The 576,716-nt window shown below is 45.0% G+C and overlaps 8 protein-coding genes across 18 annotated transcripts; all 8 read right to left on the bottom strand.

Moving 5' to 3' along the window:
• Nucleotides 1-22,102: 22,102 nt before the first annotated feature.
• Nucleotides 22,103-34,693, bottom strand: LOC143767497 (uncharacterized). The gene is made up of 7 exons (XM_077255885.1): nucleotides 34,643-34,693; nucleotides 26,574-26,723; nucleotides 26,265-26,444; nucleotides 26,058-26,181; nucleotides 25,877-25,974; nucleotides 25,588-25,678; nucleotides 22,103-23,028 (listed from the first exon to the last, which is right to left on the bottom strand). The coding sequence occupies exons 1-7, from the start codon at nucleotides 34,667-34,669 to the stop codon at nucleotides 22,286-22,288; spliced, it is 1,413 nt and encodes a 470-aa protein (XP_077112000.1). The 5' UTR covers nucleotides 34,670-34,693; the 3' UTR covers nucleotides 22,103-22,285.
• Nucleotides 34,694-68,055: 33,362 nt separating this feature from the next.
• Nucleotides 68,056-91,243, bottom strand: LOC143767473 (uncharacterized). Of its 4 annotated transcripts, none has more exons than XM_077255845.1 (7): nucleotides 91,206-91,243; nucleotides 76,645-76,794; nucleotides 76,336-76,515; nucleotides 76,129-76,252; nucleotides 75,948-76,045; nucleotides 75,673-75,763; nucleotides 68,056-70,361 (listed from the first exon to the last, which is right to left on the bottom strand). In XM_077255845.1, exons 1-7 carry the CDS (start codon nucleotides 91,230-91,232, stop codon nucleotides 69,262-69,264), a joined length of 1,770 nt encoding a protein of 589 aa, XP_077111960.1. In that variant the 5' UTR covers nucleotides 91,233-91,243; the 3' UTR covers nucleotides 68,056-69,261. The 4 variants fall into 4 exon arrangements, with proteins under 4 accessions (XP_077111960.1, XP_077111959.1, XP_077111961.1 ...); XM_077255844.1 differs by having other exon boundaries at nucleotides 75,673-75,775; nucleotides 91,206-91,234; XM_077255846.1 differs by having other exon boundaries at nucleotides 75,673-75,775; nucleotides 90,987-91,209.
• Nucleotides 91,244-123,267: 32,024 nt separating this feature from the next.
• LOC143767467 (uncharacterized) lies at nucleotides 123,268-513,726 on the bottom strand. 8 transcript variants are annotated; one of them, XM_077255823.1, is made up of 9 exons: nucleotides 152,284-153,459; nucleotides 136,673-136,703; nucleotides 135,484-135,616; nucleotides 129,149-129,298; nucleotides 128,840-129,019; nucleotides 128,633-128,756; nucleotides 128,456-128,553; nucleotides 128,167-128,263; nucleotides 123,268-126,593 (listed from the first exon to the last, which is right to left on the bottom strand). In XM_077255823.1, exons 4-9 carry the CDS (start codon nucleotides 129,224-129,226, stop codon nucleotides 124,987-124,989), a joined length of 2,184 nt encoding a protein of 727 aa, XP_077111938.1. In that variant the 5' UTR covers nucleotides 129,227-129,298; nucleotides 135,484-135,616; nucleotides 136,673-136,703; nucleotides 152,284-153,459; the 3' UTR covers nucleotides 123,268-124,986. The 8 variants fall into 8 exon arrangements, with proteins under 8 accessions (XP_077111938.1, XP_077111942.1, XP_077111944.1 ...); XM_077255827.1 differs by having other exon boundaries at nucleotides 123,268-126,590; nucleotides 152,284-152,373; XM_077255829.1 differs by having other exon boundaries at nucleotides 128,167-128,257; nucleotides 152,284-152,373.
• On the bottom strand, nucleotides 183,127-232,021 carry LOC143767508 (uncharacterized). The gene is given in 8 exon segments (XM_077255903.1): nucleotides 183,127-184,369; nucleotides 184,519-186,353; nucleotides 202,200-202,290; nucleotides 202,489-202,586; nucleotides 202,666-202,789; nucleotides 202,862-203,041; nucleotides 203,161-203,310; nucleotides 231,982-232,021. Coding segments are annotated over 8 exon segments (2,937 nt in total). The 5' UTR covers nucleotides 232,009-232,021; the 3' UTR covers nucleotides 183,127-183,937.
• On the bottom strand, nucleotides 347,006-367,469 carry LOC143767457 (uncharacterized). Its single transcript, XM_077255808.1, has 9 exons — nucleotides 367,404-367,469; nucleotides 355,479-355,622; nucleotides 355,170-355,349; nucleotides 354,963-355,086; nucleotides 354,782-354,879; nucleotides 354,494-354,584; nucleotides 352,260-352,357; nucleotides 351,971-352,061; nucleotides 347,006-349,057 (listed from the first exon to the last, which is right to left on the bottom strand). Exons 1-9 carry the CDS (start codon nucleotides 367,428-367,430, stop codon nucleotides 347,550-347,552), a joined length of 2,361 nt encoding a protein of 786 aa, XP_077111923.1. The 5' UTR covers nucleotides 367,431-367,469; the 3' UTR covers nucleotides 347,006-347,549.
• On the bottom strand, nucleotides 399,340-566,026 carry LOC143768180 (uncharacterized). Its single transcript, XM_077256869.1, has 20 exons — nucleotides 565,988-566,026; nucleotides 557,134-557,283; nucleotides 556,873-557,004; nucleotides 556,667-556,790; nucleotides 556,471-556,583; nucleotides 541,363-541,512; nucleotides 541,057-541,233; nucleotides 456,217-456,340; nucleotides 456,036-456,133; nucleotides 455,781-455,871; nucleotides 440,154-441,580; nucleotides 426,597-426,866; nucleotides 421,403-421,465; nucleotides 416,469-416,615; nucleotides 416,160-416,339; nucleotides 415,954-416,077; nucleotides 415,778-415,872; nucleotides 415,500-415,590; nucleotides 403,725-403,832; nucleotides 399,340-403,092 (listed from the first exon to the last, which is right to left on the bottom strand). The coding sequence occupies exons 1-20, from the start codon at nucleotides 566,012-566,014 to the stop codon at nucleotides 401,921-401,923; spliced, it is 4,863 nt and encodes a 1,620-aa protein (XP_077112984.1). The 5' UTR covers nucleotides 566,015-566,026; the 3' UTR covers nucleotides 399,340-401,920.
• LOC143767507 (oocyte zinc finger protein XlCOF29-like) lies at nucleotides 456,379-456,880 on the bottom strand. Its single transcript, XM_077255902.1, has 2 exons — nucleotides 456,733-456,880; nucleotides 456,379-456,603 (listed from the first exon to the last, which is right to left on the bottom strand). Exons 1-2 carry the CDS (start codon nucleotides 456,808-456,810, stop codon nucleotides 456,379-456,381), a joined length of 303 nt encoding a protein of 100 aa, XP_077112017.1. The 5' UTR covers nucleotides 456,811-456,880.
• On the bottom strand, nucleotides 526,466-528,666 carry LOC143767505 (uncharacterized). Its single transcript, XM_077255897.1, has one exon. The coding sequence runs from the start codon at nucleotides 527,966-527,968 to the stop codon at nucleotides 526,832-526,834; it is 1,137 nt and encodes a 378-aa protein (XP_077112012.1). The 5' UTR covers nucleotides 527,969-528,666; the 3' UTR covers nucleotides 526,466-526,831.
• Nucleotides 566,027-576,716: the final 10,690 nt, after the last annotated feature.

Genomic DNA, 576,716 nt, shown 5'->3' with positions numbered 1-576,716 from the left:
TCCGATTTGGTGGGCGGGGACCCTCGGCCTCCGATTTGGTGGGCAGGGACCCTCGGCCTCCGATTTGGTGGTCGGGGACCCTCGGCCTCCGCTTTGGTGGGCGGGGCCCCTCGGCCTCCGATTTGGTGGGCGGTGTCTCTCTGCCTCCGATTTGGTGTGCGGGGACCCTCGGCCTCCGCTTTGGTGGGCGGGGCCCCTCGGCCTTCGATTTGGTGGGCGGGGCCCCTCGGCCTCCGATTTGGTTGGTGTGGACCCTCGGCCTCTGATTTGGTGGGCGGGGACCCTCGGCCTCCGATTTGGTGGTCGGGGACCCTCGGCCTCCGATTTGGTGGGCGGGGACCCTCGGCCTCCGATTTGGTGGGCGGGGCCCATCGGCCTCCGATGTGGTGGGCGGGGCCCCTCGGCCTCCGATTTGGTGGGCGGGGACCCCCGGCCTCCGATTTGGTGGGCGGGGCCCCTCGGCCTCCGATTTGGTGGGCGGGGACCCTCGGCCTCCGATTTGGTGGGCGGGGACCCTCGGCCTCCGATTTGGTAGGCGAGGCCCCTCGGCCTCCGATTTGGTGGGCGGGGACCCTCGGCCTCTGATTTGGTGGGCGGGGCCCTCGGCCTCCGATTTGGTGGGCGGGGCCCCTCGGCCACCGATTTGGTGGGCGGGGCCCCTCGGCCTCCGATGTGGTGGTCGGGGCCCCTCGGCCTCCGCTTTGGTGGGCGGGGCCGGGCCCCTCGGCCTCCGCTTTGGTGGGCGGGGCCGCTCGGCCTTCGATTTGTTGGGCGGGGCTCCTCGGCCTCCGATTTGGTTGGCGGGGCCCCTTATCCTCCGATTTGGTGGGCGGGGACTCTCGGCCTCCGATTTGGTGGGCGGGGACCCTCGGCCTCCGATTTGGTGGGCGGGGCCCCTCGGCCTCCGATTTGGTTGGTGGGGCCCCTCGGCCTCCGATTTGGTGGGCGGGGACCCTCGGCCTCCGATTTGGTGGGCGGGGACCCTCGGCCTCCGATTTGGTGGGCGGGGACCCTCGGCCTCCGCTTTGGTGGGCGGGGCCCCTCGGCCTCCGATTTGGTGGGCGGTGTCTCTCTGCCTCCGATTTGGTGTGCGGGGACCCTCGGCCTCCGCTTTGGTGGGCGGGGCCCCTCGGCCTTCGATTTGGTGGGCGGGGCCCCTCGGCCTCCGATTTGGTTGGTGTGGACCCTCGGCCTCTGATTTGGTGGGCGGGGACCCTCGGCCTCCGATTTGGTGGTCGGGGACCCTCGGCCTCCGATTTGGTGGGCGGGGACCCCCGGCCTCCGATTTGGTGGGCGGGGCCCCTCGGCCTCCGATTTGGTGGGCGGGGACCCTCGGCCTCCGATTTGGTGGGCGGGGACCCTCGGCCTCCAATTTGGTAGGCGAGGCCCCTCGGCCTCCGATTTGGTGGGCGGGGACCCTCGGCCTCCATTTTGGTGAGCGGGGACCCTCGGCCTCCGATTTGGTGGGCGGGGCCCTCGGCCTCCGATTTGGTGGGCGGGGCCCCTCGGCCACCAATTTGGTGGGCGGGGCCCCTCGGCCTCCGATGTGGTGGTCGGGGCCCCTCGGCCTCCGCTTTGGTGGGCGGGGCCGGGCCCCTCGGCCTCCGCTTTGGTGGGCGGGGCCGCTCGGCCTTCGATTTGTTGGGCGGGGCTCCTCGGCCTCCGATTTGGTTGGCGGGGCCCCTCGGCCTCCGATTTGGTTGGCGGGGCCCCTTATCCTCCGATTTGGTGGGCGGGGACTCTCGGCCTCCGATTTGGTGGGCGGGGACCCTCGGCCTCCGATTTGGTGGGCGGGGCCCCTCGGCCTCCGATTTGGTTGGCGGGGCCCCTCGGCCTCCGATCTGGTGGGCGGGGACCCTCGGCCTCCGATTTGGTTGGTGGGGCCCCTCGGCTTCCGATTTGGTGGGCGGGGACCCTCGGCCTCCGATTTCGTGGGCGGGGACCCTCGGCCTCCGATTTGGTGGGCGGGGACCCTCGGCCTCCGATTTGGTGGGCGGGGACCCTCGGCCTCCGATTTGGTGGGCAGGGACCCTCGGCCTCCGATTTGGTGGGCGGGGACCCTCGGCCTCCGATTTGGTGGGCGGGGCCCCTCGGCCTCCGATGTGGTGGGCGGGGCCCCTCGGCCTCCGCTTTGGTGGGTGGGGCCAGGCCCCTCGGCCTCCGCTTTGGTGGGCGGGGCCGCTCGGCCTTCGATTTGGTGGGCGGGGACCCTCGGCCTCCGATTTGGTTGGCGAAGCCCCTCGGCCTCCGATTTGGTTGGCGGGGCCCCTCGGCCTCCGATTTGGTGGGCGGGGACCCTCGGCCTCCGATTTGGTGGGCGGGGACCCTCGGCCTCCGATTTGGTGGGCGGGGACCCTCGGCCTCCGATTTGGTGGTCGGGGACCCTCGGCCTCCGCTTTGGTGGGCGGGGCCCCTCGGCCTCCGATTTGGTGGGCGGGGTCCCTCTGCCTCCGATTTGGTGTGCGGGGACCCTCGGCCTCCGCTTTCGTGGGCGGGGCCCCTCGACCTTCGATTTGGTGGGCGGGGCTCCTCGGCCTCCGATTTGGTTGGTGGGGCCCCTCGGCCTCCGATTTGGTGGGCGGGGACCCTCGGCCTCCGATTTGGTGGGCAGGGACCCTCGGCCTCCGATTTGGTGGTCGGGGACCCTCGGCCTCCGCTTTGGTGGGCGGGGCCCCTCGGCCTCCGATTTGGTGGGCGGGGTCCCTCTGCCTCCGATTTGGTGTGCGGGGACCCTCGGCCTCCGCTTTCGTGGGCGGGGCTCCTCGACCTTCGATTTTGTGGGCGGGGCTCCTCGGCCTCCGATTTGGTGGGCGGGGACCCTCGGCCTCCGATTTGGTGGGCGGGCCCCTCGGCCTCCGATTTGGTGGGCGGGGCCCCTCGGCCACCGATGTGGTGGTCGGGGCCCCTCGGCCTCCGCTTTGGTGGGCGGGGCCGGGCCCCTCGGCCTCCGCTTTGGTGGGCGGGGCCGCTCGGCCTTCGATTTGTTGGGCGGGGCTCCTCGGCCTCCGATTTGGTTGGCGGGGCCCCTCGGCCTCCGATTTGGTTGGCGGGGCCCCTTATCCTCCGATTTGGTGGGCGGGGACTCTCGGCCTCCGATTTGGTGGGCGGGGACCCTCGGCCTCCGATTTGGTGGGCGGGGCCCCTCGGCCTCCGATTTGGTTGGTGGGGCCCCTCGGCCTCCGATTTGGTGGGCGGGGACCCTCGGCCTCCGATTTGGTGGGCGGGGACCCTCGGCCTCCGATTTGGTGGGCGGGGACCCTCGGCCTCCGATTTGGTGGGCGGAGACCCTTAGCCTCTGATTTGGTGGGCGGGGCCCCTCGGCCTCCGATGTGGTGGGCGGGGCCCCTCGGCCTCCGATTTGGAGGGCGGGGACCCCCGGCCTCCGATTTGGTGGGCGGGGACCCTCGGCCTCCGATTTGGTAGGCGGGGCCTCTCGGCCTCCGATTTGGTGGGCGGGGACCCTCGGCCTCCGATTTGGTGGGCGGGGACCCTCGGCCTCCGATTTGGTGGGCGGGGACCCTCGGCCTGTGATTTGGTGGGCGGGGACCCTCGGCCTCCGATTTGGTGGGCGGGGACCCTCGGCCTCCGATTTGGTGGGCGGGGACCCTCGGCCTCCGATTTGGTGGGCGGGGACCCTCGGCCTCCCATTTGGTGGGCGGGGACCCTCGGCCTCCCATTTGGTGGGCGGGGACCCTCGGCCTCCAATTTGGTGGGCGGGGACCCTCGGCCTCCGATTTGGTGGGCGGGGACCCTCGGCCTCCGATTTGGTGGGCGGGGACCCTCGGCCTCCGATTTGGTGGGCGGGGCCCCTCGGCCTCCGATGTGGTGGTCGGGGCTCCTCGGCCTCCGCTTTGGTGGGCGGGGCCGGGCCCCTCGGCCTCCGCTTTGGTGGGCGGGGCCGCTCGGCCTTCGATTTGGTGGGCGGGGCTCCTCGGCCTCCGATTTGGTTGGCGGAGCCCCTCGGCCTCCGATTTGGTTGGCGGGGCCCCTCGGCCTCCGATTTGGTGTGTGCTCTGCCTGGGGCCACTGTGCTCTGCCTGGGGCCCCATATGCTGCCTGGGGCCCCTGTGCTCTGCCTGGGGCCCCATATGCTGCCTGGGGCCCCTGTGCTCTGCCTGGGGCCCCTGTGCTCTGCCTGGGGCCCCATGTTCTGCCTGGGGCCCCTGTGCTCTGCCTGGGGCCCCATGTTCTGCCTGGGGCCCCATGCTCTGCCTGGGGCCCCTGTGCTCTGCCTGGGGCCCCATATGCTGCCTGGGGCCCCTGTGCTCTGCCTGGGGCCCCATATGCTGCCTGGGGCCCCTGTGCTCTGCCTGGGGCCCCTGTGCTCTGCCTGGGGCCCCATGTTCTGCCTGGGGCCACTGTGCTCTGCCTGGGGCCCCATAAGCTGCCTGGGGCCCCTGTGCTCTGCCTGGGACCACTGTGCTCTGCCTGGGGCCCCATATGCTGCCTGGGGCCCCTGTGCTCTGCCTGGGGCCACTGTGCTCTGCCTGGGGCCCCATATGCTGCCTGGGGCCACTGTGCTCTGCCTGGGGCCCCATATGCTGCCTGGGGCCCCTGTGCTCTGCCTGGGGCCCCATATGCTGCCTGGGGCCCCTGTGCTCTGCCTAGGGCCCCTGTGCTCTGCCTGGGGCCCCATGTTCTGCCTGGGGCCCCTGTGCTCTGCCTGGGGCCACTGTGCTCTGCCTGGGGCCCCATATGCTGCCTGGGGCCCCTGTGCTCTGCCTGGGGCCCCATATGCTGCCTGGGGCCCCTGTGCTCTGCCTGGGGCCCCATATGCTGCCTGGGGCCCCTGTGCTCTGCCTGGGGCCCCTGTGCTCTGCCTGGGGCCCCATATGCTGCCTGGGGCCCCTGTGCTCTGCCTGGGGCCCCTGTGCTCTGCCTGGGGCCCCATGTTCTGCCTGGGGCCCCTGTGCTCTGCCTGGGGCCCCATATGCTGCCTGGGGCCCCTGTGCTCTGCCTGGGGCCCCTGTGCTCTGCCTGGGTGTAGGACACTGGTGACGTCACTTATCTCCGGACATTAGCTCCGGACAAAGCCACGGAAGTTGGCACAAATTGCAGGAAGTAGTATTCTAGGCAATTATATATTAGATAAACACTTGAAATAGATCACTCTGTTTGTAATGACTCTATATAATATATGAGTTTCACGTTTTGCATTGAATAACTGAAATAAATTAACGTTTTGCTGATATTCTAATTTTGCGAGAAGCATATGTATATATATATATATAGTGACAGGGTCCCTGGTACCATACATGAGGGGAGATATGTGTCACAAAGGTTGCTTTCCTGTGTGATATGAAAGCCATAAGTGTTTTCTCCAGCATGATATGTGCTGAAAGCAATCCATTCGCTATATGGGTCTGGCTTTCATGGTGGGTAGGTCAGAGATGGGTGGGATGCCTACCCACCATATCTACACCTCCAGGGTGTGGCTGGAGGGAGTTAAATGTCCAGCAGGTGTTTTTTTTCTTGGTCTGTGTTGTGCTGGGCAGGACCGTGTACAGGCTCGGACTGGCCCACTGGAGAACTGGGTGATGACGTCCTGCATGGGTGTGTATGTGGTGCGATGCTTTGTGTGTGCGTGTGTGTGGTGTGATGGTGGGGCTTTACATGCGGGCAGTGTTAGCTGCAGCCTGTGGCTAACGCTGCCCTAGGCAGCTGCTGGCCAGTATGCCAGCAGGTGTCAGTGCTTGGGCCCACCGGAGAATCCTCCAGTTCTCCGGTGGGCCAGTCCGAGCCTGGATCCAATATTAATTATTGGTCTCACCCTCAACTATTGACCATTACTGAATTTAATTTAACTATGCCTTAACGGTTTCTGTTCCCCATGCTATTTCTACGCTTCAGTAAGTGTATGAACTGGGACTAAACTAAGACGAAACCGTGTGATAATAATAAAGAATATATTACTACAACACTAATACAAAATACAGTAGCATACAATAAAACTCACAATTACCTAATAAGTTTCCAATCCACATTATTTAAAACACACACACAAGTACATACAACCATATAAATCATCCCTTCCGATCAGTCTAAACTTTCCCTGCAACAATACAAAATTATTAGGGGAAAGGATAAGAGGGTTCGTGTCACAGGGATACCGCAACAGATAGGGTCCAGAAGATCACAACGTCTGGTTTCACAAACTCCTGTACTGGTTAGAAGTATTTCACCATTTTATTAAACATAGTTACATATGATAATAGTTATTTGCGATTGCGTGGCTCCTTTCATATGAATTGTGCAAAGTAATCTTATCAGTAATATTATTATCAATAATATTACTGACAACCAGTACAGAGTTTCCTTTCCAAAAGTGCAGCTATAGCATTTTTAGTAACAAAAAAAAAAGCATAATTATAGGTTTGTGTATCTGATTAATACTGTCTGGATCTAAGATAAGCAGAGCCATTTTGTCACAAGTGTGTCAGAAGCAACAGACAGTCGTTCAGCATCTGGCTGCAGAACGTCTCTGCGTTTAGCATTGCAGACGCCTTCTTAATCCTTCTGACTTTTAGACCCAGCGGCAACCTCCCTGTGGCTCTAATTGACACTCTTGGACCTGGGTGTTTATAAACTCTAAGTCTGCTTCAGGGAGTCACCTGTGATATTCATTTTTTCCCTTGTGAAGTCTTGGAGCTTTAGCAGTCGGCTTACCTCCTCTGTGGTGCTCTTGAAGGACATTTGGTGTTATGTCTCTAGAGTCTGCTCTAGTTAAGTGTCACGCTCATGCCCTGACTGGTGGGCGTGAGCTCGGTGGGTTTGTGGCCCCACTGTGCCACAAACCAAACTACCCTGGAAGGGGCGTGACTATGACAGCTGCCTGGGTTTTCACTGGAGCCTCTGATGGTGAGGTCAGGCTTGTGCAGCAGGCAGCTGCCAGGTGCTACTCCAGGGTGATGTCTGGCTGTGGCTGCTGATCCCACTCGGGAGACAGGAACACCAGGATTGGTGCGGGCATCAGGCAGGACTGGCAGAAGAGCACGGCTGAAACTCAGACGAGTAGGCTGGCACGGCTGTGACACAGGGCTGGTAGAGACACGGCAGAGAACACAGGGCTGGCAGAGACACTGCAGAGAACACAGGGCTGGCAGAGACACGGCAGAGAACACAGGGCTGGCAGAGACACGGCAGAGAACACAGGGCTGGCAGAGACACGGCAGAGAACACAGGGCTGGCAGAGACACTGCAGAGAACACAGGGCTGGCTGAGACACAGCAGGAATGACAGGACTGGCAGGAACACTGGATTGGAAGGCATGGCAGAGAACACAGGACTGGTTGATGTGACGTAGGAAGGAACAGGTAAGGACCTGTTCACACTGGAGGTGCAGGTACGGATATGTAGTATGGGGGAACAGGTAGGGACCTGTTCACACAGGAGGTGCAGGAAAGGAAGCAAGCAGAAAGGAATGAGGTATGAAGGAACAGGTTGGGACCTGTTCACACAGGAGATGCAGGTACGGAAACAAGCCAGAAGGAAAGGAGAAAGAAGGAACAGGTTGGGACCTGTTCAGACTGGAAGAGAACCGCAAGGCTTCGGATAGGAATGGTAGAGCAGCAAGAGATAGTGTAGCAACAGAAGCTAAGCAAGGCGGAACCGCAAGGAATGCGGAGAGGAGCTGCAGCAAGAGATTACGGCAGCTGCAGAAGCTAAGCAGAGTAGAGAGAAGCAGAACCGCAGGAGTGCAGAGCAGAGGTAAAGCCACAAAGGTACAGAGCAGGCAGAGCCGCAAGAGAGCGGAGTGTAAGCAGACTGAGAACACGAGGAAAGATACAGCAGGGAAGGAAGCCACAGACAAGGAGACCGAGATAAGACTAAGTTCAGACAAGGAAATGGAACAAGACAAGAAACAAGGACAAAGACACAGGGACCAGGATATTCTGCCTCCTGGAGGGCGGACAACAAGACCAAGACAATAGCACAGAGAAAAGCCTCCAGAGAGGGAGTAACACAGAGCAAGGCCTCGCAAACTCAGAAGCAAAACACTAACTGAGCTAACACATTGCACAGGCCCAGAACACTGGGTGGAGCTGCACTAAATACTGGAGGCCTCCTGGCAATTGGTCAGGAACAGATTAGACAGATGCACATGATTCCTATAAGAACCAGAGAGTTCAGGCGCCGCCCCCCTATACACACAGCCATGAAGCATGCAGAGAGCAGAGACACAGAACATGGAGCTGGCATGAAACAGAAACCACATCATGACCTGGAGCAGTGGGTAAAGGTACCGTCACACTCAGCGACGCTGCAGCGATATAGACGAGCGTCGCTGTTTAGGTCGCTGTAGAGATGTCAAACACAGCAGCTCCAGAACGATGCAGGAGCGATCCTGTGACGTAACGTTGACTCACTTATCGTTCTCACAGGTCGTTAGCTCCATGTAAAACATTGCTGGCATCGTTGCTTTTGCTGTCAAACACAACGATACATGCCGACTTGACGACCAAATAAAGTTCTGGACTTCTAGCTCCGACCAGCGATATCACAGCGGGATCCAGATCACTGCTGCGTGTCAAACACAACGAGATCGCTAACCAGGACGCTGCAACGTCACGGATCGTTGTCGTTCTCGTTGTAAAGTTGCTGAGTGTGAAGGTACCTTAAGATAGTGTGAGAGATGCGAGGCCATGCCATGATGCCAGCAGAGTTGTTACGTTAAGTTTCTTCCTCCTAGTCTTGTTTGTCTCCCATTTTGTCTTTAGTTTGCAGTGGAGACTGACCAGTGCTCATCCCCCTTCCCTATTTAGGGCCTAGCTCTAGGGACTTGCAGGGCTTAGGTTTCCTGCTCGGTGATTGGTGTGGAAATCCTAAAAACATGACCTGTTGTGTGGTCTTGAGGACTGGAGTTGAGAAACACTGGCCTAGGGGCCACTACTTCACGATTCCCTAGTGTTTGGGCTTCCTTTCCCTCATCCCTATGTGTTGCACTTAGTCTTTCCCACACTGTGCGTGACACATTTGAGGTGTTAGATTTATATTTTGGTGGGTAACTTTATTAATCTAAATAGAAATTTCTTTCCACAAAGGCTGCAACTTAGGGCATCCCCACAAGGTATGTCAAATCACCTTTTAGGCCACATCCTCTCCAGCAATCAGAATATTTACCTGGAAATGCTCTAGCCATTTTAGCAGGAGTGAAGTACCATCTTGAAACTAACCTGAAGAAGGATTCATGTAATGCGCAAATATTGGATGAATATGTTGATTTGAGGGATGATTTCCATTGCTCTGGAGTGAAGGAAACATTAAGATCTTTTTTACCCCAATTCATCATAAAAGAGGCTGGAACTTGTGTGGCAAATAAACTGAAATGTCCTACCTCACAGATGGAAGCTGGCGTGTCCCCTGGACAAAGTGACTGGCTGTCGCACTGCTGCTCTCCGTGGTATGAAAGGGCTGCGGTGTCAGCGGTGCATGCAACAAGAGGGAGTGTCCTCCCGTATAAGAAAAATCCCCTATGCGCTCGCTTCTGGTGGTTACGGCAGGCCGCCTCGGCCGATGGCGCCGCCGATCAGTAGCGCAGCGAGTGAGGGGCGTGGCTAAGTGGTGATGTCACCTGTCCGAGAAACAGACACTAGCAGGGGCCAATCCTGCAAGTTATATAGCCACATAGCCCAATGCCGTGCATAGCGTGCGACCAACCTCCAACTGTGACCGCCGTAACAGTCAACTAACAATAATAATCAAAACCTGCATGTTAGAAAACCTCCCGGATTCTTTTCCAAAGAAATGATGTGCCCTGTGCTAAATGACAGAAGCTGAATAACTGAATAAATACAAATGCTGTATTGTCGGCAGACACAAAATATGCCGCAACCCAACTTCCAATTAAAACTAAAAAACTTTAATTATAAACCTTTAAAAACCCAAATAAACATTATTAAATACCCACCCAATATAAATGAACTATACTTAAAATCATTCAAACCTAAGAATGATGAATCTTCCCTAATAATTTTTCTAGTTATTCTTCATTAACCTCTATGCACTCTCCTGTCAACAATAACGTAACCTGATCATCACCTGCTGGCAGTGCACACCTATAAAAATATATAACATAAACATATCATCTCTGCCCTACTTTAAAATTAAGAAAAATATATATATATAAAAAACTAATATACCCGGTATAAAAAGCCAGTCTAAAATCAATGCTCCTACTTATAATAAAACTACACTTGTCAATACCCCTCATTTTGAACACTTATCCTTGTGCCAAAAAGGATCCATAGAACGTTGGTGTCCCAATGTCCCAGTGTCCCAGCAGTATGAGACCATTGGGACACCAACGTTCTATGGATAGAGGATTTGTCAACTGTGGAAGTTGTTCTTGCTGTGCACGTACGGGGAGTAAAAAGTCGGTTCAGACACTATTCTGGAATGCGGACAGAACCGAATAATTTACAATTAGGGACAATATCTCCTGCTACTTTAACACTAGGACTACTGGACTCGTGACCCCGCCTAGAACTACTGAAAGGAGTCATTTTGACTCCTTGCTTGTTTTCGTTTATTTTTAGAGTTTCATTTGTGGTTATTTATTAATAATTATATTTTTTTTGTAATGTATTATTATTGTGAGATCCAACAGTAATGCTTTTGATTTTTTTTTTCTGCTTTTCTTATTTTTCTACAGAAAATAGCAATAATTATAATAGACGTTTTTCAAACATTTTTTTTTATTCAAGTTCACACATATAAACAACAACTGAAGAACAAAAAGCAGAGAAAATGTAGGTGGAGGAGCATAAAAATGAAAATATGGCGCAGAATTCACCTTCTAAACATTTGGTGTTTCGCATTTTAGGCATTGCCTTTGATTTATGGCAGTACATTGCCCACACAAAGACTTACCACAAGTCTTACAATTGCCGACAGATCTATTTTTCTTGCACTTTTCTTTGATCTGGCAAAATTTTGTTTGAACCATCACTTCTGAACATGTAGAAACTTGGGACGTGGAACCCTTTTCCCTATCTGTGACATAAGGACCACTCAACTCTCTCACAAGCGTTTGCAAAAATGCCTTGCGTGACATTTGTTGGTGGGTAATCTCCTTGAATATTATACATGCATTTATACCCGCAAAGTCTAAGGCATTTTCAAATGCATGAACAGGCCATCTCCTTGTGGATGTTCGTGTGGTATATTTTCGTGCCATCTGATCCACTACATCTACTCCATATTTTGTTTCATTGTAAAACTTTACCGTTTCTGGAGTTTTTTTAGCGGAATCAGACGCAACAACAACATCTGGATGGACGGAACTCAAAATGACAACATTTTTGTTGGGCTTTCCTTGATATACTGTAAGTGTAAAATTGTCTTCATTTCTAAACACTTTACTGTTGTACAATTCCTCTTTCATGGATTTTATTTCTTTAGGCACTTCTCGCCTTATCTTATTCAGTGTTCCCACAATGGTTGTTCCTTTGCTTTTTAGCTCTTTAGCTAATTTTACTGAAGTAAAATAATTATCGGTTGTAACATTGCGACCTTTATTCAAAAACGGGTCCAATAACTTCATTACCACATGGTCAGCTAAACGGTCCTCAGCACGGCGTGTGTCATCTTTGCCTAGATAAGGGAAGCCATTTGCCAGATATTTGCTCTCCTTATCAACAGCTAGCCAATATTTGTGGCCATATTTATCTGGTTTGGAAGGCATGTACTGCGTGAATGGACACCTAGTTTTGCTTGGGAAAAGTTGCTCATCCACCGTTATGTATGGGCCAGGTTTGTAACACGCAATACAATTTTCAATAAACCTGTCCCACACAGTAGAAAATAGAGCAAACTTGTCCGTTTGCAGTCTCTCCGATCGAGTAGATTTCTCATCAAATCTGAGAAACCTCATAATTTCAACAAAGCGGTCCCTAGACATTGTCGCTTTGCAAAACGGTATTCCCCAGTCATTACACCAAATACTGCTAATCGAGTGACGGTTCGTGCCAGATATTCCACGAGCATAGAATATCGCAATGAATGCATCTAGCTCCTCATCAGATAGAGTAAACTGTAAATTATTGTTCCTGCATGCTTCTGCAAGCGTACAGTTCTTTATATGTGTCAATATATATGAATCAAAAAATAAACGCCATGCGCTCAAAGGACTATCGATAATGATATTTCTTCTGGCGTATCCTGTAGGGCCAGGTGCTTCTCGAAGAATATTTTGGCTGTCACGCCTACCAGGCAAGTGTTGTCCAATTTCAACAGGTTTCCATTGAATACCATCCGCTGAAACTAGTATTCCTTCAGATTCGCCTTCTCTGGTGTTTGTTGTTGCATTACCTTCGCCGCCATCGTTATCTGTTGTTCTTTCATTTCTGGGACATTTTGCTGATTTTTTCTGTCCACGACCAGGAGGATGGTCACGAGGCAACATAACTGCATGAGCCCGATCCCCAGTTGATGTGCTTGGAATATCTGGAAAAAAGTTGATGAATATTTAGAATTTTTGTTTTGTAAGGGTACGTGCACACTGGCTGGATTAGCGGCGGAATATCCGACCGGATATTCTCACCACAATCCGGCCCGTACCTGCCCGCTCAGGTACAGAGTGGAGTTTCATACCTGCAGCTCCGCTCCGAACCCCGGGCTGGAGCCGCTGTCTGGGACGGAGCCGTGCTCACGCGTAAGCAAGCGCTGCTCTGTCCCTGACAGCGGCTCCAGCCCGGGGTTCAGAGCTTCAGGCATGAGCGGGCAGGTACGGCCTGTATTGCGGCAAGAATATCCAGATGGCTATTCAGCCAGAATTCTGCTAGTGTGCACAGGCCCTAACTCAGTGTGTGGAAGAACAAATAAATACACATAACTACTTACCTTCTGGATTTGTTCCTTCTGAGTCTTCAGATTCACTTGATATGTTCTGAGGAATGAAATCTTCATCACTGTCAGAATCAAATACATGTTCCTGCAATTCGGATTCCGATTCATCCTCCGGTATGGATTGCAAAGTAGCCAGAATATCCTGAGGCTTTATCAAACGTCTTCTCTCCATATTCCTCACAAATTCCATAATTCTATATAGTTCCCTGCTGAAAAATAGAAATGAAATGAAAACTAAAAGAAATAATAACTGTTCTGCCACCTTCAAAAGTAGGTGGGCTGAATCAGTTGACAGACAGCTAAACTATTTCATAACAATTCATACCTGTATGAGTCTTCAGAGCTCGTATGTCTGCGTCTGTTCTCTTTGTCTCTTCAGCTGAACTGAAAGTAAAGTTACTATCCAGAATACTGTGTCCTGCTAGGACCTTAAGGCCCCGTCTCACTAAGCGATTTACCAACGATCACGACCAGCGATACGACCTGGCCGTGATCGTTGGTAAGTCGCTGTGTGGTCGCTGGGGAGCTGTCACACAGACCGCTCTCTCCAGCGACCAACGATCAGGGGAACGACTTCGGCATCATTGAAACTGTCTTCAACGATGCCGAAGTCCCCCTGCAGCACCCGGGTAACCAGGGTAAACATCGGGTTACTAAGCGCAGGGCCGCGCTTAGTAACCCGATGTTTACCCTGGTTACCAAAAAAAACAAACACTACATACTCGCCTTTCGGTGTCCAGGTCCCTTGCCGTCTGCTTCCTGCTCTGACTGAGCCGCCGTACAGTGAGAAGTGAGAGCAGCGGTGACGTCACTGCTGTGCTCTCACTTCTCACTGTACGGCGGCTCAGTCAGAGCAGGAAGCAGACGGCAAGGGACCTGGACACCGAAAGGCGAGTATGTACTGTTTGTTTTTTTTGGTAACCAGGGTAAACATCGGGTTACTAAGCGCGGCCCTGCGCTTAGTAACCCGATGTTTACCCTGGTTACCAGTGAAGACATCGCTGGATCGGTGTCACACACACCGATTCAGCGATGTCAGCGGGGCCTCAACGACCAAAAAAAGGTCCAGGCCATTCCGACACGACCAGCGATCTCGCAGCAGGGGCCTGATCGCTGGTACGTGTCACACATAGCGAGATCGCTATGGAGGTCGCTGTTGCGTCACAAAACTTGTGACTCAGCAGCGATCTCGCTAGGGATCTCGCTATGTGAGACGGGGCCTTTAGAAAAACACCACCCTTCATTAGCATAAGATAAGAGCCTAGAGTAAACAAGCTATTTTGTTCAGCATTACACAGTAATACAAGCAGGTATAACACAAGGAAAATGTGAAAAGTTGACATGTAAATTGAACTACATCTATATGAACATCAGGGTAAATAAGACAGAGTGAAAAAATTATGCACAAAACTTTATAGCAACATTTAGTGACAAAAGGACCTCAAAATATAGTAGGGAGTCAAAATGACTCCCTTCAGTAGTTCTTGGTAAATTTTGAAAAAAACGCGCACATTTTTTACCAAAATTATTTATTCTCACAAAAAATTTTTTCACATCATATTTGAGGAAAAGTCACCGAGTTTCAAGCCGGAATTCTGAAAAATGTAGTCACAGAAGAGAAATAAAAAACGAAAGGAGTCAAAATGACTCCATCAGTAGTTCTAGTGTTAAAGGGGTTATTTATACAGTGAGATGCCCGTGTGACAAACTTTATGTGGGCCGCACGAAAAGGCAGCTTAATGAAAGAATAAAGGAACATTTGGATAATATTGGCATGGGATTTATATTGCACCCACTGTCGTGACATTTTGCGGATAAACACAATCGGTCTTGTAACCGTACCTCTTTCTGTGGGATTCAAGTTGTTAAAAAAAAACCTAGGGGCGGTGACTATCTGAAAAGTATGTCAAAAGTAGAATCTAAGTGGATTTTTACATTGGATAGTTTGGCCCCCAAGGGACTCAATTATGAGATTGAATTATATGGCCTATAAAAGGCGCCCCCCCCCCTCCCCCTTTTTGGCAAGTGTTCAAAATGAGGGGTATTGACAAGTGTATTTTTATTGTAAGCAGGAGCATTGATTTTAGACTGGCTTTTTATGCCGGGTCGGGTACATTAGTTTATATATATATATATATATATATATAAATTATTATTATTTTTATTTTTTTTCTTAATTTTAAAGTAGGGCTGAGATGATATGTTTATGTTATATATTTTTATAGGTGTGCACTGCCAGCAGGTGATGGTCAGGTTACGTCATTGTTGACAGGAGAGTGCATAGAGGTTAAAGAAGAATAACTAGAAAAATTATTAGGGAAGATTCATCATTCTTAGGTTTGAATGATTTTAAGTATAGTTCATTTATATTGGGTGGGTATTTAATAATGTTTATTTGGGTTTTTAAGGGTTTATAATTAAAGTTTTTTAGTTTTAATCGGAAGTTGGGTTGCGGCATATTTTGTGTCTGCCGGCAATACAGCATTTGTATTTATTCATTTATTCAGCTTTTGTCATTTAGCACAGGGCACATCAGTTCTTTGGAAAAGAATCCGGGAGGTTTTCTAGCATGCGGGTTTTGATTATTATTATTAGTTGACTGTTACGGCGGTCACAGTTGGAGGTTGGTCGCACGCTATGCACGGCATTGGGCTATGTGGCTATATAACAACCAGCATAAGCAGGGCAGCCATACCTTGAGAAAGAGGGTCGGTTCCCTCGAAACGCGTCGGGTTGGCCCCTACTAGTGTCCGTTTCTCGGACAGGTGACGTCACCACTTAGCCACACCCCTCACTTGCTGCGCTACTGATCGGCGGCGCCATTGGCCGAGGCGGCCTGCCGTAACCACCAGAAGCGAGCCCATAGGGGATTTTTCTTATACGGGAGGACGCTCCCTCTTGTTGCATGCACCGACACTGCAGCCCTTTCATACCATGGAGGGCAGCAGTGCGACAGCCAGTCTCTTTGTCCAGGGGACACGCCAGCTTCCATCTGTGAGGTAGGACATTTCAGTTTATTTGCCACACAAGTTCCAGCCTCTCTTGCAGCGCGGCAGCCTTGTTTTTGGTATCATTTATTATTTGCTTTTTGGCAGGGGTTTGCACACAGCCTGCCTAGGTGCCTGCAGCTTCACTTGGAGGTTTTTAGCCCAGCGCCAGTGTGACTGTTTGTATTTTGTATCATCATAAAAGAGGTTTTTTAAAATTCTAAGCGTTGATTTAAGATGTTATAAATATTCTTTGATTTCCAATAATCATTATTATTGGGATTACACAGCAGTAGGCTGATATTTTCTGTGACTAAAGATTTATTTTTGACAATGATAGACAATGATTTTTTTATTAGTGCGAGAGGGATGAGGTCCTGACTGTAAAGATTATTTTGAGCTATTGATATTTAGTTTGGAATCAAATCCTTACCATCGTGAAGATCCTTAATTTTGGCTATATTCTTGAGTTTCCATGAGTCTGGGAGTTTCTGATCAGATAGTAGTTCAATGAACTTTAAAGGTATTTTTTTTATTTGATCATATCTGCGTCCCCTTTTACCTTGTTATCCTGCTATGTGTCTCCAGTCCTGTATAGTGGCTGATAAAGTAGGAAGAGTGGGAGAACAAGGAGTAGAAGACATTACATGATTCAAGCTTAATATCAGTAGTGGGGTGTTATTATTGTTCAATTTCTGCCCAGGCCAAAGGATTTTCAGTTTTAATCCAATTAAGGGATGTTTAAACTGATCAAGCAAGCAGCTGCCAGCTCTGTGTCCTTTCATGACTCTGCCTCCCAGACACATTGATTCAGCTATGCCTTTAAGCTAAATATTCTCTTTGCATTACAAAACAAAACTTACAATTACTTAATTGTTTAATGACTTCTCGATCTCTATTGCTAACCTGTGACAACCTCTCATTAGCCAGATTCACCACAAAATGGCTGCTGCATTTCCTGCTTCTGCTTTTATACAGGCTATGATAGTCCATCCTAAATGGCTGTCTTTTACCATGTGATGTGATAGATGCAAAGTATTACAGGGAAGCCCACAGGGCCATGCCCAAGATCATGGGAACTTTTTCTAGGTGTTGTAATGTATAAAATTGCATTGACCATTTTAGGCTATTTGTGTGAAGCGACTTGTCTATTGCTCGAATTCACTGGATTCATAGAATTCCTAAATATTTAAGTTCTGCAATCTTTCCTAGCAGTGTTTCTCACTATACTTTTGACTAAACCCCCGAACATTCTTACTGGTTTGACCATTGGACTGCATTATACCTCTTTTTCCTACTGCTTCTGATTGATCACCAGGACTATAATTCGCCTGTCTATGCAATTCAATCTGATTTTTTTCCCGACTATCTCTGTGGTACCGACATAGATGTAGAGGTTTAATTTCTTCTTGGCACATCATTAGCTAAACTGCATATGCAACCCAAGATCCCCTATTGTGAAGGCAAGATTTCTGTACATTCAAATAATTAATATGCTTCGTATTGCTGCATCCGTAAAGATCAATAAAGGACGTATAGACAAAAAAAAATTAAATTATAGGATTTTGACTGGCAAATTACAGGAACAGAGATAACTCTAGTACAAAGGATCTTTCATCCAACAACCAATATGTATGCGGGCCTACGTATTCACGAACGCTGATCTTATTGATTGGCAGCAGTTGTCACATGTACTGTAATGGTAAAGTCAATCCTGCAGTCTGTTAGCAAAGATGAGATCAGCGATGGAGGTGCGGCACTGGACCTGGGGAAGCACACTATTAGTACGTTTGTTGTTTTCTATATATGCAAGTTTATCGGCAAATAGAAATGAATCATGGACAACCTGTTTAATGGAATGGTAAGGGACATGACAAAATTAAGTAAAATTCACTGAACCTTGTATTTTTTTCATCATGTGGGGTGAACGGGTGTTATAGTATGTGAGCTGGTGGGATTTGTCTGCCAGGGATGCTTTTTTGTCCTAGTTAGGCCCTGGTACTCGCCATTACCATGTCCACAACTAAAGTCTCCCCTACCAACAGCAACTGCTGCATCACCTGTTCCTAATCTGACTGTAGAAGCAGATCTCTACCAAAAATATCTTTTATATGAACATTTGATCCTTTCTTTGTCATTGATGCCCACCACTCTCTTCCTTTGATTACATCAGCTTCTTGTCATGCCAATCTTGTTCACCACACAATTATCATCCCTGACTCAATGTGTCAGAAATGTAATTTAGCTCCATTACTCTCCCCTTCTTATTCCCATCTCTAGATTTGCCCTGACTGTGTAGAACACAAACTCAAGCTAAAGCTTTCACTATCAGAGGTAACATCATCCTTGCAGTGATGTGAGATGAGCAATGTGTTTTGTGGTCGGCTTCTCTGTCCGTCAAGCCACAGCAGACACACCTTTTCTCAGCACTCTGATGTCTCCACATCTGCAGTCCCATTTGAGGGGGGGGGGGGGGGGGGCTAACTGCTGCTGCTACTAAAAGCCAGGAGCAAGCCACACCCCTTCTTCTCATGTTGGCTGTTACTCACGGGGAGCTGCACACTGGTGTGATGGGTTTACTCCTTTCTGCTTCTGTTCTTTGCTCTGCACCTACCTTCTGTTACTTTTTTGAAGTAGGCAGCATATAATCTAACAGGACGTAGTCTATATTTTGTATTTAATTGTTTACTATACTCACTCTGGGATCTTTCCTTTTTTCAGCACTTTCACTTTTGTAGGTAATTTACACTCTGCACTGCACTCTGATTCATTGGGAGGAATGTGAAGCATTCGCCAGCCTTTCAGGCAGCATAGGTCTGAGTTGCCATTTTCTAGTCTGTGGTTAGGGCTATCTCTGCTCATGCAGGAACCATTAAGGACTGCGGGTCTCCAGTCTGTACAGGAATCGGCAGGGTCAGTTTCCAAAGTGAGTTGCTACTCTATCATAACAAACATATAGTCCACAATGTTGTTTGCTTTATCCCCACTAATATGATTGCCAAAGGAAAAGAAGTGCAATTGTGACCTATGTTTGGTAGCACTACTCTTGCCAGAGGGTTGGTGCCAATGGTGCAGCTACTTGCAGCTACCAAAATCTTATTGCAACCAAAGTTGATACCATGAGGCAACAAAACAAATTTCCAGCCCTACATAAAGTGCTTAAAATATCACAATTATTATGTCAGTACATACACATTGTAATGGCACTATAGTTATCATTGAATACCCATATCCAGACTATGTCCCAAACAATTTAAGAAAAGCCTACTACCAAGATATGTAGTCATAATGTAGCCAAGTAATGATTTTTTATTAAATCATAACAATTGGTCACATCAAAGTTTAAAAAGAGACTCAAAATTAATACAGAGGGGGCGACATTACATAGTTGGAGATTAAAAACAGTGGTGCATATATTGTCTACTTAAAATAGGTACCGTATATACTCGAGTATAAGCCGACCCGAGTATAAGCCGACCCCCCTAATTTTGCCACAAAAAACTGGGAAAACTTAGTGACTCGAATATAAGCCTAGGGTTGGAAATAAAGCAGCCACTGGTAAATTTCAGAAGTAAAAATAGACACCAATAAAAGTAAAATTAATTGAGACATCAGTAGGTTAAGTGTTTTTGAATATCCATATTGAATCAGGAGCCCCATATAATGCTCCATACTGTTCATTATGGGCCCCATAAGATGCTCCATACAAAATATGCCCCATATAATGCTCCATACAGTTCATGATGGCCCCATAAGATGCTCCATATTAAAATATGCCCCATATAATGCTGCACAAAGGTTAATAATGGCCCTATAAGATGCTCCATACAGACACTTGCCCCATATAGTGCTGCACAAACGTTAGTTATGGCTCCATAAGATGCTCCATACAGACACATTTACCCCATTATAGTGCTGCACAAAGGTTAATTATGGCCCCATAAGATGCTCCATATAGATATTTGCCCCATATAATGCTGCACAAACGTTGATAATGGCCCCATAAGATGCTCCATAAAGATATTTGCTCCATATGCTGTTGCTGCGATAAAAAAAAAAAAAAATCACATACTCACCTCTCGTCGCTCAGGCACTTTCAATATTCACCTCTCCTTGTTCCGGGCGCCGCTCTGTCTTCAGCGTCTTCTGCACTGACGTTCAGGCAGAGGGCGCACACTAACCACGTCACCGCGCCCTCTGACCTGAGTGTCACTGCAGAAGACGACGCTGAAGACGAAGCGGCGCCCGGAAAGAGGAGAGCTGAATATCACGCAGCGCTCCCCCTCCCCATTATACTCACCTGCTCCTGACGCGGTGTCCCTGGTTCTCCGGCGCCACAGCTTCTTCCTGTACTGAGCGATCACATGGTACACTCATTATCGTAATGAGCGGTACCATGTGACCGCTCAGTACAGGAAGAAGCTGCGACGCCAGAAGAACCAGGGACCTGCAGGGACCGCGCCGGGAGCAGGTGAGTATTATTAGACTTCCCTCCCCTGCCGACCCATGGGTATGACTCAAGTATAAGCCGAGAGGGGGACTTTCAGCTCAAAAAAATGGGCTGAAAATCTCAGCTTATACTCGAGTATATACGGTATATAAAAGATAAATGTAATCAGTAGTAATTAAGGTAAGTATACCAATGAAAATATTCAAGCACAGTGCACTATTTCAAAGTAAAAATGAGTATGGAAATCAAAGAGCTCAAATAATTTGCAAAAGTGCCTATCAAACCCAGGTACTAGTGATGAGTGAACGTGCTCAGATAACGTTTTATCTGAGCATGCTTGGGTGTTATCCGAGCAACTGGTAGTGCTTGTGTGTTCTAGTGTTTCTACATGTGGGGGATTCCCTAACAAACAGGCAATCCCCACGTGTTGAGGCTGTCAACAGCCGAAAATCATGTAGCCACAGTGACTCAAACATAATATACAAGCACTCCCAGTAAATACCCTCAGCAGCTGGTATCAGGACAGGTGGGTGTCAGCCCTGTCACAAAATAACAGAAAGAAATAGATAAAATCTGAACCGCGCTTAAGGGTATAACACAATGAATATGTGTATGCACCTATAGTATAGAGGATCCACCAACTAGCAAGGTAAAGGAACCCTATATATGGTAGCTGAACCCTTGAGTGCTGCCCACCAGAAATAAGAAACCCTAATATAGGCAATGAATTAGTAAAGTACCGTATATAGAAAAAAATCAGAAGTCCCACTTCCTAGGAATCCAGGAAGACATCAGACGGTTAATGCTGCCAGACTGAATTCACTGAGAGGGTCAACTCCCCAAAACAATGCAATTTGAAGTTATGCAAAATGTATATTATCTACAGTATATATATAATTGTCTAAGGGTTTTTCTGTCTGTCTGTCCCGTTTATTCATTTGCTGATTGGTCAAGGCCGCCTGGGCCTCGACCAATCAGCGACGGGCACAGTATCGACGTAGATGTCATAATGGTTGCCATGGCGACGATGATGTAAAAAAAGGTTGCCTCGACCAATCAGCGACGGGCACAGTCGGAATCATCATTGTCCATATGCTACGGGGACATGCATATTCTAGAATACCTGATGTGTTAGAATCGGGCCACAATCTAGTATATATATATATATATATATATATATATATATATATATATATATATATATATGTCTCTATATAGAGACTGGGCTCACGAGACCCACTCGCCGGTGCCTCTGGCATACTGAATACTGAGAACGAAGTGTGAAGTGTGAATCCCTACATGTGTTGAGGCCATCTAACAGCTGCATATTATGTATCCGCATGGTTATCTGAGCACGTTCGCTCATCACTACCAGGTACGTAAAGGGGAAACAAAAGTGCAAACACGTGAACTCATATCCTCTTGCTGGAATAGCAGCAGGCTCCAGCACTAGTTTCAGCGCTAGCCTTTGTCAAGGGACAGTAGGCCAAGTCAAATCATAAGGTGGTAGGCCAAGGCATGCGGCAGATGGAGGGATAAACAGATTTGTGGACTGTTGCACTAGAGAGTTACATCCTAGAAGGTCAACCAGGCTGTAGCCTTATGCTGGAGGCCACTCATTTTGTTAAGATATTTCATCTTCACGGCATTTAAGCCGCATGATTTATGCTACTCTTTACACAGAACAGGAAACCAATGAAGGAGAGAGTGGGTGTTACCTTTATATTTTGCTCTAGACTTCCTGTCCCGGTTTGAGGCATGGATTCAAAACTCATGGGAGCTCGCATGTGGGAAAGAAAAATATTAAAAACACTTGGAATATTGCTTTTTATTTGCTATTTGAATAACAGATGAATATTAGTAACAGCATGCATTTTTTATTCTAATTTTAGTTCCAAATTGCTTTTACCTTCCTCATTTACTTACTTTTCTTTACTTTGAATACATCGTTTTTACCCGTGTGAGGTTTATTTTATTCAACAACAAAACATGATTTTTTTTTTTAAGAAAAGATTTTTTCACCGTCTAGGTATGATAATGGATTTTCCCCTTTGTGAATTCTACGGTGTTTAACAAGAGTTGATTTAGTTGCAAAACATTTTCCACATTCTGAACATGAATATGGCTTCTCCCCTGTGTGAGTTCTTTGATGTTCTATAAGATTTGACTTATCTGCACAACATTTCCCACATTCTGAACATGAAAAAGGTTTCTCCCCTGTGTGAGTTCTTTGGTGTCTAGCAAGATGCACTTTCTGATTAAAACGTTTCCCACATTCTGAACATGAATATGGCTTCTCCCCTGTGTGTCTTCTGTAGTGTATAAAAAGACTTGATTTATCTACAAAACATTTCCCACATTCTGTGCATGAATGTGGCTTCACTCCTGTGTGACTTCGCTGATGTGTGATAAGATGTGATCTTTCTACAAAACATTTACCACATTCTGAACATGAAAATGGCTTCTCCCCTGTGTGAGTTCTCCGATGTTTTCCAAGATTTGATTTATTTGCAAAACATTTCCCACATTCTAAACAAGAAAATCTGTTTTCCTCTCTGTGATTTTTTTGATATGTAAAATAAGACATTATGAAGGAAAAACTTTTTTCATATTCTGAGCATTCTGATGCCTTCTTTCCTGTGAAAGAACTTTCATATTTAACATCCGTTTCATGACTTTTGTTTTCCCGAACAGTCTGTGATGAATCGTAAAACAGGACCTGTTTAAAAGGATCAGATGACAGATCTGCCGAGAATAAAACCAATGATTATTTTTTAATAAAATATCTTTAAATAACAAATTTACTTTAATAACATGTCTATATAAAATGTCCATAGAAATTGCAAGTTATGTAGCAAAATTATATACCAACATAAACATTTCACAGTCTAACATTAGACCTGAGAGAAGGAACCAGTAGAGTATGATTTTCGACCCTCTTTGTTCGTCCTACCTCCCAAATATTATAATAATAAGCCAACAAAAAATGTTGTGGAGGCCAAAATGCCAATCAATTAAAAACTTTTACTCGTCCTGCAACAAACAAGATCCCATTTACAGCCATCATCTCTCAATGGAAAAACTGAGGATGTCCACATTATTAGTGGCTCAAAGGCTGTTGAAAAGTAACAGTATCTATAACGCAATCCAGCAAAATCGGCTCTCCGAAAGCCAAATATCCACCCCTTCTCAGCCTTGCAGTGTGCCCAAACCACATTTAGCATCCATGTATTTGGCATTGCTAAAGTGAGAAAAACCCACTTAATTTACGGTGTGTGTCTCCTGAAGCACAATCTCTTCACTATGTATTGGGCACTAAAATGGCATATTTGCAATTTTCCCTCTGCAACGCTCACTGTGTGCCAATTTCCAAAACACTGCTAAAACACTGGTTAAAATTTTTACTACTCCTATAAACTAATTTCTTGAGGAAAATGGAGACACTTTATAGATTTTCTATTGTTCTGGTTTTATTTCGTACTGGCAATACAAAATTTTGGGCTACATCAACATTTTAGTGAAGAAAAAAAAATTCTATTTTGAATTTCACTTTCTACTAATTTCTGTGAAGCACCTAAACAGTTAAAGGGGTTGTCGGGCCATAGGGTACATTTCTGCAGTCTCTCTATGTGACTGCAGACTTGTGAATCCACACTGTGAGGATTCTCCAGGACCAGCACCGGGCGATATGCATACTTCCAGCCACATTCTGACAAGACGTAACCGACCTCGCTCTATTCAATTGTCTCGAGCGAGGACGCGCGCATCTAGTCATCACATGACCGCATATATGCGGTCACATGCCCGCGATGTGAGGATTCACAAGTTTGCAGTCACAGAGTGACTGCAGACTTGTACCCTAAAGCCGGACAACCCCTTAAACTTCCTAAATGTGATTTATACTTTGAGAAGAAAATTAATTTTTCTAAAATATAGGCCCCTCCAAGTCACTTTACAAGTGTTGGGTCCCCCTAAAAAAATAGATATGTTAACATCTATGAACATATAAAAACTTGTTGCTAAACTTTTAAGCCTTGTAACAACCTAAAAAAGATAAAAAGATAAATGGAAAATGCTTCCAATGTAAATAAGAAACACGGTAAATGCTAATTATTAAATATTTTATGTGGTATCACTATTGGTTACAAATTCAGGGTTTGAACATTTCTAATGCTTCTACATTTTTTGGCAAAATTTCAGATATTTTCATAAATGAATGCAAAACCTATCAACCAATTAAGAAAAAACAAAACAAAACAAAAAACAACTCTCACAAACACTAGAATCAGAAGAAGCATCCAAGGTTATCACCATATAAAGTGACACGTCAGATTTGAAAAATGGGACCTGGTTTGGAACACAATACTGGCTGTGGTGGGAGGGGTTAAATCAGAGTATCTTGGGTGCAATGGAGTAACTTGAAGCTCATGGGCAATAATACAAAAGCCTCGGTAGTGCCTCTGTTATGACTAAAAGACTAAATCTTCCAGGAGGGATAAAGTTAATTTCCTCCCAGTAGCTGTATTTGCAATGTGATAGCCAAGAAGCTTTAGAACACTATTAATTTGCAGATTAACCCTATATGGGCAGATTAATAGTGTTTGAGGACAGAACAAGTCTCAGCCGTTCAGGGTCAATGTTCTGGGGGAGAGCTCCCACAGAAAACCAGAAAACTGCCCAAATTAATTAGGACAGTTTGGGGTGGAGGGGCATACGATGGTCTACTGGAAGACATGGCCTGACTAAAGCCAGTTACTGATAAGAATCTGTGACTTCTCTGCATTTAGTGGTTATTACTCACCACCATGGAACTGCTGAAAACCCTCAACCCACTGTCTCTTTCCCCATTATGCTGGAGACTGTGAGTAGTGATGAGCGAATAGCATTGTTGCTCGGGTCTCCCCGAGCATGCTTGGGTAATCTACAAGTATTTGGATGTGCTCGGAGATTTAGTTATTATCGCCTCAGCTGCATGATTTGCGGCTTCTGGACAGCCTGAAAACATGTGGGAATTCCCTAACAGACAGGCATTCCTCACATGTATTCAGCCTGTCTAGCAGCGTAAATCATGCAGCTGAGGTGAGGAAAACTAATTCTCTGAGCACATCCAAATACTAGGAGATCTTCCGAGCAATGAGTATACTGGCTCACCACTAACTGTGAGCCCACAAGAGCCCTCTCCATCTGTTCCAGTATATGATTGCTAGTTTGATCATTGTAATCTATATTTGTATTTTGTATGCAACCCCTTTTCACATACAGTAGCATGTAATGAATGGTTCTCTAAATATTAATAATACTCACCTGGGAAGTTATCTGTAGGAATCCCCTCTTTACACCACTCATCACCCCACACATATGTCTCTGTAGTATTAATATGGGTCCGATCTTCACCCTGAAATAAATATTGTACAAGTCACAGACAGATGGAGAAGTCACATCTATGATCAGCTATAATCCTGCCATCTCCACCGTTCTCATTACACAAGTATAAAACATATAATACTGGTGGATAAAACAAGACTGAGCACAAGACCTTCACAGCCATCTACACATCATAGGGGAGATCTCATGACACCTTCTCTCCATCTACCTGATGCTCCTGAGGAACATTGGGATTTTCTTGCTTACAGTCCTGTAGGAGAAGAGGACGGGGACATCTCTCTGGTGTTATCCTCTTACTGGATGGAACTGGAGGAAACACATACAGGGACTGAATTCATTCTTTACATACAGATAATTATATGTCATGTGTATTTAGTCCTGTCTATTACCTGGTGATGTGAGGGGCTGGGGAACCTCCATCATGACATCTTTGTACAGATCTTTGTGTCCTTCTAAATACTCCCACTCCTCCATGGAGAAATAGACAGCGACATCCTGGCACCTTATAGGAACCTGACACATAGAATTATACCGTCATCCCCCAGATCCCCTCATAGGATCACTGTATAATGTCCCAGCTTTCCCAGCAGTGTCACCTCTCCAGTCAGCAGCTTAATCATCTTGTAGGTGAGTTCTAGGATCTTCTGGTCATTGATGTCGTCATGTATCAGTGGGTGAGATGGAGGTTCCATGAATGGGCTCTGGGGTCTTCCCCATCTGTCAGACACAGGGTCCTGACAGCGCTCACTAGAGGTCTTCTTCACTACTGTGTAATCCTGGTTATGGAGAGACACATTAATAAATCTCACTACAGACATTTCCAGAGTCATCACCTCTCCAGTTCTGTCCATCTGTTATTCCCATAAATAACAATGATGTAATGTGACGTCATCAGAATCTCTCACCTCTCCGGTAAGACGGAAGAGGATCTCTAGGGTGAGGTGTAATAGTCTCTCTGCCATCTTGTCTCTGTCACTATCCATCCTTGACGGGTCAATCAGGAAAATTCTCTTATATAGAAGATCTCCACTGAGAGGATCCAATATTGTAGGAACCTGAATGGGAAGAAGATGACGATGTAACATCAAAAAGGATCTAGTACTGGGTGACATAGCAAATAGATCAATGGCAGCACTCAACTGTACTAAAGCAAGGGAATGTGCGATACATGAAATGTGAATAGCATAATGGCTTGTAAAATCTATGAAAAAACACATGAGATGCTTAGCACAAAATTTGGCCAAAAAATGTGAGCCCATCCACCATCGTCAAGGTAATCTTATGGATCGGTTGGGTCCCTGATCTGTTTACCTAGTGTGAACACTTACCTCTGGCTAATAACATAGTAAAGCCTGCATTTATAGGATGGTCGGAACAACTGTGTTTGGATGTAAGTAAAATCACAGCATGGTGAAGGGCGGGGCGTTCAAGTCAGAAAAAAAAGTACATAGCAAATATAGGTAAACTGACTGAACAGCGATCTAGTCTGAACTGGTGCATAACCAAAAAAGACTTACATAGCAAATAGATCAATGGCTGAACTCAACTGTACTAAAGCAAGGGAATGTGCGATACATGAAATGTGAATAGCATAATGGCTTGTGAAATCTATGAAAAAACACATGAGATGCTTAGTACAAAATTTGGCCAAAAAATGTGAGCCCATCCACCATCGTCAAGGTAATCTCATGGATCGGATGGGTCCCTGTTGTGAATTCCGTTCTCGGGCTCCCTCCTGTGGTCATGAAGTGGTCTGTGCTCACTCAATGGAATGAGTGCGCCCTGGCGGCGATTTTCAGAAAGGGTCTTTCTGAAGCCCTTAAAGATGTTATGGTGGGGTTCCCCACGCCTGTGGGTCTGAATGAGTCTATGTCTTTGGCCATTCAGATAGATCGGCGTCTGCGGGAGCGCAAACCTGTGCACCATCTGGCGGTATTTTCTGAGCAGAAACCTGAGCCTATGCAATGCGACAGGATTCTGACCAGAGTTGAACGGCAAAACCACAGACATCAGAATGGGTTGTGCTTTTACTGTGGTGATTCTACTCATGTTATCTCAGAGTGTTCTAAGCGCACAAAAAGGTTCGCTAAGTCTGTCACCATTGGTACTGTACAGCCTAAATTCATTTTGTCTGTTACTTTGATTTGCTCTCTGTCATCCTACTCAGTTATGGCTTTTGTGGATTCAGGTGCCGCCCTGAATTTGATGGATTTGTCATTTGCCAGGCGCTGTGGTTTTATCTTGGAGCCTTTACAGTTCCCTATTCCACTAAAGGGAATTGATGCTACGCCATTGGCCAAGAATAAACCTCAGTACTGGACCCAAGTGACCATGTGCATGGCTCCTGCACATCAGGAGGTGATTCGCTTTCTTGTGCTACATAATTTGTATGATGTTGTCGTGTTGGGTCTGCCATGGCTGCAGGCTCATAATCCAGTCCTGGATTGGAAAGCAATGTCTGTGTCAAGTTGGGGTTGCCAGGGAATTCATGGCGATGCTCCTTTGGTGTCAATTGCTTCTTCTACTCCTTCTGGTCCCTGAATTTTTGTCGGACTACCAGGATGTATTTGATGAGCCCAAATCTAGTGCTCTACCTCCTCATAGGGATTGTGATTGTGCTATAAATCTGATTCCTGGTAGTAAGTTCCCTAAGGGATGACTTTTTAATTTATCTGTACCAGAACATGCCGCTATGCGGAGTTATATAAAGGAGTCCTTGGAGAAGGGGCATATTCGCCCGTCCTCGTCCCCTTTAGGTGCGGGGTTCTTTTTTGTGGCCAAGAAGGATGGTTCTCTGAGACCCTGTATAGATTATCGCCTTCTAAATAACATCACGGTCAAATTTCAGTACCCCTTGCCACTGTTGTCCGATCTGTTTGCCCGGATTAGGGGGGCCAGTTGGTTCACCAAGATAGATCTTCGAGGAGCGTATAATCTTGTGCGCATAAAGCAGGGCGATGAATGGAAAACAGCATTTAATACGCCCGAAGGCCATTTTGAGTACTTGGTGATGCCTTTTGGGCTTTCTAATGCCCCCTCTGTGTTTCAGTCCTTCATGCATGATATCTTCTGAGAGTATCTGGATAGATTTATGATTGTGTACCTGGATGATATTTTGGTCTTTTCTGATGATTGGGAGTCTCATGTGAAGCAGGTCAGGATGGTATTTCAGGTCCTGCGTGCCAATGCCTTGTTTGTGAAGGGCTCTAAATGTCTCTTCGGAGTCCAGAAGGTTTCCTTTTTGGGCTTTATTTTTTCCCCTTCTACTATTGAGATGGATCCAGTCAAGGTCCAGGCTATATATGACTGGACCCAACCTACATCTGTGAAGAGTCTCCAGAAGTTCTTGGGTTTTGCTAATTTTTACCGTCGCTTCATCACTAATTTTTCTAGTGTGGTTAAGCCTTTGACGGTTTTGACCAAGAAGGGTTCTGATGTGACGAATTGGTCTCCTGCGGCCGTGGAGGCCTTTCAGGAGCTGAAACGTCGATTTTCTTTGGCTCCTGTCTTGCGCCAGCCCGATGTCTCTCTTCCCTTTCAGGTCGAGGTTGATGCTTCTGAGATTGGAGCAGGGGCTGTCTTGTCGCAGAGAAGCTCTGATGGCTCTGTGATGAGACCATGTGCTTTCTTTTCAAGAAAGTTTTCGCCTGCCGAGCAGAATTATGATGTTGGTAATCGTGAGTTGTTGGCAATGAAGTGGGCATTTGAGGAGTGGCGACATTGGCTTGAGGGAGCCAAGCATCGTGTGGTGGTCTTGACGGATCACAAGAATTTGACTTATCTCGAGTCTGCCAAACGGTTGAATCCGAGACAGGCTCGATGGTCGCTGTTTTTCTCTCGTTTCAATTTCGTGGTTTCATATCTTCCGGGTTCGAAAAACGTGAAGGCTGATGCCCTTTCTAGGAGTTTTGTACCTGACTCCCCGGAAGTTTCTGAACCGACTGGTGTCCTCAAAGAGGGGGTGATTTTGTCTGCCATCTCTCCTGATCTGCGACGGGTGTTGCAGGAGTTTCAGGCCAATAGACCTGACCGTTGTCCACCGGAGAGACTGTTTGTCCCGGACAGATGGACCAGTAGAGTTATTTCCGAGGTTCATTCTTCGGTGTTGGCAGGTCATCCTGGGATTTTTGGTACCAGGGATTTGGTGGCGAGGTCCTTTTGGTGGCCTTCCTTGTCGCGGGATGTGCGTTCCTTTGTGCAGTCCTGTGGGATTTGTGCTCGGGCCAAGCCTTGCTGTTCTCGTGCCAGTGGATTGCTTTTGCCTTTGCCTGTCCCGAAGAGGCCTTGGACGCATATTTCCATGGATTTTATTTCGGATCTTCCTGTCTCTCAGAGGATGTCTGTCATCTGGGTGGTTTGTGATCGTTTTTCTAAAATGGTCCATTTGGTACCTTTGCCTAAGCTGCCTTCCTCCTCCGATTTGGTGCCACTGTTTTTTCTGAATGTGGTTCGTTTACATGGTATTCCGGAGAACATTGTGTCTGACAGAGGATCCCAGTTTGTGTCCAGATTTTGGCGGTCCTTTTGTGCTAAGATGGGCATTGAATTGTCTTTTTCGTCGGCCTTCCATCCTCAGACGAATGGCCAAACCGAACGAACTAATCAGACCTTGGAAACTTATTTGAGATGTTTTGTTTCTGCTGATCAGGATGATTGGGTGACTTTTTTGCCATTGGCTGAGTTCGCCCTCAATAATCGGGCTAGTTCTGCTACTTTGGTTTCACCTTTCTTTTGCAATTCTGGTTTTCATCCTTGTTTTTCCTCGGGTCAGGTTGAACCCTCTGACTGTCCTGGGGTGGATTCTGTGGTGGATAGGTTGCAGCAGATTTGGAACCATGTGGTGGACAATTTGACGTTGTCCCAAGAGAAGGCTCAGCGCTTTGCTAACCGCCGTCGCTGTGTGGGTCCCCGACTTCGCGTGGGGGATTTGGTGTGGTTGTCTTCTCGTTATGTCCCGATGAAGGTTTCCTCTCCTAAGTTCAAGCCTCGTTTCATCGGTCCTTATAAGATTTTGGAAATCCTCAACCCTGTGTCATTTCGTTTGGACCTCCCAACATCGTTTGCCATTCATAATGTGTTCCATAGGTCATTGTTGCGGAGATATGTGGTGCCTGTGGTCCCTTCTGTTGATCCTCCTGCTCCTGTCTTGGTCGAGGGGGAGTTGGAGTATGTGGTGGAGAAGATCTTGGATTCTCGTATTTCGAGACGGAAGCTTCAGTACTTAGTTAAATGGAAGGGCTATGGTCAGGAGGATAATTCCTGGGTTGTCGCCTCCGATGTCCATGCGGCCGATTTGGTTCGTGCCTTTCATTCGGCTCGTCCTGATCAGCCTGGGAGCTCTGGTGAGGGTTCGGTGACCCCTCCTCAAGGGGGGGGTACTGTTGTGAATTCCGTTCTCGGGCTCCCTCCTGTGGTCATGAGTGGTACTGTGTGAGTTTGTTCTTGGGCTCCCTCTGGTGGCCTTTAGCGATATGGCTGGGCTCAGCTGCTTCATTTCCTTCTATGCTGGGCATATTTAACTCACCTGGACCTTCATTTGTTGCCTGCTGTCGGTGTATTCAGTCCTGTTTCTGAGAGCTCCTGAATATTCCTTGTGACCAGTCTCCTGCTGGAGAAGTTAAGTTTGTTTGTTCTTTTTGCTCATTATTTCCTTGAAAACGTTTCTCTGTATATGATGAGTTCAGTCCAGCTTGCTTATATGTGATTTTTCGCTTGCTGGTTAGTTCTGGGGTACAGAGTGCGCCCCTCACATCGTGAGTCGGTGTGGGGGTTCTTGTATTCTCTGCGTGGTTTATTTTTGATAGTTTTTGTACTGACCGCACAGACTCCTATCTATTTTCAGTCTATCTAGTGTTAGCGGGCCTCATTTGCTGTACCTGTTTCATTTCTACGTTTGTCTTTTCCCCTTAACTCACCGTTATTATTTGTGGGGGGCTGACTATAACTTTGGGGTTATTTCTCTGAGGCAAGTGAGGTCTTTGCCTTCTCTCTAGGGGTAGTCAGTTTCTCAGGCTGTGAACGAGGCGTCTAGGATTTTAGGAACGCTCCACAGCTGCCTTTAGTGTTTGTGGATAGGATCAGGATTGCGGTCAGTATAGCTTCCACATCCCCAGAACTTGCCCTATATTCTGGTCATATGTGTCAGGTCAGTTTTGAGATCCTACCACCGGATCATAACAGGTCCCTGACCTGTCTACATAGTGTGAACACTTACCTCTGGCTAATAGCATGGTAAAGCCTGCATTTATAGGAAGGTCGGAACCAACTGTGTTTCGATGTAATTAAAATCACAGCATGGTGAAGGGCGGGGCGTTCAAGGCAGAAAAAAAAGTACATAGCAAATATAGGAAAACTGACTGAACAGCAATCTAGTCTGAACTGGTGCATAACCAAAAAAGACTTACATAGCAAATAGATCATAGTCAGTTTAACTATATTTGCTAGTACTGGGTGACGTCAGTTCTGCAGACACATCCTGTGTGCAATACAGGGATGAGGCCAACACTTGTACTTTTATCACTTACTGCCTCCTTCGGCCTCACTCAATGGTCTTCTGCAGCCACTCACAAAGATGGTAACACACTAATCTCGCTAACTCACTCCTCCCCGTCTGACCACAACCTACTGACATTCTCTTCCCTCTCCTCTCTTAATGCGCAACCCCTAGTCCACAAACTCACTCACCCTCGCAGAAATCTCAAACACCTCAATTTACAATCACTCTTTGAGTCCCTTCTCCCTCTTACAGACATAACTTCCCTTCATGACACAGATGCTGCTGCCACTTTTAATAACACCATAATAACAGCAACACTGGATTCGGCCACCCGTCATGCATAGCAAAACTTGTACAATCAAGAGACAGCCCCGGCTGACCAGCCTGACCAAAGAACAGACGGGCTTCCAGGGTCGCTGAACGGAGATGGAAGAGATCCCACTCTGCAGAGCAATTCATCGCATACAAGCAGTCCCTCGCCAGCTTCAAGTACACGCTCACTGCCGCAAAACCAACTTATTTCTCATCTCTCATATCCTCCCTGTCTCACAACCCTAAACAGCTTTTCAACACTTTCAATTCTCTACTTTGTCCCCCAGCACCTCCTCCCTCCCCTCTCATTTCTTCTGAAGACTTTGCTTCTTTCTTTAAATAGAAGATCAAGACGATCAGAGAAAGCTTTGGCCCGAATCGCCCAATACCCCTCTTAGCTGCTCAACCCTGTTCCTCCAAAACCGGCTTCTCCAACATGACAGACAATCAGCTCTCCACCCTCCTGTCTAAATTTCATCTCACCGCTTGATCCGCTCCCATCCCACCTCATCCCTAACCTCACCACAGTCTTCACCCCAACCCTAACACACCTCTTCAACCTCTCACTCACAACTGGTGTCTTCCCCTCATCCTTCAAACATGCCATGATCACACCCATCCTAAAAAAAGCCCTCCCTTGACCCATCCTCTATGGTCTAGCTATTGCCCGATATCTCTTCTCCCTTATGCCTCAAAACTACTGGAACAGCATGTCCATCTTGAAATGTCCTCCCACCGCTCCTCCTACTCCCTCTTTGACCGATTACAATCTGGCTTCCGACCCCATCACTCAACTGAAACTGCCCTAACTAAAATCACCAATGACCTACTAACCACCAAGAAACACTACTTTGTCCCCCTTCTCCTGGACCTGTCTTCTGCCTTTGACACTGTGGACCATTCCCTCCTGCTACAGATTTTATCATCTCTTGGCATCACAGACTTGGCCCTATCCTAGATTGCGTCATATCTAACAGACCGAACATTCAGTGGCTCCATCTACACCTTCGGCCTGGGACAGCTCATAGAATCCAACGGTTTGCAGTATCATCTCTACACCGATGACACACAGATCTACTGTACCTATCTGGACCTGACCTCACCTCCTTACTCCCCAAAATCCCACACTGTCTGCTATCTTGGCCTTCTTTTCTGCTCGCTTTCTAAAACTGAATATCGACAAAACAGAATTCATCATCTTTCCCCCATCTCACTCTACCCCTCCACCAAACCTATCCATCAAGGTCAATGGCTGCTCACTTTCCCCAGTCCCGCATGCTCGGTGCCTCGGGGTGATCCTCGACTCTGCCCTCTCTTTCAAGCCTCATATCCAAGCCCTTGCCTCCTCCTTTTGACTTAAACTCAGTAATATTTCCCGGATCCGTGCATTCCTTCACCATGAAATCACAAAAACGCTAGTGCACGACCTTATCATCTCCCGCCTTGACTACTGCAACCTCCTAGTCTCTGGACTCCCCTCTAGCACCCTGGCACCACTCCAATCAATCCTACACTCTGCTGCCTGACCAATCTACCTGTCTCCCCACTATTCCCCAGCCTCTCCCCTATGCCAAGCCCTTCACTGGCTTCCTATCGCCCAGAGACTCCCGTTCAAAATCTTCACAATGACCTACAAAGCCATTCACAACCTATCTCCTCCTCCGCAACCTCCGATCCTCTCAAGACCTTCTTCTCTACTCCCCTCTCATCTCTTCTTCCCACAACCGCATCCAAGACTTCTCCCGTGCTTCCCCCATACTCTGGAACTCTCTACCCCAACACATCAGACTCTCGCCTACCATAGAAACCTTCAAAAAGAACCTGAAGACTCACCTCTTCCGACAAGCCTGCAGCCTGCAGTGATCCTCAACCTACTGAACTGCAACCAGCTCTACCCTCTCGGGCAGGGTCCTCCCTCCTTCTGTACCTGTTAGTGCTTTGTATTGCTCATGTTTATTGTATTTGTCTTTACTTGCCCCCTTTTCACATATAAAGCGCGATGGAAGAAATGGTGCTATAAAAATGTATAATAATAATTATCATAATACAAGGTTAAATGTACAGTGCCGACACCCAGCTTCTAAAACAACAGACTGCCGGACGGTTGGGTTGTGGGGGCGGACAAGCCTTTGCCCCCCCCAGTAATGGGGACTCTCCAGCACCTACCTCCACCTGCAGAGCCGCACACCACATATATGGCTGTTCTGTGCGCACAGGACCTGTGATGAGGTCACAGGAGGGGAGGAGTCAGGGGTCACATGATCAGGGGCCTCAGTGTATGCAGGGCTCTGCTGTGCTGGTTGTCATGGTGCTGGATGAGGGGAAGTTTATGTGTGTGGTCAGGAGGGGTTTACAGGGTGGATGTAGCAGAGCCGTGTGTGTACGAGGTGTACGGAGCGGAGCCGTGTGTGTATGAGGTGTACGGAGCAGAGCCGCATGTGTACGAGGTGTACGGAGCGGAGCCGTGTGTGCAAGGTGTACAGAGCGGAGCCGTGTGTGTATGAGGTGTGCGGAGTGGAGCCATGAGTGTACAAGGTGTATGGAGGGGAGCCGTGTGTACGAGGTGTACAGAGCGAAGCTGCGTGTGTACGGGGTGTAAGGAGCGGAACCGTGTGTGCATGAGGTATACGGAGCAGAGCCGTGTGTGTACGAGGTGTTCGGAGCAGAGCCGTGTGTGTACAAGGTGTATGGAGCGAAGCCGTGTGTGTACGAGGAGTTCGGAGCAGAGCCGTGTGTGTACAAGGTGTACGGAGCGAAGCCGTGTGTGTACGAGGTGTACGGAGCGGAGCCGTGTGTGTACGAAGTGTACGGAGCGGAGCCGTGTGTGTACGAGGTGTACGGAGCAGAGCCGTGTGTGTACGAGGTGTACGGAGCGGAGCCGTGTGTGTACGAGGTGTACGGAGCGGAGCCGTGTGTGTACGAGGTGTACGGAGTGGAGCCGTGTGTACGAGGTGTACGGAGTAGAGCCATGTTTACTGAGTGGAGCCGTGTGTTTACGAGGTGTGCGGAGCCGGGCGTGTACGAGGTGTACGGAGCGGAGCCGTGTGTACGAGGTGTACAGAGCGGAGCCGTGTGTGTACGAGGAGTTCGGAGCGAAGCCGTGTGTGTACGAGGTGTACGGAGCGGAGCCGTGTGTGTACGAGGTGTACGGAGCGGAGCCGTGTGTGTACAAGGTGTACGGAGCGAAGCCGTGTGTGTACGAGGTGTACGGAGCGGAGCCGTGTGTGTACGAGGTGTACGGAGCGGAGCCGTGTGTGTACGAGGTGTACGGAGTGGAGCCGTGTGTACGAGGTGTACAGAGCGGAGCCGTGTGTGTACAAGGTGTACGGAGCGAAGCCGTGTGTGTACGAGGTGTACGGAGCGGAGCCGTGTGTGTACGAGGTGTACGGAGCGGAGCCGTGTGTGTACGAGGTGTACGGAGTGGAGCCGTGTGTACGAGGTGTATGGAGTGGATCCGTGTGTACGAGGTGTACGGAGCAGAGCTGTGTGTGTACGAGGTGTACGGAGCGAAGCCGTGTGTGTACGAGGTGTACGGAGCGGAGCTGTGTGTGTACGAGGTGTACGGAGCGGAGCTGTGTGTGTACGAGGTGTACGGAGCGGAGCTGTGTGTGTACGAGGTGTACGGAGCGGACCATGTGTGTACGAGGTGTACGGAGCGGAGGTGTGTGTACGAGGTGTACGGAGCGGAGCCGTGTGTGTACAAGGTGTACGGAGTGGAGCCGTGTGTACGAGGTGTATGGAGCAGAGCCATGTGTACTGAGCGGAGCCGTGTGTGTACGAGGTGTATGGAGCGGAGCCGTGTGTGTACGAGGTGTACGGAGCAGAGCCATGTGTACTGAGCGGAGCCGTGTGTGTACGAGGTGTACAGAGCGGACCATGTGTACGAGGTGTACGGAGCAGAGCCATGTGTACTGAGCGGAGCCGTGTGTGTACGAGGTGTACGGAGTGGAGCCGTGCGTGTACGAGGTGTACGGAGCGGAGCCGTGTGTGTACGAGGTGTACGGAGTGGAGCCGTGTGTACGAGGTGTACGGAGCAGAGCCATGTGTACTGAGTGGAGCCGTGTGTGTACGAGGTGTATGGAGCGGAGCCGTGTGTGTACGAGGTGTCCGGAGCGGAGCCGTGTGTGTACGAGGTGTATGGAGCGGAGTCGCGAGTGTACGCAGTGTACATAATAATAATAATATAATAATAATTTTATTTATATAGCGCCAACATATTCCGCAGCGCTTTACATTATAGAGGGGATTTGTACAGACATTACAGCATAACAAAAATCACAGTTCAAAATAGCAAGAGGAATGAGGGCCCTGCCTGCAAGCTTACAAACTATGAGGAAAAAGGGGAGACACGAGAAGTGAATGGTAACAATTGCTTTAGTTCGGACCAGCCATAGTGTAAGAATCAAGTGTTCATGTAAAGCTGCATGAACCAGTTAACAGCCTAAGTATGTAATAGTACAGACACAGAGGGCTATTAACTGCATAAATTGTGTGAGAACATGATGCGAGGAACCTGATTTTGGGTTAACTTATATGAATGGGCCACACAGGGATAATTAGGTTAATGTGTTGAGGCGGTAGGCCAGTCTGAACAAATGCATTTTTAGGGCACGCTTAAAACTGTGGGGATTGGGGATTAATCGTATTAACCTGGGTAGTGCATTCCAAAGAATCGGCGCAGCACGTGTAAAGTCTTGGAGACAGGAGTGGGAGGTTCTGATTATTGAGGATGCTAACCTGAGGTCATTAGCGGAGCGGAGGGCACGGGTAGGGTGGTAGACTGAGACTAGAGAGGAGATGTAGGGTGGTGCTGAGCCATGGAGTGCTTTGTGAATGAGGGTAATAGTTTTGTACTGGATTCTGGAGTGGATGGGTAACCAGTGTAATGACTGGCACAGGGTAGAGGTATCGATGTAACGGTTGGTGAGGAATATAATCCTGGCAGCCGCATTCAGGACAGATTGGAGCGGGGAGAGTTTGGAAAGAGGGAGGCCGTTTAGGAGAGAGTTACAATAGTCCTGACGAGAATGAATGAGTGAAACAGTAAGAGTTTTTGCAGAGTCGAAAGTAAGAAAAGGGCGAATTCTAGAAATGTTTTTGAGATGCAGATAAGAAGATAGCGAAACTTTGTGTGTGTATGATATATATGGAGCAGAGCTGTAAATTGACAGTCATTTTGTATTTCTTCCATTTTCTTACTATTGCATCAACAGTTGTCTCCTTATCACCCAGCATCTAACTTATGGTTTTGTAGACCATTCCAGATTTGTGCAGGTCTATGATCTTGTCCCTGACATCCTTAGAAAGCTCTTTGGTCTTGCCCATGTTGTAGCGGTTAGAGTCTGACTGATTAATTGAGTCTGTGGACAGAAGTCTTTTATAAATGTGCCTATGTAAGACAGCTGTCTTTAATTCAGGTAACGAGTTAATTAGGAGCGTCTAACTGGTCAGTAGAAGCCAGAACTCTTAATGGTTGGTAGGGGATCAAATACTCATTTCTCACTGCAAAATGCAAATAAATGTGTATAATTTATACAATGTGATTTTCTGGATTTTATTTTTGATATTCTGTCTCTCAATGTTAAAATTAACCTACCCTTAAACTTATAGACTGTTCATGTCTTTGTCAGTGGGCAAACTTACAAAATAAGCAAGGAATCAAATAATTATGTCCCCCACTGTATGTGTGTACGGAGCGGGGCCATGTGTATGACCTGTATGGAGCGGATCCGTGTGTAGAATGTGTACAGAGTGGGGCCATGTGTGTATTACATGTGGAGACAGACATGGGGGTCAGCGGATGGCCTGGTCCACTAGCCGAAACCACATGGATCATCCCACCAAACACGCGCTCTCTTTTTACTGTGGGCAGAACACTACTCAGACAACACAGTGTGAGGGTAAAACAGGGTGGCAATACTTTATTGAACCACAAAACAGGCAGATAACACATAGAACAGTCCCAGCAAAATACCTAAGATGGTGCACAATTACAGAATCTCACCCTTCCGCTGACTTGACTGGATAATAGCAGCTGTGACTTCAGAGCTTCCAGGGCCGACTACCTCACCTGTTGCACGCACAGAAAGGAGGTAACGACAAAGCTTAGGAAGATGACAGTCCATTCAGGTACAAGGCCAGTTGACCGGAGGGTCACAATCTGGCTTCTCCAAACATCTCCATGGAGCCAGGTGACCGTTGGTTCCCATTCCTGGCTTTCACAAATGTATCCATGAGGTTCAGGTGACCGGTGGGTCCAAATCCTGACTACTCCAAATGTATCCGTGGTCCACTAAGCTGACATCTTGTAGAATGACAAATTTGTGTCCCTCGTGATGGAGCCATGATTTCTTGGCTGCTGTTCTGTAGAGAGTCTCTGGTTCATTGGATTTCTGGAGGTACAGTATCTGTGTATATGGAGGTATCTATCTTTATAGTTAAAAAATGTCCTTCAAGCCAGCATTCACAGGTACAGGGGAAGAATGGTGGTGATATCAACTCTCATTATTTGATCATTAGTATTTTTATCCTCTGTTTTGCAAGTAAACAAAATGGCTGACCTGGACAATGTGTAATCAACATATCAGCAAACATCATTGTGCAATGACCTTGTATGGCTACGTTCACATTTGCGGTCGGCGCCGCAGCATCGGGCGCCACAGCGTCGCCGCATGCGTCATGCGCCCCTATATTTAACATGGGGGCGCATGGACATGCGTCGCACTTGCGTTTTGCACCGCATGCGTCCCTGCGGCGCCCGCGTCCGGGCGCAGAGGACGCAGCAAGTTGCATTTTTGCTGCGTCCAAAATCAATGAAAAAACGGACGCATGCGTTTTGCTGCGTTTTTGTTTGCGTTGTGCGTTGCGGCGCCGACGCTGCGGCGCACAACGCAAATGTGAACGTAGCCTATCACTAGTCATCCCGGATAACAGCATAATATTATACCAAATTTCAACTTACAAGTCAATATTACAGTCTTATATGAACAAATATCTGTGTTTTCTTGATCAACCAGAAATAAATCTATAAATTCAAAAGTTCACATATAGATAACAGTCTATTCCTCTTCGCTTACTGAAAAGAGAAGTCTCGTTAATTAAGATAAAATGCTGTGTCATCACAACGTGTATAGAGTGGAGTTGTGTATGTACAGAGCAGAGCACTGTGTGTACGATGAGTAAGGAGCGGATTTGTGTGTGTATGGAGTGGAATAGTGTGTGTATGATGTGTGACGAGCGAAGTTTTGTGTGTAAGACAAGTACAGAGTGGAGCCATATGTGTACGACATGTGCAGAGCGGAGCCGTGTGTCTACTACCTGATCAAGTCCTCTTGCTCTCTGAAGAGGATATTTGTACACCAAACAGGGTGTAACCATTAATGCGGAGCAGGTATATTACACACACAAGTCAGACAGTAAGTATTACAAGGTACAGCGAGGAGCAAAAATGTAACAATGTTTTGAACTTCAGGCTCCATATCTCACCATCCACCACAGCTGTGAAAGTGAGACTACCATCATGTTATAGACAATCATCTTGGCTATCTCATACATAAATTTGACTTGCAACTATTTAGCATATGATTAGTTATGAAGATTCTTGTCACCCCAAACGTGAAAAATAAATAGCAGTAGTATAAAAATATAGATGGTAGACCTCAACAGATGAGTAAAAAGTATTTGGACAAGCCTTAATGTAACATCAACGGAAAGATCACAGAATCAAACTCACCCAGGTATGTCATAGGTTGAACCCTATCCATATATAGGCTTTGAGATTATATCTGACAAACATTAGAAGTCTATTATTTATTTATATGATTTATCAGTATAGAGTATTTACGGACAATAATGCAGATATTATTGGCTTTATGGGGTGGTCAAAACCAATTAAAAACCCCAAATTTTTATTGTATTTTTTAAGACAATATTACTGAACAAGAATGATACACAAATATTTTTCAGGCTCTAGACAGCATGTGTTGTGGGTATTAAAGCTGCACAAGAAGGCTGCCTATGGAGTCACTTTGATTTAGATATTGAGACTCCATTGAACAAACGCTTTTCATTTAACTCTAAATAATTCAAGAAGAACCCCCTTTAACCACATATAGTGGATGACCCGATTTTATAAGATAGTTCTTTTGAAAAAATTGTCTATTCTGTTAGTCCAGTGTAAAAAGTGACTTTTAATTCTAAGATCCAAGAAAGATATCTCTCTTGGATCAGCAAAAAAAAAAGAAAAAAACTGAAAATAGTTTGCTTGTTTTTTAACCCCTTAACGACCGCCGATACGCCTTTTAACGGCAGATTAAGGGTACTTAAACCACAGCGCCGTTAATTAACGGCGCTCTGAAAAAAGTGAATAGCGCACCCCAGAGTCGGATTTTCTCTGGGGTCTCGGTTACTGGGGTAGCCGAGACCCCAGAGAACATGATTCGGGTATTTTTACTGACCCCCGAGTTGCGATCACCGGTAATTAGCCGTTTACCGGCGGTCGCAACAAAAAAAAAAAAAAGTGATTTCCCATTTAATTTCCCTGTCCTCCGATGTGATCGCACATCAGAGGACAGAGAAATGGGGTCCCCGATCGCCCCCGATACTCACCTGTCTCCCCCGGTGATCCTCGTGGCTCCCGATGGGCGCCGCCATCTTCTTCCGGCCAAAAAATGGCAGGCGCATGCGCAGTGCGCCCGCCGGCCGGCACCCGGAAGATCTTTGGGGTCTCAGCTGCCGGGGGTAGCCAAGACCCCAAAGAACATGATCGGGGTTGTTTTTTACCAACCCCTGTTTTGCGATCGCCGGTAATTAGCTGTTACCGGCGACCGCAATCAAAAAAGCTATGTGTAATTCTCTGTCCTCTGATGTGATCGCACATCAGAGGACAGAGAAAAAGGGGGATTTTGGGGACCCTGTTATACTTACGGTGTCCCTGGGTCCTCCTGTGTCCCCTCCTGGCTGCTGGCTTCTTCCTCCGGTAAGAAAATGGCGGGTGCCCGCCATGATCTGCCGGCCGGCAGCTAGAGGAGTTGGGGCTAAATTTAGGGTTAGGGTTGGGGCTAGAGTTAGGGTTAGGGTTGGGGCTAAAGTTAGGGTTAGGATTGGGGCTAAATTTAGGGTTAGGGCTAAATTTAGGGTTAGGGTTAGGGTTGGGGCTAAATTTAGGGTTAGGGTTAGGGTTGGGGCTAAAGTTAGGGTTAGGGTTGGAGCTAAATTTAGGGTTAGGGTTGGGGCTAAAGTTAGGGTTAGGGTTGGGGCTAAAGTTAGGGCTAGGGTTGGGGCTAAAGTTAGGACTAGGGTAGCGGCTAAAGTTAGGGTTATAGTTGGGATTAGGTTTAGGGTTTGGATTAGGGTTGGCATTAGGGTTACGTTTGGGATTAGGGTTAGGTTTGGGATTAGGGTTAAGGTTAGGGTTGGGATTAGTGTTAGAGGTGTATTGGGATTATGGTTAGGTTTCAGGTTAGGGTTGAGATTAGGATTAAGGGTGTGTTGGATTTAGGGTTCTGATTAGGATTATGGTTGTTTTGGGGTTAGGGTTGTGATTATCGTTAGGGTTGTGATTAGGATTATGGATCGGGTTGGGATTAGGGTTAGGGGTGTGTTGGGGTTAGGGTTGGAGTTATAAAACTTTTGGGGTCCAAATTCTCCTGTTACCCTTGTGAAAATAAAAACGTGGGGGCTAAAAAATCTTTTTTGTGGAAAAAAAAATATTTTTTATTTTCACGACTCTGCATTATAAACTTCTGTGAAGCACTTGGGCATTCAAAGTTCTCACCACACATCTAGATAAGTTCCTTGGGGGGTCTAGTTTCCAAAATGGGGTCACTTGTTGGGGGTTTCTACTGTTTAGGTACATCAGGGGCTTTGCAAATGCAACATAACGCCCACAGACCATTCTATCAAAGTCTGCATTCCAAAACGGCGCTCCTTCCCTTCTGAGCTCTGCCATGCGCCCAAACAGTGGTCCCCCCACACATGGGGTATCAGTGTACTCAGGACAAATTGGACAACAATTTTTGGGGTCCAATTTCTCTTGTTACCCTTGTGAAAATAAAAATTTGGGGGCTAAAAAAATTTTTTTGTGGAAATTTTTATTTTTTTATTTTCACGACTGCATTATAAACTTCTGTGAAGCACTTGGGCATTCAAAGTTCTCACAACACATCTAGATAAGTTCCTTGGGGGGGTTTAGTTTCCAAAATAGGGTCACTTGTGGGGGGTTTCTACTATTTAGGTACATCGGGGGCTCTGCAAACGCAACATAACGCCCGCAGACCATTCTATCAAAGTCTGCATTCCAAAATGGCGCTCCTTCCCTTCCGAGCTCTGCCGTGCACGCAAACAGTGGTCCCCCCCACACATGGGGTATCAGTGTACTCAGGACATATTGGACAACAACTTTTGGAGTCCAATTTCTTTTGTTACCCTTGTGAAAGTAAAAACTTGGGGGCTAAAAAATCTTTTTTGTGGAAAAAAAATATTTTTTATTTTCATGACTCTGCATTATAAACTTCTGTGAAGCACTTGGGCATTCAAAGTTCTCACCACACATCTAGATAAGTTCCTTGGGGGGTCTAATTTCCAAAATGGGGTCACTTGTTGGGGGTTTCTACTGTTTAGGTACATCAGGGGCTCTACAAACGCAACAAAACGCCCGCAGACCATTCTATCAAAGTCTGCATTCCAAAACGGCACTCCTTCCCTTCCGAGCTCTGCCATGCGCCCAAACAGTGGTTTACCCCCACATATGGGGTATCAGCCTACTCAGCATAAATTGCACAATAAATTGTGGGGTCCAATTTCTCCTGTTACCCTTGTGAAAGTAAAAATTTGGGGGTGAAAAGATCATTTTTGTGGAAAAAATATGATTTTTATTTTTTCATGGCTCAACATTATAAACTTCTGTGAAGCAGTTGGGGGTTCATAGTGCTCACCACACATCTAGATAAGCTCTTTGTGGGGTCTAGTTTCCAAAATGGGGTCACTTGTGGGGGGTTTCTACTGTTTAGGTACATCAGGAGCTCTGCAAATGTAACATGACGCCTGCAGACCATCCCATCAAAGTCTGCATTCCAAGCTGCGCTCCTTCCCTTCCGAGCCCCGATGGGTGCCCAAACAGTGCCCCTCCCCCCAAATATGGGGTATCAGCATACTTAGGACAAACTGGTCAACAGATATTGGGGTCCAATGTCTCCTGTTACCCTTGAGAAAATAAAAAATTGCAGGCTAAAAAATCATTTTTGAGGAAAAAAAAAATGATTTTTTATTTTCACGGCTCTACGTTATAAATTTCTGTGAAGCACTTGGGGGTTTAGGCCATGTTCACACTTTGCGGGTTTTACCGTGGATCCGCGGCGATTTTGATGCTGCGGGTCCGCAGCAGTTTCCATAGCGTTTACATTTACATGTAAACCCTATGGAAACAGCAATCCGCTGTGCACATGCTGCGGGAAAAACCGCGCAGAAACGCAGCGGTTTACATTCCGCAGCATGTCACTTCTTTGTGCAGAATCGCTGCGATTCTGCACCCATAGGAATGCATTGATCCGCTAACTTCCTTCATGGGGCTGTGCCCATGATGCGGGAAGTAAGCGGATAATGTGCAGATGGTACCCGGGGTGGAGGAGAGGAGACTCTCCTCCAGGCCCTGGGAACCATATTAGTATAAAAAAAAGAATTAAAATAAAAAATAATGCTATACTCACCTCTCAGCGCTGCACACGGACGTCCGGTATCACGGTTGCTGTGCGAGCAGGACCTGCTGTGACGTCGCGGTCACATGACCGTGATGACGCCGCGGTCACATGACCGTGACGTCACGAAGGTCCTTCTCGCACAGCATCTTTGGAGCCGGACCACTGCGTGCAGCGCCGAGGAGATCAGAGGGTGAGTATAACCATTTTTTATTATTTTTTACATTACTATTGATGCTGCATATTGCTGCATATGCAGCATCAATAGTATAGGAGTAAACCCGCAGCGGAAACCGCAGAACAAACCGCGATAAATCTACAGGGATAACCGCAGCGGTTTTGCCCTGCAGATTTATCAAATCCGCTGCGGGAGAACCCGCAGAGGACCCCGAAAAGTGTGTACATAGCCTTAAAGTGCTCAACACACATCTAGATAAGTTCCTTAAGGGGTCTAGTTTCAAAATGGGGTCACTTTTGGGGGGGTTCTACTGTTTAGGCACATCAGGGGCTCTCCAAACGCGACATGGCGTCCGATCTCAATTCCAGCCAATTCTACATTGAAAAAGTAAAACGGCACTCCTTCTCTTCCAAGCTCTGCGTTGCGCCCAAACAGTGGTTTACCCCCACATATGGGGTATCGACGTACTCAGGAGAAATTGCACAACAACTTTTGTGGTCTAATTTTTCCTGTTACCCTTGTGAAAATAAGAATTTGTGGGTGAAAAGATCATTTTTGTGTAAACAAATGCGATTTTTTATTTTCACAGCTCTACTTTATAAACTTCTGTGAAGCACTTGGGGACTCAAAGTGCTCACCACACATCTAGATAAGTTCCTTAAGGGGTCTAGTTTCCAAAATGGTGTCACTTGTGGGGGGTTTCCACTGTTTAGGCACATCAGGGGCTCTCTAAACGTGACATGGCATCTAATCTCAATTCCAGCCAATTCTGCTTTGAAAAAGTCAAACGGCGCTCCTTCTCTTCCAAGCTCTGCGGTGCGCCCAAACAGTGGTTTACCCCCACATATGGGGTATCGGCGTATTCAGGAGAAATTGCACAACAAAATTTATGGTTAAATTTCTGTTTTTACACTTGTGAAAATAAAAAAAATGGTTCTGAAGTAAAATGTTTGGAAAAAAAAGTTAAATGTTCATTTTTTCCTTCCACATTGTTTCAGTTCCTGTGAAGCACGTAAAGGGTTAATAAACTGATTGAATGTGGTTTTGAGCACCTTGAGGGGTGCAGTTTTTAGAATAGTCTCGCACTTGGCTATTTTCTATCATATAGACCCCTCAAAATGACTTCAAATGTGGTCCCTAAAAAAAATGAGAAATTGCTGATCAACTTTTAACCTTATAACAAAAAAAAATTTGTTTACAAAATTGTGCTGATGTAAAGTAGACATGTGGGAAATGTTATTTATTAACTATTTTTTTGTGACATATCTCTCTGATTTAAGGGCATAAAAATACAAAGTTTGAAAATTGCAAAATTTTAAACATTTTCGCCATATTTCCATTTTTTTCATAAATAATCGTAAGCAATATCGAAGAAATGTTACCACTAACATGAAGTACAATATGTCACGAAAAAACAATGTCAGAATCAGCAGGATCTGTTAAAGCGTTCCAGAGTTATAACCTCATACAGTGACGTATCTAGGGGGGCAGGCGGGTCATGTGCCCCGGGCGCAGCTGGCAGGGGGGCGCAGTCGGGCCGCCTAATGCGGCGGTTCACAGTGTCTCCCCTGGCAGCTGCTTTCTGCCACCCCCCGGACTGGGAGTCAGCTGTTCTCTGTGCCGACTGTCAAGCTGTAAAGGCACAGACGATTGGCCTCGGGGAGACCAAAACATCCAACACCGCGGAGACACCATCACGTGTTTCTCAACGCAGTGATCCAGAACACTGACCCCATCCCTTATGGGAAATATGCAAATGCCTGTAGAGTAGCTGCGGAGACACCATCACGTGTTTCTCAACGCAAGCAGTGAATAGCCAGGCCTTTCCCCGGGAAGGAACAACCACGGGAAGGGCAGCATCCAATAAAGGAAAACATCCAATACAGGAAAACCACCTATGCCAAGCATGGTATCCATCCAGGGTGACAGCTGACAGAGAAGCTGTAGTGCGCCGGCTCCCGGTATTCAATTGTACTCATATCTTACAGACACGAGTACAATTGAAGATCTGACTGCAGGGTAGCGTCTAGATTGGAGTTGATTTCTTGAGGGGGAGGAGTGATTCCTTGGAATCATGATGTAACCGGAAGGGGCGGGGCCTCCTTCATGGCAATGGAGAGCCGATAGCAGGAAGCTGCGTTTTTGACGCTGCTGGTGGAGAAGAGAAATGGGAAATGAGGAGCCGTGTGAGGAGAGGACCAAGGGGCTGCAGCATGGAGACGTGTGAGGAGAGGAGCTGCACCATGGACCATTGTACAAGGGAATGAGGATGCAGGACTCGGTGTGAGGCTCTCAGGATGTAATTTGGAAAGGGGGTGATGTTACTTGAGTGAGGCTGCATAGGGAAGATGCTGATGATGAGACGCTGAGTGGGGAATGGGGAGTTGATGAGACGCTGTGTGGGGAATGGGGAGATGATGAGACGCTGTGTGGGGAATGAGGGGAGTGATGAGACGTTGTGTGGGGAATAGGGGGATGATGAGGAGCTGTGTGGGGAATAGGGGGATGATGAGCTGTGTGGGGAATGGGGGGATGATGTGATGAGGAGCTGTGTGGGGAATGGGGGAATGATGAGCTGTGTGGGGAATGGGGGGATGATGAGACGCTGTGTGGGGAATGAGGGGAATGATGAGACGCTGTGTGGGGAATAGGGGGATGATGAGCTGTGTGGGGAATGGGGGGATTAATTGTGTGGGGAGAATTGGAGTGGAGATGGGGGATTTAATGTGTGGGGGAGATTTGAGGACACAAAATGAAGAGCAAAGGGGGAGATGGGGGGAATGTCATGATTCCCCAATGGCATGGGAACATCAGAAGCACAAAATAACAGACTAGCTCTCGGGTGATGGAAACTCAAGCTGACCGTGACCTAAATCTACCACACAACTAACAGTAGCCAGGGAGCATTCCTACGGCTGCCTAAATGCCACGCGCCAGCCGGAGAACTAACTACGCCTGGAAGAGGAAGGAACAGACCTGGCTTACCTCTAGTGAAATTCCCCAAAGATGATAGTAGCCCCCACATATATTAACGGTGAGTTCAGAGGAAAAGACATACACAGTATGAAGGTAGATTTAGCAAAGCGAGGTCCACTTACTAGATAGAGGAAGGATACAAAAGAGGACTTCACGGTCAGCTGAAAAACCCTTTCAAAAACCCATCCTGAGATTACTTTAAGACTCCTGTGTCAACTCATGACACAGGAGTGGCAATTTCAGTCCACAAGAGCTTCCAGTAACAGGGAATGACAAAACTGTAAACTGGACAAAAAATACAAAACAAAAAGGACAAGAGTCCACTTAGCTGATCAGCAGACTAGTAGCAGGAACATGCAACTGAATGACTCAGGTTACAATGATGACCGGCAAGGAAGTGACTGGAGAGCAAGGCTAAATAGGGAACTCCCAAAACTGATGGAAACAGGTGAGCTGAGGGAGAAAAGCACACACAAGCCTCCAGTACCACCAGCCACCACCAGGGGAGCCCAAAAAGCGGATCACAACAGTACCCCCCCCTTAAGGAGGGGGCACCGAACACTCACAAGAACCGCCAGGGCGACCTGGATGAGCCCTATGAAAGGCACGAACCAAATCCGAGGCATGAACATCAGAGGCAGTTACCCAAGAATTATCTTCCTGACCATAGCCCTTCCACTTAACCAGATACTGGAGTCTCCGCCTGGAAATACGGGAGTCCAAGATCTTCTCTATAACGTACTCCAATTCACCCTCAACCAGCACAGGAGCAGGAGGCTCAGCAGAAGGAACCACCGGCACCTCGTATCTCCATAACAACGACCGATGGAACACATTATGGATAGCGAAAGATGCCGGCAGGTCCAAACGAAAGGAAACAGGGTTAATAATCTCCAAAATCCTATAGGGACCGATGAACCTAGGCTTAAATTTAGGAGAAGAAACCCTCATTGGGACAAAACGGGAAGACAACCACACCGTCCCCAACACGAAGGCGAGGACCAACCCGACGCTGGCGGTTAGCAAACCGCTCAGTCCTCTCCTGGGACAAATTCAAATTGTCCACCACTTGTCCCCAAATCCGATTCAACCGATCCACCACAGCATCTACTCCAGGACAATCCGAAGATTCCACCTGACCAGAAGAAAAACGGGGATGAAACCCCGAATTGCAAAAGAAAGGGGAAACCAAAGTGGCAGAACTAGTCCGATTATTAAGAGCAAACTCCGCCAACGGCAAAAAGGCAACCCAATCATCCTGATCCGCAGACACAAAACACCTCAAATACGTCTCCAAAGTTTGATTAGTTCGCTCCGTCTGGCCATTAGTCTGAGGATGGAAGGCAGACGAAAAAGACAAATCAATGCCCAACCTGGCACAGAATGCCCGCCAAAATCTAGAAACGAACTGGGTACCCCTATCAGAAACGATATTTTCAGGAATACCATGCAAGCGAACCACATTTTGAAAAAACAAAGGAACCAACTCAGACGAGGAAGGCAACTTCGGTAATGGCACCAAATGAACCATCTTAGAAAAACGGTCACACACCACCCAGATAACAGACATCCTCTGAGAGACAGGAAGATCAGAAACAAAGTCCATAGAGATGTGCGTCCAAGGCCTCTTTGGAATAGGCAAGGGCAACAACAACCCACTAGCCCTAGAACAACAAGGCTTGGCCCGAGCACACACATCACAAGACTGCACAAAAACACGCACATCTCGAGACAGAGATGGCCACCAGAAGGATCTAGCCACCAAATCCCTGGTACCAAAAATTCCAGGATGACCCGCCAGCGTAGAAGAATGAACCTCCGAGATGACTCTACTGGTCCAATCATCAGGAACAAACAGTCTACCAGGTGGACAGCGATCAGGTCTATCCGCCTGAAACTCTTGCAAAGCACGTGGCAGATCTGGGGAAATAGCGGATAATATCACCCGATCCTTAAGGATACCTGTAGGTTCCGAATCACCAGGGGAATCAGGCTCAAAACTCCTAGAAAGGGCATCCGCCTTCACATTCTTAGAACCTGGTAGATATGAGACCACAAAATTAAACCGAGAGAAAAACAACGACCAGCGCGCCTGTCTAGGATTCAGGCGCCTGGCAGACTCAAGGTAAATCAGATTCTTGTGATCAGTCAAAACCACCACCTGATGTCTAGCACCCTCAAGCCAATGACGCCACTCCTCAAATGCCCACTTCATGGCCAAAAGCTCCCGATTACCGACATCATAATTTCTTTCGGCGGCAGAAAATTTTTGAGAAAAGAACGCACAAGGTCTCATCACTGAGCAATCGGAACTTTTCTGCGACAAAACCGCCCCCGCTCCGATCTCGGAAGCATCGACCTCAACCTGAAAGGGGAGAGAGACATCGGGCTGGCGCAACACAGGGGCAGACGAAAAGCGGCGCTTAAGTTCCCGAAAGGCCTCCACAGCGGCAGAGGACCAATTGGCAACATCAGCACCCTTCTTAGTCAAATCCGTAAGAGGCTTAGCAACACCAGAAAAACCAGTTATAAATCGACGATAAAAATTAGCAAAGCCCAAGAATTTCTGAAGACCCTTTAGAGAAGTAGGCTGCGTCCAGACACAAATAGCCCGAACCTTGACAGGGTCCATCTCAACAGAAGAAGGGGAAAAAATGTACCCCAAAAAAGAAATCTTTTGAACCCCAAAAACACACTTAGAACCCTTTACACACAGAGAATTCTCCCGCAAGACCTGAAAAACCCTCCTGACCTGCTGAACATGAGACTCCCAGTCCTCAGAAAAAATCAAAATATCGTCCAAATACACAATCATAAATTTATCCAGATATTCACGGAAAATATCATGCATAAAGGACTGAAAAACTGAAGGTGCATTAGAAAGGCCGAAAGGCATCACCAAATACTCAAAGTGGCCCTCAGGCGTATTAAATGCGGTTTTCCACTCATCCCCTTGCTTAATTCGCACCAAATTATACGCCCCCCGGAGATCAATCTTGGAGAACCACTTAGCCCCCCTTATACGAGCAAACAAATCAGTAAGCAGCGGCAACGGATACTGATATTTGACTGTAATTTTATTCAGGAGTCGATAATCAATACAAGGCCTCAGCGAGCCATCCTTTTTAGAGACAAAGAAAAACCCAGCTCCTAAAGGTGACGAAGAAGGACGAATATGTCCCTTTTCCAGGGACTCCTTAACATACTCTCGCATGGCAGCATGCTCAGGTACAGATAGGTTAAACAAACGACCCTTTGGAAATTTGCTGCCTGGAATCAGATCTATGGCGCAATCACACTCTCTGTGGAGAGGGAGAGAACCAATTTTAGGCTCCTCAAAAATATCCCCAAAATCCGACAAAAAAAGCCGGAATCTCAGAGGGAATAGATGACGAGATAGAAACCAAAGGTATGTCCCCATGAGCCCCCCGACATCCCCAGCTTAACACAGACATAGTTTTCCAGTCCAGTACTGGGTTATGAGATTGTAACCATGGTAATCCAAGCACTAAAACATCATGTAGATTATGCAACACGAGGAAGCGAATCACCTCCTGATGGTCTGGAGTCATACGCATAGTCACTTGCGTCCAGAACTGTGGTCTATTACAAGCCAGAGGTGTAGAATCTATACCCTTTAGAGGTATAGGAACTTCCAGCGGCTCCAAATCAAACCCACAGCGCCTGGCGAAGGACCAATCCATGAGACTCAGAGCGGCGCCAGAGTCCACATAGGCATCCACGGTAATAACTGATAATGAACAAATCAGAGTTACAGACAGAAGAAATTTAGACTGTAAAGTGCCAATAGAAACAGACTTGTCAACCTTCCTAGTACGTTTAGAGCATGCTGATATAACATGCGCGGAATCACCACAGTAGAAGCACAAGCCATTTTTGCGCCTATAATTCTGCCGCTCGCTTCTTGACAGAATTCTGTCACATTGCATTTTCTCTGGCATCCCTTCAGAAGATACCGCCAAATGGTGCACGGGTTTGCGCTCCCGCAAACGCCGATCAATCTGAATCGCCATTGTCATGGACTCATTCAGACCTGTGGGCGTAGGAAACCCCACCATGACATCCTTAACGGCATCAGAAAGGCCCTCTCTGAAATTTGCCGCTAGGGCACACTCATTCCACTGAGTAAGCACAGACCATTTACGAAATCTTTGGCAGTATATCTCAGCCTCATCTTGCCCTTGAGACAGGGCCATTAAAGCTCTTTCAGCTTGAATCTCCAAATTAGGTTCCTCATACAGCAACCCTAAAGCCAGAAAAAACGCATCCACATTGAGCAACGCAGGATCCCCTGGTGTCAATGAAAATGCCCAATTTTGAGGGTCACCTCGCAGCAAAGAAATCACAATCTTAACCTGCTGAACAGGATCTCCAGAGGAGTGAGGTCTGAGAGAAAGGAATAATTTACAATTACATTTGAAATTCAGAAACCGAGATCTATCTCCGGAAAATGCCTCTGGTGTAGGAATCTTAGGTTCAGAAATAGGAGTACGTATAACATAATCTTGCAAATCCTGAACCTTCATAGCAAGATTATTAAAACCTGCAGCCAAACTCTGAGGGTCCATCCTTAAACCGGAGAGATCAGAGCCATTCAAGGGTTAGAAGGAGAGAAAGGCAAGGCTGTAAATAGAGCAGAAATACAACTGAGCCAACTAAGTAGCAAACATGAGAGGGAAAAAAAAAAAAAAAAATCTACAGACTTCTTTTACTCTCCTTTCTTCTGCCAATTACTTTAACAGCGGCCGGTCATACTGTCATGATTCCCCAATGGCATGGGAACATCAGAAGCACAAAATAACAGACTAGCTCTCGGGTGATGGAAACTCAAGCTGACCGTGACCTAAATCTACCACACAACTAACAGTAGCCAGGGAGCATTCCTACGGCTGCCTAAATGCCACGCACCAGCCGGAGAACTAACTACGCCTGGAAGAGGAAAGAAACAGACCTGGCTTACCTCTAGTGAAATTCCCCAAAGATGATAGTAGCCCCCACATATATTAACGGTGAGTTCAGAGGAAAAGACATACACAGTATGAAGGTAGATTTAGCAAAGCGAGGTCCACTTACTAGATAGAGGAAGGATACAAAAGAGGACTTCACGGTCAGCTGAAAAACCCTTTCAAAAACCCATCCTGAGATTACTTTAAGACTCCTGTGTCAACTCATGACACAGGAGTGGCAATTTCAGTCCACAAGAGCTTCCAGTAACAGGGAATGACAAAACTGTAAACTGGACAAAAAATACAAAACAAAAAGGACAAGAGTCCACTTAGCTGATCAGCAGACTAGTAGCAGGAACATGCAACTGAATGACTCAGGTTACAATGATGACCGGCAAGGAAGTGACTGGAGAGCAAGGCTAAATAGGGAACTCCCAAAACTGATGGAAACAGGTGAGCTGAGGGAGAAAAGCACACACAAGCCTCCAGTACCACCAGCCACCACCAGGGGAGCCCAAAAAGCGGATCACAACAGGGGAATATATGAGGAAACAGTACAGGGGAATGAGGGCATGTATGAGGAAACATGTATGAGGGTGATGGGATGTGTGCAGACACAGTATGGGGAATCAGGTGAGCAGGCAGTATAGAAAGTGAGGGGGTAAATATATGAGGAGACAGTATGGTGAACAGGAGGGATGCGAGAGGAGACAGTATGAGGAGGGAGGGGAATAGCGTGAGGAGACAGTATGGGGGAGAAAAGTGAGTGGGAACAGAATAGAAACTGAGTAGAGGGGGCGTAGCATGGGGGGGCAGTGTAAGGGCACAGCCAGGAGGGGACAGTATACCAGGAAGAGGGAGTGTGATGAGAGAGTACAGTATAAATACTGGGCCCTATAGGGAGGACACAGTGTGAGGGGACAGTGTGAAGAGGGGGCCGGTATACAAAGGAGAGGTCAGTGTGAAGATCATGTACCATAAGAGGGACAGTGTGGGGGTCATATTTTGTGCAGACAATAATAGTGAGGGGCAATTTTTTATTCAGGAGCATTATAATGACACTTGTATGTTTAAGGGCATCATGTGGAGATTTTCTGCAAAAGAGCAGAGAAGATGGAAGTCTGCAGAGACGGCTGTGGATGAGAAAACTAATCATGGGGTCTGGACAAGATGAAGAAAAGAAGAACGACTCCAGAGACGACGTCATCTATAAGGTACCTGGATGTAAATGTTATTTGTGATACTAATTCTCGTGTTTTTATTTATGTTAGGAGCATTAACCCCTTAACGACCGCCGATACGCCTTTTAACGGCGGCCGCTAAGGGTACTTAAACCACAGCGCCGTTAATTAACGGCGCTGTGGAAAAAGTGAATAGCGCCCCCCAGAGTCGGATTTTCTCTGGGGTCTCGGTTGCCGAGGGTAGCCGAGACCCCAGAGAACATGATTCGGGGGGTTTTTACCGACCCCCGAGTTGCGATCGCCGGTAATTAACCGTTTACCGGCGGTCGCAACAAAAAAAAAAAAAACGCGATTTGCCGTTTAATTTCTCTGTCCTCCGATGTGATCGCACATCGGAGGACAGAGAAATGTGGTCCCCGATGGCCCCCAATAGCCCCCCAATACTTACCTACCTCCCCCGGTGCTCCTCGTGTCTCCCCATGGGCGCCGCCATCTTTTTTCCGGGAAAAAATGGCGGGCGCACGCGCAGTACGCCCGCCGCCCGGCACCCGGATGTTCTTTGGGGTCTCGGCTGCCGGGGGTAGCCGAGACCCCAAAGAACATGATCGGGGTCGATTTGCACCGACCCCTGCTTTGCGATCGCCGGTAATTAACAGTTTACCGGCGACCGCAAAAAAAAAAAAAAAAAAAAAAAAAAAGCGATTAGTTATTTCTCTGTCCTCTGATGTGATCGCACATCAGAGGACAGAGAAATAGGGGGATTCGGGGACCCTATCATACTCACCCGGGGTCCCTGGGTCCTCTTCTGTCTTCTCCTGCCGGCCGGCTTTTTCATCATGGCGGGCGCATGCGCAGTGCGCCCGCCATCTGCTGCCATCTGCCGGCCGGCAGGAGAAGACAAGTTGGGGCTAAAATTAGGGTTAGGGTTAGGGTTAGGGTTAGGGTTAGAGTTAGGGTTAGGGTTAGAGTTAGGGTTAGGGTTGGGGCTAAATTTAGGGTTAGGGCTAGGGTTAGGCTACTTTCACACTAGCGTTTTTTGGCTTCCGTCGCAATGCGTCGTTGGAGAAAAAACGCATCCTGCAAAAGTGCTTGCAGGATGCGTTTTTTCTCCATTGGCTTGCATTAGCGACGCATTGCGACGGATTGCCACATGTCGCATCCGTCGTGCGACGGATGCGTCGTGCTTCGGCGGACCGTCGACACAAAAAAAAACTACATGTAACTTTTTTGTGCAACGTGTCCCACATATTTCAGTGCCACGTGCCACGTATTTAAGTGACACGTGCCACGTATCAAAGTGCCACGTGCCACATATTTCAGTGCCACGTATCAAAGTGCCACGTGCCACGTATCAAAGTGCCACGTGCCACGTATCAAAGTGCCACGTGCCACGTATCAAAGTGCCACGTGCCACGTATCAAAGTGCCACGTGCCACGTATCAAAGTGCCACGTGCCACATATTTCAGTGCCACGTGCCACGTATCAAAGTGCCACGTGCCACGTATCAAAGTGCCACGTGCCACATCTTTCAGTGCCACATATTTAAGAGACACGTGCCACGTATCAAAGTGACACGTGCCACATATTTCAGTGCCACGTATCAAAGTGCCACGTGCCACGTATCAAAGTGCCACGTGCCACATATTTCAGTGCCACGTGCCACGTATCAAAGTGCCACGTGCCACGTATCAAAGTGCCACGTGCCACATCTTTCAGTGCCACGTGCCACGTATTTAAGAGACACGTGCCACGTATCAAAGTGCCACGTATCACGTATTTCAGTGCCACGTATTTAAGTGACACGTATCACGTATAAGTGCCACGTGTCACGTATTTAATTGCCACATATTTAAGTGCCACGTATCAAGATTTTCCATGGAGAACAGACACATCCAGAGATATGTCTGCTCTCCACGGCTGCAGCAACACACTGACAGGAGCCATAGTTCCTGTCGGTGTGTCACTGCGCATGCGAGTTTACCGGCGGTCATTGACCCCGGCACTCTCGCTTAACGGCAGTGCTGCGTGGGAAAGTTCAACGCAGCTGTACTGCTGTTAACCGAGACGCCGGAGTCATTGAACTCCGGAACAGTACGCGATACACTGCTAGGAGCTTCGCTCCTGGCAGTGTATCGCCGGAGAGCAGCCGATCGGCGTGGGACACTCGTTTTATGGATTCTGCGGACAGGGAGTATGGATTTGGTTTATTATTTTTGGATTTTTTCCTGGAGGATCGAGGGCTTCGCCTACAAGTGTGCTGTTGGTGAGTATATACTCTATGTTATGTGTTGTATGTACTGTACTGTGTGTCATGTATGTGTATTGTGTGTAGGTGTTTTGTGTAACTTTACAATTGTGCTAAGTCGCCGGACACAGGGACAACTCTCCCATCCTAATACCGGATGGGAGTAGTAGTCCCATACGGCGACTTAGCACAATGGTGGCACTAGCGTCGCATGGGGACACACACACACGCACACACACGCACACACACGCACACACACACACACAGAAGGACTCCATGCTGCTTCACTGGGGGGCGGGGGCTTCCCTCTTCCTGTCCGACGTCACGTCCGGTCCTGGGTGTCAACCCCTCCGTACAAAGACGCCGACACCCAGGACAAAGGCGCTGTGTGTGGAAGGTAATATGGGGCCCTAGGGGGATACGCAGACACGCCGCTGCGTAAAGAATTGACATGTCAATTCTTTTTACGCCGGTGTGTTTGCAGACAAAAGCGCCGCGTTTTTTTGCGGTGTGTCTGAACGGCAAAGTGAATTTCTCATTCACTTTGCCGGCAGACGAAAATGACATTGCGCATTTTTGAAAAGCGCCCGCAAAATAGCGCTCAAAAATGCGCTATGTCTGAAAGTAGCCTAAGGCTTCTTTCACACTTGCGTCGGTACGGGGCGGTCGCAATGCGTCGGCCCGATGTACCGACGCACGTTGTGAAAATTGTGCACAACGTGGGCAGCGGATGCAGTTTTTCAACGCATCCGCTGCCCAGTCTATGTCCTGGGGAGGAGGGGGCAGAGTTACGGCCACGCATCCGCGGAAATGGCGGACGCGACGTACAAAAAAAAGGTTACATTGAACTTTTTTTGTGACGACGGGGGCTAAAGTTATGGTTAGGGTTGGGGCTAAAGTTAGGGTTGGGGCTAAAGTTAGGGTTAGAGTTGGGATTAGGGTTAGGGTTTGGATTAGGGTTGGGATTAGTGTTACGTTTGGGATTAGGGTTGGGATTAGGGTTAGGGTTGGGATTAGGGGTGTGTTGGATTTAGGGTTTTGATTAGGGTTATGGTTAGGGTTGAGATTAGGGCTGTTTTGGGGTTAGGGTTGTGATTATCGTTAGGGTTGTGATTAGGATTATGGATCGGGTTGAGATTAGGGTTAGGGCTGTGTTGGGGTTAGGGTTGGAGTTAGAATTGGGGGGTTTCCACTGTTTAGGTACATCAGGGGGTCTCCAAACACGACAGCCAATTTTGCGCTAAAAAAGTCAAATGGTACTCCCTCCCTTCTGAGCTCTGCCGTGCGCCCAAACAGTGGTTTACCCCCACATATGGGGCATCAGCGTACTCGGGATAAATTGGACAACAACTTTTGGGGTCCAATTTCTCCTGTTACCCTTGTGAAAATAAAAACTTGGGGGCTAAAAATCTTTTTTGTTGGAAAAAAATATATTTTTTTATTTTCACTACTCTGCATTATAAATTTCTGTGAAGCACTTGAGCTTTCAAAGTTCTCACCACATATCTAGATAAGTTCCTTAGGGGGTCTAGTTTCCAAAATTTGGTCACTTGTGGGGGTTTCTACTGTTTAGGTACATTAGGGGTCTGCAAACGCAACATAACGCCCGCAGACAATTCTATCAAAGTCTGCATTGCAAAATGGCGCTCCTTCCCTTCCGAGCTCTGCCGTGCGCCCAAACAGTGGTTTACCCCCACATATGGGGTACCAGCATACTCAGGACAAATTGGACAACAACTTTTGGGGTCCAATTTCTCTTGTTACCCTTGTGAAAATAAAAATTTGGGGGCTAAAAAAATCTTTTTTGTGGGAAAAAAAATATTTTTTATTTTCACTACTCTGCATTATAAACTTCTGTGAAGCACTTGGGCATTCAAAGTTCTCACCACATATCTAGATAAGTTCCTTGGGGGGTCTATTTTCCAAAATGGGGTCACTTGTTGGGGGTTTCTACTGTTTAGGTACATTAGGGGTCTGCAAAGGCAACATAACGCCCGCAGACAATTCTATCAAAGTCTGCATTCCAAAATGGCACTCCTTCCCTTCCGAGCTCTGCCATGCGCCCAAACAGTGGTTTACCCCCACATATGGGGTACCAGCATACTCAGGACAAATTGGACAACAACTTTTGGGGTCCAATTTCTCTTGTTACCCTTGTGAAAATAAAAACTTGGGGGCTAAAAAATCTTTATTGTTAAAAAATATATATTTTTTATTTTCACGACTCTGCATTATAAACTTCTGTGATGCACTTGGGCATTCAAAGTTCTCACTACACATCTAGATAAGTTCCATGGGGGGTCTAGTTTCCAAAATGGGGTCACTTTTGGGGGGTTTCTGCTGTTTAGGCACATCAGGGGCTCTCCAAACGCGACATGGCGTCCGATCTCAATTCCAGTCAATTTTGCATTGAAAAGTCAAATGGCGCTCCTTTGCTTCCGAGCTCAGCCATGCGCCCAAACAGTGGTTTACCCCCACATATGGGGTGTCGGCGTACTCAAGACAAATTGTACAACAGCTTCTGGGGTCCATTTTCTCCTGTTACCCTTGGTAAAATAAAAATTTGGAGGCAAAAAGATCATTTTTGTAGAAAAAATGCGATTTTTTTATTTTCACGGCTCTACGTTATAAACTTCTGTGAAGCACCTGGGGGTTTAAAGTGCTCACCACACATCTAGATAAGTTCCTTAAGGGGTCTAGTTTCCAAAATGGTGTCATATGTGGGGGTCTCTACTGTTTAGGCACATCAGCGGCTCTCCTAACGTGACATGGCGTCCGATCTCAATTCCAGCCAATTCTACATTGAAAAAGTAAAACGACACTCCTTCTCTTCCAAGCTCTGCGGTGCGCCCAAACAGTGGTTTACCCCCATATATGGGGTATCGACGTACTCAGGAGAAATTGCAAAACAACTTTTGTGGTCTAATTTCTCCTGTTACCCTTGTGAAAATAAAAATTTGGGGGCAAAAAGATCATTTTTGTAGAAAAAATGAGATTTTTTATTTTCACGGCTCTACGTTATAAACTTCTGTGAAGCACTTGGGGGTTCAAAGTGCTCACCACACATCTAGATAAGTTCCTTGGGGGGTCTAGTTTCCAAAATGGTATCACTTGTGGGGGGTTTCCACTGTTTAGGCACATCAGGGACTCTCCAAACGCGACATGGCATCCGATCTCAATTCCAGCCAATTCTGCATTGAAAAAGTCAAACGGTGCTCCTTCACTTCCAAGCTCTGCGGTGCGCCCAAACAGTGGTTTACCCCCATATATGGGGTATCGACGTACTCAGGAGAAATTGCACAACAACTTTTGTGGTCTAATTTCTCCCGTTACCCTTGTGAAAATAAAAATTTGGGGGCAAAAAGATCATTTTTGTAGAAAAAATGAGATTTTTTATTTTCACGGCTCTACGTTATAAACTTCTGTGAAGCACTTGGGGGTTCAAAGTGCTCACCACACATCTAGATAAGTTCCTTGGGGGGTCTAGTTTCCAAAATGGTATCACTTGTGGGGGGTTTCCACTGTTTAGGCACATCAGGGACTCTCCAAACGCGACATGGCATCCGATCTCAATTCCAGCCAATTCTGCATTGAAAAAGTCAAACGGTGCTCCTTCACTTCCAAGCTCTGCGGTGCGCCCAAACAGTGGTTTACCCCCATATATGGGGTATCGACGTACTCAGGAGAAATTGCACAACAACTTTTGTGGTCTAATTTCTCCCGTTACCCTTGTGAAAATAAAAATTTGGGGGCAAAAAGATCATTTTTGTAGAAAAAATGAGATTTTTTATTTTCACGGCTCTACGTTATAAACTTCTGTGAAGCACTTGGGGGTTCAAAGTGCTCACCACACATCTAGATAAGTTCCTTGGGGGGTCTAGTTTCCAAAATGGTATCACTTGTGGGGGGTTTCCACTGTTTAGGCACATCAGGGACTCTCCAAACGCGACATGGCATCCGATCTCAATTCCAGCCAATTCTGCATTGAAAAAGTCAAACGGTGCTCCTTCACTTCCAAGCTCTGCGGTGCGCCCAAACAGTGGTTTACCTCCACATATGGGGTATCGACGTACTCAGGAGAAATTGCACAACAACTTTTGTGGTCTAATTTCTCCTGTTACCCTTGTGAAAATAAGAATTTGTGGGCGAAAAAATCATTTTTGTGAAAACAAATGCGATTTTTTATTTTCACGGCTCTACGTTATAAACTTCTGTGAAGCACTTGGGGGTTCAAAGTGCTCACCACACATCTAGATAAGTTCCTTGGGGGGTCTAGTTTCCAAAATGGTGTCACTTGTGGGGGGTTTCCACTGTTTAGGCACATTAGGGGCTCTCCAAACGCGACATGGCGTCCGATCTCAATTCCAGCCAATTCTGCATTGAAACAGTCAAACGGTGCTCCTTCACTTCCAAGCTCTGCGGTGCGCCCAAACAGTGGTTTACCTCCACATATGGGGTATCGGCGTACTCAGGAAAAATTGCACAACAAAATTTGTGGTTAAATTTCTGTTTTTACACTTGTGAAAATTAAAAAAAATGGTTCTGAAGTAAAATGTTTGCAAAAAAAAGTAAAATGTTAATTTTTTTCTTCCACATTGTTTTAGTTCCTGTGAAGTACGTAAAGGGTTAATAAACTTCTTGAATGTGGTTTTGAGCAGCTTGAGGGGTGCAGTTTTTAGAATGGTGTCACACTTGGTTATTTTCTATCATATAGACCCCTCAAAATCACTTCAAAGGTGATGTGGTCCCTAAAAAAAACATGGTGTTGTAAAAATGAGAAATTGCTGGTCAACTTTTAACCCTTATAACTCCCTAACAAAAAAAAAAATTGTTTCCAAAATTGTGCTGATGTAAAGTAGACATGTGAGAAATGTTATTTATTAACTATTTTTTGTGACATATCTCTCTGATTTAAGGGCATAAAAATACAAAGTTTGAAAATTGCAAAATTTTAAAAATTTTCGCCATATTTCCATTTTTTTCATAAATAATCGCAAGTAATATCGAAGAAATGTTACCACTAACTTGAAGTACAACATGTCACGAAAAAACAATCTCAGAATCAGCGGGATCCGATAAAGCGTTCCAGAGTTATAACCTCATAAAGTGACACTGGTCAGAATTGTAAAAATTGGCTCGGTCATTAAGTACCAAATTGGCTCTGTCACTAAGGGGTTAAAGGGGATGTCCAGGTTTGTGATGAGTCTGCACAAAGAAAAACAAAGGCTGACAGCACTCACTGTTCTGGGGCGCCCGTTCCACATCCAGGGAACCGTCCCGGATATTACCAGACCAATCAATGTATAATGAACAGCGCTCCATCCAGGTGTAGAAATCTTCAAAATAAGCTTTATTGAGCCATGGTACAGCAGCAACGTTTCGACCACAACTTGGTCTTTGTCAAGCATGATGATGAGTCTGCAGTCATTCTTCGTGACTGCAGACTTCTGAATTCTCACAGTGCGCACTGCATGCTGTCAGGATTCTCTCATGCTGGCGATTTTACATATGTGTGGTCACATGCTGACTAGACATGTGTGGCGTCACTCAATGAAAATGAACTGAGCGAGGCGGACACGTCTAGTCGGAATGTGGTCAGAAGTATACAAATCACATGCTTGTGCTGACATGACTGTCCACCGGCAAGGGACAAGCCTAAAAGTGTGCAGTGCATGCGTTGTGAGAATTCAGAAGCCTGCGATGTCAGGATTCAGTTCTGCAGGTTCCAGTAGTCGTCACATGGACACTTCACTCAGATGCGACTTTCATACTTATGGTCCTGTGACAACGAGCTTCTCTTCTGCTTCTCTGTTTTTCACTGAACATTGAGGGCATTAGGGAGAGGAGCTTGTGGGTACATGACTATGTGTGCAAATCGCATATGTCCTGGGGGGGCGCCAAACTGAACTCTTGCCCCGGGTGTCAGAAACCCTAGATACACCTCTGCGTAAAGTTTGGTAGAGGAGGGATAAAGCTATGTGCTTGTGTTTAAATGATCGGCCTCTTAGTCGTAGTGAAGGGATATATTAGAGCTTCAGCAAGGGACATGACCAAATGTTGTACAAAGGATAAAGAAAAAATAAATTGATTCACACACAATCTTTAATTGAAATAATACAATTTATTTAACTGAAAAAGAAAATCAGCAACTTACACAACAACCCAGATTTCATTGAAGATTACTTCGATTTTGTTCTCACGTTCAGTATTTTACATCAGTATTTGTAACCAAAATCAGGAGAGGAACAATCAGAGGAAAAATCTAATAGAAACACGTGCACCACTTCTGCATTTTTCACCCACTCCTGGTTTTGGCTTAAAAGTATTTACCGTATGTAAAATACTCACCGACTTCTGAAAGTGTGAATGTCGCCTTAAAGGTTATTTGATTCACACAGCCCAAACAACAGACATGGTTCAGAGCCTGGCTGTCTGCAGCAAGGTATATACTTCTCTGGTCGGCTTTTTCCAGTGCCATTCAAGGATATTGCTCTTGCTATGGACTAGACCTTTCAATCATCTGGGGTGGCACTGGATTTATCTTGTCACTGCCTATAGACAACATCCATTCTTCAAACCATATTATCTTTGACTAGATGGCAGCCCGATTCTAAAGAATCGGGAGTCTAGAATCCATATATACTTTATTTATTCAAATGTAAGAATAATACAATTAATAAATAATAGTAAGAAAGAACAAAAAATGGCTGCACTCACCAGCTCTTGACAATTCTTGACAGTACGGCACATTTCTGATTGGTCGCTCGCGGCAGGCGGCAACCAATCAGAAAAGTGCCGCGCACCACGAAGGCATATATCTTTGTCCACCCTGAGCGGGTGTAGGACGCTGGTGACGTCACTTATCTCCGGACATTATCTCCGGACAAAGCCACGGAAGTTGGCACAAATTGCCGGAAGTAGTATTCTAGGCAATTATATATTAGATTTTAATGTTATCAGTGTTTACCTTTGAACGTTTATATTGTATTGTCCTGTCACCAGCCATGTGTACGATTATCGGCCGAAAGCCTCTCTGGAACCAATAATCACCCCATGTAAAGGTATCTTTATAAGTTAAAGATTCAGAATACTATGACTTTTATCATATCCTGAACAGTCAAGTTTTTTATGAACCGTTAAGGTTTTCTGGTTGAAGTAAAAAAAACTCTGAGTGTTTACAGTTTGAAACCATAAAATGTTGAAAAATTATGTCATTCTTGAGTATATCACTCAATGGTGCTCATAAACGTGTCAAATTTGATCTATAATATACTTTAATATACGTTACTTTAATCTTTAATATACTTAAGAACAGGGCCCCAGACATCACACAGGGGGTCTGAAACACCGCACAGTGGTCCAAAATATCGCTGTGCTCTGCCTGGGGCCCCATATGCTGCCTGGGGCCCCTGTGCTCTGCTTGGGGCCCCATATGCTGCCTGGGGCCCCTGTGCTCTGCCTGGGGCCCCTGTGCTCTGCCTGGGGCCCCATATTCTGCCTGGGGCCCCTGTGCTCTGCCTGGGGCCACTGTGCTCTGCCTGGGGCCCCATATGCTGCCTGGGGCCCCATATGCTGCCTGGGGCCCCTGTGCTCTGCCTGTGGCCCCATAGGCTGCCTGGGGCCCCTGTGCTCTACCTGGGACCACTGTGCTCTGCCTGGGGCCCCATATGCTGCCTGGGGCCCCTGTGCTCTGCCTGGGGCCCCTGTGCTCTGCCTGGGGCCCCATGTTCTGCCTGGGGCCACTGTGCTCTGCCTGGGGCCCCATAGGCTGCCTGGGGCCCCTGTGCTCTGCCTGGGACCACTGTGCTCTGCCTGGGGCCCCATATGCTGCCTGGGGCCCCTGTGCTCTGCCTGGGGCCACTGTGCTCTGCCTGGGGCCCCATATGCTGCCTGGGGCCCCTGTGCTCTGCCTGGGGCCCCATATGCTGCCTGGGGCCCCTGTGCTCTGCTTTGGGCCCCTGTGCTCTGCCTGGGGCCCCATGTTCTGCCTGGGGCCCCTGTGCTCTGCCTGGGGCCACTGTGCTCTGCCTGGGGCCCCATGTTCTGCCTGGGGCCACTGTGCTCTGCCTGGGGCCCCATAAGCTGCCTGGGGCCCCTGTGCTCTGCCTGGGACCACTGTGCTCTGCCTGGAGCCCCATATGCTGCCTGGGGCCCCTGTGCTCTGCCTGGGGCCCCATATGCTGCCTGGGGCCACTGTGCTCTGCCTGGGGCCCCATATGCTGCCTGGGGCCCCTGTGCTCTGCCTGGGGCCCCATATGCTGCCTGGGGCCCCTGTGCTCTGCCTGGGGCCCCTGTGCTCTGCCTGGGGCCCCATGTTCTGCCTGGGGCCCCTGTGCTCTGCCTGGGGCCACTGCTCTGCCTGGGGCCCCATATGCTGCCTGGGGCCCCATATGCTGCCTGGGGCCCCTGTGCTCTGCCTGGGGCCCCTGTGCTCTGCCTGGGGCCCCATATGCTGCCTGGGGCCCCTGTGCTCTGCCTGGGGCCCCTGTGCTCTGCCTGGGGCCCCATGTTCTGCCTGGGGCCCCTGTGATCTGCCTGGGGCCACTGTGCTCTGCTTGGGGCCCCATATGCTGCCTGGGGCCCCTGTGCTCTGCCTGGGGCCCCATATGCTGCCTGGGGCCCCTGTGCTCTGCCTGGGGCCCCATAGGCTGCCTGGGGCCCCTGTGCTCTGCCTGGGACCACTGTGCTCTGCCTGGGGCCCCATATGCTGCCTGGGGCCCCTGTGCTTTGCCTGGGTGTAGGACACTGGTGACGTCACTTATCTCCGGACATTAGCTCCGGACATTAGCTCCGGACATTATCTCCGGACATTAGCTCCGGACAAAGCCACGGAAGTTGGCACAAATTGCAGGAAGTAGTATTCTAGGCAATTATATATTAGATACGCCGTAGTGCTTCACAGAATATACCAGAATGCAATTACAAAGACAATGAACATAAGGATGAATGACCTCGGGGAGATCAAAACATCCAACACCACGGAGACACCATCACGTGTTTCTCAACGCAGTGATCCAGAACACTGCCCCCATCCCTTATGGGAGATATGCAAATGCATGTAGAAAAGCCGCGGAGACACCATCACGTGTTTCTCAACGCAAGCAATGAATAGCCAGGTCTTTCACCGGGAAGGAACAACCACGGGAAGGGCAGCATCCAATAAAGGAAAACCACCTATGCCAAAACATGGTATCCATCCACAGACAGCTGTTTCGGAGCGGTGTCTCCGCGGCTTTTCTACATGCATTTGCATATCTCCCATAAGGGATGGGGGCAGTGTTCTGGATCACTGCGTTGAGAAACACGTGATGGTGTCTCCGCGGTGTTGGATGTTTTGATCTCCCCGAGGTCATTCATCCTTATGTTCATAGCCTTTTCACTAGGCACTGCTCCTAATAGCCAGGTTCCTACTCCACACTGATGAGGGGCAAATACCCCGAAACAGCTGTCTGTGGATGGATACCATGTTTTGGCATAGGTGGTTTTCCTTTATTGGATGCTGCCCTTCCCGTGGTTGTTCCTTCCCGGTGAAAGACCTGGCTATTCATTGCTTGCGTTGAGAAACACGTGATGGTGTCTCCGCGGCTTTTCTACATGCATTTGCATATCTCCCATAAGGGATGGGGGCAATGTTCTGGATCACTGCGTTGAGAAACACGTGATGGAGTCTCCGCGGTGTTGGATGTTTTGATCTTCCCGAGGTCATTCATCCTTATGTTCATAGCCTTTTCAATAGGCATTGCTCCCAATAGCCAGTTTCCTACTCCACACTGATGAGGGGCAAATACCCCGAAACAGCTGTCTGTGGATGGATACCATGTTTTGGCATAGGTGGTTTTCCTTTATTGGATGCTGCCCCTCCCGTGGTTGTTCCTTCCCGGTGAAAGACCTGGCTATTCATTGCTTGCGTAGAGAAACACGTGATGGTGTCTCCGCGGCTTTTCTACATGCATTTGCATATCTCCCATAAGGGATGGGGGCAGTGTTCTGGATCACTGCGTTGAGAAACACGTGGTGTCTTCGCGGTGTTGGATGTTTTGATCTCCCCGAGGTCATTCATCCTTATGTTCATAGCCTTTTCACTAGGCACTGCTCCTAATAGCCAGTTTCCTACTCCACACTGATGAGGGGAAAATACCCCGAAACAGCTGTCTGTGGATGGATACCATGTTTTGGCATAGGTGGTTTTCCTTTATTGGATGCTGCCCTTCCCGTGGTTGTTCCTTCCCAGTGAAAGACCTGGCTATTCATTGCTTGCGTTGAGAAACACGTGATGGTGTCTCCGCGGCTTTTCTACATGCAATTACAAAGACAATCATTGATTTATGATGTACGTGGTTTGGACAGCACAAGTTGACTGGCTCATTTTCTGTTAGCAATACCTGCTGTGTACGCAATCGTCCCCTGGTGTTCGTGCTGGGGCAGAATTATTGCGCACATGGGTGGAGCGACTATACATGGTAGTGCCTCACGTATCGTGTGGTAGTGGTGAGCGATGTGGGAACTCGAGACGCCGTGCTTCCCACTTGTTTCGCAACTGGGGAGACATGGAACGCTATGTCTCCTGGTTGCTAGACAATGCAGGATGCTGCCCTGCCTGGTGTTAGCCAGTGGTGGGAATGTGTGCACCATGCTGACCAGGGTGAGAAAGATATTGCTTCCTGGACATGACTGGGAGGAATGCATCACCTGATTGTTATTCATAGATTCAGGCTGCTTCTAATCCAGTTTAGTACTGTTTATTCAGTTCCTTTGCATAGTGGTATGGCGAGTGCTTCCTGGTTGGGTTCCAGTTGCTTCTCAGTAGTTGCTAATGGTTATTATTAGTTATCCTTTATTAGCTATTGCCCCAGGGTTTCCCTTTGGGTTTCATTTGGGTTTTATGTTGCTAGCTTTGGAATTAATTCTAGTAACTGAATATCGACATTGTCCATGTCATCAGAAGCCAGGTGTCCTGTGACAGCAGTCCAGAAAGGGCTCTGTAAAGCCCACCTCTCCTCTAAGAGTGGGCAAAGAATAGCACGGCCCTTAAGGACTTGTCTAACAGTGGTGGCTTGTGCAAAGTGTGTCTGTGACTGCGTTTTTTTCTGGTCTGTAGTGAGTCGCTAAAGAGTACGGTAGTTATTCCTGTGCACATTTTTGGCTCTTCTTTGTATTGCCCAACTCAAACTTATGACTTCATAAAATACTATGTAGAGATAAGGCTACGTTCACATTTGCGTTGTGCGCCGCAGCGTCGGCGCCGCAGCGCACAACGCAAACAAAAACGCAGCAAAACGCATGCACAACGCTGCGTTTTGCGCCGCATGCGTCGTTTTTTTCATTGAATTTGGACGCAGCAAAAATGCAACTTGCTGCGTCCTCTGCGCCCCGACGCGGGCGCCGCAGCGACGCATGCGGCGCAAAACGCAAGTGCGCCGCATGTCCATGCGCCCCCATGTTAAATATAGGGGCGCATGACGCATGCGGCGCCGCTGCGGCGCCCGACGCTGCGGCGCTGGCCGCAAATGTGAACGTAGCCTAAGAAAATTTTCTGAAATTCAATGTCACCATTTTTGCCAAATTTGTAAAAAACTTGAAATCGCCATAAATTAAAATTACTCCAAAGACTCCAATTTCCTTGAAAAGACTTGTGAGTGTGATTGTATTCAGAGGCACTATGACCACTCTGATCGTTGTGTCCCTCCTTGCCTCTAACTCCCATACAAAGTGACTCTTCTATCTCTCTCCCTATAAAAAACATCTACGTTATTCTTATTTCCTCACATACTAACCTTGTTGAGGGTTCAGGTGTGAAGGAGCACAATTTGACTTTTGGAGCACAGATTTTACAGGAATAGTTGGAGGCATCATGTCGTATTTGAAGAGCCCCTGAAATTCCAAAATGGTGATACCCATCAAAAGTGGCACCCTTTTGCAAAACATCCGCCCTCAAAGAAATCATGGAAAATTTTGCTGAGCATTTTGACTTCACACGTGTTTCACTAATTCCTTTACTATGTAGTTGTAAAAATTAAACATTACCATATATTAAAAAAAATGGTTTCAGTATTTTTTTTTTTATTTTCTCAAGAGGTAATCTGAAAAAAGTACTCTACAGTTTATTACACAATTTATTCTCAATACAGCAATATGTGATTCGGCAGAAGGGAAGGAGCGTTACTTTACTTTTGAAATAGCTCCATATACCACATACAAGAGCCCCTGAGGCATTAATTAGGTGGATACCCCTTCACCTATACTCAAAGTGAACTAATTTTGAAAAATACAGCCCATGAGGCATTTATGAGGTGAACATTATTAATCCAAAACTGTTTAAAAAAATATGTGGCAGATGACAACATTTTTCCTCAAATACATTTTTATTTATTTTTCATTAAAACAGCTGTATAATTTTTTGTAAGCAAGAGTAATGACAAAAAAGTTGTTTTTTATTTACATTTTTTTTTTTTACAACCGGGCAGAATAATATGAAAATGTTGTACTTTGGGTTGTTAAAGATGCTGTGACATGTCAATTATCTATATTTTCATAGTTTATCCCTATAGATGATGCACTTAATAGCAAACTCCACATCTAGATGGTTGAACTGTACACAGGATGTAAAGTGGCTAAACGGCAGAATCAAACTTTTTTTTTCATTTTTCATGTTGCCTGTCTGTTGTTGAGGTAAAGTATTTGGCAACTGATAACTCCAAGTGGGTGATAGATAGTTTTCACTAAATTTGTGTACTTCTTCCCCCTGTATGAAGTTGACCAATCGTAAGCAGGCAGCAAAATAAATCGTAATCAGGTTGTCTTTACATCTCTCCTGTGTGAGATGTAAAGAAAACCTGATTTCACTGCACAGCAATTACAAGTTGCAGTGAGCAAAACAGCAATAAATGTGATAACTGACACTTATGAGCTCTCATCTCAACACAAGCAGTGTGAAGGGGGTGGCAGTAGTGATGAGCCATTAGCACTATAGAAGGAGAATAGGAGGGTTTGTAATATGACACAGTTAACTCAGCAGTGCTGCCCCTATCTCCACAGGGACTGCTAAGAGATGAAAGTTAAGGCCTCAGTAATAGCCCTCAAGTCTGCTATGCTCATGGCAACTTGTAATCCACTCTGTGGAGAGCTGAGCAGGCTGTCATTACATATCTCACACAGGAGAAAGACTATTGTGTTGTGTGTTCTCCCCCTCCTCGAGTGTTACTGCCTGCTTATGATTTTTCAACGTCATACAGAAAAAATAAAACCACACCCTCAGTGAAAAGTATCTCATAAAGCCCATTTGGACTTAAGTTACTTTTCAATAAGTGACAAATAGTTTGATAATACTTCTGCAGTGGAAAGTAAAATGGCACAAAAAGGAAAGAGGTCTTATGAACGGTGTCCAGTTCAACGTGAAAAAATTGGTGAAAGCGCCTTGCTAATTTCCAAATTGCTTTCCATTCTTTTTCACATATTTGACTTTACACAGACACTCTCCGTTTCATGTTTTTTTGTACCATTTGCACCTCCCTTGAGTTTTTTTTTTGAGCAACCAAATATGTTGTTTAAATAAAACATTTATCACCTTCTAGGTATGATAATGGCTTGTTCCCTGTGTGAGTTCTTTGATGTCTAACAAGATTTGATATATTTGTATAACAATTTCCACATTCTGAACATGAATATGGTTTCTCCCCTGTGTGAATCATTTGATGTCTAACAAGATTTGATATATTTGTAAAACAATTTCCACATTTTGAACATGAATATGGTTTCTCCCCTGTGTGAATCATCTGATGTCTAACAAGATTTGATTTATTTGTAAAACATTTCCCACATTCTGAACATGAATATGGCCTCTCCCCTGTATGAACTCTCTTATGTATAACAAGATTTGATTTCTGTTTAAAAGATTTCCCACATTCTGAACATAAATATGGCTTCTCCCCTGTGTGTGTTCTTTGATGATTCACAAGAGTTTCTTTCATGAGAAAATATTTCCCACATACTGAACAAAAATATGGCTTCTCTCCTGTGTGACTTTTCATATGTCTGTCAAGATGTGATTTAATTTTAAAACATTTCCCACATTCTGAACATGAATATGGTTTATCCCCTGAGTGAATTCTCTTATGGGTAAAACAATTTGATCTGTATTTAAAACATTTCCCACATTCTGAACATGAATATGGCTTGTCTTCTATGTGAATTCTTTGACGTTTAACAAGATTTAATGCATTTCTAAAACATTTTTCAGATTCTGAACATGAGTATGTGTGCCTTATCTCATGTTTCACAAGCTCCAATTTCTGATTAAATTTTTTCCCACACTTTGAGCATGAAAATCTTTTCTCCATAGTGTGTATTTTTTCATGCATGAAAGGAATTCTTTTTCCATGTTCTGAATACGAAAGTGGATTCATTTCTGCAAAATCAATTTGTTTTTTAACACCTCTTTTGTGATGCTTGGTTTTCTTAATAGTCTGTGATGAATCAAAAGAGAGGACCTGTTTATCAAGATCAGATGATAGATCTTTGCTGTGAAGGGATGATGGTGAATCTGGAATAAAAGAATATACTCCTATTGTATCTTGCATGATATCAAGGTCATTTGAATTAAAACCTAAAGATATCAGTTGTCCATCTGATCTCCTGTCACCGTCATCTGCCAAGAACAAAATAAATTATTTTCAAATAAAATAATCTTTAAATATATACTTTCACAACATTTATATACAAAATGTTCATAAAAATTAGAAGTTATGTACCAAAATTCTAATTTTCAATCTGACAGTAGACCTCAGATCAAGAACCACTAGATCCCGATGTTAGGCCACTGACAGCTCTCTAGCAATTTTCCAATTTTGAGTTGAATCCGGCATCTTATAAGTTCAGGTATCAATGTGTCTGTCACCACTATTTTGTAGTGAAATACTCATTGGAGAATCATAAAGGGACCAGGCACTTCTACTAATGTGGTGTCTGACACACAATCAAGGACAGTTACAGTCCTTCAGTGCAGAACAGAGCAGTATGGCCATGCCCAAAGACGTCATAACCTTTGAGAAAGTGTAAAACTGGGTTAGCAATTTTTGCCTTTAACCATTTCACATAGGAGCAAGTTTTCGCCTTCCTGAGCAGGCCAACTTAATGTGATAATAACTCTGGAATACTTCAGTGATTCTGAAATGCTATTTTTGGGACACATTGTACTTTGGGTCATACATTGTATGAGAAAAATACATTGAAAAAATGTGAGTTAATTGATGAAAATATTGGAAAGATGGAATAAATGTAGAAAAATTTTCAATTTTAAAACTCTGAATAGTTATGCCCTTAAGTCATATTACATAACATAGTTAATAAATAACATTTACCATATGCTATGATTTTTTAAATGTCTTTCTTTGTTAGGATGTTAAGAGGCTGAAAAGTTAAACCGTTCTGGGTGATAGTCCAACTCCTCATTAAGCAAGTTTTTGGAGTGTTTCTCCCATTAAGTCCTCAACTCTTTCTATTAAATATTTTCCCTGAATACATATCCAAGAGATCCATTAGATTGCTTTTACATATGTTAACAGCAGCATGCTGTTTGATTGCCTACCATTGGAAGCAAACCTCTCCACCTTCCCAACTAGATCTATATTCTTGCATAAAAGATATCTGGATCTTTGAATACCTGAAAGCCCTTAATGACAATATTGTACAGAGATTTAACCTTGTTTGATCTCCTTGGGATTCCTTTGGGGCCATGTTAAATATATGACCTCTATGAGATGGCTATAACTAGGACATAACATTCCACATCATTTCCCCCCTTTCCTTTTGTCGGAGTCTGTGTGTTTGTTTGTAAAATTTAACTCTTTATCTACTTGATAACGTGTAACTATTATTATAGTATAACATTGGTTGTTAACCTATAAATGATAGTGAAAAATCAAAAATGCCTAATTATTTTTTCTTTTCCTGTAAAATTTGAAACATTTTCAATAAAAAAAAAGGAGGCTTACAAAAGTTTAGCAGCAATTTTTCATTTTTTTTTTCAAGTTAATTTACAAAACATGATTTTTTAGGGACCACTTCATGTTTGAAGGGCGTTTGAGGAATCCCTCCATCAGAAAATCCCAAACAAGGTCTCATTTTAAAAATTACAACCTTAAAATTTGTTAACTCTTCAGGGGCTTCTGAGGAATTAACAAACTGTAGTGAAAAAAATGAATTTTTTTTTTCTACTATAATGTTGCTTTAGAACAAAATGTTCTCTCCGGGGCTCTCATGTGGTTGTATGAGACGTGACCCCAGTGCCCAATTAGCGCTGGAGTCACTGTTCCCGCCTGCGGACAAATTGAACATGAAGAGGAGATCAGAGGTAAGCTGCAGCTCGGACTTCCTCTTCATGTTAAATTCTTCCAAAGGGGACAGTAACACCAGCGCTGATTGGACGCCGTGGGTCACGTGTCACAACAACCGCACAGGAGCAGGAATGGTGCCGGCACGGAATGTGAGTACAAGCTTTTTTATTTTATAGACGCCAAGTGTGGGGTATGACAAGGAGCTGTCCAAGTAGTGGACAACTTCTCTAACCCCTTCACGCCGCGGCCCTTTTTCGTTTTTGCGTTTTCGTTTTTTGCTCCCCTCCTTCCCAGAGCCATAACTTTTTATTTTTCCATCAATATGGCCATGTGAGGGCTTATTTTTTGCGGGACGAGTTGTCCTTTTGAACGACACCATTGGTTTTACCATGTCTTGTACTAGAAAACGGAAAAAAATTCCAAGTGTGGTGAAATTGCAAAAAAAGTGCAATCCCACACTTGTTTTTAGTTTGGCTTTTTTGCTAGGTTCACTAAATGCTAAAATTGACCTGATATTATAATTCTCCAGGTCATTACGAGTTCATAGACACCAAACATGTCTAGGTTATTTTTTATCTAAGTGGTGAAAAAAAATTCAAAACTTTGCTAAAAAAAAAAAATTAAAAAATAAAAATGCGCCATTTTCTAATACCCATAGCGTCTCCATTTTTCGTGATCTGGGGTCGGGTGGGGGCTTTTTTTTTGCGTGCCGAGCTGACGTTTTTAATGATACCACTTTTGTGCAGACACGTTCTTTTGATCGCCCGTTATTGCATTTTAATGCAATGTCGCAGCGACCAAAAAAAGTAATTCTGGCGTTTCGCATTTTTTTCTCGCTACGCCGTTTAGCGATCAGGTTAATGCTTTTTTTTATTGATAGATCGGGCGATTATGAACGCGGAGATACCAAATATGTGTACGTTTGATTTTTTTTTTTTTTATTGTTTTATTTTGGATGGGGCAAAAGGGGGGTGATTTAAACTTTTATATTTTTTTATTTTTTTCATAGCTGAAATGCCGGCTTGCTATGAGCGCCGACCACAGGGTGGCGCTCACAGCAGGCTGGCATCAGTAACCATAGAGGTCTCAAGGACCTCTATGGTTACCATCCTGACACATCGCTGACCCCCGATCATGTGACGGGGGTCGGCAATGCGCTCATTTCCGGCTGCGTGGCCGGAAGCGGTAGTTAAATGCCTCTGTCAGCTGTCATTTAACAGGTTAATAGCGGCGGGTGAATCGCGATTTCACCCGCCGCTATTGCGTGCACATGTCAGCTGTACAAAACAGCTGACATGTTGCGACTTTGATGTGGGCTCAGTGCCGGAGCCCACATCAAAGGGGGAGACACGACGTGCGCAGTACTAGTACGGCGCATGTCGTGAAGGGGTTAATAAATTACGGTATTATGTCTCCATGTTTTGTATTTTGTTACCACACAGTAACCTAATATAATCTAATAGGAATTAATGCTTCTAATGTTCCAAAATCAGGACAGCAGATGAGGAAGCCTCCTTCACAACGGATTATACCATGTCCATATTGTAAAAGCACAAATTGTTATCAGCTATAACAGTATCATAATTTCATCCATATTTAACCCCTCTTAAAGACATTCACCATACATGTACAGTGCAAATCGGAAGCATGGAACAGGGCTCACACAGCGATCCCACCCCATAAATGGCAGATGATGGCTGGGTATTACAACCTGGACCTGCAGCTAATAATCGCGGGTACAGCAGTGCTCTGCCCCTGATTGTTAACCTGTTAAATGCATCTGTCAATCTCGGACATCGGCATTTAACACGCGCTGGCATGCGTGAGCATCATTCTCTCCGTCCATCGGTACGCCCGTGACGTGATCTAAAAATAGTTTTACAGCACACACATATACAAAACATTGCCACATTGAGAGCATATGCACACTCAGCTCTGCTGTACAGTGCCTTGCGAAAAGTATTCGGCTCCCTGGAACTTTTCAACCTTTTCCCACATATCATGCTTCAAACCTAAAGATGCCAAATGTAAATTTTTGGTGAAGAATCAACAACAAGTGGAACACAATTGTGAAGTTGAATGAAATTTATTGCTTATTTAAAATGTTTGTGGAAATTCAAAAACTGAAAAGTGAGGCGTGCAATATTATTCGGCCCCTTTACTTTCAGTGCAGCAAACTCACTCCAGAAGTTCATTGTGGATCTCTGAATGATCCAATGTTATCTAAAATGCCTAATCATGATGAATATAATCCACCTGTGTGTAATCAAGTCTCCGTATAAATGCACCTGCTCTGTGATAGTCTCAGGGTACTGTTTGAAGCACAGAGAGCATCATGAAGACCAAGGAACACAACAGGCAGGTCCGTGATACTGTTGTGGAGAAGTTTAAAGCTGGATTTGGATACAAAATGATTTCCAAAACTTTAAACATCCCAAGGAGCACTGTGCAAGAGATCATATTGAAATGGAAGGAGTATCATACCACTGCAAATCTACCAAGACCCGGCCGTCCCTCTAAACTTTCATCTCAAACAAGGAGAAGACTTATCAGAGATGCAGCCAAGAGGCCCATGATCACTCTGGATGAACTGCAGAGATCTACAGCTGAGGTGGGATAGTCTGTCCATAGGACAACCATCAGTTGTACACTGCACAAATCTGGCCTTTATGGAAGAGTGGCAAGAAGAAAGTAATTTCTCAAAGATATCCATAAAAAGTGTTGTTTAAAAGTTTGCAACAAGACATCTGGAAGACACACCAAACATGTGGAAGAAGGTGCTCTGGTCAGACGAAACCAAAATCGGAACTTTTTGGCAACAATGCCAAACGATATGTTTGGTGTAAAGCGAACACAGCTCATCACCCTGAACACACCATCCCCACTGTCAAACATGGTGGTGGCAGCATCATGGTTTTGGCCTGCTTTTCTTCAGCAGGGCCAGGGAAGATGGTTAAAATTGATGGGAAGATGGATGGAGCCAAATACAGGACAATTCTTGAAAAAAACCCGTAGGAGTCCACAAAGGACCTGAGACTGGGACGGAGATTTGTCTTCCAACAAGACAATGATCCCAAACACAAAGCAAAATCTACAATGGAATAGTTCACAAATAAACGTATCCAGGTGTTAGAATGGCAAAGTCAAAGTCCACACCTCAATCCAATCGAGAATCTGTGGAAAGAGCTGAAAACTGCTGTTCACAAACGATCTCCATCAAACCTGACTGAGCTCGAGCTTTTTGCCAAGGAAGAATTGGCAAGAATTTCAGTCTCTCAATGTATAAAACTGATAGAGACATACCCCAAGTGACTTGCAGCTGTAATCGCAGCAAAAGGTGGCGCAACAAAGTATTAAGTTAAAGGGGCCGAATAATATTGCACGCCCCACTTTCCAGTTTTTGAAATTCCACAAAAATTTAAAAACAACCAATAAATTTCGTTTAACTTCACAATTGTGTTCCAATTGTTGTTGATTCTTCACCAAAAATTTACATTTGGTATCTTTATGTTTGAAGAATGATATGTGGGAAAAGGTTGAAAAGTTCCAGGGGGCCGAATACTTTCGCAAGGCACTGTATATATTCCGTATCTGACTTCTCTGCATTTAGTGGTTACTACTCACCTGGATAGTCATATGTAGGAATCTCCTCTTTACACCACTCATCACCCATCACATATGTCTCTATAGTATTAATATGGGTCAGATCTTCACCCTGAAACAAATACTGTAAAAGTCACAGACAGATGAGAAGTCACATCTATGATCAGTTCTAATCCTGCCATCTCCACCATTCTCATCATACAAGTATACAACCTAAAATACTGGAGGATAAAACAAGACCTTCACAGCCGCCTACATATCATAGGGAGATCTCATGACACCTTCTCTCCATCTACCTGATAATCCTGAGGAACATCGGGATCTTCTTGTTTACAGTCCTGTGGAAGAAGAGGACGGGGACATCTCTCTGGTGTTGTACTCTTACTGGATAGAACTGGAGGAAACACATACAGGGGCTGAATTCATTCTTTACATACAGATAATTATAGGCTGTGTGTATTTAGTCCTGTCTATTACCTGGTGATGTGAGGGGCTGGGGAACCTCCATCATGACGTCCTTGTACAGATCTTTGTGTCCTTCTAAATACTCCCACTCCTCCATGGAGAAATAGACAGTGACATCCTGACACCTTATAGGAACCTGACACATACAATGATACCGTCATCACCCCGAACACTTCATAGCATCACTGTATAATATCCTAGTATTCCCAGCAGTGTCACCTCTCCAGTCAGCAGCTCAATCATCTTGTAGATGAGTTCTAGGATCTTCTGGTTATTGATGTCCTCATGTATCAGGGAGTGAGGTGGAGGCCCCGTGATTGGGCTCAGGGGCCTTCCCCATTCCTCAGACACAGTGGCCTGACAGCGCTCACTAGAGGTCTTCTTCACTACTGTGTAATCCTGGTTATGGAGAGACACATTAATAAATCTCACTACAGACATTTCCAGAGTCCTCACCTCTCCAGTTCTGTCCATCTTTTATTCCCAGAGATAAGAATGATGTAATGTGACGTCATCAGAAACTCTTACCTCACCAGTAAGCCGGAAGAGAATCTCTAGGGTGAGGTGTAATATCCTCTCCGTCATGTTGTCCTGGTCTCTCTCCATCCTTGACTGGTCAATTGAGAAAATTCTCTTATATAGAAGATCTCCACTGAGAGGATCCAATATTGTAGGGACCTAAATGGGAACAAGATTAAAGAATCCCATATAATAATACAATTACTGCAAATAAAAAAGTGAAACGTGTGGATGTTGTATTCTTTCTTCGTATGGACTAGTTGCTCTAGTTTGGAGAACTGATGGAGACAGCCACGTTTAGCATTTGTCTGTTCCCATAAGCTCCATGCACATGTGTAAGGATCACAGTAAATGAAAAGGCTTCCAGGGACAGATTTTATTAAAGCCACTCTACTTAGTAGGTAGCTCTGTATAACCGCACCTCTGATTGGCAGCTTTCTGCCTATGCAAGTGTGTAAAGAAAGCAGGCAATCAGTGGTGTGGACAGGGTTATACCGATCTACATATAGACAGAGCCCCACAGTGTATCTAAACCACATTTAGCGTCCACATGTTTGGCATTTCTGTAACGATGAGAGCCTGCCTAACTTACATGTTTATGTCTCCAGAAGCATGAGCTGAGCACAATGTGCGGGCACTACAATGGCAGTTTGCAATTTTTACTCAGCAACGTCCACTGCTGCCTGTTTCTGGAAAACACCCATGGAGTCAAAATCATCACTACACCTGTAGATAAAATTCCAAAAGGCACATAATTTCCAAAATGGGGTCACTTGAGAGGGGGATTCTGCTCTTCTAGCACTTAGGGGCTCTGTAAATGGAGTCCGCAAATTATTCTAGAAAGTTCGGCGCTCCAGGATGCCTCCTGTGCAACAGTACTTCTTAGCCATACAGCAAAACTCGGGAGGGATGGATCGCTATTTGCCAATAGCATTATGTCCCTCCCGAGTCTCGTCATATGACTAAGCAGCACTGCACAGCCACATATCTCGTATTTTTACATTCAGCAGAAATTTAGGTGCCATTTTTACTCATTTTCCAGTGTGAAAATGTAAAGTCTGGGGCTAAAGCAAAATTTTGGTGGTAAAAATGTAATCATTTTTTGCCCAATGGGCCAATGGTATAAAATTCTGTGACACACCCGTGGTGTCAATATGATCACTGTACCCCTAGAAGAATTCATTGGAAGGTGTAGTTTGTAAAATGGGGTCACTTATGTGGGGTTCTGCTGTTCTGCCACCTCAGGGGCTCTGCCAATGTGACATGGCACCCTCAAATCAGTCCAGCAAAATGTGAACTCTAATATAGCGAGTCTTGCTTTCTGAGCTTTGCACTCTGCCTCCAAAGTAGTTTTCAACCACATATGGGGTGTCAGCATACTCAGGAAAAATTATGGGGTCCATGTTTTCCTGTTACCCTTGTTAAAACAAAAAAATGGGTCTAATGTAAAATTTTTGTGAAAAAAAGTTAAAATGTTAATTTTTTTCTTCCACGGTCTAAAAATTCATGTGAAGCATCTGAAGGGTTAATAAACTTCTTAAATGCGGTTTTGAGCACCCTGAGGGGTGCAGTTTTTAGAATGGTGTCACTTTTGGGTATTTTCTGTAATATAGACCCCTCAAACTGACTTCAAATGTGATGTGGTCCCTAAAAAAATATGGTTTTGTAAATTTTGTTGGAAAAATGAGAAATCGCTGGTCAACTTTTAACCCTAAGAACATCCTAAACAAAAAAAATGATGCTTCAAAAATTGTGCTGATGTAAAGCAGACATGTGGGAAATGTTATTTATTAACTATTTTGTGTGACATATCTCTCTGATTTAAGGGCATAAAAGAAGAGATTTTTGTGTACTCACCGTAAAATCTTTTTCTCTGAGCCAATCATTGGGGGACACAGGACCATGGGTGTTATGCTGCTTGCCACTAGGAGGACAATAAGTAAACACAAAGAATTAACTCCTCCTCTGCAGTATACACCCCTTGACTGGCCAGTAATGACCCAGTTCGGTAGTAAAGCAGTAGGAGTATAAAAAAACCAAGACAAGAAAACCATGTCAAAAGCTAAGGAACAAACAACAACAAAAACAACAACAAGCCAATACCCTAACAGGGTGGGAGCTGTGTCCCCCAATGATTGGCTCGGAGAAAAAGATTTTACGGTGAGTACACAAAAATCTCCTTTTCTCCTACTCCTCATTGGGGGACACAGGACCATGAGACGTCATAAAGCAGTCCCTGGGTGGGGAGCAATTGCACTGCTAATACCCCATGTACCACTGGCTTACTGAGGTACCGCTGTCTGCAGAATGCGCCTGCCAAAGGCAGCGTCTGCTGAAGCCTGGGTATGAACGTGATAATGCTTCATAAAGGTATGCAGACTGGACCAAGTCGCAGCTTTGCAAGGCTGTTGTGCTGACGCCTGGTGCCGAAAAGCCCAAGAGGTACCGACCGAGTAGAATGCGCCTTAATCCCTGCTGGGACAGGGGTGTTCCTGACGCGGTAGGATTCCTGGATAGTGGAACGAATACACCTGGCTAGAGTGGCCTTTGAGGCGGCTAGACCTTTCCTATGTCCCTCCGGAAGCACGAAAAGGACATCCGACTTATGGAAGGGAGCCGTCCGAGATATGTACCGCTGAAGAGCTCTAACTACATCAAGAGTATGAAGAGCTTTCTCGATACGATGGGTTGGTGCCGGACAGAATGACGGCAAGACAATGTCCTCATTTAGGTGAAAAAAGGAGACGACTTTAGGTAGGAAAGAGGGAGAAGTCCTCAAAACTGCCTTAACTGGGTGAAAAATCCGAAAAGGGGGGCAGCAAGAGAGAGCCGCCCACTCAGAGACTCGCCTGATTGACGTAATCGCCACTAGAAAGACCACCTTCCATAAAAGAAGGGTGAGAGAGATGTCCTGCAATGGTTCGAAAGGGGCCTCCTGACGAACTCTGAGAACCAAGTTAAAATCTCATGAAGCCAATGGCATTCTATAGGGAGGGACCACCCGGGAAACTCCTTGGATAAACGTCTTAACCGGCAGTCTGGAAGCCATCTTTCTTTGAAATAGAACTGACAATACGGACACTTGTCCCTTGAGCGAGCCTAGGGCAAGGCCTGACTCTAAAACCTGATTGGAGGAACTCCAGAATGGACAGAATGGAAAACACCTGAGGAGAACGTCCATGCGCATTGCACCATGAAAAGAAGGTGCGCCAGGTGCGATAATAAATGCGCATGAATACGGGTTTCCTAGCACGAATCAAGGTAGAAAAAACCCCTGGAGAGAAACCGGCTTGGGCTAAAATCCAGGATTCAACAGCCACGCCGTCAAAGACAGGGCCCCGGAGTTCTGGTGGAAAACGGGCCCTGTGAGAGAAGATCCATGCGATCTGGAAGCTGCCAGGGGACGTCGGCGACCATTTGGACGAGTTCCGCGTACCATGCTCGGCGCGGCCAGTCCGGTGCGACAAGGATCGCCGTTCTCCCCTCTGCCCTGATCTTCTTGATGACCCTCGGGAGCAGAGGAAGAGGAGGAAATATGTACGGCAGCTGGAATCGATGCCACGACAGAACTAGAATTCTGCTTTTGGGTTCCCTCCGGTGGTAGTAGGTGGTAATGCAGTTGTCCTTGGGTTGCAGTCCTGGTCAGGTGTGTCTGCTGATTGCAGTTCTGACTGGGGTATTTAGGTGTGCAGGATTCATTAGTCCTTGCCAGTTGTCAATTGTTGTTGGGAAGTGTTGGACCTCTGCCTAGTTCCTCCTGCCTTTCTGCCAAATCAGCAAAGATAAGTGTCTGGGTTTTTTTTCTGTGGCACACATGCTGTGTGCTTCACAAATCAGTGCTATTCTTTGTGTTTTCTTGTCCAGCTTAGATTGTGTCAGTATTTTCTCAGTCTTGTTGGATTCTCTGGAGTGGCAGATATACATTCCATGTCTTTAGTTAGATTGTGGAACTTTTTTGTATTATCTGCTGTGGATATTTTTGGAAGGGTTTTAATACTGACCGCCTAGTAATCTGTCCTATCCTCTCCTATTTAGCTAGAGTGGCCTCTTTTGCTAAATCCTGTTTTCTACCTGCGTGTGTCTATTCTTCTCCTACTCACAGTCATTATTCGTGGGGGGCTGCCTATCCTTTGGGGGTCTGCTCTGAGGCAAGGTAGCATTCCTATTATATCTATCTATAGGGGTATTTAGTCCTCCGGCTGTGTCGAGGTGTCTAGGGTTTGTTAGGCACACCCCACGGCTACTTCTAGTTGCGGTGTTAGTTCAGGGCATTTTCCCTGGAATCTGGGAATCCGGCCTTGCTTAATGTAGATTCCTTTTTTCAGGCTTTAGGATTATTATATGATGAACCGAATTCTGTGGATCAAGCGGAGAAAACCTTGTTGGCCCTGTCTCAGGGTCAAGAGGCGGCAGAATTGTATTGTCAGAAATTTAGAAAATGGTCTGTGTTGACTAAACGGAATGATGATGCTTTGGCGGCAATTTTCAGAAAGGGTCTTTCTGAATCCGTTAAAGATGTTATGGTGGGGTTTCCCACGCCTTCCGGTCTGAGTGATTCTATGTCTCTTGCCATTCAGATTGATCGGCGCTTGCGGGAGCGTCAAACTGTGCGCGCTGTGGCGTCGTCCTTAGAGCAAAGTCCTGAGCCAATGCAGTGTGATAGGATTTTGTCTAGAACGGAACGACAAGGATTCAGACGTCAGAATAGGTTGTGTTATTATTGTGGTGACGCTTCTCATGTAATTTCAGTCTGCCCTAAGCGGACAAAAAGGATCGCTAGTTCATTTATTATCAGTACTGTACAACCTAAATTTCTGTTATCGGTGTCCTTGATCTGCTCATTGTCATCATTTTCTGTCATGGCGTTTGTGGATTCAGGCGCCGCCTTGAACTTAATGGATTTTGAGTTTGCCAGGCGTTGTGGTTTTCCCTTGCAGCCTTTGCAGAACCCTATTCCTTTAAGGGGGATTGATGCTACACCTTTGGCTAAAAATAAGCCCCAGTTTTGGACACAGGTGACCATGCACATGGCGCCAGCCCATCAGGAAGACTGTCGATTTCTGGTGTTGCATAATTTGCATGATGTTATCGTGCTGGGTTTCCCGTGGTTGCAGGTACATAATCCTGTGTTGGATTGGAAATCTATGTCTGTGACTAGTTGGGGTTGTCAGGGGGTTCATAATGATGTTCCTTTGATGTCAATCTCCTCTTCTTCCTCTTCTGAAATTCCAGAGTTTTTGTCTGATTTTCAGGATGTATTCGATGAGCCCAAGTCCAGTTCCCTTCCACCGCACAGGGACTGTGATTGTGCGATTGACTTGATTCCAGGCAGTAAGTTTCCTAAGGGCCGACTTTTCAACCTGTCTATGCCTGAACATACCGCCATGCGGAGTTATGTTAAGGAGTCTTTGGAGAAAGGGCATATTCGGCCATCTTCTTCACCGTTGGGAGCAGGTTTTTTTTTTGTTGCTAAGAAGGATGGCGCCTTGAGACCTTGTATTGATTATCGCCTCTTGAATAAGATCACGGTCAAGTTTCAATACCCTTTACCTTTACTTTCCGATTTGTTTGCTAGGATTAAGGGGGCTAGTTGGTTTACGAAGATTGACCTTCGGGGGGCATATAATCTTGTTCGTATTAAGCAGGGTGATGAATGGAAAACTGCGTTTAATACGCCCGAAGGCCATTTTGAATACCTTGTGATGCCATTCGGGCTCACCAACGCTCCATCTGTTTTTCAATCCTTCATGCATGATATCTTCCGGACTTATATTGATAAATTCTTGATTGTATATTTGGACGATATTTTGATTTTTTCCGATGATTGGAAGTCTCATGTGGAACAGGTCAGGATGGTATTTCAGATCCTTCGTGACAATGCTTTGTTTGTGAAGGGGTCTAAGTGTCTCTTTGGGGTGCAGAAGGTTTCTTTTTTGGGCTTTATTTTTTCTCCCTCATCTATGGAGATGGATCCGGTTAAGGTTCAGGCCATTCATGATTGGATTCAACCCACATCCGTGAAGAGCCTTCAGAAATTTTTGGGTTTTGCAAATATTTATCGCCGTTTCATTGCTAACTTCTCCAGTGTGGTTAAACCCTTGACTGATTTGACGAAAAAAGGCGCTGATGTGGCGAATTGGTCCTCTGTGGCTGTCTCTGCCTTTCAGGAGCTTAAACGCCAATTTACTTCTGCTCCTGTGTTGCGCCAACCAGATGTTTCTCTTCCGTTTCAGGTTGAGATTGATGCTTCTAAGATTGGGGCAGGGGCCGTTTTGTCTCAGAGGGATTCTGTTGGTTCTTTGATGAAACCGTGTGCCTTCTTCTCCCGCAAGTTTTCGCCTGCTGAACGCAATTATGATGTCGGCAATCGGGAGTTGTTGGCTATGAAGTGGGCATTAGAGTAGTGGCGACATTGGCTTGAGGGAGCTAAGCACCGTATTGTGGTCCTGACCGATCATAAGAATTTGATTTACCTCAAGTCTGCCAAACGGCTGAGTCCTAGACAGGCTCGATGGTCCTTGTTTTTTTCCCGTTTTGATTTCGTGGTTTCGTATCTTCCGGGTTCTAAGAATATTAAGGCTGATGCCCTTTCTAGGAGTTTTTTGCCTGATTCTCCTGAGGTCCTTGAACCGGTCGGCATTCTGAAAGAAGGGGTGGTTCTTTCTGCCATTTCCCCTGATTTACGGTGGGTTCTTCAGGAATTTCAGGCTGATAGACCTGACTGCTGTCCTGGGGGGAAATTGTTTGTTCCTGACAGATGGACTAGTAGAGTGATTTCTGAGGTTCACTGTTCTGTGTTGGCTGGTCATCCTGGTATTTTTGGTACCAGAGATTTGATTGGTAGGTCCTTTTGGTGGCCTTCGTTGTCACGTGATGTGCGTTCTTTTGTGCAGTCCTGTGGGACTTGTGCGTGGGCCAAGCCTTGTTGTTCCCGTGCTAGTGGGTTACTTTTGCCATTGCCGGTCCCTGAGAGGCCCTGGACGCATATTTCTATGGATTTTATTTCTGATCTTCCGGTTTCCCAGAGGATGTCAGTTATCTGGGTTGTTTGTGACCGGTTTTCTAAGATGGTTCATTTGGTGCCTTTGCCTAAATTGCCTTCCTCTTCAGAGTTGGTTCCGTTGTTTTTTCAGCATGTGGTTCGTTTGCATGGTATTCCGGAGAATATTGTGTCCGACAGAGGTTCCCAGTTTGCTTCTAGGTTTTGGCGGGCCTTTTGTGCTAGGCTGGGCATTGATTTGTCTTTTTCTTCTGCATTTCATCCTCAGACAAATGGCCAGACCGAGCGAACTAATCAGACTTTGGAGACTTATTTGAGATGCTTTGTGTCTGCCGATCAGGATGATTGGGTGGCCTTTTTGCCATTGGCCGAGTTTGCCCTTAATAATCGGGCTAGTTCGGCTACTTTGGTTTCGCCTTTTTTTTGTAATTTTGGTTTTCATCCTCGTTTTTCTTCTGGGCAGGTTGAGTCTTCTGACTGTCCTGGTGTGGATTCTGTGGTTGACAGGTTGTAGCAGATTTGGGCTCATGTGGTGGAGAATTTGGTGTTGTCTCAGGAGGAGGCTCAACGTTTTGCTAACCGTCGTCGGTGTGTTGGTTCCCGGCTTCGGGTTGGGGATTTGGTTTGGTTGTCTTCCCGTCATGTTCCTATGAAGGTCTCTTCCCCTAAGTTTAAGCCTCGGTTTATTGGTCCTTATAGGATTTCTGAGATTATTAATCCGGTGTCTTTTCGATTGGCGCTTCCGGCCTCTTTTGCTATCCATAATGTCTTCCATAGATCTTTATTGCGGAAATATGTGGTGCCCGTTGTTCCCCCTGTTGATCCTCCGGCCCCTGTTTTGGTTGATGGGGAGTTGGAGTATGTGGTTGAGAAGATTTTGGATTCTCGCTTTTCGAGGCGGAGGCTTCAGTACTTTGTCAAATGGAAGGGTTATGGCCAGGAGGATAATTCTTGGGTTTTTGCTTCTGATGTCCATGCTGCTGATTTGGTCCGTGCCTTTCATCTGGCTCGTCTGATCGGCCTGGGGGCGCTGGTGAGGGTTCGGTGACCCCTCCTCAAGGGGAGGGTACTGTTGTGAATTCTGCTTTTGGGTTCCCTCCGGTGGTAGTAGGTGGTAATGCAGTTGTCCTTGGGTTGCAGTCCTGGTCAGGTGTGTCTGCTGATTGCAGTTCTGACTGGGATATTTAGGTGTGCAGGATTCATTAGTCCTTGCCAGTTGTCAATTGTTGTTGGGAAGTGTTGGACCTCTGCCTGGTTCCTCCTGCCTTTCTGCCAAATCAGCAAAGATAAGTGTCTGGTTTTTTTTTCTGTGGCACACATGCTGTGTGCTTCACAATTCAGTGCTATTCTTTGTGTTTTCTTGTCCAGCTTAGATTGTGTCAGTATTTTCTCAGTCTTGTTGGATTCTCTGGAGTGGCAGATATACATTCCATGTCTTTAGTTAGATTGTGGAACTTTTTGTATTATCTGCTGTGGATATTTTTGGAAGGGTTTTAATACTGACCGCCTAGTAATCTGTCCTATCCTCTCCTATTTAGCTAGAGTGGCCTCTTTTGCTAAATCCTGTTTTCTACCTGCGTGTGTCTATTCTTCTCCTACTCACAGTCATTATTTGTGGGGGGCTGCCTATCCTTTGGGGGTCTGCTCTGAGGCAAGGTAGCATTCCTATTTCCATCTATAGGGGTATTTAGTCCTCCGGCTGTGTCGAGGTGTCTAGGGTTTGTTAGGCACACCCCACGGCTACTTCTAGTTGCGGTGTTAGTTCAGGATTTGCGGTCAGTACAGGTTCCACCGACTCCAGAGAAAGTTTCATGCGGCTCCAAGGTCACCAGATCATAACAGGAGGCACCACTCGCCCGAGACAAGACCTTGGTGACTGAGGAAGTCCGCCTCCCAATTCTCCACACCCAGTATGTGGATCGCCGATATGAGCGAATGATTGGTCTCGGCCCAACGTAGAATGTGGGTGACTTCGCGCATGGCCGCCCTGCTGTGGGTTCCCCCTTGCCGGTTGATGTACGCCATGGCCGTGGCATTGGCGGATTGGATTTTGATGGGATGTCCTGCGAGAAGGTGGTGAAAATTGCGTAAGGCAAGTGTGATCGCTCGAATCTCCAAGACATTGATTGGGAGACGCGACTCCAGCATGGACCAACGACCTTGTGCTGTGTGGTGATTAAAAACTGCGCCCCAGCCCAAAAGGCTTGCATCGGTGGTCACCACTAACCAGCGCACCGGGAGAAAGGACTTCCCTTGGTTCAGGGAGGACCATAGAATCCACCACCTGAGGGTTTTCCTGACCGGTGGGGATAGGTGAAACTGACGGTCGAGGGAAAATGGACTCCTGTCCCAGGCTAACAGCAGCGCCTGTTGCAAGGGACGGAGATGGAACTGCGCAAACAGAACGGCTTCCATTGCGGCAACCATCTTCCCGAGGATGCACATAGTGAAGAGAATGGAGTGAGGGACTGGGCGAGAGAGCTTGCACACTCCCTGTTGTAAGGACAAGACCTTGTCTGGAGGGAGAATGACTAACCCGCGGGAAGAGTCCAAAATCATGCCCAGGAAGCAGATTTGCTGAGCCGGACCGGAGATGATTTCTCGAAGTTGATTTTCCAACCCAGGCGAGAAAGAGAATCCACAGTGACACTTATAGACTCCTCGCAGGCAGAATGGGACGGCCCTTTGATCAATAGGTCGTCCAGATACAGAAGAACTACCACTCCCCGAGCGTGAAGAATGGCCATGACTGCTGTCATGACCTTCGAGAAAACTCTGGGGGGCAGTGGCAAGTCCAAAGGGCAAGGCCACAAACTGGAAGTGTTCGTCCTGGACTACGAAACGCAGGAACTGCTGATGAGAGGGAAAAAATTGACAACGGAACGGAGCGAGTCCATCCTGAAGTGTCGAATCTGTACGAACTTGTTTAGCAGCTTGAGGTCCAGTATGGGCCGTAGAGTCCCGTCTTTCTTTGGGACCACGAATAGGTTAGAGTAAAACCCCCTGAACCTTTGGTCTAGAGGGACCGGAACGATAACACCGTCCCTTCGAAGCGCCTGTATGGCCTGAAGAAGATGTGATGCTCTTGATTTGGGGGGAGAGGACTGGAAGAAGCATGGGGGGAATGGAAGAAAACTCGATTTTGTATCCGGAGGACACGAGCTCTCTGACCCACTCGTCGTGGACGACTGAGAGCCAAGTTTGACGGAACAAGAGAAGACGTCCACCTACTTTGTCGGCGTCCGATGGACACGTCGACGAGTCATTGTGTAGAAGGTTTAATGGATGCGGATGCCTTAGGGCCAGAAGGTCTCGGTCTGGGTTTCCAGGAACGGTTAGGTCTGTATGAGACCTGGGGTTTTCTGTCTCCCCGCCATCCCGAACCAGGGGAAGAGGATGACCAACTGGAGTTGTTACGAAAGGATCGGAATCGAAACTGTTGTTAATTCCGAAAGGGCCGGGTAGGTTTCTGCTGAGGAAGAAATTTACTCTTCCCTCCAGTAGCATCAGAAATGATTTGGTCTAGCTTCTCCCCAAATAAACGGCCAGCATGGTAAGGTAAAGAAGTCAGGGACTTTTCAGAAGCAGAATCTGCTCGCCAATCGCGGAGCCACAAGGCCCTACTGATGGAGATTGCGTTTGCAGCTGCTTGCGCTGCGCAATTAGCCGCATCTATGGAAGCGTTAACTACGACGTCTCCAGCCTGAGCTATATGGTTAGCGAGTCTGGCCACCTCTGGGGGAAGATTACTGCTGTGGACGGTAGAGGTTAACACCTCTGAGCGAGCCAGGTAGTCAATTTGACAGTCAGAAGGATTTTTGACCGATGAACCGTCGGACAGAGATAGGATTGTTTTGGATGCGAGTCGCGATACGGCAGGATCCACAGAAGGAGAGAGAAGCAACTCCTTCATCAGGTCCTTGGAGAAAGGATATTTAGCTTCCGTGGCCTTTACAGAAAATAAAAATAAAAAATGGTGGGGTCTGAAAACAGACCCAAGTGCCTCCTACAGACACTAAGCAAGAACTGGGTCATTACTGGCCAGTCGAGGGGTGTATACTGTGGAGGAGGAGTTAATTCTTTATGTGTTTACTTATGTGTCCTCCTAGTGGCAAGCAGCATAACACCCATGGTCCTGTGTCCCTCAATGAGGCGTAGGAGAAATGAAAAGTTTGAAAATCGCAAAGTTTGCTGAAAATTTAAATTTTTTTCATAAATGCAAGTCATATTAAAGAAATTTTAACAGTATCGTAAAGTTCAATATGTTACGAAAAAAAACATTCTCAGATTCAGTGGGATTCATTGAAGCATTCCAGAGTTATTACCACATAAAGTGACAGTGGTCAGAATATGTAAAACTTGGCCAGATCATGAAGGTGAAAACAGGCTCGGGGTGAAGGGGCTAACTATTTTCCAGGAGGCCTTTATGGACAGGACACTACCTAACTTTATAAAAGAAGCCATTATAGTAATCATACCTAAACCAGGTATAGATCCACTCGTAGGTCCACAATTTGAAGCAACGAACTACACTTATGACCTTCAAACCTGGATTACAAAAGTGATCATCACTTCTGTATTTTTGTAGTAAGGCGTAACAAGAGGAAGTACGAGAGCCTTCTGATTCCCACTGTAGTGATGGACGGCTCCAGTGATGATTTATCATCTAACTATGGTTGTAAAATTGCTTCAATCCTTCTCTGAACCTTTTCGTTGCTGTACATCATGTTGCTGAGCGGAGTCAGTGTGCACGTCGGGAGGTTCTATCACATCAAGCTGATCGCTGGGGCTGAGTAACTCCTTAGATGGTGTGGTCAACAGCGACGATATCATCTAAGTGGTTATACAGATCGACTATAATGGCAGCAGGGTAGGCAAAAAATGAAAATATAAACCTTTAATTATACCCTAAAAATGGGCCTATGGCCACAATGCATAAATAGACAACTAGACAATAACTATAAAGGTGCAAGTGCTCAAAACCAACCGTGCTCAAGATAAAAAACTGGTATGGTCTCACCAGAGCCGAACTTCCTTTATCCCGACTTAGGCCGGTTTCACATGTCAGTGGCTCCGGTACGTGTAGTGACAGTTTTCTCAGGTACCGGAGACACTGACACACGTAGACCCATTCAAATGAATGGGTCTATGCACATGCCTGCGTGTTTTCACGGACCGTGTGTCCGTGTGCAAAACACGGAGACATGTCCGCTTTACTCCGGCAGCACGGTCCGCAAAGCGTCCCGCACACGTGCACACGGAGAACAGTGTGCACTCTCCTCCGTGTGCACGTACCGCCGCAGGAGAAACAGCGCTACAGTTAAGCGCTGTCCAGTGCATGTGGTGCTGAAGCCGGCATTCATCCCTTCTGTCCTGCTCAGCTGAAAGCAGCGCTTGCAGGAGAGAAGGGATGAAAGATCAAGGTTTTTTTTGTTTGAAAATTAAGTTTGGGGTCACCTCCCGCGTATACTCACCCAGCTCCCGCGATGCCTCCTCTCAGCGCCGGCAGCTTGTCCTGTGTGAGCGGTCACGTGTTACCGCTCATTACAGTGATGAATATGCGGCTCCACCTCCCATAGGGGTGTTATTGCATAGTGGAGGGGATTTTATGAAATCCTGTCTCCACTACGCGTGTGAACATGCATCCGGCGGCCCTGCGTTTACGAACATGCGGCGCGTCTTTTTAGAACGCAGCATGTCTGTTTACCTTGTGGAGACGCTCTGTCGCCGCAAGGTAAATAACAGGGTCCTACGTATGGGGTGCGGAGATTCCGGATGTGTTCACTGAACACATCTGGAATCATCGCGCGTACAGAAGGGGCGGCGTTTTGGTTGAAGCGGGGTTTCGGCTCCGTCCAAAGCGCCGACAATACGGCCCGTGGACACAGGGCCTTACTTGTTCAACGCATCCTGCGTTTCAGCATTGAAATGCATGTGTCACTTCCGTCTGTCGAGACCTAGCTTCGCCTCAGCAATGAAGCGCTTACATCATCTCCGGTCTTTGGAACGCATGCTGATCGCGATGGATCACATGCGTCAGTGGTCCTATTACTACCGGATATTGAGTCGCATACAGTATTAGCCACTATGGAGCGCATACATATGCAGCACTCTTCCTTGCGGCCTTGCTGCCGACAGAGATTCAGAGTAGAGATTTTTCCACTGTTCTAAATGAAAACAACCCAAAAACCCCTGGATTTCGATCAGATGGAAGATATACTTCCAATGAAGGTTGGGGATCCAAAAACAAATAGTTGTATTAAGGAACCATGAAATACATATGCATTAATGAACATAAAGCTCTCCTAACCATAATCTCCAGTTAATAATGTCTTAATAAGGAGCATTTATGCTGAGTTTTACTGACAGTCCATATCCACCAAGGTTTATTGACAAATTCATAACATAACAAAAAAAAAGGGATAAATTTACATGATGGAAAAGGGATAAGAAGAGGGCCTGGGGGGAAGTGAAGGAGTGGGGGAGGATAATAGTTTAGATTTTTTACCATGGCATGACATCAAGACATGTTGGTATTATGCTTATAAAAAGCAGCTGTAATTCAGCAATTCATTCAAACCATATGGTTGCTGAGTATCAAGTGGAAAAATCCACCAGCATCGAAGGTTGTTGATTGTTGTCATGACAACCATAAAAACTCCACCTCTTTGATAACGACTATCTAAAAGCTTTTAATTACCAGGAAATGTGCTGTTATTGTGGAAAAGTCGTGAAACAAAAAAACTCCTACGTATTTGGTATCACAGTAATTATACACTTAGAAAGGGAAAGTGATGGCGTCATTTACGGCATTTTTCTTTTTCCAAAATGATGCAAAAAAGAATCTATCAGTTACATTATGTGGAGTCGAAAATGGCGACAAAATACAACTATGGAAGTTTTAAATAGAGCTTGATCCTTCCTGCCCATATGATTGTAGGCTTTTAGTCTGGGAGATGCATCATGTAAGGTCAGGGTCCCAGCAGAGGAGGTCGCCTTGTCGAAGGCTGTTGGGCAGACATGAATTTATGCGCCAAGTACTTTCATATTGTCATTTTATTCTCTGCAGCTCCAATATCATATACTCAATGGGTCCGTATTACAGAGTAAGGCTGCCGTCAGACTAGCAGTATTTGGTCAGTATTTTCCATCAGTATTTGTAGGCCAAAACCAGGAGTGGGTGATAAATGCAGAAGTGGTGCATATGTTTCTTTTATACTTTTCCTCTAATTGTTCCACTCCTGGTTTTGGCTACAAATACTGATGTAAAATACTGACCAAATACTGATAGTGTGACGGCAGCCTTACAGAGGGCAGCCGTAATTAGTTCCATATAGAATGGCTCTCTTACCTCGCACCTGTTCACATCTGCCTGTTTGGAAGTCACGGTCAGGCTTATAATAACAGAAGCCGATCAGTTACATTATACGGAGCCGAAAATGGCGACAAAATACAGAGAAATGGGAGAAAGGTCCCAGCACTAGAGATAAGGGAGGCCGAGGGCACAGTCGTGTCAGCACTGAGGGGGTTACTGCCCTGCACCCAGTAATGGGGAATCTCCAGCACCTACCTCCACCTGCAGAGCCGCACACCACATATATGGCTGTTCTGTGCACACAGGACCTGTGATGAGGTCACAGGAGGGGAGGAGTCAGGGGGTCACATGATCAGGGGCCTCAGTGTATACAGGACTCTGCTGTGCTGGTTGTCATCTGCTGGATGAGGGGAAGTTTATGTGTGGGGTCAGGAGGGGTTTACAGGGTGGATGTAGCAGAGCCGTGTGTGTACGAGGTATACGGAGAGGAGCCGTGTGTGTACGAGGTGTACGGAGCAGAGCCGTGTGTGTACAAGGTGTACGGAGCAGAGCAGTGTGTGTATGAGGTGTATGGAGCAGAGCCGTGTGTGTACGAGGTGTATGGAGCGGAGCCGTGTGTGTATGAGGTGTACGGAGCGGAGCCGTGTGTGTACGAGATGTATGGTGCGGTGCAGCGTGTGTATGAGGTGTACGGAGCGGAGCCGTGTGTGTATGAGGTGTACGGAGCGGAGCCGTGTGTGTACGAGATGTATGGTGCGGTGCAGCGTGTGTATGAGGTGTATGGAGCGGAGCCGTGTGTGTGCGAGGTGTACGGAGCGGAGCCGTGTGTGTACGAGGTGTACGGAGCGGAGCCGTGTGTGTATGAGGTGTACGGAGCGGAGCCGTGTGTGTGCGAGGTGTACGGAGCGGAGCCGTGTGTGTATGAGGTGTACGGTGCGGAGCCGTGTGTGTGCGAGGTGTACAGATCGGAGCCGTGTGTGTACGAGGTCTACGGAACGGAGCCGTGTGTGTACGAGATGTACGGTGCAGAGCTGCGTGTGTACGGAGCGGAGCAGTGTGTGTACGGAGCGGAGCCGTGTGTGTACGAGGTGTACGGAGCAGAGCCGTGTGTGTACGAGGTGTATGGAGCGGAGCCGTGTGTGTATGAGGTGTACGGAGCGGAGCCGTGTGTGTACGAGATGTATGGTGCGGTGCAGCGTGTGTATGAGGTGTACGGAGCGGAGCCGTGTGTGTATGAGGTGTACGGAGCGGAGCCGTGTGTGTGCGAGGTGTACGGAGCGGAGCCGTGTGTGTGCGAGGTGTACGGAGCGGAGCCGTGTGTGTGCGAGGTGTACGGAGCGGAGCCGTGTGTGTATGAGGTGTACGGAGCGGAGCCGTGTGTGTATGAGGTGTACGGAGCGGAGCCGTGTGTGTATGAGGTGTACGGAGCGGAGCCGTGTGTGTATGAGGTGTACGGAGCGGAGCCGTGTGTGTATGAGGTGTACGGAGCGGAGCCGTGTGTGTATGAGGTGTACGGAGCGGAGCCGTGTGTGTATGAGGTGTACGGAGCGGAGCCGTGTGTGTATGAGGTGTACGGAGCGGAGCCGTGTGTGTACGAGATGTATGGTGCGGTGCAGTGTGTGTATGAGGTGTACGGAGCGGAGCCGTGTGTGTACGAGGTGTACGGAGTGGAGCAGTGTGTGTACGAGGTGTACGGAGTGGAGCAGTGTGTGTACGAGGTGTACGGAACGGAGCCGTGTGTGTACAAGGTGTATGGAGTGGAGCCGTGTGTGTGCGAGGTGTACAGAGCGGAGCCGTGTGTGTGCGAGGTGTACGGAGCGGAGCCGTGTGTGTACGAGGTGTACGGAGCGGAGCCGTGTGTGTATGAGGTGTACGGAGCGGAGCCGTGTGTGTGCGAGGTGTACGGAGCGGAGCCGTGTGTGTGCGAGGTGTACGGAGCGGAGCCGTGTGTGTGCGAGGTGTACGGAGCGGAGCCGTGTGTGTGCGAGGTGTACGGAGCGGAGCCGTGTGTGTGCGAGGTGTACGGAGCGGAGCCGTGTGTGTATGAGGTGTACGGTGCGGAGCCGTGTGTGTGCGAGGTGTACAGATCGGAGCCGTGTGTGTACGAGGTCTACGGAACGGAGCCGTGTGTGTACGAGATGTACGGTGCAGAGCTGCGTGTGTACGGAGCGGAGCAGTGTGTGTACGGAGCGGAGCCGTGTGTGTACGAGGTGTACGGAGCAGAGCCGTGTGTGTACGAGGTGTATGGAGCGGAGCCGTGTGTGTATGAGGTGTACGGAGCGGAGCCGTGTGTGTACGAGATGTATGGTGCGGTGCAGCGTGTGTATGAGGTGTACGGAGCGGAGCCGTGTGTGTATGAGGTGTACGGAGCGGAGCCGTGTGTGTGCGAGGTGTACGGAGCGGAGCCGTGTGTGTGCGAGGTGTACGGAGCGGAGCCGTGTGTGTGCGAGGTGTACGGAGCGGAGCCGTGTGTGTATGAGGTGTACGGAGCGGAGCCGTGTGTGTATGAGGTGTGCGGAGCCGTGTGTGTATGAGGTGTACGGAGCGGAGCCGTGTGTGTATGAGGTGTACGGAGCGGAGCCGTGTGTGTATGAGGTGTACGGAGCGGAGCCGTGTGTGTATGAGGTGTACGGAGCGGAGCCGTGTGTGTATGAGGTGTACGGAGCGGAGCCGTGTGTGTACGAGATGTATGGTGCGGTGCAGTGTGTGTATGAGGTGTACGGAGCGGAGCCGTGTGTGTACGAGGTGTACGGAGTGGAGCAGTGTGTGTACGAGGTGTACGGAGTGGAGCATTGTGTGTACGAGGTGTACGGAACGGAGCCGTGTGTGTACAAGGTGTATGGAGTGGAGCCGTGTGTGTGCGAGGTGTACAGAGCGGAGCCGTGTGTGTGCGAGGTGTACGGAGCGGAGCCGTGTGTGTACGAGGTGTACGGAGCGGAGCCGTGTGTGTATGAGGTGTACGGAGCGGAGCCGTGTGTGTGCGAGGTGTACGGAGCGGAGCCGTGTGTGTGCGAGGTGTACGGAGCGGAGCCGTGTGTGTATGAGGTGTACGGAGCGGAGCCGTGTGTGTATGAGGTGTACGGTGCGGAGCCGTGTGTGTATGAGGTGTACGGTGCGGAGCCGTGTGTGTGTGAGGTGTACAGATCGGAGCCGTGTGTGTACAAGGTCTACGGAACGGAGCCGTGTGTGTACGAGATGTACGGTGCGGAGCTGCGTGTGTACGGAGCGGAGCAGTGTGTGTACGGAGCGGAGCCGTGTGTGTACGAGGTGTACGGAGCGGAGCCGTGTGTGTACGAGGTGTACGGAGCGGAGCCGTGTGTGTACGAGGTGTACGGAGCAGAGCCGTGTGTGTACGAGGTGTACGGAGCGGAGCCGTGTGTGTACAAGATGTACGGTGCGGAGCTGCATGTGTACGGAGCGGAGCAGTGTGTGTACGAAGTGTACGGAGCGGAGCCGTGTGTGTACGAGGTGTACGGAGCGGAGCCGTGTGTGTACGAGGTGTACGGAGCGGAGCAGTGTGTGTATGAGGTGTACGGAGCGGAGCCGTGTGTGTGCGAGGTGTACGGAGCGGAGCCGTGTGTGTATGAGGTGTACGGAGCGGAGCCGTGTGTGTACGAGGTGTACGGAGCGGAGCCGTGTGTGTATGAGGTGTACGGAGCGGAGCCGTGTGTGTGCGAGGTGTACGGAGCGGAGCCGTGTGTGTATGAGGTGTACGGTGCGGAGCCGTGTGTGTGCGAGGTGTACAGATCGGAGCCGTGTGTGTACGAGGTCTACGGAACGGAGCCGTGTGTGTACGAGATGTACGGTGCAGAGCTGCGTGTGTACGGAGCGGAGCAGTGTGTGTACGGAGCGGAGCCGTGTGTGTACGAGGTGTACGGAGCAGAGCCGTGTGTGTACGAGGTGTATGGAGCGGAGCCGTGTGTGTATGAGGTGTACGGAGCGGAGCCGTGTGTGTACGAGATGTATGGTGCGGTGCAGCGTGTGTATGAGGTGTACGGAGCGGAGCCGTGTGTGTATGAGGTGTACGGAGCGGAGCCGTGTGTGTGCGAGGTGTACGGAGCGGAGCCGTGTGTGTGCGAGGTGTACGGAGCGGAGCCGTGTGTGTGCGAGGTGTACGGAGCGGAGCCGTGTGTGTATGAGGTGTACGGAGCGGAGCCGTGTGTGTATGAGGTGTACGGAGCGGAGCCGTGTGTGTATGAGGTGTACGGAGCGGAGCCGTGTGTGTATGAGGTGTACGGAGCGGAGCCGTGTGTGTATGAGGTGTACGGAGCGGAGCCGTGTGTGTATGAGGTGTACGGAGCGGAGCCGTGTGTGTATGAGGTGTACGGAGCGGAGCCGTGTGTGTATGAGGTGTACGGAGCGGAGCCGTGTGTGTACGAGATGTAAGGTGCGGTGCAGTGTGTGTATGAGGTGTACGGAGCGGAGCCGTGTGTGTACGAGGTGTACGGAGTGGAGCAGTGTGTGTACGAGGTGTACGGAGTGGAGCAGTGTGTGTACGAGGTGTACGGAACGGAGCCGTGTGTGTACAAGGTGTATGGAGTGGAGCCGTGTGTGTGCGAGGTGTACAGAGCGGAGCCGTGTGTGTGCGAGGTGTACGGAGCGGAGCCGTGTGTGTACGAGGTGTACGGAGCGGAGCCGTGTGTGTATGAGGTGTACGGAGCGGAGCCGTGTGTGTGCGAGGTGTACGGAGCGGAGCCGTGTGTGTGCGAGGTGTACGGAGCGGAGCCGTGTGTGTGCGAGGTGTACGGAGCGGAGCCGTGTGTGTGCGAGGTGTACGGAGCGGAGCCGTGTGTGTATGAGGTGTACGGTGCGGAGCCGTGTGTGTGCGAGGTGTACAGATCGGAGCCGTGTGTGTACGAGGTCTACGGAACGGAGCCGTGTGTGTACGAGATGTACGGTGCAGAGCTGCGTGTGTACGGAGCGGAGCAGTGTGTGTACGGAGCGGAGCCGTGTGTGTACGAGGTGTACGGAGCAGAGCCGTGTGTGTACGAGGTGTATGGAGCGGAGCCGTGTGTGTATGAGGTGTACGGAGCGGAGCCGTGTGTGTACGAGATGTATGGTGCGGTGCAGCGTGTGTATGAGGTGTACGGAGCGGAGCCGTGTGTGTATGAGGTGTACGGAGCGGAGCCGTGTGTGTGCGAGGTGTACGGAGCGGAGCCGTGTGTGTGCGAGGTGTACGGAGCGGAGCCGTGTGTGTGCGAGGTGTACGGAGCGGAGCCGTGTGTGTATGAGGTGTACGGAGCGGAGCCGTGTGTGTATGAGGTGTGCGGAGCCGTGTGTGTATGAGGTGTACGGAGCGGAGCCGTGTGTGTATGAGGTGTACGGAGCGGAGCCGTGTGTGTATGAGGTGTACGGAGCGGAGCCGTGTGTGTATGAGGTGTACGGAGCGGAGCCGTGTGTGTATGAGGTGTACGGAGCGGAGCCGTGTGTGTACGAGATGTATGGTGCGGTGCAGTGTGTGTATGAGGTGTACGGAGCGGAGCCGTGTGTGTACGAGGTGTACGGAGTGGAGCAGTGTGTGTACGAGGTGTACGGAGTGGAGCATTGTGTGTACGAGGTGTACGGAACGGAGCCGTGTGTGTACAAGGTGTATGGAGTGGAGCCGTGTGTGTGCGAGGTGTACAGAGCGGAGCCGTGTGTGTGCGAGGTGTACGGAGCGGAGCCGTGTGTGTACGAGGTGTACGGAGCGGAGCCGTGTGTGTATGAGGTGTACGGAGCGGAGCCGTGTGTGTGCGAGGTGTACGGAGCGGAGCCGTGTGTGTGCGAGGTGTACGGAGCGGAGCCGTGTGTGTATGAGGTGTACGGAGCGGAGCCGTGTGTGTATGAGGTGTACGGTGCGGAGCCGTGTGTGTATGAGGTGTACGGTGCGGAGCCGTGTGTGTGTGAGGTGTACAGATCGGAGCCGTGTGTGTACAAGGTCTACGGAACGGAGCCGTGTGTGTACGAGATGTACGGTGCGGAGCTGCGTGTGTACGGAGCGGAGCAGTGTGTGTACGGAGCGGAGCCGTGTGTGTACGAGGTGTACGGAGCGGAGCCGTGTGTGTACGAGGTGTACGGAGCGGAGCCGTGTGTGTACGAGGTGTACGGAGCAGAGCCGTGTGTGTACGAGGTGTACGGAGCGGAGCCGTGTGTGTACAAGATGTACGGTGCGGAGCTGCATGTGTACGGAGCGGAGCAGTGTGTGTACGAAGTGTACGGAGCGGAGCCGTGTGTGTACGAGGTGTACGGAGCGGAGCCGTGTGTGTACGAGGTGTACGGAGCGGAGCAGTGTGTGTACGAGGTGTACGGAGCGGAGCAGTGTGTGTACGAGGTGTACGGAGCGGAGCAGTGTGTGCACGAGGTGTACGGAGCGGAGCAGTGTGTGTACGAGGTGTACGGAGCGGAGCAGTGTGTGTACGAGGTGTACGGAACGGAGCCGTGTGTGTACGAGATGTACGGTGCGGAGCTGCGTGTGTACGGAGCGGAGCAGTGTGTACGAAGTGTACGGAGCGGAGCCGTGTGTGTACGAGGTGTACGGAGCGGAGCCGTTTGTGTACGAGGTGTACGGAGCGGAGCCGTGTGTGTACGAGGTGTATGGAGCGGAGCCGTGTGTGTACGAGGTGTACGGAGCGGAGCCGTGTGTGTATGAGGTGTACGGAGCGGAGGCGTGTGTGTACGAGGTGTATGGAGCAGAGCCGGGTGTGTATGAGGTGTACAGAGTGGAGCTCCAAGACTATTATTTTGTGCAGATTTTTCTACACCAAGTCCCCAACGTATCCACATCTCCAACTAAGGCTAGTTTCACATTTGCGTCACATTTGCGCATGCTAACAGAGTGTTTTTTTATCCACATCAACTTATGCATGACAGCAAAAAAAAAATGCAACGTTTGTATGCGTTCTTGCCTGCGTTTGCACTTTTTATGCTCATGCGTTCGATATTTCCAGGAAGGCGTCTCAAAACAGTTCCTGGACATGCGCATTCCGAAGTACGCAAACGTATCGAACACATGCGTTCCCATAGACAGTAATGTTTTTTTTATTAACGCACTCATCCGCATGCACATATTTGATTTTTTACATTAAAAAAATGCATTTTGCGTTTGCCGTGCCCCGCCGCACACCTCAAAAACCGCATGCACACGCAAAAGCATGCGAACGCATACAAACGCATGTCCCTACGTACACCATGTTAAGGATAGGTACCCATGATACATACGGATCTATGCGGATCAAACACCGTGCACAGACGCAAATGTGAAACCGGCCTAACACGCAGTGTCGGTATTTTACAGTATTAGTTTACACATAACTGCTGGTAAAAGTGTTACATATACAGTGGGGCAAAAAAGTATTTAGTCAGTCAGCAATAGTGCAAGTTCCACCACTTAAAAAGATGAGAGGCGTCTGTAATTTACATCATAGGTAGACCTCAACTATGGGAGACAAACTGAGAAATAAAAATCCAGAAAATCTCATTGTCTGTTTTTTTATCATTTTATTTGCATATTATGGTGGAAAATAAGTATTTGGTCAGAAACAAAATTTCATCTCAATACTTTGTAATATATCCTTTGTTGGCAATGACAGAGGTCAAACGTTTTCTGTAAGTCTTCACAAGGTTGCCACACACTGTTGTTGGTATGTTGGCCCATTCCTCCATGCAGATCTTCTCTAGAGCAGTGATGTTTTTGGCTTTTCGCTTGGCAACACGGACTTTCAACTCCCTCCAAAGGTTTTCTATAGGGTTGAGATCTGGAGACTGGCTAGGCCACTCCAGGACCTTGAAATGCTTCTTACGAAGCCACTCCTTCGTTGCCCTGGTGGTGTGCTTTGGATCATTGTCATGTTGAAAGACCCAGCCACGTTTCATCTTCAATGCCCTTGCTGATGGAAGGAGGTTTGCACTCAAAATCTCACGATACATGGCCCCATTCATTCTTTCATGTACCCGGAACAGTCGTCCTGGCCCCTATGCAGAGAAACAGCCCCAAAGCATGATGTTTCCACCACCATGCTTTACAGTAGGTATGGTGTTTGATGGATTCAACTCAGTATTCTTTTTCCTCCAAACACGACAAGTTGTGTTTCTACCAAACAGTTCCAGTTTGGTTTCATCAGACCATAGGACATTCTCCCAAAACTCCTCTGGATCATCCAAATGCTCTCTAGCAAACTTCAGACGGGCCCGGACATGTACTGGCTTAAGCAGTGGGACACGTCTGGCACTGCAGGATCTGAGTCCATGGTGGCGTAGTGTGTTACTTATGGTAGGCCTTGTTACATTGGTCCCAGCTCTCTGCAGTTCATTCACTAGGTCCCCCCGCGTGGTTCTGGGATTTTTGCTCACCGTTCTTGTGATCATTCTGACCCCACGGGGTGGAATTTTGCGTGGAGCCCCAGATTGAGGGAGATTATCAGTGGTCTTGAATGTCTTCCATTTTCTAATTTTTGCTCCCACTGTTGATTTCTTCACTCCAAGCTGGTTGGCTATTGCTGATTCAGTCTTCCCAGCCTGGTGCAGGGCTACAATTTTGTTTCTGGTGTCCTTTGACAGCTCTTTGGTCTTCACCATAGTGGAGTTTGGAGTCAGACTGTTTGAGGGTGTGCACAGGTGTCTTTTTATACTGATAACAAGTTTAAACAGGTGCCATTACTACAGGTAATGAGTGGAGGAAAGAGGAGACTCTTAAAGAAGAAGTTACAGGTCTGTGAGAGCCAGAAATCTTGATTGTTTGTTTCTGACCAAATACTTATTTTCCACCATAATATGCAAATAAAATGTTAAAAAAACAGACAATGTGATTTTCTGGATTTTTTTTTCTCAGTTTGTCTCCCATAGTTGAGGTCTACCTATGATGTAAATTACAGACGCCTCTCATCTTTTTAAGTGGTGGAACTTGCACTATTGCTGACTGACTAAATACTTTTTTGCCCCACTGTAATAGAATGTGAGATTTCCTCTGTTCCAAACCAAAAATTTTTAACCCCTTAATGACCGCCGATACACCTTTTCACGGCGGTAGTTGAGGATACTTAAACGTCAAAAGTGTATAGCACCCCCCAGAGTCGGATTTTGCCGAGACCCCAGAGATCATGATTCAGGTCTTTTTTTACCGACATCCAGGTCGCGATTTGCCATTTAATTTCTCTGTCCTCTGATGTGATCGCACATGAGAGGACAGAGAAATAGGGTCTCCGATCCCCCCCCTGGTATCTCCCGGTGTCCCCCGGTATGCCTGGGGCTGCTTTCATCCTCCTGCGTCCCCCCGCATCTTCTTCCGGGAAGAAAATGGCGGGCGCATGCGCAGTGTGCCCGCCGAGATCTGCCAGCCGGCATCTGGCAACAATAGGAGGATTTTTCCTATTGGTTCACTTTGGTCACTGTGACAGACCCCATCACAGTGATCAAAATCAAAAAATTTTTAAACAAACCACCCTTTTATCACCCCCTTAGTTATGGAAAAATAATAAAATAAAGAAAATATATTTATTTCCTTTTTCCCATTAGGGTTAGAAGTGGACTAAAGGTAGGCTTAGGCCGGCGTCACACTAGAGAGAAATACGGAAGAGTGAGAGGTACAAAAACAACGCATTGCACTCGGACCAATGTTTCTCTATGGGGCAGATACCATCAGCCATATATTTCTTGGCTGTATTTTACAGGCTGAGAAAATCGCAGCATGCTGCGTTTGTCAGCGTATCCCTCCAAAAATACGCCAATGCAAGTCTATGGGGGCGAGAAAAACTCGCACACCACAAGGACCATCAGTGTGACTTGCGAGAAATACGTACCAGTGTTCTATGGAAAAGCCGGTAATTCATTGCGGTGTACAGTAGAATCACACTGACAGGTTAGAATAGAATAGATAGAAGAATAAATGTCTACACATAGAATAGGTAGATATATATATATATATATATATATATATATGTAGATAAATATATAAAATATATTATATATATATATATATATATATATATATATATATATATATATCTGTGATGCCCCAGGGTCCTGGTCATCACAGTGACATTGTTTTCCTCACGGAATGCGCTTGAAAGTCCTTAGATGACGTCGCGGCTTGTGATTGGTCGCGTGGCGGTCACGTGACCGCTCACGCGACCAATCACAGGCCGCGACGTCATCTAAGGTCTTTCAAGCGCTCATTCTTAGAAACGGAAGCTGCCGGTTACATCGCTAAGGTCCAGGCTGCGTCGGAGAGGTGAGTATATCAATATTTTTTATTTTTAATCTTTATTTTACACATTAATATGGATCCCAGGGCCTGAAGGAGAGTTTCCTCTCCTTCAGACCCTGGGAACCATACAGGATACCTTCCGATACTTGGTGTCCCATTGACTTGTATTGGTATCGGGTATCGGTATCGGCGATATCCGATACTTTTCGGGTATCGGCCGATACTATCCGATACCGATACTTTCAAGTATCGGACGGTATCGCTCAACACTAATCAGGAGTAAAACAGTTTAACAGGTTTATTGCTATGCAGCATAAATGAGATGGATTTAAAAGAATAACATGCAATACAAGTAACTGTGCTCTGTCAAAGTCATATACACCTCACACTCTAATTCTACTTCAACCCTGCAAGTATAACGTAGCAGGGTTTTTTTGTTTCTTCCAGTTTAACTCAGTCCAAACGTTGGGGCCCAGTTGCAGCGGATGTTGGCGCGCAAATTAGAACAGTTTGTGCACTTAGACGAATATTAATGGCAATAGTCTGGGCCGTAATGTACTCACTGTAAATAGCGCTGGTAGGACCACAAGTCTCAGAAGGGCACTCACTGCACGTCTCCAATGGTCGGATGGTTCTCGGGATGCCAGCTGGGGGCGGCCGGATTCAGTCCTTTATACGGTGGGAGTGCTGGCAGAACTCTCCAAGTTCTTGATGCAACTTTCTCCAGAGGGTAAAACAAAGCCGCGCTCTCTCCAGCAGCGTGGGTATATCCGAGGGGACCGCAACCCTGCAGCGTGGTGGGATGCAAATACACTGTGCTCAGTCTCTCCGAGCAACATGCCACACTCTCTTCTTTCTCTGAATTCTTGCTTTCACTTTCTGGCCAGCTCCAGCCTCCAAGTCCCTCCTCATCCAATCCAGGCTGTCATCTGACTGAAACAAGGGTCCCTGGGAATTGTAGTCCAAGGGTCCCTGGAAATTGTAGTCCACTGCAGCTCAGAGGAAAATCTGCTAATGTCTGTAGGTCCCTGTTTAACAGCAGCTGCAAAGCTCTTCTTAGTGTCTGTAAGTCCCAGTATACCAGTAGTTCCCCTGACAGTTCCCAGTGCAGGTGTTACATTCTCCCCCTGGTGAGTCATTGAAAGTGTCCCATCACGACATGAGAACTCACCACCTGAAACATGAATGGGGGTTAAAGCATCCTGACTAACACCAAATTTACATGCACACAAACCACCTCCTGGACACATGGGAGATACTGGGAAATAAGGCCAAGCAGAATTTGAATTAAAGTGTATCAGCCTGGGGACCTCAGTGGTATGTCCCATTCTATCATAGGTCAGCATCATGGGTGGCCTAGTGTCACGTTTGGGACGAGTGTGTACTGAGGGGGCCCCCTCCTCAGCCCCCGATTCTTGTCTGTCAAGAAGGGGCTCCTCCAGGTGGATCTGTTCATTTAATAAATGTCCCTCTTCTGAACTCTCCCCCAATGGTGGGCAGAGCGCACTCGCCTCCTGACAAATGTCCCTTTTTTGTGCTTCCATTTCAGGAGTCTGTTTTTCAGGGTCCCCGCCTATGGGGCATGGGTCCTCGGTCCACCTGTAGCTCCATTGACCGTCGGGTCCCCATTCATCCCCAGACTCGCTGTCACTTCCTCCTGAAGCAACTCCAGGCTGGGGTGGTTGTTGACACCTATGACTTCTCCTATTGCATGGAAGGGTTGTATGACCTCCTTGGGTTGGCAATGGCGGTAAAGGGATGTTTTTTCCCACAGGCAACAAATGGTGTCGATTTTAGGTTTTTGACAGCTCCACCCCCTTTCTCGGGTTTCACTCTGTAGGCCGGGACACCAGGCAGCTTCTCCATCACCACATAAGGGTCAGGACACCACCGATCAGCTAGCTTGTGCTTCCCAGGAAGACCTAGAAGTTGGATAAGGACTCCAGGCAGTAAAATTTGTTCCCGAAGAGTCTTATTGTGCTTCCCTGACCGACCAGAGGTCTGCTCTGCCAATTTTTAAGCTTTTTTGAAATCTTCTTTTAGCTGGGACACATATTTTAAGAAGGTCTTCCCATTAAAACTGTCAAAGGATGTCCCAAAACTAATATCCACTGGTAGCCGGGATTTTCTTCCAAACATGAGAAAATAAGGCGAGTATCCCGTTGACTCATTTGTGGTGCAATTGTAGGCATGAACCAACTGACTCACATGCCTGCTCCATTGTCCCTTCTTCCTGGGATCCAAAGTGGCCTAACATGTTCAGAAGGGTACGGTTGAACCTCTCAGGTTGAGGGTCCCCTTGGGGGTGATACGGGGTGGTCCTGGATTTCTTGATCCCACAGATGGCACATAGCTCCTTGATTAGTCTGCTTTCGAAATCTCTTCCTTGATCCGTATGGATGCGGGCAGGCAGCCCATAATGCACGAAGAACTTCTCCCATAGTGTTTTTGCTACAGTAGTTGCCCTTTGATCTTTGGTGGGGTAGGCTTGGGCATATTGGGTGAAATGGTCAGTGACCACTAACACATTACTGACATTGCTTTCATCAGGCTCGATGGAGAGGAAATCAATGCACACTAGCTCAAGTGGGCCATCACTGGTAATGTTCACAAGGGGGGCTGTTATCAAACGCAAGGTTTTTTTCAACACACACCGGGAGCATGATTTGCAGTATTCTTCAATATCCGCTTCCATCCGAGGCCAGTAAAATCGGTCAGCCACAAGACTCGTGGTCTTTTTGATGCCAAGATGTCCATGGTCATCATTCAGGGACTTCATGACCATCCTCCGAAATCGGGTGGGTAACACCAGCTGTCGACGGACTCCTCCCTTCTGGCGCTTTGCCTCCTGGTATAGTAGTCAATTTCTTACTACCAGAGACTCTAGCTGCTGAGTCAGCAGGATGGATTCCTCTGTTCATAATGCATCTTTTCGGGCCTCCAGCCCCTCTTAACCCACCATCTGACTACCGCCACTGATCGATCCTCCTGCTGCACCTTTCGGACTTGATTACAAATCAGTTGAGGGAGAAAGTCTGGGGTTACATTTGTCACTCGGCAGTACAACAACGGGAGCGCTTCACTGGGCCTAGTCCTATATGGCAGCCCTCTTTCATTTTATTTTTATCACAATGAGTAAGGCGGCACGACCGTTGAAACGCGTTTGATTTTAATGCACTTTAAGCCTGTGACTGTCACTGGTATGAATCACCCGTTTTTGTCTATGGATATGAAGATAGATTTTGGACTTATGTGCTTTTAACAAAAATGGAATAAAAGGTATTTTTTATGGACATCACCCATGCTGGACTTCTGCTTTTTCTTCATACTACTTGCAGCACTGCATGATCCGTGCGCTGGGACTGAGAGGAGGTGAGCTGATCTTTGTTGCTCTTTCGCTTCACTGGATACTCCTAAGAATTCAGCACATCCCTGCATAGGGAGAGCACTAGTTTGATGTCTATGGCACAGAGTCTTCACCTCAGGGGCAGGGACCTCTATCCATCCTCCTTCTTCCTCATTTAAGGGTTCCCTAGGCAGGCGAGAGAGTGTGTCTGCATCAATGTTGCTGATCCCCGGTCGATACTTTAAGCTGAAATCGTACAAAGAGAGTGCGAGAAGCCACCGGTACCCTGTGGCATCCAGTTTTGCCGTGGTTCTCATGTAGGTTAATGGATTGTTGTCGGTATGAACCACAAAGGGTACCCCATAGAGGTAGTCATGCAGCGTGTCCACTACAGCCCATTTCAAAGCCAGAAACTCCAGTTTGTGAGCTGGGTAGTTGCGTTAACTGGGAGTCAATCCTCGACTAATGTAGTAGACGGGACGCAGACAGCCTTCATGGTCTTGATAGAGAATCCCTCCTAGTCCGTCAAGAGAAGCATCTACATGTAACACATATGGCTTACTGGGGTCTGCATAGGCCAACACTGGGGTTTGGGTCAAACATGACTTCAGTTTCTCGAATGCCTCGTCGCATGCCGGTGTCCATCTATCCCCAAAAAGTTCATTAACTTTGAAGTAGACCCTCTTTCCTGACCTTGAGGAGTGGGCTGTCCTCCCGGAAGGGGGATACCCCTGAGTAAGGGCAGTTAACGGCTTCGCAATCCGAGTGTACTGGGGTACAAATCTTCGGTAGTATCCGCAAAATCCTAAAAAGGACCTAAGCTCCTTCAGTTTGGTGGGTTTAGGCCAGTTTACAACAGCCTCCACTTTGGCAGGGTCAGTGGAAATTCCTTCTCTGCTGACTATGTGCCCCACATATTTCACAGTCGTCTGGCAAATCCGGCACTTGTCAAGGGACAACTTCAACCCAGCCTCCTTCAACCAATCCAGCACCTTGAACAACCTCTGGTTGTGTTTTTCCAGAATCTTCCCAAAAGCAATAAGATCATCTAGATAAACCAGGACCTCACATAAGTGCATGTCCCCCCACCACTTTGTCCATACATCTCTGAAAAGTGGCCGGAGCACCTGTCAGTCCTTGAGGCAGTCTCTGAAACTCAAAGAACCCAATGGGGCGGATAAAAGCGGTCTTCTCTTGATCTTCTTTTGTCATGGATATCTGATAGTAGCCACTCCGGAGATCTAACACAGAAAACCATTCGCTCCCTTGCAGGCAATCCAAAGCTTCATCGATTCGGGGCACAGTGTACTGGTCAGGGATCGTAAGTTTATTCAAGGTACGATAATCCAAAAACATCCGAATAGCTCCATTTTTCTTTCGAGCTATCATGATGGGGGAAGCATAGGGGCTACTAGACTCTATGATGACTCCTGTGTCTAACATACCACGTAGATGCTGCCTGACATCTTCGATATCCGCTGGGTCCAATCTTCGGGATCTCTCTCGAAAAGGCTTTTGATCCTTCAACCGAATGCGATGCTCCACTACTTGGGCGAGGCCCATGTCCCTTTCACCTAGAAAAAAAACTGCACCTCGCATCATCAGGCTATCAATGACCAACCCCCTCTCTTCTCCTTTTAGCTAGCTTCCTTCAAAACAAGAGTCAAAGCTTTCAGGCCGTAGTTCCCTCTTCTCCTCCTCCGTTCTCACATAGGCCTCCAGGCAGACTGGGTGGATGGATAAGGTCTGCGAGTAATTTTCTCCCCCAACTTCCCGACACCACTGACCTAACGTACAGAAGATGTTGGCATTTGTTCCCACTATGGCAGGTGTTGGTCTCTCATCTGCCTCTGCCTCTGGGCAGATTAGCGCTATGATGGGTATCTCTTCATCCACTCCAACAACAGTCTTTGAGAATCGTAGCGTCACGGACACGTATCCTCTGTAGGGGTAGCTGTGCTCACTCAGTCCACACACCACGAGTCCAGACAACGGTTTCAGAGACACGTTGGATAAATATCTGTTATACCATCCTTCGAAGATGATGGATACTTGAGACCCGCTATCCAGTAATACTGTGCAAGGTTGACCATTGATATATGTGGGGACATGTGGGGATGGTCCCACTAAACCTTCAGGCAGGGTTTTCGATGATGCACTATTGGATGGGGCGGTAGAGTAGGTCTTAGTTGCTGATGGGGGCTCTGTCATGATTCCCAATGGCAGGGAAACATCAGAACACAAAAATAACGGACGAGCTCTGGGTGATGGAATCTCGAGCTGACCGTGAGCTAAATCTACCACACAACTAATAGTAGCCAGGGAGCATACCTACGACTTCCTAAATGCCACGCGCCAGCCGGAGGACTAACTACGCCTGGTAGAGGAAGGAACAGACCTGGCTTACCTCTAGGGAAATACCCCAAAAGATGACAGCAGCCCCCCACATGTAATAACGGTGAGTTAAGAGGAAAAGACATACACAGTATGAAAGTAGATTTAGCAAAGAGAGGTCCACTTACTAGATAGCAGAAGGATACAAAAGAGGACTTCACGGTCAACTGAAAACCCTTTCAAAAAACCATCCTGAAATTACTTTAAGACTCCTGTGTCAACTCATGACACAGGAGTGGCAATTTCAGCCCGCAAGAGCTTCCAGCTACAGAGAATAACAAAAACTGCAAACTGGACAAAAGATACAAAACAAAAGGACAAAGTCCACTTAGCTGATCAGCAGACTAGTAGCAGGAACATGCAACCGAAGGCTCTGGTTACAATGATGACCGGCAAGGAAATGACTGGAGAGCAAGGCTAAATAGGAAACTCCCAAACACTGATGGGAGCAGGTGAACTGAGACAGCAAAGCACACACAAGTCACCAGTACCACCAGCAACCACCAGGGGAGCCCAAAAAGCGGATTCACAACAGTACCCCCCCCTTAAGGAGGGGGCACCGAACCCTCACGAGAACCGCCAGGGCGATCTGGATGAGCCCTATGAAAGGCACGAACCAAATCCGAGGCATGAACATCAGAGGCAGTTACCCAATAATTATCTTCCTGACCATAGCCCTTCCATTTAACCAGATATTGAAGTCTCCGTCTGGAAATACGGGAATCCAAGATCTTCTCTACAACGTACTCCAATTCACCCTCCACCAGCACAGGAGCAGGAGGTTCAGTAGAAGGAACCACCGGTACCTCATATCTCCGCAACGACCGATGGAATACATTATGGATAGCGAAAGATGCCGGGAGGTCCAAACGAAAGGACACAGGGTTAAGTATCTCCAAAATCCTATAAGGACCGATGAACCGAGGCTTAAACTTAGGAGAAGAAACCCTCATAGGGACAAAACGGGAAGACAACCACACCAAGTCCCCAACACGAAGGCGAGGACCAACACGACGACGGCGGTTAGCAAACTGCTGAGTCCTCTCCTGGGACAACTTCAAATTGTCCACCACTTGTCCCCAAATCTGATGCAACCGATCCACCACCGCATCCACTCCAGGACAATCCGAAGATTCCACCTGACCAGATGAAAAACGAGGATGAAACCCTGAATTGCAAAAGAAAGGAGAAACCAAAGTGGCAGAACTAGCCCAATTATTAAGAGCAAATTCTGCCAACGGCAAAAAGGCAACCCAGTCATCCTGATCCGCAGACACAAAACACCTCAAATAAGTCTCCAAAGTTTGATTAGTTCGCTCCGTCTGGCCATTAGTCTGAGGATGGAATGCAGACGAAAAAGACAAATCAATGCCCAACCTGGCACAGAATGCCCGCCAAAATCTAGACACGAACTGGGTTCCCCTGTCAGAAACGATGTTTTCTGGAACACCATGCAAGCGAACCACATTTTGAAAAAATAGAGGAACCAACTCAGATGAGGAAGGCAACTTAGGCAATGGTACCAAATGAACCATTTTAGAAAAACGGTCACACACCACCCAGATGACAGACATCTTCTGAGAAACAGGGAGATCAGAAATAAAGTCCATAGAGATGTGCGTCCAAGGCCTCTTCGGAACAGGCAAGGGCAACAACAACCCACTAGCCCTAGAACAACAAGGCTTGGCCCGAGCACACACATCACAAGACTGCACAAAAACACGCACATCCCGAGACAGGGAAGGCCACCAGAAGGATCTATCCACCAAATCTCTGGTACCAAAAATTCCAGGATGACCTGCCAGCGAAGAAGAATGAACTTCCGAGATGACTCTACTGGTCCAATCATCAGGAACAAACAGTCTACCAGGCGGACAACGATCAGGTCTATCCGCCTGAAATTCTTGCAAAGCACGTCGCAGATCTGGGGAGACAGCAGACAAAACAACCCCATCCTTAAGGACACCAGCAGGTTCAGAATTCCCAGGAGAGTCAGGCTCAAAACTCCTAGAAAGAGCATCTGCCTTAACATTTTTAGAACCCGGTAAGTATGAAACCACAAAATTAAACCGAGAAAAAAACAACGACCATCGTGCCTGTCTAGGATTCAGGCGCCTGGCAGACTCTAGATAAATCAGATTCTTGTGATCAGTCAAAACTACCACCTGATGTCTGGCACCCTCAAGCCAATGACGCCACTCCTCAAATGCCCACTTCATGGCCAAAAGCTCCCGATTACCAACATCATAGTTTCGCTCGGAGGCCGAAAATTTTCGAGAAAAGAACGCACAAGGTCTCATCACTGAGCAGTCGGAACTTTTCTGCGACAAAACCACCCCCGCTCCGATCTCGGAAGCATCGACCTCAACCTGAAAGGGAAGAGAAACATCAGGCTGGCGCAACACAGGGGCAGACAAAAAGCGGCGCTTAAGCTCCCGAAAGGCCTCCACAGCAGAAGACTCTTAAGAGAAGTAGGCTGCGTCCAGTCACAAATAGCCCGAACCTTGACAGGGTCCATCTCAATAGAAGAAGGGGAAAAATGTACCCCAAAAAGGAAATCTTTTGAACCCCAAAAACACACTTTGAACCCTTTACACACAAAGAATTCTCCCGCAAAACCTGAAAAACCCTCCTGACCTGTTGAACATGAGACTCCCAGTCATCAGAAAAAATCAAAATATCATCCAAATACACAATCATAAATTTATCCAAATATTCACGGAAAATATCATGCATTAAGGACTGAAAGACTGAAGGTGCATTAGAAAGGCCGAAAGGCATTACTAAATACTCAAAATGGCCCTCAGGCGTATTAAATGCGGTTTTCCACTCATCCCCCTGCTTAATTCGCACCAAATTATACGCCCCACGAAGATCAATCTTAGAGAACCACTTAGCCCCCCTTATGCGAGCAAACAAATCAGTCAGCAAAGGCAACGGATACTGATATTTGACTGTAATTTTATTCAGGAGTCGATAATCAATACAAGGCCTCAGAGAGCCATCCTTTTTAGATACAAAGAAAAAACCAGCTCCTAAAGGAGATGAAGAAGGACGAATATGTCCCTTTTCCAGGGACTCCTTAATATACTCTCGCATAGCAGCATGTTCAGGTACAGATAAGTTAAACAAACGACCCTTTGGAAATTTACTGCCAGGAATCAGATCTATGGCGCAATCACAATCTCTGTGGGGAGGGAGTGAACCAATTTTTGGCTCCTCAAAAATATCACGATAATCAGACAAAAATGCTGGAATCTCAGAGGGGATAGATGACGAAATGGAAACCAAAGGTATGTCCCCATGAGCCCCCCGACATCCCCAGCTTAACACAGACATTGTTTTCCAGTCAAGGACTGGGTTATGAGATTGTAACCATGGTAATCTAAGCACCAAAACATCATGCAAATTGTACAACACAAGGAAGCGAATCACCTCCTGATGGTCTGGAGTCATACGCATAGTCACTTGCGTCCAGAATTGTGGTTTATTACAAGCCAAAGGCGTAGAATCAATACCCTTCAGAGGTATAGGGACTTCCAGAGGCTCTAAATCAAACCCACAGCGCCTGGCAAAGGACCAATCCATAAGACTCAGAGCGGCGCCAGAGTCCACATAGGCATCCACAGTAATAACTGATAATGAACAAATCAAGGTTACAGACAGAATAAATTTAGACTGTAAAGTGCCAATTGAAATAGACTTGTCAACCTTCCTAGTACGTTTAGAGCATGCTGATATAACATGAGCAGAATCACCACAATAGAAGCATAACCCATTTTTACGCCTATAATTCTGCCACTCGCTTCTGGACAGAATTCTGTCACATTGCATTTTCTCTGGCGTCTCTTCAAAAGATACCGCCAAATGGTGCACGGGTTTGCGCTCCCGCAAACGCCGATCAATCTGAATAGCCATTGTCATGGACTCATTCAGACCTGTGGGCGCAGGGAACCCGACCATAACATCTTTAACGGCATCAGAAAGGCCCTCTCGGAAATTTGCCGCTAGGGCGCACTCATTCCACTGAGTAAGCACAGACCATCTACGAAATTTTTGGCAGTATATCTCAGCTTCATCTTGCCCTTGAGATAGGGCTATTAAAGCTTTTTCAGCTTGAATCTCCAAATTAGGTTCCTCATAAAGCAACCCTAAAGCCAGAAAAAACGCATCCACATTGAGCAACGCAGGATCCCCTGGTCAATGAAAATGCCCAATTTTGAGGGTCACCTCGCAGCAAAGAGATTACAATCTTAACCTGCTGGACAGGATCTCCAGAGGAGTGAGGTCTGAGAGAAAGGAACAATTTACAATTATATTTGAAATTCAGGAACCGAGATCTATCTCCGGAAAACACCTCTGGTGTAGGAATTTTAGGTTCAGACATCGGAGTATGTATAACAAAATCTTGTAAATTTTGAACCTTGGTAGCAAGATTATTTAAACCTACAGCCAAACTCTGAGGGTCCATCTTTAAACAGGTGAGATCAGAGCCATTCAAGGATTAGAAGGAGAGAAAGGCAAAGGCTGTAATTCGGGCTGAAATGCAATTGATCCAACTATGGAGCAAGCATGGGGGGGGGGAAAAAAAATTCTACAGACTTCTTTTTTCTCTCCTTTCTTCTGCCAATAACTTTAACATTGGCCGGTCATACTGTCATGATTCCCGATGGCAGGGAAACATCAGAACACAAAAATAACGGACGAGCTCTGGGTGATGGAATCTCGAGCTGACCGTGAGCTAAATCTACCACACAACTAATAGTAGCCAGGGAGCATACCTACGACTTCCTAAATGCCACGCGCCAGCCGGAGGACTAACTACGCCTGGTAGAGGAAGGAACAGACCTGGCTTACCTCTAGGGAAATACCCCAAAAGATGACAGCAGCCCCCCACATGTAATAACGGTGAGTTAAGAGGAAAAGACATACACAGTATGAAAGCAGATTTAGCAAAGAGAGGTCCACTTACTAGATAGCAGAAGGATACAAAAGAGGACTTCACGGTCAACTGAAAACCCTTTCAAAAAACCATCCTGAAATTACTTTAAGACTCCTGTGTCAACTCATGACACAGGAGTGGCAATTTCAGCCCGCAAGAGCTTCCATCTACAGAGAATAACAAAAACTGCAAACTGGACAAAAGATACAAAACAAAAGGACAAAGTCCACTTAGCTGATCAGCAGACTAGTAGCAGGAACATGCAACCGAAGGCTCTGGTTACAATGATGACCGGCAAGGAAATGACTGGAGAGCAAGGCTAAATAGGAAACTCCCAAACACTGATGGGAGCAGGTGAACTGAGACAGCAAAGCACACACAAGTCACCAGTACCACCAGCAACCACCAGGGGAGCCCAAAAAGCGGATTCACAACAGGGCTCAGTATGGGGTTCTACTGGCCCCCTTTCCCGTTTCCCGACTGCCTCTGAGGGTGATGGGGAAAATGTGAAGAGTTCTTTGGGCTCCACCTCTTTGGACACTGACGAGCTATATGGCCTGGACTCCCACAAACAAAGCACCCTTCTAGTTTCCTAATCTCTACTCTACCGAGGTCATCATTCTCTCTTCCTGAAGCCCTGGTTTGCTTCTCGGCTACCTCCGCAGCACTTTATAGCCGCTGTATTGTCTTGGCCTGAGCACTTAACAGTTGTGTAATCTGCTCCCCCTGTTTCTCGATGACTTTCAACGGTTCTATCTCTCGGCAGTCGGCTGCTGGCTTCAAGGCAACAGTAGTCACCGGAGGGGATGTCTTCTCTCTTGCGGCCAAAATAACCTCCTCCTTCCAAACTTCCTTAAGCAACTCATGAAAAGAACCAGGAATCTTCTCTCTATCACAAGACCTCATTCGCTGGGCAATTGGATCATGAGTGAGAGCTCCTCTGAGTACTTGTTCCAGACGACACTGATCAACTTCTTTAGGGCTGACGCCACCTTTAGATACTATTCTATGAACCAGCTTATTTAGTCGGTATAGATAGTCGGACATCTTCTCATCTGGCTGTTGGTAGGTGGTGCGGAGTTTATAGAGTAGATTAGTAGCATCTTCAGGGAATCCAAAAGCATCTTCTAAAGCACTCATACAATCTTGATAAGTTGCCAGAGGCTTGCTCCGCCAAGCAGCCTGCACCACCTCCATAGCAGTACGCTTCAAGCTCTCTACTATTCTCTGCTTCTTTACAGTATCAGTGCACTGCCACTCTTCTAGGCACTGTAAAGTGACATCCCTCCAAGTATCATATCCTTCTTCTCCAGCAGGGGTGGGGAGGGCACCCGAGAAAGTTCTTAGACGACGGTAGTTCCCTTCTGGCTGCATCTTGGCAAACTGACTAACTTTTCCATAGCTGTCATAAGCACATCAGCAGGGGTCGCTGTCTCTTCAGGACGGAATCTAGGTGGAGTAGAGGGTGGATATATACTAGTCTTTCTAGGCTGAGTGGTTGATTCCTGTTGCCGGGTCTCAACTTCGGACTCAGTAGGCCAAGTGATCTGCCATTGTCGACCATACTCTGAAGACACGGCTACCATGGATGGGAAGTATTCTTTCCTCAAGATCTGCCCGGTTGAAATCAGGGCTGTGGGTAACTGTCCCCCCTTTTCCTTCCGGCAGTCGACCACTTTAGGGTGGGCAAGTTCAGTGAGTTGGTTAACTATTTTCAGTATCTCTACATCAGACGCATCACAGAGCTCACCACTCACTGCAAAGCTTTGTTTGGCGGATACATCCATATCTTCACACCACAAATACACTTCTCGTTCTGTTAAAGTCTCCATAGTAAATACAACTGTGTTAGTTCTGTATCTCAGCAGTGCCTCCACTGTAACAGCCCTTAAGGGCTACCACGGTACACTGGGTGTTATGGGGGGTCTCACCTCTCCAGGGTGCAGTGCCTCCACCCAAATCTTGATTGGAGCTCTCTCTCTGGGACTGCAGAAGAACTATCATCTTCTGCCAGGGGCTGACTCGGGAAGCCCCTGCCACACTCAGTACACACTCACAGGGATCAGGAGTAAAATAGTTTAACAGGTTTATTGCTATGCAGCATAAATGAGATGGATTTAAAAGAATAACATGCAATACAAGTAACTGTGCTCTGTCAAAGTCATATCCACGTCACACTTCAACCCTGCAAGTATAACGTATCAGGTTTTTTTTTGTTTCTTCCGGTTTAAAGGGAACCTGTCACCCACGTTTTTTCAAGATGAGATAAAAATAGCGTTAAATAGGGGCAGAGCTGTGTTTTACATTAGTGTATTTTTAGTGCCTTTATTCCCTACCTATGCTGCCGAAATACCTTTGTAAAGTCGCCGTTTTGGGCTGTCACTCACGCTGGTCTGGTCATATGGGCGTGGTGACATCTCTGTTTCTCCCCATATCTTGCTCATCTTTCCGTTGGTGGCGTAGTGGTGTGTGCATGCCTAGCAGGCGAATCCAGCGCACAGCTGAAGGAAAAGAGATGGTACTGCTCGGCTTCCCGGGGCTTCAGGAAAATGGCCGCGCAGATGGAGATTGCGGCGGCCATTTTCCTGAAGTCGAGATGCCGCCGCAATCTCCATCTGTGCACGCGCGGCATCCCGCGGCCATTTTCCTGAAGCCCCGGGATGCCGAGCAGTACCATCTGTGCACCGATAAACCGCTGAATAGCGCAGATTGCGCTCTTTTCCTTCAGCTGTGCGCTGGATTCGCCTGCTGGGCATGCGCACACCACTACGCCACCAGCGGAAAGATGAGCAAGATATGGAGAGAAACAGCGATGTCACCACGCCCATATGACCAGACCAGCGTGAGTGACAGCCCAAAACGGCGACTTTACAAAGGTATTTCGGCAGCATAGGTAGGGAATAAAGGCACAAAAATACACTAATGTAAAGCAGAGCTCTGCCCCTATTTAACGCTATTTTTATCTCATCTTGAAAAAACGGGGTGACAGGTTCCCTTTAACTCAATCCAAACGTTGGGGCCCAGTTGCCGAGTAATGAACTCACTGTAAATAGCGCTGGTAGGACCACAAGTCTCAAAAGGGCACTCATTGCTCGTCTCCAACGGTCGGATGGTTCTCTGGACGCCAGCTGGGGGCGGCCGGATTCAGTCCTTTATACGGTGGGAGTGCCGGCAGAACTCACCAAGTTCTTGATGAAACTTGCTCCAGAGGGTAAAACAAAGCCGCGCTCTCTCCAGCAGCGTGGGTATATCCGAGGGGACAGCAACCCTGCAGCGTGGTGGGATGCAAATCCACCGTGCTCAGTCTCTCCCAGCAAGATGCCCCACTCTCTTCTTTCTCTGAATTCTTGCTTTCACTTTCTGCCCAGCTCCTCCCTCCAAGTCCCTCCTCATCCAATCCAGGCTGTGTACTCTGACTGAAACAAGGGTCCCTGGGAAATGTAGTCCAAGGGTCCCTGGGAATTGTAGTCCACTGCAGCTCAGAGGAAAATCTGCTAATGTCTGTAGGTCCCTGTTTAACAGCAGCTGCAAAGCTCTTCTTAGTGTCTGTAAGTCCCAGTATACCAGTAGCTGCCCTGACAGTTCCCAGTGCAGGTGTTACAGCAATAATGCACTATAACGAATTGTGGGCGGAGACTGCATCTGTGTGTGCAGGCGGGGTCTGTGAGTGACCGTGAGGGAGTCGGTGCGGCCTGTCGGGGGTCTGTGCGGGCCTGCCGGGGGTCTGTACGGGCCTCTCGGGGGTCTGTGCGGCTTGCCGGGGGTCTGTTGCCTGCCGAGGGTCTGTACGGGCCTCTGGGGTGTCTGTGTGGCCTGCCGGGAGTCTGTGCGGCCTGCCAGGGGTCTGTACGGGCCTCTCTGGGGTCTGTACGGCCTGCCGGGGGTCTATACGGGCCTCTCGGGGGTCTGTGCGGCCTGCCAGGGGTCTGTACGGGCCTCTCGGGGGTCTGTGCGGCCTGCCGGGGGTCTGTGCGGCCTGCCGGGGGTCTGTACAGGCCTCCCTGGGGTCTGTGTGGTCTGCTGCGGGTCTGTGCGGGTGTGCAGGCATTGTCTGATGGGACTACAAGTCCCATCGGGCTATGCCTGCTACAATGGCAGTGATTTACACATTAGCCAATGATGGCACAGTAGTAGTCCCATCATCCAGCTAATGTGTTGAATGTTAAAAAAAAAAATACTACATACTATATACTACATACATACTGCATACATACTGCATACATACTGCATACATACTACATACATACTACATACAATACATTCATACATTACATACAATACAGACATACAGTACATATAACATAGATTACATACCATTACTTGTCATTTTGATCCCCGAACCCAGTGTCATCTGTAAAAAATATTTAAATAACAAACAGCCAATATACTCCTTGATCCGCAGAAATCCAAGAGTGTCCCACGACGATCTCCCGTGGAGAACGGCAGCATCAGCTGATGTGACCACTCTCTAGGGGCTGCAGGAATACAATGATGGGAGGAAGGTATCCTTCCGCACTGTATTCCTCAGCCGCTGTAAAAAAAAATAGTCCCTAGTCTCACTTTTGGCATTGCTGTGTGAGAAATTTTCCCACGCAGCAATTGCCATAAAGTGAGACTCTGAGATGTTACTATAGTTCAGTGATGCACTGCAGGAGCTATTGTCTCCTGTCAGTGTGTCACTGAAGGTCCTATAGAGCAGTGCCATCACCCGATGTCACTGTTCTATAGGGGAGATCGTCATGGGACACTCGTTATTAATTGGACTACGGCGGACAGATAGTATACGGTTTATTATTTTACAATTTTTGCATGCGCTGAAGTATGGTAAGTATGGTTAAATGAAGAATATTAAAATACTTTTTTCCTAATGTGTGTGTTTTATTAACCCTTTACTAGTATTGGATTAATAATGGATAGGCGTCTTATTGACGCCTCTCCATTATTAACTCGGCTTAATGTCACCTTACAATAGCAAGGTGACATAAACCCCTTATTACCCCATATCCCACCGCTACACAGGAGTGGGAAGAGAGGGACTAAGTGCCGGAATTGGCACATCTTACAGATGCGCCATTTCCGGGGCGGCTGCGGACTGGTATTTGTAGCCAGGGGGGGGGGGCAATATCCATGGCCCCTCTCTAGGCTATGAATATCAGCCCACAGCTGTCTGCGTAGCCTTTCTAGCTATAAAATATAGGGGGACCCCACTTCATTTTTTGGGGGTTCCCCCTATTTTAGTAGCCAGTAAAGGCTATGCAGACAGCTGCGGGCTGATATTCATAGCAGGCTATAAATATTGGCCCCTGGCTTTCCCCCTCTGGTGCAGAAAATTGCATGGGAGCCCGCGCCATTTTTTTTTTAAATTAAACGCTCATTAAGGCCTCGTTCATACTTGCATCGGTACTGGTCCGACGCTATGCGTCGGGCCGACACACGTTGTGAAATTTGTGCACGACGTGGGCAGCGGATGCAGTTTTTCAACGCATCCGCTGCCCATTCTGAAGTCTGGCGAGGAGGGGGCGGAGTTTCAGCCGCGCATGCGTGGTAGAAAATGGACACGACAGACAAAAAAAACGTTCACTTGAACGTTTTTTCGTGCCGACGGTCTGCCAAAACACGATGTATCCTTTGCATGACGGACGTGACGCCATCCGTCGCTAATACAAGTCTATGGGTAAAAAACGAATCCTGCGAGCACATTTTCAGGATCCAGATAAGAAAAAATGATGGTGCACTCACCGGTCCTGTGAATCAACAATCCTTTATTACGGCATATGCAGGAAACAACAAGGGAGAACGTGGACAAGAAGGACGACGGCCGTTTCGCACGGCTGCACTTCCATGGGTCCTAAAACATTTCAAACAACCAAAGTGGTCACACCTTAAAGGTAGCCACAACGAAGAGATCCAGAAAAAAATAAATTTTAAGGCTTTTATTGGAAAAAATTATAAGAAATGAATAAATGCTCTAGCACCATAACATAAGGTGGAAAGCTGGATATTATACACCATTAAGCAATGATAAATGCAAAGTAGTAACTATATAACTTCCTGCTGCCCGATGTACCTCAGCATGCTCTTAATACAGAAAAAATCATATATACATATACATCCAGACATTGTGATATCTACCTGCAGTCAGCACAGTGTTCCACCTCACCCCAACGCGCGTTTCGCAATAAGCTTCTTCTGGGGGCGTCTTTGCAGGATCTGTTTTTTTCCGCTGGATCCGTTTTTTTCTCATAGAGTTGTATTAGCACCGGAATACACCTGATGGCCACACGTTTCATCCGTTGTTTGCAAGATCTGTCAAAAAAGCTGTTTCCGCCAGACGGAAAACACGTACAGAGGAACGGTTTTTCTGTCCGGCGAAAAAACGCACAGTGACGGATCCGGCAAAAAACGGATGAAACGGAGATGTGAAATGATGAATCCGACCTCCGAATCCGTTTTTTCATGCATGCTTCCATTCAAATCATGCACATTTTCCATTTATTTATTTCCAAAAACTGCATCAAAAGCGCGCAAAAAACGCACCAAAAGCTGCATCATAACTGCATCAAAAATTGCACAAAAAACTGCATCAAAAACCGCATCAAAAACTGCACCAAAACTGCACCAAAAATGCATCAAAATTGCACCAAAAACGGCATCAAAACTGCACCAAACTGCATCAAAACGTCACCAAAAAGTGCACCAAAACCTGCATCAAAAACTGGTGCAGTTTTGATGCAGTTTTTGGTGCAGTTTTGATGCAGTTTTTGGTGCAGTTTTTTTATGCAGGTTTTGATGCAGTTTTTAGTGCAGCTTTGATGCAGTTTTTGGTGCGGTTTTTGATGCAGTTTTTGGGGCAGTTTTGATGCTGTTTTTGGTGCAGTTATGATGCAGTTTTGGTGCAGTTTTTGCGCAGTTTTGATGCAGTTTTTGGAAATAAATGGAAAATGTGCATGATTTGAATGGAAACATGCATTAAAAAATGGATTTGGAGGCCGGATTCATCATTTCACATCTCAGTTTCATCTGTCTTTTGCTGGATCCATCGGTGTGCGTTTTTTCACCGGACAGAAAAACCGTTCCTCTGTATGTGTTTTCCGTTTGGCGGATCCTGCAAAAAACTGATGAAAAGTGTGGCCATCAGGCGCAATCCAGCGCTAATACAACTCTATGAGAAAAAAATGGATCCGGCGGAAAAAAAACGGATCCTGAAAATGTGCTCGCAGGATGCGTTTTTTACCCATAGACTTGTATTAGCGACGGATCGCGACGGGTGGCCACACGTCGCGTCCGTCGTGCAACGGATCCGTCGTGTTTTGGCGGACCGTCGCCACGAAAAAACGTTCAAGTGAACGTTTTTTGTCCATCGCGTCAATGACATGGGGTCCCCCTATATTTTATAGACAGAAAGGCTACGCAGATATCTGCGGGCTGATATTCATAGCCTAGAGAGGGGCCATGGATATTGGCCCCCCTGGCTACAAATACCAGATGCGCCAATTCCGGCACTTAGCCCCTCTCTTCCCACTCCCATGTAGCGGTGGGATATGGGGTAATAAGGGGTTAATGTCACCTTGCTATTTTGAGGTGACATTAAGCCGGGTTAGTAAAGGAGAGGTGTCAATAAGACACCTATCCATTATTAATCCAATACTAGTAAAGGGTTAATAAAACACACACATTAGGAAAAAAGTATTTTAATATTCATCTAACCATACTTACCATACTTCAGCGCCTGCAAAAAATGTAAAATAATAAACCGTCTATCTGTCCGTCATAGTCCAATTAATAACGAGTGTCCCACAACGATCTCCCCTATAGAACAGTGACATCAGGTGATGACACTGCTCTATAGGACTTCAGTGACACACTGACAGGAGACAATGGCTCCTGCAGTGCATCACTGAACTATAGTAACCTCTCAGAGTCTCACTTTATGGCAATTGCTGCGTGGGAACATTTCTCACACAGCAATGCCAAAAGTGAGACTAGGGACTATTTTTTTACAGCTGTGGAGGAATACAGTGCGGAAAGATAACTTCCTCCCGTCATTGTGTTCCTGGAGCCCCTAGACAGTGGTCACATCAGCTGATGCTGCCGTTCTCCACAGGAGATCGTCGTGGGACACTCGTAGATTTCTGCGGATCAGGGAGTATATCGGTTGTTTGTTATTTTAATCTTTTTTACAGATGACACTGGCTTCGGGGACCAAAATGACAAGTAATGGTGAGTATGTAATCTATGTTATATGTACTGTATGTATGCATGTAATGTATGAATGTATTGTATGTAGTATGTATGTAGCATGTATGTAGCATGTATGTATGTAGCATTTATGTAGTATGTATGTAGTATGCATGTAGTATGTATGTATGTATGTCTGTATGTAGTATGTCTGTATGTAGTATGTATGTAGTATGTACAGTGGGGCAAAAAAGTATTGTCAGCAATAGCGCAAGTTCCACCACTTAAAAAGATGAGAGGCGTCTGTAATTTACATCATAGGTAGACCTCAACTATGGGAGACAAACTGAGAAAAAAAAATCCAGAAAATCACATTGTCTGTTTTTTTATCATTTTATTTGCATTTTATGGTGGAAAATAAGTATTTGGTCAGAAACAAAAGTTCATCTCAATACTTTGTAATCTATCCTTTGTTGGCAATGACAGAGGTCAAACGTTTTCTGTAAGTCTTCACAAGGTTGCCACACACTGTTGTTGGTATTTTGGCCCATTCCTCCATGCAGATCTCCTCTAGAGCAGTAATCTTTTTGGCTTTTCGCTTGGCAACACGGACTTTCAACTCCCTCCAAAGGTTTTCTATAGGGTTGAGATCTGGAGACTGGCTAGGCCACTCCAGGACCTTGAAATGCTTCTTACGAAGCCACTCCTTCGTTGCCCTGGCGGTGTGCTTTGGATCATTGTCATGTTGAAAGACCCAGCCACGTTTCATCTTCAATGCCCTTGCTGATGGAAGGAGGTTTGCACTCAAAATCTCACGATACATGGCCCCATTCATTCTTTCATGTACCCGGATCAGTCGTCCTGGCCCCTTTGCAGAGAAACAGCCCCAAAGCATGATGTTTCCACCACCATGCTTTACAGTAGGTATGGTGTTTGATGGATTCAACTCAGTATTCTTTTTCCTCCAAACACGACAAGTTGTGTTTCTACCAAACAGTTCCAGTTTGGTTTCATCAGACCATAGGACATTCTCCCAAAACTCCTCTGGATCATCCAAATGCTCTCTAGCAAACTTCACACGGGCCCGGACATGTACTGGCTTAAGCAGTGGGACACGTCTGGCACTGCAGGATCTGAGTCCATGATGGCGTAGTGTGTTACTTATGGTAGGCCTTGTTACATTGGTCCCAGCTCTCTGCAGTTCATTCACTAGGTCCCCCCGCGTGGTTCTGGGATTTTTGCTCACCGTTCTTGTGATCATTCTGACCCCACGGGGTGGGATTTTGCATGGAGCCCCAGATCGAGGGAGATTATCAGTGGTCTTGTATGTCTTCCATTTTCTAATTATTGCTCCCACTGTTGATTTCTTCACTCCAAGCTGGTTGGCTATTGCAGATTCAGTCTTCCCAGCCTGGTGCAGGGCTACAATTTTGTTTCTGGTGTCCTTTGACAGCTCTTTGGTCTTTACCATAGTGGAGTTTGGAGTCAGACTGTTTGAGGGTGTGCACAGGTGTCTTTTTATACTGATAACAAGTTTAAACAGGTGCCATTAATACAGGTAATGAGTGGAGGAAAGAGGAGACTCTTAAAGAAGAAGTTACAGGTCTGTGAGAGCCAGAAATCTTGATTGTTTCTGACCAAATACTTATTTTCCACCATAAAATGCAAATAAAATGATAAAAAAACAGACAATGTGATTTTCTGGATTTTTTTGTCTCAGTTTCTCTCCCATAGTTGAGGTCTACCTATGATGTAAATTACAGACGCCTCTCATCTTTTTAAGTGGTGGAACTTGCACTATTGCTGACTGACTAAATACTTTTTTGCCCCACTGTATGTTTTTTTTTGTTTTGTATTTTTTTACATTCAACACATTAGCCGGATGATGGGACTACTACTGTCCCATCATTGGCTAATGTGTCAATCATTGCCATTGTAGCAGGCATAGCCCGATGGGACTTGTAGCCCCATCGGATGCCTGCACACCCGCACAGACCCCTGGCAGGCCGCACAAACTCCAGAGGCCCGTACAGACCCCTGGCAGGCCGCACAGACCCCCAGCAGGCCACACAGACCCTCAGCAGGCCACACAGACCCCCGAGAGGCCCATACAGAGCCCCGGCAGGCCGCACAGACCCCATAGAGGCCCGTACAGACCCCCGGCAGGCCGCTCAGACCCCCAGCAGGCCACACAGACCCCTCCGAGAGGCCTGTACATACCCCCGGCAGGCCGCACAGACCCCCGAGAGGCCCGTACAGCCCCCGGCAGGCCGCACAGACCCCCGGCCGGCCACAGACCCACGAGAGGCCCGTACAGAGCCCCCACGGTCCCGCACAGACAAGCAGTCTCCACCCACGCACCTCCCACACTCTTCCCCCCTCCGGAACAGGATGTACAAGGACAGAAAGGATTTATTTTAATTTCGATATTTGTGTCCCATTTTGGTATCAGCGATATCTGATATTTTTCGGATATCGGCCGATCCAATCCGATACCGATATTTCCAAATATCAGAAGGTATCGCTCAACACTAATCATTATTTGTAAGCCAAAACCAGGAGTGGGTGATAAATGCAGAAGTGGTGCATATGTTTCTATTATACTTTTTCTCTACTAATTGTTCTACTCATGGTTTTGGCTTACAAATACTGATGTAAAATACTGAACAAATACTGCTAGTGTGACGGCAGCCTAAGACTTACAGCAGAGACTGGCAGGACAGCTGAACTGCAAGTTACCTGTCCGCCTCAATACCCAGGATGCACAGTGACACATGGAGCCCGGATCGTGATAGAGACCCTGTAAAAAGGCTCGAGACACCTGTCATATGGGTTTGTGTCCCATCCTATACGAGGGACAGAGAGAACTGTGAGGACCTTATCAGAAGCCATAGGCAGTAAGGGACTACAACACCACTGCGCTAGAGGAAGGCTTTTAACTCCACCTGGGTAAGGGGGCTCCCAACTTGCCTCCAAGCTGGCCAGCCTATCCTGTGATCTTGTACCCTGGACTGTGGCTGCCTGAAGTCTTCAGTAAACCAGGTAAAGAAACTGCAAACCTGTGTCCTCGTTCTTTACTGCACCATTCACCATCTTCCATCTACACACCGGGAGCCCTGGGGATATATTTCACCTGTGGGACGTTGTACCATCTAGCTGCCATAACATCACACCAGAGGACCTCTTAAAGCAGTGTTGGTGACCACTGACCAAATACCAAAGATAGCAAATGTAAATTTTTGGTGAAGAATCAACAAGTGGAACACAATTGTGAAGTTGAACGAAATTTATTGGTTATTTAAATTTTTGTGGAAATTCAAAAACTGAAAAGTGGGGCGTGCAATATTATTCGACCCCTTTAACTTAATACTTTGATGCGCCACCTTTTGCTGCGATTACAGCTGCAAGTCGCTTGGGGTATGTCTCTATCAGTTTTGTACATCGAGAAACTGAAATTCTTGCCAATTCTTCCTTGGCAAACAGCTCAAGCTCAGTGAGGTTTGATGGAGATAGCTTGTGAACAGCAGTTTTCAGATCTTTCCACAGATTCTTGATTGGATTGAGGTATAGACTTTGACTTGGCCATTCTAACACCTGGATACGTTTATTTGTGAACCATTCCATTGTAGATTTTGCTTTATGTTTGGGATCATTGTCTTGTTGGAAGACAAATCTCCGTCCCAGTCTCAGGTCGATTGTGGACTCCTACGGGTTTTTTTCAAGAATGGTCCTGTATTTGGCTCCATCCATCTTCCCATAAATTTTAACCATCTTCTCTGTCCCTGTTGAAGAAAAGCAGGTCCAAACCATGATGCTGCAACCACCATGTCTGACAGTGGAGATAGTGTGTTCAGGGTGATGAGCCTTTACGTCAAACATATCATTTGGCATTGTTGCCAAAAAGTTCAATTTTGGTTTCATCTGACCAGAGCACCTTCTTTCACGTTTGGTGTGTCTCCCTGGTGGCTTGCAAACTCTAAACGACACTTTTTATGGATATCTTTGAGAAATGGCTTTCTTCTTGCCACTCATCCATAAAGGCCAGATTTGTGCAGTGTACCACTGATCGTTGTCCTATGGACAGACTGTCCCACCTCAGCTATAGATCTCTGCAGTTCATCTAGAGTGATCATGGGACTCTTGGCTGCATCTCTGATCAGTCTTCTCCTTGTTAGAGATGAAAGTTTAGAGGGACGGCAGAGTTTTGGTAGATTTGCAGTGGTATGATACTCCTCCCATTTCAATATGATCGCTTGCACAATGCTCCTTGGGATGTTTAAAGTTTTGGAAATCATTTTGTATCCAAATAGGTCAGATTACATTGAGTGACACCTATCATATGTTCTAGTTATGCTTTAAAGTGAAAATAATTGTGGGTTAAGTTATTGTGGAAATTGAGGCATTAAATGAAATATCCAAAAAAATGTGTATAGGGGTATAGAAAAAGAAAGCAGTTCCCAATGTTGAAGATATAAACTACTATTGCTTAGCATGGAAAGTGATTTAAAATAAACACACACAGATGTTCCTACAGAGAAAGAACAGATCATATCTGTAACTTGCAAAATGAACATATTTATTATTGCAATACAGACTAATTAAAGACAACTCTAGAAGACGTGGAGAAAAAAAATGTTATATTGCTTTTATTTAGGGGGGTTGCAACACTTTTGTCTATGTAGTATGCACAAATATATAACAAGGGGAAATATTCAATGCACATGGAATATTGTTCTTTATTTTAAGATAACAGATTTCTATTAATAACTGCATATCTTTTTCATTAAAATGTAAGTTCTACCTTGATTTCCTTTTCTATTTTACATATTTTTCTTTGCTTTGACTCGCTGTTTCCTGCACAATTTGTCAAGAAAATATATGGTTTCCTTGCGATTTTTTTTTGGTGGTCAAGAAAATATGATTTTCAAAACCATTTTTCACCTTCTTCTCATTTAAGATGACATCTGTGAACAACACATTTCCCACATTCTGAATATCAAGAAAGCTTCTCCCCTGTGTGAGCTCTTCTCTGGTGTCTAACAAGATTTGATTTATCTGAAAAACATATCCCACATTCTGAGCATGAAAAAGGTTTCTCCCCTGTGTGAGTCCTTTTATGACTAACAACATGTGATTTCTTTGAAAAACATTTCCCACATTCTGAACATGAAAATGGCTTCTCCCCTGCGTGAAATTTCTGGTGCATATTAAGACTTGATTTATCTACAAAACTTTTATCACATTCTGAACAGGAAAATGGCTTCTCTCCTGTGTGTCGTCTCTGATGTTTAACAAGACTTGATCTCTCTGAAAAACATTTCCCACATTCTGAACATGAATATGGCCTTTCACCTGTGTGAATTTTCTGATGTCTGACAAGATGTGGTTTATCTGCAAAACATTTCCCACATTCTAAACATGAAACACGGTTCTGAACCCCTGTGTGAGTTCTCTGATGAGCAACAAGACTTGATTTCTCTGAAAAACGTTTCCCACATTCTGAACATGAATATGGTTTCACTCCTGTATGAATTTTCAGGTGTTTAACAAGAGTTGATTTATCAATAAAACAATTTCCACAGACTGAACATAAAAATGGCTTCTCCCCTGTGTGAGTTCTGTGATGTCTAATAAGATGATATTTACCTCCAAAACATTTCCCACATTCTGAACATGAAAAAGGCTTCTCCCCTGTGTGACATTTCTGGTGTTGAGCAAGAAATGATTTATTTAGAAAAGATTTCCCACATTCTGAACATGAAAATGGTTTTTCCGCTGTGTGAATTCTCTGGTGTTTAAAAAGACTTGGGTTATCTACAAAATATTTCCCACATTCTGAACATGGAAATGGCTTCTCTTTTGCATGAGTTTTCTGATGTGTAACAAGACTTGATTTCTCTATAAAACATTTCCCACATTCAGAACATGCATATGGCTTCTCCCCTGTGTGAATTCTGTGATGTGTAATAAGATGTGATTTATTTGCAAAACATTTCCCACATTCAGAACATGAATAAGGCTTCTCTCCTGTGTGAAATCTCTGGTGTGAAACAAGATTTGATTTCTTTATAAAACTTTTCCCACATTCGGAACATGAATATGGCTTCTCCCCTGTGTGAATTCTCTTGTGTCTAACGAAAGTTGATTTATCTGTAAAACATTTCTCGCATTCGGAACATGAATATGGCTTTACCCCAGTGTGAATTCTCTCATGTCTAAGAAGACCGGATTTCTGGTTAAAATATTTTCCACACTCTGAACAACAAAATCTTTTCTCCTCTGTGTGAATTTTTTGATACGTAACAAAAGACGTTTCAAAGGAAAAACTTTTTCCATATTCGAAATATGAAAATGGATCTTTTGTTGTAAGAGCACTTTTATTTTTGATGCCCGTTTTGTGACTTTTAGTTCTATTAATAATCTGTGATGAATCAAAATGTAGAAACTGGTTAAAAGGATCAAATGATAGATCTTTGCTGTGAAGGGATGATGGAATATCTGGAGTAATGGCATTCACTTCACTTATATCTTGTGTGATATCAAAGTCATCCGATTTAAACATTGAAGATGTCAGGTTTCCCTCTGATCTGATACAGAAATCTGCTAAAAAATGAAACAAATTATTTTTAAATTTCCTTAAAAATTATATTTTTATAATATTTCTACATAAAATATCCTAAGCATCAGCAAGTTACAGAATGTAGCAAAATTCAGTTGTTTCCCAAAACAAAATCAGTTCACAATAGTAAACGGCAGAACATGAATCAGTGGACCACGATGTTAAACCCTCTTTGTTCGTTCGTTATGTAGCCCAAAATAATACCAACTAAAACTTCTAATCATCCAGCACTTACAGTACCTCATTCATCTGTCAATGGATAAATAGAGGATTTCCACAGCTAAAAGACTTAAAAAAAGCAACATGGATTCCATAAACCAATACAGCAATGTACAAGCTCCCAACGCCAAATGTCCTTCTCACTTCTTAGCCTTGCAGTGTACACAAACCATGTTAACATCCACATTTTTGGCATTGCTGTAGCAGTAACCACATAAAATGTATGGTCCGCGTGTGTCTAGTAGCACAAGCTGGCCACTATGTGATGGACACCAAAATAGAATAGCAGCAATTTTTACTCTGAAACATCCACTGCCCTAATTTCCAGAAGGTACCTGAGGGGCTAAAATAGTCCCTACTACTATAGATTAATTCCCTGTGGAGTATAATTTCCAAAATTGGGGTCACTGTCTGGGGTTTTCTACTGTTCTGGTTTTCTGACATTCTGGCAGATTAGATAATCTCCAAGTGTCTACAAACTATTCCAGCAAAAGCAGCATTCCAAAAGCCAAATGGTGCTGCTTTCCTTCTGAGCCCTGCGATATGCCCAAACAATAGCATATTGTCGAATTCAAGAGAAATTGCAAGATAATTTGTGGGGTCCATTTTTTCCTATTACCCTGTGTCAAAATGGAAAAATTGGGACTACAGCAATATTTTAGTGAAAAAAATTAATGTTTAACTGTTGCATCGCAAGGTTTGTTAAGTTCTGTGAAGCACCAACTTCTTCAATGTGCTTTTTGACACTACGAGGAATGCACTTTTCTAAAGTATAGTCCCCTCAAAGTCACTTCAAAATTAATTTCTTCCCATAAAAACAATTAGTTATTTCTTCACAGACATAGAAAAGCAAGGTAAAGGGGATATTCTGCTGTTAATGTACAGAAAATCACACGGTCTCAGTCATAAAAGTGAAGTTTGCCTGAAGGACTGGACCTGGTCTTGCAGAAACCCTCAAAGCACATTCTTCAGCACAGAAAACAGATAAGGTAGATCCATCTAAAAAGATAAAAGAATTCTAGGATGGCAATAGCATAAAAGGGGTTCACCATACGAATAATATTTTTTTCAAGTGATTTTCTAAGTTGACACCATATTCTACATATGCTGTCATTTGGCTTTTTAGTTCCAGGGGCTAGGAAAGATCCTCTGGGCTATAACCTCTGGCTGAAACAGATCTCACTCCAACAGAAGGACTTTTGATCCCCAAAGTTAAGGGAACAGTTTTGGGTAGAGGAGCATGCAGTGAGTTAGCGCCAGAATGGTGACCACTTGATTGTGATACAGCAAGTGACAGAAGAATCTGTGACTTCTTTGCATTCAGTGGTTACTACTCACCTGGATAGTCATATGTAGGAATCTCCACTTTACACCACTCCTCATCCTCCTCATATGTCCCTTTAGTATTAATATAGGTCAGATCTTCACCCTGAAACTAATATTGTAAAACTCACAGACAAAGGAAGAAGTCACATCTATGATCAGCTCTAATCCTGTTATCTCCACCGTTCTCATTACACAAGTATAAAACATATAATACTGGTGGATACAACAAGACTGAACACAAGACCTTCACAGCCATCTATACATCATAGGGGAGATCTCATGACACCTTCTCTCCATCTACCTGGTCATCCTGAGGAACAGTGAGATTTTCTTGTTTACAATCCTGTGGAAAAAGAGGACTGGGACATCTCTCTGGTGTTGTCCTTTTACTGGATAGAACTGGAGGAAACGCAAAAAGAGAATAAATTCTTTACACAGAGATAATTATAGGCCATGTATAATTAGTCCTGCCTATTACCTGGTGATGTGAGGGGCTGGGGAGTCTCCATCATGGCGTCCTTGTACAGATCTTTGTGTGCTTCTATATACTCCCACTCCTCAATGGAGAAATGGACGGCAACATCCTGACACCTTATAGGAACCTGACACATACAATGATACAGTCATCAACCGGATCCCTTCATAGCATTACTGAATAATGTCCCAGCATTCCCAGTAGTGTCACCTCTCCAGTCAGCAGCTCAATCATCTTGTAGGTGAGTTCTAGAATCTTCTTGTCATCGATGTCCTCATGTATCTGGGGGTGAGGTGGAGGCCCTGTGATTGGGCTCAGGGTTCTTTCCCGTCCCTCAGACACAGGGTCCTGACAGCGCTCAGTAGAGGTCTTCTTCACTACTGTGTAATCCTGGTTATGGAAAGACACATTAATAAATCTCACTACGGACATTTTCAGAGTCCTCACCTCTCCAGTTCTGTCCATCTGTTATTCCCATAGATAAGAATGATGTAATGTGACGTAATCAGAATCTCTTACCTCTCCAGTAAGCCGGAAGAGGATCTCTAGGGTGAGGTGTAATATCCTCTCCGCCATCTTGTCCCTGTTCCTTTCCATCCTTCATGTGTCAATCAGGAAAATTATTTTATATAGAAGATCTCCACTAAGAGGATCCAATATTGTAGGGACCTGAATAGGGAGAAGATGAGGCGATGTAACATCATAAAGAATCCTATGTAATAATAGAATTATTGGAGATAATAAGGGGAAACATAAGCAGAGATGGGTTGTGTAGATTTAAAAAAAAAAGAAAAATAAGAATAATTTTCAGTTTTAACCCCTTAGTGACAGAGCCAATTTGGTACTTAATGACCAGGCCAATTTTTACAATTCTGACCACTGTCACTTTATGAGGTTATAACTCTGGAACGCTTCAACGGATCCTGCTGATTCTGAGATTGTTTTTTCGTGACATATTGTACTTCATGTTAGTGGTAACATTTCTTTGATATTACTTGCGATTATTTATGAAAAAAATGGAAATATGGCAAAAAAATTAAAAATTTAGCAATTTTCAAAATTTGGATTTTTATGCCCTTAAATCGGAGAGATATGTCACAAAAAATAGTTAATAAATAACATTTCCCACATGTCTACTTTACATCAGCACAATTTTGGAACCAAAATTTTTTTTTGTTAGGGAGTTATAAGGGTTAAAAGTTGACCAGCAATTTCTCATTTTTACAACACCATTTTTATTTTTAGGGACCACATCACATTTGAAGTCATTTTGAGGGGTCAATATGATAGAAAATAACCAAGTGTGACACCATTCTAAAAACTGCACCCCTCAAGGTGCTCAAAACCACATTCAAGAAGTTTATTAACCCTTTACGTGCTTCACAGGAACTGAAACAATGTGGAAGGCAAAAATGAACATTTAACTTTTTTTTGCAAACATTTTGCTTCAGAACCATTTTTTTTTTATTTTCACAAGTGTAAAAACAGAAATTTAACCATAAATGTTGTTGTGCAATTTCTCCTGAATACGCCGATACCCCATATGTGTGGGTAAACCACTGTTTGGGCGCACCGCAGAGCTTGGAAGAGAAGGAGTGCCGTTTTACTTTTTCAATGTAGAATTGGCTGGAATTGAGATCGGACACCATGTCGCGTTTGGAGAGCCCCTGATGTGCCTAAACAGTAGAAACCCCCCACAAGTGACCCCATTTTGGAAACTAGACCACTTAAGGAACTTATCCAGATGTGCGGTGAGCACTTTAAACCCCCAAGTTCTTCACAGAAATTTATAAAGTAGAGCCGTGAAAATAAAAAATCCTTTTTTTTTCCTCAAAAATGATTTTTTAGCCTGCAATTTTTTATTTTCTCAAGGGTAACAGGAGAAATTGGACCCCAAAATTTATTGTGCAATTTATGCTGAGTAGGCTGATACCCCATATGTTGGGGTAAACCACTGTTTGGGCGCATGGCAGAGCTCGGAAGGGAAGGAGCGCCGTTTTGGAATGCAGACTTTGATAGAATGGTCTGCGGGCGTTATGTTGCATTTGCAGAGCCCTTGATGTACCTAAACAGTAGAAACCCCCCACAAGTGACCCCATTTTGGAAACTAGAGCCCCCAAGGAACTTATCTAGATGTGTGGTGAGAACTTTGAATGCCCAAGTGCTTCACAGACGTTTATAATGCAGAGTTGTGAAAATAAAAAATATTTTTTTTTTCCACAAAAAATGTTTTTTAGCCCCCAAGTTTTTATTTTCACAAGGGTAACAGGAGAAATTGGACCCCAAAAGTTGTTGTCCAATTTATCCCGAGTACGCTGATGCCCCATATGTGGGGGTAAACCACTGTTTGGGTGCACGGCAGAGCTCGGAAGGGAGGGAGCACCATTTGACTTTTTGAGCGCAAAATTGGCTGTGGCGTTTAGAGACCCCCTGATGTACCTAAACAGTGGAAACCCCCCAAATCTAACTCCAACCCTAACCCCAACACACCCCTAAGGCTTCTTTCACACTTCAGTTGTTTGGCATCAGTCAGCTCCGACATAGTGACGGATCCGTCACAATTGTTGAGAAAACGGTATTAACGGATCCGTTTTTTTGACGGATCCGTTACTTGGGGGTTGTCTGGGAAAAGTATCTACTTTTTGGAGCATGCGCAATTGAAAAAGCGGATTGGGGCGACGGATCCGCCGAAATGACGGTAACAACGGATCCGTCGCCCATAGGCGGCCATTCTATGGAATGACGAACGCGACGGATCCGTCGCGAACCGCCATTTCGGCGCAGACAAAAAACGTTACAATGGCCGTCAATGTCTAGATGACGTCCGCCAAATCTCGACGGATCCATCACATGGCGGATGGAACGGACGACCATCCGCCACAATCCGTCGCTAATGCATGTCTATGGGAAAATAGCGGAACCGCCAAAAAAAATGGCGGATCCGCTATTTGATGAAAATGGCCGTTTCAGACTGACGCCAAAAGACTGAAGTGTGAAAGAGGCCTAACCCTAATGCCAACCCGATCCATAATCCTAATCACAAGCCTAAGGATAATCGCAACCCTAACCTCAAAACAACCATAACCCTAATCAGAACCCTAAATCCAACACACCCCTAATCCTAATCTCAACCCTAACCTCAAACCTAACCCTAATCCCAATACACCCCTAATCCCAAACCTAACCGTAATCCCAAACGTAACCCTAATGCCAACCCTAATCCAAACCCTAATCCCAACCCTAACCCTAACTTTAGCCGCAACCCTAGTCCTAACTTTAGCCCCAACTCTAACTATAGCCCTAACTTTAGCCCCAACCCTAACCCTAAATTTAGCCCCAGCCCTAACCCTAAATTTAGCCCCAACCCTAACCCTAAATTTAGCTCCAACCCTAACCCTAGCCCTAACCATAACCCTAACCCTAACCCTAACCCTAATTTTAGCCCCAACTCTTCTCTCCTGCCGGCCGGCAGATGGCAGCAGAGAGCGGGCGCACTGCGCATGCGCCCGCCATTTTCTTTCTATAGGAAGAAGCCGGCCGGCAGGAGAAGACACAGGAGGACCCAGGGACACCGGTAAGTATGATAGGGTCCCCGAATCCCCCTATTTCTCTGTCCTCTGATGTGCGATCACATCAGAGGACAGAGAATTACACATCACTTTTTTTTTTTTTTGTGGTCGCCGGTAAACAGTTAATTACCGGCGATCGCAAAACAGGGGTCGGTAAAAACCGACCCCGATCATGTTCTTTGGGGTCTCGGCTACCCCCAGCAGCCGAGACCCCAAAGATCTCCCAGGTGCCGGCCGGCGGGCGCACTGCGTGTGCGCCCGCCATTTTTAAGATGGCGGCGCCCATGGGGAACCACAAGGAGCACCGGGGGAGACAGGTGAGTATCGGGGGGGCATCGGGGGCGACCGGGGACCCCATTTCTCTGTCCTCCGATGTGCGTTCACATCGGAGGACAGAGAAATTAAATGGGAAATCGCATTTTTTTTTTTTTTTTGCGATCGCCGGTAAACGGTTAATTACCGGCGATCGCAACTCGGGGGTCGGTAAAAAACCCCCGAATCATGTTCTCTGGGGTCTCGGCTACCCCCGGTAACCGAGACCCCAGAGAAAATCCGACTCTGGGGGGGCGCTATTCACTTTTTCCACAGCGCCGTTAATTAACGGCGCTGTGGTTTAAGTACCCTTAGCGGCCGCCGTTAAAAGGCGTATCGGCGGTCGTTAAGGGGTTAATACAATTTTCTTTTTTGTGATGGTGGAACTAAGTATGAGAGCATGGCCAACCAGCAGTCAAAGAAAATCACTATAATCTACACAAAAGCCTGGTAAATTAGATCAGAAAATTCCCCTAGCTCAGAGTTGGAAATTGAGGGTTTATGGGACAGGTCAGACTGTAATGGAGGTGATTGGCAGGGGGAGCATGGAGCAGAGGTGAGAAGTCACAGGGGATCAAATACAGAAGGAGATACACATGAAGGAGTTAAAGCACATCTCCCTTTTTCACATGGAACAACACACAAGCTTGCTGTAGGATGGTTTATCAGCCATATCCTCCTCCTCATCACATTGCCTAAAGCTCAATGTGGACAAAACTAAACTCATCGCCTTTCTTCCATCTCACCTAACCCACTTGAACGATCACAATTAATGACATCACGTTTTCACCTGTACCGGAAGTCCACTGCCTTAGTGCAACCCTTGACTCGGCCATGTTCTTCATACCGCACATCCATGCTCACGCCACATCCTGCTGCCTCCAACTCAGAATCTGTCCTTTCCTCAACCCTGAATCTACTAAAATGTTAGTGCACGCCCTCATCCTCACCCACCATGACTAGTGGAATACCCTCCTCTGTGGCCTCCCAGCTAACACTCTCGCACCGCTCCTCCGTATATCTCCTAACTAATCTCCTGATTTATATATAAACACGTAACCTCCGAACCTCCAAAGATCTTTTTCTTTCCTACACATTTATCCCCTCCTCACCCAATCGCATCCAAGACTTCTCTTGAGTATCCCCCATCGTCTGGAATTCTGTGCCCCAATAGGTCCGATTATCCACCACATTCAGAACTTTCGGACGGAACTTGAAAACCCATCTCTTCATGACAGCTTACAACCTGCACTGACCCCGCTGCCACCTCACCACCAACGGAACTGCTGTAAATTGCCTAACCTACTGTCTCCATTATTTTGTAGAATGAAAGTCCTCAAGGGCAGGACTCTCTCCTTTCTGTACCGGTCTGTCATTGTTAGTTTGTTCACTGTAATTTATATTTGTATTTAGTATGTAACCTCTTCTCACGTACAGCACCATGGAATCAATGGTGCTCTAAAAATTAATAATAATAATAATAATAACAACTCTCCTACACATAGAAAGGTGACCTGTCATGGTATCAACACTCACTGTGGCCTAGGGACCCTGTGAGTGACAGCTCAGCCACCCTGTAGGATCTGGAGTGTGTTTGACTGCCATTATTGTGAGTGACAGCCCAGTTGTCCATTCGGAGGTTGGGGCGTGCTGGGTTGTCAGCATTTTGATTGACAGCCTTGTGCCCACTCTGGCAAACCCCACAGATATAAGGACTATAGTGAGTGCTGTTTTGTTAAGATGACCGAATAGGTCTATTTCCTTTGTTTGGACTGTTTTATGAAGCCTGTTTTAATAAACCAGTTGAAAATTTATATGGGAAGCATTCCTGTGACTACATAGTTATAAGGCCTCTTTCACACATCAGTTTTTTAGAATCAGTCATAATCCATCAAAGTGTTGAAAAGACGGATCTTGTGCTGATTGTAAAAAACTGATGCACTGGATCCGGTTTTTTTTTTTGCGGATCCGTCGAAGCACCTGAATGGAAAAATGGGTTAAATTAAAGGAATAGAAATTCTTCCAGGCATGCTCAGTTTAAAAAAATGGAATCTGTCTCTGGATTCCGTCTTTTAACGGACAGGGACGGATCCTGCGCCCATAGGCTTCCATTATAGCCAACGACAGACTTCGCAGGATCCGTCGCTGGCCAACTTTTCGAGGTACCCAAAAAACGTTACTTTGTCCGTTGTCTCAGGCCAACGGACAAAGACGTTATGACGTATCCGTCAAACGACGGATGAAACGGAAGGCCATCCGTCACAATCCGTCGCTAATACAAGTCTATGAGAAAAAAAAGGATCCAGCAGCAACATTTGGTGGATCTGTTTTTTTCCAAAAAAGACGGATTGTGACTGATGGCAAAAAACTGATGTGTGAAAGAGGCCTTAAGCAGCCGCGTGAGCCGATCTACCACACCTTACGTTAGTCTAAATAGACAAAGTTGCAGGTGGATGTAGCAAAAACTTATATGACATTTTCCCTGCACTTAAACAGCTGTGGTCCAGGTGATAGTGGGTTAATGGAGGCAGTGCCTGTATGACTTAGCAGCATATCATAGCTCCGGCACATCACATTTATTACTAGTTCTCATCTGCATTCCCAGGCTTCCAAACGCACAAACAGATTCTCACAGCCGCTCTCACTGCTCAGTTCTTGCTCAGGTTTGAGCTGCTCCACCCAAACAAGAAGCTCAGCAGTTCTCCATTTCCTCTTACTGTGCCCACACCACCTATGAGAAGAAACTATTCTACCAGAAGGCAAAGAGGTGGAGTTAAATACATTTAAAAAAAATCAGAATTATGCCAACCTTCAATGGCAAATTAATTGATCAATTCAATTCATCTCCAGCACTGTGTAGCCATGCCATGTTCTCTTGCCTCATGTAGAATGGAACATACCATTTTTTTACTGTAAGAGCTCATAGAAACGTCAGTTTATCTCATACAAGTTCTATCCTTGTTTTTCACATACCTACAGTGTGATAGTCTATGGAGCTGTTACATGTCCAGGTAGTTTTATTCATCAAGTGATCCACAGAAAATCAGAGACTTATCCAGCTTTGACCCGAGTCTAATTTCAATCTCGCCAAAGCAAGTCTATGGGTCTGTGAAACAAAACAGACAGTGCTAGGATCCATTTGGGTATAAGAATTTTCAGAAACCTGCAGCAATTTTTCATCCATGAAAAACTGATGAAACTTATAAAAACACTGAGAAAAGACAAAAAAAAAATCACTGACGTCTGAATGAACCTTAACTGGGACTTTTTAGCAAGAAAAAATCTTGCTAAAACATAAGTGCATCTTAGGCCGTGTGCACACAGTGCGTTTTTTGTGCATTTTTGCGGCATTTTTTTCACACAGAAATGGGCCAAAAATGCTATGGAATCCTTTTGCCAGCTAATTCAATGAAAATCCTGAAGTGCTGTGCACATTATGCGTAATTTTTCTTGAGTATTTGCAGTGTGTTTTTCTGCAGCATGTCAATTCTTTGTGCAGATTAGTTCACCCACTGAATTCAATTGAGTCAGTCAAATCCGCAGCAAAAACGCAAGTATAAAAATATTTGCGGATTTGCTGATTTTTTGTTTGCATTTTTATGGGATTTCTATGGTGTTTCACACAGATGACAGCGTGGGAAACAGCGGTGCGACGGTAACGCTACCACTGGTAAGATCGCTACTGTCGTCAGAAAGCCGAGGGATCACGATATCAGATGTCAGTGTGACCCCGCATAGATACTGTGACCAGCGATAAAAAAAACTTACCACAGATAAGCAGGCGACGGCTGATGAGAGACTACTAGTCCCAAAAGGCTACGTCTGCTGTCACTAATAAGGCTGGGATCACACATGCGAGAAATACGTCCGAGTCTCGCATGGTAATACCTGGCATTGCCGCCGTCACTCAGGAGCGGAGAGTGCAGCTGCATAGCAATACATGCGGCCGCACGCTCCGCTCCAGAGAGAAGGCGGCAATGCCGGGTATTACCATGCGAGACTCGGACGTATTTCTCGCATGTGTGATGCCGGCCTAAAAGTGAGAGCAGGAGACGCTGATGGGAGAAGTAGTCTCTCGTCAGCCGGAGCCTGTGTGCAAACTTAAAAAAAAGTTAAATAATTAAATACACATTCAAATAAGAATAGGAAACAATATGCTCACATTAATGCCCAATCCCCGATGACCTTGTCTCCTGTAAACAATCAAAAAAAAAAAAAAACAACATACAGTTAGGTCCATATATAATTGGACAGACACAACATTTTTCTAATTTTGGTTATAGACATTACCACAATGAATTTTAACCCCTTCACCCCCAAGGGTGGTTTGCACGTTAATGACCAGGCCAATTTTTACAATTCTGACCACTGTCCCTTTATGAGGTTATAACTCTGGAACGCTTCAACGGATCCTGGTAATTCTGACATTGTTTTCTCGTAACATATTGTACTTCACGATAGTGGTAAAATTTCTTTGATATTACCTGCGTTTATTTGTGAAAAAAAGGAAATTTGGCGAAAATTTTGAAAATTTCGCAATTTTCCAACTTTGAATTTTTATGCAATTAAATCACAGTGATATGTCACACAAAATACTTAAGTAGACATGTGGGAAATGTTACATTTTTACATCAGCACAATTTTGGAACCAAAATTTTTTTTTGGCAGGGAGTTATAAGGTTTAAAAGTTGACCAGCAATTTCTCATTTTTACAACACCATTTTCTTTTAGGGACCACATCTCATTTGAAGTCATTTTGAGGGGTCTATATGATAGAAAATACCCAAGTGTGACAGCATTCTAAAAACAGCACCCCTCAAGGTGCTCAAAACCACATTCAAGAAGTATATTAACCCTTCAGGTGTTTCACAGGAATTTTTGGAATGTTTAAATAAAAATGAACATTTAACTTTTTTTTCACACAAAATTTATTTCAACTCCAATTTGTTTTATTTTACCAACGGTAACGGGAGAAAATGGACCCCAAAAGATGTTGTACAATTTGTCCTGAGTGCGCCAATACCCCATATGTGAGTGTAAACCACTGTTTGGGCGCATGACAGAGCTCGGAAGCAAAGGAGCGAAATTTGACTTTTCCATGCAAAATTGACTGGAATTGAGATGGGACGCCATGTTGCGTTTGGAGAGCCCCTGATGTGCCTAAACATTGAAACCCCCCACAAGTGACACCATTTTGGAAAGTAGACCCCCTATGGAACTTATCTAGAGGTGTGGTGAGCACTTTGACCCACCAAGTGCTTCACAGAAGTTTATAATGCAGAACCGTAAAAATAAAAAAATCATATTTTTTCACAAAAATTATCTTTTCGCCATCAATTTTTTATTTTCCCAAGGGTAAGAGAAGAAATTGGACCCCAAAAGTTGTTGTACAATTTGTTCTGAGTATGCTGATACCCCATATGTGGGGGTAAACCACTGTTTGGGCGCATGGGAGAGCTCGGAAGGGAAGGAGCGCCGTGTGACTTTTCACTGCAAAATTGACAGGAATTGAGATGGGACGCCATGTTGCGTTTGGAGAGCCACTGATGTGCCTAAACATTGAAACCCCCCACAAGTGACACCATTTTGGAAAGTAGACCCCCTAAAGAACTTATCTAGAGGTGTTTTGAGCACTTTGACCCACCAAGTGCTTCACAGAAGTTTATAATACAGAGCCGTAAAAATAAAACAAAACTTTTTTCCCACAAAAATTATTTTTTAGCCCCCAGTTTTGTATTTTCCCGAGGGTAACAAGAGAAATTGGACGCCAAAGGTTGTTGTCCAATTTGTCCTGAGTACGCTGATACCCTATATGTGGGGGGGAACCACTGTTTGGGCGCATGGGAGGGCTCGGAAGGGATGGAGCGCCATTTGGAATGCAGACTTACATGGAATGGTCTGCAGGCGTCACATTGCGTTTGCAGAGCCCCTAATGTACCTAAACAGTAGAAACCCCCCACAAGTGACACCATTTTGGAAAGTAGACCCCCTAAGGAACTCATCTAGATGTGTTGTGAGAGCTTTGAACCCCCAAGTGTTTCACTACAGTTTATAACGCAGAGACGTGCAAATAAAAAATATTTTTTTTTTCCACAAAAAATATTTTTTAGCCCCCAGTTTTGTATTTTTCCAAGGGTAACAGGAGAAATTGGACCCTAAATATTGTTGTCCAATTTGTCCTGAGTACGCTGATACCTGATATGTGGGGGGGGAACCACCGTTTGAGCGCATGGCAGAGCTCGGAAGGGAAGGAGCATCATTTGGAATGCAGACGTAGATGGATTGGTCTGCAGGCGTCACATTGCGTTTGCAGAGCCCCTAATGTACCTAAACAGTAGAAACCCCCACAAGTGACCGAATATTGGTAACTAGACCCCCCAAGGAACTTATCTAGTTGTGTTGAGAGAACTCTGAACCCCCAAGTGTTTCACTACAGTTTATAACGCAGAGCCGTGAAAATAATAATAAAAAATTTCTCCTAAAAATTATTTTTAGCCCCCAGTTTTGTATTTTCCCAAGGGTAACAGGTGAAATTGGACCTCAAAGTTGTTGTCCAATTTGTCCTGAGTACACTGATACCCCATATGTGGGGGGGAACCACCGTTTGGGCGCATGGGAGGGCTCGGAAGGGAAGGAACACAATTTGGAATGCAGACTTAGATGGAATGGTCTGCAGGCGTCACATTGCGTTTGCAGAGCCCCTAATGTACCTAAACAGTAGAAACCCCCCACAAGTGACACCATTTTGGAAAGTAGACCCCCTAAGGAACTCATCTAGATGTGTTGTGAGAGCTTTGAACCCCCAAGTGTTTCACTACAGTTTATAACGCAGAGCCATGCAAATAAAAAATATTTTTTTTTCCACAAAAATTATTTTTTAGCCCCCAGTTTTGTATTTTCCCAAAGGTAACAGGAGAAATTGGACCCCAAAAGTTGTTCTCCAATGTGTTCCGAGTACGCTGATACCCCATATGTTGGGGTAAACCCCTGTTTGGGCGCACGGGAGAGCTCGGAAGGGAAGGAGCACTGTTTTACTTTTTCAACTCAGTATTGGCTAGAATTGAGATCGGACGCCATGTCGCGTTTGGAGAGCCCCTGATGTGCCTAAACAGTGGAAACCCCGCAATTATAACTGAAACCCTAATCCAAACACACCCCTAACCCTAATCCCAACGGTAACCCTAACCACACCTCTAACCCAGAAACACCCCTAACCCTAATCCCAACCCTATTCCCAAACGTAAATGTAATCCAAACCCTAACCCTAACTTTAGCCCCAACCCTAACCCTAACTTTAGCCCCAACCCTAACTGTAGCCTTAACCCTAGCCCCAACCCTAGCCCCAACCCTAACCCTAACCCTAGCCCTAACCATAGCCCTAACCCTAGCTCTAACCCTAGCCCTAACCCTAATGGGAAAATGGAAATAAATACAATTTTTTACATTTTTTATTTTTCGCTAACTAAAGGGGTGATGAAGGGGGGTTTGATTTACTTTTATAGTGGGTTTTTTAGCGGATGTTTATGATTGGCAGCTGTCACACACTGAAAGACGCTTTTTATTGCAAAAAATATTTTTTGCGTTACCACATTTTGAGAGCTATAATTTTTCCATATTTGAGTCCACAGAGTCATGTGAGGTCTTGTTTTTTGCGGGATGAGTTGACGTTTTTATTGGTAACATGTTCGGGCACCGGAGATTTTTTGATCGCTTTTTATTCCGATTTTTGTGAGGCAGAATGACCAAAAACCAGCTATTCATGAATTTCTTTTGGGGGAGGCGTTTATACCGTTCCGCGTTTGGTAAAATTGATAAAGCAGTTTTATTCTTCAGGTCAGTACGATTACAGCAATACCTCATTTATATCTTTTTTTATGTTTTGGCGCTTTTATACGATATAAACTATTTTATAGAAAAAATAATTATTTTGGCATCGCTTTATTCTGAATACTATAACTTTTTTATTTTTTTGCTGATTATGCTGTATGGCGGCTTGTTTTTTGCGGGACAAGATGGCGTTTTCAGTGGTACCATGGTTATTTATATCCGTCTTTTTGATCGCGTGTTATTCCACTTTTTGTTTGGCGGTATGAGAATAAAGCGTTGTTGTTCACTGAAGGAGTTAACTAGTGATATAGTTTTATAGGTGGGGTCGTTACGGACGCAGCGATACTAAATATGTGTACTTTTATTGTTTGATTTTTTTTTATTTAGATAAAGAAATGTATTTATGGGAATAATATATATATATTTTTCTTTATTTAGGAATTTTTTTTTTTTTTTTTACACATGTGGAAATTATTTTTTTTACTATTTTACTTTGTCCCAGGGGGCTACATCACAGATCACCGATTTGACAGTTTGCACAGCACTCTGTCAAATTGGCGATCTTACTTCCAGCAGTGCAGGCTGCAGCTTTCATCTGCAGCCTGCTCTGCACCCGGAAGTAATCCCTGCAGGACCCGGATGCAGCCCCGCGGCCATTTTGGATCCGGGGCCTGCAGGGATACGAGGTAAGAGACCCTCGCAGCAATGCGATCACATCGCGTTGCTCCGGGGGTCTCAGGGAAGCACGCAGGGAGCCCCCTCCCTGCGCGATGCTTCCCTGTACTGCCGGCACACTGCGATCATGTTTGATCGCGGTGTGCCGGGGGTTAATGTGCCGGGGGCGGTCCGTGACCGCTCCTGGCACATTGTGCCTGATGTCAGCTGCGATAGGCAGCTGACACCCGGCCGCGATCGGCCGCGCTCCCCCCGTGAGCGCGGCCGATCGCGCTGGACGTACTATTCCGTCCTTGGGAATTAGGGCCCACCCCACATGGACGGAATAGTACGTCCATTGGCAGAAAGGGGTTAAACAAAACAATTCAGATGCAGTTGAAGTTCAGACTTTTAGCTTTCATTTGAGGGTATCCACATTAAAATTGGATGAAGGGTTTAGGAGTTTCAGCTCCTTAACATGTGCCACCCTGTTTTTAAAGGGACCAAAAGTAATTGGACAATTGACTCCAAGGCTATTTCATGGACAGGTGTGGGCAATCCCTTTGTTATGTCATTCTCAATTAAGCAGATAAAAGGCCTGGAGTTGATTTGAGGTGTGGTGCTTGCATTTGGAAGGTTTTGCTGTGAAGTAAACATGCAGTCAAAGGAGCTCTCCATGCAGGTGAAACAAGCCATCCTTAAGCTGCGAAAACAGAAAAAAACCATCCGAGAAATTGCTACAATATTAGGAGTGGCAAAATCTGCAGTTTGATACATCCCGAGAAAGAAAGAAAGCACTGGTGAACTCATCAATGCAAAAAGACCTGGGCGCCCACAGAAGACAACAGTGGTGGATGATCGCAGAATAGCAGCCAACCAAGTGACCAACACTATCCAGGAGGTAGGCGTATCAATATCCAAATCTACCATAAAGAGAAGACTGCATGAAAGTAAATACAGAGGGTTCACTGCACGGTGCAAGCCACTCATAAGCATCAAGAATAAAAAGGCTAGACTGGACTTTGCTAAAACAACATCTAAAAAGCCAGCACAGTTCTGGAAGAACATTCTTTGGACAGATGAACCAAGTTCAACCTCTACCAGAATGATTGAAAGAGAAAAGCATGGCGAAGGCGTGGTAGAGCTCATGATCCAAAGCATACCACATAATCTGTAAAACACGGCGGAGGCAGTGTGATGGCTTGGGCATGATGATGCATGGATGCCAGTGGCACTGGGTCACTAGTGTTTATTGATGATATGACACAGGGCAGAATCAGCTGAATGAATTCTGAGGTATTCAGAGACATACTGTGTGCTCAGATCCAGCCAAATGCAGCCAAACTGATTGGTCATCATTTCATACTACAGATGGACTATGACCCAAAACATAAAGCCAAAGCAACCCAGGAGTTTATTAAAGCAAAGAAGTGTAATATTCTTGAATGGCCAAGTCAGTCACCTGATCTCAACTCAATTGAGCATGCATTTCACTTGTTAAAGACTAAACTCCAGACAGAAAGGCCCGCAAACAAACAGCAACTGAAAACCACCCCAGTGAAGACCTGGCAGAGCATCAAAAAGGAGGAAACACAGCGTTTGGTGATGTCCATGAGTTCAAGACTTCAGGCAGTCATTGCCAACAAAGGGTTTTCAACCAAGTACTAAAAATGAACATTTTATTTAAAATTATTTAATCTGTCCAATTACTTTTGGTCCCTTTAAAAACAAGGTCGCACATGTTAAGGAGCTGAAACTCCTAAACCCTTCATCCAATTTTAATGTGGATACCCTCAAATGAAAGCTGAAAGTCTGAACTTCAACTGCATCTGATTTGTTTTGTTTAAAATTCATTGTGGTAATGTCTATAACCAAAATTAGAAAAATATTGTCTCTGTCCAAATATATATGGACTTAACTGTATATAGGGTTAAGCGAATTTGCTCAGGTCCCTGCTTACTCGGCAAGCTATAGCGCTCACCGAATAAGCTGCAGAGGGAAGCCAGCTTCCTGAATTGCAGTGGCTGATCAGCTGTTCGGCTTCGCAACTGCATGTGTCGCGGCTGTGCGACAGGCACGACACATGCATGGAGAGCCCAACAAACAGGACCCACAAATAACATCAGCTGAAATACTGGACTCTCTGAAAACTAGCGGTGTGGCTGTTTCAAGGTGCACAAAAAGGAGGCACTTGAAGAAAAATAGGCTACATGGTCAAGTCGCCAGAAGAAAGCCATTACTGCGCAAATGCCACAAAGTATCTCATCTACAATACACAAAACAACACAGAGACAAGCCTCAAAACTTCTGAAACAAGGTAATTTGGAGTGATGAGACCAAAATTGAACTTTTTTGGCCACAACAATAAACATTACATTTGGAGAGAGGTCAACAAGGCCTATGATGAATGGAACACCATTCCTGCTGTAAAGCACGGAGGTGGATTGCTGATGTTTTGGGGATGTGTGAGCAACAAAGGCACAGGAAACTTGGTCAAAGTTGAAGGAAAGATTAATGCAGCTCGTTATGAGCAAATACTGGAGGCAAATTTGCAATCATCAAGCTGGAAGCTGCGCATGGGACATACTTGGATGTTCCAACATGAAAACGATCCTAAACACAAGGCCAAGTCGACCTGTCATTAGCTACAGCAGCACGATGTGAAGATTCTGGAGTGGCCATCTTAGTATCCTGACTTCAATATCATTGAGCCACTCTGGGGAGATCTCAAGCGTATAGTTCATGCTAGACAGCCCAGGAACTTACAGGAACTGGAGACTTTTTGGCAAGAAGAGTGGGCAGCTTTAATATCTGAGAAAATAAAGAACCTCATCCACAACTATCACAAAAGACTTCAAGCTGTCATTGATGTTAGAGGGGGCAATACACGGTATTAAGAAATTGAGTATGTGAACTTTTGATCAGGGTCATTTGAATGTTTTGGGTTGTCATGATTTAAAAGTAGAAAACAGAGTCTGATATTAAATGGCTTCACCCAACCACTAACCATGAGTGGAGAAAAAGTTTTGGTGTTATCATTCATGTTCTCTCAAAAAAGGCCACAAAAGCAAAAATTCTGCTGGGGCATGTAAAATTTTGAGCACAACTGTATAAGAAATTTTGAGATATTCTACTAGTGATGAGCGAGTGTACTCGTTGCTTGGGTTTTCCCGAGCACGCTCGGGTGGTCTCCGAGTATTTGAAAGTGCTCGGAGATTTAGTTTTTGTTGACACAGCTGCATGATTTACAGCTGCTAGCCAGCCTGAGTACATGTGGGGGTTGCCTGGTTGCTAGGGAATTCCCACATGTATTCAAGCTGTCTAGCAGCCGCAAATCATGCAGCTGAGGCGATGAAAACGAAATCTCTGAGCACTTACAAATACTCGGAGATCACCCGAGTGTGCTCGGGACAACCCGGGCAACGAGTACACTCACTCATCACTATCTACTACCACATCTATTAACTACTTTCCAGGTGGTCTTTAGAACAGGGCACTACCTAATTCTATGCAAGAAGCCACTATAGTAATCATACCTAAGCCAGGTATAGATCAACTTATTCCTGACTCCTACAGACCCATATCCTTGTTGCCTATGAATATCAAAATTATAGCCAAAGTATGAGCCAATAGACTTAATAAAGTTTGTGACAACAGGGAATTTTATCTTAATTAACCAGACGTCTACTTTCAGTAAGCCTAGATGCATAGACTGGTATCTATATCTTGAATTGATTTTATGTGTTTTTTTCTATAGTTGGTCAAGAAGCATACACTGTTTTCACGAGACTTAAACGTTGATTTTTGATAATTTTGAATGGCTACTTTTTTCCTCTTATATCAGCTCCTACAACTTGTTGTCTGCTATCTTTGTAAAGGTACCGTCACATTAAGCGACGCTGCAGCGATATAGACAACGATCCCGATCGCTGCAGCGTCGCTGTGTGGTCGCTGGAGAGCTGTCACACAGACAGCTCTCCAGCGACCAACAATGCGAAGTCCCCTGGTAACCAGGGTAAACATCGGGTTACTAAGCGCAGGGCCGCGCTTAGTAACCCGATGTTTACCCTGGTTACCAGCGTAAACGTAAAAAAACCCAAACACTACATACTTACATTCCGGTATCTGTCCCCCGGCGCTGTGCTTCTCTGCACTGTGTAAGCGCCAGCCGGAAAGCACAGCGGTGACGTCACCGCTGTGCTCTGCTTTCCGGCCGGCCGGTGCTGACACAGTGCAGAGAAGCACAGCGCCGGGGGACAGACACCGGAATGTAAGTATGTAGTGGTTTTTGTTTTTTTTTTCACGTTTACGCTGGTAACCAGGGTAAACATCGGGTTACTAAGCGCGGCCCTGCGCTTAGTAACCCGATGTTTACCCTGGTTACCAGTGAAGACATCGCTGAATCGGCGTCACACACGCCGATTCAGCGATGTCTACGGGAGATCCAGCGACTAAATAAAGTTCTGGCCTTTCTGCTCCGACCAACGATGGCACAGCAGGATCCTGATCGCTGCTGCCTGTCAAACTCAACGATATCGCTAGCCAGGACGCTGCAACGTCACGGATCGCTAGCGATATCGTTCAGTGTGAAGGTACCTTAAGACATGCAGGGTCAATGAACAGTGGATGTTTGCTTAATATGTTGAATGCATTGTGCGTGTCGTCTAGCCTGTCGACTTGCAAAACAGAGTGGTAAAAACTATGCAAATTGATTAAATAGTCAAGCAATGCGAGTTAACCTTATCATATCTTCAGCTTGAACTCTGGATGCTGGCTTGAAGGACAGCAGCCTCTAATAATACACATCCAGACAGCCAAGGGATCCTCAGATCCAAAGAACCAGAGACTCTTTACCAAACCACAGCCAGAAAAACTCTACAGAATAGCTGCCAGATCATGGCTCCATCATGAGGGACACAGATTTGACATTCTACAGGAAGCCAGCTTAGGGGAACACGACCTGGCTGAAAGAAATACAGATCTGGCCATTGACCATCAATGAACCATGAATACTTTTGGGGTAGTCAGGATTTGGATACACCGGTCACCTGAGCCCCATGGATTTGTCTGGGAAAGTGAGGAATGGGACCCACCGGTCATCTGGCTGCATGGAGATGTTCGGAGAAGCCAGGTTGTGACCCTCTGAGTAGTATTACACACACCTTGAAAGAGCAGGTGTTCAGTGGGATGATCACTGGTCCATGCGGGTTCAGCTAGTGGACTAGAGCGCCTGCTGACCCGTGTCTCCACAAGGTGATTTCCAAGGTAATACATACTGACAAGTCGGGCTTTATGCCTACCAGATCTATAGCAATAGATATTCGTAGACTAAATTGTAATCTCAAATCCCAATAGACTACGTAGAGGAGACACGTACCAGCGGCTGGGAATCAGCATTATTGTTCATGCTGATCCCCGATACCCCTGCTGGAGGCAGCTCTCACCATTGTCACCTGCTCGTGCGGAGATCAGCGTTGTGAGTTGAATACAGCCCCTGCTGTCCACATTGAGATTTCTCACAGTTAACTGTGATGATTTCACTCATGTCAGCACAGTTCATGGAACCTGCTCTTGCTGAAGCGAGTCATTCTCCCCAGCTCTTCAGCAAGAGCGGTCGCCTCAGGCCACCGCTCATACTGATGAGCAAATGTAGCACAGATGAATTACGGCAAGGGACATTACGGATTCTTTCAGCTTGGGACAGGTGAAAGACGTTGTTTTCTATATTTATTTTTACAGGTGACAATGGCTTCAGGGGAGTAGGTGTTAGGCCGGGGTCACACTAGACCGTAATACGGACGAGTGCTATGCGAGAAAAAATCGCATAGCACTCGGCCCAATGTTAACCTATGGTGCAGCTCCCATCATCCGATATTTTCTCCACCGTATTCAGGATCCGAGGGAAATCGCAGCATGCTGCGATTGTCAGCGTATCTCGGCCGAGACTCGCAATGAAAGTCTATGGGGGCGAGAACAAATCGGATTACACACGGACCATGCGTGTGCATTGCGAGAAATACGCAGCGGTGTTCTATAGAAAAGCCGGTAATTCAATTGCCGGCTTCTCATTTCTCCTTCACAAACCCGACATGATATGAGACATGGTTTACATACAGTAAACCATCTCATATCCCTTTTTTTTGGCATATTCCACACTACTAATGTTAGTAGTGTGTATGTGCAAAATGTGGGCGCTGTAGCTGCTAAAATAAAGGGTTAAATGGCAGAAAAAATTGGCGTGGGCTCCCGCGCAATTTTCTCCGCTAGAGTGGTAAAGCCAGTGACTGAGGGCAGATATTAATAGCCAGGAGAGGGTCCATGGTTATTGGCCCCCCCGTGGCTAAAAACATCTGCCCCCAGCCACCCCAGAAAAGGCACATCTGGAAGATGCGCCTATTCTGGCACTTGGCCACTCTCTTCCCACTCCCGTGTAGCGGTGGGATATGGGGTAATGAAGGGTTAATGCCACCTTGCTATTGTAAGGTGACATTAAGCCAGATTAATAATGGAGAGGCGTCAATTCTGACACCTATCCATTATTAATCCAATTGTCTGAAAGGGTTAAAAAACGCACACACACATTATTAAAAATTATTTTAATGAAATAAACACACAGGTTGTTTTAGTGTTTTATTGTTCTCTCAATCCATCAGAACACCCTCGCTAGGCAAAATAATTAAACCACAAGATACATACCTTCCGATGATCTGTCACGTCCAACGAGGTAATCCATCTGAAGGGGTTAATTATTTTACAGCCATGAGCTGCGCTAAAGCACTCGCTCGTGGTTGTAATCCCCGGGTAATGAAAGGAAATCTGAGTGATCTGTACTTACATTGAGTTGCGGTGATGCGCCCTCTGGTGGATGAACTCATATGAACTCGAGCGTGGGAACTTTTCCAAGGCTGCAGTTCATGAGAACATCCACCAGAGGGCGCCTCACCGCAACTCAATGTAAGTACAGATCACTCAGATTTCCTTTCATTACCCGGGGATTACAACCACGAGCGAGTGCTTTAGCGCAGCTCATGGCTGTAAAATAATTAACCCCTTCAGATGGATTACCTCGTTGGACGTGACAGATCATCGGAAGGTATGTATCTTGTGGGTTAATTATTTTGCCTAGCGAGGGTGTTCTGATGGATTGAGAGAACAATAAAATACTAAAACAACCTGTGTGTTTATTTCATTAAAATAATTTTTAATAATGTGTGTGTGCGTTTTTTAACCCTTTCAGACAATTGGATTAATAATGGATAGGTGTCAGAATTGACGCCTCTCCATTATTAATCTGGCTTAATGTCACCTTACAATAGCAAGGTGGCATTAACCCTTCATTACCCCATATCCCACAGCTACACGGGAGTGGGAAGAGAGTGGCCAAGTGCCAGAATAGGCGCATCTTCCAGATGTGCCTTTTCTGGGGTGGCTGGGGGCAGATGTTTGTAGCCACGGGGGGGGGGGGCAATAACCATGGACCCTCTCCTGGCTATTAATATCTGCCCTCAGTCACTGGCTTTACCACTCTGGCGGAGAAAATTGCGCGGGAGCCCACGCCAATTTTTTTCCGCCATTTAACCCTTTATTTGAGCAGCTACAGCGGCCAAATTTTGCACATACACACTACTAACATTAGTAGTGTGGAATATGCAAAAAAAAAAGGGGGATATGAGATGGTTTACTGTATGTAAACCATGTCTCATATCCTGTCGGGTTTAGGCAGGAGAAATGAAAAGCTGGCAATTGAATTACCGGCTGTTCACAGATATCGCGCTGAATGAAATATAAATACAGAATATATATATATGTGTCTCAACGATAGATATATATATATATATATATATATACTGTATATATGTTTTCCCGAACATTTGAGCACATAAATCCATTAGATGTCGGTTTTGCAAGCCTGCGAGAAAATCTCGCAGTACGGATGCCATACGGATTACATATGGAGGATGCCATACGCAAAATACGCTGACACACCCTGCCTACGGATGACATACGGATCACTATTTTGGGGACTTTTCTGCGTATTACGGCCGTAAAATACGGACCGTTTTTTATACGTTGTGTGTGTCCCCGGCCTTAAGGTGAGTATAATGTATTTTTTATTTTATTCTTCATTTTACAGTTGATGTAGATAGTGGGGGCTGAATGCAACTCTAAACATTGTCCCCTGCACACGCTGATGGTAGGCGACAATGATGAGAGCTGTCTTCAGCACCTGGAGTCTGAGAACAGAGCGAACTATGCCGGCTTTTCTCAGGCACCAATAAGCGTGAATCAGGGGCGGATTATAATAGGGTCAATCTGAGCAGTAGCCCAGGGCCCAGTGGTGTGGGGGGGCCCTGGGCTACCACTCAGATTGCCCGCCGCCATCAGGGCATTACTGCCCTGACTGGCGTATGGGCCCGGTGGGCAGAGGTGGCCCGCATCGGGCTCCGTCTCATCTGCTCACCGGGCCCCTACCGGAGCTGCGGAAGTTAAACGCTATTGATGTGAGGGTGCGCGCCGGCGAGTGCGCGCTTCAGCTGCGAGGAGAGAGCTTCGCTGAAGGAGCGCGGACAGGTGAGGGGAACTCTTTTTTTTTTATTGCGAACGGGCGGCAATCCGGGGGGCCCGGGCTAGGATGCCGGACACACTGGGGGGGCAGAGATGCCGGACACACTGGGGGGGCAGAGATGCCGGACACACTGGGGGGGCAGAGATGCCGGACACACTGGGGGGGCAGAGATGCCGGACACACTGGGGGGGCAGAGATGCCGGACACACTGGGGGGGCAGAGATGCCGGACACACTGGGGGGGGCAGAGATGCCGGACACACTGGGGGGGGCAGAGATGCCGGACACACTGGGGGGGGCAGAGATGCCGGACACACTGGGGGGGGCAGAGATGCCGGACACACTGGGGGCAGAGATGCCGGACACACTGGGGGCAGAGATGCCGGACACTGGGGCGGAGATGTTGGACACGGGGCAGAGATGCTGGACACTGGGGGCAGGGATGCTGGACACTGGGGGCAGGGATGCTGGACACACTGGGGGCAGGACTGGAGACAGATGGGGTAGGATTGGAGACATGGGCAGAATGTAGATACGGGGCATGATTGGAGACACGGGGCAGAATGAAAGGCATGGGGCACGATTGGAGACAGATCATGCAGGATTATGGGGCAGGATAGATACGATGGAGACTGATGGGGAGATCATATGGGGCTGGATGGATACTCATGAGGGCAGGATGGGAGAGCATATGGCTGAAGCCAGGAATGAGATACACGGGGCCAGGATGGGGATATTATTATTACCATACAATTAAGGGCTATTATTACTGCAGTGATGTATTTATTTTATTTTTTGAGGACACTGTTTTAAATGTGGGGGCGGTCCTGTTACTGTGCATAGAGTGACACTATGTTGCCTCTTTTTCTTCATGTGGTGTAATATAGAAGTTGGGAAAAATTAAGTAATGTGTTCTGCAAGCGGAGTTAGAGATAACTGTGTTATTTCCTGCAGAGACAAGTCCTGGCTGGATGAAGTGATGGCGGTCTGTGCTGGATGAAATATGAAGGACTTCATCTAGAGACGTCACTGGTGAGTCAGTGTTACCTATACACTGACACTATACACTATATACAGAGCTCCTGTGTATAATGTCACCGGTGATCACTGTATTACCTGTACAAGAACATTGCATACTAAGTACAGATCTCCTGTGAATACTGGCACTTAGGGTGATAGTATTGTGGGTTTTTTTTGTTTGTTTTTTTCTTCCTAACTGAAGGGTAAATTGACTAGATCAATGGATGTTTGACAGGTTATAGTTGCACACAGCAACTATTTTTCTGGAATAATCTGGTTTAGGTATATGACGACCCCGATGCATGACCCCGTCACATGACCGGGGGGCCCACAGTGTCTGAACAGCCTGGGGCCCTGGCTACCCTTAATCCACCCCTGAGCGTGATACTGATGTGGCACACTGTTGCCACATGTATGAAACATACGAATACATGGACATCTCTGGTACAGGTTGTTCCAGTACCGGAAATAACAGGAAATGTGAAGGAGGCCCTAGAGCGGGACTGAGGAAGATGGGGGATCGTATCTTCCTATTATTTGTTTTGTATGTTAAAAATGTTAAATATTCTGAATAAAAAACATGATCAAAAAATGTTCCTAAAATATAATAAAACAGGAAGCACACGTTTTGAATGCAGTCTGGCATTCTTTTTTTTGTGGCTTTAAAAAGGAATGCCGACTGCGTTCAAAACGCGCTGCCTTTGTGCTTCCTGTTTTCTTATATCATGTTTCTGTAACAAATGTGTATGTACTCGATGCAGTTGGACTAATATTTTTTACTACAAGCTGGAACCTCATCACCTTTTTCTACATTTATCTCCATTTTGTCAGCATTCCACAAACTTTCCTATATTATTATCCTGAAACAAGCTGATGAATTTTCTCCCCTTTGTATTTGAAGCAGATCCATGACCCCAGTCAATAACCAGGTAGTTAAAATCTCCCAAAATCATTACTGTAACAGCCTGAACCATCTGAATATGCAGTCAACAATCCAACGCCTCAGTGATGTTGGGGGGCTATAGATTACACTAAAAATTACTTTCTCAGCATGTAATTCCCTATGTAATTCCACCTACAAGGTTTCACCCTCGTCCCAATCTCCTCCCATATTGAATCTCTCCCTTCCATATCACCCTGAACGTACAGACATATTCCTCCTCCTTTCCTGTATGAAGATTTACAGTCATGGGGAGAGCCCAACCATGTCTCAGCCACACCGACATCATCCATGTTCCTCCACTACCAAGGCCTCACACTCTCCCATTAGCTTACTGGACTCCTGATATTTGTGAATATACAGCTTAAAGGCATCGCCCACCGGAGAGGATTTACACGAATTTATGTATTTTGGGCTAAAATAATTTTTGCTATTGGGTCTATTGCACGTTTTCCCTTTTCCAGGCTCTTTGTTTCCTGCACATTCAACTTCAATGTCGTCTGTGGCCAGAAATCAGCGGAGAGGAGCTCAGAGAAAGAGATAATAAGACTGACAGGAGCTCAGTTACTGGTCGGCCATTTTCTCATTAGTGCAGCTTTCCTCACACACTGAGCAGCACTTCTGTCCATACAATGGGGGGAGCACATGGCGAGAGCCCACCAGTCTCAGAGTGTGAGAAAGGGGCAGCAGAAAACACCGCCGGTCTCTGTGCTCAAAGAGTTAAAATCACCCCCTGCCCCCAGTAATGGGGAATCTCCAGCACCTACCTCCACCTGCAGAGCCGCACACCACATATATGGCTGTTCTGTGCGCACAGGACCTGGGATGAGGTCACAGGAGGGGAGGAGTCAGGGGTCACATGATCAGGGGCCTCAGTGTATGCAGGACTCTGCTGTGCTGGTTGTCATCTTGCTGGATGGGGGGAAGTTTCTGTGTGGGGTCAGGAGAGGTTTACAGGGTGGATGTAGCAGAGCCGTGTGTGTACGAGGTGTACGGAGCAGAGCCGTGTGTGTACAAGGTGTACGGAGCGGAGCCGTGTGTCTACGAGGTGTACGGAGCAGAGCCGTGTGTACAAGGTGTACAGAGCGGAGCCGTGTGTAGGAGGTGTACGGAGCAGAGCCGTGTGTGTACGAGGTGTATGGAGCAGAGCCGTGTGTGTACAAGGTGTACGGAGCGGAGCCGTGTGTCTACGAGGTGTACGGAGCGGAGCCGTGTGTGTACAAGGTGTACAGAGCGGAGCCGTGTGTGTACGAGGTGTACGGAGCAGTGCCGTGTGTGTACGAGGTGTACGGAGCAGTGCCGTGTGTGTACGAGGTGTACGGAGCAGTGCCGTGTGTGTACGAGGTGTACAGAGCGGAGCCGTGTGTATGAGGTGTACGGAGCGGAGCCGTGTGTATGAGGTGTACGGAGCAGTGCCGTGTGTGTACGAGGTGTACGGAGCAGTGCCGTGTGTGTACGAGGTGTACGGAGCAGTGCCGTGTGTGTACGAGGTGTACAGAGCGGAGCCGTGTGTATGAGGTGTACGGAGCGGAGCCGTGTGTATGAGGTGTACGGAGCAGTGCCGTGTGTGTACGAGGTGTACAGAGCGGAGCCGTGTGTATGAGGTGTACGGAGCGGAGCCGTGTGTATGAGGTGTACGGAGCGGAGCCGTGTGTACAAGGTGTACGGAGCGGAGCCGTGTGTGTACAAGGTGTACAGAGCGGAGCCGTGTGTAGGAGGTGTACGGAGCAGAGTCGCGTGTGTACAGGGTGTACGGAGCGGAGCTGTGTGTGTACGAGGTGTATGGAGCAGAGCCGAGTGTGTATGAGGTGTACAGAGCGGAGCCGTGTGTGTGTAGGTAGGTGGACCAGACTAACGGTCCCTCCTGCGTGTCTGGGCTGGAACTGTTGAGACTGTCACCATTATTCCAGGGGGGAAGAGATTTCTGACCGGAGCAGACAGGACACCTGACTGGTGGGGGCGGGTCCCACTTAAATAGCGGTGTTCTGTCCAGCCATATAATTGCTGTCTAGAAAGTCTAGTCATTTTTTTATGTCTCCGTTATTACAGACATTGTATTTTTGTGTGTATTATTCCTTCCTATATTTCATATTGTAAGGTAACAGCACCACCTGCTTCCCGTTTAACCCCTTCACCCCCGGAGCTTTTTCCGTTTTTCCGTTTTCGTTTTTCGCTCCCCTCCTTCCCAGAGCCATAACTTTTTTATTTTTCCGTCAATATGGCCATATGAGGGCTTATTTTTTGCGGGACGAGTTGTACTTTTGAACGACATCATTGGTTTTAGCATGTCGTGTACTAGAAAACGGGAAAAAAATTCCAAGTGCAGTGAAATTGCAAAAAAAGTGCAATCCCACACTTGTTTTTTGCTTGCCTATTTTGCTAGGTTCACTAAATGCTAAAACTGCCATTATGATTCTCCAGGTCACTACGAGTTCATAGACACCTAAAATGACTAGGTTATTTTTCACCTAAGTGGTGAAAAAAAATTCCAAACTTTGCAAAAAACAAAACAAAATAAAATTGCGCCATTTTCCGATACTCGTAGCGTCTCCATTTTTCGTGATCTGGGGTCAGGTGAGGGCTTATTTTTTGCGTGCCGAGCTGGCGTTTTTAATGATAGCATTTTGGTGTAGATATGTTCTTTTGATCGCCCGGTATTGCATTTTAATGCAATGTCGTGGCGACCAAAAAAACGTAAATCTGGCGTTTCGAATTTTTTTCTCATTACGCCATTTAGCGATCAGGTTAATGCTTTTTTTTTATTGATAGATCGGGCGATTCTGAACGCGGCGATACCAAATATGTGTAGGTTGGGGTTTTTTTTTATTGATTTATTTTGATTGGGGCGAAAGGGGGGTGATTTAACCTTTATATTTTTTTTATTTTTTTCACATTTTTAAAAACTTTTTTTTTTTTACTTTTGCCATGCTTCTATAGCCTCCATGGGAGGCTAGAAGCAGGCACAGCCCGATCGGCTCTGCTACATAACAGCGATCATCAGATCGCTGTTATGTAGGAGAATTGCAGGTGTGCTGTGAGCGCCGACCACAGGGTGGCGCTCACAGCCACCGGCGATCAGTAACCATAGACGTCTCAAGGACCTCTATGGTTACAATGGAGGAGCATCGCCGACCCCCGATCATGTGACGGGGGTCGGCGATGCGCTCATATCCGGCCGCACGGCCGGATGCGGTAGTTAAATGCCGCTGTCTGCGTTTGACAGCGGCATTTAACTAGTTAATAGCGGCGGGTGATCGCGATTTCACCCGCCGCTATTGCGCGCACATGTCAGCTGTAAAAAACAGCTGACATGTCGCGACTTTGATGTGCGCTCACCGCCGGAGCGCACATCAAAGCGGGGGTCCCGACATGTGACGTACTATTCCGTCACATGTCGGGAAGGGGTTAATGCATAGATTCTAGTTTAATTTGCAATGTCTTGTGGGAAGTTCCTAGAGCATTGTGGGATTGTTCCTGTTGCATTATGGTCTTATTATGACACTGTGAAGGGAACAGCAGCCATTATTCCTCCATGGATCTAAGGAGAAACTACACCATTCGTGTTCTTCATGCTCCTTAAACAGCCTGCCCTAAGCATAGTTGGTAAGCACTATCTATGTGTTATAATCCTGTGTTTATCAATACGTTTGTTGTACTAAGTAGGTAATTATCAGTTTGTATATTACCTCATGTTACCTGTGTATTACAGACTATTTGTGTTTCATGCTCTGTGCAGTTATATATTCTGAAATGCTCCTGTTATTGCATCCTATAGTTTCACCCTTTCCTGTCACATCTGCAATCAATAAAAGGTTACAATTTTACAGCCTCTTTTCTTAAGGAAGACAGTGGGTTTAGCTACATGTCTCATTGCACACCCTGCGAACGTGTATGAGGACAGTATAAGCGGTGTGCGCGGGAAGATGGGGATTTGGTGGGGAACCAGAGTGTGAGCAGAGATGGTTGACTCCCTCTCAACTGACCCACGCCAGCTATCTGTGCCATCATACCTGGTTAGCAAGTCCACCCCGACTGACAACACACAGCTCAGAGAGACCTCTGTACTGTACATTGACCGGTGCAGAGCGCATAGCACCGTTCCGCTGACCACCGCGAAGGCACCGCTCAACCATATCCCTGCGGTGCCCACTGAGAATCGGCCTGCTCCTGAGGCTGTGACCACTGGACTGTGTACTTCTTCTGCGGCCTTGTCTACTGAACAGTTTGCTTCGCCCGCTGTGCCGCGGACCTACACCTCTACAGCATCTTGTGCCCGTACCAGGAGACCATGTGCCAAAGGATTCATCACCGCGACGAGACAGCGCATCGCCTTTCTGCGGGAACGGATCGGAGATATCTCGTGCTGCCTGCGGCGCCACTGAGGGATCTTCCAGCCACTTTCCACCAAGGCCCAGAGACTGATAAGTTAAACTGTTGTTACCTTTATTATTGTACCCTCTGCTTTACCTACTGTTGTTCTATATAAAAAATACCTGTTAAGTGTGTCATTGCATCCTACACACTTGCTAGCATCCTACACTTGGCGTAGTCGGCAGGATGCAGTCCAGTGGCACGTAGGCGGCAGAACAAGCAGTTGGGGGTGGCCCCAGGACCAGCATTTCACTGGGGGCCATGCTAAGTAATTTGCCAAAATTCACGGAGAGCAACACTATGTTGTGGAGCTGGAATGAACGCATTAGGAGCATGATGAGAATGCATCCCATGACCCCTGCGCTGAAGGATGAGGTGGCTATCATGGCCCTCGATGGGGAAGATAGGAATTCAGTGATGTTGCATACCCCCAGTGACCGAGATACCTTTGATAAGGTGCTGCAGATATTGGAGGAGACTCACGGAGACCCCACAGACGTAGGGGAACTGAGGACACGTCTCTTTAGCAGAATGCAGAAGGAGGGGGAGACCGTAACCCAATATATGAATGCATTACAGGAGTTACACACTGCGATTGTTAGAAAGGATGGTATGGGGGTAGGTCCCACCGACATAATGCTACGAGACCTCTTAGTGACTGGTTTACAAGACGTGCTGACAAAACAAGCCCTGTGAGAGCGTGTGCGAATAAACCCCCAAATGACTTTCCCTGAGGTAGGGAGTGAGGCACGCATGCATGAACAGGAGCACGGGGTGACAGTCCCAGTGGGGAATGTCCAGAGCATGGGGGTGCCCATAGACACCATTGCTGAATCCCAATGGGTGGAAAAACTCAGGAGAGAACTTATGAGTGTGACGGAAGAATTGGCCGACATAAAGAAGAAAGTGGAGGCTACTAATAATCCACCAGAGAGCAGGGAAGGCCCGGAACTTCACCATGACTCCAGAATGCTTCACCGGCCGGGGCTCATCACTTGTTTCAACTGTGGAGAGAGTGGACACCGCACAAGAGTGCACCCGCCGAGGAAGCGTGGCTTCTCACTGCCCATTAAACTAGAGGGCTCCGAGCCGGGAGGACGCCGCCCGGAGCCAGAACAGGTGAGGAAGAGAAGTGGAAGTCCCACAAGTTTAGTGTCAACATGCCCCCTGATATGGGCAGAGATGGACGGACGTGCAGTGCGATGCCTGGTGGACATGGGCATTCAATGATGCCAGAGCCTTACTTCCGGCGACATTAAGAGAGCACTCACAGAAGCTCCCGTCTTGGCTTATGCAGATTTCTCACAACCGTTCATACTCCACACCGATGGAAGTCAGCTGGAACTTGGGGCTGTGTTGTCGCAGATGCAGGACGGAAGAGAGAGGGTGATCGGTTACGAGAGCCGGTCCCTTCATGATTCCAAACGCAATCTGGATAACTACAGCTCCTTTAAGTTGGAGCTGCTGGCATTGATGGAGAGATTTGCAGAGTACTTGTCCAGCTCTGAATTATTGGTGAGCACTGACAACAACCCGCTAGCACACCTTGAAAATGGGAGGCTGGGGGCTCTGGAGCAGCCATGGGTGGCCAGAATGGCGATGTTTCCCTTTAAGATTGCCTATAAAAGGGGGGCAGAAAATACTCATGCCGATGCCCTGTCCAGGAGGAGGAGTGCCAAGCCAGAGCAGGACAGGAATGAAGAACTGGAGGATGATGAAATCCCTAAATTCCTGAGACTCGCCAGAATGGTGGTGGCAACGCATGAGCAAATACATACCTCCGCCCAGGGAGGCATACTGGGACAAACCCGGGATGAGTGGGTTCAGCTCCAACAAGAAGATAGTGAACTGGCCTTGTTGAGATGGTGCGTGGCTTCCCAGAGACTCCCCATCTCGACAGAAAGAGGTACTTTGTCTCTAGAGGTGTTACAGATCCTTCGACAGTGGGAACAACTTTGGATGAAGAACAGCCTACTGTATCGAAAAGCAGAATTACGGACTGGGTCGAGCGTGACCTGGCAAGTTTTAGTCCCACAGCGTAGTTATCTGAGATTGCTGATGCTGTGCATGAGCAAGGGCCCACTTTGGTCCAGAAAAAACCTTCCACTGGTTACAACGGTTCATCTATCACCCCCAGTTGAAGACAAAAATAGAAAAGGCCTGTAGAATGTGCCAAACATGTGAACTGGCTAAGCCATCGGGCAGAGGGCTCCTGTACAATCCATTGTGACCTCCGCTCCACTTCGCCTGCAAACCTTACATCGGTTGGTCCAGACTAAGCTACAAGAGTTAGAATATGCAGAGAAGACCTCATCCGCAGCAAGAGTTTCAAGTTGGAGACCGTGTCTTAGTGAGAGAGAAGCGTCCATGGTAGAAGCTGGAAAATTGTTGGGAGAAAGACCCGTATAGGGTGAAGAGAAGAGTTTGTATACAGGTCGTCCGGGACTAAGTCCAGCCTTAGGGAAAAGAAAATGCCCCCACTCGAACTCTTCACTGGAATATGCTCCGACCCTGCTTTTCTAAAATTCCTGTCCAAGTAGAAGAGGAGCCAGAGGCCCCTGAGACGACCCATACGCCAGTAGAAGAGGACAAAGAAGGGGGTGAAGGATTGAATTCCGGGGGCCCCAAGAGGTTAGAACCAGAGAATACAGGCTCACCCATGGCTCTTCCCCCACAGACGGATTCTGCCCCACAAGAGAACTCCAATACTTCTGATCTGAGACGCTCTGCGCAAACAACCACTGGCAAGCCCCCAATCGCTATGATCAGGAAAATATTGGCAACAAACCACACAGAAGAAAAAGAGACAGTCGCATACTCCTCAAAGAGTCTCACCCGTGGAATGGCGAGCAAAAAGAGTAGGGCAGTGTAGGGAGGTGGACCAGGCTAACGGTCCCTCCTGTGTGTCTGGGCTGGAACTAACACTCCTTGATGTGGCGCTGTCCTCTGCTTTTACTTTTATCGTGGGCTGGAACTGTCATGACTGTCATCATTATTCCGGGGTAAGAGATTTCTGACCAGAGCAGGCCAGGACACCTGACTGGTGGGGGCGGGTCCGACTTAAATAGTGTGCGCGGGAAGACAGGGCTTTTGGTGGGGAACCAGAGTGTGGGCACAGAGACAGTTGACTCCCTCTCAACTGACCGACGCCAGCTATCCGTGCCATCACACCGTTAGCAAGTCCATCCCGACTGATGACACAGAGCTCAGAGACCTCTGCACCGTAATGACTGGTGCAGTGCATAGCACCGTTCCGCTGACCACCGTGGAGGAACCGCTTAGCCATTTCCCTGCGTTGCCCGCCAAGAATGGGCCTGCTCCTGAGGCTGTGACCGCTGGACTGTGTACTTCTTCTGCGGACTTGTCTACTGAACTGTTTGCTTCGTCCGCTGTGCTGTGCACAGACCTACACCTCTACAAGATCATGTGTCCGTCCAGGAGACCACGTGTCAAAGGATTCATCACCACGAGGAGACAGCGCATCACGTTACTGCGGGAACGGATCAGAGACATCTTGCTCTGCCACCGCGGGATCTTCCAGCCACCTTCCACCAAGGCCCAGAGACTAATAAGTTAATCTGTTGTTACCTTAATTATTATACCCCCCTGCTTTATCTTCTATTGTTCTATATAAAAATACCTGTTAATCATTGCTCTGCCTCCTATGTGTGCTAGTATCCTACATGTATACATACGAGGTGTACGGAACGGAGCCGTGTGTATCAAGTTCACGGAGCGGAGCTGTGTGTATGACGCAGAGCCGTGTATGTACGAGGTGTACGGAGCAGAGCCGTGTGTGTACGAGGTGTAAGGCCGGTTTCACACGTCAGTGGCTCCGGTACGTGTGGTGTCAGTTTTCTCACGTACCAGAGACACTGACTCACGTAGACACATTAAAATCAATGTGTCTCTGCAGATGTCAGCGTGTTTTCACGGACCGTGTGTCCGTTTGCAAAACACGGAGACATGTCAGTGTTCGTGGGAGCGCACGGATCACACGGACCCATTAATGTCAATGGGTCCGTGTAAACACGTACGGCACACGGATGCTGTCCGTGTGCCATCCGTGTGCTGTCCGTGTGCGTTTTTCCTGTCATAGGGTTAAAATTGTAAAAATTGTTGCAATACACGGACACGGACACACGTACAGCACACGGACAGCACACGTACAGCACACGGATGACAAAAACAGACACACGGACAGAACACGGACAGCACACGGATGGCCTACGTGAGCACACGGACACACGGACACGGATAACTCCGGTACCGATTTCTCCGGTACCGGAATTATCTGGACGTGTGAGACTGACCTAAGAAGCGGAGCCGCATGTGTAAAAGGTGCACAGAGCAGAGCCGCGTGCACGGAGCCTAGCCGCTTGTGTACGAGGTGTACGGAGCGGAGCCATGTGTATATTACTGTGTCCCCCCAGTTGTCCACTTACACCCCCACTTCTCTGGCCTGAGTTCAGTCCTGGGGTTCCGGCACTTTCTGTGTTATACATATTCGTAGAAGTTACTTACATTCCCTTATTTAGGACTTGTTCACACAATGCGTTTTTGCTGCATTTTTCTTTCCTGGGAAAATACACTTTTTATTAGAAGGAAAGTGAGTGAGATTTCTGAAGTGTCTTGCAGTCGCTGCTGATTGTTTCCTTGCAGCTTTGAACTATAGAAGTGTTTTCAGTTCCGCGGCCGCTCTCAGCATTTTTCACCCATTCACATGAAGGGGAATAAAACACATCAGAAACATACGTAATAATTAGTATTGAGCGAGTGTACTCGTTGCTCGGGTTTTCCCAAGTACGCTCGGGTGGTCTCCGAGTATTTGTTAGTGTTCGGAGATTGAGTTTTCATCGCGGCAGCTGAATGATTTAGGCTATGTGCACACATTCCGGATTATTCGCGGATTTTTAACGTTTTTTCGGCGGCTTTCCACGGCAAAACGCTTAAAAAGCCCATACATTAAGCATCCTATCATTTTTAATGGTTTCCACAATTTTTGTGCACATGTTGCGTTTTTTCCGCAAAAAAAACACATGCGAAAAAATATGCAGCATGTTCATTAATTTTGCTGATTTTAAACTATATTATCCGGAAAAAAACCCCGCGAACAATCTACACAAAAAACACGCAAAATACGTGACAAAAACGCATGCAGAATTCCTGTGGAAAACCTCAGGATTTTCTCAGGAAATTTCTGCATACTTTCCGGACGTGTGCACATAGCCTTACAGCTACTAGCCAGCTTGATTACATGTGGGGATTCCCTAGCAACCAGACAACCCCCACATGTACTCAGCCTGGCTATTAGCTGTAAGGCTGCGTTCACATTTGCGTCTTGCAACGCAGCGTCGTCGACGCAACGCATGACGCATAGGAAACGCACCAGAAAACGCATTGTTTTCGACACATGCGTTTAACGCATGCGTCGTAAAATGCTGCGTTTTCTGGTGCGTTTCAGTGCGTTTTTCAAAAAAACGCAGCGTTTTTCGACGCATGCGTTGTCAAACAATGATGTCATTTTTAGTGTCTAGACACTAGATAAAGACCACCAATTGATAGAAGTGGGTGGGTATAATGGAATTTTAGTATATATACCCCGGCATACATGAATTCCTCCCATTTTGCGTGTTTTTTACAGCATCAAGATGGAGCGTCCCATGGAGAGCATTTACCTCAATATGGAGCTGGATTTAGCCATGGCTAATGCTTACGCTATCGCCTTTCATGAACAAAGGAGAAGAGATAAACAACGGAGAAGGATTCATTGGCGTTTTTGGCTACACCCTATAGTGGAAGTCCGAGAGAGCCGTGGAGCCTACCATTGTTTGTTTGGTGAGCTAAATGAGAACCTGGAAAAATATTTCGAGTATACCAGGATGTCTCAAGACAGCTTCCGCTATCTTCTGCGTCGGGTGGAAGGAGCCATTACCAGGCAGGACACGCAGCTCCGGAGATCAATTTCCGCCGAGGAACGTCTGCTGGTGACTCTACGGTACGTAATGCAGCTATTTGAAGGACTTTAAATGTTGTGCCCTTTTTTTAATTAACCTTTTTTTTTTGTTTTGGTGTGGGAGGGATGTAAATGTAATTTTATTTTATAACAATGTGCATACTTTAATTAAATTTATTTATTTTTCTTCTTGGCAGTTTCCTGGCTACCGGAGAGACCTTGAGATCCCTGCATTTCCAGTTTCGGATTGGAGTCTCTACACTTTCGGGTATTATTGCCGACACATGCCACGCATTGTGGGACAATCTCCGTGAGGAATTTTTACCAATTCCAACAACTGAGTTATGGGAGGCCAACGCCCAAAGCAAAAATTTGACCAAGTGTGTTCCTTCCCTAACTGTATTGGAGCAGTTGATGGGAAGCACATTAGGATTACAAAGCCTGCAAGAAGTGGTTCGCTGTTTTTTAACTACAAAAAATACTTTTCCACCGTCCTCATGGCCATTGAAGGTGCGGACTGCAGGTTTCTTGCCGTGGACATTGGAGCGTTTGGCCGTGCCAATGATTCCCGGACATTTAAGGAGTCTGATATGGGCCGAAGATTGTATGAGAACAATTTTAATTTCCCCCAGCCAAGACCTCTTCCCAACACCCAAGGCCCAGCAATGCCATTTGTGGTTGTTGGTGATGAGGCATTTCAAATGTCTGCCAACCTTCTGAAACCGTACTCAAGTCGGGGCTTGGACCACACAAAAAGGATTTTTAATTATAGACTGTCCAGGGCCAGAAGAACTGTGGAGTGCGCCTTTGGAATCCTTGTCTCCAAATGGCGGATTTTAGGATCCGCTATAAATCTGAAAATTGAGACAGTTGATCAGGTGGTGAAGGCTTGTGTGGTTCTACACAATTATGTTATTGCCAAAGAGAGAGTCAACGTTGAACTAGATGAACCCATACCAAACCCATTGCCCAATTTCCAAGATCATCCTCTGAGGACAACTTTGGAAATTGCTCAGATGAGGGATCAATTTGCATCATATTTTGTTTCTGATGTTGGCCGTGTGTCATGGCAAGATCAAATGGTTTAATGTAGATACTGTACTTTATCATGCTGTATCTGTAAGTATAATTATTGTGATTAATAAAAATCTAATCTAATTTAAAAATAATAACACTGTTGAGTCCATGACATTTTAACAGCCAAATGTACTGTTCTTTAAATGTTGAAATGTATCGTGTTTTTATACTTTGTTGTGTTTTGAAATAAAGTTTTTTATTGTGTCTTTACGTTTTAAAAAAAATTCTCCCCTATCAATGTTGTTGCCAATAAAAAAAAAATTCAAAAAAATCTAATGTTCTAGAACCAAATGTGTGTACCATAAAATGTAGTAATGTGAGCACCGGTTCCCAAATTGACTCTGACAAAACAAACCAATTGTTAACATATAGCCGTGTGTTCCATAGTTTTGAAAGCGAACATGATCGGCTCCCACCTTGTCAAGCAATTAATCTTGCAGACTATTTGCATATGGAACCTGGTATCATGGAGCGTGATGGCTGAAGCAGGTTTTCTGCCGCTGTGCTGCGGCTGTGTGACAGGCACTACACATGCCTTGGATGTGCATGTGTTCTGCCTGTCACACAGCCTCTGAACATTCGGCTGCAGATCATATCCGCACTCCATGAAGCCGGGGGACATATGCTACTAGTCTGCAAGTGTTTTGCTTGACAAGGAGGGAGACTCATGTTCGCTGAACTGTAGCGAGTTAACACTATTGAACTCAGGATGCTGGAATACGTCCTGAGTCAAATAGTGGCTACGCTTGGCCACGTGAACATTGCTACCACCTCACCTGACCAATAGCCTTAAGGTACCGTTACAGAAACGATTAACCAACGATCACGACCAGTGATACGACCTGGCCGTGATAGTTGGTAAGTGGTTGTGTGGTCGCTGGAGAGCTGTCACACAGACAGCTCTCCTGTGACCAACAATGCCGAAGTCCCGTGTAACCAGGGTAACCATCGGGTTACTAAGCGCATGGCCGCTTAAGCCGATGTTTACCCTGGTTAGGATTGTAAATGTAAAAAAAAAACCAGTATATACTTAGATTCCGGTGTCTGCCACGTCCATCGCTGTCAGCTTCCCGCACTGTGCCGGGCCAAAAGCACAGCACAGCGTTGACGCGGTGTGCTCTGCTTTTACTTTACGGCCGTAACTCAGTGTCACTCATTGCGGGAAGATGACGGCGAGGGATGTGGCAGACACCGGAATCTAAGTATATACTGTTTATATTTTTTACATTTACAATGGGCCCGGCGCTTAGTAACCCGATATTTACCCTGGTTACCAGTGAAGACATCGCTGTTTACCCTGGTTACCAGTGAAGACATCGCTGAATCGGTGTCACACACGCCGATCCTGCGATGACAGCGGGTGATCAGCGACCAAAAAAAGGTCCTGATCATTCGCAGCGACCAACGATCTCCCAGCAGGGGCATGATCGTAGGTCGCTGTCGCGCATTAAGATTTCGTTAACGATATCGTTGCTATGTCATAAAAATCAACGATATTGTTAACGAAATCTTTATGTGTAACGGTACCAGTACAGTAGGATTTGAAAATTGATATATTTTTTTAACCTATTTGTGTTTGTAACAACTCATAGTACAATGAGAGACAGGCCCAAAAAATTAAAACAAACTGCAAAAAAATCTGTCATACATTGCAGATATGAGGTGTTGCAAACACAAGATTTGTGTACGGCGCACGGTGTGAGTTGGTGCAAACTTTATTTTAGACCAAGAACTCCAATATGGTTAACCAAATAACAATTTATTAGGGGTGATAGGGGTGACAGAAAACGAAAAATGGGGAAAGGTTCTAAGGGGTGGGAACTTCCGCAATTAAGGGAGATTGATATCCCCCAGTTTGGGAGTGGGTGGAGGGGGGAGGGGGAGGAGGAGGAGGAGGAACCACCATACTGAAGAATGCTTGATGGTATGCCAACGTCTGACCACCCTGTGGTCGACGGTGGCGAGAATGCCAACGCAGGAGGGGAGGGAGGAGGCACGACCAGTGTCCTTGACACTCTGGGCTGGCTCTGGCTACTCCTGCTCCGGCTAGACCCCTGCCGAGAGCTCGTTGCTGGTATTGGAGCAGCCAGAGCCGGTGTAGCGGGTGATGTTCTTGCCCGTTTTCTCCTCTCTCCCTCTGGCTCTTGTTCCGCCTGCCGTCTGTGGGTCCTTGAAGGCCTGGCAGGAGCAGGACTTTGCGGCTCTGTTCTATGGTGTCGTCGGCGGTGGCGGCGGTGGCCCTCGGCACGCGGAGTTCGGTGTGGCTGCTCTGCAGCAGGAGTCGGAGTCATGCTAGCCAGCGATGGTACTACGGGCATTGTAGTCGCTGACTGCATGACCCGAGCCTGCTGCAGAGCAGTCACGTACGCATTGTTGCAGGCCTGCATCACCGAAATCTGGAGTTCCGGCGTAAGATGTTCCACCATGCCCTTCGCAATGGCACTAAAGAAATGTTTGGCCGGCCTCGAGAGCTCGGATTCCATATTTTCAAGGCGCCAGTCGATATTGGACAGAGCAGTGTCCATTCTATCGCCCAGAGCCTTGAAACAATTCTGGAATACCGTGCTCAAATGGTAAAATTCGGGCAGTAGCGGGAAAACCCGAAGGAAGTGCAGCGCCCCAGAGTCCTGGTCGTTGCAGTACTGATGCTCCGCCACTAAGGGGAGTGATGGTACGTCTGATGGCACTGAAGGAGTTCACCTGACCAGGTATCACAGACACCAATACACTTCACAGTCTGGCCTCCAGGGGGAGCTAAGGGCGCTATGTATTAGGCCACTCCTCACAATCTGGTAAAACTGGGGGTTGGATAGGAAGTTAGGGAGAGAGCTGACTGGGTTGGAGCCAGGCAACATCCTGTGGCAGAGGGTGTTGCAGGGGAAGATTCAGGGGGGTCCCTGTCGGGGGTGGGATCCTGACAGAGGCCTAGCGAACTGAGAGAACGTTACGGGACCGCGCCTGCACCTGATCGCGGCGGTACCCTAAGAAAGGACAAGAAGCGAGGTTTATTGTGCTGAGTGAGAAACGAGATCAATGCAACAAGGAGAAACACCAGTAGGAGTCGTGCTGTAAGACGAGGCAACATCCTACTGAGGTGCACAGCCGGTGGCCGGAACGCCGAGGAAGTATAGAGCTCCAGGCCTAACTTCAAACCTACGGCAGGACAGTCAGTTATAGGCGGGCTGTCTCACCCAAATCACCTAAGAAGACATAGGGGGGCAACAACAGGAGAGGGGCGACACTAGGGTCCAGGAAGAGCTCCGAGCCTACCCGTCATACGGGTGCGTCCTAGCCATAGCATCTGGGGGACGAAGAAGAACATCATAGTCGAGTTGTGAGGGAACTTCAGAAACAGACAACAGTTGTGGGGACTATCCCGTAAGCACAGCAGGGGAGGACCACAACACACAAGCGCTAGAAGGTAGGCACAGATTTCCACCTGCAAAGGGAACTCTGGAGGTGCCATCGGACCGGCCGGACTCTCACAGCCCGGTTAACCGTATTCCGAACCGAGGATCCTGAAGCCTTCAGTAAAGAGGTAAAGAGACTGCAACCTGGTGTCCTCGTTATTTACTGCGACCTGCACCGCACCACTACAGCATCACCACCCACACCTTTCATTGGGCGCCCCTCAGCAGGGTCACGGACCGGGTCTAGCCACCGTGACAACCCCAGAGCAGAGACTCAGAGGCCCGGTACCGGGTACCCCTCGGCCCTGGGGCAGTGGGGGCGCTACAGAAGGAGCGCCAGTGGCCTCGGCCAGGGGAACATCTGATGGACCGGCTGCCGGTTCTCCAGATGGTGGTGCAAGCTTACTGTCGCTGTGGGATGGCTGTGACGGTCCAGATGGCGATTCACGAAGGACCGCTCCAGAGGGACGAACAGGCTCGAGGGTGCTGCTGTGTGTTCTGTGAAAACATAAGGAAAACATTAGTATACAAAATATAACATTTCACATTCGCCGCCTCCTGTGTGTAATAAAAAGTTAACATTGCATCACACAATGTAACATTAAAATTTTACATAATTGTAAAGGGTCAGTTCCGTCTGTCAGTCCTAACGGTATTATTTGCTGATTGTTACGCCCAGCTGCCTGTCATGGCTGACGCGACCAATCAGCACCGGGCACAGTCCTCCTTACTCCCCGCAGTGAATGCCTGTCGCCCGCATACTCCCCTCTGTCATGGATAAACACCGGCGGTAACCGTTGCCGCCGTTAAGATGTAACCAGATTTTTACTATTGACACTGCCGATGACGCATCAATATTAAAAATTGAAAAATTTTTGTGTTAAAAAATTAACAAGCTATACTCAACCATGTTTGCCGTTTGTAACGGCCGCCATGGTTTACGCTTATCGTCGGAACTGTCATGACGTCACGGACATGTGACCGAGACGTCATCACAGGTCCTGCGATCAGACCAACCCTGGGTACAGAATCTGCCGTGGACTACAAGGTCTCCCGTGTCAATTATTTTAACGTTATAGGAAACTGTGATAAACCTGGATGTGCAATATACTACGCCACAATGAAATATTGCAAGTGGCTGGCCAATATACTATGTCTCTGTGTGCTGTATACTATGTCACTGGCCAATGTAATAAAAATGGATGGGCAATAAACTACGTGGCTGGGGAATATACTACGTGAATATGCATGTTGGACAGTACACGATGTGTGGGAAAAGGTAATACTTACTGTCGGCGGCCAAGGGCCGGTCTCAGGAACTGCAGAATCCTGTTGTACTTATAAGGTATTGACCTTGCCGCTGCAGCACCACTACGAGCCTCTCCCTCCTTCCGCAGGCCCCGATTGAAACGGTCCTTCATGGAGCGTCATCTGGTCTTCAATTTTTTGACTGTGGAAAAGGCAAACAATTAGTTTGAGAGAAACTTTTATTGATAACACAACCGTGTGCGATGATACAAAAGTAGAACACATCACAGACGGTTGTGTATCCTGGCCTGATGGTTCAGAGCGGCATTTTGGCAATACTTACCAAATTTAGTTTGGTCAGTGGGTGAAGCGCTGTCAAAGCCATCCCACAGCGATTTGGCCACCTCAGTCCACATACGTTTCAAAACCACCTGGTCCGCGTGCCGGGGGTCCCACAACGGGCCACGCTCCTGGATTGATGCTACCATGACATCAACATCAATGCCCTCTTCTTGGTCCCATTGTGAAACCTAGAATAATAGGAAAACATAAATGTTTGCAATATAAATACAAATTGGTCTCCCTCCCTTCTCCCCCCCCCCTCCAAAAAAACAACAACAAAAAAATGATAAAAAAAAATTTGGACTACGTTGTTTTAAAAAAATACTTACTCGCCGTCTTGCCACCACAGCTTGGCCCTGAGGTCGCTGCTCCTGCTGGCTATGTTCCTCCTCACTTGAAGAAGCCTGGAAAATAGTTTTAAAAAATTGAGTGACACGTCTCCAAATGACACCGAATAGTAAGCAACAGTAGATCATGTACTCACCTGACTCCCATGCGGTGTCGTGTGGCTCGAGTCACTTGCCATTGTGATGAAATTCTAAAATGAAAAAAAATATATATATTTACTATGCACAATACAGAGTCACATATTGGAAAATATCCAAAATCCAAAAATCCATACATTAACATTACAACCACAATGAACAGTGCACTCACAGTACAATGCCAACTGAACAAGCGCTGAGCAAACAACACCGCCATACATTGAAAGAAAAAACAATGGCAGAGACTACACAATGCCAGAGTATAGCAAAAGCATAATACCAGTCCCAGGAAAGATGACAAAACAAATAAACCACAGACCCTATGTACTACACAAAAAAGACAAAGATTTTTTTATGCCACAATTTTATAACATTGATTTCCAAAAACGCCCAAGAAAAGGCAAACCATACCGCCATACATTACAATAGAAAACAATAACAAAATAAAGAGAACGGCTACATATGAAGCCCTGAAATTCTTCAGAACCTGATTATACAAGAAAATATTTATATTAAAAAAAAAAAAACACAGTGGAACCACCGCATGCACAGAACAACCCAAAATAAACAGCACAATACATTTCATTAAAAAAAACATAAAAAAAAAAATAAAAGTCAATCCTGGATACGCCACCATACTTTACAATAAAACCAACTAGGCCGGAGACAATGAAACGCCATCATATAACGCCAGAAATATACATCACGACCAGAATAAAAAAACACCCCAAAAAATAATGGAAAAGAAAAGTCAATCCTGGAAAGACCACCATACTTTACAATAAAATCAACAAGGCCAGAGACAATGAAAGCATATACAACGCCAGAAATATACATCACAACCAGAATAAAAAAACAGCCCAAAAAAAAAAATGGAAAAGAAAAGTCAATCCTGGAAAGACCACAATAAAATCAACAAGGCCGGAGACAATGAACGCCATACATCACAACCAGAATAAAAATACACCAATGTCCATATACACTACAGTGCAGAACTACAAACACAACTTGCAATACAATTTAAAATAAAACATTAAAATGCCCAGAATCATTCTATACTTACATCTCTTGAAAACAGATGATGAGCTCTGGTAGGTCTGGTCTCTGTGGTATGCTGTAGCCAAAGTGACAAACAATGCAAACTTTATTTTTATATATGGGGGATGTTTTTTCACTGTCTAGACACAGTCTAGACACTTTTTGTGTAATTTTAATTAACGATGCATGCGTCGCACAACGCACGTACGACGCACGCACTTGCGTCTCGTGCGTTGTCAATTGTTTTCAATGGGGATTGTAACGCAATTACGACGCACGGGCGACGCACGCGTTTTTACGACGCTACAAAAAGCGTCGACCGCGCCCCGACAGGTGCGGCCAAACGACGCATGCGTCGTGCGTTGTCCAAAAACGCATGACAACGCATGTACATGCGCCCCCAATGTTAAAGATAGGGGGGCATGACGCATGCGTCGTTATGCGTCGACGACGCTGCGTCGCAAGACGCAAATGTGAACGTAGCCTTAATCATTCAGCTGAGGCGATGAAAACTAAATCGCCGAGCAGTTACAAATACTCAGAGATCACCCTAGCGTGCTTGGGAAAACCTGAGCAACGAGTACACTCGCTCATCACTAGTAAGGCCGGCGTCACGCTAGCGAGTTTTACGGACGTATGAGCGCAGAAAATACGTCCGTAAAATACGCATTACACACGGCCCAATGATTCTCTATGGCCCAGCTCCTATCTGCCGTATTTTACGGATCCGTATTATACAGTCTTCTACGGCCGTAGAAAATCGCAGCATGCTGCCTTTGTCACCGTATTGCGCAAAAAAAAATCGCCAATGAAAGTCTATGGGGGCGAGAAAAATACGGATTACACACGGACCAGCAGTGTGACTTGCGAGAAATACGCAGCGGTGTTCTATAGAAAAGCCGGTAATTCAATTGCCGGCTTTTCCTTTCTCCTTCACAAACCCGACATGATATGAGACATGATTTACATACAGTAAACCATCTCATATCCCTTTTTTTTTTTGCATATTCCACACTACTGTTAGTAGTGTGTATGTGCAAACTTTGGGCACTGTAGCTTGTAAAATAAAGGGTTAAATGGCGGAAAAAATTGGCGTGGGCTCCCGCGCAATTTTCTCCTCCAGAGCGGTAAAGCCAGTGACTGAGGGCATATATTAATAGCCTAGAGAGGGTCCATGGTTATAGGACCCCCCCTAGCTAAAAACATCTGCCCCCAGCCACCCCAGAAAAGGCACATCTGGAAGATGCGCCTATTCTGGCACTTGGCCACTCTCTTCCCACTCCCCTGTAGCGGTGGGATATGGGGTAATGAAGGATTAATGTCACCTTCTATTGTAAGGTGACATTAAGCCAGATTAATAATGGAGAGGCGTCAATTATGACACCTATCCATTATTAATACAATAGTATGAAATGGTTAAGAAAACACACACACATTATTACAAAGTATTTTAATGAATAAATAAAGACACATGTTGTTGTAATATTTTATTAGACTCTTAATCCACTTGAAGACCCTTGTCACCTGAAACAAAGTTAAAAAAAACAAACAACAATATTCCATACCTTCCGACGTTCTGTCCCACGTTGTAAATCCATCTGAAAGGGTTAACTAATTTTACAAGCAGAAGCCTGTTAATGCAGCCGTCCCTGCCTGTAAAAACCAGGGGAATGAATGGAAAGCAGGGTGACCTGTAGTTACCTTGAGTCGCGGTGATGCCCCCTGCTGGATGTCCTCATATGAACTCGAGCGTGGGAACTTTTCTCAGGTTCCAGTTCATGAGGACGCCCACGCCAATTTTTTCCGCCATTTAACCCTTTATTTTAGCAGCTACAGCGCCCAAATTTTGCACATACACACTACTAAGATTAGTAGTGTGGAATATGCTAAAAAAAAGGGATATGAGATGGTTTACTGTATGTAAACCATGTCTCATATCATGTCGGGTTTGTGAAGGAGAAATGAAAAGCCGGCAACTGAATTACCGGCTTTTCTGCTATATCGCGCTGAATTAAATGTAAATATATATATATATATATATATATATATATATATATATATATATATATAAAATGTGTGTGTCTCAATGACATATATATGTTTTAACGAACATTTCAGCCCATAAATCCATTAGATGTCGGTTTTGCAAGCCTGTGAGAAAATCTCGCAGTACGGATGCCATATGGATTACATACGGAGGATGACATGCGCAAAATAAGCTGCCACACCCTGCCTACGGACGACATACGGATCACTATTTTGGGAACATTTCTGCGTATTACGGCCATAAAAAACGGACCGTAATTTCATACGCTGAGTGTGATGCCGGCCTAATAATGTATTTTATGCAGCATTTCTCCTGTCAAGACTATTTTTTTTTTGCACATCTCCCACTAAGGCCAGGGTCAGACTTGCGAGTATGATGCCAGAAACTTGCGCATCAATACCCGGCACTGCCACTGAGGACCGGAGTGTGCGGCTGTATGTATTTCTGCCTGATATTGATGCCCGAGTTTCTTGCATTGCACTCACAAGTGTGACCCTGTCCTAACACTCAGTGTCAGGATTAGTTTGCACATAACTGCTGGTAAAAGTGTTACACAGAATGTAATGTGCGATTTCTTGTTAGGGCTCATACCCATATGTGAGGAAAAAAAAAGTCCGTAATCTGGACCAGAAAAATAGACAAGTACAATGCGATTTTCACACCTAGCATCTGATTTCCATTCGAGTGTATTGCCTTTCTATCAGCTCGAACCAGTCTGCCCATTCTCCTCTGACCTCTGGCATCAACAAGGCATTTCCGCCCACAGAACTGCCGCTCACTGGATTTTTTTTCTTTTTCGGACCATTCTCTGTAAACCCTAGAGATGGTTGTGCGTGAAAATCCCAGTAGATCAGCAGTTTCTAAAATACTCAGACCAGCCCTTCTGGCACCAACAACCATGCCACGTTCAAAGGCACTCAAATCACCTTTCTTCCCCATACTGATGCTCAGTTTGAACTGCAGGAGATTGTCTTGACCATGTCTACATGCCTAAATGCACTGAGTTGCCGCCATGTGATTGGCTGATTAGAAATTAAGTGTTAACAAGAAGTTGGACAGGTGTACCTAATAAAGTGGCCGGTGAGTGTATATATATATATACTTCCTGTGCGCGTACAGTAAAATCACTGACAGGTTAGAATTGAATAGATATATACACATAGAATACATGTGTATATACACTGTGTGCAGAATTATTAGGCAAGTTGTATTTTGATACTTTTTATACATGTTGTCCTACTCCAATATGTTCAGGCTTGAGAGCCAACTACCAATTAAGTAAATCGGGTGATGTGCATCTCTGTAATGAGGAGGGGTGTTGTCTAATGACATCAAAACCCTATATAAGGTGTGCTTAATTATTAGGCAACTTCCTTTCCTTTGGCAAAATGGGTCAGAAGAGAGATTTGACGGGCTCTGAAAAGTCCAAAATGGTGAGAGGTCTTGCAGAGAGATGCAGCAGTCTTGAAATTGCCAAACTTTTGAAGCGTGATCACCGAACAATCAAGTGTTTCATGGCAAATAGCTAACAGGATCGCAAGAAGTGTGTTGGGCAAAAAAGGCGCAAAATAACTGCCCATGATTTCAGTAAAATCAAACGTGAAGCTGCCAAGATGCCATTTGCCACCAGTTTTGCCATATTTCAGAGCTGCAACGTTACTGGAGTAACAAAAAGCACAAGGTGTGCGATACTCAGGGTACATGGCCAAGGTAAGGAAGGCTGAAAAACGACCACCTTTGAACAAGAAGCATAAGATAAAACGTCAAGACTGGGCCAATAAATATCTTAAGACTGACATTTCAAAGGTTTTATGGACTGATGAAATGAGAGGGACTTTTGATGGGCCAGATGGATGGGCCAGAGGCTGGATCAGTAAAGGGCAGAGCGCTCCACTCCGACTCAGACGCCAGCAAGGTGGAGGTGGGGTACTGGTATGGGCTGGTATCATCAAAGGTGAACTTGTGGGACCTTTTCGGGTTGAGGATGGAGTGAAGCTCAACTCCCAGACCTAATGCCAGTTTCTGGAAGACAACTTCTTTAAGCAGGGGTACAAGAAGAAGTCGTATCGTTCAAGAAAAACATGATTTTCATGCAGAACAATGCTCCATCACATGCCTCCAACTACTCCACAGCGTGGCTGGCCATTAAATGTCTCAAAGAAGAAAAATAATGACATGGCCCCCTTGTTCACCTGATCTGAACCCCATAGATAACCTATGGTCCCTCATAAAATGTAAGATCTACAGGGAGGGAAAACAGTACACCTCTCGGAACAGTGTCTGGGAGGCTGTGCACGCAATGTTGATCGTAAACAGATCAAGCAACTGACAGAATCAATGGATGGAAGGCTGTGGAGTGTCATCATAAAGAAAGGTGGCTATATTGGTCACTAATTTTTTGGGGTTTTGTATGTCAAAAATGTTTTTTTCTAAATTTTGTGCAGTTACATTGGTTTACCTGGTGAAAATAAACAAGTGAGATGGGAATATGTTTGGTTTTTATTAAGTTGCCTAATAATTCTGCACGGTAATAGTTGCCTGCACAAACAGAAATCCTCCTAAAATAGCCAAATCTAAAAAAAAAACACTCCAACTTCCAAAAATATTAAGCTTTGATATTTATGAGTCTTTTGGGTTGATTGAGAACATAGTTGTTGATCAACAATAAAAATAATCCTCTAAAATACAACTTGTCTAATAATTCTGCACACAGTGTATATATATCACTGATATATGTTATTATATTTCATATTTTCATCGTGTTCTCATACACTTTATGCAGTTAATAGCACTCTGTGTCTGTACTGCTACATACTTAGGCAGTTAACTGGTTCATGCAGCTTTACATGAACACCCGAGCCTTACACTATGGCTGGTCCAAATAACTAAAGCAATTGTTACCATCCACCTCTCGTGTCTCCCCTTTTCCTCATAGCTTGTAAGCTTGCGAGCAGGGCCCTCATTCCTCCTGGTATCTATTTTGAACTGTGATTTCTGTTATGCTGTAATGTCTATTGTCTGTACAAGTCCCCTCTATAAGTTGTAAAGCGCTGCGGAATATGCTGGCGCTATATAAATAAAAATTATTATTATTATAGAGAGATAGAAGAATAGCTGGTAATTCATTTGTCAGTGTCATGGTTTACATACAGTAAATGTATGCAGAATAGGTAGATATATAGGTGTCAGTGACCAATCCAATTAGTAGTGTGTGTTTGTGTGTGTGCAAATTAGGGGAAAAAATGTTGTGGGCTCCCGTGCAACTTTCGGAACCAGCAAAGGGAAAGCCAGCGAATGGGGCAGATGTTTATAGCCTGGGAAGGGGGCAATACCCATGGAGCGTCCCAATGTCCATCCAAGTCATATAATGTAGGGAACCACCAGACACACAATAAGTCAGGGATAGGGAATGGGTCAGGCACAAATACGGGTAGTCAGAGGCAGAAGAATCACTAGGGTATACGAGTCAGCTGCTCAAGCCAGAGACTGGAACTATCACTGACAAATGGTACTAGAAATGGCACCAATAACTAGCCACCCACAAACCAAAGAGAGGCAGGAAAGGTCAACCCCATCATAACCAGGCCGGGGAAAGAAAAGCAAGAAAAAAAAACAGACCTAGATCATGACAGGAGCTCTGTTTATAGTGTCAGTGTACAGGTAATACAGTGATAACCAGTGACATTATACACAGGACTCTGTATATAGTGTGTACACGTAATACAGTGATCACCAGTGAGATTATACACAGGAGCTCTGTATATAGTGTCAGGGTACAGGTAATACAGGGATCAACGGTGACTTTATACACAGGAGATCTGTATATAGTGTCAGTGTACAGGTAATACAGTGATCACCAGTGACATGTCAGTGTACAAGTAATACAGTGATCACCAGTGACATTATACACAGGAGTTCTGGATATAGTGTCCAGGGCCGGCTCCAGGTTTTTGAGGGCCCCGGGCGAACGAGTCTCAGTGGCCCCCCCCCCTTTAACACATACAATTGCCCGTGACGCAGTATATAACACACAGCCCGTGACGCAGTATATAACACACAGCCCGTGATGCAGTATATAACACACAGCCCGTAACGCAGTATATAACACAGCCCACGCAGTATATAACGCACAGCCCGTGACGCAGTATATAACGCAGCCCGTGACGCAGTATATAACACAGCCTGTGATGCAGTATATAACACAGCCCGTGACGCAGTATATAACACGACACAGCCCAGTGCCCACACAGTATATAACACACAGCCCACACAGTATACAGCACAGTGCACGTAGTAATAGCTGTCATGATTCCCAATGGCAAGGAAACATCAGAACACAAAAATAACGGACGAGCTCTGGGTGATGGAATCTCGAGCTGACCGTGAGCTAAATCTACCACACAACTAATAGTAGCCAGGGAGCATACCTACGACTTCCTAAATGCCACGCGCCAGCCGGAGGACTAACTACGCCTGGTAGAGGAAGGAACAGACCTGGCTTACCTCTAGGGAAATACCCCAAAAGATGATAGCAGCCCCCCACATGTAATAACGGTGAGTTAAGAGGAAAAGACATACACAGTATGAAAGTAGATTTAGCAAAGAGAGGTCCACTTACTAGATAGCAGAAGGATACAAAAGAGGACTTCACGGTCAACTGAAAACCCTTTCAAAAAACCATCCTGAAATTACTTTAAGACTCCTGTGTCAACTCATGACACAGGAGTGGCAATTTCAGCCCGCAAGAGCTTCCAGCTATAGAGAATAACAAAAACTGCAAACTGGACAAAAGATACAAAACAAAAGGACAAAGTCCACTTAGCTGATCAGCAGACTAGTAGCAGGAACATGCAACCGAAGGCTCTGGTTACAATGATGACCGGCAAGGAAATGACTGGAGAGCAAGGCTAAATAGGAAACTCCCAAACACTGATGGGAGCAGGTGAACTGAGACAGCAAAGCACACACAAGTCACCAGTACCACCAGCAACCACCAGGGGAGCCCAAAAAGCGGATTCACAAGAGTACCCCCCCCTTAAGGAGGGGGCACCGAACCCTCACGAGAACCGCCAGGGCGATCTGGATGAGCCCTATGAAAGGCACGAACCAAATCCGAGGCATGAACATCAGAGGCAGTTACCCAAGAATTATCTTCCTGACCATAGCCCTTCCATTTAACCAGATATTGAAGTCTCCGTCTGGAAATACGGGAATCCAAGATCTTCTCTACAACGTACTCCAATTCACCCTCCACCAGCACAGGAGCAGGAGGTTCAGTAGAAGGAACCACCGGTACCTCATATCTCCGCAACAACGACCGATGGAATACATTATGGATAGCGAAAGATGCCGGGAGGTCCAAACGAAAGGACACAGGGTTAAGTATCTCCAAAATCCTATAAGGACCGATAAACCGAGGCTTAAATTTAGGAGAAGAAACCCTCATAGGGACAAAACGGGAAAACAACCACACCAAGTCCCCCAACACGAAGGTGAGGACCAACACGACGACGGCGGTTAGCAAACTGCTGAGTCCTCTCCTGGGACAGTTCCAAATTATCCACCACTTGTCCCCAAATCCGATGCAACCGATCCACCACCGCATCCACTCCAGGACAATCCGAAGATTCAACCTGACCAGATGAAAAACGCGGATGAAACCCTGAATTGCAAAAGAAAGGAGAAACCAAAGTGGCAGAACTAGCCCGATTATTAAGAGCAAACTCTGCCAACGGCAGAAAGGCAACCCAATCATCCTGATCCGCAGACACAAAACACCTCAAATAAGTCTCCAAAGTTTGATTAGCTCGCTCCGTCTGGCCATTGGTCTGAGGATGGAATGCAGACGAAAAAGACAAATCAATGCCCAACCTGGCACAGACTGCCCGCCAAAATCTAGACACGAACTGGGTACCCCTGTCAGAAACTATGTTTTCCGGAATACCATGCAAGCGAACCACATTTTGAAAAAACAGAGGGACCAACTCAGATGAGGAAGGCAACTTAGGCAATGGCACCAAATGAACCATTTTAGAAAAACGGTCACACACCACCCAGATGACAGACATCTTCTGAGAAACAGGGAGATCCGAGATAAAGTCCATAGAGATGTGCGTCCAAGGCCTCTTCGGAATAGGCAAGGGCAACAACAACCCACTAGCCCTAGAACAACAAGGCTTGGCCCGAGCACACACATCGCAAGACTGCACAAAAACACGCACATCTCGAGACAGGGAAGGCCACCAGAAGGATCTAGCCACCAAATCTCTGGTGCCAAAAATTCCCGGATGACCTGCCAGAGTAGAAGAATGAACTTCCGAGATGACTCTACTGGTCCAATCGTCAGGAACAAACAGTCTACCAGACGGACAACGATCAGGTCTATCCGCCTGAAATTCTTGCAAAGCACGTCGCAGATCTGGGGAGACAGCAGACAAAACTACCCCATCCTTAAGGACACCAGCAGGTTCAGAATTCCCAGGAGAGTCAGGCTCAAAACTCCTAGAAAGAGCATCTGCCTTCACATTCCTAGAACCCGGTAAGTACGAGACCACAAAATTAAACCGAGAAAAGAACAACGACCAACGTGCCTGTCTAGGATTCAGGCGCCTGGCAGACTCTAAATAAATCAGATTCTTGTGATCAGTCAAAACCACCACCTTATGTCTGGCACCCTCAAGCCAATGACGCCACTCCTCAAATGCCCACTTCATGGCCAAAAGCTCCCGATTACCAACATCATAGTTTCGCTCGGAGGCCGAAAATTTTCGAGAAAAGAACGCGCAAGGTCTCATCACCGAGCAGTCGGAACTTTTCTGCGACAAGACCGCCCCCGCTCCGATCTCGGAAGCATCGACCTCAACCTGAAAGGGAAGAGAAACATCAGGCTGGCGCAACACAGGGGCAGACAAAAAGCGGCGCTTAAGCTCCCGAAAGGCCTCCACAGCAGCAGGGGACCAATTGGCAACATCAGCACCCTTCTTAGTCAAATCCGTCAGAGGTTTAGCAACGCCAGAAAAACCAGCTATAAATCGACGATAAAAATTAGCAAAGCCCAAGAATTTCTGAAGACTCTTCAGAGAAGCAGGCTGCGTCCAGTCATAAATAGCCCGAACCTTGACAGGGTCCATCTCAATAGAAGAAGGGGAAAAAATGTACCCCAAAAAGGAAATTTTTTGAACCCCAAAAACACACTTTGAACCCTTTACACACAAAGAATTCTCCCGCAAAACCTGAAAAACCCTCCTGACCTGCTGAACATGAGACTCCCAGTCATCAGAAAAAATCAAAATATCATCCAAATACACAATCATAAATTTATCCAAATATTCACGGAAAAGATCATGCATTAAGGACTGAAAGACCGAAGGTGCATTAGAAAGGCCGAAAGGCATTACTAAATACTCAAAATGGCCCTCAGGCGTATTAAATGCGGTTTTCCACTCATCCCCTTGCTTAATTCGCACCAAATTATACGCCCCACGAAGATCAATCTTAGAGAACCACTTAGCCCCCCTTATGCGAGCAAACAAATCAGTCAGCAAAGGCAACGGATACTGATATTTGACTGTAATTTTATTCAGGAGTCGATAATCAATACAAGGCCTCAGAGAGCCATCCTTTTTAGAGACAAAGAAAAAACCGGCTCCTAAAGGTGATGAAGAAGGACGAATATGTCCCTTTTCCAGGGACTCCTTAATATACTCGCGCATAGCAGCATGTTCAGGTACAGATAGATTAAACAAACGACCCTTTGGAAATTTACTGCCAGGAATCAGATCTATGGCGCAATCACAATCCCTGTGGGGAGGGAGTGAACCAATTTTAGGCTCTTCAAAAATATCACGATAATCAGACAAAAATGCCGGAATCTCAGAGGGAGTAGATGACGAAATGGACACCAAAGGTATGTCCCCATGAACCCCCCGACATCCCCAGCTTAACACAGACATAGCTTTCCAGTCAAGGACTGGGTTATGAGATTGTAACCATGGTAATCCAAGCACTAAAACATCATGTAAATTGTACAACACAAGGAAGCGAATCACCTCCTGATGGTCTGGAGTCATATGCATAGTCACTTGAGTCCAGAACTGTGGTTTATTACAAGCCAAAGGTGTAGAATCAATACCCTTCAGAGGTATAGGGACTTCCAGAGGTTCTAAATCAAACCCACAGCGCCTGGCAAAGGACCAGTCCATAAGACTCAGAGCGGCGCCAGAGTCCACATAGGCATCCACGGTAATAACTGATAATGAACAAATCAAGGTTACAGACAAAATAAATTTGGACTGCAAAGTGCCAATTGAAATAGACTTGTCAACCTTCCTAGTACGCTTAGAGCATGCTGATATAACATGAGCAGAATCACCACAATAGAAGCATAACCCATTTTTACGCCTATAATTCTGCCGCTCGCTTCTGGACATAATTCTGTCACATTGCATTTTCTCTGGCGTCTCTTCAGAAGATACCGCCAAATGGTGCACGGGTTTGCGCTCCCACAAACGCTGATCAATCTGAATAGCCATTGTCATGGACTCATTCAGACCTGTGGGCGCAGGGAACCCGACCATAACATCTTTAACGGCATCAGAAAGGCCCTCTCTGAAATTTGCCGCTAGGGCGCACTCATTCCACTGAGTAAGCACAGACCATTTACGAAATTTTTGGCAGTATATCTCAGCTTCATCTTGCCCTTGAGATAGGGCTATCAAAGCTTTTTCAGCTTGAATCTCCAAATTAGGTTCCTCATAAAGCAACCCTAAAGCCAGGAAAAACGCATCCACATTGAGCAACGCAGGATCCCCTGGTGCCAATGAAAATGCCCAATTTTGAGGGTCACCTCGCAGCAAAGAGATTACAATCTTAACCTGATGGCCAGGATCTCCTGAGGAGTGAGGTCTGAGAGAAAGGAATAATTTACAATTATATTTGAAATTCAGAAACCGAGATCTATCACCGGAAAACACCTCTGGTGTAGGGATTTTAGGTTCAGAAATAGGAGCATGTATAACAAAATCTTGTAAATTTTGAACCTTCGTAGCAAGATTATTTTAATTTTAGGGATAGATGTTTTGTTTGTTTATCGCTCACAAAAGATGGGGATGGTGCTGTCATTACTGAGAGTCTTTGTTGAATGATTGCATATTTTAGCAATGCACCTTGCGGTGTGTTTACAATGTGCCGCACTGAACAGAGATGTGCCACCACTCCCTCAAGCAGCTATTCCGTGTCTTTCATGTGTGACAGGGGCATCACTGGTCGAGATCAGATTTTGCAAGTAAAAGGGTCAGTGAGCACGCAGCAGAGCAGACCCAGGCTCAGCAGCAGGCTGCCTGCATCCCATATTCCCCCCTCCCCCGCAAAGTGCAGACGAGTCACTGACTCACTCACTGCTTCACCGGCCCGTCCATCGCCCTCGTTGTGGACACAGCAGGAGAGGGTGCACGGTCCTCACTGCAGCTGCTGCTCGTCTTCTCCTGCTTGGCGCTGCCGCTGCTGGACCTCCTGTCCTCATGTCCTGGACTGTGACCTGGTGGACGCTGCGCTGGACGACGTGGGGCTCTCTCTATCTTCTTGCTCTTAGGATGATGAGCCGACCGGAAGTAACAGGAGAGATGACCCAGCGTCGCCCGGAAGTGTATTGTGTGTATCCATGGTGAGGGCCGGCGGCGGAGGTGAGTATTGCTGCTATTGCAGCTGTGCAGCGCCAGCGAAACAGCTCAGACAGAGCTCTGTGGGCCCCCTGCAGCCGAGGCGCCGCCGGGCATGATGAGGAATTTAATTTGATATGACTGAGTCACTGTAGTCACACACACAGCACGGATGTAGTGACAGTGTACTACCATAAATGGGCCCCCCCGTCTCGCCAGGGCCCCGGCACTTGACCGGGTGCGCCGGGTGCTGACGCCGGCCCTGATAGTGTCAGTGTACAGGTAATACAGGGATCAACAGTGATATTATACACAGGAGCTCTATATATAGTGTTCAGGTAATACAGTGAGCACTGGTGACATTATACAAAGAAACTCTGTATATAGTGTCAGTATCCTCTGTCCTAATTTTGATATTTAAGAAAAAGATCAAATAAGATCAAATGCATACACAACAAGTTGAAAATTAAACTACACATTATTCTAAACATACAAGTAAATGAAAATTAAAATAAATAATACCATTTAGTGACAAAGACTAGCAAAATGACTGCCTTTGGTAATTAAAAGTAATTATTTATTGTTACAAAAGCTTTTTTCGCATCCTAAATGAGTAAAAGTCACCGAGTCTCAAGCCGGAGTTTGGAAAAATGTAGTCACAGAAGAGACATAAAAATTGTGAGTTAAAATGACTCTGTCACGATGTGACCAAAGTGGTGTGACACGACCTCACGATAGGTCGGTCACCAGATGGCACAACACACCAGGGGACACCAGGGACACAATTACGGTGGACCCTGCAATAGGGAATGGGGAAATGGACACCTTCTGAACTCTCCTAAGGATGTGCCCTGATCTACCTGATGTCCCTTTACAGGTTTTTCCAACCTGTCGCCGAGCAGGATACCTAAGCCCTAGCTTGCCCTGCACCTATCCCTAGGTAGGGAATTGGCAAGTGAGGACACTGGTCCCACCGCTGTACTAACACAAAGGGAAGGTATGACAGACAAGGTAAAGGAAAACACTTAGCTCACTGCTGCAAAGCACAGCACAGCAGGAATGAAACACCAGACTCCGTTGACAAACAACTGCTCCCAGCAAGCTCCTTTCCCCAGCTTGGATGCTGCAGATTGAACTCTAAGGTTATGTGCACACGTTGCAGATTGGGTTTAGGAACTTTTGGTGTGGATTCTGCATCTCTTGGCAGAAAACGCAGGTGCGGATTTGACGCGTTTTTTATGCGGATTTACTGCGTTTTGTACCCCTGCAGATTTCTATAATGGAATGGGTACAAAAACGCTGTAGATCCGCAAAAAAGAAGTGACATGCTACTTTTAATCGTTTAATCGTTAAGCGTTTCAGCACGGAATTTTCCGCACCATTAGCACAGCGTTTTTTCTCTCATTGATTTACATTGTACCGTAAATCACTTGCGGATCTGCAGCGTTTCTGCATCGCAAAAAACACGGCGGATCTGCAGGAAATCCGCAACGTGTGCACATACCCTAACACCGACAGTCAGCTGATGCAACAGGTGACCTCTTGAAGGATGGTGGGAGTGGTCATCACCCACATTAACAGCAATGCAATTACGCCAGCAGGCCACCGGGGGAAACTGCATTAACACCCCCCCCCCCCCCCCCCGATGACTTGAAAGGAAAAAAGTTTTAATCTGAGGGAAACAAGATCTGCCACAAATCCAAAAATGGATTGTGACAGACTCCATCGATAGTTCTAGTGTTAAAAGTATAAATTATTGTGGATTAAGTTATTGCAGAAATTAAAGTATTGTTTAAAATATTCAATAAGTGTATGGGGTATAGAAAAAGAAATCAGTTCCCAATGTTGGAGAAAAAAAAAACTATACTTTGCCCGGAAAGTGATTTAAAAAACATAGCTCCCACCAGATGTTCCTACAGAAAAGGAATGGATGACATATGTAATTAGTATCTTACAATATGAAAATGTTAATATTGAAAAATAGTCAAGTTAAAGACAACTGTAGAAGATGTGGAGAAAAATTTTTTTATTTTGCTTTTCTTTAGGATGGTTGCAATACTTTTGTTGGTGTAGTGTATACATACGAAATATATAACAATGGGAAATATTCAATGCACGTGGAACATTGTTTTTATTTTATTTTCAGATAACCGATGTCTATAAGTAATCATAAAAGTCAAAATTCACAGCACATTCTGTTTTAGGTGATGCAAGAAACTTATGTTTATTACACTGGGTGAGAACAAAACAATATAAGCAAGGTGCAGGAAAAAATTCTAAAGCAACTATATTCAATAGTCACGTTTCAACCTATCCCAGGTCCTATTGAATACGTAGTTGAAAATCCCTATTTATAGGGATGGATGTAGTCTGTGTAGGGATACTCCCCAAGTTGTAGTGGTGTGCGTAGAAAGCTGTATAGTCCGTAAAATGAAAAGAATGTGGCAGTATGCTTTAAATTAGATAGATGGCGGTGTTCCCGCGCTATGCCACATATTTTTCATTAAAATGTGAGTTTTAAATTGCTTTCATTTTCTAGTAAACATATTTTCTTTACATTGACTCTGTTTTCTTGTACAATTTGTCAAAATATATGGTTTCCTAGCATGTGAGTTTTTTAATGGTTAACAAAATATGATTTTCTAAACAATTTCTCACCTTCTTCTCAATTAAGATGACATTTGTGAGTAAAACATTGCCCACATTCTGAACATGAAAATGGCTTCCCTCTGTGTGAATTCTCTGATTACTAGTAAAGTGCGATATTATATTATTTCTCACAGTCTGAATATCAAGATAGCTTCTCTTCTGTGGGAGTTCTTCTCTGGTGTCTAACAAAACTTGATTTATCTGAAAAACATATTCCACATTCTGAACATGAAAATGGCTTCTGGCCTGTGTGAGTCCTTTTATGTACAACATGTGATTTATTTGAAAAACATTTCCCACATTCTGAACATGAAAATGGCTTCTCCACTGCATGAAATTTCTGTTGCTTATTAAGACCTGATTTATCTACAAAACATTTTCCACATTCTGAACAGGAAAATGGCTTCTCTCCTGTGTGTCTTCTCTGATGTTTAACAAGACTTGATCTCTCTGAAAAACATTTCCCGCATTCTGAACGTGAATATGGCCTTTCACCTGTGTGAATTTTCTGATGTCTGACAATATGTGGTTTATCTGCAAAACATCTCCCACATTCTAAACATGAAAAAGGGTTCTCCCCTGTGTGAGTTCTCTGATGAGCAACAAGACTGATTTCTCTGAAAAACATTTCCTATATTCTGAACATGAATATGGTTTCACTCCTGTATGAATTTTCAGGTGTTTAACAAGAGTGGATTAATCTACAAAACTATTCCCACATACTGAACATAAAAATGGCTTCTCCCCTGTGTGAGTTATCTGATGTCTAATAAGATGATATTTACCTCCAAAACATTTCCCACATTCTGAACATGAAAAAGGCTTCTCCCATGTGTGACATTTCTGGTGTTGAGCAAGAAATGATTTATTTGCAAAAGATTTCCCACATTCTGATCATGAAAATGGCTTTTCCGCTGTGTGAATTCTCTGGTGTTTAAAAAGACTTGGGTTATCTACAAAATATTTCCCACATTCTGAACATGGAAATGGCTTCTCTTTTGCATGAGTTTTCTGATGTGTAACAAGACTTGATTTCTCTATAAAACATTTCCCACATTCAGAACATGCATATGGCTTCTCCCCTGTGTGAATTCTGTGATGTGTAATAAGATGCGATTTATTTGCAAAACATTTCCCACATTCAGAACATGAATAAGGCTTCTCCCCTGTGTGAAATTTCTGGTGTGAAACAAGATTTGATTTCTTTATAAAACTTTTCCCACATTCGGAACATGAATATGGCTTCTCCCCTGTGTGAACTCTCTTGTGTCTAACGAAAGTTGATATATCTGTAAAACATTTCTCGCATTCGGAACATGAATAAGGCTTCTCCCCTGTGTGTAATCTCTGGTGTGAAACAAGATTTGATTTCGTTATAAAACTTTTCCCACATTCGGAACATGAATATGGCTTCTCCCCAGTGTGAACTCTCTTGTGTCTAACGAAAGTTGATTTATCTGTAAAACATTTCTCGCATTCGGAACATGAATAAGGCTTCTCCCCTGTGTGAAATCTCTTGTGTGAAACAAGATTTGATTGCGTTATAAAACTTTTCCCACATTCGGAACATGAATATGGCTTCTCCCCTGTGTGAATTCTGTGATGTGCAATAAGATGTGATTTATTTGCAAAACATTTCCCACATTCAGAACATGAATAAGGCTTCACCCCTGTGTGAAATCTCTGGTGTGAAACAAGATTTGATTTCTTTATAAAACTTTTCCCACATTCGGAACATGAATATGGCTTCTCCCCTGTGTGAACTCTCTTGTGTCTAACGAAAGTTGATTTATCTGTAAAACATTTCTCGCATTCGGAACATGAATAAGGCTTCTCCCCTGTGTGAAATCTCTTGTGTGAAACAAGATTTGATTGTGTTATAAAACTTTTCCCACATTCGGAACATGAATATGGCTTCTCCCCTGTGTGAATTCTGTGATGTGCAATAAGATGTGATTTATTTGCAAAACATTTCCCACATTCAGAACATGAATAAGGCTTCACCCCTGTGTGAAATCTCTGGTGTGAAACAAGATTTGATTTCTTTATAAAACTTTTCCCACATTCGGAACATGAATATGGCTTCTCCCCTGTGTGAACTCTCTTGTGTCTAACGAAAGTTGATTTCTCTGTAAAACATTTCTGGCATTCGGAACATGAATATGGCTTTACCCCAGTGTGAATTTTCTCATGTCTAAGAAGACCGGATTTCTGGTTAAAATATTTTCCACACTCTGAACAACAAAATCTTTTCTCCTCTGTGTGAATTTTCTGATATGTAACAAAAGACGTTTCAAAGGGAAAACTTTTTCCATGTTCGAAATATGAAAGTGGATCTTTTGCTGTAAGAGTACTTTTATTTTTAATGCCTGTTTTGTGACTTTTATATCTCTTAATTATCTCTGATGGATCAAATGATAGATCTTTGCTGTGAACGGATGATGGAATATCTGGAGTAATGGCATTCACTTCAGTTAAATCTTGTGTGATATCAAAGTCATGCGATTTAAACATTGAAGATGTCAGGTTTCCCTCTGAGCTTCTGATACAGTAATCTGCTAAAAAAATACAAATTATTTTTAAATTTCCTTAATTATATTTTTATAATATTTTTACATAAAATATCCATAGCATGAGCAAGTTACAGTACGTAGCAAAATTCAGCTGTTTCCCAAGACAAAAACAGTTTACAGTAGTAAACCACAGAACATGAGAATCAGTGGACCACGATGTTAAACCCTCTTTGTTCGTTCTTTTGTTATGTAGCCCAAAATGACACCAATTAAAACTTCTAATCATCCCGCCTTTACAGTACATCAATCATCTGTCAATGGATAAATAGAGGGTTTCCGCAGCTAAAAGACTTTTAAAAAAAAAAAGCAACATGGCTTCCATAAACCAATACAGCAATGTACACGCTCCCAACGCCAAATGTCCTCCTCACTTCTTAGCCTTGCAGTGTACACAAACACTGTTAAAGTTCACATTTTTGGCATTGCTATAGCAGCAACCACATAAAATTTATGGTTCGCGTGTGTCTAGTAGCACAAGCTGGACACTGTGATAGACACCAAAATAGCATAATAGTACCGTATTTTCCGGCGTATAAGACGACTTTTTAACCCCCGAAAATCTTCTTAAAAGTCGGGGGTCGTCTTATACGCCGGGAATCGACTTGTACGCCGGTGTATATGGTGGGTGGGGAGGGGGAGTGATCCTGATGACGAGGGGGCGTCTCACAGGAAAGTGAGTAATCCCCATTACCTTATCCTAGCGGTGCAGCGTGGGGGTGTCAGTGCTGGGAGCGGCGGCGGCTGCTGTGTTCTGGTGCGGCGGCTCCTCTTCTGTGTGGGGCCCCTGTGCTGTGAGGTGGCGGCGGCAGCGGCGTATCTTTATCCAGTTGGGGCTCCTCCGGCATCTCCTTAGCCCTGGAGGCCCCGCCGCAACTCCATCGGTGCAATGTGGTGGCCTCCGGGAAAATGGCCGCTGCTCAGATTCAGATCTCGTGTCCCGAGATTTCGGGACGAGATCTGAATCTGAGCAGCGGCCATTTTCCCGGAGGCCACCGCATCGCACCTATTGAGCTGCCTCCGGGAAAATGGCCGCTGCATTGCACTCATGGAGTTGCGGCGGGGCCTCCAGGGCTAAGGAGATGCCGGAGGAGCCCCAACTGGATAAAGATATGCCGCCGCCACCGCCACCGCACAGCACAGAGGCCCCACACAGAAGAGGAGCCGCCGCACCAGAGCACAGCAGCCGCCGCACCAGAGCACAGCAGCCACCGCACCAGAGCACAGCAGCCGCCGCCGCCACTCCCAGCACTGAGACCCCCACGCTGCACCGCTACGATAAGGTAATGGGGGATACTCACTTTCCTGTGAGACGCCCCCTCGTCATCAGGATCACTCCCCCCCCCCCCCAAAAGGCACATATTCACCGGCCCTATAAGACGACATAGGGTGTATAAGAAGACCCCCGACTTTTAAGAAGATTTTATATTTTAACTGGTAAAGTTGGGGGGTCGTCTTATACGCCCAGTCGTCTTATACGCCGGAAAATACGGTAATTTTTACTCTGGAACATCCACTGCCCTAATTTCCAGAAAGTACCTGAGGGACTAAAATAGTCCCTACTACTATAGATTAATTCCCTGTGGAGTACAATATCCAAAATTGGGGTCACTTTATGGGGTTTTCTTCTTTTCTTGTTTTCTGCCATTCTGGCAGATTAGATAATCTCCAAGTAATGTCTACAAACTATTCCAGCAAAAGCAGCATTCCAATAGCCAAATGTTGCTCCTTTCCTTCTGAGATCTGCGATATGCCCACACAATAGCATGTTGTTGAATTCAAGAGAAATTGCAAGATAATTTGCGGGGTCCATTTTTTCCTATTACCATGTGTGAAAATGAAAACTTTGGGACGACATCAACATTTTAGTGAAAAAAAGCATAGTTACTTACCGATAACGGTATTTCTCAGAGCCCATGACAGCACCACCAGAGAGAGGGGATCCGCCCTTCAGGGACAGGAAACCTACAGGATAAAAGGGCGGTACTTCTCCCCTACATCAGTTTTGTTTACAGACATCGGAGGTCCTCCAGGTAAGTCACAACAAAAAATATAAAATTTTATCATATTGCTTAACAAGTGAACACCGTGTCTAAATAGAAAAAAAACATTTCATACAAAAGAATGTGCTCACCGCACACGTGATGAGGGGGGGAAATAAGCAGGTGCTGTCATGGGCTCTGATAAATACCGTTATCGGTAAGTAACTATGCTTTTCTCAGTCCCCCATGACAGCACCACCAGAGATAATTCACCAGAATGTATAGTTCAGAAATAAAATAAACCTTTATTAATACAACATTGTTAAAACCAGGTGCTAATATAACACCATTAGAACATTAAAAAATGCCTCCAGTCATAGTGATCAGGGCTCAAACAACCACCACTTAACGCCTAATATACTGACACACAGCAAGTGACTATCATAATGGCAGTGGAATAAACAGTTGAGGAGAGAAATAATACATATAAGATACGATGTTATAATGACTCTGCCGCCATATAGCGAGACCAAAAAAAGTTCAAGCATATATATGTTACACAGGTAACTAAAAAATAAATGCTGGATGAAGGTGGCCGCAAAGAAAACTAATATGAATTGTATAGCTGCTATAAAGAAAATCTAACAAATTTACCCAGTGGAGGCTGCACGAGACCTGAAGGTTCCCCAACGCGCGTTTCAAATTGAATTCTTCTTCCGGGGGTGTGTGACAAGGAGGGAAAGGGAAGTGTATTTAAATATGTAACAGCCAATCCAAAGCCCGCATGTGCCGCAGTAATTTACGCCCATTCTGGTGTCATAAGCGCACGTGTAGCCGTAACTAAGGAACACAGCAACGCTATGAAGTGCGCAATTACGGGACAGTGCGCTTGCCTGTCACCGCCGCTGGGGGGTTGTATCCCTTGGCATGTGAGTCCGACAGCGCATGCGCCGCTTTGTCTCCTGGATCACATAAGAGCATGACTGCTCTCATATCGCTGTGATGTTTATAATAATATAGTGTTCACTGTTAATTGTATTCACGGTTCTCACTCCGGCACTTCTTTCCATGATAGGGTACTACTGCGCATGCCTGTCTTGTTTTAGCTGCGTTGCTATGTATCTTGGCAACGGCTCTGATTGGTACGTCATGGTGGGCGGTACTTATAGTGCCGTTTACCGCTCAGCGGTTTCTTCTGATTACATGGCATTAATTTCAAGCCGCTGAGGCTATGACTCTAATACGCCTGTCCCACTAATGTTTTTTATACTTTTTTATACTCTTGTCAAGATTGCACCTGATTGACGCTGGGGTATATCCGCAATTGCGCACTTCATAGCGTTGCTGTGTTCCTTAGTTACAGCTACACGTGCGCTTATGACACCAGAATGGGCGTAAATTACTGCGGCACATGCGGGCTTTGGATTGGCTGTTACATATTTAAATACACTTCCCTCCTTGTCACACCCCCCCGGAAGAATTCAATTTGAAACGCGCGTTGGGGAACCTTCAGGTCTCGTGCAGCCTCCACTGGGTAAATTTGTTAAGGAGATTTTCTTTATAGCAGCTATACAATTCATATTAGTTTTCTCTGCGGCCACCTTCATCCAGCATTTATTTTTTAGTTACCTGTGTAACATATACAGGTCCTTCTCAAAAAATTAGCATATAGTGTTAAATTTCATTATTTACCATAATGTAATGATTACAATTAAACTTTCATGTATTATAGATTCATTATCCACCAACTGAAATTTGTCAGGTCTTTTATTGTTTTAATACTGATGATTTTGGCATACAACTCCTGATAACCCAAAAAACCTGTCTCAATAAATTAGCATATCAAGAAAAGGTTCTCTTAGGCCATGTGCACACGTTCAGTATTTTTCGCGTTTTTTTCGCGTTTTTTCGCTATAAAAACGTGATAAAAACGCGAAAAAAACGCTTACATATGCCTCCCATTATTTTCAGTGTATTCCGCATTTTTTGTGCAAATGTAGCCTTTTTTTCCGTGAAAAAATCGCATCGCGGAAAAAAAAGCAACATGTTCATTAAAATGCGGAATTGCAGGGGATTCCGCACACCTAGGGGTCCATTGATCTGCTTACTTCCCGCACGGGGCTGTGCCCACGATGCGGGAAGTAAGCAGATTATGTGCGGTTGGTACCCAGGGTGGAGGAGAGGAGACTCTCCTCCACGCACTGGGCACCATATAATTGGTAAAAAAATAAGAATTAAAATAAAAAATAGTCATATACTCACCCTCTGATGGCCCCGGAGTGTTCCCGCCTCTGTGCTGCACGCTGGTTTCGGTTCCTGTAGCTGGTGTGCGGTGAAGGACCTTGCCGAATGACGTCACTGTCCTGTGATTGGTCGAGACCGCTCACGTGACCGTGACGTCATGGAAGGCCCTGCGCGCACACACCATCTATACGGAACGGACGCCGGTGAGGAGATCTGATGTCTGCGGGTGAGTATAAGCATTTTTTTTATTTTTTTTATTATTTTTAAACGTTCTATCTTTTACTATAGATGCTGCAAAAGCAGCATCTATAGTAACAAGTTGGTCACACTTGTCAAACGCTATGTTTGACAAGTGTGACCAACTTGTCAGTCAGTTTTCCAAGCGATGCTACAGATCGCTTGGAAAACTTTAGCATTCTGCAAGCTAATTACGCTTGCAGAATGCTAAAAAAACGCAAAAAAAACGGAAAAAAACCGCAAAAAAAAAATGCGGATTTCTTGCAGAGAATTTCCGGTTTTCTTCAGGAAATTTCTGCAAGAAATCCGCAACGTGTGCACATACCCTAAACGACCTATTACCCTAATCTTCTGAATCAACTAATTAACTCTAAACACATGCAAAAGATACCTGAGGCTTTTAAAAACTCCCTGCCTGGTTCATTACTCAAAACCCCCATCATGGGTAAGACTAGCGACCTGACAGATGTCAAGAAGGCCATCATTGACACCCTCAAGCAAGAGGGTAAGACCCAGAAAGAAATTTCTCAACAAATAGGCTGTTCCCAGAGTGCTGTATCAAGGCACCTCAATGGTAAGTCTGTTGGAAGGAAAAAATGTGGCAGAAAACGCTGTACAACGAGAAGAGGTGACCGGACCCTGAGGAAGATTGTGGACTGAGTCTGGTGTGGAAACATCCAGAGCCACCGTGCACAGGCGTGTGCAGGAAATGGGCTACAGGTGCCACATTCCCCAGGTAAAGCCACTTTTGAACCATAAACAGCGGCAGAAGCGCCTGACCTGGGCTACAGAGAAGCAGCACTGGACTGTTGCTAAGTGGTCCCAAGTACTTTTTTCTGATGAAAGCAAATTTTGCATGTCATTCGGAAATCAAGGTGCCAGAGTCTGGAGGAAGACTGGGGAGAAGGAAATGCCAAAATGCCTGAAGTCCAGTGTCAAGTACCCACAGTCAGTGATGGTGTGGGGTGCCATGTCAGCTGCTGGTGTTGGTCCACTGTGTTTCATCAAGGGCAGGGTCAATGCAGCTAGCTATCAGGAGATTTTGGAGCACTTCATGCTTCCATCGGCTGAAATGCTTTATGGAGATGAAGATTTCATTTTTCAGCACGACCTGGCACCTGCTCACAGTGCCAAAACCACTGGTAAATGGTTTACTGACCATGGTATTACTGTGCTCAATTGGCCTGCCAACTCTCCTGACCTGAACCCCATAGAGAATCTGTGGGATATTGTGAAGAGAAAGTTGAGAGACGCAAGACCCAACACTCTGGATGAGCTTAAGGCCGCTATTGAAGCATCCTGGGCCTCCATAACATCTCAGCAGTGTCACAGGCTGATTGCCTCCATGCCACGCCGCATTGAAGCAGTCATTTCTGCCAAAGGATTCCCGACCAAGTATTGAGTGCATAACTGAACATTATTATTTGATGGTTTTTTTGTTTGTTATTAAAAAACACTTTTATTTGATTGGACGGGTGAAATATGCTAATTTATTGAGACAGGTTTTTTGGGTTATCAGGAGTTGTATGCCAAAATCATCAGTATTAAAACAATAAAAGACCTGACAAATTTCAGTTGGTGGATAATGAATCTATAATATATGAAAGTTTAATTGTAATCATTACATTATGGTAAATAATGAAATTTAACACTATATGCTAATTTTTTGAGAAGGACCTGTATATGCTTGAACTTTTTTTGGTCTCGCTATATGGGCTATATGGCGGCAGAGTCATTATAACATCGTATCTTATATGTATTATTTCTCTCCTCAACTGTTTATTCCACTGCCATTATGATAGTCACTTGCTGTGTGTCAGTATATTAGGCGTTAAGTGGTGGTTGTTTGAGCCCTGATCACTATGACTGGAGGCATTTTTTAATGTTCTAATGGTGTTATATTAGCACCTGGTTTTAACAATGTTGTATTAATAAAGGTTTATTTTATTTCTGAACTATACATTCTGGTCGTTTGTCTATTTAATTAGCGGGCCCTTATGTATTTATGTTATCTTGAATGTGTTCATATATATTTTTTGGGACTAATATGCATACCAGAGATAATTGCCGAGATCATTGCTTAGGGAGGGACCACAGCCTGCAGAACCCTTCTTCCGAAGGTCAAGTCAGATGAAGAGGCTAGGTCTAAGCGGTAGTGTCTAAAAAAGGTTGAGATTTGATCTAATGGTACCTCCGACCTTTCAGCCCAGGAGGTCGCCATAGCCCTTGTAGAGTGGGCCTTCAGACCTTCTGGAACGGCGTTCCCGGTGGATGAGTACGCCAAGGCTATCGCGTCTGTTATCCAACGTGCTATAGTGCCTTTAGAGGCTCTGAGTCCTCTCCTGGGTCCCTGGAAGCAGATAAAAAGAGACCCTTCCTTCCTATGCTGCTGGGAGGAATTTATATACTGAACTAGACACCTTCTCACATCTAATGTGTGGGATTTTTCTTCTTTCTTATTCTAGGGTCTGGACAGAAGGAAGGAAGGATTATTTCCTGAGACCTATGGAATGTGGACGCTACTTTTGGTAGCTAGGCAGGGTCTGTTTTTAGCACAACCTTATCATCCAGGATTTGTGTAAATGGAGGGTTTGCAGACAGGGCTTGGAGATCACTTATTCTGCGGGCCGATGTTAGGGCTATCAGGAGGGCAGTTTTAAGTGATAGAATTTTCAGGGGTATTGAAGGGGTATAGGTTCAAACGGGGATTCTGTTAAAGCTGACAAGACTAGATTCAAATCCCAGGCTGGTAATCTATGTATAGTTACCGGTCTAGACCTTGCGGCTGCTCTGACAAATCATGTTACCCAAGGGTTGGCCGCTATGTTTTCACAGTACAATGCTCCTAGGGCTGCTATCTGTACTTTTAAAGTACTTACTGAAAGGCCAACCTTTTGTAGAAATTCTAATATTTCAGCAACTGGGACCCCATCTAGCACTCTTACCCTGGAGGTGGATAAAAATTTTTCCCAGGTTTTTCCATAGATTTTTGTGGTCACGGGCTTCCTACTTTTCATTAGTGTAGAAACTAACTTGTCTGAAAACTCTCTTTCCTTCAATAGTGCCCTTTCAAATTCCACGCTGTTAGGTGGAGATTCTCTGACTGAGGGTGGAACACCGGTCCCTGTGACAGGAGGTCCGGAAGAACCCAGGGATCGGTGACAGATAACATCCTCAGCCAGGAGAACCAGGTTCTTTTGGGCCAGAAGGGGGCTATTAGGATGAGCCTGGACCTGTCCTGCCTGAATTTTCGCAGAACTGCTGGGATGAGGATAGTAGGAGGAAATGCATACGCAAGACTCTGTGTCCAAGGAATCGTGAATGCATCTACAGCCTGAGGGTTCCCCCTGGGGTCTAGGGAACAAAAGGTTTTCACCTTTCTGTTGTGCATGTTGGCAAAGAGGTCTATTACAGGGATTCCCCACAGATCTGTAATTTTGTCGAAGATGTCCTGATTTAGAGACCATTCTCCTTGTTTTAATTGGGTACGGCTCAGGAAGTCCGCTTTCTTTTTCTCTACTCCTTTTATATGTAGGGCCGAAAGGGATAGGAAGTTGTTCTGTACTAGGCAGAAAATTTCTGAGGTGGTTTTCATTAGTGTTTGAGACCTGGTGGTTTAGGTAGGCTACCACTACTCTGTTGTCCGAAAATACTCGGACATGATGCCCTTGTCATTTGTCTAGGAAAAACAGTAATGCATTACTCACTGCCCACAGTTCTTTTTGGTTTGAGGAAGCCCCGAGTTCCTGACCTGTCCATACCCCCTGAGTGACCCTGTTGTCTAGATGAGCTCCCCACCCTGTGGGACTTGTGTCTGTGGTAACTTCCGAGATACCTCTATCACCCAGGGAATCCCTTTTGATAGGTTGTTGGGATCCATCCACCAAGCTAGGGAATGAATAGTAGCTAAACTTAGAGTCATGTGACCTTCTAAACGTCCCTTTAGCATAATCTGGTTTCTCAGAATGTCCCTCTGGAGATGTCTCATGTGGAGTTATGCCACTGAACTGCTGGAAGGCAAGCAGAGAGGGACCCCAGTAATGACATCGCCTTCCTCAGAGTCATGGAAGGGTTTGAGAGAGCTTCCGACACTAGATTTATTATCTTTTGTCTTTTCTGGACTGGGAGGCGACATTTTTGAGAAATAGAGTCCAAGGTGAGGCCCAAAAATTCCTGAACCCTGGTTGGTTCTAGTTTTGATTTTTGAAGGTTTACAAGCCAGCCTAAATTTTTTAGAATATCTATCACTCTGTCGCATTGTTGACGTCAGAGCTGAGCCGAGTTGCTCACAATCAGAAAATCGTCCAAATATGGAACAATCAAGATGTCTTTTTCTCTCAGATGGGCCATCATCTCCGCTATCAGTTTGGTGACAATGCGGCGTGCAATTGATATGCCAAAGGGAAGAGCTCTGTATTGGTATTCCCTTATCTCTCCTTTCATGACTACTGCTAGTCTGAGGAATTTTTGAGAGTTCTTTTGAATGGGAATGTGATAATACGCGTCGCTGAGATCCAGTACTATCATAAAACAGTTTGGAAACAGTTTTTTTATTGTTGACTTTATTGACTCCATTTTGAATCTCTGGTTCCTTACATAAGTATTTAACTTCCGTAAGTTTATTATAGTCCGGAAGGACCCGTCCGGCTTGGGAACCAGGATTAATGGGGAGTAAAATCCCTTCCCTCTTTCCAGAGGGGGGACTTCCTGGATGACAGCTCTGTCTATCAGTTTTATGATTTCCCTTATTAAGTTCAGTATCCAAGGGCTGGTTGAAATTTTCTCCCAGGCTCTCTGGGGGAGTTGTCACTTGGGGGGGTTTCTATCCCGTGAGGAATTACCGAAAAGGAACCTCGTGTCTCTTCTTTTCCCATCATCCTATCTGTTTTGCTCCCTTGGTGATCTTTTCCTAAAAAATTTCCTATTCCGAAAGGGCCGTTTAGTGAATGTTGGGGCCAGGTTGGGGAACCCTTTTTTCTTGTCACCTGCTTTCTGCAAAATATCATCCAAAGTCTCTCCAAAAAGAAACTTGCCCTCACATGGGTTTGAACAAAGCTTTTGTTTAGTTTGAAGATCACCTGGCCAACTCTTTAGCCATAATGTCTTCTGTGCCGCATTCGAAAGGGCTGCAGATTTAGATGCTAGTTTAATTGAGTCGGCCGATTAATCTGCCAAAAACGCCGCTGCTCCTCTCATCATAGGGATAGATTCTAATACTTTATTTCTAGGCACCCCATCCCTCAGCTGTTTCTCTAAGCTGTCAACCCAAATCATTAGGGATCGCGACGTGCAAGCAGCTGCTATGGCTGGTCTTAAACATCCCCCTGCCGACTCCCAGGCCCCTTTAAGGAAAGTATCTGCTCTTTTATCAAGAGTATCTTTCAGAGTTCCCATATCCTCAAAGGGTAGTGCAAATTTTTTTGAGGCCTTAGCTACCGCAACGTCGAGTTTGGGGGCTTTATCCCATGAAGTAGAAGCCTCCTCTTCAAAGGGATATTTTCTTTTTATAGAGGGGACCAATGAGTTCTTTCTCTCTGGTTTTTCCCACTCCTTTTTAATTAACGCTTGTATGTTTTCATTAAGGGGAAAAACTTTATGCTTTTTTTGGCATAGTCCTCCAAACATAATATCTTGGACCGTTTTATCAGGACGAGGGTCCAATACCCCTACAGTCGACCTTACTGCCTTTACAAGTCCAATGACGACCTTCACTCTCATTATCCGAGGAGGAGAAGGAGGAGTCCCGTGTATCTGAGTCTCTACTCTCAGAGCTGGAAGAGTCAGAGTGAGGGTAAGCAATAGGTTCTTTCCTATTAATTTTCTTTTCTCCATTAAGGGAATTAAACGCAGTTTCTACCTCTGACTTAATTACAGATCGTAACTCAGAGGCGAAGTTTGGGGTTTCCTCACAAAGGACTCGTCCTATACAGGAGTCACACAACTTCTTATCCCAGGATTGCGGTAAAGCTTTTTCGCACAAGGGGCAGGTTCTGTGTTTTGTTTTCCCCGTTCTATTCCTTGCCTTAGATAAACAGAGAAGGGGAGACCCCAATTACAACAGTGAACTTTCACGAAGATCACTCACCAATCTGACGCAGCCACAGGTACCGGTTCTGGAGGAGGGGTAGGATCCTGTAGCATGAGATCCGTAGGCAGTAGCTGGTTCGCCACGCTGGAGTTCTTGCTGTGCTGCGTGGAATGGCTACCGGACCGAGAACTCCGGGTGTCAGCAGAAGTTCGCTTCTGTACATCCGGTTTCGGTCGCTGGTGGTGGCGCTGCTGCTGCTGTGGCGGCGGCTGGAGCTGCTGGTCGCTGTCTTCCATGGTACTACCTTGGGATGGCATGCAGCAAGGAGCTCCCTTACCCACCGTTTTTTTTAAACCTGGCGCCTATTACCAGCTCCTCCCCCTGTGGCTTCATTGCTGAGGAAGCGCTTCTCTTTTTTTTTTTCTTCTTCTGCGCATGCGCGCGCTGTCAGGGACCCGGAAATGCAGCTTTGTGGTTCCGGGCAGCGGCCATCTTGGTGCACCTCATGCACTCACTGCGCCCGCCCCGAACCGGAAGTTGTTTTACCATTTCCGGCGCGGTGTCCATCTTGGAAGCCCAGGCACTCCTCGTGCGCGCCAGGTCCTGGAAGCCCCTATCTCCTATCCAGAGTGGCGGCTGCGCTTCCCCCCCGCTCACGCTTCAGACCCATCAGTCCTAGCAGTGGCAGCTTCGGACACCGCACCAGCTGTGGCAGGGGCATCCCCGCTGCCAGAACTCTGACTGGCCGGCTCCGGACTCCTCGGTTGATCTTCGGATGTACCAGGTACCGGATCCTATTAGGTTCCCCATCAGAGACAGGAAACCAAACTGATGCAGGGGAGAAGTACCGCCCTTTTATCCTGTAGGTTTCCTGTCCCTGAAGGATGGATCCCCTCTCTCTGGTGGTGCTATCATGGGGGACTGAGAAAACGGTAATTAGACCTACCGGTAATTGTATTTCCAGGAATCCATCCTGACAGCACCATGGAGGACGTCCTTCTTATCCATAGTGGGACAGGAAACCACGAGAGTTTAAAAAGACCCTCCCCCTACCACCCTTCAGTGATTTTCCAAAGTAACACATCTGGATGGATGCAAAAAGAGAATTTCATTTGAACACACACAACTGTTATACAAATGTTACATCACATAAGTATGAAGAGTTCTTGTAACAGGGAGGGAACTAACAGTGCTGTCAGGATGGATTCCTGGAAATACAATTACCGGTAGGTCTAATTACCGTTTTCCAGGTCACCACCTGACAGCACCATGGAGAAGTACCAGAGGAGATTTGGTCCTAGGGTGGGACTACTGCCTGAAGCACTTTCCTGCCAAATGCTAACTGAGATGACACTACATCTAGTTTGTAATGTTTAGAGAAGGTACTGAGACTAGACCAAGAGGCAGCCCTACAGATCTGTTCTGCTGAAGCCCCCCCTTTCTCTGCCCATGAAGCGGCTACAGCTCTGGATGAATGAGCTTTAAGACTGTCTGGGGGACTCTTTCCCTGTACCTCATAAGCTATGCTAATTATGGATCCGATCCATCTTGCAATGGTTGATTTCGATGCTTTTCTTCCATTATTTGGACCCCTATAAAAGGACAAATTATTATCCTGTCTCCAGGCCCTAGGTGCCTCCAAGTATCTGAGTACTGTCTCCCTAACATCCAAGTTATGGTAGAAACTCTCTTTCTGGTTTATAGGGAGCTGACAAAATGAGGGAAGCACCAACTTCTGATTCATATTTGAATCTGAGACAACTTTAGGGAGAAAAGCTGGATCAAGTCTCAAGACCAGTCTATCATCGAACACCTGTAAATAGGGGTTTTGAATGGATAGGGCCTGAAGCTCCCCCAGTCTCTTAGCTGACATGTTGGCTACTAGAAAGGCGGTTTTGAGTGAAAGATTACCAATCTCTGCATCGGCCGCTAGATCAAATGGTCATCTGCACAACTCGTTAAGGACCAAGTTAAGATCCCAAGGTGGGACAGTCTTTCTTATTAAGGGTCTTAACCTTTGAACTGCTGTGGAGAATCGGCCTATCCAAGGGTGGGAAGCCAGGGAAGAATCATAGAATACACTATATACGAAGGCTAAGGGGTGATCTTATTTTAATGTATAAGTATATGAGGGGACAGTACAAAGACCTTTCTGATGATCTTTTTAATCATAGACCTGAGACAGGGACAAGGGGGCATCCTCTACGTCTGGAGGAAAGAAGGTTTATGCATAATAACAGACGCGGATTCTTTACTGTAAGAGCAGTGAGACTATGGAACTCTCTGCCGCATGATGTTGTAATGAGTGAGTCATTACTTAAATTTAAGAGGGGACTGGATGCCTTTCTTGAAAAGTATAATGTTACAGGTTATATATATTAGATTCCTTGATAGGGCGTTGATCCAAGGAACTAGTCTGATTGCCGTATGTGGAGTCGGGAAGGAATTTTTTTCACCAATGTGGAGCTTGCTTTTTGCCACATGGGTTTTTTTTTGCCTTCCTCTGGATCAACATGTTAGGGCATGTTAGGTTAGGCTATGGGTTGAACTAGATGGACTTAAAGTCTTCCTTCAACCCTATGTAATAACTATGTACTATGTACACTGAGGGCTGATACTTGGACCCTCAGAGTAATGTCGGGAATTTGGGAATGTCGGGTTAGTCAGCATCAATTGTCGTGTCTCCACAGACACTGCAGAATTTTCTCCATGTTTTTAAATAAATCGCGGAGGTCACAGGCTTTCTACTTGTTTGCAGAATAGAAATAACCCCCTCTGAGAGACCCTTAGCTTTCAGGATCTGGCGCTCAGGATCCAAGCTGATAACTGGAGGTTCTCTGGGTTTTGATGTAGAACCGGACCCTGGAGAAGTCTCTTCTTCTTGGAAGGAGAAAGGGTTTTTCTACTGACAACTTCTTCAGTAAGGGGAACCAGCTCCTCTTGGGCCAGAAAGAAACCACGAGAATGACCCGAGCTCTGTCCTCGTATATCTTTCTGAGAATCCTTGGAATCAGTGCGAGAGGAGGGAATGCATACAACAGACCCCTGCCCCAAGACTGTGAAAGGGCATCTACTCCCACTGGGTTTTCTCGGGGGTTCAGAGAATAGAAGGTTCTGACCTTTGCGTTCCGTCTGACCGCGAATAGGTCTACCTCCGATGTACCCCAGCGCTGGCACTGCTCGCTGAATACTGTTCAATTCCCATTCCGTTGCTGATAATTTTTTCCAGCTTAGGAAGGCTGCAATCTGGGTCTTTGTACCTTCCAGGTGTACTGCCGAGATTGAAAGTACAGATTTTTCTGCCCATCTGAAGATCCGATATGCTAGATGTTGCAATGTTGGATATCTTGGACCACCCTGATGATGAAGGAAAGCTACCGTCGTTGTGTTGTCTGACAGTATCTTTGTGTGTTCGTTCTTCAGCCTGCGCTGAAGAAAGGACTTTCCAAGCTGCATGCAGTTCTCTGTGATTTGAAGAATTCTTGCTGTCTTCTGAACTCCACTGTCCCTGATAATATCTTCCCTGGATGTGTCCACCCCATCCCTGCTGGCTTGCGTACGTGGTTACTGTGACTTCTGGAGACTGAATCCACGAAACCCCGACTCAAGAGATTTCTGGGGATGGTCCACCAATGTAGGGATCTTCTGACCTGATGGGATACGGAACTCTGTCCAGTGAGCTCTGCCTTCTGTACCAGGAACAAAAGGAATGCAGGCTGTCATTAGTCTGAGGATCTTCATTGCATCCCTGATGGAGACCCGGCTTCTTGAGAACTGGCGAACCTTTTTTATCAAATTGGTCAGTTTTTCTTCTGGAAGAAAAGATTTTCTCACCCTTGAGTTCAGGAAGACTCCCATACGGTTTATTTTATACAGCATAAACCGCACCGTAAGCCAGGTCATCATTGACTTACACATAGTCCGTTACTTCATCATTAGCTTGCATCATTAATCTGTGGCAACTAAACACGCTGGTCCTCTCCTGACCAGTTGCCGTGGGTTACCACACAGTTCGTAGATCATCATAAGCACCAACAGTCTATTGAGGTACTTTATGCGAGCTCCTGCTCCACCTGCTGACTCCTTGTCAGTCCTCTCTCCTGGGGAAAGCTGCCTCACAGGGATCACCAACTTGCCTGACAGGCACACCTCAGTCAGTACAGACCCACCGAAGGACAATAGCTTCCCCAACACAGATCGTCCAGGTCCACGGTCTCTCAGGTGCTCCAGGAAGACTCCACTCACAGGAGCTTCCAGCACAGACTGTCCAGGACCACGATCACACTGTGCTCTTCAGGACGTCCGTCCCAACCTGAGACCGTCCAACACACAGGCGTGTGGCCTGTCCAGGAGCTATTCATGACGTTTGTCCAACACCCCAGGCCACCAGGTCCAAAGCCCCACCATGTGCTATTCAGGGAGATAGCACTCCCAACACATAGGCTCTCCAGGACCTTCAGCACAGACCATTCAGATCCATACTCAGAGTCCATACAGGAACATGTGACCCACACCCTGGTCACATTATCAAGCTGTAGCCACTCCCCTAGATGGGAGTGTGTGTGTGTGACTGGTTTGACCCGCCCATCTCTCATAACTAGCCCTGCCAGCCTCCCTTCATAATTATACAAACACAACACCGTTACTTGTGGGACTACAGGTCCCAGAACATCCTTACCTCAGGCTGACAGTGCAGAGTATCTTCCTCTGCGACACACATACCGGCCATTCACAATAATGCCAGACTTTGACTCATTACCACCATTATGCCTACGATTGCCATGCATTCCCATGGCCTCAATACGCCTCCATGCGTATTCCGAGAAGACCATGCAGCGCCCCCTACCTGTAACAGGGGTCACTGCATCACAGCTGTTATTGTACAGAAAATTACACTGTCTCAGTCATAAAAGTGAAGTTTTGCCTGAAGGACTAGACCTGGTCTTGAAGAAACCCTCAAAGCACATTCTTCAGCACAGAAAAGCGAGAAGGTAAATTCATCCAATAAGATAAAAGATTTCTAGGACGGCAACAGCATTATAGGGGTTCACCATACAAATAATATTATTTTTCAAGTGATTTTCTAAGTTGACACCATATTCTACATATGCGGTCATTTTGGCTTTTTAGTTCCAAGGGGCTAGGATAGATCCTCTGGGCTATAACTTCTGGCTGAAACAGTTCTCACTCCAACAGAAGGACTTACGATCCCCAAAGTAAAGGGAACAGTTTTGGGTAGAGGAGCATACAGTGGGTTAGCGGCAGAATGGTGACCACATGATTGTGCTACAGCAAGTCACAGAATAATCTCTAACTTCTATGCATTGAGTGATTACTACTCACCTGGGTAGTCATATGTAGGAATCTCCACGTTACACCACTCTTCATTCCCCACATATGTTTCTGTAGTATTAATATGGGTCAGATCTTCACCCTGAAACAAATATTGTAAAACTCACCGACAAATGGAGAAGTCACATTTATGATCAGCTCTAATCCTGCCATCTCCACCGTTCTCATTACACAAGTATAAAACATATAATAATGGTGGATAAAACAAGACAGAACACAAGACCTTCACAGCCATCTACACATCATAGGGGAGATCTCATGACACCTTCTCTCCATCTACCTGATGATCCTGATGAACAGTGAGATTTTCTTGTTTACAGTCCTGTGGAAAAAGAGGACTGGGACATCTCTCTGGTGTTGTCCTCTTACTGGATAGAACTGGAGGAAACACAAAAAGGGAATTAATTCTTTACACACAGATAATTATAGGCCATGTATAATAAGTCTAGCAAACTACCTGGTGATGTGAGGGGCTGGGGAATCTTCATCATGACATCCTTGAACAGATCTTTGTGTACTTCTATATACTCCCACTCCTCAATGGAGAAATGGACGGCGACATCCTGACACCTTATAGAAATCTGACACAATGATACAGTCATCAACTTTCATAGCGTTACTGAATAATGTCCCAGCATTCCCAACAGTGTCACCTCTCCAGTCAGCAGCTCAATCATCTTGTAGGTGAGTTCTAGGATCTTCTGGTCATTGATGTCCTCATGTATCTGGGTGTGAGGTGGAGGCCCTGTAATTGGGCTCAGGGTTCTTTCCCGTCCCTCAAGCACAGGGTCCTGACAGTGCTCACTAGAGGTCTTCTTCACTACTGTGTAATCCTGGTTATGGAGAGACACATTAATAAATCTCCCTTCGCACATTTCCAGAGTTCTCACCTCTCCAGTACTGTCCATCTGTTATTCCCATAGATAAGAATGATGTCATCAGAATCTCTCACCTCTCCAGTAAGCCGGAAGAGGATCTCTAGGGTGAGGTGTAATATCCTCTCCGCCATCTTGTCCCTGTTACTTTCCATCCTCCATGTGTCAGTCAGGAAAATTCTCTTATATAGAAGATCTCCACTAAGAAGATCCAATATTGTAGGGACCTGAATAGGGAGAAGATGAGACGATGTAACATCATAAAGAATCATATGTAGTAATAGAACTATTGGAGATAAGGGGAAACATAAGCGGAGATGGGATGTGTAGATTTAAAAAAAAGAAAATTAAGAATAATTTTCAGTTTTAATACAATTTTATTTTTTTGTGATGGTGGAACTAAGTATGCAAGCATGGCCAACCAGTAGTCAAAGAAAATCACTATAATCTACTCAAAAGCCTGGTAAATTAGAACAGAAAATTAATCTAGCTCAGAGTTGGAGTTTGAGAGTTGATGGAACAGGTCAGACAGGGTAAGGGTAAATGGAGCCGATTGGCAGGGAGAGCATGGAGCAGAGGTGAGAAGTCACAGGGGATCAAATACAGGAGACACACATGAGGGAGTTAACACATATCTCCCCTTTTACACATGGAACAACACACAAGCTCGGTGTAGGATGGTTTAACAGCCATATCCTACTTCTCCTCATCACATTTCCTAAAGCTCAATGTGGACAAAACTAAACTCATCGTCTTTCTTCCATTTCACCTAACCCATTTTATCTATCACAATTAATGACATTACATTTTTCCCTGTACCGGACGTCCGCTGCCTTAGTGTAAACCTTGACTCTGCCCTGTTCTTCAAACCGCACATCTATGCTCACGCCACATCCTGCTGCCTCCAACTCAGAATCTGTCCTTTCCTCAACCCTGAATCTACTAAAATGTTAGTGCACGCCCTCATCCTCACCCGCCATGACTACTGGAATACCCTCCTCTGTGGCTTCCCAGCTAACACTCTCGCACCGCTCCTCCGTATATCTCCTAACTAATCTCCTGATATATATAAACACGTAACCTCCGAACCGCTAAAGATCTTCTTTCCTCCACATTTATACCCTCCTCACCCAATCGCATCCAAGACTTCTCTTGCGTATCCCCCATCATCTGGAATTCTGTGCCCCAATTAGTTTGATTATCCACCACATTCAGAACTTTCGGACGGAACTTGAAAACCCATCTCTTCATGACAGCTTACAACCTGCACTGACCCCACTGCCACATCACCACCAACGGAACTACTGTAAATTGCCCAACCTACTGTCTCCATCATCTTGTAGAATGTAAGCCCTCAAAGGCAGGGCTCTCTCCTTTCTGTATCAGTCTGTCATTGTTAGTTTGTTCACAGTAATTTAACCTTTTCTCATGTACAGCACCATGGAATCAATAGTGCTCTAAAAATTTATTATAATAATTACCCTCCGAGACATAGAAAGGTGAACTGTCATGGTATCAACACTCACTGCGGCCTAGGGACCCTGTGAGTAACAGCTGAGCCATCCTATAGGATCTGGAGTGTGCTTGACTGCCATTATTGTGAGTGACGGCCCAGTCGTCCAGTCGGAGGCTGGGGCGTGCTGGGCTGTCAGCATTTTGATTGACAGCTTTGTGCTCACTCTGGCCGAGCCTGTGTGCTTTCCCATTCTGGTTAATCTGCTAGCTATTAGTAGACCATTGTCAGCTTTAGCTTTGCTCAGTGATGTGTGTGCTTTGGTCTGTGTCCAATTTCCTGATCCTGTTGACGACCTTGGATTTGTTTTGACTATTCATTGCGGTTAACCTTCTTAATGCTCGCTAACATCAGGTACCCGACCCTGAACTTGGCCTCTGACTATCCGTTTCTCTTATACCCTTATCTTGATATACCATCCTGGCATTTGACCCCGGACTGTTACTTGACCATGCCTTTGTGTTGCCCTTCTGAACTAAGAACTCTCTTGGTATCTGACATCAGACCTATTGACTAACCTATTTATAAACACAGTCTTCAATTATCATATAGGAATATATCCTCAAACACGTAGAATCTACACCTCCCCCAATAAAATAATTAGGGAAAAAGAGGGTCCATTCAAAAATAAAATAATAAGTATTTATTTCAAATATTAAAAAAAGTTTTAAAAATTCAAGCAGGACTAACAAACAGTGACACATATCAATCAGAAAAAATTCATATATACCGTAATTAATCCAAGTGGACATTAGCTCATAGGTTTAATGAAATATATCACTCAAGGTCTTTTTTAGTGTGTCTAGGTACCGCCCATAATTACCATGTAAAATGCATGTGCAAAGCAGTGATAGGACTTTCTTGTGCCTGACGCTACACAAAAACAGAGAGATTTGCACTCACTGAACAGAACAGAAGTGAAACATAAACGTGTGCACACAGCCTTAGCAATGAGGAAGAGGTGAGGAAGGGTGCACAATTTATTTTATCCTGGAAGGGTACAGGCAGTGGATGGGAAAGGTAATGCTATATTTTACCTCTGCGAGAGGGTCACTGGTAATGCGAAGAGGGGAGATATGTTTCTCTGAGGTTATTAGATCAGTAATATAAACCTGGAAGTTTTGCTCCAGCATGTTATATGCTGAGAGAGGTTAATCAGCCATGACAGGCCTAGCTCTATTATAACAGTTGAAGAGGTTGGCGGGACAGCTGTTCACTATATTTCCACCCTAGTGAGGAGTCCAGAAGGTAAAAGTGAAGCCTTTGGACTTAATGATTGTTCTGTGTACTACAGAGGGGAGCTGATCTCCAGAGCTGGGCTCTTGGAAAACAGAGCTGAATCCGGCTTCCTGTGCAGGCGAACCCCACAGATATAAGGACTATAGTGAGTGCTGTTTTGTTAAGAAGACTGAATATGGCTATTTCTTTTGTTTGGACTGGTTTATGAAGCCTGTTTTAATAAACCAGGTGAAAATTTAAATGGGAAGCATTCCTGTGACTACCTTGTTAAGCAGCCGCGTGAGCCTATCTACCACACCTCACGTTAGTCTAAACTGACAAAGTTGCAGGTGCATGTAGGAAAAACTTATATGACATTTTAACTGCACTTTAACAGCTGTGCTCCAGGTGATAGTGGGTTAATGAAGGCAGTGTCTGTATGACTTGGCAGCATAGCACAGCTCCAGCACCCAACATTTTCTACTAGTTCTCATCTGCATTCCCAGGCTTCCAAATGCACAGATTCTCACAGCCGCTCTCACTGCTCAGTTCTTGCTCAGGTTTGAGCTGCTCCACCCAAACAAGAAGCTCAGCAGTTCTCCATTTCCTCTTACTGTGCCCACACCACCTATGAGAAGAAACTATTCTACCAGAAGGCAAAGAGGTGGAGTTAAATACATTAAAAAAAATAAAAAATCTGAATCATGCCAACCTTCAATGGCAAATTAATTGATCAATTCATCTCCAGCACTGTGTAGCCATGCCATGTTCTCTTGTCTCACGTAGACTGGAACGTACCATTTTTTTGCTGTAAGAGCTCAATCAAACATCAGTTTGTCTCATACGAGTTCTATCCTTGTTTTTCACATACCTACAGTGTGATAGTCTATGGAGCTGTTACATGTCCAGGTAGTTTTATTCACCGAGTGATCCACATAAAATCAGAGACTTATCCAGCTTTCACACGAGTCTAATTTCAATCTCGCCAAAGCAAGTCTATGGGTCTGTGAAATAAAACAGACAGTGCTAGGATCCGATCGGATATAGGAATATTGAGAAACCTGAAGCAATTTATTTTTCATCCATGAAAAACTGATGAAACTGATAAAAAAAAAAACCACTGATAAAACAGACAAAAAAAAAATCACTGACGTCTGATTCAGCCTTAAGTGGCACTTTTTAGCAAGAAAAAAATCTTGCTAAAACATAAGTGCATCTTAGGCTGTGTGCACAAAGTGTGTTTTTCGTGCATTTTTTGCACACAGAAATGGGCCCAAAACGCTATGGAATCCTTTTGCCAGCTAATTCAATGAGAATCCTGAAGTGCTGTGCACATTATGAGTACCGTATATACTTGAGTATAAGCCGAGATTTTCAGCCCATTTTTTTAGGATGAAAGTGCCCCTCTCGACTTATACTCGAGTCATTGTCCCAGGGGGTCAGCGGGGGAGGGGAAGCGGCAGCTGTCACATCATACTCACCTGCTCCCGTGGTACCGCTCATTAAAGTAATGAATATGAACGCGACTCCACTCCCATAGGGGTGGAGCGCATATTCCTTACTTTAACCCCTTAAGCCCCGAGGGTGGTTCGCACTTAATGACCGGGCCAATTTTTACAATTCTGACCCCTGTCCCTTTATGAGGTTATAACTCTGGAACGCTTCAACGGATCTTGGCGACTAACATTGCTTTCTCATGACATATTGTACTACATGTTAGTGGTAACATTTATTCGATATAACTTGCGTTTATTTGTGAAAAAAAAAAACGGAAATTTGGCAAAAATGTTGAAACTTTCGCAATTTTCCAACTTTTAATTTTTATGCCCTTAAATCACAGAGATATGTCACTCAAAATACTTCATAAGAAACATTTCCCACATGTCTACTTTACATCAGCACAATTTTGGAACCAAATTTTTTTTTTTGTTAGGGAGTTATAAGGGTTAAAAGTTGACCAGAAATTTCGCATTTTTACAACACCATTTTTTTAGGGACCACATCTCATTTGAAGTCATTTTGAGCGGTCTATATGATAGAAAATACCCAAGTGTGACACCATTCTAAAATCTGCACCCCTCAAGGTGCTCAAAACCACATTCAAGAAGTATATTAACCCTTCAGGTGTTTCACAGGAATTTTTGGAATGTTTAAATAAAAATGAACATTTAACTTTTTTTCACACAAAATTTATTTCAGCTCCAATTTGTTTTATTTTACCAAGGGAAACAGGAGAAAATGGACCGTAAAAGTTGTTGTACAATTTGTCCTGAGTACGCTAATACCCCATATGTGGGGGTAAACCACTGTTTGGGCGCATGGTAGAGCTCGGAAGGAAAGGAGCGCCATTTTACTTTTCAATGCAAAATTTACTGGAATTGAGATGGGACGCCATGTTGCGTTTGGAGAGCTCCTGATGTGCCTAAACATTGAAACCCCCCACAAATGACACCATTTTGGAAAGTAGACCCCTTAAGGAACTTATCTAGATGTGTGGTGAGCACTTTGACCCAACAAGTGCTTCACAGAAGTTTATAATGCAGAGCCGTAAAAATAAAAAATCATATTTTTTCACAAAAATTATCTTTTCGCCCCAAATTTTTTATTTTCCCAAGGGTAAGAGAGGAAATTAGACCACAAAAGTTGTTGTGCAATTTGTCCTGAGTACGCTGATACCCCATATGTGGGGGTAAACCACTGTTTGGGCGCATGGCAGAGCTCGGAAGGATAGGAGCGCCATTTGACTTTTCAATGCAAAATTGACTGGAGCAGAGGGTGGTTTCGTCAAACTCAATTTGACAGGTGGACCCGCCCCTATCAGAGTGTATCAAAGTGTGTAACCCCTCCCCTCCCTGTCTGGCAGCTGTCCCTGGGTGTCAGCTCTCCCCTTTTGATAGTGTGTTATATTGTTAATTTGCTACAGCGAATATTATCCCAGTATTTGTTTATATATTAGATTTTTCTGAAAGACTGATAAATGCCTGTCCAACTCCTGACATTATCGCTGAACTATATGCTTTTAAACTAAATCATGCATGTGTACATACACCCCACCTGTGAATTTAAATAAATCTAGATCCACATGACTAAGCTTGGTTGGCTATTGGTTGAAAAATTAACTAATAATGAAATGTCGTAGATCGTTCAGACGTTTTACAGCATTTTTATCATCATCAAAGGCCGCCCCGCAATTTCAACGCGCATATACATACAGACCATTTTAGATTTGTAAATTTGAAACAAATAATGCTGCAAAAACACAGAATAAACATATGCCCGTAAAATGAGTGTGATGTGTTATAAAACTCATATAAAAATGAGAATGTGTTATAAATCTCATATAAAATGAGAATAACAGTATCAAATAATGATGCAAAACACAAAATATACATAATATACCCGTGAGAATGTGTTATAAATCTCATATAAAAATGAGAATGTGTTATAAACCAGGTACATTGCCATACACACCGAGGCCAGGGTGATGAGCTGAAAAGGATCAACACAGTGATACGTATGAAAGACTCACTTAGCTAGCTAGAATTTCTTTATCTTTGTGTAGTTGTGGTATTTGGCAATAAATATTTTAAACTGCTCTCTGTGCAGTTCTACAGCTGTATTTGCTTTTGCTGCTTCGGCGGGCATAGACAGATACTCTGTTTAGATGAGATAACATAACATAACCACATGCTGAGCATTATGGACTGCAGACAGAAAAATACTGTTGTGTGTGGCATTGCTACCTTATGTGTTTTTTATTTAACATTCCATGCTGTTGTGTGTGGCATTGCTACCTTATGTGTTTTTTATTTGCATTTAGTTCTGACAATAAACATTTTAAACCGATCTGTGTTTGTACATCTAGTCTTTCCTTCACTTCTGGGACCCCAGAACTCACAACATCCGTGGGACCACCCATAACTCATAACACACACATCTGCTTGTTGTATGTGTTTGTCTGTACGTATCAGATGTTTCTTTCCTTCTGTGGCCCCAGAAGTCACCACACTGGGGGGGGGGGGGATATTGACCCGTCCTGGATGCCTGCTGAGCATGTCGATGTCCCTCTCTACCACATCTGTTTTGCTGTGTTGATTGACGGGCCATTAGCTGTATGTCCTGCACGGACGCATCTGTTTGTCTTTACGTAAGAAATAGTTCTTGTAAAATGAGAATGGCTTTCACATATCAGCCTGCAGAATTGCAGACAGAAACCTCAGACCTATTCACTATATGTGCTCATTGGTAATAAAACACATCTTACAGAATAATCTCACACCAGCCACATATAATGCGAAAAATAAAACACACTGCCCTGATTACAGAATAATCGCACAGCAGTTACATACGAAAAATCTAATATAAAAACAAATACTGGGATAATATTCGCTGTAGCAAATTAACAATATCACACACTATCAAAAGGGGAGAGCTGACACCCAGGGACAGCTGCCAGACAGGGAGGGGAGGGGTTACACACTTTGATACACTCTGATAGGGGCGGGTCCACCTGTCAAATTGAGTTTGACGAAACCACCCTCTGCTACACTACTGACAGGAATTGAGATGGGACGCCATGTCGCGTTTGGAGAGCCCCTGATGTGCCTAAACATTGAACCCCCAAGTGACACCATTTTGGAAAGTAGAGCCCCTAAGGAACTTATCCAGATGTAAAGTCCAGTAGAAAGTGTCCATTTGTGTTGCAGTGTCTTCTCCACTGATCAGTGGTGCTGAGCAATGGGAGCGTCCTCCCTGCAATTGCAGTCCCCTGAAAACACCCGCCGCTGCGATTCAGCGGTGGCCTCGGCCGATGGCGCCGCCGTCAGCGTGGCGAGGTTAGTGAGGGGCTTGGTGTGTTGGTGACGTCACCTGTCCGTATGTGACGGACGTGTGTGAGGGCCAATCCCGACGCGTTTCGAGGGAAACGTCCCTCTTTCTCAAGGTATGGTGCCTGCACCACCGCTATGCTTATATACCCACGCTTCTGTCACCCTGCAATCTTACCAACAAACGGCACACTACACTAGTCAGCTCCGGCCCGGTCAAGCCCGGCACAGTCAACCCGGATGCTGCTCTCAAACATTAAGCTGTAGGAATATTTAAAACTCCTGATTACAACTGCAATAAGTATATGAAACTGTGATACCTAAATACTCCCTCCACCTAATAAAAATACAACCTTTATTTATTTCATAAGATTAAAAATATATATATGGTAAGAATATAGTAGATTTAATAAATATATAAAAGTGTATGTACATACACACATCCAGCATAATGCCTACACATCTGTGCAAAAAATGGCACCGTAAAACCATAAAACCATTTATGAAATTTAAACAGTGGACATTATAAAAATGTATAAATATGTATAAATATATGTGATGATATGCTAAAATAAATGACTATATAAAATGTTAAACCTATCCGCAGAAAACGGGGAAATACCCCAAAAATTACCATCCAAAACATCATAAAACTCTAGACATAATTATTTTGTATACAATAATCAATTTTATTTACAAGTTTGGGGAACGGCTATGGGGACAAAATTTGCCCCAAGTTACGCCAATTTGTACGTTGGAAAGTGGGAGGAGTCGTACATTTTCCAGGATGGGACGCTACGTAAAGGCTTGATCATGTGGCGTCGATATATTGACGTCCTTTTTATCTGGGAGGGGTGCCGTCAACTGTTGGAAGAATTTGTGGGCAGTCTAAACAGAAACACTTATGGCTTAGAATTTTCAGGTACCTTTAGTAGAACGGGGGTTAACTTTTTGGATTTGAACATTTTTATTGAAAATAATGCCCTACACACAAAATGCTATCATAAAGAGGTAGACTGTAATAGCTACATCCAGATGGATAGCTGTCATCTTCCCGCCTGGCTCCGCAATATTCCAAAAAGCCAGTTTATACGGATTAGGCGGAATTGCACGAGAGATGTTGATTTTGATATCGAATCCAATATTTTACAGAAACAGTTTTTAGAAAAAGGGTATGATCTCCCCTCCCTTGAACAGGCAAGCCAGGAGGCCAAATCTATCTCAAGACCCAATTTGATCCATGCAACCAGGGAACATAAAGAAACGATGTCTTTGGCACAAGAAATCGGGAGAATCCCATTGATCACTCAATATCATGCAGACCATGGGAGATTCTCAAAAATTATTAATAAATACTGGCCAGTTTTACAAAAAGACAAGGTGGTGGGAGAACTTTATCCACAAAACCAAGGTTTGTTTACCGAAAGGTGAAGAACATTGGAAATATTTTAGCACCCACCACAAAAATGGGGCTTGGTACAGGTAAAGTTTCAAAAAAGAAAGACAATCCGAACGCCATTGGGGGTTACTTTACATATTGCGAGATGTGTCCGTGTTGTTTGCGCACGAAAAGCGCAACAACGCGGCAGGAGTCATTCTGGAATATGGATAAAAGGGAGTTCAATCTTAAAGAAAAGATCTCGTGCCACACCATGGGTGTTATATATATAATAAAATGTCCTTGTGAAAAAATGTACGTGGGTCGAACAAAAAGACGACTCAGAGATAGGATTAAGGAACACCTGGACAACATCCAGAAGGCATGTGTGGGACACCCTTTATCACGACATTTTGCAGAAAAACATGAACGTTCAATTGTAGGTTTCTCATTTTGTGGCATACAAACTGTACCCAAAAATCCAAGGAGAGGGGACTATATTAAAAGCATGTCTCGCATTGAGTCCAAATGGATTTTTACACTAGACACTTTAGTCCTCAAAGGACTCAATCATGAAATAGAACTGTACGCCCTCTAGAGTTTTATGATGTTTTGGATGGTAATTTTTGGGGTATTTTCCCGTTTTCTGCGGATAGGTTTAACATTTTATATAGTCATTTATTTTAGCATATCATCACATATATTTATACATATTTATACATTTTTATAATGTCCACTGTTTAAATTTCATAAATGGTTTTATGGTTTTACGGTGCCATTTTTTGCACAGATGTGTAGGCATTATGCTGGATGTGTGTATGTACATACACTTCTTTTATATATTTATTAAATCTACTATATTCTTACCATATATATATTATTAATCTTATGAAATAAATAAAGGTTGTATTTTTATTAGGTGGAGGGAGTATTTAGGTATCACAGTTTCATATACTTATTGCAGTTGTAATCAGGAGTTTTAAATATTCCTACAGCTTAATGTTTGAGAGCAGCATCCGGGTTGACTGTGCCAGGCTTGACCGGGCCGGAGCTGACTAGTGTAGTGTGCCGTTTGTTGGTAAGATTGCAGGGTGACAGAAGCGTGGGTATATAAGCATAGCGGTGGTGCAGGCGCCATACCTTGAGAAAGAGGGACGTTTCCCTCGAAACGCGTCGGGATTGGCCCTCACACACGTCCGTCACATACGGACAGGTGACGTCACCAACACACCACGCCCCTCACTAACCTCGCCACGCTGATGGCGGCGCCATCGGCCGAGGCCACCGCTGAATCGCAGCGGCGGGTGTTTTCAGGGGACTGCAATTGCAGGGAGGACGCTCCCATTGCTCAGCACCACTGATTAGTGGAGAAGACACTGCAACACAAACGGATACTTTCTACTGGACTTTACTTCAATTTGTAAGTGCCTCCAGCGCGGCAACCATTTCTGTATATGTTGACTTTCTCTTGGCAGTTACACACACCATACTAGCCGGTTTTGCCTGCTACTGTTTCTCAGGCACACGTGTTGAGCGCCTTTGTGATTTCTTGTTTCTTGGTAGTTTATCTAGATGTGTTGTGAAAACTTTGAACCTCCAAGTGTTTCAGTACAGTTTATAATGCAGAGCCGTGAAAATAAAAATTATTTTTTTTTCCACAAAAATTATTTTTTAGCCCCCAGTTTTGTATTTTCCCAAGGGTAACAGGATAAATTGGACCCCAAAAGTTGTCCAATTTGTCCTGAGTACGCTGATACCCCATATATGGGGGGAACCTCCGTTTGGGTACATGGCAGAGCTCGGAAGGTAAGGTGTCATGGTTCCCAATGGCAGGGAATTTGTCAACATAACACGGGCAAAAACAGGACGAGCTCTAGGGTGATGGAACCTGAGCTGACCGCGATCCTGAACCTCAACACTCAACTAACAGTAGCCGGGGGACGTTCCTGGGGGGCCCCTAGACGTCTCGCGCCAGCCGGAGATCTAGCTTCCCCTATCAGAAGAATAACAGACCTCACTTGCCTCCAGAGAAATATTCCCACAGAGATAGCAGCCTCCCACATATAATGACGGTGAAATGAGAGGAAGGCACAAACGTAGTTATGAAAACAGATTCAGCAAAATGAGGCCCGCTTAAGCTAGATAGCAGAGGATACAAAAGGTGAACTGCGCGGTCAGCTGAAAAACCCTTCAAAATACCATCCTGAAATTACTTGAACTCATGTGCCAACTCATGGTACATAAGTGGTAATTTCAGCCCACTAGAGCAACCAGCCGCAAGAATTACATATCTGCAAGCTGGACTAAAAACATGAAAGCAAACATGAAACAGGGAAATACAGACTTAGCTTGTCTTGAAGGCCTAGGAGCAGGAAACAGAGACACACACTGATACATTGATAGCCGGCAAGGGAATGACAGGAAAGCCAGGTTAAATAGGAAACACCCAGCCACTGATGGACAGGTGGAAACCAGAGACCGCAACCCACCAAAGTCACCCAGTACCAGTTGTAACCACCAGAGGGAGCCCAAAAACAGAATCCACAACAGTACCCCCCCCTTGAGGAGGGGTCACCGAACCCTCACGAGAACCCCCAGGGCGATCAGGATGAGCTCTATGGAAGGCGCGGACCAAATCAGTCGCATGAACATCAGAGGCGACCACCCAGGAATTATCCTCCTGACCATAACCCTTCCACTTAACCAAATACTGGAGTTTACGTCTGGAAACACGAGAATCCAAGATCTTCTCAACAACATACTCCAATTCTCCCTCCACCAGCACCGGAGCAGGAGGCTCAACCGAAGGAACAACGGGCACCTCATACCTCCGCAATAACGACCGATGGAACACATTATGAATAGCAAACGATGCTGGGAGATCCAAACGAAAAGATACAGGGTTAAGAATCTCCAAGATCTTATAAGGACCGATGAACCGAGGCTTAAACTTGGGAGAAGAGACCTTTATAGGGACAAAACGAGAAGACAACCACACCAAGTCCCCAACACGAAGTCGGGGACCCACGCGGCGACGACGATTAGCAAACTGCTGAGCCTTCTCCTGAGACAACTTCAAATTGTCCACCACCTGATTCCAAATCTGATGTAGCCTATCCACCACCACGTCCACTCCAGGACAATCCGAAAGCTCCACCTGACCAGAGGAAAAACGAGGATGAAACCCCGAATTACAAAAGAAAGGAGAAACCAAAGTAGCAGAACTAGCCCGATTATTAAGGGCAAATTCGGCCAGTGGCAAAAAGGCAACCCAGTCATCTTGATCAGCAGAAACAAAACACCTTAAATAAGTTTCCAAGGTCTGATTAGTTCGCTCCGTCTGGCCATTCGTCTGAGGATGGAATGCAGACGAGAAAAAAACAACGACCAACGAGCCTGTCTAGGATTCAAACGCCTGGCAGACTCAAGGTAAATCAGATTTTTGTGATCAGTCAAGACCACCACACGATGTCTAGCACCCTCAAGCCAATGACGCCACTCCTCAAATGCCCACTTCATGGCCAAAAGCTCCCGATTACCCACATCATAATTGCGCTCGGCGGGCGAGAATTTTCTAGAAAAGAACGCACATGGCTTCATCACCGAGCCATCGGAACTTCTCTGTGACAAAACCGCCCCCGCTCCAATCTCGGAAGCATCAACCTCAACCTGAAAAGGAAGTGAAACATCTGGTTGACATAACACAGGAGCAGAAGAAAACCGGCGCTTAAGTTCCTGAAAGGCCTCCACAGCCGCAGGAGACCAATTAGCAACATCAGCACCCTTTTTAGTCAAATCAGTCAAAGGTTTAACAACACTGGAAAAATTAGAAATGAACCGACGATAAAAATTAGCAAAACCCAAGAACTTCTGAAGACTCTTAACAGATGTAGGTTGTGTCCAGTCACAAATCGCCTGAACCTTGACGGGATCCATCTCAATAATAGAAGGAGAAAAAATGTACCCCAAAAAAGAAATCTTCTGGACTCCGAAGAGACATTTTGAGCCCTTCACAAACAGAGAATTGGCCCGCAGGACTTGAAACACCTTCCTGACCTGTAGAACATGAGACTCCCAGTCATCAGAAAACACCAAAATATCATCCAAATACACAATCATAAACTTATCCAGATATTCACGGAAAATATTGTGCATAAAGGACTGAAAGACTGAAGGAGCATTAGAAAGTCCAAAAGGCATTACCAAATACTCAAAATGGCCCTCAGGCGTATTAAATGCGGTTTTCCACTCATCACCCTGCTTTATCCGCACAAGATTATACGCACCGCGAAGATCTATCTTAGTGAACCACCTAGCCCCCTTAATGCGAGCAAACAAATCAGTCAATAATGGCAATGGATACTGATATTTGACTGTAATCTTATTCAGAAGGCGATAATCTATACAAGGCCTCAGGGAACCATCTTTTTTAGCCACGAAAAAAAAACCTGCTCCCAGAGGGGACGAAGATGGACGAATATGTCCCTTTTCCAAGGACTCCTTAATATAATTCCGCATAGCAGTATGCTCTGGCACTGACAGATTAAATAAACGACCCTTAGGGAACTTACTGCCAGGAATTAATTCTATAGCACAGTCACAATCCCTATGAGGAGGGAGCGAATTGAGCTTAGGCTTCTCAAAAACATCCCGATAGTCAGACAAAAACGCAGGGACCTCAGAAGGAGTAGATGAAGCAATTAAAATCAGAGGTGCATCATCATGAACCCCCTGACATCCCCAGCTTAACACAGACATTGTTTTCCAATCCAGGACTGGATTATGAGTTTGTAACCATGGCAGACCAAGCACTAGTACATCATGTAAATTATACAGTACAAGGAAGCGAATCACCTCCTGATGAACGGGAGTCATGCGCATGGTCACTTGTGTCCAGTACTGCGGTTTATTCATAGCCAATGGTGTAGAGTCAATTCCCTTCAAAGGAATAGGAACTTCCAGAGGCTCCAGACTAAAACCGCAGCGTTTGGCAAAAGACCAATCCATAAGACTCAGGGCAGCGCCCGAATCCACATAGGCATCGACGGAAATGGATGACAGTGAACAAATCAGAGTACAGACAAAATGAACTTAGACTGCAGAGTACTAATGGCAAAAGACTTATCAACCTTTTTTGTGCGTTTAGAGCATGCTGATATAACATGAGCTGAATCACCACAATAAAAACACAATCCATTTTTCCGCCTATAATTTTGCCGTTCACTTCTGGACTGAATTCTATCACATTGCATAGTCTCAGGTGCCTGTTCAGAAGACACCGCCAACTGGTGCACAGGTTTGCGCTCCCGTAAACGCCGATCAATCTGAATGGCCATAGTCATAGACTCATTCAGACCTGTAGGCGCAGGGAACCCCACCATAATATCCTTAATGGCCTCAGAAAGACCATCTCTGAAGTTTGCAGCCAGGGCGCACTCATTCCACTGAGTAAGCACCGACCATTTCCGAAATTTTTGACAATATACTTCCGCTTCATCATGCCCCTGAGAGAGGGCCAATAAAGCCTTTTCAGCCTGAATCTCCAGGTTAGGTTCCTCATAGAGCAATCCCAGTGCCAGAAAAAACGCATCCACACTGAGCAATGCAGGATCCCCTGGTGCCAATGCAAATGCCCAATTCTGAGGGTCGCCCCGCAGGAAAGATATTACAATCTTGACCTGCTGAGCAGGGTCTCCAGAGGAGCGAGATTTCAAAGAAAGAAACAATTTGCAATTGTTCCTGAAATTCAGGAAGGTAGATCTATCTCCAGAAAAAAACTCTGGAATAGGAATTCTAGGTTCAGACATAGGAGTGTGAACAACAAAATCCTGTATATTTTGAACTCTTGCAGCAAGACTATTCAGGCTGGAAGCCAAACTGGACATCCATGTTAAACAGCTAAGGTCAGAGCCATTCAAGGGTTAAGAGGAGGTAAGCAGCAGCTAGACAGCAATTAAGGGCTAGGCAGCAAAACTCTGAGGGAAAAAAAAAAAAAAATTTCCCTTCAACACTTCTTTTTCTCCTGCTTCAGCCCAAACAATTAACACTTTGTGGGCCGGCTATACTGTCATGGTTCCCAATGGCAGGGAATTTGTCAACATAACACGGGCAAAAACAGGACGAGCTCTAGGGTGATGGAACCTGAGCTGACCGCGATCCTGAACCTCAACACTCAACTAACAGTAGCCGGGGGACGTTCCTGGGGGGCCCCTAGACGTCTCGCGCCAGCCGGAGATCTAGCTTCCCCTATCAGAAGAATAACAGACCTCACTTGCCTCCAGAGAAATATTCCCACAGAGATAGCAGCCTCCCACATATAATGACGGTGAAATGAGAGGAAGGCACAAACGTAGTTATGAAAACAGATTCAGCAAAATGAGGCCCGCTTAAGCTAGATAGCAGAGGATACAAAAGGTGAACTGCGCGGTCAGCTGAAAAACCCTTCAAAATACCATCCTGAAATTACTTGAACTCATGTGCCAACTCATGGTACATAAGTGGTAATTTCAGCCCACTAGAGCAACCAGCCGCAGAGAATTACATATCTGCAAGCTGGACTAAAAACATGAAAGCAAACATGAAACAGGGAAATACAGACTTAGCTTGTCTTGAAGGCCTAGGAGCAGGTAACAGAGACACACACTGATACATTGATAGCCGGCAACAGTAAGGCGTGCCATTTGGAATGCAGACTTAGATGGATTGCTCTGCAGGCGTCACGTTGCATTTGCAGAGCCCCTGATGTACCTAAACAGTAGAAACCCCCCACAAGTGACCCCATATTGGAAACTAGACCCCCCAAGGAACTTATCTAGATGTGTTGTGAGAACTTTGAACCCCCAAGTGTTTCACTACAGTTTATAACGACGAGCCGTGAAAATAAAAAATCTTTTTTTTTTTCCACAAAAATTATTTTTTAGCCCCCGGTTTTGTATTTTCCCAAGGGTAACAGGAGAAATTGGACCCCAAAAGTTGTTGTCCAATTTGTTCTGAGTACGCTAATACCCCATATGTTGGAGTAAACCCCTGTTTGGGCGCATGGGAGAGCTCGGAAGGGAAGGAGCACTGTTTTACTTTTTCAACGCAGAATTGGCTGGAATTGAGATCAGATGCCATGTCGCATTTGGAGAGCACCTGATGTGCCTAAACAGTGGAAACCCCCCAATTCTAACTGAAACCCTAACCCAAACACCCTAATCCCAACCATAACCCTAACCACACCCCTAACCCTAATCCCAACCATAAATGTAATCCAAACCCTAACTTTAGCCCCAACCCTAATCCTAACCTCAACCCTAAATTTAGCCCCAACCCTAACCCTAACTTTAGCCCCAACCCTAACCCTAACTTTAGCCCCAACCCTAACCCTAACTTTAGCCCCAACCCTAACCCTAACTTTAGCCTCAACCCTAACCCTAATGGGAAAATGGAAATAAACACATTTTTTAAATTTTATTATTTTCCCTAACTAAAGGGGTGATGACGGGGGTTTGATTTACTTTTATAGTTGGTTTTTAGTGGATTTTTATGATTGGCAACCGTCACACACTAAAAGACGCTTTTTATTGCAAAAAAATAGTTTTTTCGTCTCCACATTTTGAGAGCTATAATTTTTCCATATTTTGGTCCACAGAGTCATGTGAGGTCTTGTTTTTTGCAGGACGAGTTGAAGTTTTTATTGGTACCATTTTCGGGCATGTGACATTTTTTGATCACTTTTTCTTCTGATTTTTGTGAGGTAGACTGATCAAAAACCAGCTACTTAATTAATTAATAGTTACTTAATTTCTTTTGGGGGGACATCTGTCTCCATCCTGCCCATGATCCTGCCCCATCTGTCTCCATCCTGCCACATGATTCTGCCCCATCTGTCTCCATCTTGCCCCATGATCCTGTCCCATCTGTCTCCATCCTGCCCATGATCCTGCCCCATCTGTCTCCATCCTGTCCCATGATCCCGCCCCATCTGTCTCCATCCTGCCCCATGATCCTGCTCAGTAGCGTAGCTACTGGGGGGGCAGAGGGGGCCATCGCCCCGGGCCCTGTCACATGAAGGGGCCCACTGGGAGCCAGGTCAGAGCACCACATAGGAGCAGAGCAGTGTAATGTCTGCTCCCGTCTGACGGAGACTCTGCAAGCTGCTAGCACAGTGGCCGGCTGCAGTCTTCCTCCTGCAGTGAATGGTTTCGCCCGTCTGACCTGAAGAGGAAGCTTTTCCCCACTGCAGTTTTTCTTCACTCTGTGCACGCTGGGATTGGCTCAGGCACTCTGGGTCCTAGTGCCCACCTTGCATTTCACCTAGACCCTTCCTGGTCCTGCCTGCAAGCTTTATCAGTAAGTGGGGATGGACCTTATTAGGTTTATTAAATTCAGGTATGTCAGTGTGAGACCGTTGGGGTATTGTGGGGGCTGAAAGTGAGTGAGGGGGGACAGGGTACTGAGGGGTAAATGTGAGACCATGGGGGTATTGTGGGGGGAGGGGAGACAGGGCACTGGGGGGTGAATGTAAGACCATTTGGGTGCTGTGAGGGCAGAAGGTGGGTGAGGTGGGACAAGGCATTGAGGGGTGGATCTGACATGATGGGTGTATTGGGGCTGAAGTGGGGGAGGGGAGACAGGTCACTGGGGGCTGAATATTATAATGTTTTGTTCTGATATTATATGTACTCCATCATGTAATATTTGCTGTCTGGGGAGGCTGGAGATGGGGGTTAGGGGGCTTTTGATATGTACCACCTGGGTCTTTTATGAGTATTAGTATAAGAAGCCCCCATACAGTAACCTAGAGCTGCATCACATTTACAGCACCACTCCAGCATTATTTTTTATTTCACTGCTGGAGCGGAGCTGAAAATCCAAGTCCCCTGCCCTCTGTCTGATATTATCTTCTGGCGTTTTCATCTGTTTTTGTCTCCGCTCGGCTCCGTCTCCTGCAGTTTGTGGCCTGTCCGAGGCTCCAGTGTTTTATGGAGCAGCGCAGAGGTCACTAATCAATCTATGGGAGCCTCGTTCTGGCCTCTTTCTCACTCTCAGGCTATGTGCACACGGTGCGGATTCGCAGCAGTTTTCCATCTGGTTTACAGTGCCATGTAAACCTATGGAAAACCAAATCTGTAGTGCACATGATGTGGAAAATACCACGTGGAAACGCTGCGTTGTATATTCCACAGCATGTCAATTCTTTTTGTAGATTCCGCAGCGTTTTACACCTGCTCCTGTATAGGATTCCGCAGGTGGTAAAACGCAGGTGAAATCTGCACAAAAAACACAGGAAATCTGCGGTGAATCCGCAACAAGTGCACATAGCCTCACACTGAGCGCTTGTGACATAGCTTTTAACTTCTGGCCTGTCAGAAGCTGCGCTCAGAAGTTTGAGCAGCGGCACTGCAGCAGTGCCACAAAATAGTGAATACGCCGGAGGATGAGTAAATGACCGGGACATCCAAATCATGACAGGGAGCTGTGAGTCCATCATACTGTGTATAAGGGATCTGCGGGCCCATCATACTGTGTATAAGGGATCTGCGGGCCCATCATACTGTGTATAAGGGATCTGCGGGCCCATCATACTGTGTATAAGGGAGCTGTGAGTCCATCATACTGTGTATAAGGGAGCTGCGGGCCCATCATACTGTGTATAAGGAAGCTGCGGGCCCATCATACTGTGTATAAGGGAGCTGCGGGCCCATCATACTGTGTATACGGGAGCTGCGGGCCCATCATACTGTGTATAAGGGAGCTGCGGGCCCATCATACTGTGTATAAGGGAGCTGCGGGCCCATCATACTGTGTATAAGGGAGCTGCGGGCCCATCATACTGTGTATAAGGGAGCTGCGGGCCCATCATACTGTGTATAAGGGAGCTGTGGGCCCATCATACTGTGTATAAGGGAGCTGCGGGCCCATCATACTGTGTATAAGGGAGCTGCGGGCCCATCATACTGTGTATACGGGAGCTGCGGGCCCATCATACTGTGTATACGGGAGCTGCGGGCCCATCATACTGTGTATAAGGGAGCTGCGGGCCCATCATACTGTGTATAAGGGAGTTGCGGGCCCATCATACTGTGTATAAGGGAGCTGCGGGCCCATCATACTGTGTATAAGGGAGCTGCGGGCCCATCATCCTGTGTATACGGGAGCTGCGGGCCCATCATACTGTGTTTATGGGAGCTGCGGGTCCATCATACTGTATATAAGGGAGCTGCGGGCCAATCATACTGTATAAGGGAGCTGTGGGCCCATCATACTGTGTATAAGGGAGCTGCGGGTCCATCATACTGTGTATAAGGAAGCTGTGGGCCCATCATACTGTGTATAAGGAAGCTGTGGGCTTATCATACTGTGATAAGGGAGCTGTGGGCTCATCATACTGTGATAAGGGAGCTGTGGGCTCATCATACTGTGTATACGGGAGCTGCGGGCCCATCATACTGTGTTTATGGGAGCTGCGGGCCCATCATACTGTGTATAAGGGAGCTGCGGGTCCATCATACTGTGTATAAGGGAGCTGCGGGCCCATCATACTGTGTATACAGGAGCTGTGGGCCAATCATTCTGTGTATAAGGGAGCTGCAGGCCCATCTGTTGTGAAATTGGATTCTGGGCTCCCCCGGTGGCCACTTGTGGAATTGAACTTGTGTGCATCATCCCCTCTGTTCACCTGCTCCTATCAGGATGTGGGAGTCGCTATATAACCTTGCTCCTCTGTCAGTTTCTTGCCGGTCAACAATGTAATCAGAAGCCTTCTGTGCTTGTTCCTGCTACTAGACAACTCCCAGCTAAGTTGGACTTTTGTCCTTGTGTGTTTTTGCATTTTGTTCCTGTTCACAGCTGCTGTTTCGTTACTGTGTCTGGAAAGCTCTTGTGATCGGAAATTGCCACTCTGGTGTTATGAGTTTATGCTAGAGTCTTAAAGGAATTTCTGGATGGTGTTTTGATAGGGTTTTCTGCTGACCATGAAAGTGTCCTTTCTGTCTTCCTGCTTTCTAGAAAGCGGACCTCGATTTTGCTAAACCTATTTTCATACTACGTTTGTCATTTCATCTAAAATCACCGCCAATATATGTGGGGGCCTCTGTCTGCCTTTTGGGAAAATTTCTCTAGAGGTGAGCCAGGACTGTCTTTTCCTCTGCTAGGATTAGGTAGTTCTCCGGCTGGCGCTGGGCATCTAGGGTTAAAAAACGTAGGCATGCTACCCGGCCACTTCTAGTTGTGCGGCAGGTTTAGTTCATGGTCAGTATAGTTTCCATCTTCCAAGAGCTAGTTCTCATATATGCTGGGCTATGTTCTCTCGCCATTGAGAATCATGACAGTTTGACCGGCCCAAAAAAGGGTTAAATTACTGGCTGAGAAAGGAGAGAAAAAAGAAGTCTGCTACAATTTTTTTTTTTTTTTTCCCTCTAGTTCTGAGTGTGCTCTTAATTGAATCACTTGCTAGTCTGCCTATACTGCAGCCTTCCTCTCTTTCTCTCCTTCTAATCCTTGAATGGCTCTGTGTTCACCTGTTTCAAATGGATCTTCAGAGTGTAGCTACAGGTTTGAATAATCTCGCCACAAAGGTACAAAATTTGCAAGATTTTGTTGTTCATGCACCTATGTCTGAGCCTAGAATTCCTTTGCCTGAATTCTTCTCGGGGAATAGATCTCACTTTCAAAATTTTAAAAATAATTGCAAATTGTTTTTGTCCCTGAAGTCTCGCTCTGCCGGAGACCCTGCACAGCAGGTCAGGATTGTAATTTCCTTGCTCCGGGGCGACCCTCAAGACTGGGCTTTTGCATTGGCACCAGGGGATCCTGCGTTGCTCAATGTGGATGCGTTTTTTCTGGCCTTGGGGTTGCTTTATGAGGAACCTCATTTAGAGCTTCAGGCGGAAAAGGCCTTGATGTCCTTGTCTCAGGGGCAAGATGAAGCTGAAATATACTGCCAAAAATTCCGCAAATGGTCTGTGCTTACTCAGTGGAATGAGTGCGCCCTGGCGGCGATTTTCAGAGAAGGTCTCTCTGATGCCATTAAGGATGTTATGGTGGGGTTCCCTGTGCCTGCGAGTCTGAATGAGTCCATGACGATGGCTATTCAGATCGATAGGCGTCTGCGGGAGCGCAAACCTGTGCACCATTTGGCGGTGTCTACTGAGAAAACGCCAGAAAATATGCAATGTGATAGAATTCTGTCCAGAAGCGAGCGGCAGAATTTTAGACGAAAAAATGGGTTGTGCTTCTATTGTGGTGATTCAACTCATGTTATATCAGCATGCTTTAAGCGTACTAAGAAGCCTGACAAATCTGTTTCAATTAGCACTTTACAGTCTAAGTTTATTCTATCTGTGACCCTGATTTGTTCTTTGTCATCTATTACCGCGGACGCCTATGTCGACTCTGGCGCTGCTTTGAGTCTTATGGATTGGTCCTTTGCCAAACGCTGTGGGTATGATTTGGAGCCACTGGAGGCTCCGATACCTCTGAAAGGGATTGACTCCACCCCATTGGCTAGTAATAAACCACAATACTGGACACAAGTGACTATGCGTGTTAATCCGGATCACCAGGAGGTTATTCGCTTTCTGGTGCTGTATAATCTACATGATGTTTTGGTGCTGGGATTGCCATGGCTGCAATCTCATAACCCAGTCCTCGACTGGAGAGCTATGTCTGTGTTAAGCTGGGGCGGTGTTGTCGCAGAGAAGTTCCGACTGCTCCGTGATGAGACCTTGTGCTTTTTTTTCCCGTAAATTTTCGCCCGCCGAGCGGAATTATGATATTGGGAATCGGGAGCTTTTGGCCATGAAGTGGGCTTTTGAGGAGTGGCGTCACTGGCTTGAGGGGGCCAGACATCAGGTGGTGGTATTGACTGACCACAAAAATTTAATTTACCTTGAGTCTGCCAGGCGCCTGAATCCTAGACAGGCGCGCTGGTCGTTGTTTTTCTCTCGGTTTAATTTTGTGGTGTCGTACCTACAGGGTTCTAAGAATGTTAAGGCGGATGCCCTTTCTAGGAGTTTTGAGCCTGACTCCCCTGGTAATTCTGAGCCCACAGGTATCCTTAAAGATGGAGTGATATTGTCTGCCGTTTCTCCAGACCTGCGGCGGGCCTTGCAGGAGTTTCAGGCGGATAGACCTGATCGTTGCCCACCTGGTAGACTGTTTGTTCCTGATGATTGGACCAGTAGAGTCATCTCTGAGGTTCATTCTTCTGCGTTGGCAGGTCATCCTGGAATCTTTGGTACCAGGGATTTGGTGGCAAGGTCCTTCTGGTGGCCTTCCCTGTCACGAGATGTGCGAGGCTTTGTGCAGTCTTGTGACGTTTGTGCTCGGGCCAAGCCTTGTTGTTCTCGGGCTAGTGGATTGTTGTTGCCCTTGCCTATCCCGAAGAGGCCTTGGACGCACATCTCGATGGATTTTATTTCGGATCTGCCTGTTTCTCAGAAGATGTCTGTCATCTGGGTGGTGTGTGACCGTTTCTCTAAGATGGTCCATCTGGTTCCCTTGCCTAAGTTGCCTTCTTCTTCCGAGTTGGTTCCTCTGTTTTTTCAAAATGTTGTTCGTTTGCATGGTATTCCTGAGAATATCGTTTCTGACAGAGGGACCCAATTCGTGTCTAGATTTTGGCGGGCATTCTGTGCTAGGATGGGCATAGATTTGTCTTTTTCGTCTGCTTTCCATCCTCAGACTAATGGCCAGACCGAGCGGACTAATCAGACCTTGGAGACATATTTGAGGTGTTTTGTGTCTGCGGATCAGGATGATTGGGTTGCTTTTTTGCCTTTGGCGGAGTTCGCCCTCAATAATCGGGCCAGCTCTGCCACCTTGGTGTCCCCGTTTTTCTGTAATTTGGGGTTTCATCCTCGATTTTCCTCCGGTCAAGTGGAATCTTCGGATTGTCCTGGAGTGGATGCTGTGGTGGAGAGGTTGCATCAGATTTGGGGGCAGGTGGTGGACAATTTGAAGTTGTCCCAGGAGAAGACTCAGCTTTTTGCCAACCGCCGTCGTCGTGTTGGTCCTCGGCTTTGTGTTGGGGACTTGGTGTGGTTGTCTTCTCGTTTTGTCCCTATGAGGGTTTCTTCTCCTAAGTTTAAGCCTCGGTTCATCGGCCCGTACAAGATATTGGAGATTCTTAACCCTGTGTCCTTCCGTTTGGACCTCCCTGCATCCTTTTCGATTCATAATGTTTTTCATCGGTCATTGTTGCGCAGGTATGAGGTACCGGTTGTGCCTTCCGTTGAGCCTCCTGCTCCGGTGTTGGTTGAGGGTGAGTTGGAGTACGTTGTGGAAAAGATCTTAGACTCTCGTGTTTCCAGACGGAGACTCCAGTATCTGGTCAAATGGAAGGGATACGGTCAGGAGGATAATTCTTGGGTCACTGCCTCTGATGTTCATGCCTCCGATCTTGTCCGTGCCTTTCATAGGGCTCATCCTGATCGCCCTGGTGGTTCTGGTGAGGGTTCGGTGCCCCCTCCTTGAGGGGGGGGTACTGTTGTGAAATTGGATTCTGGGCTCCCCCGGTGGCCACTTGTGGAATTGAACTTGTGTGCATCATCCCCTCTGTTCACCTGCTCCTATCAGGATGTGGGAGTCGCTATATAACCTTGCTCCTCTGTCAGTTTCTTGCCGGTCAACAATGTAATCAGAAGCCTTCTGTGCTTGTTCCTGCTACTAGACAACTCCCAGCTAAGTTGGACTTTTGTCCTTGTGTGTTTTTGCATTTTGTTCCTGTTCACAGCTGCTGTTTCGTTACTGTGTCTGGAAAGCTCTTGTGATCGGAAATTGCCACTCTGGTGTTATGAGTTTATGCTAGAGTCTTAAAGGAATTTCTGGATGGTGTTTTGATAGGGTTTTCTGCTGACCATGAAAGTGTCCTTTCTGTCTTCCTGCTTTCTAGAAAGCGGACCTCGATTTTGCTAAACCTATTTTCATACTACGTTTGTCATTTCATCTAAAATCACCGCCAATATATGTGGGGGCCTCTGTCTGCCTTTTGGGAAAATTTCTCTAGAGGTGAGCCAGGACTGTCTTTTCCTCTGCTAGGATTAGGTAGTTCTCCGGCTGGCGCTGGGCATCTAGGGTTAAAAAACGTAGGCATGCTACCCGGCCACTTCTAGTTGTGCGGCAGGTTTAGTTCATGGTCAGTATAGTTTCCATCTTCCAAGAGCTAGTTCTCATATATGCTGGGCTATGTTCTCTCGCCATTGAGAATCATGACACCCATCATACTGTATATAAGGGAGCTGCAGGCCCATCATACTGTATATAAGGGAGCTGCGGGCCCATCATACTGTATATAAGGGAGCTGCGGGCCAATCATACTGTATAAGGGAGCTGTGGGCCCATCATACTGTGTATAAGGAAGCTGCGGGTCCATCATACTGTGTATAAGGAAGCTGTGGGCCCATCATACTGTGTATAAGGAAGCTGTGGGCTCATCATACTGTGATAAGGGAGCTGCGGGCCCATCATACTGTGTATAAGGGAGTTGCGGGCCCATCATACTGTGTATAAGGGAGCTGCGGGCCCATCATACTGTGTATAAGGGAGCTGCGGGCCCATCATCCTGTGTATACGGGAGCTGCGGGCCCATCATACTGTGTTTATGGGAGCTGCGGGTCCATCATACTGTATATAAGGGAGCTGCGGGCCAATCATACTGTATAAGGGAGCTGTGGGCCCATCATACTGTGTATAAGGGAGCTGCGGGTCCATCATACTGTGTATAAGGAAGCTGTGGGCCCATCATACTGTGTATAAGGAAGCTGTGGGCTCATCATACTGTGATAAGGGAGCTGCGGGCCCATCATACTGTGTATAAGGGAGTTGCGGGCCCATCATACTGTGTATAAGGGAGCTGCGGGCCCATCATACTGTGTATAAGGGAGCTGCGGGCCCATCATCCTGTGTATACGGGAGCTGCGGGCCCATCATACTGTGTTTATGGGAGCTGCGGGTCCATCATACTGTATATAAGGGAGCTGCGGGCCAATCATACTGTATAAGGGAGCTGTGGGCCCATCATACTGTGTATAAGGGAGCTGCGGGTCCATCATACTGTGTATAAGGAAGCTGTGGGCCCATCATACTGTGTATAAGGAAGCTGTGGGCTCATCATACTGTGATAAGGGAGCTGTGGGCTCATCATACTGTGATAAGGGAGCTGTGGGCTCATCATACTGTGTATACGGGAGCTGTGGGCCCATCATACTGTGTTTATGGGAGCTGCGGGCCCATCATACTGTGTATAAGGGAGCTGCGGGTCCATCATACTGTGTATAAGGGAGCTGCGGGCCCATCATACTGTGTATACAGGAGCTGTGGGCCAATCATTCTGTGTATAAGGGAGCTGCGGGCCCATCATACTGTATATAAGGGAGCTGCGGGCCCATCATACTGTATATAAGGGAGCTGCGGGCCAATCATACTGTATAAGGGAGCTGTGGGCCCATCATACTGTGTATAAGGAAGCTGCGGGTCCATCATACTGTGTATAAGGAAGCTGTGGGCCCATCATACTGTGTATAAGGAAGCTGTGGGCTCATCATACTGTGTTTATGGGAACTGCGGGCCCATCATACTGTGTATAAGGGAGCTGCGGGTCCATCATACTGTGTATAAGGGAGCTGCGGGCCCATCATACTGTGTATACAGGAGCTGTGGGCCAATCATTCTGTGTATAAGGTAGCTGCAGGCCCATCATACTGTATATAAGGGAGCTGCGGGCCCATCATACTGTGTATAAGGGAGCTGCGGGCCCATCATACTGTATATAAGGGAGCTGCGGGCCCATCATACTGTGTATAAGGAAGCTGTGGGCCCATCATACTGTGTACAGGGGAACTGTGAGGGTCATCATACTGTTTGACGGGAGCTGCAGGCCCATCATACTGTGTATAAGGAAGCTGTGGGCCCATCATACTGTGTACAGGGGAACTGTGGGGGACATCATACTGTTTGACGGGAGCTGCATGCCCATCATACTCTGTATAGGGAACTGTGAAGGCATATTGTGCATATGGGAGCTGTTGGCCCATTACACTGTATATAGGGGAGCTCTGGGGGGGCATTATACTTTCTATAGTGGAGTTCTGTCAGCATTATACTGTGTATAGGGGAGCATTGAGCTCATACTATCTATAGGGGAGCAGTGGGAACATCATACTGTGTAAAGGGGAGCAGTGGGAACATCATACGGTGTATAGGGGAGTTATAGAATCATCATACGGTGTATAGGGGAGTTATAGAATCATCATACTGTGTATAGGGGAGCTGTGGGGGCCTTAGACTGTGTATAGTGAAGCTTTAAGCTCACCATACTGTGTATAATGGAGCAGTACATGGGGGAACTTAGGGACATTATTAAATGTTAAGTGGGCACTTAAGCATTATCGTTATAGGGGCACTCAGAGTATTGTGACCATCAAAGTTGCATATGGTCACAATATGGTGGTAAAGTCAATATTCGTTTTTGTATATAGATTTATTTTCAATTAACAGTAGGGTCATATTCTGAGGTTCCCCTATATTTACATTTAGAGTGCGCAACCGTAGCTGTAATCAGGGTTAGCTGGTTAGGGGCCCACTCAGATGTTTCGCCCCCCCTAAGTTGAAACCCTAGCTACGCCTCTGATCCTGCTCCATCTGTCTCCATCCTGCCCCTGTGTGGGCTGTGCTGTATACTGCTAAGTGGGGTGTGCTGTATACTACTGTGTGAGCTATGCTGTATACTGCTAAGTGGGATGTGCGGTATACTACTATGTGGGCAGTGCTGTATACTACTATGTGGGCTATGCTAAATACTACTATGTGGACTCTGCTGTATACTACTGTGTGGGCTGTGCTATATACTACTATGTGGGCTCTGCTGTATTCTACTGTGTGGGCAGTGCTATATACTGCTATGTGGGTTCTGCTATATACTACTGTGTGGGCTGTGCTGTATACTACTGTGTGGGCTGTGCTATATACTACTGTGTGGGCTGTGCTATATACTACTGTGTGGCAAGTGCTATATACTACTATGTGGGCTGTGCTATATACTACTGTGTGGGCTGTGCTATATACTACTGTGTGGGCTGTGCTATATACTACTATGTGGGCTCTACTGTATACTACTATTTGAGCTGTGCTGTATACTACTGTGTGGGCAGTGCTGTATACTACTGTGTGGGCAGTGCTGTATACTACTGTGTGGGCAGTGCTGTATACTACTGTGTGGGCAGTGCTGTATACTACTGTGTGAGCGGTGCTGTATACTGCTAAGTGGGCTGTGCTGTATACTACGTGGGCTGTGCTGTATACTACGTGGGCTGTGCTGTATACTGCTACGTGGGCTGTTATCAGCTATGTGGGTTGTGCTATATACTATGGGGGGTATATTCTATTCTATGGGGGAGGCCGTGTTATATACTATGTGGCTGTGTTCTATACTATTGTGGGTGTATTATATACCATGGGGGAGGCTGTGTTATACTATGGGGGGCTGCATTATATTCTATGGGGGCTACATTATATATTATGGGGAGGTGGGCTGTATTATATTCTATGGGGTGGCTGGATTATACTCTGGGGTGGCTGCATTATATTCTGTAGGGTGGTGGCTGCATTATACCATATGTGGGCTGCATTATACTGTATCGAGGACTATGGGGAATACGTTATACTATATGAAGAACTATGGGGTGCATTATACTATGGGAAGTGAATTGTACTGCATGGATGACTATGGCGGTGCACTATACTATATGGAGCACTATGAGGAGTGTATTATGCTATATGGAGGACTGAGCAGTGTATTTTAATATATGGAGGACTATAGGGAGTGTATTATCCTATATGGAGGACTGTGGTGCACATTATAATATATGGAGGACTATGGGGTGTATTTTACTAAACAAGTATAATGCTGCATCTGTAAACTGTAGATGTGCTGCTGATAACATGATACTGTATGGTGATCTGTTAGTGATCTATTAACGATCGTTCTGTCCCATCATTATTCCTCAGCTGGTGGAAAGAGGCCGGGAAACAAGCGTTGAACAACTTCAGTATTGTCGATCAAACTCATTTAGCGGCCTGAACTCAGCGCATGTAAATACAACCGAAATGCTTTTGTATGATGTGCAATATGTTAGCATTTGGGGACCCATTTTAAACTTTGCCTAGGGCCCCACTTTGCCTAAAACCGGCCCTGCCAGCAAGTGTACAAAGATATTATACAGTCACCATGTGACAAGTGGGCCTGTGTAACTTCAAATGCCAGGGATGAATTTTAGTCCCAGTCCGGCCCTGGATTACATCAAAAATTACTTTCTCAGCATCTAATTCCCTATGTAATTCCACCTACAAGGTTTCACCCTTGTCCCAATCTCCTCCCATATTGAATCTCTCCCTTCCATATCACCCTGAACGTACAGACATATTCCTCCTCCTTTCCTGTATGAAGATTTACAGCCCGATCATGGGAAGAGCCCAACCATGTCTCAGCCACACCGACATCATCCATGTTCCTCCACTACCAAGGCCTCACACTCTCCCATTAGCTTACTGGACTCCTGATATTTGTGAATATACAGCTTAAAGGCATCGCCCACCGGAGAGGATTTACACGAATTTATGTATTTTGGGCTAAAATAATTTTTGCTATTGGGTCTATTGCACGTTTTCCCTTTTCCAGGCTCTTTGTTTCCTGCACATTCAACTTCAATGTCGTCTGTGGCCAGAAATCAGCGGAGAGGAGCTCAGAGAAAGAGATAATAAGACTGACAGGAGCTCAGTTACTGGTCGGCCATTTTCTCATTAGTGCAGCTTTCCTCACACACTGAGCAGCACTTCTGTCCATACAATGGGGGGAGCACATGGCGAGAGCCCACCAGTCTCAGAGTGTGAGAAAGGGGCAGCAGAAAACACCGCCGGTCTCTGTGCTCAAAGAGTTAAAATCACCCCCTGCCCCCAGTAATGGGGAATCTCCAGCACCTACCTCCACCTGCAGAGCCGCACACCACATATATGGCTGTTCTGTGCGCACAGGACCTGGGATGAGGTCACAGGGGGGGAGGAGTCAGGGGGTCACATGATCAGGGGCCTCAGTGTATGCAGGACTCTGCTGTGCTGGTTGTCATGGTGCTAGATGAGGGGAAGTTTCTGTGTGGGGTCAGGAGGGGTTTGCAGGGTGGATGTTGCAGAGCCGTGTGTACGAGGTGTACAGAGCGGAGCCGTGTGTGTACGAGGTGTACGGAGCGGAGCCGTGTGTGTACGAGGTGTACGGAGCGGAGCCGTGTGTGTACGAGGTGTACGGAGCGGAGCCGTGTGTGTACGAGGTGTATGGAGCAAAGCCGCGTGTGTATGAGGTGTACGAAGCAGAGCCGAGCCGTGTGTACGAGGTGTACGGAGCAGAGCCGTGTACAAGGTGTACTGAGAGGAGCCGTGTGTGTATGAGGTGTATGGAGCAAAGCCGCGTGTGTATGAGGTGTACGGAGCAGAGCCGGGTGTGTATGAGGTGTACGGAGCAGAGCTGCGTGTGTACGAGATGTACGGCGCGGAGCCGTGTGTGTACGAGGTGTACGGAGCAGAGCCGCATGTGTATGAGGTGTACGGAGAGGAGCCATATGTGTACAAGGTGTGCGGAGCGGAGCCGTGTGTGTACGGAGAGGAGCCATATGTGTACGAGGTGTACGGAGCAGAGCCGTGTGTGTACGAGGTGTACGGAGCAGAGCCGCGTGTGTACGGAGCGGAGCCGTGTGTGTACGAGGTGTACGGAGCGGAGCCGTGTGTGTACGAGGTGTACGGAGCGGAGCCATATGTGTACGAGGTGTGCGGAGCCGTGTGTGTACGAGGTGTACGGAGAGGAGCCGGATTCTTGTGCTGTATCTGCAGTCTCAGGCACAGTGAGATTTATGGCGGCTGCTTGAACTTTTAAACAGATCGGGTCACTGTCAGTGCGAGTCGCCGGAGCATCACCCGATCTGTAAAAGACTGAACAGCAGCTGATATAAATTTAATGGTTCCTCAGATAGAGACAAGACTGGTCAGTAATGTGCAGTGATAGATGTGTCCCAGCTGCAGGACCCCACAGATGAGGATATATGTCTCTTTCCTATATATAAAAAAGATATATATCCTCATCTGTGGTGTTCTGCAGCCGGGGGTCACGTCTAACGGTGCATATTACTGAACAGTCTTGTTAGTATATATACCTTGGATTTACTGATATGAGATCCATACAGACATTGTACTGGTAGGATCCTGACCCCGGCTATAGGATATATACACTGATCAAAAAAATAAAGGGAACACTAAAATCCCCAGCCTAGATATCACTAAATGAAATATTCCAGTTGTAAATCTGTATTCATTATATAGTGGAATGTGTTGAGAACAATAAAGCCAAAAAATTACGTAAATCACAACTAATATCCCACGGAGGTCTGCAGTTGGAAAGATGCTCAAAATCAAAGTGGAAAATGAAGTTGCAGGCTGATCCAACTTCAATGGAAATGCCTCAAGGCACAGAAATGATGCTCAGTAGTGTGTGTGGCCTCCACGTGTCTGTATGACCTCCCTACAACAGCTGGACATGCTCCTGATGAGGCGGCGGATGGTATCCTAAGTGATCTTCTCTCAGACCTGGACTAAAGCATCCACCAACTCCTGGACAGACTGTGGTGCAACGTGACGTTGGTGGATGGAGCGAGACATGATGTCCCAGATGTGCTAAATCGGATTCAGGTCTGGGGAACGGGCGGGCCAGTCCATAGCTTCAGTGCCTTCATCTTGCAGGAACAGCTGACACACTCCAGCCACATGAGGTCTGGCATTGTCCTGCATTAGGAGGAACCCAGGGCCAACCGTACCAGCATATGGTCTCACAAGGGGTCTGAGGATCTCATCTTGGTACCTAATGGTAGTCCGGCTACCCCTGGCCTGCATATGGAGGGCTGTGCGGCCCTCCAAAGAAATGCCACCCCACACCATTACTGACCCACTGCAAAACCGGTCATGCTGAAGGATGTTGTAGGCAGCAGATCGCTGTCCACGGCATCTCCAGACTCTGTCACATCTGTCACATGTGCTCAGTGTGAACCTGCTTTCATCTGTGAAGAGCACAGGGTGCCAGTGGCGAATTTGCCAATCCTGGTGTTCTGTGGCAAATGCCAAGCATCTTGTACTGTGTTGGGCTGTGAGCACAACCCCCATCTGTGGACATCGGGCACTCAGGCCATCCACATGGAGTCAGTTTCTAACCATTTGTGCAGACACATGCACATTTGTGGCCTGCTGGAGCTCATTTTGCAGGGCTCTGGCACTGCTCCTCCTGTTCCTCCTTGCACAAAGGCTGAGGTAGCTGTCCTGCTGCTGGGTTGTTGCCCTCCTATGGCCCCCTCCATGTCTCCTGGTGTACTGGCCTGACAGACACTGCAAACCTTCTTGCCACAGCTAGCATTGATGTGCCATCCTGGATGAGCTGCACTACCTGAGCCACTTGTGTGGGTTGTAGAGTCCGTCTCATGCTACCATGAGTGTGAAAGCACAACCAATATTCAAAAGTGACCAAAGCATCAGCCAGAAAGCATTGGTGATGAGATGTGGTCTGTGGTCCCCACCTGGAGAACCACTCCTTTATTGAGGGTGTCTTGATAATTGCCAATAATTTCCAACTGTTGCCTATTCAATTTGCACAACAGCATGTGAAATTGATTGTCAATCAGTTTTGCTTCATAAGTGGACAGTTTGATTTCACAGAAGCTTGATTTACTTGGAGTTATATTCAGCTGTTTAAGTGTTCCCTTTATTTTTTTGAGCAGTGGATATATACTGTAATGTAATGCAGTCCTATAGCCGAGGTCAGGATCCTATCAGTCCAATGTCTGTATGATCTCATATCAGTAAATCCAAGGTTGTACACACAAAACCCCCATTATAAAACCTTTTATTAAAAAAAAAAAGTTATGGATGAGTTTATTCAGTATGATAAATAGCCAGACAGAAGAAAATAGAAACACAAGTAGGTGTGTATAGAAAATCACATATGGGTGCGGACCCCTGAACATATACTCAGTCTAGACAACAAGACCCCAAAGGGGGAGAAGGGAAAAAGAGAGGAGCAGATGAACCAGGGGGTGTACTTTCTTCTTTAGATTGGTAATATTCTATCTCCCCCTCTTTCTTCTGGTTGCCTCCTTTCCTCTCTTTGGGGACTTGTCCAGACAAAAGTATTTTTTTGGGGTTAACTGGACACATTCAGGAAGCTATACCCATATGTTGGCCTCTATACGCACCTACTAGCTGTTTCCATTTTCTTCTATTTAGCTCTTTGTTAAGTATATCAGGGCTGTACAAGTATCAGCCCACAGACAGGGACAGACAGAGACCAGAATCTAAGTCATGGGAGCTATTGCGGGGGGCCATTATACAGTGTGGGAGATAATGTAAGGGCCGTTATACAGTTTGGAGACTGCTGTCGGACCATTATACAGTGTAGGGGCCATTAGTGTGGGGACTACTGTGGGGACCTGTAAAGAGTTTGGGCTACTGTGAGGGCACAAAGGAGACATTTCACTATGTAAGGGCACAGTGGTGGCATTACTATGTGAAGCAGTATGAGGATTCCTGCTTTTGTACCACACAGCAGGTGCAGTAATACGGACACATATGGCAGCGGCTCAGTATTGGGCTACAGGCAGGATAAAAAGAGTTTGTGCAGGTTGAGGATAGATGGGGACAGTGCAGGAAATGTGAGAATTCATACGTGTCTTTGTTGTAATCTCCACAGCCAAGTCCTGGCTGGAGAAGTCATCATGTTGGTCTGGGCCACATGGAAAAGACGGGAAAAGTGAACGATTCCATCAGAAAGAACGTCAGCGGTAAGTCTCCATCTCTAACTGTACAGTAATCACTTATATGTTCTGTAGGACTGGTATCTACCACTGTATGGTAACAATATGGCGGTAATATCTGTGTTGGTCTTTGTGGAGATTTTTTTTAGTTTCTGGAGGATCATCGGCTGAGGTTCTTATACCCACGATTACAGTGCGACACTGTAGTAATTAGGGGTTAGGGGCCCACTCAGATGTCTCGACCCTCCTGAGCTGAACCCCTAGCTATGACTCTGACATATTGGTAGAAGTTACTTTCATTCTCTTATTTAGGACTTGTTCACACAATACATTTTTGTTGCCTTTTTCTTTCCAGGTAAAATGCGCCTTTTACAGAAGGAAGAAAGTGAGTGAGATTTCTGAGATCTCTTGCAGTCGCTGCTGATTGTTTCTTTGCAGATTTGAACTATAGAACCGTTTTTAGTTCTGCAGCATGGCCGTCCTCTCAGAGTTTTTCACCCATTCCCATGAAGGGAAAAAAAACGCACATAAAAATCCAGGATTTTACTCAGCGCTTCTCCTGCCAAGACCAAGGCTGCCACTAGGAATTTTGGGGCCATATACTGGCAAAATGTTTGGGTCCCCCCTTAGACTCCACCCAGGCTCCAGCCCTTGAACTATCCACAGTCCCACCACTCTCTCTTGGAAAAACTTCACTTCTCACCAATCACACATTAACAGTTCCCATCACCCGATCACACATATACCTAGCAGCTTTTGACCAAAATATTTTTTAAGCCGCCACCATGACAAGGTAGACTCTTTTGGCCAGGCCCTACTCTACTCTAACTTGTTAATCATTTGTTAAAATATCCAATACAATTAAGGTATATTTGTCCTCCAAAGAAAAGCAGATAGCACTCACCAGTCTTTTGTAGAAATTCCGCTCTTAATTTGTAGTAAAAAAGCATGTTGGCTGGGGGGAGTGAGGACGGGAGTTGGCAGAAGCTTGACGACGGCCATTTCGCGCCTACTAGCGCTTCCACGGGTCAATTAATGGAAGGATGTGACGGAGGGATAAAATATCCCATCACCATATCGCTCCTCCTTCCACGGCTGCTGCCATAACAATGTGAAACATAAAATCAATTTAAATCAACATTAACCCCTTTACCCCCACGGGTGGTTTGCACATTAACGACCGGGACAATTTTTAAAATTCTGACCACTGTCCCTTTATGAGGTTATAACTCTGGAGCACTTCAATGGATCCTGATGATTCTCACATGGTTTGCTCGTGACATATTGTACTTCATGATAGTCATAACATTTCTTTGATATTACCTGCGTTTATTTGTGAAAAAAACTGAAATTTGGCGAAAATTTTGAACATTTCGCAATTTTCCAACTTTTAATTTTTATGCCCTTAAATCACAGAGATAAGTGCAGCGCCCCAGAGTTCTGGTCGTTGCAGTACTGTGGCTCCGCCACTATGGGGAGCTATGGTGCATCTGATGGCACTGAAGGAGTTCATCTGATCAGGTATCACAGACACCAATACATTTCACAGTCGGGCCTCCGGGGGGAGCTAAGGGTTCTATTCACAAGGCCACTCCCCACCAAAGTGGGTAAACTGGGGGTCAGGCAGGAAGTTAGATCAGAAAGCTGACTGGGTTGGAACCAGGCAACACCTTGTGGCAGAGGGTGTTGTGGGGGAAGATACAGTAGGGTCGCTGTCAGGGGTGGGATCCTGACAGAGGCTTGGCAACTTGAGCGAACGTAACGGGACCGTGCCTGCTCAGTATAGCGGCGGTACCCAAGGAAGGATTGAAAGCGAGATAGATTGTGCTGAGTGAGAAACGAGATCACGCAAAGGAGAAATACCAGTAGGGGTCGTGCTGTAAGACCGAGGCAACATCCTACTGAGGCGCACTACCGGTGGCCGGAACGCCGAGGGAGTATAATAACATTCAGCTTCAAGCAATACTCTAAACAGCGGCAGGACAGTCAGTCTAAGGCGGGCTGTCTAACTTAAATCACCTATGCAGTCTTGGGGGGCAACTTGTGGAGAGGGGCGACTCTAGGGTCCCGGAAGAGCTCCGAGCCTACCCGTCAAACGGGTGCCGTCGCAACCAGAACACCAGGGAGGGACGGAGGATTAGCAGAACATCATCTAATTGAGTTGTGAGGGAACTTAAGAAACAGACACAACAGTTGTGGGGACTTTCCGTAAGCACAGCAGGGAAGGACCACAACACCTAGCGCTAGAAGGAAGGCACCGATTTCCACCTGTGAAGAGAACTCTGGAGGTGCCATTGGACCGGCCGGTCTTGCGCAGCCTGGTGAACCGTATTCCGGCCTGAGGACCCAGAGATCTTCAGTAAAGAGGTAAAGAGACTGCAACCTGGTGTCCTCGTTATTTACCGCGACCTGCACCCCACAATTGCACCACTATCATAGCCTCGTCACTATCAACATCCGTCACATCATTCACTGTGCGCCCCTCGGCAGGGTCATGGATCGGGCCTAGCCACCGTGACAACCCCGGAGCAGAGACTCAGAGGCCCGGTACCGGGTACCCCTCGGCCCTGCGGCAGTGGGGGCGCTACAACTTGGCGTCACGAACAGGATCTACTTAAGCCTGAAGAATCAGGTCATGTGTGCCTTGGAACTGTGATTTACTGTACTTTATTGCAAAGACTGTGGATTGTCGCTTGCCGCCAAAAATTCGCCGCCATCATAGCGCTGAGGAGAGCGCAGGAGAAGAGGGGCGTGGAGTGGGCGTAAGCAAGCTGGAGAGCGCGAACTACCATGGCCGCCCAGTCTAAATATTTCTGTGTCCTGAGGACGTGTCCGTCAACAGCTGAGGTCCGCCTCCTGATCCTGTTTGGAGGGTGGAGACCATGGAGACGGGGCCGCCCACGAAAGAGACCGCGGGAAGAAGACACTGGAGAAGAGATAAAGATGGCGACGCCGGAAGCACCGCATGGGAATGACCGGACTCGGAGAGAGGCTGGGCAGCCCGATGTGGCCCAGGGTACGCCGTCACTGCGGGAGCTGACCCTTGCAGAGCCAACGATGGGCCGACCTCCCCGGCCGCCATCAGAGGAGTGTATGGCCGCGGCCGAGGCTCGGCGGATCGCTGCCCGCTTGGAAGCCGATGCCCGCGTGATCGCTAGGCTGGGCCAGCCCACGGAGGTCTGCTTGTCTCCAGTGTCCCCTGCTCCCTCCAACCTGGCCGCGGCTGAAAGTGCGCTGCAGACGCAGGGCCTGAAGCTCATGCCAGAGGCTGAACACCTGCGGCGCTTGGTGGCTGCATGGAGAGATCGACCACAACCGGCAACCCAGGTTGATCTGACCACCGTTGCAGAGGTCCCCTTGTCCCACTGGGGTGTAGTGGTCTCCTTCAACCCCCGACATGGACGCGGGGTTATACAAGAGATCGGGGAGCCGCTACAAGTCCACGTGGAACGGGAGGAGGTGGAGCCCTGCGGAGGAAGATTCCCTCGCGACCTGGAGCCAGGTGATGCGGTAACTTACACCAGATGGAGGAGGGCTACGGGAGAGGCTGGCTGGATGGCGCGGGGCGTCCAACGGTGCGTCGCCCTCCAAGCCACTGCCGGAGCATCAGAGGATAAATCTCCTGCTGGAAAAACCGCAGAACCTGACCCTGAAGAGCAGCGGAGAACCCGGACCCACCATGTACCTTGGGGGCGTGCCGGGGCCTCGGTAAAAAGAACATCCCGGCGAGGGATCCTGTCGTTGTTGGGGCGGGACCCGATCCTTGAACCAGCAGGACGACCCGTTGGTCTGGTGAGGCCCGGAAGGAAACCACCTTCTTCCCCGAAGAACGAGTAAGCATCACTGCTTTAAATATGTACATAGTTCTTATCTGTTGGTTTGTTGATTTCTGATGCTGCTAAAACCCGTCCAGGGTTAACTCTCAAGGGGATCCTTCTGTTGACCCGGGATCCCTATTGTTTTGTTTTTGTTTGATTTTTCCAAGTTTTTGCACAAAGTTTCCAGAACTGCTGAAATCATGAACAGTGCATGATCCGAACTTCTTGTACATAGTTTGCACCTTATTAAAGGTGCTCCCTACTGGTTTTACTTAAAGAAGGACTCTTTGTGAAGATACCACACTGGAACCTTTGTTGAGTATGGACTGGTAGCTTGAAACGGCGTGCTACCTCCTAGAGACTTGGTCCCCTCTTAAAGGGGATGTTCATTTGTCGCACTTAAACGATTATATTGCTTTAAGATAGGTAGCAATAATGTTTGACGAAAGAAAATGATGATAATGTTTACATGAGAAAGTTATATGTGTTCAACTAGTTAATTGTGAAGAAATGCTGATGATGTTCTCTAAAAAGGAAAAGTGAAAGATAGTAGAAGGATGCAGTGGGCCCGTAGGGGTAGACGTGGTGTCCAGCATGCATGTTAGTGAGAAAAATAATGAGAAGGTTTGATGTTGTGTAAAGAAAATGGTTGATTACGTTGATAGATAATTAGGATAGAAGGTAAACCCTGAGTCCTCATAGGAGCCATACAGAGATGGCTCAGTGCTCTTAAACTGAAAGTATGTTATGTTCTATACTGTGTATAGTAGTTGAAAAGACAGAAGGCTCGGGCTGAAAGGAGCGGTCCTGTAAGAAAGGAGAGGCAGTAGGTCTGGCGCCGTTAGGACAGGAGGTCCTGCAGATTTAAAGAAGGAGAATGAAAAAGTTAAATTACCTTATAATGTGATTATAGGAAGGTCTTTAGTGGATTTAGAGTGTATGTCCTTAAAGGCAATGTTAAATTATTGTTCAGCAATTTTGCACTTAGTAGAATACCCGGTTGGGTAAAAAAGGGGAGTTATTTGTAGCATGTTGCTATGGCCTTTAACCATGTTTGTAACGTTCAAGTGTCCTCACCTCCCATAAAGGGAAGCTCTGTTTAAGTACACTTATTGTTATTGCACTCAACAAAACTGTATGTCTTTTTGCTAACTTGTATTGTTGTTTTCTTCCCAGTCCCGGAGTACTGTGTTTAACCAGGGGGGAGTGCAGCGCCCCAGAGTCCTGGTCATTGCAGTACTGTGGCTCCGCCACTATGGGGAGCTATGGTGCGTCTGATGGCACTGAAGGAGTTCATCTGATCAGGTATCACAGACACCAATACATTTCACAGTCGGGCCTCCGGGGGGAGCTAAGGGTTCTATTCACTAGGCCACTCCCCACCATAGTGGGTAAACTGGGGGTCAGGCAGGAAGTTAGATCAGAAAGCTGACTGGGTTGGAACCAGGCAACACCTTGTGGCAGAGGGTGTTGTGGGGGAAGATACAGTAGGGTCGCTGTCAGGGGTGGGATCCTGACAGAGGCTTGGCAACTTGAGCGAACGTAACGGGACCGTGCCTGCTCAGTATAGCGGCGGTACCCAAGGAAGGATTGAAAGCGAGATAGATTGTGCTGAGTGAGAAACGAGATCACGCAAAGGAGAAATACCAGTAGGGGTCGTGCTGTAAGACCGAGGCAACATCCTACTGAGGCGCACTACCGGTGGCCGGAACGCCGAGAGAGTATAATAACATTCAGCTTCAAGCAATACTCTAAACAGCGGCAGGACAGTCAGTCTAAGGCGGGCTGTCTAACTTAAATCACCTATGCAGTCTTGGGGGCAACTTGTGGAGAGGGGCGACTCTAGGGTCCCGGAAGAGCTCCGAGCCTACCCGTCAAACGGGTGCCGTCCCAACCAGAACACCAGGGAGGGACGGAGGATTAGCAGAACATCATCTAATTGAGTTGTGAGGGAACTTAAGAAACAGACATAACAGTTGTGGGGACTTTCCGTAAGCACAGCAGGGAAGGACCACAACACCTAGCGCTAGAAGGAAGGCACCGATTTCCACCTGTGAAGAGAACTCTGGAGGTGCCATTGGACCGGCCGGTCTTGCGCAGCCTGGTGAACCGTATTCCGGCCTGAGGACCCAGAGATCTTCAGTAAAGAGGTAAAGAGACTGCAACCTGGTGTCCTCGTTATTTACCGCGACCTGCACCCCACAACTGCACCACTATCATAGCCTCGTCACTATCAACATCCGTCACATCATTCACTGTGCACCCCTCGGCAGGGTCACGGATCGGGCCTAGCCACCGTGACAACCCCGGAGCAGAGACTCAGAGGCCCGGTACCGGGTACCCCTCGGCCCTGCGGCAGTGGGGGCGCTACAACTGACACACAAAATACTTAATAAAGTAACATTTTCCACATGTCTACTTTGCATCAGCACAATTTTGGAACCAACATTTTTTTTTTGTTAAGGAGTTATGAGGGTTAAAATTTGACCAGCAATTTCTCATTTTTACAACACAATTTGTTTTTAGGGACCACATCACATTTGAAGTCACTTTGAGGGGTCTATATGATAGAAAATACCCAAGTGTGACACCATTCTAAAAACTGAACATCTCAAGGTACACAAAACCACATTCAAGAGGTTTATTATCCCTTCAGGTGTTTCACAGGAATTTTTGGAATGTTTAAAAAAAAATGAACACAACTTTTTTTCACAAAAAATTTATTTCAGCTCCAATTTGTTTTATTTTACCAAGGGTAACAGGAGAAATTGGACCCCAAAAGTTGTTATCCAATTTGTCCTGAGTATGCTGATACCCCATTTGTGGGGGTAAACCACTGTTTGGGCGTATGGCAGAGCTCGGAAGGGAAGGAGTGCCATTTGACTTTTCAATGCAAAATTGACTGGAATTGAGATGGGAAGCCATGTCGCGTTTGGAGAGCCCCTGATGTGCCTAAACATTGAAATCTCCCACAAGTGACACCATTTTAGAAAGTAGACCACTATGAAACTTATCTAGATGTGTGGTGAGCACTTTGACCCACCAAGTGCTTCAGAGAATTTTATAATTTAGAGCCGTAAAAATAAAAAAATCATATTTTTTGACAAAAATAATGTTTTTGCCCCCAATTTTTCATTTTCCCAAGGGTAACAGGAGAAATTGGACACCAAAAGTTGTTGGGCAATTTATCCTGAGTACGCTGATACCCCATATGTTGGGGTAAACCACTGTTTGGGCAGAGCTCGGAAGGATAGGAGCACCATTTGACATTTCAATGCAAAATTGACTGAAATTGAGATGGGACCCCATGTCGCATTTGGAGAGCCCCTGATGTGCCTAAACATTGAAACCCCCTACAAGTGACACCATTTTGGAAAGTAGACCCCCTAAGGAACTTATCTAGATGTGTTGTGAAAACTTTGAACCTCCAAGTGTTTCAGTACAGTTTATAATGCAGAGCCGTGAAAATAAAAATTCTTTTTTTTTCCATAAAAATTATTTTGCAACCCCCAGTTTTGTTTTTTCCCAAGGGTAACAGGAGAAATTGGACCCCAAAAGTTGTCCAATTTATCCTGGGTACATGGCAGTCTGCTCCGTTTGGAATGCAGACTTAGATGGATTGCTCTGCAGGCGTCACGTTGCATTTGCAGAGCCCCTGATGTACCTAAACAGTAGAAACCCCCCACAAGTGACCCCATATTGGAAACTAGACCCCCCAAGGAACTTATCTAGATGTGTTGTGAGAACTTTGAACCCCCAAGTGTTTCACTACAGTTTATAACGACGAGCCGTGAAAATAAAAAAAAAAATTTTTTCCACAAAAATTATTTTTTAGCCCCCGGTTTTGTATTTTCCCAAGGGTAACAGGAGAAATTGGACCACAAAAATTGTTGTCCAATTTGTTCTGAGTACGCTGATACCCCATATGTTGAAGTAAACCTCTGTTTGGGCGCATGGGAAAGCTCGGAAGGGAAGGAGCACTGTTTTACTTTTTCAATGCAGAATTGGCTGGAATTGAGATCAGACGCCACGTAGCATTTGGAGAGCACCTGATGTGCCTAAACAGTGGAAACCCCCCAATTCTAACTGAAACCCTAACCCAAACACCCTAATCCCAACCATAATCCTAACCACACCCCTATTCTCAACCATAAATGTAATCAAAACCCTAACTTTAGCCCCAACCCTAACTTTAGCCCCAACCCTAACCCTAGCTTTAGCCCCAAACCTAACCCTAAATTTAGCCCCAACCATAACTTTAGCCCCACCCCTAACCCTAACTTTAGCCCCAACCCTAATCCTAACTTTAGCCCCAACCCTAACCCTAACTTTAGCCCAAACCCTAACCCTAATGGGAAAATGGAAATAAATAAATTTTTTAAAATTTTATTATTTTTCCCTAACTAAGGGGGTGATGAAGGGGGGTTTGATTTACTTTTATAGTGGGTTTTTTAGTGGATTTTTATGATTGGCAGCCGACACACACTAAAAGATGTGTTTTTTCATCTCCACATTTTGAGAGCTATAATTTTTCCATATTTTGGTCCACAGAGTCATGTGAGGTCTTTTTTTTGTGGGACGAGTTGACGTTTTTATTGGTATCATTTTCGGGCACGTGACATTTTTTGATAGCTTTTTATTCTGATTTTTGCGAGGTAGAATGAACAAAAACCATCTACTCATGAATTTCTTTTGGGGGGACATCTGTCTCCATCCTGCCCCATGATCCTGCCCCATCTGTCTCCATCCTGCCACATGATTCTTCCCCATCTGTCTCCATCCTGCCCCATCTGTCTCCATCTTGCCCCATGATCCTGTCTCATCTGTCTCCATCCTGCCCCATGATCCTGCCCCATCTGTCTCCATCCTGCCTCATGATCCTGCCCCATCTGTCTCCATCCTGCCCCATGATCCTGCCCCATCTGTCTTCATCCTGCCCCATGATGCTGCCCCATCTGACTCCATCCTGCCCCATGATCCTGCCCCATCTGTCTTCATCCTGCCCCTTGATCCTGCCCCATCTGTCTCCATCCTGCCCCATGATCCTGCCCCATCTGTCTCCATCCTGCCCCATGATCCGCCCCATCTGTCTCCATCCTGCCCCATGATCCTGCTCCATCTGTCTCCATCCTGCCTCATGATCCTGCCCCATCTATTTCCATCCTGCCCCATGATCCTGCCCCATCTGTCTCCATTCTGCCCCATGATCCTGCCCCATCTGCCTCCATCCTGCCCCCTGTATCTCCATCCTTCCCCCCTGTCTCCATCTTGCCATCAAAACATATTGCGGCTTGCCGCTTTCAATTAAAAAAACAACTTTCTCCTTACCTGACCGCACCATCTGTCTCCATCCTGCCCCATCTCTCTCCATCCTGCATCATGTCTCCATCCTGTCCACTGTGTCTCCATCTTTCCCCCTGTGTCTCCCATCCTGCCCCCGTGTCTCCCATCCTGCCCAGTTTCTCCCATCCTGCCCAGTTTCTCCCATCCTGCCCCCTGTGTCTCCATCCTGCCCCATGCATCTCCATTCTTCCCCCTGTGTCTCCATTCTTCCCCATGTCTCCATACTTCCCCCTGTGTCTTCATTCTTCCCCGTGTCTTCATTCTTCTCCCTGTGTCTTCATTCTTCCCCCTGTATCTCCATTCTTCCCCGTGTCTCCATACTTCCCCCTGTGTCTCCATTCTTCCCCCTGTATCTCCATTCTTCCCCCTGTGTCTCCATTATTCCCCCTGTGTCTCCCATCCTGCCACCATGCCGCTTTCAATAAAAATTAAAAAACCTTTCTTACCTGGTCTCGCTCCTGCGGCGATGTTTCCTCAACGCAGTCCAGGCACGCACTCATCGGTGACGGGAGCGCAGACTTCAGCTGCCAGCCTCCGATTGGCTTGCAGACTTTAACTATTGTCGTGTGGGTCCCCACGGCAATAGAGTTTAACTGAACCTGCATCTCGGATGCAGGTTCAGTTACTGCACAGGCAGAAGCCTGCCGCTGGTGCCCGATGAGCAGAAGAGACGGGCCTGATTTGGGCCCCCTCTGCTCGTTCGGGCCCCATATGCATGTCAGGGCAGTAATGCCCTGATGGCAGCCATGGCCAAGACTATTACTTTACTCACCGTCCCCAACATGTGCACTTCTCCCACTAACACTCAGTGTCGGGATTTAGCATAATGTGTTCACCTGCTGGATGGCTCTCGGCCAATTGCTGGGCATTATCCTGTATAAAATACTCCCTCTCTCTTAGGGAGTCTCCAAGCAATGAGTTTAGCCATTAGGTAGCGTATTTGTGAGGTCCCCTGGTCCCGGTGAGGCCAGTGTCCTGTTCCCAAATCCCTGGTCCTGGTGAGGCCAGTGACCTCAATCCAAATCTCTGGTCCTGCTGTGGCCAGCTTCCTGAACCCACCAAAACTCTCAGCCCTGGCAAGAAGGGCATTAATCAGAGAGGAAGCACAGAGACCAAAGGTAACCCTGAAGGAGCTGTAGAGTTCCCAAACAGAGACTGGAATATCTGTCATGACCAGGGGCGGATTATAATGAGGTCAATTTTATTGAGAGCAGCAATCCGGGGGACCCGGGCCAGAATGCTTGAAACTGGGGGCAGAGATGCTGGACATTGGGGGCAGAGATGCTGGACACATTGGGGGCAGATATGCTGGATATTGGGGGCAGAGATGTTGGACAATGGGGGCAGAGATGCTGGACACATTGGGGGCAGAGATGCTGGACACATTGGGGCAGAGATGCTGGACACATTTGGGGCACAGATGCTGGACACATTTGGGGCACAGATGCTGGACACATTGGGGGCAGAGATGCTGGACACATTGGGGGAAGAGATGCTGGATACTGGGGGCAGAGATGTTGGACAATGGGGGCAGAGATGCTGGACACATTGGGGGCAGAGATGCTGGACACATGAGGGGGCAGAGATGCTGGACACATTTAGGGCACAGATGCTGGACACATTTGGGGCACAGATGCTGGACACATTGGGGGCAGAGATGCTGGACACATTGGGGACAGATATGCTGGATACTGGGGGCAGAGATGTTGGACAATGGGGGCAGAGATGCTGGACACATTGGGGGCAGAGATGCTGGACACATTGGGGCAGAGATGCTGGACACATTTAGGGCACAGATGCTGGACACATTTGGGGCACAGATGCTGGACACATTGGGGGCAGAGATGCTGGACACATTGGGGGCAGATATGCTGGATACTGGGGGCAGAGATGTTGGACAATGGGGGCAGAGATGCTGGACACATTGGGGCAGAGATGCTGGACACATGAGGGGCACAGATGCTGGACACATTTAGGGCACAGATGCTGGACACATTTGGGGCACAGATGCTGGACACATTGGGGGCAGAGATGCTGGACACATTGGGGGCAGAGATGCTGGACACTGGGGGCAGAGATGCTGGAAACGGGGCAGAGATGCTGGACACTGGGGGCAGAGATGCTGGACACACTGGGGGCAGGACTGGAGACAGATGGGGCAGGATTGGAGACATGGGCAGAATGTAGATACGGGGCATGATTGGAGACATGGGGCAGGATTGGTGACAGATCATGCAGGATCATGGGGCAGGATGGATAAGATGGAGACCGAAGGGGCAGGATGGGGAGATCATATGGGGAAGGATGGATAATCATGAGGGCAGGATTCGAGAACATATGGCTGGAGCCAGGAATGAGATACAAGGGGCCAGGATGGGGGATATTATTACCATAGGGGCTAAGTAAGGGATATTATTACTGTAGTGATGTATTTATTTTATTTTTTGATTATACTGTTTTAAATGGGGGGGCGGTCCTGTTACTGTGCAGAGTGACACTATGTCACCTTTTTTTCTTCATGTGGTGTAATGTAGAAGTTGGGAAAAATTAAGTAATGTGTTCTGCAAGCGGAGCTCGAGATAACTGTGTTATTTCCTGCAGAGATGAGTCCTGGCTGGATGAAGTGATGGCGGTATGCGCTGATGAAAGATGAAGGACTTCACCTAGAGACGTCACTGGTGAGTCAGTGTGTTACCTATACACTGACACTATATACTATATACAGAGCTCCTGTGTATAATGTCACCAGTGATCACTGTATTACCTCTACACAGACACTGCATACTATGTACAGACCTCCTGTGTATAATGGCACTTATGGTGATAGTATTGTGTGTTTTTTTTATTACTGATCAGTATTGTAGCATTCAGTCACTATGTGGTGGTAATATGTTGTCTGGTCATGGTGTTGCGGCATTTGTCCCTTGTATGTGCTATTTGGTCACTTTGTGGTGGTAATATGTGGTCTGGTCATGGTGCGGTGGTATTTGTTCTTTGTATGTGATATTATTGGTAATTTTAAAAATTTAAAAATAAATAAAAATACACCTAAATTGTATTGCATATTTTAACAAATATTTAATAGGTTACAATAGAGTAGGGTGCGGCCAAAAGTGTCTACCGTGTTATGGTGGCGGCTTGAAAAATCTTTTGGCCAAAACAAAAGCTGACGGTTATATGTGTGATCTGGTGATGGGAACTGTTAATGTGTGATAGGTGAGAAGTGGAGTTTCACTCTCAACTATTTTTCTGGAATAATCTGGTTCAGGTATATAATGACCCTGTCACATGACCGGGGGGCCCACAGAGTATGAACAGCCTGGGGCCCTGGCTACCCTTAATCCACCCCTGGTCATGACCACAATAACCAGTACACTCCATTGAAGTGGCCTTTATGGAAGAGTGGGCAAAAATGCCATTACTTACACACAAAAATTGTAAGGCTCTTTTTGAATTTGCCAAAAAGACATGTGGAAGACTCCCTCAAATGTATGGTGGAGGGTGCTGTAGTCAGATGAGACCAAGCTTTAACTTTTTGGCCACCAAGTTAAATGCTATGTCTGGTGCCAAACTAACACAGTTCATCGCCCCAAGAACACCATCCCCACAGTGAAACGTGGTGGCAGCATCATGCTGTAAGGATGTTTTTCAGCATCAGGGACAGGGAAAATTGTCAGAGTCAAGGGAAAAATTGACAATGTGAAATACAGACATATCCTTGATCAAACTTTTTCAGTCTGTCAGTGATTGTAAACTGAGATGGATATTCATCTTCCAACAAGACAATGACCCGAAGCATACATCTAAAGCAATACTCCAGTGGTTTTAGGGGAAACGTGTAAATATTTTGAAGAGGCCTAGTCAAAGCCCAGACCTTAATCCTGTAATGATCAATGATGGACAGAGCGGGGGCGTGGCCTAGCAGGAGATGTGAGAGGACGTGTGCCGGACCACTCCCGCTGCCCGAACGGTGATCCGGACATATTAGAGGCGCCGCCGAACGCCAATTACCGGTGGAGGAGTCCCTGCGTATCCGGGGAGCAGTGGGCACCAGCCGCACAGCGAGGAAGCCACAGAATGATGCGCAAGAGGCAGAAGGAGGTCGGGATGGCGGGCAGCACGCGCTCTCAAGATGGCGCCGACAGCGCTGTGGAAGAGGCGGCAAAAGCAAGCGCTGCCTATCAGAAGCGGCTGGAGGTGATCGCCAGACTGGAGCAATTTGCCAGGACAGAAGGTGCAGTACAGCTGATGCAGGGAGCCGGTGGAGAGGGGACAGGTGGAGCGGCGGACTCAGGGGAACAGGTGTGTGAGCAGGCTGGGGCGCAGGCAGAGGGGAGGATGAGCGGATCCCCCATGACACCCAGCAATGTTCCAGTTATGAGAAATGCCCCACTGACTGAGTTAGCTGAGCTGACCCCGGAATATGCTGCTCAAATGGGGAATGTGTGTGCTGATGAGACTGGGGAGCCGACCCTGAAAGATATCTTTTCTGCGGTAATGTTCTGTAAGTCTGCTTTGACAACCCTAACTGTCCAGGTGGATGACCTTAAAGGGGAAGTTGCCTCTTTTCGCTCAGCTATGCATAAGATGGAGGGGAGAGTTGAATTGTTGGAGGAACGCGTGGGAGGAGCGGAAGATCAGATTGCTGAACTGGCAAAGAGAGAGAAAAAATATGTCCAGCGCATAGCGGAGTTGGAGCTTAAAACTGATGATTTGGAGAATCGTTCGCGCAGGAACAACTTGAGAATTATTGGTGTGCCTGAAAAGACAGAAGGAAATAACCCCACTGAGTTTATATAGACATGGCTGAAAACTAAGGTTGGAGGGGACAGTCTCACTAAACTTTTTGCGGTCGAAAGAGCTCACCGGGTGCCGACCAGACCTCTGCCCCCTGGCTCCGCCCCACGGACCTTTCTAACTAAAATCCTAAATTACAGAGATCGGGATATTCTGCTAAGGAGGGCCAGGAATATGGAGGAACTGTCTATCGACGGCAACTGAGTATCTATATATCCTGATTATTCTACAATTGTACAGAAGCTCAGGATGAAGTTTGGAGAGGCTAAAAGACGCTTACGTGAACTGGGCCTGGTTTATTCTATGCTGTATCCGGCTAAGTTACGTGTGGTGGCCATGGACAAGGTCCACTTTTTTCAAAATCCTGAGGAAGTATCACATTGGCTGGACTTGAATGCAAAACGTATTGGAGCAGAAAAGACCCGCTGAGGAGGGTCAAATGTGGTCTTCTGGCTATTGTGATAGGTTGGGGGGAGAAAAATCGAGTTGATGGTTAATACTGATTTGCTACTAAAAGAATTTGATGTATGGTTCTTATGCGCTAAGGTTGTGTTCGGCGGCGCAACTGTTTATATATCCTGTTTCTAAAGGGTGGGGGGAGGAACGACTGGAAGATAGTGGGAAATCTACTGGTGGTTGGTATCGGCTTTTGAGCCACTGCTGGGATAGCGACAGTGTGTTCCCCTTTCTCATACAGAGAGGGAGTAGGAGATTGTACGTTGTCTGTTATAACGTTTTGGGGGAGGAAGTTATTGAGAGAAGGGAAGGGTAGGGTTAGGGGTTATTTTGTAATAATGAGGGCTTGGGGGGGAGGTTTGGGTAAGAGGGCCCAGTTTAGGGGGGTAAAGAAGACCAATGGAAAGAGGAAGAGATGGTTAACTATTATGCAAAATGATGGGAGATAGAGTTAAAATTTTGAGCTGGAATATTAGAGGTCTATCCAATAATACAAAACGTAAGGCTATTTTGGAATATATTGTAAAACAGAGACCCTCGCTGGTGTGCCTTCAAGAAACTCACTTAGTAAAAGAAAAAACGGGTATATTGCATAAAAGATGGGTGAGGAAGGCCTACCATGCGACATTCTCGACCTATGCCAGGGGAGTGTCAATCCTCGTGCATACAAGTGTTCCGTTCGAGGAGGTAGAGGTGGTAATAGATAGTGATGGACAGTTTGTATTTCTTGTGTGTAAGGTGTTCGCTAGACTGATATGTGTCGTGTCAGTGTATATTCCTCCACCGTTCTCGGGGAAAAAACTACAGGAAATCCTAAATTTATCTGGCAGGTGGGGAGGAGTCCCATTGCTCATAATAGGGGATGTTAACAATATCATTGACAATCACTGGGATAGGGGGCAGCATGCTATGTTGAGGAAGGAGGGGAATTTGACAGCGTTCGGTAGTTATTTGAAAGAAGTGGCATGGAAAGACTTGTGGAGAGTGCGTAACACTGATACATATTGTTTCTCATGCTATTCAGCAACATATGGCTCTCTATCTCGTATTGACATGGCCCTAGGTAACGAAGAAATGGATAGGTTGGTGCAGGAGGTGGATTATTTGCCTAGAATAGTGTCGGATCATAGCCCAGTGGTGGTAACACTGCAAATTGAAGGCCTTGGGGGGATGGTTAAATTGGGTTGGAAGATAAACCCCTTTTGGTTACAAATTATTGATATGGGGAAGATCGGGGAAGAGATAAAAGAATTCTTTAAATTTAATGATGGTAGTGCAGCGAAACATGTGGTTTGGGACACCATGAAGGCTTATTTGAGGGGTATACTATCTAAAGAGATCTCTAGGCATAAAACACAAACAAGGGAATCTGATAAAGTGATATTGGAGGAATTGAGGGCAGCGGAGGCTGCATTGAGTAGTTTACGTTCACAGGACACCATGAATCGTATGAAAACGGCTCAGGAAGAGGTAAAGAAACTACATCTACGCAAAGCAGAGAGGGCGAGAGCTTTCCAAAGAGAGGCTTTTTATGCGGAAGGTGAGAAGGTGGGTCACCTTCTCTCAGAGGTGACGTCTGCACAGAGGGATTCGACACACGTACATGCTCTAGAATTAGAGAATGGTAGTATCGTAACACAGGGGATCCAAATCTTGGAAGGCTTTAAGGGATTTTATAGCAAACTATATGCATCACATACCGGGCAAAGAGAAGGTGAAATTGATAGATTTTTAGAGGACGCAAATTTACCTAGATTAGAAGCAGAGGATAGAGATTGGTTAGATGGGCCGCTTACGGTGGAGGAGTTGGAAGGTGCCTTGAGGTCCATGGCGAGAGGGAAGGCTCCGGGGGCTGACGGTGTCCCTGTTGAAATCTATGGTGTCCTCTCTGAGGAGTTGTTGGCCAGATTGTTGGGGGTCTTTGAGGAGTCACTGGAGAGGAGAATATTGCCTGCTTCCATGAGGGAGGTTATTATTGTGGTCATCCCTAAACCTGATAAGAATCCAAGATTGCCGGAGTCATATAGGCCAATATCACTCTTGACTACAGATGTTAAGATTTTGGCTAAAGCCTTGGCGAACAGACTGACCAGGGTGATAGAAAAGGTGGTCCATTCGGACCAATCGGGCTTTATGCCTAATAAATCCACTGCCATCAACTTGAGAAGGTTATTTCTTAATATGCAGATACCGGCGGAAAATGCTGGGGGGAGGGTGGTGGTTTCCCTTGATGCGCATAAAGCCTTCGATAGTATAGAATGGCAATACCTGTGGTCGGTTCTGAGACGCTTTGGGTTTGGGCCGGTCTTTGTGTCGTGGGTGAGGCTTCTGTACTCCTCTCCAGTGGCTAAGATCAGGGTGAACAATGCAATGTCTGACGGTTTTCAGCTATTTTGGGGTACACGGCAGGGATGCCCGTTGTCCCCGTTGCTGTTTGCTCTAGCGGTAGAGCCTCTGGCAGCGGCTATCAGAAGGTCTCAGTTAGTAAAAGGGTTTGTTTATGGGAAAATGGAGGAAAAAATTGCTCTGTATGCTGACGACATTCTGCTTTTTCTTGAGGGTCCTGGGGAACCTTTGAGGAATGTAATCTCATTAATTGAAGAATTTGGGCAAATTTCAGGGTTGATTATCAATTGGGACAAATCAAGTGTTTTACAGGTGGATAGAGGAGTGGATTGTACGAGGGCGGTGGAAGAAGGTACAAAATTAAGGGTGGTTTCACAATTTAAATATCTAGGGATTCAGGTGTCTCTCCCCCTGACTAGATTTGAGGAGCTCAATCTTGAACCATTAATAACCAAACTATGTGCCAAAATCTCAGCGTGGAATAAGCTGCATTTGTCGGTGGTGGGTAGAGTAAATCTCCTTAAGATGGTTGTGATGCCACAGGTTTTGTATGTTTTACATAATTCTCCGGTTTGGATCCCGCGGACTAGATTCCGTAGACTTAAATCATTATTTGGAGAGTTAGTATGGGGTGGGAGGTGCCCGAGAATTAGGCAAGAGATACTGCAGAGACCTAAAGATGAGGGGGGACTTGCCCTGCCTAACCCCTGGTTGTACTTTTTGTCGGCGCAAAGCCAACATCTTAGGGGTTGGGGGAAAGGGCTTGAGGAAGGCCGGGGTCATAACAGTCTGATATTTATTATTGGCATGTTGCCCTTATGTCTGGGCCTAGAAGCAGGACTATTCAAGAAATTGGGAACTCGTCTTCACACCATAAATTTAGTTCATAAGGTATGGCTGACGCTTAAACGAATAAGGGGGGTTGTGGGACTCACGGAATTTTCACCTATTTGGGATAACCCTTCCTTTCAAGAATTCAATCATATGGAAGGAATGGGGGAGTGGAGGGAAAAAGGCATTGGGTTGATAAGTCAGTTGATGCAGAATGGGAGCCTTAAACCTTTTGATGTGTTGCAGCAGGAGTTCCAGTTCCCGGGGTTAAAATTATATCAATACAGACGGGTTCAGCACGCATTTCAGGCACAGAAGAGGAGGGGGCCTATAGTGCTCCAGAAAGATCTAATGCTAGACTTTATACTAAATAACAATGGAACAAAAGGGGCTATATCCGAAGTATATGGCGATCTGCTACACACCTTTCTACTAGATTACCCTATAAAGGCCAGAGGGAAGTGGGAGGCCGAATTGGGGGAAATAGATGATGATAGGTGGGAATCTATCTTAGAATACGTACCCAGGTTATCGATGAGTGAACCTGGGAGAATGTCACAATTGTATGTGACAAATAGGGCCTATAGGACACCTGATATGTTGTTTAAAGCTGGGTTGAAAGGCAATTCTGGGTGTCCTAAGTGCTCCCAGTCTCAGGCGGGCATTCTGCACATGTTATGGCTTTGTCCCAGACTATTTGCGTTCTGGGTAGTGGTGCTGAACCAAATTGGGGTGATCTATGGGTGTTCGATTCCCAGGGATCCGGTGGTTTGTGTACTTGGGTACATGGAGGAAATCCTGGCCGACGAGACTGTCAAAATGGCTATAGCTAGATTGTTGTTCATCGCAAGAAAGGTGATTGCAAGGTATTGGATTGGAGAGGAACCTCCTACTAAACGTGAGTTTATTGCACAGGCAAATCATAATGTCCAGCTCAAAAAAAGTATATATAATAAAAGGAAAAGAATGGGCTTCTTTCAAAAGCTGTGGCAGCCATGGCTGGACGGGAATAATTGAGAGATTGTGATAAAAAGTTGCAAATATTATAATATGTATGTATTGTCTTTTTTTGTTTTCTCTTCTTTCCAGGAGTAATGTTTGGTCGGAGATGGGTCTTCAGAGGGGAGGGGGGAGGGGAGGGGGAAGGGTTGTTTCTTTTAAAACCAAAACACAAATGTACCCTGTTTATTTGTATGGATACTGTTGTATTTAGTATGTACAATAAAAATATCTGATTCAAAAAAAAAAAAAGATGGACAGAGCATGTCATGAGCAGGTGGCCGTTCCCGCAACATGACGTTATATGTCCATCATGACTTTAAGCTGTTACTGTGTGTAAACATGCAGTGACACTTTCATCCCGACAGTTGTCACTAACAGCTGGACGGCACAGGAAGAGGTGCGGGGACGAATCTAAGTGACCAATCTCAGCATAATCATGCATGAGATGCTGAAATATCAGCAGCTCCCACCCGATCACAGCAGGAGCTTGATGCTTTTTTCCATTCACATTCCATTAGTTCCTGTGAAGCAATTGAAGGGTTAATAAACTTATTGAATGTGGTTTTGAGGACTTTGAGCAGTGCAGTTTTTAGAAAGCTGTTACTTTTGGGTGTTTTCTGTCATATAGTCATTTCAAATGTGAGGTGGTCCCTAAAAAATGGCTTTGTAAATTTTGTTGGAAAATTGAGAAATTACTGGTAAACTTTTAACCCTTCTAACTTCCTAACAAAAAGAAATTATGAATCCAAAATTGTGCTGATGTAAAGTAATCCTAGTTAACCCTGACCTGACCAGGACGGAGGCTGGATAATCCCATCCAGAGTCATGACAGTACCCTCCTCTCAATGGGAGGCCACTGGAACCCCAGGTTTCCCAGGAAATCGGGCATGAAAGGACCGCACCAGACTGTCGGCGTGAACCGATCGGGCAGGAACCCAGGACCGGTCCTCCGGACCATACCCCTTCCAGTGCACAAAATATTGGAGGGAACGATGGACAAATTGGGAATCCACAATGCACGCAATCTTGTACTCCTCCTGACTATCCACCAACACAGGCGGCGAGGAACCCAACAACGCATCTTCCACAGCCCCCAATGGTTTTAGCAGGGCCCTATGGAATACATTGGGGTCAATGGAAGACGCAAACGAAACGCCACTGGGTTAACCACTTCTGTGATCTCATAGGGACCAATAAACTTAGGCCCCAATTTCGTCAAAGGAACCCTAACCTTAATGTTCCTAGTAGACAGCCACACCTTATCGCCAACCTGAAGGGTGGATTGCACAGTCTGTCTCCTGTCCGCAAAGACCTTAAACTTTCTCTGAGCATCTCTAATATTCTCCTGGACCACACACCACAAATTCCACAACTGTTGTACAGCTATATCAGCCCAGAGGCAACCGGAGTCCAAGAGAAAACTGTGGATTAAACCCTTAATTACAAAAGAAAGGGGAAGTACCTGTGGAGTGGTTAACACAGTTATTGAACGCAATCTCTGCTAAAGGCAAGGCATCGGACCAGTCATCCTGACTGGAAGTGGAAAGACAGTGTCAAATTTGCTTCTAAGACTGGTTGATCCGTTCGGTCTGACCATTGGTCTCTGGATGGTACGCAAGCGAAAAGGACAACGCAATACCCAACCTTTTACAAAATGCCCTCCAAAAACTGGACACAAAATGCACTCCACGGTCAGACACCACATTCAAGGGCACACCATACAAATGAACCACATGCTGAACAAACAATATAGACATAGTCTGTGCAGAGGGCAATGCACCCAAGGGTACAAAGTGTGCCTGCTTGGTAAACCTGTCCACCACCTCCCAGATGACAGTATTCCCCTTCGAAGGATTGGTGATAAATTCCATGGAAAAATGAGTCCATACTCTATCAGGAATTGGCAAAGGTACCAATTCACCAGCACGGGGAAAAAAATTCACAGGCAGACACAAACTTCTTAACATCAGACCCAAGTGAGGACCACCAAAAAACCCTTGCGATGGCCCCACGAGTAGCCGAAATCTCCGCATGTCCACTCAGAGCCGAGTCATGGAACTCTTGAAGAACCCTGAGTGGAATCTGAACAGGAACAAACTATTTATCAGTTGGCTTGGATGGGGGAGCCAGAGACTGAGCTTCTCTCTCATTCCAAACTTGACAACACATCAGCCACCTCCACCCTCAGTTGAAGAATGGAGGATGGAGGCTCGGGGGGAGAAAATGGGTCCAGACTCTGGGACAAGGCATCGGCCTTCACATTCTTCGATCCAGGGTGAAGCCTGTCTGCCTAGGGGTTAACCTTTTAGCAGATTCAATGTACGCCAGATTCTTGTGATCAGTTATCACAGTAATGGGATGAGCCGGTCCCTCCAAAAAATGCCTCCATTCTTCAAAGGCCAACTTAACTGCCAGAAGTTTCCGTTTACCCATGTCATAATTTCTTGCTGCCAGGGAAAACTTCTTGGAGAAGAAGGTGCACGGTCTTAGATTGGTCAAGGTAGCAGGCCCCTGGGACAACACCCATTTACTTTCATCTCCGAGACATCCACCTCCACCACAAAAGGTTTAGATAGGTTTGGTTGGACCAGAACCAGGGCAGACATAAAGCAATTTTTTACAGACAGAAACGCCGCTACCACTGCGGCAGACCAGTTCTTCACATCAACCCCCTTCTGTGTCAAATTGGTAAAGGGCTTGACCACCTGTGAGAACCCTTTAATAAACCTCCGATAGTAGTTGGCGAATCCCAAGAAGCGCTGAAGATCCCGGGGCTGCACCCAATCCACAATGGCCTGAACCTTCTTGGGATCCATGCGGAACCCTTCATTAGAGACAATAAACCCCAAGAAAGACAGTTCCTGGACAAAAAACAAGCACTTCTACAACTTAGCGAAAAGCTGATTCTCCCTGAGTCTCTGGAGAACTGCTCGAAGATGACCAACATGGGGCTGCTTATCAAATGAATACACCAGAATTTCATCTAGGTAAATAATCACAAAGCGCCCATTGAAATCAGAGAACACATGATTGATAAAGTTTTGAAAGACCGCAGGAGCATTGGTCAAACAAAATGGCATAACTAAATTTTCTAACAACCCTTCAGAGGTGAGAAATGCAGACTTCCACTTCCAGGTTATATGCTCCCCATAAGTCCAATTTTTAAAACCATTTGGCCCCGGACAATTGGTTACACAAATAAGGAATGAGTGGAAGGGGATACGTGTTTCCTACAGTAATTTTGTTAAGTTCCCAAAAGTCAAGGCACGACCGGAGACCACCATCTTTTTTTTTACAAAAAAGAATCTTGCAGCAACAGGAGATACTGAAGGGCGGATGTGTCCCTTGCGGAGACTCTCAGATAGTTACTCCTGCATGGCAGCCCACACGGGACCAGAAAGGTTAAACAATTGGCATTTGGGCAATTTAGCCCCAGGAATCAGGTCGATGGCACAATCAAAAGGACGATGCGGTGGTAACCCTGCAGCCTGACTTTTGAAGAACAGGTCCTCGAAGTCCTTCAGGTACTCCGGAATACCCTCCAGACTGACAGATGATACAGATGCAGAATTCAGACATTTGTTTTTACAATTGGACCCTCATTTAACAATCTCCCGAGCCTCCCAATCAATGACTGGATTATGATATTGAAGCCAAGGAATCCCCAAAACCAACCCGGCAGGGAGGTTGTCCAGAACAAAACAGGCTATATGCTAAAGATGAACAAAGCCCACCTTAAGGACAAATTCTTTAGTAATGCAACAAATCACATACTTGGTAAAAGGAGTAGAGTCAATAGCCACGACACTCATAGGTTTCCCCAATCTAACTGTCCCTATCTCACAGTGGGCCACCAGTCTGGAGTCATTTAGGTTAACTGAAGAGCCGCAATTCACAAAAGCAGAAGAGGAAAAAAAACAATTGTTCACACCAATTGCCACTTTACAAACATTTTGAAGACTGTAGAAAAAAGTACCTGTGGGTCTGGGTAGCCTCCTCGGCAGCTACCCAGACCTATTCGTTTCCCAAAACCTTGGAACCCTGGTGACAGGAGGGACAGTCCTGTCTCCAATGGCCCTGGGCTCCACAATAGAAGCAGAGTTTATTCTCCCTACGACATCTCTCTTTTTCCTTCATGGAGACAGCCCCCACCTCCATGGGTTCCACAAATAAAGAAGGTTCCGGTTTAACAGGCAACAGAGGTGCCTCACGTTACATCACTCCTCTCTCATGCAGCCTGCGGTCCATGCAGACGGCCTTGGTCATGGCCTCCTCCAGGGAATCGGTCGCAGGATGCAGGGCCAAGGCATTCTTTAAATGTTCGGAGAGACCCCTTCGGAATAGCCCTCTAAGTGCCGAGTTGTTCCAGGATACTTCAGGTGCCCACTGTTTGAACTCGGAACAGTACCACTCCACAGAAAGCTTTCTTTTGGTGAGACCCATAATACTGTCCTCAGCCAATCTCACATCATCAAATTCATCATAAATCAAATCCAAGGCCTCAAAGAACCAATCAACAGTCAATCTTTCAGGGGAGGTAAGAGGTAGGGAGAAACCCCAGGACTGCGGCCCCTCACGTAACAGGGAAATAACTATCCCCACCCTTTGACTCATCACCCGAGGACCGAGGATGCAGGTAAAAAAGTAATTTGCAACTCTCCCTAAACACCCGGAATTTTCTTTTAACCCCAGAAAAGGTATCCGGAAGTTTGACAGAGTGTCAGGAGAGGACAAGAAGACATCAGATACAGCACCATCCCCATTGCCAGACAGAGAGGAGGCACCCCGAACACTGTTAACAGTATCCACCAACTCCCTTTGTACCTGTTGATGCAAAGCGACCAACGCTCTTTGCTCAACAGATTTTGCATCATTTTGGTCAGGTCAGCCACCTAATCAGACAACATACGCAGTGGGTCCATAACACACAATGAGAAAGAAGACGGTGATAATGTAGTGACACTGACAGTGTCACTATGGAAAGCTTAGATGGCGCAAGCAGGGGATCCGGGACTGAGGGATGGAAGTGTAGGGAGCAGGGCACGCAGTGCGCACAGGACCAGATACTAAGGCACGCAGTAAGCACAGGACCTGAGACTAGACAGTTACGTGATCACAGAGGGGCGGATCTACCGGGCGAGAGGATGGGGAGACGGCTGAGAGCGCAGAGCACAGGACAGAGAACAAGAAAAATCTACACCATTCTGATACTTATCCACAATGGTCTACATAACAAACAATTGTGTTATTTATGTTATCACACATTTCCTCGTTATAGTGCATTATTAAATTCCCACAACAATACTGGTGCTGTAAATGACTTTCTGTACTTGTACACACCCAGCAACTCAGGACAAATGCAACACAGCATACTCAGGACAAATTGGACAACAACTTTTGGGGTCCAATTTCTCCTCTTACCCTTGGGATAATAAAAAATTGGGGATTAAAGACCATGTTTCTGGAAAAATATGATTTTTTTATTTTCACGCCTGGGCGTTATAAACTTTAGTGAAACACCTGAGGGTTGAAAGTTGTCACCACACATCTAGATAAGTTCCTTGGGGGGTGTAGTTTCCAAAATGGGGTCAACTGTGGAGAGTTTCCACTGTTTAGGCACATCTGGGGTTCTCCAATCGCGACATGGCGACTGATCTCAATTCCAGCCAATGCGATGAAAAAGTCAAACGGCGCTCCTTCCCTTCCGACCTCTGCCACGCGCCCAAACATTTGTTTACCCCCACGCATGGGGTATCAACGTACTCAGGAGAAATTGCACAATAACTTTTGGGGTCCTGCTACCCTTGGGAAAATTAAAATTGGGGGTGAAAAGATCATTTTTGTGGAAAAAATATAATTTTTTAATTTTACGGCTCTACGTTATAAACTTTCTGTAAAGCCCTTGGGGGTTCAAAGTGCTCACCACACATCTAGATAAGTTCCTTGGGGGGTCTAGTTTCCAAAATAGTGTCAATTGTGGGGGGTTTCCACTGTTTAGGCACATCATGGGCTCTCCAAATGCGACAAGGCATCCGATCTCAATTCCAGCCAATTTTGCGTTCAAAAAGTAAAACGGCGCTCCTTCCATTCCGAGCTCTGCCATATGCCCAAACAGTGCTCCTCCCCACATATGGGGTATCAGTGTACTCAGGACAAATTGAATACTGACTTTTGGGGTCCAATTTCTCCTGTTACCCTTGGGAAAATAAAAAAATGGGATTTTACTTAATTTTTTGTGAAAAAAAGTTAAATGTTAATTTTTTTTAAAAACATTCCAAAAATTCCTATGAAGCACCAGAAGGGTTAATAAACTTCTTGTATGTGGTTTTGCGCACCTTGAGGGGTGCAGTTTTTAGAATGGTGTCACTTTTGCATATTTTTTTATCATATAGACCCCTCAAAGTGACTTTCAATGTGATGTGACCCCTAAAAAAATGGTGTTGTAAAAATGAGAAATCGCTGGTCAACTTTTAACCCTTATAACTCCCTAACAAAAATAAGTTTTGTTCCAATATTGTGCTGATATGAAGTACACATGTAGGAAATGTTACTTATTAAATATTTTGTGTGACATATCTGTGTGATTTAAGGGCATGAAAATTCAAAGTTGGAAAATTTGCAAAATTTTCACAATTTTTGCCAAATTTCCATTTTTTTCACAAATAAACGCAAGTCATATCAAATAAATGTTACCCCTATTATTTATTATTATAGCACCATTTATTCCATAGTGCTTTACATGTTAGAAGGGGGTATACATAATAAAAAACAAGTACAATAATCTTTATCAATACAAGTCACGACTGGTACATGAGGAGATAGGACCCTGCCCGCGAGGGCTCACAATCTACAAGGGATGGGTGAGAATACAGTAGGCGAGGGTAGAGCTGGTTGTGCAGCAGTTTGGTCTATCGTGGTTACTGCAGGTTGTAGGATTGTCGGGGGAGGTAGGTCTTCAGGTTCTTTTTGAAGGTTTCCACGGTAGGCGAGAGTCTGATATGTTGGGGTAGAGAGTTCCAGAGTATGGGGGATGCGAAAGAAATCTTGTATGCAATTGTAAGAAGAGGAGATAAGAGGGAAATATAGAGGATCTTGTGAGGATCTGAGGTTGCGTGCAGGTAAGTATCGGGAGACGAGGTCACAGATGTATGTGTCAGGACTCTGAACATTTTTTACCTTTTGTGCATCACTGCCCTTTTCCAACATGGCGTCTTTGGTCTCATGTGCACTTGTCTTCCTGCTATAAAACTCCACCCCCAGCCTTCAGTCTGTGCTAGATTATTCTGCCATGCATCCAGCTCCTGACCTCAAGTTGGTACATGACTCCAAGTTGGCTGGTCACAGGGGGGTACAGAAGACACAAGAGTTCCTGAGCCGATTCTTCTGGTGGCCAACTTGCCTGAAGGATACCAAGGACTATGTTCTCTCTTGCGAGGTATGTGCCCATTACAAGACTCCTCATGTGGCACCTACGGGTCTTCTACAACCATTACCTGTTCCGTCCCGCCCTTGGGGGTCTATATCAATGGACTTTATTGTGGAGCTGCCTACATCGGGGGGCATAAATACAATCATGGTGGTAGTTGATCGCCTGACTAAAGCTGCTCATTTTGTTCCGTGCACCGGCCTCCCCTCAGCTAAAGATACAGTGAACTTGGTTATACAGAATGTCTTTCGGTTGCATGGGGTGCCGGATGAGATCATCTCTGACCGTGGAGTACAGTTCACTTCAAGATTCTGGAAGGGGTTTTGCTCTGCACTCAATATTAATGTCTGTCTCTCTTCTGCTTACCATCCCCAGACAAATGGTCAGACTGAGCGTACCAACCAGACTCTGGAACAATATCTAAGATGCTATGTCAGCCATCTCCAGGATGATTGGTTGAAGTTGTTGCCGTTAGCCGAATTTTCATACAATAATTCTCAGAGCGCCTCCACTAAATTTACACCTTTCTTTGCCAATCTGGGTTATCATCTGTGTATTTTACCTAGGTCTCCAATTAATTCTCCGGTTCCAGCAGTGGAGGAAAGGCTGACTGCGATGAGACAAAATCTGGAGGTTCTGAAGGAATCCCTGACCACAGCTCAAGAATGTTATAAGAGATCGGCTGATAGATTCCATAAACCTGCACCCATGTTCAAGGTAGGAGATACCGTGTGGTTAGCAACTAAGAGTCTGAAGTTAAACGTTCCTTCACAAAAACTTGGACAGAAATTCATTGGCCCTTTCAAGATCAACGGTATTGTGAGCTCTCTGGCCTGCCGGCTGAAGCTACCTAGGACAATGAAGGTACACCCAGTTTTTCATGTATCTTTACTAAAGCCTGTATCTCCTAATACCTTCCAGGGACGTGTTGAGCCACCTCCGCAGCCTGTGGTGATTGATGGGCAAGAACAATTTGTGGTGGAGGAAATTATTGATTCCAGGATTCGCAGGAATCGGCTCCAATATCTGATAAGATGGCAGGGATATCCCCCTGAGGAAGACTCTTGGGAACCTGTGGAAAACATCAATACCCAAAAGAAGGTTTCTCGTTTTCATCAGAGATTCCCTGAGAAACCAGGTCCAGGATGGTCCTGAGGCCGCTTCTAAGGAGGGAGTAATGTCAGGACTCTGAACATTTTTTACCTTTTGTGCATCACTGCCTTTTTCCAACATGGCATCTTTGGTCTCATGTGCACTTGTCTTCCTGCTATAAAACTCCACCCCAGCCTTCAGTCTGTGCTAGATTATTCTGCCTTGCATCCAGCTCCTGAGCTCTGATTACTCCCTGGCTACACACCTGCTCCTGTGAACCTGTGTGGTGATCCTGCTACTCTGCTCTGAGTTCCTGCTGCATACACAAGTCTCCAGTAATCCTCCTTTATCTGCTGCTCGTGTTTACTTCATCTGCATTTGCTGGACTAAGTCAAGGATTTATTCGTGTCAAGTATCCTCAAGTATAACTGTACTTCATAGACTTTCTGCTTGATTGTTTGTTTCTCTGAAGTTTCCTATAGACTGCTAAGCTGCGTTTATTATTTGCACCAAGTGTTGTGGACTTGAGTTTCTCTCTGCACCTGTTTGAATCACCGTGTGATAATATAGACTTTACCACTTATAAAACTGTGTCCTGTAGTTATCTTGTTCCACGCAAAGAGTCTCCTGAGTTATCCCCTACAATTATTACATGATAATCTAGCCTAAAAAAAAAAAAGGAGACTGCTGGAACAATGACTGCAGAAAGCAGATTAGAGCAGGTGTTTCGCCGTTTCGCTAAAGCTTCTTCTGTTGGGGCTTTGGGATATCAGTTCAGGTGCTCCGACTCTGAGGCTCGGCCACATCTCTTTATTTCTACCCACATTTCAGGTAATCTGCCTCTAGCATACCATTCCCTTCCTTATTTTTTGGCACTTTTTTGTCATACGTAGCTTCTACTTTCCGGCACATTAGCAGCCTTGTACTGCACTATCTGGATATATGACTTTCTTGGTGTCCTTTTAGAGATTGTTATTTCCTTAGGGATTTTTTCACATGCATATGGCACTATGTTGGTGTAGTTTTGTTTAATACTGGCCTTGTCCTTCTTATTTACCAATATAATTCCTATCCTTGTTTTGCATATTTGGCTTCTGGTTAACGTATTTATATTAATTGTTGGGTTACTTACCCCATATACTATATTATATTTCCCTATATATAACCGCCATTTATTGCACTGCATACAAAGGTATTGGTTAATGTATTAACACTCTTATGTCGGATTCTGTACCTTACTAATTCCCCCATTGTTTGTCCTGGTGGTAATTTCCCCTTTTTACTTTTACTTTTAATTTCATTTATTATTTCTGTTTAAACTTGTTTTAATATTTAGTAATAAAATTTACCTTTTTATATCTATGTTCTCACCTCACTTCTTTTCTCCTATGGTATTCCATGGTAGAATATGTTGTTTACACTGCTGAAGTGACTCTAGCCATTAATGATTCAGGACTATGGGAATAACCAAAGTATTGTGTGTAATAATGCTACTGACCTCACGAGCGCTCGCCTGGGCGAATCCGATGATTGAGTCTCGTGACCCCCGGTTAAATGACTTGGATGATTTCTTGGCCGCTATGGCATTAATGTTTGATGACCCTAATCGCCATGGAACCGCTGAATCTGCTTTGTTGTCTTTACGCCAGGCTAAACGTTCTGTTATTGAGTATGCCACTGAATTCAGGAGATTGGCGGTAGATACCAATTGGGACAGTTATGCACAATTGCCTATTTTTAAAAGGGGCCTGTCTAGCATTGTAAAAGATGAACTAGCCCGCTCTGAGTCACCACAAGAGCTAGAGACATTTATACAGCATTGTGTGCGCATAGACATTCGCCTTACTGAGCGTAGGCAAGAAAAATTTGCTGCATATAACTGTGTTTCTAACTTTTCCCTTCCTTCCAAAGAGCCTGCAGGTAAAACCTCTCGGGAGGTGGAGGAGGTGCCCATGCAAATTGATTCCGTTCAGAGGCGCAAGATCAATGAGCGCCGGGAGCATCGCCTTCGTGAAAGTCTATGTTTCTACTGCGGCCAGTCTGACCACTTCTTGATCAATTGTCCTAAGTGTCCTAGACGGCCTAACAAGGTGCTAGCAGCAATAGGGGAGTATGACAACTGTGATGATGAATCTGACATCTCTGAATGTAGCCTGCCTTTAAACGCTGTATTCCATTCACTTTCTATGACTTCACCCCCCAAGGAGCTGAAGGAAAAGAACTCTCACTGTTCTCTCCCTATTAAGATCCTGTGTTCAGGACAGTGGATTTCCAGTTCAGCTATGATTGACTCTGGTGCAGGTGGCAATTTCATGGATATCGCATTTGCCAAGGAACATGGTATTAAAATTCAGCAAAGAGCCTTTCCAATTACCATGGAAACAGTGGATGGGTCACCTTTAATCTCTGGACCTGTGGATCAGGAGACCGTACCCCTTGAAATTTTGTTGGAGCCTTATCATCAGGAGCAACTTTCTTTCTTGCTAATCTCTTCTCCTCATTTTCCTGTGATTTTAGGCATTCCTTGGTTGCATTCTCAGAACCCAATAATCAACTGGGAGACCAAGGAGATTAACTTCCCAACAAGGAGCAACTCAGCATTAACAGAAGCTGTCCCTGAGTCCACGGCTACGGAACCACATGTACAGGTATTTTCTTTACCTCCAGCTTATAAAGAGTTCTCTGACATCTGTGACAAGAAGAATGCAGATCAGCTTCCTCCACACAGGCATTATGACTGTCCCATTGAGCTGCTGCCCGGGGCAGCCATTCCTTTTTGTAACGTATACCCTTTGGTGGCACCTGAGTTTCAAGCCTTAAAAGAATATATTGATGAAAATCTGGCTAAAGGCTTCATACGTCCTTCTTCCTCACCAGCAGGGGCACCAATCTTTTTTGTAAAGAAGAAGGACGGGACCCTGAGACCCTGTGCTGACTATCGAGAACTCAAAAAGGTAACCATACGAAACCATTACCCTTTGCCTCTGATTCCCGAATTACTGGAAAGAGTCCGCCATGCTAAGGTGTTCTCCAAACTGGATCTTCGTGGGGCTTATAATTTGGTGCGTATTCGTCCAGGGGATGAGTGCAAGACAGCATTCAGATAACGGTATGGACATTTTGAATCTCTTGTGATGCCCTTCGGGCTTTGTAATGCCCCTGCAACATTTCAACACCTTGCTAATGACATTTTCAGAGATTTGTTGGACCAGTTTGTAGTGATCTATTTGGACAATATACTAATCTTTTCTGACTCTCTACAGGAACATGAAGAACATGTCAAAACTGTTTTAAGACGTCTGAAAGAGAACCATCTGTATATTAAGCCGGAGAAATGCGAGTTCCATCGTTCTGAGATACAGTTCTTAGGGTATATCATCTCTCCCCAGGGGCTGAACACGGAATCTGGTAAGATTCAGGCTATCCTTGACTGGCCGGTACCCAAGAACGTTAAGGAGGTCCAACGTTTTATTGGTTTTGCAAATTTCTACAGACGCTTCATTCAAAATTTTTCTGATATTGTCCGTCCCAATACTTCCTTGACAAAGAAGGAAAAACCCTTTAAGTGGTCATCACAGGCTCAAGAAGCTTTTGATCGGCTGAAGATCTGTTTCACATCAGCACCGCTGTTGATACACCCAGATCCAACACTTCCTTTCATTGTGGAGGTGGACGCTTCTGATAATGCTTTGGGGGCTATTCTTTCCCAAAGAACTGGAGAGAAGGGTCTGCTACATCCTTGTGCTTTCTTTTCCCGTAGACTAACCTCAGCAGAGAATTACGACGTGGGAGACAGGGAATTGCTGGCTATTATTGCGGCTTTCAAAGAATGGAGGCATCATCTGCAAGGAGCTGCACAACAGATCATAGTGCTAACTGACCATCGCAATCTAGAGTTCCTTAGATCCGCTAGATGTCTTTCTCCTCGTCAGGCTCGTTGGAACTTATTTTTAAATCAATTTAACTTTGTTATCTCGTACCGTCCAGGTTCTCGTAATGGGAAGGCTGATGCTTTATCCCGAATCCATGCTGCGAATTCCGTACCTGGAGCCCTGTCCAAGACCATTCTATCTGATGCCAATTTCATCGGAGTTATCCACGATCAGGACTTGTGGAAGGAGTGCAGGGAGGCCTATGAAGGTGATGTATTTCTGGCCAACCCACCTGTGGATATTAATCTTGTCTTTAAGGGTGCCATGTGGTTCAGAGATCGACGTATCTACGTCCCGAAGGTCGTCCGTCTGCAGATCCTCAAGTTGGTACATGACTCCAAGTTGGCTGGTCACAGGGGGGTACAGAAGACACAAAAACTTGGACAGAAATTCATTGGCCCTTTCAAGATCAACGGTATTGTGAGCTCCAGGGGCTGGCTGGCAATTTTCAGCCTGGGGGGCAATCACAAGGCAGTGGCCCTCGAGTTGCGATGGCCTTCCTTTTCCCTGCTTATATCTGGCCACTGCATTAAAGTAGCAGAGATAACAGGATTTAAAAACAGGCTGTACACAGATATGGGAACTGAACGGAGCTTGCTGCATAGATATGGGAGCAGAATCGACCTTACTACAGAGATATGGGAGCAGAACAGAGCTTACTATAGAGATATGGGAGCAGAACAGAGCTTACTACAGAGATATGGGAGCAGAACCAAGCTTACTACAGAGATATGGGAGCAGAACCGAGCTTACTACAGAGATATGGGAGCAGAACAGAGCTTACTACAGAGATATGGGAGCCAAACCGAGCTTACTACAGAGATATGGGAGCAGAACCGAGCTTACTGCAATGATATGGGAGCAGAACAGGGCTTACTACAGAGATATGGGAGCAGAACCGAGCTTACTACAGAGATATGGGAGCAGAACCAAGCTTACTACAGAGATATGGGAGCAGAACCGAGCTTACTACAGAGATATGGGAGCAGAACAGAGCTTACTACAGAGATAAGAGGGCAGACCCGAGCTTAATAAGTCTACTACATGGAACCAAGTTTGCTACATAGAAACTGGAGCAGAACAGAGCTTACTATAGAGATATGGGAGCAGAACAGAGCTTACTACAGAGATATGGGAGCAGAACCAAGCTTACTACAGAGATATGGGAGCCAAACCGAGCTTACTACAGAGATATGGGAGCAGAACCGAGCTTACTGCAATGATATGGGAGCAGAACGGGGCTTACTACAGAGATATGGGAGCAGAACCGAGCTTACTACAGAGATATGGGAGCAGAACCAAGCTTACTACAGAGATATGGGAGCAGAACCGAGCTTACTACAGAGATATGGGAGCAGAACAGAGCTTACTACAGAGATAAGGGGGCAGACCCGAGCTTAATAAGTCTACTACATGGAACCAAGTCTGCTACATAGAAACTGGAGCAGAACTGAGATAACGACATACATGCAGTACCATAATCTAGATTACTACATTGATAGAGTACCAGAACCAAGCTTACTGCTTAGATATGGTGCCATAACGGAGCTTACTTACAAACATACACACAACAATACAGCTACACAGTGCCTAGTACTATCACCACTACACAGAGAATACATAATATTATAATATCACCATTACCTCTACATAAAACTACACTCTATACAAAGACCAATGATGCCACCATACACTCCCTGACACAAGTTATGTCGCGTATTCATGTTATGTAAATAAAAGCTTATAACCTGATGTTAAATTCATCCATTGGTTGTATAAGTTATTCTTTTGAAAGCTGAAACCCTCCAAAATGTGGTTTAGGTTAAGAAAATAAATTGTTATCAAAGCAGAAATATTGATCAGTTAATGGACACAGAATGGTCAGATTTTGGCAAGACAAAATTTTTATTGCCCACAGACAAATAATTAACTTAAAATACAAATATATGTTGCATAACATTGGTGAATGAAGTTGTGGTGCTCATCTAGATTCTTAGCTTTTTGTCTTCCAAGCTTCCTCTTTCATCCTTCCCCAAACATGCTCAATGATGTTCATGTCTGGTGACTGGGCTGGCCAGTCCTGGAGCACCTTGATTTTTTTTGCCTGTAGGAACTTTGTTGTAGAGATGGATGTATGAGATGGAGCACCATCCTGCTGCAGAATTTGACCTCTTTTATGATTTGGAATATAAGAGGTAGCTAATACTTCTTGATATTTTAGGCTATTGATATTGCCTTCCACCTTGCAAATGTTTCGCACACCCCCATACTGAATGTAACCCCAGACCATGATCTTTCCACCACCAAATTTACCTGTCTTCTGCGTGTATTTTGGATACATACAGGCTCCAGTAAGTCTCCTGCAGTGTTTGTGGCAGGCAGCTGTGGTGTAATTCTACTGAAGAGAAATCCACCTTCTGCCACTTTTCCAGTGTCCATCTATTAAGCAGGCTGTGGGAGTTTGCAAATGCCACATGGTTTTTTATTTGCCTTTTGTTTAGTGCTGGCTTCTGGGCACTGATTCGACCATGGAGGCCATTTTGAGACAGAATCCTACAAACTGTTCTAGTTGACACAGGGACTTGAGGTGACCAGACCTGTTGGAACTCTGTTGCTGTGGAAGAGGGGCTTGCTTTGGATTTTCTAACCAACCAACATTCCTCCTGAGCAGTTGTCTTGAGGGGTCTGCCGGACCTGGGCTAGTCAAACACATCTCCAGTCTCTTCAAATCTTTTTTTTTAATTCTTTGTACTTGACACTGAGACACATTAAAGGTGCCAGCCACCTCTGCAGTGGATCTGGTCTTCAGCCTCTTGATAATCCAGGCTTTGGTCGCAGGGTGGATTTTTGGCATGTTGTCAGAGCTTAAGTTGCAGTTTAAGTGAAGGTCTGGGGTGCTGGGTTTCTTTTTATACACACACACACTAAATAACCAATCATTTACTGAGCACAGGTGAGGATGTAAACTAGGATTGGGTGCATTATATGACCAGGCGACAAAACTTTTGTCTTGCTAAAATCTGACCATTCTGTGTTCATTAACTGATCAATATTTCTGCATTGATGTCAATTTATTTTCTTAACCTAAATCTCATTTTGGAAGGTTTCAGCTTTCAAAAGAATAATTTATACAACCAATGGATGAATTTAACATCAGGTTATAAGCTTTTATTTACATAACATGGATAAGCGACATTACTTCTGTCAGGGAGTGTACACCTTTTACTACTTGTATACTACAATACTGATCATTAATTTTAAAAAAGCACAATACTAAGTGCCATTGTATACAGGAACTCTGTATTTACGGTCAGTGTAAAGATACTACAGTGATCACTGGTGACATTATACACAAGAGATCTGTATAAGGTGTCAGTGTACAGGTAATACAGTGATCACCACTGCCAGTGACATTATACACAGGAGCTTTGTATATAGTATACAGTGTATAGTGTCAGTGTACAGGTAATACACTGACTCACTAGTGACGTCTCTAGCTGAAGTCCTTCATCTTTGCTCTTCATTTTTATCAAGCACAGACTGCCGTCACTTCTTCCAGCCAGGACTCGTCTCTGCATAAAATAACACAGTTACCTAGAGCACGGCTTCCAGACCACATTCCCCACTTTTTCCCTTTCTTCTACACCATGTTCCAAATTATTATGCAAATTATATTTTTCTCGGATTTTCCTAATTGGTTGGTGCAAATGACAGTCAGTCTAATAAAAGTCATCACCCGTTATAGTGTACATCAAATTTTATTGAAGAAACCTCCCAATGATAACAGTATAATCTCCAAAATGAATAAAAACTCAAAATGCACTGTTCCAAATTATTAGGCACAGTAGAATTTCTAAACATTTGATCTGTTTTAAAGAACTGAAAATGCTCATTTGTGGAATTTGCAGCATCAGGAGGTCACATTCACTGAACAAAAAAGCTAAGCTAAACATCCTAACAGGCCAAGTCACATGTTACCATAGGAGCCCTTCTTTGATATCACCTTCACAATTCTCGCCTCAATTGAACTTGTGAGTATTTGGAGAGTTTCTGCTTGTATTTCTTTGCATGAAGTCAGAATAGCCTCCCAGAGCTGCTGTTTTGATGTGAACTGCCTCCCACCCTCATAGATCTTTTGCTTGATGATACTCCAAAGGTTCTCTATAGGGTTGAGGTCAGGGGAAGATGGTGGCCACACCATGAGTTTAGCTCCTTTTATGCCCATAGCAGCCAATTACTCAGAGGTATTCTTTGCAGTATGAGATGGTGCATTGTCATGCATGAAGATGATTTTGATCCTGAAGGCACAATTCTGATTTTTATACCATGGAAGAAAGTTTTCAGTCAGAAACTCTATATACTTTGCCAAGGTCATTTTCACACCTTCAGGAACCTTAAAGGGCCCAACAAGCTGTTTCCCCATGATTCCGGCCCAAAACATGACTCCTCCATCTCCTTGCTGACGTTGCAGCCTTGTTGGGACATTGTGGCCATCCACCAACCATCCACTACTCCATCCATCTGGACCACCCAGGGTTGCTCGACACTCATCAGTAAACAAGACTGTTTGGAAATCTGTCTTCATGTATGTCTGGGCCCACTGCAACTGTTTCTGCTTGTGAACACTGTTTAGGGGTGGCCGAATAGTAGGTTTATGCACCACAGCAAGTTTTTGAAGGATCCTACACCTTGAGGTTCGAGGGACTCCAGAGGCACCAGTGTCATGATTCCCAATGGCAGGGACATGGGCAAAAACAGGACTAGCTCTAGGAAGATGGAATCTAAGCTGACCGCGATGCTGAACCTAACGCACAACTACCAGTGGCCGGGGAACGTACCTGCGTTTTATCCCTAGACGTCTCGCACCAGCCGGAGATCTAGCTACCCCTGATAGAGGAAACACAGACCTGGCTTGCCTCCAGAGAAAACCCCAAAGTAATAGTAGCCCCCAACATATAATGACGGTTAGTTAAGAAGAAAACACATACGCAGTATGAATACAGGTTCAGCAAAGAGAGGCCCACTAACTAGATAGCAGAAAACACAAAAGTGGACTTCGCGGTCAACTCAAAACCCTACAAAATACCATCCTGAAATGACTTTAAACTCCGGTATCAACTCATGACTCCGGAGTGGTCATTTCAGTTCACTAGAGCTTCCAGCAGCAAGATTCATATAAATGCACGCTGGACAAAAGGTACAAATGATCAAACTTATCTGACTCAGCAGACTTGGAGCAGGTAGCAAGTAACAGAGGAGCTCTGGTAACATTGATAGCCGGCAAGTAAATGAGTGAGAAGCCAGACTATATAGGAAACTCCCATTTCCTGATGGGAACAGGTGCACTGGAGATAGAAGACAGAAGTCAACCAGTACCACCAGTAGCCACCAGAGGGAGCCCACAAACAGAATTCACAACAGTACCCCCCCCTTGAGGAGGGGGCACCGAACCCTCATGAGAACCACCAGGGCGATCTGGACGAGCCCTATGAAAGGCGCAAACCAAATCAGAGGCATGAACATCAGAGGCAGTCACCCAAGAATTATCCTCCTGACCGTATCCCTTCCATTTGACCAAATATTGAAGTCTCCGTCTGGAAATGCGAGAGTCCAAAATCTTCTCCACAACATACTCCAATTCACCCTGCACCAGCACAGGAGCAGGAGGCTCAACAGAAGGAACAACCGGTATCTCGTACCTCCGCAACAAAGACCAATGGAAGACATTATGAATAGTGAAAGATGCTGGTAGGTCCAAATGAAACGATACAGGATTAAGAATCTCCAAAATCTTATAAGGACCTATGAACCGAGGTTTAAACTTAGGAGAAGAGACCTTCATAGGGACAAAACGAGAAGATAACCACACCAAGTCCCCAACGCGAAGACGATTACCAGCACGACGATGACGATTAGCAAACTGCTGAGTCTTCTCCTGGGACAACTTCAAGTTGTCCACCACATGACTCCAAATCTGGTGCAATCCATCCACCACAGTGTCCACTCCAGGACAATCCGAAGATTCCACCTGACCAGATGAAAAACGAGGGTGAAACCCTGAATTGCAGAAGAAAGGAGAAACCAGAGTGGCAGAACTAGCCCGATTATTAAGGGCAAACTCCGCCAACGGCAAAAAGGCGACCCAGTCATCCTGATCAGCAGACACAAAACACCTCAAATAAGTCTCCAAGGTCTGATTAGTTCGCTCTGTCTGGCCATTCGTCTGAGGATGGAAAGCAGACGAAAAAGACAAATCAATGCCCATCCTGGCACAGAACGCCCGCCAAAATCTAGACACAAATTGGGATCCCCTGTCAGAAACGATGTTTTCCGGGATACCATGCAGACGAACCACATTCTGAAAAAACAGAGGAACCAACTCCGATGAAGAAGGCAACCTGGGCAAGGGTACCAAATGAACCATTTTAGAAAAACGGTCACACACCACCCAGATGACGGTCATTTTCTGAGAAACCGGGAGATCCGAAATAAAGTCCATAGAGATGTGCGTCCAAGGCCTCTTCGGAATAGGCAAGGGCAACAACAATCCACTAGCCCGAGAACAACAAGGCTTGGCCCGAGCACAAACATCACAAGACTGTACAAAAGTACGCACATCCCGAGACAGGGAAGGCCACCAGAAGGACCTGGCCACCAAATCTCTGGTACCAAAGATTCCAGGGTGGCCTGCCAACACAGAAGAATGAACTTCCAAGATGACTCTACTGGTCCACTCATCTGGAACAAACAGTCTCCAAGGCGGACAACGATCAGGCCTATCCACTTGAAACTCCTGCAAAGCACGTCGCAAGTCTGGAGAGACAGCAGACAATATCACCCCATCCTTAAGGATACCCGTAGGCTCAGAATCACCAGGGGAGTCAGGCTCAAAACTCCTAGAAAGGGCATCTGCTGTTATGGTTTCCAATGGCAAGGAAACATCAGAAGCATAGAATAAACGGACAAGCTCTCGGGTGATGGAAACTAGAGCTGACCGCGATGCTAAACCTACACACCACACTAGAAGTAGCCAGGGGGCATTCCTGCGTTGTCTCTAGATGCCGCGCGCCAGCCGGAGAACTAACTACCCCTGGTAGAAGAAAACACAGTCCTGGCTTGCCTCCAGAGAATGTCCCCACAGGAGATAGCAGCCCCCCACATATAATAACGGTGAGAGCAGATGAAAAGACACACGTAGTATGAAAGCAGATTTAGCACAGAGAGGCCCGCTAACTAAATAGCAGAAAGATACAACAGAGGACTTCGCGGTCAGCTACAAAACCCTTCAAAACACCATCCTGAAATTACCTTACCTCATGTGACAACTCATGCCACTGGAGTGGTAATTTCAGCCCAACAAGAGCTTCCAGCTGCAGAGATTCACATAAGTGCAAACTGGACAAAACATACAAAAATAGACTTAAGGACTAAAGTGTCCAACTTAGCTGAGCAGAAAACTGGGAGCAGGAACATGCAACAGAATCACTCTGGATACATTGATGGCCAGCATTAGAATGACTGAGGAGCAAGGTTAAATAGGATACTCCCACATCCTGATAGGAACAGGTGAACTGAGAAGGCAAAGCTTGCAGGACACCAGTACCACAAGAGACCACCGGGGGAGCCCACGAACCGAATCACAACAGTACCCCCCCCTTAAGGAGGGGGCACCGAACCCTCACAAGAACCACCAGGGCGATCTGGATGAGCCCTATGAAAGGCACGGACCAAATCAGAAGCATGAACATCAGAAGCTGTAACCCAAGAATTATCCTCTTGACCGTAGCCCTTCCATTTCACCAGATATTGAAGTCTCCGTCTGGAAACACGGGAGTCCAAGATTTTCTCCACCACGTACTCCAATTCACCCTCAACCAGCACAGGAGCAGGAGGCTCAACAGAAGGCACAAGTGGTACCTCATACCTCCGCAATAATGACCGATGGAAGACATTATGGATAGCAAAGGATGCTGGGAGGTCCAAACGAAAAGACACAGGGTTAAGAATTTCCAAAATCTTATAAGGACCGATGAACCGAGGCTTAAACTTAGGAGAAGAGACCCTCATAGGGACAAAACGGGAGGACAACCACACCAAGTCCCCAACACGAAGACGAGGACCAACACGACGATGGCGATTAGCAAAACGTTGAGTCTTCTCCTGGGACAACTCCAAATTGTCCACCACCTGCCCCCAAATACGATGCAACCTATCCACCATGGTATCCACTCCAGGACAATCCGAAGACTCCACCTGACCAGATGAAAAACGAGGATGGAACCCTGAATTGCAAAAGAAAGGGGAGACCAAAGTGGCAGAACTGGCCCGATTATTAAGGGCAAACTCAGCCAACGGCAAAAAGGAGACCCAGTCATCCTGATCAGCAGACACGAAACACCTCAAATAAGTCTCCAAGGTCTGATTAGTACGTTCCGTCTGGCCATTTGCCTGGGGATGAAATGCAGACGAAAAAGACAAATCAATGCCCATCCTGGCACAAAACGCCCGCCAAAATCTGGACACAAACTGGGATCCCCTGTCGGAAACGATATTCTCCGGAATACCATGCAGCCGAACCACATTCTGAAAAAACAGGGGCACCAACTCAGATGAGGAAGGCAGCTTGGGCAAGGGCACCAAATGAACCATCTTAGAAAAGCGGTCACACACCACCCAAATGACGGACATCTTCTGAGAAACAGGGAGATCAGAAATAAAATCCATAGAGATGTGTGTCCAAGGCCTCTTAGGAACAGGCAAGGGCAACAACAACCCACTAGCCCGAGAACAACAAGGCTTGGCCCGAGCACAAACATCGCAAGACTGCACAAAAGTACGCACGTCCCGAGACGGGGAAGGCCACCAGAAGGACCTAGCCACCAAATCTCTGGTACCAAAAATTCCCGGATGACCTGCCAACGCAGAAGAATGAACCTCCGAGATGACTCTATTGGTCCACTCATCCGGCACAAACAATCTACCAGGCGGACAACGATCAGGCCGATCCGCCTGAAACTCTTGTAAAGCACGTCGCAGGTCTGGGAAGACAGCAGACAATATCACCCCATCCTTAAGTATACCCGTAGGTTTAGAATCACCAGGGGAATCAGGTTCAAAACTCCTAGAAAGGGCATCCGCCTTCACATTCTTAGTACCTGGCAGATACGAAACCACAAAATTAAACTGGGAGAAAAACAACGACCAGCGCGCCTGTCTAGGATTCAGACGTCTGGCCGACTCAAGATAAATCAAATTTTTGTGATCAGTCAAGACCACCACCTGATGTCTAGCACCCTCAAGCCAATGACGCCACTCCTCGAATGCCCACTTCATCGCCAAAAGCTCCCGATTACCGACGTCATAATTTCGCTCGGCGGGAGAAATTTTCGAGAAAAGAACGCACAAGGTCTCATCATTGAACAATCTGAACTTTTCTGCGACAAAACCGCCCCCGCTCCGATCTCGGAAGCATCAACTTCCACCTGAAAAGGAAGAGAAACATCAGGCTGGCACAACACCGGAGCAGAAGAAAAACGGCGCTTAAGCTCCCGAAAGGCCTCCACAGCAGCAGGAGACCAATCTGCAACATCAGCACCCTTTTTAGTCAAATCAGTCAAAGGCCTGACAACGCTAGAAAAACCAGTTATGAATCGACGATAAAAGTTAGCAAAGCCCAAAAATTTCTGAAGGCCCTTAAGAGAAGTCGGTTGCGTCCAGTCACAAATAGCCCGAACCTTCACAGGATCCATCTCAATAGAAGAGGGGGAAAAAATGTACCCCAAAAAAGAAATCTTCTGAACCCCAAAAACACACTTTGAACCTTTAACAAACAGAGAATTGGTCTGCAAAACCTGAAAAACCCTCCTAACTTGTTGAACATGAGATTCCCAGTCATCCGAAAAAATCAAGATATCGTCCAAATACACAATCATAAATTTATCCAGATATTCACGGAAAATATTGTGCATAAAAGACTGAAAGACCGAAGGGGCATTTGACAGACCAAAAGGCATCACCAAATACTCAAAATGGCCCTCGGGCGTATTAAATGCGGTTTTCCACTCATCCCCCTGCTTAATTCTCACCAAATTATACGCACCGCGAAGATCAATCTTAGAGAACCACTTCGCCCCCTCAATGCGAGCAAATAAATCTGTCAGCAATGGCAAAGGATACTGATACTTGACTGTGATCTTATTCAAGAGTCTATAATCAATACAAGGTCTCAAAGAACCATCGCTTTTAGCTACGAAAAAGAACCCCGCTCCAAGAGGAGACGAAGAAGGACGAATATGTCCCTTTTCCAAGGACTCCCTAATATACTCTCGCATGGCAGCATGTTCAGGTACAGACAGATTGAACAGACGACCCTTAGGAAATTTACTGCCAGGGATCAAATCTATGGCGCAATCGCAATCTCTGTGAGGAGGAAGAGAATTAAGAGTAGATTCCTCAAAAACCTCACGATAATCAGACAAAAACTCAGGAATTTCAGAGGGAATAGATGAAGCAATGGAGACCAAAGATGTGTCCCCATGATTTCCCTGACATCCCCAGCTTAGTACAGACATTGTTTTCCAGTCAAGGACTGGGTTATGAGTTTGCAACCATGGCAATCCCAGCACCAACACATCATGTAGATTATACAGTACAAGGAAGCGAATCACCTCTTGATGGTCTGGAGTCATACGCATAGTCACTTGTGTCCAGTATTGTGGTTTATTACTAGCCAATGGTGTAGAATCAATACCCTTTAAAGGTATAGGAACTTCCAGAGGCTCTAGATCAAACCCACAGCGCCTGGCAAAGGACCAATCCATAAGACTCAAAGCGGCGCCAGAATCCACATACGCATCCGCAACAATAGAAGATAACGAACAAAATAGAGTTACAGACAAAATAAACTTGGACTGCAAAGTGCCAATAGCAGAGGATTTATCAACTTTCTTTGTTCGTTTAGAGCATGCTGATATAACATGAGTAGAATTTCCACAATAGAAGCACAAATGATTTTTGCGCCTATAAATCTGTCGTTCGCTTCTGGACAGAAAGCTATCACATTGCATACTCTGTGGTGCCTCTTCAGAAGACACCGCCAACTGGTTCACAGGTTTGCGTTCCCGTAAACGCCGATCAATCTGAATTGCCATTGTCATGGACTCATTCAGACCCGTAGGCGCAGGAAACCCCACCATGACCTTCTCTGAAAATTGCCGCCAGAGCGCACTCATTCCACTGAGTAAGCACAGACCATTTTCGAAATTTTTGGCAATATATTTCGGCTTCATCTTGCCCCTGAGAGAGGGCTATTAGGGCTTTCTCAGCCTGAATCTCCAAATTTGGTTCCTCATAAAGCAACCCCAAAGCCAGAAAAAACGCATCCACATTGAGCAACGCAGGATCCCCTGGTGCCAATGAAAATGCCCAATTTTGAGGGTCACCCCGCAGTAAAGAAATAACAATTTTTACTTGCTGGGCAGGATCTCCAGCAGAATGAGATCTCAGCGAAAGAAACAATTTACAATTGTATTTAAAATTTAGAAAACAAGATCGATCTCCAGAAAAAAACTCCGGTATAGGAATTTTAGGTTCAGACCGAGGAGCATGTAACAAAAAATCTTGTATATTCTGAACTTTAGAGGCAAGATTATTCAAATTGGTAGCCAGACTCTGGGGATCCATATTTCAACAGATAAAGTCTGAGCCATTCAGGGGTTAAGAGGAGAGGAAAACAGGAGACTGCAATTAGAGCTGGAGTGCAACTTCAGAGGAAGGAAAAAAAAAAAAAAAAAAAAAAGGTTTCACACAGTTCCTTTTCTCTCCTGCTTCAGCCTATAGATTAAACATTTGGGCTGGCCATACTGTTATGGTTTCCAATGGCAAGGAAACATCAGAAGCATAGAATAAACGGACAAGCTCTCGGGTGATGGAAACTAGAGCTGACCGCGATGCTAAACCTACACACCACACTAGAAGTAGCCAGGGGGCATTCCTGCGTTGTCTCTAGATGCCGCGCGCCAGCCGGAGAACTAACTACCCCTGGTAGAAGAAAACACAGTCCTGGCTTGCCTCCAGAGAATGTCCCCACAGGAGATAGCAGCACCCCACATATAATAACGGTGAGAGCAGATGAAAAGACACACGTAGTATGAAAGCAGATTTAGCACAGAGAGGCCCGCTAACTAAATAGCAGAAAGATACAACAGAGGACTTCGCGGTCAGCTACAAAACCCTTCAAAACACCATCCTGAAATTACCTTAACTCATGTGACAACTCATGCCACTGGAGTGGTAATTTCAGCCCAACAAGAGCTTCCAGCTGCAGAGATTCACATAAGTGCAAACTGGACAAAACATACAAAAATAGACTTAAGGACTAAAGTGTCCAACTTAGCTGAGCAGAAAACTGGGAGCAGGAACATGCAACAGAATCACTCTGGATACATTGATGGCCAGCATTAGAATGACTGAGGAGCAAGGTTAAATAGGATACTCCCACATCCTGATAGGAACAGGTGAACTGAGAAGGCAAAGCTTGCAGGACACCAGTACCACAAGAGACCACCGGGGGAGCCCACGAACCGAATCACAACAATCTGCCCTCACATTCTTTGAACCTGGCAGATATGAGACCACAAAATCAAACCGGGAGAAAAACAACGACCAGCGCGCCTGTCTAGGATTCAGACGCCTGGCTGACTCAAGGTAAATCAGATTCTTGTGATCAGTCAAGACCACCACCTGATGCCTAGCACCCTCAAGCCAATGATGCCACTCCTCAAAGGCCCACTTCATAGCCAAGAGTTCCCGATTACTAACATCATAATTTCGCTCGGCGGGCGAAAATTTTCGAGAAAAGAACGCACATGGTCTCATCACCGAGCAATCGGAACTTCTCTGCGACAAAACCGCCCCCGCTCCGATCTCTGAAGCATCAACTTCGACCTGAAAAGGAAGTGAAACATCAGGTTGGCGCAACACAGGAGCAGAAGAAAAGCGGCGCTTAAGCTCCCGAAAGGCCTCCACAGCCGCCGAGGACCAATTGGAAACATCAGCACCCTTCTTAGTCAAATCCGTTAGAGGCTTAACGACACTTGAAAAACCAGTTATAAATCAACGATAGAAATTAGCAAAGCCCAAGAACTTCTGAAGGCTCTTAAGGGAAGTCGGTTGCGTCCAATCACAAATAGCCCGAACCTTGACAGGATCCATCTCAATAGAAGAAGGGGAAAAAATATACCCCAAAAAAGAGATCTTCTGAACCCCAAAAATACACTTTGAACCCTTTACAAACAAAGAATTGGCCCGCAAAACCTGAAAAACCTTCCTGACCTGTTGAACATGCGACTCCCAGTCATCGGAAAAAATCAAAATATCATCCAGATACACAATCATAAATTTATCCAGATATTCACGGAAAATATTGTGCATAAAGGACTGAAAGACTGAAGGGGCATTAGAAAGACCAAAAGGCATTACCAGATACTCAAAATGGCCCTCGGGCGTATTAAATGCAGTTTTCCACTCATCTCCCTGCTTAATCCGCACCAAATTATACGCACCCCGAAGGTCAATCTTAGAGAACCACCTTGCCCCCTTAATACGAGCAAACAAATCAGTCAACAGTGGCAAAGGATACTGATATTTGACTGTAATCTTATTCAACAGCCGATAATCAATACAAGGCCTCAGGGAACCATCTTTTTTACCCACGAAAAAAAACCCTGCTCCTAAAGGGGATGAGGATGGACGAATATGTCCCTTTTCCAAGGACTCCTTAACATACTCTCGCATAGCAGCATGCTCTGGCACAGACAGATTGAACAAACGACCCTTAGGAAATTTGCTGCCAGGAATCAAATCTATAGCACAATCGCAATCCCTGTGAGGAGGGAGCGAACTAAGTTTAGGCTCCTCAAAAACATCACAATAGTCAGACAAAAATGCCGGAACCTCAGAGGGAGTAGATGAAGCAATGGAAACCAAAGGTACTTCCCCATGAACCCCCTGACATCCCCAGCTTAATACGGACATTGTTTTCCAGTCAAGAACTGGGTTGTGAGTTTGTAACCATGGCAATCCAAGCACTAAGACATCATGCAAATTATGCAACACAAGGAATCAAATCACCTCCTGATGGTCTGGAGTCATACACATAGTCACTTGTGTCCAGTATTGAGGTTTATTCCTAGCCAATGGTGTGGAGTCGATACCCTTCAAAGGAATAGGGACTTCCAGAGACTCTAGACTAAACCCACAACGCCTGGCAAAGGACCAATCCATAAGACTCAGGGCGGTGCCAGAGTCCACATAGGCATTCACATTAATAGATGATAACGAACAAATCAAAGTTACAGACAAAAGAAACTTAGACTGCAAGTTGCTAACTGCAAAAGACTTATCAACCCTTTTAGTGCGTTTAGAGCATGCTGATATAACATGAGCAGAATCGCCACAATAGAAACACAACCCATTTTTACGCCTATAATTCTGCCGTTCACTTCTGGACAGAATTCTATCACATTGCATATTCTCCGGTGCCTGCTCAGAAGACACCGCCAAATGGTGCACAGGTTTGCGCTCCCGCAAACGCCGGTCAATCTGAATAGCCATTGTCATGGACTCATTCAGACCTGTGGGCGTAGGAAACCCCACCATGACATCTTTAACGGCGTCAGAGAGACCCTCTCTGAAATTCGCCGCCAGGGCGCACTCATTCCACTGAGTAAGCACAGACCATTTACGAAACTTTTGACAATATATTTCAGCTTCATCATGCCCTTGAGAGAGGGCTATCAAGGCCTTTTCAGCTTGAATCTCCAAATTCGGTTCCTCATAGAGCAACCCCAGCGCCAGAAAAAACGCATCCACATTGAACAGCGCAGGATCCCCTGGCGCCAATGCAAATGCCCAATTCTGGGGGTCACCCCGCAGCAAGGAAATAACAATCTTAACCTGCTGAGCAGGGTTTCCAGCGGGGTGAGGTCTCAGAGAAAGATACAATTTACAATTGTGCTTAAAATTCAAAAAACGAGATCTATCTCCAGAAAAAAACTCTGGTATAGGAATTTTAGGTTCAGACATAGGAGCATGTATGACGAAATCTTGTATATTTTGAACCTTAGAAGCAAGATTATTCAGATTTGAAGCTAAACTCTGGATATCCATTTCTCAGCAGCTGAGATCTGAGCCATTCAGGGATTAAGAGGAGGGGAAAGAAGCAGACTGCAATTATGGCTAAACAGACTTCAGAGTAAAAAAAAAAAAAAAAAAGGTGTCAGAGACTTCTTTTTCTCTCCTTCTTCAGCCAATACTTAACACATTTGGGCCGGCTATACTGTCATGATTCCCAATGGCAGGGACATGGGCAAAAACAGGACTAGCTCTAGGAAGATTGAATCTAAGCTGACCGCGATGCTGAACCTAACGCACAACTACCAGTGGCCGGGGAACATACCTGCGTTTTATCCCTAGACGTCTCGCACCAGCCGGAGATCTAGCTACCCCTGATAGAGGAAACACAGACCTGGCTTGCCTCCAGAGAAAACCCCAAAGTAATAGTAGCCCCCAACATATAATGACGGTTAGTTAAGAAGAAAACACATACGCAGTATGAATACAGGTTCAGCAAAGAGAGGCCCACTAACTAGATAGCAGAAAATACAAAAGTGGACTTCGCGGTCAACTCAAAACCCTACAAAATACCATCCTGAAATGACTTTAAACTCCGGTATCAACTCATGACTCCGGAGTGGTCATTTCAGTTCACTAGAGCTTCCAGCAGCAAGATTCATAAAAATGCACGCTGGACAAAAGGTACAAATGATCAAACTTATCTGACTCAGCAGACTTGGAGCAGGTAGCAAGTAACAGAGGAGCTCTGGTAACATTGATAGCCGGCAAGTAAATGAGTGAGAAGCCAGACTATATAGGAAACTCCCATTTCCTGATGGGAACAGGTGCACTGGAGATAGAAGACAGAAGTCAACCAGTACCACCAGTAGCCACCAGAGGGAGCCCACAAACAGAATTCACAACACACCAGCAGCTTCAAATAACTGTTTGCTGCTTTGTAATGGTATTTTGGCAGCAGCTCTCTTTATCCAATTAATTTGTCTGGCAGAAACCTTCCTCATTATGCCTTTATCTGCATGAACTCTGTCTTTGCTCTGTTTCAGTCACAAATCTCTTCACAGTATGATGATCACTCTTAAGTTTTCGTGAAATATCTAATGTTTTCCTACCTTGACCAAGGCATTGCACTATTTAATGCTTTTCAGCAGCAGAGAGATCCTTTTTATTTCCCATATTGCTTGAAACCTGTGGTCTGCTTAATAATGTGGAACATCATTTTTAAGTAGTTTTCCTTTAATTAGAATCACCTGGATAACTAATGATCACAATGTTTTTAAGATTGATTTTAGTGATCCATTGAGCCCTGAGACACAATACTGTTATGATCCTAGTGGCTGAGGATCACCAAACGGACTAGCTAAGATAATGAACATAGACACGAACTCTAGGGAGGTGGTAACTGGACTGACCGCAAACCTGATCCTAACCAACACACTAAAGGTAGCCTGTGAACGTGCCTAAAAATCCTGGACGTCTCGACGCAGCCAGAGAAACTATCTACTCCTGGAGGGAAAGTAAGACCTCACTTGCCTCAAGAGAAATCACCCCAAAGATATAGGAAGCCCCCAACAAATAATAATGGTGAGGTAAGGGGAAAACACAAACGTAGAAATTAAAACAGATTCAGCAAATGAGGCCCGCTAATACTAGATAGCAGAAGACAGATAGAGAACTGTGCGGTCAGTAAAAAACCCTATGCAAAATATCCATGCTGAGAATACAAGAACCCCCACACCAACTAACAGTGTGAGGGGAGAAACTCAGCCCCCTAGAGCTACCAGCAAGCAAGGAAATCACATATTAGCAAGCTGGACAAGAAACAAAAATAAACCAAGAAACATATGACCACTGATGGTCAAAAAATGAACCAAGCAAAACTTAGCTTCTCTTGAAGAGACTGATAACGAAGGACTGCAGGAGAGCTCCAAAATTGCACTGAAGACATTGACAGCAGGCAACAACTGAGAGTCCAGGTGAACTAAATAGGAACCAGCTAACAGATAACGAGACAGCTGATCCAGCCTCAGACCTGCAGAATGACACAAAGAACCACCAGAGGGAGCCCAAAGACAGCACTCACACAGTACCAGTTGTGACCACAAGAGGGAGCCAAAAAACAGAGTTCACAACAGTACCCCACCTTGAGGAGGGGTCACCGAACCCTCACCAAAACCCCCAGGGCGATCAGGATGAGCCACATGGAAGGCATGAACCAAATCGGCCGCATGAACATCAGAGGCGACAACCAAGGAATTATCCTCCTGACCATAGCCCTTCCACTTAACCAAATACTGAAGCCTCCGTCTAGAAATACGAGAGTCCAAGATCTTCTCCACCACGTACTCCAATTCACCCTCAACCAGCACCGGAGCAGGGGGTTCAACAGAAGGAACCACAGGCACCACATACCTCTGCAACAAAGACCTATGGAACACATTATGAATGGCAAACGACGCTGGGAGGTCCAAACGAAATGACACCGGGTTAAGGATTTCCAAAATCTTATAAGGATCGATGAAGCGAGGCTTGAATTTAGGAGAGGAAACCTTCATAGGAACATACCGAGAAGACAGCCATACCAAATCCCCAACAAGAAGTCGGGGACCCACACCGCGACGGCGGTTGGCAAAGCGCTGAGCCTTCTCCTGTGACAACTTCAAATTGTCCACCACATGGTTCCAAATCTGTTGCAACCTATCCACCACAGAATCCACCCCAGGACAGTCAGAAGGCTCAACCTGACCCGAGGAAAACCGAGGGTGAAAACCAGAATTGCAGAAAAAAGACAAATCAATGCCCATCTTAGCACAAAAGATCCGCCAAAATCTGGACACAAACTGGGAACCTCTGTCAGACACAATATTTTCAGGGATGCCGTGCAAGCGAACCACATTCTGAAAAAATAGAGGAACCAAATCGGAGGAGGAAGGCAACTTAGGCAAGGGCACCAAATGGACCATTTTGGAAAAACGATCACACACCACCCAGATGACAGACATTCTCTGAGAGACTGGAAGATCCGAAATAAAATCCATGGAAATGTGCGTCCAAGGCCTCTTTGGGACAGGCAAAGGCAAAAGCAAACCGCTGGCACGAGAACAGCAAGCCTTAGCCCGCGCACAAATCCCACAGGACTGCACAAAGGAACGCACATCCCGCGACAAGGAAGGCCACCAGAAGGACCTAGCCACCAAATCTCTGGTACCAAAAATCCCAGGATCGCCTGCCAACACCGAAGAATGAACCTCGGAAATAACTCTGCTGGTCCATCTATCTGGGACAAACAGTCTCTCTGGTGGGCAACGGTCAGGTTTATCCGCCTGAAATTTCTGCAGCACTCGTCGCAAATCTGGGGAAATGGCAGACAAAATCACTCCCTCTCTGAGGATACCAGCCGGCTCTGAAACTCCCGGAGAGTCAGGCACAAAACTCCTAGAAAGAGCATCAGCCTTCAAGTTCTTCGAACCAGGCAGGTACGAGACCACGAAATCGAAACGGGAGAAAAACAACGACCAACGAGCCTGTCTAGGATTCAGCCGCTTGGCAGACTCGAGATAAATCAGATATTTGTGATCAGTTAAGACCACTACACGATGCTTAGCTCCCTCGAGCCAATGTCGCCACTCCTCAAATGCCCACTTCATAGCCAACAACTCCCGATTACCAACATCATAATTCTGCTCGGCAGGCGAAAACTTTCTTGAAAAGAAAGCACAAGGCTTCATCACAGAGCAATCAGAGCTTCTCTGCGACAAAACAGCCCCTGCTCCAATCTCAGAAGCATCAACCTCGACCTGAAAAGGAAGAGAGACATCAGGTTGACACAAAACTGGAGCCGAAGAAAACCGGCGCTTCAGCTCCCGAAAGGCTTCCACGGCCGCAGGAGACCAATTAGTCACATCAGAACCCTTCTTGGTCAAATCCGTCAAGGGTTTAACCACGCCAGAAAAATTAGCAATGAAGCGACGGTAAAAATTAGCAAAACCCAAGAACTTCTGAAGACTCTTAACAGATGTAGGCCGAGTCCAGTCATGAATAGCCTGGACCTTGACTGGGTCCATCTCAATAGTAGAAGGAGAAAAAATAAAACCCAAAAAGGAAACCTTCTGTACTCCGAAGAGACATTTTGAGCCCTTCACAAATAAGGCATTAGCACGCAGGACCTGAAATACAATCCTGACCTGCTTCACATGGGACTCCCAGTCCTCAGAAAAGACCAAAATGTCATCCAGATACACAATCATAAATTTATCCAGATATTCTCGGAAGATGTCATGCATGAAGGACTGGAACACAGAAGGAGCATTAGAGAGTCCAAAAGGCATCACCAAGTACTCAAAATGGCCTTCGGGCGTATTAAATGCTGTTTTCCATTTATCCCCCTGCTTAATGCGCACAAGGTTATACGCACCACGAAGATCTATCTTGGTGAACCAACTGGACCCCTTAATCCGAGCAAACAGATCAGACAACAATGGCAAAGGATACTGAAATTTGACCGTGATTTTATTTAGAAGACGATAATTCTTACAAGGTCTCAGAGAACCATCCTTCTTGGCCACAAAAAAGAATCCTGCACCAAGAGGGGAGGAGGACGGGCGGATATGTCCCTTCTCTAAAGACTCCTTTATATAGCTCCGCATTGCGGCATGTTCTGGTACAGACAAATTAAAAAGTCGTCCCTTAGGGAACTTACTACCAGGAATCAAATTTATAGCACAATCACAATCCCTGTGAGGAGGCAGGGCACCGGATCTGGGCTCATCAAATACATCCTGGTAGTCCAACAAAAACTCAGGGACCTCAGAAGGAGTGGAAGAAGCAATTGATACCAAAGGAGCATCGCCATGAATCCCCTGGCAACCCCAACTTGACACAGACATAGCTTTCCAATCCAGAACTGGATTATGGGCCTGCAGCCATGGCAGACCCAACACGACAACATCATGCAAATTATGCAGCACAAGAAAGCGAATCACCTCCTGATGCACAGGAGTCATGCACATGGTCACTTGAGTCCAATATTGAGGCTTATTCTCAGCCAATGGTGTAGCATCAATTCCCCTCAGTGGAATAGGGAATTCCAAAGGCTCCAGGACAAAACCACAGCGCCTGGCAAACGACAAATCCATCAGATTCAGGGCAGCCCCCGAATCCACAAAAGCCATAACTGAGTAGGATGATAAAGAACAAATTAACGTAACAGACAAAATGAATTTAGGCTGTATAGTACCAATGGTGACAGGTTTAGCGATTTTTTTTAACGCGCTTAGAGCATGCTGAGATAACATGAGTTGAATCACCACAGTAAAAGCACAACCCATTTTGACGTCTATGATTTTGCCGCTCAATTCTGGTCAGAACTCGGTCACATTGCTGTCATGATCTCCATGGCCAGAGAACTAGCATAAGCCTCTATAGGAACAAGCTCTTGGAAGATGTAACTGTACTGACCATGAACTAAACCTACCGCATCATCTAGAAGTAGCCAGGTAGCATGTCCTACTTTTTATCCCTATATGCCCAGCGCCGGCCGGAGAACTAAATAATGCTAGCAGAGGGAAATATAAGACCTGACTCACCTCTAGAGAAATGCCCAAAAGGAGACAGAAGCCCCCCACATATATTGGCGGTGATATGAGATGAAACAACAAACGCAGCAGGAAAATAGTTTTAGCAAATTTGAGGTCCGCTTTCTAGATAGCAGAAGACAGAAAGCATACTTTCATGGTCAGTAGAAAACCCTAACAAAACACATCCAGAAATTACTTTAGGACTCTGGCATTAACTCATAATACCAGAGTGGCAATTCCTGATCAACAAGAGCTTTCCAGACACAGTAACGAAACTGCAGCTGTGAACTGGAACCAAAATACAAAAACAAAACATGGACGAATGTCCAACTTATCTAGTAGATGTCTGGGAGCAGGAACAAGCACAGAGAGGCTTCTGATAACATTGATGACCGGCAAGCATCTAACAGAGAAGCCAGGTTATATAGCGACACCCAGATCTAATCAGAACAGGTGAACAGGGAAGATGATGTCACAAGTTCAATTCCACCAGTAGCCACCGGGGGAGCCCAGAATCCAAATTCACAACAGTACCCCCCCCTCAAGGAGGGGGCACCGAACCCTCACCAGAACCACCAGGGCGATCAGGATGGGCCCTATGAAAGGCACGAACCAGATCAGAGGCATGAACATCAGATGCAGTGACCCAAGAATTATCCTCCTGGCCGTATCCCTTCCACTTGACCAGATACTGGAGTCTCCGTCTGGAAACACGGGAGTCTAGGATTTTTTCCACAACGTACTCCAACTCACCCTCAACCAACACCGGAGCAGGAGGCTCAACGGAAGGCACAACCGGTGCCTCATACCTGCGCAATAACGACCGATGAAAAACGTTATGAATAGAAAAGGATGCAGGGAGGTCCAAACGGAAGGAAACAGGGTTAAGAATCTCCAATATTTTATACGGACCGATGAACCGAGGCTTAAACTTAGGAGATGAGACCCTCATAGGGACAAAACGAGAAGACAACCACACCAAATCTCCAACACAAAGCCGAGGACCAACACGACGGTGACGGTTGGCAAAAAGCTGAGTCTTCTCCTGGGACAACTTTAAATTGTCCATCACCTGCCCCCAGATATGATGCAATCTCTCCACCACCGCATCCACTCCAGGACAATCCGAGGATTCCATCTGACCGGAGGAAAATCGAGGATGGAACCCCGAATTACAGAAAAACGGGGAAACCAAGGTGGCAGAGCTGGCCCGATTATTGAGGGCGAACTCCGCCAATGGCAAAAAAGCAACCCAATCATCCTGGTCAGCAGACACAAAACACCTCAGATATGTCTCCAGGGTCTGATTAGTCCGCTCGGTCTGGCCATTAGTCTGAGGGTGAAAAGCAGACGAAAAAGACAAATCTATGCCCATCCTAGCACAAAATGCCCGCCAAAATCTAGACACAAATTGGGTTCCTCTGTCAGAAACGATATTCTCAGGAATACCATGCAAACGAACAACATTTTGAAAAAACAGGGGCACCAACTCGGAAGAAGAAGGCAATTTGGGCAGGGGAACCAAATGAACCATCTTAGAAAAACGGTCACACACCACCCAGATGACAGACATCTTCTGAGAAACAGGCAGATCTGAAATAAAATCCATCGAGATGTGTGTCCAAGGCCTCTTAGGAATACCTGTGGGGTCAGAGTTGCCAGGTGAATCAGGCTCAAAACTCCTAGAAAGGGCATCCGCCTTAACATTCTTAGAACCTGGTAGGTACGATACCACAAAATTAAACCGAGAAAAAAATAATGACCAGCGCGCCTGTCTAGGATTCAGGCGCCTGGCGGTCTCAAGATAAATCAAATTTTTGTGGTCAGTCAATACCACCACCTGATGTCTGGCCCCCTCGAGCCAATGGCGCCACTCCTCAAACGCCCACTTCATGGCCAAAAGCTCCCGATTCCCAACATCATAATTCCGCTCAGCGGGCGAAAATTTACGGGAAAAGAAGGCACAAGGCCTCATCACGGCGCAGTCAGAACTTTTCTGCGACAACACTGCCCCAGCTCCGATCTCAGAAGCGTCGACCTCAACCTGAAAAGGAAGAGTCACATCAGGCTGACGCAACACAGGGGCAGAAGAAAAACGGCGCTTAAGCTCCTGAAAGGCCTCCACAGCATCAGGGGACCAATTAGCAACATCAGCACCCTGTCTAGTCAAATCGGTCAATGGCTTAACGACATCCGAAAAACCAGAAATAAATCGACGATAAAAGTTGGCAAAGCCCAAAAATTTCTGAAGACTTTTAAGAGAAGAGGGCTGCGTCCAATCACAAATAGCTTGAACCTTGACAGGATCCATCTCAATGGAAGAGGGAGAAAAAATATATCCCAAAAAGGAAATTCTCTGAACCCCAAAAACGCACTTAGAACCCTTGACACACAGAGAATTAGACCGCAAAACCTGAAAAACCCTCTTAACTTGCCGGACATGAGAGTCCCAGTCATCCGAAAAAATCAGAATATCATCCAGATACACTATCATAAATTTATCCAAAAAATCGCGGAAAATATCATGCATAAAGGACTGGAAGACTGAAGGGGCATTAGAAAGACCAAAAGGCATCACCAAATACTCAAAGTGGCCCTCGGGCGTATTAAATGCGGTTTTCCACTCATCCCCCTGCCTGATCCGCACCAAATTATACGCCCCACGGAGATCAATCTTAGAGAACCACTTGGCCCCCTTTATGCGAGCAAACAAATCAGTCAGCAACGGCAATGGGTATTGATATTTAACCGTGATTTTATTCAAAAGCCGATAATCAATACATGGTCTCAAAGAGCCGTCTTTTTTTGACACAAAGAAAAAACCGGCTCCTAAGGGAGATGACGATGGACGAATATGTCCCTTTTCCAAGGACTCCTTTATATATTCTCGCATAGCAGTATGTTCAGGCACAGACAGATTAAATAAACGACCCTTTGGGTATTTACTACCCGGAATTAAATCTATAGCACAATCGCACTCACGGTGCGGAGGTAGTGAACCCAGCTTGGGTTCTTCAAAGACGTCACGATAATCAGACAGGAACTCAGGGATTTCAGAGGGAATAGATGATGAAATGGACACCAAAGGTACGTCCCCATGAGTCCCCTTACATCCCCAGCTCAACACAGACATAGCTCTCCAGTCAAGGACTGGGTTGTGAGACTGCAGCCATGGCAATCCCAGCACCAAATCCTCATGTAGATTATACAGCACTAGAAAACGAATAGTCTCCTGGTGATCCGGATTAATACACATAGTCACTTGTGTCCAGTATTGTGGTTTATTATTAGCCAATGGGGTGGAGTCAATCCCCTTCAGAGGAATAAGAGTTTCCAAAGGCTCTAAATCATACCCACAACGATTGGCAAAGGACCAATCCATAAGACTCAAAGCGGCGCCAGAGTCGATATAGGCGTCAGTAGTAATAGATGACAAAGAGCAAATCAGGGTCACAGACAAAATAAATTTAGACTGTAAAGTGCCAATGGAAACGGATTTATCAAGTTTTTTAGTACGCTTAGAGCACGCTGATATAACATGAGTAGAATCCCCACAATAGAAACACAACCCATTTTTCCGTCTAAAATTCTGCCGCTCGCTTCTGGACAGAATTCTATCACACTGCATGCTTTCTGGCGTCTTCTCAGTGGACACCGCCAGATGGTGCACAGGTTTGCGCTCCCGCAGACGCCTATCGATCTGAATGGCCATTGTCATGGACTCATTCAGACCCGCAGGCACAGGGAACCCCACCATAACATCCTTAATGGCATCAGAGAGACCCTCTCTGAAAGTAGCCGCCAAGGCACACTCATTCCACTGAGTAAGCACAGACCATTTACGGAATCTTTGGCAGTAAATTTCAGCTTCATCTTGCCCCTGCGATAGGGACATCAAAGTTTTTTCTGCCTGAAGTTCCAAATGAGGTTCCTCATACAGCAAGCCCAAGGCCAAAAAAAACGCATCCACATTGCGCAACGCAGGATCCCCTGGTGCCAATGCAAAAGCCCAGTCTTGAGGGTCGCCGCGGAGCAAGGAAATCACAATCCCAACCTGCTGTGCAGAGTCTCCAGCAGAACGAGATTTCAGGGACAAAAATAGCTTACAATTATTTCTAAAATTCTGAAAGCTAGATCTATTCCCTGAGAAGAATTCCGGCAAAGGAATTCTCGGCTCAGATACCGGAGCATGAATAATAAAATCTTGCAAATTTTGTACTTTCGTGGTGAGATTATTCAAACCTGCAGTTACACTCTGAAGATCCATTATTAACAGGTGAACACAAAGCCATTCAAAGATTATAAGGAGAGAGAAAAAAAAGAAAGACTGCAGCATAAACAGACTGGCAAGTGATCCAATTAAGAGCACAGAGGAAAAAAAAAAAAAAAAAAAACTCTCAGCAGACTTCTTATTTCTCTCCTTTCTCAGCCAAGGATTTTAACCCTTTAGTGGGCCGGTCAAACTGTCATGATCTCCATGGCCAGAGAACTAGCATAAGCCTCTATAGGAACAAGCTCTTGGAAGATGTAACTGTACTGACCATGAACTAAACCTACCGCATCATCTAGAAGTAGCCAGGTAGCATGTCCTACTTTTTATCCCTATATGCCCAGCGCCGGCCGGAGAACTAAATAATGCTAGCAGAGGGAAATATAAGACCTGACTCACCTCTAGAGAAATGCCCAAAAGGAGACAGAAGCCCCCCACATATATTGGCGGTGATATGAGATGAAACAACAAACGCAGCAGGAAAATAGTTTTAGCAAATTTGAGGTCCGCTTTCTAGATAGCAGAAGACAGAAAGCATACTTTCATGGTCAGTAGAAAACCCTAACAAAACACATCCAGAAATTACTTTAGGACTCTGGCATTAACTCATAATACCAGAGTGGCAATTCCTGATCAACAAGAGCTTTCCAGACACAGTAACGAAACTGCAGCTGTGAACTGGAACCAAAATACAAAAACAAAACATGGACGAATGTCCAACTTATCTAGTAGATGTCTGGGAGCAGGAACAAGCACAGAGAGGCTTCTGATAACATTGATGACCGGCAAGCATCTAACAGAGAAGCCAGGTTATATAGCGACACCCAGATCTAATCAGAACAGGTGAACAGGGAAGATGATGTCACAAGTTCAATTCCACCAGTAGCCACCGGGGGAGCCCAGAATCCAAATTCACAACACATTGCATAGACTCAGGTCTCTGTTCAGAAAACACCGCCAGATGGTGCGCAGATTTGCGCTCCCGCAAACGCCGATCAATCTGAATGGCCAAAGCCATTGAGTCATTCAGACTTGCAGGCCATAACATTCTTAATGGCTTCAGAAAGACCTTCTCTGAAATTTGCAGCCAGGGCACCCTCATTCCATTGAGTAAGCACCGACCATATCCGAAATTTTTGACAATACACCTCAGCTTCATCCTGGCCCTGAGAAAGAGCCAGCAAGGCCTTTTATGCCTGGTTCTCAAGATTAGGTTCCTCATAAAGCAGTCCAAGCGCCAGAAAAAATGCATCCACATTCAGCAATGCAGGATCTCCTGGCACCAGAGAGAAAGCCCAATCTTGAGGGTCGCCTTGTAACAAGGAGATAACAATTTTAACTTGCTGAGCGGAATCACCAGAGGAACGAGGTCTCAAAGATAGAAATAATTTACAATTATTCTTAAAATTCAGGAACCTAGATCTATCTCCAGAAAACAACTCAGGAATAGGTATTTTTGGCTCTGACATAGGGCTATGAACAACAAAATCCTGAATGCTTTGCACCCTTGCAGCAAGATGATCCACACTAGAAGTCAGACTCTGAATATCCATGTCTGCAGCTGAACACAAAACCACCCAGAGATTAAGGGGATGAGAGAAGCTGGACAGACTGCAGCAAAGATAGAGAGGAAAAAAAAATTGTACTCAGGGCTTCTCTTATCCCACTTCTGCGATGCATTAAACACTTTATGGCCTGCTGTACTGTTATGATCCTAGTGGCTGAGGATCACCAAATGGACTAGCTAAGTTAATGAACATAGACACGAACTCTAGGGAGGTGGTAACTGGACTGACCGTAAACCTGATCCTAACCAACACACTAAAGGTGGCCGGTGAACGTGCCTAAAAATCCTGGACGTCTCGACGCAGCCTGAGAAACTATCTACTCCTGGAGGGAAAGTAAGACCTCACTTGCCTCAAGAGAAATCACCCCAAAGATATAGGAAGCCCCCAACAAATAATAATGGTGAGGTAAGGGGAAAACACAAACGTAGAAATGAAAACAGATTCAGCAAATGAGGCCCGCTAATACTAGATAGCAGAAGACAGATAGAGAACTGTGCGGTCAGTAAAAAACCCTATGCAAAATATCCACGCTGAGAATACAAGAACCCCCACACCAACTAACGGTGTGAGGGGAGAAACTCAGCCCCCTAGAGCTACCAGCAAGCAAGGAAATCACATATTAGCAAGCTGGACAAGAAACAAAAATAAACCAAGAAACATATGACCACTGATGGTCAAAAAATGAACCAAGCAAAACTTAGCTTCTCTTGAAGAGACTGATAACGAAGGACTGCAGGAGAGCTCCAAAATTGCACTGAAGACATTGACAGCAGGCAACAACTGAGAGTCCAGGTGAACTAAATAGGAACCAGCTAACAGATAACGAGACAGCTGATCCAGCCTCCGACCTGCAGAATGACACAAAGAACCACCAGAGGGAGCCCAAAGACAGCACTCACACAGTACCAGTTGTCACCACAAGAGGGAGCCCAAAAACAGAGTTCACAACACAATACCATCCACGAGTTTATTTGAAAAACAAAACAATTAAATCTTTATGACACTTAAATCCAATTTGCATAATAATTTGGAACATGGTGTACACTAGACATCTGAATACAGAGGTGCACCCACAAACAATATATAATTGGTTATTATGCAACCTCATAGATTGTAAGCTTGCGAGCAGGGCCCTCATTCCTTTTGGTATCTGTTGATCTATGTGTTTATTGCTATGCTTAATGTCCATTGTCTGTACAAGTCCCCTCTAAAATGTAAAGTGTTGGCACTATAGAAATAAAATTATTATAATTATTATTATTAACCGACCATTCCAAATATAAATTATAATCCACCACTGTGCACCCACTAACTATAAATAGCCACTTTCCCCATTTAATATATAAATTAATTAGCACCTGTACTCTTTCCCCAATTCATTACCAGTCACTTCATCCTCAACGCTCCCCACTATGTACCTACCACTCTAACCCTAACCCTGATTCATTATAGTTACATGCCCCTCCCACCCCAATTCATTGTCATGTCTTTCTTTCTCACCCTCTATTCATTATCAACTGCTCTACCGCACATTCAATACATCATTTACTCCCCCACCCTTAAAATTCATTATTTGTTCTTCCCTTAGATCAGAGGTCCCCAACTCCAGTCCTCAAGGCCCACCAACAGGTCATGTTTTCAGGATTTCCTTAGTCTTGCCCAGGTGATAATTGCATCACCTGTGCAACACAAAGGAAATCCTGAAAACATGATCTGTTGGTGGGCCTTGAGGACTGGAGTTGGGGACCTCTGCCCTAGATCATCATTTGCTCTCCCCACCCCCTCTTCAATTGATCATTTGCTCTCCCCACCCCCACCTTCAATTAAATTGCTGTCCCCTGTCCCTCACACTGAATGTATCATTTTGCAGCCCCCCCACTTTAATTTGAAGTCCCCTTATTTCATTCATTGCAGTCCCCTATCACCCCCTCACTTCATCTGCAGTGCCCCTTCATCATTTGCAGCCCCCTATCCCCCTTCCATTTCATCATGAGCAGTCCCACATCAGACACACTTCAGCATGTGCAGTCCTGCAGTCCCCTTCCCCCGACTTCATCATGTGCAGTCCCCTTACCTCCCACTTCATCATGTGCAGTCCCCTTACCCCCCCACTTCATCATGTGCAGTCACCCTTACCCCCCACTTCATGTGCAGTCCATCTTACACTCCACTTTATCATGTGCAGTTGCCATTACCCCCCACTTCATGTGCAGATCACCTTACCCCCCACTTCATCATGTGCAGTCCCCCTTTAACCTCCAATTCATCATGTGCAGTCCCCCTTACCCATCACTTCATCATGTGCAGTCCCCTTACCCCCCACTTCATCATGTGCAGTCACCCTTACGCCCCACTTCATGTGCAGTCCATCTTACACTCCACTTTATCATGTGCAGTCCCCATTACCCCCCACTTCATGTGCAGATCACCTTACCCCCCACTTCATCATGTGCAGTCCCCTTTAACCCCCAATTCATCATGTGCAGTCCCCCTTACCCCCCACTTCATCATGTGCAGTCCCCCTTACCCCCCACTTCATGTGCAGCCCCACTCCCCCTTCATCATGCGCAATCCCCCTTACCCCCACATCATGTGCAGCCCCATTCCATCATGTACAACCCCACTCTCCCCACTTCATCATGTGCAGTCTCCTTTATCCACTAAACTATCATGTGCAGCCCCACTCCCCCTTCATCATGTGCAGCCCCACTCCATCATGTACAGCCCCACTCAACCTTCATCATGTGCAGCCCTACTTACCCCCTAACTCCATCATGTGCGGTCTCCTATAACCCCCATATTCCATCATGTGCAGTCTCCTTACACCCCCCACTTCATCACTTGCAGTTACCCACCATAAAATTTCTTGTATAAAGAAAACAAAAAAGTTCTTCATACTTACCTCACCAGTCGCTCCCCTGCAGTGCCTCTCTGCTTCTTGCATCTGGGTCATGTCGGCGTGTGCGTGAGGACGCCATCGCTCATGCCCAACACCTAACCTTGAAGTTTTGAGAACATGAAGGGAGCAGTAGCTGCGCAGCCGTCAAGGTGACAGCCAAGCATAGCTCCTGGCCCCAGCGCAGACGTGTGCGCTGACTGAGATGCGGCTGTGTCTGCTGCTGGCCATGTCACAGTACAGCAGACATGGCTGCGTACAATTTGCTGTGTGGCTGTAGCCACCACCAGGCAGCCGGCCCTGAACAGCTGCTGGGGGAGCGGCCCGGGGGGCATTTGCCTCTTTGCCACCTGGGCCAGTCAGCCTCTGGTGAGCTCTGTGGCCTGCCGGCTGAAGCTACCTAGGACAATGAAGGTACACCCAATTTTTCATGTATCTTTACTAAGGGTATGTGCACACGTCAGGATTTCTTGCAGAAATTTCCTGAAGAAAACCGGAAATTTAATGCAAGAAATCCGCATTTTTTTTTTTGCGTTTTTTTCCCATTTTTTTCGCGTCTTTTTTCTGATTTTTTTCTGATTTTTTGATCTGTAGCATCGCTTGGAAAACTGACTGACAGGTTGGTCACACTTGTCAAACATAGTGTTTGACAAGTGTGACCAACTTTTTACTATAGATGCTGCTTATGCAGCATCTATAGTAAAAGATAGAATGTTTAAAAATAATAAAAAAAATTAAAGAATGGTTATACTCACCCTCTGCAGACAGCCGATATCCTCAGCGGCGTCCGTTCCTATTGATGGTGTGGTTCAGGACCTTCGATGACGTCGCGGTCACGTGAGCGGTCACATGACCAATCACAAGACAGCGACGTCATCGCAGGTCCTGAACCACACCATCTGTAGGAACCGAAGCGGCAGCATGCAGCGGTGAGAGGCGGGAATACTCCGGGGGCCATCGAAGGTGAGTATATGACTATTTTTTATTTTAATTCTTTTTTTTTGACCAATTATATGGTGCCCAGTCCGTGGAGGAGAGTCTCCTCTCCTCCACCCTGGGTACCAACCGCATATAATCTGCTTACTTCCCGCATGGTGTGCACAGCCCCGTTTGGGAAGTAAGCAGATCAATGCACTCCTAGGTGTGTGGAATCCCCGCAATTCCGCATTTTTAATGAACATGTTGCTTTTTTTTCCGCAATGCGATTTTTTCGCGGAAAAAAATGCAACATTTGCACCAAAAATGCAGAATACACTCTAAATAATAGGAGGCATATGTTTGTGTTTTTTTCGCGTTTTTATCACTTTTTATAGCGAAAAAAACGCGAAAAATACTGAACGTGTGCACATGGCCTTAAGCCTGTATCTTCTAATACCTTCCAGGGACGTGTTGTGCCACCTCCGCAGCCTGTGGTGATTGATGGGCTAGAACAATTTGTGGTGGAGGAAATTATTGATTCCAGGATTCGCAGGAATCGGCTCCAATATCTGATAAGATGGCGGGGACATCCCCCTGAGGAAGACTCTTGGGAACCTGTGGAAAACATCAATGCCCAACAGAAGATTTCTCGTTTTCATCAGAGATTCCCTGAGAAACCAGGTCCAGGATGGTCCTGAGGCCGCTTCTAAGGAGGGAGTAATGTCAGGACTCTGAACATTTTTTACCTTTTGTGCATCACTGCCCTTTTCCAACATGGCATCTTTGGTCTCATGTGCACTTGTCTTCCTGCTATAAAACTCCACCCCAGCCTTCAGTCTGTGCTAGATTATTCTGCCTTGCATCCAGCTCCTGAGCTCTGATTACTCCCTGGCTACACACCTGCTCCTGTGAACCTGTGTGGTGATCCTGCTACTCTGTTCTGAGTTCCTGCTGCATACACAAGTCTCCAGTAATCCTCCTTCATCTGCTGCTCGTGTTTACTTCATCTGCATTTGCTGGACATGTAAGCTGCTGCTGCTGCAATAACCTGAGACTATTAACCAGGCCTCCCTGGTTGAGCTAAGATATGATTTGAACTGCCTTATAAGCATATCTATCTGTGTCTGGACTAAGTCAAGGATTTATTCGTGTCAAGTATCCTCAAGTATAACTGTACTTCATAGACTTTCTGCTTGATTGCTTGTTTCTCTGAAGTTTCCTATAGACTGCTAAGCTGCGTTTATTATTTGCACCAAGTGTTGTGGACTTGAGTTTCTCTCTGCACCTGTTTGAATCACCGTGTGATAATATAGACTTTACCACTTATAAAACTGTGTCCTGTAGTTATCTTGTTCCACGCAAAGAGTCTCCTGAGTTATCCCCTACAATTATTACAGTATGGAGGAGACAGGTTGTGGATGGCTTTGTATGCCATGGTTTGGGTTTTGAACTGGAGTCTTTGGGTAATGGGGAGCTAGTGCAGGGATTGATAGAGGGGAGAGGCTGGGGAATTGCGGGAGGACAGGTGGATTAGTCAGGCAGCAGAGTTTAGAATAGATTGGAGGTGTGCGAGAGAGTTAGAGGGGAGGCCACAGAACAGGAGGTTGCAATAGTCAAGGCGGGAGATGATGAGGGCATGGACTAGGGTTTTTGCAGATTCTTGGTTGAGGAATGTACGGAACCTGGAAAAATTTGAGTTGAAGTCGGCAGGAAGTGGAAAGGGCTTGGATATGTGGTTTGAAGGAGAGATCAGTGTCAAGGATTACACCGAGGCAGCAAGCTTTGTGGGACTGGGGAGAGTGCGCAACCATTTCCTTTAATGGATAGGTCTGTTGGGGGAGTCAAGTGAGATGGTCAAAGATGATGAATTCTGTTTTGTCCATATTAAGTTTTAGAAATCTAGCAGAGAAGGATGAAATAGCAGACAGACATTGTGGGATTCTGGTTAGTAGGGTGGTGATATCTGGTCCAGAGATTTAGATCTGTGTGTCGTCGGCATAGAGATGATACTGAAAGCCGTTAGCTGTCCCAGGCTGAAGATGTAAATGGAGTACAGCAGGGGCCGTAGGACTGAACCTTGCGGGACTCTGACAGATAGAGGATGTGAGGTGGTGTGTGAGTGGGAGACGCTGAATGTCCGGTCTGTTAGGTATGACAAGATCCAGGATAGAGAAGTCTGTGATGCCAAGGGATGAGAGGGTCTGTAATAGGGTATGGTCCACTGTGTCAAAGGCAGAGGACAGGTCCACAAGGAGGAGGACAGGGTAGTGTTGCTTGGCCTTGGTGGTTAGTAGGTCATTGGTGACCTTAGGGCAGTTTCAGTGGAGTGGTGTGACCGGAAGCCAGATTGTAAGCGGTGGAAGAGGGAGCAAGAAGAGAGGTGGGAGGACAGTTCAAGATGGACGTGTTGTTCCAGTAGTTTTGAGGCATGGGGAGAAGTGACATAGGGCGATAGCTAGATAAAAAGGATGGGTCAAGAGGGCTTTTTGAGGATTGGTGTGATTGAGGCATGTTTACAGCTTGAGGGGAAGACACCAGTTGTTAGTGATAGGGTGAAGAGATGGGTTAGAATTGGGATGAAGTGGGATGGGATCGGGTCAAGTGAGATGCGATCTTGAGAGTAGAGTGGAGAGTCAATCTTCTGCAATGGTGGAGAAGTTGGTTTTGGTGTAGGAGGGTTGGGCAGTTAGTAGAAAGAGCTCTGGGGGTTGTTGACCAAAATTGTCTCTGATGTTATCAATCTTCTGCTTGAAAAATGAGGCAAAGTCTTCGGCTGAGATGAGTGGAGAGGGAGAGGATGCTGGGGGACGGAGGAGAGAATTGAAAGTGTTGAATAACTGTTTAGGGTTGTGAGACAGGGAGGATATGAGAGATGAGAAGTAGGTTTGTTTTGCTGCTGCTTGTGAGGTCTTGAAAGTGGTGAGGGACTGTTTGAATGCGATGAAGTGCTCATTGGAGTGGAATCTTTTCCATCTCCGCTCAGCAGCCCTGGAAGCTCGCCTCAGTTGTTTGATCAGGCTGGTGTGCCAGGGCTGTCTGTTGATTTTTGCGAGCTTTGGTATGTGTGAGAGGGGCAACCGATTCCTGAGCTACAGCTACTGTGTTAAACAAAGCGGCATCCGCATTGTGTAGAGAACTTATGCCTGTAAGAGGGAGAAGGGATTCAGACAGTGAGTGTAGATTGAGATGTTTAAGATTTATGCAAGGGTGTGCAAGTTTGTGGGGTGGGGATTGTGGACAAAGAGTGGAGAGGGAAGAGAATGTGAGTAAATTGTGGTCTGAAAGAGGGAGAGGCGTGTTAGAGAGATTAGATAGGGAGCAGAGGCAGGTGAAGATGAGGTCCAATGTGTGGCCATCTTGGTGAGTGGCTGCAGAAGACCTTTGAGCGACGCCGAAGGAGGAAGTAAGAGATAGAAGCTTAGTGGCAGCTGAGAAGGAAGTGTCAATGGGAATGTGGAAGTCACCCATGAAGATAGTTGGGATGTCCGCGGAAAGGAAAGTAAGTAGCCAGGTGGTAAAGTGGTAAAAGGTGGTGGCTGGCCCTGGGGGCGGTAAATGACAGCAAGTTGGAGGTTGGAGGGGGAATAGATGTGCACAGAGTGCACCTCAAAGGAAGGGAGGGTAACAGAGGGTGACAGTGGGATTGGGGTGAAGGAGCAGTAATCTGACAGGAGAAAACCAACTCCTCCACCAAGCTTGCTGCTGGGGGGGGGGTGAGGGGGAAAGGTTGAATCCACCATACGAGAGTGCAGTAGGAGAGGCTGTGTCAGAGGGGGTGAGCCAGGTTTCAGTGATGGTGAGGAAGGAAAGTTTGTGAGTAATGAAAAGATCATGGATGTAGGAAAGTTTGTTGCAGACAGAGCAAGCATTCCATAGTGCGCCTGTTAGTGGGACTGGGGAAGTGGGGGTTGAGCGAATGGGTATAAGGTAGGAGAGGTTACGGAAAGTTGTGATAGAGCATGGATGGGAGGTAGAAATGACTGTGGGAATGTGGTGGAGGCCCAGGATTTGGAGCAATATCACCGGCAGTGAGGAGGAGCAGGGAAAATGTTAGCAGGTGGGAGCAGGAAAAAGCATGGGGGGACTGTCTGTGTTTGGAGACAGAGGATTGTATGTTGAGGAACAGTTCAGAGGAGGAGGTGAGATGGATGGGGAGGATTGAAGAAGAGATGACCAGTTCCTTACTAGGTGTAGAGATTAAGGGGGTTAGTAGAAAGTGAAGGATTATAGGGGTGAGAGTGAAAACAAACAGAAACATTGTTTACAGTGACTTTATCCAGTTACCTTCAGTTCCCTTCTGGTTCAATTCTGGAATTAATTCCGAGCTTTACACTTCTATGATACACTTATGTGATACACTGGGCAGACTGACGTCTTGGCAGACTTATGCTATACAATATATGTGCAACAAAGTGCATTCAGGTGTGAAGCAGAGGGGAGTGGTCTGTGCTCCTCTTGGTCAGATAATTAAGAGAGCCAGATGTATATGATCAAGGCAGAGTAAACAAGGTCATAAATAACATTGGGGATATTGCAGGGTTCAGTTGAAAAGCTTATAATGAAGTACAATATGTCACGGGAAAACAATGTCAAAATCACCGGGATCCTTTGAAGCATTATAACCTCATAAAAGGACAGTGGTCAGAATTGTAAAAATTGGCCTGGTTATTAACATGCAACATGTAACATGTAAAGGGGTTAACTGATCCACATACCTCGCTTCCTTTCAAGATGTCTGAGCTGGCATGTTTTAGTACTTGGTCCAATTTTAAGATCAATCTAGAAAAATCTGAAGCCATGAATATTTCTCTACCCTTGCAAATGGTAAATGTTCTGAAATCTAATTTTCCATTTAAATGGCCCTCAAATAATCATATTAACTATTTGGGCACCATTATTGCAGTGTATTTATCAGAATTGTTTGACTTGAACTTTGGTAGATTTTTGTCCAGATTGGAAGGGGATCTTAATTCCTGGAACCGTGGAGAGTTCTCCTGGTTTGGCCGGGTTAACATCCTCAAACTTTCTGTATTGCCTATACTTCTGTATTTACTAAAACTATCACGATATATATCCCATCCTCCTTCTGGATGAGGGTCCAACATAAATCCCATCAATTTGTTTGGTCGGCGGGACCCCTAAGATTTCATACTACTGTTTTGGTGCTTACAAAGGATTTAGGCGAGTATAGGTTTACCGGACTGCCAAAAATACTATCTGCCGTCCGCCCATGCATCTTAGATATACTGCACTGCAGAGAATATTAACTGTAGGTATGTATGGCCTATGAGTCTTGTCATTTATTAGTTTCCATTCTACCAAGGCCTATTTTGGCCCGAAATAATATCCCTATTCCACTTAGTCTCATGCAAACACTCAAAACTGTCCACATTCCCAGTATAAAGAGAATTCTAGTTAACCCATTATGACCATTATCCCCAATAACAGATAAGCCAAAATTCCCATCCGATGTCTCTTCAAGCCTTTTTCAGGGTAGCTCCAAGAAAAAATCCTTGTGTCTTTATCATGTGGCCCCTGAAGGTGTATTGCTTCCTCTCTCAGCTATTCTAGGTGATCGTCCACAGAAAGCAAGATATTCTTTTGAATAGATTCAACTAGGGCATGTTTTCTCTACATTTGTTAAGCATTTAGAATGAGTGCGCCCCTTTGTTTGAATCCCTATTCCCTATGTATGGCTCACACTAATCCTAGTGATCCAGATATGCTTTCCCCTTTGTGTAAGGTGTGGGAAAGGGAGCTTCATCAAACCTTTACAAGAAAACAATGGTATGTTCCCATCTCTCTCATAAATCTGATATAGCCACTAGAGCTCAGGAAACTAGTTCTAAAATAATATCTGGGAAGGTGTTCTTAAAGCAAATAAAGAAATTGTCATGACTCCCGGGTATTAATGCTGTGGGGAGAGCTGCACGCCACAGCAAAGGAGCTGAGAGCAGAGCGGCAGGGAACTCACCGGGTAGCAAACAGGACCGGAACCACGTGACAGGGAAGGAGGTGATCGAGGGCGGCGGCAGATGCCAGGGTGCAGAGGAGACGATGTACACTGGAGAGTAGTTAAACGTGCCAAGATCAAATCAGGAGATAACGATGTAACCAAGGGTGAGGCAGAGGGATAGTCAGAAAAGGAGCCAAAGGTCAGAAAACCAGCAGAACAAACAAGCATAGGAACGCACGGAGCGCAGAGCAAACAAATGCAAATCGAGCACACACTCAAGGGGTCAGACACACAGACTAAGCGAAAGTATAGCTGACAGGGAATCATAGTCTGGAGTGTATATAAATACCCCTTCCAGATCCAAAGAGAGGCCAGCAACATTAACCCTGAGAGAGAAGGACATGAACCATGTCCTATACCATGACAGAAACACGGGTATTACATACCTGGTAATGTGTTTTTTCATGAGACATGACGGCACCACGAGAGAGGGGATCCGCCCATCAATGACAGGAAACTTTCAAGATAAAAGGGGCGGCTCCTCTCTCCACATCAGTTGTTTTACAGAGTACGAGAGGAACTCCGCTGGTTAGTGTACACATAAATAATACATCCTATACGGTTCTATTCACCGATACCCCAGGGAGTGTATAATACAAATAATGCTAATAATGCACCCAACTAATGACGTGATCAAAAGGGTGGGAATATAAGGGTGCCATCATGTCTCATGAAAAAACACATTACCAGGTATGTAATACCCGTGTTTTTCCATCATACATGACGGCACCACGAGAGAGTTACAGAGATTTGTGTTCTCTTTTAGGGAGGGATCACTGCTTGTAACACTCTTCTCCCAAATGTGAGATCAGAGGTAGCAGATAGGTCTAGCCTATAATGTTTAAAAAATGTAGACGGAGAGGACCAAGTGGCCGCCTTACAGATTCGGTCGATAGTAGCATCTGCTCTCTCCGCCCATGACGTTGCCATGGCCCTCATTGAATGGGCTTTCAGACCCTGTGGAATAACCCTGCCTGCACTACTATACGCTAGAATAATGGCCTCTCTCACCCATCTAGCTATAGTTTGTTTTGAGGCTTTAAGGCCCTTCCTTGACCCCTGGAACGAAACAAATAAAGCCCTCTGTTTCCTCCAGGATTTTGTACTCTCTAAATACTGCAGGATATATCTCCTGACATCTAGGCAATGGAGTCTCTCCTCTTTCTTGTTACTAGGATTGGGACAGAAAGAGGGTAGGGTTATATCCTGAGCCCTATGGAATCTCGATACCACTTTGGGGAGATATGCCGGATCTAATTTTAATACAACCCTATCGTCCATAATTTGTGTGTAAGGGGGGGTCAGCTGACAACGCCACTAACAAAGCTGTCTTTAATGTTAGTACTTTATCTGATGTTGTATTTAACGGCTCAAAGGGGCTTTCTGTCAAAGCTGTTAACACTAAATTTAGATCCCATGGTGGAGGAGTAGGGGATGGAACAGAGTCAGCTCTACTACAGGCTCGGATAAACCTCACCACCCATCTATTGCTTGCCAGGTCACAGTTGAACAAGGCTGCTAAGGCTGAAATGTGTACTTTGAGGGTACTAACAGCTAATCCCAGATCTAAGCCCTTTTGCAGGAACTCCAGTATTGCCACTATCGGGACCACCCCTTCCCGTATTGGCCCTGAGCTGGACAGGAATTTCTTCCATATTCTCCCATAGATCTTGGTCGTTACTGGTTTTCTGCTACTAAGCAAGGTGGATATTAACCCCTTCCCGACCTTTGACGCATACGCTGCGTCATGAAAGTCGGTGCCAATCCGACCTGTGACGCAGCGTATGCGTCATGGAGGGATCGCGCTCCTGCAGATTGGGTGAAAGGGTTAACTCCAATTTCACCCGATCTCCAGGAACAGGGGGAGTGGTGCTTCAGCCCAGGGGGGGTGGCTTCTGCAAGGGCGCCGCCATCTTCCAAAATGGCGGGCGCATGCGCACTGCGCCCGCCGAATCTGCAGGCTGGCAGATTCGTTTCAGATGTATTTTGATCACTGTGATATAGCTTATCACAGTGATCAAAATAAAAAAAATAGTAAATGACCCCCCTTTATCACCCCCATAGGGACAATAATAAAAATAAATAAAATATTTTTTATTTTTTTTTCTACTAGGGTTAGGGTTAGAACTAGGGTTAGAATTAGGGTTAGAATTAGGGGTAGGGTTAGGGGTAGGGTTAGGGCATGTGCACACAGTGCGGATTTGGCTGCGAATCCGCAGCGGATTGCCGCGGATCCGCAGCGGATTGGCCGCGGATCCGCAGTGGATTGGCCGCGGATCCGCAGTGGATTGGCCGCGGATCCGCAGCGGATCCGCAGTGGATTGGCCGCGGATCCGCAGCGGATTGGCCGCGGATCCGCAGCGGATTGGCCGCTGCGAATTCGTAGCAGTTTTCCATCAGGTTTACAGTACCATGTACACCTATGGAAAACCAAATCCGCTGTGCCCATGGTGCGGAAAAAACCGTGCGGAAACGCTGTGTTGTATTTTCTGCAGCATGTCAATTTTGTGCGGATTCCGCAGCGTTTTACACCTGTTCCTCAATAGGAATCTGCAGGTGAAATCCGCACAAAAAAACACTGGAAATCCGCTGTAAATCCGTAGGTAAAACGCAGTGCCTTTTACCTGCGGATTTTTCAAAAATGGTGCGGAAAAATCTCACACGAATCCGCAAAGTGGGCACATAGCCTTAGGGTTAGGGTTGGAATTAGAGTTAGGGTACCGTCTCACAGTGGCACTTTGATCGCTACTACGGTACGATCTGTGACGTTCCAGCGATATCCATACGATATCGCTGTGTCTGACACGCAGCAGCGATCAGGGACCCTGCTGAGAATCGTACGTCGTAGCAGATCGTTTGGAACTTTCTTTCGTCGCTGGATCTCCCGCTGTCATCGCTGGATCGTTGTGACAGCGATCCAGCGATGCGTTCGCTTGTAACCAGGGTAAACATCGGGTTACTAAGCGCAGGGCCGCGCTTAGTAACCCGATGTTTACCGTGGTTACCAGCGTAAAAGTAAAAAAAAAAACGTACATACTCACATTTCGGTGTCCTTCAGGTCCCTTGCCGTCTGCTTCCCGCTCTGACTGTCTGCCGGCCGGAAAGTGAGAGCACAGCACAGCAGTGACGTCACCGCTGCGCTCTGCTCTCACTGTACGGCGGCACAGTCAGAGTGGGAAGCAGACGGCAAGGGACCTGAAGGACACCGAAATGTGAGTATGTACAGTTTGTTTTTTTTTACTTTTACGCTGGTAACCACGGTAAACATCGGGTTACTAAGCGCGGCCCTGCGCTTAGTAACCCGATGTTTACCCTGGTTACCCGGGACCTTGGCATCGTTGGTCGCTGGAGAGCGGTCTGTGTGACAGCTCCCCAGCGACCACACAACGACTTTCCAACGATCACGGCCAGGTCGTGTCGCTGGTCGTGATCGTTGGTAAATCGTTATGTGAGACGGTACCCTTAGGGTTGGAATTAGGGCTAGGGTTGGAAATAGGGTTAAGATTAGGCCTGTGGTTAGGGTTAAGGATAGGGTTAGGGTTGTGTTGGGGTTACAGTTGTGGGTAGGGTTGGGATTAGGGTTAGGATTAGGGTTAGGGTTGGATTTAGGGTTACGGGTGTGTTGGGGTTAGGGTTGTGGTTAGGGGTGTGTTGGGGTTAGGGTTGTGATTAGGGTTATGGCTACAGTTGGGATTAGGGTTAGGGGTGTGTTGGGGTTAGTGTTGAAGTTAGAATTGAGGGGTTTCCACTGTTTAGGCACATCAGGGGTCTCCAAACGCAACATGGCGCCACCATTGATTCCAGCCAATCTTGCGTTCAAAAAGTCAAATGGTGCGCCCTCCCGTCCAAGCCCCGACGTGCGCCCAAACAGTGGTTTACCCCCACATATGGTATACCAGCGTACTCAGGACAAACTGGGCAACAACTATTGGGGTCCAATTTCTCCTGTTACCCTTGCAAAAATAAAAAATTACTTGCTAAAACATAATTTTTGAGGAAAGAACAATTATTTTTTATTTTCACGGCTCTACGTTATAAACTTATGTGAAGCACTTGGGGGTTGAAAGTGCTCACCACACATCTAGATAAGTTCTTTGGGGGGTCTAGTTTCCAAAATGGCGTCACTTATGGGGTGTTTCTACTGTTTAAGCACATCAGGGGCTCTGCAAATGCAACGTGACGCCCGCAGACCATTCCATCAAAGTCTGCATTTCAAATGTCACTACTTCCCTTCCGAGCCCTGACGTGCGCCCAAACAGTGGTTTACCCCCACATATGAGGTATCAGCGTACTCAAAACAAACTGGGCAACAAATATTGTGGTCCAATTTCTCCTGTTACCCTTGTGAAAATAAACAATTGCTTGCTAAAACATCTTTTTTGAGGAAAGAAAAATGATTTTTTATTTTCACGGCTCTGCGTTGTAAACTTTTGTGAAGCACTTGGGGGTTGAACGTGCTCACCACACATCTAGATAAGTTCCTTGGGGGGTCTAGTTTCCAAAATGGGGTCACTTGTGGGGGGTTTCTACTAGGGTTGAGCGACTTTCATTTTTTTAAGATCGAGTAGGGTTTTGGGAAACCCGATTTTGTCCAGAGTCGAGTCGAGTGCAGTCGGCCGATTATCGCTAAAAGTCGGAGATCGACCGAAACACGAAACCCAATGCAAGTCAATGGGGAAGCATAGTCGGCAGTGAGTGGAGGCCAGGAAAACACCTACAGTGCCCATTTTAATGCCAAAAACATCCATTCTTGTTTCTGAAGCTTGCCAATCTTAATTAACTGTATAATAATAGTTGGGCATAGGGAATTGGGGGAAAGTTGTGGGGGGAGTAGGGCTGGCTCAAGTTTTTCGTGGGCCCAGGAAATGCGGACTACGTCACGGCGGTGTTGCAGGGAAAGGTAAGTATTTAAACGTTGCAAGTGCTGTGATCCTGAGCAAGCAGGGGGGGGCCCACTCGTTCGCATTGGCACTGGCACAGGGCCCCTCAAAGTACGGCGGTGTGTTTGCATGGCGGGGGCGCCTCCCACCAGCAGCGACACTTTTGCATACTCTGAGGGGCCCTGTGCCAGTGACGTCGCCAACGAGTATGCCCCCCCACCTGATGAAGGAACCTGCACTTTCATCTGCACCTTCCTCTTTGTCCCTGTGTAAGGTGGTATAACATGCGGGAAGGGGAACCTTACTTTCAGCAGGGTCAGATTCTGGCTGTGTAGAGTACAAGGGGAATGTAGTGGTCTAGGTCAATGTACCAGCAGACTCATTTAGCAGTGGCTGGGCAATGGGCAGGATGAGGAGGAAACAGATATAGGGCCAAAGAATAAAGTAGGCTAAATGCAGTTCAAAATTGGTAACAGGACTAAACAGGCGGCATTGCTTTGTTCAGTGGAGTAGCAAACCCAAGAGCAGCAGACACTGTTTCAAGGGCCTAACCACACTAGTAGGCCAAATGCAGTTTAATATCTGATAGTATAGGGCGAAAGCCAGAATGTGGAAGCTCAGCTTTGTTCAGTTGAGGACAACACCAGGGAGGGGCAGACACCTTTAGTAGGCCGGAAAAGCCTATTGCATTTTTTAAAATGGTAATTTGGAGCAGAAGGTTGAAGCTCAGCTTTATTTAGTTGAGGACAACACCAGGCAGGGGCACACAGACAGACACCTTTAGTAGGCCGGAAAAGCCTATTGCATTTTTTAAAATGGTAATTTGGAGCAGAAGGTTGAAGCTCAGCTTTATTTAGTTGAGGACAACACCAGGCAGGGGCACACAGACAGACACCTTTAGTAGGCCGGAAAAGCCTATTGCATTTTTTAAAATGGTAATTTGGAGCAGAAGGTTGAAGCTCAGCTTTATTTAGTTGAGGGCAACACCAGGGAGGGGCAGAAGCCGTTAGTAGGCCCTAACCACCATTTTGTTTTTTAAAAACCACTTAATGAGAGCCGGAAGGTTGAAGCTCAGCTTTATTCAGTTGAGGACAACACCAGGCAGGGGCACACAGACAGACACCTTTAGTAGGCCGGAAAAGCCTATTGCATTTTTTTAAATGGTAATTTGGAGCAGAAGGTTGAAGCTCAGCTTTATTTAGTTGAGGGCAACACCAGGGAGGGGCAGAAGCCGTTAGTAGGCCCTAACCACCATTTTGTTTTTTAAAAACCACTTAATGAGAGCCGGAAGGTTGAAGCTCAGCTTTATTCAGTTGAGGACAACACCAGGCAGGGGCACACAGACAGACACCTTTAGTAGGCCGGAAAAGCCTATTGCATTTTTTAAAATGGTAATTTGGAGCAGAAGGTTGAAGCTCAGCTTTATTTAGTTGAGGGCAACACCAGGGAGGGGCAGAAGCCGTTAGTAGGCCCTAACCACCATTTTGTTTTTTAAAAACCACTTAATGAGAGCCGGAAGGTTGAAGCTCAGCTTTATTCAGTTGAGGACAACACCAGGCAGGGGCACACAGACAGACACCTTTAGTAGGCCGGAAAAGCCTATTGCATTTTTTAAAATGGTAATTTGGAGCAGAAGGTTGAAGCTCAGCTTTATTTAGTTGAGGGCAACACCAGGGAGGGGCAGAAGCCGTTAGTAGGCCCTAACCACCATTTTGTTTTTTAAAAACCACTTAATGAGAGCCGGAAGGTTGAAGCTCAGCTTTATTCAGTTGAGGACAACACCAGGCAGGGGCACACAGACAGACACCTTTAGTAGGCCGGAAAAGCCTATTGCATTTTTTAAAATGGTAATTTGGAGCAGAAGGTTGAAGCTCAGCTTTATTTAGTTGAGGACAACACCAGGCAGGGGCACACAGACAGACACCTTTAGTAGGCCGGAAAAGCCTATTGCATTTTTTAAAATGGTAATTTGGAGCAGAAGGTTGAAGCTCAGCTTTATTTAGTTGAGGGCAACACCAGGGAGGGGCAGAAGCCGTTAGTAGGCCCTAACCACCATTTTGTTTTTTAAAAACCACTTAATGAGAGCCGGAAGGTTGAAGCTCAGCTTTATTCAGTTGAGGACAACACCAGGCAGGGGCACACAGACAGACACCTTTAGTAGGCCGGAAAAGCCTATTGCATTTTTTAAAATGGTAATTTGGAGCAGAAGGTTGAAGCTCAGCTTTATTTAGTTGAGGGCAACACCAGGCAGGGGCACACAGACAGACACCTTTAGTAGGCCGGAAAAGCCTATTGCATTTTTTAAAATGGTAATTTGGAGCAGAAGGTTGAAGCTCAGCTTTATTTAGTTGAGGACAACACCAGGCAGGGGCACACAGACAGACACCTTTAGTAGGCCGGAAAAGCCTATTGCATTTTTTAAAATGGTAATTTGGAGCAGAAGGTTGAAGCTCAGCTTTATTTAGTTGAGGGCAACACCAGGGAGGGGCAGAAGCCGTTAGTAGGCCCTAACCACCATTTTGTTTTTTAAAAACCACTTAATGAGAGCCGGAAGGTTGAAGCTCAGCTTTATTCAGTTGAGGACAACACCAGGCAGGGGCACACAGACAGACACCTTTAGTAGGCCGGAAAAGCCTATTGCATTTTTTAAAATGGTAATTTGGAGCAGAAGGTTGAAGCTCAGCTTTATTTAGTTGAGGGCAACACCAGGCAGGGGCACACAGACAGACACCTTTAGTAGGCCGGAAAAGCCTATTGCATTTTTTAAAATGGTAATTTGGAGCAGAAGGTTGAAGCTCAGCTTTATTTAGTTGAGGACAACACCAGGCAGGGGCACACAGACAGACACCTTTAGTAGGCCGGAAAAGCCTATTGCATTTTTTAAAATGGTAATTTGGAGCAGAAGGTTGAAGCTCAGCTTTATTTAGTTGAGGGCAGCACCAGGGAGGGGCAGAAGCCGTTAGTAGGCCCTAACCACCATTTTGTTTTTTAAAAACCACTTAATGAGAGCCGGAAGGTTGAAGCTCAGCTTTATTCAGTTGAGGACAACACCAGGCAGGGGCACACAGACAGACACCTTTAGTAGGCCGGAAAAGCCTATTGCATTTTTTAAAATGGTAATTTGGAGCAGAAGGTTGAAGCTCAGCTTTATTTAGTTGAGGGCAACACCAGGGAGGGGCAGAAGCCGTTAGTAGGCCCTAACCACCATTTTGTTTTTTTAAAAACCACTTAATGAGAGCCGGAAGGTTGAAGCTCAGCTTTATTCAGTTGAGGACAACACCAGGCAGGGGCACACAGACAGACACCTTTAGTAGGCCGGAAAAGCCTATTGCATTTTTTAAAATGGTAATTTGGAGCAGAAGGTTGAAGCTCAGCTTTATTTAGTTGAGGACAACACCAGGCAGGGGCACACAGACAGACACCTTTAGTAGGCCGGAAAAGCCTATTGCATTTTTTAAAATGGTAATTTGGAGCAGAAGGTTGAAGCTCAGCTTTATTTAGTTGAGGACAACACCAGGCAGGGGCACACAGACAGACACCTTTAGTAGGCCGGAAAAGCCTATTGCATTTTTTAAAATGGTAATTTGGAGCAGAAGGTTGAAGCTCAGCTTTATTTAGTTGAGGGCAACACCAGGGAGGGGCAGAAGCCGTTAGTAGGCCCTAACCAAAGTTGAAGGCCAAATGCAGTTTAATTTCTGATACTATAGGCCGAAAGCCAGAAGGTGGAAGCTCCGATTTAGACAGTGGAGGACAATTTGAATTAGGGACTGCAGACAGACTTAGTAGGCTGTCCCCTGTGGACCATGCATCCAACACATTAACCCATTGCGCCGTAATGGACACGTAATCTTCCGTGGCCATGCCTACAGGTCCATGCGTCTGTTGTCAGGTGCACCTTTGTACTCACAGATTGCCAGAGTGCATGGACAATGCGGTCTTCTACATGCTGGTGGAGGGTTGGGATGGCTTTTCTCGCAAAAGAAGTGTCGACTGGTTAGCTTGTAGCGTGGTACAGCGTAGTCCATCATGGCCTTATTAATAGTAAATAAAATATATAACTAGGCTCTATGAACTTTTAAATAGGTTCCAGGGGTACACGGGCAGCATTGGTGTGGTCAGTGGAGGAGTATTGCAAGTAGGGGCTGCAGACAGGCTATCAAAGGCCTAAAATACCAAACAGTAGGCACTCATGGCAGTTTTACATCGGTTACATGGATACACAGGCAGGCAATCCAGGCAGCATTGTGGTCAGTGGAGGAGTATTGCAAGTAGGGGCCGCAGACAGGCTATCAAAGGCCTAAAATAACAAACAGTAGGCAGTCATGGCAGTTTTACATCGGTTACATGGATACACAGGCAGGCACTCCAGGCAGCATTGTGGTCAGTGGAGGAGTATTGCAAGTAGGGGCCGCAGACAGGCTATCAAAGGCCTAAAATAACAAACAATAGGCTCATTGCAGTTTTACAGCGGTTACATGGATAGACGGGCAGGCAGCTTGGTGGTGAGTGGAGGAGTATTTAAAGTAGGGACCGCAGACAGGCTTCAAAGGCCTAACATAAGAAAATGGGCTGGCTGTAGGCACTTTATAATTGGTTCCAGGGGTACACGGGCAGCAGTGGTCTGGCCAGTGGAGGACTAGTGGAAGGAGGGACCGCAGACAGGCTTCAAAGGCCTAACATAAAAAAATGGGCTGGCTGTAGGCACTTTATAATTGGTTCCAGGGGTACACGGGCAGCAGTGGTCTGGCCAGTGGAGGACTAGTGGAAGGAGGGACCGCAGACAGGCTTCAAAGGCCTAACATAAAAAAATGGGCTGGCTGTAGGCACTTTATAATTGGTTCCAGGGGTACACGGGCAGCAGTGGTCTGGCCAGTGGAGGACTAGTGGAAGGAGGGACCGCAGACAGGCTTCAAAGGCCTAACATAAAAAAATGGGCTGGCTGTAGGCACTTTATAATTGGTTCCAGGGGTACACGGGCAGCAGTGGTCTGGCCAGTGGAGGACTAGTGGAAGGAGGGACCGCAGACAGGCTTCAAAGGCCTAACATAAAAAAATGGGCTGGCTGTAGGCACTTTATAATTGGTTCCAGGGGTACACGGGCAGCAGTGGTCTGGCCAGTGGAGGACTAGTGGAAGGAGGGACCGCAGACAGGCTTCAAAGGCCTAACATAAAAAAATGGGCTGGCTGTAGGCACTTTATAATTGGTTCCAGGGGTACACGGGCAGCAGTGGTCTGGTCAGTGGAGGACTAGTGGAAGGAGGGACCGCAGACAGGCTTCAAAGGCCTAACATAAAAAAATGGGCTGGCTGTAGGCACTTTATAATTGGTTCCAGGGGTACACGGGCAGCAGTGGTCTGGTCAGTGGAGGACTAGTGGAAGGAGGGACCGCAGACAGGCTTCAAAGGCCTAACATAAAAAAATGGGCTGGCTGTAGGCACTTTATAATTGGTTCCAGGGGTACACGGGCAGCAGTGGTCTGGCCAGTGGAGGACTAGTGGAAGGAGGGACCGCAGACAGGCTTCAAAGGCCTAACATAAAAAAATGGGCTGGCTGTAGGCACTTTATAATTGGTTCCAGGGGTACACGGGCAGCAGTGGTCTGGCCAGTGGAGGACTAGTGGAAGGAGGGACCGCAGACAGGCTTCAAAGGCCTAACATAAAAAAATGGGCTGGCTGTAGGCACTTTATAATTGGTTCCAGGGGTACACGGGCAGCAGTGGTCTGGTCAGTGGAGGACTAGTGGAAGGAGGGACCGCAGACAGGCTTCAAAGGCCTAACATAAAAAAATGGGCTGGCTGTAGGCACTTTATAATTGGTTCCAGGGGTACACGGGCAGCAGTGGTCTGGCCAGTGGAGGACTAGTGGAAGGAGGGACCGCAGACAGGCTTCAAAGGCCTAACATAAAAAAATGGGCTGGCTGTAGGCACTTTATAATTGGTTCCAGGGGTACACGGGCAGCAGTGGTCTGGTCAGTGGAGGACTAGTGGAAGGAGGGACCGCAGACAGGCTTCAAAGGCCTAAAATAACAAACAATAGGCTCATGGCAGTTTTACAGCGGTTACATGGATACACGGGCAGCTTGGTGGTGAGTGGAGGAGTAGTGCAAGGAGTGTCTGTCCCAGTACTCCCAAAATATAAATAGATGTTAATGTCTCGCAAAACAACCAAAACAAAAAAAAAGGTGGCATACTTAGGTACAGGGGTGGGCTCATCTGCTGAGTTTCTGACATAGTAATTTGGCAGTAACTATTTAATGGTGCCAATATAGGACACAGACACAGACTACTTTAAGTTGCATCATAGATGTCTACAAATGTGTATTGTCAGTGCCAGACATTGAATGATGTCAGCGAATAGACTAAAGATTGGTGGAGCTGTGCGACATAATTTTGCATGTGGTAGAGCACATTTTGAGCTGGGGTAGGGGGGAACTCTCTAGAGGCCGGCGGGACCGCCCCAGGGCCCCTCATGTTACAACGGTGTGTCTGACGTTGGGTGCGCACCACCACCGCCAGAGACACTACATTGTACTATGAGGGACCCAGTAGCAATGCCGTCAACCAAAAGCGAGCACACCCACCTCTTCAGACAAACAGCAGTCTCACGGGTGCTTGCGCCAAGTCGCGATACCACGGCCCCGTGTGGGGAGTTTGGCCATTTAGGGAGGTGTAAACATGTCGTATGCTGTACAATCAGCTGCAGCAAATTAGACATTAGAAAAGTAATTCACAGGCAAGAGCCTTTCATAGGAAAGCTAGGTGTCGGCCGGGCAAGGTGGGGCAAAAGATTTCGAAATCCAGTTGTGGTTCATTTTAATGAATGTTAGATCGTCAACATTTTGGGTAGCCAGACGAGTCCTTTTTTCGGTTAATATTGAACCTGCAGCACTGAATACTCTTTCTGATAGGACACTTGCTGCCGGGCAAGCAAGCTCCTGCAATGCATATTCTGCCAATTCTGGCCAGGTGTCTAATTTGGAGGCCCAGTAATCAAATGGGAATGACGGTTGAGGGAGAACATCGATAAGGGATGAAAAATAGTTAGTAACCATACTGGACAAATGTTGTCTCCTGTCACTTTCAATTGATGCAACAGTACCTGTCCTGTCTGCGGTCATAGCAAAATCACTCCACAACCTGGTCAGAAAACCCCTCTGTCCAACGCCACTTCTGATGTGTGCACCCCTAACACTCCTAGTCTGCTGCCCCCTGGAGCTCGTGTGAGAACGATCACGTGCGCTGTGTGCTGGGAATGCCTGAAGCAAACGGTCAACAAGAGTTGATTGTTTGGTTGCTAATATTAGTTCCAAGTTCTCATGTGGCATAATATTTTGCAATTTGCCTTTATAGCGTGGATCAAGGAGGCAGGCCAACCAGTAATCGTCATCGTTCATCATTTTCGTAATGCGTGTGTCCCTTTTTAGGATACGTAAGGCATAATCCGCCATGTGGGCCAAAGTTCCAGTTGTCAAATCTCCGGTTGTGATTGGTTGAGGGGCAGTTGCAGGCAAATCTACGTCACTTGTGTCCCTCAAAAAAACAGAACCCGGCCGTGACACGCAACCAATTTCCTGTGCCCCCGGGAAAGGTTCGGCATTAAAAATATACTCATCCCCATCATCCTCCTCGTCCTCCACCTCCTCTTCGCCCGCTACCTCGTCCTGTACACTGCCCTGACCAGACAATGGCTGACTGTCATCAAGGCTTTCCTCTTCCTCTGGTGCAGACGCCTGCTCCTTTATGTGCGTCAAACTTTGCATCAGCAGACGCATTAGGGGGATGCTCATGCTTATTACGGCGTTGTCTGCACTAACCAGCCGTGTGCATTCCTCAAAACACTGAAGGACTTGACACATGTCATGTATCTTCGACCACTGCACACCTGACAACTCCATGTCTGCCATCCTACTGCCTGCCCGTGTATCCTCCCACAAATAAATAACAGCACGCCTCTGTTCGCACAGTCTCTGAAGCATGTGCAGTGTTGAGTTCCACCTTGTTGCAACGTCTATGATTAGGCGATGCTGGGGAAGGTTCAAAGACCGCTGATAGGTCTGCATACGGCTGGCGTGTACAGGCGAACGTCGGATATGTGAGCAAAGTGCACGCACTTTGAGGAGCAGGTCGGAGAACCCAGGATAAGTTTTCAATAAGCACTGCACCACCAGGTTTAAGGTGTGAGCCAGGCAAGGAATGTGTTTCAGTTGGGAAAGGGAGATGGCAGCCATGAAATTCCTTCCGTTATCACTCACTACTTTGCCTGCCTCAAGATCTACTGTGCCCAGCCACGACTGCGTTTCTTGTTGCAAGAACTCGGACAGAACTTCCGCGGTGTGTCTGTTGTCGCCCAAGCACTTCATAGCCAATACAGCCTGCTGACGCTTGGCAGTAGCTGGACCATAATGGGACAACTGGTGTGCAACAGTGTCATCTGCCGATGGAGTGGTTGGCAGACTGCGTTCTGTGGAAGAGCTGTAGCTTCTGCAGGAGGACGAGGAGGAGGAGGAGGAGGGGGTGCGAACGCCTACAGCCAACTGTTTCCTAGACCGTGGGCTAGGCACAACTGTCCCTAAATTGATGTCGCCTGTGGACCCTGCATCCACCACATTCACCCAGTGTGCCGTGATGGACACATAACGTCCCTGGCCATGCCTACTGGTCCATGCATCTGTAGTCAGGTGCACCTTTGTACTCACAGATTGCCTGAGTGCATGGACGATGCGCTGTTTAACATGCTGGTGCAGGGCTGGGATGGCTTTTCTGGAAAAAAAGTGTCGACTGGGTAGCTCGTATCGTGGTTCAGCGTACTCCATCAGGGCTTTGAAAGCTTCGCTTTCAACTAACCGGTAGGGCATCATCTCTAACGAGATTAGTCTAGCTATGTGGGCGTTAAAACCCTGTGTACGCGGATGCGAGGATAAGTACTTCCTTTTTCTAACCAGAGTCTCATGTAGGGTGAGCTGGACTGGAGAGCTGGAGATCGTGGAACTTTCGGGTGTGCCGGTGTACATGGCAGACTGAGAGACGGTTGGAGACGGTATTGTTTCCGCCGGTGCCCTAGATGCAATATTTCCTCCTACAAAACTGGTGGTTCCCTGACCCTGACTGCTTTTGGCTGGCAAAGAAACCTGCACAGATACTGCCGGTGGTGCAGAAAATGGTGGCCTTACAGTGACGGAAGGGATGTTGCGTTGCTGACTAGCTTCATTGGCCGAGGGTGCTACAACCTTGAGGGACGTTTGGTAGTTAGTCCAGGCTTGAAAATGCATGGTGGTTAAGTGTCTATGCATGCAACTAGTATTTAGACTTTTCAGATTCTGACCTCTGCTTAAGCTAGTTGAACATTTTTGACAAATGACTTTGCGCTGATCTGTTGGATGTTGTTTAAAAAAATGCCAGACTGCACTCTTCCTAGACTCGGATCCCTTTTCAGGGATTGCAGACTGAGCTTTAACCGGATGGCAACGCTGTGCTCCAACAGGTTTTGGCTTTGACACGCGTTTTGGGCCAGATACGGGCCCGGCAGATGGAACCTGTTGCGATGTTGATGCCTGCTGCGGCCCCTCCTCCACCTCCGCTTCTGAACTACTGCCGCCTGCACCCTGTTCCCCCAATGGCTGCCAATCGGGGTCAATAACTGGGTCATCTATTACCTCCTCTTCGAGCTCGTGTGCAACTTCGTCTGTGTCACTGTGTCGGTCGGTGGTATAGCGTTCGTGGCGGGGCAACATAGTCTCATCAGGGTCTGATTGTGGATCTGTACCCTGAGAGGGCAATGTGGTGGTCTGAGTCAAAGGAGCAGCATAGTACTCTGGCTGTGGCTGTGCATCAGTGCACTCCATGTCAGAATATACTTGTAATGGGCATGTCCTGTTAAATGTTTCACTTTCTAAGCCAGGGACGGTATGTGTAAAGAGCTCCATGGAGTGACCCGTTGTGTCGCCTGCTGCATCCTTCTCTCTTGTTGTAGTTTTTGCTGAGGAGGACAAGGAAGCGACTTGTCCCTGACCGTGAACATCCACAAGCGACACGCTGCTTTTACATTTACCAGTTTCGTAAGAGGAGGCAAAAGAGCTAGAGGCTGAGTCTGCAATGTAAGCCAAAACTTGCTGTTGCTGCTCCGCCTTTAAAAGCGGTTTTCCTACTCCCAGAAAAGAGAGCGTTCGAGGCCTTGTGTAGCCTGACGACGAAACTGGCTCCACAGCTCCAGACTTAGGTGGAATATTTTTATCCCCACGACCACCTGATGCTCCACTACCACTACCATCATTACCAGCTGACAATGAACGCCCACGACGACCTCTTGCACCAGACTTCCTCATTGTTTTAAAATCTTAACCAAAGTAACTTTATTTGTTGCTGTCAAACAACTTACACGGTGAGCTATAACTTCAGTATGATTTCAATATCCCTTAACAGGTTGGTGAGACCACAAGGAAAATCAGGCACAATGTTACACACTCTGTTTTCTGTGGCACAAAATCACAGAGATGACACACACGCAGGACTGTCACTCAAGCACTAATGTCAATATTAATCTCCCACCTAATTTATTTATTTTTTTTTCTCAGGGAGACTTTAGAAACCAAATAATATAAAAAAAAAAAAAAAAAAAAAGGCTTTCTATGGCCCACTGAATGAGAGGGAGAGAGGTGGCACACCCAGGAGTCAAGACTGGCACACAAGCTGAAAGGGCAATATTACTCTCCCACTGTTTTTTTATGTATTTTTTGTTTTTTAAGGGAGACTTTAGAAACCCAATAATATTTAAAAAAAAAAATAAATAGGCTTTCTATGGCCCACTGAATGAGAGGGAGAGAGGTGGCACACCCAGGAGTCAAGACTGGCACACAAGCTGAAAGGGCAATATTACTCTCCCACTGTTTTTTTATGTATTTTTTGTTTTTTAAGGGAGACTTTAGAAACCCAATAATATTTAAAAAAATAAATAAATAGGCTTTCTATGGCCCACTGAATGAGAGGGAGAGAGGTGGCACACCCAGGAGTCAAGACTGGCACACAAGCTGAAAGGGCAATATTACTCTCCCACTGTTTTTTTATGTATTTTTTGTTTTTTAAGGGAGACTTTAGAAACCCAATAATATTTAAAAAAAAAAATAAATAGGCTTTCTATGGCCCACTGAATGAGAGGGAGAGAGGTGGCACACCCAGGAGTCAAGACTGGCACACAAGCTGAAAGGGCAATATTACTCTCCCACTGTTTTTTTATGTATTTTTTGTTTTTTAAGGGAGACTTTAGAAACCCAATAATATTTTAAAAAATAAATAAATAGGCTTTCTATGGCCCACTGAATGAGAGGGAGAGAGGTGGCACACCCAGGAGTCAAGACTGGCACACAAGCTGAAAGGGCAATATTACTCTCCCACTGTTTTTTTATGTATTTTTTGTTTTTTAAGGGAGACTTTAGAAACCCAATAATATTTAAAAAAATAAATAAATAGGCTTTCTATGGCCCACTGAATGAGAGGGAGAGAAGTGGCACACCCAGGAGTCAAGACTGGCACACAAGCTGAAAGGGCAATATTACTCTCCCACTGTTTTTTTATGTATTTTTTGTTTTTTAAGGGAGACTTTAGAAACCCAATAATATTTAAAAAAAAAAAAAAATAGGCTTTCTATGGCCCACTGAATGAGAGGGAGAGAGGTGGCACACCCAGGAGTCAAGACTGGCACACAAGCTGAAAGGGCAATATTACTCTCCCACTGTTTTTTTAAGTTTTTTTTTTTTTTTTCAGGGAGACTTTAGAAACCAAATAATATTAAAAAAACCAAAAAAAAAAATAGCCTTTCTATGGCCCACTGAATGAGAGAGAGAGGTGGCACACCCAGGAGTCAAGACTGGCACACAAGCTGAAAGGGCAATATTACTCTCCCACTGTTTTTTTAGGTATTTTTTTTTTTTTCAGGGAGACTTTAGAAACCAAATAATATTAAAAAAAAAATAAAATAAATAGGCTTGCTATAGCCCACTGAATGAGAGATAGCACACACAGCAGTGACACACAAGCCCTGACTGAGGCCAATATTTTTCTACCACTGATTGATGTAGTGTTTTTGTGTTGAGGTAGAATTTAGAACACAAATCACGGAAAAAATAAATAGGCTTTCTATGGCCCACTCAGTGAGAGATGGCACACACAGGGATGGCACTGTAGCAGAAATGCCAATCTTAATCTCCCACAAAAAAAACAAAAAAAAAACAGGGACTGTCCTACAATTACTATCTCCCTGCAGTAATCTAAGCCAGGTATGGCAGGCAGCAATAGGAGTGGACTGATGCACAAATTAAATAAAAAGTGTGGACAAACAAAAAAGATAGCTGTGCAGAAAGGAAGGAACAAGAGGATATGTGCTTTGAAAAAAGCAGTTGGTTTGCACAGTGGCGTACACACAGCAATACAGCTATCACGGAGCCTTCTAGGGCAGCCCAATGAGCTACAGCGCTGAGGGGAAAAAAAAAAAAAAATAGCTTCCACAGTCCCTGCACACCGAAGGTGGTGTTGGACAGTGCAAATCGCTGCAGCACAAGCGGTTTGGTGGTTAGTGGACCCTGCCTAACGCTCTCCCTGCTTCTGACGAAGCGGCAGCAACCTGTCCCTAAGCTCAGATCAGCAGCAGTAAGATGGCGGTCGGCGGGAACGCCCCTTTATAGCCCCTGTGACGCCGCAGACAGCAAGCCAATCACTGCAATGCCCTTCTCTAAGATGGTGGGGACCAGGATCTATGTCATCACGCTGCCCACACTCTGCGTTCACCTTCATTGGCTGAGAAATGGCGCTTTTCGCGTCATTGAAACGCGACTTTGGCGCGAAAGTCGCGTACCGCATGGCCGACAAGCACAGGGGTCGGATCGGGTTTCATGAGACGCCGACTTAGCCAAAAGTCGGCGACTTTTGAAAATGATCGACCCGTTTCGCTCAACCCTAGTTTCTACTGTTTAGGCACATCAGGGGCTCTGCAAACGTAACATGATTCCCGCAGACCATTCCATCAAAGTCTGCATTCCAAATCGTCACTACTTCCCTTCCGAGCCCCGGCATGTGCCCAAACAGTGGTTTACCCCCACATATGGGGTATCATCGTACTCAGGAGAAACTGGACAACAACTTTTGGGGTCAAATTTTTCCTGTTACCCTTGGGAAAATTAAAAAATTCTGGGCTAAAAAAATATTTTTGAGGAAAGAAAACACATTTATTATTTTCACGGCTCTGCGTTATAAACTTCTGTGAAGCACTTGGGGGTTCAAAGTGCTCACCACACATCTAGATTAGTTCCGTGGGAGGTCTAGTTTCCAAAATGGGGTCACTTGTGCGGGAGCTCCAATGTTTAGGCACACAGGGGCTCTCCAAACGCGACATGGTGTCCGCTAATGATTGAAGCTAATTTTCCAATCAAAAAGCCAAATGGCGTGCCTTCCCTTCCGAGCCCTGCCGTGTGCCCAAACAGTGGTTTACCCCCACGTATGGGGTATCATCGTACTCAGGAGAAACTGGACAACAACATTTGGGGTCCAATTTCTCCTATTATCCTTGGGAAAGTAAAAAACTCCGGGCTAAAAATCATTTTTGAGGAAAGAAAAATAATTTTTTATTTTCATGGCTCTGCGTTATAAACTTCTGTGAAGCACCTGGGGGTTTTAAGTGCTCACTATGCATCTAGATTAGTTCCTTGGGGGGTCTAGTTTCCAAAATGGGGTCACTTGTAGGGGAGCTCCAATGTTTAGGCACACAGGGTCTCTCCAAACGCGACATGGTGTCCACTAACGATTGGAGCTAATTTTCCATTCAAAAAGTCAAATGGCGCGCCTTCCCTTCCAAGCCTTGCCGTGCACCCAAACAGTGGTTTACTCCCACATATGAGGTATCGGCGTACTCAGGAGAAATTGCCCAACAAATTTTAGGATCCATTTTATCCTGTTGCCCATGTGAAAATGAAAAAATTGAGGCTAAAAGAAATTTTGTGTGAAAAAAAGTACTTTTTCATTTTTACGGATCAATTTGTGAAGCACCTGAGGGTTTAAAGTGCTCAATATGCATCTAGATAAGTTCCTGGGGGGGTCTAGTTTCCAAAATGGGGTCACTTGTGGGGGAGCTCCAATGTTTAGGCACACAGGGGCTCTCCAAACCTGAAATGGTGTCCGCTAACGATGGAGATAATTTTTCATTCAAAAAGTCAAATGGCGCTCCTTCCCTTCCGAGCCTTACCATGTGCCCAAACAGTAGTTTACCCCCACATATGAGGTATTGGCGTACTCAGGAGAAATTGCCCAACAAATTTTAGGATCCATTTTATCCTGTTGCCCATGTGAAAATGAAAAAATTGAGGCTAAAAGAAATTTTGTGTGAAAAAAAAAGTACTTTTTCATTTTTACGGATTAATTTGTGAAGCACCTGGGGGTTTAAAGTGCTCACTATGCTTCTAGATAAGTTCCTTGGGGGGTCTAGTTTCCAAAATGGGGTCACTTGTGGGGGAGCTCCAATGTTTAGGCACACGGGGGCTCTCCAAACGCGACATGGTGTCCGCTAAAGATTGGAGCCAATTTTTCATTCAAAAAGTCAAATGGCGCTCCTTCCCTTCCGAGCCCTGCCGTGCGCCCAAACAGGGGATTACCCCCACATATGAGGTATCAGCGTACTCAGGACAAATTGGACAACAACATTCGTGAATAACAAAAGAAAAAAGGAATATAGTCAGCTTACCGGTCTTGGACGGTATCCCCAGACCTGCCAACGCCCAGCACAGTGCAGGGTGAGCGCCCACAGCAAATGAAGACAAAAAGAGAAATGATCCAGCTGGAGGTGGAGGCAGTTCAAACTTTGTGAGACTTTATTAGACAACTAAACCGATAAATAGTTCTTCAAAATGAAAAATCTTTACATAGCAAACACCTGGCACACCAGTGAGGAGGATCAACGCGTTTCAACTATGAAGTCTTACTCATGAGATCATGAGTAAGACTTCATAGTTGAAACGCGTTGATCCTCCTCACTGGTGTGCCAGGTGTTTGCTATGTAAAGATTTTTCATTTTGAAGAACTATTTATCGGTTTAGTTGTCTAATAAAGTCTCACAAAGTTTGAACTGCCTCCACCTCCAGCTGGATCATTTCTCTTTTTGTCAACAACATTCGTGGTCCAGTTTCTCCTTTTACCTTTGGGAAAATAAAAAAATTTTCGCTAAAAGATCATTTTTGTGACTAAAAAGTTAAATGTTAGGGGGCGTGGTCTGGAGCCTGAGTGGAGCAGACGTGGGTAACAAGAGCTCCCCAGTACTTTCTGCCTGGGGACCCCAAAATTGCGTCCAAGCCCCTGGGAACACCACATCTGAGAACATAGGGGGTCGCTGAACAGGCGCCGCCTGAGTCCGGAGCTGTGAGAAGTGCCGTGGAGTGAAGCCGCCGGCGGGAACGCGCGGCGCCGCAGCCGGACGGCGCCATCTTTGTCTCCCTCTGCAGCCCCTGCAGTGAAGGAGTTTCCACAACAGAGGAGCATCACGCTGCAGAGCCCCGAGGTGATCGCGACTGTGAGGCAAGGAGGGGGATAGCGGCTCTTGGCGACAGGTCTGGTGAGTCGGGGATCGTTGATTGCGCAGGAGGAGACCACCCGCTCTCCAGCAGCCAGCGCCACACAGAGGCTGCGGCGGTCCGGTCCACTCACATAGGGGAAACTACCACACCGCCCGTCCCTATCATCCCCTCTCTCTCACCTCCTCCGTCCCAGCTCTGCAAGACGTGGGTGAAGTGCAGAGGCCTGCGGGAGATTGAAACAGCGGCGGTTCTTGTCCTCCCTCCCCCACCTCCGGGACTGCCATTATAGGCAGGAGCAGGAACAGCTCCCTCACGGTGACGTCACACTGCCCTAGGTCTAGCTTCGGTCGGGAGAGACTGTACAACTCCGTCAGAGCCCCAGCTTAATCCCCTGACACCTGGAATAAAGATCCGTGCACTGTTATACTGAGGCACACTCCAGCAGGGACCGTCTCACGTGCTGGGATCGCTCCCCGCCTGCAGCCTGTACTTCTGTGCCTTGTCTCCTGCTGCCCCACACCCACCAGTTTAACACATACTGGGCTGGAGATAGCTGTGGATATCTGTGCATTGTTTCACTGAAGTACTCCTCAGCAGAAAACGTCTTCCCATGCTGGGATCACTCCCTGCCTGCAGCCTATACTTGTGCCTTATCTCCTACTGTCCCATACCCATCTGTTTTAACACTTACTGGGCTGGGGAGATACTTGTAGATGTTTATGCACTGTTACATAGAAGCACACTTCAGCAGAAAGCGACACCTTGTGCTGAGATCACCCCCCCACCTGCAGCCTACACTTGTGCCTTCTCTCTTGCAGCCCCATTGCCTACTGCCGCCCTGAGTACGAGGCACTTTAATTCAGCAGAAGGTGGCAGACGTTGTGACCGGGACTGAGCACACTAAAAGCAGTACCACTGGCTTCCAGCCCATGTGGCCTCCCTCTACATGCAGCTCATCTTGCAACTGAGTGAAATCAGCAAATAGATAAAACTCTATTAACGGGGCGCATGTGCAGAGTACGGCAATGACAGTCTTGTTGTGCTGAGCTCTGCTACCCGACGGACCCCATTCAACCCTTTTCAGCGACCGAAACATTGTAAATATTCCCCTCCCGGGGACAGTCTGCCTCTAAGAGCAGGACAATCAGTAATGCCAAAAAAGAGGGGCGCAGCACAGCCGACGAGCCGCACCATTTCAGACCTCCTTATGAACGGCACCCCCTCCAAAATGGCTGCAGCAACTAACCCTCCGTCTGCTCCGGAAACTCGGAGTAGTGGGGGCGCAGAGCGGGATGATGCTTCCCCAAACTCTGAAGCAATGATTTCAACGGCTGCCCTCACGAGGTCCTTGCAAGAAACCTTCAGAGAGGAGCTTACCACCGCCATGCAGAGTATTTCATCCCCAGACCTAGCACAGCGCACAAATAACTTGGAGGAAAAAATGGATGTTGTCTCTGACGCGCTGGAGGAAGATCAGGAGACCCTCAAGCGACATACCGACCGTATTACTGAGTTGGAATTGAGATGTGAGGACTATGAGAACAGGTCCAGAAGAAGCAACATTCGAATTAGAGGACTTCCCGAACATGTGGTTGCCCTTAAAGATACAGCAGCAGCCCTTTTTGCAGCCCTACTACCTGACCTAGACCCTGCCCTTCTCCATATTACAAGAATACACAGGGCACTGGGTAAGCCAAGATCTAATGCTATGCCCAGAGATGTAATACTAAAGATGCACTATGAGGAGACCCGCGATCAGATCTTGCTGGCGGCTAGAAACCAATCTATCTTACCTGGCTTACCAGACTCAGTGCACATTTATGCAGACATTGCGCCCATTACATTGGCCAGAAGAAGGGCCCTCAGACCAATTACTACCTCCCTACAAGAGGCTCAGGTTAAATACAAGTGGGGTTTTCCATTCGCTCTTATCTTCACCTTTAAGTCTCAGCTCTATACCTGCCGGTCACTAGAGGAAGGAACCCAGGCCTTGATAAAGGCTAGCATTCCACTATCCTCAGAGACTCCCTCGCTTCCACAAAGAAAACCCAGGCCAACAAGGGAGTGGACAATCCACCCCAAAGCAAGAAGTCAAGACACTCAGATTACCTGATTTGCATATCTCAAGATTTGACATCCCCAAAATAATTCATGTCTCTCTAGGCTATTCTATGGGGCCAGTTGTTATCTTTGCCCTGCTCTGGTTTTAGGTTAACTACCTAGCAGTTAATGTTCGGTCTATCTACAGTTGTTGTATTACCTGCTAATGCATTATCTAGTTCCTTTCTCCTTCCCCCCTCCCTTATAATTTTTTTTTTTTTTTTTTCTCCTTTCCCTCCCCCCCTTCCCTTCCCCCCTTCCCCTCCCCCCCTTCCCTTCCCCCCTTCCCCTCCCCCCCTTCCCCTTCTCCTTCCCTTCTCTCCCCCCCCTTCTCTACCCTCCCTTCTCCCCCCCCTTCTCTCCCCCCCCTTCTCTACCCTCCCTTCTCCCACCTCCCTTCTCTACCCTCCCTACTCCCACCTCCCTTCTTTACCCCTCCCCTCCCTTCTCCCCCCCCCCTTTTTTTCTTTTTCTTCTTCCCTCCCATCCCTCTCCCCCGCCCCTTCTCTTCTCCTCTCTCCCCTTATTATACAGTCAACTTTATATGATTCAAGGGATGGGGTCCTAAGGGTTGTATCATGCTGCCCAACCCTGGCGATTTTTGGCGTCCTTTTTAATATGGGACCCCAGATCGCCATACTTTGTGGGCTCAATGCCCTTTGGAAAACTTCTGCTATGTTTTGTGTCACCGTCCTCCCCTTGTTTGTCTCTTTCCCTTTGTTCCCACATAGAGATTATGGCTGTGTTGGTGAATTCATAGGCCGAGGTCAGGTGGGAGGTGATAGTTTGCATTCTTCTAGCAATACTCATTTAACTAAACATGTGTAGAGTGCTCTCCCATAATGTTAGGGGCTTTAACTCACCTGTAAAACGTAAAAAGGCCTTCCTCGATTATCAGAAGCACAATCCGGATGTAATCTGTATTCAGGAAACCCATTTTTCCAATTCATCCCAACCCAAATTCCTGGACACACATTATTCAAAATTTTTCCTTTCAACTTGGGACCGCAAAACAAGGGGTGTGGCTATCCTAATTAAAAACAGCTTTCCATTCCAACCCACTAACACGTATTCCGACTCTGAAGGCAGATTCATTATCCTGATGGGAACCCTACAGGGTCTAAATATATGCATTGTTAATAGTTACCTGCCAACCGCCACTCAAACTCGGGTCATGCGTTTAATCCTATCAAAATTAGCCTCACTCTCATATCATCACCTTATCTGGTGTGGCGATTTTAATCTCACTCTCAGCCCGTCGCTTGACAGCAGCTCCCTAAATCGAGTTGACATATCAAAAATAGACAGGAAAAAGATTCTACAAATGCTGAAAGTAAATTGTCTGGCCGATATCTGGCGAGAGCAAAATGGCCCTCAGAGGGGATATACTTACTTTTCACCTGCACAAAAGTCCTATTCCAGAATTGACCTACATCTCACGTCTTCCAGAACACTCCCTTCGGTTTTATTCTCCCGGCACATCGTATCGTCTTGGTCAGACCACGATGCGGTCCTTTCTGCATTTAACTTTGCCATTACCTCTTCTAGACTCTTCAGGTGGAGATTAAATGAATCCCTACTAGTAGACCCATCGGTTTTATCTACCATAAAGGACGAACTGAATCTATATTTCCAAACCAACAATACTGCAGAAGTGTCCCCGGGAAATGTGTGGATGGCGCACAAAAAATTTATAACAGGGACGCTAATTAAAATTGCCTCTAGCAAAAAAAAGCAAAGGTCTGAGCTACAATCACAACTAGAAAATAAACTCTCAAAATTAGAACAGGCAAACCAAAACCTCCCCTCACTTTATCTAATTAAGAAAATTCGTGAAACTAAATTACAACTCAATACCATTTTAACAAACAGATCAGAAAGAGCCCTGGCTTGGACGAAATCTACCTTTCACAAATATGCAAACAAACCAAGCAGCATGTTGGCCCGTAAACTTAAGAGTAGAGAGCTCCTGAATAATATCCCCCATATCAAAGATTCTTCAGGCCATACCACTGCCCACCCTGATGCAATATATAAAACGTTTCAGCAATTTTACCAAAGTCTCTACTCTCTCCCACGACCTCCTTCTCCAACTCGCATCCAGAACTTCCTCAAAGACCTGATATTACCTAAAGTCCCAAATTCTGATATAGCACACCTTCAAGCGCCAATCGACTCTGAAGAAATAAAGGCAACGATCAAAAATTTGAAAAAAAATAAGGCTCCGGGGCCTGATGGGCTCACCGCGCAGTATTATAAAAAATTTGACAGCATTCTTATACCTCATATACAAAGCTTCTGTAATGCTTTATTAAACGGAGCCCAAATGCCATCCGAATTTTACGTTGCCCACGTCACTGTGATTCCAAAACCGAAGAAAGATCATCTTTACCCCAAAAACTACAGGCCTATCTCACTGCTAAACATAGACTTAAAAATTTTTACATCTATAATCACGGCCAGAATAAATAAAATACTGCCTACCCTAATTCACCGGGATCAAGTGGGGTTCATTCCCAGAAGACAGGGTCCGGACAATATTAGGAGGAACCTTAATTTAATACATTTAGCTAATCACTCCAAACAGTCCTTACTTTTGTTAGCACTCGATATAGAGAAAGCCTTTGATTCGGTGTCGTGGTCGTACTTGTTTGAAGTTCTTGCGAAATTTGGCTTCCCGAGTGGCTTCATATCTTGCCTTAAACTCCTGTATGACCACCCTACGGCCTATCTAAAGTTACCTTCAAACCAACCTACCCCTATTAACATCCAACGTGGCACCAGGCAAGGGTGCCCGCTCTCCCCAGCTCTTTTCGCCCTAGCCATGGAACCATTAGCGGAAGCTATCAGAACCAACCCTAACATTAATGGTCCTACAATCAGAGGTGACCACTACAAAGCTAGCCTTTTTGCTGATGATCTGCTTTTGTCCTTGGTCAATCCCATAATTACACTCCCAAATCTTTTTGTCGCTCTCCATGAATTTGAAATGGTCTCAGGCCTCAAGATTAACGTAGATAAATCCGAAGCCCTGTTTATTAACACTCCCAGGGATACACAAAACAACATAACAGCGCAATTCAAATTTACCAGAAAAGAGCAATACTTATCCTATCTCGGCATAAATTTAACTTCCCATAGGTCGGCTTTATTTAAATGGAATTACGCTCCCTTAATTACTAACCTTAAATCGGACCTAGCCAGATGGTCGTCCATGCCCTTATCATGGTTGGGTAGACTCCATGCCATTAAGATGGTTTCCTTACCACGATTTTTGTATGTCTTTCGATCCTTGCCCATTCCTCTCCCTGCCAAAACGTTGCTAGATATTCACAATATGATTTCTAAATTCATATGGCAGGGGAAGAGGCCTAGAATAAGGCTTAAGACTATGTTCATTAACAGAAGACGGGGAGGTCTGTCCCTACCCAATTTCATCTTATATTATAGAGCGGCCCAACTAGCCCAGCTAATTAGTGCTAATGCGGACAAACACAGCACTCCCAGATGGGTAAATCTCGAATCTCACCTCCTATCCCCATTCACCCTTCCTGGCCTTATGTGGACGTTGCAGAGACTCCCGAAAGGGATTCATAAGTTAGCCCCCTTTACAGCACACTCCCTGTTGCTGTGGAGGAAGGAGAGATTTAAACACTCCCTGCAATCCAGGTCCTCCTTAATGACTCATATTTTTCACAATCCAGCTTTCTCCCCAGGGTTGGATCCTCGCCCTTTCAGTTGGTGGACATCTAGGGGTTTAATTACCCTTAAACAGCTTACCTCACCATTTAACACTCTACTTACCAAGCACGAGTTCACCCAAAAATACTCTCCACCAAGCTCTGAAATATTGCGTATCATCCAAATTTTTCATTTCGCTGAACAGATACTGAGACATGGTACCATCCACCGCCCATCGGGTTATGAACAAATATGCTTGGGTGACCCACTGGGCGGAGGAGCTATCTCTTTAATATATTCGAACCTAAATGCAATACCAGAAGATGTAAAACTCAAATATATGATACAGTGGGAAAATGACTTTAATAAGATAATGTCCCCATCTGATTGGCAAAAATGTTGTTGCTCCCTCACCAAGGGCAGTCTCCAGACTTCTATAGTTGAGACGTCTATCAAACTTCTACATAGAACATATCTAGTCCCGAGCAAGCTACATGCTATCTTCCCAAACATATCAGATCGGTGTTTCAGAGGGTGTGGTGCCCTGGGAGATCTGAGGCATACGTGGTGGGATTGCCCGGTCGTCTCCGCCTTTTGGTCAAAAATCAAATCTATTGTAGAGGAGCTGTATGGTGGGGCGATCCAGTTAGAAGAAACAGTGTTCCTACTGGGGGCCAGATACCCGGGCTTCTCCAACAAGCTCCATAATTTAGTTAATCAACTATTTCTTGCTGCTAAGCTGCACATTGCAGCGAAATGGAAAACAGCTACCCTGTCTCTCTCCCCAGTAATTGACAAGATGAACACTATCATGCTATGTGAACGAATACAAGCTACAAGAGAGGACTCCTGGGAGTCATATTATAAAGTGTGGAGACCGTGGATTGAAAGGAATTCTAACAGTAATCTTGATCAGGCCTTAACATTATCTCTATGAGGCTAATCTATTATCTGATGGTTTCTATTGGTCTTGCTCCTTATACCTGACCATTGATTGATTGATTGGTATCACTATGATGCAGTTATGGATCTCTTACTCCCCCCCCCTTCCTTCTTGTTCTTTCCATTTACCTGTCTTTGTCTATGTGTTTGTTTGTATTGTTTAAATACCATGAAAGTTATTCTGAATTTTGATAATATTTAAGTATACTCCCCTGCGTGGGATTTTGTTGTAAAGCTTTCTGGATTTATCTTGAAAATAAAAACTTGTTGAAACTAAAAAGTTAAATGTTAATTTTTCCCCTCCATGTTGCTTCTGCTGCTGTGAAACACCTGAAGGGTTAATAAACTTCTTGAATGTGGTTTTGAGCACCTTGAGGGGTGCAGTTTTTAGAATGGTGTCACTTTTGGGTATTTTCAGCCATATAGAACCCTCAAACTGACTTCAAATGTGAGGTGGTCCCTAAAAAAAATGGTTTTGTAAATTTTGTTGTAAAAATGAGAAATCACTGGTCAAATTTTAACCCTTATAACTTCCTAGCAAAAAAAAAATTTGTTTCCAAAATTGTGCTGATGTAAAGTAGACATGTGGGAAATGTTATTTATTAACTATTTTGTGTCACATAACTCTCTGGTTTAACAGAATAAAAATTCAAAATGTGAAAATCGCAAAATTTTCAAATTTTTCGCCAAATTTCCATTTTTTTCACAAATAAACTCAGAAATTATCGACCTAAATTTACCACTAACATGAAGCCCAATATGTCACGAAAAAACAATCTCAGAACCACAAGGATCCGTTGAAGCGTTCCTGAGTTATTACCTCATAAAGGGACACTGGTCAGAATTGCAAAAAATGGCAAGGTCATTAAGGCCAAAATAGGCTGGGTCATGAAGGGGTTAAACCAGCTGAGAACCCTTCTTTCTCTAACAACGACCGTTCAAATGCCAGGCTGTCAAATGTAGCCCGGAATTCTGCGGGTGGTTGAAAGGAACCCTGTGTTAGAAGGTCCTGGTCTTCCGGGAGAACCCATGGGTCCGTCAGTGACATCACTCTCAGCCAGTAAAACCATGGTCTTTTCGGCCAGAAGGGAGCTATTACAATCACTCTGGTCTTGTCCTCCCTGATCTTCCTCAGAACTACTGGGATTAGACAGATCGGTGGGAAGGCTTACAGGAGTCCTGGCGTCCATTCTATGCTGAAGGCGTCTACTGCCAACGGCCTGTCTGCTGGGTTCAGGGAGCAGAACTTTTGAACTTTTTGTTGGCTTTTGAGGCAAAGAGGTCTACCCTGGGTCTTCCCCACATGTGTACTATCCGTTGAAAAATTGACTTTTTTAGGGACCATTCCCCTTGCCTCAAGTGGTTCCTGCTTAAAAAGTCTGCCTTTATATTGTCCACACCTCGAATATGCAGGGCCGATAATGAAAGGAAATGCCTTTCGGCTAGAGACATGAGCCTTCTGGTTATGTGCATCAGTGACCGAGAACGGGTGCCCCCCTGGTGGTTCACGTATGTGACCGCTGTCCGGTTGTCCGATAGGGCTCTCACATGATGCCCTGTCAAGTGTGGAAGTAATCTCTCTAGCATCTTTTCTATTGCTAGGAGTTCCCACTCGTTTGAAGATAGATTTTTCTCCTCTTGAGCCCTGGGATCTTGGACCCATAGTGTGTCCGAGTGAGCTCCCCACCCCCATGGACTGGCGTCCGTTGTAATTACTTTGGAGGCTGTGTATGTCCAGGGAACTCCTCTCGGAGATGACTCTATCTGTAACCACCATCTGAGTGATTGGAGTACAGAGAGTGGGAGAATGAGCTTCTGCTCTAGCTGCCCCTGAAGTTCCAGGTCGTTCTGCAGCACACACCATTGCAGTTCTCTTGCATGGAACTGGGCCCATTTTACTGCCGGTATGCAGGAGGTTAGGGACCCCAATACTGACATGGCTCTTCTTAAAGTCATCTCTGGTTTTGTTAAAGGGCCACTGTCACCCCCCTCCAGCCGTTATAAACTAAAAGAGCCACCTTGTGCAGCAGTAATGCTGCATTCTAACAAGGTGGCTCTTTTAGTTTTTGGTTCAAGTATTCCCAAAATAAAGCGATTTGAAACTTAGCCAAAATACCTGTCTTTAGACAGGGAGGCGGGTCCTCGCTCCCCAGCTTGAACCGCTACTCTGCCGTCACTCCAATCTTCAGGCGATTTCGGCGCCGCCCCCTCAGCGCTGTTTACGCTTCAACACCGGCGCCTGCGCTGTGTACTACTGTGCTGTGCAGGCGCAGTAAGCTCTGGCCGTCTGACGTCCCAGCCAGGCTTGCAGACTGCGCCTGTGCGGGCACTGCGGCCACCCACCTTTGGAATCCCAGCCCCGCACTGTGCATAATGCATAACACACAGTGCGGGGCTGGGATTCCAAAGGTGGGTGGCCGCACGGCCCGCACAGGCGCAGTTTGCAAGCCTGGCTGGGACATCAGACGGCCAGAGCTTACTGCGCCTGCGCAGCACAGTAGTACACAGCGCAGGTGTCGGTTTTGAAGCGTAAACAGCGCAGAGGGGGCGGCGCCGAAATCACCTGAAGATTGGAGTGACGGCAGAGTAGCGGTTCAAGCTGGGGAGTGAGGACCCGCCTCCCTGTCTAAAGACAGGTATTTTGGCTAAGTTTCAAATCGCTTTATTTTGGGAATACTTGAACCAAAAACTAAAAGAGCCACCTTGTTAGAATGCAGCATTACTGCTGCACAAGGTCGCTCTTTTAGTTTATAACGGCTGGAGGGGATGACAGTGGCCCTTTAATGTTGTCATAATCATTTGTTTGATTTTTTCCTCTTTTTCTTCTGGGAAGCGACACTCCTGCGCCACGGAGTCTACCGTTATCCCCAGGAAATTCTGGACCATTGCTGGTTCTAGTTTGGATTTTTTGAGGTTCAGTTGCCATCCTAGTGTCTGTAGAGTGTCTATCACTATTTTGACCTGCTCCTGACAGTGAGAAAAGTCCTTCCCCACTATCAGGAAGTCGTCTAAGTAGAGTATTATCAGAGTGTCTTTTTCTCTGAGATGTGCTGTGACCTCTGCAATCAGCTTTGTAAATACCCGTAAATACCTGTTGCTATCCCAAAGGGCAGAGCCCTGTACTGAAAGTGACGCAACTGGGACCCCATCTGAACTGCCACTCTGAGAAACTGACGATCTTGTTGTCTGATTGGGACGTGATAATAAGCGTCCTTGAGGTCGAGGACGTACATGTAACACTGGGGATATAGAAGTTTCACCGCTGATTTTATGGTTTCCATCTTGAATAATGGTATTATAAGAAATTTGTTGAGACGTTTTAAATTTATTATTGTCCTCCAAGAATTGTCTGTTTTTTTTTATGAGAAAAAGAGGGGAATAAAATCCTTCCCTCCTTTCCTCTGTTGGAACTTCTTCCAAGACGTGTTTGTCTAGGAGTGATGTTACTTCCCCCTCCAGACTGTCTTGTTTCTCTTGGGAGGACTGTACCGGGGTCTGCATATATCTTCTTGGAGGCCAGTGGTGGAATTTTAATTTTAGGCCTGATCCTATGATGTCGGATCCATACGCTGGATGAGATCTTCTCCCAGGCTGGAAGGAAGTGAGAGAGCCTCCCTCCCACCTGAGAAGGACCGTCACTGGGAGGGTTTCTTGGTGTCCCTGGGGGACTTGCCAAAATAGAAGCCCTTTCCTCCCCTGGGTCGCTTGTCCAGGTTGCTCCTGTCTCGGTCTCTAAACTGCTGCCTTCGGAATTTTCGGCCTCTCTGAAAGGAGCACCGAAAGGGCTGAAATGGCTGCTTAGGAAAATTCTTCTTTTTGTCACCGGCTTTCTCTAACACTTCGTCTAATGCTGATCCGAACAGGAAGTTCCCCTCACAAGGCAAAGAGCAAAGCTTCATCTTTGCCTGTGTATCTCCTGGCCAGCATTTAAGCCATGCGGCACGGCGTCCTGTGTTGGCTAAAGCTGCTGATTTTGCTGCCAGTCTAGCTGAGTCTGCTGATGCTTCAGCTAGAAATACTGCCGCTGCTCTCATGGCTGGTATTGCCTCTAGGATAGTCTCTCTGGGAACTTTTTGTTCTACCTGATCCTCCAGGTTGTCTATCCAGATTTTTAGGGATCTGGCTACACAAGTGGCCGCCGCGATAGCTGGCCTTAGTGCTCCTGCCGAGGCTTCCCATGCTGTTTTCGGGGAACTGTCCACTTTTCTGTCCAGAGGTTCTTTTAGAGAACCTAGGTCCTCGAACGGCAGGGAGGATTTCCTGGCAACTTTTGAAACTGCCACATCAATCTTTGGGGCTCTATCCCAAGATGAGGACGCCTCCTCCTCAAATGGATACCTTCTCTTTCGGGAGGTGGTTATTTGGGACCTTTTTTCCGGTTTTTGCCATTCCCTTTTAATCAGTTCTTGTAGTTGTTCATTAATAGGGAATGACCTCCGCTTTCTCTTTTGTAGACCACTGAACATAAGCTATTGTGCTGTCTTTTTAGCCTTTTCATCTACCAGCCCCATGGTAGAGCGAACATTTTTTATAAGCTTATCCGTAGCTTCTGCTGGAAATGCGTCTTCCTCCTCTGAGCTACTATCTGAGCAGCAAGCTGTATCTGAGTCCCCCTCTGACTCTGAGGAATCCCTCTGGGATGCTACTGAGGGGCTGGATCTGTCCCTAGATCTGTTATCTGTGTCAACTGTCTGCAATGCTTTCACAGACCTACAGACCTCTGATTGGATCAGTGATCTTAGACTCTCCGTAAAGGAGGGTGTCTCCTCCGCTACCTTCTTGTTAATGCAATTCTGACACAGATTTTTATTCCAGGATGGTTTTAACGCTTTTTTGCATAAGGGACATTCCTTGTTTTTAGCCTTTGATTTATACTTTTTGGGGACCTCCTATACTCCACCCCCCCATGTATGTAAGAAAAGAGGGGAGAGACGGAGATAAGAGAAGAGAAAAGAACAAACATTAGCGTGCTGGACTTTCTCACAGTTCACTCACCACTCGGACGCTTTCAAAGTACGGGTACCGGATCCGGAGGTTGGCTGGTTTTCTCTGTGTCTCCCAATGAGACTAGGGACCCCTCCTTGGTATGGCGATCCATCCGTACGCTGTCCGAGCGGCTTCTGCTGCTGCCACGGCGGGTCTGGCTCTTTTCACTTGAGTGAGACCGCCTCTCCTGCATCTCTTGCTATGGCATCAAATGTTCTGGTGAAAAGCTCTCCATCTTACATACTACCACGTAACAAGAGTAGTCACCTTCAACCTGGCCTGGTTTTAGTGACACAGGGCAGCACTTCTGACTCGTTTAAATAGATTCACTTCCTCTTTTTTTTTTTTTTAATGGATCACCTGGTTGAGCTGAGTAGGAGCTCGCAGCATCGGGAATGTCCACGCCACAGAACTCCAGGAGGCAGCGCAGCACTCACTCGCAACGTCCTGATGCACCGGACACCGCTCCATACTCCTTGCAGCCTCAGGTACCGACCAGGGAGGAGGGAGGAAGGGGGAGACCTGCTTTTAAATGCTCAACAGGGAGAGCCCCAAAACATCCGAGGAGCTTACCCAGCCCGGGCACCGATGTGCCTTACGGGCTGCATGGCCACCTTTGGTCAACAGGGGGCACCATAAAGTGACCCCCGTGGACAGCAGGATTTTAAATCAACAGGGGGGAACACCACCTGCGGCCCCCGTGGATAATCTTCACCCGGGCGTTCGCCTCACGGGTTGTGGCCATGCCTTGCTCAGGGGGGGCATGGAATACATGACCCCCGAGGCGACTACCGGTACCTGGTGATGGGTGCAGACCAGTGCCTGCCCAAATCCACCCGACCCAGGCATCCTCTTCTGTCTTTATCAGAAGTCTTCTAGCTTGAGGGTTCCCCGTCAAGGACAGGAAACCAACTGATGTGGAGAGAGGAGCCGCCCCTTTTATCTTGAAGGTTTCCTGTCCTTGACGGGCGGATCCCCTCTCTCGTGGTGCCGTCATGTATGATGGAAAAATTGGGGGTGTCAATCCCTAAAAGCAATTCTACTATTTATGTTTCCCATGCCTAAAAATGCTTTTAAGGGGGCGTGGCATGACTGCAGTGGAGTGAGGAAGCAGGCAGAGGAGCTCCCTCCATAAAACCGACTAAATACCATATCAGAGCACGATTCCGGATCCCAACAGCACTACCATGGGTCCCAAAAAGAAGAAGGGACACGGGGGGGCCCCCTCGGTGGCAGAGGAGCCCGCAGCTCAACAGATAACAAAATTCCTGGTCGGTCCAGACAGAAGAGAAGGCCTAAGAAACATGGCGACAGTGGATGAGAAGGAGACAGCAGACGCTGTAACAGACGCTGACACAGCAGAGGCAGGGTCGGGAAGCAGCTCCTACGGGTCAGTGACACAGGAGGTGAGACACAGTGGAGATGCTGCTTCTGGCACTGGGAAATGTGAGGGAGGACATAAATCATTACCAGCAGTGCTTCAAGATGGAGCTGGGGAGGGGAGGGGGCCACAGGAGGGAGGAGAGGGAGGAGAGCAGGGGTCAGCGCTGGCAATGACAGGAGAGACACAGGACGATGGGGAAGTGCATAGGACAGAAGAAGAAGATTGTGAAATGGATTACAATGAAGGTCCGTCTCAGAGCCCTGTGTCCCCCTACCCCAGAAGCAGCTCTGAATCCTCCAGGCACGTTATAGCCCCTGATGTTGTGGTTGTAGGGGGAGGCCAACCAGTTCAGGAGGGTTGCCTCACACAAACTCAGGCCCCACAGATAATGCCCTCTCTCTACTATCCTGCATATAACTCACAGGGCTTTGGATATAACACACAATTGATCCCAGGACTCGATATGGGTTTGTTGAATGCTAGACTACGTGATATGCCCAGAAGACAGGACATGGAACAATATGTGATCCGCCTTGAGACATCGTATAAGGCAGAATTATCAACCCTGAGGGATGAGATACAACAGTGCAATGAAAGGGTTAATGTACATGACCAAGCTATTGCGGCTCTGACAGCCAGATTAGATGCTCAGGATGAGACGCTTGCAGATCAATCCTATCATATTCAAATGCTGGCAGATATGCTTGATGATGCCGAAAATAGGGGAAGGCGGAACAATATTAGGGTTCGAGGACTACCAGAAACAGTGGCACCCAAAGACATAAGAGGCGCACTGCAGCAAGTATTTAACTCTGTTCTGCAGCGTCCACAGAAGTCACCCCTTGAACTAGACCGGGCTCATAGGGCGTTGGGTCCAAGACCTCAAAACCAGACTCCTCCACGTGATGTGATATGCCGGGTGCATAGATACCAAATAAAGGATGAAGTGATGTCCAAGGCAAGAATAGAGAACACCATAAAATACAAAGATACCAGAATCCAGCTATTGCCTGATCTATCTCGGTGGACTCTGCAGAGGAGGAAAGCTCTCCGCCCGTTACTAGACGTTTTACGCCAGCATGATATATCATACACTTGGGGGTTTCCGTTCCGCCTCCGTGTCCAAAAAGAAGGCAGGGTTCACCTGCTGACTCATCCGAACGGCATCCCTGCTTTTTCGGCAGCGCTTAACATCCCAAGGGTGGAAATCACAGAATGGCCTTCTCTGCCATTACAGTACAGAGGAGCAGACCCTCCCGGGCAATTTCTCCCTCAAGGGCAGAGGAGAGCAGGCAGAAGAATGGATAGAGAAGGGCGCGATCCCAGAGGTAACGAAGAAGGGAGAGAACCATGAAGTTAGGATCATGACAGAATGGGTTCCATGACTGCCTGTTTGGGTGGGGGAAAGGGTTTGTGGGATATATATGGTTTCATTTTCATGTGGATCAGGAGCACAGATGGATGGCCACACTCCAGTTCACTAACATTTGGTGCCATGAAGTGGAATATCTTGCATAGCAACGACCGTTATTGATTCCGCAAGGACTTCAAGATAGACAGCGCATGGAAAAAGAAGGCAGACGCTTTCCACAGGAATTTAATGGGAATCAAGAGAACGATGCCCCCTTCCCTTCCCTCCCTTTTTTCCCTTCCCTTCCCTCCCTTTTTCCCCTTCTCTCCCTTTTTTCCCTTCCTCCTCCCCTTCCCCCCTCCTCTTTCCCCATTTTCCCTTCTTCCCTCCCTCTCTTTCTTTCTCCACCTTTCCCCCCTTTCCCTTCTCCCCCCCTCTCTTGGGTTTTTTTTTTTTTCTCCCCCACTAGAGGTGCTACATATTGTGCCATTGTTCTGCCCCACTGTGGTAGTCCAAGCGGATGATAAGTTCACGACTGTCATGGAAGATGGTTGATTTCTGGTTTATATTGTTATAGTATGTAGATAGTATTTTATAACAACTCATTGAATCGTCCTTGATATCCTGCACCCCTGCATTATTATTTAAGTCTGGCGTTGCTTTTATTTGGGGCATGAGGGAGAATTGGGAGATGTGAATGGCATTAGAACAAAGACTGTAAACCATACTCTGGCCCTACCTCGCTATTTAACAGGTTCCGGTTAAGTCAATTTAAAGTTAACATTTATTCCCCTCAGTTGAGGAGAGGTTACTGATGGTTATGTCGGAGGAGGGAGTCTCACTCCATATCGCACATAGCTTACGACCCTACGGAGGAGCCATAACCCGTTGAACGGCATTGGCGGTTAACACATTCCTCCACCACATATTTTAGGATATAAGAAGGCATCTTACGTAGAGCACACCACTTCAGGCTTCAAAGACGTACTACGTTTCGATAGATATTGACCCTGATTTCGCAATAATCTGAATACGTGTCTAATTATCTACCTTTTCTATTCACTATCTCTATTTCTTTTATAAATTAGAGCTACTTTAGCCTCCGTGGCCCTCTCAGTAGGGAGAGAGGAGGTACGACTCAGACAACAATGCACCCAAAGATCACTATGGGATCCCTGAATGCCAGGGGATTTAACACGCCCCAGAAAAGGTCACAAATCCTATATGGAATGCATAAGCTTAAGGTACAAATACTTATACTTCAGGAGACTCATTTTAAAAAAAACAATATCCCTACTATCAAGGACCGATACTTCACGACTTGGTTCCATAGCGCTTGCCCCGAAAGTCGTTCGAGGGGGGTGTCTATTGCGATCCACAAGTCCCTCCAGCACACAGTTGAGGACACATATGCGGATCCAGAAGGCAGGTACCTACTATTAAAAGTTAGGATTCATACAACCCTCTACACTATTGCAGGGTGGTATGCCCCAAACAAAAATCAGGCCAGGGCTGGTCGGGGTTTCCTAAGGAGAGTAGCGGAATTTGCTGAGGGGGTGATGGTGATAGGAGGGGACTTCAATCTCACCCTTGACCCACGAATGGATACCTCAACACGAAATATGAGAGGAATCACTAGGCAATTGTCCCTTTTGAAACAATCTATCCATGGGATGCAGCTGGTGGACATTTGGAGAGCACATAATCCTGGAGGTAGAGATTATACGTACTATTCTAGTTCTCATGATTGCTATAGCCGAATTGACTTTTTTCTTGTCAGCCATCATGCCCTATCCTGGCGCCCCCGACCGTCCATTGGTAGCTTCTTATGGTCGGATCACGCCCCGGTGTTCTTAGACATTTCCCCACCAGATGTAGTGGACCGTCCCTGGACTTGGAGATTGAATGACAATTTGTTGAAAGACTTGAATTGCACGACAGACATAAAAAAAACAATAGAACAGTTTTGGTCAGATCACGCAAACGATGACACCTCGACCCCGGTGAAATGGGAGACCCTAAAATGCGTGCTTCGTGGAATCCTGGTAAAACACGGATCCCGTCTTAAAAAACAGAGATTGGAAAAAACAAAAGAATTAATGGATACTATATATGTATTGGAGCAAAAACATAAAAATACTATGTCACCGGTAATACTAGGGGAATTAATTAAACATAGGGAGACCCTTAGAAATTTATTAAATGAGCAATCGCTGAAATTCAGAAATAATTTTAAAAGTCTCCTTTATCATAAGGCCAATAAATGCGACCGCCCCCTAGCTCGATTATTACATCCTAGGACTCAGACGACTTACATTCCAAAAATTCAGAAACGTACGGGAACGGAGACTCACGACCCAGGAGAGATTCTAGAAACAATACGAGAATACTATCAGAAGCTATATAACTTGGAGGGTACGCAGTCGGCTAATCACGCCGGGGACATACAGGCTAAAATAGATAAATATATAGCAGATACGCCACTTCCTAGACTTTCCACAGAGATAACAGATGAGCTAGAGGCAGACATATCGACACAAGAGGTGGATGAGGCCATAAAAAATACTCCAAACGGGAAGAGCCCTGGCCCTGATGGGTTTTCCCCCCAGTTTTATAAACTCTTCAGAGAACAGTTAACACCACACATGACAAGGACTTATAACTCCATTTCTGAGTCCTCAGGGTTTACGCATCAATCTCTGGCGGCCTATATCACAGTATTGCCAAAACCGGGAAAAGATCCAACAGTGGTCTCTAACTATAGACCAATTTCTCTGATCAATATAGACATGAAATTATTCGCGAAGATCCTGGCCAACAGACTTGCACCCCTATTACCATATATCATACATTCAGACCAAGTGGGTTTCGTTCAGGGAAGAGAGGCACGTGATGGAGTGTTGAAGACTATATCTTTGATCGCTCATGCCAGGACCTACCGGAAGCACCTGGGACTGATATCGGTGGACGCCGAAAAGGCGTTTGACCGAGTGAGGTGGAGCTTCCTTCAATCAGCTCTCCGACAGATAGGGCTGGGGGATAGATTCTTATACAAAATTGCGGCCCTATACACGAACCCGTCAGCTACAGTTAAAATTAATGGATGGCTCTCGGACCCCTTTAGGATTCATAATGGAACGAGACAGGGGTGTCCTCTTTCGCCCTTGTTGTACACGGTGGCAATGGAACATTTAGCAGTAGCAGTGAGAAATAACCGTAGTGTATGGGGTATCAAGATAGGCCAGAAGCATTATAAAACTTCATTGTATGCAGATGACCTTCTTCTATACATCTCCCAACCTCATATCACCATACCTGCATTAATGTCTGAATTCAAAAAGTACGGAGAGGTCAGTAATTTTAAGATAAACTACACCAAAACTGAGGCACTTAATATTACTTTGCCATCGGGAGATGTGGATAGGGCGAAGGAGAATTTCCCATTCAAATGGCAGGCTGGCGCCATTAAATACTTGGGCATACAGGTCCCCTCAGATCTAAATAAACTATACACACTAAACTACGAAACCCTACTGAATAAAACTATAAGGGATCTAAAAAAGTATGATCAAAAAATGATTTCGTGGTTTGGCCGCATAAACACATTCAAGATGGATGTGCTTCCCCGGTTCCTTTATGTGTTCCAGACGGTACCGATCACGCCACCTCAAAGTTTTTTTAAGACTATTAAATCAGCTCTAATACATTTTATATGGCGTCAGAACAGACCTAGGCTGAGTTACAGAACATTGACGAGACCTAAATCACAAGGGGGGGCGGGACTTCCAGACTTAAAGACATACCACCAGGCCTCACAATTGATCCATCTTTTTGATTGGCATTATAGACGGGAGACCAAACAATGGGTTGGACTGGAACAGGAGGGGTACCTAGTTCCATTGCGGAATTTACCGTGGATAGTGACCAGAAATAAAGAGAAAATAGGGGAGGGTTGTCGGGATATGATGGCTGGCGAGATCCTTAAGAGTTGGGACATGCTAAAATATAATAAAAAATTAATGAGCGCAACTGTCCCATTGTCTCCTATATTCGCTAATCCTGATTTTCCACCGGGCCTTCACTGCAGGAGGTTTTTGGGATGGAGGGTGGAATCCAATCAAAGAATATATCAAATAATCTCGCAGAGGGGTCTTTCCTCTTTCAACGAGCTGCAGGACGAATGTCCTACTCGTACACTATCTTGGTTAGAGTATGAACAATTAAAATCATTTGTCAGACGAATTTCTGGTGGAGAGAGACCACCACCTTCTCTTACACAGTTTGAGAGGATATTCGCCCAGCAGACACCCCCATCGCATCAGATTTCTCTTGTGTACAAATTACTAAACGAGGAGACTTCAACAGTTATCCCGGGATATATTAGAGCGTGGGAGGCGGAAATGGGATGCACATTTACTGAGAGGGAAATCACATCGGCATACCTCTGCGCTCATGGGATGTCTCCGGCCAGCCATGCCCAAGAGAAGAATTTCAAAATTCTTACTAGATGGTACCAATATCCTGTGAGGTTGCATGCCATATTCCCCTCGGTGGCGGATGGGTGCTGGCGCTGTGGGAACGCAAGGGGAACTTTGTTCCATATTTGGTGGCAGTGTCCAGGGATAAAGAGTTTCTGGGGAGAAGTATTCTCAACTTACAATAAAATATCAGGAGAGGATATAAATCTTACTCCGCACATGGCCATCTTGTCCATGCTACCGGGACCAATAGCCAAACAAAAAAGTAGTCTCCTGAGGTTTTGCTTGACGGCAGCCCGCATGGTTATACCTAGACATTGGCGTACAACAAAAATTCCGTCCATGATTGAATGGTTAACAGAATTCTCACATATCCACCATATGGAGGAATTGTTTGCACAGGCTTTGGGTGATAATTCGAGGTACTTGCAGACATGGCAACCCTGGATTTTATTTAGGGACTCTGGGAGTTTCGGGGCTTTCATGGAGAAATGGGAGGTACTTTCCCGGCAGTGAGGTTTCTCCTCGTCTTTCCTGGGCTGGTTTCAGAGGGCTGCGGAGGCATGATCCTTCCTTTACCCTTCTCATTTTTCCTTTCTTTTTCCTCTTTTCTTCTTATCTTTCCTTTAAGTCTGACGTTATACCATAAGCAAGCTGCTGTCAGGGATAAATAATATATTGGGCGGATTCTATGGATAAATATAGCAATTGGAAATAGACTTCCGCTTAGCGAAATAATTATCGAAATGGGGCAATAGGTGGTGGACAATACGAGATGCTAAGAAAGAACAGAAGAGTTGAGCAAGGAACATATACAGCAATAACTAATATGATTCTGTGATGATACCATATTTGCGTGAAGTAAAAAACACGTACTATTTTGAGAAGTTTTGTAACTACATTAGTCTATATGTATGCTTGTATTTGTGATATGTTGTACTATTTTAATACTTTAATAAAAAAGAGATTAAACATAAAAATGCTTTTAAGAAATTGTTGAGGCACCTTCTTTAGGCCGCTAAGGTGGTAATTCCACGACACTGGAAGTCTTTGGACCCGCCTTCGCTAGAGGAATGGTTTGGGAAGGTGGCTAGAGTTCACCAGATGGAATCCCTGATAGCCCATACACAAGAGGCAGCTAACAAAGTGGCAGCAAAATGGTTTCATTGGGAACTCTTCTTATCCTCATCGATTTACCAAAATACAGTTGTGCTCAACAGTTTACATACCCCAGCAAAATTTTCATCCACTCAAAGTTAGTTGTTGCGTGAAGCCATTTATTGTCAAACTACTGTGTTTTCTTTTTTAACTCCTTCCCGCAGCGGCCCTTTTTCGTTTTTGTGTTTTCGTTTTTCGCTCCCCTCCTTCCCAGAGCCATAACTTTTTTATTTTTCCGTCAATATGGTCATGTGAGGGCTTATTTTTTGCGGAACGAGTTGTACTTTTGAACAATACCATTGGTTTTACCATGTCTTGTACTAGAAAATGGGAAAAAAATTCCAAGTGCGGTGAAATTGCAAAAAAAGTGCAATCCCACACTTGCTTTTTGATTGGCTTTCTTGCTAGCTTCACTAAATGCTAAAACTGACCTGCCACTATAATTCTCCAGGTCATTACGAGTTCATAGACACTTAACATGTCTAGGTTATTTTTTATCTAACTGGTGAAAACAATTCAGAACTTTGCTAAAAAAACAAACAAAAAAAAAAAGCCATTTTCCGATACCCGTAGCGTCTCTATTTTTTGTGATCTGGGGTCGGGTGAGGGCTTATTTTTTTGCATGCTGAGCTGACGTTTTTAATGATACCACTTTTGTGCGGATACCTTCTTTTGATCGCCCGTTATTGCATTTTAATGCAATGTCGTGGCGACAAAAAAAAAAAGTAATTCTGGCGTTTCTAATTTTTTTCTCGCTAGGCCGTTTAGCGATCAGGTTAATGCTTTTTTTTTATTGATAGATCAGGCGATTCTGAACGTGGCGATACCAAATATGTCTAAGTTTGATTTTTTTTATTGTTTTATTTTGGATGGGGCGAAAGGGGGGGTGATTAAACTTTTATATTTTTTTTATTTTTTCATATTTTTAAAAACATTTTTTTAAAAGTTTTGCCATGCTTCAATAGCCTCCATGGGAGGCTAGAAGCTGGCATAGCCTGATCGTCTCTGCTACATAGCAGCGATCATCAGATCGCTGCTATGTAGCTGAAATGCAGGCTTGCTATGAGCACTGACCACAGGGGGCGCTCACAGCAGGCCAGCATCAGTAACCATAGAGGTCTCAAGGACCTCTATGGTTACCATCCTGATACATCGCCGACCACTGATCATGTGACGGGGGTCAGCGATGTGCTCATTTCCGGCCGCGTGGCCGGAAGCGCCAGTTAAATGCCGCTGTCAGCGTTTGACAGCGGCATTTAACAGGTTAATAGCGGTGGGTGAATCGCAATCTCACCCGCTGCTATTGCGCGCACATGTCAGCTGTGCAAAACAGCTGACATGTCGCGACTTTGATATGGGCTCACCGCCGGAGCCCACATCAAAGCAAGGGACCCGACATGCACCGTACTAGTACGGCGCATGTCGGGAAGGGGTTAAATCATGACAACCCAAAACATCCAAATGACCCTCATGAAAAGTTCACATACCCCATTTATTAATATCGTGTATTGCCCCTCTAACACCAATGACAGCTTGAAGTCTTTTGTGGTAGTTGTGGATGAGGTTCTTTATCAGATCATAAAGCTGCCCACTTTTCTTGGCAAAAAGCCTCCAGTTCCTGTAAATTCCTGGGCTGTATAGCATGAACTGTGCGCTTGAGATCTCCCAAGTGTGGCTCCATGATATTGAGGTCAGGAGACTGAGATGGCCACTCCAGAACCTTCACTTTGTTCTGCTGTAGCCAATGACAGATCAACTTGGCCTTGTGTTTTGGATCATTGTCATATTGGAATGTTCAAGTACGCGCAGCTTCCGGGCTGATGAGCACAAATTTGCCTCCAGTATTTGCTGATAATGTGCTCCATTCATCTTTCTTTCAACTTTGACCAAGTTTCCTGGGCCTTTGTAGCTCATACATCCCAAAAGCAAAAGCGATACACCTCCGTGCTTTACAGTAGGAATGGTGTTCCTTTCATCATAGGCCTTGTTGACCTCTCTCCAAATGAAACGTTTATTGTTGTGGCCAAAAAATTAAATTTTGGTCTCATCACTTCAAATTACCTTGTTCCAGAAGTTTTGAGACTTGTCTCTGTGCTGTTTTGCGCATTGTAGTCGAGATACTTTGTGGCATTTGCGCAGTAATGGCTTTCTTCTGGCGACTCAACCATGCAGCCCATTTTTCTTCAAGTGCCTCCTTATTGTGCATCTTGAAACAGCCACACTGCTAGTTTTCTGAGAATCCTGTATTTCAGCTGATGTTACTTGTGGGTTTTTCTTTGCATCCCAAACAATTTTCCTGGCAATTGTGGATGACATTTTTGTTGGTCTACCTGACCGTGGTTTTGTTTTTACAGAGCCCATGATTTTCCATTTGTTAATCACAGTTTGATCGCTCCTGACTGGCATTACCAATTCCTTGGATATCTTTTTGTATCTCTTTCCTGTTCTATACAGTTCAACTACCTTTTCCCGTAGATCTGTTCACAATTCTTTTGCTTTTCCCATGACTCAAAATCCAGAAATGTCAGTGGCTGGATGAAAAATGCAAGAGTCTGTCTGGATCCCAGAAACTCGCTCAGCTTTTTTGCACACACTCTGATTACAAGCAAAGAGGTCACAGGTGAGTATGTTACCTTTAGTAGCCATTCAAACCCATTTGTCTCAACTTCTATGCATGTTATCAGGCCAAAATCACCAGGGTATGTGAACTTTTGATCAGGGTCATTTGGATGCTTTGGGTTGTCATTATAATTTAAAAAGAGAAAACACAGTGGTTTGACACTAAATGGCTTTACCCAACCACTAACCATGAGTAGAGAAAAAGTTTTGGTGTTATCATTCATATTCCCTGAAAAAAGGCAGAGAAAGCAAAAATTTTGCTGGGGTATGTAAACTTTTGAGCACAGCTGTTTGCAAAGATAATTGCTACCTTATCCTTTTATGATATTTGATATTCCGGTATCATAGTACATACTCCGTCTGCCTTAGTGATTTGTCCTCATGGTCCTTACAAACATTTTGTCTCTTTTCTCTTCTTGTTATTTAGTTTAACAGGTTGTCAATTGTCTTTTGCAAAGTAATGTTGATACCGTATGAAGTTGTTTGTTTTTATGTAACTAAACAATTCTCTATTTCAGTAGTTACTATGCCATATGGTGTGTTTGTATGAACTTGTTGATATGTTTGTTTTTGCTGTGTATTATAAAACAATAACAATTTTGAATAAGAAAAAAGTGTATTTTGTTTTTATTTAGGGGGTTGAAACCCTTGTGTACTTGTAGTGTATACACAAATATATAACAATAGGAAATATTCAATGCTCATGGAATATTGCATTTTAATTTTATTTTTAGATAACAGATATTTATTTGTAACCACATATATTTTTCCATTAAAATCTAAGTTCTAAATTGTTTTCCTTTTCTCGTTTAGGCCAGGTTCACACTGCGTTTTAGCGGTCAGTTAGACGGACCCTGGGACGCGGGCTGCAGCGTTTCTGGGTCCGTCACTGCTAGCGCAGATAGAGCATCTGCTAGCTCTATCTGCGCTAGTGGTATGACAAGTCGGCACTTGCGTTAACAGCAGCCTGTTAATGCATGTGTTGAACGGGCTGCTGTTAACGCAATGTGAACCTGGCCTTACCTATTTTTCTTTACTATGAATCTGTTTCATTGTACAATTTGTCAACAACATATATGGTTTCTTTGCACGTGACTTTTTGTGATGGTCAACAAAATATGATTTTTAAAGCTATTTAAGATTAAATTTGTTACGTAAACAATTCCACATTATGATAGCTTCTCCTCTGTGTGAGTTCTCTGGTGCCTAACAAGATTTGATTTATCTGAAAAATATTTCCCACATTCTGAACATGAATATGGTTTCTCCCCTGTGTGAAATCTCCTGTGTCTCACAAGAACTGATTGATCTGCAAAACATTTCCCGCATTCCGAACATGAATATGGCTTTTCCCCTGTATGAATTCTCCGATGTCTAACAAGATTTGATTTAGCTGCAAAACATTTCCCACATTCTGAGCAAGAAAATGGCTTGTCCCCTGTGTGAGTTTTAAGATGCCTAACAAGATGTGTTTTCTGATTAAAACATTTTCCACACTCTAGACATGAAAAAAGCTTCTCACATGTGTGGCTTGAATGGTGTAAAATGAGATTTGCTCTATCTACAAAACATTTTCCACATTGTGAACATGAAAATGACTTCTCCCCTGTGTGAAATTTCTTGTGTATAACAAGACTTGATTTCTCTAAAAAATTTTTTCCACATTTTGAACAGGAAAATGGCGTCTCCCCTGAGTGTTGTCTCTGATGTTTAACAAGACTTGATTTCTCTGAAAAACATTTTCCACATTCTGAACATGTATATGACCTTTCACCTGTGTGAATTTTCTGATGTCTGACAAGATGTTGTTTATCTGCAAAACATCTCCCACATTCTGAACATACAACAGGGTTATCCCCTGCGTGAGTTCTCTGATGAGCAAAAAAATTTGATTTATCTGAAAAGCATTTCGCACATTTTGAACATGAATATGGTTTCACTCCTGTGTGAATTGTCAAGTGTTTAACAAGACTTGATTTCTCTATAAAACATTTCCCACATTCTGAACATGCATATGGCTTTTCCCCTGCATGCATTCTCTTGTGTCTAATGAAAGTTGATTTATCTGTAAAACGTTTCCCACAACTGGAACATGAATATGGTTTTAGTCCTGTGTGAAATCTCTGGTCTGAAACAAGATTTGATTTCTTTGCAAAATGTTTCCCACATTTGGAACATGAATATGGCTTCTCCCCTCTGTGCATTTTCTTGTGTCTAACAAAAGTTGATTTATCAGTAAAACGTTTCCCACATTCGAAACATGAATATGGCTTTTCCCCAGTGTGAATTTTTTGATGTGTAACAAGACCGGATTTCTGTTTAAAATATTTTCCACACTCCGAACAAAAATATCTGTCCTTCTCAGTGTGAATTTCTTGATAGGTAGCAACAGACGTTTTGAGGGGAAAACTTTTTCCATATTCTAAACATGAAAATGGATTCCTTTTTTTTTTAAGGTCCCCTTTATGACTTTGATTTCTTTTAATAGTCTGTGATGAATCAAAATATAGGAACTGGTTATAAGAATTAAATGACACATCTTTGTTGTGAAGATATGATGGCATATCTGGGATAATGGCATTCACTTCAGTTATATCTTTTGTGATAACAAGGTCATCTGATTTCAAAACTTCTGAAGATGTCAGGTGTCCCTCTGATCTCCTGATAGAGTGATCTCCTAAAAATAAAACCAATTATCATTTTTAAATTTCCTTAAAAAGTATATTCTTATAATATTTCTATATATAATATACATAGCATCAGGAGGTTATGTTACAAAATTCAGGTATTTACTAGGACAAAAACAGTTCACAACCTAACTGTAGACCTGAGAACAAGAACCAGTAGAGCAATGCGCCGGGCGCCGCCTCCTCTTGCTGCATTATCGTCCCCGGCGCCTGCACTGTAAGTACAAAGGGCAGCGCAACTACGCACGCCCAGAAAAAAAACTTAATGCGCAGACGCCGGAGATGATAATGCTGTAAGAGGAGGCAGCGCCCGGCGCGCACAGGCCCGGAGTGACGGCTGTGCTGCGTCTGATAAGGAAGGAAAGACCCGCCTCCCTGGCGATTTCAGGGTATGAGGGGCACATTTTATAAACGTTTATTTCAGCGTGTGCAGGCATCATAACTAAAAGAGCCACCTTGTCAGAATGCAGCATTAGTGCTGAACAAGATGGCTCTTTTAGTTACAAATGCCTGAGGGGGGTGACAGGTTCCCTTTAACCCCTTACCCGATAGAAGCCAATAGGGACCCGTACTTTTGTGCTCTAAAATGTCTGTAAAATGGTCGTAATAAAGGCTAGGGGCCTGCAAAAGCAAGTAAGGTTGGGGTAAGAGTGGAAAAATTGCCCTGAAAACAAATGTGGATTGGAAAATGACTTAAAATAACAGAATAAAAAATAATAATAATAATCTTGAACCAGGAGGTGGAGGTCCAAGTGGAAGAGAAGGTGGACGTGGCGGTGTAGGTGGAAGAGAGGCGGTGGTAACTAAAACTGTTTTTTTTTAATCTAATGCAGACTGGTGCATAGTGACCTATTAGTGAAGAATATGTAAATAGTAAAGATCTTACTAACATTGCTGTATTAAAAATTGAAGAAACAACACAAAGCAACAATGGGATGGAGAAGGCTACATTCACTATAACTAGTGAAGAGCAGAGGTTCAGATCAGTTGAGTGACTGGCACCCGAAAGAGGCGTACCTACACCCGCAGGAAGTGTGTGACGAGTCAATAGTGGGACTCCTAGACTCAAAGCCTACGCACTAAATGAAAGGCCTGCCAAAAAGTAGAAGGAAGGACTGGAAGACACATAGACCAGGGCCTCAGAATAAATTATTTGACAGGTGTTAAAAGATTGTAAGTTTTAAATTGGTAAAACATTGGGACTTTTACATTTTAAAAAGATTGTAAGGAATCTGTCAATTAATAAATGGAAAAAGCCATCATGTTGTGGACTGTGGAAGAGAAGTAAGTGACCAGAAGGAACAGTCATTTCCATTAGGGGACACTGACATTTGACAACGAAAAATACAACAAGATGGGACAGAGTAAGAACTTGACTTGGCCTCAGAATACATTTTTGGTTGATTTGAAAAAGATTGTGAATTGGATTGGAAAAAGATTGGAAGATTAGGCCCTCTCCCATGACTACTGCTTACACACGGATGGTACAGTGAAACTGTGAATGGCCACTTAATCAGTGTGTTTTGCCTTCTTTTGCTAATCTGTCTACAGATGATCATAAACAGTCTGAATTTGTCAATGAATGCATGGAAAGATGCCACCATGTTGTGGACTGTGGAAGAGATGTATGTGCCCAAAAGGAACACTTATTTCCATCAGATGATAATCATATGAGACAACGAGAAACAGAACAAGATGGCAAAAAGCATGAATTTGAATTGAAGAAACTAAAGCTGTTGACGTGGCTAGTGATTCACTGTATTACGGGAACTCTGCACCAGCCTGTATTACGGGAACTCTGCACCAGCCTGTATTACGGGAACTCTGCACCGGCCTGTATTACGGGAACTCTGCACCGGCCTGTATTACGGGAACTCTGCACCGGCCTGTATTACGGGAACTCTGCACCAGCCTGTATTACGGGAACTCTGCACCAGCCTGTATTACGGGAACTCTGCACCAGCCTGTATTACGGGAACTCTGCACCAGCCTGTATTACGGGAACTCTGCACCAGCCTGTATTACGGGAACTCTGCACCAGCCTGTATTACGGGAACTCTGCACCGGCCTGTATTACGGGAACTCTGCACCGGCCTGTATTACGGGAACTCTGCACCAGCCTGTATTACGGGAACTCTGAACCAGGCTGCATTACGTCACTGTGTACTAGGCTGTATTAGGTCAATCTGCACCAGGCTCTGTTAGAGTACCAAGCTCAGAATGGAATGGTGGTGACACCCATGATCCAGCATTTATACAGGCCGGATCACATGGTGCGCCAGCCAATCGCAGTCATGCCAATACTTGGCATGGCTGTGATGGCTCCAGAAGTGCCGTCTACCTATGCTGAAGCCTTTCAACAAACTTTATTTGGTATTCAAACCGGACAATGCAATGGATTTCTGGGAAAAAAGTCTGTGTACGGAGTGTGGCACCGGGTACTAGGTGTCCAGTACAAACCCCAAACCTTACAGTTCGTGTTCGCTCAGCTCTAGAAGAGACCCTAAAAGCAAATTTAGCAGCACAGAAGTGAGAGAGAGTAGATTCATCAAATAGGAAACCAGAATTCTAGGAAGGCAACAGCATCATTATCCTCCGCTTTCTCTTTAGAAGTTCATTATACGAATAATATTTTCTTCAAGTGGTTTTCCAAGTTGACACCATATTCTACATATGCTGTCATTTGGCTTTTTAGTTCTGAGCCCCATTCCAGGGGCTAGGCTAGATCCTCTGGGCTATAAACTCTGAAACAGATCTCACTCCAAAAGAAAGCCTTCCAATGCCCAAAATAAAGGGAACAGTTTTGGGTAGAGGAGCATGGAGTGGTTTAATTGCAGAAAGGTGGCCATTGATGAGATTGATGAGAATCTGTGAGTTCTCTGCATTTAGTGGTTGCTACTCACCTGGGTAATCATATGTAGGAATCTCCTTTTTACACCACTCATCACCCATCACATATGTCTCTGTAGTATTATTATGGGTCAGATCTTCACCCTGAAACAAATAATGTAAAAGTCACAGACAGATGGAGAAGTCACATCTATGATCAGCTCTAATCCTGCCATCTCCACCGTTCTCATTACACAAGTATAAAACATATAATACTGGTGGATAAAACAAGAATAAACACAAGACCTTCACAGCTGTCTACAGATTATAGGGGAGATCTCATGACACCTTCTCTCCATCTACCTGATGATACTGAGGAACATCAGGATTTTCTTGTTTACAGTCCTGAGGAAGAAGAGGATGGGGACATCTCTCTGGTGTTGTCCTCTTACTGGCTGGATCTGGAGGAAACACATACAGGGACTGAATTAATTCTTTACATACAGATATAGGTCGTGTGTACACTGTGTTCCAAATTATTATGCAAATAATATTTCCTCATATTTTCTCTAAATTACCTATCTGAATTGCAGTCATTGTTATTTTCCAGTCATCTACTATTCTAGTATAATTGCAATGTTTTGGAACAAACTGCCTATGAAAACAGTATCTTTTTTAAAAAAATAAACACTCAAAATGCATGTTCCAAATTATTATGCACAGCAGAGTTTTCAACCTTTTTTTTATTTTGAACAAAAAAATGGTCAATTGTGAAGTTATAAGCATTATCAGCTTATTACAAAATGAAATCAAACAGTTTTCAAGTGAAAACTTTATTCTCGGTGATGTTACATTTGCACATAGGACCCCTTGTTCGAAAGAAGCTTCTGAACTCTCTCGTCCATTGAATTTGTCAGTTTTTGGATGGTTTCTGCTTCAATTGCTTTGCATGTGGACAGAATACCCTCCCAGAGCTGTTGCTTAGATGTGAACTGCCTCCCGCCATCATAGACACTCCTTTTGATGATGCTCCAGAGGTTCTCAATGGGGTTGAGGTCAGGGGAAGATGGTGGCCACACCATAAGTTTGTCCTCTTTTATGCCCATAGCAGCCAGAGATGCAGATGTGTTTTTTGCAGCCTGAGACGGTGCATTATCATGCATCAAAATTATCTTGCTGTGGAAAGCACGGTTCTTCCTCTTGAACCATGGCAGGACGTGTTGTTTTAGAAACTCCACATAGATTATGGAGTTCATCTTTACCCCTTCAGGGATCATAAAGGGGCCGACAATCTCTCTCCCCATGATTCCAGCCCAAAACATTACTCCACCTCCTCCTTGTTGGCGCCTTAGCTGTGTTTTCATGGGGTGTCCATCCTCCACTCCATACATCTGGACCATCGAGCGTTGCACGGCACTCATCGGTGAACAAAACCGTTTGGAAATCAGTCTTCATGTATCGTTTGGCCCACTGGAGCCGTTTCTGCTTGTTGCAGTGGATAGAGGTGGTCGACAGGATGGCTTACGCACAGCTGCAAACCTCTGAAGGACCCTGCATCTTGTTGTTCTGGGGACGTTGGAGGCACCAGCAGCTTCAAAAACTTGTCTGCTGCTATGACAAGGCATTTTTGCAGCTGCTCTTTTAACCTTACGCAATTGCCTGTTGGAAAGAGTCCTCAATTTTTCTTTATCAGCACACACACGTGTGTGCTGGGAATCAGCTACATACTTCTTTATTGTGCGATGATCACGATGAAGTGTCTTGGCAATGTTGATTGTAGTCATGCCTTGACCTAAATACTCCACAATTTGTTGCTTCTCAGCAGCCGACACATCCTTTTTCTTTCCCATTTTGGCAAAAAATGTAGGCTGCTTAATAATGTGGAACAGCCTTCTTAAGTAGTCTTGCCTTTATTTGGACACACCTGCCAAACTAATTTACACAGGTATCTGCAATTGCTTTCAGTGATATAAAGAGCCCTGACACACATCACCATCAATGAGTTTAAATGACAAACAAAAAAATTCTAACCTTATCACTCCTAAACTCTATGTGCATAATAATTTGGAACACAGTGTATTTAGTCCTGTCTATTACCTGGTGATGTGAGTGACTGGGAAACCTCCATCATGATGTCCTTGTACAGATCTTTGTGTCCTTCTAAATACTCCCACTCCTCCATGGAGAAATAGACGGTGACATCCTGACACCCCTCTTAAAGACATTCGCCATACATGTACAGCACAAGTCGGAAGCATGGAACGGGGGTCCCACAGCGATTCCACCCCATAAATGGCAGATGATGGCTGGGTATTACAGCTTGGACCTGCAGCTAATAATCGCGGGTAGAGCAGTGCTCTGCCCGTGATTGTTAACCTGTTAAATGCCACTGTCAATCTTTGACATAAGCATTTAACACGCACTGGCATGTGTGCGCATCATTCTCTCCGTCCATCGGCACGCCCGTGACATGATCTAAAAATAGTTCTACAGCACACACATATACAAAATATTGCCGCAATGACAGCACATGACCACTCAGCTCTGCGGTATATAATCCATATCTGACTTCTCTGCATTTAGTGTTTACTACTCACCTGGGTAGTCATCTGTAGAAATCTCCACTTTACACCACTCCTCATCCTCCACAAGTCTCTCTGTAGTATTAATATGGGTCAGATCTTCACCCTGAAACAAATATTGTACAAGTCGCAGACAGATGAGAAGTCACATCTATGATCAGCTCTAATCCTGCCATCTCCACCGTTCTCATTACACAAGTATAAAACATATAATACTGGTGGATAAAACAAGACTGAGCACAAGACCTTCACAGCCGTCTACACATCATAGGGGAGATCTCGTGACATCTTCTCTCCATCTACCTGATGATCCAGGGGAACATCGAGATCTTCTTGTTTACAGTCCTGTGGGAGAAGAGGACGGGGACATCTCTCTGGTGTTGTCCTCTTACTGGAGAGAACTGGAGGAAACACATACAAGGACTGAATTAATTCTTTACATACAGATAATTATAGGTCATGTGTGTTTATTTCTGTCTATTACCTGGTGGTGTGAGGGGCTGGGGAACGTCCACCATGATGTCCTTATACAGATCTTTGTGTTGTTCTAAATACTCCCACTCCTCCATGGAAAAATGGACGGTAATGTCCTGACACCTTATAGGAACCTGACACATACAATGATACCGTCATCACCATGATCCCTTCATAACGTTACTCTATAATGTCCCAGCATTCCCAGCAATGTCACCTCTCCAGTCAGCAGCTCAGTCATCTTGTAGATGAGTTCTAGGATCTTCTGGTTATTGATGTCCTCATGTATCAGGGGGTGAGGTGGAGGCCCTGTGATTGCGCTCACGGGTCTTCCCCATCCCTCAGACACAGGGGCCTGACAGCGCTCACTAGAGGTCTTCTTCACTACTGTGTAATCCTGGTTATGGAGAGACACATTAATAAATCTCACTACAGACATTTCCAGAGTCCTCACCTCTCCAGTTCTGTCCATCTGTTATTTCCATAGATAAGAGTAATGTAATGTGAGGTCATCAGAATCTCTCACCTCTCCAGTAAGCCGGAAGAGGATCTCTAGGGTGAGGTGTAATATCTTCTCCGCAATCTTGTCCCTATCCATCCTTGACAAGTCACTAAGGAAGATTCTCTTATATAGAAAATCTCCACCGAGAGGATCCGATATTGTAGAGACCTGAATGGAAAGATGAGCTAATGTAACATCATAAAGAAACCCATGTAATATTACAATTACTGGAGATAATAATGAAAAACAGATGAGGTGATGGAAAGTGTAGATTTTTTTTTTTTAACTTAAGGATCATTTTTATCCAATTTTCTTTTTTTGTGAGGGTGGAGCTAATTGTAAAGGCATGGCCAAGCAGCAAACCCAAAAAATAGCTACAATCTACACCAAAGAGCAGAGTAAGTTAGCAAAGAAAAAAATCCTCTAGCTTAGTAGTTTTCTGACCATGTTAACATCTACTTTTCTTTTGAGGGTTGCTAAAACCTGTCAGACTGAGTAAGGGGGATGGAGGTGATTGGCAGAGGGATCATAGAGCAGAGGTGAGAGGTCACAGGGGATCAAATATAGAAAGGCACACACTTGAGGGGGTTAATTCTCATCTCCCCTTTTAGACAACACACATGCTGGATGCAGGATGATCTATCAGCCATATCCTCCTCTAGCTTTTGTGAACAAAATTTCCTCCATCTCGCATACCCTGATCCATCTGTAACAAATAATGACATTATGCTTTCCCCTGTACCAAAAGTTCACTGCCTTAGCGTTTTCCTTAACTCTGCCCTGTCCTTCAAACCGCATATCCAAGCTCTCGCCACCTGCTGCCTCCAAATCAGCATGACCTCATCATCTCCCACCTCGACTACTGCAGTATCATCCTCTGTGGCCTCCCAGCTAACACTCTCGCATCTCTCCAGTCCGTTATTAACTCTGCTACCTGACTAATCCATCTTTTTCCTCGTTACTCCTCTTCTTCTCCCATCTGCAAATGCCTTTATTGGCTCCCAATTCTCCAATGTAGCCAGTTCAAACTACTAGCATTGACCTACAAAGCCGTCCATACTCTCCTCCGTATATCTCAGAACTAATCTCTTGATATATTCCAACATGTAACCTCCAATTCTCTAAAGACCTCCACCTCTCCTCCACATTTATACGCTCCTCACTCAATCACCTCCAAGACTTCTCTTAAGAATTCCCCATCCTCTAGAATTCAGTGCCCCAACACATCCGATTATATCCACCACATTCAGAACTTTCAAACAGAACCTAAAAATCCATCTCTTCAAGATAGCTTACAACTTGCACTGACTCCGCTTCCCACTCAACACCACTGGAACTGCTGCAATCTCTCAACCTACTGTGCCCTTCCACATTATCCTTTATAATGTCAGCCCACATGGGCAGGGCCCTCTCCTCTCTGTACTAGTCTATCATTGTTAGCTTGTTCTCTGTAATTTATATTTGTATTTTGTATGTGACTTCTTCTCATGTATGGCACCATGAAATCAATGGAGCTCTAAAAATAAGTAATGACACTCCTAGACATAGAAAAGACCAGATTTTACATTTTATTAACCAAGGTGTAGGGGTATGACAAAATGAACAGGAGGTAGTATGAGCACACGTTTAGCAGTGACAAACAGGGGAAGTAGGGTCACCAGAGAAGATTTTATCCTGAAAGACTACATGCAATGAATGGGAACGGTAATTATATATTTTACCTCCCATAAGTCTAAACTGACAAAAGTTGCAAGAGGATGTAGCAGCTACTTATTTGACATTTTTTCTGCACTTAAATAGCTGAGTTCTAGTTGACAGTGGGTTGAAGAAGGCAGTGTCTGTATGATCTAGCTAGCAGTATAAGGCTACTTTCACACATCAGGTTTTTTGCATCAGGCACAATCCGGCAAATGTTGGAAAAACTGGATCCGGCGCAGATTGTGAAAAACCGATGCGACGGATCCATTTTTTTTTATATAAAAGATATATTTGCGCTAAAACTTTCAGTATAAAAGTATAAATAAATGTATATAACACCCTTTGAACCAAGTGTTAATAAGGTGCATTCGCATATGGCATACCTTGCTCTTTATGCGCTGTATGTAGACGTATGTCCCCTTGTAGTGAGAGGTCCTGTGAATGCTGTTCTTGAATGCCGCTCTTTGAATGGCCAAAAAATGGCTGATAGAAGAACTTAATAACAGGTACCGGTATATCGGGGGTCGCCGTCCCGGCCGGTGACAGGCGTGCCTCCCCGCAGAAGACTGAACAAAACGTGCCGTGCACAGGCACAGAAAAGCTCTATCCAAGACAGTAGAGCCGGCAAGGTGCAGAACTGCTGCAGGACCTCCCGTGACGTCACTGCCACGGAAGAAGGAATCAGCGATTCCGAGACGCGTTGGTTTTTTGGTCTGGTGTGCGTTCCGTAGCCGGTCACGTGACTTATCACGTGGCAGTGACGGGATAAGTCACGTGACCGGCTACGGAACGCACACCAGTTCAAATTAAGTTCTTCCATTTATTATTTATTTATTTCCATTTACTATTTATTATTATTTCATTCTATTTATACTTTTATACTGAAATTTTTAGCGCAAATATATCTTTCATATATCTTTTATAGTGTTTATCATTTGATGAATAGGGTAGTCTTCATCATTATATTTGCTGCCAATTTATTCAGTTTTTAGGGCAGCGCCTTCTGGACACCTGCTTATTTTATGGATCCATTTTTTTACGGATCCGGCTAGCATATCTAGATTTTTGGATAAAACAAATTTGGAGCATGTTCAGTTTAAACAAACAGAATCCGGCGCCAGAATCCGGCATTTTCCGGATCCGGCACCTTCCGGCTCCCATAGGCTTCCATTCTAGCAAACACCCGGAAGAGCCATATCCGGCACTTCCGTTTTTTTCGCCAGAGACAAAAAACGTTGCTATGGACGTTTTTTCCAGAAACAGGAAACGGCAGATTTGCCGGATCCGGCGAAAACCGGACGAAACGCAATGTCATCCGGCGCAATCCGGTACTAATACAAGTCTATGGGAAAAAACTGGATCCGGTGGCAACATTTGCCAGATCCGTTTTTTGAAATTTAGCCGGATTTAGCCTGACCGCGAAAACCTGATGTGTGAAAGTAGCCTAACAGAGCTCCGACACACCTCACCAGGTGCAGGTTCTCGCCTCCATCTCCTTGCTTCCCAGAGCATAAACAGCTTCTCAAAGCCACTCTCCCTGCAGTTTCCTCTCAAGTTTCAGCTGCTACTCCCAAAGTTAAATAAATGTTTCAATTTTGTAAAAAAAAACAATAATCATGCCAACCTTCAGGCCATGTTCACACTTTGCGGTGTGCTCTGCGGGTTTATCCCGCAGCAGAATTGATAAATCTGCAGGGCAAAACCGCTGCGGTTATCCCTGCAGATTTATCGCGGTTTGTTCCGCGGTTTCCGCTGCGGGATTACTCCTATACTATTGATGCTGCATATGCAGCAATATGCAGCATCAATAGTAATGGTAAAAATAATAAAAATTGGTTATACTCACCCTCTGATGTCCGGATCTCCTCTGCGCTGCACTCGGCGGTCCGATTCCAAAGATGCTGTGCTGAGAAGGACCTTCGTGACGTCACGGTCATGTGACCGCGGCATCATCACGGTCATGTGACCGCGACGTCACCACAGGTCCTGCTCGCACAGCAAGTGAGACCGGACAGCCGCGGGCAGCGCTGAGAGGTGAGTATAGCATTATTTTTTATTTTTATTCTTTTTTTTTACCCCAAATATGGTTCCCAGGGCCTGGAGGAGAGTCTCCTCTCCTCCACCCCGGGTACCACCCGCACATTATCCGCTTACTTCCCGCAACGTGGGCACAGCCCCATGCGGGAAGTAAGCGGTTCAATGCATTCCTATGGGTGCAGAATCGCTGCGATTCTGCACAAAGAAGTGACATGCTGCGGGTTTTAAACCGCTGCGTTTCTGCGCGGTTTTTCCCGCAGCATGTGCACAGCGGTTTGCGGTTTCCATAGGGTTTACATGTTAATGTAAACGCTATGGAAACTGCTGCGGACCCGCAGCATCAAAATCACCGCGGTAAAAACCGCAAAGTGTGAACATGGCCTCAATGGCAAATTAATTGAATAACGGTGAACATTTTGTTTTCTTTATATTGTGAAGCAAACAACAAATAGAACAAAATAACGAAAAACTTCAATGTGCATAACTATTCACCCCCCTAAAGTCAGTACTTTGTAGAGACTCCTTTTATGGCAATTACAGCTGCAAGTCACTTTGGTCTCTATGAGCTTTCCACATCTTGCCTCTGGGATTATTGCCGATTCCTCAAGGCAAAACTGCTTGAGCTCCTTCACGTTAGATGGTTTCCTATGGTGACCACAGATTCTCAATTGTATTAAGGTCTAGACTTTGACTAGGCTACTCCAAAACATTTACATGTTTCCGCTTAAACAACGCAAGTGTTGCTTTAGCAGTATGCTTTGGGTCATTGTCTTGTTGGAAGGTGAACCTCCATCCCAGTCTCAAACCACTGACAGACTGAAACAGGTTTTGATCAAGAATATCCCTGTATTTCGCACCATCCATCTTCCCCTCAACTAGGAAAATTTTCCCTTTCCCTGCTGCCGAAATACATCCCCACAGCATGATGTTGCCACCACCATGTTTCACTTTGTCAGATGAAGTTCTTGGTATGATGAGCAGTGTTGGTTTGGTGGCAGACAGTGTTTATCATGGTGGCCAAAAAGTTCAATTTTGGTCTCATCTGACAAAAGAATCTTCCTCCATACATTTGGGAAGTCTACCACATGTCTTTTGGCAAACTCAAAACGAGCCTTACAATTTCAAAAAAACAGATGTAGACACAGCTGCAAAGCTCAAAAAAAAAAAAAAAAGAAAGAAACAAACACAGTTTACTTCTGCTGGACTGTGAAGATGAAGCTGAATTCGGCAAAGTAGTCACAAAGTCCAATAAATGCTTGTAGATTAAGATGGACAGCTGTATATACGTTACTGGAGATGTGTACTTCTCGTTAAACAACCTGTAGGGGTTAAAATGAAGGCACTGAGTGTAGACTGCAGAGCTGCTGACATTTGTAAAAATCAGGTGTTCTCACATGCCTGCTGTTGCATGTCTTACATACCTCATGTGTAATCTTCAGTGAGTCATGCTGGATTTTGGAATGTGGTAGAGGGATGATCGGGAGTGGGGAGCGTCCCCCCTTGCTGTAGCCCAGAATCTGCACTGGCACCAGGAAGCAGGACAGGTGGCACGTGCTGTGGCCGACAGGGGCCACTGAACAGTAGCAGAGTAACGAGGTGGCGAGGTCTGTCACTTAGAACTGGAAGCTGAGAAAGGGGTATGGAAGCTCTGAAGGGCCAATAGCCTATGCGTTTTGAGGGTACGCAGACCCTCTTCGTCAGGGCAGATGGTCCAGATAGCTTCCTGTTCCTTAAATAGAGACCCTCCCCCTACCCCAATACTATAGCACACAGTGTGTATGTAGAGGACCAGAGTATGTAAACAGGAGCTAGATAGCCCACAGTATGTTGGTGAAATGATCTAATTGTGGATATTACATAAAAAAGGTAGGATTAAAAGATTTAAATAATTTCGTAAATTTTAAATTAAGACAGTTAATGATCTTGTGTGCGAGTTAAAAATCTTGAAGATACTTTATTTAAATAAACTGAATATTAGAACTAAGGTGGTATTAAAACCGTGTGATGCACTAAAGGAATATGACATATATACATTGATAAATTAATAAATAAATGAGCATACTAGTATTCTCTGTAGAAAATATAGAGATATAAAATATAACATATATAAAAAATGTATATGTGTGAAAAGCAAGTATATCTGATTACACTCAATTAAAAGGGACTCAGAATAGTAAAAACTGTATCATGAAAAGGCAAATAGCTCTATATCATGATTCAGGCCCCTGGGTGTAAGAGTCCAATGTGTAAATCCATTTTGTTTCTAATCGTGACTTTTTTTAGGTAGTCACCTTCCATAATGCCTTTGCAGACCAACTGTAAAATGAACCCCCTTTGGAGATTTATTGTGACAGTAATTGGAATGCCTAGATAGGGGGTGCCCGATAAAACCTTTTTCTATATTATTGAGGTGTTCCTTAATACGGTCCATTAATCTGCGCTTAGTACGGCCTACATAAATTTTGTTACAAGGACAGGTAATTAGAGAAATTAATCCTGTGGTATGGCATGACATGTAGTCCTAAAATACTGCCCTACTGGGAGTTTTATTCATACTACTGTGTGCAGCCAAATCCGCAACGTGTGCACATATCCATACTCCACATTCATGATCTGCATGTTTTTGAGTCTGTGTATTAGAATAATTTATTGAAAGAGGGTGTGTTAAAAATAATAGCAGTATGGAGATCAATTAGTGAGGTCAGTCATTCTGTGAAGAAACAGGTGTGAATAAGGTGGCATTTATTTAAGGGTGAAGCCAGGACATGTTGTACATGCATTTCTTTTTGAAAGCCTGCAAAATATGGGTTATTTGAGACACTGTTCAGAAGAACAGCGTACTTAGGGTACTGTCTCACAGTGGCACTTTGGTCGCTATGACGGCACGATCCGTGACGTTCCAGTGATATCCATACGATATCGCTGTGTCTGACACGCTACTGCGATCAGGGACCCCGCTGAGAATCGTACGTCGTAGCAGATCGTTTGAAACTTTCTTTCGTCGTCAAGTGTCCCGCTGTGGCGGCATGATTGCATCGTGTGACAAAGGTGTGCACGATATTGTATACGATGTGCGCACAGTAACCAATGGCTTCTACATCGCAAATACGTCATGAAATTATCGCTCCAGCGCCGTGCATTGCAAAGTGTGACCGCAGTCTACGACGCTGAAGCGATAATCAAGCGACGCTGCAACGTCACGGATCGTGCCGTCGTAGCGACCAAAGTGCCACTGTGAGACGGTACCCTTAGATTAAAAGCTAATTGGAGAGGGTAAAACTTATAAAGAAGTGCAGACAATGATAGGCTGTTCAGCTAAAATGATCTCCAATGCTTTAAAATGGAAAAGCAAACCAGAGAGACGTGGAAGAAGACGGAAGACTATCATTCGAATGGATGGAAGAATAGCCAGAATGGCAAAGGCTCAGTCAATGATCAGCTCCAGGATGATCAAAGACAGTCTCAAGTTACCTGTGAGTACTGTGACAGAAGACGCCATGTGAAACTAACCTCTAAGACGTCCTTTTAGGCTATGTGCCCACGTTGCAGATCCGTGTGCGGATTTTTCCGCACCGATTTTGAAAAATCTGCAGATTTACTCGGATCCTTGGATTTACCGCGGTTTTCCTGCGTTTTTTGTGTGGATTTCATATGCACACAAAAAACGCAGGAAAACCGCGGTAAATCCAAGGATCCGAGTAAATCTGCGGATTCCGCAGCGTTTTACACCTGTTCCTCAATAGGAATCCGCAGGTGTAAAACGCTGCAGAATCCGCACAAAGAATTGACATGCTGAGGACAATACAACACAGCGTATCCGCGTGGTATTTTCCGCACCTTGGGCACTGCGGATTTGGTTTTCCATAGGTTTACATGGTACTATAAGGGCTTGTGCCCACGCTGCGGATTCCGCTGTGGAATTTTCCGCAGCAGATTTGATAAATCCGCAGTGAAAAACCGCTGCGGTTTTTACTGCGGATTTATCACGGTTCCTAGTGCGGTTTCCTCTGCGGATTTTCACCTGCAGATTTCTATTGGAGCAGGTTGAAACCCGCAGCGGAATCCGCACAAGCAATTGACATGCTGCGGAATATAAACCGCAGCGTTTCCGCGCGTTTTTTTCCGCAGCATGTGCACTGCGGATTTTGTTTCCCATAGGTTTACATTGTACTGTAAACTTATGGGAAACCGCTGCGGACCCGCAGCTGCAGATCCGCTGTGGATCCGCAGCAAAATCCACAGCGTGTGCACATACCCTGAACCTGATGGAAAACTGCTGCGAATCCGCAGCTGCCAATCTTCTGCGGATCCGCAGGCAAATCCGCACCGTGTGCACATAGCCTTAAACATACCGGGTTTTTTGAGGCCCGTTATTGCGGGCCTTTTTTGCGGCCCATATCGCCGCAATTTTCACAGTCTGCCTCAATAACAGACTGCAAAAAACTTGTGGATCGCCATTTTTCGGGTTTCCAATACTATGGAAATAGTATTGAAAAAATACGGCGTTAAGCGAAACCGGAAGTCACGGTCCACCGCAGAAACAAGCTTCCGTTGTTTTTGCGGCCCCATTGATTTTCAATGGGGGCCATGTCCATAAGCCGTGAAAAAGAGTGGGCAGGCTTGATCTTTTTTCACGGGCGTAAATACGGCCATACGGTGCACTGTGAATTATTGCGGCCCGTTTTTGAGGCCCCAAAGAAATCTACTGAGGCCGCAAAAACGTCCCGCAAAACAACGGTATGTGTAAAAGAAGCTTTAACAAGAAGCTCCCTCAAAGTCCCACTGTTAAGAAAAAAAAAAAAAGATGTACTGAAGAGGATAGAATTTACCCAAGAACACATCAACTGGCCTAAACAAAAATGGAGAAACATTTTGTGGAGTGATGAAAGTAAAATTGTTCTTTTTTGGTCCAGGAGCCGCAGAGAGTTCGTCAGACGACCCCCAAACTCTGCATTCAGTCCACAGTACACTTTGAAGACAGTGAAGCATGGTGGTGCAAGCATCATGATATGGGCACGTTTCTTTTATTATGGTGCCGGACCTATTTACCGTGTACCAGGGAGCATCGTCCAGTTAAGGCTTCTTTCACACTAGCGTCGGCACGGGGCCATCGCTATGCGTCAGCCCGACGTGCCGACGCGCGTTGTGAAAGTAATGCCTGACGTGGGCAGCGGAAGCAGTCTTACGACGCTTCCGCTGCCCCATTGTAATGTCCGGGGAGGAGGGGACGGAATTTCGGCCGCGTATGCGCGGTCGAAAATGGCGGACACGACCCGCACAAAAACGTTACATGTAACGTTTTTTGTGCCAACGGTCCACCAAAACATGACGCAAACGTTGCACGACGGTTGCAACGTGTGGCCATACGTCACAATGCGTCGCTAATGTTAGTCTATGGGGAAAAAACGCATCCTGCAGACAACTTTGCAGGATGCGTTTTTTCTCCTAAGCGACGCATTCAAAATGACGCTAGTGTGAAAGTAGCCTAAGGCTACTTTCACATTTCCATCGGGCACTCCCCATCACAATGCGTCGTTTTGGTAAAAAAAACGCATCCTGCAAATTTGCCTGCAGGATGCATTTTTTTCCCATAGACTTGTATTGCCGACGGATCGTGACGTATGGCCACACGTTGCGTCCGTCGTGCACTGGTTGCGTCGGGTTTTGGCGGCCTGTCGTCTGGGAAAAAAGTTCAAGGGAACATTTTTCTGTGCGCTGTGTCCAGTTTTTCCGTCTGCGCATGCCTGGCAGGAAATGTCTCTGTCTGTCTCTTTCCTGGCCGGGACTGCAGACGGAAATGTGAAAGGATACACTTCCGTTGGTACATCGCGCCGACACTTTGTGATGGGCAACTACCGATGGAAATGTGAAAGTAGCCTTACATATATTAAAACACTTGAAGAGGTCATGTTGCCTTACGCTGAAGAGGATAAGCTCTTGAAATGGGGGTTTGAACAAGACAACGACCCTAAACACACCAGTAACCGAGCAAAATCTTGGTTCCAGTACAACAAAATTGAGGTTATGGGTGTCCAGCCCAATGTCCGGACCTTAATCCGATAGAACACTTGTGGGGTGACAATAAAAATGCCGCTTCTTAGGCAAAGCCAACAAATGCCAAAAAAGTGTGGGCTGTAGTCCAAGCATCCTGGGCTGGACTAACAGTTGACAGGAGCCAGAAGTTGGTTGACTCTATGCAACATAGATGTGAAGCGGTTCTAAAAAACTCTGGGTAACAACTGAATATTAGGTTAGTGATTCACAGGAATACACACAAAAAATATTGTACATATTGTGAGTTTGTAAAAACAAATCCAGACACTGCTATTTTTTAGAACAGCGCAATGTTCATTTTTTGTTATTTTCTGTCAAGTAGTTAAACATTCTATACATTACTTGTCATGTTTTGAATTAGAAAACAGTGTTCAATGTTCCCAGTGCATGAAAATAAAAACTAGTATGAAGATTTTGTGATTAACTCATGTTTTTTTAACACAATATTATTTTGAACATCACTGTAGATAACAAAGATTTAGATAAACAACTGGAAAAACAAAAATTCCCCCAATTGATGGTAGGATTGGATTTAAGCAACCAGGGCATATCCAACACAACTTCAGCTGGTACAGAAGGAAAAACCATAAATGAAATAGATTCTATGTGTAACACACCCACTTTCATGCATACATTCTCAACCTTAGAAGTAACAAGATTTTGGGTAAGGAGAGAATTATCAATTATGGATACTCGAATATGATGACCAAGAGTTGAAACTGTGTATATACACTCGGTATCAAAATCACTGTTAATGAGATCTAAGATGGAACCTGTGTCATCAAATGCAGAGGTAACTACACTGCTCAAAAAAATGAAAGGGAACACTTAAACAACACAATGTAACTCCAAGTTAATCACACTTCTGTGAAATCAACCTGTCCAGTTATGAAGCAACACTGTTTGTGAATCAACTTCTCCTGCTGTTGTGCAAATGGTACAGACAACAGGTAGAAATGATTGGCAATAAGGAAGACAACCCCTATAAAGCAGTGGTTCTGCAGGGGGAGATCACAGGCAATTTCCATGTTCTCATCATTTTTGCTATTTTGGTCACTTTTGCATTTTGTCATTGCTCTCCTCCCTAGAGGTACAGTACAGTAGCATGAGGCGGTGACTGCAACCCACAGAAGTTGCTCAGGTAGTGCAGCTCATCCAGGTTGGCACATCTTATACGATCTGCGGCAAGAAGGATAGCTGTGCCTCTCAGCACAGTGTCCAGAGCATGGAGCAGATACCAGGAGACACCGAGCGTCGCCTCTTGTCGGGTTTCCACAATCATACTTATGTTATAATCCTGGAACAAGCTGATGAATTTTCTCCCCTTTGTATTTGAAGCAGATCCATGACCTCAGTCAATAACCAGGTAGTTAAAATCTCCCATAATCATTACTGTATCTGCCTGTGCAGCCTGAACCATCTGAATATGCAGCCAACAATCCAACGCCTCAGTGATGTTGGGGGGCTATAGATTACACTAAAAATTACTTTCTCAGCATCTAGTTCCCTATGTAATTCCACCTACAAGGTTTCACCCTCATCCCAATCTCCTCCCATATTGAATCTCTCCCTTCCATATCACCCTGAACGTACAGACATATTCCTCCTCCTTTCCTGTATGAAGATTTACAGTCATGGGGAGAGCCCAACCATGTCTCAGCCACACCGACATCATCCATGTTCCTCCACTACCAAGGCCTCACACTCTCCCATTAGCTTACTGGACTCCTGATATTTGTGAATATACAGCTTAAAGGCATCGCCCACCGGAGAGGATTTACACGAATTTATGTATTTGGGGCTAAAAATCATTTTTGCTATTGGGTCTATTGCACGTTTTCCCTTTTCCAGGCTCTTTGTTTCCTGCACATTCAACTTCAATGTCGTCTGTGGCCAGAAATCAGCGGAGAGGAGCTCACAGAAAGAGATAATAAGACTGACAGAAGGCGCTCACTGACGGGAGCTCAGTTACCAGTCGGCCATTTTCTCTCATTAGTAATTTAGTGCAGCTTTCCTCACACACTGAGCAGCACTTATGTCCATACTATGGGGCGAGAGCCCACCAGTCTCAGAGTGTGAGAAAGGGGCAGCAGAAAACACCGACAGTCTCTGTGCTCAAAATCACCCCCCGCCCAGTAATGGGGAATCTCCAGCACCTACCTCCACCTGCAGAGCCGCACACCACATATATGTGCACAGGACCTGTGATGAGGTCACAGGAGGGGAGGAGTCAGGGGGTCACATGATCAGTCACATGGAGGGGCGGAGTCAAGAGATACAATGACACTATATAAAGGGTGCATACAGCTGAGGTGTGCGTGTGTATGTGTATATATATATATATATATTCAAAAAAGAGGCAGCACTCCATAGTAAGGTGAAAACGTGGCTGGTTTAATCGACCCACATAGACAGGCGACGTTTCAGCTCAAACTGAGCCTTTCTCAAGCCAGGAAGGCTTGAGAAAGGCTCAGTTTGAGCTGAAACGTCGCCCGGCTATGTGGGTCGATTAAACCAACCACATGTTTTCACCTTACTATGGAGTGCTGCCTCTTTTTTGAATCTCTGTGAATCTGGTGCAATCAATTGGACTGGTTGCCTGGGGCCTTGCACCCGAAGATAAGTATCAGTGTAGTGCTGTTCCTCTTTTTTTCAATATATATATATACACTCACCGGCCACTTTATTAGGTACGCCATGCTAGTAACGGGTTGGACCCCCTTTTGCCTTCAGAACTGCCTCAATTCTTCGTGGCATAGATTCAACAAGGTGCTGGAAGCATTCCTCAGAGATTTTGGTCCATATTGACATGATGGCATCACACAGTTGCCGCAGATTTGTCGGCTGCACATCCCAAAGATGCTCCATACAAGGCAGGATGGATCCATGCTTTCATGTTGTTTACGCCAAATTCTGACCCTACCATCCGAATGTCGCAGCAGAAATCGAGACTCATCAGACCAAGCAACGTTTTTCCAATCTTCTACTGTCCAATTTCGATGAGCTTGTGCAAATTGTAGCCTCAGTTTCCTGTTCTTAGCTGAAAGGAGTGGTACCCGGTGTGGTCTTCTGCTGCTGTAGCCCATCTGCCTCAAAGTTCGACGCACTCTGCGTTCAGAGATGCTCTTAGGCCTACCTTGGTTGTAACGGGTGGCGATTTGAGTCACTGTTGCCTTTCTATCAGCTCGAACCAGTCTGCCCATTCTCCTCTGACCTCTGGCATCAACAAGGCATTTCCGCCCACAGAACTGCCGCTCACTGGATTTTTTTTCTTTTTCGGACCATTCTCTGTAAACCCTAGAGATGGTTGTGCGTGAAAATCCCAGTAGATCAGCAGTTTCTGAAATACTCAGACCAGCCCTTCTGGCACCAACAACCATGCCACGTTCAAAGGCACTCAAATCACCTTTCTTCCCCATACTGATGCTCGGTTTGAACTGCAGGAGATTGTCTTGACCATGTCTACATGCCTAAATGCACTGAGTTGCCGCCATGTGATTGGCTGATTAGAAATTAAGTGTTAACAAGAAGTTGGACAGGTGTACCTAATAAAGTGGCCAGTGAGTGTATATATACATATATATATACATACACTAGATGGTGGCCCGATTCTAATGCATTATATATGTTGTATGTATACGTAGGCATGTATGTATGTGTGTGTGTGTATATATATATATATATATATATATATACACAAATATACATACAACTGCATACCTCCCAACTTTTGAAGATGGGAAAGAGGGACAAAGTTTGCGGCGCGCAGCGGCAAATTTTAGGCCACGCCTCTGACCACACCCATTCATAATTAGTCACACCCATATTCACGTCCCAACCACACCCATTTAGCACTGCTGATCACACTGTTTTATATACAATAATTATAAACAAAAAAAAATATTGCCACACAGTGCTCCATGCTGTATAATGACCCCACATGATGCTCCATACTGTAAAATGGCCACACACAGTGTTCCATACTGTATAATGGCCACACAGTGCTCCATACTGTATAATGGCCACACATGATGCTCCATACTGTATAATGGCCACACATGATGCTCCATAGTGTATAATGGCTGCACATGATGCTCAATACTGTATAATGGCCACACATGATGCTCCATAGTGTATAATGGCCACACATGATGCTCCATACTGTATAATGGCCACACATGATGCTCCATACTGTAAAATGGCCACACACAGTGCTCCATACTGTATAATGGCCACACAGTGCTCCATACTGTATAATGGCCACACATGATGCTCCATACTGTATAATGGCCACACATGATGCTCCATAGTGTATAATGGCTGCACATGATGCTCAATACTGTATAATGGCCACACATGATGCTCCATAGTGTATAATGGCCACACATGATGCTCCATACTGTATAATGGCCACACATGATGCTCAATACTGTAAAATGGCCACACACAGTGCTCCATACTGTATAATGGCCACACAGTGCTCCATACTGTATAATGGCCACACATGATGCTCCATACTGTATAATGGCCACACATGATGCTCCATAGTGTATAATGGCTGCACATGATGCTCAATACTGTATAATGGCAACACATGATGCTCCATAGTGTATAATGGCCACACATGATGCTCCATACTGTATAATGGCCACACATGATGCTCAATACTGTATAATGGCCACACATGATGCTCCATAGTGTATAATGGCCACACATGATGGTCCATAATGTATAATGGTCACACAGTGCTCCATACTGTATAATGGGCACACAGTGCTCCATACTGTATAATGGTCACACATAGTGCTCCATACCGTATAATGATCCCACATGATGCTCAATACTGTATAATTTCCACACATGATGCTCCATACTGTATAATGACCACACATGATGCTCCATACTGTATAATGGCCACACATGATGCTCAATACTGTATAATGACCCCACATGATGCTGAATACTGTATAATGACCGCACATGATGCTCCATACTGTATAATGACCACACATGATGCTCCATACTGTATAATGGCCATTGGCCACACATGATGCTCCATACTGTATAACGGCCACACATGATGCTCCATACTGTATAATGACCACACATGATGCTCAATACTGTATAATGGCCACACACAGTTCTCCATACTGTATAATGATCCCACATGATGCTCAATACTGTATAATGACCCCCCTCACGCCTGTATGCATGGCTCATATTCCCCCCCCCCGTATGCATGGCTCATATTCCCCCTCCTGTATGCATGGCTCATATTCCCCCCCCTGTATGCATGGCTCATATTCCCCCTCCTGTATGCATGGCTCATATTCCCCCTTCTGTATGCATGGCTCATATTCCCCCTCCTGTATGCATGGCTCATATTCCCCCTCCTGTATGCATGGCTCATATTCCCCCCCCCCCTGTATGCATGGCTCATATTCCCCCTCCTGTATGCATGGCTCATATTCCCCCCCCCTGAATGCATGGCTCATATTCCCCCCCCTGAATGCATGGCTCATATTCCCCCCCCCCCCGAATGCATGGCTCATATTCCCCCTCCTGTATGCATGGCTCATATTCCCCCTCCTGTATGCATGGCTCATATTCCCCCCTGAATGCATGGCTCATATTCCCCCCCGAATGCATGGCTCATATTCCCCCCTGAATGCATGGCTCATATTCCCCCCTGAATGCATGGCTTATCTCTCCACCCCCCCACTCCCGCTCCTGCTCCCATCTTGCATGGCGCGCCGGCTTATGTCCTCCTTCATCCCCCCGTCCCCCGTCCCTCATACTCACCTGTCCCTCATACTCACCTGTCTCACATCGCGCGGCCGCGCCGACATCCATCTCGCTCTGTTCCGACTCCTGGCGCAGCACCTTCTTCCTGCGTGAGCGGTCACATGATACCGCTCATTAAGGTCATGAATATGCGCATATTCATGACCTTAATGAGCGGTACCACGTGACCGCTCATTCAGGACGGGCTGTGTACGCCGAGACCAGACATCGCTGGAGCAAGGTGAGTATCGTCTTCAAGGAGGGCGGGCGGCCGGGGGGAGATAAACAGACTGCAGGGGGCGTGGCTTAACACAAGGGGGCGTGTCGGTTGCTTCTCCTGCTGTCTGCGGGATCATAGTGTCCCGTGCTGAACAGCGGGGCATAGCAACAAAACCGGGACAGTCCCGCACAATGAGGGACGGTTGGGAGCTATGCAACTGAGCCGTGTGTGTGTGTAGGGCAGAGCTGAGCTGAGATGTGTGTGTACAAAGTACGTGGAGCCATATGTGTCCAACGTATACAGAACAGGCTGGGAAGGGCCCAATAACCATGGACCTTCCCAGCCTGATAATATAAGCCCACAGCTGTCTGCTTTACCTTTGCTGGTTATCAAAAATAGAGGGGACCCCACTTGATTTTTTTCATGTATTTATCAGGTTATAAGATGTACAGTAAACAACACACGGAAAGCACTAATCATATATCTCATGAATATCTACAATCTATTTACTCCATATCTGTCTATTTGGCCATTTAGATCTTTGCACATCTTTAACACATAAAAATCTGTCATTTCAATTCTGCATATACCAGGATGAGGGACATATACCAGAATGGGAGACATATACCAGGAAGGGTCCCAGGATAAGGGACATATATCAGTATGGGGGACATATACCAGGAAAGGGCCCAGGATAAGGAACATATACCAGGATGAGGGACATATTACGGGATGTGGCTCAGGATAAGGGACATATACCAGGGTGGGAGACATATACCAGGAAGGGTCCCAGGATAAGGGACATATATCAGTATGGGGGACATATACCAGGAAAGGGCCCAGGATAAGGGACATATACCAGGATGAGGGACATATAACGGGATGTGGCTCAGGATAAGGGACATATACCAGGATGAGGGACATATACCAGGATGTGGCTCAGGATAAGGGACTTATACCAGAATGGGAGACATATACCAGGAAGGGTCCCAGGATAAGGGACATATACCAGAATGGCGGACATATGCCAGGAAGGGTCCCAGGATAATGGACATATACCAGGAGGAGGGACATATAATGGGATGTGGCTCAGGATAAGGGACTTATACCAGAATGGCAGACATATACCAGTATGGGGGACATATACCAAGAAGGGGGTGAAAGATAAGGGACACATATCAGGATGGGGGACATATACCAGGAAGGGTCCAGGATTTGGGACATATACCAGGATGAGGGACATATACTAGGAAGGGTCCCACCATAAGGGAGATATACCAGGATGAGGGACATATAACGGGATGTGGCCCAGGATAATGGACATATACCAGAATGGCAGACATATACCAGGATGGGGAACATATACCAGGAAGGGTCCCAGGATAAGGGACATATACCAGGAGGAGGGACATCATCAGTAGGAGACTATAAAGATGTAAATGCAGTTTTTATTTATCTACATCTGCTTCTTCCTCAGGACAAACCACAAGGAATCCTGCTTTGAAAGGTGTTGATAAATAAAAACTGCATTTACATCTTTACTGTCTCCTACTGCATGCGATACCTTTGGCGGCAAGGATTTACCTCCACTTTTCTCCAGTTTCTAAATGATCAATGATACTTGTTCCTTGTTACTTGCTGAATCCCAGCTTGTGTCCTCAAATGTTGTTGGTCCAATGGTAATACTTTGTTCATTACTGTGGCCACTGATTGTCTTCAGCAGTCATGTGTTGGTAATGCTGGAAAAGTAGAAGAGACAGTTGCAATTTCCACTGAAGAAGAGTAATGATACCAGATAAGAGTAATGATACCAGATAAGAGTAATGACACCAGATAAGAATAATGATACCAGATATAAAGCTGTTTGAATCCCTTTTTTTCCTATTCTGGACTCGTTGTGACAATTGGGTGGGGAGGAGTCACCATCTTTAAAAACCCATTCTGAGACTCTTAGCCATCATACCCTGATGAAGAGGGGACCGTGATTTTGGCCATTTGACACCGCAGGACTCCGTACGCTACTTAACTGACATCACAAGCCGCTAACTCCTTCAGCAGAGTGGTCACCTCACCAGGGATGCTGTGGATGGAGTGCTCTAGTTCTATCATTTTCAAGGAAACCTTTCATCATCATGCTGTGCCACCTGTACTTTAATGAGCGCAGGAGAGCTGAAGATGCCGACACACTGGTATCTTCTCTCAGATGATGAGGATTTGACCCCTGCACATAATATTATTCTTTTAACATTTTCATTATTTTGTTCATACTGAATTGAAGCAAGGTTGCTCAATTCTGTATGATTTCTGTCTGCGACTTTCCAACCATATATTTGTCTGTGGACTATTACTAACATTACCCACCTAATGCTCATTTTATTGTCCTACTTGTACAGGTGTTTATTGTTACCAGTATGTCCTAATACAAACATCTACCTCACTCTAATTGGCAGGAGTGCCCTTTTTGCTCTTATTTCAAGGTTTCAAACATACCTTTCTCATTCATTTCTGTCATGAGGTCACCATGACAGTGTGGAGCCAGAAGACCGCAGAGTCTGATTGCTCCTGCTCCAGCACTCAGAAGAAGCACTTCTCCGTCATATTAATTCCTTTACCCCCGAGGGTGGTTTGCATGTTAATGACCAGGCCAATTTTTACCATTCTGACCACTGTCCTTTTATGAGGTAATAACTCTGGAACGCTTCTATGAATCCCGGTGATTCTGACATTGTTTTTGCGTGACATATTGTACATCATGCTAGTGGTAACATTTCTTTGATATGACTTGCGACTTTTTGTAAAAAGAACTGAAATTTTCCAACTTTGAATTTTCATGCCATTAAATCACAGAGATATGTAACAAAAAAATAAGTAATAAGTAACATTTCCCACATGTCTACTTTACATCAGCACAATTTTGGAACCAAATTTTTTTTTGTTAGGGAGTTATAAGGGTTAACAGTTAAACAGCGATTTCTCATTTTCACAACACCATTTTTACGGACCACCTCACATTTGAAGTAATTTTGAGGGGTCTATATGATAGAAAATACCCAAAAGTGACACCATTCTAAAAGCTGCACTCCTCAAGGAGCTCAAAACCACATTCAAGATGTTTATTAACCCTTCTGGTGCTTCACAGGAATTTTTGGAATGTTTAAAAAAAAAAAAAAAAAATTTTAACTTTTTTCACAAAAAATTTAATTCAGACCAAAATGTTATTTATTTTACCAAGGGTAACAGGAGAAATTAGACCCTAAAAGTTGTTGTGCAATTTGTCCTGAGTATGCTGATACCCCATATATGCAGGTAAACTGCTGTTTGGGCGCATGGCAGCACGGAAGGGAAGGAGCGCCGTTTGACTTTTCAATGCAAAATTGGCTGGAATTGAGATCGGATGCCATGTCATGTTTGTAGAGCCCCTGATGTGCCTAAACAGTGGAAACCCCCACAAGTGACACAATTTTGGAAACTAGACCCCCTTAGGAACTTATCTAGATGTATCGTGAGCACTTTGAACACCCAAGAGCTTCACAGACGTTTATAAAGTAGAGCCGTAAAAATAAAAAATCATATTTTTTTCACAAAATTGCCCCCAATTTTTTATTTTTCCAAGGGTAACAGAAGAAATTGGAGCTCAAACGTTATTGTGCAATTTGTCCTGAGTATGCTGATACCCCATATGTGGAGGTAAACCACTGTTTGGGCGCATGGCAGAGCTCAGAAGGTAAGGAGCGTCGTTTTACATTTTCAGAGCAAAATTGGCTGGAACTAAGATCTGACGCAATGTCGCATTTAGATAGCCCCTGATGTGCCTAAACAGTGGAAACCCCCAACAAGTGACACCATTTTGGAAACTAGACCCCCTAAGGAACTTAGCTAGATATGTGGTGAGCACTTTGAACCCCTAAGTGCTTCACAGAAGTTTATAATGTAGAGCCAAAAAATTAAAAAATCATATTTTGTCACAAAAATGATCATTTTTAACCCAATTTTTTATTTTTCCAAGGGTAACAGGAGAAATTGGACCCCAAAAGTTGTTGCTAAATTTGTCCCGAGTATGCTGATACCCCATATGTGGGGGTAAACCACTGTTTGGGCGCATGGAAGAGCTCAAAAGGGAAGGAGCACCATTTTACTTTTTCATACCAAAATTGGCTGGAATTAAGATCGGACGCCATATCGCGTTTGGAGAGCCCCTGATGTGCCTAACAGTGGAAAAACCCCATAAGTGACACCATTTTGGAAACTAGACCCCCTAAAGAACTTATCTAGATGTGTGGTGATCACTTTGAACCCCCGAGTGCTTCACGGAAGTTTATAACGTAGAGCCGTAAAAATAAAAAATCATATTTTTTTCACAAAAATGATTTTTTTTCACCCCCAATTTTTTATTTTCACAAGGGTAACAGAAGGAATTGGACCTCAAAAGTTATTGCACAATTTGCCCTGAGTATGCTGATACCCCATATGTGGGGGTAAACCACTGTTTGGGCGCATGGCAAAGCTCGGAGAGAAAGAGCACTGTTTTACTTTTTCAACGCAAAATTGGCTGGAATTAAGATCGGACGCCATGTCGCGTTTGGAGAGCCCCTGATGTGCCTAAACAGTGGACACCCCCCAGAAATGACACTGTTTTGGAAATTAGACCCCCTAAGGAACTTAACTAGATGTGTGGTGAGCACTTTGAACCACCAAGTGCTTCACAGAAGTTTATAACGTAGAGTCATAAAAATAAAAAAATCTGATTTTTTACATAAAAATGATCTTTTCTCCCCCAATTTTTTATTTTTCCAAGGGTAACAGAAGAAATTGGACCTCAAAAGTTATTGTGCAATTTGTCCTGAATACGTTGATGCTCCACATGTGGGCATAAACCACTGTTTGGGCGCATGGCAGAGTTCAAAACAGCAGAACCCCCCATAAGTGACCCTATTTTACGAACTACACCTCTCAATGAATTCATCTAGGGGTGCAGTGATCATATTGACACCATGGGTGTGTCACAGAATTTTATACCATTAATAATAATAAATAATAATAATTTTATTCATATAGCGCCAACATATTCCGCAGCGCTTGGTATGACATCATCAAAATGATGATGTCATCATCAAAATGATTATGACATCATCAAAATGAATATGACATCATCAAAATGATTATGACATCATAAAAAATGATTATGACAACGTCAAAATGATTATGGCTAGGGTTGAGCGAAATGGATCATTCATTTTCAAAAGTCGCCGACTTTTGGCAAAGTCGGGTTTCGTGAAACCCGACCCGACTCCAGCGTGGGATCGGCCACGTGGTCGGCGATCTTGGCACCAAAGTCGCGTTTTGTATGACGCCTTCCCCGCCATTTTTTCAGCCAATTAAGAAGTGTGGGCAGCGTGATGACATAGGTTCCGGCCTGGTTTCTGCGGCGTCATAGAGCCATATTACCGTTTGGGCTGCAGTGATTTCCACAGTCAAACACAACATATGCTTTGCACGGAGGAGAGAGAGAGAGAGAGAGAGAGAGAGAGAGAGAGAGAGAGAGAGAGAGAGAGAGAGAGAGAGAGAGAGAGAGAGAGAGAGAGAGAGAGAGAGAAGAGAGAGAGAGGAAAATAATCCACATTGACTTGCATTGGGTTTCGTGTTCCGGGCCGGAACCCGACTTTACAGTAGAATCGGCCGATTTCACGCGATCCGACTTTCGAGAGGGTCGGGTTTCACAAAACCCAACTCGATCCTAAAAAAGCAAAAGTCGCTCAACCCTAATTATGGCAACGTCAGTTGATTTTGACATCATCAAAATGATTATGACATCATCAGTTGATAATGACATCATCAAAATGATTATGACATCATCAAAATGATTATGACAACATGAGTTGATTACGACATCATCAGTTGATTACATCTTCAAATGATTGTGACATCATCAGTTGATTACGTCATCATCAAAATGATTATGACATGATAAAAATGATCATGACAACGTCAAAATGGTTATGACAACGTCAGTTAATTACGACATCATCAAAATGATTATGACATCATCAAATGATTATGACATAATCAAAATAATTATGACAACATCAGTTGATTACGACAACATCAAAATGATTATGACATCATCAAATGATTGTGACATCATCAGTTGATTACGTCATCATCAAAATGATTATGACATCATAAAAATGATTATGACAACGTCAGTTGAATACAACATCATCAAAATGATTATGACATCATCAAATGATAGTGACATCATCAGTTGATTATGACATTGTCAAAATGATTATGACAACATAAAAATGATTATGACATCATCAGTTGATTATGACATCATCAAAATGATTGACATCATCAAATAATTGTGACATCATCAGTTGATTATGACATAATCATTTGATTATGACATAATCAAAATGATTATGACATCATCAAAATGATAATGACATCATCAGTTGATTATGACATCGTCAAAATGATTGACATCATCAAATAATTGTGACATCATCAGTTGATTATGACATAATCATTTGAGTATGACATAATCAAAATGATTATGACATCATCAAAATGATTATGACAACATCAGCTGATTATGACATCCTCAAAATGATTATGAATGACATCATCAAATGATTATGGCATCATCAAAATGATTGTGAAATCAACAAAAGATTATGGCATCATCAAAATGATTATGACATCATCAGTTGATTATGACATCATTAAAATGATTATGACATCATCAAATGATTGTGACATCATCAAAATGATTATGACATCATAAGTTGACTATTACATCATCAAAATGATTATGACATCATCAAAATGATTATCACATCATCAAATAAGTATGACCTGGTCAGTTGATTATGACATTATCAAATGACTAGATTGTGGCCAGATTCTAACGCATCGGGTATTCTAGAATATGCATGACCCCGTAGTATATGGACAGTGATGATTCCAGAATTCACGGCAGACTGTGCTCGTCGCTGATTGGTCGAGGCAACCTTTATGACATCATCGTCGCCATGGCAACCATTATGACATCTACGTCGATACTGTGCCCGTCGCTGATTGGTCGAGGCCCAGGCGGCCTCGACCAATCAGAGACGCGGGATTTCAGTTGATAATCAGTTGATAATCAGTTGATTATGACATCATCAAAATTATTATGACATCAAATGATTGTGACATCATCAAAATGATTATATCATCAAAATGATAATGACATCATCAAATGATTGTGACATTATAAAAATGATTGACATCATAAGATGATTATGACATCATCAAAATGATTATGACATCAACAGTTGTCTATGACATCATAAAAATGATTGTGACAACATCAGTTGATTATGACATCATCAAATGATTATGGCATCATCAAAATGATTGTGACATCAACAATAGATTATGACATCATCAAAATGATTATGACATAATCATTTGACTATGACATCACCAAAATGATTGTGATCTTATCAAATGATCATGACATCATCAAAATGAGTATGACATATTCAGTTGAATATGACATCATCACAATGATTATGACATCATCAAATGATTGTGACATCATCAAAATGATTATGACATCATCAAATAATTGTGACATCATTGAAATGATAATGGCATCATCGGTTGATTATGACATCATCAAAATTATTATGACATCAAATGATTGTGACATCATCAAAATGACTGACATCATCAAAATGATTATGACATATGATTATGACATCATCAAAATGATTATGACATCATCAAAATGATTATAACATCATCAAAATGATAATGACATCATCAAATGATTGTGACATTATCAAAATTATCATGACATTATCAAATGATTATGTCATCATCAAAATGATTGTGACATCAACAAAAGATAATGACATCATCAAAATGATTATGACATCGACAGTTGACTATGACATCATACAAATGATTGTGACAACATCAGTTGATTATGACATCATCAAAATGATTATGACATCATCAAATTATTATGGCATCATCAAAATGATTGTGACATCAACAATAGATTTTGACATCATCAAAATGATTATGACATGATCAGTTGACTATGACTTCATAAAAATGATTGTGACAACATCAGTTTATTATGACATCATCAAAATGATTATGACATCATCAAATGATTATGGCATCATTAAAATGATTATGACATCATCAGGTGATTATGACATCATCAAAATGATTATGACATCAAATTATTATGACATCATCCAAACGATTATGACACCATCAAATGATTATGACATCATCAAAAAGATTACGGCAACATAAAAACGATTGACATCATCAGTTGATTATGACATCATCAAAATGATTATGGCAACATAAAAATGATTGAAATCACCAGTTGACTATGACATCATCTAAATGATTATGACATCATCAGTTGATTATAAAATGATCAAAATAATTATTACATCATCAAAATGATATGGACCTCATAAGTTGATTATGAAATCATCAAAATGACTATGACATAATCACTTGATTATCACATCATCAAAATGATTGACATCATCAGTTGATTATGACATAATCAGTTGATTAAGACATCATCAAAATGATTATGACATCATCAGTTGATTATGACATCATCAAAATGATTATTACATCATCAGTTGACTATGACATCATCAAAATGATTGCGACAACCTCAGTTGATTATGGCATCATCAAAATGATTGTGACATCAAGAAATATTATGACATCAAAATGATTATGACATCATCAGTTGATTATGACATCGTCAAAATGAATATGACATCATCAAATCACATCATCAAATGATTATGACATTATCAAAATGAGTATGACATCATCAAAATGATTAACATCGCCAGTTGAATATGACATCATCAACATGATAATGACATCATCAAATGATTGTGACATAATCAAAATGATTATGACATCATCAGTTGATTATCATCATCAAAATGATTATGACATCAAATGATTGTGGCATCATCAAAATGATTGACATCATAAAAATGATTATGACTTCATCAAATGATTATGACATCATCAAAATGATTATGACACATCAAATGATTATGATATCATCAGTTTATGATGACATCGTTCACATCATTAGTTCATTATGAGATCATCAAAACATTATGGCATCATCAAAATGATTTTGAGATTATAACATCATCAAATGATTATGATATCAGAAAAATGATTATGACATCATCAGTTGATTATGACATCATCAAAATGATTATGACATCATCAGTTGATTATGACATCATCAAAATGTATATGACATCATCAAATGACACCATCAAATGATTATGACATCATCAAAATGAGTATGACATCATCAAAGTGATCATGACATCATCAAAATCAGTATGACATCAAAATGATTATGACATCGCCAGTTGAATTTGACATCATCAACATGATTATGACATCATCAAATGATTGTGACATCATCAAAATAATTATGACATCATCAGTTGATTATGACATCATCAAAATGATTATGACATCAAATGATTGTGGCATCAGCAACGTGATTGACATCATAAAAATGTTTATGGCATCATCAAATTATTATGACATCATCAAAATGATTATGACACATCAAATGATTATAATATCATCAGTTTATGATGACATCATTCACATCATCAGTTGATTATGAGATCATCAAATTAATATGACATCATCAAAAGATTATGGCATCATCAAAATGATTTTGAGATCATCAAATGATTATAACACCACCAAATGATTATGACATCATCAGTTGACTATGATATCAGAATAATGATTATGACATCATCAGTTGATTATGACATCATCAAAATGATTATGACATCATGAAATGATTAGGACATCATCAAAATGAGTATGACATTATCAAAGTGATTATGACATCATCAAAATGAGTATGACATCATCAGTTGATAATGACATCATCAAAATGATTATGACATCATCACTTGATTATGACATCTTCAAAATGATTATGACATCAAATGATTGTGGCATCATCAAAATGATTGACATCATAAAAATGATTATGACATCATCAAATGATGATGGCATCATCAAAATGATTTTGAGATCATCCGTTGATTACAACATCATCAAATGATTATGATGTCATCAAAATGATTATGACATCATCAAATCATTATGGCATCATCAAAATGATTGTGACATCAACAAAAGATTATAACATCATCAAAATGATTATGATATCATCATTTGACTATGACACCATCAAAATTATCATGACATCATCAGTTGATTATGACATCATCCAAATGATTATGACATCAAATTATTATGACATCATCCAAGTGATTATGACATCATCAAAAAGATTACGGCAACATAAAAATGATTTAAATCACCAGTTGACTATGACATCATCTAAATGATTATTACATCATCAGCTGAATATAACATCATCAAAATAATGATTGCATCATCAAAATGATGTGGACATCATCAGTTGATTATGAAATCATCAAAATGACTATGACATAATCAGTTGATTATGACATCATCAAAATGATTGACATCATCAAATAACTGTGACATCATCAGTTGATTATGACAATCAGTTGATTAAGACATCATGAAAATGATTATGACATCAGTTGATTATGACATCATCAAAATGATTATTACATCATCAGTTGACTATGACATCATCAAAATGATTGTGACAACCTCAGTTGATTATGACATCATCAAAATGATTGTGACATCAAGAAATATTATGACATCATCAAAATGATTATATCATCAGTTGACTGTGACATCATCAAAATGATTATGACATCATCAGTTGATTATGATATCAGAAAAATGAATATGGCATCATCAGTTGATTATGACATCATCAAAATGGTTATGACATCATTAAATCATTATGACATCAGTTGATTATGACATCATCAAAATGAATATGACATCATCAAATCACATCATGAAATGATTATGACATTTTCAAAATGAGTATGACATCATCAAAGTGATTATGACATCATCAAAATGAGTATGACATCATCAGTTGATAATGACATCATCAAAATGATTATGACATCGCCAGTTGAATATGACATCATCAACATGATTATGACATCATCAGTTGATTATCATCATCAAAATTATTATGACATCAAATTATTGTGGCATCATCAAAATGATTATGACACATCAAATGATTATGATATCATCAGTTTATGATATCATTCACATCATCAGTTGATTATGAGATCATCAAATGAATATGACATCATCAAAAGATTATGGCATCATCAAAATGATTTTGAGATCATCAAATGATTATAACATCATCAAATGATTATGACATTATCAGTTGACTATGAGATCAGAAAAATTATTATGACATCATCAGTTGATTATGACATCAAAATGATTATGACATCATTAAATGATTATGACATCAATTGATTATGACATCATCAAAATTAGTATGACATTATCAAAGTGATTATGACATCATCAAAATGAGTATGACATCATCAGTTGATAATGACATCATCAAAATGATTATGACATCAGTTGATTATGACATCTTCAAAATGATTATGACATCAAATGATTGTGGCATCATCAAAATGATTGACATCATAAAAATGATTATGACATCATCAAAATGATTGTGACATCAACAATAGATTATGACATTATCAAAATGATTATGACATCATCAGTTGACTTTGACATCATCAAAATGATTGTGACAACATAAAAATGATTGTGACATCAACAGAAGATTATGACATCATCAAAATGATTATGATATCATCATTTGACTATGACATCATCAAAATTATTATGACATCATCAGTTGATTATGACATCATCAAAATGATTATGACATCAAATTATTATGACATCATCCAAATGAATATGACATCATCAGATGATTATGACATCATCAAAAAGATTAAGACGTCATCAGTTTATTATGACATCCTCAAAATGATTATGACATCATCAGTTGATTATGACATCATCAAATGATTGTGCCATCATCAAAATGATTATGACATCATCAGTTGATTATGACATCATCAAATGATTGTGCCATTATCAAAATAATTATGACATCATCAAATGATTAAGACATCAAATGATTATGACATCATCATTTGATTATGACATCATCAAAATGAATATGACATCATATGACATCATCAAATGGTTATGACATCAGCAAAATGAGTATGACATCATCAAAGTGATTATGACATCTTCAAAATGTGTATGACATGATCAAAATAATTATGACATCATCAGTTGAATATGACATCATCAAAATGACTATGACATCATCAAAATGACTATGACATCATCAAATGATTGTGACATCATCAAAATGATTATAACATCATCAGTTGATTATGACATCATCAAAATGATTATGACATCATCAGTTTATTATGACATCATCAAAATGATTATGACATCATCAGTTGATTATGACATCATCAAATGATTGTGCCATCATCAAAATGATTATGACATCATCAGTTGATTACGACATCATCAAATGATTGTGCCATTATCAAAATAATTATGACATCATCAAATGATTAAGACATCAAATGATTATGACATCATCAAAATGATTATAACATCATCAAAATGAATCTCAGAATTTTATACCATTAATAATAATAAATAATAATAATTTTACTCATATAGCGACAACATATTCCGCAGCGTTGGGCATGACATCATCAAAATGATTATGACATCATCACTTGATTATGACATCATCACTTGATTATGACATCATCAAAATGAATAACATCATCATATGACATCATCAAATGGTTATGACATCATCAAAATGATTATGACATCATCAGTTGATTATGCCATCATCAAAATTATTATGACATCATCCGTTGATTACGACATCATCAAATGATTATGACATCATCAAAATGATTATGACATCATCAAAACGATTATGACATCAGTTGATTGTGATATCATCAAAATGATTATGACATCATCAGTTGATTATGACATCATCAAATGATTGTGCCATTATCAAAATAATTATGACATCATCAAATGATTATGACATCAAATGATTATAACATCATCAAAATGATTATAACATCATCAAAATGATCATGACATCATCAAATGATTATGGCATCACCAAATTAATTGTGACATCAACAAAATATTGTGACATCATCAAATGACTGACAACATCAGTTGATTATGACATCATCAAATAATTATGGCATCATCAAAATGATTATGACATCAACAAAGATTATGACATCATAAAAAATGATTATGACATCATCAGTTGACTATGACATCATCAAAATGATTATGGCATCATCAAAATGATTGTGACATCAACAAAAGATTATGACATCATCAGTTGACTATGACATCATCAAAATGATTGCGACAACATCCGTTGATTATGACATCATCAAAATGATTATGGCATCATCAAATGATTATGGGATCATCAAAATGATTGTGACATCAACAAAAGATTATGACATCATCAAAATTATTATATCATCAGTTGACTGTGACATCATCAAAATGATTATGACATCATCAGTTAACTATGACATCATCAGTTGATTATGACATCATCAAAATGATTATGACATCATCAGTTGATTATGACATCATCAAAATGATTATGAAATGAAATTATTATGACATCATCAAAATGATTATGACATCATCAGTTGATTATGACATCATCAAAATGATTATGACGTAATCAGTTGATTATGACATCATCAAAATGATATCGACATCATCAGTTGATTATGAAATCATCAAAATGACTATGATATAATCAGTTGATCAAAATTATTATGACATCATGAAAATGATTATGACAACATCAGTTGATTACGACATCATCAAAATGATTGTGACATCATCAAAATGGTTATGACATCATCAAAATGGTTATGACATTATCAGTTGATTGTGACATCAAAATGATTATGACATAATCAGTTGATTATAACATCATAAAAATGATTATGACATCTTCAAACTGAATATGACATAATCAAATGACATCATCAAATGATTATGACATCATCAAAATGAGTATGACATCATCAGTTGATAATGACATCATCAAAATGATTATGACATCACCAGTTGAATATGACATCATCAAAATGATTATGACATCATCAAATGATTGTGACATCATCAAATTATTATTCCACTTATAGCAGATTTGATAGAGGTGAGTGGGAACTCTAAGAGGGCATTATAAGGGTTTCTGTTACCCCCTCACGGAGTAGCATAACTTATCGACTGCATGTGGACTGTGTGTTCTCTGTAAATCGCTTTGCATCGCTGAATTACTGAGTACACTACAAACCATCTAATCCATGTGACACATAAGTGTTTTCTTGGTAGACTTGTGAGTCCATTGAATAGGGAAAATAAGTGAACGTCACTAGAATCCTTTGTATATTTGAATGCGATTTTAGATGTGTATGAACCCATGAACCAGGGGCTTTAGGTGACTGTGGATATCTATAGGATATACAGAAGATCTGGTACAACCCCATGCACGTAAATAAGACTTGATTTCTGAAAAAATCGTGTATAAGGGATGCCACAGTGTTCTAAATACCGGATTTAAAGATATATGGTGGTATACCGCTCTGTGGTCCTATATTTGCATTATTTTTGTGTTTGTACGTGTGCACTTTATGTCTTGTATGTTTGAAGTTTTAAGAGTACCGTAACTCAATAAAGGTGTATATTTTATTTAATCTCAATATGCTATTAGTGATCTGTGCGCACAGGACCTGTGATGAGGTCACAGGAGGGGAGGAGTCAGGGGTCACATGATCAGGGGCCTCAGTGTATGCAGGACTCTGCTGTGCTGGTTGTCATGGTGCTGGATGAGGGGACGTTTATGTGTGGGGTCAGGCGTAGAGATGAGCAAACCCAAACTGTAAAGTTCGGGATTTGTCTGGCGCTCAAAGCCGAACACAGACTTCTCACAGAAGTGTTCAAGATTGGATGCCGAATAAAGTTTGTTGAAAGTTTGAAGCGCAGCCAATCAACAAGCTTTTTGGCTGTAGGCACCACGTGACCCGGCCTGTATAACTGTTGAATCATGGGTGGTGCCATCATCCTGCTCTGACTAGCTTAGGGATAGGATGCAGCTTGAGTGAACGACAGTGTTGGGCTTTCTGCATACTGTGAAAACAGCACAAAAGTTCAGGTCCCAATCGACTTTTTTGGGTTCAAGTAAGGGTACAGTTCAGGTACTCAAGCCGAACTTCGGAATGCTAGTCCACTCATCCCTAATCAGGAGGGATTTACAGTGTGGATGTAGCAGAACTCTGTATTACGAGGTGTACTGAGCAGAGCTGCATGTGTGCACGAGGTATACGGAGCAGAGCCGTCTGTGTATGAGGTGTACGGAGTGGAGCCGCGTGTGTACAAAGCAGAGCCATGTGTTTACGAGGTGTACAGAGCAGAGCCGCGTGTGTATGAAGCAGAGTCATGTGTGTACGAGGTGTACAGAGCAGAGCCGCATGTGTACAAAGCGGAGCTGCGTGTGTCCGAGGTGTACGGCGCGGAGCCGTGTGTGTACGAGGTGTACAGAGCAGAGCTGCATGTGTGTACTAGGTGTACGGAGCAGAGCTGCATGTGTACAAAGCGGAACCACGTGTTTAAGAGGTGTACGGAGCGGAGCCATGTGTGTACGAGGTGTACGGAGCTGAGCCGTGTGTGTAGATGTATAAAGCGGAGCCGCGTGTGTGTGAGGTATAAGGAGTAGTGATGAGCGAATATACTCGTTGTTCGAGTTTTCCCGAGCACGCTCGGGTGATCTCCGAGTATTTTTTAGTGCTCGGAGATTTAGTTTTCATCGCAGCAGCTGAATGATTTACAGCTACTAGCCAGCCTGAGTACATGTGGGGTTTGCCTGGTTGCTAAGGAATCCCCACATGTAATCAAGCTGGCTAATAGCTGTAAATCATTCCACTGCGGCGATGAAAACTTAATCTCCGAACGCTAAGGGTATGTGCACACGCTCCGGATTTTGCTGCGGATCCACAGCAGATTGGCTGCTGCAGATTTGCAGCAGTTTTAAATGTGTTTGCAGTACCATGTAAACCTATGGAAAACAAAATCCGCAGTGCACATGCTGCGGAAAAAAAACGTGCAGAAACGCTGCGTTGTTTATTCCGCAACATGTCAATTCTTTGTGCGGATTCCGCAGCGGTTTACACCTGCTCCATAATAGGAATCAGCAGGTGAAATACGCACAAAAACCGCGGTAAATCCGCTGTAACCCCGCAGGTAATCCGCAGTGCGGGTTACCTGTGGATTTACCAAAATCAGTCTGGAAGAATCCACAAGACTTTCCGCAATGTGTGCACGTACCCTAACAAATACTCGGAGACCACCCGAGCGTGCTCGGGAAAACTCGAGCAACGAGTATACTCGCTCATCACTAGTAAGGGGCAGAGTGATGTGTAAGGAGAGGAACCGTGTGTGTGAAGCTCATATATTATATAGAGTCATTACAAACAGAGTGATCTATTTCAAGTGTTTATTTCTGTTAATATTGATGATTATGGCTTACAGCCAATGAAAACCCTTAAAATCCATTATCTCAGTAAATTAGAATACTTTATAACACCAGCTTAAAAAATAATTTTAACATCTGTAAAGTTGGCCTACTGAAATGTATGTTCAGTAAATGCACTCAATACCTTTTGCATCAATTACTGCATCAAAGTGGTGTGGCATGGAGCTGATCAGCCTGTGGCACTGCTGAGGTGTTATGGAAGCCCACGTTGCTTTGATAGCAGCCTTCAGCTCATCTGCATATTTGGATCTGGTGTCTCATCTTCTTATTGACAATAGCCCGTAGATTCTCTATGGGGTTAAGGTCAGGTCTTCATGCTGCCCTAGGCAATTTTCATGGTCGCGCCCCTTACTGACGTCACACACTGAGTCTGTGTACACGACATCTATATAAGGCAGATCTACTCTGTAAAACGCTTTAAAAAGCACTAAACACAAAGAATGAACGTCTGCACTTGCTGAGCACAGGTTCAGTCTTTTCAGCGTTTTTTTTAACACCTTCAGCTTTTCAGTCATCAATAGATTAAAATAGGTGACCTACCATTGCTTCAGTGAGGAGAGGCCTAGTGATATAGAGACATGCTGTCTGCTCATTCACCCCTCCTCTTTACTGAAGGTGTTCAAAGGGAAGCCAATAGCAGACAAGCAGCAGGTGTCAGAGCTAGCCTGCAGCCACATTGTGTGCACCCACACTGACACTTGGAGCTCGCTGCTGCACTCATCCAGTGTTGCTGGTTTCACACTTGCGTTTTATTTTCAAATCAGGCAAAATCAGTTTTTTCAGCCAAATCCTGATCCTTTCAGGATCCAGTTTTTGCCATTTCACTTTAATGTGTCAGGTAGAATCCAGTTACTTCAGGTTGCTTCCTGACACCGTTAAAGTGAATGGACAAAAAACTGGATCCTGAGAGGATTAGGATTTGGCTGAAAAACCTGATTTTGCCTGATTTGAAAAAAACACAAGCGTGAAACCAACTTCAGTGAGTAAGCACAGACTTGCAAGCTTATTTTAAACAGCACTCACTTTTACTAACGGAGCGCTGACAATAATGACAAGCTTTAGTATACAAACACGAGAGTGCTGCGAAACACCCTCATTTGCATATAAAATAAAGTAGATTTAACTTTATAGCGCCAATAAAAACTATTCTATATAAATATGACCCTTAATCCCCATTCTAAAGTGTCAGCCTCCCCCAAATCCCCAGCCTGCATAGCACCAGACTCCCCTGGTCACCAGTATATAACAGCACAAGCCTTCCCCCTTCACAAGTATATAGCAGCTTCAGCCTCCCCTGTCACAGTATATAGCAGCACCAGCCTCCTCTGTTCACCAGTATACAGCAGCAGCCTTCCCTGTCACCAGCCTCCTCTCACCAGTATACAGCAGCAACCTCCTCTGTTACAAGCCTCCCCTCACCAGTACACAGCACAGCCTCCCAAGTCACCAGTCTCCTCTCACAATATACAGCAGCCTCTCCTGTCACCAGCCTCCTCTGTTCACCAGTATACAGCAGCAGCCTCCCCTGGCTAGCAACTCTATCCCTGATGGAATAGTTCCTTTCCGCCGGTGAGAAGGTCTTAGAAAAGAAAAAGCAAGGATGCTTCCGATCTTGAGCATCCTTTTGGAAGAGGACTGTTCCAGCAGCGACAGAAGAGGCATCCACCTCCATAATAACTGGTTTATCAAATGGGAGCTCTAGCGAAGTGTGACTTGATATAGAGGATGGCCTTGTTGACCTCCTAAGACCACAATTTGGGATTAGCTTCTTCTTGGTGAGGGCAACCAGGGAAGCTACCAAAGTTGAGAAGTGGGGAATGAACTGGCAATAATAGTTAATGAACCCCATAAAGCGCTGTACCGCTTTGAGAGAATGGGGTTCCTTTCAGTCCATCACAGCCTGTAGCTTGGCAGGATCCATAGCCAATCCCTGGGCGGAGATGATATAGCCCAGGAAAGGCAGGACTCCTGCTCAAATACACATTTCTCCACTTGGCATAGAGGGAGTTTGCCCGTAGGAGGTCAAAGACTTTGCAAACATCTCTCCGGGGGGAGTCTTTATCTGGGGAGTAGATGAGAATATCATCCAGATAGACTACAACCGAGGTGGTGAGCATATCCTGGAAGATATCGTTTACAAAGTCTTGGAAAACGGCAGGGGCTTTACAGAGCCCGAAGGCATCACCAGATACTCATAGTGGCCATCCCTGGTGTTAAATGCCATCTTCCATTCGTCCCCCTCACGGATGCGAATCAGGTTGTAAGCACCCCACAGATCAAGCTTAGTAAAAACCCTCGCTCCCTGCAACCTATCAAAGAGCTCAGATATCAGGGGCAGAGGGTACTTATTCTTAACGGTTATGGCGTTAAGGCCCCTGTATTGGACGTAGTTCTCCGTTCTTCTTCTGCACGAAGAACCCCGCCCCTGCAGGTGACACCGACTTCCTAATGAATCCTTTTGCTAGATTCTCCTGGATGTACTGAGTCATTGCCTCCATCTCCGGAAGAGACAGTGGGGAGGCTCAGCATCAGGCAAGAGGTCAATAGGACAGTCATAGGGGCGGTGAGGCGGAAGGGTCTCTGCAGCCTTCTTGGAGAACACGTCCGCATAGGGCCAATAGTGCTTGGGGAGAGAGGAAAGATCTGCGGGTACCTCTGTAGAAGCAACCTGAAAGCACTCCCTCAGACATTTACCCTCACAAGATAATAATATTAATAATCTTTATTTTTATATAGCGCTAACATATTCTGCAGCGCTTTAAAGTTTGCAAACATTATCATCGCTCTGCCCGATGGGGCTCACAATCTAAATTCCCTATCAGCATGTCTTTGGAATGTGGGAGGAAACCGGAGTAACCAGAGGAAACCCACGCAAACACGGGGAGAACATGCAAACTCCTTGCAGATGTTGTCCTTGATGGGATTTGAACTCAGGACTCCATTGCTGCAATGCTATCCACTGAGCCACCGTGCTGCCCACAAGATTCAGTCCATCCCAGAATTCTCCCTGAGGACCACTCTATATGAGGTGAGTGGTAACGTAGTCAAGGTATCCCTAACAGGATCTCAATTCCCTCGGGAATGACTAGCAGGGAGATAATCTCCTGATGGGAAGGAGACATGGCAAGAGTAAATGGGATGGTTTGGTGCGTTATCTGTGAGGGCAGTGTCGACTCATTTACCACTCGTACGGTCACTGGTTTGGCAAGCATCACCAGGGGTATTGCGTGCCATTGGGCGAACGCAGAAGACATGAAGTTGCCCTCCGCCCCAGAATCCACGCAAAGCTCTACCATATGAGTGGATGGGCCTATGGTAATTGTCCCCTTGAAGGACAATTTGGAGAAAACTGCCGCTGTGTCTATTGAACCTCCTCCTATGGTCACTAGACGCGTTCGTTTTCCCAACTGCTGGGGACATTTCCTGGCATAATGTCCCAACCGCTGGCAGACAGGACAGACCATGGGTATTTGAGCAGCATGGGACTTAGATCCCGCTTGAGAAACTTCCATGGCCTCACGTGGCTCGGACGCCTGATCCGGAGATTCCAGAGGCCTTGCAAAGGTGGGAGCCAGCCGAAACCTCTGCCTACACTGGGCTCGCTCCAACCTTCGCTCGTTAAAACGAAGATCGATGCGAGTGGAGACCCCTTTTAGCTCCTCCAGTGTGGCGGGAATCTCCTTATCTGGCGACTCCAGCTCAGATGCTAAAGTCAGGAAGTAGACGGCATAATGGCTGACCATGGACCAGCCCTGTGTCAGTGCCAGAAGTTGGAGCACCGTATCATGGGTGACTCGAGGTCCCAAAAAGACCTGTTTCAGAAAGCTCAGGAACAGCAGAGCACTCTGCACCACATGATCGTCACACTCCCACAGCGGCGTAGTCCACTCCATCGCCCTGTCCGACAGGAAGGATATTATGAATCCCACCCTTGCCCACTCTGTGGGAAAATGTACTGCCAGGAGCTCAAGGTGCATTGCGCATTGGCTCACAAATCCCCTACACGACTTGCTATCGCCAGAAAACTTATCTGGCAATGGGAGGCGGGACAAGGTCAGAACAGGGGTGGCAGCGGACAAACTAGCTGCAGCCACGCTAGCAGCCTGAACAGCTACTGCGGTAACATCCACAGCTGAGGTTGTGTGCTTGAGAGCCGCCAACCTGCCCTCCAGCTGCTGGATGTACCACTACAGTCTCTGTTCGTCCGCCATTACTAGCCAGACCCTGGTGCCAGTATAATGTTAGGGCTTGTGGAACACACCAAATAATATAAAGGAAGATATAAGGTGCGTTTACCGCCCGGGGTCCACCGTCCAGAGAAAACACCTGCTGCTCAGTAATGGCGGACATTATATGGCAGAATACTGAGAAGACACACGGGTTAACGTCACCCGGTATGTATGGAGACGAACCCTCTTGTGTCAAAAGGCCGCAATACCGCAGAATGAAAGCTAGTGTTTGGTCACAGGACTCTGCCCCAAGGACATGGGGTTAGAGTCCCTCTAGACCCACTAGCGCTCGACACAACTGCAGAGCCAGGGAAAAAACTAAACACTTAGTGCCGCTCAAGCGGATGCCACTAACCGCCCTAACTAGGGATCGGAAAGCGCACGGCGCCACACTGGCAGATGCTGCTGAATTGAAGCTGTAAGATCATGCCTTGTGCTGGATGGCACAAACTGGCGTTAGTCAGCTCCAAACACCCAACCACATACAATGCTAGGGAAGGGGAAGATTAGGAGCTTTCACCAGATAACAAACACACATCCGCACACACCATATTAGGTTATACTAGCGCTAAGCCGAGCGGCCATGTAAACCTTTTATAGCTGCAGCCTTCCGGGACCTTCCCAGTGGTCCAATCAGAGCTGCTTCAGGACCTGAGCATGTGTCTGCCGTTGACCTTTCTTGTAGAAAAGTGACTTGTTAATATACTTGAGCCCTTTGATGCATTATTCAATCAAGATATGCAACACAGCTTAATTTTCAGGCAAACTTGTATTCTCTCACCTTCCTCTTCAATTCCTATGGCACAATAGAGCCTATCAGGTATAGACAAGCGGACCCTTTTAAGATGCATGTGTGCACTTCATGCTACACCATTCTCCTCACCTTCCATTTTTTTTTATTTGTACGGTCTGTTAGTATTTTCATTATTGTAATCTGTTAACATATTGAAGTGCTATATTCAACTTTTTTTGTTCTACTGTTAAAATTTAAAATTGAATATATGTGAAAGAAAAATGACTACTTAACATCAGGGCAACCTCCAAAAGTCATCACCTCAATTTGCAAGCAGATGCACTCACGCCTGCCTGCTGCTATTCCTGAGCAAGCTCTGCACTGTTGTTGACTCAATCCTGAACCTGAATCCTTTTTAGGACATGGCACTTGCTGTACTTTCTTCTGTGCCCTGAATCATTTTTCACAGCAAATGAACCTCTATTTTTGAAGTTCTTGAAGATCCAATAAATGGCTGACTTAAGGGCAATCCAATCATACAAACAGCAATGTCCTTGCCTGTAAAACCTTTTATTTTAAGCAAAGCAGTTATTACCTTGGAGGTAACTGGTTAACAGGAGAAGAAAATGGTTTCAAATACCTTCCAACTTTTAAATCTGCTAGTCTGCTCTCATAATTTAGTCAGCATGACATAGTGATATCAGCTTGAGGAGTAACCAAATCCAATTTACTGCTCCAAATATTTGCCACTCTTCTCAAATGTGTGACTTCTAATGCATCTAATGTGTCACATGAAATATGATTTTTTCCTCCAAGATTTCCCATGCCCTGAACATTTTTTTAATCTTTTTGTTTTAATTATTTGTCACTTAACAAGAGTGGGATAAACTTCTTAACATGAAAATGGCCTCTTTCCTATAAGAGCATTTTGATTTCTAATACTCCATTAGTGACTTTTATTTGCTTTATCAATCTCTGATAAATCAGAAGGTACCCTCCTCATTTTTCAGCAAGAAAAGCTTCAACTCTCCTGGGATGGCTTATTAAAAGATTTTGGAGTGTGTCTGTGGACATTTTTGCCTATTTTTCAAAAGAGCCTTTGTGATGTGAGACATTGATTTGAGATGATTGGGCCTGGCTCACAATCTCCTTTTTAGATAACTATAAACATGTTCAATGAAGTTGAGGTCAGAGCTCTGTACAGGTTAGCCAGGTATTTCCATATCAAACTCATCCAATCCTCCATTTGTTGACTTTGCTTTGTGCCCTAAAGGTACCTTCACACGAAGCGACGCTGCAGCGATAGCGACAACGATGCCGATCGCTGCAGCGTCGCTGTTTGATCGCTGGGGAGCTGTCACACAGACCGCTCTCCAGCGACCAACGATGCCGAGGTCCCCGGGTAACCAGGGTAAACATCGGGTTGCTAAGCGCAGGGCCGCACTTAGTAACCCGATGTTTACCCTGGTTACCAGCGTAAAAGTAAAAAAAACAAACAGTACATACTCACCTGCGCGTCCCCCAGCGTCTGCTTCCTGACACTGACTGAGCTCCGGCCCTAACAGCACAGCGGTGACGTCACCGCTGTGCTTTCACTTTCACTTTAGGGCCGGCGCTCAGTAAGTGTCAGGAAGCAGACGCTGGGGGACGCGCAGGTGAGTATGTACTGTTTGTTTTTTTTACTTTTACGCTGGTAACCAGGGTAAACATCGGGTTACTAAGCGCGGCCCTGCGCTTGGTAACCCGATGTTTACCCTGGTTACCAGTGCAAAACATCACTGGTATCGTTGCTTTTGCTTTCAAACACAACGATACACGGCGATCGGACGACCAAATAAAGTTCTGGACTTTATTCAGCGACCAGCGACATCACAGCAGGATCCTGATCGCTGCTGCGTGTCAAACTAAACGATATCGCTAGCGAGGACGCTGCAACGTCACGGATCGCTAGCGATATCGTTACAAAGTCGTTTCGTGTGAAGGTACCTTTAGTCACACTGATGTTGGCAGTCTCTAAACTGTTAACAATGTTTTTGTATGCTAATGCCTTAAAGAGAACCAATCTTGTAAAATAAACCGCTACTAGCCTTCAGACATGGGGTTAATTTGCAGGCTAATAGAATTCTCAGCCTGCACTGGGCCTGCATTAAGAGCCCCATTGCCCTGAAGAAGTTAATTTTATTCCTTCCGGTAGGCTCTGGCTTTCAGTCATGGGTGTGGGCCGCTGTGGCTTCAGTCCTAACATTTAGTCAGGTCATCAACATTAGATTGATGATTCAGATGTTGGACCCCCACCTATCAGCTGCGATAAGATCCGAGGGCTGTAACTTTGCATGTAAACACATTGAACAGACTAAACTGAGCAGCTAAATTAACTGTGTAGTGACAGCTCCTGGGCAATGTAGAAGTTTCCACACATTTTAATACGAGCTATTCTGCAGTAACCAGCAGCAACTACTACACATTGAATATAATTATTTGCAGCTTCATTTTGTGTGTCTACATTCGGCCACAGCTGGAACTTGGTAATTACTGAGAACGGATGATTACTGAGGGTACCAGGTGGCAGACCCCCACCGATCTGATATTGATGACATTTCCTGTAGATATTTCTTCATTATTTTCTGCCTGGACAAACCTAGTAAAGGGAATCTATCAGCAGTTTTTGGTAGGTTAAGCTTTCTCTTTTATGAGTACTTGACTTTACTTTGACTGTTTATTATATATAGAAGTAGAGAAAAATTCATCGTGCTTGATGATCATTTGGATAACCGAGAAACTTGAAACCGCTGGGAGCTAAATCCAGCTGGTGAGGCATAGCAACAATAAGAGGAAGGAAGAGGAAAACAGCACATCCATCTGGTAAATAAAAAGAAATCCTGTATTTAAATTCCATAAAAAATTAGCTAAATCCATGGAAGACCTTAAAAAAAACTTATGCTTTTCTGGCAAGGACACCCTTAGTCAAAGTGTTATGACCCAGCTGTCGAGTGACCTGGGGCTCCTTTCCTGGCCTTAACAGGGGGCGCCCTAGCTCGCCCTGTTCCCCGGGATACTTCAGATGGTTTAGATGCCGAGCCCTCCGCCCTTGCCCTATCTCCTAAGTTAGACCTTCATCTGTCCCCACACAATACACCAATCCGACAAACAGGGCAACAAAGACAAGAGGAAACTGAAAACCACACACAAAATATTCACTCATACATAACAGAGCAATCCACCAGGGTGTGCAGGGAGGGGAAGAAAGCAAAACAGGGAAGGATAGGGGATTATCAAGCGTACAAACCAAACAACAGTTGCTCCAGCACTTCTTCTCATAACAACTTCTCTCCCTCCTTTTGTCATGCAGCAAGCGCTAACTCTGACAAGGACTTGGTAGTAGAGCCCAAATTTTATAAGGAAAAGGAGTGAATAACAGAGCACAGCTGAACACAAGGATTTCCAACTTGGCCGATTATTTCTTCCAGCAGAACAGGGGTTAAACACGTTTAACACAATTGGAGAAGGGCTTCTTCTCAGTGGCAGAGGAGCAACCAGATGCTGTGGTCTTCTGGCTCTGCAGTAGTAAGCCTGTGACAGTACCCCCTCTTCTACGAGGAACCTCTGGAACCTCAGGGCCAGGCTTATCAGGGTGTGCCATATGAAAGGTCCAAACCAGTCTGGTCACATGAATGTCATAAGTTGGTACCCACATCCTCTCCTCAGGACCGTACCCCTTCCAATGTACCATATATTGAAGTGACCGACGAACAAGAAAAGAAAGTCTAACACCTTTGCTATCTGGAACTTCAGATTACCATTGATAATGACAGAAGGTAGTAGAGGCGAAGGTACAGCAGATGACACGTACTTCTTGAGAAGTGAACGATGAATGTTATGGATCCTAAAGGTAGATGGTAAAGCAAGGCAGAATGCTACTGGATTGACGATGGCTATGATCTTATAAGGATCGATAAACCAGGCACAGTTTCCAAGATGGAACTTTCAACTTAATGTTCCTCAAGGACAGCCACAGCAAATCACCAACACACAGGTCTGGACCCACCACACATCTCCGATCAGCCACACTCTTATATTTGGAACCCAAATTTCTGCCATATGGTAGAAATGGAAGATGAAAACTGTTATTCCTCCATCAACAAGAATGGCGATTACCATTTAAAGAACTGAACTGAGGATGGAACCCATTTCCCCAAAGAACGGGGACTTACCGGTTGATTCCTGTCAATGATTATTTACCGTGAATTTAGCCAACGGTAAGTAAGTAATCCAGTCCTCCCAATTCTCAGACACAAAACATCTGAGATACGTCTCTAAATTCTGGTTAACCCGTTCAGTTTGCCCGTTAGACAGCGGGTGAAAAGCAGAAAAGGGCAAATGGATCCCCAGACGGGTGCAAAATGCCCTCCAAAATTTGGAGATAAACTGCACCCCCCCACGGTCAGAAACAATATCGGTAGGAATCCCATGCAATCTAATTATTTCCTTGATGAAAATTTGCCCCACGGTTTTGGTATTAGGCAAAGCTGGTAAAGCAATAAAATGAGACATTTTATTGAATCTGTCTGCAACCACCAGGATTACAGTGTTCCCTACAGACACTGCAAGCAGCTACATACTCCCGAACATCCTTATGAGCCACCAAAAATGCTGAGTAAGTAGATCCGCTGTGGCCTTATTCCTAGGATGTCCGGCCAACACTTCAATCATGATGTTAACTGAGGACTCTAAGATGGAGATTGACTGGAATGAACAGTTTACCAAGGTAGCAGGGGTGTCCCCTTAAGTGTCAACAACCAATCTTTCCAGATTGGAACATATAGACACCATCACCACCCCTTTTTGAAGAATAGAAATCGGTTTGCACTTATCTCCTCCTCCAGAAAAGCAACGGGACATTTTTGCTCCCTGGCCTAAAAGTAACAAAAAAGTTAAACTTGGTAAAGAATAATGCCCATCTAGCCTGTCGTGGTGTAAGATGTTTCGCCGATTCTAAGTATACCAGATTTTTTTGATCTGTGATAACCATCACTGGGTGAACTGCTCCCTCCAAAAACTTACGCCACTCCTCAAAAGCCCATTTGATGGCTAAGAGTTCCATATTACCAATATCAGAATGTCTCTCAACTGGTGAGTTTCTTTGAAAAATAAGCACATGGTTGCCATTTACCAGGAGACAAACCTTGCGATAATACAGCCCCCACCTCCACCTCAGACGCATCAACCTCCACAATGAAAGGCTGAGAGAGGTCCGGCTTTATATGGATCGGCGCAGAGGCAAAACGCCTTTTCAACTTGTCAAATGCCTCCCTGGCAGAACTGGACCACTTCATAACAGTAAGAGGTTTGTCTACTACTGAAAAGTATTTACGGTAGCAGTTGGCGAAACCCAAAAATCTCTGTAATGCCTTCAAATCCTCTGGACGATCCCAATCCAATACCGCCCGGACTTTCGCTGGATCCATGCGAAAACTGGTAGCAGACAGTACATATCCAAAGAATGGGATCTCCTTGACCAAGAACATACACTTTTCGGGTTCGACATACAATTTATTGTCGCGGAGTATGTGTAAGACCTGCCTGACATGTCCTTGGTGTGACTCAAGGTAAGGTGAACAAATAAGAATATTATCCAGGTACTTTAAGCAGCTTGGTACCAGGAACCAAAATGATAGCACAATCATAAGGACGATAAGGAGGAAGTTCTTGGTTCCCCTGCTCAGAGAACACATCCCCAAATTTATATTGATTATCATAAAGCACAATGTAAGACTGTGACTCAGAGCAGAAAGGGTATTTCTATCTCAAAATAAACCACCAAGAGAAGTAAATATAGTGGAATACTCCCAGAAATATTGCAAACTAGAAAATTGAGTACATACAACAACCCACCAAATAAATAAAAGTTTTTATTAAGTTATCACATATAAATTAATTGTCTATCAAACAATACAACACATAGAGAAGAATATGGAGGAGACATGCTGGTAAGGTAGGGGGAGAGTGAGTAACATATTGACCAAGGGAGGCAGGATCACGATTATAACCAATATACGCAATATGTGCAGCATAAATAGTAAGGAATCTGATGAGGAGTTCAGAAACATCAGTGTCAAAAACACCAGACACACATACTGCAATAGATTAATCCTGCTTACTAGTGATGAGCGAGTGTACTCGTTGCTCGGGTTTTCCCGAGCACGCTCGGGTGACCTCCGAGTATTTATGACTGCTCAGAGATTTAGTTTTCATCAAGTCAGCTGAATGATTTACAGCTACTAGCCTGCTTTATTACATATGGGGATTCCCTAGCAACCAGGAAACCCCCACATGTACTCAGCCAGGCTAGTAGCTGTAAATTATTCAGCTGCCGTGAGAAAAACTAAATCTCCGAGCAGTCAAATACTCGGAGGTCACCCGAGCGTGCTTGGGAAAACCCAAGCAATGAGTACACTCACTCATCACTACTGCTTACCCATCATAAATGGCAGCACCCACACCTCTCCCTGAGGCCCCTTTAATGACAGGTATTTGGGCAAGGACTGGATATCCACCCCAGCCAACTGGGGACTCAAGCAGTGTCTTTGACAGTATGTACTTAATTTAGCCACTTCCTGTGTTTGTCACTCAATTACAGGATTGTGCAGGGTGAGCCAAGGGAGTCCCAGTACCACAGTTGATGACAGGCCCTCTAGAACTTAGCAGTTTAACACCTGTGTGTATGGCTCCCAACTGTAGCAGCAAGTCTCTGAAAAGTGTAAAGTGCCCCTGTCTTTGATGGGCGGAGTCGATAGCAATATTGGGTATAGTTCTGGACAATGTATGGGGGACGAGGCCTTGGTCCCGGACAAACTTAGCGTAGACCAAATTAAACCGCTCCCCACTGTCCAGGAAGGCGGAAACATCCATCTTATTTCCACCCACGTGTAATGTAGTTGGAAAGAAAAATTGTGTCCTACCACTGAGGTAATAAGTACACTCGGGTTGCCAACCTCCCCGCAACCCGGTTTTCCGGCGGTTGTTTAAATAGAGGTCAGGAAGGACATGTGCTCAACAAAATGGCCCATTTTCCCCCATTGACAGCCCCCCTTACGCCAGACTACAATTTGCCAGAATGAGACGCCGCACCCACCTGAATGGGTTTCTCAGATGGCTCAGTACTGACCACCCTCGACCCCGGCCTCCCGCCCCCAGAGATGATTCCCTGTCTCTGGTGAAGACAGCAATCAACTTGTATCGCCAGAGACATGGTTGTCTCAAGGGAGTCAGGAGTCTCAGAGAGCTAAAGCATCTTTTACTCTCACTGTGAGCCCCTCACAGAACTGACTTCGGAGTTCAGGGTCATTCAATCTCGTATACATGGCCCACCTCCGGGACTCAGAGCAATATTCCTCTGCTAGGCGATCTCCTTGCTGGAGTTGGCGTAGAGAGGACTCTGCCAAGTAGACACTATTGGAGTCATCATATACAAGACCCAGTGCACAAAAGAATCCCTTCACAGTCTGGAGCGACTGTGAGACGGAAGAGAAAACCCCCATGCTTGTGTGTCCCCCTGGAGGAGTGAGATAACTATCCCCACACGTTGCTCCTCTGTACCAGAGGATACCGGACGCAACCTGAAATAAAGTTTACAGGCCTCACGGAACGCAACAAACTTGTCACGCCCCCCAGGATACCTGTCTGGTAATGCGACATTCAGCTCCACAATAGCTTGCCTGGAGGGCAAGATCCCCACACCAGATGTAACAGGGTGCTGTGAAACCGTGCATAAATCTGCCACCTCCAGACTGAGCTACTGCAATTGCCCTGTCAGAGCAGAGATTGGATCCATCATGGATCAGAAAAAATGACTGCGGTCAGAGTTAATGTCACAACCCAGCTGTCGAGTGACCTGGGATCAGGGACTCCTTTCCTGGCCCTAACAGTAGGGGGTGCCCTAGCTTGACCTGTTTCTCAGGATACCTCAGATGGCGAACATGCCGGGGCCTCCGCCCTTGCCCTATCTCCTAAGTCAGCCCTTCGTCTGTCCCCTTCCCCTGCCCAGGGGAACTGTGCACCACAGTACACCAACCCTACAAACAGGGCAGCAAAGACAAGGGGAAACTGAAAACTTCACACACAAAATATTCACTCACATATAACACAGGAATCTACCAGGGTGTGCAGGGAGGGGAAGAGAGCAAAACAGGGAAGGATAAGGGATTATCAATCGTACAAACCAAACAATTGCTTATAACTCCTCCAGCACTCCTTCTCATATCAACTTCTCTCCCTCCTTTTGTCATGCAGCAAGAGCAAAATCTGACAAGGACTTGGTAATAGAGCCCAGATTTTATAGGGAAAAGGAGTGGATAACGGAGCACAGCTGAACACAGGGACTTCCAACATGGCCGATTAACCCCTGTTCTGCTGGAAGGAATAAACAAGTTTAATACACAGAAGGAGTAGGAGCAACCAGACGCTGCAGTCTTCTGGCTCCACTCCACTGCGGTAACCCCGTGACACATAATATAAGAAACTAATCATAGTAGCCACATTGTAAAGCATGAGTGAACCAATCACGAATGGTAAGGGCACCAACCAATAATAAATTGACACAAGCTGACATAATTGATACATTATAAAAAGGATTCTCTCAGAAGCAAAATTAAAAAAAACTAACATATAACATAAAGCAAACTAATAAATAGAAAACAGATCATTACTGAAATTCATACCTTCCGGTTATTTAGTTTTTAAAGTAAGATTTGAGAAAACCTCACATATGGTCAGGAGTTTTTGCAAACTCCCTTCCCTTTTAGAACATTTAATCTTTACAATACCATAGATTTTAAATGTGTGGTGTCACCATTGTGCCCATTTACGAAATGTTTGACTGCTCCAGAATATGATTAATTTTTAGTGCTAATGTTGGAAAGATGTTCCGAGATGCGTGTCTTAAGTTTTCAGCGCAGACTACATATCTCTGATATCTGTTTTCTTGTACAATTTGTAAATGCAATATGTGGCTTGTGATGTGTTTTTATTATCAAAATATGATTTTCAAGTAAAACATTTCTCATCTAATACATGAGAATATATATTCCTATGAGTTCTTTGATGTTGAAGAAGATGTGATTTGTTGGTAAAACATTTCTCACATTCTGAACATGAATATGGCTTCTCCCCTGTGTGAATTCTCCTATGTTTCACAAGATCTGATTTTTCTGTAAAATGTTTCTCACATTCTGAACAGGAAAATGGCTTCTGTCCTGTATGAGTTCTATGATGTGTAACAAGATTTGATTGATCTGCAAAGCATTTCCCACATTCTAAACATGAAAATGGTTTCTCCCCTGTGTGAGTTCTCTGATGTGTAGCAAGATTTGATTTATTTGCAAAACATTTCCCACATTCTGAACATGAAAATGGCTTCTCCCCTGTGTGAGTTCTCTGATGTGTAACAAGATTTGATTTATCTACAAAATGCTTTCCACATTCTGAACATGAATATGGCTTCTCCCCTGTGTGATTTTTCTGATGTGTAGCAAGATTTGATTTATCTGCAAAACATTTTCCACATTCTGAACATGAAAATGGCTTCTCCCCTGTGTGAATTCTCTGATGTCGAAAAAGATTTGATTTCACTGCAAAACAATAACCACATTCTGAACAAGAAAATGGCCTCTCCCCTGTGTGAGTTCTCTGGTGTCTAACAAGATGTGTTTTTTGATTAAAACATTTCCCACAATCGAGACATGAAAAACGCTTATCTGAGTTATTTCTTTGGAAAATAAAATTTGATCCCTTTGCAAACAATGTCCCACATTCTGAACATGAATATGGTTTGTCTCCTGTGTGATCTCTCTCATGTCTAACAAGGTCTGATTTCTGGTTAAAATATTTTCCACACTCTGAAGAAGAAATTCTTTTCTCCTGTGGGTGACTTTTTTGATGTGTAACAAAAGACGTTTTGAGGAAAAAACTTTTTCCATATTCTGAACCTGAAAATGAATTCTCTTCTATATGATCAATTGGATTTTTAGGGTCTCTTTTGTGACTTTTATCTTTCTTAATAGTCTGTGATAGCTCAGAAAAAAGATCTTTGCTCTGAAAGGATGATGATAAATCTGGGATTATAGGATACAATTGAGTTCTATTTTGTGCATTAAGAATTTTATCCGATTTAAAAATTGAAGATGTCAGTTGTCTTTCTGATCTCCTATCACAGCAATCTGCAAAAAGAATAAAATCAATTATTATTTTTCAATTAAATAACCCTATACATATATATTTTTACAACATTTCTGTATATAATATCAGTAGAAATTGCTAATTATGAAGCAAAATTAAATTATTTAGTAACACAAAAACAGTTCACACTCTAATACAGGGGTGGGGAACCTCAGGCCCCAGGGACCGCATTCTTGGGCAAGGAGCTGTATTTTGATTTCCACAAGCTCATTAATTTCTTCTTGCTCTGTTAGCACAAGCACATGCAGTGTCCACTACTGAACACTGAAGGGCATGCAATGAAAGATTATGTCCTGAAACCAGTGCCAGAGTCAGGATGTACTTTGTGGGCGGAGTTTGTACGGCCCCCGAAGGATGATATAAATATCCAAATAGCCCTTTGCAGAAAACAGATTTCCTATCTCTGCTCTAATAGAAGACTTCAGAGCACGAATCATTGGAATGTTATTTGACTGACTTGGTTAATTTCATCTTTCAAATATTAAAATAACCAGCAATCAAAACATGTTATGTAGCTCAAAATGATACCAATCACAACTTTTACTTTGTTCTGTCTCTACATAAGGCAAATTGGGGTGTAGCTGACTAATAAGCTGCTGTGAGATCTTCCTACCTCCGTATCCAAGATGAGAAGCAGAGAAGACTAGCGCAGGCTTAGCATCCGTAGACTCGAATGTAGAACCACAGTGAGTGTTCAATACAAGACTTGGTTTATTTAAACCTGGATGCAGAAATAATACTTGTCGGTACAGTACTGTTACTTTCTCTGAAGCTTCTGTCGTTGGTTGCTGCTGGTGAGAAATTGATAACTTCACAAGCCCAGCACAAGCGGTCCCTGTCTCACAGCAACTCTGACTATAACATGGCTGCCTAGAGCAAGCGACCCACCAACTGCCGTGTGACCACACACTGTCACAACACAACTGTCGGGTGACCCGGGACCAGGGGCTCCTCCCTGTCCTTAACACTAGGGGGCGCCCAGCTCGTCCTATTCCGAGGGAAACTTCTGAAGGTGAAGATGCTGGGGCCTCCACCCTTGCCTTATCTCCTGAGTCAGCCCTCCGTCTGTTCACTTCCCCCACCCAGGGAAGAGGGGCACTACTGTGCACCGTAGAACACCAACCCGACAAATATGGCAAACACAAACAGGGGTTAACAGAAAACTGCAGGCATCCAAAATATTCACTCACATATAACAGAGGAATGCTCCGTGGCATGGAGGTATAGGAATAAATCAAAATAGAGAAGGATAGGGAATTACCACACTTAGAAACCAAGCAACAGTCACAGATAACTCCTCCAACACTCCTCATATGAACACCTCTCCCTCTGAAAGCCATGCAGCAAATGCTAGCTCTGACATGGATTTGCATCAGAGCCCAGGTTATATAGGGTAAAGGAGTGGCTAATTGAGTTCAGCTGCAAGCTCAGTGATTTCCAACATGGCCGATTAAGCCCTGTTCTGCCAGAAGGAATAAACACCATTAAAATGAAGGAGTAGTGCTTCTTCTCAGAGCCGGAGTAGGAGCAATCAGATGCTGCGGTCTTCTGGCTCCACACTGTCACGGTAACCCCGTGACACAAGGTTAGTATGAACGAACTTACGCGGATTGGAATGAACAAGAGCTAAACAAATACTAACCAGAAGATGGCGGCGTAGCAAGAGAATACATTTAGCAGTTTACAAACAAATGCAGAAGTTATTTTATAAAATATGCAAACTAAACAGCTGAATAATAATTATCTCTGGGGGAACAGCACATACTTATCCAGTAAAAAACATGCACCCACTCATGTTCATTATTTGTCAGTGGAGAATCAGAGGGTTTCCACGTTATTAGTGCAAAAGCTTTTGAAAAGCAACATGGCTTCAATAAATCAATCTAACAAATTCTATGCTCCCATAGCCAATTTTATCTCCTCCTGCACTGGGCTCAAACCACAAATAGCAGCAATTTTTTTGTCTTTACTGTAGCAGGAACAACCCACCTAACAATTTACATTATGAGTATATTCAGAAGCACCAGGTGGGCACCAAAATGGCATATTTGCCATTTGTGCCTGCAAAATCTGTGTTCCAATAGCCATAGAGAATCTTTCATTTTTTAATTCTGTCTTATTTTTATTTACGGAAAAGCAACTCAAGATTTAACAAAGGCAGTTTTTTTATAGTATAGTATAGTCATTTGTTGACCCCCCAAAAAACAGGTTTGGCAAAATTACTTTAACACATGAAAACTTGTTGCGAAAGAATGGTATATGTAAGTATATAAGCAAAGCCACCTCTCCAGAGTTAATCCTCTGTAGGTGGTCGCATCACCCCCAGCTGTCCTTTCCATTGACACCAGCAGTGCGCATGCACTCCCTGCGAGCCTTACTGACTTCCGGCTCACAGCAATAGGTGACCATAATGCGTTCCAATTAGCTGCGGGCAGTCAGGCTACATAGGAGCACTATGTGCTGCCTAGTGCCGCATGCATCATTAATAAATGACGTGGCAACATTTCATTTGTTGGTCCTTCTTTTTATGGTCCTTTCTCTTTATGGAAGCTGGACGAAACGTGAGTCGGCGTGGAGAGACACAGTGCCAGTCACATCCATCTGCAGAAAATCACTGGTTTCATCAAGGTACTTTGTTAATTTCACTAATTCTATTGCTTTTATTGCATATCTTCACATTATATTACAAGTACCATATTTTTCGGACCATAAGATGCACTTTTTTCCCTTAAAAATTTGGGAGGAAAGTGTGGGGTGCGTCTTATGGTCCAAATGTGCGTAGAGCATGTAGAAAAGCCGCGGAGACACCATCACCTGTTTATTAACGCAAGCAATGAGTAGCCAGGTCTTTCACCGGGAAGGAACAACCACGGGAAGGGCAGCATCCAATAAAGGAAAACCACCTATGCCAAAACATGGTATCCATCCACAGACAGCTGTTTCGGGGTATTAGCCCCTCATCAGTGTGGAGTAGGAAACTGGCTATTAGGAGCAGTGCCTGGTGAAAAGACTGTAAACATAAGGGTGAATGACCTCGGGGAGATCAAAACATCCAACACCGCGGAGACACCATCACGTGTTTCTCAACGCAGTGATCCAGAACACTGCCCCCATCCCTTATGGGAAATATGCAAATGCATGTAGAAAAGCCGCAGAGACACCATCACGTGTTTCTCAACGCAAGCAATGAATAGCCAGGTCTTTCACCGGGAAGGAACAACCACGGGAAGGGCAGCATCCAATAAAGGAAAACCACCTATGCCAAAACATGGTATCCATCCTTAGACAGCTGTTTCGGGGTATTGGCCCCTCATCAGTGTGGAGTAGGAAACTGGCTATTAGGAGCAGTGCCTGGTGAAAAGACTATAAACATAATGGTGAATGACCTCGGGGAGATCAAAACATTGAAACACCGCGGAGACACCATCACGTGTTTCTCAACGCAGTGATCCAGAACACTGCCCCCATCCCTAAAGGGAAATATGCAAATGCATGTAGAAAAGCCGCGGAGACACCATTTAGGGATGGGGGCAGTGTTCTGGATCACTGCGTTGAGAAACACGTGATGGTGTCTCCGCGGTGTTGGATGCTTTGATCTCCCCGAGGTCATTCACCCTTGTTTATGGTCCAAATGTAGCATGTGGGGAGGGGGCAGCGGCGGAGTGGGATCGCACTGGGATCCCACTGGTAGGAGGCAGGAAAATGTACCCGCTGCAGTAATCCGGCGTTGGGGAAATCACATGGTCTCGATGCTTAAAGTGAACGAATATTCCCGCCCACCTGTCAGCGCCGAGCAGTGAGCAGGAGCAGCAAATGAATACTCCTTCACTTAAACAGGGACACACATGGTTTCCCCAGGGCTGGATTCCTGCAGGGGCTGGGGAGATCTGTGTATCCAGTGGAGGAGGGGACAGGAGCAGGGGGCCAGAGGAGAGATCGCTGCATATCTGCTCTGATGAGTGCCCCGATATAGGAAATGTGTGAGGTCATGAAGAGGGCGGGCTGGAGCATCACATGACTGCACAGAGCCCTCCCACTTCACGATGTCATCAGGTCCTGCAGACACTTTACTGAAAACAACGCAGCTTCCTCAGTTGTGATGCTCCAGTCCTTCATTACCTGTCACCACAGCATGGCTGGCTGGCTGCAGGACCTGCACAGCCTATACATGTTAGTATTAATTAAAAGTTTGTTAATTACAACACATAAAAATTCACTCTGCCACTCCTGTGGCACCTGAACTATAACTCCCAGCATGTCATAGGATCTGCAGGACATGCTGGGAGTTCTAGTTCTGCCAAAAAGCAGCACTCAAGCGTTATTTTTCAGTGCTGGAGTGGTGCTTTAAATATAAGCCCTGTGCTCCCATTCTTATACTCACCCTCCAGCGTCTTCATACAGCACTTTACAGACACCACACTGGTCCCCGCAGCTACATCTTCTACCCGCAGATTCCAACATAACATACTATTATATATAATAACACCACATATAATAGTATGTTATTTATGTTATTAACCCCTTTCTGCCCTAGGACAGAATAGTACGTCCGATGGCAGAACCCCCGCTTTGATGTGGGCTCCGGCGGTGAGCCCGCATCAAAGCCAGGGCATGTCAGCTGTTTTGAACAGCTGACTTGTGCATGCAATAGGAGCAGGTGGAATCACGATCCACCCGCACCTATTAACTAGTTAAATGCCACTGTCAAACTCTGACAGCGACATTTAACAAGCGCTTCCTGCCATCCAGACGGAAATGTGCGCACCGCTGACCCCCATCACGTGATCGGGGGTCATCAGTCGTCGGCATAACAACCAGAGGTCTTCTTGAGACCTCTATGGTTGTTGATGCCAGATTGCTATGAGCGCTACGCTGTGGTCGGCGCTTATAGCAATGCAGTAATTCTGCTACATAGGGGCAATCTGAGCATCGCTCCTATGTAGCAGAGCTGATCAAGTTGTGGCAGCTTCTAGCCTCCCATAGAGGCTATTGAAGCATGCCAAAATTAAAAAAAAAATGTTTTGAAAAATATGAAAAAAAAAAAAAAAAGTTTAAATCACCCCCTTTTGCCCCATCTAATATATAAAGCTGAATGTGTGTGTGTGTGTATGTATGTATGTATGTATGTATGTCCGGGATTGGCATCTGAACCGTAGCAGCTACAGCCACAAAATTTTGCACAGTCACACGTCTGGACCCCGAGAGCGTCATAGGCTATGTTGTGAGGTGAAATTTTAACCCCGCGCTTTCCAATTCACCAAACAATTTTGCCCCTATCTACATAATGGGGAAAAAGTGAAAGGAAAAGTGTTGGAGGCGTCGCAGCTACAGGCACAAAATTTTGCACAGTCACACGTCTGGACCCTGAGAGCGTCAAAGCTATATTGTGAGGTGAAATTTTAACCCCGCGCTTTCCAAGTCACCAAACAATTTTGCCCCTATCTACATAATGGGGAAAAAATGAAAGGAAAAGTGTTGGAGGCAAATTAACAGCTGCCAGATGTGAACAAGGGGGACTTAAAGAATGACAGCGATGGCACCAAAGAGTATATACTGTACAGTTGCTAAGGTGGGGCCCCAACATGGGATAATCACACCACCACGGGGATATGAACACACACACAAAATGCGCCACACACTACCACGTGCTCGAACACATATACCACCCTCAGTGCACATTTCACCACACATACACCAACCTCGCCACATAAAAGTAGAAACACAAAAGTCGCCGCTCAAAACTCGCCACGCGCAAAACTCGCCACACGCAAAACTTGCACACGCAGAAAAATTGCCACACGCAGAAAAATTGCCACATGCACAAAAGTTGCAACACATGCAAAAGTTGCCTCACACAAAACTTGCACATACTCAAAAGGCACCACACATAAAACTCGCCACGCGCAAAACTCGCCATGCGCAAAACTTGCTGCACACAACTTGCTACACTAACCTGTCACATGCAACTCGACACACAAAAAGTTGCTACACGCATGTCGCCACACAAAACTCATCTCACAAAAGTCCCTACATGCATGTCGCCACACGCAACTCAACACACACAACTTGACACACGAAACTCGCCCTAAAACACACACAAGTCTGGTATCCTTCAAAAATAAAAATCTGATTAATAAGCAGACAAACTACAAGAGCAACAAATGTACCATATAGGAATCCGGCAGCTGTCAGTCACATGACCAGTCTATTATGTGTATGTGTGAGCTAATATATACTGCCAGGGGGTGGGCTTACTGTTGGCTGGGGATTTATCAGGCTGCCATTTTAGCTTACAAATACTGAGGTAAAAATACTGACCAAATAACGTGTGAACGAGGGCTAATACAGGAGGAGATGGCATACAGCTATATACTATATACAGGAGATGACACACAGGTATATACTATTTACAGGGGAGATGACACACAGGTATATACTATATACAGGAGGAGATGACACACAGATATATACTATATACAGGAGAGATGACACACAGGTATATACTATATAGAGGAGGAGATGACATACAGGTACATACTACATACAGGAGGAGATGACATACAGGTATATACTATATACAGGAGGAGATGACACACAGGTATATACTATATACAGGAGCAGATTACCTACAGGTATATAGTATATACAGGAGGAGATGACACAGGTATATGCTATGTATAGGAGGAGATGACATACAGGTATATACTATATACAGGAGATGACACACAGATATATACTATATATAGGTGAGATGACACACAGGTATATACTATATACAGGAGATTACATACAGGTATATCTAATATATAAAGCTGAATGTGTGTATGTATGTATGTGTGTATGTCCGGGATTGGCATCTGTACCGTCGCAGCTACAGCCACAAAATTTTGCACAGTCACACGTCTGGACCCCGAGAGCGTCATAGGCTATGTTGTGAGGTGAAATTTTAACCCCGCGCGTTCCAATTCACCAAACAATTTTGCTCCTATCTACATAATGGGGAAAAAGTGAAGGGAAAAGTGTTGGAGGAAAATTGACAGCTGCCAGATGTGAACAATGAGGACTTAAAGAATGAGAGCGATGGCGACAAAGAGTATATACCGTACAGTTGCTAAGGTGGGGCCCCGACATGGGATACTCACCACACACGGGGATATGAACACAAACACAAAATGCGCCACACACTACCACGTGCTTGAACACATATACCACCCTCAGCACACATTTCACCACACACACACACCAACCTCGCCACATAAAAGTCGAAACACAAAAGTCACCACTCAAAACTCGCTACATGCAAAACTCGCCATATGCAAAACTAGGCTCACGCAAAACTCGCCACACGTGCAAAACTCACCTCATGGAAAACTCACCTCATGCAAAACTTGCACACACAGAAAAATTGCCACATGTACAAAAGTTGCACCACATGCAAAAGTTGCCTCACACAAAACTTGCACATACTCAAAATGCACCACACATAAAACTCGCCACGCGCAAAACTCGCCATGCACAAATCTTGCTGCACACAACTTGCTACACTAACCTGTCACATGCAACTCAACACACAAAATGTTGCTACACGCATGTCGCCACACAAAACTCATCTCACAAAAGTCGCTACATGCATGTCGCCACACGCAACTCAACACACACAACTTGACACATAAAACTCGCCCTAAAACACACACAAGTCTGGTATTGTCCTTCAAAAATAAAAATCTGATTAATAAGCAAACTACAAGAGCAACAAATGTACCATATAGGAAATACGGCAGCTGTCAGTCACATGACCTGTCTATTATGTGTATGTGTGAGCTAATATATACTGCCAGGGGGGAGGGCTTCCTGTTGGCTGGGGATTTATCAGGCTGCCAATAGCAACCAATCACAGCTCAGCTTCTATTTTGCTACAGTTAATTAACCTGAGCTCTGATTGGTTAATATAGGCAACAAAGACATTCTCAGTATAACAAAGCTAATATATGTTGTGAAATGCTTCTATTTGCTTAGTTTTTGCCTTTTAATAATTACATTTCTATCTATTTGTTTTGTGGTTTTTGTGTGCAGAATAAATTTTTGTTAACACATTCTATTTTGCTAACAGCAGTCATTAACCCGGGCGAAGCCGGGTAGTACAGCTAGTTCATAATAAAACACTAAAAAAAAAAATCAAACCTACACATATTTGGTATCGCCACGTTCAGAATCGCCCGATCTATCAATAAAAAAAAGATTTAACCTGATAGCTAAACTGCGTAGCGATAAAAAAAAAGTCAAAACGCCAGAATTACAGTTTTTTGGTCGCTGCGACATTGCATTAAACTGCAATAACAGGCGATAAAAAGATCGTATCGGCAGATTGTATAATCAGAAAAAATGAAGACGCTATGGGTATCGGAAAATTGCGCATTTTTTTTTTTTTTAGCAAACATTGTTGCTTTTTTTTCACCACTTAGGCTGGTTTCACATTTGCGTTTTTTGCCGCTGCGTTTTTTTTTCTATATTTAACATTAAAAACGCATGCGTTTTTTTGTATGCGTTTTGCCGCGTTTGATGACGCATGCCTCTTTTCTATGCTTGCGTTTGGTTGCAGAAATGCAACATGTAGTAATTTCTAGAGGCGTTTTTTTGCTGCAAAAAAAGCATGCTTTTTTTGCGGCAAAAAAACGTATTGCTGTCTATGTAAATGCATGCGTTTTTAAGCACATGCGTTTGGTTGCGTTTTAATAGAAAAAAACAATAATACACACTGATAAGCCACCCCCCACCATCAAGGTGATAAAGTGATCCAAACCCTAACCCTAACCCTAAGGGTACTGTCACACAGTGGCACTTTTGTCGCTACGACGGTACGATCCGTGACGTTCCAGCGATATCCATACGATATCGCTGTGTCTGACACGCAGCAGCGATCAGGGTCCCTGCTGAGAATTGTACGTCGTAGCAGATCGTTTGGAACTTTCTTTCGTCGCTGGATCTCCCGCTGTCATCGTTGGATCGGTGTGTGACACCGATCCAACGATGCGTTTGCTTGTAACCAGGGTAAACATCGGGTTACTAAGCGCAGGGCCGCGCTTAGTAACCCGATGTTTACCCTGGTTACCATCGTAAAAGTAAAAAAAACCAAAACGTACATACTCACATTCCGGTGTCCGTCAGGTCCCTTGCAGTCTGCTTCCCGCTCTGACTGACTGCCGGCCGGAATGTAAGAGCAGAGCACAGCGGTGACGTCACCGCTGTGATCTGCTTTCACTTTACGGCGGCACTCAGTCAGAGCGGGAAGCAGACTGCAAGGGACCTGACGGACACCGGAATGTGAGTATGTACGTTTTTTTTTTTTTTACTTTTACGATGGTAACCAGGGTAAACATCGGGTTACTAAGCGCGGCCCTGCGCTTAGTAACCCGATGTTTACCCTGGTTACCCGGGGCCTTCGGCATCGTTGGTCGCTGGAGAGCGGTCTGTGTGACTGCTCTCCAGCGACCACACAACGACTTTCCAACGATCACGGCCAGGTCGTATCGCTGGTCGTGATCGTTGGAAAGTTGCAGAGTGTGACAGTACCCTAACCCTGATAAGCCACCCCCCACCATCAAGGTGATAAAGGGATCCAAACCCTAACCCTAACCCTGATAAGCCACCCCCCACCATCAAGGTGATAAAGGGATCCTAACCCTAACCCTACCCCTAACCCTGATAAGCCACCCCCCACCATCAAGGTGATAAAGGGATCCTAACCCTAACCCTAACCCCAACCCTAGCTATTTCTATTTATAGTGGGTTTTCTAGATGATTTTGATGATTGGCAGCTGTCACACACTTCTCAGCATGCGTTTCAAAAACGCAAACGAGGGAAAAACGCATGTAAACGTGTCAAAACGCCGCGTTTTGTTTACCGCATGAGAAAACGCATGCGTCTAAAAAACGCAGCGTTTGCACGCGTTTACATGCGTTTTTTTCACCACCTGCGTTTGCGTTTTAAACGCTGCGTTTTTAAACGCAAATGTGAAACTAGCCTTAGATAAAAAAGAACCTAGACATATTTGGTGTCTATGAACTCGCGATGACCTGGAAAGTCATAATGGCAGGTCAGTTTTAGCATTTAGCGAACCTTGCCAAAAAGCCAAACTTAAAACAAGTGTGAGATTGCACTTTTTTTCAATTTCACCGCACTTTGAATTTTTTCCCCCATTTTCGAGTGCAAGCATGCTAAACCAATGAGGTCGTTCAAAATTACAACTCGTCCCACAAAAAATAAGCCCTCACATGGCCATATTGACGGAAAAATTTAAAAGTTATGGCTCTGGGAAGGAGGGGAGTCAAAATGAAAAACCGAAAAAAAGCTGGGGTCATGAAGGGGTTAAATATTTACCACATTTTTTGTTTGAAATATTTTTTTCCTTATTTTCCACCTCTAAAACCTGGGTGCGTCTTATAGTCCGGTGCGTCTTATAGTCCGAAAAATACGGTATGTACTGTACCTCAGACCTCATATTTAAATATGTATATCTAGATATGGACACTAGTGATTAGCGAGTATACTCGTTACTTGAGATTTCCCGAGCATTTCAGTGTGCATGGAGATTTAGTTTATGTCTCCACAGCTGCAAGATTTGCGGCTGCTAGACAGGCTGAATACCTGTGAGGAATGCCTGTTTGTTAGGGAATCCTCACATGTATTCAAGCTGTCTAGCATACGCAAATCATGCAGCTGTGTTGACATAAAGTAAATCTCTGAGCAAACTGAAATACTCGGAGACCACCCGAGCATGCTCGGGAAATCTCGAGTAACTAATGGACACCTGTCTTTGTTCCCCTTGGATCTTGGAATACTCCCTATTTATTTGGTCACCAGTATTTGTTACAGATTAACATTTTGGCTACATCTGTGTCCCTCTTATGAGGCTTCTTTTTACATATACGGTATTTAATATGTTCAATAAAACATATAAATTGAATGTTTTAACCCCTTAATGACCGCTAATATGTCTTTTTATGACCTGAGATATAAGAAAATAGCATCCAAATACAGGTGACAATCCAGCAGCTGTCGGCTGTACACTATAGCTGACAACTTGCTGCATCAGCCACGATCAGTGTTGGCACTGTCCATATATGTTTAACCCCTTAGATCCTGCTGTCAAAAGTGATTACATCAGATAGATGGTTAACAGAGTGGGGGGGCTTCCTCTTCATCCCCAGCGGCACCCTGAGATCATGATTGTGTGGGTCCTGATGGTTGCCATGGCAATCCACGGCCAAATAGCGGCCTTAGAGTCTCCCGGCTACAGTGGCCTGTTCAAAAGTCAGTGACATTTAGGTGGTAAAAATACAATTTTTCTGTTTCTGTTATGCCACTGTACACTAATTCCTGAAACCACCTGAAGGGTTAATAAACTATGTGACATCAGTTTTCAATATGTCAGGGGGTGCTGTTTTTAAACTGGTATCACTTTTGGGGGTCTTCCAATATATAGGACCCTCAAAGTCACTTCAAACCTGGATAAGTTCCTAAAATTTTAAACCTCCTAAAATGCTAACAAAATAAAAGAACATTTTACAAATGGCGCTGATGTAAAGCAAACATGTGGGAAATGTTATTTAATAATGTTTTTCTATGGCATGACAATCAGGATTAAAGGGATAATCATTCAGAGTAAGAAAATTGCACCATTTTTTGTCACATTTTTTATATTTTTTTTTATAAATAAACAAACCATATAGACCTAAATTTACCATTATCATAAATTATAATGTGCCACGAAAAAAAAATCTCAAAATCACTGGGATTTCTTGAGGAATTCCAGAGTTAGTGACACTGGTTAGATTTTAAAAATGTTGCTCCGTCACTAAGGGGTTCAAATTATTTGTGTTTCATAAATTTGGGCAAATGCCAGAGGTAAATAAAAGCAAAACAAATCAACCTAAATTAATTACCAACAAATTACAATGTGCCACAGAAAAAAACAATCGTCGAAACACTGAGATCAGAAGAAGCTCCAGAGTCATTGTCACATAAAGTGACTTGTTATATTTGAAAAATGGAGCCTGGTTGGAAAAAAACTGGCTGTGGGAAGGGGTTAAATCAGGTTAATCACACCACAATCAAACATATCGTACAAAGCAAACCTGTATAAATAGATGTAGAAAAAAATATTAACATCCACAACAAAACCATATGTTTGAAAAGAGAGCTCTAACTCTAAATTTGAGTATTGTCAAAGTAATTGGGACAGTTACGGGTAAAGGAGCATGCTGTTGTCTACAGTAGAATAGTGACCATCTGATTGTGATGTGGTTGGACTACACCACCGATAAAGTAACCAAAGCCAGTGACTGATAAGAATCTGTGACTTCTCTGCATTTAGTGGTTACTACTCACGTGGCCGGTTATCTGTAGGAATCTCCTCTTTACACCACTCATCACCCCTCACACATGTCTCTGTAGTATTAATATGGGTCAGATCTTCACCCTGAAACAAATATTGTAAAAGTCACAGACAGATGGAGAAGTCTCATCTATGATCAGCTCTAATCCTCCATCTCCACTAATCTCATTACATAAACATAAAACATATACTAGTGGATAAAACAAGACAAGACCTTCATAGCCGTCTACACATCATAGGGGAGATCTCATGACATCTTATCTCCATCTACCTGATGATCCTGAGGAACATCGGGATTTTCTTGTTTACAATCCTGAGGAAGAGGATGGGGACATCTTTCTGGTGTTGTCCTCTTACTGGATAGAGCTGGAGGAAACACATACAGGGACTGAATTAATTCTTTACATACAGATAATTATAGGTCGTGTGTATTTAGTCCTGTATTACCTGGTGATGTGAGGTGCTGGGGAACCTCCATCATGACGTCCTTGTAGAGATCTTTGTGTCCTTCTAAATACTCCCACTCCTCCATGGAGAAATTGATGGTGACATCCTGACACCTTATAGGAACCTGACACATACAATGATACCGTCATCCCCCGATCCCTTCATAGCGTTACTGCATAATGTCCCAGCATTCCCAGTGGTGTCACCTCTCCAGTCAGCAGCTCAATCATCTTGTAGGTAAGTTCTAAGATTTGCTGCTCATTGATGTCCTTGTGTATCAGGGGGTGAGGTAGAGGCCCCGTGATTGGGCTCAGGGGATTTCCCCGTCTCTCAGACACAGGGTCCTGACAGCGCTCACTAGAGGTCTTCTTCACTGCTGTGTAATCCTGGTTATGGAGAGACACATTAATAAATCTCACTACAGACATTTCCAGAGTCCTCACCTCTCCAGTTCTGTCCATCTGTTATTTCCATAGATAAAAATGATGTAATGTGATGTCATCAAAATCTCTCACCTGTCCAGTAAGCCGGAAGAGGATCTCTAGGGTGAGGTGTACTATCCTCTCCATCTTGTCTCTGTCTCTCTCCATCCCTGATGAGTCAATCAGGAAACTTCTCTTATATAGAAGATCTCCACTGAGAAGATCTGATATTGTAGGGATCTGAATGGGAAGAAGATGAACCGATGTAACATCATAAAGAATCCCGTGTAATAATACAATTACTGGAGATAAACATATGAGGAGACAGAACGTGTAGATGTTTTACTTTATCTCGTATGGACTTGAACAAAAGAAGAATTGCTTTATAAAGACATCTCCTCCAGGGTCTCAATCACTGGCTATGTTGGTCACTGCTTCAGCCACTGATTGGCTGCAGGGATCACATGTTCATCGGGATTGACCAAGAAACATAGAACCTGGGGTGGGTCCCAAGCAATTGTGGCACAGGAGTTATAGCAGATAAATGGGAGATCTCTATAAACATATCTGGCCAGAGTCCGTCACTGACTACATCACCACAAGCCCACCTGTATGAATGTTTCCAGACTTCACCCAGCTGTAATCTTATATCATGTTAGATCTCATGTCTGATTCTCACACAGAAGCTTCAGGCATTTTATAGGGAATGTGTCACAAAATTATGTTTTTCAATGTTTTGAACTGAAGGTTATTAACGCTTGACTCTGCCCTGTCCTTCAAAGCGCACATGCAAACTCTTGCCACCTCCTGTCGCCTCCTACTCAAAAATATTGCCAGAATCCATCCCTTCCTCAGCCCACAATCTACTAAAACTCTTGTGTATGCCCTCATCATCTCCCGCCTGGATTACTGCAACACCCTCCTCTGTGGCCTCCCCGCTAACTCTCTTGCACCAATCCAGTCTGTCCTCAACTCTGCTGCCCGGCTAATCCACCTCTCTCTTCACTACTCCTGTTTCCCCCCTCTGCAATTCCCTCCACTGGCTCCCAATTCCCCAACGAATCCATTTCAAACTACTAACACTGATCTACAAAACCATCCACAACCTGTCCCCTCCCTATACAGTATCTCTGAACTAATCTCCCAATATCTTCCCTCACGTGATCTTCGATCCTCCCAAGACCTCCTTCTCTCCTCCACACTTATTCGTCTCATGTACAGCACCATGGAATTAATGGTGCTATATAAATAATAGTAATAATAATATTAATAATAATGGTGTATTTGTTTAACACTTTAACTTAGCCACTGAGAGCTGCCATTTCTATTTACTGATTTATAAGTGTCAGAGAATTACACTTGCTCACTGCGAATACGGTAGCCCCTGGGCTGGGATAGGAGCCCCTATCTCCTGTGATGTGGCTACCTCACCTGTTAACTGGGCACATCCTGTGCTACAATTTCCTTCTTTCATCAGTAATTACTGTCATCTGAGCAAAGCTGTCATATGATTGTGGCACTCAGATCACTGTAATTACTGACGAGCAGTAAACCCAAATCTGAGCCCAAGGGCTGAAGTGGTGATTTCACACAATGAGGTGTACGGACAGATGGATGAAGTCACCACCTCAGCCCTGGTGCCTGGACCTATTGAGCCCACACTGAAAATTACTGTGATCTGAGCATAGCAGTCATGCAGCTGCAGTGCTTTAATCACAGTAAATACTGGGGAGCGCATATTAGACACCAGAGATGCAACAAAGACTCCACCCAGTGGTGAGTACATGACTAGATGAAGTCACCACTGAAGCTCTTCTGCACTGACCTGTGCTCAAACCGCTGATCTTGGCAGGATTGGCTAACCTTCGAATACGTAAGAGGGACTACCATCAGATCATATCAGGTCAGAGAAGAATCTTGCCTGCTAAATTTTAGACGCTGATCATTTTATTCTCCCTGCAGATAATACTTTCGCTAGAAGACACCAAAGGAAAGCTCGACTCAGCTGAATGTTCCTGTGTATGGGGAAGTCAGGAGAGATAGCCATCAGCCCAATAACTGTTTGGCCGATAGCTATCTAATGTGTGTGGGGCCATTAGTATTACACTGACAGGCAGGGATAATACACCGCACTACAGTAGTACAGGGCATCACCGGAGCAATCAGAGGTTTGTATGTGGTATGATCGCACTAATGAGAGTTGTGGAGAAAAAATAATGAAATAATAAAAATTAATTACAAACAAAAAACAAAAATCAGATTTAGCAATAAAAAATTTGCTTGAAATAAATAAAACAACGACTTTATTATACTCTTACCCTATACAATTACTGAGTGGTGATTATCTCATATGTCCAGGGTTCAACTGTCCTGACAATAAGAATGGAGCTATGCGCGTATTTATTGGCTGGTGTGGTGGGTGGTACCCTGGGTGGGCATCATGTAGTATCTTACTGTGTATGGGAGGATGGCGGTACTATGGGAACATTATACTGTGTGTGAGGGATGTCGGTACTGTGGAAACATTGTACTGTGTGGGAGATGGCGGTACTGTGGGAACATTATACTGTGTGGAGGGGATGGCAGTACTGTGGGAACATTGTATTGCGTGAGGAAGATGGTGGTACTGTGGGAACATTATACTGTTTGTGGCAGGGCTGTGGAGTCAGAGCCCATTTGGTGGAGTCGCAGTTGGTGTCATGGAAATTGAGGAGTTGGAATCGGAGGTTTGTCTTACCGACTCCACACTGTGGGAACATTATACTGTGTGGGGGATGGCGGTACTGTGGGAACATTATACTGTGTGTGGGGGGATGGTGGTACTGGGGGAACATTATACTGTGTGTGGGGGGATGGCGGTACTGTGGGAACATTATACTATGTGTGGGGGGATGGCGGTACTGTGGGAACATTATACTATGTGTGGGGGGATGGCGGTACTGGGGGAACATTATACTGTGTGGGGGGGATGGTGGTACTGTGGGAACATTATACTGTTTGTGGCAGGGCTGTGGAGTCGTAGCCCATTTGGTGGAGTCGCAGTCGGTGTCATGGAAATTGAGGAGTTGGAGTCGGAGGTGTCTCTTACCGACTCCACACTGTGGGAACATTATACTGTGTGGGGGACGATGCTGGTGTTGGTTTCTTATTCGGCAATTTTTTCTTTTCTGTATTTTATAGGTTTAACAATAAAAAGTAATCATCACAATAACAACATACACTGCAGCAAGGTATCCTGATGTGAATACAGTTAAAAACTGCTATAAATTATAAAACTGGCACAAAAATGGGCATCAAAGTTGGCACCGAAGGGCGTTAATCAAAGGGTTAAATGACTTTGGACCACTGATCTCACACCACCATTACATACATAGTGATGCCCCGCTTCAAACCCAGGTCCCTATAGTCTGGGCCAAATGGGTTCTGGGCATCAGAATTGGCATCAAAATGGGCAGATTTTCCCAAGGAAGTGTGATATCAGTGGCCCAAAGTCATTTAACCCCTTTAAAACATCAGTTACTTATTAAAATGTGTGAAAATTGCCCACTTTGATGCCAATTCAGGTGCCCAGAACCCATTTGGCCCAGACTATAGGGACCTGGGCTTGAAGCGGGGCTTGATATGACACATCACTATCTGTGTATTTGAAGTGTGAGATCAGTGGCCCAAAGTCATATAATGCCTTAAAAACACCAGTTACTTATTCAAATGGCCAAGATCGACTGTCTGCCCACTTTGATGCCAGTTCTGATGCCCAGAACCCATTTGGGCCAGGCTGGAGGGACCTGGTTTTGATGTGGGACTCACTGTGTGTTCTTACTGTGTGATCAGTGGCCCTAAGTAATATAAAGGGAATCTGTCACCTACTTTTTCATATATAAGCTATGGCCACTGCCATTAGGGGCTTATGTACAGCATTCTGTAATGCTGTAGATAAGCCCTCGATGTAACCTGAAAGATAAGAAAAACAAGTTAGATTATACTCACCCAGGGGCGGTCCAGGTCCGGGTCCAGCGCCTCCCATTTTCTTACGATGACGTCCTCTTCTTTGCTTCCTGTCGCAGCTCCTGCACAGGCGTACTTTATCTGTCCTGTTGAGGGCAGAACAAAGTACTGCAGTGCGCAGGTGCTGGGCCTCTCTGACCTTTCGCGGCGTCTGCGCACTGCAGTACTTTGCTCTGCCCTCAACAGGACAGATAAAGTACGCCTGTGCAGGAGCTGCGACAGGAAGCAAAGAAGAGGACGTGATTGTATGAAGATGGGAGGAGCTGGACCCGGACCGCCCCCCCCCCCCCCAGGTGAGTATAATCTAACTTGCTTTTCTCATCTTTCAGGTTACATCCGGAGCTTATCTGCAGCATTCCAGAATGCATTACAGAATGCTGTACATAAGCCCCTAATGGCGGTGGCCGCAGCTTATACACCAAAAATGGGGTGACAGATTCCCTTTAACCCTTTGATTAACGCCCTTCAGTGCCCACTTTGATGACCATTTTTGTGCCCGTTGCATAATTTTTGTAGCTGTTTTTAAGTGTATTCCCATCTGGGCACCTTGCTGCAGTGTATGTTATTATTGTGATGATTATTTTTTGTTGTTTAACCTATAAAAAACAGAAAATAAATAAATGCCGAATAAGAAATTGAACAAATAAGAAACCAACCTCAGCATCCTGCTGTCCAGGGTGTCTGCTGAATGTCCCTCACTGCATCCGCCCCTCTGACATCTCCTCCTGGGGAGGTTATGGGTGACAATGGGGTGTGGTCAGGGGCGTGGTCAAAATTATAGTGTGGAGCCTGATGTGCCCCTCTGTCACTTCTGGAAAACTTATGAGGTGAGAATATTATACTGTGTGGAGGCAAGAAAGGGGCAATGTACTATGGGAGCAATACGGGTCACATGTATCTATGAGAGGGAAAGGAGCAAAACGTCAGGAGTCACATAAAGGAGGAACAGAAAACACCAAATTAGTCTCAGCGCTGAAGGGGTTACTGCCCCCCCCCCGTAATGGGGAATCTCCAGCACCTACCTCCACCTGCAGAGCCGCACACCACATATATGGCTGTTCTGTGCACACAGGACCTGTGATGAGGTCACAGGAGGGGAGGAGTCAGGGGTCACATGATCAGGGGCCTCAGTGTATGCAGGACTCGGCTGTGCTGGTTGTCATGGTGCTGGATGAGGGGAAGTTTATGTGTGGGGTCAGGAGGGGTTTACAGGGTGGATGTAGCAGAGCCGTGTGTGTACGAGGTGTACGGAGCGGAGCCGTGTGTGTATGAGGTGTACGGAGAGGAGCCGTGTGTGTACGAGGTGTACGGAGCGGAGCCATGTGTGTACGAGGTGTACGGAGCAGAGCCGTGTGTACAAGGTGTACGGAGCGGAGCCGTGTGTACGAGGTGTATGGTGCGGAGCCACGTGTGTACGAGGTGTACGGAGCAGAGCCGTGTGTGTACGAGGTGTACGGAGCAGAGCCGTGTGTACGAGGTGTATGGTGCGGAGCCACGTGTGTACGAGGTGTACAGAGCGGAGCCGTGTGTGTACGAGGTGTACGGAGCGGAGCCATGTGTGTACGAGGTGTATGGAGCGGAGCCTTGTGTGTACGAGGTGTACCGAGCGGAGCCATGTGTGTACGGAGCGGAGCCGTTTGTACGGAGCCGAGCCATGTGTGTACGAGGTGTACAGATCGATGCCGCGTGTGTACGGAGCGGAGCCGTGTGTGTGGACGAGGTGTACGGAGCAGAGCCGCGTGTGTATGAGGTGTACGGACCGAAGCCGTGTGTACAAGGTGTATGGAGCGGAGCCGTGTGTGTACGAGGTGTACGGACCGGAGCCATGTGTACGAGGTGTACGGAGCGGAGCCGTGTGTGTACATAAAGCTCATTAAAAACAGTCATACAGTTATCAAATATTTCCATACCGTTATGGAATAAGTCCGCTATACCAAAGCTAATATACCAATAATAAGTCACATAAAGGGGTAAATGCCACACAGTGACCATATATCATCACCACATAGTGTCTGAGTATAACCACCATCCTGTACTGAACAAAATCCACTAATCCAGGGATGTCAAACTCAAATACACGGGCCAACCATGATGATTTAAAAAAAAAAGTCTACAATTGACGACGTTTTTCCTTATCATCAAATATGATAATGAACCTTTTCATATGGAAAGAAACTTAAAGGGGTTGTGCCATGAACAGAGTACATTTTAATTAATAAACCTTAAGATCACATGACTGTAGAATTGGGGCGCGTGCATAGATATCATCGGGCCCCATAGCAGAAGTTCTAATTGTCCCCCCACCTTCCCCCCAAAAAACCTTAGTATTTGGTGGGGTCACAGTAGAGCATATCTTACAACTAACTTTTCAGCCTTTACAAAGTAATTTCACTCATTTTGAAGCCCCTAGATTGCCCTTATAAAAGTATGATGCCACCAAAAGTGCTCCCCAAGCACAATATGATACCTCCACACGCATGATTACCCTACTGTACTCATCAGGCAGAGCTGGTGACCCCAACACTGTAATTTCTCAACTGTGATCTCCACACTTTATAATAGGGCCCCTATAGTCCTCCACACAGTATAATAGACCCCACATAGTCCTCCATACAGTATAACGGGCCCCACATAGTCCTCTATACAGTATAATACACACCACATAGTCCTCCATACAGGATAATGGCATCCACATAGTCCTCCATATAGTATTATCGGACCCACATAGTCTTCCATACAGTATAATACACTTCACATAGTCCTCTATACAGGATAATGGCATCCACATAGTCCTCCATATAGTATTATCGGACCCACATAGTCTTCCATACAGTATAATGCACCCGACATAGTCCTCCATACAGGATAATGGCATCCACATAGTCCTCCATATAGTATTATCGGACTAATTTACACTCTGCTCTTCCAGTTCTTTACAAGAACTATCACACCTTACTTAGGAACCACTACACTTCAGAATCAGAATCTCTAATCTGTACAGGAACAGGCATAGTCAGTTTGCAGTTTTTAATGCAGTTTACACTATCATAACACCTACATTGCCTTCCATACAGTATAATGAGACCCACACAAGCCTCCATAAAGTATAATGGTCCAACATAGTCCTCCATACAATATAATGGGCCCCACATTGTCTTTCATACAGAATAATGGCCCCACATAGTCCTCCATATAATATAATAGTCCCGCATAGTTCTCCATACAGAATAATGACCCCACATAGTCCTCCATGCAGTATGAGCCCCACTTAGTCCTCCATATGTAATAATGGGCCCCCAACCAGTCTTCTATACAGTATAATGGGCCCCATATTAAAAAAAATACTTCTCGCTCCCCTGCTGCTTCAGTCTTAGCAGCAAGCGCTCTGGAGCTCCTTACTCCTCGGCAAACTTTAATCACCTTGTGGGCCAAATTTATGCAATCCTAGCCCCTTGTAATAATATAGCTGATACTGGTGCACTTCTACATTTAAAAAAATAAACAATTTTCATCTGTACCTGCTCCCACAACAAACAGCACATTCTTCCCCCCCCCATAGTCAGATCAGGATGGCAGGGTGGCGCATGGCAGTGACGTCATATGTCACCTGCGACATGCCCACTGAGTATAGCTGGTTGGTTTGCTGGTTGTCTGAATAGCTATTGTGTTTCAGTGAGCGGGTGACTCTCTGTGGCACAATTTACTTCTGTTGAATGTGCGTCCGAGAACACAGATTCATCTGAAAACGTTGCTGTTGTTGGCAGGCCGCTTTCCTCCTCGGTTCCAGTCACACCCTCTCCGACAGTAATCCTTAGTGGAACCTGCTGATCTTATATACATGCCTTGGGATTAAAAATAGTTTTTCGAGTAAAGTTAATTGAATTGTATAATCATACTTGGCAGGTTTAGTTGGACATGCCAAGGTTTTGATTAGGGTATGTAGAGGAACTGACACTGAACACACATGGTAAAACTGTGGTAAGACGAGGGGAGTGGCTTGGCATGGGACAGGTTACACAGGAGAGCTCTGGGTATTCTAGCCTGCCTACACTTAGTCCAAGAGTAATTCCTATGCACCACTGAGGGACCTCTAGACCACCTGGTACCCACCAGGTTGTCAGCATTCCAGGGGTCTCCCTGGGCAACCCAGGTCTGCACCAGCCTGGGAAGGGAGTGAATAAATCTGTCCAAGACCTACCGCTCAACCATCTGTGCTAGAGAGGACTCCAGCTGCAACCATTTCTGGACCAAATGCAACAAGTCAAACATCTGTGAGCGGGGAGGTTTGTCACAATAATATGCCCAGTGATGAACCCTATGGGCGCTGACAGACATAGTGACCCCTGAGCATGCCAGTATATCTGTTTTTTACTTGGCATATTCCCAGGCATCCTGTAAGGTCAAGTCAAAATGGGCTTTCTGAGGTTGGCCAGTGAGATAACAGGCCAGAACCTCTGCTCACTGCTCCAGGGGCAGCCTCTCCTACTCTGCAACCAGTTTGAAAAGTCAAAAATGCCTCTAAAGTCATGGCCAAAAGTATTCACACCCCTGCATTTCTGTCAGATAATACTCAGTTTCTTCCTGAAAATGATTGCAAACACAAATTCGTTGGTATTATTATCTTCATTTAATTTGTCTTAAATGAAAAAACACAAAAAGAATTGTCCTAAAGCCAAATTGGATATAATTCCCCACCAAACATAAAAGGGGGTGGACAAAAGTATTAGCACCGTTCGAAAAATCAAGTGATGCTTCTCTAATTTATGTAATTAACAGCACCTGTAACTTACCTGTGGCACCTAACATGTTGGCAATAACTAAATCACACTTGCAGCCAGTTGACATGGATTAAAGTTGCATAGAAATGAATGGATTAAAGTTGACTCAACCTCTGTCCTGTGTCCTTGTGTGTACCACATTGAGCATGGAGAAAAGAAAGACCAAAGAACTGTCTGAGGACTTGAGAAACCAAATTGTGAGGAAGCATGAGCAATCTCAAGGCTACAAGTCCATCTCCAAAGACCTGAATGTTCCTGTGTCTACCGTGCGCAGTGTCATCAAGAAGTTTAAAGCCCATGGCACTGTGGCTAACCTCCCTAGATGTGGACGGAAAAGTAAAATTGACAAGAGATTTCAAGACAAGATTGAGCGAATGTTGGATAAAGAACTTCGACTAACATCCAAACAAGTTCAAGCTGCCCTGCAGTCCGAGGGTACAACAGTGTCAACCCGTACTATCCGTCGGCAACTGAATGAAAAGGGACTGTATGGTAGGAGACCCAGGAAGACCCCACTTCTTACCCTGAGATATAAAAAAGCCAGGCTGGAGTTTGCCAAAACTTACCTGAAAAAGCCTAAAACGTTTTGGAAGAATGTTCTCTGGTCAGATGAGACAAAAGTAGAGCTTTTTGGGCAAAGGCATCAACATAGAGTTTACAGGAGAAAAAAAGAGGCATTCAAAGAAAAGAACACGGTCCCTACAGTCAAACATGGCGGATGTTCCCTGATGTTTTGGGGTTGCTTTGCTGCCTCTGGCACTGGACTGCTTGACCGCGTGCATGGCTTTATGAAGTCTGAAGACTACAAACAAATTTTGCAGCATAATGTAGGGCCCAGTGTGAGAAAGCTGGGTCTCCCTCAGAGGTCATGGGTCTTCCAGCAGGACAATGAACCAAAACAAACTTCAAAAAACACTAGAAAATGGTTTGAGAGAAAGCACGGGAGACTTCTAAGGTGGCCAGCAATGAGTCCAGACCTGAATCCCATAGAACACCTGTGGAGAGATCTAAAAATGGCAGTTTGGAGAAGGCACCCTTCAAATATCAGGGACCTGGAGCAGTTTGGCAAGGAAGAATGGTCTATAATTCCAGCAGAGCATTGTAAGAAACTCATTGATGGTTACCGGAAGCGGTTGGTCGCAGTTATTTTGGCTAAAGGTTATGCAATCAAGTATTAGGCTGAGGGTGCCAATACTTTTGTCTGGCCCATTTTTGGATTTTTTTGTGAAATGATCAATGTTTTGCTTTTTGCTTCATTCTCTTTTGTGTTTTTTCATTTAAGACAAATTAAATGAAGATAATAATACCAAAGATTTGTGTTTGCAGTCATTTTCAGGAAGAAACTTAGTCTTATCTGACAGAATTGCAGGGGTGTCAATACTTTTGGCCATGACTGTATGTCATCCCCTGGTGTCATCTTTTGCATGGCTCTTCTTACTGCTTTCCGGACGTATGAGTCATCACCTTGGTGGGGGGGAGGGCCGGTTTCTCTGCTGCGGACATCTCCCACCAGGAGTTCCATCTGCCTTGTCTGCTGTTGGATCTGCTGCATCAGAAGTTTATTTGTCTCCTGCTGCTGTTCACGGAACTGCTCTTGGCGCTGCTGCTCTCGATGCAGTTGGTGTTGCTGCTGTTGACTCAGGATCAGGTGCTTGATGAGCTCGTCCATTTTGTTTGACGGTTGTTTCATCTCTGTACCCGTCTTCACCTAGGACATATGATTTGTCCACAGCTGCTATCCGTGTTCCTGGAACATTGCCCGCATCCGAACTACTCGTGCTAGGTCGGCTGTTGTGAATTCCGTTCTTGGACTCCCTCCTGTGGTCATGAATGGTACTTCAGTGAGTTCTGTCCTTGGACTCCCTCTGGTGGCTTTGAGTGGTACTGCTGATCCTTGAGGTTGGCTTTCCCAGCTGCCCTTGTTTATCGCTAGGCTGGCTTCTCTATTTAACTCCACTCAGATCGTTACCTCATGCCTGCTGTCAATGTCTCAGTACTGGTTCAGATCTCTCTTGGATTTCTCTGATGACCTGACTGTTCCAACAGAAGCTAAGTCCCTGCTAGCTTATTTATTGTTTATTGCATTCTGAATATATTTCTTAGTACATGCGAAGTTCTGTCCAGCTTGCTATCATGATATCTCCTTGTTAGCTGGAAGCTCTGGGGGTGCAGGGTTGCACCTCCACACCGTGAGTCGGTGTGGAGGGCTTTTTGCACACTCTGCGTGGTTTTTGTAGTTTTTTGTGCTGACCGCATAGATCCCTTTGCTATCCTCTGCCTATTTAGTGAAGACTGGCCTCCTTTGCTAATACCTGTTTCATTCCTGTGTTTGTGACTTTCCTCTTAACTCACCGTCAATATTTGTGGGGGGCTGCCTTTTCCTTTGGGGAATTTCTCTGAGGCAAGGTAAGGCTTTATTTCCTATCTTTAGGGGTAGTTAGCTCTTAGGCTGTGAAGAGGCGTCTAGGGAGAGTTAGGTACGCTCCACGGCTATTTCTAGTGTTTGTGTGATAGGATTAGGGTTTGTGGTCAGCAGAGCTCCCACTCCCCAGAGCTTGTCCCGATTTCCAGTTTAACCATCAGGTCATTCTGGGTGCACCTGACCACCAGGCCCATAACAGTACAGCAGGCCCACAAAGTGTTAATGCATCTCAAAAGAGGGATAAGAGAAGTTCGGAGACCATTTTTTTTTCTCTGCAGTGTGTTTTGTCTTTCTTTTCCCCTTAACCTCTGGGTGGTTCAGGACTCAGGTGTAGATATGGATATTCAAGGTCTGTCCTCTTGTGTTGATCAACTCACTGCAAGGGTACAAAGCATTCAAGATTATGTAGTTCAGAATCCGATGTTAGAGCCTAGAATTCCAATTCCTGATTTGTTTTCTGGGGATAGATCTAAGTTTCTGAATTTCAAAAATAATTGTAGACTGTTTCTTGCTTTGAAACCCCGCTCCTCTGGTGACCCCATTCAGCAAGTAAAAATCATTATTTCTTTGTTACATGGTGACCCTCAAGACTGGGCATTCTCCCTTGCGCCAGAAGATCCTGCACTGCTTAATGTAGATGCGTTTTTTCTGGCGCTTGGATTGCTTTACGACGAACCTAATTCTGTGGATCAGGCAGAGAAAATCTTGCTGGCTTTGTGTCAGGATGAAGCGGAGGTATATTGCCAGAAGTTTAGAAAGTGGTCTGTGCTTACTCAATGGAATGAGTGTGCCCTGGCAGCAATTTTCAGAAGGGGTCTTTCTGAAGCCCTTAAGGATGTTATGGTGCGGTTCCCCACGCCTGCTGGTCTGAATGAATCAATGTCCTTGGCCATTCAGATCGATCGGCGCTTGCGTAAATGCAAAGTTGTGCACCAGTTGGCGGTTTCCTCTGAGCAGAGGCCTGAGCCTATGCAATGTGACAGGACTTTGACCAGAGCTGAATGGCAAGAACACAGACGTCAGAATGGGCTGTGTTTTTACTGTGGTGACTCCACTCATGCTATCTCTGATTGTCCTAAGCGCACTAAGCGGTTCGCTAGGTCGGTCACCATTGGTACAGTACAGCCTAAATTTCTTTTGTCCGTTACTCTGATTTGCTCTTTGTCGTCCTACTCTGTTATGGCATTTGTGGATTCGGGCGCTGCCCTGAATTTGATGGACTTGGAGTTTGCCAGGCGCTGTGGTTTTCTCTTGGAGCCCTTGCAGTATCCTATTCCATTAAGGGGAATTGATGCTATGCCTTTGGCCAAGAATAAACCTCAGTACTGGACTCAGTTGACCATGTGCATGGCTCCTGCGCACCAGGAGGATATTCGCTTTTTGGTGTTGCATAATTTGCATGATGTGGTCGTGTTGGATTTGCCATGGCTGCAGGTTCATAATCCAGTATTGGATTGGAAATCAATGTCTGTGTCTAGTTGGGGTTGCCAAGGGGTACATGGTGACGTTCCGTTGTTGTCAATTTCTTCTTCCACTCCTGCTGAAGTCCCTGAGTTTCTGTCGGATTACCGGGATGTATTTGATGAGCCCAAATCCAGTGCCCTACCTCCTCATAGGGATTGTGATTGTGCTATCAATTTGATTCCTGGTAGTAAGTTTCCTAAGGGCCGACTTTTCAATTTATCTGTGCCAGAACACGCCGCTATGCGAAGTTATATAAAGGAGTCCTTGGAGAAAGGGCATATTCGCCCGTCGTCGTCACCGTTGGGAGCATAGTTCTTTTTTGTGGCCAAGAAGGATGGTTCTCTGAGACCCTGTATAGATTATCGCCTTCTCAATAAAATCACGGTCAAATTTCAGTACCCTTTGCCTCTACTGTCTGATTTGTTTGCTCGGATTAAGGGGGCTAGTTGGTTCACCAAGATAGATCTTCGAGGGGCGTATAACCTTGTGCGTATTAAACAGGGCGATGAATGGAAAACAGCATTTAATACGCCCAAGGGCCACTTTGAGTACTTGGTGATGCCATTCGGACTTTCTAATGCTCCATCTGTGTTTCAGTCCTTTATGCATGACATCTTCCGAAGGTATCTGGATAGATTCATGATTGTATATCTGGATGATATTTTGGTCTTTTCGGATGATTGGGAGTCTCATGTGAAGCAGGTCAGAATGGTATTCCAGGTCCTTCGTGCTAATTCCTTGTTTGTGAAGGGGTCTAAATGTCTATTCGGAGCTCAGGTTTCCTTTTTGGGCTTCATTTTTTCCCCTTCTACTATCGAGATGGATCCCGTTAAGGTTCAGGCCATTTATGATTGGACTCAGCCTACATCTGTGAAGAGCCTTCAGAAATTCCTGGGTTTTGCTAATTTTTACTGTCGCTTCATCGCTAATTTTTCTAGTGTTGTTAAACCGTTGACTGATTTGACCAAGAAAGGTGCTGATGTCGTGAATTGGTCCTCTACGGCCGTTGAGGCTTTTCAGGAGTTGAAACGTCGTTTCACTTCGGCCCCTGTGTTGTGTCAGCCAGATGTTTCGCTCCCTTTTCAGGTCGAGGTTGATGCTTCTGAGATTGGAGCAGGGGCTGTTTTGTCTCAAAGAAGTTCTGATGGCTCTGTGATGAAGCCATGTGCCTTCTTTTCTAGAAAGTTATCGCCTGCTGAGCGTAATTATGATGTTGGCAATCGGGAATTGTTGGCTATGAAGTGGGCATTCGAGGAGTGGCGTCATTGGCTTGAGGGAGCCAAACATCGCGTGGTGGTCTTAACGGATCACAAGAATCTGACCTATCTCGAGTCTGCCAAGCGGTTAAATCCTAGACAGGCTCGATGGTCGCTGTTTTTCTCCCGTTTCAATTTTGTGGTTTCATACCTCCCGGGTTCTAAGAATGTGAAGGCTGATGCCCTTTCAAGGAGTTTTGTGCCTGATTCTCCGGGAATCCCTGAGCCGGCTGGTATTCTCAAAGAGGGGGTGATTCTGTCTGCCATCTCCCCTGATTTGCGGCGGGTGCTGCAGGAGTTTGAGGCTGATAGACCTGACCGTTGTCCAGCGGAGAAATTGTTTGTCCCTGATAGATGGACTAGCAGAGTTATCTCTGAGGTTCATTGTTCGGTGTTGGCTGGTCATCCTGGGATTTTTGGTACCAGAGATTTGGTGGCTAGGTCCTTTTGGTGGCCTTCCTTGTCACGGGATGTGCGCTCTTTCGTTCAGTCCTGTGGGACTTGTGCTCGGGCTAAGCCCTGTTGGTCTCGTGCCAGTGGGTTGCTTTTGCCCTTGCCGGTCCCGAAAAGGCCCTGGACGCATGTTTCCATGGATTTTATTTCAGATCTTCCTGTCTCTCAAAGGATGTCTGTCATCTGGGTGGTTTGTGATCGCTTCTCTAAGATGGTCCATTTGGTACCCTTGCCTAAATTGCCTTCTTCCTCTGATTTGGTTCCATTATTTTTCCAGCATGTGGTTCGTTTGCATGGCATTCCGGAGAACATTGTGTCGGACAGAGGTTCCCAGTTTGTTTCGAGGTTTTGGCGGTCCTTTTGTGCTAAGATGGGCATTGATTTGTCTTTTTCTTCGGCTTTCCATCCTCAAATGGCCAAACCGAACGAACCAATCAGACCTTGGAAACCTATCTGAAATGCTTTGTTTCTGCTGATCAGGATGATTGGGTGACCTTCTTGCCATTGGCTGAGTTCGCCCTGAATAATCGGGCCAGTTCGGCTACTTTGGTTTCGCCTTTTTTTGCAATTCTGGTTTTCATCCTCGTTTTTCTTCGGGGCAGGTTGAGCCTTCGGACTGTCCTGGCGTGGATTCTGTGGTGGACAGGTTGCAGCAAATTTGGACTCACGTAGTGGACAATTTGACATTGTCCCAGGAGAAAGCTCAACGTTTCGCTAACCGCCGTCGCTGTGTTGGTCCCCGACTTCGTGTTGGGGATTTGGTTTGGTTGTCATCTCGTTATGTTCCTATGAAAGTTTCTTCTCCTAAGTTTAAGCCTCGTTTCATTGGTCCTTATAAGATTTCTGAAATTCTCAATCCTGTGTCGTTTTGTTTGGCCCTTCCAGCTTCTTTTGCCATCCATAATGTGTTCCATAAGTCGTTGTTGCGGAGATATGTGGCGCCTATGGTTCCCTCCGTTGACCCTCCTGCTCCGGTGTTGGTCGAGGGGGAGTTGGAGTATGTGGTAGAGAAGATTTTGGATTCTCGTGTTTCGAGACGGAAACTTCAGTACCTGGTCAAATGGAAGGGCTATGGTCAGGAGGATAATTCCTGGGTTGTTGCCTCCGATGTCCATGCTGCCGATTTAGTTCGTTCCTTTCATTTGGCTCGTCCTGATCGGCCTGGGGGCCCTGGTGAGGGTCCGGTGACCCCTCCTCAAGGGGGGGGGGGTACTGTTGTGAATTCCGTTCTTGGACTCCCTCCTGTGGTCATGAATGGTACTTCAGTGAGTTCTGTCCTTGGACTCCCTCTGGTGGCTTTGAGTGGTACTGCTGATCCTTGAGGTTGGCTTTCCCAGCTGCCCTTGTTTATCGCTAGGCTGGCTTCTCTATTTAACTCCACTCAGATCGTTACCTCATGCCTGCTGTCAATGTCTCAGTACTGGTTCAGATCTCTCTTGGATTTCTCTGATGACCTGACTGTTCCAACAGAAGCTAAGTCCCTGCTAGCTTATTTATTGTTTATTGCGTTCTGAATATATTTCTTAGTACATGCGAAGTTCTGTCCAGCTTGCTATCATGATATCTCCTTGTTAGCTGGAAGCTCTGGGGGTGCACCTCCACACCGTGAGTCGGTGTGGAGGGCTTTTTGCACACTCTGCGTGGTTTTTGTAGTTTTTTGTGCTGACCGCATAGATCCCTTTGCTATCCTCTGCCTATTTAGTGAAGACTGGCCTCCTTTGCTAATACCTGTTTCATTCCTGTGTTTGTGACTTTCCTCTTAACTCACCGTCAATATTTGTGGGGGGCTGCCTTTTCCTTTGGGGAATTTCTCTGAGGCAAGGTAAGGCTTTATTTCCTATCTTTAGGGGTAGTTAGCTCTTAGGCTGTGAAGAGGCGTCTAGGGAGAGTTAGGTATGCTCCACGGCTATTTCTAGTGTTTGTGTGATAGGATTAGGGTTTGTGGTCAGCAGAGCTCCCACTCCCCAGAGCTTGTCCCGATTTCCAGTTTAACCATCAGGTCATTCTGGGTGCACCTAACCACCAGGCCCATAACAGTCGGCTAAGTTAATGTCTCTGGGTGGTTTATTACTTCATAAACCATAAAGCTTAGAATAGTTACAAAACAGCCTTTCTGGCACAAATGAAAATAGAAAGTCCATACAGAGACCTTCCTTGTATGGCTCCCACCTTCTGGGACAAAGACAAATGGCAGCTCTCACTGGAGATTCAGTCTGGAGGCTTCCTTCCTCCAAAACAAGACAGAAATTAAAAAAAAGACTGGCTGGACATTTAACTCCCTCCAACCCCATCCTTAAGGTGCAGACATGGTGAGCAGGCATCATCTCGGTTTGCTGTGGTATGGGCAAGGGCAGCTTTACAACCCTGCTGCATTGCTAAATCTAAAAGCTCTGTCAGAATGGCTGCACCCAGTAAACTAAGTGATACATCATTGGATTCAGGGTCCCTTTGCCTACATCATGCTGCTCTCAGATGAGGTAGCAAAAACCTGCTGACAGATTCCCTTTCAGGGCTCCCTGATAGATACGCGTAATTATCTATACTTCTCTTCTTCGTGATAACCAGCAGCAGGAAGATTATTAAATTTTCTAGTGCAGATTTCTCCTTTTTTGTACCGTGACATCTATTTGGTACTTCACTAACTTTATTGTAGTGTTGGAGGGGATGGAATTTAGGATGTGTCACACTTAGTAATGTTTTTACTTTTGAAAAATTTTAATAAAAAAACATTTGAACCAAAAAAAAAAACCGCGTTAGGACAGTTATTTTTACCCTTCGCCACGACAGCACCCCACATGAGAGAGAGGGATCCGCCCATAGGAACAGGAAACCTACAGAATAAAAGGAGGCGGTCCCCTCTCCTCCTCAGTTTAGGTTTCCTGTTTCTATGGGAACCCGAAGTACCTGCAGTCCAAAAAAGGATTCCTGGGCCATGCACCCGCCTGCGTCAGTCTCTGGTGGAACGGCAGGGGCTGCGGTGCCAGAAGCAGCGGCGGGGGAGCCACTGTTTGCAGCCTCCCCCCTCGTCTGATCGTCGCCATGGTCCGGGTTCGGTACCGCTGGGCCGCCCGGATCCATGAGGACGCGCGCGCTCAGCGGCCGGCTTCTTATCCAGCAGCCGCCGCATGGTAAGGAGGAGCGGCGCGTCTAACCCGGAAGTCGCTGGAGCACTTCCGGGTTGGGTCCGGGGAGGCAGGAGATTCGGCGCCAGATTTAAAAGTGCAGCACTAGCGTCGGCCGGTGTGTGTAAGTATGGCTTCACCGGCCGATGTAGCGCACTTGTCTGCAACAGAGCAGTCTCCCAGTAAGGAGACAAGCGCCAGGAGCAGCACCAAAAGTGGAGATCGATCCCAGGAAAAACGATCTGCCACCAGACAGAAAGGTCTTTCAGCCAAGAATCCGCCTCCAGAACCGGTACCTGTCAGCTTCACTGGGTGAGTTTTAAAAGAGTCTCTTCCCATATGCTGATATATGTTCCTCCTATATCCCCTTCCTCTAGACTAAGAAAAGGACACATAAAACCAAACACAAAGAATGTGCCTTATGCTTGCAACCCCTCCCGGACTCATATACTAAGAGGTTATGTGCAGAGTGCATCGTACTGACCTTACGGCAAGAAAACGTAATGACCCCGTCTGACGTTAGAGCCATAATTCGTGAAGAGATGCAAGGTCTGGCCCATACAAGTAGCACCAGTACCCGCCAGCCCAGCAGGTCCCGATCTCCAGTAAGCTCGGAGTCAGAGGTAGTGCAAAAATCCTCTGATGAAGAGGAGTCCCAGCAAAGTTCATCAGAATATGAAGGAGGGCTTTGTCTACCAAATAGTAGCGTAGACAGTTTAATTAAAGCCGTCAGGAGCACGATGGGGTGCCCAGATGAGAAGGGAAAGAAGTCAGCGCAGGACATCATGTTCGCGGGATTAGGACAAAGAAAACGAAGGTCCTTCCCCACCATACCCACAATTAAGGAGCTGGTTAAAAAAGAGTGGGAGAAACAACACACGAGAGGATTCTTGCCATCCTCTGCTAAAAGACGCTACCCCTTCAGTGACGAAGAACTTAGTTCCTGGCAAAAAATTCCAAAAGTTGATGCGGCAGTGGCTTCAACTTCTAAACAGTCGGTCTTGCCTGTGGAGGACTCAGGGACTCTAACGGATCCGTTAGACCGAAAGGCAGAAGCCTTACTTAAGAGGTCATGGGAGGCAAATACGGGGGCATTCAGGCCAGCCATTGCTAGCACCTGCACTGCAAGGTCACTGCTAGTATGGACAGAGCAGCTGGAGGAACAAATTAGAGGTGGAGCTTCGAGGAATACAATTCTGTCGAAAATCCCTCTAATGAAAGACGCAGTAGCATTTCTAGCAGATGCGTCGGTAGATTCACTACGCCTAACAGCCAGGTCAGCCGGCCTAGTAAACACAGCACGGCGAGCACTCTGGTTGAAGAATTGGAAAGGGGACGCACAGGCCAAAGCAAAACTTTGCGCGATCCCCTGCCAGGGTGAGTTCCTATTTGGGAAAGCTCTGGACGAGCTCTTAAATAAAGCAGGAGAGCGGAAGAAAGGCTTCCCTAACCAGTACCTTCCCTCTTACAGGAGAGCTTTCAGGAGACGCCCCTTCACCAGGAATAAACCTACTGAGCAAAGGGAGCGCTGGGAGGCAAAGGATCCAAAACAAAAAGGTGCTCTGTTTTCCGGATCCTATAACCAAAAACGCAACAAGTACCGTTAATTATGAAGTGGGCGGTAGATTGAAGTATTTCTCTTCTAAATGGAAATTAATAACATCTAGTCCTTGGATTCTGGACATTATTGGGAATGGATTAAAGTTAGAATTTGATAGAATCCCTTGGGATTCTTTTATTGTAACATCTCCGAGAGGTCAACAACAACAAGAAGCTCTGGAATCAGAGATCCTATCGCTTCTATCTAAAAAAGTATTGATAGAAGTTCCCCGGGATCAAGAAGGGAGGGGGTTCTATTCCCCTTTATTCTTGATCAATAAACCGGATGGTTCATTCAGAACCATCATAAACCTCAAAAAACTAAATTCCTTTTTACGTAACCACACTTTCAAAATGGAATCCATTAGTTCTACCATCAAGCTTTTGTTCCCTAGGTGTGTCATGGCCGGGATAGACCTAAAAGATGCATACTATCATCTTCCAATACACGCCGAACACCAGCAGTATCTAAGAGTAGCGGTCATCCTGGAGGGACAGGTTCGTCACTTCCAATATGTGGCAATGCCATTTGGGCTTTCTATGGCCCCCCGCATTTTTACAAAAGTGATGTTAGAGGTAATGGCTCATCTACGCCAACGGGACACTTTAATAATACCCTACCTAGATGACTTTCTAGTAGTAGGGAATTCTGTAGCTCAATGTAAATTGCGGTTATCTAACACAATCTCATCCCTGCAGGAGTTGGGTTGGATTATCAACTTCGAAAAGTCCAGGCTGAATCCAGACACTACTCAAATGTTTCTAGGGATCCAGCTAGACTCAGTAAGTCAAAAAAGCTTCCTCCCGCATTCAAAGAAAAGGACTATACAGTCAAAGGTGTCAGAAGCGATAAAGAACCCCTACATGACACTAAGGAAGGCTATGTCCTTACTGGGATCATTGTCCTCATGTATCCCGGCTGTACCATGGGCTCAATTTCATACCCGCCAATTACAGTTCAAAGTACTGTCAGCCCAGGGACGGGTAGGACACCTAGAGAGTAAACTAACTCTCTCTAGAGATGTCATAGAATCTCTATCCTGGTGGCTAGATATGGGACACCTTTCAGGGGGTGTACCATGGATAATAGATCCATCCAGAATAATTACTACAGACGCCAGCCCTACGGGATGGGGTGCACATATGGAGGATGATATAGTCCAGGATACCTGGAATCAGTCAGAATCATCATGTTCATCAAATTGGAAAGAGTTAACAGCAGTAGGGAAAGCCTTAAATTATTTTCTTCCACAGATCCAAGGAGCAGATGTAAGAGTTTTCTCAGACAACTCCACCACAGTGGCCTATGTAAACCGCCAGGGCGGTACACGGTCAGGAAGTCTGATGACCATCGCAGGGGAGATCTTCCAGTTCGCAGAGGCTCATCTTGCGTCCCTAACAGCCCTACACATCAGAGGCATAGAGAATACCAAAGCGGACTACCTCAGCCGAAACAGGCTGCGCCAGGGAGAATGGTCCTTAAACAGAGCCGTGTTCAGACTAATAACAAAAGCATGGGGAGTGCCTCAGATAGATCTATTTGCCACAAGAGGCAACAGACAGGTAGAAAAATTCGCTTCCCTGAACTCCATGGATCACCCAGACATGCTGGACTCTCTACACCATCCTTGGAACTTCAAACTGGCGTACGCCTTTCCTCCAATGTCTCTGATTCCGCTAGTGATCAGGAAGATCAGGAGGGAGCAAGCAAGGATAATCCTCATTGCACCCTTCTGGCCAAAAAGACCGTGGTTCTCCTGCCTCCAGAGCATGTGTCTATCCGATCCATGGATTCTTCCATTGGACAAGGAACTACTGTTCCAGGGGCCGTTTTTCCACCCGCAAGTGAAAGGGCTTCACTTGACGGCGTGGAACTTGAGCGGCAATTATTAACTTCAAGGGGTTTCTCAGAACAACTAGTAAACACCCTGCTACTAAGTAGGAAAAGATCTACCACCCTGATATATAGCAGGGTATGGAAAAAATTCTTAGACTTTCATACAGTACCATTCACTAAGCAGGTTCCGATAACACCTATTCTAGAGTTCCTACAAAAAGGTAGAGAATTAGGACTATCAGTGAACACCTTAAGAGTCCAGATATCAGCGTTAGGAGCCTTATATGGATATAATATAGCCGCTGATAGATGGGTCTCCAGATTCATTAAGTCTTGTGAACGGAGTAACCCAGTACATATTCCCCGTCTACCTCCGTGGGATTTAAATCTAGTGCTAGAAGCCTTAACCAGCTCCCCATTTGAGCCTCTAGATTCTATACCTCTAAATGTCCTCACATATAAGGTAGCCCTCTTGGTAGCCCTGACCTCAGCCAGACGTGTTAGTGACATCCAGGCACTATCGGTAGACCCACCATTCTTACTGACATTCCATGACAGAATAGTCCTAAAACCAGACCCCTCATACCTCCCTAAGGTAGCATCCACCTACCACAGGTCACAGGAAATATTTCTCCCTTCCTTTTTTGATTCTCCTGTAACCCCTGAACAACATAAGTTCCACACCTTAGATGTCAGAAGAGCCATCCTGACTTATATAGAAAGGTGTCAAACATGGAGGGAGAGTAGGGCTCTGTTTATCTCCTTTCAGGGCCACAAGAAAGGACATGGGGTCACGAGAGCTACCATATCTCGGTGGATCAGAGATGCTATCTGCTTGGCCTATACATCGAAAGGCGAGATTCCTCCAGTGGGTATTAAAGCGCACTCAACACGAGCCATGGCTTCCTCCTGGGCGGAACAAGCGGATGTCCCGATCCATCTAATATGTAAGGCCGCAACTTGGTCTACACCTTCTACCTTTTACAACCATTATAGACTTGATCTATCTTCATCGTCTGATTTGACATTTGGTAGAGCTGTGCTTAGTACAGTTATCCCACCCGAGTAATGACTCTCTGAAAGTCTCTCATGTGGGGTGCTGTCGTGGCGAAGGGTAAAAAGCCGGATTACTCACCGGTAATGCTCTTTTAATGAGTCCACGACAGCACCCATTTACAACCCTCCCTGATTATGCACAGCCCTTTCTTTAATTCACAAATAATGGTTGTATAGAGTTTTTAAGATATTTTGCTGAATAAGAATTAATACTAAAGCTTTTGCGGTTCCCTTTTTATACTCTGTAAACTAAACTGAGGAGGAGAGGGGACCGCCTCCTTTTATTCTGTAGGTTTCCTGTTCCTATGGGCGGATCCCTCTCTCTCATGTGGGGTGCTGTCGTGGACTCATTAAAAGAGCATTACCGGTGAGTAATCCGGCTTATTTCCTGCACATAAATTGATAACATTTAGATGGATTCAGACCAGGTGTGGACATACCATTGGTGCAACCAGTGCAGTCTCACAGAGGCCTGAGAGGTAAGGGCCCACATCCACCTCCAAATCATGCAGAATTGTGTATTCTGATGAGCTATTAGACTGCAAAGAGCTTATATATTATTCTTGCACAGATGCCCTCTTCTATCTTTTTCCACCAGTGATTTAGATGTACACTCCTACAACATGTGATTAACAAAGTCATTATTACAGGACTGTATGAAAAAGGGATTTATTCTAAATAATGCCAGAAGCAAAAATGAGAGAATCCGGCTCCATGGCTGAATACTTCGGGCCTCCAGCCTGTTAGTACTAGACGGGGTCTTTGTCCCTGGAGCTTCTCTACTTGGTATAATGAGACTCACTGATATTATTCATATAAAGTAAAACAGAAACTGCCTTAATATGAGGACCTTGTCTGATCGATATGTCATTGTACAGAGAACTATGGAGATAGCGCTATGCCTCTGCATAAAATATGTGATGTTGCCGCAGCCCTAATATTTCTGTACATGAAGTCTCTTTATAAATATTGTTACCCCAGAACTCCGGATTGGGAGAAGAGGAAGGTGTAGAGCTAGATATATTTATGACAGAATATGAATTCTGAATTTCAAAAGGTACAAATAAAATATCTGTTGCTGTAGAATGGTAGTATAAGGATGACAGGAGTTGGAGTTCATAATCGGTCTAGAAAAAGTCCAGTAGCTAAGGTTTAAATTGTTTTGTCCGGCCTTAAACATTGAGAAAGGGATATTTTTTTATTTATATACTTTTATAGGAAAAACATACAAATGACTACAGCTTTGTTAGTGAGAATTTGCATTAATAAGACAATGGTATGCAGAATATATAAGGACTAATGAGGAAACAAGATGGGCCGACCTCTGCTCCAGCAAAATTTAAGTGGGAAGAAGAAGTATCACCAATACATGAGGAACAATTGTCTAGAATGCTAAGACTTTGCTTTCTTTTTAGCATTATACATAGGATTTATTTAACACCAGAGTTATTGTCAAAGAAGGATAACAAAAAGAACCCCAAATGTCAGATTATATTGACGGACACTCATCTTAAGTTATGGATATGCCTTCAAATGCAACTTTATATGGGTCTAAATTTAAATATATAAGCACCAGCCTAAGTCCTCTTAAACTCAACAATATATTGGTATTGGGGCATAGAGAAGGGATCAATTCCCAATAGTCTTATTTGACTTCACCATCTCTTTTATGTGCTTTATTGTACAATTTATCAAAATATATGTTTTTTTTCCTGTGGGAGTTTTTCTTGGTGGTAAACAAAATATGATTTTCAAGTTAAATATTTCTCACCTTCTAGGTATGTTGATGGCTTCTCCCTATATGAGATTTTTGATGTTCAAGAAGATGCAATTTGTAGATAAAACAATTCCCACATTCTGAACATGAAAAGCGTTTCTTCCCTGTATGAGTGCTCTGATGGAGAATTAAATGTGATTTACGACTAAAACATTTCCCACAATCTGAACAGGAAAAGGGTTTTTCTCCTGTATGAATTCTTCGATGGACAACTAAAAGTGATTTTCGAATAAAACATTTTCCACATTCTGAACATGAAAAGGGCTTTTCCCCTGTGTGAATTTTCTGGTGACTAACAAGACTTGATTTCACTCCAAAACATTTTCCACATTCTGAACATGAAAAAGGTTTCTCCCCTGTGTGAGTTCTCTGATGCGTAAAAAGCTGAGATTTATCTGCCCAACATTTCCCACATTCTGAACATGAAAATGGTTTCTCTCCTGTGTGAGTTCTCTGGTGCTTAACAAGACTTGATTTATCTGAATAAGATTTTCCACATTCCAGACATGAAAAAGGCTTCTCCCCTGTGTGAGTTCTTTTATGAATAACAAGATATGATTTCTTGGTAAAAAGTTTCCCACATTCTGAACATGAATATGGTTTCTCCCCAGTATGAGTTCTCTGATGTACACCAAGTCTCGATTTATCTGAAAAATATTTACCACATTCGGAACATGAAAATGACTTCTCCCTTGAGTGAATTGTCTGGTGTCTAACAAGATGTGTTTTATCTGCATAAGATTTCTCACATTCTGAACATGAAAAAGGCTTCTCACCTGTGTGTAATTTCTGGTGTCTAATAAGGTTTGATTTATCTGTAAAACATTTCCCACATTCTGAACATGAATATGGTTTCTCTCCTGTGTGAATTCTTTGGTGTCTAATGAGAGATGATTTTTCTGCGAAACAGTTCCCACATTCTGAACACGGATATGGTTTTTCCCCTGTGTGAATTCTCTGGTGTACAACTTGAGCAGATTTATCTACAAAAGATTTCCCACATTCTGAACATGAATAAGGTGTATTCCCTGTGTGACTTCTCTGGTGTCTAACAAAATGTGATTTATCTGCAAAATATTTCCCACAATTTGAACACAAATATGGCTTCTCTCTTGTGTGAATTCTCTCCCCTGCATGAATTATGTCATGACAAATAGGCTCTAATTTCTGGTTAAAATAGTTACCAAACTCTGAAGAAGAAAATCTTTTCTCCTCTGTGTGAATTTTTTGATGTGTAACAAGAGACGTGTTGAGGGAAAAACTTGTTTCACTATCTGCACTTGAAAATGGTTTCTTTACAGATATTGAATCTTTGCTGTGAAGAGATGAGGATTTATCTGGAATATTTGCATTCATTTCAGTTATATCCTGTATGATATCATCTAATTTAAAAATTGAAGATGTCAGGTGTTCCTCTGATCTCCTCATAGAGTCATCTGCCAAGAATAAAGATATTTTTTTAATAGAATATGCTTAGAAAGTATATTTAACATTTCTAAAATATACATATAAGTTGTAAATTATATAGCAAACGTCAATTATTTACTACAAAAACATCAGTTCACCAGCTAACATTAGACCTCAGGGCAGGAACCAGTACAGCTTGATGTTCCACTCTTTATTCATTCAATCAGCCAAACATTGAAATAATAAGCCATCAAAAAATGGTATGTAGTTCAAATTTATACAAATAATAAATTCGAATTTGTCCCCAAAAACAACTCCACTTATGTTCTTTCTTTTGTCAATAGAAAAATAAAGGGTTTCCGCATAACTAGTAGCTGATAGACTCTTGAAAAGCAACATGTCTTCTATAACCCAATCAAGCAAAATCTATGCTTCCAAAGCCAAATGTCCCCATTGCTTCTTTTTTCTTTTGAAATTATTTTGATTGTAATTTTATAGTTAATCTATTTGTAATCTTGCCTGAAGAAGGAGCCACTGTGCTCTGAAAGCTTGCAAACATATTATTTTCTGGTTAGCCAATAAAGGTATCACTCCTAGAATACTTCTGTCATCATTGGGCAGAAAAGTATTCACATCGATTTTTCTGGCTAACACGGTACCACAATAAAATTTGTTATTGTACATCATAGTTGAGCTACAAAACAGTTTTATAGAAGGATTGGATGAATAATCATTGATACAATTAACCCCCTAACGACCAGAGGTATTTTTGGTATTCGCATTTTTGTTTTTTGCTCCCCTTCTTCCCAGAGCCATAACTTTTTGATTTTTCAGTCAAAATGGCCATGTGAGGGCTTGTTTTTTTGAGGGACGAGTTGTACTTTTGAACAACACCATTGGTTTTAACATATTGTGTACTGGAAAATGGGAAAAAAAATTTCAAGTGCGGTGAAATTGCAAAAAAGAACAATCCCACAGTTGTTTTTGTTGTTTTTTACCATGTTCACTAAATGCTAAAACTGACATTATGATTCTCCAGGTCATTACAAGTTCACAGACAACAAACATGTATAGGTTCTTTTTCATTTAAGTGGTGAAAAAAATTCCAAACCATGGATGTCTCCAGTACAAGTTCTTATATAATAGACATTTGTAGAATTCTTTTTACATAGTTATTAAGGTTGAAGGAAGACTTTAACCCCTTCACTCCGAAGCCTGTTTTCACCTAACTGACACGGCCAATTTTTACAATTCTGACCACTGTCACTTTATGAGGTCATAACTCTGAAACGCTTCAACGGATCCTGGTGATTCTGAGATTGTTTTCTCGTGACATATTGTACTTTATGATAGTGGTAAAACTTCTTCGATATGACTTGCATTTATTTGTGAAAAAAACAAAAATTTGTCAAATTATGAAAATTTCGCAATTTTCAAATTTTTCGTTTTTATGCCCTTAAATTAGAGAGTTATATCACATAATACAGTTAATAAACAACATTTCCCACATGTCTGCTTTACATCAGCACAATTTTGGAAACATAATTTTTTTTGTTAGGGAGTTATAAGGGTTAAAAGTTGACCAGCGATTTCTCATTTTTGCAACAAAATTTGCAAAACCATTTTTTTTACGGACCACCTCACACTTGAAGTGACTTTGAGGGGTCTATATGACAGAAAATGCCCAAAAGTGACACCATTCTAAAAACTGCACCCCTCAAGGTACTCAAAACCACATTCAAAAAGTTTATTAACCCTTCAGGTGCTTCACAGGAATTTTTGGAATGTTTAAAAAAAATTGAACATTTAACTTTTTTTTCACAAAATTTTTACTTCAGATCCAATTTGTTTTATTTTACCAAGGGTAACAGGAGAAATTGGACCAAAAAAGTTGTTGTACAATTTGTCCTGAGTACGCCGATACCCGACATGTTGGGGTAAACCATTGAATGGGCACATGGCAGAGCTCGGAAGGGAAGGAGCGCCATTTGACTTTTCAATGCAAAATTGGCTGGAATTGAGATCGGAACCCATGTCGTGTTTGGAGAGCCCCTGACGTGCCTAAACAGTGGAAACCCCCACAAGTGACACCATTTTGGAAAGTAGACCCTCTAAGGAACTAATGTAGATGTGTGGTGAGCACTTTGAACCTCCAAGTGCTTCACAGAAGTTTATAATGTAGAGCCGTAAAAAAAATTAATATTAATTTTCACAAAAAATGATCTTTTTGCCCCAAATTTTTTATTTTCCCAAGGGTAGCAGGATAAATTGGACCCCAAAAGTTGTTGTGCAATTTGTCCTGAGTACGCTGATACTTCATATATGGGGATAAACCACTGTTTGGGCGCATGGCAGAGCTCGGAAGGGAAGGAGCGCCATTTGACTTTTCAATGCAAAATTGGCTGGAATTGAGATCGGAACCCATGTCATGTTTGGAGAGCCCCCGACGTGCCTAAACAGTGGAAACCCCCACAAGTGACACCATTTTGGAAAGTAGACCTTCTAAGGAACTAATCTAGATGTGTGGTGAGCACTTTTAACCCCCAATTGTTTCACTAAAGTTTAGAATGTAGCGCTATGAAAATTAAAAAATCATTTTTTCTTTCCACTAAATGATGTTTTAGCCCGCAATTTTTTTTCCCCAAGGGTAACAGGAGAAATTGGACCACAAAAGTTATTGTCCAATTTGTCCTGAGTACGCTGATACCCCATACATTGGGGGGAACCACTGTTTGGGCGCACGGCAGAGCTCGGAAGGGAAGGAGCGCCGTTTGAAATGCAGACTTAGATGGATTGGTCTGCAGGTGTCATGTTGCATTTGCAGAGCCCCTGATGTACCTAAACAGTAGAAACCCCCCACAAGTGACCCTATATGGGAAACTAGACCCCCCACGGAACTTATCTAGATGTGTTGTGAGAACTTTGAACCCCCAAGTGTTTCACTACAGTTTATAACGCAGAGCCGCGAAAATAAAAAATATTTTTTTTTCCACGAAAATTATATTTTAGCCCCCACGTTTTTATTTTCCCAAGGGTAAGGCTGGTTTCACACTTGCGTTTTTATCTGCATGCGTTTTTTAAAAAAGCGTTTGTGTGAAAAAACGCATGTAAACGCGGTAAAACGCATGCGTTTTTTTAGACGCATGCGTTTTTATAGAAAAACACAAGAAAACGAGAAAAAACCAAAAAACCCTAACCCTACCCCTAACCTGAAATACGTGGCACTGAAATACGTGGCACTGAAATACGTTTATATACGTATATACGTATATAAGTGCCACGATATTTCAGTGGCCACGTATATAAGTGCCACGTATATAAGTGGCCACGTATATAAGTGCCACGTATATAAGTGCCACGTATATAAGTGCCACGTATTTCACGTAAATGCCACGATATTTCAGTGCCACGTATTTCACTGAAATATCGTGGCACTTAAATACGTGGCACTTAAATATCGTGGCACTGAAATACGTGGCACTGAAATACGTGGCACTGAAATACGTGGCACTGAAATATCGTGGCACTGAAATACATGGCACTGAAATATCGTGGCACTGAAATATCGTGGCACTGAAATATCGTGGCACTGAAATATCGTGGCACTGAAATACGTGGCACTGAAATATCGTGGCACTGAAAGACGTGGCACTGAAATATCGTGGCACTGAAATATCGTGGCACTGAAATACGTGGCACTATGTCAGAAAATGTTCATTAAACGGTTAGGGGTGAGTTTAGGGGTAGGGTTAGGGTTTGGATTCCTTTATCACCTTGATGGTGGTGGGTGACTTTGCAGTGTGTGTTCTGGTTTTTTTCTATAAAAACGCATGCGTTTTTAACGCAAACAAGCGTGTTGAGATCGGACGCCATGTCGCGTTTGGAGAGCCCCTGATGTGCCTAAACAGTGAAAACTCCCCAATTCTAACTGAAACCTAAACCCCAACCCTAACCCCAGCCCTACCCCTAGCCCTAACCCCAACCCTAGCCCTAACCCTAGTCCTAACCCTAGCGCTACTTTCACACTAGCTTTTTTTTGCATACGTCGCAATGCGTCGTTTTGGCGAAAAAACGCATCCTGCAAAGTCATCTGCAGGATGCGTTTTTTCCCCATAGACTAACATTAGCGACATATTGACACACGTCGCAAGCGTCGTGCGACGGTTGCGTCGTGTTGTGGCGGACCGCCGGCAGCAAAAAACGTTACATGTAACTTTTTTTGTGCCGACGGTCCACCATTTCCGACTGCGCATGCGCGGCTGGAACTCCGCCCCCACCTCCCCGCACCTCACAATGGGGCAGCGGATGCGTGGAAAAACAGCATCCGCTGCCCCCGTTGTGCGGCGCTTGCACAGTATGCGTCGGTATGTCGGGCCGACGCAGCGCGACGGCCCCGTACCGACGCTAGTGTGAAAGTAGCCTAACGGGAAAATGGAAATAAATATATTTTTTTAAATTTTATTATTTTTCCCTAACTAAGGGGGTGATGAAGGGGGATTTGATTTACTTTTATAGCGTTTTTGGGGCGGATTTTTATGGTTGGCAGCCATCACACACTAAAAGACGCTTTTTATTGCAAAAAATAGTTTTTGCATCACCACATTTTGAGAGCTATAATTTTTCCATATTTTGGTCCACAGAGTCATGTGAGATCTTGTTTTTTGCGGGACGAGTTGAAGTTTTTATTGGTACCATTTTCGGGTACATGACATTTTTTGATCGCTTTTTATTCTGATTTTTGGGAGGCGGAATGAACAAAAATCAGCAATTCCTGAAATTATTTTAGGGGGGGCGTTTATACCGTTCCGCGTTTCGGTAAAAAGGATAAAGCAGTTTTATTCTTCGGGTCAGTACGATTACAGCGATACCTCATTTATGTAATTTTTTTATGTTTTGGCGCTTTTACACAATAAAAACTATTTTATATAAAAAAATAATTGTTTTTGCATCGCTTTATTCTGAGAGCTATAACTTTTTTATTTTTCTGCTGATGATGCTGTATGGTGGCTTTTTTTTTGCGGGACAAGATGACATTTTCAGCGGTACCATGCTTATTTATATCCGTCTTTTTGATCGCGTGTTATTCCACTTTTTGTTTGGCGGTATGAGAATAAAGCATTGTTTTTTGCCTCGTTTTTTTTTTTTTTTACGGTGTTCACTGAAGGGGTTAACTAGTGATATAGTTTTATAGGTGGGGTCGTTACGGACGCGGCGATACTAAATATGTGTACTTTTATTGTGTGATATTTTTTTTTATTTAGATAAAGAAATGTATTTATGGGAATTTTTTTTTTTTTTTTTTCTTTATTTAGGATTTTTTTTTTATTTTTTTTTACACATGTGGAAATTTTTTTTTTTTACTTTTTACTTTGTCCCAGGAGGGGACATCACAGATCGGTGATCTGACAGTGTGCACAGCACTCTGTCAGATCATCGATCTGACAGGCACATTGCAGAGGCTTGCCGGTGCCTGCTATGAGGAATTCTCAGCAGACGCCGGCAAGCAGGGTCATCTCATGACCCGGAAGGAGTCCCGCGGCCATCTTGGATCCGGGGACTCCTTCCAGGTCACCGGAGCAGCGCGATCTTATCGCGCTGCTCCGGTGGGAGAGCGCAGGGAGCCCCCGTCCCTGCGCGATCCCCCTCTATGCCGCTGTCACTATTGACAGCGGCATCAGAGGGGTTAAATGCCCGCGATCGGCGATAGCGCCGATCGTGGGCATTGCTGCGGGGTGTCAGCTGTCATATACAACTGACACCCGCACCCGATCACCGCGGCGCTCAGTGTGAGACCGCGGTGATCGGGGCGCCGTACTAGTACTGCAGCTGTCAGTAATGCAGTGCCGGCAGCGCAGTACTAGTACGGCGCATGTCAGGAAGGGGTTAAGTCCATCTAGTTCAACTCATAGCCTAACATGCCCTAACATGTTGATCCAGGGGAAGGCAAAAAACCCCCATGTGGTCAGAGTAAGCTCCACCATGGGGAAAAAAATTCCTTCCCGACCCCACATACGGCAGTCAGACTAGTTCCCTGGATCAACGCCTTATCAAGGAATCTAATATATATACCCTGTAACATTATACTTTTCCAGAAAGGTATCCAGTCCCCTCTTAAATTTAAGTAATGAATCACTCATTACAACATCATACGGCAGAGGGTTCCATAGTCTCACTGCTCTTACAGTAAAGAATCCGCGTCTGTTATTATGCTTAAACCTTTTTTCCTCCAGACGTAGAGGATGCCCCCTTGTCCCTGTCACCGGTCTATGATTAAAAAGATCATCAGAAAGGTCTTTGCACTGTCCCCTCATATATTTATACATTAAAATAAGATCACCCCTTAGCCTTCGTTTTTCCAAACTAAATAGCCCCAAGTGTAATAACCTATCTAGGTATTGCAGACCCCCCAGTCCTCTAATAACCTTGGTCGCTCTTCTCTGCACCCGCTCCAGTTCAGCTATGTCTTTCTTATACACCGGAGACCAGAACTGTACACAGTATTCTAAGTGTGGTCGCACTAGTGACTTGTATAGAGGTAAAATTATGTTCTCCTCATGAGCATCTATTCCTCTTTTAATGCATCGCATTATTTTATTTGCCTTTGTAGCAGCTGCCTGACACTGACCACTGAATATGAGTTTGTCATCCACCCATACACCCAGGTCTTTTTCATTAACGGTTTTACCCAGAGTTTTAGAATTAAGCACATAGTTATACATCTTATTACTTCTACCCAAGTGCATGACCTTACATTTATCCCCATTAAAGCTCATTTGCCATTTATCAGCCCAAGCTTCTAGTTTACATAAATCATCCTGTAATATAAAATTGTCCTCCTCTGTATTGATTACCCTGCAGAGTTTAGTGTCATCTGCAAATATTGAAATTCTACTCTGAATTCCCCCTACAAGGTCATTAATAAATATGTTAAAAAGAGGGCCCAATACTGACCCCTGTGGTACCCCACTGCTAACCGTGACCCAGTCCGAGTGTGCTCCATTAATAACCACCCTTTGTTTCCTATCCCTTGAGCCAGCTCTCAACCCACTTGCACATATTTTCCCCTATCCCCATTATTCTCATTTTATGTATCAACCTTTTGTGTGGCACAGTATCAAAAGCTTTTGAAAAGTCCTTATACACTACGTCCATTAGGTTCCCTTGATCCAGTCCGGAACTTACCTCCTCATAGAAGCTGATCAAATTAGTCTGACATGAACGGTCCCTAGTAAACCCGTGCTGATACTGGGTCATGAGGTTATTCCTCTTCAGATACTCCAGTATAGCATCCCTTAGAATGCCCTCCAGGATTTTACCCACAGTAGAGGTTAAGCTTACTGGCCTATAATTACAGAGTTCAGTTTTTGTCCCCTTTTTGAATATTGGCACCACATTTGCTATACGCCAGTCCTGTGGTACAGACCCTGTTATTATGGACTCTTAAAAGATTAAAAATAATGGTCTATCAATGACTGTACTTAATTCCTGCAGTACTCGGGGGTGTATCCCATCCGGGCCCGGAGATTTGTCAATTTTTGTGATTTTTAGACGCCGCCGTACTTCCTGCTGGGTTAAGCAGGTAACATTTAATTGGGAATTTTTATCACTAGTCATATTGGCTGCCATGGGATTTTCTTTTGTAAATACTGATGAAAAAAAGTCATTTAGCATATTGGCTTTTTCCTCATCCTCATCCACCATTTCACCCAGACTATTTATAAGGGGGCCAACACTATCATTTTTTAGTTTCTTACTATTTATGTAGTTAAAGAATATTTTGGGGTTATTTTTGCTCTCTCTAGCAATGAGTCTCTCTGTCTCAATCTTTGCTGCCTTGATTTGCTTTTTACAGAATTTATTTAATTTTCTGTATTTATTTAATGCCTCACCACTACCTACTTCCTTTAATTCTCTAAATGCTTTCTTTTTGTCCCTTATTGCACCCCTTACAGCTCTATTTAGCCATATTGGTTTCCTCCTATTTCTAGTATGTTTATTCCCATACGGTATATACTCTGCACAGGTCCTATCCAGGATGCTAATAAACGTCTCCCATTTTCTTTGTGTATTTTTATGTCTCAGGATATCGTCCCAGTTAATTGCACTAAGATCATCTCTCATCTGTTGGAAATTTGCCCTCCTGAAGTTTAGTGTCCTTGTCACCCCTCTACTACACATCTTATTAAAGGTTACATGAAAACTTATTATTTTGTGATCACTATTCCCCAAGTGACCCCCAACCCTTATATTTGCTATGCGGTCTGGCCTGTTGGTTAATATTAGGTCTAGCAGTGCCCCCCTTCTTGTTGGGTCCTGAACCAGTTGTGAAAGGTAATTGTCTCTCATAGTTGTCAAAAACCGATTACCTTTACTGGAACTGCAGGTTTCTGTTCCCCAATCTATTCCAGGGTAGTTGAAGTCCCCCATAATAATGACTTCTCCTTGAGTCGCAGCTTCATCTATTTGCTTTATGAGGATATTCTCCATTGCTTCCATTATTTTTGGAGATTTATAACAAACCCCTATCAGTAATTTAGTATTTTTCCCCCTCCCCTTTTCTCCACCCACAGGGACTCTACATTTTCATTAGATTCACCTATATTATCACGCAGGATGGGTTTTAACCCCTTCCCGACATGTGACGTAATAGTACGTCACATGTCGGGACCCCCGCTTTGATGTGCGCTCCGGCGGTGAGCGCACATCAAAGTCGCGACATGTCAGCTGTTTTTTACAGCTGACATGTGCGCGCAATAGCGGCGGGTGAAATCGCGATCACCCGCCGCTATTAACTAGTTAAATGCCGCTGTCAAACTCAGACAGCGGCATTTAACTACCGCATCCGGCCGTGCGGCCGGATATGAGCGCATCGCCGACCCCTGTCACATGATCGGGGGTCGGCGATGCTCCTCCATTGTAACCATAGAGGTCCTGGAGACCTCTATGGTTACTGATCGCCGGTGGCTGTGAGCGCCCCCCTGTGGTCGGCGCTCACAGCACACCTGCATTTTAGCTACATAACAGCGATCTGATGATCGCTGTTATGTAGCAGAGCCGATCGGGCTGTGCCTGCTTCTAGCCTCCCATGGAGGCTATAGAAGCATGGTAAAAGTAAAAAAAAAAAGTAAAAAAAAATGTGAAAAAAATAAAAAAAATATAAAAGTTTAAATCACCCCCCTTTCGCCCCAATCAAAATAAATCAATAAAAAAAAAGCCCAACCTACACATATTTGGTATCGCCGTGTTCAGAATCGCCCGATCTATCAATAAAAAAAAAGCATTAACCTGATCGCTAAACGGCGTAATGAAAAAAAAAATCGAAACGCCAGATTTACGTTTTTTTGGTCGCCACGACATTGCATTAAAATGCAATAACGGGCGATCAAAAGAACGTATCTGCACCGAAATGCTATCATTAAAAATGCCAGCTCGGCACGCAAAAAATAAGCCCTCACCCGACCCCAGATCACGAAAAATGGAGACGCTACGGGTATCGGAAAATGGCGCAATTTTATTTATTTATTTTTTTGCAAAGTTTGGAATTTTTTTTCACCACTTAGGTAAAAAAGAACCTAGTCATGTTAGGTGTCTATGAACTCGTACTGACCTGGAGAATCATAATGGCAGGTCAGTTTTAGCATTTAGTGAACCTAGCAAAATAGGCAAGCAAAAAACAAGTGTGGGATTGCACTTTTTTTGCAATTTCACTGCACTTGGAATTTTTTTCCCGTTTTCTAGTACACGACATGGTAAAACCAATGATGTCGTTCAAAAGTACAACTCGTCCCGCAAAAAATAAGCCCTCACATGGCCAAATTGACAGAAAAATAAAAAAGTTATGGCTCTGGGAAGGAGGGGAGCGAAAAACGAAAACGGAAAAACGGAAAAAGCTCCGGGGGTGAAGGGGTTAAGGTCGATTTTACATACAGACACACCCCACCCCCTCGCTTATCTGTACGGTCATTTCTGAAAAGGCTATAGCCCTGCAAGTTAACAGCCCAGTCATGGCTCTCATCCAGCCATGTTTCAGATATCCCCACCATATCATAATTATGTTCCAACAATATTAGTTCTAATTTATCCATTTTGTTGGCGAGGCTTCTGGCATTAGTATACATGCACTTGATGTTCCTCTCTGTACCTCTATTCTTTCTTAAATTACTAACTGTTCTAACCCCACCCCCCATGCCACCGCAACCCCCAACTTCCTTATTTGTGCCCAGGTCTCTATCTGCACTATCTTCCCCTTCTATAAAATGAATACCCTCCCCCCAATCCCTAGTTTAAACATAGTTCTTGACATAGAAAATATCTTTCATGCTCTTGAAAGTAAAATACCAGACCTTTATGTATTGGTTATGGTCTTCTTTTACGTTTTTACTCTAACAAACTTTTTGGAGGCATTTAAAAATATCATGTGGGTGGGTTGCTCGGCCTACATTTACTCATTTTAGGATAATACAAATCTCCCACATATGTTTTAGTTACCCTGTGCTGAACTTTGGATAAAAAAGGGAATAATTATTGTCAGATATTAAAAGAGGGACTCGTTATACAAATAGGATGAGAGAATTCAGATTTCTTTCTCTGTATGATGCTGACCAACTATGGGAAACAAAAACTTACATTAGAAAAATAACATGCTCCCCACCATAACTTAGAACAGAGGTCTCAAACCCAGCTGAGTAAATAGGCTGCATATATATATATATTAAAAAAATTAAATTGACGGGTCACATTCGCCATTTTTTGTTTGAGTACAATGAAAAAACTATGTTTTATTTAATTTATTTTTTTAAGGTGTTCACTGTATGGCTTATGGTACAGATTAACAGCTTGGCTCGTTGCAGCAGTTTGTCAGCTATGATATATGGAAGGCACCTATTGATGGAGATGCTGGCTTTTTTATGAGCGGTTACAGCGGTATGTGGGAAGTTACCTTCCTCTGGGAAATATTGGGAAGGTGTTAAAAAAATCCTTCCCTCCGTATTCACCTACCACAAGCAATTCAGCAGTTTGGGAAAGAGACACCTCCGCTTCATGAGTGATCATAAGCAAAGAGTGGTAATAATTGGTTGCACATCCAATTCAAAGAGTGCTTCAAGAACCACAAGGCTCTGTCTTGGCCCCAGCGTTGTTCAATATTTTTAAAAATGATCTAGACAAGGGAACTGAAGGTAAACTAAACGAATGTGCAGAAGACACAAAGTTAGGAGGGATAAGTAACACTGGAGAAGACAGAAAGGATTTTGAAGGATCTAGATAAGCTTGAACAATGGGCAGCAACTAATAGAATGGTATTTATTAGGGAGAAATGCAAGATTCTACATCTGGGCAAGAAAAATTAAAATTACATCTACAGAATGGGAGGAATACAACTAAGTAACAGGACGTCTGAAAAGACTTAGGTATACTAATAGATCACAGATTGCATGAGTCAACAGTGTGATGCAGCAACAAAAAAGGCAAACACAGTTCTGGGATGTATTAAGAGAAGTATTTAGATCACAAGAAGTAATTATGCCTCTATACTCTTCCTTGGTCAGACCTCATCTTGAATACTGTGTTCAGTTCTGGGCACCATTTTTTAAAAAATACATTGAAAAACTGGAGCAAGTTCTGGGAAGTGCTGCCAGGATGGTGGGAGGACTGCAAAGTATGTACTTCAAGAACAGATAAAGGAGCTGGGAATGTTTAGCTTGCAAAAAAAAAGGCTTAGAGGAGACTTAATGGCAGTCTTCAAATATCTAAAGGGATGTCACAGTATAGGGGGATCATCCTTATTCTCATTTGCACATGGAAACATGAGAAGCAACTGAATAAAACTTAAAGGGAGAAGATACAGATTAGATATTAGAAAAAACTTTTTGACAGTGAGGGTGATCAATGAGTGGAACAGGCTGCCATGAGATGTGGCAAGTTCTCCTTCTAAAATTGATTTATTTGATCTTCTTGCCATCCATGGTATTGATAACATTCTTCTCCAGCACCACATTCCGACATCGGCGATTCTTCTTTTATCTTGTTTTTTATCGTTCAGGTTTCACATCCGTATTTTACCACAGAAAAGACCAAACTATGTACGAGCTGTGTCTTTGTCGCCAGTGAGATGTTCCTTGATTTGAAGACCATGTTCAGTGACTTTATTGATTTGCCCACAGCTATTCTCCTATTGACTTCAGGTGTCGTCACTGCATCTTGAATTATCATTGATTCGAGTATGTTGAAGCCGTTTACAACTTCCAGTTCATACCTGTTCATCTCAAATGTGTCCCGTTAGTACCTGGCAGTAGACAATATCTTTATGTTGAGTAGCAGTCCCATGATCGAGCTTTCCAGCTTGACACACCGTAATTCATTCCATCTAAGCTTCTTGCTATCAATGTTGTATTTCCTGTGTATTTAAGATTGTTGATGATTCGGCCAGCAGAGAAATGGTGACAGAATGCAGCCTTGTTTGATGCCTCACTCTACTTTGAACCATGCAGTGTTGCTGTGTTCCGTTCGGACTTTTGCTTCTTGGTTGATATAAAAGTCGTTAATGAGCCTGATCGGTTGGTTCAGCACACCCATATACTTCATGGCTTTCCAAAGTTTCTGGTGATCAACACAGATGAAGGCTTTACTGTAGTTGATGAAGCAAAAATAGTTCTCCTTGTTGCATTCTTTGGCCTTTTCCATTATCAATCTACAATTAGAAATCACATCTCTTGTGCCTTTGCCTTTTTTGAATCCTACATGTTTCTCTGGCAGCTCTTTGTCAAAGTATGGCTTTAGCCCTCTTTGCAGGATCTTCAGTAACATTTTGCTGGCATGAGGTAAGAGCGAAATAGTCCGATAGTTTCCACAGTCGGTAGCATCTCCCTTCTTTGGAATAGAAATAAACACAAATCTTGTCCAGTCCTTGGGACATTTGTCTGTATCTGCTGACATGTGAAGACATCAACTATTGCTTCAGAAGACTTTATTAGCTCTATATATTGACCCATCCAGGCACTTTGTTGTTTGACAGAAGCTATGTGCGAATCTTAATACTGGAAAGAGAGAGGGCACTGCTGACCTGAAGAGCTTACACTCTACAGCAGAGAAAGAACCCCACTGACCATACGAATTTACACGTTACAAGAGAGGGAGGACCCCACTGGGTAGAAGAGCTTACACTGTACAGTATTTAAGTGAGAGAACTCCGCTGACCATAACAGCTTAGACTCTAAAGAAGAGAGAGACTCACACACTCACTTTGCACATGGACAATGACTTTGCCATACAAACTGTGCTCGACTGGGAAAAGACTATCTGTAATGGCCATGGTACTGACCACCACTGTACAAGGTATGATAATCTGCTAGATATCATAGCTGCAGGAATGATGAGGAAGCCATTGCGGCAATGCAAACTTAAATGAACTCTCTCTTGATGCTTCATCAGTGTGGAAAATGGAAGCAGGCAAGATTTTTTTTGCAAACCATGAATCAAATCTCACAATGTTTGAATTTGCAAGAAATTGTGAATTTCAGGAAATTTGACTCAAACTTGATCATCCTCGGATCAAACCACTCATCTCTAGTTGTAATATATTAGTTCATGGGATAAATATAAACAAAAAGAGTTTTGGAAATGTGTGGAAGAATAATTGATTGAAGGTTTTTCTCTTTTGTTCCCCTCTCTGAGTGAGTGGAGGTTGGGAAAGAGTTTAAGAACAAATATAATTAAAAATGATAATTGCACTCTCTTTCTTGTGTTTATGTCTCTAGTATTTATATATTAGTATAAAAATAAAAAGAAAAGATTAAAGACAAAAAAAAAAATCACATTTGTCTCTCACCAGACATGGACTGGTGTCTCTTCATAAAAGCAAGGCCCACCATACGGATTACTGAATAATTTTCTTCCGATGATTTTCTAAGTGGTGAGCACATTCTACATACGTTGTGATTTGGCTTTTCAGTTTAGAGATCTGATCGACTTTGGGTCAACATCTTCTAATTCAAAGGTTAAGGTGGATCCTTTGAGCTGTACGCTCTAACTAAAACCAGTCTCACTCCAACAAAGGGATTTACAATGCCCAAAGTAACGGGGATAGTTTCCGATGGAGGGCCATGTATTGGTTTAGTAGAACAGTGACCTCTTGATTGTGAAATGGTTGGACTACATCGCCGATAAAGCAGCCACACCCAGTATCTGAGAATAATCTGTGATTTCTCTGCATTCCCTGTGGTTACTACTCACCTGGGTAGTCACATGTAGGAATCTCCTCTTTACGCCACTCATCACGCATCACATATGTCTCTGTAGTATAAATATGGGTCAGATCTTTAACCTGAAACAAATTTTGGAAAAGACAGATGGAGAAGTCACATCTATGATCAGCTCTAATCCTGCCATCTCCACCGTTCTCATTACACAAGTGTAAAACATAATACTGGTGGATAAAACAAGACATTCACAGCCATCTACACATCATAGGGGATTTTCTCCATCTACCTGATGATCCTGAGGAAAATTGGGATTTTCTTGTTTATAGTCCTCTGGAAGGAGAAGATGGGGGCATCTCTCTGGTGTTGTCCGTTTACAGGGTGGAACTGGAAGAAACACATACAGGGACTGAATTTATTCTTTACATACAGATAATTATAGGTCAGGTGTATTCAGTCCTGTCTATTACCTGGTGATGTGAGAGGCTGGGGAACCTCCATACTGACATCCTTGTACAGATCTTTGTGTCCTTCTAAATACTCCCACTCCTCCATGGAGAAATAGACGGTGACATCCTGACACCTTATAGGAACCTGACACATACAATGATACCGTCATCCCCCCGATCCCTTCATAGTGTTACCTTATAACGTCCCAGTATTCCCAGCAGTGTCACCTCTCCAGTCAGCAGCTCAATCATCTTGTAGATGAGTTCTAATATCTTCTGCTCATTGATGTCCTCATTCATCCAGGGATGAAGTGGAGGCCCCGTGATTGGGCTCTGGGGTCTTCCCCATCCCTCAGACACAGGGGTCTGACAGTGCTCACTAGAGGTCTTCTTCACTACTGTGTAATCCTGGTTATGGAGAGACACATTAATAAATCTCACCACAGACATTTCTAGAGTCCACACCTCTCCAGTTCTGTCCATTTGTTATTCCCATAGATAAGAATGATATAATGTTACATTATCAGAATCTCTCACCTCTCCAGTAAGCCGGAAGAGGATCTCTAGGGTGAGGTGTAATAGCCTCTCTGACATCTTGTCCCTGTCCCTTGCCATCCTTAATGGGTCAATCAGGAAAGAACTCTCTTATATAGAAAATCTCCACTGAGAGGATCCGATATTGTTAGAATCTGAATGAGAAGAAGATGAGCTGATGTAAGATCATAAAAGATCCCATGTAATAATACAATTACTGGCGAATGGCGATAATAAGGGGAAACATGTCAGGAGATAGAACGAGTAGATGTTTTATTCTCTTTGTCTCGTATGGACTGGAACATTAGGCAAACTGGTTTATGAATACATTTCCTCCATGATCCCAATGACTGGCTATGTTGGTCACTGATTCGGCCACTGTTTGAATGTAGGGATCAAATGTTCATCGGAATTGACCAGGAAATACAGATACTGGTGGGGGACCCAAGCAGTGGTGGCACAGGAGTAGTGGGGGATCATTAATGTAAGTTTACTTTTAGGTTATGTTCACATGTTGCCTTTTTGCTGCTCTCTTGACAGCAAAGAAGCAGGTTTTAATGAGCTTTTTTGCTGCATTTTTTATGCTGACAGTTTACTGCCTGTTGTTCCTGAGTTCTCTGCACCAAAAAAACCCGATACCTGCGTTTCTGCTGCTTTTTTGCACTTACTGCATTCAATGGGTGAAAAAAACACTGCAAGAACACTGAAAGAAGTGACATGCTGCAGTTTTCAAAAAACGCAGCAATTCTCCAATGCAGTTAGGAAAAAAAACCAATGTGTGTGCATGAGATTTCTGAAATCTCATAGCTTTTGCTGGTACTGTAAAATGCAGATTTTAATTTGCATAGAAAATGCAAGAAAAACACCAAGGTTACTTACCGATAGCCGGTTTTTCCAGAACCCATGACAGCACACCTGAGAGAGGGGATCCGCCCAGTCAGGACAGGAAACCTACTGAAAATAAAAGGGCGGTACCTCTCCCTCGCTTCAGTTGGTTTACAGAGCATGAGAAGCCCCCCTGGTTAGTACACATGGCAAAACCATCACCACATCATATCAACTAAAACACCCAAACTATAGTACACACCAAAAGAGTGAAAAGGGGGGGTATATACGGGTGCCATCATGGGTTCCGTAAAAATCGGCTACCGGTAAGTAACCTTGGTGTTTTCCCTTCTCTCATGATAGCACACCTGAGAGAATTTTGGAGAATGAAAAACCTTAGGGAGGGACCACCGCTTGCAGCACCCTTCTACCAAAGGTTAGATCAGCAGAGGAGGACAAATCTAGTCGGTAATGCTTAAAGAAGGTAGATGGTGAGGACCAGGTAGAGACCTTACATTCTGATCAATCGAAACCTCTGCCTTTTCTGCCCAGAAGGTAGCCACAGCTCTGGTGGAGTGAGCCTTGATGCCTTCAGGAACCAGAGCGCCACTCGCATAATAGGATAAACTAATGGCCTCCCTGATCCATCTGGCAATGGTACATTTAGATATACCATACCCCTTTCTGCTACCCTGGAAGGCTACAAAGAGACTGATCTTTCATCCACTGACTAGTCATGGACACGTAACGTAACATGGACCTTCTTACATCTAACATATAGAATTTCCCCCCCCCCTGGATTTGTAGGGTTACTACAAAAAGATGGCAAGGTGATCTCCTCGCTCCTACGGAACTTAAGAACTACCTTGGGGAGATAGGCAGGATCTGGTCTTAGAATTACCCTGTCCTCAAAAACCTGAGTGTAAGGAGGGCATATAGACAAGGCTTGTAAGTCGCTTAGCCTACGGGCTGCTGTTAGGGCCACTAGCAACACTGTTTTAAGTGTGAGGAATTTTGGTGACAATTCCTGTAAGGGCTCAAATGGGTCTTTGGTTAGCGCCTTTAAGACTAGATTTAGATCCCAAGGAGGAATTTTTGGTACTATAACCGGTCTATATCTACTACAGGACTTTATGAAACAGGACACCCACCTATTGGATGCTAGGTTACAATTATATAATGCCCCCAAGGCCGAAACTTGAACCTTGAGTGTATTAATTGCTAACCCAAGTTGTAATCCTGTCTAGAAATTCTAGAATAGGCCCCAATGGCGCCTCCTCCCCCAAATGTTGACCTAGGAATTGCAAAAATTTCCTCCATGTTCTACCATAGATTCTAGATGTAATCGGCTTCCTACTCTTCAACAGGGTGGAGACTAGCCCTGGAGAGAACCCCCAGCGACTCAATAACACCCTCTCAAATTCCATGCTGTCAGATGGAAGCCTTTCACCTGAGAGTGGCATACTGGCCCCTGGGTAAGTAGCTCCGGAACCTCTGGCAAAATCCATGGATCTGAAACCGACATCTGCCATAGAAGGGAGAACCACGGTCTCCTCAGCCAGAATGAAGCAATGAGGATCACCCTCGCTTGATCCTCTCTGATCTTCCTCACTATCATCGGAATCATTGTTATCGGGGGAAACACGTAGGCCAGAGTAAATTTCCAGGGTATGGGCAGGGCATCTACCGCAAACTGATTTTCTAACAGATTTAGAGAGCAGAAATTCCTGACCTTTCTGTTGTGTGAGGTGGCAAATAGGTCTATCACTAGCTTGCCCCAGGCCTGTACTATCTGCTGGAAAACTCGAGGGTTCAGGGACCTTTCCCCGTCTCAATCCCGTGCGACTCAGGAAGTATGCTTTTGTATTTTCGACGCCTCTTATGTGAAGTGTAGTGAGGGATAACAGGTGTTGTTCTGCTAACTGAAAAAGGACACTAGCTACCTCCATAAGAGTACAGGATCTCGTTCCCTCCAGGCAGTTGATGTAAGCTACCACTGCTTGATTGTCTGACATAACCCGGGTATGGCGGCCACAAAGCACGGGAAGAAAATGTCTCAAGGCTTTTTCCACAGCTCCTTTATATTTGAACCCTGATCTTTTTCTAGAGAAGCCCATGTTCCCTGTACTACATGGGATCGTAGATGTGCTCCCCATCCCGTACCACTCGCATTGGTCATGATGATATCTTCTACTGGTCTTAGCCACTTTACCCCGATGCTAAATGCTCTCTTACAGTCCACCAGGTTAGGAAATCTCTTACGATCAAGGAAAGATGTACTTTTCCTTCCAAATGTCCTCTTAATGATTTCTGCGCTGACAAGACCTCCCACTGTAGTTGTCTTAGGTGATACTGAGCCCATCTCACTGCTGGTATGCAAGATGTTAGCAGTGACTAGCAGTGACATTGCCCTTCTCAGTGTCATTATGGGCTGTTTTGCTGACAGAACCAAACCCCTTATCTTGACAATTTTGCTCTCTGGCAGAAGGCAGAGTTGGAGTTTGGAGTCTAGTACCAACCCAAGGAAGGATTGTACGTTTTTTGGTACTAATTTTGATTTGAGGGTATTCACCACCTATCCCAGCTCCGTTACAGTTGAAGTCACTTTTTTCACTTGATCTATACATTGACTTTCCGACCTCCCTACTGTGAGGAAGTCGTCCAAGTACGGGATAACTATGTTCCAAGAACGAAGGTAAGACATCACCTCTGCCATTACCTTGGTAAAACCCTTGGAGCTGTAGACACACTGAATGGAAGGGCTGCATATTGGTAGTGCCTGATCTGTCCCTAGATACATAGAGCTACCCTCAGGGGCTTTTGATGATACCGATGGATTGGAATATGGTAATAAGCATCCTTTAAGTCTATCACCGCCATGAAGGAGTGCTGGAATAACATTTTTACCATTGTGTTTATTGACTCCATCTTGAAGGAGCAATTTTCTACCCACTGGTGGAGGTTTTACAGATTGACAATGGTTCGCTAAGAACCATCCGGCTTTTGTATCAAGAAGAGGGGGGAATAAAATCATCTTCCTTCCTCTTGCCTCGGGACTTCCTGTAGAACCTGTTTCTGTACAAGTCCCAAGACCTCTGTCTCCAGGGCCAGTTGTTCCTCCTAAGACTTCCTGCGAGGTGTCAACACAAAGGTCTGTCGGGGTGGATGGATGAAATGTATTCTTAAGCCGTCTCTGATGATATTTAGAACCCAACCACTGGGGGAGATATTCACCCAGGCAGGGAGAAATAGAGTGAGCGTTCCCCCTACCTCTGGCCTGATTTTTTTGAAGACGTGGAGGGCCCTCTACACTGTGTTCCAAATTATTATGCAAATTGGATTTAAGTGCAATAAAGATTTAATTGTTTTGTTTTTCAAATAAACTCGTGGATGGTATTGTGTCTCAGGGCTCAATGGATCACTGAAATCAATCTTAAACACATGTGATAATTGGTTTTCCAAGTGATTCTAATTAAAGGAAAACTAAAATGATGTTCCACATTATTAAGCAGGTCACAGTTTTCAAGTAACATTGGAAAGAAAAAGGATCTCTCTACCGCTGAAAAGCATCAAATAGTGCAATGCCTTGGTGAAGGGATGAAAACATTAGAAATTTCCTGAAAACTTAAGCGTGATCATCGTACTGTTAAGAGATTTGTGGCTGTATCTGAGCACAAATGTGTTTGTGCTGATAAAGGCATAATGAGGAAGATTTCTGCCAGGCAAGTTCATCGGATTAAGAGAGCAGCTGCTAAAAAGCCATTACAAAGCAACAAACAGATATTTGAAGCTGCTGGTGCCTCTGGAGTCCCTCGAACCTCAAGGTGTAGGCTCCTTCAAAGGCTTGCTGTGGTGCATAAACCTACTATTTGGCAACCCTTAAACAGTGTTCACAAGCAGAAATGGTTGTATTGGGCCCACACATACATGAAGACTAATTTCCAAACAGTCTTGTTTACTGATAAATGTTGAGCAACCCTGGATGGTCCAGATGGATGGAGTAGTGGATGGTTGGTGGATGACCACCATGTCCCAACAAGGCTGCAACGTCAGCAAGGAGGTGGAGTCATGTTTTGGGCCTGAATCAAAATGTGAAAATGACCTCTGCAAAGTATATAGAGTTTCTGACTGACAACTTTCCTCCATGGTATAAAAAGCAGAAATGTGCCTTCAGGAGCAAAATCATCTTCATGCATGACAATGCACCATCTCATGCTGCAAAGAAAACCTCTGAGTCATTGGCTGATATGGGCATAAAAGGAGATAAACTCATGGTGTGGCCACCATCTTCCCCTGACCTCAACCCTATAGAGAACCTATGGAGTATCATAAAGCAAAAGATCTATGAGGGTGGGAGGCAGTTCACATCAAAACAGCAGCTCTGGGAGGCTATTCTGACTTCATACAAAGAAATACAATCAGAAACTCTCCAAAAACTCACAAGTTCAATGGATGCAAGAATTGTGAAGGTGATATCAAAGAAGGGGTCCTATGTTAACATGTAACTTGGCCTGTTAGGATGTTTTGGCGGCAAATAGCTTTTTTGTTCAGTGAATGTGACCTCCTAATGCTGCAAATTCCACAAATGAGCATTTTCAGTTCTTTAAAACATATCAAATGTTTAGAAATTCTACTGCGCCTAATAATTTGGAACAGTGCATTTTGAGTTTTTATTCATTTTCGAGATTATACTGTTATCATTGGGAGGTTTCTTCAATAAAATTCGATGTATACTCTAATGGGTGATTACTTTTATTAGACTGACTGACATTTGCACCGACCATTCAGTAAAATCCAAGAAAAATGTAATTTGCATAATAATTTGGAACATAGTGTAATCCCTTTTTGTCCTTAAAGTCCCAACTCTTCCTTTCTCCTGGGGGACGACCTCTATTAAATTTTCTTCTCCGAAAAGAAGGTTTCCTGGTTTCAGGACGGAAATGGGGAAAACCCTTCTTTTTATCCCAGGCTTTATCCAAACTATCCTCTAGTTTTTGCCCAAAGAGGAATTGACCGTCACACGGGATGGAACAGAGTCTGTTTTTTGAAGGTAAATCTCCCGGACACCCTTTTACCCATATGGCGCGTCTCACTGCATTCGAAAGGCCTGCTGCTCTGGCTGCCAATCTTACTGAGTCCGCTGAGGAGTCCACTAAGAAGGATGCTGCCCCCTGTACCAGAGTCATGTTAGCTAAGTTCTCCTCCCTTGGAACTTTATTTCTCAGTTGTTTGGTAACTTGTTGCAGCCAGATCATGAGAGAGCGAGCAGTACACTTCCCAGCTATTGCTGGTTTCAAGCCCCCTGCTGCTGCCTCCCATGTGTGCCTCAAGAACCCATCTGCCTTTTTGTCCAGTGGGTCTCTTAGCACGCCAGAGTCCTCTAAGGGCAGAGACAATTTTTTAGAGGACCTAGCCACTGCCCCATCAATTTTAGGGATTTTTTCCCAACTCTCGGAATCTTTTTCCTCAAAGGGGTACCTCCTTTTAGAAGAGGAAGGTAAGCTACCCGACCTCTCTGGTTTCTTCCACTCTTTATCTATAAGTGCCTTCACCTTTGAATTGACTGGGAAGGTATACTTCCTCTTTTCCTCCAGACCCCCAAACATAATATCCTCCAAGGATCTAGGTGTTTTGTCATCTTTAAAGCCCATTGTGGAACAGACTTCTTTAATCAATCTGTCCATATCCTCGGTTGGGAAACACGGATGGCCTCCAATATCACTGTCCGAGGAGGAGTCCAAGGATTCGAAAGAGGAGGAGGTGGAAGACGGGGATCTCTGGGATCTCTCAAGGCAATCCCCACCAGGAGAGGCTTCAGAATCTGTGAGGATTTTATAGCTCTTCTTGCTCCCTTTTTTAGGGCCGATTTTAAGGATCCTTCTACTTCCGCCCTAATTATGGCTCTAAGGCAGGGGTCTCATCTCTTATTGTCATATGTATTCAGTCAGTGCAGAGTTCCTTCTGCCACTGAACTGCCAGCAGGGTTTTACAAAGGGCATACTCCTTATTCTTTGTTATGGTGCTAGCTTTCCTCAGCCCCTGGTGATTTAAACAGAGAAAAATGACCCCCATTAACACCAGGGTGACATTCTCATAGATCACTCACCACCGCTGACAATCAAGGGTACCGGATTCGGAGGCTGATCAGGAGTGTGAACCACGTCCCTCCTGGATATCGAGTCGTCTTGTCAGGACGACTGCTACTTCTGCCACTCGAGCGGCTGCTTCTTCCAGTGCCTGAATCTCTCGGACGACCATGCTTGGAACTTGATAAGAGCTCCTGCTCCTACTGCTCCATATACTCCATTTTGAGTACTGGATGTGAGCGCCTCTTCTGTGGTCATCCCTTCTTTTAAAGAGGGATCCACTGCCCTCTCCGCCTTCTCCGGTACCGCTCCATGCCCCTCCCACCTCTGCTACCCCGCCGGGACCCTTGAAAAAAATGCGCGCCACCGGCCGGCATTTCTGCCATGGATGCCGCCATCTTGGATCCGGCACATCATACCGATGTCACGCTGGCACGCCCATTGCCAGCATGCCTTGCACGCGACGTCAGCAGCGCTACCCGGAAGTGGAGCTCCCTTGGAGCGATGGACAGTCGGCAGAGGAGGAAGAGCGGCACGACAGCCACAGAAAAATTGCCGGACCCCTGACCCCGCATGTACAACAAGGCCCCAGGACCTGTGGACCTCGCTTCCACTACCTGAAGGCCGGCATGCAGGCGCCCTGCCTGTTCTTCCAGTGCTGGGACAGACGTGGGTGAGTAAAAAAGACAAAACTTGAACCGCCGTCTGTCAGGACAGGAAACCCAACTGAAGCGAGGGAGAGGTACCGCCCTTTTATTTTCAGTAGAGTTTCTGTCCTGACTGGGAGGATCCCCTCTATCGGGTGTGCTGTCACGGGGGAAGGGAAAACACAATTGTGAACGTAGCCTGATTATTTTAAATCTTTGTTTTTTACTTTACTTTATAGCTACTAATACATAGAGGCTGATGTAGGGTCTTAACCCTGACAACATTATTAATTTTTTTCTTTCCATCTACTAATAAATCATATATATTTTAGGCCACACACACAACAAGCAGTTTCTTCCTTGGAGTCGGCAGCTGAATACGTTTCTCATAGACTCATCTTCCATAACGCTAATTCTTGTCTCATTTACCGACACTGGAATCGGCATGAGCAATACTGCAGGAGATATTCATTACACGTGACACGAGAAATAACTACTTCATGGTGAGGACGACATCGTCATCTTCTACTACGGCTCTAGAAACATATCTGGCTGGAGTCTGTCACTGAGTCCATCACCACCAGCCGCCTGTATGAACGTTTCCCCTCTTCCCCGGGATTTAATCTTCTATCAAGTTAGATCTCAGAAGAAGTTTTAGGCATTTGATAGGAAATGTGTCCCAAAATTAATATTTTTTCAATATTTTGAATTTAAGTTAAAAAGTTTATTAATAAGTGTATACAATGAAATGGTGTACATTTTTTTAACACTTTATCTCAGTCTTTGAGAGCTGCCATTTTTATTTGCTGGTTTGTAAGTTTCTGAGAATTACACTTGCACACTGCAAATATGGTAGCTCTTGGGCATATGCCCAAGACATGCTGGAGACATGCTGGAGACATCTCTCCGAACCCCGGCCCCCCATGTTATAGCCAGTCAAACCTCCCAACTGCTACACCCAGAAACCCCTCTAACCTTATTAATATTCCATGCATGCCTTCTGTCTCTTTCAATTGTGCTCTTTGGAATTCTCGCTCTGTGTGTAATAAACTCTCCTTCATTCATGACTTCTTCCTTTCTAACTCTCTTAATCTCCTGGCTCTTACTGAAACCTGGATCCAGCAGTCAGACACCACCGCTGCTGCTGCTCTCTCATTTGGTGGACTACACTTTTCTCATACCCCAAGATCAGACAACAGAGCAGGTGGAGGCGTTGGTCTGCTCCTTTCACCCAAATGTACCTTCCAAGTTATCCCCCAAGTACCCTCACTTGTATTCCCTTCCTTTGAGGTCCATGCTGTCAGATTCTACGTCCCCTTCTCCATGCGAGTGGCGGTGGTGTATCGTCCTCCCGGCCCCTCTCACCAGTTCCTGGATCATTTTGCCACCTGGCTTCCACACTTTCTCTCTTATGACACCCCCACCCTCATCATGGGTGATTTCAATATCCCAATTGCTTCTCCCCTCTCCCCATCTGCTTCTCACCTTTTATCTCTAACCTCCTCTTTCGGCCTCTCGCAGCATACTAACTCTCCAACACATGATGATGGAAACTCCCTTGATTTGGTCTTCTCCCGGCTTTGCTCACTGGATGATTTCACAAACTCCCCTCTCCCGCTCTCTGACCACAACCTTCTTTCATTCTCTATCAAGAACTGCCATCCCGCTCAGGTCATCCCCACTTTCCACACTTATAGAAACATACAGGCCATTAACACCCAGAAACTTATGAAGAACTTGCAGTCTTCATTGGCCCCAATCTCCTCCATCTCTTGTCCTGATTCTGCTCTGAAGCATTACAATGAAACCCTGCAAAGTGCCCTGGAAGAAGCTGCACCTCCTATACATAGAACAACTCGGCACAGACGGCGACAACCGTGGCACACGCTGCAAACACGTTTCCTGCAGCGGTGCTCCAGGTGCGCCGAACGTCTGTGGAGAAAATCTAATCTGCCCGAAGATTTCATCCATTATAAGTTCATTTTAAAAACATACAACTCTGCCCTTCACCTCTCCAAACAAACCTATTTCAACACCCTCATCACCTCGCTGTCCAATAACCCTAAACGTCTCTTTGACACTTTCCGGTCCCTACTCAACCCAAGAGAGCAGGCCCCAACCACAGATCTCCACGCTGACGATCTGGCCAATTACTTCAAAGAAAAAATTGACCACATTCGACAGGAAATCATTTCCCAATCTCTTCATACCAAGCACTGTCCTCCCTCCCCCACTGCATCTAGTTCACTCTCTGACTTTGAACCAGTTACAGAAGAAGAAGTAAGCAGGCTCCTTGCATCTTCTCGCCCGACCACTTGCACCAGCGACCCCATTCCGTCGCATCTCCTCCAGTCCCTTTCCCCGGCTGTCACCTCTCACCTAACAAAAATATTCAACCTTTCCCTCACTTCCGGTATTTTTCCCTCCTCATTTAAGCATGCCATCATACATCCACTACTTAAAAAGCCCTCCCTCGATCAAAATTGTGCCGCTAATTATAGACCTGTCTCTAATCTTCCCTTCATCTCTAAACTCCTGGAACGCCTGGTCCACTCCCGTCTTACCCGCTATCTCTCAGATAATTCTCTTCTCGACCCTCTTCAATCTGGTTTCCACTCTTTACACTCTACTGAAACTGCCCTCACTAAAGTCTCTAATGACCTACTAACAGCTAAATCTAATGGTCACTATTCCATGCTAATTCTCTTGGATCTCTCCGCAGCATTCGACACTGTGGATCATCAGCTCCTCCTCACTATGCTCCGCTCCATCGGCCTCAAGGACACCGTTCTCTCTTGGTTCTCCTCCTATCTCTCTGGCCGATCCTTCACTGTTTGTTTTGCTGGTTCCTCCTCCTCTCACCTTCCCCTTACTGTTGGGGTTCCTCAAGGATCAGTCCTAGGCCCCCTCCTCTTCTCTTTGTATACTGCCCCTATTGGACAAACAATCAGTAGATTTGGTTTCCAGTACCATCTCTATGCTGACGACACCCAATTATACACTTCTTCTCCTGTTATCACGCCGACCTTTTTAGAAAACACCAGTGATTGTCTTACCGCTGTCTCTAACATCATGTCCTCCCTCTATCTGAAACTGAACCTGTCAAAAACTGAACTCCTCGTGTTCTCTCCCTCTACAAACCTACCTTTGCCCGACATTGCCATCTCTGTGTGCGGTTCCACCATTACTCCAAAGCAACATGCCCGCTGCCTTGGAGTCATCCTTGATTCCGAGCTTTCATTCACCCCCCACATCCGATCACTGGCTCGCTCTTCTTATCTGCATCTCAAAAACATTTCCAGAATTCGCCCTTTTCTTACTTTCGACTCTGCAAAAACTCTTACTGTCTCACTTATTCATTCTCGTCTGGACTATTGTAACTCTCTACTAATTGGCCTACCTTTTACCAGACTCTCCCCGCTCCAATCTGTCCTGAATGCTGCTGCCAGGATCATATTCCTCGCCAACCGTTACACCGATGCCTCTACCTTGTGCCAGTCATTACACTGGCTACCCATCCAATCCAGAATCCAGTACAAAACTACTACCCTCATCCACAAAGCACTCCATGGCTCAGCACCACCCTACATCTCCTCTCTGGTCTCAGTCTACCAACCTACCCGTGCCCTCCGCTCCGCTAATGACGTCAGGTTAGCATCCTCAATAATCAGAACCTCCCACTCCCGTCTCCAAGACTTTACACGTGCGGCGCCGATTCTTTGGAATGCACTACCTAGGTTAATACAATTAATCCCCAATCCCCACAGTTTTAAGCGTGCACTAAAAACTCATTTGTTCAGATTGGCCTACCGCCTCAACGCATTAACCTAATTATCCCTGTGTGGCCTATTAATAAAAAACAACAACATAATCACGTTCCTCCATCATGTTCTCATACACTTTATGCAGTTAATAGCCTCTGTGTCTGTACTGTTACATACTTAGGCAGTTAACTGGTTCATGCAGCTTTACATGAACACCCGAGCCTTACACTATGGCTGGTCCAAATAACTAAAGCAATTGTTACCATCCACCTCTTGTGTCTCCCCTTTTCCTCATAGATTGTAAGCTTGCGAGCAGCAGGGCCCTCATTCCTCCTGGTATCTGTTTTGAACTGTGATTTCTGTTATGCTGTAATGTCTGTTGTCTGTATAAGTCCCCTCTATAAGTTGTAAAGCGCTGCGGAATATGTTGGCGCTATATAAATAAAATTATTATTATTATTATTATTATTATTATAGCAGACTGAGATCAGTGTCCCTCTGTATCTCCTATGCTGTGGCCATGCCTGTGGAGTCGGTAAGCCAAATCACCGACGACTATCTCCTCAATTTCTCTGACTTCCGACTCCACAGCACTGGATTACTTAGATCAGGAATTGAACAGACATTTATAGCATATTTCATAACTTTCCCAAATTCTTTTGAAAACATTTACAGCACTTCCTGCATTGTACTACTGTACCCAATTTATATATTTTAGGAGTCGGAATCGGTCCATTTTATATCGACTCCAAGTCCACCAAAATGAACACAGACTGACTCCACAGTCCAGGCTGTGGCTACCTCAGCTGTTAACTGGACATATGCTAGGATAAAATATCCTTCTATCACCTGTAATTACTTTCAATTGAGCAGAGCCGTCATATGATTGTGGCATTCAGATCACAGTAATTACCGATGAGAAGTAAGCACAGGTGCAGGCTCCAGGGCTACAGTGGTGATTTCATACAGTGACATGTACAGATGAAATGATAAAACCTCTGCAGCCCTGATTCCCAGAACCTGGTAAACATTTATTGAAAATTACTGTGATATGAGCGGAGCAGTCATGTCATTGCGGCTGCAGTGCTCAGATCACAGTAAATACTGGTGAGCCCTCACTAGGTCCAGGCACCAAGGCTGTGGCGATGACTTCATCCAATGGCGAGTACACGTCACTGAGTAAAGCCACCACTGCAGCTCTTGTGCCTGGTTCTGTGCTCACCATTCATTGGCAATTACTCAAATCACAGTAATTGTCTGCTGAGCTGTGTACCTAATACTATCATGTGTTTTACAGTACTCTGAGCCGTATAGCTAATCCTTTCATATATGATGCAGTACTCTGAGAAAAATATCTAATTTCATGTGTGATACAGTCCACTCAGCATTGTATTTAATATTTTCATGCGTGAGCCTGCTGAGCCATGTATCTAATCCTATCATGTGTGCTACTGTTTGCTGCGCCGTTGATAAAATCCTATCATGTGTTTTACAGATTGCTTAGCTATGAGGCAATCAGATCACATGTTGTACAGTCCACTGGGCCATGTATCTAATACTATCATATGTGACACTGACAGCTGAGCCGGGTATCTAATTCTATCATATATGAGCCTACTAAGCTGTGTGCTTAATCCTTACATGTGCCACAGTTCACTGGGCTGTGTATGCAATCCTATGTGGGATTCAGTCCACTGAGAAGTGTATCTAATCCTGAGATGTCTGATTTAGTCCACTGAGCCATGTATCTAATCCTATCGTGTGTGTGATACAGTCCACTGAGAAAAATATCTAATCTTATCATGTGTGATAGTCTGCTGAACAGTGTATCCAATCCTATTGTGTCATACTGACAACTGAATTGTATATCTAATCCTATCATACTGACAGCTGAGCTGCGTATCTAATAATTTCATGTGTGATACTGTCTGCTGAACTGTGCAATTATTGTTCTGCAACCCCAATAATATGACTGCTCTGCTCAAATCTCTCTACAGACCGGCGAGCATGGCTGCAACAATAATCCCAGCAGATTAACCGTTTACCTCTGCCCAAAACAACCACAGCGTCTAAGAAGGTTGTCAGTAATTGGGGGCTCCCTTGTCAGCTTATTGCCCCTCCTTAAAGAAGTTGTCCACTACTTGGACAACTTCTTGTCATACCCCTCGCTTGACGCTCATAAAATAATAAAGCCTATACTCACCTCCCATGCTGGCGCCATTCCTGCAGTGTCGGCAGTCTTCCTCCTTGGAGGTCTCGTGCGGTGATATGACACATGATGCCGGCGCCTAATCAGTGCTGGCATCACTGTCCTTGCCTTCAGACAAATCGAACATGAAGATGAACATGAAGTCTGGGATCAGCTGCAACCTGGACTTCCTCTTCATGATCGATTTGTCCAAAGGTGGGGACAGTGACGCCAGCAATGATGGGGCGACAACACCGCCCGAGAACCCTGGGGAGCAGGGCGCCAGCATAGGTGGTGAGTATAGGCTTAATTTTTTTATGGATGCCAAACATTTTGATGAAGAAAGAACTGTCGTAGAAGTGGACAAGCCCTTTAACTACTCCATTGTGGTGTGCTGCTGGATTGCTTTGTAATCTGGAGGCTAATAATAGATTCTGGGCCTGTAGTGTATTGAACTCTGTTAGGCTGTGCTAGAGACAAAGTACAATAAGATACCTCCTATGCCCTCATACACATTAGACTAAAGTCAGCTTAACTGCTGATTTTGGTAGGATCTGCAGGCCATCCAATGTGTAACCGGGCCTCCAGTCAGATAATATTAGGTGAGAGAAGGATCTTGCCTGCTGAATTTCAGAAGCAGATCCCTTTATTATCCTTGCAGATAATTCTCGCTAGAGGAGTCTGCTAATGGCTCTCATAGACCACAGGAAAGCTCGACTCAGCCTAATGTCGATGTGTATGGGGGAGTCAGGAGAGATTGCCGTCAGCCACATGATCATTTGGCCGACAGTTATCTCATGTGTATGGGGCCATTAGTATTACACTGACAGGCAGGGATAATACACCGCACTACAGCAGAACAGGGCATCACAGGAGCAATCAGAGGCTTCTATGCTGTATGATCGCACTAATGAGGGGTGTGGAAATGTTGGTGAAATCTCATCCATAACAACTATTTTATACTCTGTTATCCTAGATAACTATTAGGCTATGTGTACAAGTTGCGGATTGTATGCGTTTTTGCCGCAAAAATGCATACACAACCCAACCCATTGAATTCAAAGGGATTCCGCAGTGCTGTGCTAATGCTGCGTATTTTTTCACGGCGGAATCGCATCATGGAAAAATACGCAGCATGCTCATTCTTTGTGCAGAATCGCAGCAATTCCGCACACATAGGAATGCATTGATCGGCTTACTTTCCACATGGGGCTATGCCCACCATGTGCAAAGTAAGCGGATCATGTGCGGATGGTACCTGGGTGTGGAGGAGAGGAGACTCTCCTCCAGGCCCTGGGAATAAAAAATCATGATATTCTCACTTTCCGACGGCCCCTGCAGCCTTCCCGATCCTCACGATGCTCCCGTTCCCAGTGACGCCTTGCGACAATGACCTGTGATGATGTAGCGGTCTCGCGTGATGCTACATCATCTGGGGTAATTGTCGCAAGGCGTCACTGGGAACGGGAGCATCGTGAGGATCGGGAAGCCTGCCGGGGGATGCCGGAAGGTGAGAATATCATGATTTTTTTTTTTTCTTATTATTTTTAACATTCTATCTTTTACTATTGATGCTGCATAGGCAGCATCAATAGTAAAAAGTTGGTCACACTTGTCAAACACTATGTTTGACAAGTGTGACCAACCTGTCAATCAGTTTTCCAAGCGATGCTACAGATCGCTTGTAAAACGCTAGAATTCTGCAAGCTAATTACGCTTGCAAAATGCTAGTGTTTAGCAGGAAAACACATGCGAATTCCGCATGCGATATACCCGCAGCATGGAGTTGCCTGGAAATTTCCACGGCAATTCCGAACGTGTGCACATAGCCTTATGGTGATTATCTCATATATCTTGGGTTCAACTGTATCGGTATAAAGGATCAAGCTGAGTATTTATTAGCCGTTGGGTGGGTGGTACCATAATGTGGGGGGCACATTGTAATATCATAGTATATGTGTGGGGATGGCAGTACTGTGGTAACATTATACTGCATGGAGGGCACAGTGATGGACACGAAAGGGGCAGTGGACTATGTGAGTAATACGTGTCGCTCACTTCCTGTTTTCCATAGTTGGGTCGTATCTATCAGAGGAAAAGAACCAAACAGTAAGATTACTAAAAAGTGGGAACAGAAAAGCATCAAAATAATGTCAGCGCTGAAGGGGTTACTGCCCCCTGCCCAGTAATGGGGAATCTCCAGCACCTACCTCCACCTGCAGAGCCGCACACCACATATATGGCTGTTCTGTGCGCACAGGACCTGGGATGAGGTCACAGGAGGGGAGGAGTCAGGGGTCACATGATCAGGGGCCTCAGTATATACAGGACTCTGCTGTGCTGGTTGTCATGGTGCTGGATGAGGGGAAGTTTATGTGTGGGGTCAGGAGGGGTTTACAGTGTGGATGAAGCAGAGCCGTGTGTGTACGAGGTGTACAGAGCGGAGCCGTGTGTGTACGAGGTGTACGGAGCGGAGCCGTGTGTGTGCGAGGTGTACGGAGCGGAGCCGTGTGTGTACGAGGTGTACGGAGAAGAGCCGCGTGTGTACGAGGTGTACGGAGCGGAGCCGTGTGTGTACGAGGTGTACGGAGCGGAGCCGTGTGTGTACAAGGTGTACGGAGCGGAGCCGTGTGTGTACGAGGTGTACGGAGCGGAGCCGTGTGTACGAGGTGTACGGAGCGGAGCCGTGTGTGTACGAGGTGTACGGAGCGGAGCCGTGTGTACGAGGTGTACGGAGCGGAGCCGTGTGTACGAGGTGTACGGAGCGGAGCCGTGTGTGTACGAGGTGTACGGAGCGGAGCCGTGTGTGTACGAGGTGTACGGAGCGGAGCCGTGTGTACGAGGTGTACGGAGCGGAGCCGTGTGTACGAGGTGTACGGAGCGGAGCCGTGTGTACGAGGTGTACGGAGCGGAGCCGTGTGTGTACGAGGTGTACGGAGCGGAGCCGTGTGTACGAGGTGTACGGAGCGGAGCCGTGTGTACGAGGTGTACGGAGCGGAGCCGTGTGTGTACGAGGTGTACGGAGCGGAGCCGTGTATGTACGAGGTGTACGGAGCGGGGCCACGTGTGTAGGAGGTGTATGGAGCGGAGCCTTGTGTGTACGGAGCGGAGAAGCGTGTGTTTGGGTTCACCCAAACTGTAGTTCAATGGTCATAGTCAGGCCTCGTGGCTACAAAAGGAAACTGAATATGGGTAAGAGCAGGACAATTGACCTGCAAACAAATGTGGATAGGGAAATGACCTAAAATAACAAGATAAAAAAATAATCTTGAACCAGGAGGTGGTGGTGTAGGTGGAAGAGGCATAGGAGGAGAAGGTAGCCAATGCTGTTTTATATATTTTGGGGGGTTATTCTGAAAACAGGATGTGTAATGATTTGCCAGTCACTCTCTCTCTCTGTTTACAGACTGTGTATTACTCTGCACTTTTTTGGGGTGAACACAATGATGAGCACTTCAAATAGGGGATGTGGCCATGGTACTGCTTATGGTGTAGGTGCTAAACGGAGAGAAAGGACGTGCTCGATCTATGCCTTCCTTGCTCTGGTGCACGCAGGCGACAGGACTTTCTGTGCAATTTCGTAGGCATGAGTACCACTGGATGAATGGTTAAGCCAGAACAAGTAGAGGTGGTTTTAGATTGGTTGTCTGAGAGTGCCTTACGTTCCGATGCTTGGTCTTCCACCCTGTCCCCTGCTGAAAGCACAGATTTTGCACCTGTGGCCCATGGGCATCTGTCTTCCACCTCACCCCCTTGCAAATTAGGAAACCAGTCTGAGCCCTAAGTCATGTAGCAGTCACTTCTGCTTCTTGATAGCTCTGCAGAGTCAGGAGAAGACCTGATCCAGAGTATTCCCATCTTCATGTGTAGGCGAGTTGGAAAGCTGTGAAAGGCCAAAGGAGGAAGTTAAAGAAAGAAGATGAGTGGTAGATGAAAGTTGCAATGGGGATATTAAAATTCCCCATGATAAGGGTGGGAATATTACAGGATAGGAAGCGTGGTAGAGTAAAATTATTTTTTAAAGCACACTATTTGTACAGACATGGCTGCAGAGTACACACAGAGGCTTTTTGACACAGTATTCTCACAGGCAGGGGTGTAGATGCACAAGAAAACATGAGCCCTCGGGAAAATTGGTGCAATATATGCCATTAATGAAGAGAGACTGCCATCCGCTGGCCAGCCAAAATCAAGAGGAACCAAAGTGTGCTGGATGGTTTGCAGAGGGAAGAACCGTGTGTGCTGGACCAGATCAGGTGACCCTCTGTAATAACTTCCCTGATATAAAAGCCGAGTGCACCAAACCACAAAGGGTAGGGTAGACGTGCTCCAAAGACTCCACTGAGACCAATGTGACAGGCCTCAGCAGAGAGTTTGTGCTACCTGGGTGTCTGTCACTACCTGGCAAGGTCCAGATCCCCCGGAAGATATCCCAGAGCATGGCTTAAGCTGGTTAGAGCCATAATCTGCACCCAATCGTGGTCAAGCCTCCAAAGTCAGACTACATGTGTCAAGAGTTGAGGCCCGGCCCTCTCTGCATCGAGCCTGAGATTCACCGCCGGTCAAGCCGAAAAGGGCAGTGCGGCGACTGTGACAGGAGTGGCATGCCTGTGAGAGAGGAGGAACAATGCAAGTGAGCAGGGCCATCACTTTCAGTTATCACATATGGTACCGGGGCCGGATCAGACTAGGATCAGGTTGGGAGGGGGCCGCTTGGTGTGTGGGAATCTCAACGGGCTTTAATAGACTAAGTCAGCAGGAAAACCCGGTAACCCCCGCTAGAGCCAGAGCATCAAGTGAGAACTCATGTGGTGTCTCCCAAAACTGGGCGCACCACTAACTTAGTACTGAGAGACTTTCTAGCTTGTTCATAACCTGTTATAATCATCTATACTGTTAAATTGCATATTTACTAACCCTCATTGTTTAGAAGTTACAGTTGTATAAAAATACCAATATATCAACCACTGGCTGTTTCCGCCTCTTGATCTCTGTACGTTGCATCCAGGCACCTGCATTACATTTGCTGAGGTCAGCAGGATGCAACATTCAGACCCAGAGATGACGGTCCAGTGTGTGACCAAGCCCGGCAAGGGAAATATACCATTGGGGGCTATTGGAGGAGGTCAGAGCGAGAAAGTCGCTCCTTCCGGACCCCATCACGCCACATACTTGGCCCATCAGCGGAACGCAAGTGAGTGTTGGACCTGCGATGGAAGGGGTCATATTTCAAGAGACTGTGCCAATCGAGTAAGGAGACGGGGCACCCTTTAAACTAATGCACCACACGGTCATGGAGCATACCGTGGGGTTTCGAGCCTCAGGGAGTAGAAGAGAGAATTCTGAGGATTTTGTCTCTGAGAGACTCCTTACCTGAGCTGAATTCAATGGGCAACGCATTCGCTGCTAGATGGACACAGGGTCTCAGGTGATCACAATGCTGAGGTGTATTTCCAGAGTCATTTTCCCAAAGTTGCTAACTCCAGAAAAGAACACACTATTTGACTGGTGGCAGCTAATCAACTGACTATCTCAGTAGCAGGAGTAATGTGAATGTCTGTCCGGGTGTGCGGAAAGGATCTGGGCCAAAAAGGAAGTGTTGTTAAAGGGGTCCGGAGGCGGAGGACCTATTGTAACCCTGGGCATGAATATGATAAAAGAAGTGGGGCAATTCTTAGCAGAGGGCCACGATAAAAACAATTGAACCCATGCTGCCTGTGACGCGGCCAGTAAGGTGTTGAAGCAACTGGTGCAAGTCAGTCAAATTCAGAAGTTACCCTCTGCCTCCCAATATCTCAGCAAAGTCTTGATTCCGCCAGAGGCAACAGTGACACTGCCGGTGGGACAGACTGTACTCACTATGCCAGTTCTGGCCCATGTATCCTTAGAGGGTGTGGATGTCCAGATTAAGCCTATAGATGGAGAAGTTAAATATTTTTTCTCACTTGATTTAGCCAGTGGCTACTAGCAAGTACTGGTGGCTGAGAAGGATCGCCCAAAAACAGCCTTTGTCCTCCCTATGGGCCTGTTCAAGTTCAACCGCATGACTTTTGGACTGACGAATGCACCAGGAACCTTTCAGCGGTTGATGGAAAGATGCTTGGGGGACCTGAACTTCGAAGCCACCTTGATCTATTTGGATGACATAATCATCTATTCTCACATGTTTGAAGAGCATCTTCACCAGCTGGAGCAAGTGCTGGAGCGGCTTCAAAGACACTTATTAAAAATTAAGCTCCGGAAGTGTCACCTATTCAAATGAATACCTGGGACACAAAGTGTCTAATGCGGGAGTTTACCCCACAGCAGAAAAGGTGGCTGCGGTACTGAAGTGGCCCATGCCCACCGACCTGAGAGCCTTCTTAGGGCTAGCTTGAAACTTCCGCATGTTTGTAAAGGACTTCACCAAGTTTGCATACCACTCAATGAGTTGTTGTGGGGCACTGCTGGGGGGAGCCAAACGTCAACCCATTCAATGGGGCCCACGGCAAAAAGAAGCATTTCAGGCATTGAAGATAGCATTGATGAATGACCGTCTCGGCCTACACCGACTTCTCACAGCCCTTCCTGCTGTACACTGATAGAGGCCTACATGGACTGAGAGCAGTACTGTCTCAGGTACAAGAAGGAAGAGAGTGGGTAATCGCATATGCCAGTAGGTCACTGAGAGACACGGGAAAAAATCCGGACAATTACAGTTTGTTCAAACTAGAATTGCTGGAGCTGGTATGGGCCATGTTGTGAATTCCGTTCTCGGGCTCCCTCCTGTGGTCATGAGTGGTACTTTGTGAGTTCTGTTCTTGGGCTCCCTCTGGTGGCTTTGAGTGTTACGGCTGGTTTGTAGCTGGACCCCAGCTGCCTCGTTTCCTGCTAGGCTTGCTGCCTATTTAACTCCATCTGGACCTTTACTTGTTGCCTGCTGTCGTTGTATTCAGTACTGGTTCAGATCTCTCTGGGACTTCCCTTGTGACCTGTCTCCTCGTGGAGAAGCTAAGTTCATGCTAGTCCATTTTTGCTCATTGCTTTTTGAAAATGTTTCTCAGTATATGATGAGTTCAGTCCAGCTTGCTTATATGCTATTTGATTGCTAGCTGGAAGCTCTGGGGTGCGGAGTTGCGCCCCTCACATCGTGAGTCGGTGTGGGGGTCTTTTTGTATTCTCTGCGTGGATAATTTTTTGTAGTATTTTATACTGACCGCACAGATTCCTTGCTATCTTCTGACTATTTAGTTCTAGCGGGCCTCATTTGCTAAAACCTGTTTTCATTTCTATGTTTGTGTTTTCCCCTTAACTCACCGTTATTATTTGTGGGGGCTGCCTACACTTTGGGGAAAATTTCTCTGAGGCAAGTGAGGCTTTGTTTCTCTCTAGGGGTAGCTAGTTTCTCAGGCTGTGAAGAGGCGTCTAGGCCGAGTCAGGTACGCTCCACGGCTGCCTATAGTGTGTGTTTGATAGGATCAGGATTGCGGTCAGTAAAGTTCCCACATTCCCAGAGCTTGTCCTTATTTTTAGTTTACTTATCAGGTCAGTTCATGTGTTCATAACCACCAGGACCATAACAGGGCCATGAGTCACGATAATGTGAATATGCCATATTGTGAGTTTAGTTCTAGTAGGTTATATGGCTTTCAGACACACATGGCAGATTTGACCCCCCTTTCTCCCCCTCTGCATTCGCTCATACAACAAACAAAGCCATATGGCAGATACTCTGTGCAACTTGATACCAAAGTGTGAGCAGTTTATGGCTTTTAACTGCAGAAGACCAATCCCCGAAAGCCACTTGTTCCCCCTCCCTTACCAACCCAAGGAATGTCTTTGGTGAAGCCAAAACGTAAATAGTAGAAAGAAGAGTGCATATCATAACTCAGCCTACTCAGTGATGTCACGATGAGAGGGCATATCTTACCCCTGCTGAGTTGTGAGGGAGAGTCGGTCCAGGAAGCGAGCTAACAGCAGCTCTGCAAGCTGTCCTCATGCATCTAGATATATATGGTCGCCTTCTCCTCAGCACATGGCCAGCCAAGATGATACCATGACAAAACGACCTGTAAGTGTTCTTTTCAATTTTAATTCCTGTTTATTTGTAATTGCATTGTACACATGATTTGTCTTCTTTATAATATCTTTTTATGCTTTGTAAACACTGCCTACTTTTTTTGGAGTAAAATATAAAATTACTAGCTTGTCTCTCCCTGCTCTATAACTAACTATGCGTCCTTGGAGGTGAATTACGCTACTGATTTGGGCTGGCTCCAGACCCGTTAACTGGAGCTGGTGGCAGCATACTTTGTCCTGTGCAATTGGGCGTCTGTGCAGCGACTGGTGGCATTGATAATTAGTGTTCCTGCCTGAGTGGGAGTAGTTACATCGCCCTCGCTGTAGCGTGCCCAATAGCAAGTACATAGCAGGCAGCCTTTATGGAGACTAATTACCTTAGGTGCAGTACCCCGACTGACCTGAGGGTAAGGGGGGGTGCCAGAAAGCTGCAAGTTCCAAACTGGAACTGGGAAGTGGGATATAGATAAATCCCCTTCAGAAGGAACCAGGGGTAACCAAACAACCCCGGTTCATGACAAATTGGTGTGAGTGGTGGAGATGATAAATGTATCTTCCCCATGAACCATGACATACTGTTGGCAGTACTGTGGGATCCGTGATACCATGACAGAAATTTGGGAAGTATTTGTTGGGGTTAGAAATACACATGCAGATGGATAACAACCCCCTGGCCCACCTAGAAAATGCGAATCTGGGAGTGCTAGAGCAGCAGTGGGTCGCAAGGATGTCTAAATACCAGTACAAGATCTATCGGTCTAAGTCCCAGAATACGTATGCAGACACCTTGTCCCAAGTCACCTAGCTGAACCGAAGACAGACATAGATGAAGAGCTTGAGAGTGATAAGATCCCAGATTTTATATTCAGGGCCGATCAAGGGACGAGTGGATAGACCTGCAATAGTCCAATCTGTAGCTGGCAAAGCTGATGATGTGGTTCGCTCTGGGGCAAAGGCCTGATTATGAAGCTAGGGCTCCTTCGCCCCAAGTACCTTGCAGATCTTGGGCCAGTGGAAAATGCTCTTCCTGAAAGATGGTCTGCTGTGCCAAAGGATTCAACTCCTTCGAGAGTTCGATGTTACCTGGCAAGTAGTGGCTTCAGAAGCACTGATAGTGCAGTTAGCTAAAGAAGTTCATGAGAGGGGTGCCCACTTCAGTGTAGAAAAGACCTTTCGGTGGCTGTAACGACTGGTGTACTGGCCTCAACTGTGGCAGGAGGTCAAAGGAGTTTGCCGAAAATGGCGCCGGTGTGAGCTGAACAAACCCCGGAACAAAGGGCTCCTATTCAGGCTATCTGAACATCTGCACCTTTGGAGGTCTTGATGATCTGATGATCGGTTCTTCATATAATGGCTACAGGTATTGATTGGTGAGAACTCATCACTTCACCAAATTCGCAATAGTGAATCCCACCCGGGATCAGACAACCAAAGCTGCAGCCAGAGCCATCTGTCAGGACTTCATTTGCATACAGTATATGGATGCCCAAAGTAAAATCACTCTGACCAAGGGGCCTGCTTCCAAGGGCGAGTAATGGATGAACTGTATTGTATCTATTTGTAGACAATACGAAAAGCTAGCACACAATCAATATAGTTCACGGTGCCAGTGAACGGGATACTGGGTCCCACAAATCATAAAGTTCCAAGTAATCACTGCACTCATGTAGTTAAAGTTGCAAATATCAAAGGTTTTATTAAACTTGAATCAGTGAAAATGGTGCTTGGCGAATATAACGTTTCGACCAGCCCGTGGCCTTGATCACAAACTCGCCCAATAGAAATCTGTTGTTTATAGTGAGGATACCATATGTCTGATGAGTCAGATAGAAGAACACAGTTGTGTAACCAACCTGGTATGGTATAATCAGTCCTGTGTCGGCATTCCCCACTGGGCCACCAACGCTTGCTCCACGCACAGGAAACTAGGAACAACAGATCATCATTAACCCTGTGTCCACCTGAGATATACTACACCATACAAGGACTATACAACCTAACCTGTGCCCCTGAGTCATTAGATGAGACAGTACTATCCTCCACAGCTCTCCCTGTGAGAATTCAGAAAAGACAGACGTCAAACGACCTGGTCAATATTCCTGGTTGTATATACATGACAGCATTTGTTTCCTCTTTGGCTGGATCCACAGCTATAGTGCACGGACAAGCGATTATACCATACCAGTTTGGTTACACAACTGTGTTCTTCTATCTGACTCATCAGACATATGGTATCCTCACTATAAACAACAGATTTCTATTGGGCGAGTTTGTGATCAAGGCCACGGGCTGGTCGAAACGTTATATTTGCCAAGCACCATTTTCACTGATTCAAGTTTAATAAAACCTTTGATATTTGCAACTTTAACTACATGAGTGCAGTGATTACTTGGAACTTTATGTATTGTATCTATGGAATCAACAAATCCCAAACCACAACATATCATCCACAGGGGAACGGGGCTTCTCAGCCATTTAACCGAACCCTGTTGCAAATGTTGCGGACCTTGGAAGAGGACAAGATGAAGTGGCCTGAATTCTTGTCTGAGTTGGTGTGGGTGTACAATAATTGAATCCATGTGATTACTGGTTTCACCCCTTACATGCTGCTGTTTGGCCAAAGCGGCTGAGAAATTACTGAACTGGAGCTGGAGGCAGAGGATTCCTGTTAGAGCAGTAGCCCAAGTGCCTGGATCTGAGAGCAGAAGGTAAGGAAGCTGATTGAGCAGAAGTTTCGGGTAGTGGAACATTCAAGTCAATCCCTGACATCAGGCGGACAACTTCAACCAGGGGATCGTATGTTGGTGTGTCCCAAACGACCCTGAAACAAGATGGTACCCTGCTGAGTGGTGAGGAAGATTCACCCGAATAACTCAGTCTACGAGGTTAAACCAGAGGGAAATGATGCCGTGGAACGTCTGGTGTTGCACAGGAAAATGCTGCAACCCTTCTCTTCTGAAGCAGAAGACCCTACAGAGGCAGGGCCCCCAACAGAAGTGACTGAGGTCCCACAAAGGGCAGTCTTGGAGAAAGATTCACATGGCCATATTGAATGAAGAATAAAAAAGTTATGACTCTGGGAATTCAGGGGATAAAAAAATGGAAACTCAAAACAGAAAAACCCAATGTGGTATAGGCGTTAAAGTGCCGTGAAATAGGAAAATAGGAAAAAAAGTGCAATTCCACAATTTTTTATATTTACCATGCTCACAAAATGCTAAAACTCACCTGCAATTATGATTCTCCAGGTCATTATGAGTTCGCAGATACCAAACATGTATAGGTTCTTTTTTATTTAACCCCTTCATGACGGAACCCTTTTTCGTTTTTGTGTTTCCGTTTTTCCCTCCCCTTCTTCCCAGGGCCATACATTTTTTATTTTTCTGTCAATATGACCATGTGAGGGTTGTCTTTTGTGAGACAAGTTGTACTTTTGAACGACACCATTGGTATTATCATATTATGATACATTCCAAATGCGGTGAAATTGCAAAAAAATTCCACAACTGTTTTTTGGATTTTTTTTTACCATGTTCACCAAATACTAAAACTGCCATGCTATTAGGATTATCCAGGACATTACAAGTTTATAGACACAAAACATGTCTAGATTCTTTTTTATTTAAGTGGTGAAAAAAATTCCAAAGTTTGTTAAAAAAAAATTGTGTCATTTTCCTACACCCATAGTGTCTCCATTTTTCAGGATCTGGGGCTGGATGAGGGTGTATATGATTTTTTTGATCGCCCATTATTGCATTTTAATGCAATGTTTTGACGACCAAAAAAATCTGGGGTTTTGATTTACCAATCGGATTAATTTGTTTTATAGCTTGATAGATCGAGCGATTTTGAAAGCACCGATACCAAATATGAGTATATTTGATTTTTTTTGTTTTATTTTGAATGGGGCGAAAGGGGGGTGATTTGAACTTACCGTATATACTCGAGTATAAGCCGAGATTTTCAGCCCAAAAAAATGGGCTGAAAGTGCCCCTCTCGGCTTATACTCAGGTCATGGAAGGCAGGGGGGTCGGCGGGTGAGGGGGAGCGATGCCTGTCAAATACTCACCAGCTCCCGGTGCTCCTGACGCGGTCCCTGCATGTCCCACGGTGTTCGGCGCGGCAGCTTCAAGTTCTTCCCCTCTTCAGCGGTCACGTGGTACCGCTCATTAAAGTAATGAATATGGACTCCACTCCCACAGAGGTGGAGCCACATATTCATTACTGTAATGAGCGGTACCATGTGACCGCTCAGTACAGGAAGAAGCTTCCGCGCCGAACACCGTGGGACATGCAGGGACCGCGTTAGGAGCGCCGGGAGCAGGTGAGTATGTCATATTTACCTTCCCTCGTTCCACCGATGCTCCGTCCTCCCGTCCTCTTGCTGTGACTGTTCAGGTCAGAGGGCGCGATGACGTATTACTGTGCGCGCCGCCCTCTGCTTGAAGTCACTGTGGAGAGACGGGACGCTGAGGAGCAGTGGGCAGCTACGAGAGGTGAGTGTCATTTTTTTTTCTAGTGCAGCAGCAGCATTACATGTGGCACAATGCTATATGGAGCATCTATGGGGCCATAAAGAACTGCATGGAGCATTATATGGAGCATCTATGGGGCCATAATGAACTGTATGGAGCATTATATGGGGCATCTATGAGGCCATAAAGAACTGCATGGAGCATTATATGGGGCATATATGGGGCCATAAAGAACTGCATGGAGCATTATATGGGGCCATAAAGAACTGCATGGAGCATTATATGGGGCATCTATGGGGCCATAAAGAACTCCATGGAGCATTATATGGGGCATCTATGGGGCCATACAGAACTGCATGGAGCATTATATGGGGCATCTATGGGGCCATAACTGCATGGAGCATTATATGGGACATCTATGAGGCCATAATGAACTGCATGGAGCATTATATGGGGCATCTTATGGGGCCATAAAGAACTGCATGGAGCATTATATGGGGCATATTTGTATATGGAGCATCTTATGGGGCCATAATGAACTGCATGGAGCATTATATGGGGCTCCTGACTCAATATGGATATTCAAAAACACTTAACCTACTGATGTCTCAATTAATTTTACTTTTATTGGTATCTATTTTTATTTTTGACATTTACCGGTAGCTGCTGCATTTGCCACCCTAGGCTTGTACTCGAGTCAATAAGTTTTCCCAGTTTTTTGTTGCAAAATTAGGGGGGTCGGCTTATACTCGAGTATATTCGGTATATATTTTTAAAAACTTTTTTTTGTTTTGTTTACACTTTGCATGCTTCAATAGTCTCCATGGGAGACTAGAAGCTGCAGTTGCTCTGCTGCATAAAGGCGATGATCAGATCGCCTGTATTTAGCAGAAATGCTCACTTGCTATGAGCGCCGACCAGCAGAACCCTCCAAAAGTGACCCCATTTTACAAACTACACCTCTCAATGAATTCATCTAGGCATGCCGTGATTATATTGACACGACAGGTGTGTCACAGAATTTGATACCATTGGGCATTGAAGAAAAAATAATTTACATTTTTACAACCAAGATTGTGTGTTAGCCCCAAATTTTACATTTTCATACTGGAAAATGGGTACAAATGGCAACAAAATTTGTCCAACAATTTCTGCTGAATGTAGAAATACCCCATATGTGGCTGTACAGTACTGCTTAGGCCGGGGTCACACTAGCGAGTTTTACGGACGTAGGAGGTGCAAAAACTACGCATTGCACATGGACCAATGATTCTCTATGGGGCAGCTCCTATCTGCCGTATATTTCTCTGCCGTATTTTACGGGCATAGAAAATCGCAGCATGCTGCGTTTGTCAGTGTATTGCGCAAAAAATCCGCCAATGAAAGTCAATGGGGGCCAGAAAAATACGGAATACACACGGACCAACAGTGTGACTTGCGAAAAATACGCAGCGGTGTTCTCTAGAAAAGCTGTCAATTCAGCGCGGTGTACAGTAAAATCACACTGACAGGTTTCATTAGAATAGATAGAATAAATGTCTACACATAGTATAGGGGTATATATATACACTCACTGGCCACTTTATTAGGTACACCTGTCCAACTTCTTGTTAACACTTAATTTCTAATCAGCCAATCACATGGCGGCAACTCAGTGCATTTAGGCATGTAGACATGGTCAAGACAATCTCCTGCAGTTCAAACCGAGCATCAGTATGGGGAAGAAAGGTGATTTGAGTGCCTTTGAACGTGGCATGGTTGTTGGTGCCAGAAGGGCTGGTCTGAGTATTTCAGAAACTGCTGATCTACTGGGATTTTCACGCACAACCATCTCTAGGGTTTACAGAGAATGGCCCGAAAAAGAAAAAAAATCCAGTGAGCGGCAGTTCTGTGGGCGGAAATGCCTTGTTGATGCCAGAGGTCAGAGGAGAATGGGCAGACTGGTTCGAGCTGATAGAAAGGCAACAGTGACTCAAATCGCCACCCGTTACAACCAAGGTAGGCCTAAGAGCATCTCTGAACGCACAGTGCGTCGAACTTTGAGGCAGATGGGCTACAGCAGCAGAAGACCACACCGGGTACCACTCCTTTCAGCTAAGAACAGGAAACTGAGGCTACAATTTGCACAAGCTCATCGAAATTGGACAGTAGAAGATTGGAAAAACGTTGCTTGGTCTGATGAGTCTCGATTTCTGCTGCGACATTCGGATGGTAGGGTCAGAATTTGGCGTAAACAACATGAAATCTTTGGGATGTGGTGGAACGGGAGATTCGCATCAGGGATGTGCAGCCGACAAATCTGCGGCAACTGTGTGATGCCATCATGTCAATATGGACCAAAATCTCTGAGGAATGCTTCCAGCACCTTGTTGAATCTATGCCACGAAGAATTGAGGCAGTTCTGAAGGCAAAAGGGGTCCAACCCGTTATTAGCATGGTGTACCTAATAAAGTGGCCAGTGAGTGTGTATATATATATATATATACAGTATATATATATATATATATATATATATATATATAGGTCAGTGACAAACATATATATATATATATATATATATATATATATATTTATATTTCATACAGTGCTAGATAGCAGAAAAGCCGGTAATTCAATTGCTGGCTTTTGCTATCTCCTTCCCAAACCCAACAGGATATGAGACATGGTTTACATACAGTAAACCATTTCATAGCCCTTATTTTTTAACATATTCCTCACTAATAATGTTCCACGTGTCTGTGTGCAAAATTTGGGGGCTCTAGCTGTTAAAATAAAGGGTTAAATCACGGAAAAATTTGGCATGGGCTCCCGCGCAATTTTCTCCGCCAGAGTGGGAAAGCCAGTGAATGAGGGCAACTATTAATAGCCTAGAGAGGGACCATGGTTATAGGACCCCCTGGCTAAAAACATCTGCCCTCAGCTACCCCAGAAAAGGCACATCTGTAAGATGCGCCTATTCTGGTACTTAGCCTCTCTCTTCCCACTCCCCTGTAGTGGTGGGATATGGGGTAATAAAGGGTTAATGTCACCTTGCTATTGTAAGGTGACATTAAGCCAGGTTAGTAATGGAGAGGTGTCAATAAGACACCTCTCCATTATTAATCCAATAGTAGTAAATGGTTAATAAAACACACACATTAGGAAAAAAGTATTTTATTGAAATAAAGACACAGGGTGTTGTAATAGTTTATTATACTCTTAATCCAAATGACGACCCTTGTTCTGTAAAAAAGGAATAAAAAAAACAATATCCCATACCTTTCCGCTGTTACAGTCATGTCCCATGCTGTAAATCCATCTGAAGGGGTTAAATAATTTTACAAGCAGGAGCCTGCTAATGCAGCCGCCCCTGCCTGTAAAAACTGGGGAAGAAGGGGAACTTAGCTACCTAGACTTGCGGTGCTGCGCCCCCTACTGGTATAACCTCAGATTAACTCGAGTGTGGGAATTTTTCTGAATATTTTCTCACGCTCAATATACAGAGCCTCTAAGTGCTAGAAGAACAGAATCCCCCCTTAAGTGACCCCATTTTATAAATTATACTCCTTTGAGAATTTATCTGCAGGTGTAGTGACGATTTTGACTCCATGGGTGTTCTCCAGAAACAAGCAGTAATGGATGTTCAAAAAAGAAAAGAATGTCCAGCTTCACCGAATCCGTAAAAAAAGAGTTTTCTTTATTCACATACTTTTAAGCATAGAGGATACAGACTTCAGCACAAGCCATATGGGTAAGAATCTCAACGCATTTCTGGAGACTAAGCTCCCTTAATCATGACGATAATGGATGTTGCCAAGTGAAAATTGCAAACTGCTGCTGTAGTAACCAGTATGCTATGCCCAGCTTATGCTTCTGGAGACATTCACCCGTCAATTAGGCGGGTTCTCATCGTTATAGAAATGCCAAACGTGGGCGCTAAATGTGGTTTAGGCACACAGGGGCTCAGAAGGGAGGGGACATTTGGATTTGCAGAATTTCCTGAATTTCTTTTGAGAGGTGAGGAGCCATTTAGCTTTTCCAGAGCCTTTGTGCTACCAGTATCTTGGAAGCCTGCTATATTTCCATTAACAGATGACAGACCAGAGTGGGGACTTGCTTTTTTTGTGGATTGAGCATTTTACAAAATGTTTGGGATCACATTTATCCTGCGCTCTACATTGAGCTCTTATGTTGGGGTTTCCATCTAAATCTCTTAGTGATGTGACAGATGAAACCACCGAGTGATCCATTCACTATAATGAAGCAGAAGAGTTACTCTGAGCTCTGACTGGTCTCTGTTCAGCAGTGTCCTTCTTTTCTCAAGTGCACAAAACTGTGGTTGATGGCTCTTTTATACACACCAAAGAAGACTGACACCGCTGGATCACTGGTCCCATGGTGTCCACAGTGCCTCCATATGCCTCATTATAGGGAATCTTCCACCAGGGGTTCCGTCTGAATCCTGAATTTCAGAGATTTACACAGAAACCCCGGTGAAAGTGCTCAACGCAGAGTGCAGGATAAATGTTCACCAAACCTTACTGCGATCTTTGGGAGGCAGAATAAAAACATCAACAGCAGGTGAAGAATTGATTTTATTTATTTTTCATGCCGTTCCTCATGCAGTATAAATGATTAGGCGACTTTATTGTTTGGGTTGGTGCGATTACAGTGATACCAGATTTATATCAGGTTTTTATGTTTGGCTGCAGTCACACACTAAAACACTTTTTTTATTGTAATAACTAGTTTTTGCATCCCCATATTTAGACAGCTATAATTGTTCCATATTTCGGCCAACAGTCATGTGAGGGCTTGTTTTTTGTGAGACGAATTGACGTTTTTATTGGTACCATTCTTGGGCACATTACATTTTTTGATCACTTTTTATTCCAATTTTTGGGAGGTAAAATAAACAAAAACCAGTAAGGAATTGTTTTTTGGAGTTTTTTTCTATACCGTTCCGCATGTGATAAAATTGATAAGGCAGTTTTATTCTACGGGTCAGTATGATTACAATGATACCTCATTTATATAGTTTTTATGTTTGGGTGCTTTTACACAATTAAAATTATTTTATAGAAAAAATAATTATTTTTGCATTGCTTTATTCTGAGAGCTATAACCTTTTTATTTTTCCACTGATGGAGCTTTATACCAGCTTATTTTTTGCAGGACCAGATGTTTTCATTGGTACTATTTTTATTTACATTCTTCTTTTTGATTGCGTTTGATTGCACTATATGTTCAGCGGTATGATGATAAAAAAACAAAGAAAAAATAATGCTTTATTCATTTTTTTGTTCACTGATGGGGTCAACTAGTGGAACAGTTTTGTAGAGCAGGTCGTTCTGGATGTGGCTATACCAAATATATACTTTTTTTGTTTATTTTATTTTTCTACATAAATAAATGTATTTATTGGATTAATATTTTTTCTTTTTTTTCTTGTTCTTTATTTGGCTTTTTTTACATTCTTACACTTAATTTTTTTTTTTTTACTGTTTTACATTGTCCCAGGATGGGACATCATTGTGTTGTGACCTAGCCCACTCCATGTATGATCTCCTGCATGTTGCTGGGAGGGAGTTAAAGCGTTAATCTCCAAAAAGAAGGATGAAGATTGGTCAGCTACTGTTTGCTCTATGCAGGAGCCACAAAGCCTCTTAGAATATTTATTTAATCGTATGAACATATATTTAAACATCATATAAGAATAAATAAACGATAAACAGTGATTGAAAAGATCAAAGGAACAGAAATCAGAGTCGGATATCGAGATTTTCTATGTATGCAATAACATTGTCATTTCCAGTATAGAAATCCTTCTTGTCACCAGTATAAGATCTAAGGGGACATTTCTCGACAATGTGCTGAATTGTTTGACGGTCAGCTCCACAGTCACAGGCAGGAGAGTCAGATTTTCCTCACTTATGCATAAGATCAGCACAGACACAAAAGTTTGTTCTGATACGATTCAAAGTGACCCAGGTTTTCCTTGGCAGATTGAAGCCTGGTGGTGGATTTTGAAAGTGAGGAAACGTTTGAGTCTACGTCTACTGCACTGACTCAAAGTTCACGCCATTTCTCTTCTAAATTGAAATCATGTTCATACAGGGTAATTGCGGTTCGGATGGGTGGATATCTTGATTTTAGTCGCTGTATTTGAACATCTTGGATATTTTGATGTATTGGGAGATTTTCATTATTCACTACTTTGGTGTATTCTTTAAGTAGGAGCTTTTGTCTTCTCAGATTTGCAGGTGCGATATGGCTCAAGACAGGTAACCAGTGGACGTGCGTAGGTCTGATAGCACCAGAAATTATGCTATCAGACCTACGCCCATCCACTCTTACTGATTATTAGAATAATAATAATAATAATGATGCAATTTTTTATTCTATAGCACCAACATATTCGGCAGCACTTTACATTGTATGTTCAATCTGTTTTATTAAAAATACTTTACAATTTAACAAAAATGAATGAATCAGAAGCATTACAAACAGCACTTTACATTTCAGAGGGGATTTGTACAGACTTGACATTTCAGAATAACACATCACTCAACAGATACCAAAAGGAGCGAGGGCCCTGCATGCAGGATTACAATATGCTTTGGGCAAATTTTCTCTACACAAGGCCTCCTTCACATCTCAGTGTCTCCAGTACATGTAGTGATAGTTTTCACACATACTGGAGACACTTCCAAAGTAGACCCATTCAAATTTATGGGTCTCCGCACATTTTAGTGCGTTTCCACGGACCATGTATCCATGTGCAAAACATGTTGACATGTTTTTTTTTGCCAGCAGCATGGTCCGCTGTGCGCACGTGCACACTGATGACACACGGATGACATCAGTGTGTCATGAGTTTTACAACATACCGACTTCTAGGAAAAGACGTACAGTTAGCGCTGTTCCCAGGAGCCCAATATTGTATCCATCTCTCATTATTATTGCCTGGTCTACCTGCAATCAGCAATCATCAATCAGCATGGTGCAACACATCATAAGTACTCAACTCATCCTATGCATTGGAAACTATCGTACAAGGAGGACACTTTGTGTAATTTACTTCACCACTGGGCAATACAGGATCTTCCACACTGCCCCAATTCTCACCATAGCAGCACATCCACTGCCAAGAGGAAGGGGTACTTCCAGGTTTTTCTTTTCTATACTGGAGGAGGGGGCTACTCCAATTGGAGGCAGAACTCCGCCCACTCCCTAGGTGCCTTAATCATTCGAACCCTGGTCACGCTTTCTGAACTCGGAAGCGGCCAGCTGACTGGGCGCATGCGCCTCCATGTCTGAAAGCACTATCATCTCTTACAGATCGCATGCATGTGTCACATGCGTCCCCGACTTTCTAACATGGAAGAGGCCCGCCATGAGCACAGAGGCGTCCCCTTCCTATTTTAGCAACTGCAGGGAAAGAAAGGGAGGGCTTAATTCACTGGAGCCAACAGGACCAAGGGATCCATGTCAGCTACTTCAGCTACTTACTCTGGGAACGCCTCTGCAATCTCTGAAGAAATCTCCCCAGTTACATCTGTCTTCACACTACAGGGGTATAGATCTCCTCCTCACAGAAACAGGAAACCACACTGAGGCATACATAGAGGTATCGCCTTTTTATTCTGTAGGTTTCTTGTTCCCGGAAGTGGATGCTCTATTGCTGTCAGTGTGTAGGAAAAAATATGATTTTCAAGTAAAATATTTCTCGTTTTCTATGTATGATAATGGCTTCTTCCGCACGTGAAATTTTTGATGTTCAAGAAGGCGCTATTTGCGGATAAAACATTTCCCACATTTTAAACACGAAAAGGGCTTCTCCCCTGTGTGAATTCTCTTATGGCCAACTAAAACTGATTTCCGATAAAAACATTTCCCAATTCTGAACAGGAAAAGTGCTTCTCCCCTGTGTGAGTTCTCTGGTGTCTAAGAAAATTTGATTGATCTGTAAAACATTTTTCACATTCTAAACATGAAAAAGGCTTCTCCCCTGTGTGAGCTCTTTGATGTGTAACAAGATGTGATTTATCTACATAACATTTCCCACATTCTGAACATGAATATGGTTTTTCCCCTGTGTGAGTTCTGTGATGTACAGCAAGACAGAATTTACTTCTATAACATTTCCCACATTCTAAACATGAAAATGGCTTCTCTCCTGTGTGAGTTTTTTGATGTCTAACAAGACAGGATTTACTTGTATAATATTTCCCACATTCTGAACATGAAAATGGCTTCTCCCCTGTGTGAGTTCTGCGATGACCAACTAGATGTGCTTTATCTGCAAAACATCGCCCACATTCTGAACATGAAAAAGGCTTCTCCCCTGTATGTAATTTATGGTGATAAACAAGATTTGATTTATGTGCAAAACATCTCCCACATTCTGAACATGAATATGGCTTCTCCCCTGTGTGAATTCTAAGGTGTTTAAGAAGATTTGATTTCCTAGGAAAACATTTTCCACATTCTGAACACAAATATGGCTTCTCCCCTGCATGAACTCTCGCACGTCTAAGAAGCCCTGATTTCTGGTTCAAATTTCTGCTACAGTCTGAATCTGCAGTAATGGTATACACTTCAGTTATATCTTGTGTGATAACAAGATCTGATTTAAAAATTGAAGATGTCAGTTGTCCCTCTGATCTCCTAGTACGGTCATCTGTGAAGATTAAAAACAATTTTTTTTCTTTTTATAAAATAGCCATAAAAATTATTTTGATAACATTTCTAAAATATCCATAGAAATTGCAAGTTATGTAGAAAAGTTCAATTATTCACTAAAAAAAGAACAGTTAATATACCAACAGTAGAGCTCAGAGTTGGAGTCATAACAGAATGATGTTTGACCCTCTTTGTTCGTTCTGGCTCCCAAATAATGGAATAAACCAAAAAATATTACATTGGCCAAAATGCAGGCTTGAGCTACAGGTCACCACCAGGTAACACTCCTAGGCAGTGTCCAGTAGTGCAGCTGCTGACCCCAAAAGGTCAGGTTCATTGAATGCAGAAATGAGACCGGAGTCACTGACTGGCAGGATTCAGAGACTGATAGACAGTCTGGACAATGTGGAATTCAGAGATAGGTTCTTCTTCAAACGCAGAGGTCACAGAAACAGGATCAGGAACCGCAGGGTCACCTACACACCACACAAGACTACAGGGATGGTACAGGATAAGGAAATAACTTACTTAATCCCACTGCTGCCAGTATTATGTGGTTTTAAGAACCCTTTGATCTAATTCTTTTTTTTAGGGGGACTTGTCAGGGAGTCACAAAAACACTGAACTTTAGGAAGGCAAAGTTTGACCAGCTTAGAGATGCCCTTAATCTGGTTGACTGGGACAATATCCTCAGAAATAAGAATACAGATAATAAATGGAAAATGTTTAAGAACATCCTAAATAGGCACTGTAAGCGGTATATACCTTGTGGGAATAAAAGGACTAGAAATAGGAAAAACCCAATGTGGTTAAACAAAGAAGTAAGACAGGCAATTAACAGTAAAAAGAAAGCATTTGCACTACTAAAGCAGGATGGCACCATTGAAGCTCTAAAAAACTATAGGGAGAAAAATACTTTATCTAAAAAACTAATTAAAGCTGCCAAAAAGGAAACAGAGAAGCACATTGCTAAGGAGAGTAAAACTAATCCCAAACTGTTCTTCAACTATATCAATAGTAAAAGAATAAAAACTGAAAATGTAGGCCCCTTAAAAAATAGTGAGGAAAGAATGGTTGTAGATGACGAGGAAAAGGCTAACATATTAATCACCTTCTTCTCCACGGTATTCACGGTGGAAAATGAAATGCTAGGTGAAATCCCAAGAAACAATGAAAACCCTATATTAAGGGTCACCAATCTAACCCAAGAAGGGGTTGAAACCGGCTAAATAAGATTAAAATAGATAAATCTCCGGGTCCGGATGGCATACACCCACGAGTACTAAGAGAACTAAGTAATGTAATAGATAAACCATTATGTCTTATTTTTAGGGACTCTATAGCGACGGGGTCTGTTCCGCAGGACTGGCGCATAGCAAATGTGGTGCCAATATTCAAAAAGGGCTCTAAAAGTGAACCTGGAAATTATAGGCCAGTAAGTCTAACCTCTACTGTTGGTAAAATATTTGAAGGGTTTCTGAAGGATGTTATTCTGGATTATCTCAATGAGAATAACTGTTTAACTCCATATCAGCATGGGTTTATGAGAAATCGCTCCTGTCAAACCAATCTAATCAGTTTTTATGAAGAGGTAAGCTATAGGCTGGACCACGGTGAGTCATTGGACGTGGTATATCTCGATTTTTCCAAAGCGTTTGATACCGTGCTGCACAAGAGGTTGGTACACAAAATGAGAATGCTTGGTCTGTGGGAAAATGTGTGTAAATGGGTTAGTAACTGGCTTAGTGATAGAAAGCAGAGGGTGGTTATAAATGGTATAGTCTCTAACTGGGTCGCTGTGACCAGTGGGGTACCGCAGGGATCGGTATTGGGACCTGTTCTCTTCAACATATTCATTAATGATCTGGTAGAAGGTTTACACAGTAAAATATTGATATTTGCAGATGATACAAAACTATGTAAAGCAGTTAATACAAGAGAAGATAGTATTCTGCTACAGATGTCTGGATAAGTTGGAAACTTGGGCTGAAAGGTGGCAGATGAGGTTTAACAATGATAAATGTAAGGTTATATGCATGGGAAGAAGGAATCAATATCACCATTACACACTGAACGGGAAACCACTGGGTAAATCTGACAGGGAGAAGGACTTGGGGATCCTAGTTAATGATAAACTTACCTGGAGCAGCCAGTGCCAGGCAGCAGCTGCCAAGGCAAACAGGATCATGGGGTGCATTAAAAGAGGTCTGGATACACATGATGAGAGCATTATACTGCCTCTGTACAAATCCCTAGTTAGACCGCACATGGAGTACTGTGTCCATTTTTGGGCACCGGTGCTCAGGAAGGATATAATGGAACTAGAGAGAGTACAAAGGAGGGCAACAAAATTAATAAAGGGGATGGGAGAACTACAATACCCAGATAGATTAGCGAAATTAGGATTATTTAGTCTAGAAAAAAGACGACTGAGGGGCGATCTAATAACCATGTATAAGTATATAAGGGGACAATACAAATATCTAGCTGAGGATCTGTTTATACCAAGGAAGGTGACGGGCACAAGGGGGCATTCTTTGCGTCTGGAGGAGAGAAGGTTTTTCCACCAACATAGAAGAGGATTCTTTACTGTTAGGGCAGTGAGAATCTGGAATTGCTTGCCTGAGGAGGTGGTGATGGCGAACTCAGTCGAGGGGTTCAAGAGAGGCCTGGATGTCTTCCTGGAGCAGAACAATATTGTATCATACAATTATAACGTTCTGTAGAAGGACGTAGATCTGGGGATTTATTATGATGGAATATAGGCTGAACTGGATGGACAAATGTCTTTTTTCGGCCTTACTATGTTACTATAAAAGTTTAAGAACGGGGAACCTAGCAACATACAGTTGCACACTCAAATGTAGGGAAATTGCAGGAGTTGCTCAGGCACCTCACTATTGAGAAGAGTGTCTTTTATACAAGATGCCTCCCAGCTATTGGCTGGGGGCACCTTTGCAGGTGCGTGCGCTGCCCCTTTAAGAACAAGGCATGCACAGAAGGAAGTGGAGGACCAAGAGGGTACCGCCTCGGCTGAGTATGTCGACGTCTCCACATGGAGGGGGAAGAGGAACTTGCAATTCACGTTGCAGAACAAATGTATATATAAGTGCAATGTGTAAGTGCACATTCACACTGTGGCCACAAAAGGGGTTGTTCGGTCCAAATCGATAAGTCTGAATTTCTGACCCAGGACCAGAGGGTATATATGTATTACATACATACTCCTAGCCAGGGTCTAGTGGACGTGGCTTCGCTCCATACACTTGTACAGAAGCAAGGTCACACCCACTGGCCGGCATTATGTATAACTTATATATACCCTGTGGTCCAGGGTCAGAAACCGGAGAATCCCAGCAGAGCACAACGAATGCGATGGGGTGATTCAGAAGTCTGCAGTCACACGGAGTGACTGCACACATACCGATTTGGACAGGACAACCCCTTTATCTCCCAAGCCTGTTTTCACCTTCAGAACCAGGACAAATTTTACAATTCTGACCAGTGTCACTTTATGTGGTAATTACTCTGGAACACTTCAATAGATCCCACTAGATGACTGTTTTTTTCGTGACATATTGTACTTCATGATAGTGGTAAAATTTGTTCAATAAGACTTGCAGTTATGTGGTAATAAATAAATACATTTCTTTTGCAATTTTTAAACTTTTATGTCACACAAAATAGATAATAAATAACATTTCCCACATGTAACGATTTTGAAACAATTTTTTTGTTACGAAGTTAGAAGGGTTAAAAAGTTGACCAGCCATTTCCTATTTTTCCAACAAAATTCACAAGGTGCTACCACATTCAAGAAGTTTATTAACCCTTCAGGTGCTTTACAAGAATTTTTTCAATGTGGAAAGAAAAATGAACGTTTACCTTTTTTTCACAAAAACACCAAGGTTACTTACACGGTTGCCATTTTTTCCGAAACCCATGACAGCACACCTGAGAGATGGATCTGCCCAGCCAGGACAGGAGACCTACTGAAATAAAAGGGCGGCACCTCTCTCCGTTTCAGTTGGGTTACAGAGCATGAGAGGACCTCTCGGTTAATATACACACATAACCAACACCACATTATAAAATGCTCAATTTATAGTGCACACCCATAAGGTGAGAAGGGGGGGGATATAAGGGTGCTGTCATGGGTTCTGGAAAAAATGGCTACCGGTAAGTAACCTTGGTGTTTTCCCTTCACCCATGACAGCACACCTGAGACAATTTTGGAGAATTTAAACACCTTAGGGAGGGAACACCACTTGCAGCACCTTTCTACCAAAGGTCATGTCAGCAGAGGAGGACACATTCAGTCTATAGTGCTTAAAGAAAGTAAATGGTGAGGACCAGGTAGAGGCCTTCCAGATCTGATCAACTGATACTGCTGCCTGTTGTGCCATGGTTGCCACGGCTCTGGTGGAGTAAGCCTTGATGCCTTCAAGAACCAGAGCACTACTCTGTAAGATAAGCTAATGGCCTCCCTGATCCATCTGGCAATAGTACCCTTGCACACCCCATATCCCTTTCTGCTACCCTGAAAGGCTACAAATAGGGACTGGTCTTTCCTTCACTGATTGGTCATGGACATATAATCCAACATGGACCTCCTCACATCTAAGGTATGGAATTTTTCCTCTCCTCTTGACTCCTAAGGAATTTAAGAACCACTTTAAGAAGATTTGCTGGGTCCGGCCTTAGAACAATTCTATCGTCATACACCTGTGTTTAACACACATTGATGTCATCCATGTGACACGCTCTGGGCTCTCCCACACTCCCATCTTTCCAAGCCATCCATCTCCCTCCCTTCATCCATGGGCTCCCTGCTGCCATTTTCTCTATTGTCTTAGGGACTCTCTAGCTATTTACATGGGCTCTCCCCTGTCATTACCACCTGGTTCTTTTGAAGCGCAGCATATCTGACATTGCAGGTATTTAATATTGGATAATAACTTTGTCCACTATAATACGTTTTTTTCTGCGCTCTTGTTCCAATTTGTATAGTGCTATTTTGCACGCATGAGGGATTTAGGATGGCTTCCTGTCACATTGTGACCCCCTTCTTTGGACAATTGCATTATCTTTCTCAGACATCGTGCTTACACCTGTGGGGACGCCCACATTCTAGGGTCCATGGTATGTGCCCTCAGCCAACTATATTGACTTGATTGTTATTTTATTATTTATGGCTGGATTGTTATGACCTTATGATAACTTTTTGGTGTTTGTTTACATTATGCATGCATATTGCACTTCCGTTATGAGTGTCTATGTTGCTATGGTATCATGTCCTAGGGTCACATAGATGTATTATTGTACATGGATGGGGGTGTTATCATTGTTGTTTTTAAATGTTTTTAATCATGCTTGTGCTTTGGTGATAATAAAGTAGTTTTTGTTATTTTTTGTACCACGGGTGTTCACTTTCTACATACGCATTAGTCTTTCCTCCAGTTATTGTTCCCCCTCCCTATGTGTTAGTAGCACCCTGTGGTTATTATAATTGCATTTGAAATATATACTGTGGTGCACCCTGCCCTTCGCTGTTTAGCCATATCCATGTGACACGCATCGGCACCAGGGAAGAAGCACTACAGCAAGCGCTGTTCCTCGGTGGCGGGTGCTGAAGATGGCTCTTATCATTCTCCCCTGCTCTGCCAGCAATTGGCGCGAACAGAGGAGAATGATGAGTTATATTAAAGTTAGAACGATGACAGCGGGTGAGGGCTTTTGGGACTATTACTCCCATCAACCTAAACCTGCTGCCACTAAGAATAGTGACAGCTGGAGCAGATGATGGGGGTATTCTTCACCCGCTGCCTGAGCTATAACTAAATAAATTAATGAAAAATCTGGCGTGAGTTCTCCTCTATTTTCGATAACCAGCCTGGCAAAACTGATTTTAATATAACTCATCATTTTCCGCTGTTCGTGCTGATCGCCGGCAGAGCAGGCGAGAATGATGAGAGCCGTCTTCAGCACCCACCGCCAGGGAACAGCGCTTACAGTAGCGCAAGTGTGCCGCAAGTATTACATACACGGACACGGCTTTTCCGGTACTGGAAATAAACAGATGTGTGAAACTGGCCTTAGGTGAAATTGGGCCCATCTTACAGCTGGGATACAAGATGTTAGGGATCCTAGTAAGGACATTGCCTTTCTTAAGGTCATTCTCAGCTGATCTACCACTGACAGAGCCAGGGCCATTATCTTGGCTATTTTGTCCTCTGATAGTAGACATACCTGGCACTAGGAGTCCAAAACCAGGCCCAGGAAGGACTGTATCCTTTCTGGTTTACATCTCAATTTGAGGGTATTTATCATACAGCCCAGCTCTCCTAGGACCACCGTTGCCTCTCTCAGCTGTTCTGCACAGTAATTTTCAGACTATAAGGAAGTCGTCCAGGTAAGGACGAGAAAGAAGGTAGGCCATCACCTCCGATATTAGCTTGGTGAATACTTTCGGAGCTATTGACAGTCCGAACGGAAGGGCTGTGTATTGGTAATGCCTGACCTGCCCCTGGACATACAGAGCCAACCTCAGGAATTTTTGATGGTCCTGATGGATTGGGCTGTGATAATAAGCATCCTTCAAATCGATGATGGCCATGAAACAGTTTTGGAATAACAGCTTTCTAGCTGTGTTCACTGATTACATATTGAAGGAATAATTCACAATCCATCAGTTGAGTTTCCTCAGGTTGACAATAGTTCTTATGGAACCAGCTGGTTTCTTTATCAAAAAGACGGGGGAATAAAATCCCCTTCCTATCTCTTCCTCCAGGACTTCGCACAGAACATGCTTTTGTAAGCGTCCCATGATCTCTACCTCCAGGGCCATCTGTTCTCCTGGTGATTTCCTGAGGGGTGTTATTACGAAGGTCTGGCGAGGTGGACAGGCAAAGTCTATCTTCACACCTTCCTTGATAATACCTAAGATCCAGTGACTGGGCAAGATGTTCACCCAGGCAGGGAGAAAGAGGGAGAGCCTTCCCCCTACCTCTGACCTGACGTCATTGGGAGGGACTTTTTGGAAGATGTAGAGGGTCCTCCGAACATATACCCGGATTCCTTTCTAACCTTGATCTCCCACTTCTTCCTTTCTCCCGTAGGATGTCCCCTAATAAACTTCCTCCTCCAAAAGGAAGGCTTCCTAGCTTCAGCAGGGAAACCAGGGAATCCATTGTTTTTGTCCCCTGCTTTCTCCAAAATGTCTTCCAATTTCTGCCCAAAGAGAAACTGGCTGTCACATGGGATGGAGCAGAGTCTATTTTTTTAATTCAGGTCCATCTGACCTCATTAGATAGGCTCCCCGAGCCGCTAACCTCACAGAGTCTGCAGAGGTGTCCGCCAGAAAGGCCGCTGTTCCGTGCAACAGAGGCATATTGGCTAAGATTCCATCTCTCGGGACTTTGTTCCTAAGCTGCTCCTCCATTTGTTGCAGCCATATCATAAGGGAGCGGGCAGTACAAGTTCCGGCTATTGCCGGCTTCAGACACCCAACAGCTGCCTCCCAGGTGAGCCTCAAGAACCCATCAGCCTTTTTATCAAACGGGTCTCTAAGTCCCCAGAATCCTCAAAGGGCAAGGCCGACATCTTGGAGGTTTTCACCACTGCCCCATCGATTTTAGGGATTTTATCCCAACTCTCCAAATCTTTCGCCTCAAAGGGGTACCTCCGCTTTGAAGATGAGGGCAAGCTACCATATCTTTCAAACTTTTTCAACTTTTTATGAATGAGAGCTCGTATCCTGGAATTAACTGGAAAGATGAGCTTCCTCCTTTTCTCCAGGCCCCCAAACATTAGATGCTGTAGGGACTTAGGTGCTTTCTCCACCTTCAGGCCCATTGTTGAACTTACTGCCCTGACCAATATCACTGTCCAAGGAAGAGGCGGATGGGGATTCACTATGGTATTCTCCGACAGACCGTTGAGAGGCCTCAGATTCTGTAACGACCTCCTGAGCTCTTTTGTTCTCCATTTTTAACAGGGCCTTTAGTGAACCTTCCACCTCAGCCCTGATCACAGACCTAAGGCTTATTGCTAAGTCAGGGGTCTCATCCCGTATAGTTTTATGGATACAGTCCAAGCAAAGACTTTTATGCCAATGGACTGCCAGTGGGGTCCTACAAAGGGAATATTCTTTGTTTTTCTTCCTGGTGCTAGCTTTCATAGGCCCCTAGTGATTTAAGCAAGAAATGACCCTTATTAACAAAAGGTGACATTCTCGTAGATCACTCACCACCCGCTGTCACATCAAGGGTAAAGGATTCAGAGGCTAATCAAGGGTACATACGACATCTCTTCTGGATACCGAGGAGTCCTGCGACCTTCCACTCCTTTGATCGGGACAGCTGCCACTCCTGCCACTTGAGCGGCTGCTACCCTTAGTGCGCCAGTGCTGGTGACCAGGCACTGGTAGTGGTGACTGCTGCTGCTGCAAATGCTGCTGCTGCTGTCCTCTCAGATCTTCCATGGTGGGGAGCTTTGGACATAAGCACTTCTTCTGTGGTCATCCCCATTTTATAAGGGATCCACTGAGCTTCTCCTCGGATCCGCCTCCTCGGCTGCCTGAAAAATGCCCCTCCCACCTCCACCGCCCCCGGCCAGGATGCGTCAAGTCCCCATGCATATCAGACGCCTTTTTTCACCCAGGACGCTGCCATCTTGCTTCCGGCGCACCCCCTATGATGTCACTCAGGCACGCCCACTCGCAACGTGCCTTGCCTGTGACATCAGCAGAGTGCGCATCCGGAAGCCTCACTCACTATGGAACTCCGGCTGGAAGACGAAGGAAGGAGAGCTGCGCGGCGGATTCAGAAGAGTCAGCCCGGTCCACATCTGTGTCACCTACCCGTACACGAAGGCCCTCTGGACTCATGGATGGCGTTTCCAGCACCTGAAGGCCGGCATACAGGCATGTGACTGTTCGTCCAGTACCGGGACAGGAGTGTGCAAGCAGGAATAAAAATAATAAAATCTTCAACCCGCCCGGGTCTCAGCACGAGGGTTCCGATCAGGACAGGAAGCTCAACTGAAGCGGGGTAGAGGCACTGCCCTATTATTTCAGCAGGTTTCCTGTCCTGGCTGGGCGGATCCCCATGTGCTGTCATGGGTGTAGGGAAAATCTTACTTTAGACCCATTTTTTTTTATTTTCACAAGGATGGCAGAAGAGAATGAATCCCAAAATTTGTTGTGCAATTTGTCCTGAGAATGCAGATACCCCATATGTGAGGGAAATATACTGTTTTGGTGCACATTAGAGCTTGGAAGGGATGGAGCACCGTTTGACTGCAAAATTGGCTGGAATCATTAGTGGACGCCATGTCGTATTTGGAGAGCCCCAGATATGCCTAAACAGTGGAAACCACCAAAACAAACCCCCAATTGGGAAAATAAACCCTTCAAGAAACTTCTGAACATGAGTGGTGAGCACCTTGAACCCGCAGGTGCTTCACAGAGGTTTATAACGTAGAGCCGTGAAAATAAAAAAAAACAACACTTTTTTTTCACAAAAATATTCTTTCAGACCCAAATTTTTTTCACAAGGGTAACAGGAGAAAATGGAATCCAAAATTTGTTGTGCAATTTCTCCCGAGTATGCAGATACCCCATATGTGGGGGCAAACTACTGTTTGGGGCATGGCAGGATTCAGAAAGTAAAAAGTGATGTTTTGGAACGCAAACTTTGATGGAATGGTCTGTGGCTGTCATGTCTTATTTTGAGGACCCCTGATGTGCCTAAGCAATGGAAACCCCCACAAGTGACCACATTTTGGAAACTAGACCTCTCAAGGAATTAGTCGAGACGTGTGGTGAGCACCTTGAACCCCTAGGTGCTTCACAGAATTTTACAACGTTGATCTATGAAAACAAAATATTTTTCTCACCAAAATGTTGTTTTACCCCAAATGGTTTTCATTTTCAGAATAGCAGGAGAAAATTGACCCCAAAATTTGTTGTGCAATTTCTCCTGAGTACACCGATACCCCATATGTGGGCGAAAACTACTTTTGAGGCACAGTGCAAAGCTCAGAAGAGAAGAAGTGCCATATTGGAGTTCACATTTTGCTGGACTGATTTGAGGGTGCCGTGTTACATTTGCCGAGCCACTGAGGTGCCAAAACAGCAGAAACCCTCCATATGTGACCTCATTTTACAAAATACACCACCACCCTCATGAAGTCATCTAGGGGTGCAGTAATCATATTGACATCACTTGTGCCTCAAAGAACTTTATACCATTGATCGGTGAAGAAAGAATAAATTAAATGTTGTTTTAGCTCCAAGTTGTTAATTTTTCTAAGGGCTAATAGGAAAAAATGGACCTCAGTTTGTTGTAAAAATTTCTCCTGAGTGCGCCAATACCTTACATGTAAACAGGAAGTACTTTTCAGGCACAGTGCAAAGCTCAGAAGGGAAGGAGCGCCATATAAAAGCGCAGATTTTACTGTTATGGTTTGCGGGTGCCATAACCCACTGAGAGAAGCTCTGAGGTGCCAGAACAGCAAAACTCCCAATAAGTGGCCCGATTTTACAAACTACACACCTCAATAAATTCATCTAGGGATGCAGTGATTATATTGACACCATGGGTGTGTCACAAAATTTTATATCATTGGGCAGTGAAGAAAAATAATTACATTTTTACAACCAAAATTTAGTTTTAGTCCCAGATTTTACATTTTCATACTGGGACATGGGTAAAATTGGCACCAAAATTTGTCCCACAATTTCTAGTGAACAATATGCAATACCCCATATGATGTGGCTGTACAGTACTGCTTAACCATACAGAGAGATTCGGGAGGGATGGAGTGCTATTTGCCTCCTGGAGTGCAGATTTTCCTAGAATAGTTATGAGCAGAATCCTCCCTCAAGTGACCAGATTTTGGAAATTATACCTCTTTGGGAATTTATCACCAGGTGTAGTGATGATTTAAACTACAAACACTGACCTACAAAGCCATCCATAACCTTTCTCCTCCGTATATTTCCATACTAATCTCTCAATATCTTCCCTCATGTAATCTCCGGTCCTCCCAAGACCTCCTTCACTCCTCCACGCTTATTCGCTCCTCACCCAAGCTCCAAGGCTTCTTCCGAATATCCCCCATCCTCTGGAATTCTGTGCCCCAACACGTCCGGTTATCCACCACATTTGAATCCTTCAAAAGAAACCTGAAAACCCATCTCTTCAAAGAAGCTTACAACCTGTAATGACCACACGGCCACCTCAACACCATCGGAGCTACTGCAACCCTCGATCTACTGTCTCCTTCCCCATAATCCTGTAGAATGTAAGCCCGCAAGGGCAGGGTCATCTCCCTCTCTGTACCAGTCTGTCATTGTTAGTTTGCTTACTGTAAGAGATATCTGTAATTTGATGTAACCCCTTCTCATGTACAGCACCATGGAATTAATGGTGCTATATAAATAAATAATAATAATAATGATTTTGACTCCATGGGTGTTTTTCAAAATAAGCATGGATGCTGCTGAGTGAAAATTGCAAACTGCCACTATAGGGACCAGTACATTTTAGTGACCAGTACATTATGCCCAGCTCGCACTTCTGGAAGCATGCACCCATAACTTAAGTTGGCTCTCATCGCTACAGAAATGCCAAACATGTGGATGCCAAATGAGGTTTACACACACTGTAGAGCTCAGAAGGTAGGTGGGCATTTGGATTTGGGAGTGCAGAATTTGATGGATTTCTTTTTTTTTTGGGGGGGGGGGGGCGGGTAAGGGGGCGAGGCAAAGAGCCATAGCACTTTTCCCGAACCTTTGTACTACCAGTAACGTGGAAACCCCTATATTTACATTTCCAGTTGACATACCCGAGTGGAGACTTGTTTTTTCTCTAGATTGATGTGGAACATTTTACATAACATTTTGAATCACATTTATCCTGCGCGCTACGCTGAGCACTTACATCGAGGTTTACATCTAAATCTCCGAATCATGTGATTCAGATGAAATCCCGAAGGATCCATTCACTATAATGAGGCAGCAGAGTTACTCTGGACTCCGTCTGGCCTCGCTTCAGCATTGTCCTTTTCAGAGGTGCACAAAACTGTGGCAGACGGCGCTTTTATGCACGCTAACAAAGACGGACACTGACAGGCCTGTATAGTGTTAGGGGTAGTACCCCAAGTTGGCCACTAGATGGGGGCATCATAGAACACAGACATAGCAATAGGTATAGTTAGAATAGGAGGGCCACGAGGGGAATAAGTATAGTGTAGCTTCCTGTTTTAGGTCAGCTGGGCCTGGGCACCCATGTAGCTCATACAGTGCTGGCTAGCCCCGGGGCACTTTGTGCTCCGTAACGTTCTGTTAGGAAGGAATAGGCCCAGCAAAAGTATCCAGGGGGCCAGAACTAAAAATCGAGAGAGAGAAAAAGAATACAGCAACAGCAGAATCAGCAGTGCAGAAATAGTGGGACTGCAGCTACTGAACAGAAGGCTGAGCCATTTGGGAGAGAGTGCACCAAGATGTGGCAGATTTTGTCGTGGGCCGCCATTCTCAGAATCGGGGCGAAACAGCAGGGAATGCCCCCACGAAAGGATGAAATACTGGACATTAAGGACACTGCGAAACCATACAGTACGGACCACCCTGAATGCAGGCTTAGCGACAAGCAAGGGTCAGAGACACCGATGCCCGATGCTGTAACGATGTGTGCCCTGGATGACAAGTTGCTGAGTAAAGATGTTGACGTTGAAGTGAAACTGGACTGTGTCTCTTTATTCTTGGAATCGTCTGCAGAGGTAACTGACCCGTACCGTGAAGGCCCTGATGGTGTAGAGAAGCAGCACCGAGGTACTTTAAGGGAAGGGGTACAGGGACTGATGTCGGCCATGGCTACCTCTCTAGCACCCCCTGGCCCTTCCTTCAACTACTCACCTGGGTAACCGTATGTAGGAATTTCCTTTTTACACCGCTCATCACCCCTCACATATGTCTCTGTAGTATTAATATGGGTCAGATCTTTACCCTGAAACAAAAATTATAAAAGTCACAGACAGATGGAGAAATCACATCTATGATCAGCTCTAATCCTGCCATCTCCACCGTTCTCATTACACAAGTATAAAACATATATTATTTGTGGATATAACAAGACTGAGCACAAGATCTTCACAACTGTCTACAGATCATAGGGGAGATTTCATGACACCTTCTCTCCATCTACCTGATGATCCTGAGGAACATTGGGATCTTCTTGTTCATAGTCCTGTGGAAGAAGGGGATGGGGACATCTCTCTGGTGTTGTCCTCTTACTGGATAGAACTGGAGGAAACAAATACAGGGACTGAATTCATTCTTTCCATACAGATAATCATAGTCTGTGTGTATTTAGTCCTGTCTATTACCTGGTGATGTGAGGGGCTGGGGATCCTCCATCATGACGTCCTTGTACAGATCTTTGTGTCCTTCTAAATACTCCCACTCCTCCATGGAGAAATAGACGGTGACATCCTGGCTCCTTAGAGGAACCTAACACATAGAATGATACCATCATACCCCCAATCCCTTCATAGCATCTACTATATAATTGTCTAAGGGTCACTTCCGTCTGTCCGTCCTTCTGTCTGTCTGTCATGGATATTCATTGGTCGCAGCCTCTGTCTGTCATGGAAATCCAAGTCGCTGATTGGTCGTGGCAAAACGCCCACGACCATTGCCACGACCAATCAGCGACGTGCACAGTCCGGAAGAAAATGGCCGCTCCTTACACCCCGCACTCAGTGCCTAGCGCCCGCATACACCCCTCCGGTCACCGCTCACACAGAGTTAATGCGGCGGTAACGGACCGCATTATGCCGCGGGTAACGCACTCCGTTACCGCCGCTATTAACCCTGTGTGACCAAGTTTTTACTATTGACGCAGCCTATGCAGCGTCAATAGTAAAAACATCTAATGTTAAAAATAATAAAAAAAATAAAAAATCATTAGATACTCACCTTCCGCTGCCTTTCCTGCTCCTCGCGATGCTCCGGCCGGTCCATGCAAGCGGCACGTTCCGGTGGCAAGGATCGTCTGGGAGAAGGACCTGCCATGACGTCACAGTCATGTGACCGCGACGTCATCACAAGTCCTGCGCGCCTGAACGAGCAGGACCTGCCGTGACGTCACGGTCATGTGACCGCGACATGGCATGTGACCGCTACGTCATCACAGGTCCTGTGCGAAAAGGACCTGCCATTACGTCACGGTCACGTGACCGCGACGTCATCACACTCTGGGACCGGAAGCAGCCGCCTGCACCCCACACAGGCGACAGAACTACAAGACGCCTGCGGTAGGTGAGTATATGTTTATTTTTTATTTTTTTAACCTGTGACATACGTGGCTGGGCAATATACTACGTGGCTCTGTGCTGTATACTACGTCACTGGGCAATATACTACTTGGCTCTGTGCTGTATACTACTTCACTGGGCAATATACTACGTCGCTGGGCAATATACTACGTCGCTGGGCAATATACTACTTCACTGGGCAATATACTACGTTGCTGGGCAATGTACTACGTTTCTGGGCAATATACTACGTCACTGGGCAATATACTACGTGGATGGGCAATATACTACGTTGCTGGGCAATATACTACGTCGCTGAGCAATATACTACGTTGCTGGGCAATGTACTACGTCACTGGGCAATATACTACATGGCTGGGCAATATACTACGTGGACATACATATTCTAGAATACCCGATGCGTTAGAATCGGGCCACCATCTAGTTACTGTATAATGTCCCAGCATTCCCAGCAGTGTCACCTCTCCAGTCAGCAGCTCAATCATCTTGTAGGTGAGTTCTAGGATCTTCTGGTCCTGGTCCTCGGATACCGGGTCCTGACAGCGCTCACTAGAGGTCTTCTTCACTACTGTGTAATCCTGGTTATGGAGAGACACATTAATAAATCTCACTACAGACATTTCCAGAGTCCTCACCTCTCCAGTTCTGTCCTTCTGTTATTCCCATAGATAAGAATGATGTAATGTGACGTCATCAGAATCTCTCACCTCTCCAGTAAGCTGGAAGAGAATCTCTAGGGTGAGGTGTAATATCCTCTCCGCCTTCTTCTTCCTGTCCCTTTCCATCTTTGATGGGGCAATCAGGAAAATTCTCTTATATAGAAGATCTTCACTGAGAGGATCCTATATTGTAGGGACCTAAATGGGAGAAAGTTGAGCCGATGTAATCCGATGCCTAAAAGAGTTTGCACTGCTTGATGTATTATTAAATTACGTTGATTGGAGGGGTTCAAAAGCTGGATTTCTAACTCTTTATATGCTGCAATCAATAGCGACTGTTACAGCTAATTGATTAAACAAAGCATTGATATCTCAATATGTGGTGGCAGAACATGATTGTTGCCATTGTAGCTAGAAAAACATAATGACAGTTTCTGCTTTTTTCAAAGCACTGGCAAGAAATCTATTTTGTTTCTTCATGAAATGTATTACGAAAAAATTTGAAAAACAAAACCATGTGCATACTTGGTATCACAATAATTGCACATGTAAAAATAATGATGTAATTGCTGTCCTTTTTCCATTTTCAAAAAATGAAAATACATGCAAACAAATTCACTTTCCTTCTGAAGAATGGCCAAGGTATCCGATACCGGTATTAAAAGGCAAATCTCTTGAGGCATTTGGGGATTTTACTCCAGAGATGAATAATAATGATGATGCTATTAAAGATGCCCTGTTCCAGAAATATAGCATCACTCCAGAAGTTTATTGAAAATAAAAATCCAGACCCATGAACAGTTGTGATGTGGCTGGTCTCTTGAGAATAACCTTTTTCCAGTGGATTAGGGGTCTGTCTGCAGCCAAGTTTGAGGACCTGGAGGATCTTATGTTTAAGGAACAATTTCTGCAAATTTGTCGAAAAGCTGTGCCTCTGTTCAAGGACCAGGATTCAAAAATTGGCTGAAATGGCAGATCTCTACACTGCCAATTCCTGAGGAAAGAAAACTTGCTTCTTCAACCTAACGTTTCAGAAGCTGAGTATGCTATAAGGTTTTGAAAAAGATGCAGGTGGCAAAAGGGCTGGTTCATGAAAGTGTGCAACAGGTCCAGGCCAACCAGAAACAATGATGTGATCGCAATACAACGGAAAGATTTATGATGTAGGCCAGTAAATGTGGGTCCTTGTGTCTATAAAAACCAACATCAGGCTTCATGGGACGGCCTTTATACTATTTTCCAGTGCTGCAATGATGTAAATTTGCTGTGTCTATGGATATGGAAAACAGAAGTTGGGAAGTATTTAATGTAAACATGATGAAAGCCCATTATGAACCAGATATCAGTACCATGACAGTCTGCAGTCTGTTTTAAGTAAAAAAAAAAAAAGAAGAAGATACATACACTTTTAGCAATAAAGAACATTCTCCAATCTTGATGAAGACAGACAGAAGACATCTTCTATATCTGAGGTAACAAAGTCGACATTATTCTATCTGAGGCAGAAAGAGATATGTAGAGCCTCCTCTATCTTATCTGACAGGAGAAATATACTGTATACAGTACAGACCAAAAGTTTGGACACACCTTCTCATTTAAAGATTTTTCTGTATTTTCATGACTATGAAAATTGTACATTCACACTGAAGGCATCAAAACTATGAATTAACACATGTGGAATTACATACTTAACAAAAAAGTGTGAAACAACTGAAATTATGTCTTATATTCTAGGTTCTTCAAAGTAGCCACCTTTTGCTTTGATGACTGCTTTGCATACACTTGGCATTCTCTTGATGAGCTTCAAGCGGTAGTCACCGGGAATGGTCTTCCAACAAGTCTCCTCCCAACAGTTGTTGTAGAGAGGTGTCTGCTGCTAGAACTCTGTGTGGCATTGACCTGGTCTCTAATCTGAGCTGCTGTTAACCTGCGATTTCTGAGCCTGGTGACTCGGATGAACGCATCCTCAGAAGCAGAGGAGACTCTTAGTCTTCCTTTCCTGGGGCGGTCCTCATGTGAGCCAGTTTCTTTGTAGCGCTTGATGGTTTTTGCTACTGCACTTGGGGACACTTTCAAAGTTTGCCCAATTTTTCGGACTGACTGACCTTCATTTCTTAAAGTAATGATGGCCACTCGTTTTTCTTTACTTAGAATTTGTATTATGGCAAGAATAAAGCAGCTAACAGTCTATTCAGTAGGACTATCAGCTGTGTATCCACCAGACTTCTACACAACACAACTGATGGTCCCAACCCCATTTATAGGGCAAGAAATCCCACTTATTAAACCTGACAGGGCACACCTGTGAATTGAAAACCATTCCCATTCCATTAAAGCTCATCAAGAGAATGCCAAGAGTGTGCAAAGCAATCATCAAAGCAAAAGTGGCTACTTTGAAGAACCTAGAATATAAGACATAATTTCAGTTGTTTCACACTTTTTTGTTAAGTATATAATTCCACGTGTTAATTCATACAATGTACAATTTTCATAGCCATGAAAATACAGAAAACTCTTTAAATGAGGTGTGTCCAAACTTTTGGTCTGTACTGTATCTGTACCGTATCCAGTAGATAGAAAAATAATCAAAACTGAGAGTCCTCAGTAGTTGATGCCTTTAATGGCCCACAGAAAAGATGGAAACAAATACACACGTGGTCAAAATTATTGGTACCCCTCTTCTAATGACAGAAAAACCCACAGTGGTCACATAAATAACTTGAATCTGCCAAAAGTAATAATAAATTAAAAATCTGTGAAAATGAACAAATGAAAGTCAGACATTGCTTTTCAACCATGCTTCCACAGAATTTAAAAAAATAAATAAAACTCATGAAATAGGCCTGGACCGAAATAATGGTACCCTTAACTTAATATTTTGTTGCACAACTTTTTGAGGCAATCACTACAATCAAACGATTCTGGTACCTATCAATGAGACTTCTGCACCTCTCGACAGGTATTTTGGCCCACTCCTCAAGAGCATACTGCTCCAGTTGTCTCGTGTTTGAAGGTTGCCTTTTCCAGACGGCTTGTTTCAGCTCTTTCAAAGATGCTCAATAGGATTTAGGTCAGGGCTCATAGAAGGCCACTACTAGAGCTGATGTGCCTTGCCAAAAAGTTCAATGTTTGTCTCCCAGAAGCTTTGTGGCTTGTCAACATGAAGTTGGGCGAATTCCAGTCTGGCTTATGATTTGCTTTTCAACAATGGTGTCCTCCTTGGTCATCTCCCATGAAGTCCACTTTGGCTCATACATCGACGGATGGTACAATCTGACACTGATGTTCCTTGAGCTTGAAGTTCACATTTAATCTGTTTAGAAGTTTTTCTGGGCTCTTATGTTACAATTCGTATTATCCTTCTCTTTGATTTGTCATCAATTTTCCTCCTGCAGTCACGTCCAGGGAGGTTGGCTACAGTCCCATGGATCTTAAAGTTTCTGAATAATATGTGTAACTTATAAAACTTACAAGCGTAGAAATGAGCAAAAACCCTGCTGTAACTAAGTAAATAAAAAGCATTTAAATAACACTGAGTTTTTAGTAATACTGTTTTTGATCAAAAATAGCATAAAAGCCATCCCACCATGACAAGGTAACTCTGAGCAGGTCGGCCCTACACTGTCTAATTTTAAAACCTTACCATGTGTAAGTGTTGACCTCAGTGTGAATAAGGGCAGACAAAAGGACCGGGCCCAACCAGTGAAACACCAACTCAAGTGAAGCTCAATTTTTGTGTTTTTTCTTTGTATTATTGCATTCTGTGCAAGCCGGGGTATTGCCTCCCTTTTTCTGAGCTGGAGATTGTATATAAGGCTTTCACAGACTGGTGTTTCACTAGTTGGGCCCGGTCCTTTTGTCATTCACACTGATGTCAAAATTGACACATGGTAAGGTTTCAATATTAGACAGTGTAGGACCGTCCCGATCAGAGTTACCTTGTCGTGGTGGGATGACTTTTAGGCCATGTGCACACGTTCAGGATTTCTTGCAGAAATTTCCTGAAGAAAACCGGAAATTTTCTGCAAGAAATCCGCATTTTTTTTTTTGCGTTTTTTTTCCGTTTTTTTTGCGTTTTTTTAACATTCTGCAAGCGTAATTAGCTTGCAGAATGCTAAAGTTTTCCAAGCGATCTGTAGCATCGCTTGGAAAACTGACTGACAAGTTGGTCACACTTGTCAAACATAGCGTTTGACAAGTGTGACCAACTTGTTACTATAGATGCTGCTTTTGCAGCATCTATAGTAAAAGATAGAACGTTTAAAAATAATAAAAAAAATAAAAAAAATGCTTATACTCACCCGCAGACAGCCGATCTCCTCACCGGCGTCCATTCCTATAGCTGATGTGTGCGCGCAGGGCCTTCCATGACGTCACGGTCACGTGAGCGGTCTCGACCAATCACAGGACAGTGACGTCATTCGGCAAGGTCCTTCTCCGCACACCAGCTACAGGAACCAGCCAGCGTGCAGCACAGAGGCGGGAACATTGCGCTGGACATCGAGGGTGAGTATAGGACTGTTTTTTATTTTATTTCTTATTTTTTTACCACTTATATGGTGCCCAGTGCGTGGAGGAGAGTTTCCTCTCCTCCACCCTGGGTACCAACCGCACATAATCTGCTTACTTCCCGCATGGTGTGCACAGCCCCGTGCGGGAAGTAAGCAGATCAATGCACTCCTAGGTGTGCGGAATCCCCGCAATTCCGCATTTTTAATGAACATGTTGCTTTTTTTTCCGCTATGCGATTTTTTCGCGGAAAAAATCGCAACATTTGCACAAAAAATGCGGAATACCTTGTAAATAATAGGAGGCATATGTTAGCGTTTTTTTCGCGTTTTTATCACGTTTTTATAGCGAAAAAACGCGAAAAAAACGCTAAAAATCCTGAACGTGTGCACATGGCCTTATGCTAGTTTTGGTCAAAAACAGTATTACTAAAAACTCTGTGTTATTTGAATGCACTTTTTGCTTTTTATTTACTGTATATACCCGAGTATAAGCCGAGACCCCTAATTTTGCCACAAAAAACTGGGAAAACTTAATGACTCGAGTATAAGCCTAGAGTGGGAAATGCAGCAGCTACTGGTAAATTTCAAAAATAAAAATAGATACCAACAAAAGTAAAATTAATTGAGACAACAGTAGGTTAATTGTTTTTGAATATCTATATTGAATCAGGAGCCCCATGTAATGCTCCATAAAGTTTATGAGGGCCCTATAAGATAACAATAATAATAACAATATAAGATGCTTCATACAAAAATATGCCCCATATGCTGCACAAAGGTTGACTATGGCCCCATAAGATGCTCCACAGAAACATTTGCCCCATATAATGCTGCATAAAGGTTGATTATGGCCCCATAAGATGCTCCATAGAAACATTTGCCCCATATGCTCCTGCTGCGATAAAAAAAAAAAATGACATACTCACCTCTTGTCCTGAGCAGGCGGGGACACTGGCACTTGCAATATTCACCTGTCCCCGTTCCACTGCCGCACGTCGCTGTGTGTTCCGTCTCTCTGCAGTGATTCTTCAGGCAGAGGGCGGTGCGCAGACTAAACACGTCATCGCACCCTCTGACCTGAACAGCACAGCCAGAGGACGCAGAAGACACAGTGCGGCGGTGGAACTGGGACAGATGAATATCGCATGGTTCACCCTCCCCCGTTATACTCACCCTCCTGGCGTGGTTTGCACATCCCTGCTTCTCTGATGGTCTCCGTCGAGCGCCGGCAGCTTGGTCCTGTGTTCAACAGTCACTGGTACTTCTCATAAAAGTAATGAATATGCACTCCGCCTGGGAGTGGAGTTGCGTCCATATTCATTACTTTAATGAGCGGTACCACGTGACATGCAGAGACACGCCAGGAGCAGGTGAGTATGATGTGACAGCCGCCACTCCCCCTCCGACCCCCTGGGACAATGATTCAAGTACAAGCAGAGAGGGGCACTTTTAGCCTAAAAAATGGGCTGAAAATCTCGGCTTATACTCGAGTATATACGGTACTTAGTTACAGCAGGGTTTTTGCTCATTTTTCTCTTGTAGGTTTTATATGTTTCATGGTCAATGTGAACATGCGCTTATGAGCTGCATGTGTACCAACTCAAGTGAAGCTCAATTTTTGTGTTTTTTCTTAGTATATGCAACTGTACTCACAGGAACATCAAGCTGCTTGGAGATGGTCTTATAACTTTTACCTTTAACATGTTTGTTTATACTTTTCTTTCTAAGGCTAGTTTCACATTTGCGTTTGTAGGAGCTGTGGATCTCCTCCGTGAAGCCCCGCCCTCGGTCGCTCCTCCACCACTAGCTCCGCCTACTTCTGCATGCGGCCTGCATGCCTATCTTTAACATTAGGTACGCAGGTCGTGCGGCTGTATGCGGATGTTTCCGCATGCGTTGTTTTGACGATGCGGAAGAAAAAAATTGCTACAAGCTGCGTTCTACGCTGGTCGCCGCATCGTCCAAACGACACATGTGGAGGCATCCTCATACAGCGGCACGACCTGCGTACCTAATGTTAAAGATAGGTACACAGGCCGCATGCATAAGTAGGCGGAGCTAGTGGCAGAGGTGCGGCCAAGGGCGGGGCTTCACGGAGGAAGTTTACAGCACTCCACAGCTCCTACAAATGCAAATGTGAAACCGGCCTAATCTGAGACAACTCTTTACTTCGCTTCCTGTGGTCCATGTTGAGTGTGATACACACCATGTCAGCACAGTGAGTATCTGGAGCCCTATATACAGGCCACTCACTGATCCCAAGATTGTAGACACCTGTGATGCTAATTACCGGACACACCTTGATTTAACATGTCCCTTTTGTCGCATTATTTTCAGGGGAACCATCATTTCTGTCCAGGCCTATTACATGAGTCTTATTTTTAAAAATTCTGTGGAAACATGGTTGGAAAGCAATGTCTGACTTTCATTTGTTCATTTTCATAGATCTTTTATTTGTTATTACTTTTATCAGATTCAAGTTATTCCTGTGACCACTGTGGGTTTTTCTGTCATGAAACGAGGGGTACCAACAATTTTGACCATGTGTGTATAATGTGCATGGGGGAATGGCGGTACTATGGGAACATTATACTGTGTGGGAGCAAGAAAGGGGCACTGTACTATGTAAGTAATTTGTGTTTCCATGTTTCCTGTTTTTCATAGTGAGCCATATAAAGAAACAACAGAAAAACACAGCGCTGACGGGGTTACTGCCCCCTGCCCCCGCCCAGTAATGGGGAATCTCCAGCACCTACCTCCACCTGCAGAGCCGCACACCACATATATGGCTGTTCTGTGCGCACAGGACCTGTGATGAGGTCACAGGAGGGGAGGAGTCAGGGGTCACATGATCAGGGGCCTCAGTGTATGCAGGACTCTGCTGTGCTGGTTGTCATGGTGCTGGATGAGGGGAAGTTTATGTGTGGGGTCCGGAGGGGTTTACAGGGTGGATGTAGCAGAGCCGTGTGTGTACGAGGTGTACGGAGCGGAGCCGTGTGTGTACGAGGTGTACGGAGCGGAGCCGTGTGTACGAGGTGTACGGAGCAGAGCCGTGTGTGTACGAGGAGTACGGAGCGGAGCCGTGTGTGTATGAGGTGTACGGAGCGGAGCCGTGTGTGTGCCAGGTATACGGAGCAGAGCTGTGTGTGTACGAGGTGTATGGAGCGGAGACGTGTGTATATAAGGTGTATGGAGCGGAGCCGCGTGTGCACGACGTGGACGGAGCGGAGCCGTGTGTGTACGAGGTGTATGGAGCGGAGCCATGTGTGTACGAGGTGTATGGAGCAGAGCTGTGTGTACGAGGTGTACGGAGCGGAGCTGTGTGTGTACGAGGTGTACGGAGCGGAGCCGTGTGTGTACGAGGTGGATGGAGCGGAGCCGCGTGTGTACGAGGTGTACGGAGTGGAGCTGTGTGTGTACGAGGTGTACGGAGCAGAGCCGTGTGTGTACGAAGTGTACGGACCGTGTGGAGAAGAGCCGTGTGTGTATGAGGTATATGGAGCAGAGCGTTGTGTGTACGAGGTGTACGGAGCGGAGCCGTGTGTACGAGGTGTACGGAGCGGAGCCGTGTGTGTATGAGGTGTACGGAGCGGAGCCGTGTGTGTGCCAGGTATACGGAGCAGAGCTGTGTGTGTACGAGGTGTACGGAGCGGAGACGTGTGTATACAAGGTGTATGGAGCGGAGCCGCGTGTGTACGACGTGGACGGAGCGGAGCCGCGTGTGTACGAGGTGTATGGAGCAGAGCCGTGTGTGTACGAGGTGTATGGAGCAGAGCCGTGTGTGTACGAGGTGTATGGAGCAGAGCCGCGTGTGTACGAGGTGTACGGAGCGGAGCCGTGTGTGTACGAGGTGGATGGAGCGGAGCCGCGTGTGTACGAGGTGTACGGAGCGGAGCTGTTTGTGTACAAGGTGTATGGAGCGGAGCCGTGTGTGTACAAGGTGTACGGAGCCATGTGTGTACGAGGTGTACAGAGCGGAGCCTCGTGTGTACCAATCAGAGCCGTCAGTGTTTCTCGCGCTGTCAGACAGTTGAAATTGCACGTTTTGAAGCAAAATTCAACTACTCACTAAAACAAAAACAGTTCATAATCCAGCAGTAGACCTCGGAGCAGGAATCAGTACAGTATGATGTTCGATCCTCTTTGTTCGTTACCCTCACCAAGTATTGGAATAAGCCACCAAGAAATGTATGTAGGCCAAAATGATACTAGTAAAATTTGAAATTTTCTACATTACTAGTAGCTGACAGACCCTTGAAAAGTAATATGACTTCCATAAACCGATTCAGCAAAATCTGCACTTCCAAAGCCAAATGACCCCCTCGCTTCTGGGCCTGGCAGTGTCCCCAAACACTATTAGCACCCATATGTTTAGCATTGTTGTAGCAAGAAGAACTCACTGTAGGAAAGCCAGGTAGGCTAGGGTTAAATCCTAGCACTACAGCTCCTGATAGGGTGTACCTGGATAGCTATGACCAGAACTAGGCCATGTGTTCACTAGTCAGTTAGCTGGAGCTGGACAAGCTAGGATCTCTGTGAGAAGACATTGCACAGACCGTGTGCACCAAAGTCCTAGTTTCACTGGTTGCTGGATGATAACGGCCTCGCGAGACCGAACTGAGACAAGCTCAGATGTTTGTGAATAGCCTATAGAGTCTATAAGATTTAGTTAGCACCCGGACATGGCTATGGACGATAACGGTACTGTCCTGATTTTTGGTTGCTCGGGAAGCTTAGGTGGTATGCGAATAGTGCCCCAAATTATTCCAACAAAAAAGCCAAATGAGGTGGCTTCCAATCAGAACTTTGCCATTTGCCCTAACAGTATAGTATTGTCAGATTGAGAAGAAATTGCAAAATAGATTTTAGGGTCTATTTTTTTAACCCCCGGAGCTTTTTTCGGTTTTGCATTTTCGGTTTTCGCTCCCCTTCTTCCCAGAGCCATAACTTTTTTATTTTTCCGTCAATATGGCCATGTGGGGCTTATTTTTTGCAGGACGAGTTGTGCTTTTGGTTTTACCATGTTGTGTACTAGAAAATGGGAAAAAAATTCCAAGTGCAATGAAATTGCAAAAAGAGTGCAATCCCACACTTGTTTTTTGCTTGGCTTTTCTGCTAGGTTCACTAAATGCTAAAACTGACCTGCCATTATGATTCTCCAGGTCATTACGAGTTCATAGATACCAAACATGTCTAGGTTCTTTTTTATCTAAGTAGTGAAATTTTTTTTCAAAATTTGCTTAAAAAAAAAAAAAATTGTGCAATTTTTCAAGACCCGTTGCATCTCTATTTTTCAGGATCTCTGGTCGGGTGAGGGCTTATTTTTTGAACGCCGAGTTGAAATTTTAACTATACCATTTCAGTGCAGATACATTCTTTTGATCGCCCTTTATTGCATTTTAATGCAATGTCGCGGTGACCAAAAAATGTAATTCTGGCGTTTTGAATTTTTTTCTCACCACACCGTTTAGTGATCAGGTTATTTTTTTTTTATATTGATAGATCGGGTGATTCTGAACTCGGCAATACCAATCATGTGTAGGATTGATTTTTTTATTGTTTTATTTTGAATGGGGCGAAAGGGGGGTGATTTTAACCTTTTGATTGTTTTTATTTTTTTCATATTTTTAAAAACTTTTTTTTACTTTTGCCATGCTTCAATAGCCTCAATGGGAGGCTAGAAGCTGGCATAGCCTGATCGGCTCTGCTACATAGGAGCGATGCTCAGATCGCTCCTATGTAGTAGAATTACAGCATTGATCTGAGCTCCGACCACCGGGTGATGCTCACAGCAATCTGACATCAACAACCATAGAGGTCTTCAGAATACCTCTGGTTGTTATGCCAATGCACCGATGACCCCCGATCACGTGAAGGGGTCACCGATGCGTGCATTTCCGGCCCGATGGCCGGAAGCGCTTGTTAAATGCCGCTGCCAGCATTTAACTAGTTAATAGTGAGTCGCCCGCTAGGGCCGTGGGGTACTCTGTACCGGTTCCGGTGTTCACAGGGGGATGTCACGGTGACCCGGTCCATGGCCCTGGGTGCACATCTAAAAGGGTGGATATTGAATAGAGTTTATGTTGGTGATGCCACCTGTGGCATTTGGTCAGTGGGGACCGACGCTGCTTTAAGGGGTCCTCTGGGGTGATGTTGTGGCAGCTGGATGGTATAACTTCCCATAGATGAAGTATATCCCCAGGGCAGGGCCCCAGTGTGCAGATGGTGGTATGGTGAGCGGTGCAGTAAGGAACGAGGACACAGGTTTGCAGTCTCTTTACGTCCCCTTTTCCAGGTGGAGATTAAGAGCCTTCCTTCTAGCTCAGTGGTATTGTAGTCCCTTACTGCCTATGGCTTCAGATAAGGTCCTCACAGTTCTTATCTCTGTCTCCCATATAGGATAGGACAATACTTGCATGACAGGTAACTCGAGCCTTTTTACAGGGACTCTAGCACGCCCCGGGCTCTATGTGTTACTGTGTCTCAGGTGTGTGTGGCGGGCAGGTAACTTGCAGTTCAGCTGTCCTGCCGGTCTCTGATGTAAGTCGTAGAGTCCCTTACAACCTCAGTGTTCCAGCTACGGTTATCTGCGCTTTGCCAGGGAGACAGTCTACTCGCTGCTGTCCTCCCCCTGGTGTCCTCGCCTTTGCTCCTCTCTCCAACACGCTCACTGCAATATGTTCGGCTTTCAGTGTTGTCTCTGTCCAGGAGCTGCAGCACTTTCTCGTGGCTGCACAGCTCCTCATACGTCCTTCCCCTCTGTCTCTCTGACAGGAACTCACTAAACTTTCCCTCCAAGACCAAAATATACAGGGGAGTCACCTAGGAATAGGATCAAAAGCTCCCCCTTGTGGCCTGGAGTGTGAACATGATGCATGCTTGTGTTTACCTGGTGGAAGTTATCCGGAGCCCGCATCAAAGCAGAGGATCTGCCATCGGATGTACTATTCTGTCCGATGACAGAAAGGGGATAAGGAGAAATTGTGCAGTAATTTTAATTCCTTCTGATCAAAAACAATAACATTTATGACTTTGGGTCAGGCCATGAAGCCAGGGTTACAAGCAGTGCCAATGCTTCTCCTGTAGATATGACTTAACCACGCACTGCTTAGAAATACATCATGACATAGGTATAATGTTTTTGGTGTAGTTTATCGCAATCCTCTTTGAAGTTAGCCCATTCTTTTCTCACAAAAACTGAAAACTATTGCTATTATTGCACAATTCACTGTGCAAGGATAAAAATTATCAACTTTATTTTTGTAATTAGGGGGATTTTATTTTTCTAGCCTCAGACTCAACCATGGATGGCTCCAGTACAAGTTCTCATATAATGAACATTTGTAGAATTCTTAACAGAGAAAATATTTTTCAGGGTCTTGAAGGAATAAATATCAGACCTTTATGTATTAATTACTATCATCCTTTTTGTTTTCTAACAACATTTTGTGAGGCATTTAAAGAAAATCAAGTGGGAAGGCTGCTAAACAAGTAGGATTAGAAAATTCAGATTTCTTTCATTATTTGCAGTTAAGACGGTCTATTCAATCTTCACTCTGGCTTTTTTATTATTTTGTCAGTATTTTGTAAATTCGCCTTTGGCTGTCAACACTGCCTGTATCCTTCTGGGCATGCTCTTGATCAGATTCAAGCATGTCTCAACTGAAATCTGATCCCAGGTCTCTCCTACACATTCCCAAAGTTGATGCATACTGGTCGGCACACTTGGGTATGTATACAGCTTTTTCTTCAACTCTATCCACAAGTGTTCTATTGGGTTGAGGTCTGGGGCTGTGGGGTCATTCCAGTACCTCTACTTCAATGTCATTGATCCATTACTTTGGCAATCTCGACGTATGCTTCGGGTCATCATTGTCCTGCTGAAACACTATGTCGTCTTTTTCATACCCATAGTACTGGAGTGTACAAAGCAACTTGTCTTGCAGGATACTCACATAGAGCTCAGCATTGAGACCACCATTGATCTTGGTCAAGTATCCAACACCTTTGGCTGTGAAACAACCCCACATCATCAGGTTTTCTCCACCGAACTTGACAGTTCCTTCAATTTCTCGATCTGTTGGCCTCTTTTTCCTTTGTTTCTTCCTGACCTATTTGCACCCATCAGAGCCTAGTCTATTGACTTTATTCTCATTACTCTAAATCAATCATTTTCAATCTTCTGCTGTCAAATTATACTGTTTTTGCAAACTTGAGCTGGCGCTTCTTATGATGGTATTGAAGTTGAGTCTTCACCTTTTATTGAGCCAACATTCCAGACTTGGGTAACGTGTGTCGCACGGTGCTTGCATGGTTATTTGTGATCTCACTATTATGAAAAACACGAACCACCTATACTGCTGTTTGTTGCGCCAGGACTGATAGACCTTGAGCTGACTTGTTGACTACGATATTTTGCCTGGACGTCCACCTTTTGGGTTCTGAATGAACAGACTTGATTTCGTATTCTTCTGTCATGGCACTTGATGCAGTTTGGCAATTTTCTTTGCCAAGAGACCGCTATTGGTGAGCTGGATGATGTGGTTTCTCTTTTCTTGGGAAAGCACTGCTGCTCCTCGATTCAATCTAGTGACCTTTCCCTTAGGAATCAACCTAATAAACACACTGAGCTATTAGGGAATGTGAGAACAGGTTGTATTTTGTAGTATACAGGAAGAAAATATTTTTTCACTACCAGGAGCAAAAAAGTAACAATGCAGTGACATTAAAAGAATCTGCATAACTAATCATATGCAAAATAGTTGCAAGTCAAATTTATGAGCTAGCCAAGATGATTGTCTATAAAATGATGGTAGTCTCATGTGCGAAGCAATAGTGGATGGTGAGATATGGAATCTGAAAGTCAAAATTTCAAAACATTGTTACCCTTTTGCTCGTCAGTGTATATAGGAATCTCCTCTTTACACCACTAATCACCCCTGTGAAGGATGACACCAAAGATATCACGCATAATCCCTATGCTGCCACTATGTGATGAACCTGAACATCGGCATACAGTTTTACACATACACCCCAAACAGGTCCATGGAGGCAAAGGAAGTGAGAGGATGGCTGGCGTGGCACCACACTTGCACACAACCCTGACAGGCTGAGATGCCCATTTCACTAGCACCAATGAAACAAAGCGTTGCCAGCATGGTACAACTGCCACCGGTACCTCGTTAAATATAAGCCCTGTCCGTTAACGGGATCATATTGGGCCAGAAACCAGCCCCGGTAGCATGGGAAGGTAAATTGAGAAACGGACGTGTGGATTGAGAAGAGCAGCCCAAGGTTAAATTATGTATATTATCACCTTAAGGGCACACTAGACATCAGTGCTCATCAAGAGAAAGCCAAGAGTGTGCTAAGCAGTCATCAAAGCAAAAGGTGGCTACTTTGAAGAACCTAGAATATAAGACATAATTGCAGTTGTTTCACACTTTTTTGTTAAGTATATAATTCCATGTGTTAATTCATAGTTTTGATGCCTTCAGTGTGAATGTACAATTTTCAAATTCATGAAAATACAGAAAAATCTTTAAATGAGAAGGTGTGCCCAAACTTTTGGTCTGTACTGTATATATAATGGTCAAATAAGCAAATACAAATAGTGGTAGGACAAAAGATATAAGCAGAATACAGTATATATCAATTACTGGGTGGTGTTAGATCATGGGTGCACTGGGCCACATGGGACATGGGCTGTCAGTGGTCTCTTTGCAGCACATTACTTGACAAGGCCCCCACTTCCGAAGTGGTCCACATGCATCACAGAGAGAAGGACCACATGGCCGTACACTAGCATTTATCCCCTTTGGGTCACTCCCCTCCTGCCCTCTGTGCTGAACCCAAGTCCTCTCCCCTTGCCTCTACAGCTGCAAATTCCAAAACCTATGAAAGATCATAACTTCTTTCTGAACATTCCTAGGGCATAATTCTTGCGCCATCTGATCCATTCGGGCTTCTGTTATGCGTTAAGACCATATCTGGTTTCTACTGGCTGTTCTATCTATCTCCATACCCTTGACTGCAAGAATGGGTCAAGACCCAACCGGGTGTTCATCATGTTCTTGAGATATCAGAAATATAACCAGTGTCTGACAAAGACATATGGTAAGTCCATATTTTCTTTGTGAAATCCTAGCTGACTCAACAAAGCAGTTAAACCACATGGTTTGGATTTACATGACAAGCAAGCCTTTTGTTCTGCTGTGAACTGGCTCAAGGTGTGAGATCTGTCACTCATAGCCTTTGAAGCTTGACCCCCTGCTGAGGTAGCTGCATGCTGAAGGGGGTCTGATAATCCCATGCCACATAGGATACAAACGATTGGCATGAAATTATATCTCCAATATCCTTCACAACCCTACACATAGGTCTCTGTATTGTTAATATGGATCAGATCTTTGCTTTAAAACAAAGATGGTAAAAATTACAGGCAGATGTTGAAACTACATCTATGATCAGCTAGAATCCTGCCATCTCCACTGTTCTCATTAAACAAATATAAATGAAGAACAATTGTCTAGAATACAGAGATTTTGCTTTCTAAAAATCTTGATTATAGAATTTTGTAATTTTTATTACAAATACAATTTATTTAACAACACCGGTATTGTCAATTATGGATATTAAAGGAAACCCAGAGTGTTCTAAGTATTAGAAAAATATTTAGAATTGAGAGTCCTCAGTGGTTGATACCTTTTAATGGCTAACTGAAAAGATGGTAACAAATTGCAAGCTTTCGAGACTACATACGTCTCTTCATCAGGCAAAGACTAAAACAAATTCTGAAGAATCACATATTTATGCACAACATAGTATAGAGAAAAAAAAAAAGAAAAAGGGAAAAAAACCATGGATAAGCCAGGTGACATGAAGCAGAATTACCATGGGTGATAAACAGTTACGTCCATAAATATTGGGCCAGTTCTTAGATAAGGATTGTTTTATTATCCTGTGATTAGGGTCCCTGTTGTGATGACCCCACATGGTCTGATGGGCAAGTTCCTTAATTGATGTAAAAAGACATAAATCCATGTGACACATTCATTCCTGCAGTTAGAGTGTCAAAGGTCGTCATCAGTTTATATTCCCAGACTCTCCTGTCTTTCTGTGTTTTGAAGTTACCTTTCAATACAAGTAATTTCATGTCGATAATGCTATGATTTGGGAGACAGAAATGTATTGCCACAGGTATATCCATTCTTTTTTCTCTTATTGTATGGCGATGAGCGTTCATCCTTGTTCTCAGTTTCTGCCCTGTCTCCCCCACATTCAGACCCCCGGTTGGACATTTAGTACAAATAATTAGGTACACCACATTAGAAGTGACGCAGCTGAAAGTACCTGGTATCTTGTAGTCCTGATGTGAGTTGGGAATCTTTATCTTGTCCGTGGTCATTATAAATGGACAGGTTTTACATTTTTTCTGGTTGCAAAGAAAGGTACCTGCAGCTGTTGGAGAAGACAGGGAGCTCTTGACAATGATGCTTCTTAAATTTGGGGGCTGCCTAAAACACAGTAGTGGGGGGTCTGGAAAAATGGATTGTAATCGGGCATCTTTTTGCAGTAAAGGTTGTAATTTCCGTGCAGCTCCCCTTAGCACCTCCAGATTTGGATTGTAGGTGACTACTAGAGACACCCGGTTATTTTCTTCTTTAGTTTTGTAATGTAGCAGGTGATTCCTTGATATTCTGGTGGCTCTTGTGATCTGATTTTCAATTGTTCTTGGATGGTAGCCCTGATTCAAAAAGATCTTTCTGAGGCGACCCAGGTGTTCATCTCTATCCATTGGGTTGGAACATATACGATTGTATCTGATGGCTTGGCTGTAGACAATGGAGTTTTTTATGTGTTTTGGATGGAAAGTGTCCCATTTAAGGTATGTTGGACGATCGATTGGCTTCTGATACAGGGTTGTCTCTATTTTATTGTTCTGCAGCTTAATGATGGTGTCCAAAAAGTTAATTTCAGTGCAGGAGTAGTTGAGTGTCAAGTTGATGGTGGGATGAAATTGATTAAAATGTTCATGGAACGTCTTTAGCTGTGGTTCAGACTCCGTCCAGATGATTAAAATGTCATCAATGTAGCGGTAGTAGGCCAGAGGCCTGATGGGACATGAGGGCAAAAAGTCGCTTTCAAGCTTGGCCATGAAAAGATTTGCATACTGTGGGGCCATTTTACTTCCCATTGCTGTGCCAGTCTCCTGTAGCTAGATCTTCTTGTCAAACTCAAAGTAATTGTGGGTGAGAATGAATTTTATAAGTTTCACCACAGAATCAGCATCAGTCCCTGTGTTTTCCAGGAAGAGTTTGCGGGCATTTAATCCATCCTGGTGTGGGATATTGGAGTACAAAGATTCCACATCCATGGTGGCCAGGATGGTTCCTTCTGGTAGAGGACCTATTGCTGATAGTTTATTCAATAGGTCAGTTGTGTCCTGAATGAAGCTGGGTGTATCTTTTACCAGGGGTTTAAGAATACCCTCTACCCATCCAGATACCTGCTCAGTAAGGGTGCCCACACATGAAATAATTGGTCTTCCTGGGTTTCCAGATTTGTGGATTTTGGGAAGCATGTAGAATGTCCCTGTTCTTGGACTTTCCGGTATCAGGTCATTGGCTCTTATGGATACGTCGGGCAGACAAGATACCAACTTGTTTAGTTCCTTGTAATAATCCTGTGTAGGATCCGACTCCAATTTTTTGTAGTAGCGTGTGTCCATAAGTTGTCTGTTTGCTTCCTTCATATAGTCTGATGTGTTCATCATGACTATTGCACCACCCTTGTCAGCAGGTTTGATGATGATTTCTTTGTTGGTTTTCAGAGACTGTATGGCCTTTCTCTCCTGGGCACTGATGTTGGATGCTTGTGTCCTGTTAGTATCTATGATGGTGGATTTTATCAAATGTCTAAAGGAGTCTATATAGTTATCCAAATGAGGGTTGCGTCCCGGTGGAGGTGTCCAGTCTGACCTCTTCTTTGTTGTTAGGATCCCTTTTCCTTCAGTCCAGGTGGGTTCCGAATCTTCTGTATCATTGAAATATTCCCTCAGACGCAGTCTCCTGAAAAAATGTTCCATATCACTGCAGAGTTCAGTTTTATCCAGGGCCTTAGTAGGACAAAATGAGAGTCCTCTGGAAAGCACGGCCAGCTCCACTTTGTTGGGTTTATAATCTGAGAGATTAATGACAGTTATTTGTGCCTGGAATGGAGTGGTTGTCCAAGTTGTCAGGTTTAGGCTTTGTTTTGTATCTGTTTGCATAGAGTCCTGAATTGAGGCGCAATCTGTGCAGTTTCTTTTCCTTGTTATGAATTAGATGGGTCCGTAGTTTGTTGTAATATTGTTGTAATTTTTGCTCTGTGTCTTCTGTAAGTGTTTTCCTCAGGGTTTCAAATTGCCCTTGGACTTTACTCTTTATGCTGTAGCAGACATGCAAAAGATGATTCCTTAATCTGTCAGAAGTCCTGTGACACAGGTTCTGTGCATAATGGGTGTTGCAGGTATGAAGAATTGGGTTTGTAATCCAGAGTCCTTTGGGAATTAGATTCTCCTTTTTGCATGTAGATAGGAAAAAAATGTCGCTGTCCATTTGTGCACGTTTCTTCAGAAGTGGTTTTAGTTCCATAAAGATGCGGTACATTCTGGTATCCTCCATTTTGATACAAGAAAGAAATAACAGAGATTGTCTATTTCTTCTAAGTATTAGATTAAGTTAAGGGACCCCTATCATATGTTATGGTTTTATTTTAAAGTGAAAACATTGATAAGTGAGATTATTGGTCCTCCTCCTACATCTCTGACCACTCAGTCAATGTATTTGCCAGCTCTTCCTTCCCTTAGAGCTGTAAGTTCAGTTCTAGGTCTTCTCCCTATTTTCCTATACACTACCCCAATGAACAAATAATCAACAGATTTGATTTTCAGTACATAACATCTTCCCTGCATTACAAAATACCAGAGATTGTCTATCCACTGTCTCTAACATCATGTCTTCCCTTTATCTAAAACAATGTTAAAAACTGCTTTCCTTATTTCCTTCCTCATCTAACCTATCTGAACCTGATATTACCATTTCTGTGGGTGGTTCCCCATAACTCTCAAGCAGTAAGTTCATTGTCTTGGGATTATATTTGACTCAGATCTTTCCTTCATCCCTTTTATGTGACTACTATCTCGTTCATGTCAAAAACCTCTATAATTCGATCCTTTCTTACCTATCACTCTGCAAAAAGTGGTACAGTTGCTCTGATTTATTCTCATTTGAACGACTGTGACTCTCCCCTATCCAATGTATCCTGAATAGTGATGAGCGAATATACTCGTTGCTCGGGTTTTCCAGAGCACGCAAGTTTTCATCGTGGCAGCTGAATGATTTACAGCTATTAGCCAGCTTGATTACATGTGGGGCAACCCCCACATGTACTTAGCCTGGCTAATAGCTGTAAATCATTCAGCTGCCGCGATGAAAACTTAATCTCCGAACACTAATAAATACTAGGTCACCCGAGCGTGCTCGGGAGAACCCGAGCAACGAGTATATTCGCTCATCACTAATCCTGAATGAAGCAACCAGGATCAAATTTCTGTCCAACCACTACACTGATGCCACCACTCTGTGCCAAGTTGAGGTAGTGAAACACGGCACTCATACAGTAAAAGATTGGAGGTGCTCAAGTAGGGTATCCAGACAAAAATTTGAAAAAAACTTGGCACTCAAATAGTAACGTAGCGTGAAGAAAGTTATTTATTGTGCACCCATAAGGCAAGTGGTTGAACGTTTTCGGTCCACATCCGGAACTTCATCACAACAAATTACTGGTAAAGAATACGAATATCCTGCCGCTTGATGATCCAACAGGGATTTCAAGATGCCTGGATGCCACGGTGGGTTCTATGTGTGTCAGCGCGCAGTGGTATCATCAAACAGCAGGATATTCGTATTCTCTACTATACCAGTAATTTGTTCTGATGAAGGACCAAAAACGTTCAACCACTTGCCTTATGGATGCACAATAAATAACTTTCTTCACGCTACGTTACTATCTGAGTGCCAAGTTTTTTTCTAATTTTCCACTCTCTACCAGTCATTTCACTGGTTTCCCATCCTACACAAAGTATAAGTTCTGCACCGCCCGACTTCTCCTCACTCATCTCAATTTACCTCTCTACTTCTGCTCTCTGTGCTGTTATTGACCTTTGACTAACATGCCCTTTAATATGAACTCCCACACCAGTCTCCAGGACTTCTCTCATGCTGCATCAGTTCTCTGGAATGGACTACCCCAGACAATCCAGTTAATACCTAGTATCCGGTTTTAATCATGCCCTAAAAACACATTTATTTGTACTGATTCATCACCCAACTCACTAAGCTTGCTATTCTCTGTCCTTCCTCCCTAAGTGTTCCTCACAATCAGGGCCATTTTATGTTTCGACGACCTCCAAATGGATCACATCAGTTGTTTGAACAAAATAGGAATGGATCATATAGGTAAATAGTAATTTGCAACATGAACATATTTATTATTGTAATGTAGATTAGATAAAGACATTCAGAAATGGAGTGCACATGAAATATTGCTATTTGCATAACAGATGTCTATTAGTAATTTCATATATTTTTAATTCTATTGTAAGTTTTTAAATGCTTTTCCTTTCTTTTTTAATTATATATTTGACTATTTGTTATCGATGTTATGTAATTCTTGTAGTTTGTCAAAATATATGGTTTCTCCCCATGTGAGATTTTTTTGGTGTCCAACAAAATATGAATTTCAAGTAAAACGTTTATTTTCTATAGATGACAATGGCTTCTCTCCATGTGAGATTTGTGATGTTCAAGAAGATGGAATTTGTGGGTAAAACGTTTTCCATTCTCAACATGAAAAAGGCTTCTCCCCTTTGTGAATTATCTGATGAGTTACAACATCTGACTTCCGTGAAAAACATTTCCCACATTCTGAACATGAAAACGGCTTCTCCTCTGTGTGAGTTTTCTGGTGTCTAATACAATTTGATTGATCTGAAAAACATTTTCCACATTCTGAACATGAAAAAGGCTTCTCCCCTGTATGGGTTCTCCGATGTGAAATAAGCTGTGTTTTCCTTGCAAAACATTTCCCACAATGTAAACATGAATATGGCTTTTCCCCTGTGTGAGTTCTTCCATGTTCAAGAAGATGCGTTTTACATGAAAAACATTTCCCACAATCTGAGCAGGAAAAGGGCTTCTCCCCTGTGTGAATTCTCAGATGAGTTGCAAGATCTGACTTCTGTGTAAAGCATTTCCCACAGTCTGAACATGAAAATGGCTTCTCTCCTGTGTGAGTTCTCTGATGATCAAGAAGATGTGTTTTATGTGCAAAACATTTCCCACATTCTGAGCAGGAAAAAGGTTTCTCCCCTGTATGCATTTTTTGGTGCCTAACAAGATCTGATTTACCTACAAAACATTTTCCACATTCTGAACATGGAAAAGGCTTATCCCCTGTATGTATTTTTTGGTGCTTAACAAGATATGATTTACTTGCAAAACATTTCCCACATTGTGAACATGAATATGGCTTTTCCCCTGTGTGACTTTTCTGATGTATAACAAGATTGAATTTATCTACCAAATATTTCCCACATACTGAACATAAATATGGTGTCTTCCCTGTGTGACTTCTTTGGTGTCTAAGAAAATGTGATTTATCTGCAATACATTTTCCACATTCTGAACATGTGTATGGCTTCTCTCCTGTGTGAATTCTATGATGCACGACAAGTTGCGATTTCTTTGCAAAACATTTCCCACATTCTGTACATGAATATGGCTTCTCTTTTGCGTAAACACGTTCATGTACAACAAGCCCTGATTTGTGGTTAAATATTTTGCCATACTCTGAAGAAAATAGTTTCTTTTCTGTGTCAAATTTTTGATGTGCAACAAAAGACATTTTAAGGGAAAAGCTTTTTTCAAACTCTACACTTGAAAATGGCTTCTTTGCTGTAAGAAAAGTTTGATTTTTCATGCTTTGTTTGGAAGCTTCATTTTCTTTAATAGTCTGAAATGAATCAGAAGATGTGACCTGTTTAAAAAGATCAAATGATAGATCTCTGCTATGAAGTGATGACGGTATAGCTGGAATAATGGCATACACTTCAGTTATATTTTGTGTGATATCAAGGTCTTCTGATTTACAAACTGAATATGTCAGTTGTCCCTCTGATCTTCTGGTACAGTCATCTGCCAAGAAGAAAGATTACTTTTAATAAAATATAATAAAAAAATGTATTTTCATAACATTTCAAAAAAATATCCATAGAAATTGCAAGTTTCAAAATTCAATTACAAAAGCAGTTCATAAAACATACAAAAGCAGTTAAAAAGCTAACAGTAGACCTCCAAGCAGGAATCAATAGTGAATGGTGTTCAACCCTCTTTGTTTGTTCTGCTTCCTAGACACTGGAATAATAAGCCACCAAAACTGTTACATATATCAAAATGATATCAGCAAAAAATTCTACTCTGTCCCTAGAAAACAAAACCTATCTTTTGTCTGACAATTGTAAATGGAAAAATAGAGGGTTACCACAATACTAGTACAAATAGTCGGCACTCCGTCTAATTGCGGTAGATGTGGGAAAATAGCAAACGGAAGAAAACTCTTGCACTCACATGTTGGTTATTGCTTCATTTAATAGAGATCCACACAAAACATTTCAGCTCATCCCACACATTTGACAAAAGCATGGGATGGGCTGAAATGTTTTGTGTGGATTTCAATTAAATGAAGCAATAACTAACACGTGAGTGCTGGGGCTTTCTTCCATTTGTTTTCCACAATACTAGCTGAAAGTTTCTAAAAAGCCGTATACTGTAGTTTCCATAAACCAATTCAGCAAAATCTGCACTCCCAAAGCCAAAATGTCTCCCTTATTTCTGGGCTTTGTTTTATTATTGTTATTTATTTTTAGCGCACCATTGATTCCATGGTGCTGTACATAAGAAGGGGTTACATACAAAATACAAATATAAATTACAGTGAACAAACTAACAATGACAGACTTTGTGGGCTTACAGTCTACAGGATAATGGAGAAAGACAGTAGGTTGGGGGGTTTGCAGCAGCTTCGGTGGTGGTGATGTGGCAGGGGAGGTCAGTGAAGGCTGTTGGCTTTTTTCTAGAGATGGGTTTCAAGTTCCATCAGACAGTTCCGAATGTGAAGGATAATTGGACATGTTGGGGCACAAAACTCCAGACGATGGAGAATAGTTTGAAAAAGTGTTGTGGGCGATTGTGTGAAGTGAATATAAGTGTGGAGGTCTTTAGAAGACCGGAGGTTACATATTGGAAAATATCAGATTAGTTCGGAGATATACAGAGAATACAGATTATGGACGGCTTTGCTATTATCTTGGGGAATAGGGAGCCAATGAAGGTATTTGCAGAGGGGAGAAGCAGAGGAGTAGTGAGGAGAAAAGGAGAGGTGTGAGAGAGTTTGCTGAGAGGCTACAGAGGATAATATTGCAGTAGCTGAGGCGGGAGATAAGGGCATAAACTAACCTTTAAGTAGATTCAGAGTTGATGAAAGGATGGATTCTGGAAATATTTTTGTGTTGGCGGTGACAGGAAGTGGTGAGAGCTTGAAGGTGCAGTTTAAAGGACAGTGCACAGTTGATGGTTACTCCAAGGCAATGTAATTCTGGTACAGGGGATAAGTGTGATGTCGTTTATTGTGATGCATAGATCAAGCAGGGAAGTGAAACGAGGTAGAGGAAGGATGATGAGTTCAGTTTTGTCTAAATTGAGCCTTATGGAGCGTGATGGGAAGGAGGAAATGGCTGACAGACAAGCTGGAACTCTGGACAGCAGAGAGGTGACAAATGGGTCAGATAGGTGGATCTGAGTCTCCTCAGCGTATAGGTGGCACTGGAAGCCATGGGACTTTATGAGTTGTCCCAGGCCAAAAGGTATAGATTGAGAAGAGTACGGGGTCCCAGGACAGAGCCTTAAGTGACACCAACAGAAAGCTTGGGATGAGGTCGTGTGGGAGTAGGAGACGCTAAATGTGCGATTGGAAAAGTATGAGAAGATCCAGGAGAGGGCAAGGGCTTTGATTCCAAGAGAAGAGAGGATTTGTAGTAGCAGGGAGTGGTAAACTGTGTCAAAGACAGAGGACAGGTCTAGAAGGAGGAGTACAGAGAGTTGTCTGTTAGCTTTGGCAGTAAGCGGTTAGTAATTTTGGTCAGTGCAGTTTCGGAGGAATAGTGGGGATGGAAGCCAGACTTTAGGTTGTCAAACAGTGAGTTAGATGAGGGATGGGAGGAAAATTCAGCATGGACATGCTGTTCGAGGAGTTTGGAGGTGAACAGGAGCAGCAATATGGGGTAATAGCTGGACGTAGAGGTCGGTTCAAAGGATGGCTTCTTCAGAAGAGGTTTGATTGTGGCATGGTTGAAAGCAGAATGGAAGGTACCAGAGGTTAGAGATAGGATGAAGAAATGGTTTAGGATCGGAGTGGTGAGGTTGGCGAGGTGGGATGGGATTGAGTGCGCAAGTGGTGAAGCATGCTTTGGAGAGGAGATGAGTAAGGTCTCCTTCTGTGATGGTGGGAAGGTTATGAGGGATGGTCAGTGGCCTGTTATACACAAGGGTTGTGGTGGATGGGCTGTTAAGATTTGTCTTGTTTGGTTAATCTTATTTTTTAAATGTGCAGCAAAGTCTTCTGCCGAGATGAGGGTGTCGGAGGTGGCAGTGGACTGAGTTAAAGTTGTTGAATAGCTGTTTGGGGTTGTGGGATAAAGATACAAGGGTGGTGATGTAGGCTTGTTTAGAAAAGGCAAGGGGTGACTTGAATGTGAAAGTTGCTTGTTTGAATGGGGTGAAATCTTCCTGCGAGTGCATTCTCATCCAGCACAGCTCTGCAACCCTGAACACTTGCCGAAGCTTTTTTGTGAGGTTGTTGTGTCAGGGCTGTCTTTTGCTTCATTGCATTCTGCTATGCTCGAGATGGATGACCGAGTCGATAACTGATGCAAGTGTCGCGTTGTAGAAAATGATGGCACTGTGTGTGATAGTGAAGATATGGAGGATAGAATGTAGTGTGCAGAAATACTGTTAGCTCCCACATGTTTCGCATTGCTGTATCGGGAATAACCTACTCACTTATGGTGCGAGTGTGTAATGGGGCACAGGGTGGTAGTAGGGGGCGATGCAGTCGTCTGTTGCACCCTGGCACGTTACATAAAAATGGAGGCCCTGGCTGGGTGTGTGGACTTGTGCTGTGAGGGTGCTCTGCCCATGTAGGCCACATGTAACTGATGTTGGCGGCTTGCCAGGACCAGATGTTACACAGTTCAATGAGGGAGACCACCATTCAAGAATAAACTTTTTTCTGAATTTGAAAGGGAATATATGCAAGGGATAGCGGGTACAAAGTCTTTGAGTTGTAAAAGTTTCCTTTACAACTCGAAGCATTTTCCAGTTTTCTTCCTTCATTCTCTCTAGTGTTCTCTATGTCCAGTGTCCACTGTTTCTCACTACTTCACCACAACCCAGCTTGAACACTACAGTCCTGCTAAGCACGATTCGTCCACTCGTCCTGCACTTCCACCTTCTCCTTCCCCCTTTAGGGTACCAGTATTGCTGGTAATGCTGATGATCTGGAACTCCCACTTGGGACACTTTTCCCGTCCCATGAATGCAGTCCTGCTTAGGTCAGTAACCTTCAAGCATTACAGTCTCGGGGTCTTGTGGCTCGGTGTCCTCTCTTAGGACCCGTTTCCGGAAAGTCACTCTGTCCCGCAGTCACTACTGCTCCGAGTATCTGTATCCTTTTTCCTTGGTCTCTCACTTAGGGTCACCACAGAATGCGGCACTGCTCACCTCGGACCTTTAGGTCCGCTTACTATGCACTCCAAGCTCTGAAAGGAAACTCACTTAAAGAAGTTGCCCATTTCTTGTACAACTTTTTCTCATACCCCTTGCTTGGCCCCGATAAAATAATAAAGTTAATATTCACCTTCCATGCTGGCGCTGTCCCCGTGGTGTTGGCTCTCCGTCTCCTGGGGCTGTTGTGAGATGTGACGCAGGCGCCCAATCAACGCTGGCATCTCTGTCCCCGCCTCCTATCAAATTGAGCAGGAAGAAAAAGTCCGAGATTGGCTGCAGCCCAGGCGTCCTCTTCATGTTGGATTGATGCAAAGGTAGGGACATGGACGCAAGCGCTAATTGGGCGCCAGCATCACATCAACCGCACGAGAGCCCAGGGAATGCAAATGCTGACACTGCGGGAACGGCGCTGACATGGGAGGTGAGTATAGGCTTTATTATTTTATAGACTCCAAACATTTTGATCAAGAAGGGGTTTTACTGGTAGTGGACAACCTCTTTATCCTGCAACTCAGCTCCTCCTACTCTGGGCTAGTTCCAAACATTAACCAACTATCCCAATTGTCAAACTACACACTTTTTAATCAATACTACTAACACATGTCACAATCCACATTATAAAGGAAAAAAATGGGATAAAAAGGTGGATTAAATCTGTGCTGCTTGAAAGATGGATATTCAGATGAAAAGTGGATTTATTTGAATAAAGCCACTTTTTATTTGAATATCCATTTGGACTTCTATCTTTCAAGCAGCGCGGAGTTAATCCACCTTTTTATCCCACTTTTTTTTTTTCTTTACTCTGGCTGGTCACGAAGAAAACCAGTGGATCTGCAACAGCTAATATTCTATGAGCATGTGTTTGGGCTCACTCTGAGTAAAATCTGATCTCTTAATACCCAGATAAGACCCTATTGCGCTTTTACTTTCCTTCCAGCTTTTTATTGACAATCCACATTATATCGAACAAGATATACATAAGATAGACATAAGATTAACGCTTGTTTCTTCTACAAGCAAACATGGGCAGTGTGTTCATTTCCTTACATATGTGTCTAGAAGCACAGGCACTATTTATTGGGCAATAAAATGGTATGTCTGAAATTTTCACTTTGCAAAATCCACTGCGTGCTAATTTCCAAAAAGTTCCTGTGGAGTCAAAATAGTCACTAGTCTTATAGGTGAATTCACTGAGGAAAATGGAATGATTTTGTTGGGTTTTCTTCTGTTCTGGTTCTCTGCCATTCCGGCACCTTGGGGTTATGAAAATGGTGCTCGCAAATTATTACAGCAAAATCTGTGTTCCAGTAGTCAAACACTGCTTGCAGGGCTTTGGAGTCAGAGTCCATTTGGGTGGAGTCGGAGTCGGTATAAAATGGACCGACTCCTAAAATATATGATACATTGGGTACAGAAGTACAAGGCAGCATGTGATGTAAATTTTTTCATAAGAATTTGGGAAAGTTATGAAATGTCCTATAAATGTCTGTTTTTTTCCTAATCTAAGGATCTCGGCTTTTAGTTGAGATGAATCTGTGCTGCACTTTACGTACATGCTCAGTAGTGAGGTGGAGTCAGGGGAATTGAGGAGTCAGAGGTTTGGCTTACCTACTTGACAGCCCTGGGTGTTTGTTATGTCCCCAACTTGGGAATCACACAGTATTGTACGGTCATTGTTTTTTTGCTGTTACACTGTTATGGAATTAGTTTTGCTTTTAGAAATTTCTCCTGTCTCTCTCCCTGTAGGCCATATCTGATGCAAGTAACCCCTCTGTTCTTCCCCAGTTAGTGTGTCAGCAATCTTCATAATCCCGTTTCAGTACCCCTCCACAGAGTGAGAGAATGTTGTCTAAGAAGAGGTTTTCATAGGTACCCATTCACATGGAGACGTTTATTCTCAGCAAGGAAGGAAAGCGTAGGACCTGGTATAAGAGAGATGCCGTAAAGTGGCTATCAGGTACACATAAAATTGGCCTTTTTTATGCGCTAAACGCTCTCATTTTTCATATTTCTAGTGCAGTAATGCAATTCAATTTCTGTGTTTCATGTTTGCATGTGTTAGCGCTGCAGTGTGCTGCCTTTTTTGCTTGACTGTATAGGAGTTGGTAACTCTAAGGTTCAGCACCTGTTCACACTTAATCTATGTTTGGATGTGACGGTCAGTTTTTTGAAAAGCAATCTTCATAATTCATCTCTGATACATATGCATAATACAAGACTTCAGCTTGAGCGTAAACTTCTTATGGAATCTTAATTCATGAGTCGAGTCGAAGTTATTTGATGAAGTTGTTTGTGTAAGTATTGGTTCAATACAGATATCCATAGATACACTGTCTCAAGAGACCCACTCACAGCCAAGTTATGGAGTCTGAATAGTGCTCCTTCTCTTCTGAGCCCTGCCAAGTGCTGAAAACAGTGGGATATTGTCAGATTCCGGAGAAGTTGCAGATACATTTTAAGAAAATACATTTCCTCCCCTTCCTCAAGCACCTGGGCCCCTGAAACATAACCACAGGTACATACTTCTCGCCGTTCATGCAGTGCCTTTGCTGAGAGTGGTGATAGTTCTTGTTGGTTAACCTACTGAATTGTGGATGTACATTTCTACTTATGAAATCTGATAAAAAGTAGTATAGAAACACGATCTATGTATTTGCATTTGGACATTTTTATTCTTGCCGGTAGTATCTGAATAATAACATTTGGCCCAAGTATTTCAAATGCTTTATATTTCTGATTTGTTTTAATCGGTATATCTTTTCTATGGGCACTTTCCTGCCAAAGGAATTCTTATCTCTAAGCACGCCATAGCACAGTATGAAGTTAAACTCTCCTTCATTTTTCTGCAGGAACACATCCAAGTTCACTTAATAGGAAAGCCTCATCCGGCATCACCTGACACCTTCCCCTGGGGAGGGAGGGACGGTGGTGGATTAGCTATTTTGATTGGGTGACAGAATGTGGAGAATGTAGCACCGTTCCCGGAGAGACATTTGCCTGCGAGTCCACTCGGCATTCAGCACATTTAAAACTCCCAGTCTAGACCTACAAGAACCTTTCATGTCTTCTACGTAGGGTGTATAGAGCGCTGCACCACTTCTGTAGGGTACCTTTCACTGCAGGACTTTCTTTTATTAGCCCCCCACAGATACAATCCCTTGATGACTGCTCTCTTGGAGCAAGAAAAGCGTTTGGTGGGAAATTAAGATTACCATATTTAGGATCAGGATCACACTTGGTTACTGCCCTTATTAGGGTGGGAGTCTTCACATGGGGCAAGACAAGGGACTCTAGTTAATGCAAATACAAGACTATTCATATGGCTAGCACCTATGTTGCTCCATTCTTCAAGACATGACTCAATCGGATATGGGAGAGACCGAGTATGGCTATCATTGAGCACACTTTATTTATTCTGTTGCCTATAATTACAACAGATGTGTGTTCTGGGTATTGTTTCCCCATTTGTCTTTGTCTTAGTTGTTTGTGGGCTAATCCACCATTAGAGTCTACTTATAAAATTGATATAACATAGTAACATAGATAACAAGGCTGAAAAAAGACAATTGTCCATCCAGTTCAGCCTATATTCCGTCAGAATAAATCCCCAGATCTACGTCCTTCTAAAGAACCTAATAACTGCAAGATACAATATTGTTACGCTCCAGGAAGACATCCAGGCCTCTCTTGAACCCCTTGACTGAGTTCGCCATCACCACCTCCTCAGGCAAGGAATTCCAGATTCTCACTGCCCTAACAGTTAAAGAATCCTTTTCTATGTTGGTGGAAAACCTTCTCTCCTCCAGACGCAGGGAATGCCCCCTTGTGACCGTCACCTTCCTTGGTATAAACAGATCCTCGAAGAGATATTTGTATTGTCCCCTTAAATACTTATACATGGTTATTAGATCGCCCCTCAGTCGTCATTTTTCTAGACTAAATAATCCTAATTTTCCTAATCTCTCTGGGTATTGTAGTTCCCCCATCCCATTTATTAATTTTATTGCCCTCTTTTGTACTTGCTCTAGTTCTATTATAGCCTTTCTGAGCACCAGTGCCCAAAACTGTACACAGTACTCCATGTGCAGTCTAACCAGGGATTTGTACAGTGGCAGTATAATGCTCTCACCATGTGTATCTAGACCTCTTTTAATGCACCCCATGTTCCTGTTTGCCTTGGCAGCCGCTGCCTGGCACTGGCTGCTCCAGGTAAGTTTATCATTAAGTAGGATCCCCAAGTCCTTCTCCCTGTCAGATTTATCCAGTGGTTTCCCATTCAGTGTGTAATGGTGATATTGATTCCTTCTTCCCATGTGTATAACCTTACATTTATCATTGTTAAACCTCATCTGCCACCTCTCTGCCACCAAGTTTCCAACTTATCCAGATCCATCTGTAGCAGAATACTATCTTCTATTGTATTGACTGCTTTACATAGTTTTGTATCATCTGCAAATATTGATATTTTACTGTGTAAACCTTCTACCAGATCGTTAATAAATATGTTGAAGAGAACAGGTCCCAACACTGACCCCTGCGTTACCCCACTGGTCACAGCGACCAGTTAGAGAATATACCATTTATAACCACCCTCTGTTTTCTATAACTAAGCCAGTTACTAACCCATTTACACACATTTTCCCCCCGACCAAGCATTCTCATTTTGTGTACCAACCTCTTGTGTGGCACGGTATCAAACGCTTTGGAAAAATCAAGATATACCACGTCCAATGACTCACCTTGGTCCAGTCTATAGCTTACCTCTTCATAAAAACTGATTAGATTGGTTTGACAGGAGCGATTTCTCATAAACCCATGCTGATATGGAGTTAAACAGTTGTTTTCACTGAGATAATCCAGAATAACATCCCCCAGAATAACATCCCTCAGAAATCCTTCGAATATTTTACCAACAATAGAGGTTAGATATACTGGCCTATAATTTCCAGGTTCACTTTTAGAACCCTTTTTGAATATTGGTACCACATTTGCTATCCGCCAGTCTTGTGGAACAGACCACGTCGCCATAGAGTCCCTAAATATAAGAAATAATGGTTTGTCTATTACATTACTTAGTTCTCTTAGTACTCGTGGGTGTATGCCATCCGGACCCGGAGATTTATCTATTTTAATCTTATTTAGCCGGTTTCGCACCTCTTCTTGGGTTAGATTGGTGACCCTTATTATAGGCTTTTCTTTGTCTCTCGGCATTTCACCTAGCATTTCATTTTCCATTGTGAATACCATGGAGAAGAAGGTGTTTAACATATTAGCTTTTTCCTCGTCATCTACAACCATTCCTTCCTCACAATTTTTAAGGGGCCTACACTTTCACTTTTGATTCTTTTACTATTGATATAGTTGAAGAACAGTTTGGGATTAGTTTTACTCTCCTTAGCAATGTGCTTCTCTGTTTCCTTTTTTGCAGCTTTAATTAGTTTTTTAGATATTTTTCTCCCCATAGTTTTTTACAGCTTCAACGGTGCCATCCTGCTTTAGTAGTTTAAATGCTTTCTTTTTACTGTTAATTGCCCCTCTTACTTCTTTTTTTAGCCACATTAGGTTTTTCCTATTTCTTGTCCTTTTATTCCCACAAGGTATAAACCGCTTACAGTGCCTATTTAGGATGTTCTTAAACATTTCCCATTTATTATCTGTATTCTTATTTCTGAGGACATTGTCCCAGTCAACCAGAATAAGGGAATCTCTAAGCTGGTCACACTTTGCCTTCCTAAAGTTCAGTGTTTTGTGACTGCCTGACAAGTCCCCCTAGCGAAAGACAAGTGAAACTGTACAATATTGTGGTCGCAATTTCCTAGATGCCTGACGACCTGCAGATGTTATTCTGTCAGGTCTATTAGATAGTATTAGGTCTAAAAGTGCTGCTCCTCTGGTTGGATTCTGGACCAATTGTGAAAGATAATTTTTCTTGGTTAATAGCAGAAACCTGTTGTCTTTATGGGTTTTGCAGGTCTTTGTTTCCCAGTTAATATCCGGGTATTTAGAGTCCCCCATAACAAGGACCTCATTATGGGTTGCAGCTTCATCTATCTGCCTTAGCAGTAGACTTTCCATGATTTCTGTTATATTTGGGGGTTTGTAACAAACCACAATGAGAAATTTGTTACTAATTTTCCCTCCATGTATTTCGACCCATATGGACTCAATATCCTAATTCCCTTCGTTAATATCCCCCCTTAAAGCGGACTTTAGACAAGACTTTACATAAAGACAAACCTCTCCTCCTCTCCAATTTTTACAATCCATTCTAAACAGACTGTAACCCTGTAAGTTAACTGCCCAGTCATAGCTTTCATCTAACCATGTCTCGGTTATTCCCACTATGTCAAAGTTACCTGTAGATATTTCTGCTTCTAGTTCTTCCATCTTGTTTGTCAGGCTTCTGAAGTTTGCAAGCATGCAGTTTAGATGATTTTGTTTTATTCCAATCTCCTCCCTGTGGATTGTTTTAGAAATTTTCTTACCTCTCTTCTGAGTATGTTGCCTTGGGTCTTCTTTGCCATCCACATATCCTTCAATCAGTATATTTTCTGGCTTCATGTTCGCATCCAACAATTTTCTTCCCATCCCTTCTTCTTATAGTTTAATGCCCTCCTGATGAGTGCAGCGAGTCTTCTGGCTAATGTGTGCTTCCCAGTTTTTTGAGGTGTAGTCCGTCTCTGGCGAGGAGTCCGTTGTACAAGTAATTCACACCGTGGTAAAGGAATCCGACTCCATGTTGTCTGCAGCCAGTAGTTCGCATCAAGGATCCTGTTCCATCTCCTGGTACCATGCCCTTCTACTGGAAGGACAGAAGAAAAGACTACCTGTGCATCCAGTTCCTTTACTTTCTTCGCCAACTCTTCAAAGTCCTTGCAGATTGTGGGTAGGTCCTTTCTTGCTGTGTCATTGGTGCCAACATGTATCAGAAGTAATGGGTGGACATCCTTGGATCTGATGAGCTTTGGTATCCTATCGGTCACATCCTTGATCTTCGCACCTGGGAGGCAGCATACTTCTCTTGCGGTTATATCTGGTCTGCAGATGGCTGCTTCTGTGCCTCTCAGTAGTGAGTCTCCCACCACTACCACTCTTCTTTGCTTCTTGGCTGTACTTTTTGTTGTCACTTCTAGGTGTTGCAGTGCGCCCTTTTCTTCTTTGCTTCCTGGTAGTGCCTCATCCTTAGGTGTGACATCTTCGTCCTCTACAAGGACTTGGTATCGGTTTCTCAGTTGTGTGGTTGCGAATATATACCGTAATTAAAAGTTAACTTTTAATAACTATCTCTCCTAGCTTCTATGTATACAGTATATCAGTGTTTGAGAAGAAGCTGCATGGCGGTATCCGAAACACATGTTTAACATAACATTTAATCATAAAGACCTGATAAGTTTTCTTTTCAGTTATTGTGATACAAAATTTAAAGGGTTAACAATGTTCCTGAATGTGCTTTTTTAAACTATAAGGAGTGCAATTTTCTAAAACATAGGAACCTCAAAGTCACTTGAAAAGTCATTTGGTCCCCCACAAAAATAGGTTAGGGAGAATTATTTTCTGTAAGCATGTCCTGACACTTTGACCGACAACCATTTCTGCACTGAGCAGGCAGTCAGACAAAGTGCCGTTGCTTAAATTCGCCGATTACAATGTTTAGAGCAAGGACTGAAGACAATCTAGGATGCCTCTGACTGAAAGCCAGAAGCTTCCGGGAGGAAGCACTGACTGCAGACGATCTGGCATCCCTCTATGACTAAAAGACAGAAACTAATTTCCTCCCAGCAGTGGGGTTTTCAATGCATCGGCAGATCAGCTTTAGAACGTTCTTAACCTGCAGATTAACCCCATATCTACAGGTTAATAGTGTTTTGGGGACATGACAGGTTCACTTAATTACTGTCTTCTTTCTTTTTTTAATTCTAAATACATTTTAGAAGACATTGAAAAAAATGATATGGGTGGGCTGCCTGGCCTCCATGTATTCGCTTTGGAATAATACTAATCTCTCTCATTTGTTACAGTTACCCTAGGCAGATATTTGGAATTAAAAGGGAAAAATATGACAACTGTATTCACTTTCTTGTGTCTACTGTTTATATTTGAGTACATAGAAAAAAAGCAAAGATTGAACAAAAGAAATCCAGATTTGGTGCTAACAAAACACGGAATAGTGATTCGACATGAAACCCTGACCCATCAAAATGATTAGATTTTTCTTCATATGATTTTCAAAGTTGTCAGCACATTCCACGTATGCGGTCATTTGGCTTTGCAGTTTAAAGATCTGGGCAGCTAAGGATTTAATTCCGTGGGTTAGGGTGAATCCTTCGGTGTGTTAGCTCTGGCCAAAACCAATCTCACTCCAACAGAAAAACTTACAATGACCAAAGTAATAAGGAACGTTTTAGCTGGAGGAGCATGAACTGGTTTAGCAGGAGTATGGTGATCACTTGATTGTGATATGACCGGACTACACCACCAATAAAGCAGCCACTGCCGGTGACTGAGAATAATCTGTGACTTCTCTGCATTTAGTGGTTACTACTCACCTGTGTAGTCATATGTAGGAATCTCCTCTTTCCACCACTCATCACCAATCACATATGTCTCTGTAGTATTAATATGGGTCAGATCTTCTCCCTGAAACAAATATTGTAAAAGTTACAGACAGATCGAGAAGTTTCATCTATGATCAGCTCTAATCCTTCCATCTCCACCATTTACATCATTACACAAGTATAAAACATATAATACTGGTGGATAAAAAAAGACTGAGCACAAGACCTTCACAGACATCTACACATCATAGGGGAGATCTCATGACACCTTCTCTCCATCTACCTGATGATCCAAAGGAACATTGGGATTTTCTTGTTTACAGTCCTGTGGAAGAAGAAGATGATAGGGACATCTCTCTGGTGTTGTCCTCTCACTGGATAGATCTGGGGGAAACATATACAGGGGCTGAATTCATTATTTAAATACAGATAATTATAGGTCATGCGTATTTAGCCCTATTACCTTGTAATGTGAGGGGCTGGGGAACCTCCATCATGACGTCATTATACTGATCTTTGTGTCTTTCTAAATACTCCCACTCCTCCATGGAGAAATAGACGGCGACATCCTGACACCTTATAGGAACCTGACACATACAATGATAATGTCATCACCTCAATCCCCTCATAGTGTTACTATATAATGTCCCAGCATTCCCAGCAGTGTCACCTCTCCAGTCAGCAGCTCAATCATCTTGTAGGTGAGTTCTAGGATCTTCTGGTCTTTGAAGTCCTCATGTATCATGGGGTGAGGTGCAGGCATCGTGATGGGGCTCAGGGGTATTCCCCATCCCTCAGACACAGGGGCCTGACAACCTTCACTATAGGTCTTCAATACTTTGTAATCCTGGTTATGGAGAGACACATTAATAAATCTCACTACAGACATTTCCAGAGTCCTCACCTCTCCAGTTCTGTCCATCTGTTATTCCTATAGATAAGAATGATGTAATGTGACGTCATCAGAATCTCTCACCTCTCCAGTAAGTCGGAAGAGGATCTCTAGGGTGAGGTGTAATAGTCTCTCTGCCATCTTGTCCCTGTCCCTATCCATCCTGGACTGGGCAATGAAGAAAATTCTCTTATACGGAAAATCTCCACTCAGAGGATGCACTATTGTAGGGACCTGAATGGGAAGAAGATGCGTTGATGGCTCAGGCAGTTTGCACACCTTTATGTAATATTTTATGATGCTGATTGAAGAGATTCAAAAGCTGGATTTTAATATGCTGCGATCGATAGCAATGTCACATTGAGGAGGTTAAAAAAATATATGCATATTTGGTAACTGAGCAATTGTACATGTAAAATACAACAATAACAACGTAATAGCTATCCTTTTTTTCCATTTTCCAAACATTTGATAACAAAAGTCAATCAGTTAGCTATACACAGCCCACAATAGTGGCAAAAGGCAACTCATGCTCCTCAACTCCTCCTTGGTCAGGTCTCATTTGGAATACTATGTCCAGTTCTGGGCACCACAATTTAAAAAAGACATTGAAAAACTGGACCACGTTAACCCTCCGTCAGGGGCAATATGTTTCATAACGAGTTTAGGGGTATTGCGCCTGTCCGGCACAGGCTAGAAAATTGGCTATATTTTCCTTTTTTAAAAATTTCAATGCTCTAAAAGTGATCAGTTACCTTAATAGGAATGTAATAAATGAGAATACATATAATCAGGTGTAAAAAAAAATGTTTAATAACCAGAAAAGTAATATGTTTCTATGTCTTGAGCATCCTCCTCACTCTCTCCATCTTGACCTGTATCAGACACATCTGGACATTCTTCCACATCATCTTCTGAAGCAATGTCACTTTCTTCCCCTAAATCTTCTAGCTGTAAGGGGTCTGTCTCATCATCAATCAGTATATTTTGCATTTGCTCAACGTGAAGGGCATTGGACAAGTCAAATATTCTCCTCGCCATTTCAGAAGAAAAGCTGAAGCAAGAGAGAGAATATGTGTTAGGGCTGTCCCACACGTCCAGAGAATTCCGGTACCGGAAAAAATCGGTACCGGAGTTATCCGTGTCCGTGTGCCCGTGAGCTCACGTAGGCCATACGTGCAGCACACTTGTGCCGCCCGTGTGCCGAGTGGGTACCACACGGAGCGTGTGGTACCCACGCGTGTGGTACACTGCATCGTGCTGAAGCCGCGATTCATGCAGCGTTTGCTGCATAGAAGATATGAATAATAGTGTTTAAAAGAAAGATCTATGTGTCCGCCGCCCCCCCACCCCCTGTGCGCCCCCCCCCCCCGCTGTTCTGAAAATACTCACCCGCTTCCCTCGTTGGCTGTCGATGCTTCCTGGTCTGACCGCGCCTTCTACTGTATGCGGTCACGTGGGGCCGCTCATTTACAGTCATGAATAGGCGGCTCCACCCCTATGGGAGGTGGAGCCACCTATTCATGACTCTAATCGGCGGCCCCACGTGACCGCATACAGTAGAAGGGGTGGCCAGCACAGAACACTGCGAGGGAGGCGGGTGAGTATTTTCAGAACAGCGGGGGGGCACACAGGGGGTGGGAGGGCGGCAGACACATAGATCTTTCTTTTAAACACTATTATTCATATCTTCTATGCAGCAAACGCTGCTGCAGAGAAGATATGAATGGCGGCTTCAGCACCATGTGGGGGGGACAGCGCTTACTGTAGCGCTGTCTCCTGCACGCCACACGGACTGCACACGGAGAAGGTCCGTGTGTGGTCCGTGTTTTACACGGACCCATTGACTTTAATGGGTCCGTGTAATACGTGCGCTCCCACGAACACTGACATGTCTCAGTGTTTGGCACACGGAGACACGGTCCGCAAAAAATCAATGACATCTGCACAGATGCATTGATTTTTATGGGTCTACGTGTGTCAGTGTCTCCGGTACATGAGGAAACTGTCACCTCACGTACCGGAGCCACTGACGTGTGAAACCGGCCTTAGGGCGCAATGTGCCTGAGAAGCACACTGTTATTTCTAACAAAACCTTTTATGACAAATCCACAAATTTAGCACTAGCTATTCATAAAACAAGCTAAAAAAACAATTGGGAAGAATAAAAACAGCAAATTCTAATCGTCAAATGTGTGACGCGTTCAGGGGCAATGAGCCTGAGAAGCCAAAACACTGATATCTGATCTCCTGCAGCTCTGCAGCACAAGAGGCTTCTCAGGTTTCACACAGCCTTTAAAGTTAGGAAGGTACTGAGAGGATGGTGTTTCCCAGACAAACCACTGAAAATAGAGAAATGAAACTAAGTGAGCTGCGCCTGTCAGATCAGTTGCCCCTGACGGAGGGTTAAGAGAAGAGCTACCAGGATGGAAAGCGGACTGCAAAGTATGTCCTACAAGAAACTGTTCAAGGATCTGGGAATGTTTAGCTTGCAAAAATAACTTTTAACCATGCCAAAGGAGTTGAAAAGAAAAGTCTTGAGTGAGGAAAAGAAGGGCTCAATTCTGGCTTTACTAGCAGAGGGACCCAGTGAGCGTCGTTTTGCCGCTATCCTTACAATTTCTAAGATGACTGTCATGATCTCCATGGCCAGAGAACATAGCATAAGCCTATATAGGAACTAGCTCTTGGAAGATGGTAACTGTACTGACCATGAACTAAACCTACCGCACAACTAGAAGTAGCCAGGTAGCATGTCCTACTTTTTATCCCTATATGCCCAGCGCCGGCCGGAGAACTAAATAATGCTAGCAGAGGGAAATATAAGACCTGACTCACCTCTAGAGAAATGCCCAAAAAGGAGACAGAGGCCCCCCACATATATTGGCGGTGATTTTAGAAGAAATAACAAACGCAGCAGGAAAATAGATTTTAGCAAATTTGAGGTCCGCTTTCTAGATAGCAGAAGACAGAAAGCACACTTTCATGGTCAGTAGAAAACCCTAACAAAACACCATCCAGAAATTACTTTAGAACTCTGGCATTAACTCATAATACCAGAGTGGCAATTCCTGATCAACAAGAGCTTTCCAGACACAGTAACGAAACTGCAGCTGTGAACTGGAACCAAAACACAAAAACAAACATGGACGAAGGTCCAACTTATCTAGGAGATGTCTGGGAGCAGGAACAAGCACAGAGAGGCTTCTGATAACATTGTTGACCGGCAAGCAACTAACAGAGAAGCCAGGTTATATAGCGACACCCAGATCTGATGAGAACAGGTGAACAGGGAAGATGATGACACAAGTTCAATTCCACCAGTAGCCACCGGGGGAGCCCAGAATCCAAATTCACAACAGTACCCCCCCCTCAAGGAGGGGGCACCGAACCCTCACCAGAACCACCAGGGCGATCAGGATGGGCCCTATGAAAGGCACGAACCAGATCGGAGGCATGAACATCAGATGCAGTGACCCAAGAATTATCCTCCTGGCCGTATCCCTTCCACTTGACCAGATACTGGAGTCTCCGTCTGGAAACACGGGAGTCTAGGATTTTCTCCACAACATACTCCAACTCACCCTCCACCAACACCGGAGCAGGAGGCTCAACGGAAGGCACAACCGGTGCCTCATACCTGCGCAATAACGACCGATGAAAAACGTTATGAATAGAAAAGGATGCAGGGAGATCTAAACGGAAGGACACAGGGTTAAGAATCTCCAATATTTTATACGGACCGATAAACCGAGGCTTAAACTTAGGAGAAGAGACCCTCATAGGGACAAAACGAGAAGACAACCACACCAAATCTCCAACACAAAGCCGAGGACCAACACGACGGTGACGGTTGGCAAAAAGCTGAGTCTTCTCCTGGGACAACTTCAAATTGTCCATCACCTGCCCCCAGATATGATGCAATCTCTCCACCACCGCATCCACTCCAGGACAATCCGAGGATTCCACCTGACCGGAGGAAAATCGAGGATGGAACCCCGAATTACAGAAAAACGGGGACACCAAGGTGGCAGAGCTGGCCCGATTATTGAGGGCGAACTCCGCCAATGGCAAAAAAGCAACCCAATCATCCTGGTCAGCAGACACAAAACACCTCAGATATGTCTCCAGGGTCTGATTAGTCCGCTCGGTCTGGCCATTAGTCTGAGGGTGAAAAGCAGACGAAAAAGACAAATCTATGCCCATCCTAGCACAGAATGCCCGCCAAAATCTAGACACAAATTGGGTTCCTCTGTCAGAAACGATATTCTCAGGAATACCATGCAAACGAACAACATTTTGAAAAAACAGGGGAACCAACTCGGAAGAAGAAGGCAATTTGGGCAGGGGAACCAAATGGACCATCTTAGAAAAACGGTCACACACCACCCAGATGACAGACATCTTCTGGGAAACAGGCAGATCTGAAATAAAATCCATCGAGATGTGCGTCCAAGGTAATAGATGACAAAGAGCAAATCAGGGTCACAGACAAAATAAATTTAGACTGTAAAGTGCCAATGGAAACAGATTTATCAAGCTTTTTAGTACGCTTAGAGCATGCTGATATAACATGAGTAGAATCCCCACAATAGAAACACAACCCATTTTTCCGTCTAAAATTCTGCCGCTCGCTTCTGGACAGAATTCTGTCACACTGCATGCTTTCTGGCGTCTTCTCAGTGGACACCGCCAGATGGTGCACTGGTTTGCGCTCCCGCAGGCGCCTATCGATCTGAATGGCCATTGTCATGGACTCATTCAGACCCGCAGGCACAGGGAACCCCACCATAACATCCTTAATGGCATCAGAGAGACCCTCTCTGAAAGTAGCCGCCAAGGCACACTCATTCCACTGAGTAAGCACAGACCATTTACGGAATCTTTGGCAGTAAATTTCAGCTTCATCTTGCCCCTGCGATAGGGACATCAAAGTTTTTTCTGCCTGAAGTTCCAAATGAGGTTCCTCATAGAGCAGCCCCAAGGCCAGAAAAAACGCATCCACATTGCGCAACGCAGGATCCCCTGGTGCCAATGAAAAAGCCCAGTCTTGAGGGTCGCCACGGAGCAAGGAAATCACAATCCCAACCTGCTGTGCAGGGTCTCCAGCAGAACGAGATTTCAGGGACAAAAATAACTTACAATTATTTCTAAAATTCTGAAAGCCAGATCTATTCCCCGAGAAAAATTCCGGCAAAGGAATTCTCGGCTCAGATACCGGAGCATGAACAACAAAATCTTGCAAACTTTGTACTTTCGTGGCGAGATTATTCAAACCTGCAGTTACACTCTGAAGATCCATTATAAACAGGTGAACACAGAGCCATTCAAAGATTAGAAGGAGAGAGAAAAAAAAGAAAGACTGCAGCATAGACAGACTGGCAAGTGATCCAATCAAGAGCACAAAAAAAAAAAAAAAAAAAAACTCTCCGCAGACTTCTTATTTCTCTCCTTTCTCAGCCAAGGATTTTAACCCTTTACGGGCCGGTCAAACTGTCATGATCTCCATGGCCAGAGAACATAGCATAAGCCTATATAGGAACTAGCTCTTGGAAGATGGTAACTGTACTGACCATGAACTAAACCTACCGCACAACTAGAAGTAGCCAGGTAGCATGTCCTACTTTTTATCCCTATATGCCCAGCGCCGGCCGGAGAACTAAATAATGCTAGCAGAGGGAAATATAAGACCTGACTCACCTCTAGAGAAATGCCCAAAAAGGAGACAGAGGCCCCCCACATATATTGGCGGTGATTTTAGAAGAAATAACAAACGCAGCAGGAAAATAGATTTTAGCAAATTTGAGGTCCGCTTTCTAGATAGCAGAAGACAGAAAGCACACTTTCATGGTCAGTAGAAAACCCTAACAAAACACCATCCAGAAATTACTTTAGAACTCTGGCATTAACTCATAATACCAGAGTGGCAATTCCTGATCAACAAGAGCTTTCCAGACACAGTAACGAAACTGCAGCTGTGAACTGGAACCAAAACACAAAAACAAACATGGACGAAGGTCCAACTTATCTAGGAGATGTCTGGGAGCAGGAACAAGCACAGAGAGGCTTCTGATAACATTGTTGACCGGCAAGCAACTAACAGAGAAGCCAGGTTATATAGCGACACCCAGATCTGATGAGAACAGGTGAACAGGGAAGATGATGACACAAGTTCAATTCCACCAGTAGCCACCGGGGGAGCCCAGAATCCAAATTCACAACAGATGGCAGTCCATTACAACAAGGTCAAGCAGCAGACATTATGGACAACAAAGCTACAGACCGGCAGAGGACGAAAACGACTCTCCACTGACCGGGATGACCGTCATCTTATTCGAATGTCACCCAGCAATCACAGGATGACATCAAGTGACCTACAAAAGGAACGGAAAATGGCAGCTGTGGTGAAGTGCACGGCAAGAACAGATTGTAACAGGCTCCAAGAGGAAGGATTTAAGTCATGCAAAGCTAGAAAAACACCTTTCATCAATGAGAAACAATGGAGAGCCAGGCTGAAGTTTGCCAAAGACCATAAGGATTGGTCCATAGAGGACTGGAGTAAGGTAATCTTCGCTGATGAGTTTAATTTTCAGCTTTGCCCAACACCTGGATGTCTAATGGTTAGAGGGAGACCTGGAGAGGCATACAAGCCACAGTGTCTTGCACCCACTGTGAAATTTGGTGGAGGATCGGTGATGATCTGGGGATGATCTGTGGATGCTTCGGCAAGGCTGGAATTGGGCAGGTTGTTCTTTGCGAAGGACATATGAATCAAGCTGCATACAAGGTTATCCTGGAAAAACAGTTGATTCCTTCTGCTCAGGCAATGTTCCCCAACTCTGAGGACTATTTTTTCCAGCAGGACAATGCGTCATGCCACACAGCTAGGTCAATCAAGGTGTGGATGAAGGACCACCACATCAAATCCCTGTCATGGCCAGCCCAATCTCCAGACCTGAACCCCATTGACAACCTCTAGAATGTAATCAAGAGGAAGATGGATAGTCACAAGTCATCAAACAAAGAAGAACTGCTTAAATTTTTGTACCAGGAGTGGCATAAGGTCATCCAAAAGCAGTGTGAAAGACTGGTGGACAGCATTCCAAGACGTGTGGAAGCTGTGATTAAAAATCATGGTTATTCCACAAAATATTGATTTCTGAACTCTTCCTGAGTTAAAACATTAGTATTGTTGTTTCTAAATGATTATGAACTTGTTTTTTTAGCATTATTTGAGGTCCCCATTCAATGCATTTTTTTGTTATTTTGACCATTTCTCATTTTAAGAAAATAAATACAAAATGTATTGCTTGGAACTTCGGAGACATGTCAGTAGTTTATAGAATAAAAGAGCAATTTACACTTTACTCAAAAATATACCTGTAAAGAGAAAAATCAGACAAACTGAATTTTGCAGTGGTCTCTTAATTTTTGCCAGAGCTGTATATGCACAACTTGAGCAGGAGTTCCAGGGTGAATACCGCTGTGACAGAAGTGGGTATGGTCACCAACCGGAAGCTCATATTAGATATCTGGAGGAGGAAAATGCAACATTGAAAGCGATTGACAATCTGGAGAGGAGCATGGTACTCAGAGGGCAGGAAAATAGGAGAAAAAAATTTATGTTAGGAGTGATATAAAAATAGAGAGGAACTTTTGGGTGGAATTACATAGAGAAATACACCCTGAAAAAGTAATTTTTGGCATAATATATAAATCTTCCAACATCACTCAGGACCTGCAGGGTCGGATACATTATCAGGTGGTGCAGGCTGCACAGGCTGATACATTGCTTGGGAATTTTAGCTACCCAGATTAAGATTGGGGTAGCTTCAAATTCAAATGTGACGCTGAGTCACTTTTCACAGGACAGCTGTGAGTCAGGGTAATCAAGGAGTCCAAGGTCAAGAACCAGGAAAGAACCTCATAAATAGAGGGAAGTGACAAAGGTGTAGTCAAGTCTCAATCCGGAGCCAGAATGCGACAAGGCAAAAAGAGTAATAAAAATATGTAGTCAATAGGTAAATCCAGGGTCCGGCAACAAAAAAAGCAGGGCTGTGGAGTCGGAGTTAGTTTTGGTTGGAGTCGGAATCGGTAGAAATGTACCGACTCCAGCTTTAAAAATTTTTTTATTAATATTTCATAATTGAACTTTCATATGAATTTTATAAATGTTACTCAAATATATATGTTCTATCAAACTATGAACAACAGTGATAAGCAGTTCTGCTGGAGATAGAGACATTTCTTACTTCTTGTGTGTCACTGTTCTCCACTGCCCTTATCTAATCTTATACTTGGTTAACCTCATGGTGCCCCAACCCCCTACTTACAATGTATGAAACTGAAAGTGAAAATGTGTTGCAAATTCTTAGTAGTAAAGCTCCTCCTCTAGACTAGATGTTTACTAGGTGTGCATCTTCCAAGCATCTCACAGCTGCTACTCAGAAGAGGAAGACTCTAAGAAGTATTATCCTTTCAACAAACTTTGCATCAGTTAACTGTGAGTACATGAGGAATAACTGTATTACTGACCACTATATCAGTTGTACGACCTGGCAATAATTTTGTACAATTGTTATTAGGAAAAACAATTGTCATTTGGATTGTGAATGCAGAATTAAAAACCTGAGAATGTCAAAGAAGCATCACATTAAATCAGCTGTATTTGAACATTTCACCATCACTCAAGATAGAAAACATTATGTCTGTCAGTGTATGACAAATGATCCAGACGAAAACAAATGCTGTGAAGCCAAGATCAGTGCATATTCAGGCAAAGATAAAAATGCTCCTACCAGAGATTCTAATCTAAAGAGACATTTACAGCGCTTTCATCCAGAAGTACTGAAAGCAGTGGATGAGAAAGACTGCATCCAAACCAATGAACCAGTGCCCAGCTCTTCCAGCAAAACAAAGGAGCAGAGAACTTTGCAGCCATCAGTTGCAAGATATTTTGTCAGTGACAAAGTTACTGTGACAATGACAGTAGATACATTTAAAAAACAGATCATAGAGCTTGTTGTAAAGGATAGAGTGCCTATTTCATTATTTTCACGACCAGCTTTTATGTGTCTGAATGGGGAAATGGCCCGCAAGCTTGGTGTTTCTCTGGGGAGAGAAAGTATTAGAAAATTAGTAATCGAAGAAGCTTTTAAACAAAAGGAAGAACTTAAAAAAACTCTCAAGGGACGCTTTCTGTTTCTTAAAATGGATGCCTGCACACGTCACAGAGTGAACTATTTTGCCATCAATGTCCGATTTGTTTGTGACAAAAATGAAATAGTTACCAAGACATTTGCAGTAAAAGACACCAAAGCTGATCACACCAGTGAGTTTCTCCAGGTCTTGGTGGAAAAGGTTCTGCAAGACTATGAATTTAAAAAAGAGCAAGTTCTTTCTGTCGTAACTGACAATGCTTCAAATATGATAAGTACTATTAAGCGAATGAATGAGAGTAATTATGGTGACCAGCAGCTAAAAGAACATTCTGGGTCCACAGACACAGAAATGTTTGAAATAGAGGAACACAGTATTGTAACTGAGGAACAAACTGAAGTTGCTTCAGATGAACAGCAACATGATAGTTTAGATGATCTTGTTGAAACTGTGTCAGTACGTTCTTTCATTCATCACATGCGCTGTGTTGTGCATACGCTACAGCTGGCTATAAGAGACAGCCTGCAAGAAGGACATGCTGCTGCACTGATTGGCAAGGTGAGAAAATTGGCTACTGTTGCCGGAACCCCTAAAGTTGACTCAATTTTGAAGAGACGTGCTGGAAAAGGGGCAATTATTGATCAAGCCACACGATGGGGCAGAACTTACTTAATGATTCAGTGCTTGGTTGAACTGAAAACCTTTCTTGTAGACATGGCTAACCCTCAACTGACGCTAAATGAAAGTCAGTGGAATCAGGTGACTGAGCTGGAAAAATTGCTAGAGCACCCATTTACAGTGACTAAAAAATTACAAGCAGAGGACTTAACTCCAGGTATTTTCTTAAAGGAGTGGAAGAACCTGATGTTTCGCCTGTCCCAAAGAGGAGGGTTAATTGCAAGTGGCATTGCTACATCAACAAAATGGAGAGAGGAGCTACTATTACAAAATAACATTATTTTGGCGGCTGTTTATGTAGACCCAATGCATCGGATTCTTCTAGATGATCAACAGCTAACTAAAGGAAAAGAAGCTCTGTTTTAAATAGCAGTAAGGATGAAAGGGTTGCAGAACAGTCAGGAGGAACAAGAAGAATTTGGTCGTCCTGCCACATCTTCACCCTCATCAACTGATGAAGAATTTAATTTCGAAAAATATTTGGATCACAATGACCGTGCAAAGCGTTCCCGCATAGAAGAAGAGTCATCCCCATCAAAGAACACAGCCAGTACATTTCAGCAGAATTTTTCATGTGCACTAAAAGAAATTGAGAAATTTCACCGTTCATTAAAAATAACAGTGCAACAAGCGATTCCTCTGTATCCTGACATTGTCAGAGATGTTGCCCAAGTGGTTACTGCTTTGCCACCAACCCAAGTTAGTGTAGAGAGGTTGTTCTCTGCTCTCAAAATAATTAGATCAGATTTGAGGGCATACATGAAGGAGGATCTGACAGAGGCAATACTTTTTCTGAGGACAAATTTATAGATTTCTTCTTATTAACTGCATAACAGTGTTTATTGCATATTTACTTATAAGAGTTTATAAAAGTTTATAAAAGTTATTTGCTATATTCTAATTGTATTCTAATAAATATAGTTTTTGCTCTAAGTGGTCTGATTACTTATATGATGGTGAGAAACTGAATAAGCACGATGTTAATATTTTACAACAGTAAATTTATTGTTACGAATTGGCCATTTATGACGGAGTCGGAACCTGATAAAATCCAGGAGTCTGAGTCGGAACTGTGGCTTACCGACTCCACAGCCCTGAAAAAAAGAAACCGTCTGAATTCAGAGCACAAAGCACAGAGAACATACCATACAGAGCTGAAAACTATGACTGCCTTCTGTTTGGGACTGACAGATTAAGTAGCTAGGTAATCAGTTGGAACAGGGAACACCTGATGGAAGCTCAGCACCTCCCACTCTCCGATTGGACGGCTGAACTGTCAATCAAAACACCAACAGCTCAGCATGCTCCTGTACTAGATTGCACAACAGAGCTGTCAGTCACTACATCCAATCATGATAGCAAAAGGGAGAAAATTCCACAGTTTGTTGCAGGATAATATTATGAGCCAGTTTATGGAATACCCAACAAGAAGCAATGCTCTGTAGGTTATGCTCATTTCTAACCATGCGGAGCTTGTTGAAAATGTCACTGTTCACGAAAACCTTGATACCAGTGACCACAATATCATTTATGTTTGCTTACAACATAAAAGTCATTATTGGATGGGAGGGCAAAAACACTACATTTTAGTACGGCAAATTTTCCAAAGCTAAAGGCTGCGCTTCAAGACATTGCCAGCAGCTATTGACAGCTAGTGATAGTGATTAGGGATGAGCGAATAGCTTAGGATAACGCCTTATCCGAATAGCTATAGCGCTTACCGAATAGCTGCATTGGGAACCTGGATACCTGGAGCGCTCCTGGTAATCAGCTGTTCGGAGCCGCAGCTGCATGTGTCGCGGCTGTGTGACAGTCACAACACATGGATGGAGAGCCTCCATATTTTACTAAGCTGGAATATGCAGCTCAGTTCTGGACACAATTTCATAAAAAGGATGACCTAGAGCTCAAAAAGGTTACATATAAGAGCCACGAAACTGATAAGCGGTATGGAGCATCTTAGTTATGAGGAAAGACTAAAATAATTTAAGAAGAGACGTTTACGAGGGAATAAGATTAACTTGTGCAAGTACATATTGTAAATAGCCCATGAAAAAAGACAAGGGAGTATTCACTCTGTCTGGAGGAAGACAGGTTCAATCTCCAGAGCACACAAGCCTTTCTTAACTATTATTCTGTGGAATACGCTACCTCAAGACCTGGTCATAGTGGGACCCATTAATGGTTTCAAAACAACCTATATAATTATGAACAAGTTCCTTTCTGAATATTTAATCCGTTGAAGCGACAGTTGAGATGAGGAGGGCAAGGTTAGCTTTTCTGGGGAAAACCAGATCATGTATTCTGGTTTTATTTATACCCCTTCCTTTTATCGTTCCCCATCCATCAGTCAAACTTGATGGATATTCATCTTTTCTCAACCATATCAACTTTGCAACACGTAAGCAAGACCTACAGAGATTACAAATGTATAATGTATTATTTGCTGATCATTTCAGGTACTTAAAGGGATTCAGTCAGAAGAAAGTGACTGTTCAAACCAAGCAATGAATTTGTAGATGAAACAGCCCTGATGAAAATGGTACCTCTAACACCCCATACACATTATAGTAATGTCAGCCGAACTTGCCAAAACTAGCCAACAGCCCATGGAGGCCTCCTGAATCAGATGATCGTGGGGAGAGAAGAATCCAGCATTTGTTCACGGAGGTAAAAGCCGCCGCTTGAGGAATCTGGCATCACCTTTCTTATAGAGAACAATGGAGAACTCCGCTGAACCAAATGATCTGTGCCTAGTTGAGTCGTGAGATATACAGTGGGGAAAATAAGTATTTGATTCACTGCCGATTTTGCAAGCTTCCCCAAGTACAAAGAATGGAGAGGTCTGTGATTTTTATCTTAGGTATACTTCCACTGTGAGAGACAGATTTTAAGAATAAAATCCAGAAAATTTTTAAATGATTACATTGCATTTTATTTCATGAAATAAGTATTTGATTACCTACCAACCAGCAAGAATTCTCGCTCTCACAAACCTATTAGATTTTCTTTTAGAAGCCCTCCTACTCTGCACTCATTACCTGTATTAACTGCACCTGTTTGAACTTGTTACATCTATAAAAGACACCTGTCCACACACTCAATCAAACTCCAACCTCTCCACCATGGCCAAGAACAAAGAGCTGTCTAATGACACCAGGGACAAAATTGTAGACCTGCACAATGCTGGGATGGGCTACAGAACAATAGGCAAGCAGCTTGGTAAGAAGGCAACAACTGTTGGCACAATTATTAGAAAATGGAATTGTTGAGGAGAGTCATAAGATCAAATACTTAATTTAACCTCAAGACATAAGAGAGTGAGAGAAAAGACCCATAACGTGTACTGTGTAACCTTATTTAAGCTTGCACAGATAAAAGTGTGACACTAAAGATGGCTGCCATTTCCCGTTTCACCACACACCGTGTGCTTGTATCCAAGATGATCAAAGTGTGACACTAAAGATGGCTGTCTTTTCCTGTCCATGTGCTGATGACCTCATGGACCAACCCACCCTGATGACCTCATGGATCCGCCCATGGTGACCTCATGGATCCGCCCACGGTGACGCCCACTCTAACGACTTCCTGGACCAACCCAGCCTGATGACATCATGGATCCGACCATGGACTAGCTTATTGCCCAACCCACTAACCAATGGAATACATCTGATCACTCCCATTTTAGAGCTAACCGAGCCCCCTTACAGGGGTTATATAAACATATGTTCGAATTAAATAAAGGTATTGGAGCTGAGCCATAGATTGATCAAGGAGAGTTTACATCTGACTGTGTGTTGTCTGATGTTATTTCTTTAGTGCGCACCTGATCAATATCCATTAGGCCAGGAGTAGGCAACTAGAGTGAACATTTCTTACTGTTCAACCTAACAGAAGAAACACAAGATGGCCGTTAATCTTTCTTGGTCTTGAGCTCCATGCAAGATCTCGCCTTGTGGGGTAAGGATGAATCTGAGAAAGGTCAGGAATCAGCCCAGAACTACATGGGAGGACCTGGTCAGTGACCTGAAAAGAGCTTGAACCACAGTCTCAAACATTACCATTAGTAATACACTACTCTGTCATGCATTAAAATCCTGCAGGGCCCGCAAGGTCCCCCTGCTCACACCGGCACATGTCCAGGCCCATTTGAAGTTCGTCAGTGACAATCTGGATGATCCAGAGGAGGCATGGGAGAAGGTCACGTGGTCAGATGAGACCAAAATAGAACTATTTGGTATCAACTCCGCTCACCAGAGGAAGAAGGAAGAAACCAACCCCAAGAACGCCGTCCCAACCGTAAAGCATGGTAGGGGAAACATCATATTTTGGGGGTGCTTTTCAGCAAAAGGGACAGGACAACTACACCGTATTGAAGGGAGGATGGATGGGGTTATGTATCACAACATTTTTGCCAACAATCTCCTTCCCTCAGTAAGAGCATTGAAGATGGGTCATGGCTGGGTTTTTCAGTATGACAACCACCCGAAATACACAGCCAGGGCAACTAAGGAGTGGCTCCGTAAAAAACATTTCAAGGTCCTGGAGTTGTCCAGCTAGTCTCCTGACCTGAGCCCAATTGAAAATCTTTGGAGGGAGCTGCAACACAATGTTGTCCAGCGACAGTCCTGAAACCTGAAAAATCTGGAGAAGATCTGTATGGAGGAATGGGCCAAAATCCCTGCTGCAGTGTGTGCAATCTTGGTCAAGAACTACAGGAAAAGTTTGAACTCTGTAATTGCAAACAAAAGTTTATATGCCAAATATTAAGTTCTGTTTTTCTATTGCATCAAATACTTATTTCAGGCAATAAAATGCTAATTCATTATGTGTAAACATACAATGTGATTTTCTGGATTTTTTTTAAAGTTCTGCTGTCTCTCACAGTTGAAGTGTAACTACAATAAAAATTGTAGACCTCTTCGCTCTTTGTAGGTGGGAAAAATTGCAATATCAGCAGTGAATCAAATACTTATTTTCCCCACTGTATCTGTCTACCAAAAACTGTCTATTGAGTATGGGGGCTGTGGTGTCAATATCCAATGTTGTAGTTGCCAGAAATCATTGTGTATTCTACCATGATAATGAGATGCTCTGTGCCGAAACCATGGAATGACATTGGAAGGGGGCAAACATTTACCATATGCATTCCGAGGCATACACACACGCATATACACATGTATACACTCACATTCACAGACAGATGGAGAAGTCACATCTATGATCAGCTCTAATCCTGCCATCTCCACCAATCTCATTACACAAGTATAAAACATATAATACTGGTGGATACAACAAGACTGAGCACAAGACCTTCACAGCAGTTTACATATCATAGGGGAGATCTAATGACACCTTCTCTCCATCTACTTGATGATCCTGAGGAACATTGGGATTTTCATGTTTAGAGTCTTGTGGAACAAGAGGATGGGGACATCTCTCTGGTGTTGTCCTCTTAGTGGATAGACCTGGAGGAAACACATACAGGGACTGAATTCATTCTTTACATACAGATAATTATAGGCCGTGTGTATTTAGTCCTGTCTATTACCTGGTGATGTGAGGGGCTGGGGAACCTCCATCATGATGTCCTTGTACAGATCTTTGTGTCCTTCTAAATACTCCCACTCCCCCATGGAGAAATAGACGGTGACATCCTGACACCTTATAGGAACCTGACACATACAATGATACCATCATCCCCTGATCCCTTCATAGCGTTACTGTATAATGTCCCAGCATTCCCAGCAGTGTCACCTCTCCAGTCAGCAGCTCAATCATCTTGTAGGCGAGTTCTAGGATCTTCTGGTCATTGATGTCGTCATGTATCAGGGGGTGAGGTGGAGGCCCTGTGACCTCACTAGAGGTCTTCTTCACCACTGTGTAATCCTGGTTATGGAGATACACATTAATAAATCCCACCACAGACATTTCCAGAGTCCTCACCTCTCCAGTTCTGTCCATCTGTTATTCCCATAGATAAGAATGATGTAATGTGACGTCATCAAAATCTCTCACCTCTCCAGTAAGTTTGAAGAGGATCTCTAGGGTGAGGTGTAATATCCTCTCCGCCATCTTGTCTCTGTCTCTATTCATCCTTGATGGGTCAATCAGGAAAATTCTCTTATATAGAAAATCTCCATTGAGAGAGTCCAATTTTATTGGAATCTGAATGGGAATAAGATGAGAAAATGTAACACCATAAAGATCCTGTGTAATAATACAATTACTGGAGACAATAAGGGGAAACTTATGATATAATGAGGCTATTAGGACAGACCTACAATTCACGTTGACTCTCCTGGATATGACAATGAGTTTTTTCCAGAGGAGATATTATAAAAGGCTCTGAGGTGAGAGGAAGATGAGTAATTGAATGCACAGATGATGCAAGGAAAATATTCTAATGTATGTCCTGTAGACCATAGGAACCCCCTAGTGGAATAATATGCCATAATTCTGAGCATTTTGATAAAAAGGGCACCCTTACTGAGCAGGTATCTGGATGGGTAGAGGGTATTCTTAAACCCCTAGTAAAAGATACACCAAGCTTCATTCAGGACACAACTGACCTATTGAATAAACTATCAGCAATTGGTCCTCTACCAGAAGGAACCATCCTGGTCACCATGGATGTGGAATCTTTGTACTCCAATATCCCACATCAGGATGGATTAAATGCCTGCAAATTCTTCCTGGAAAACACAGGGACTGATGCAAATTCTGTGGTGAAACTTATAAAATTCATCCTCACCCACAATTACTTTGAGTTTGACAAGAAGATCTATCTACAGGAGACTGGCACAGCAATGGGAAGTAAAATGGCCCCACAGTATGCAAATCTGTTCATGGCCAAGCTTGAAAGTGACTTTTTGTCCTCATATCCCATCAGGCCTCTGGCTTACTACCGCTACATTGATGACATTTTAATCATCTGGATGGAGTCTGAACCACAGCTAAAGACGTTCCATGAACAGTTTAATCAATTTCATCCTACCATCAACTTGACACTCAACTACTCCTGCACTGAAATTAACTTTCTGGACACCATCATTAAGCTGCAGAACAATAAAATAGAGACGTCCCTGTATCAGAAGCCAATCGACCGTCCAACATACCTTAAATGGGACAGTTTCCATCCAAAACACATAAAAAACTCCATTGTCTACAGCCAAGCCATCAGATACAATCGTATATGTTCCAACCCAATGGATAGAGATGAACACCTGGGTCGCCTCAGAAAGACCTTTTTGAATCAGGGCTACCATCCAAGAACAATTGAAAATCAGATTACAAGAGCCACCAGAATATCAAGGAATCACCTGCTACATTACAAAGCTAAAAAAAGAAAATAACCGGGTACCTCTAGTAGTTACCTACAATCCAAATCTGGAGGAGCTAAGGGGAGCTGTACGGAAATTACAACCTTTACTACAAAAAGATGCCCGCTTACAATCCATTTTTCCAGACCCCCCACTACTGTGTTTTAGGCAGCCCCCAAATCTAAGAAGCATCATTGTCAGAAGCTCCCTGTCCTCTCCAACAGCTGCAGGTACCTTTCCCTGCAATCAGAAAAATGTAAAACCTGTCCATTTATAATGACCACGGACAAGATAAAGATCCCCAATTCACACCAGGACTACAAGATACCAGGTACTTTCAGCTGCATCACTTCTAATGTGGTGTACTTAATTATTTGTACTAAATGTCCAACTGGGGGTCTGTATGTGGGGGAGACAGGGCAGAAACTGAGAACAAGGATGAACTCTCATCGCCATACAATAAAAGAAAAAAGAATGGATATACCTGTGGCAATACATTTCTGTCTCCCAAATCATAGCATTATGGACATGAAATTACTTGTATTGAAAAGTAACTTCAAAACTCAGAGAGACAGAAGAGTCTGGGAGTATAAACTGATGACGACCTTTGACACTCTAAATGCAGGAATCAATGTGTCACACGGATTTATGTCTTTTTACATCAACTAATGAACTTGCCCCTCAGACCATGTGGGGTCATCACAACAGAACGAGACCCTAATCACAGGACAATAAAACAATCCTTATCTAAGAATTGGCCCAATATTTATGGATGTAACTGTTTATCACCCATGGTAATTCTGCTTCATGTCACCTGGCTTATCCATGGTTTTTTTTCCCCTCTTTTTTTTTTTTTTTTTCTCTATACTATGTTGTGCATAAATATGTGATTCTTCAGAATTTGTTTTAGTCTTTGCCTGATGAAGAGACGTATGTAGTCTCGAAAGCTTGCAATTTGTTACCATCTTTTCAGTTAGCCATTAAAAGGTATCAACCACTGAGGACTCTCAATTCTAAATATAATTCTGAGCATACATTTATCATTCTAAACACAGGTTTATATCACATTTCTCTGGGTTCCCGAGGCTGAAAATCCTGGGGTTTGATCCCACAGAAGAAATTATGTCTCTCAATTACAGATATATCTGTGTATGGTGATGATCTCAGATTACTATTGATAAGCCATCATACTATTGCATTTCCATTGTGCCAAGTGATGCTGGAGACGTCCAGTCTGCCTCAGGACCAATTATCTTCACCCTTTATGTAGCAGCTATTTGCTAATGAGGAAGTACAATGCTTACGTTTCCAAACGGTCAGCTGCTTGATATTTAATTTATCTACACACAGGAGACTTTAATGATTGTGATTTATCTGATCCTGAACACAATACAAAACATGAAACATAAGTTGAACTGCTAAGGCTGGTTTCACATTTGCGTTCGGCTGAGCTGCGGAGGGCTACATACTTTCTCATTAAGCTCCGCCTACTTCCTCACTTCTGTTTAGCTCCGCCTACTTCTGCATGCGTCCTGCGTACCTATCTTTAACATTGGGTATGTAGGACAAGTGGACGTATGCAGGTGCGTTGTTTTGACGTGCCCACCGAACGCACAGAAATGCAATATGTTGCGTTCCCATGCGGTCGGCGGGAGCATCAAAATAACGCATCCGCATGCATCCACATGTCCTGTGTACCCAATGTTAAAGATAGGTACGCAGGACACATGCAGAAGTAGGCGGAGCTAAACAGAAGTTAGGAAGTAGGCGGAGCTTAACGAGGAAGTACGCAGCCCTCCGCAGCTCAGCCGAACGCAAATGTGAAACCAGCCTTTTACGTCTCCTCCATGCTCCCAATCACTGGCCATGTTGGTCACTGCATCAGCCACTGATTGGCTGTAGAGCTCGTGTGTTCATCAGGACTGACCAGCAAATATAGAGACTAGCGGGGAACCCAAGCAGTGGTGGCACAGCAGTGGGGGCTCATTATGTGACTATTACTAATTTTAATTATTTTACATATTTCAGTGTTTTCTTTCCATCTACTAATAAAACCTATATATTTTAGGCCACACACAACAAGCAGTTTCTTTTCGGCAGCTGAATATGTTTCTCAGAGACTCATCTTCCATAACGCTAATTCTCGTCTCATTTACCGACCCTGGAATTGGCATTAGCAATACTGCAGGAGATATTCATTACACGTGACAGGAGAAATAACCACTTCATGATGAGGACGACATCTACATTTTCTAGGTGAAGCCTCCAACAATAACGGTTATAAAGTCTACGTATACAGTTTGTTTAGTTGTGGTCTTGCAATTTTTTTTTTTATACTTTTTATGCTTCCTTGTATTGCAAGAAAAATGGCAAAAAAAAGGCGTTAAAATGTTACAAAACAAAATTGAGACGAACAATTCTTGTAAAACGCCATCCAAAAAGCATGAGACACATGGTGCTCCTTATGTCTGATTCACACATAGAAGTTGGAGGCATTTTTTAAGCTTTTTTTTTTGCGAAAACATTGTGGATAGCAATTATTTGGTGCCAAAGTCTCCATGTATAGCGTTTTATGTTTTTTTTTTTTTACTCTTAAAATATTTTCTTCTGCCATTTTTTCCTTTACTTAGGGTGGTGTTAACAAAATTGGCAACAAGAATTCTTGTTCGGTAGCCATGTAAAAAGCATGAGACACGTGGTGCACCATTTCAATAAATTAACTCTTTTGTGCACCACATCATTCATCTGCTGCAGGGATGGTACAGGCATGGCTGCAATGCTAATCCCTGTAGTTTAGTGACTTGCCTTTGTCAAAAGCAACCATGGCATATAAGAAGGATGACAGGTACAGGACTCCCTCGTACTGCTTTGCGCCCCGCACTGGGGAGGGGCAGTTTTCTCCGCTCTGCTTCATGCTAAATCTAAAAGCTCTGATTGTGTGAGAACTGCTGCACTCAGTAATCAAAGTGATACATCGTTGGATTCAGTTTATTTTTACCGACATCATGCTGCTCTGAGATAAGGTAGTGAAAATCTGAGTGAGAACTCTCAATTGTGATTATTTTTCATTTAATCTGAGGCAAACATAGATGGGGCGACCTCTGTTCCCATCAACACATCCCAATATATCACCATGACAGCCAGGGCATAACAATTGTGCTTTAGGAGGTAATATTAGGAATATAAATTAAAAGAAAAAGCTAAAATACAGCTAAATTATCTAAAGAGATAAAAAGTTCTACTTCTGGAATATTCTGTCCCCAGAATGTCTCCAGTACATGTACAGCTCACACCGCAGATAACAGCCCCTCATACATCTATAGCACCGGCCCCGGGGTCACATCTCCAGACTTGTGAAACTGATTCAGGAGGTTAGTGCTCTATCACAAGGTCAAAGGTGTATCCACAAGGGTGCAGGTGTGACATCTGCCCCAAGAGCAGCCAGACTGGGAGGCAGCTGTCCAGTTTAACATCTGGCTCATGGAAGGTGTAGCGCACAGGCTCCCAATGATCAATTGTACTCGCATCTTTCAGACGCGAGTACAATTCAAGCCATCAATATTGTGATGAAGTCTTGTGATCATACTGCTGACGTCATTAGCCGGTGCTGCAGAGGCACATACAACGATGGTGGTAAGAGCTGAAGACACCAAAGATTTATTGTAACCATGAAGGGAGAGAGAAGAAATAAGATTTGAGGACACAGTTTGGAGAACGAGAAAGTGATGGGAGCGGGCACAATATGTTGAGGGGGAAGCAGAAGAAATTTGAGGACACAGTATGAGGAGTAGAGGGGAAAATGGGTGGGCATGCATGAGGGAGTTATGGGTGCAGAGAGTATGGCGAGTGGGGGGAATTGGTGTGGACACAGTATAAGGAGTGAGGAGTATAAATGGAGACTGAATGGGGAGCGAGGGAGGGAATGAGTGCAGACACGGTATAGTGGGTGTGGACAAAGTGTGAGGAGAGAGGGGGGAATGGGTGTGGACACAGTATGGGGAGCGAGGGAAATGGGATGGTTGCAGACAGAGTATGTGAGGAGAAAGGGGGATGTGTAAGGAGGTAGTAAGGAGAGCTAGGGGGTAAATATGTGAGGAGACAGTATGGTTAGCAGGAGGAAATTTGTGAGCAGACAGTATGGGGGAGGATAATGTGCGTGGGCAGAGAATAGAGACTGAGTAGTGTATGTGTGTGGGGGGGTGGCGTGGGGGGGGTCAGGGTAAGGGCTCAGCCCGGAGAGGACAGTATACTGAGGAGGGGCAATATGATGACAGGGCACAGTATAAAGCAGGGGTGGGCAATTAATTTTGCCATGGGGCCGCATGAGAAATTGGGATGGTTTTAGAGGGCCGGACTAATATAATTAACTCATTTTTACCCAATACTATTGTACATTGTACATATGTCTGATTATTTTCTTGGTCAGAGCCGATTCAGGGAAAAAAATAAAAAATTGGGTTCGGACAGATCTTCAGATCACATTCGGCCATGCAGGTCAATGAGTCAGTGAAAAACATCAGACATGACATCTGAGTGTGGTCCCATTTCTATGAACTGACACAATGGAGAAGATGGAGACATTTCTGTCTCCATCTTCTCATTTGAGAGAATCGGAGCACACTATGATCACACTCTGATCAGGTTGTGATTTGCATAATTGAACCAATTTTCTTGGATGAGAAAACATACGTGACGGAGCCTCAGCGGAGCACTGATTGGTGGAGGAGAGCCCTTTGACACGACGCAGAGTTCTGATACCAGATCTGATGGGATGACCATAGGTGAAGGATGAGTGAAACCAATGGAAAATATCTCAGTGACAGCCACTTACTGTGGGAGACTGGCCGAGGTCAGATTGGATCCAGGGAATATAAATCAGAAGGACATATTTACGTCCAGTCATAAGAGGGTGACGGAGAATAAACATCTGTGAGATGTCAGCAGGAACAAGGACACTGCTACACGCCACTTACCTGCGCACCAAACATGTACTTTTCCTGCAAAGCAATGAATCACATCTGACCCCCAAATCCTCGAGAAACCATTACTCAGCACTGCAGTGGTCTTCAATCATGTCTAATGTACTACTACTCCCAGCACACCCCACACATGCTGAGAGGAGTAGTTGTCACCACAGGACACTGCATTCTATTATTCCAAAAAGAATGGACTCCCCGGCATGAGCCTACGAGGGGTGAGAAGGGGGCCACAAAGGATGGGATAGCAGCGCGACGGGAGCAGGGGGCATACAAGGAGCTCTGCACGTCCTGCTGCCACCATTGCAGGTGCCGACATCTGCTGCAGCGGGACCTGCACAGAATGTGGCCGCATGTGACATCGGCGCCCGGGGGAGGGGAGCCCGCACATAAGTCCTCTATTACCACACAGTGATGGCACCCGTACACCCCCCGCCCCACGTGTGAGCAGGAGCCTTACCGGAGCGGCTGCAGCGCAGCCCGGGCTACACAGACAGGACGCGGACTCCTTCCCTTCACCCCATGCGATCCGCTGCTGCTGCCAGTACTACGGCTCTGGCTGCTTTGTCCTCTCCTGGAAGTGGAAGCTGAGCTCAGCCCCGCACTCATCCTCACACGCTGCAGCCTGGCGGGCACCGTGCATGCCGCGCAGTGTCAGTGTGCCGGCTCCTCACACCCGCTATCTGTGTGGTCACATGTGCTGCCTGCAGCCGTCTGCACACAGTGTCCAAGCACAGACTGCTAACCATGCTCAGCTGGCCGAGCAGTGGCGGGGGCAGCTGTCAGAAGTGACAGCTAGCTGGCGGGCCGTTTAAAATCATCAGGCGGCCGCATCTTGCCCAGGTCTGGTATAAAGCCTGGGCCTTATAGGGAGGAAACAGTGTGAAGAGGGGGCTGGCTATGGAAAGGAGAGGGCAGTGTGGAGGGCATGTACCATAAGAGGGACAGTGTGTGGGTCATATTTTATGCAGGGAATATAGAGTGAGGGACAATTATTTATTCAGGGGCTCTGTGTCAGGCAGATATTTTTATTCAGGAGAATTACAGCAGTATAATAACACTATTATTTTTAAGAGCATCATGTCAATATGTGCTGCAGAAAACTGGAAAAGATGGGTCTGCAGAACTGAGCTCCAGTAGTGAAAAGTCATGGCGTCTGGACAAGATGAAGAAAGAGAACAACTCCAATCAGAGACAGGTACCTGGATGCATATGTTTTTTTGTGATGCTAATTCTCATATTGTCATTTAGGCTATGTGAGTTAAAAGGGGTTGTCCAAGTTTGTGAGGGGTCTGCAGTCATTCTATGTGACCGCAGACTTCTGAATTCTCACAGTGAGCGATGTCAGGACTATCTCTTTTCGGTGATTTACATACATGCGATCACGTGCTGACTAGACATGCGAGGCCTCACTCAATGAAAATGAACTGAGCGAGGCCGGAAAAGTCTAGTCTGATTGTGGCCAGAAGTATACAAATCACATACTTGTGCTCACCTGACTGGCCATTCTTGCCATCGGCAAGGGAGAATCTTAAAAGTGTGCAATGCATGCGCTATGAGAAGTCAGAAGCCTGCAGTCACATAGAGTAACGGCAGACTTTCATCTCAAACCTGGACAAACCCTGTAGTTATAAATGAAGCCCAGTAGCCAATCCTCACAGCGTCTAATACACTCACGGTCGGGATTCAGCAGTCATCACATGGCCACTTTACTCATATGCGACGTTCATACTTATGGTCCTGGGACAAGGAGCTTTATTTCTTCCTGCTTCTCTCATTTTTTCACTGAACATTGAGAGAATTAGGGAGAGCAGCTTGTTGGCAGGTGACAAAGTGTGCAAATTGCATGTGTGCTGGGTGAGGCTACTTTCACACTAGCGTCGTGCACTGCACGTCGCTATGCGTCGCTTGGTTGAAAAAACGCATCCTGCAAAAGTGCTTGCAGGATGCGTTTTTTCACCTTTGATTTGCATTAGCGTCGCATTGCGACACTTTGCCACACCTCGCAACCGTCGTGCGACGGTTGTGCCGTGTTGTGGCGGACCGTCGGCTGCAAAAAACGTTACATGTAACGTTTTTTGCTGCCGACGGACCGCCATTTCCGACCGCGCATGCATGGCCGGAACTCCGCCCCCTCCTCCCCATGGGGCAGCGGATGCGTGGAAAAACAGCATCCGCTGCCCCCGTTGTGCGGCGCAAACAACGCTAGCGTCGGTATGTCGGCCCGACGCTCTGCAACGGGCTGAGTACGACGCTAGTGTGAAAGTAGCCTGAGAAGCCAAACTGAATTCTTACCCCGTGTGCCAGAAAACCAAGATACACCTCTGCCTGGGGTCATCTGTATCTGCATCAGGAATGGGGAGAAGTGAGGAGTTTTTACTGGTCAGGAAAGGGTCACTGTACTATGAGAGCATAGAGTTTCCTCACTTCCTGTTTAGCACAGTTGGGTGTGTGTATCTGGTGGAAAACGATCGTCATAATTCTTAGAAAGTGACAGCAGAAAAGCACCAAAACAGTCTCAGCACTGAAGGGGTTACTGCCCCCGCCCAGTAATGGGGAATCTCCAGCACCTACCTCCACCTGCAGAGCCGCACACCACATATATGGCTGTTCTGTGCGCACAGGACCTGGGATGAGGTCACAGGAGGGGAGGAGTCAGCGGTCACATGATCAGGGGCCTCAGTGTATGCAGGACTCTGCTGTGCTGGTTGTCATGGTGCTGGATGAGGGGAAGTTTATGTGTGGGGTCAGGAGGGGTTTACAGGGTGGGTGTAGCAGAGCCGTGTGTATACGAGGTGTGCGGAGCGGAGCCGCGTGTGTACGAGGTGTACGGAGCGGAGCCGTGTGTGTACGAGGTGTACGGAGCAGAGCCGTGTGTGTACGAGGTGTACGGAGCAGAGCCGTGTGTGTGCGAGGTGTACGGAGCGGAGCCGTGAGTGTACAGAGCAGAGCTGTGTGTGTGGGGTGTACGGAGCAGAGCTGTGTGTGTACCAGGTGCACGGAGCAGAGCCGTGTGTACGAGGTGTACGGAGCAGTGCCGCATGTGTACAAGGTGTACGGAGCAGAGCCATGAGTGTACAGAGCAGAGCTGTGTGTGTATGGGGTGTACGGAGCGGAGCCGCATGTGTACGAGGTGTACGGAGCAGAGCTGTGTGTGTATGGGGTGTACGGAGCGGAGCTGTGTATGTACGAGGTGTACGGAGCAGAGCCGTGAGTGTACAGAGCGGAGCCGTGTGTGTACCAGGAGTACGGAGCAGAGCCGCATGTGTATGAGGTGTACGGAGCAGAACCGTGTGTGTATGGGGTGTATGGAGCGAAGCTGTGTATGTACGAGGTGTACGGAGCAGAGCCGTGAGTGTACACAGCGGAGCCGTGTGTGGGGTCTACGGAGCGGAGCCGTGTGTGTACGAGGTGTACAGAGTGGAGCTGTGTATGTACGAGGTGTATGGAGCGGAGCCGTGTGTGTACGAGGTGTACGGAGCAGAGCCGCATGTGTATGAGGTGTACGGAGCGGAGCCGTGTGTGTATGGGGTGTATGGAGCGAAGCTGTGTATGTACGAGGTGTACGGAGCAGAGCCGTGAGTGTACACAGCGGAGCCGTGTTTGGGGTCTACGGAGCGGAGCCGTGTGTGTACGAGGTGTACAGAGTGGAGCTGTGTATGTACGAGGTGTATGGAGCGGAGCCGTGTGTGTACGAGGTGTACGGAGCAGAGCCGCATGTGTATGAGGTGTACGGAGCGGAGCCGTGTGTGTATGGGGTGTATGGAGCGAAGCTGTGTATGTACGAGGTGTACGGAGCAGAGCCGTGAGTGTACACAGCGGAGCCGTGTTTGGGGTCTACGGAGCGGAGCCGTGTGTGTACGAGGTGTACAGAGTGGAGCTGTGTATGTACGAGGTGTATGGAGCGGAGGGCTTGTTCACTTTGTGTCCTCGCTTTCCGCATTTAACTTATTTTTGACTCCAAGGCCGCAATTTTCTCCGATTTCTGTTCTTCCAGACGCTTTAATTCAGCCTGTAAATCTGCCACTTTTTGCTTCTCACGAAAAAAACTCTTTGGTGAGGTCCTGGAACTCCTGCGCTTTGTTGCAGCAGGTCACTCCCACCTGAGACACGTGTTCTGCGTCCTGCTGAGCAGATCGCAGCTTCTCCTCAGTATAGCAGATGGTATAAAGCAGCTTCTGCTCCTGCGCTTCCTTCTCTACGAGCTGAGCCTTGGCTGCCGAGAGCTCGGATTCCAGGTGAGGCACCTGATCCTGCTGCGCAGAGTTGGCAGCTTCCATACTCAACATCTTCAACCTCTCGTTGGCAAGCTGCTGACAGACCTCACCAAGCTTTTTTTCCAAGCTTTGGACATGTGCTTCCACATGGCGGGAGCTGTCGGCTCGCTCTTTTGCTCTGCACATTTCCTTGTTCAGTTTGTCGATTTGATCGTCTCGTTGTCGGGTGATAGCGATCGATTCGGACAGCTTCTCCTGCAGGCTCTCCGTTTGTTCTCGGAGTTCTTCTACTACTGCGATTTCTGGTGTTGGATCTCTACCGCCACCCTGTGTCCATTTTATCTTCCGCATGTCATCGACTACCTCTGTGCTGGGGTTTGTCAGTGGTAAAGTGAACTCCTTATCAAGGACATTAACCTTTTTGGCCCCTATCCCTGTCTATTCTTGATCCCTCTTCTGGTAGGGTGTAACCTGTCCTGTCTTTCTGCAGCCACTGTGTCCCAGTGACAAGAAGATGACCTGCCATTTGTACCTGGCTCCACCTTGACACCCTCTTTTTCCCTTGCATCACAGTCTGTATGGAATTCACCACTACTCACCCACAGCAGTCGGACCCCTTTCCTGGAGCTACCCTGTTTTCAACGGTCACACATTTGGTCACCCCAGCTAAGTCCCTGAGTTGGCCAAACCCACAGTGTTCCCTGGTCATCCCTAACTTTGGGATATTGACCTTAGGGAGTGCTACCTCCTCTTGTTTATGCATCACACCACCAGGGACACCTACAGCTGCCTGTTGCGGAGGGGCTCCCTTAGGGTCATTCCGGTTACCCTCTGAGTAATTCAACACCCCCCTTTCCTCCCCCAAGTCCCAGAACCATTTAAAATCACGGCCTATTATAATAGGTTATGACAAGTACAAGTCTACTGGGATGTCATAGCTGGTAAGAATCGTGGGTGTCTCAATGATTACCCTGGACACCGGATAATCCCTAGGAACCCCATGGATACAGTGGACCTCCATCTTCCTTCCGGGGATCCAATAGACAGGAAGTGTGGCGCTCACCAGGGTCACCGGGCTCCCTGAGTCCAGAAGTCCATGAATGCACTCTTCGTTGACTTCTACAGAACAGCTCTGTGACAACTTGTCAGATGGAAAGTTAGAACATAATCCAGGATATGCGCTGTTCGAACACTGATTCCAGCATCAATCCCTCGGCGCTTTCACTGCTGCCCCTTTTTGGGCCACCACCCCTATTTGGGTCACCACCCCCTTTTGGGCAACCATCCCTCCTTGGGGTGCACGCCGTGGACTCCCCCTGGCTCCCCCTCTCAGGCTCCTCACCACTTGTGCACGGCAGTCTATCTGCTCCAACATTTCCAGACAGTGCGGCTCCGCACAGTGAGGATCCGCACTGTTCTGCATGGCTCCATAAGGCTCTGCACCTCTGTACTGCCTGGAGTTTGCCGATCCACAGCAAGCTGCTCGGAGTTCATGGACCCATTGATCCATTGCAAGTCTCCCGGAGTTTGTGGACCAACCAATCCACAGCACCTGCTGAAATCCTCCCCGGTATCTCCTGGACTGATGCCCGCAGTCTAGCACCAATTGTAATGATCGTACTCAGGTAATGCAGGAGGAAGACAGGAGGCGTGTTTCTTTAAGGAAGTCTGTGCGGGTTTATTTGCTTCAAATCCCAGCAGCAACAACAAAAAGTAAACGTCCCTCAGAGCAAACAAAAACAACACACAATGTCCTTAGCCGAGGTTCTCTGCTCCCTCAGGCCAGTGGGCATATGTCCAGCACGCAGGCTCGGTTTGGAGCCATACACACAGGAGGCCTTCTACCTCCCAAGACACAGCACTGTGCCAAATAACAGCCTTCATTATGTAGGCTGTAACCACACCCACAAGTGAGGTATGTGGGTAGCCAGACCCGCCCATCTCTCATAGCTACCCGCAACCCGGACCAAGATTCACTAAACGACATCTTAGTGCTTATGTGCACTAAAGAAAAAATACTCCGGGTTACATAACAGGGAGCAGCCATCCCTGTGACACATACCTCCCATTGATTATGCAGCCATTAGCCTCCTTACAATAGATAGAAAGATATTAGACATAGAATAGATAGATGCCATGTGGATATATAATTTCACAACCTACCTACATATTATAAACTTGCACCCTTTATTGCCTTTCATGTGGAGTTTATTATACAGCTTTTTAGGCTTGTTTAAAAATACCAGCCCGAAGCCACCCTAGAAGTGGAGAATCACATGAGATGCTCCAATTCTAGAGCTTTGCCTTCGCTCTTCCCCATTGCCCTTATGCGGTGGAAATCAGGGTACTAGGGCATAGAGTTGATATCAACTGTGAATTGTTCAAAAACACAGCTGACCTCAAACCCTGGTGTTAGTAATGGAGATGTCTATCAGACACCCTCACTACTAACCTAGTAATAAAAAGTAAAAAACAAAGACACAAGAATATTGTGACGTTAGAGCGAGGAAAAAAGCGGACCCTCTGGACCGCAGCAACGAACCCCTCACGGACGAGCTGACCAGATGGACCTCCCCCTATACAGGGAGAGTTAGGGGCAGGCCCGTGAGGGACTATCGCCACGGGAGCTGGGGGACCTGGACGGAAAAGAAGATACTAAGCTGCCGGGAGTGACAGAGGCTAGGGAAGGGGCAAGGACCCAATAGTAACACAGAAGATGCAAGGGCAAAGAGACAGGCAGGAGTACCGCAGGGAACACAGGAGCCGACAGGTTCACCACAGGGTTTCAGGATACAGCAGGATACTGCGGAAGTGGGGGCTGGCAGGAACACAGGAACGGAAGGGGAACCGGAGAGACTGGCTGGAACAAAGCTGGAACACAGGAACGGGCAGGGCGCTGGAGAGAAGGAGAAAGAAGACAAACGTCAGAGAGCACGGAAAAATGCACAGAGACCAAGGGAGCTTAGGGCAATAGAATACACAAACGACCATAGGCACAGGAGAGAGGAAGAGGCGGATATACAGTATATAGCAGTGCTGCGCATTACTTCCGGGTGAAAGTCCTCCAGGGTGATAGAGAGGACTGAGCAGAAAGTGCAGGAGGGAAGCTAGAAGTGCGCACGCACAGAGCTGAACCTGGCGTGCGCGCGCACTCGACGAGCAGCAGGGGGTGAGAGCGGACGCCGAAAGGAAGATGCTGCAGAGGAGGAGCCGCGCTGGGACGCCGAGGACAGGTAAGTATGAGAAGACGCGGCGGCAGCAGCGGCGTGACAAATATATTGTTTAAAAAAACACTCCCCAACACTTTCTTTGGTTCAAGAATTTAATTAAAAAGAAATGCAGGTCCAACGCAGTCCAGAGAATCCATTATAGTCCACAAATGGAAACCTGAAAAACATAAAAAGAGAGAAATAAAAACAAGTCACTGTCCCTCGTTCACCAATGTATAAAAAAAACAGGTCCTATGCAGGACCGACGTAGTCCACCGCTTACTACAACATTCCCCGAATCCGTCAAAGCCTATGGAGCCTCGTTCTGAAGCTCCATAGGCTTTAGCAGCCGCCACTCTGCGAGATGCGGTGGCTCTGAAGAGCAGTGACATCAGTAACGTTACCGCTCATCAGATTTGCCAGGTCACACAGAGGGCAGCCTAACTCGGCGACTCTGATGTATAATTGACAGAAATAGTTTCCTTTTGGGATTGTTGCAAAAAACATTTGTTTGTTAGTTGGATATTATCATGGTCTGACTTGCCTCTATATACAGTAAAGTAATTGGCAAGGGAATTAGTGCCCACAAAATGGCCTTCTTCTTTATAAATGATTTAGAACATTATGCTTCCCTGTGTACTAGAATACTTGAACATCCTAGTTACATATTATTTACATATTGTAGCTCAAATTACAACCGTAGAAGCCCTATCTATCTAATAACCCTTCTTTTGGTAAAAATCAGTTAATTTCCCGGATACACATATATAACAAATGGTTTCTAAAAGATTATCGCTGGTGTTTTGAGCTAAGTCCATTGACATGTCTTTTGGAAACGAAGTCCGAAGACATGCACATCAGCGTCTTAGTTGATGTACATTGTATCGTCATGTTTCACATGCACAGTGATAGTCTTAGGCCGGTTTCATATTTGCGGTTGTGTCCGCAGCGTTTGTGCCGCAATTATCCGCATGCGTTGTGTATTCCTATCTTTAACATTAGGGATGCAGGTGTCTGAGATCAGTTGCGTTTTGCCGCGTTTGATGACACAAGCATCGTTTCGTCGTCTGCGGTTTGGCGCAGTAAACGCTACATGTAGTAATTTTAGAGGCATCAATTTGCCGCCTAGAAACGTATGCGGTTATTAGCGGAAGGAATGCGGCAAAAAAACACATTACGATCTATATGAACGCATGCGTTGGCAAGCACATGCGTTTGCTTGCGTTTGTGAACGTATGCGTTGCACCACAGGAAAACATGTCTAGACACTGATTAGCCAACCCCCACATACAAAGGTGATAAAGGGAGGGAGTGAACATTTGCAGGTCACTACTCAGCAGACAGAGAAGCAGAGCAGACGCAGGCAAGAACCTTGGAGCAAACAAGACACTGAACAATGTGAGTATATCCTAGCCAATGTCTTTATTTTCTATTTTCTGTCTCTATATGTCCTAATTTCTGGCATTTTTTTCTTTCTGCATGCATCAGAATGTTATCTTCTTCTTTTGAGGAGCAACGTCCTGGGCCTGCACAAGCTGAACATGTCAGTGAAGCGAGTTCTCACTTCCTCAGATTGGTAAGTATTCACTGTCACATCTACACATATGACAATTTTTTTTTAATCCTTTTTTAGAGCACTTCTTCCCTGCGGCAGAGGCTGAGCAGGAGCAGCGGGTTCACGGTCGGGTGGCAAGGCGGCAGCGTGTACGTATACGTGGCTGACTGTTTATTGTATCCTCACTTTACTATACTTGAATGTTCATTTCTTTACTTTCCTCTTTCTTTACCTTTTTCTTCTTGACTCCTTTTTTTCTTGACTTTCAATACTCATGCCAGTTTTCTGTCTCTGTTTTCTTTCTTTTCCTTATGTTAATGTCTCCTACATTAATGTCTTTATTTATTTTTTAGGTTCCAGAACGGGATGAGGACCTCATTGAAAATGACCTCCTAATATCCCTGGTCCATGTGCGAGTCCCGTTGTGGGACACCCGGGTTCCGCAGCACTCGGACAACGTGACGATCCGGCGGCTATGGAATGAGGTGGCCAAAGCAATATGGGATGGCTGGAACAACGCCCCGACTCGGGTCCAAAATGCATTTTGTAAGTATTGCAATACACTGTGCTGCAGCAGTGACCTTGGCCGGGATCACACAACTGTGTGTGATAACAGAAACTCTCAGGAGTTTCTCTCATCATACGCAGTTGTGTGATCACGGTCAAAAGTGCATTGTCTAACCATTATTTATATTTTCCAACAGTGCTCAAAGTCAAAACACGTTGGCGTTCGATGAAGGATCGCTTCAACAAGGACCTTCGTCAAGAGAGCCGGCTTCCTAGTGGTTCTGGAGCAAGGATCCGCAAATACAAGTATCGCCACATCCTTGCATTTTTGAGACCGGTCCTTGCCCAGAGAACGTAATTATTGTTTGTGGTGTAATGGGTTGTGTTGGATTGCCTAATCTGTATTTTTCTAGTCCACAGGAGTTGGCGCTTTACTATTGTAAATGGTAGTAATGGGTTTTTTTTCTTCTTTTTCACAGCACATGGAGCAGCACTCTTGACCCTGGTTCTGGAGCGGTCCTTCATCAAACAGCAACGGACCCGTCCCAGCCTTCCAGCAGCGCTGCAGCAAGTGAGCCTGCAACACAGACTGGAGACGAGGAAGCTGGTCCATCAGGTGTTCCCCTGTCCCAGTCCTCTGCCTGCCTCAGCCTCTTTTTTTGGGGGCTCTTCCCGGCAGCGGCAGAGGGCCTCGGACAGGTCGCTCATGCCCGAGTTTTTGCACTTGAGCTCGGTCTTTCATGATGGACTCAAGGTGATGGGTGACTGACTGGATAGTGCCATAAACAATATGAATACACATATCCAGGAGGTCACCAAAAGCTTTGACCAAGTGAAAGCCGACCTCCAGAGGCCAGCACATCATTTTTTCAATCAAATTGAACAGGGCACCTGTCGGAACACCTTACTCCTGATCTCCAGCTTAGTGTCATGCAGGCCTGCAATGCTGCTTACGTGCAGGCTATGCAGCAGAGTCGGTATTTTCAGCAGACAGTGGTGGCATATCCACATGTGCCAACACTGTCATGCTTGACCTCAATGCTGAGCTCTGCTGCATACCACTGCACGGCCACCTCCATTCCAAGCACAGCCGGACACCACTACAGCACCACCACCATGCCGAGTGCTGTTGGACAGCCCACCGCCACCATGACAACTGCTGCTCCTGCTTGGACCTCCTCCACTGCCACCACCATGCAGCAGCAGCACCCGGATCACGACAGGTCGGCCACCATCACCAGGTCCCAGCTGCAGCAGCAGCACCCGGATCCTGGCATGCTTTTCAGCACCAGCATGCAGCAGCAGCACCAGGACCCTGGAATGGCTTTCACCACCACCAGGATGCAGCAACAACACCCGGACCCTGGCATGGCCTTCCCCACCACCACAACCATGCAGCAGCACACGGACCCTGACAGGTCGGCCACCACCACCAGGCCGCAACAAATGACCCCACCGAGGCTCCCCAGACCACAGCGCCGATCCCAAAAAGGGAAACAAAATAAAAAACAAAGGACAATCTCAATTCTTCTCCCCTCACCTCCCAATGTGTCTGTAATGTCAGGTTTGTCTCACCCTTCCAGTGGGTCTCTGCCCTCTCATGCATCAAGCCCCATCCCCGAACTCCCAGACCCCACTACCTTAATTGCCCCTTCTCCTGCCACCCCTGCGTCGTCCACAGATAGCCAGGCCTCACAGCTACACACCCCCCATTTACGACACTCTACCCCAAGCAGGCGCAGTTAAATTAATTGTTTTGTTAAAAAATAATAATGTTTTTTGCCCCCAATAATGTTTGGTTAATTGTGTATTTCGCCGCCGGCAACACACACCGTGCGTAGAGAACTGCCTGGTATAACCTTCATTTTTTCTTCAGTGTATGTAATCTATTTCACACAAACCGAAGATACGATGTAAGTCATACAAGGCATATCTATGTAGCAATGAAAAAGAAGAAAATGAGGGCACTCACCAATCTTTCACGTTCTTAGTCCTTTATTGCAACACGATCCAGTTAAAACACATGGCCGGGGAAGAGAGAGAGCCGAAGCCCGTGTGAGCAGGCGAGAGACGACAGCTGTTTCGCGCTGTGCTTTGCGCTGTAGAAGCGCAAAGCACAGCGCGAAACAGCTGTCGTCTCTCGCCTGCTCACACGGGCTTCGGCTCTCTCTCTTCCCCGGCCATGTGCTTTAACTGGATCGTGTTGCAATAAAGGACTAAGAACGTGAAAGATTGGTGAGTGCCCTCATTTTCTTCTTTTTCATTGCTACATATTTATGGACGCATTTTCATTGAGGTGCACCACCAAGTCACCACTGTATGGTTTGTCCATCCGAAGTCTGCACAAATGCACCTTGACTAGAGCCTATGAGAAGTCGTTAAGACACAGGCAGTGCCGCTCTTCTCCTTTTTTCTTTTGATTTTGGACAAGGCATATCTATACTCACCTGGACAGGTGTCAGAAATAGTGAATTCATGAGGCTGTTATTTGTGCATCATGAATTCATTATTTATGACACCTGACTTGAGTGTAGATCTGCTTTGTATCATACCTCCATCGTATCTTCAGTCTGCGTCCAATAGATACTGCAGAACAGAATCAGGATGTAATGACGTCAACTACCTTTCCACTAACAACATAAGTGGTTTTTAGAGGAAATTCAAAGGAGACTCGGTCAAGATATCAAAACACGAATTTTATTAACAAAAAATATTATTAACATTTAAAACATTGGTACAGGGCCAAACCCAACAGGAAATTTTACACAATATTGTCTTGCCATGCCACACGTCCAATATCAGAATCAAAATAGGCAGCAAATTGGTCCCACATGTGGCCAACTTCAACAGTTGACCGTAGCGGGTGATGCTGGTAATCTGGCAATGGGTTTGCAACTGGTTCATCCAGTTCTATGTTAGGTCGCTCCTTAGCCATTATGTAATTCTGGAGAACCACACAGGCTTTGACCACCTCATCAACTGTCTCCATTTTTAGATTAATGGCTGTTGCAAGGATGCGCCATTTTGAGACTAGAATGGTACACTCTACTATTCTTTGGGCCCTGGTCAGTCTGTAGTTATAAGTTTTTTTTAGTGTGGTTCAAGTCCCGACTGGAATATGGCTTCAGTAGGTTTTCACACATCTGGAAGGCCTCATCCCCAACCATAACAAATGGCATCGGTGGGCCTTGAGTGTTGGGGAGAGGTTGTGGCAGTGGAAAATTAAAATTTCTTCCATACACACGTCGGCCCATATCCGAGTTCTTGAAAGTCTGTGAGTCATTGCCACGACCAAAAGCTCCAATGTCCACGGCGATGAAGCGACAGTCCGCATCTGCTATTGACATGAGAACAACTGAAAAATATTTTTTGTAGTTGAAGTACTCCGATCCAGTTCTGGCAGGTTTGATAATGCGTATGTGCTTTCCATCCACCGCTCCCAAACAGTTGGGGAAATCACACACACTCCAGAATTTTTCTGCAATTTCAATCCACATGTCCTCCATGGGTAGGGGTATAAACTCATCCTGGAGAACATTCCACAAAACCCAGCAGGTGTCCGCAACTATTCCAGACAGGGTGGACATTCGAAGGCGGTACTGAAAGTGGAGGGATGATAAGCTCACTACGGTTGCCAGAAATCTGAAATAAAAATAAAAAAATAAAATTACAATCAATTCCATTTATAGTTGTGTTTAGCTAAAGACATAAAGGAAAATACAAATAATACATGGCAGACCAATAATAGTTATGATTGGCATTTGTTTAGAATTATTACGTACCTTGATGTAACCAGGAGACGTTGCTCTGCTGGA

Source organism: Ranitomeya variabilis, chromosome 4, assembly GCF_051348905.1.
Source record: "Ranitomeya variabilis isolate aRanVar5 chromosome 4, aRanVar5.hap1, whole genome shotgun sequence".
Taxonomy (NCBI): domain Eukaryota; kingdom Metazoa; phylum Chordata; class Amphibia; order Anura; family Dendrobatidae; genus Ranitomeya; species Ranitomeya variabilis.
This window is presented reverse-complemented; position numbering and strand designations above follow the sequence as displayed.

Coding starts and splice junctions, on each gene's coding strand:
- LOC143767497 (XM_077255885.1), bottom strand. CDS start 34,669: ATGTGGTGTGCGGCTCTGCAGGTGGAG. Junction 26,445..26,573: donor TCTTCCGTCTTACCGGAGAG/GTGAGAGATTCT, acceptor CTCCATAACCAG/GATTACACAGTAGTGAAGAA. Junction 25,679..25,876: donor ATGTTCCTCAGGAGCATCAG/GTAGATGGAGAG, acceptor TATTTATTTCAG/GGTGAAGATCGGACCCATAT.
- LOC143767473 (XM_077255844.1), bottom strand. CDS start 91,232: ATGTGGTGTGCGGCTCTGCAGGTGGAG. Junction 76,516..76,644: donor TCTTCCGGCTTACTGGTGAG/GTAAGAGTTTCT, acceptor CTCCATAACCAG/GATTACACAGTAGTGAAGAA. Junction 70,362..75,672: donor TCCTACATATGACTATCCAG/GTGAGTAGTAAC, acceptor TGTTCTTGGCAG/ATGACGGTGACAGGAGATCA.
- LOC143767467 (XM_077255826.1), bottom strand. CDS start 129,226: ATGGAAAGGAACAGGGACAAGATGGCGGAGAGGATATTACACCTCACC. Junction 128,757..128,839: donor TTGAGCTGCTGACTGGAGAG/GTGACACTACTG, acceptor TGTATGTGTCAG/GTTCCTATAAGGTGTCAGGA. Junction 128,264..128,455: donor CTGTTCCTCAGGATGACCAG/GTAGATGGAGAG, acceptor TTACAATATTAG/TTTCAGGGTGAAGATCTGAC.
- LOC143767457 (XM_077255808.1), bottom strand. CDS start 367,430: ATGTGGTGTGCGGCTCTGCAGGTGGAG. Junction 355,623..367,403: donor GTGCGGCTCTGCAGGTGGAG/GTAGGTGCTGGA, acceptor CTTTCCATTCAG/GTCTCTACAATATCGGATCC. Junction 355,087..355,169: donor CTGAGCTGCTGACTGGAGAG/GTGACATTGCTG, acceptor TGTATGTGTCAG/GTTCCTATAAGGTGTCAGGA.
- LOC143767507 (XM_077255902.1), bottom strand. CDS start 456,810: ATGGCAAGGGACAGGGACAAGATGTCAGAGAGGCTATTACACCTCACC. Junction 456,604..456,732: donor TCTTCCGGCTTACTGGAGAG/GTGAGAGATTCT, acceptor CTCCATAACCAG/GATTACACAGTAGTGAAGAA.
- LOC143767505 (XM_077255897.1), bottom strand. CDS start 527,968: ATGAAAAATCAAACTTTTCTTACAGCAAAGAAGCCATTTTCAAGTGTA.
- LOC143768180 (XM_077256869.1), bottom strand. CDS start 566,014: ATGTGGTGTGCGGCTCTGCAGGTGGAG. Junction 556,584..556,666: donor CCAGCCCCTCACATCACCAG/GTAATAGACAGG, acceptor TGTTTCCTCCAG/GTCTATCCACTAAGAGGACA. Junction 456,341..541,056: donor TTGAGCTGCTGACTGGAGAG/GTGACACTGCTG, acceptor TGTATGTGTCAG/GTTCCTATAAGGTGTCAGGA.